Below are 561,233 nucleotides of genomic sequence, written 5' to 3'. Positions count from 1 at the left end.
AGCCCGGCTGCAGGTCCCAGGCCAGCGCAGGGCAGGCATCTATGGGGACTTCAGGCCACACAGCAGCTCATGGTGTCCTTGGGGGAAGCGCCTTACCTGGGACACGCAGCAGACAGTAGTGCCTGCAGTAGGATTGAAGGTCCACGCTCTCCCCAGCCGCGCATCGTGGGCCAGTCCAGGACCCACTGGGACAGTGGGATTCGTCACCCAGTGCTCCCATCCCACCAGGCTCACAGCCACCGTCCCCTGCAGACCCTTCACCTCTTGTCCGCGCCCTCAGGGTCAGCGCTGGCACCAGGAGCTGGCACTTGGCTCCTGCACACCAGCTGGGAATGCTCTCCAAGGCGTGTGCCCCCGGCACAGGCACAATCACCGGGGTGGCTCCGGGATGGGTGTCACATCCCTGCCAGGAATCCCAGAGGCAGACCAGGTGCCCCGGTGATGGTCACCCTCCATCGAGGGAGCCCAGGTCGCACATGTCAGACCGTGAACTTGCTTAAAACCATGCTGCGTTTACCCTACGCTCTATTTGCTGTTTCCTGCAGGGTATGGTTCTGCTCGGCACCGAACCATTTCAGAGACCTTGCTCAGCCTGTGCGGAGGGTTTAAAGTTCAGGAAAACAGTGCGTGGGCCTCGGGTGCCAGCACCGGGATGACTTTCACCTCCCTGGGGACTCTGTGCATTCCCGAGCTGCCAGGGGATGTGGTGGGCATGCAGTAGGGATGGGCAGCCCCAATTCCTTCCCCCAGGCTGCAGCAAGGAGAGGGGGATGGAAACGTAACCAGGCAGGGGGGGAATAATCCGGGATGCTTCGTCCTGGTGGGGTTTGGCAGGTTTGGGCCGAGGGTGGCAGTTCTGGGGGTCACCCTGTGGGAAAGGCAGCTCAGGGAGTCCCTGAGGATGCGTTTTTAGTGCCACTTCCATGCTCACCCCGCATCTCGTCTCCGAGCGCCCTTGCTCCTGCGCAGAGCAGGCTGTTCTCCAGGGATGCTGCTCCAGTGGGTCCCCAGCTGGGCAGCCCCAGGGGAGCCCTGCTTGGGGGGCCAGGGGAAGCGCCAGGCTGGGCAGCCCCACAGGGCCAGTGGGACGGGGTCTGTAGCTGGCTCTGCTCTCCCTCTGCCATGATCCCAGTGCCCGGGTGTCTCGGGAACCAGCTGGAAGCGAAGCTGGACAAGCCGGACGTGGTGAATTGGATGTGCTACCGCAAAACGGAGGACTATTTCACCATCTGGCTCAACCTCAACACCTTTCTGCCAGTGGGAGTTGACTGCTGGATCGATAACACCAGGTACCGCTGGCCCCCACCCTGGGAGCTCCCCGGGGAAATGACCTACCAGGGATCTCCCTCCCCTCTCCTCCCCCCCGGCCACGACCTAGCACACATGGAAAGCCACGGGAGCACCACGAGACTGTTTGGGAACACAGCTGGCTGGCTCCCGCTCCGAGCGCCCGTCCTGTTCCCATGTCCCTGCCACGTGCTCATGCCAGCCAGACTGTCTTCAGCACCCACTGGAGATGCTCCCACCCTGACTGGGGCGGCAGGGCGAGGGCGTTGCCGCAGCCTGCTCCATCAAAGCCTCCTGCCCCGAGATGCTGGGCGATGGGCATGGATGCTGGCTTGGCACCAGTCCACCTCCCCAGCTGCACAAGCCTTGGAAACAGCCTCCAAGGTCCAGGCTGCCACCCAGTGATGTCCACCCCATCCCCTGGGGACATGGCTCTTCTGCTACTTTCCATCCTGTCCCCACAGGGTGGTGTACAACCGAACCTCTCGGAAAATGTCCAATGCCCCGGGGGTGCACATCCGCGTGCCTGGCTTCGGCAAGACCTATTCCGTAGAATACCTGGATCAGAGCAAGCTGGCAGGTGAGATGAGTTGTGGGGTGTCCGGGGCTCCCACGTGCTCCCTGCAAGTGGAGAGGTGTCCCCATGTCTCCAGTGGGGAACGGTTCTGCAGAGAGCCCAGGTCACCTGGGAATGAGGGACGTTGGCCTCGGGGACACACTCCCTTTGAGTGCCGGCAGGGACCACCCCATCCCTGACCCCAATGCACATGGGATGCATGGAGTCACTACGTCCGGCTGAGCCACCAAGTTACAAGGCTTACCAGAGGACATCGTGGCCATGACCAGGACCAAGGTGGAAAAAGATTGACAGGAGAAGACCACAGACCTAATTCCCACCTTTTCTCTCTGCCCATAGGTTACCTGCACACCCTGGTGCAGAACCTGGTGAACAACGGCTACGTGAGGGACCAGACCGTTCGGGCAGCCCCCTATGACTGGAGGGTTGGGCCCCGTAAGTTTGGGGTTTGTGGCCAGGCCACCCATGGAGGGAGGGAAGCAGGATGGCTCTCACGGGTTGGGTAAGCCGGCTGGTGTGGAGGAACCCCTGGACAGGGACGGCTGCCCGTGGTGATGGGTGCTCGGGCGTTCACGGTGCTCTCCTGTGAATGCATGGTGGCACTTGTGGCCTCTGTGCCCACACCTCTCTCTGGTCGGGGCTCTTAGGGACAGCCCTGGAGCCCTGTGGCCATGAATGAGGTGGCCAAGAGCTGATGCACCTCTTGTCCGCAGAGGAGCAGCCCGAATATTTCCAGAACCTGAAGGCACTGATCGAGGAGATGCACGATGAGTACCAGCGACGCGTCTTCCTCATCGCACATAGCATGGGCAACCTGAACGTCCTCTACTTCTTGGTACAGCAGACGCAAGCCTGGAAAGATCAGTACATCGGGGGTTTCATCTCCCTGGGTGCCCCCTGGGGAGGGTCCGTCAAGCCGATGCGTGTCCTGGCATCCGGTGGGTGACTCCTTGTGTGCAGCCACCTCTTTGCTTTCTTTCCCTCCTGCAGAAATAGAAGGGTGGTGGTGGGCAGGGAAAGGACACGATGGTGGAAAAGGTGGGGGACAGTCAGCTGTGGGGTCTGTGGAGGCAGCACTCGTGCTTTGGTGCTGCTGCCGCTGCGTCCTGCGGTGCAGAAAGCACCACAGAGGTTCCTGCCACAGCCCCGGCAGCAGGAGAGTGGCCCAGGACATACCCTGGACCTTGCTCTGGTTTCCGTGATCGGGGTCGGTGGGTTTGTGTGTCCGGAAAACCGCTGTCAGAAGGGTCCCCCCGCAGCCTGGCCATCCCCCTTCCTCCACACCAGCTCTCACCAAACAGCCTGCAGCACACCCTGCACCATGCCCAGGGTTGACTCCTGGGCTAGGGGAGCTCCTTGAAAGCCGAAACACCCATCCTGGGCAAGAAAAGGGCTCAGTCAAAAATCTCGGAGCCAGGGAAGCAGTTTGGGGCATACTCACCCCCTCCCCAGACATCTGCACCACCTCCATCCGTGCAGGTTGCCGGACCTTCACTCCAGACCATACAGTCCTTCTGCCGCAGAGGACACGGAGGCCACCCAAGGGACACTCCCGCTCTCCCGCACCACTTGCTTGGATCTCCCCCCACCTCAGAGCCCATCCCCCATAAGCTTTGCTTTCTTCAGGGCTTTCATCTCCCTTCACCCAGTTCCTCTTTAGTCTCTTTGCGGCCCAGAAAGCCACAATCACTTGCCTAATGCTGACAGCCCAGAATATCTACAAGTCACAAGCTGAGCCTCCAAAAATGCATGGAATTAAAATCATGTGCTTGAAGATTTTAACATCTGGCCCCTTGCATCACCCTTAAGTCACGTCCTCATATTTTTCTCTGTTGCCACAAGGGACAGAAGCATTTTTTAAGGTAATCTGAGATCATTGCACGGTCTTAGGGCTCCAGACGCACCAAAAATGCCGAGGCTTGTGGGATGCACGCGGGTTGGCCACCCGTTATCAGCACTCTCATCGGGCTCAGCTCACTCCTGTCCCTGCAGACAGGCGTGGAGGTGCCGGGGTTGCAGGGAAAATCCAGGACTGGGTTGGTCAGGGCCATCACACCCCCAGGTTTGTCTACGCTCAGCCCCTTCTAGTAGCTAGAGACGTTATGCCGGAGAGAAGAGTTTGGCAGGTTGCTCTGGATTTCTGCAGCCAGAGGGGTGAGGAGAAGACGCATGGCCATGGGCAGGGCAGGGGTGAGCCGGGAAGATCTGAGGTGGAACCATACTCCAGCCAGGAGACAGCTGTGAGTCACTGCCGGATGGGCTGATCCCAGCAGAGCCGTCGAAGGGGCACCAGTTGCGAGGGTACGTTTCGGTGCTGTTTCTGATGAGCCCCTGTGTGTCCTGCAGGTGACAACCAGGGCATCCCGCTCATGTCCAACATCAAGCTGCGTGAAGAGCGGCGCATGACCACCACCAGCCCCTGGATGTTCCCAACGAGCCTGGCCTGGCCCGAGACCCACGTTTTTATCTCCACGCCCTCCTACAACTACACCTACCGGGACTACCAACGCTTCTTCACCGACGTCAACTTGGAGGATGGCTGGTACATGTGGGAGGACATGAAGGACTTGCTGAAGGACTTACCCCCTCCTGGGGTGGATATGTATTGCCTCTATGGCACAGGCCACCCAACTGCGGAGACTTACATATATGACGAGCGTTTCCCTTACGAGGACCCCGTGGACATGATTTATGGTGACGGGGACAACACCATCAACGCGCGCAGTTTGGAGTTGTGCAAGCGATGGCGCGACCAGCAAAAGCAGAAGGTGTACGTCCAGGAGCTGCCAGGCATTGACCACTTCAACATGGTCTTCAGCAACCTGACGCTCAGTTCCATCAACGAAATCTTGCTGGGGAGCCCCCAGGAGCAGGGGGAGCCGGGGCAGGTGAGATCCAGCCCAGAGGCAGGGAAGGGGCGGAAGATCCTACCAGGACGCAAGGGCCTTAAGGAGCCCAAAAAGAACTGAAAGGAATGAGGGCCAGCTTTCCTCCGTGCTGGTAGCCACCACAAGCTGCCACGCGGGACTTGGAGCTGAGTATGGAAAGAAAAGGAGCAAGACCAACAGCTCAGGTGGATGGGCCGGCACCCACTTCCACACTGATTGGTTTTTCTTTCGGGAACGGCGATTAATTATACTTCAGAGGCTTGTCACTTCCCACTAGCGGGTGGATAATTAACCACGCTGCCAGCTCATTAACATCACACTTGTGAATTACGGCATACGCGCAAGCCCTCGTCGCTAGCAAGCCACGTTTAGGACCGTAGAGGCTGTGGAGCCCGCGGTGCCGTAGCCTCTGCTCACTTGGGACAGAGCAACTCGCGTAACGAGCGCGGGCTCTGACTTACCGGGGTGGTCACAGGGGTGGCACGGGGGTGGGCACGGCAGGTATGGCTTGCAAGAGCACCTCTGCCAGCTGCCAGTGTGCAGGCAGCGAGCTAGGCTCCCCGGGCAAGACCGACTCGAAATCAGCAGATTTACAAAATAATAAACACACTTTGCTTCTGAGCGCTGGGCCAGCCTTGTCCTTGCACAGCGGGTTGGTAAAGTCAGCCGTAACCGAAAATGGAGGCGCTCACTGGTCCGCAGCACCCCAGGAGCTGGGGTTTGGGAAAAGCCATGTGCTTGGCGATGCAAGCAGGGTGGGCGACGCAGCTGGGCTTGGTGACATGACTGGGGCTGGCGATGCGACCGGGGTGACAACGCGACTGGGGCTGGCGACGTGAGCAGGGCTGGTGATGTGATCAGGGCTGGCGATGCAACCGGGGCTGGCAGCGTGACCGGGGCTGGTGACGCGACTGGGATGACAATGCAACAGGGGCTGGTGGCGCGACTGGGGCCGGTGACACAACCGGGGTTGGTAATGCAACCGGGGCCAGCAATGCAGCCGGCTTGGTGATGCCACCGCTTCGGCGATGCAACTGGGCTGGCAATGCAACCGGGCTTGGCGATGCGGCTGGGACTGGCGACGCAACCAGGGTCAGTGACGCAGCCGGGGATGGCGACGCAACCGGGACTGGCGATGCAACCGGGGCAGCAATGCAACCGGGATTGGCGATGGAGCTGGGGCTGGCCGTGCAACTGGGGCTGACGATGCTGCTGGGGCTGGGGGTGCAACCGGGGCTGGGGGTGCAACCGGGGAAAGGGGTGCAACTGTGTGTGGGGATGCAACCGGGGATGGGGTGCAACCGGGGATGGGGTGCAACCGGGGAATGGGGTGCAAGCGGGACTGGGGGTGCAACTGGGTGTGGGGATGCAACCGGGGCTGGGGGTGCAGCCGGGACTGGGGGTGCAGCCGGGGACACCCCGAGCCCCCCGTTCCGGAGCGGAGGGCTCCGGCGCTGCCCCGCCCGTCCCCGTCCCCACCTCCGCTCCGCACCGCGGCCGCGGGCAGGGCAGGCTCCGCGCGGGGCGGGGCACGGCGCGGAGGGGCGGGGCTCTCCCTAAGCGCTCCGCTCCCATTGGCTCTGACGCGGCGGGCGCGGCGCCGATTGGCGGGGCGCGGTGCGTGCTCCGGGCGGCAGCGCGGGGGTCGGCCCGGCGCAGCCCACGTGCCGCCGCCGCCGCCGCCGCCGCCGCGCTGGAGGCCATGGTGCTGGACCCGGGGGCGGCGGCGGGCGGAGGGCTGGGCGCCAGCGCCGCCCCGCGCCTTGCCGACCGCCATGGCCCGCCGCTCTGCTCCTGCCCGTCCCCCCCGCCACCGGCACCCGCGCCCCGTTGCCCGCGGGGCACCCGGCGCCTGTCGGAAACCGGCGCCGGGCTGCGGCGGAACGAAAGCGCGGGGGGGCGCGGGGGGATGCGGGCCGCCGCCTCCCTGCCCCACATCGCGCGGGGACGGGGGGAGGAGGGGGGCGGGCGGCGGAGCCCCTGCCTGCTCGTGGCGCTGCGACCCCGGAACGTGGAGGCGGAACGGGAACGGTTCTTCCGTTCCAGCTTCGCCTACGACCCCCAGTTCGAGTACGCCGAGCCGGTACCCGCCGCCGTGCTGGATAAATACGGAGCCGCCTCCGATCGCTTCGTGGCACAGGTGAGGCGGGGCCGGTGGGTCACGCGCTGCGCGCGCCTGGGTGTGTCCGCGGGGCGGGGCGGGGCGGGGCGGGGCGGGGCGGGGCGGGGCGGGGCGGGGCGGGGCAGGGTGGGCGAGCATCGCTGCGGGCAGCTCCCGCAGCCCCCGGTGCCTTGATTCCCCTGCCCGCACTGCTCCCTGCTGAGCTGGGGTGGGGGGGTGTCTCCCGGCAGGAGGAAGCGGGGGGACCCCGGTCACCCGCTCCCCGCCCCGGGAGGGCCGTAACGCGGCGGGCGCGAAGGTGCGGGTGGTCTCGTGTAGGGCGGTGTCACCGGGTTGTGTCACGGTGGGACGTCTCCGTGGTCGGGCCAGGCAGGAGCTGGTCCTCGGTCCCCGTGAAAGCCCACGGCCTGATTTTCTTCCCGGTTTCCGCTGCCGGGCTGCTGCCTGCTCTTCCTCTGCTCGACGTCTTCCGTATCCTGCCTCCAGCACCCTCCCCACGTTATTCCCTAAACCCTTCTCCAGTTACCCGGTCTACCCGCAGGAAACCACGACAATTTCTTTCCTGAGAGAGCGGTGAAGCACTGGAAGAGGCTGCCCAGGGAGGTGGTGGAGTCACCATCCCTGGAGGTGTTCAAGGAACGTGTGGACGTGGCACTGCGGGACATGGTTTAGTGGGCACGGTGGGGTTGGGGTGGTGGTTGGACTTGATGATCTTACAGGTCTTTTCCAACCTTAATGATTCTGTGATTCTATGAATAGCCCGTGCTCCGTGGTCAGCGTGGGTGATAGTCAGACCAGTGCTGGGTGACGCTACCGGCATCAAACTGGCTCTTGCTTACGGATGCGGGGCGGCAGTTAGGAGCTGGTGCTCCGTCGGGGACCCCTCGCTATTCCACCTTGCTCTTCCGGCTGGAAAAATAGCAGACGAGGAGCTGGAGCACGTGGGAAGCTGTCTGTAGCTCGGATGACGTGGTGGTTAAGTCTGGTTTATTTTCTCCAAGGCCTAAAGGTTGTCCGGGGTGGCAGCACCCCTCACGCATCAGCAAACGTGGTCGGTAATGAGAAGAGTTGGTGTAGGCGCCACTTAAGGAGTCGGGATTATTTTCCTTAACTGCTCACATTGCTCATACGCCGCTGAAATATTCCCGACCGCAGATAATAACGATGCCCGTACAGATGGCAGCGAGCGAACAGCGCCCGGCCACCGGAACGGGAGGAAACGGGCAGGAGGAGCGCGCTTTCTTGACGCTCTGCCCGCAAACGAGCCTTTCCCGGAGGCGGGATCCGTCCCTTTGCTCTGTGCCTGGAGGCGGGAGCCCGGCCGTGCCCCAAAAGCAGCTCGCTGCTCGGGCTGGGCATCCCGCCTCCGGCAAGAGCAGCTTTTCAGCCGCACAGAAGCAGATGGCCGAGGATGCAGATAATAAAACTCGTACAAGAAATTGCGATTTGCGCGCCAGAGGCGTATCTTCACACCCCCTAGTCGGGAGCTTACATCTGGTGTTTCGAGTAACAACCTCACCCGTTTATTTATTGGGTTTTTTTGGATGTTTACTTATTCTTGCGTTACTTCTTCCTATATCTCTGCCCGAATTATTATCCAGATGATTCAAGCTCGCGCTGTAAACAGCTTTCTATGCAGTTAGTCATTTCCAGTGCCCGCCGTACCTCTGCCCCGGCTAAACTGGTGCCAGCGACGCTGTTGCAGGGGAGACAGTCCAACTCCTGTAAAGACCTCGTTGGCTTTTTTCCAGGTTTTCTTCCTCCGTTTAAGCGCATTTCATTCTCCGAGCAATGCGGTAAAAGGAGTTGTTCAGAGCTATTCCCCCCCCCTTTTGCTTTCTCTTTTGGTACAGTTGACTGCCAATACGGTAAAAAATAATTGAGATTCTTTTTCTCTGCGCGTTACTTTGAATGAAACGACGCGTTCGTAACCGGTGTGAGTGGTCCCATCCTGGATGCTAAAACCCTTTCCAAGAGATATTAAGCGTTGCGTGTTTGTTTCTCCCAATGTTTTTCCAAGTTCTCCGGTGATGGTGCGATGGGACGGTGTTCGTGTCACTGTTCCTTTGCTCATGCCCTGCAGTAACCTCCTTCCAGTCACTTTTAGTTTGGGGGACTTCTGGTTTTTTCCCTTGGCTGTAAACTGCTTTTATTTTAAAAACCTGCGTTAATCACAGAGCTTAAATAAATGAGACGTTTTGCTAAGTCAGCATCCTTGGACAAGAGCGGAGAAACCAACCCCGGCTCCCTGCTTCCAGCTTGCGGCTCCACCAGCTGCTCGGCACACGCTTGGGGGGTTATTTTATTGGGTTTTTTTAATAGAATATTTAAATAAACCAGAAGGATTCCAAACCAAAGGTGACCCTTTGGTCATCCTACTCCTGGGCACCAGCTGTGCCGGGTTTCTCGGCTCGGTGCTCCCTGGGAGGAGGGAGCAAGTGGTTGAGTAGAGGTGGGAGGAAGAAATGGTCCTTTTTCCGCCACAGTCAGCGGGAGGTACGTTGCGGTGCCGCGAAAACCGTCCTGATCGTTCAACAAGCAAAACAAATTCCCCTCCAAAAAAAAAACCCAATAAAAAATAAAAACTCAACAACCCCAACAACGGAAAAAAGCCCCGCGCAACTTCTCCTGGAAAGACACGGTCGGTGTGTAGAGGAGACTCTTCAGGGGTGGAAAAATCAGGAATTTCCGCTGGTGCAGAGGAGGGTCCTCACCAGACCCAAACCACAAAGCCCCTCTTACGGGGTGTTGGGTGGTTTGGGTGCTGGTACTGGTGGTGAGCACCCATCTCCTGGTCCTGGGTGGAGCAGGGAGGGGATCGTGCCCCTGTACTCGGCGCTGGTGAGGACACACCTCGAATGCCGTGTTCAGTTTTGGGCCCCTCACTCCAAGAAGGACATGGAGGTGCTGGAGCGTGTCCAGAGAAGGGCGACGGAGCTGGTGAGGGGTCTGGAGCACAAGTCTGATGAGGAGCGGCTGAGGGAGCTGGGGTTGTTCCATCTGGAGAAGAGGAGGCTGAGGGGAGACCTCATTGCTCTCTCCAACTACCTGAGAGGGGGTTGTGGGGAGGTGGGTGTTGGTCTCTTCTCCCAAGTGACAAGCGATAGGACAAGAGGAAATGGCCTCAAGTTGCGCCAGGGGAGGTTCAGGCTGGATATTAGGAAAAATGTCTTTCCTGAGAGAGCAGTGAAGCACTGGAAGAGGCTGCCCAGGGAGGTGATGGAGTCACCATCACTGGAGGTGTTCAAGGAACGTGTGGACGTGGCACTGCGGGACATGGTTTAGTGGGCATGGTGGGGTTGGGTTGGTGGTTGGACTTGATGATCTTACAGGTCTTTTCCAACCTTAGTGATTCTGTGACCTCAGGGATGAAGAAGGGGATGGGACCTCCTCTTCAGGGCTCCGGCCGGAGCCCGTACGAGAGGAAAGGGGGATTGCTCAGCAGGAGGAGGTAAAACACGCAGGATTCAGGAGCAAGCGCCTGGTCCTGGGCTGGGAAGTTCAAGCAGCAGCTGAGTTGGGTTTACGGATGCAATAAAACTGCTGGAAAAACTCCAGAATTGGTGCAAAGTCGTCGGCATCTGGTTCGGGGTATATATTAATAGGCTGGAGAAAGTCATTGCTCAAAAACGTCTGCGATGAAAAGTCACTTTTTGGGAAGGAAATGTGCTAATAAACGCTCGTATTTTATAGCTACTCCATAAATGTTAATGCTAATAAAAAAGCAGGTGCTGCTTTTATTAGAAGGGTTTTGGCTGCTTGTGCTGAGACCCCAAGGAAGAGGAGGGAGCAGCATCAACTAGAGTTTGAGAGGCGAACCGAAAGCAGAAGAGATGAAAATAATCAGAGCTTTAACCCCCAGCGGCAGCGTGCCGCGACCGTGCCGTTTCACTTTGCCCGGTTCCCACGACGGGCGCTTGCAAGGGCGATAAAAAGCGGGGAGAATATACTGCGGGTCGTGGTGATGGCATTACGTGTCCGTCTGTCCCGGTGGCCACCTCCAGTTGGCTTCAGTCTCCCTGGTTTTCTTTTTTTCAGATCTTGCAAAAGCACGTCTCACTGTACGGACGTTTCTCAGGGATTATCTCCGCTGGGTTTCATTGCACGTGGGATTTGAAGATGGGCTGATAAGCGGGGAGGGCGTTTGCACTGACGTTTCCTTTCTGCGTGCGACAGGCGATCAGGATCATTCGTGCCGTCCTGGAGAAGTACGGGACCTACGAGAGCTTTGAAGTCGCCACGGGCGGGAGGCTGCTGAGCAAGTGCCAGATCTGGTCCGTGATCCGAAAGTACATGCAGAAGGAAGGCTGCGTGGGAGAGGTAATCCGCGTCCCTGCTTTATCGCTTGTAAAGTACGGCTGCAAAATATTTATTGTCTGATAAAAAGGGCTCGGATTAAGAAGTGGTTTGGGTACAAAGAAGAAACTTGTCTACTCTGAGCTGCGGTGTCTTTTCATCGCCGGCTTGGCTGTGTTCGCTGCACCCCGGTGTTAGGATGTGGGTGCTGGTTCCCCACCAATTTCCCTTGATTTTTTCAACGTCTCCCTTTTACGCTTGAGAGAGATAGAGAGAGAGAGAGGAGCTGCTGCTTGTCCGCGTGGCCGTACGGAGAGCGTTTTGCTGCGGGCACGAGGCATCAATTACCGCCGGGAAGAGTCATCTCTCGCTGTTGGCGGTGGTATGACAGACCTCTCCGACAGCTGCCTTCGCTCGCGTCTCCAAAAGCAAAGCCGGGGGGAGAGATTTCCCGCTGTCCTGTGGGATGTGCCGGCTTACGGCGCTTGGAAGCCCCGAGCTCGGGTTTTAAGGCTGGGAAATAGGTGGTTAAGAGATGACGGTCACCGTGTGGGATGGAGTGGGATGAAGTTCAGCATCTCTTAATCTCGTTTCTCTGCGCCCCCAGCAGCATCCAGCATGGGATGTCCCACCGCTTCCGTTAAAGGGCCCTTTTTTTTCCCCCCCTTCCCACCAGCAAGGTGGGGGCAAAACGCTTCCATCGTCCCGGGTCCAAGCGCTGAGAAGGATTTCTGGACCTGGCTTTGCTTTTTTTTGGCTCTCGGCTCCAGGGCGGAAGGCCACGCAGCGCCGGCTGGCGCGGGAGCTTCCCGCCCGCTGCCCCTTGGCCAGGCTGGTTTTCCTACCTCTGATTTTTCACCTCCATCTCCAAACCAGGGTTATTCGTGAGCCATTTCCCTGAAGCGTCAGCTTGCTCGGCAGTACCCAACCGGATTTCACGCCTGCAAAAGCGGGAGCGAGCGGTTCCCCGAGGTCCCACCTGGCCAGGGGACGTTCCTCCTTTTTTTTTTTTTTGTTTTTGTTTTTTTTTGTTGTTGTTTTAATGGTTGGACTTGATGATCTTACAGGTCTTTTCCAACCTTAGTGATTCTGTGATTCCTCCAGCCCCCTTGGTTTGCCCTGATCCCTCCCGGGGGTGTCCCTGGGATGCGGATTTGACACCTTGGCGCTCCTAAACCTTTGCTTAGGAGAGAAGGGATTTCTGCACATCTCTTCCTCTAATTCAGCTGCCTTTTAGTACCCAAAACCGTTCCAAATACCCAACCTGGCCAGTCTTACTGACAGGCATACACTTACGACGCGCTAGTTGTGGGCTATCTCTTGATTTTTATTAATTGATTAAATTCAGCTCTTTTGCTCTTCTCCGTTAATCTAAACCCGTACTGAGCTCCGGCTGGGCAGAAAGCCGTCTTTTTCCTTACCTATCGGTGTACAACTGTCTGACTTCCAGCCCTGTGTGATTTTCCCTTTGCTCGAGGGAAGGCAGCGTTCGGGAATGCTGTTCGCGCATCGGCGTGCGAGGCAGTTGGCTTTTTTATCTGCGACTTTGAATAAGTGCTTTTAAAACCTTTCAGGCGTTGGTTTGTTGCCACCCACTATAAATTTTGCTGAATTTCTCTGGGGTAGGGAAGAGGGAAGGGTTTCATCTGCTCTCGATGCAGCGATGTTGGCAAAGCTTGCTCCCCGTACAGGACAAAAACTTGCTGAAACGTCTGCGTCACTGATAATATAACACCCTGTCGCGGAACCGGGTGGTTTCAGACGTGTATCTCCCTCCCGGTGCCGTTAGCTGTGATTCCTGGCTTTCAGCTGCTGTGCCCCTCCTGGTCTGCCGTGCCGTTTGCTTCCCTGTTATGTATTAATCATTTTTCTTAAAAAAAAAAAAAAAAGAAGAAACTCGAGCGCGGGGGGTTATGTTCGTCAAGAGACGGACCCGCGGCCAGGGCTGGTGGCAGTTGCATCCGTCGGTGAAGGCAGGATCCCGCTTTCCGGCATGGCAGGCAGCGTGCTTGTGGGTAAGTATTTGCGCTATAATTAACTTCGCATCTTCAAAGCTTCTTTGTCGGGGCCTGAGCTGCAGATCCTGAAGCTCTTCTGCTTTTTTTCTGGCTCAGGACCAACGCTGCCGGAGCTCAGAGGTCTCCGTACGGATTTCGGCGAGCTCCCAGCTTGCAGCAGAGAAACCCCTTGGCCCTGTTGGTAAGTGCTGCATGGCAATCCCTGGGGTTGTGAAATGTTGTTAGCCTAAATAGCGTTAGCTGGCATCTCCTGGGATCCCACCGGTGCTGCCTCTCCGCCCTGGAGCTGTGCAGTGCCGACACTTTCTTGGCGTGCGGCGTCCTGAGCAGATGGGCAGCGCCGCGGAGCTGGGGAGAGGCAGGAGCCCATGCCACGGGAGCCGTCAGCAGTCTTCCCTCGGTTCCCGGCGACGAGCTCTTTCTCCATCATTGCATCCACAAAAAGCTGAGCAGAAGCTTCGCGGACCACGAGGATGCGCTGGGAATCCCGCTCAGCAGGAGAGAGGTCGCAAACCTGGAGAGCTCCAGGAATAGGGCTTTGGCTGAAGTCGCAGCCCCCGTTGTAACAGCATCCGCAAAGCTGGAGGGTCCCGAAATAAGGCAAGTGGTGCTGCTCAGCTGGCGAAGGGCTGCGGGCAGCGTAACGGGAACGTGCAAAGCTGCGGTCTCCGGTGATGCTGAGGGTCCCTTTCCCGTCACTGCCGGCTGGCTGGCTCGGCACGGGGTGGCTCTTGGCACCTCCGTTTTAATAAGAAAAAACAACGCTATATCACTGCATTGCCCGGTAAGGGGAAAAAACAAAATAACCCAAGCCAACGCCTCTAAAAAGTCATCGGACTGCTATCTGAAGAACGACGTTGTGGGGTTTTGCCGGTCATCTTCTCGCCGTGGTGGCCCCTGGGCGCGTCTGTATTGTCGGCTCTCACGGGGTGTCGGCGTCCTGCGGCTGCACCCGTGGCTGCCGGAGCTCTCAGCCTCTCCGAGCGGTGCCTAATCCCGTCTCCCAACCTCTGGATCAGTCTGTTTCCATCTCTCATTCCCCTGCCTAGCTCTGTCCCAGGATCTTTCCATCCTTAGGACAGGGATGGGGAACTTCTCTCCGGGATGCGGCAGCCCTGTGTCTTCCCAAGTCGGGGGGTGTTCCTGCCTGCGAAACGCCTGCTGTTAATTTGCCTACCCGGTCGCAAACCTCGTGCCGCAGGTTGCACCGTTTGCTGACGCTCCTTCATCCTGAATCCGCTTCCTAACCACTTCGCTTGATGCCGTCGAGCACTTGTACAGGGAAAAATAGTTTTCACTCCATATAATAGAGTTGAGTGTTGCTGTTCCTGTGTTGCCTTTACCTTTTCTTCATCGTGAGAGCAGAAAAAAAAATATCAAAAGGGGTCCCTCTGACTTGAATTCTTCCTCTAAAGGCTCTGGGATGTTTTTGCTTGGAGTTTTCCTTGATTCCCGAAAATACAGACCAGTTGCTTCAGCTACAGCCTTCGCTCTGTGCTCAGCCTCCAGCACTCTCCCAGCTTGTTGCAAACCATATTTTTCTGTGCCCTTGGGTCTTTCTCCAAACGCCGTATCCCAGGGAGTGCTTCGTTCTGCATTTCGGCTCTTGCTGCTTAAAAAGGGCTCGTGCGAGACCTGGTTTCGGTGCTGAGCATCGCATCCTCAGCGTTCTCGGCCACCTCTTATTTTCCAGCCGTTTGCTGCGTTTCTCTTTGCTCACCCTGCGCGTAGCGATATCAGATAAGAAAAGAAAAAGGAAAAAAAATACGGGTTTGGATTGCTCAGTCTGCCTCTTGTTCAGGCGCGATAGTGAAGGTTGAGGGACAGCATTTGCCTTTCCACGATTTGGCTGGGATCGTTCGGTGCTCACGTTAAATTCTGCGAGCGCATCGTTGACGCTGAGGCTTTAGCGCTGAAGCCCTGTGCCATCGCAAGACGGGAGTACCCAGCCTGGTGACCATTGATTTGTCCTCTAGAAACTCCCCCCCCCAAAAATACTATAAAAATCAGCTCTTTTAAAGCCAGAGCGCTCTGTTGCTCAGTGCTTTTTACACCGGGGTGTATCTCTGCTTTAGGCAAGCTCAGCCCTGGTAGGACGCTCAGGTGGGTCACAGCAGGGAAGACGCAGCACAGGACGCGGGACACGGCATTCCCGGTACAGCAGAGGAAAAAGCCCTGGACAGGGGATGGACAGATATTTGGGTTATAATAAAAGAGTTTTTTCTTCAGGGGTGAGAATTAAGGTGCCGGTGCAGATGGGAAGGGAGAGCTGGAGGTCACCGGAACGGCAGCGCTGAGCCGTGCGGAGCGTTTACCCCTGAAATGCTCCTGGGTTCATGCAATATTTCACTTGCGCCGGTGCTCCGGGCGTTGTTTTCAGGGATGGCTTTTGAAATTGCCCGCGGGAATCCTGAACTGTTGGGGGGATGCTGAGCGAGCATCAGCCTCCCAAACCCCACCGCTGGGCTGACCCCACTGCAGCGGGGGGGACCTGGAGCTGCTGAATCCTTCTCGCCTGGGGACGGTGTCTGGAGGAATCCAGCATGATGTGGCCGAGGATGAGCAACTGGAAAACGGAGAAAAGCAGAGAGGAGGAGCTCTGGGAGGGTGTTTTTTTGATAGGTTGGGGGAAAGCACGTTTAAGAATGAGAGCGATTTATCCTAGGGCAGAAGTTGGGTTTTCCACATCCAGTTTCCTAAATTCCAACCTCCTTGGGTTTTATTTTTTTTCATATAGGGGCAATTGAAGCATAGCAAGACAGCAAGACATGGACCTGGCCTTGCGGAGCGCTCCCAGCCAGCCCAGCATCCTGTATCCCGGTAGCGGAGCTCCGGCTGACACAGCACGTCGTGTCCGGTGCTCCCTGTAAGGACCACAGGTCGGGCAGTAAAGCTCCGGGGACCAAGGGCTGTCACGGGCACCAGTTCTGTGCCGCAGCGTCGTCGAGGGAGCGGGAAAAGTGCTGCGAGGATGAAATGTATTCCTCATCTCTCTTTTGGTTTCAGCTCTGTCCCCTGGTTCTCCCCTTCCCCTCCCGTGTCCCAGGATTTCAGTCTCCGCTCGCTGCATTTGGGATTGCCATGTCGGATGTCCGGGCTGTATTCCCATCACACGGAGCTGACCTAAGAGATGGGAATTGGTTAAAATCATACCAAAAACCTGGCTTATTTGTACCTCCTTATTTCTGCTTGCGGTGAAGCCGTAACCTCCCCTGCCTGTCGTAGCTCCCGGCGGGGCTGTTAGCAGAAGCTGGTGCTGCTGCCAAAAATCTTCTCCCCCCACCAAGATCCCCCCCATGGCAGCTCACGTGGCCGGGGGCAGCGAAACTACAACCCTTATTTATTTTCATTATCCATATTTATAATTATTATCCTGCTTACTGGAGCAGAAATAAAGCTTGAGGAGATACACGCAAGTCAGAAGTGAACTGGCAAGTCTTTTCGCAGGGATTTTCTGTCACGCTGGTACGTTCTAACCCAGGTAAGTAATTGCACTGTAAGTATTTTATGCTGTTTGTTTGCCCAGTGGTAGACTCTGCTCTGTTACGTTGCACTTTTGGCTTCCATGAGCAACTTTGCACAGGAATAAATCTAGGTTAAAGCAAACCCCTTCAGTCTCCTCTCCTTTTTTTTTAAATAAGAAAGAAGAATTGCCACGTAGTGCCTGTGTGTGCACACGTTTTCATCCTGAAAAGCGTCAGCTGTGAAAAAAACAGACGGGGTTTAGAGTTAATCTGGATGTGACGGAAGGATTTTGAGATCCTTTGAGGTCCTGAGCGGTGCCGCGGCCGAGCCTCGGATGCGAGAGCTCCCGGGGATGCGGCAGAGCCGCGTGTCTCCTCCGGCGATGCTGCGGCTTCGCGTCGCTGCAGGTCTGAAGTTGGATGGTCAGAAAATGCGACTTGGCCGGCACGTTAACTCCCATTAACGCAGAGCAGCTGTCTTGGCTCCAGCACTTCCGATAGCCAGGTTTCCCAAAATAGATGTTTTTAGCTGTACAAAGACATTCTCCAGTCCTGCGCATGCGTTGCCCGTCCCTGCTGTGAATCGGGACCGGCACGCGCGGGTCCGGCTGCGAGGGCGGGCTGGCCTGGATCCATCCTCGCTGCTCGTGTCTTGGAGCATCAAAAGGGAGAATCCGCAGGAGAATCCTTGAAAACGGAGCCAGAGCCTTGGTTCCCTCACGGGATGTTTATTGGGGGGGGTCTAGAGGTCAGACCCGTGACGAAGCGGGTGCTGTTGGTTGTTTAGAGTGGGGTTGTTTTGATGACTGAATTTACTTGCGCCGTCCCGTGCTAGTGGGGATGCAGGAGTGGGAGCGGGCAGGTCTCCGGAGGATGCCCGTCGCCTGTGCCTGCTAAATTGTGCGGAGCCGGTGGGAAGGAGCCGGGGGGCGATGCTGGAGCCGGAGGGATGCTGGAGGAGGCTGCCCCACTCTGCCCGCTCAGGTTTGCTGGCTGTAAAGAGATTAAAGGAGTTATTTCATCCCCACTCCGTGGGATCATCCGGTTCCTCTCGGCACGCCCTCAGCGCCGGCAGTGCCCTCCTTGCCTGCTCCTGCTATCTGTGGTTTCTTTGGGGAGCGGCAGCACAAGTCGGTGATGGTGCGGCAGCACCGGGCAGTGCCGCCCGCAGCGTGGGTGGCTTTTTCCGACCGTCCGCCACCATCTCAGCCTCAGCCAAGACCCCGCTGAGCATCTCCTCCCATGGCAGTGCTGATGGCGGTCGCCTCCTTCTTCTTCTTCTGCAGGTGGTGGTGCAGCTCACCGACGACCTCCTGTCGCAGGCGGTGATGATGGTGGAGGACAGCCGGCCGACGCTGGCCATCAACATGGCCGGAGCCCGGCAGCACTGGCTGGAGGGGATGCTACGCCACGAGATAGGTCAGCGGGGCGACGGCGGGGCAGAGCCGGGGGGATGCTGTGAGCATCCGCTGGTTGTCACTGGGTAATGGCCTGGGGGCTGTAGGGACCACGGGGCAAAGTGGTACCCACTGGGTCCCGCGAGGAGGCATCCTGGAGGGGTACTCCTGGGCAGGTTTCGGAAGGGGCTTGAGGTCACCCGGGTCCCTCTCCGCGTGCGGGGCAGGAGGTGTCGGGCACCCATCCATGCACTCGTGTGCCTGCCCCCCCGCCCTGGGCACGGGAGCAAGCAGATGTCCCATGGCAGCATCTCTAGCCAAGACTGGAGCTGGCACCCATGGGTGCTGGGTCTCAGCCGCAACCCCAGCGACTCAGGGAGCGGGGTGGGGCTCGAGCTTTTTGGAGGCTGCGACCAACGACGCTCACTCCCGTCCCACTTCCCCAGGCACCCACTACATCCGGGGGGTGAACAACACCCGCCAGCCCTGGCACAGCTCCGAGGGCCGCAAGCAGTACAGCCTGAAGCCCGCCAACCCCACGGAGGAAGGCTTGGCCAGCCTGCACAGCGTCCTCTTCCGCAAGCAGCCCTTCCTGTGGCGGGCAGCCCTGCTCTACTACACCATCGAGCGGGCCAGCCGCCTCTCCTTCTCCGCCCTCTTCCAGGACCTGGAGCAGTACGTCCAGGACGCCGGCGTCCGGTGGGAGTACTGCGTGCGGGCGAAGCGGGGCCAGACCGACACCTCGCAGCCAGGTACCGCTTGGAGGGGTGCAAAGCCTTCGGGTTTTGGAAGGGATTTTATTTTTTAAAAGAAAAACCAGAGGCGAGTGGGTTTTGCTGCTGGGTGGGTTGAGCATCACTGGTCCTGTGGCCACGGCAGCCTTCGAAATGGTGGCCCTGCCCCGCTCTGCCATCCCTCCCCATCCCTGGCACCGCTCTCCTGTGGGTTTATGTTTTTCTTTATGGCAGCGATCTTTTACGTGCAGTCCCGGCACATCAGCTCTTCAACTGCTCGGGGTCAGGAGGGGATGGATGGGGCCCCCCCAGGGAGCCCCATAAGGTAGTTGCAGTCTGATGGGAGCGACTTGCACAAGCTCCCGGGGAGGCAGCAGCCAAAGGAGAGGAAAAAATAAGCATTTCTGGGGATGCGTTTAGATTCTTGCAGTGGTTTAACATTAAAGAAAAAAAATCCATTGTGAGAAGAAGGGTGAAAGCATTCCAGTGAGAGGTTTGGGACTCTCGCTGCACCCAGCTGCCTCCACAGTCCCCGGCGCTGCTCCCCAGCGCTCATCCTTTGGGACCCAGCGGTCCTGGCCGTGGCACCAGCACCACCTGAGCCCTGGCGCACTCGTGTCACCCCAGTCCAGTGCCATCACTCCAGTTATTGCAGTCGGCAGTCATTCAGCTGAGCGCAGGGTGGCGGGGAGCCAGGCTCCCGCTTCCCAGCCTCTCCCGCTCTTCCAGGCTGTTTCAGTAAGGACCAGGTCTACCTGGACGGGATTCTCCGCATCCTGCGCCATCGGCAGACCATCGACTTCCCACTGCTGGCTGCGCTTGGAAAGGTAATGGCCGGCGGCTGATCGCAGAGCCCCATCCCATCCCAAAGCTCACGTGGGCTCCCGCGGTCCCACGGCTTCCCGAAAACAAGCCCTTGGCTGGCAACCCTTCAGCTCTTTGCATTTCCCTGCGCTGACAGGTCTCGGTGGAGCAGGGGAAGGCTGTGCGGGGTAGGATGCAAGGAAGGACGGGACAATCCGTCCTGCTCTGTGGGAGACCCTTGGGGAGAGGCTTAACCCAGCGGGTTAAGCTCTGCCGGCCGTGCTGCTGGCCCTCTGCCTCGGCCGCACCGGTCCTGCTGTCGCCTGTCCCTGCAGTGACAGAAAAAAAAATGACCAAAACCACAAATCCTTGCAAATCCCACACCCCCAGGCAGCGCTGCCAGTGCCTCCCCACAGGGCAGGAGGGATGTTTGGGCAGTGGGGGGTGACCCAGGGCAGGGGCAGGGGGGGCAGATGCCCTTCTTGGCACCTGCCAGGATTTGGGATGGTGGGGGGGGCTGACCCCGTCTCCCTGCTTCCCATCAGGTCTCCTATGAAGATGTGAATCGGCTGAAGAAATTTGGGGTTCTGGAGAAAGCCCGCATCCCTCATTTCATGCAGGACCTGGAGCGATACATGAAGCAGCTGGACCATATCGTCACCACCAATGGCCTGAACGAGGAGGAGCTGGAGCAGCTGCTGCCCGACTGAGGGGCAAACACCCCCCCGCCTCCAAAACTGGCACCCCAAGGGTGTAATTGGTGCCATTTATTGGATATTTATTGGGGCTGGAGCCTGGAGGAGAGGGCAGAGCTGAGCCGTGCCCGGGCGGCCGCTGTGCATGTACTGCTGTGTAGGGTAGCGCGGCCGAGAGGGCCGGTGTGGTTAGTGTTGATGTGTGTCCCCCCCAACACACCGTCCCCTGTGCCTTTTGGGGATGGTTGCACGGCTCCAAGGGGCTTTGGGGAGCCGGAGAAGAGGGTTCAGAGGGAGTGAGGGCAGAGCTGGGGCAATGCACGGGTCCCCCAGAGGTGCAGGAGGCTGTGCTGGGGTGCTTGCAATGGTGGGGCGATGCCCTTAGGGTACCGGGGGGGCTCCCAGCAGAGAGGGGACACCTACTCAGGGCCATGGCTGAGGGCTCTGGGCTGTGTCTGGCAGCCCTGACACAGAGTAAGGGCTGGCCCGCACCCACTGATTTCCCTGTGTATGTGTTTCCCGCTCCCCCCCGCTTCCCTCATGCCCCCCACCAGCAGCAGGAAGGACTTTAAACCCCCAAACACCACTCTCTGCTCTCCCTGCCCCCCCATAGATATTTGCCCACAATTAACCATCGCTCTGCACCCCAACTACAGCCACCTCTGCCTGGCTCTGAGACACAGGAAGACTCAGGGCAGGGATCGGGCTTGATGTAAGGAAAAAGTGTGTAATAAAAATGATGTAATGGAAACAACGTGTGGGCAAAAGGTTGTGGATAGCATCAAAAGCTAGGCTGGCACCACCGTGAACTCTGAGCCTGCGTCTCACTCGCACAGGCAAAGCTGCGTGGCTCCGAGCTGGTGAGTCAGAAGCAGGAAGGGGTCACGGGAGTGCGTAAAACAACACAGTGAGCAGGGACAACATTGATAAATCAAAGTAGGCAAAAGCAGAAGCTGCCCTGAGCTGTTCCTGGTCTCTAACACATGATCTCTGCAGCAGTCATGGCACCCTGCCTCTCCACCCTGGGAGAGCTGATTTAAAAGAAAGAAGAAAAAAACAACACAGACTTAGTTTTGGCTTCTTTTAGCTGTAGCCTTTCATCCCGCTGAGCTCCTACAAAGGCAGCACAGGCCAATTTGTGGCTCCCAGAGAGCCCAGGCTCAAACCCAAAAGCTCCAAGTTTGGCTGCGAGCCCTGTTCACAGCACCCCCAGCTGCCCCACACTCCCCCTCTCGCAGGGCAGCTGCAGCCCCTCCGCAGGGTGCGGAGCGGATGCTCCGGCAGGGAGGACAGCACAGAGCAAGCTTGGGAAGGGATGAGACCCCTTGTCTTGGGGGGATTTTGCTTCCCTCTGATCCAGGTCTCCAAGAATACGCTGGCATTTTTAACGGCTCCCCTCTGCGAGCACCCCCGTATGAACACACTGCCAGGACCGTCAATTAGACTCTGCTCTTTAATGTACTATTTCCTCCAACGTTGCAATCCCCAACCTCGAACGCGATACAGCGCTGCTTTAAAAAGGTATTTACACGCATCCCAGCATCACCCCCCTTGTCATCCCAAGGAGCAAGGCCTCGACTGGCGCTAAGAACCAACCAAGGGAAGTCTCTTGCGGCCTTTCTAGCGGAACGGCAGCAATGACAGAGGGCAACATAGCTACTGCAATGGTTTCGGATTGGTTTCAGTCGCATCCCTGATGAAATAACAGCATGGAAATGAGAGACGGCGTTAATCTATCTCCCCAGCCAGGGCTAGAAGCGCTTCATCTGGCGACGTTCTTGACGGCGTTGCTTCTTCTCATTTGGTTCCTGACCGGCGGGTGAGGAGTCGGCTGTAAACCAGGGCCCCAGGATGTTCACCCACAGGAGGTAGAGAGCGCGTCCCGGAGCCTGCAAAACACACGTGGCACAAACTCGGTTGCTTTGGGGACAGCTCTGGCAGGGGTGGTGCTACAGTCAGGAGGGCTGGTCCTACCCAGGAAGCCAAAGGAGCTGGAATATCTTTACAGGCTGGATCAGGGGCATCACAGGATGCACGGAAATCAAAGGCAGTGGCAGGCGTCCAGAATAAATGACCTGATTTCATACAGTTTAGGAACTCGCATGTGGATACAGCACTCAGGCTTCTTATATGGAAATCCCAGCATCAGGTCTGAATTAGACAGAAAGATCCAACTGCCCCAGGCATTCTGCCTCGCCCTCCTTCAGAAAACACACCCGCATTTCTCCGAACTTACAAAAAAAGTGATCCAGATGGTGTCCAGGGGATAGTCAGGGTCTAGGCTGCCCTCTGCCAGGCCAGCTAGAAAAGAACTTGTGCGTAAGGACTGAAATGAGGTAACTTTCTACGCTCCCAAGATTGCCTTATATACCTTTGTGGGCTATATTCAAAGCAACTGTGGGACTTTTTTTTTTTTTTAACTGACTGGAGATACTTTTTATCCTTCTGCAAAAGCAGTTTTAGCTGGAGGCACATGACAAATGATTCAGGAGTAGAAAGAGTCTGGTGTGTTAAGGGGAAATAAAAGGCCACAGCGTTTCATCTACCAAGCGGCACAGCATCCAGCAGTTCCCAGCCTCAGTCCGTGCTGGTCAATGACTAAGAAAACCAAACGAGAAGAAGCACAGTCTGTTTGCCACAGCGACGAAAAGGCTCTACGCACAAAGATGGCTTTCATCTGCCTCATGTTTCTTGTTGCCCTTTCACAGGACCAGAGAGAAAGCCAAGGCCAGCCTAGTTTTTGCATGGCTGACTCAAAGGGATCAGGACTTCTTTCCCTTGTACGGTCTCATTTTTAACAAGATTTGATAGATTAAAAAATGTATCAGAAAATAGTTTTGGCCTAAAACGGGACACTGAAATGAAACGGATAAATAATGTCCTCGGCTCCGAGGACAGGAACAACACAGAGCAAGAAGGAAAACCGCAGGGGCTTACCAAGAGCCAGAAATACCAGACGTAGAGCGAGAAGCAGCTCAGCACTTGGACTATAGCTGTCAGCAGGATCACATCCTTGAGGTGCCTGAGGGAAGAAAAGCAGAACGTTTACCTTCCATTCCAGCCCCCACCGAACACACCAGCTCCTCTGCCACCACAGCCCGTCTGCATCGCCTCCGGGGAGCGACCCTGCCCGGCCCGACCAAAGGACCGTCCCTGCAGCTATGCTTTGCCACACACGGTAATCTAGAAGAAAGAACTGGAGCAGTAACAAAAAAAAAATTATAATCTGGTGAGTTAAGAAGGGCTGATCCCCTCTGAGAAGGGACACTGAGAAAGCTGAGGAATGCGGAGCGGGTGGAAATCAGCAACAAAACCACCACCCCCACAGCCTGCAACAGCAGCCAGCACCCGCTGACTTGACACAGGTCATGGCATGAGTACAGCCCCTCATGGCTGGCTGCACTAGGGGAAGCGTGGATCTTCCCTGCGCCATTGCGCAGGCTGACAGACACACTCGGGGTCACCAAAGGGCTGGGGTGCCGCAAGGACAAGCACACCATCACCTGCAAGCCGAGCTACAGCAAGACAGCTCCCCCTCCCTTCCTGCTTATCCGACTGCGGGGTCTTCCATGCCAGCCTGAGGCAGAGCTGAGAGCAGCTATGGACAAGGACAAGCTGCCCACACTTCCACCACCACCCTCGGGGGGACCTTACACCCAGGAGAGGTAAGTAGGTATTGGTTTTTCAACACACGCCGTGATGGGTTAGAAAAACGTCAACTCCTTCACTCCCACTAAATCATCATCTGCTGGAGTAAGAAACACTCGAGTCACATCGAAGAACACAGTCGAGAAAACAAAGGCAGAGGTAATAGTAATGAAATAGCTTGTCTCATTCTGGGCAGCACAGCACAAAATAAAGTGACCAGAAACAACTGGTTTAAGCTGGGATGCCAGCACCGACTCAAGACACTGCAGAATCCATCAACAGCTCTGTGATGAGATGCTGAGGTTCAGAAATCTCATGCGTCACCGGAGGCCCCGGAGGGATGATAGCAGAGCTCGCACCAAACCCAGCTCTCCCGGGGACCAGCAAGATCGGCCTTCCTCAACCCCAAAGGAACACACAGCATCTGTTTCAGGTACTGCCAGCACGAGGGAAACACCGTCAAATCCGCAGCCTTCCAGAAGCAGCCCCAAAAGAGCACTCATTAATCAGCTGTGGCACACTCAGCTGAGAGGCAGGAAAACATCCGCTGCGTTCTGAAAGGAACTGCTAACCTAGAGGGGTTCCCCGATCCCCAAAGTGGTAATTTAGAGCGCTTCACCTGACAAACAGACACAGTTAGCAGGAGGAGCACTGAGTGTTCGTTAACACTTCGTGTTCGTGTACCACTGGGGTTAAAACAATGAGACTTCCACTCTCACGGCTGAGGGCTCTGCACAGGCTCACGTACAAAGGTACAGGGTAAGGACGGGAAATTCAGCTGTGCAGGTTTTGTTTTTACAGCTCCACTGCCAAGCTGCACCGTGTCTGGCAGAGCCCGTGCCTAGGACAAGCATCAATTAATTTTAATGTGTCATAAAACTCACCCCAAGGGTGTATTGCTCAGACAGAAAAACCACAGCGCCCCAGTACCAAGGGAAATATGATGTCTGCAACCAGGGCTGCAGCGGTGCTACAACTGCGCCTGACACCTTTTCGCAGCAGGTAATGGGATCCCTGTGCTAACTCCTGTCAGCCATGTCCCACAACAGCGCCATCACACACGTGCATGGGGCAGTTATCGGGGCACCCAGTCTGCTTCAGGGCCTCACACATCTCCCACAACTTAGGAGAATACACCAAACGACATCAAACTCCTGTATTTTCCTTACTCTACTGTCCCATGTTGTGTTTCACAAAAAAGGTATCTAAAATATTTTACGGTTCTACTCCAGAGAGCCAAAGCGGTGTAAAACAGGAGAAAAAAACTCGGCTGACCAGCAGAAAAAAGAAGTCACTATAGCATGAAGAGGGTGTAAAGCACCCAGCTCACAAATCACGCTAGAAAGAATTCTCTCTCTTCCTGGCCACCTCATCCCTGGGCTGAGTCTCTTACACCAGGTATCTCAGTCCTTCTGGCTGCACATAGAAAATTTACTCCTCCACTAACAAACACATAAGATGAGAGCTCATCCTGTGCAGAGACAGCAGGTTCTGGACCACACAAGTCGGCCTGCCTGCTGATAACATCCCCGGGCACCTGCTGGCTGCAGAAATAAAACTTCTGTGAAGAAAAATAAAAATATATAAATCAATTCACAGCCCTTTCAGCATCACTTGACGTGATGCAGAGGGCTCTGCTGGAAACAAGGCCTCACTGTGTTTCTTCCAAAGCCTGGCAAGCGAAAGATAGAGGTAAACCTTAAATTGTAGGACAAGGGCATGGGAGGGAAGGGGCCAAGTACCCCGGGTACCTCGCTGAGCATGCGCTGAAGATCCCCAGCAATAACTGGGGCAACAGACAGAGGCTGAGGGCAGGAAGGACAGAGAGCAAAGCCTGACATGTCCACGACTGCCTGGCAGTTTTCTGCAACTACTTTGGGGCTCGTGGTTGGAAAAGATGTAAATCTAGAAGATATTTCTGCTGTTACAGTAGTGTTCTCTCCTTATTTTATTTACCATCGTTTTGTAAGAATTACTTTTGTGTGTTCCTTGACCGAGGAAAAGAATTACGGCACCACCAGGAACACTGCACAGGCAAACACTTGGTGCTGTCTGCAGACCGATGCGGAGAATGCACAAGCAGAGGGGCAGAAAAGGCTGAGGAGGTGAGAGGAGCTGGCTAAGACAGTGGGGAGGTTTTTAAGTGTGGAGGTTTTTTAGTGTGGAGGCAACTGAATTAGGACGGTTCAAGACACAGCCAGTTTGCAGCCAGGGTGGGGTAACTGGCAGCGCGTGCCCTTCCGCTCTGTCAAGCGCTATCTGCAGCAGTGGTTTAAAAAAAAAAAGTATATTCCTCTGTGTGTTGCAGAAGTGCGCACAGTGTCAGCGCTGTCTCTTCACTGAAAGAAGGTTGGAACCTGCTCCAGCTGAACCGTTTGGGATCTCCTACCTGTGCGCCTCAGCCCTAAGGACAGTGACCAGGCTGACACAGCCACGCGGCGGCTCATGACTAGTGCATGCCGGGCCAAGCATTCAGATAACAAGGACAGTTTAGGTACATTCTTGGAAAAAAATGGCTACAGGCTTCTAGCTGCCCTCATGCCTGCACCGGTGGGCAAGCTGAGGTGGGAGCTGTGGCCCAGCCTTCTCCTTCGGGGGCTCTCCCGGCTCTGCGTGCACGCTCAGGCAGCAGGTCCTGCTCACCTGGACTCGTGCGGGTGTGGACACTCACTCTGCCATCCCCTGCTCCATATTCAGGTCAATTCCCCCGTCGGCAAGGCTGCCATCGTCTGCGAAAGACGGCTTTGCCATGGAGTTCATGGACCGGTAGCTGGTGCCGTAGACCGCCGAGCTGAAGATGAATGCTAGCTGCAACAAGGAAACAGCTGTCAGCCACAAAAGCCACGACTCCCGGGCAGAGCAGCAGCAGCCTGCCGTCCTCGCCCGTGGCGACAACAGGGAAAGGACGTGGTTCTCCGCCGGGCCAGGCCCAGGCGCCCCTCGCCAGGGCGGGAGACGGTGCCCTGCCCGCAGCGGGCCGGGCGCTCACCCACGTCCAGGCGGAGGCAGCGGGGTAGAAGATCACCAGGTTCACCACGGCGTAGACGGCCTGCGGAGAGAGCACGGCACGGCTGTCTGCCCGGCACGGCCCCGCCCGGGGCCCGGCCCTCCCCACCGCCCCGGCGCCGCGCCCCGCCGGAGCCCTCCCCGGCCGCACTCACGGAGGCCCCCAGGATGATGCGGAGGTAGAAACGCAGCGTCTCCCGGTTCTCCTCGAAGATCTGTTTCTTGCCCTTGGTGCCCGCCTTCCCCTTGGGCTGCGGAGCCAAGAGAGGCGGTCAGCGGCCTCGCCCGCCCCGGGCCCCCGGGCGCCCGCACCCCCGGCCCCGCCACTCACCGCCATGGCCGCGCCGGCTCCGCGCTCCGCTTCCGGCCCCCACCGGAAGTGGTACCGGAAGGGGCGGGGCCGCGCATGGCACCTGGCGGCCCGGGCCTACCTGAGGCCGGGGCGGGGAGGCCGCAGGCCTGGGGGTGCCCTCAGGTCCCCTCCCCGGATTTGGGGCCTCCTCTGTCTCCGGGGAAGTTCTGCGGTTCCCAGGGGACCCTGAGGCCTTTCCCCTGGCCCCACGGTGCAGCCCAGGGGGTTGGGGTGCCGGTGCCGGCCCTTCCCATCTCAGCCCCCCCGCCCCGTACAGCCCCTTGGCCCGCCCGTGCCCATCACCTCCCCTGGGCTCTCAGGAGAAGGTGCCCTACAGCACCGCGGCCGCGTCAGGGCCCTGCACGGCCATCAAGAGCCTGACCAGAAGCCGAGTGAGCCACGTTGGTCTCGCCTCAGGAGCTCCGCTGGCTCCTGGGAGGTGGTTCGGTGCGTGGGGCGAGAGCTGGGGCTGCAGAGCCCGGCCCTGCAGGGCAGCAGCCTCACCGAGACCGCCTTCACCAGCCTCATCTTTCCTTGTAACAGCCTCTATGGCTGGGACGCCGCTCGCCAAGCTTCAAGCTCAAGAGGCACTGGCCCGCTTGCAGGAGCTGAGCCTGCCCAACTTGTTACCAGGACCGCCTGCAGTGCTCCTAACCCTTTCTAGGCTGGAAACAGCTATAGCTGTCACCCCACAGCCACCTTCCTCGGAGGTGACTTGACTCCGTGCCTACTCTTCCACTCAGCAGTAGGAACAAAACCTTCCTGCCAGCCATCCTCCAGGCTTCTTCACGCTCAGTGCCGCAGTTTCCACGGTGCTGCAGCACAGTCTTGCCCGCTTTGCTCCCTTTTTGCCCGCAGTCAGCCTGACCCCTTCCCCAAACATTTGGAAAGGACACAGCCCCGAGTTCTCCACAAGTGTTTATTGTCCCTATATGCGGGAGGCAGAGGCACAGTCGGAGCCCCGGCGACCTGCGGCTGCAGTCACAGGCTACACCCGATGGAGAAGCCATAGGCACGAGGAGGTGCGGGGCGTTGGGGTGGGAGCCGTGGGGGCCGGGAAGGAGGTAGCTTGTTATGGTGCAGTAGTGCAGCAGCATAGCTTAAGTGTGCAAGTACCCACCCAGGGCGGGAAAAGGCACCAGGATTGGCACGAGCGCTGCAGTGCCAGGCAGCAAAGGCAGACCGAGGTCTCCTCCTGACACCAGGCATGGCAGCAGCGAGGCCCTGCCCAGCCGAAATGGCGCTGGGAGAGAGGTTTGTACCCTAAACACAGCACTTCCAGGAGTGGAAGCACACAGGGATCAGCAGAAAAACGTTTCAGTGCAGCACGGGCTCAGCTGGGCAGGCACACCGTGCTCTGGAGATGCTGTCTGCTCACCAAACTGAGCGGAAAGGGTGTTTTATCCTTTTTCTAACCCCTTTCTTGGCCAGAAAGGATCCCCTACGCTGATGCGGCGAGCCAGGCAGTGCAGATTCGTACCTTTGTAATGCTGCCGCCGCTCCAGCTGTCTCAGGGCTGCCTGTACCTTTAATTCCTGCCCGCATCCTTGCCCTCTCTGCCCAAAGCCTGGCTGCAGTGTGGGGGGCAGTGCCACCACAGAGAGGTTCAGCTGTCTGGAAGTATTTCATCTCGCCTGCCCGTGGCAGGGGGGCAAAGCAGCCAGGTCACCCCCTCTGAACAGGAGCCTGACGCTCGGTGGCTCAGCCCCGTCCTCTCGCAGCAGGGCAGGACACAGGCAGGGAAGGGTGGGCAGTTCCCTCTGGGATGGGCAAGGTGCAGGCAGCGCACGCCCAAGCCCCCAGCCAGTGCCTGAGCTTGTCCCTTTGGGCCGGAGATGAGGGACAGAGCCTGGAGGAAGGGGTTTGGTTTTGGAGGGTGTAGAGGGGGGACGGGGCACAGGGAGGAACTCACTGCTCTGCGTGGCTGAAGTCATAGCAGAAGTTTAAGTTGCTGGGGGGCTTTGGGACAGGAGGGGGTGTGTCAGGGATGCTGACGTTCTCCAGGTCCAAGAGCCGCAGCTTGAGCTCCATGGACAGCAGGACATCGAGGTCTGTCTGCGTTCGCTCGCTCGTCATCTCCTTGCCCAGGAGCACGTTCAGCCCATCCGTCCAGAGGCAGAACTGGGGAGGCAGAGCACGGGCATCTCTGGCACCAGCCCTGGGCAGGCGGAGAGCCCACCTCTCCCCGCCCTGTGGCTCACACCCTAGGCAAGCCCAGGAGGGTGGGCTGGGTCAGGCACACATGACTCCCTTCCCTGCCTGCTGTACCCTGGCGAGGACATCTAGCCACAGCGTGCCTCCCCAGCAGACCCTTGGAGCTCACCTCGTACCGGGTGGGGGCAATGAAGTTGAGGCAGTATTCCTCTACGTCGTACAAGATGGAGAAGGCCAGCTCCAGGACATCCTGTGGGGACAACATAGCAGGTAGCCGGCTTCTCAGCTGGACTCTTTCCAGCCTGGTGGGCTTCCGAGCAGGAGCTGCCTCCCAGCCTCCTCCTCTGCACCCCAGAAGACACAAGAGGTCTCCAGTCTCAAACTATGTGAAAAACCTGCCACTGTCCACGAAACCACCCAACCTGCCACCATCTACCCACCACCAAAAACCATCAGCAGCTGGGGAGGGGAGCGTGCTGGGCCCCCTCTGCCAGGCGGGGTGGGAGATGCTGACCTTGTTCTGCTTCCCTGAGCTCTTCTCCTTCATGTGTGGACATTCCTTCCCCACAAGCAGCATCTTCATGTCTGCCACAGGAACTGGGACAAGCGGAGGAGCTGTGAGCGCCTGCTCTCCTCTCCTCTCCCCCAGGTCCCTGGCACTCAGAGCCCAGCAGAGCCCGAGCGTGGGGGCTCACAGCCACCTGCAACTCGGGGCAGGGGGGGCTCAAGCCGCTCTGCAGCGCCCTTTGGAGGGCCAGCCCGCCCCAGCCTGAACTCCCACAGCTCCCAGTCCCACAGTACCAGCGGGCACTGGGCCAGGTGCACGGCAGCCAGGCAGAGGGGCAATTCCCACCTTAAGGCATCCCCAGCACGGCACAGCTGGGGTGGGCAGAGGGCTCCCCTCCCTCCTTCCCACCCTCTTCTTTCTCCCCATCACCTACTTTTCTCTGGCAGGCTCTCGATGGGGGGAGAGTGCACCCCCTCCTCCACGTCCCCATAGTGCAGCACCTTGTGGTTGGGTGACAGGCGGCAGTACCAGAGTTTGTCTGCAGCAGAAGGGCCGTTGGGAAATGCTCAGCCTCCCCTCGCTGAGGTCCCCTTCCCCATGTGGATGGAGCTGCCCCCTCATCAGCACACCCCACTTGGTCCCACCCTGGGGGTTAGCCCATCCTGGGAGCTGGGCACGCTACTCCCTGCAGATTAATTGCGACTTCCCCAGTGGCGGGGGACGTGGGGACAAGCCTCTGCCCCCCTCCCGGGACCCTCGTCCAGGAGCAGAGGGCTGGTACTCACCCTGCCTGCGGCGGCTGCTGATCTTGCGGAAGAGGGTGCCCTCGCAGAGGTGCAGCAGGCGCTGCTGTCGGATCAGCTCCAGGAGCTCCGGCTTCAGCCTCTCACGCAACTCCCTGGGGTTTCACCAGCAGAAGAGGAGCACGGCTGCTTCAACAGGTGCTCGCTGACCTCCCCAGCCCCACGGCGTCTCCCCCCGCCACGGCCCCCCATCGCAGCTCTGGCTCCCTGCCCGCAGCCCACTCACAGCACGGGCACAGCCAGCGTCTCCTCCTGGTGCAGCCGCTCCGTCTGCCGCAGCTTCAGGATCTCGCTGTAGTTCAGCGCGTTCACTCTGGTCTTGAATAGCTCCAGAGAGGTTGGCTTGAGGGACAGGGTCCTGGTGATCTGCTCCCGCACCACCTGCAGCACCTGCGGGGCCCCGGACGTCACCCCCAGTCTGGTGACGCTCCCCAGGGCCCCCGAATTTGTGCACAGCCCGTGGCCCCAGCTCCTGTCCAGGGCCCCAGCTCCCGTCCAGGGCCCCAGCATCCCCTTGCACCTTGTCAAAGTCCTCCTGGGTAGCGCGCATCTCCTTCCAGGTCTTGTTCACCAGCTGGATGCAGATGCAGAAAAGCTCTTCAAAGAAATGATCCTGCCCGAAGAACATAGGGTAAAAGGCCTGAGCCGTCTCCGAGCCTGTGGTGAGAAGGACAGATCATGCCATGCTCCCCAGTTTTTCCAGGGGATTTCAGTATCCAGGAGAACCTGGACATTTCCCAGCCCTACCTCCCCTTCCCCTGCTGTCAGCCACGCCAGAGCCTGGTGGCCCCACGTACGCAGCCCCCTGCCCTGGCAGCTTGTCCCCAACTCCTGCCAGCCAGCAGGCAGCAGCACTGGGAGAAGGACAAGCCGGGGCGCACACATACACGGCTCTCCAACGTGCAGGATCTCGCAGAGGATCAGGGTGAGCTGGATGCTGCTTCGAGCGAAGGGGCATTCGTGTTTGTCTTCCCGGCTGCTGTTCTCGAGGACAAACTGGAGGAGAGGGTCGTTGCCTTGCGTTACGCGGGCCACGGACTCGGAGGGTGAGCTGTCCCCCCGCGTTGAACCATCCCTAACAGAAGTAATTCACTCTCCCCAAAAACCAGCCCCAGCCTCTTCTTTCCCCTGAGGCGGTGCTGGAGCTGATCACAGGCACAGCAGGTCGGAGCGTGGCTAATGCTCTGCAGCCACGGGCTGGTTTTGGCCCAATCGCCCTGGTTTGCTCAGACGTGAACAAGGCCTGGAAACCAAGCTGTGGGCAAAACACTAAAAATTACGGGGACCCTTCACTGCCACCAGCCTCAAACACCTGCTCCTACCCACAGGGAGGACTCGGCTCCATCTGAAACAGGGCAACGGTAGGACACCTGCCCAAAAGGGACATCCTCGCCTGGGTCTGGCCAAGGACAGCTCACAGGGAAAGGAAAAGAAGGTGGAGATCCACCAGCACCTCTCTGCCAGGGAGTTCTCCGTGAGAAAACACGCACCCTGCTATAGGCGTTGGGAGTGTGCCTGGAGAAATACACCATGTTGTCGAGGGCGAGGAGTCCCGGCGGGGCACGGCGGAGGTCTTCCGCTGGGTTGCTGTTGTTCTAGGAGGACACAAAAGGATGCAATTTAGCAGCTGCTGCTGTCTTCTCTGCGCAGCAGAGTCCTCCTGACACAGCCATGGGGTTTGCCTTTTGAGTCCCGGCAGCTCCACAGCACCCGCTGTTTAATGGTGCTGAGGGAGCTGAAGGGAGGTGCTGCATGGTGGCCCATCAGCATCTGCAGGGACACCAGGCTTAGGGGAGCCATCAGAAGGTACCACCAAGGCCGGGTGGCAGAGCCAGCGTGGGGCTGGGGAGGGGATGCATGGGGGACGCACCATGAAGCCCAGCTTGCGGAACTCCTTGGCACACAGGGATCGCCGGCGCTCGGTGCTGAAGTTGCTGGCAGGCGTGTCGCTCTCCGACTCAAAGGCGGTTTGGCGCAGTGACTGGAGGAGCTCCCGCTGTTCCTGGAGGGAAAGCGGAGAGGAGAGGATGCCGGTGAGCCCTACACAAGCAGGTTCTCCCAGGACAAACCAACAATGAAATCAAATGTGCTGCGTTCAACTAAAGGTGAACCTCCACCTGTCTCTAGTTCCGCAGGTGGAAGACACCAGGACCAGACGCGCAAGGAGACTGCTCCCAGACCTGTGAGTAGGGATCCATGGAGGTCCTCATGCGGCGCTCGCACAGGTTGAGGCTGACGGACTGCAGCACGTACAGGTAATGGGCCATCTCGTCCCCCAGTGGCTCGGAGCTGTGGATGATGTTCTACAGGAGACCGCAAGTGAGAAGGTTCCCTTGGGCTGCTGCTCCTCGTTCCTCCAAGCCCAAGGCCCAACAGCCAAAGCCCGGCAGGTCTTGCTGCTTGAAGAGGCATTAGGAAGCGGGCAGCTCCCCTCCGGGCTGGGCGAGAGCTGGGTGCGCTGAACCACAGGCAGCCGGGGGTGCAACGCTGGGCACATGGGTGCCAGCACAGCAGCACCCATAGGAGGCATCAAGGAAGGGGCGCAGGGCACGCAGGCAACCCAGCCAGGGCTGGTCACCAAAGGCTGAGGAAGGACAGAGCAGATCCTTGACAAACCCAGCTCCTCACCTTGTGGATAAACTGCCTGATGTTCTTCTCCCTCAGGTAGTCCATCATATCCTAGGAAGGGAAGATGCTGTGAGGCATTCCCCAGCTCTGCACACCACCATTTCCCAAAAAAAGACGGTGTTCCCTCTGCAGGCCCCCTTCCCCGCTATGCCTGGCTTTGGGCCACAGGCAGGGTGGGGACAGAAAGGAACCAGCAGTCTCAGGAGTGACACCGGTGAGCTGGAGACCTGCCCCCAGCTTCCACCTCCCCGGGCAGCCAGGACTAGCCCACGCCAGTGGGACTCAAACAGATCCTGCCCCACCAGGCTGCCAGGACAGGTTGTGTCAGTCAAGAAGAGGCAGAGTGAGGACACAGACTTGAAACATCTCCGGGCACCTCTGACAGCCCTGCCATCCCAGAGAACACAAACACTGCAGTGGAAGACCCAGCTGCTCAAGACCCCATCACGAAGGGGCCCAGCCATGATGGCCCAGATGTGCCAGGCGCTGGATCTGGGCCGTCACAGTCACTGTGCCACCACCAGCCGTGATACTTCTCCTGTCATTTGAGAACTTCCATCCCCCCAGAACTACTCCAAGGGGTGTGAGACAACAGAGGCCTCTCAGCAGAGCAACCCCATGACAGGGGCACTGCGGTGCTTGGATCTGCAATGCCCACCACGCTGCCGTCACCTGGTCCTGCCTACTGCCTACAGAGAGCAGCCCCTTACCCGCCGCTCAGCGTCGGTCGCAGCCAGCAGCAGCGCAATGAGCAGGGCCATCGCCTTCAGCTGCAGCTGGGCATTTGTCCTGCAGAAGAAGGATGAGGAGGATGGGGAGAGTCACCAGCTCTGAGGATGGTCTCGCCCTTCCCAAGGCAGAGTCCTCTCCCCACTTCACTGGTGGACGCCCGTGCGTGGAGCCGGGGGACCCAGAGAGGCCAGAGCCACGAGTCAGCAGCTACTAACAGCGGGACCAAGGGTGAGATGGTCCCCACAGCTGTGACTACAGAGCACCCATGGATGGATCAGGTATCGCTCTGCACGCACCCACGGGTGCAGCATTTTAGAGCTGCAGGAAAACCCATGGCGAGCAGCAGACTCCCATCTGGCAGGAGCCCTGGGCACGAGCCTCTCCCTTTTCTAGAAAGGGAAACCTCCAAACTGAAGAGATGCAGAGGTATGACGAAGATGAGGGAACGAAGAACCCACCTTAGCTGAGGGATTTAACAAATTCTGTCTGTTCAGTACAGCACCCCCCCCACCACCCCCCCCCCCCCCCCCAAGTTGCAAGGAACGTACTACTGCTCCTAAATACACTGGGGAAAGGGAAGGAAGAGCCAATGCCAGAAAAAATGCAGTCAGCTAAAGAACCAAGGTATCTGAATGAAACAGGCCGTGAATGAACCCGTGAAGGAATCTGACCTGGAAACAGGATGGTTTCCAGGACAGACCATCCCTCCCCCAGCAGTGGGGACAGGACAGGCTGCCCACCCACAACTTGTTTAGGAAGGGACAGTACAACGTTGTGCCGGGGATAATCAGCAGCACCCGGAGAAATCCCCTCCATCGCCTCATCCCCACCGGCTTCGGGATGGGTGCAAACGGTGCTCTGGCCTCTCCACTTACACCTGCAGGTGGGTAAGAAGACGATCCAGCGTCACTTCTTTTTTGACTAGCTCAAAGAGGAGGCGACTGGTGGGTACCATATTCTCCAAGATAGACAAGGAGAGCTGCTGGACAGATGCATCCACCGCATTCATATTGACGTAACTCACTACCTACGAGACACAAAACCATCCGTCAACGGCAGGCTGAGCCTGGGTGACGAGGGCAACAAGGAATCCCAAGGGCACAGGCTGTGGAACCTGCAGAAGGTGCTTACCTTCTTGATGAAGGCTGCACTAAGAGTCTCCCAGGAAACAAAATCATGCTCCATCAGCTCCATGAAGGCCTTCAGGGTGTGAGCTAGCATCTCCCCTGTACTGGAGGGACAGATGAGCAAACACAGTGAGATGGGTCCAGATTACCCCACAGTCACCACAATAAGATGGGAGAACAGTTGCACGTTGGTGGGTACATTAGAAACAGCTAGAGAAGCAGAGAGCAGCGAGCGGGAGAAGAAAGGAAAGAGAAACTGTTGGGTAAGAAATCGGACTCTTGCTTAGTCATCCCAGGAAGTCAAGGCAGGGGAATTTCCACAGTTTCTGGAAAGCTGTGTTGCCAGGGTACAAAGATCACTGCAGGCAAGCCCTCGGGAAAGCCAAGCCACCCCAAATCCCTCCCCCAAGAAACACGTGCTGCGCTGCCTGGTTTTGGGCTCCACATCCTCTGTGAGATAGGAGCTCAGAGGAGATGCACCATCACGTCCTGGAAGAGTCAGGCAGGCACTAGTTTGGCAACCAGGGTTTCCTTGAGCTGCCTGCAGACCTCTTGCAGCTAAAACCTCAGGGCAGAGAGATTATTCGAGGTGGCAGGAATGAGCAGCAGCAGAGGCTACGATCATCGCAGGAGGTTTTCCAAACCCCATGGGGCTGCAGGTGGCCCAGCCAGTGAAGGGATGGGAGGTTCAAGTCTGGGCACATTCACGAGAAGTCAGGACCACAGACCCCTGGGGACCTTCCCCCAGCTGCCAGCGTGCGGGGACACAGCCACGTACCTGCAGGGAAGGAGCCTGCAGAGCCAAGTGCCCTGCTGCCAGTGCTGCCCTTCATGCCGCAGGGATCAACAAGCCAGGAACATGAACCGAGTCCACTCCAACACCCAGCTTAGAGCTCATGCAGCATTAGCAAGAGAGAAGAAAAGTCAAGAACTGCAAAGAAAATTCCTCTCCTGATACTCACTCATTCCCTTCTTCCACAATATAGAAGATTTGTTTCAAGCCATTCCTGTTGATAAACTCCTGAGCAAAGGTAACGTCTTGGGAGAGGCTTGCAAGCTTCTTCAGCGAGTCAGTCTTCACATCCGAGTTGTTGCTCTGGATTCCGCTGTACAACCTCTCTGCTTCTTGGTCCTACCAGGAAGGAAAGAATCAAGCGAAAGGGGCTCATGGAAAGACAGCGAGAAGCTTGGAGGTAGAGGCTGGAAGAGCTTAAGAACAAGTTTTGGAAGAAGGCTCAGGCTAGAGCAGCCCCGGTGAGGAGCTAGACCGAGAGACAGAGCCACCAGAGCAGAGACCAGGAGGAGCTGAGGAAGGTCAAGCTGGTGCGACGCTAAGAACGCTTGATGAGTTGGCCCACGCGTCCAAAGCATCTCAAGATGATTTAGTTTCTCTTCAAGCTCCCCCAAGCTCTGCTGAGGGAGAATGAAGGTTGAGACAGGTCTGCTAGGTCTGAGGCACCGAGAGGAGCCGTCATGAGCCAGAAGTCGCCGAGCGAGGCAGCGGCAGAGGGCTTGGAGCACCGCATCGCCCCATCGCAGGGGGACATCCCACCAGAGCACACGGCGGAGAAGGAGACGGGGGGACAGAGGGATGTACCGGGGAGGTGGTCAGCCGTAAAATGCTCCCATTCTTAATCTCCCCGCGGTTCTGTAAGGAGAAAGGAACCGGTGAGCTGGCGAGCACCGTGCCGGCGGGGCCGGGGGGAGGTCGGGGGGCTTCTCACCGACTCGGTGATGTAGGTCTGCCGCCCGTCCGCGTACTGCAGGGCGTAGTGCTCGGCGTTGGGCAGGCTCCACCTGCGGCAATGGGCGGCCGGTCACAGCACCGTACGGCTAGTGCCGGTCACCGCCGGGCCAGCGGCAGCCCGGTCGCGAGCTGTCACGACCCGATGGTTGGCGGTGGGTACAGTACTCACGCATCGCAGACGTCCTTGAGCACCGAGGCGAGGGGCTTGGTCTGCAAGCGAGACGGCGGCCATGAGTTGGGGTGGGGGGTCCGGGTGGGGGGGGCTTGGGGGGTGCCGGGCCGTACCTGCTGGAGCTCGATGAGCTGCGGGATGGCTCCCACCATCTGGATGGCGATCTTGACCACGTCCTTGGGCGGCGGCATGGCCTCCGCGGCGGCACCGTCACCGCTCGGCACGGCTCCCCGCCCCACCGCGCCGCAGTTCCGGGTCGCTGCTGCCTCCCCGCCTCCCGGAGGGCCCCTGCCGCCAGCCCCGAGGCCCTGCCGCCGCCACCGGTCTCGATGGCGGTGGCGGACCCAGCCCCGAGCAGGCCCAGCCCGGCCCCCTCACCTGAGCTGACGCGGGATCGGCAGGACCCACCTCCACGGCGAAGATGGGGCCTCCCGCCCAGAAAGGGCCCGGCCCCGCCAGTGGATGAGGGGGACGGCCGGCACCCCGCTTTTCGGGGGCACCCCATCCCTCCGGGCTCGGCGGAGAGGAGGCGCAGGCCAGGACGGGAAACTCTGGAAAGTTTTTTGTTTATTCACGTCAGAGAACACTGTACAAATATTACAGGCAATTTTCTTTCCTCGCAAAAAGAGTATAAAAATAATCTTTATATAGGAATCAAAAGTTCATTTGCGACTGTAAATTTTTCTCTAGGTATCCTTTTCCGACGGTTGTCTAACTGGTGGCAAACACGAACACTTGGAAGGAGGGCAAGGACCAGGCAGTACACGGAGAGCTCGAGCTACACCAAAGCCACGGAGCCTAGCTAACGCGCGCGCAGGACCGAGGGCGTTCGGTCAGCTTCCATGCGAAGGAGGGAAGGTTCGGGGACTGGCTGCATGCGGGCTGGAAGTTCACCCCCCCGATGGGGTCCCACGCCACGGCTGTCTCGCTGGCAGCAGCTGCCCGCTGCCAAACTAGAGAGTGTCCCGTTGTTCCTCCTGAATTCTTCACACTATTCCCAAAGAGGACGCCAGTGCTTCGGGGCTGCAGAGAGTAACGGCTCTTCCGCAGGAGTCCCACACAGAACAGGATGGCCTGAGGAGCCACCTCGGGGACGCAGGTCCCAAGCATATACTCTTCTCAGCTCTGCGGGCTCCAAGAATTAAAGACTTTACATCTCTTATTGCTGGTGCTCCAGCTGGTTGTGTGGTTCACAGGCGGCGAGCAGCTAAGCGGAGAAGTTAAACATCAGCTGGTTACGTGGATGGCTGCAAGCTACCTCTCTGCTATGGCCAGCCACGCTTCCTGGCATGGCTTCTCTTCGGTAGTTTGTGGAGCAGGAAAGGCAGGACAGCTGCCACGACCGCAACAACAGGAAGATGTGCAAAACTGAAGACGCTGAAATAAGGATCTGACCGAAAACCAAAGTTGGGGCTTGCAAAACACAACACAAATCGATCAGGGCATTTTGCTCCAGCTAAAACGCACCAGGATCCAAGACTGGTACCACCCAATCATCATAACAAACCCAACAGCAGACCTTCCATTACAAAGCAATGAAGAAAATCTTGCGAAAAAATGATGCAGAGAAAGCATCACACTAGCGACCTGCCACAGGATCAGGAATTGGGAGCGTGGGTATGGATGCTAGAGAAGAAAGCCTGATCCTGAGCAGATGCTAAGGGAGAAAAAGGGAGGGGGGGGGAAAGCACTATTTTGACAACACCTACGTAACTTGTCACAGGAAAGTACTACTGAATTGTTACTGCTTGGTCGCCTTTTAGACGGTTGAAGGCTCAAGTGCAATGGTTGGAGAAGACAGCTATTTGCAGATATGAGCGGGCTCTGATGTACCTGGAGTACCTTACAAGCACCAGCTGGAGCAGTCTTATCCTTTCAAACATCTCTTCACTCAAGCAAAACCAAATAAAAATTCAAAAAACCATACTGGCACCTCTTCCTTAGCCCTGTAGAAACAGCACAGCTGCTGTACAAGGAGCTGGAGCCCCTGGGCTCATGCATCAGCAGACTGGTGAACGCAGAACCAGTATTCCTGCTGACACACAAGCAGGGAAACACTCAGCTCCTGGGTCCTACTAGGAATGCTCAACTCCTGAGTCCCACTAGGAGGCACAGCCGGCTAAAAAAAGTGCTTTTTCTTGTAAAACATACTAGCTTGGTCTGGAGTCACTGGAAGAAATGGACACTTTGGTGCCATTTTTTTTTTTTCCTCGTTGTCATTCAGAAAAATAACCACCCCAACCTGAACCGCTCACATTGAAAAATCTAGCTAACTACCTCCGGGCTTGTGAACTGACCACGATATTAGGGCTCCTTGTAGCAGCTGGTACCTAGGAGGTGCAAAGTGCCTCTAGGAGTGCAGGAAAAACCAAGGCATGCGGATTTGAGGAAGCTCGGAGAGGCACATGGGCAAACTCTACGGGTGAACTGGGAACGCTCAAAACACAGACCCTTTGAAGTGAGGCCCAGGATCCAGTGGAGTGAGAAATACGTCGGGGCGAGCTGCACGTGCACCTTGTACGTGCAACAGAGGAAGAGGAAGAAGCTACGGGGAGGCTCCCGGCCTGCAAGTCCGCATCTCTTGGTTTTGAGTCCATATGAGAGCATCTCCGAATCGCTCACTCATCGAGCTCTAGCACAAAAGGGATCCAAAAATAGACACTTTCCAAAGAGTTACAAAACGGTCTGTGCTGGCGAGGCTCACAGCCGCACTGAGAAGTCAGAGGTTGAGGACAGGCACATCAAAGAGGTCACAGACGCCTTCGCTCTCATCCAGGTTATAGATGTAGTCATGATCTCCAGGTGGAGGGGAGAGGCGGAGCAAGGGAGCAAACACTGGGGAAAGAGAAGCCCACAGTTGGTTACAAAACTCAGCACTCCCACACCTAGCCAAGAGCTGCCAACGGACGCTGAGCTGCGGAGCCACGAGGAGGCCACCTCACGGTAACAGTCTTTGAGCTTGCTTCAAATCAGCCTTCCGATATGGAGGGCACAGGCTCTCCTGGTCCTCGCAGCTCTCTCAGGGACTGGCAGGACAGTGAGAACGGAGTCTGTGTCCAGCGCCCAGAAAAGATGAGGGAGAGTCTGCAGTTGCAAGACCGAGTCACACAAGACAATCTTCCTCCCCTGGAAAGGCCACACCGTGACGGGGGGACTCAAAAGACTCACCTTCAGATGACATCAGCTCTTCCAGCAGCTCAGAGTTCATACATTCTGGGGAAGAGACAAGCATGGTTAAGCAAAACACTCTGCTTTCCTGCTCTGCTCCTGTGCAGTATCCCACCCTTCCCAGCCTCTTCTGGCCCTCACCCTTGTTCTCCGGCTAAGGCAGCGTGGGCAGCAGGCAGTGGCGAAAGGAGGCTTGGGCCTCCTCCCACGGGCAAAGGGAAATCAGTGCCAGAGGATTCAAGCTATATCAAAAAATTCTGCAGGAGGTTTCTGCCTGCTTTAGCTCAACCATGCGCCAGTCTCCTTCATACGATGGGCTTTGCCTTACCCCAGCGCTGGCATGCTAGCTGGTGCCCCAAACGCCTCCAAAGGGAACTCATCAACAAGCACCAGAAATTGAGCTGGTAAAGCCTGACATATTCACAGTCCTCAATTACCCACCACCTTTGCTAAGGGGACAAAAATTAAAAGCCAAATGAGCTGTTCCAGGAGCAATAGAACTAATGAACCTCCAGTTTTCTCCAGACTTGTGTCCTTTGTCCCCTTAATTTGCTCCCCTTGCTTCACGGCTGTGTTGTGGCTAATCCAGCCATATGCTCTGGCAGATTCGCTGGCTGCCCGCTGCCAAACAGAATGAACATCTGAGCTCTGCATATCCTTCCTGAATGGGCCATTAATTCTGCTCTCCCCTTTACTGCCCACACACCCACACAAAACTGTAAAAAAAATTATCTCCGAAATGTCACTCCTTTCTCCAGCATTGTTACTCTTGGCTAGTAGGTTCACGAGGAACTTGAAGGGTAGACAGACAAGCACCCAGACAAAGCACGTGCAAGTCAATCTCTTTTCTTTAAGAAGCTGAGCGTTTAAAAACAACTTTCTGAATACCTCGCACTTTACCAAGTTAAGATAGTGAATATCTAACTCAGTTTAACTGGATTGATGAGACGCTACCAACACTTGAAATAGGCTTTCACAAAAGAAATTCAGGTGAGGCCCTTTTCAAGATGCTTATCCCCAGCAGGCTATTTCCTAGAGGACAGGAACCTACCTGTCTAATTCAGTGCCACGAGATGAAAGGATTTCAACACCAAGTGACTAGGCAGGACTAATACCAGCTTCAATAAATAGCAATTAAATGCAGAACCTGCATTCTTAGATCAGGCCTGGTAATATAGCAGGGCGTGTATATGTGTGTGTTGAAATTCAGTTTTTTTCCAGGATACAAATTTAAAAGAAGCAGTTATTAAGCACCCATTTAAAAGAGAGAGAAAACCATGCAGAAAAAGTAATTCCAATACAAAACACTGAGGAAGAACTCCAGGCTCTTGCAGTTTAAACTGCATAGCCTTAAAGCAGCAGCCAGTGCCAGGGCAACATTACTGGGATCGCACAGGGATGAAGAGGCTGCGTGGCGCACACTGCAAGGCCCATTTCTCCAAGCTCTGTAGCGTTGCTTTTTTCCAGTCCTGAGCTTTGCCTCTGTAGCTGTCGACTGTTTTGTCCTTCGCTCCTGGATCTCTACCTTCCCCCTCCAAATTGGGAAGAATACTCCATAAAACAACATACGTTACCACAGACAGCAAACATCTCCTTTTTAATAGTGTCCACATAGTTCCATAGTATAGTTTGGGTTAAGCTAGATCTTCTACACGGGCTGGGGCCTTGCAGCAGTTTATGTTTCACATTGCGAAGTCAAATTTATTCATCAGATGCATTCGGTCACTACCAAGACTTTATCCACTGCCTACAGCAGCGTGTCCTGAGCACGGAGGAAAGGTGTTCTCCAGGCCAACTGCGGAGCCCAGGGCTCCTTGCACGCAGATCAGACGGTTGCGTGTGTGCATTTGGGACTGTGGGATTTTTTTTTTTTTTTTACACAAAGACACCTGCTAGAGCACAGAACTAGGGACTGTTGTTGTACATATCCTGTCACCACCACAAAAGTGCTTGTGTGTACTCGGCTCTGCCTAGCTGTTGGGCTAGAAAGTATCATGGCAGCGTTGAAGGGAAATAAATGTGCAGATAAAAGGAGTTTCCTGGTTTAGGCTTATGTTAGACCAAATTCCTTCACATCTCCTGCCCTTAGCTCAGAGTCCGTCCCACCATTAGGCAGTGACACCCAGACATTCCTTGGGCAGAGGCAGAACTCCCAACACAAGCAGCAGCATCCCCTCCCCTACTGCTCCAAAATTACTAGCACCACCAAAACCACGGAGGGATATTTTGAAGAAAGAAGATTATCTCCCTAGATTATTTGCTTGGATTAGCCTCGGGCAGGCTGCAGCTGAAACAAGACTAACAGGGATTTTTCTTGTGTGCAGACAAGCTGGAGAAGGAGCACGGGAAGCCAGAGCACAGATTAGTGTTGGCATGAGGAAGGGAAAGCCCTCGTCTACACACTGTAGGGCAAACACTTAACAGAGGTTGCTGGCAACATGAAGACAGAAAAATACATACAGAAACCAGTAATTTTAAGAGTGCCTAACTACAAGTAGAGAGCCAGCAGCCACCAGTGACCACAAGCACCTTACAAAACCACATCCCCAAAACAATCCAAAAGGGAGTGAATAAAACAAACTGTCCCGCTTCTCTGGGTAGCCGGGCACAGAACAAAGCCGTGGTCAGGGAGTGAACATACCTCTCGTTGGATCAAACATCTCTGACAGCTCTTTGGGAAGTTCCAGTACTGCAAATACAACAAACCAAAACGGTTTGCATCGTTACAGGAAGAGTCTGAAATGCTTTACAGCATAATCACCTACTGTCCTACTTGCACACCCAAATCATCCTATGCCATCCAGAAAGTCAGCTCCCACCCCCCATGTCACATATTTCTGCTGAAATGATAAGCAATAAAATACTTAAGTTCAACTACTTTAAAATAGATCTGTAGGAGCCCCGGGACATGAACATGTTATCATCACAGTCAGAAGCTCTAGAATAATTGCCTGTATGTAAGCCTCACACGGCTTCAGCTTCCGTACACCACCTTGATTTCTCTTGCGTAGGATGAGGGCATAGGGCATGCCTTTAGAGAATCAGCACAGGCCCCCTGGGATATGGTCAGCTATATGCACACCAAAGGCCTAATTCCACAATCGAGACCGCTCCCAAGATGAAGACAGCCAGTTCATGCTTCTCTCAGACACGCTAGCAGCAGAAGCGTGGAAAAAAATATCACTGCGTGAGCTACATTTGAGCAAGATTTCCTCTTCTAACCGTAACTCTCTAACCTACAGTGTTTCTGCAGTGAAGGTAGGCTTCAAAACATTAAAACAGTGTGTCTTACCCAGAGGATGCTTTTCTCTCCTTGGGCCAGCCTGCCATTTCCTGGCATAAAGCTCAAGGTTCCTTTTTCAAAGCCCATTTCACCTCATGAAGCACATCAAGGAGCTCCCCAAATATACACTGAGAGATCGTTAAGACCATAAGATGACTAAAGATAGATGAAGTATTCCTGAGTAAAGGAGGAAAACAGAGACAAGAGCTCTCCTAATAAAGGAAAACTCCTCACGAGTTACAAAGGTGCTCTCAGTGACGGCTGGAAATTCTATAGCTCCACGCAGTCTCAAAAATTTGACCTAGCACTACAGAAGGGACTGAAAGGGAATAATCCTACCTATAACAGAAGAGATGTGTGTCATGCGAGCGTCCCTTGCAGATTTTCTAGTACTGTTGTCACAGAAAGCGTCAGGACACTAGACATGACACAGTCACCTTCTCACCAGGTTCCCCAGCACCCTCACAGGGAAGTGCCTACTCGTCCCTTGCAGAGCCTGGCTGACAGCAAAGGCAGAACGGAGTTCAGCTCCTTCCCCTGGGGCCAGCAGCCTTTCCCTCGCTCCAAGCAGCATGCTTTTGGAGCAACACATGAAACGAGGGTGCATACTCACTTCCTGTGGGATCGGGCTTGATCGGCTCGAAGGAGGTAGAGGGGCTGGGTAGGACGGAGCTGCTATCCAGCGAGGCAGAGGACTGTAGCGGCTGGGTGTCTAACCCGGCCGGCTGGCTGGCCGATGCGGACGCATTGCTGAGGGGGTCAAAATCACCGCTGCTCTTGGACTCTGCTGCTGAGAGGCCACATTCTGGAAAGAGCCACAGACACAGACAGGAATGTCATCTCCCACCAGCCCCAAAACAAGCAGCTGCAGCGCAGACTCAACCCTCGCTGGCAATGCTGGCCGAGCACAGACAGCTGCATAGGAAGAAGGCTTCTTGCTTTCCCCCAGTAAAAACTCCCAGGTCCTGCTGCAGCTCTGCTGGAGAGCAGTCTTGGTGGTGCCAAGCTGCACATAAGCCAAGAGCACGCTCTCACAGCAATTAACACAAGCCAGGTAGTAAGCTACACCAGGAGAAGCGTGGCCAGCACATTGAGGGAAGTTGCTATCCTCCTGCGTGGGGCTGAGGCTGCACTTGGAGTACTGTGTCCAGCTTTGGCCATCCGCCAGTTCAAGAAAGATGCGGAGAAGATCCAGCTGAGGGCTACCAAGCTGGCCAAGAGTCTAGGGCACATGGCCTACAAGGAGGGGCGGAGGGAGCTGGGCTTGTTCAGTCAGGCATAGAGAAGTCTAAGGGCAATCTAACAGCAGCTTGCAGCTACCTGAAAGGCAGTTACAAAAATTAAGAACTTCTCAGTGGTGCCAAACGATGTACCATGCACAACAGGCACGAGATGCAGCTCAAAGGATCATCCATCAAGACAAAGGAATTCACTGAGAGGGTGCTGCAGCCCTGGAAGAGCTCACCAAGGAAGCTGGGGATCTCCACCTCTGGTGGCTTTCAAAATTTGGCTGGACAAAGCCACAACCAACCTAATCTAGTATTTTTGAGGGTCTTTTTTCAAACTGAAAGTTGAACAGGACACTTGAGAAGACCCTTTTACAAACTTCTGCTAATCAATGAACCTGTGTGATTAGTCTCTCCCCCACTGCTGCTCCCACAGGCTGGCACTACTCCCTCAAGCTTCAGAAGCCAACTGTATTATTTCCGTTAGCACACCCAGCCCGTCCCACTAGCCAAGACAAAAGAAAATGCTGATGGCAGCAAAGACAGAGGTCCCCCCTCTGCCAGGAGCTGACAATGCTGCACGACCAGCAGTGCCAGCCCCAGCCAGGACAAGGAACGTACTCTCCTTTGTCTGCCATCATCATGTTTCTACCTCCTGTAACCTCCCCCTCACCTGTGCTTGCGGCTTTCTGCACGGGAGGGCTATGGTCCTGAGTGCTGGTAGGTGTCGGTGTAGAGGGCTGGGTGCTGCTGGGAACGGATGCCTCCTGGAAGTGGGCGAGCGGTGGTATCTGCGGTTTCGAGGGTGCAACTGCCTGGCACTGAATGAGGTCTTCAGGGGGAGGGACAGGTAGTACGACAGGAGGAGAGCTCCAAGCATCTTTGTTTACTAAGAGAACATCAATGGGACCACTTGTGCTCTTCAGATGGATCTGATATTTCTTCTGCCCATTTAGGCCCTGAAAAAAGTCAAAAGCAAAACACAACCATACATTAAATGCTCTTTTCAAAGAGAACAGGAATTTCCCAGAGGCAAGACATGCTGTCCAGACAGTTCAGCACAGTTCCACACACAATTCCCCTGACTCCAGGATTATCCTCTCCCCTGGTGCTCCTGCAATTACTCACGTACTTCCAAACAACAGAGTTTCCTGGCAGTTATTTAATATCTGGAGCCTTCCTTGGGTTGTTGGTTCCTCAGACTCCATCAAACGCCTGACTGCCAACTCCCAGCCTGGTCAATCCAGCAACAACCCCCACCCTGACACACACAGATGCAGACACACAGACACACACATACTCCTACTCTCTGCCCACGCATTTATCACTCACCTCAGGGATGGGAACCTCCAAACGTGTGCCTGATGGGGCTCGAATGGCAAGGAGGGTGTCTCCTGTGAAAACAGACTGGTCAGCACTCAGTGGGCACAAACTGTTCTGATAATTAAGCACTGACAAATGGGGCTTTGAGGAGGGGCTCCATCTCCTGCGCTCCCTTCTGGGAAGGATTACCATTTACACCCACCTGAGCTGCCAAGCATATCGTTCAGCTCCCAGGGCACAAACAACCTGTTTCTCCCAAAGTTTCTCCCAAAGCAACCCTAAAGTTTTTTAGCGGCATCCTTAACAGGACTAACCTTTCTTTCCCTCAGAAGGGCTGGCTTAAATTCACTCCTAAGAACACCTGAATCCTAAGGAAAGGATCCTTCATCCTGTTGTCACAAACTTTTAGATGTGAATTATAAACAAAAGAGCGCACAACTCAAAGGGCTGCACTGCCAGCGGAGAGATGGTGTCAAACTAGGCTCAGGAGCCTGGCTGCCAACAGCACGGCAGCCTCAAGCCGGGGTACCAGTACCCGAAACCAACACTCCCCAGTCTCTACTGGCAAGAGAGCTGCCTGGTGTTAGTTGTACTGGACCCCGCACAGAGCCCAGCACACGCAGGGCTAGGAGCCAGGCTGACAACGTCTTTCCTTTTCAAGTTTGGCAGCCCCTTAAGACCTGCGCCCCTAATAACACAACAGTCACAGGCGAGCAGTTTCCATTCCGTATCTGGGTTTAGAGAAACGTTCACAGCACTGGTATTTCTCTGTTCACATTAGCTGTATTCAGGCTGAGCAGTTAGCAGCTTTCACTTTGAACGTTTAAGCTTTGGTGTGGTTAGTATTCACACTTCACTGGTATTCTGCATGAAGCTTCACTTGATAATTAACACAGGAGATCCCCAGAGCGATGAGAAAGAATGGACAGCAGAAGAGGGCATCCTTTAATTTCAGGCAAGTAAATAAAGGCCAGATCAACAAAAGGTAAAGGGATTAAAAATACCACAGGATTTGTCAATAAGATGGGATTCCTTTAACAAATCTGCACTTAAGAAAAATACTGTTAAGAGACATTAAAAGCACATAACAAAGCTCAAAGACACAAGCTCAAGCTTTAAGACCTGTTAGCTTCAACAACACATGTGCTGTGTTTCTATCTCCCTTGATAGCTACGTCCCAAATACTTTTACAAAACAGCGTACAGTGTGTTTCCACTTCCTTTTTGATTCTGCAAGTGCAAAATGCATCCCAGCAACAGATGGGAAAATTATGTTTCCCAGTCACTAAAGCTAACATATTCTCACTTTTTATATTTTTTTAATTAATCCAAATAATGAATCTATGTTTGACAAGAGTCCAAGCATGGAAATCTTCAAGCCCTAACTCTCTTTGAGAAAGCGAATTCAATAGCAGTCAGTCAGAAAAACCAGGAGCTGAAATTCAGCCTGCACCACAGTTCAAGAACACAAGAGGTCCAACAAAGAACCTCTGCAAGGCTCAGATGCTCAGGAGAGGAAAAAAAAAAGAAAGTCATGTAAGGCATATTCATACAGGAAAACTGAACAGACAACAGAAAAACATGGATCAAGCCTCTGTTCTAGAAGGAATTCAGATCTGCCCTCAGTAAGATCTAATCTCTGCGTATTTTGGGGAGGTCTGACCTCAGACACAAACTGGTTTACAAAAAACAGGTGCAATAAAATGCAAAACACTCAATCAACCAAGCAATAAGCTGTCTGCTGGTCTCCAGTAAACTCTTCCAGACTATTATGAGTTATCTGGCCCCAAGCACTGTCAAACTGAAAACCCAATCCCTGCCCCCAAAAAGTCCTAACTTAAATCAGAAGAGTCAGTAAAGCAAAAGGGGTGGTGATGCATAAGTTAGCAGCAGGAACTCGAGCAGAATAAAATCTGCTGAACAAGGAAAGCACACAAAGGCAAAGATGAAAAATAGAAGAGCTGACGAAGTGTAGGGTGAGAAGAGTGCTTGGAGGAGACGAGGAGAGAGTCAGGCAAGGGTGAGATCAGGCACGGCTGGGGGAGATCAGGATAAGTAGCTTCAGCCTCCGCTGCAAGCAAGCAGATGCAGGTTGCACGAGGTCAGGAGAGGTCAGGTGTCCACCGAAGCAGAAAGGAGCTGCGACTCCACACCGCCACAGCTGAGCGGAACAGTTTTTGTACTGCAGGCTGCCGTACTGCACACTGGCCGCCGGGGATTTTTTTTTTTTTTTTTGGTCCTACAGTTATCATTATAATTGGCAATAGAGAAGAAACAGAGAGTCCTGTGGGTTTGCTTCACTTTTGCCCCACAGAGACAGAAGATACAGCTTTTTATACAGGCGCCTCACGGCTTTAGGAAGGCAGTACACAAGGGAGTGAGGTCACAGCAAGCAGCGTATTCCCGTCTGTCTTGCTCTTCACTACCTCCTTCTTGCATTCTTGTTGGTAGAGGGCATGATGCAGCCACGGGACCACTTTTTGTACTATTTTCCTGCTTACACACAGATTTCTACCATGCAATAAAATTTGCTTCCTATTATTAGAACACTGCCTACGCAAACCCTCAAAATTAAGGGCTTCTAACATAACAAACATACACCCACATAGTGACACCCAGCAAAAAGACTTCCTTAGGAACAGCAGCTACATTCTTTTAAACACAAGTAAAAGAAACCTCCTGCCCCTTCCGAAGGTGACAAAAAAGCTACAACTCAGTGGTACACAAACCCAGGATGGCGTCAGAGCTTGCACTACATTTAACTTGATGCTCTTGGGCAGCCCGTGGTCTGCTGCCTCCTCTCTCCTGGAGAAAGGAGAGCAGCTGGGACAGACTGATAGGACCACAGCGTTACATCTTTACGATGGAGCGCGATTTCCTCACCTGTGAAGCACTTGCAGATATCTTCATGTGTCACATACGCTAATGTTTCCAAGGTTAAGGAGAAAGGCTGCAGCTTCCTGCGCAGACAGAGAACTCAAAGGGCACCTGGCGTTTCCTTCCCGAGCACGAGAAACGCCATTCCCAGAAGGCTCTCCATGCCACACTCTGAAGCAGTCTGCAGGTGAGGTCTGCAAGCTACATACTCGTCAGAGCTGACATCCTAAGACAGGCAAGCCACAAGAGCAGCTCTGCACTCGAGAAAGCGGCACCTGTGGCTCAGAAAGAAGCACTTCTCTCATCATGGTAAACATTATGGTGTTTTTTTACTTCAAAACACCAGATGAGAAGCTGTGCAGCACAGAGAAAGCTGGTTCCCGGGCTGACAGTCACCCTAATTTCAAAAGCAGGCACTGCCTCTTGACCCTTTCAGCGCAAATCCTCCAGCAACACCAGGTCACCACCACCTCTCTGCCCCGAGCAGGGCAGTGCCAACTCAACCCTCAGGTCTCTGCTTTCCAGCCCAGGAAGCAAACACGGAGACAGAGTAATCAATTCACACAAAGGATATCGACTGTTCTGTACATCTTCTGTAACGTTTTTGATGCTCTGCTGAACCCACATCTTCTGCTGCTCCAGCTCCTGTTCCCGCTGCTCCAGGTCCTCTATGTCTGCCTTCAGCTCGATAAGTTTGTGAGCTATTTCCCGTGTGTTGCAGCCAGGACCCACCCCTCTGTGCCAAGTGAAAAAAAAAAAAGCGACATGCATCAGCCTCTGGAGACACCCAGACCAGCCCCAACCTCTCAGAGAGGCGGCCACCTCCCTTAGTGCCACCCCTGTCATACGTCAAGGCCAGATCGTCCGGAAAGCCTCATCTGTACCGGCTCCAGACCCCCACCTTCCAGCAGAGCAACGTTTGGTACATCTGCCTACACCCCACAGACTGGAAGGGCTCTCCCCCATCTCCAGTGCCATGACAGGCATCTTTTCTAGCCCAAGGCACTGCAAATACTTAGTTTGTACCAAAATTACAGCTCCGCTGTAAAAGAGACACGCCATACGTACTTCAGCTTTCCTCATTGCTACCATCAGCATAGCCCAGCTGGGGGACGTACAAGCATGCACAGACCACCGAGGAACCTTGCTCTGAGCAGGGCATTTTTAACACCAGTGTCAGTTAGACCTGGACTAGAAGGAACCTGTGAATGATTTAGACCTTCTTTGTCACTCACTTCCACTGGATACTGTTCTTGGATTTCTTCTCAATCAACCCGATGCCTTCCAGGACATTTGTGATATCGTAGATCCGTCGCTTCTGTCGCACGGCCAAGGTATCCGCAGCCTGCAAAAAGGTTAGACGCTTAACTCCAAACTCTCAGTCATGTTTCACTCCTTCCTGCCTGTCAGATTAAGTCCTGGCCAAGCACTCTGCTCGCCATCTCATACCTCTCTTGTTCCAGCGCCTCAAATTACGAAGCCGTGTTCTCAATGTCATTACGACCACGAGAAGAAGCTGCTGGCCCTTTGCTCATTTTCATACCCAGCAACTCCTCCACTAAGCACAAACCAAATTCCAGCCATCTCGCTCGCAGCGGATCCAAAAATCACCATTCCTCAGCAGCAAAGCAGTGCTAGAAGACATTAGTCTGGTAGCCTAAAAATTCAGTACTCCTTCAGGGTGAAAGAGATGGGAATGGGAAGAGGAAAGCAGAGAGCTGTCTGTGTGACTGACAACAGTTTAGTGAAGCTGACATTCAGAAGGTCTTTTCTAAATCTGATCTAATGACACTTGATAGACAATCAACACCCTTTCAAGAGGCAGATGTTTGAAAGGCACGATGCCTGGAGGAGAGTACGATGCCTGGAGGAGAGTACGATGCCTGGAGGAGAGTACGATGCCTGGAGGAGAGTACGCGTGGCCATAAGGCTCTCTGGGAGTAGCCCTGGGACTTCCCTACCTTGCTCACATGACTCTCCGCCCCTCGGGTTTCGGGACACACCGAACTGCACCGACGCGCCTGTTTCCACTACCGCATGGCAACCTAGCACCGGTAAGAGTTTAACAGGCACAGCATCGGCGTAGCCAGGACCAATAATGTCAGTAGCACCGCATCAGAGCCAGTCAGCACAGGAACGACGTTCCCTCTCACCTACCAGTAACGGCCTGGCACTTCGGAGACCCTACACCGCACAACCATTCAAATATGAACACACTTAACGGACATTTTGAGCAGGAAAACATTGCCCAAATCCAAAGAGATGACAATTTGGCAGAGGAGAGGACAGAAGCCTACAGCCAGGAGACTCCTCCAGCCCTTGCGTCTTCAGGGCTTTCTGGCACTTGTCTGCTGCCTGCCAAGGGTCAGAGCGCACTCGCATGTGTACCCACCTAAGAGGTATTTGTAGAAACCACAGCAAAGGAACTTCACCTATAGAGAAGGCTTAGGTTTAAGTACCGTACGCGCCACAAAGACAGAGTTACTTCCTCTAAGCGAAAATCTTTAAAATGCAGAAGCAAGGTGCGTTCACAGGGCACCTCTCCACAGCCTAAAGGCATCAGGAATAACCTTTGGCAGAGAAGAATCTGCCCACACTCCTCTTCCTGCTGTATGCCAGGGGGGCAAAGCGCAGTAGGGAGGAACAGTCTTTCCATTTCTATATGTCTCGGAGGCTTTATAGGGCTGGATCATTACAGCGCCGACGATCAGGTAGCACCTTGGTGTGGGGCAAGAGCGCAGAAGAGAACAAGACGGGCAAACCGGGCTCCAACTGAAGCCTGCAACGGCAGGCAAGGTCCGCTGCCTCCTCGCTCCTGGGGAAAGCGGAGCGGCTGGGACAGACTGATGGGGCAGGGAGAACCGCTCGGAGGGAAGCGGCGGGAGGGAACATGAGGGCGGCAGCTGCAGACCCCCCCCCTCTGCGCGCCCTGAGCGCGGCTGCCAGCGCTGCCGCCCCCCCGGGGACCCCGCTTTCCCTGCTGCACCGGGCGCTGGCATGTCCCGACTGCCCCCCCCTCAAAACCTGCTTCAGCCCCCGGAGGACCGGGCCTGCGGGAGCTCGGCTTCCCCGCGCAGAAGGGCCCCGGCCCACGGCGGGAGCTCCCGCAGAGCCCACCCCCGGGCCCTCACCCCCCGCCGGCACCCCCCGCACCAGCTTGAGGTCGAGCACACCGTCCTTGGCCTCCTGCAGCAGCGACACGAACTTGGTGGTCAGCAGCCCCAGGCTCTTCTCGTGCCGGCTCGGCGCCCCCGCAGCCCCGCTCCCACCCCCGGGGGGCTGCGGCCCACACTCCGCCATCTGCCCGCCGCCGCCGCCGCCGCCGGCTCCGGCCCCCGCCGCGCTTCCGCTTCCGGGCCGCGGGGCACGACGGGAGCTTCCGGGGCGGGCGCGAGGCGGTGGCGGAGCCCAACGGCCGCTGCGTGAGGGGACGCGCCGGGATCGGGGCCTCCCGGCAGCGGGGCCGGGCCTTCCCCCGGCGGCACCCGTCGCCTTCCGTGCGGGGACGGCGCCTCCCGCTGCGGGCACCCCCTCAGGCCGCGGCTGCCTGCCTCGGGCGGGGCCCGGGGGGCCCCGGGGTAAACCCGGGGTGTGTGTCCGGCCCCGAGCCGTGCTGTGGGAGTGAGACTAAACCTGCCCCCCGTGCCTAACCCTGCAGCGGTTGTGTACGTGAGCCCTGGTAGCGCCTGGGGGGACACAGCAGGTTGCTGCTGCCCGTGGCACACATGTCTGCTCTAAACCATCCCGCGCTGGGGGCGAATCCTCCCATCGGTGCCCGGGGGAGGCGGTGTGTGGCGGGGGGATGTCTCCAGGTCCATTCCCAGCCGGGAAGGGTCCATCCCGAGCCGGGAAGGGTCCATTCCCAGCCAGGAAGGGTCCATCCCGAGCCGGGAAGGGTCCATTCCCAGCCGGGAAGGGTCCATCCCGAGCCGGGAAGGGTCCATTCCCAGCCGGGAAGGGTCCATCCCGAGCCGGGAAGGGTCCATTCCCAGCCGGGAAGGGTCCATCCCGAGCCGGGAAGGGTCCACTCCCAGCCGGGAAGTGTCCATTCCCAGCCGGGAAGGGTCCATTCCCAGCCGGGAAGGGTCCATCCCCAGCCGGGAAGGGTCCATCCCCAGCCGGGAAGGGTCCATCCGAGCCGGGAAGGGTCCATCCGAGCCGGGAAGGGTCCATCCGAACCAGGAAGGGTCCATCCCGAGCCGGGAAGGGTCCATCCCCAGCCAGGATGGGTCCATTCCCGCTTCCCAGCGCTCTCGCCTTCGGGTTGGGTTGTCAGAGGCAGACCCTTTCCCAGCTGCTCCGTCCTCCCGCTATGGGTGCGGATGGTGCGGTGAGAGCCCTGGCCTGGGCCACCATCCCTCAAGGGCACCCCAGGCACCCCGCTGTCCTCCCCGAGCCACGGCGGCTTCGAGTGGGGCAGTGCTGGGGGGCACACAGAGGGGCTGTGTGCCATGGGGGCACCGGGGGATGCCGAGGAGGGCACGCAGGGCATGATTTCTGCTCCTGAGGCCTGCAGCAGCCACAGCGCCTTCCCCTGTGTCTCCCCTCCCCTCCGCCCCCCGTTCCTGACGTCCTGAGCGCGGCTGCGGGAACACAATGAGGCCCTGAGGAGCGCGGCTGCTCCGGCTGAGGAAACGGCTGCCGGTTTCCTCCGCGCAGCCCTGCCCTGGCTCACGCAGCCTGGAGACCATGGGCATGTCTGCGGAGGATGAGCACGTCGCGAGCCCCAGAGGTAACGGGGACGATGCAGCCGCCGCTGGGGAGCTGGCGGTGCTGGGTAGGGGAGGGATGCTACTGCTCGCAGCCTGTTTTGGGGGCTCCCCGCCCTCTGCTTTACCATCCCTGGACCTTTTCCCTGTGCCGGGGCTGGTGCCTTTGCTCTGAGGGGGGTGGAAGCCCGGTTCTGCTTCCTGACCTGTGCCGGTGGCAGCGCTGGTCACCGCACAGCTTGTCCTCAAAGCCGCTGGCTTCTTCCAAAGCCCCCCAGTCCCCGAGGGTGCCCATGCAGGCAGGCTCCCCAACGGAGCACAAGCCCGGCTTGGGATTGGGTGACGTCCCTGCGGAGCTGCGGTAAGCCCCAAGCTGGGAAGTTGCTGGGGATGGAGCAGGGGGAAACGATGCAACAGGCGCAGGGAATGGGGGCTGGTGTGTGATAAGTGCGCTGGTTCTCAGCCCTCCACTCTGGCCAGAAGGCTTTTGGCACGGCTTCGCACTCTGTGCCAAGGGGGACGCCGTGGCCCCCCACAGCTGCGTGGGTGCCTTTGGGAGACCGGGAGCCTCCTGGCCTCACCTCAGCCTGGCTCTCCTTCATGCGAGAGCTGCCATCTCCCCATCCCTCCTGCTGACTCACTGCCGAAGCCAAATCCTGCTATGGGCTTCCCAGGTGCAATCAGACCCCCCCCTCAGACAACCCAGTGTTGTGTTTGGGGGCAGCAATGGGGATATGCACTCAGCCTGGGGGACAGCCCGAGCTGGCAAGCGGGGTGACAGCTCCTCGGGGCAGCCTTCTCGCTGCCGCAGCCACCGTGACAACCCCGGTCCGCGACGGTGGCACCTCCGGGGGCCCTGGCGGAAGGACCCGCTTGCTGCCACAGTGTCCGGCTTCCCACATCTGAGTGTGCTTGGAAGTCACCAGCTTCCTGCCTCTGGCCTCAGGGGCCCTTCCTGCCCCACCAGGACAGGCTTCGTTGTGCTCATTAACCCCTGGCTTTGTCCCCAGACGAGGAGTGGCCAGAAGCAGAGAAGGCTGAGAAGTTGGCGAGAGGAGCCGCTCTGAAATGGGCTTCGGGGGTCTTTTACTGCCCCGAAAAACTGGAGGGGCTCGGGCACTACCGGAGCCGAGAGACGCAAAGGAACAGCTCCATCCAGTCCCGGCTGAAGGTGGGTGTTTGCCACAGCCCACCCCACGGACCCCCGCAGCCTCCCCAAGCAGGGATCTCAGCCAGGGTCCCCTCTTCTGCATTAAGTCATCTGGTTTTTTCCCACTTCTGGAAAAATCTTGTCCTTTGGCTGGCACTTGGCGGGAGAAATGCAATTGTTTGAGGGGAAAAGATCTGGTAAACGCCACCACCACCCCCTGCCCTCCCCCTGGGTAGTTTCTGAAGTGTTCACATGAGTCTCCCGTGTCTTTGACCATCCTTAAAACAAAACACCAAGGGAGTTCAGCACACCCCGTGTGCAGGAGTCAGCGTTCCCCATCACTGTCCCATCCCAGCACCAAAGCTGGGAGGAGGCAAAGAGCTCCAACCTGCCCCTGCCTGCAGATCCCACAGGAGAAACTCCATCTCTGCACACATCCATAAGGGCTGTCCCCGGTTCCCGTGCGCACCTCCCTGCTCAGGACGACCCTTTTTGCGTAACCCAAGGAACAATTAACCCCAGGACCCAATCAGTCTGAGAACCCAAACCTTCTCCTGATTATTTTGGAGATGGTTTCTCCCACCTGAATGTGGGTGAATTGTCCAGGAGGCAACTTGTTTTCAGTGATGTGGCCTCAGAGAAAACAACTTGCTTCTGCTGACACTGGGTAAAAGCGCTTCTCGGCACCAGGAGCCTGGAGTTAAATGGGCGGACAAGGCATGGAGATGTGCCAGCGCCGCTGCAGGGCTGGAAATGATGGAAATCCATTTTGGAGGAGGGTTCATACGGCCACTGAGGTGCTTCATGCCTTGGGGGGCACACGGGGGCCCTCTGGCCTGCAAATATTTTGCAGAAGCAAAGTAATCTTCTAAAACTGAGACATCTGGTTACTGCTCACCCTGCTGCCTTGGTCACCCCAAAGAGATGCCCTTCTCCCACCTCCTGCCCAGCAGCCCTTGCCCCCCACCCCATAAATAGTCACCGTGACTCAGTTTACCCAGAGGGGGGTGAAATGAGCCATTCCTGCTGCTGGAGCGGGTTTCTTGAAGCTGGGTGTGCTTGGGTCTGATGGGATGGGGTCAGCATGGAAGGTCTGGGAGATATGATGACAGATGTGACCTTGTGGAACCAGGAGAGTGCATGCAAGAGAGACCTGGTGAGGCTTGGGCAAATGGTGTGTGAGTCCTGCCGCCCTTGAGAGCTTCTCCACTGCCCCTCCATCCTCTTCTGCTCCCCAGTCAACTGTCCAGTCCTACCTGGAGGGGGTAAGTGTGGGGCTGGAGCAGCTGCGGTCGGCGGCCCAGGAGGTGCAGAGCGTGTGCCAGGACCTGGGGGCTGCGCGGTGGGCCCTGCTCGACAGCGCAGACCGCTTCCAGGGCCTCCAGCAGATGCGGGCGCTGATGGCGGAGCATGTGCAGCTGGCCTCGGTGGTCCAGGTGCTGCCCCAGCTCTTCTCGGGTAAGGCACTGGCCCAGTCCTCGTGGATTTGGGCTGGAAGGCACTGGGGAGAACTCCAGTCCAACCCCGGGCTCCATGCAGGGCTGGCGGCAAAGCCAGAGCAAGTCGCTCCGGCTCTGCCGGTTGGGTTTGGAAAGTCTCCGTGGATGGAGATGTCACTGCCTCCCCAGGGCCTGATCCAGCACGGTGTTCCCAGAGCCCCAGATCTCAGACCCTTCCCCTCACCATCTCCCTGCTAACCTGCGTCCGTGACCCCGATGCCGACCCCCTTCGCCCCCTGCACTCAGTCCTGGCATCTCTCCTCCCTCTCCCACAGTCCACGAGGTTTTTTCCCATACCCTGCAGCTGCTCCATGGGCAGCACCTGCTGGAGGCCCATGCGGAGCTCATGATGATGGAGCACCTCCGGGACGACATCCTCTCCCAGCTGCACCTCCGCGGGCTCTCCAGTGCCCAGACAACTGTGCTGTCCTACTTCGGTGGCCTGCAGGAGCTCAACGAGAGCCTGGCCAAGCAGCTGTGGGACATCGTGGGCAGCAGCCTGCGGCTGGTGCGCGAGGACCCCGTTCTCTTTGTCACCGCCATAAGGATCATCGAGCGGGAGGAGAAAATAGATGATACTCTGCTCCTGGAGGCCACCTTCCTGCCCCCCGGCCGCCCAAAGGGCTGGAGGCAGAAGTTTTACCACGTTCTCCGGGAGACCATCACAGGAGCCCACTTTCATGCCGCCCGCATGGACGCTGAGGGGCCAGGGCTGGCCAGGCACCTGGCAGCGCTGCAGAAGGACATTGTGTCTGAGCTGCGTGTGGTGAAGGACCTGATGGTCCAGTGCGTCCCAGCTCACTACAACATCCTCAGCGTCTGCACTGCCACCTACCACCAGGCCCTCGCCAACCACCTCCAGGACATCCTCCGAGAGGACCTGGACAAACAGGCGCTCTTCCTCCTCCTTGAGTGGACGCTTCATGTGTACCACAGGTCAGCACCAACCCCAGCACCCAACTGGGTTGTCCACCAGCACACAGGCGGGTTGGGTGAGTGGCTCCGGCTGCCTGGGGATGACCGCCGGGAGGGCAGAGGAAGAGGTGGGAACTGCTGGAAAACACAGGTCTTCCCAACCCTGTCCCACCTCTGCCCCCCAGCCCAGAGATGATGGGTCACCCTGACCTTCTCCCAGAAGTGGACGTTTCTGCTCTGGGCCCCTTGATGTCCCCTGAGCTCGTGGATCAGACAGAGAGGAAATACGTGGTGAAAGTCAAGGTGAGTGAGCGGGACAGCACATGTGCAATGGGTACGGGGACCCAACGACCACCACTGTGCTGGCCTGTGCTCTGACAGCAGCAGGAGACCATGAGCCTGTGGGACGAGGCCCAGGACTCGCTGCTGTGCTGTGTGTTAGGTCTCAAGGGATTTGGTACCTGACTTCTTGGGCTGACCATGGTGGGTGTCCATCCCGCAGGCTAGCGTGCTCGAGTGGATGCAGAGAACCCTGGAGGTGGAGTTCAAGGAATGGTTCAGGGAAGAGGAACCTGAGACGGACCATCAGGGCTTCTTCCAGTCAGCCCTGCCCATCATTGTCATGCAGGTGGGTCCCCAGCACCGTGGGGCATGGCCATGCTGTGGCCTGCAGCCTCCTGCTGACTGACCTCCACTCTCCTCTCCCTGTGCAGATGCTGAATGAGAATATCCAGGTAGCCTCCTTGATCACCGACTCTCTGCAGCAGAAGGTCTACAACATGGCCTTGGAGGAGCTCGAGGCATTTCTGGGCCGGTCAGTGGAGCCCCTTGCACCCCTGTCCACCCTCAAAGACCATGGGTCCCCATGTCTGAGCACCGTAGGCTGATGGTGGAGATCTGCCGTGGGGAACCCAGCACTCATCCAGGTCACAGAAGGCTCAACAGCCTGTCTATCCATGGGGCTACCGTCTTAGCCCTTGGGGCCATCAGTTCTCAGGGCTTGCTGCCCCAAGTGCTCCTCCGGTAGTGCCGAGCCCTGCTCTCCCGAGGGGTCCAGAATGGGTCCCACTGTCCCACCCCACCCAACAAACCATCACTCTCCAACCTGGTGGCAGGACCTGGAAAGAGCCAAGTGAGCTGGGAGGGTTGTGGGAGGTCCACATGCCCCCAGGAGCATCCCAGCTCCAGGTCCTTGTGGCGAGACGTCCGAGGCTCTGTCCGCCCATCATGGTTGACTCGCTGTGTTGCAGTCTGCGGGAAGCCCTAGTGCAATGCGGGAAGGAGCACCAGAAGGACCGTACCATACCCAAGTACTACGTCTCCTACCTGCTGGCCATGCTCAACAACAACCTGGCTCTCAGGTAACGTGCACCAGCACCTTGTAAGTCTTGTAACAACCCCACTACCCACTCCCCATCCCCACGCGGGACCAGTGTCCCCACTGTGCTTCCCAAGCTACCTGTCCCCTCCCTTCTTCTCTCTCTCCTAGCTCCTCTGTCTCCTCCCTGCACCCCGACACTGCCTGCAGAGAAGTCCCTGCGTCCCTCCGGGCTGCTCTAGACAGGACACAGAAGAAAGCCTGCCAGCTGCTGCTGGAGGAGCTGCTCCTGGACCTGCAGGTACATTTGTCCCCAGCCCAGGCTGGCAGGGCTGCAACAAACCAGGCCCCAGCAAGAACAGCCCTACTGCTACACCCCCAGGCACGGGTTTATTCCTGCCCAGCATCCCCACCACGTACCCCGTGGCCGGCTATCATCCTGCAGACATCTCTGCCAGCCTGGCTCCCAGACCTTGATAAACTGCCTGCAGCTCAGGCGATGTCTGTCGCCAGCCAGCACCACCCTGTATCGCTGGGACAGATGGCTTGTGGCCCCCAAACCACTAACGGACAGAGACCAGGAGCCACAGCCCCCCCGGGCTGCCTCACGCTCCTTTTTATGACTGTTCCATGGCAGAAAACCAACAGGAGAGAGGCAATGTCCGTGCGGAGGATACAAGCCCGTGTGCGCGACTGCCGGAGTAATTTCCTGCCAGCGCAGTCAAATTTAGCTTTCCTGGAGTCTGGACCAAAAAAATCTGGAATAATTAAAGGCATTGCTATTTAGGGCTTGAATGCCATGAAAACGAAGGAGCAGCTAAAGGGTGAAACGCTCGCAGGCAGTGTGAAGCAGAGACGTAGAGGGAATGTCTGCCTGCAGGCAGGAAGGCAGGCAAGGACAGCAGGGCAAGAGTAGGAGGTCAATGCCCTCGGCCAAAAACATGTTATGTCTACACAAGGGAAGTGGAGAGGAGTGGAAATTAAAAATAAAATCACAGCAGGACAGGCCAAAAGCGAGCGTGTGAGGAGCAGCTTGCTGCCCAGACCTCAGGTGCTGCCCACGATGGGGCATCATGACCCAGATAAAGCCCCAAAATGTGGATCTCTGGGTGTCAGGGAGGGGCAGCCCCAGTGTATTTCCATAATTTCCTGATTTAGACCACTCTTATATTTTTATATTGACTTTTGGCTGGCAGCGGGGACTTGGGGGTTTTGCAAGGCAAAGCGGCCGTGCTGCCAGGCAGCAGGCGGGCAGCGGCTGTGGGATGTCGTGCCGCCCTGCAGCTGGCAGCTGCTGCAAGAGCGATGCGATGCAGGGCACCGTACGCTGCTCCTCTGCTTCTTTCAGCCCCTCTGCCTGCAGCTGCCTTCCCGCAAGTGGCTCTCCGGGTCCCAGCTCGTCAGCAGCATGTGCGAAGTGATTGACAAGTATGCAAAGGACTTCTCCCACGTCAGGAAACCCGTCTTCACGGTACGGGCTGCTGCGGGGTGTCCTTTGAATGACTGCTTGTCTGTAGGGCAAGGAGGTTGGGCAGCTGGGTGCCACGGTGGGGTGCAGGATGCAGCCCAGAGGCGGCAGGGAGCTGGGAGGGGAGCGGGGACACAGTCGCTGCTGGGTTTGCTGGAGAGCCCATATCCTCCGGAGCAGCCCAGAGGGACTGGCACGCAGAAATGTTCGGGGTTTCCCCCAAATTCAGCTACTTTCTCTGTCCCTCCAGCCAAGGGCTTCCCAGCAGGCTGTCCCCACAGCTCAGTGTTGCATCCAGCTCCTTTCCCCTCTGCCTTCACCGGGGCAACTGGGGTCCGACACCCAGGCGATGCCCAGCACTAACAGCTCTCCCCTGCCCAGCTCCTGCTGACGGAGAGCGAGCTCCTGGTAGCGAGCCAGTACCTGCGGGCACTCATGCAGAAGAAGATGGTGTGCAAGAGCGAGGAGGAGCGGGCCCAGCTCTGCGATCGCCTGCTGCAGGACGCCACGCAGCTCCGGGAGCTCTTCTGCGGTCTGGTGAGAGGTGCTCGAGTGTGGCAGGGAGTCGGGGCTGGGCCATGGGAGGGGAGCATCGCACAGCGAGGTCAGTGCAAGGAGCTTGTAGCTCACCTCCGTCGCCTTCCTGCTCCCTTCCAGCCCAGAGCAGATGGGGTGGGTACCTCAGCCCGCGAACGAGACGTGGCTGTTACACTTGGGCAGTTGTGAGGCCAAGATAGGAGGAACCGGCTGGATTAGGGACTCGGGGGACCACCCACCCCACCCAGCGCGGGTCGGTGAGGCTGCACAACCTCGTCTCGCCTTGCGGAGAGCCAGCACGGATCGGTGGGACACGCTGAGTGGGGAGACACCAGCTGCAAGGGGCCAGGTCCCCACGTGGGCACTGAGGACCGGGCTGCGTCTCACCAGCCACTGCGGTGGCCCCTTCTCGGTCTCACACGTGGTCGCTCTCCCTCCCAGGGCCTGGACCAGAGCCAGCAGAGCCTGGAGGCCGTCTTTGCCCTGCGGGAGCTGATCTGCCTCAAAGACCCGGCACTGCTCAGCCTGGAGGTGCTGGGCTTCATCATCAAGTACCCCGACGTCAGGTAAGAAGCCCACCTTTGCTCTACCGCCAGACGGGGTAGGCGTGAGTCTGCCGAGGGGAGCCAGGCTTGGGCTGGACCCCATGAGGTTACGCTGCAGAGCAGGCAGAAACCTGGGCTTTTTCCCTCTCCTCCCTGAGGCTCCCTTTTCCCATGCTCCAGATTTGAGGGGTTCTCACAAAGTCCCAAGGGCAAAGCTGTAAAGGAGAAAGGAGTTCTGCTGTGGCATTCACCCGTCTGTGTTTGGTGGCTAAAAAAAGTGTGAGAAATCACAAAACACAAAATGACCCATGAAATGTCCAAACCAAATTCACAAGGTTTGTGGGGTTATTTTCAAGCAAATTTTAGAGTTTGGCTGGTGCAAAGTACCAGCTCTCCCCTGGCCTCAGCTCAGCTTGTCTGGGTGACGGGGGGTTTGCGGACGGTGCCGTGGGCCAGCTGTGCCCGGACTCACCTCTTGCTCTCTGCCCAGCGATGAGCACATCTCCACCTTGCTGGATCTGCGGGGTGATGTCTCCAAGGAGGTGCGGCACATGGTGCTGGAAATGATGGCGCAGCACCCCCAGGTCCTGCCCGAGAGCTACCGGCCCATCTTCAGCACCATCCTGGTCCCCGCGCCGGAGCTGCCCTTCTGCCTTCGCAAGGGCAAGTGTGCCTGACACAGCGCCCCACAGCCTGGTCCCCACTGCCCCCACGGACGTACAGACCACGCGGGACATCTCTGAGGCTGCGTGTAGGGAGAACGATGACGACACATGGCATCCCCCTACGCGCAGCACCTTGCCCTGTGCTGGGGACAGTCTGCATACATGCTGTCCTCCTCTGGTCCTGCCTCGCTGAGCCGACTCTCCCCACAAGCGCCAGCCCGAGGAGAACTGGGCGAGGAGAAAATCAACCCGTAGCTATTTTGCTGGCCCACTGAGGCAGTAATCGAGGGCTGCTCATGTCTGGCCTATTGCCTGCAGGAGAAAGAGGAGCCGCAGAGCAAAGGACAGGAGTCTGCAGCTGGGGTGAGTCCATCTCTCCGTGGGGCTGCAGAAATATTTGGGTTTCCCCGAGTATCCAGACAGCCTTCTGAGCCAGCGTGCCCTGGCCATGGAGTCTGTTATCACCCCAGCTCCAAGACAGACCGAAGCTTTGCTAGACCCAGGCTTGCAGGAGGGTTTTAGCCATGTGAGGTCTTCCTCTGTTTTGGCTCAGCCCAGAGGTCTGGTGTTGCTGGTGGGCCTGGGCCCTGCAAGGACAGTGGAGAGCAGCTCAGCCAGCTCATCATGGCTCAGGGCCGTGGAGGAGAAGGGCATGAGGGGGTCTCACCACCCTGGGTAGTGCCATCAACCCTATCCCTGCCGGCGTGAAGGGACAGCTCCGACTTCCTGCTGACCTGCCCAGCTCCTGGCCCCGGCTCTCTTACCAGCATCCAAGACAGGTCTGGAGTCCAAGACTCTCCAGCTTCTTGGAGAGCATGAACCAAGTTGTGTCTGGTGTGTCAAGCATCCTCCTGTCCCAAGGTTCCTCCATGATGGGCAGCACCACCCTGAGCGCTGGCTCTCCCTCTGTCTTCTGCTGCTGTCCAGCCCTTGGTCATCTCCTCCCCAGGTGCTGTGTGAAGATCAGGAGCAAAGCCTGTCTCTGTGCCTGCACCCTTGTGCCCAGTCCCTGCAGCACCTTGGGACACCTCCATGCTCTGCCACGCTTCCTGCCCTGTGGCGGGCCGGATCCTGCTGTCCTCATGCAGCACTGCTGCCAAAAATAAAGGCCTGAGCTCTGCAATCGTGCACCAGTGTCCAGGCTCTGCTCCTCAGTGGGTCAGGGCAGGGATCGGGGCATGTGGGTGGCACAGAGAATGGGGGATCCATCCTCACGCCCACCATCACCCCAGGGATGGCTCCCGGTGCCACCCCAGGAGCGTCAGCCAGGGACATGGGGGATAGTGGAGGCACTACATCCCCCCACTGCATGTCCACGATGGTGACAGGGGGATTGGGGGGGGGGTGACACTTTTCCCCAGCGTGCAGCCCTGGGGCGAGGGGTCAGGCAGCTCAGGCGGAGGGCTCAGCCTCGGCTCAGGGAGGTGCCCGCTGTCCTCCCTGCGGCCCGCGGTGTGCTCCTCTGGCTCTCTGCACCGGCCACGGCTCCCGCTTGCCTGGGAAGGCGTCTGCCCTCCCCACCTGCCCCAGCTGGCTCTGGGACACACTCACCTGCACCAGGGCTGCGGTTCAAGGGGTGGCCCTGGACCCTGGGAATGTCCAGCTGGGACCAGCGCTGTCCCAGGCCAGGGCTTCACGGCCACGTGGGAAAACAGCTCTGGTGCCAACAGATCTGAAACAGGCCTGGGGACAGGGTGACCTCCCACACCCCAGGCACTGGCGCCCATTCTGGCACTTCCAGCCCCACTGCTACCCTGGCTGTGTGCCCACAAGCAACCCCCCGTGCCCCCCATCACAGCCCTACAGTGCTCTCCCTCTCCAGCTCCACAGGCTGCAGTGAGAACTGACACAACTCATTACGGATGTAGCCCAAGCACCTCAGGGTGCCTTTCAGCAGCACGTTCCCGCATCCCTGCTTGCATGGGGCAAGGTAGGTGCCAGGTTTGACCTGTCACTGCTGCCTGCAGCTGGCAGAAGGCAGCAGGGGGACCTTGCCCTGCCTGGCTACGAGCCACGCGGCTCCTGGCTGCTATAAAGCTCGTGGCTGCGGGGACACGGTCCTGTCCCGCCAGGATGGCGTTTCTGTGGGCAGTTGCCTGCCTGGCCCTTGCCAGCACCGTCTCAGGTAAGCGCTGCCCACGGGTGCAGGGAGGTCCTCGGGGTGCAGCAGGAACGGGGCGCCCTGGAGATGGTGACACAGAGCCACCCGCACCGGCGCGGGCAGCCCCTGCCTGTGAGCCCTGAGCTTTCGGGGTCACCCTTGTGCCCCTCTGCCTCTCCCACAGGCTGCGGGGTGCCCGCCATCATCCCCTCGGTGCACTACAGCGAGAAGATCATCAACGGGCAGAACGCGGTGCCTGGCTCATGGCCCTGGCAGGTGTCCCTGCAGGTACGGCACCGTCCCGCTCCCCGGGCTGGGGCAGCATCGGTGCCCTAAGCACCGCGGTGGCACGGCATGGCAAGCCGGGCGCTGGGGTTGGGGGACAGGCAGGCACCAAGGGGACCCGCGACACCCTCTGCCTGTCCCCAGCTTTGGGGGGGGCTCAGCCTGCCCAGCCCCAGCTCTTCTTCCCTCTTTCCTCCCCAGACCCGCTCGGGATCCCACTTCTGCGGTGGCTCCTTGATCAACGAGAACTGGGTCGTCACGGCTGCCCACTGCGAATTCAAGTGAGGAGTGACGCCCAGCCGGCCCACGGCGGTGCCACCCAGTGCCGGGGGACACTGGCCAAGGGGCAGGGGCTCGGGGTGCACTAAGACTTGGGACAGCCCCAAAAACCAGCACCGGAGGAACTGAGCAGCCTGGGGCTCCCTCCCCGGCTGTCCCCAGGGCGCCCTGCCTTGGGCGGGCGGTGCGCCATGCCTGCTGCTCCCACCGCCGGTGCTGGCTGCTGCGTGTCCCCCTGACTCCCTTACCTCTCGCAGCCCATACTCCCACGTCGTCGTCCTCGGGGAATATGACCGCGGCTCCAACTCAGAGGCTGTTCAAGTGAAGACCGTGGCCAGGGTGAGCCGGGCTGACGCGGCCGCTGTCCTGGGATGGGGCTGGAGCTCTGCGCTGCGGCTGCTCCCGGAGGGCAGGGATGAAGCGCCTCGGTATTTCTCGGCAGGCCATCACGAACCCCAACTGGGACCCCTACACCCTCAACAACGACATCACCCTGCTGAAGCTCTCCTCGCCCGCCCGGCTGGGACCCCGCGTGTCCCCCGTCTGCCTGCCCCCCGCCAACCTGGCTCTGCCCACCAACCTCCAGTGCGTCACCACCGGCTGGGGACGCACCAACACCAACTGTACGTACGCCGCAGCTTCGGGGAGGACTGCGTGCGGCTGCCGTCCTTCCTGGGGGCTCTGAAGGGTCTGGGGGTGCCCTGGGGCACCTGGGGGGGGTAACACCTCGTGTGCACGTGGGGAGGGGGGAGTTGGGCAGTTGAGTAGCTCTGTCTAGGTGCGTACAAGTGTGCATACGCATGCGTTGGTGCAAGCACGGGTGTAGGCGCGTGCTCAGGAGGCAGATGCGTGCGAACCCCAGGGGTGACTGTGCTCGGGCACAAGCTTGCCATTGCTCGGGGCTGCTTGCACGAGACGAGCCCGCCCAGGGAAGAAGGGTTACGTTGGCACGGAGGGGGAAGGTGCTTTGCGTGGCAGCACCCATGTGTTTGGGAGCACCAGCGGGAGTTTGCCCAGGGTGCCTGTGCACTCTCAAAAGCCCCGGGGGGACCCACCAACCCGGGGGGGATTTAATAGCGCTTTTTTTTCCCCCAGCCCAAGCTTTGGCATTGCGCCTGCAGCAGGTAACCCTGCCCTTGATCTCCCGGAGGCAGTGCATGCAGTACTGGGGCAACCAGATCACCAGCTCCATGCTCTGTGCCGGCGGAGTCGGCGCCTCCTCCTGCCAGGTAAGGAGCCAAGCTCCTGCTGCACCGCAGGGAGGGTGGAGGAAGAGGACACGTGGGGTCTTGTATATGGAGCTGGAGATTGAAGCTATAGCACCTGGCCGTGGCCAGGGGAGCAGGCGGCTGGGGTGGCAGGGACCAGTTTGGAGCACATGCCGGGACCACTAAGCAGGAGGTGTCTTCTCCACAGGGTGACTCTGGTGGACCTCTGGTCTACCAGAACGGGAACATCTGGACCTTGATCGGCATTGTTTCCTGGGGAAACAGCAACTGCAACATCCGCACGCCCGCCATCTACACCCACGTAAGCCAGTTCCGAAACTGGATCGACTACGTTGTTGCTCAGGGATAGAGCCGGTGCCGGAGGGATCCCTTCACTGGGCGCTGCTCCAGGCATGGTGAGGTCGGCAGAGCGGGCAAGGGGCTGAGCTGGCAGCAAGACACCCCACCTCGTAATAAAGTGTCAGCATTTGCTTGTGCCAACCACTGCCTCTGGCTCCTTTCCTCTTGCGATGCAGACCAGGGTGGAAAGCGCACGGGGGAAGCCTGGGGCACCCCGTGTTTGGGTGCTCCTCTCCTGAACCCCAGCACCTCCCAGAGCTGGAGCTCGGTGCCCAGCTGGGACCCGCTGGGAGGTGCAGAAGGCAGGACGCGACGCGCAGGCGGAAGAGGAGCAGGGCTGCCTGCGGCTCCAGGGCTGCTCAGGGGGTCTTCGAGCACACGGATCTACCCCCTGGCACCAGCCCAGAGACCATCGTGGCGTTGAGGGTGGGTGATGTTACCTCTAACGGCCTTGCCACCAACCCAGGTGCGAGGTCTCCAGCACCAGCAGGTCCCACCAGCATCAGCTCCTCCAGGAAAGGGATTGTGGAGCTCACCATGCTCAGCATGAGCAAGTGCTTCTTGGCTTGCGATGGAGGGTGGGTGCAGGGGATCTTAGAAGATCCCCGCCTGCAATTTAAAGCTGTAACTTTGTGTAACAGCCTGGAAACATAGAGCTGAAAGGGAGAAATGCCAACGGCAGCTCCAGCTCTTCGGGAAGGTGGAAGGGGGCAACTGGAGAACAGCACGCTGCTTCACATGCGCAGATTTGCCAGGTAACAGAGCAGGAAACTCAAGGCCATCCCAAAGGAAAATCTGAAAACAAAACTCAAGGTGACAGGTTTTCAGAGGAAAGCAGTGTTTTTACCCAAACAGGTTCTTGAAACAATGGCAGGTGCAAAAAAAAAAAAACGTCTTGTGTTCACACATAATCAGTGAATTAAAACCTGGCTCCTGGCAGCTCCAAATAGAGCTGATCATGAGGACACGGTGGAGAGGAGCAGGATCAGACCATCCCAAAATGCAGCGTGGGGTTTTTTTCTTTACCACCAATGTGAATGCGATATAAAACCTTTGCTGTGTGAATCACAGCCCGCAACATGTTGTAATGGCTCTCGTATCAAGCAGCTGCAGAGAAAGCATGATGCTGCACAGACACATACCCACGGGCAGGGTTATAGATCATGAACGGAGGGTAAAGACAAATAGTCTGGCCCATCCGTTTGAGTTTTTTAAAAAAAAAAAAAAAAAGGCTACTCAAATACAGCCCATAAGTTTTAGTTTGGTGGGATAAAATTTAGCTTCATTTAATGGTCTGCTCTGCAGGGAGCAAGAGCAACTGGAGCAAAGTGACAGCAGGGAACTGGGGCTTGCAGAGAAACCTGTGAAGCTCCTGGCTCGGACTCCGTCGCCTTGGAAAGCCTCGCCTGGGATGTATATGGGAGAAGGGCGCAGAGGCTGAGATCCTTGCGAATGGCCGGCGGTAGCAGCTGCACTCGGTACACCCCGACCCCACCGGTCTGCTGCGACATTTAGAGTGTGCTTTCACTCCGTGGTACCTGAAATAAGACCCATGACGTGAAAGCAGCATACTTTTTTTTGGCTTTAGTTAGCTCCTAAATGACCTTAAAGACAGCTGCATGTCAGAGATACGGGGATGGGCTAGAAGGGCAGAAGAAACTGGTGGCCACATGGAGCTTCACGCAGGAATTGATCAACTGCAGCACTATGGGTCACTTGCTCTGTGCGTTTAGGTCACCGTCACCCCTACCACTGCTGGGACAGGGTCCCTTGCCCCTGAAAAATCACCTCCCTTCCAGGAGGACTTCGTTTAAAAGGGGTGCGCATTTTTCACTTGATTTTACCGCTTTTACTGTTCACCCATAAAAGCTGCTCAGAGTGAAACCGGAGAGGGGACAAGTCGCCGTGGGCAAACCAGGGTATTTCCCTGGCCCCGTTTGCCACCTTGCAGCCAAAGAAAAGTGAACAAAATGTCCCAAAGTGCCTGTTCAGCCTCCAAACCCTGCCTTCCAGCCAGAGGCTGGGTGCCCAACTCACCCGGAGCATCCCGCGGACATCCCAGCCCTGCACGAGGTCTCCCTCAGGCAGCTCCTGGCCTGGCAGCCGCGTTAAAGAAACCAGCAAACTCTTTTATGGGCACTTCGGTACCTTCTTGTTCTGCTCCAAGAACATATTAGGGGGGTGAGCAGCTCCCGGCTTTCGATGCGTTTACTGACCATCATTCCCAGCCCGGAAAGCAGCGCCTTTCAGCAGTCAGCCCGTGCGCAATCCATGAGCCAGAAGTAAGGACAGCGAAGCGATGGGGTACACAGAATACATTTACATATTTAGCAGACCGAGTACACAAAATAAATAATTCTGTACACTCTAATCGTAACGTTACAGACTAATTACAATGGTTCAGACCTCATCCTACAACAGTCCTTAGTGTAAAGGCAGGACTCAAAAGGCAAGTCACAGAACTGGATGCTTCTCAAAACAGTCCCGTTAGGAGACTAACGGGACGCGACCAGAGTTACTTCCAAACCGTTCCAACCCAGCACCGGAAATTTGGCGACCAAAAATAACAGCAAGTGCCAGAAGACCTCCGGTCCCAAGAGCTTCCCGGGAGGTGTCTTTCCGTAGTGAAAGGCAACAGGAAAACTCACGGCATCTGGGCGTGCTCGCAGGAGCTGCTTGTTTCTAATGCACCTTTTTGGGGCTGCGGATCTCTTCCACATTCAGCAAACAAACACAGTGCAACGTTATTTGCAACAGCAGCGAGTAGCTGGCCCGTCACACAGGAGGGATCTACAGTATTACCGCGCAGGGGAGGACAGCGGGAGAAGGAAAAAGTGGCATCAGGCAGGCAGAGCTCCCTCCACCACAGGAACACGGCGGTGGAAGGCACCAAGCTCCGTGACGCCGTTGCCGCCGCGAATCCCTGCTGCTTCACATTTGTTTTTTTGCAAATATACCGCACAGTAAGGCACAGCTGACATGCAGGCACCTGCTGCCGGAGCACCCAAGAGCTGCGTTCTTAATCCAGGCTAAAAGAGGAGACTGAGTGGTCAGAAAAAGCACCAAAAACCTCCCGAGAGTGGTGTAGGCAACTTGGGGCTGGGTATCCGGCACCGAGTGGTACAGGCACTTGGTGATATATTCCAGGATGAAGCCGAGCTGGTGAGAGACCGGGACACAACCTCCCTCCCTGCAAATCCCAGGGCTCACACTGCTGCCAGAGAACAGTTTGCGACTCCTCCGGAGGGTGCGATCCCCCCGCCCAAAGCCAATCTCTGTGTTGCTTTGCATCATCTAGAAAACTAAATTAAGTCAAACAATTGAGATTTTAATTTACCCCGCCTCAAACCCTCTGAATCTTTAGTATCATCACCTAAAATAGGAATACGGCCCCACACGGTCTAATAAGAGGCCTGTAACAGCCACGTACTAGTTGTCCTATGTTATACAAGATCATCTTGAGCTGAGCCTGCACTGCAGGGTCCTCAAAGGGAGCCTTGCCCACCTGCAAGGCACCGTACAAATGCTTTTACTTGGCTCCAGGACTCACCGCGGCTCCTGCAGAGCCAAATCCAGGGTTGCTGCCCAGTAGCTGAGTTAACCACAATTCCTGTACCAGTTTGTGCATTACGTAAAAGTTGACTATATTAATACTTCAAGCAAACACCCTGGTAGAAAACAGGATTGAGAAATGGAGCAGGGTATAAGAAAGAATGTAAATTACCAGAGCAGAAAATATCTGACCTAAAAGAAGAAAATATCCAAATTCCAAAGAAGTTAAGAGTTTGAGGGGTTATCATTTCCAAAACAAATACGTAACGCAGGCCCTACACTGCAGCTAGTTTCCACGTCACTACCGAAGCCAGCAGGTCAGAGCCCTTTTGTCTGGGCTTACTCTCATCACAAGGCTATAAAGCTGTTCTTGACGTATGGCTGTACGTTTCCAAGAACAACGCAGTCCAGGAACCGTCAGGAGCATCTGGATGCTATCACAATCTCACTGTTAAACAGCACAGACTTCTTCTGGATTGAAGGAAGAGGGGTTTCTACTGCCACTGGGTTGACATGTTGGTTTTTAGAAGCTTGAGAAGGGCGAGAAGTAAATCGAACATGGACAAGAAATTGCTGTTTTAGCAAAATGCAGAGAAAAATACATGACGTACTCAAAAATCTAGATGCAAGTCTGTAGACCACCTAATGTTGTTTCTGGAAGACCTTTTCACATTCACTTCCAATAACGCTCCAAAAAAAAAATTAAAAAAAAAATCAAGGAATCAACAGGCCACGTTATCTGAAGCCATAATTCTCTCCCCCAAGAGAGCAGCCAAACTCCCAGGACAAAACGATGAGATTGTTTTCCACAGTAGTGCTAAGTTCCAAAAGACAAACAACTCTAATTCCCTTTACTCCTTAAAACTGCATTTCCCCGAAACAGAATACGCTGGGAAGCAACACCCTGAGCTGCTCCATTGTGTCTCATGATGGGAGAAATTCCCAAACCTACTGCTTCCAGCCTCAGCATCTTTAGCCTTTGCTTTCTCCTCGTGTCCCCTAAGACACCTCCCCAAGCATCTCCTTTAGACACTGGGGGCTTGACCGCACACGTATTTTTTCCCCAGCACGGAGCATCCCTTCCCGTGGGTGCACGTGGACTCACGCTCATCCCTGGGGGGGCTAAAAATGCTGTTCTTTGGGATCAGTATAGGAGAAAACGGTGCCGCGCTGAGGAAGTCGGTGAATGTCTAGGACTGCAGGTGTGGTCCAGGACCACCACTCGGCACACCAAACCCAGATTCCTCTTTGTAAAGAGCATCTCGCCCTGAAACAGCGGGAACGTAACCAGAAGAGAGCTGTACTCGGACAAGGGCACACTACAATTTGCCACTAGGTGTCATTCCAGCTTCATTTTCATTGTTATGAACAGAAGTATGGAAAACAAAAGCACTCCTTTACAGAGATTTGCACCCCAGCTAATATAAAGACTGCAACTCAGCAATGGTCTGGAACATGCATTTGTTACCCGTGTTCTCCCGGCTAATTCAGTACCAGAGGAAGTCTTCCAAAAACCCTGCGAGCCAAATTAAGAACCACCATTAAGAGCTAAAGGAAGAGATTTAAAAACTAAACAAAAAAAAAGACATTTCGGAGAGATTTTAGCTTCTAAAATCCCCAAAGGCGGCGCTTCTGAAAAGTGTAAACTCCTGAGATTTGAGATAAACTGAGAGCTGAGATGCTCCTGTGGAATATATATGAAGACAGATGATCAAGATAATTCACAGTGAAGAGCTTCGTAGAGGACAGATTGAAGGCACCTGAACTACTGCTCAAAATCACAGCGTTTTGCCTGTCCTCCCCACCAGACCCAGCTGAAAATGTGCCACAATCGCAAGGATAAAAGCACCCGAGAAATTGTTCTTGAGCTGGCACTTGCAACGTAGAATTTGGACCATCACAGGTTTCTGGACAGAGTGAAAACAGAAAGATCACCGAGAGCTCCAAGGGACACTTGGACGGAGCTCTGCTAGACTCCCCTCTGCTGACACACGTTATTGTCTGGGTTCCTGCAAATACTGAATATAGAAAAAGAAGAGGGATTGAGCCAAGAGTGTTACAATCAAATGATGGAAGGACAGCCCAGAAAGATTTTCACCATGTTTACATTGATTTTTCCATGCAAACAAGCAAACGTTGCATTTGTAAAGAGAATTTTTTTTCTAGCAAAGCCAAAGCCCCTTATGGGATGGACTTGGTCCTCTTTGGTGCGATTCCCTAACAGTGGGATGCCTGAGGACCACGTCTCCACACCACAAAAGAGGCAGGCTGCAGCTATCCAGTACTGCTCACGTGTGTGAAGGATCCTCCCTCCTGCCAATTCACCTCCCGGTCATAGCGCATCACCGCAGAAAACTGACAGTACCGGGAACCTACATAGCAATGTCCCGCTTCCCGAAACTATTCCCACCCAAACTCCCCACGAATGACATCACTCTGAACTTTCCCTGGTGAAAAACCAATTGCTGAAAAGAGCAATAAAGCAAAAATTGTCACAGATGAGAAGATTCTCATTCTGCTTTGTGAAGGTAGAGAAACAAGCTTGGTCAGACCGGAGCTCAACGTCCTGACCTCGTCTCCATCTTCATTTATCCGCCGCAAGGGAAAGCATGAAGGAACAGTGTGGGTAGACATCTGCACAACATCTGTGCATTTTGATGGTCTAGTGGTTAAAGGAAAGGGTCTCGGGTTCCAGAGGCCTTGGCTCAGTTCATCAGTGTGACCTCCTCGCACAGGCAAAATATCTGTTTTAAGGATAAACAGTCAAGATAATCCGGGGAGAGCCACGAAAGCGCCCAGGAGAGAAAAGAGATCACAGTTCCTGGGTGTGATGCTCCAAACATGCAGAAGACTCTTACGAGTGACGGCTCAAAACCAGAAGCCCTCTGAGAGGAGCATCCTGCCAGCTCTTAACGTAGAGGGGAAGAATAATTTTCCAGTTGATAATTGTCTTAGAGTGGTTGCTGCTTCTGAAGAGCTGTTTGCAGTAATACGAGGGGCACTGAACTGTTTATGAAGCAAAACGTGGCAAGCTGCCCGTCTTGTCAGAAATCGCGTCTAGTTGAGAGTTCATGGTAACGAACCAGGGAAGACTATGTGAGAAGGTAAAAGAAGCAGAAGACACATCTAGGGTTTTTTTTGCAGTCCACAGAGCTGAAAAAAACAATTTTTGGTAATTCTGCGGTATCTGTTAATGCTGATGGAAGAAAAACTGCATGTGATATGGTAGAATGGCCACTCAGAGAAAGGGCAGCCTGCAAAGGATCCAGAGTTTTCAAAATAATATGCTAAACTACGCAAAGGATTTAGAATTCCCCCCCTGCTACACATACTCGCTGTCCTCAGGCTTCCTCTGGTGTATTCCTCACCGCACGCTTGGGCACACCGAGCTGTGCTCCCAGTGGTTATGGCCTAACCCAGCTTTTTTTTTTCCTTAGCACAGAAAACTCAGTCTTCTCCCACCGAAGCTGCACTGCTTTGCTGTTTGCTGACCGAGACGGGCTGCGGTGAATAGAGTTAAAGCTCCCTGGAGATGCAACCGACCACTTAAAACCTTGCTGACACTAAAACACAGCAGCACAGACATCAATCCTGGGCAGGAAGGCCATGCTCGCCACCCTCTTGAGCTTGCAAACCTGCATCTCCAGCCCAGAGCTAAGCAAACACTTCCCAAGTGCACAGCATGAAGCAAACCGTACGGCTTCGTATAAAAAGTTTCAAAAACCAGCATTCGCCTTCACTGCTGATCTTGTCTCTGCTATCACAAGAGGCCTAATCCACCCCAAGACTGTGCCATCAGCCCCACTTTGCTGCTCTGACTAGTTGGGAAGATATCGCAGCAGGCTTGCACAAAGCTCAGCTCTACAGCCCCCACCTCCCCTGAGAGGTCCTTCACAAGAGGCCCCCACATCACCCATCCAGCACAAGGAAACCTGAAAGGCAGCTTTTTCCTGTTGAATTTAAGTCACTTCTAACAGCTCTAAGGGGTTTGTGCAACATCTCCGGGGCATTATCACTGCTGACACCTCCACTACTCAAGTCCCTACCTTGATGGCTACGGAGCCGTTTGTGGCCATCCCAACAGCTCCCACCACCGCTTCACTGTCCCAGAGCAGGGACAGCAAGAGTGGGGCAGAACAGGCATGCAAAGCAGGGGAGCCCCGTAAAATCTGCAGACAGGGAGCAATACCTGCGACCACTGAAGTTTTAATGAAGTGATGCAGTTGGTAACGCTAGTCTGAAGGGCGCAAGATGTGTAACAGGTCACAGACGTGACAGGGCCACGTCATAGCAAGAATGACAAACCCTGCACGGTAGGCACTGGTCTTGCTGCAAATACAGAAGGATAATTCAAGGGGGACAGCAACGAACCCCCCAAAAACCTGTCTTGCCAAAGACGTCTCTCCGCATACCATGAAGTTCCTGCAGGACGATGATCCTCTTCCCCCCCGCCCCATCAGGAGCGCCCACTCACTCCGGATCAAAGGAAGCAGACTACAGCTCTGAGCTCGCAGCACTTCAGCCTGGTTGTCAATTTGCAGGGCAGCTCTCGCACAGCTTGAGTAAACCCTTGACGTCATCAGGTGGATGGCAGCCCTTGGGGAAAACCTTGCAGCTTCCCAGCCGTCACGGAAAACTGCTGTCTGGCATCTCCTCGGCGCTGTATTGGGACGAGGAGCTGGTGGGCAGCACGTCAGTGAGTCAGAGCTATCCTACTTCTAACTGCATGTGACTCATACCAGCTTCACTGCAAAGGCACCACAGAGTCTGACTAAACCAGCTCAAAATTTGTGTCTATATAGTTTTTAAATACATATACACACCCACAGGTGTATGTGCACACACATACGTGCATGTACATACACATAAAGTGATTTCTTTTTTTTTTGATATGCAAGTGAGAGAAACTTAACGCTCTGGAATTAATAAATAACTATGAACAGCCAAGCTCCTGGGCTACAGAAAGAGCTGTTCTCCCCACGTGGCTCCTTAATTTGCGTATTACTTGAGGCTCTGAGCTTGCTCTGAGCCCATAAGGGCTCCCCTGTTTCCTGCGTGAGACCCCACGGCACAGCTCGCAGGGTGCGATGGCCACCACGAGATTCCCTTTCCTCCGCACGGGGGGACACCTCCTCATGGATGGGGGGGAACACCTGGAGGGAGGGAGGGAGGGAGGAACCTGGATGTTCCTCGCTGAGTGAGTGCGCGGCAAAGGGTGCTGCACACCTACACCGCAGAGAAGACATCTGGAAAGACGCCTGGCAGGTCCCAGCCCAGTGCTCAGCCAGTGTACTGCTGCTGGTAGCGCAGGTTGAGCTCTCGCAGCTCCCGCTCCCGAACCCGCCGTGACTTGTTGGATTTGGTGGAGCGGCTGGAGCGGGTGGACTGTGCGGACTTGGTGCTCTGGCAGCGGGAAGACGCCCTCTTGAGAAGGTTTTGCGAGATGGAACGGTGAAGGTTCTTCATGGAGGAAGAGGCTGCCATGCTGACCACCCACGGGTGCTTCAGGGCCTGAAGGGCTGTCATCCTGTCACTGGGGTCCACCGTGAGTAGACGATCAATGAAATCCTTGGCCAGGTTGGACACACTGGGCCAGGGCTGAAACACAAAAGAGATTATTAGAATAAAACATCCCGGCACAGCTTTGCTGACTAATTAATTCCTCCCATGCCCAAAAGGCGCTTCGGGGCATTCTGCTTCTTCCGTTCTCTCTTTCATCCTCAAATCTTCCAAGCTGTAACCAACAGTATCTGGAGAATGAGACACAATTACTTCAAGAGACTGTTAGGGGGAGAGACTGAATTAGTGGGAAACGTCTACACGTACACCGGCGCAGCATGGATCCCCCCAGCAGCTGGGCTCAGGCACTCAGCCTGCCCAGTAGTTGACCCTGGATCCCAGTCTTCCCAGGTGCCTCAAGCCTACAGACACCTACACACACATGTACACACACACACATGTACACACACACGCATGTGTACACATACACACGCAAGTGGTCTCAGTGAACCCCCAGACTCAACCATCTCTCCAGCACCTGGCTGGGACGTCCCTGGTCCCTCTGGTCACCAGATCCTCCTGTGGTCTCGTCCCTGTCCTTAGAGGCACACAGACACACGGACATCCCCAGCTTCCAGGTCCCTTCACCCCCTCATCCGGTTCCATCCTCACCAGCAGTCACACACTCGGTCACACGCTGGCTCGCATGCCCGCGCCTGCTCCAGTTGCTGCACCACGGACACACGCGGGCTCCCAGACCTACGTCACGCTCCAGCTGCTGACCCTGAGGCCTCCCCACCTCATCTTCTCACATCATCTTCCAAAATCCTACAGCTACTACAAAAAGAACAGTAACTGTATCCCATTGAAGACCTCAATCCAAGTGCTTTGTATCCGATGAAGCCACTACTGCTTGAATGCGTGCCGTATTGCTCACGGAGGACGGATCCTCACACCAGACCCCTGGTAGTCTCCTGACTCTTCATCTCAAGTCACGCATCTAGTGAGCAAGCACTGACCCCTGTGTCAATCCTGGCACCAAGACTAGGGAGACTTTTCTGCCGCGGTGCTCAGTCTCACTCCCACGTGGAAATCTAGGAGATGTTGCTACTGGTCAACCCTGGAACAGCCAACTCAGCCCAGCTGGAAACAACCCCATAAAATGTTCTAAATATATATAAATGTTAGATATAAGGAATTTTCAGGAATGCTTACCAAGGAAAGAGAAAGGAATTTTTTTACAAAATACTAGTTTTAAAGAAATAAGCCCAAAATAATTAATCGGTCCTATAATAAATTCCTCCTGTATCCCCTCCGTACACCAAAGTACAGCCATAACAGCTTACGAGACAAACACTACAGCCATGCATGCTGGAATCGTTTCATTTCTGACAAAATACTGTATTCACACTAACATAAGAAGCGAGAACATTTCCTTTAGCACGAGGTGAAGGTCGGGCTGCGGACCAAGCTAGGAAGAAAACCGTGGCAAACCCCCCTGTAAGAGTGGAGTGGAAGAGGCAGTAGGGCTAGCGTAAAAACCCAAGTGTCGAACGGACCTGAGCAAGAGCAGATTTCTGCAATCACTGGGTGTTTTGTTGGTCTCACCCCTCCTGAAACCACTGAGACTGAATTTTTCAAGTACACGGAGAGCACATCCCAGGCGGCATTACAAAAAGCCTGAGCAGATTCATGCAATGAAGTGAAGATTTCGATGGAATAATTAAGGTCAGGTACAAACACATACGTGTAACTGAGTGGAAACAGCATGCGTGGTTAAAAAAGAAAAAAGCTGCTATGCTGTGTCTTTCATTCCTCTCTTCGTTTGGTGAGGAAGAAAAGAACCCAGCTATTTTAAAATTCAGGATCCACCAACTGTACCGTCAGATATAACGCCCTTTTCTTGTGCAAAAGGTCTAAAAAAGGTATGTCCTGATTTTTTTTGAGGTCCACAATTTATTGCTACTGAAAGCAATCTTCTCTTTCAAAAGACTCAAAGGCACCGGCAAGAGAGCTAATCCACGGGAGGATTTTATAACGAAAGGCAGGATGCTCTCAGAGTTACAGCACTGCTCCCGGCCCCGGATCAGGGACAGTCAGTGGCATGGCCAGGAAAGATGAACCAAGCTCTAGCTAAGGAACCGGCTACTAGGCTGATCAGCGTACAGAAAGTCTTATTTTATAAGCGATGACTAAAACAGGCTGGCTTACTCAGCTTAGCTAAACTGGGATATATGATCACTGTCGATAACGATGCAAGAGAAGAGAGTGAAAATGATATGAACTACTTGATATAAAGAAAATATCGGTACATGAATAAAAAACTGTAAGTGTTCTTGGATGTATTCAGGATAGAAATGGAAATACTTAGAGCCAGAGTGCTCAGGAAGGAAGCACAGCCTTCTCCCGTGGATCAGACACCAGTCCTGTGCTTTCAAACAATGTCCAAAATGAACTCCCCTCCATGTTTCAAGAACAAAATCAATTAACATAAAATGCCTTAAAATTCAAGCTTTTCTGTGTACTGTTTCCAAATATAATTCCTCTGTCATGACCTGCCATTACATAACTTTTTCTTAGCTGATGAAATGCATCTTGACAATGAAAGATAAGAAAAAACCTCAGGTGCTTGTTAGAATAGAACAGGGACAACCTTTGATCAGCGACTCATCAAAGTGTTCGTTTATAAAGAGGATAAATAAAATAGCAAAAAACCTTTTCAAATGTAGCAAAAACCACAATAAAGGTTACAACTGCAACCGAACACACCGGTCTGTTTTGCAGAACTATGGACCTTTCGAAGAGCTCTTTATGCTCTTTATAACAACAGAACCAAAAAGCCAAATCTGCCTCTGTCATGGGGAGATATAAATCGCACTTCAAGCCTACAGATTTCCTACCAGACTTTCGGATAAGACGCTTCCTTTGTTAAGTAACAGCAAAGGGAATCAACTTGCAGGGTTTAGTCTTTATTGGCATAATCTCAGATAATACCAGGATCGTACTGTATGTCAATTGGCAGGTGAACACATCACCTTCCTCTTAAACTCTGGATCTCCAGTTACAGATGACCTTTGGGTTCTCTCTTCCATAGACTGACAGACCCAAATGAAATCCAGCAACAAGAAGTTTTGCCTCCGCTTTTACCAGGCCTGCCTTCAAAAACTTTTAAAAACCTATCTTCTGTAGCTTTGTTTTTAGACTCATCTAAGTTATCAGCTATTCATTCAGTTAAAATCACAAATTCATCATTACCTGTCTACACCCCATTAACCTCTGGTCACTTCTTTCAGAGAAGCACAGAATCACTAAGGTTGGAAAAGACCTGTAAGATCTTCAAGTCCAACCACCAACCCAACCCCACCATGCCCACTAAACCATGTCCCGCAGTGCCACGTCCACACGTTCCTTGAACACCTCCAGTGATGGTGACTCCACCACACAGAATCACAGAATCACTATGGTTAGAAAAGACCTATAAGATCATCAAGTCCAACTGTCAACCAACCCCACCATGCCCATTAAACCATGTCCCACAATGCCACATCTACATGTTCCCTGAACACCTCCAGTGATGGTGACTCCACCACCTCCCTGGGCAGCCTCTTCCAATGCTTCACCACTCTCTCAGGAAAGAAATTTTTCCCAATATCCAGCCTAAACCTCCCCTGGGGGAAACTTAAGGCCATTTCCTCTTGTCCTGTCACTTGTCACTTGGGAGAAGAGACCAACACCCACCTCCCCACAACCCCCTTTCAGGTAGGTGGAGAGAGCGATGAGGTCTCCCCTCAGCCTCCTCTTCTCCAGACGGAACAACCCCAGCTCCCTCAGCCGCTCCTCATCAGACTTGTGCTCCAGACCCCTCACCAGCTTCGTCGCCCTTCTCTGGACACGCTCCAGCACCTCAATGTCCTTCTTGTCCTTCCTTCTCCTCCTCCTAGCAGAGAGCTCGCCCCGTTCTATTTCCTTCATAGAGGACTCATTTTCCACTCTCCAAATAATGCTAATAAGATGTCCAAGCTAACAATATGTCTATACAATTTACTGATTTTAACTCAAAGTCATGTTAAATGCTGGTGACAATTCTACTCTCCTTGCAATAACTTTTTAAGAACTCTTTATTACCATCTTTGTTTCTGTTGCCAGCAATTGAGATGACTTAGATGCCTTGAAACAGCTTTTGTCCACGGAGAAAACACCTTCACAGGACTCCAACCTTACTGTTTTTCCTGGAGTATTTCATCCCATCTATCTAAAATCTTTTACCTTTCTGAATATTGTCCCTCATAGAGATACCATCATGCCAACATCTCCATCCTCTCTTTCTTACCTAAATCCAAAGAGATGCAAGAGATGCACTCAAATGAAAAATACTTGAGGACTGACACAACTATACTTTTTTTGGAAATATATCTTCAGGACGTGGAGGAAAGCATTATCTCCCCTTGCAGATGTTAGCAACTGCACAGATTTGGAACTTGAGGCAACCTGAGAGCTATTTTGCTGTTCAGATGCATTCAAACTTCAGTCAACCGATGGCTGCCCACCACAGAGCAGGAGATTCTGGCAGATGAAATGAGCCTCTAAACACCAGGCACAGTATTACTTCAATCATTTCAAGTCATATTAAAAGACAGCAAATGTGACAATTTAGATTTTGAAGAAATCCACGAAGAACCTATCAGTCTGAAGACCTAGAAACTGTCAACACACAACCAGCCTAAGCCTTGAGAGGCTTGTGCATTGCAGCAATCCAGCTTAATGAAACCTAAAGAAGAATAAACTCCAAACAAAAGCAAATTGGATTTCTCATTATTCCAATTACTCTAGTTTCACCACAAACGTTGAATATGGAGTACTTGCAATTAGATTTTTCTTCTGGTCAGCAAACACAAATCAGTTTATTGATCTGTTTATGCAGCCGGAGGTCTCATTTGCTGCACCATACGCATCTTTGGTTGTATTTCACTGAAGCCTTTTCTTTAAAAATAGGTAAGGCTACATTCTACTGAAGCACTGAGTGGAATGAATTTAGCAATTTTCAGCCCCAGTCCCCGGAGAAATGTATTCACTCTCCAGAAACCTTGCATCAGTTGGCAAAACAGCAGCTTCAACTTAGCAAAACCCCAGGAACCCTCTCGATGAATACTGCAGGAGTCTGTATAAGAGCTGAGGAAGGTCGATGCTGGTGTGTTTGGGGAACACCAAGAAGGGTATGTGTGCAGGACACAAAGTGCACTCACACGACAGGACTGAAGCAACCTAGAGGAGATTTTGCCCCTCTGCTTCTCTGAGGAGAAACAGAGAATGGCTTGGGAGGAAAATGCTCCCATCCAGTGGCCATCAGCTAAACCCCAGCAGATAGCTTTGCCTTTAATCTCACTGCTGCAATGACACATTCCTCTCTTTTGTGGCATAAAAACGCCACAAAAATGAAGAGAAGTCACCCATACCAGTTCACCTTGCACAGTTGGTCTTTACAAAGAGACGAAGCACAAAGCATGTTATCACAGCTGCAAAAGATTGCTCTTAGGTCAAAAACAGAATCATAGAATCCTTTAGGTTGGAAAAGACCTTTAAGATCATCAAGTCCAACCACCAACCCAACACTGCAAAGTCCACCACTAAACCACATCCTCAGTGCCACGTCCACACGTCTCTTAAAAAACCTCCAGTGATGGTGACTCCACCACCTCCCTGGGCAGCCTCTTCCAGTGCTTCACCACTCTCCTAGTCAGAAATTCTTCTTAATATCCAGCCTAAACCACCCCTGGCGCAACTTGAGGCCATTTCCTCTTGTCCTATCACTTGTCACTTGGGAGAAGAGACCAACACCCACCTCCCCACAACCCCCTCTCAGGTAGTTGGAGAGAGCGATGAGGTCTCCCCTCAGCCTCCTCTTCTCCAGACTGAACAACCCCAGCTCCCTCAGCCGCTCCTCATCAGACTTGTGCTCCAGACCCCTCACCAGCTCCGTCGCCCTTCTCTGGACACGCTCCAGCACCTTAATGTCCTTTTGGAGTGAGGGGCCCAAAACTGAACACAGCATTTGAGGTGTGGCCTCACCAGCGCCGAGTACAGGGGCACGATCCCCTCCCTACTCCCGCTGGCCACACTGTTTCTGATCCAGGCCAGGATGCCTTTGGCCTTCTTGGCCACCTGGGCACACTGCTGGCTCATATTCAGCCGGCTGTTGATCAACACCCCCAGGTCCTTTTCCACCAGGCAGCTTTCCAGCCACTCGTCCCCAAGCCTGGAGTGTTGCATGGGGTTGTTGTGACCCAAGTGCAGGACCCGGCACTTGGCCGTGTTCAACCTCATACAATTGGCCTGGGCCCATGGATCCAGCCTGTCCAGATCCCTCTGCAGAGCCTTCCGACCCTCCAGCAGATCAACACTCCCGCCCAACTTGGTGTCATCTGCAAACTTACTGAGGGAGCACTCGATCCCCTCATCCAGATCATTGATAAAGATATTAAACAAGACCGGCCCCAGTACTGAGCCCTGGGGGACTCCGCTTGTGACTGGCATCCCAATCCCACTGATTCCTAGGATGAGTCTGATCAAGCGCTGGAGAAGCCTCAAAGCACCAGGGAGGCCAAGAAGCCCTATAGCAGCACATGGGTTCCTGCCAGGTTCACCTACAGAAAACCATCTGACAGCTACTTTAAAGTTTTACAAGACAAAAAAGATTTATTAGGAATGAGCCTGCCCCAACAGATAGAATGGGTTGAACATGTCCACTTGGTCAGAGGGACTGCCTTCGTATCGTGCCCTTATTGCTTTGAACAGCAACGCTCCATGCCACAGAAGAAGCGCACGCCATTTCTGTTGTTCATTCCCATTTTGCTGCCGCACTCTCCATCGTGCCAGCATAGATGGTTCGGTTTGTGCAACCAAAGTGAGCCAAATCAGGGAACTTCTGCTCATTTTTCTGCTGGGGTTTTCAGCCACCGTTCCTTGGCGCGATTCACCGGATGGCTGCAGAAGCACCTACATCAGCCCAAGAGAGCGACTGGCACCAAGTCCAGAATTAGCAGCACTTCAACCAAGTACGAAACCACGGCCACAGCCTGTCTTACAGCCTCAACGACAATGGGAGAAACCCCTGCGGTGGAGATTTGTAGCTCTGGCCCCTCAGGAATGACAGGCGACGCTTCCGAGGTGGGCCAGCGTTTCGTACAAAAGCATCTCCTGAACTTCTAAGCTGCATAAAACACGGGGTGCAGAGCCGATCTGCAACTTCAGCCCTGCTAGATAATAAACCCCGGGGAAAGCAGCCTCGTTTACTATGCCTTAAAGAGCTCTCTAGTGTGTTTTATTCAGATTCAGGCCCCGAGTCTGGAGGAGGAAGAGGAGGAGGAGAAGCAAGAGATCCTCCTCTGAGTGTCACTTAGGCTAGGTGATTGCGTGCAGCGCTAGGCCCCCTGTGATTAAATCCCATCACCACCCCTGCTTGTTATTCACATCAGCATAAAAGCTATCGAGGCGCCAGCGGGGAACAAACAGCGCGTTGTTCTCCGGTTTGAACAACCAACCCACCTCTTTCACTTACAGCTGAAGCGAGTACGAACCCGGTGTACGCTGGCAGAGAGCTCCCAACACGCGCGTCTGAAATAAAACGCTGACCTGCGTTACCAACGCGAGTCTTCTCGTCTCGCTAAGCCAAACCTGGGTGGGGGTGGGAGCCAGCACCCTGTAGACAGAGCAGCTTTCAGGGCTGATTTTAGATACTAGAGCAGAGTCCCTGAATCTTACTCTGCCTGTGACGGGAGCGCACGTTGCTGTCAAGCAGTCATCAAAACCTGCCCCGCAAACACGCTAATGAGACATCTGTTTCGTGCCGGCTTTTTACTCGTTTTTAGCTTAAAATACACGGCAAATATGTTTCCATTTTGCTGTGGTGCACTAGTTCTTTAAAATGCTTATTATATTCAGGTCCCTAAGTTACTTTTTCTCCCCCCTAAGCATTTTTTGTTTAATCAGATTTCAGAAGTCTCTGGGTTTCAGCAGCGCATCTTCGCCCAGGTCCACACGCGTACCCCTACGAGGACAGGCCACGCAGATACCATTCTTCAAGAAGTTGCAAAGAGCACCCCTGACCTGGGCAGGCAGAATTTTTAATATAAAGGAGTTTGTTCTGAATGTTAATTACATGCATCAGGACGAGCCTTTCTTGCTCTGCAGAACCTATGTGGGATGCAAGGCTTGCAACAGCCGCTTTCTACCCTATAGACCCACCTGGCCATACCACTGCTTGGAATTGTGTACGTGTCCCTGTATCCGTCTCCACTCCATGTTCACGGACTGCTGCTGTTTGCAATCGCATTGAAGACATCTGGACTATTAAAAACCATTAACAAGAAAGTCAGTCTGGACACAGATGGCACCCAGGTATCACAAATATGAACAGCAAAGGCATTTTTTCACAAAAAAAGATTCAATCTAACACGTATGTATGGTGCTGGAGGCAGGGCACATCTCTCCATCTTCTGTCATTTTCCGGAGTAGCTGTATTTTAAAATTTAGGCGTCTTCGGTGGTAGACAAGTGACATGCTGGTAGTTTTTAAAAATAAATTAATTGAAGGTCCCCAAGTATTCTTTGCATTGCATCTTTCACACATTCACGCTAAAGTAGCAGTTTTGTCTAATTTAGGAGATTCCCGCATGAATTTAGAAAACGGAAAGTGTCAACTCTGAAGGAGTTGGGGACAGCAACTATGAGACGTGATGTGGTGAACCAGCCTAGGACTGCGCTGGGGCTCCCGTAACGAGAGGCTTGCTCAGTCCCGGGCATCGTTCAGCCCACGAGCAGTTGCAAAGAGGTGTTCAAAACCAACCAGTTCAAAAGGGCTGGAACAAAAAGTTGCCGATGAAAAGATGTAATGTGCTAAAGTCTGCGCAGGACAGATTCCCAAGCATTCAGCGTTAATTTGTTGATGTGGGAAGAAGGAATAAAGGAAGGATAAAAGAGGAAAATACAACAGCCCTTTAATAATCCACAGCATTATAAGTATGCACAGCCATCTGGTGCTGTGAACTTCTATAACCCAGCTTTTCGAATGGAAACAGCCGGCCGATTTTCCCTGTACAAGCACTGAGTATTCAGCTAGAATCATGCAGTAAAATTACAGCAGCTACAAAAACAATAAACACAAAGCTCTTCTCTACAGCCAGGGACAGATCTTCTAACTGCAATGCCTAGGGAGACAACTGACATGTTAAATTGGGGTAATACCACATTTTAGCTTGGATTGTTTCACATCCATCTCTTAAAAATGCGTCAGCAAGTTACAGTTAGACATTGGGGACCCGAACCACTGCCTTGGCTGAGAAATTGTGTATTGAGAAAGCTCAGGGTCAAGAGACCTGGACTCGGAAGAATACAGGTAAAAAGACGAGATCACCGAGTACAGACCGCTGGAGACTGCCACCAAAAAGCCAAGCAGGGGAAAGTCAGAAATTTCCAAAGGTATTGCTATAGCACCAGTTCACAACAGTATTTGCAGTAACTAAACTGCGGAACACCTTTCCCAATCTGTTCATAGCATCTGGCTATCCTGACATCTTCAGTGCTTTTATTCTCAAAAGGAAAACTCAAAATTGAGCTGAATGATGTTCTCTCATTCTGAATTATTGTTCTCTCATTCTGAATTATTATCTTAAGAGATGCATTGGCTGAGAACTGGAACTGAAGCTAATACGCTTTTCTACGTACCCATCTGGAGTAACAGTTTAACTAAGAAATGGTGGTCCCCGACAGGGAGAGAAAATCTTCCGCAAGGAGGAAGAATATCTTTTATCACACCGATTAGTGCAGCGGGAGGATGAACAGATAAGCTTATAACCTTCTGCATACACGCACATCCCCTCCTGCAGGCTTCAAGCTGTCGATGCACAAGCCCTGGGCGCTTACAAGAGAACCAAGAAGGGGAAGCAAATCCTAAGACAGTGTTAGCTGCTAGTTCAACCATGCCCTGCTCCCCAGCTGGCACCAGCTCTCCTCTGCCGCTCGGGACAGCGCGGAAGCTCCTTTAACCTCCTCGAGCCCAAGCACCAAGTGCAGCAAGCAGATGAGGAGCTGCGCTGAAAACATCAGCAGTTCCCCGGCTCCAGCAGAAGAGCAGCACCTGCCCCGCTGCCCGGCTTGCCTTTCCTTTCTTCCTTATAGCCACCCTCTCAATTTTAATCAGGATCCAACCCAGGCATGGGTCGGAGGAGGTGAAATGCCCCTTCTTCCATCCGAGCGTTTCCTGAAAGCAGAGGTTTAGGTATCTAAGTGCTTCCCAAGTTAGGCCAGTATGTCCCAATCTCATGACATTCCTGTTTCTCTCCCAGAAAACACTGTTTTGGATAGGCAAGGTGGATATAAGCTAATGCCGCTTTGAATATTTTAAAGTGCACAAAGCATCAGGAGACATTAAAAGTAGGTTTGCTTTGTTTATCACAGTTCAGTCCTGGGTGGCTGGTTTACAGTTGTCTTTCCTGGCACTATTTGGGACGTTTTTGTTAGAATCCAGAGTAGGACAACTGTTCTGGATCCCACTCTGCCACATTTCTCCTTATGATCTTCCCAGTCTCTTTCAGCATCCAAACTATTCAGTGAAGGAGACAGAGATCCTGCTGAAGAACAAAGTATGTCATTGAAACTGCACCAAACTGCATATACACAAGCAGGAAAAATTAAAGTAGCAAGGACAACTCAAACATCCCTAGGTTACACGTACCTAATTCTGCAGCTATAATATATGTATTTTATATATATAACATATATATCTTATAGAGATACATATATTATAGCTGCAGAATATATATATAATATATACTATATATCTTATACCAATGTGATTTTTTTCCCCTGTTATATCCTACCCTGTTCTTTCCTACATTTTTTTTTTTTCCCATAAAGATCAAAAGTGTTCAGTTTGTTATGTGGAATCATACTAACTACTGTCGAACCCGGTCATCCCCCAGTTCCAGAAGGATGCGGAGAAGATCCAGGCAAGAGCTGCCAAGGCGGCCAGGGGTCTGTGGCACATGGCCTTCAAGAAGGGGTGGAAGGAGCTGGGCTTGTTCAGCCTGGCAAAGAGAAGCCTAAGGGCAATCTAATAGCAGATTACATTTATTTTAAAGTAGATACAAGGATTACAGAGCCACACAGCAGGTCTGAACGATACAAGGCGCAACAGGGAGAAGCTGCACCTTGGAAGGTTCGTATCAGGAAATAGCAGGGGAAGGGTGGTGCAGCCCTGGAAAAGGTCACCAGGGAGTGGGGGATCTCCATCCTTGAAGCCCTTCAAGACTCAGGAAGACAAAGTCACAGCCAACCCAATCTAGTATTAGCAACAGTCCCATCTCAAGCTGAATGGGATTCGAGACCTCCAAAGGTCTCTTGTAACCAAGGTTTCTATAATTCTAGTGCTTCTCTTCCCCGTCCCCGGCCGGTACCGTCATCTCCCCTCCACGGCAGCAGCACATCCCTCCTTCCTACACGCACCACCGCCCAGGCTCCATCCCACATGCTTAATAAGGTCAAGTGTGCCACGAGCGGTTGAGAAATAAACACGTGCTGATCAGCTCTCTGGATAAATTTGGACTGATATTTAATTACCTTTCCTGCAGCAAGGATGTGAATTTAGTTCTCTCTCCACCTGAGCCACTGACTTCTATAAAATTCATAGAAACTTCAGGCCTTTGAATTCTCCCCATCGCTCAGATTGGGCTTAAACTGACCTTAGAAGTTAAGCAGTTAATCGTGGGAGATTGAAAGACAGATAGCACAGTTCCAAAAACTTCGCTTCCTTGGGAAATCAGGGTAAAAACAGGGCTGCAAGAGATGTCCAGGGATCATCCAATCCATCCCACATAGACTTTCTTTTTTTTTTTAGGAGCGAGAGACACTAGTAAAGTGTTGTAAAAGGTCTAACGAGAATCCTTCTAAGTGCAATTTAAGGCTCTTGTTTGCCATAATCTGGAAAAGAGATTATTCCTTCTCCCTTCAAAGCAGCCTTGTGCATATTTGCAAACTGTTGACAACACCTTCTTCAGGCCAAACAGCCAAAAATGTTTCAATCTTCCGGAGACTGTGGTTTTTTGACTCACGATTGTTTTGGTTGATCTTCTGTCAAGTTTCTCCGCTTGGCCCGCGGCGTTTTTGAAGTCCGCTGCCCAGAAGTGTCGGAGCTTCAGGTTGGCACACTGCATCAGCCACTAAATGCAGCAGGATTACAGCACCCGCAGCCTCTCTTTCTGTTCATACACCTCAGTACGTTTGCCTTTTTCCACAAGCGTGATATTGCTGTCTCGCATAATAGTTTGTGATTCATAGACAGATCCTTTTCTGAGAAGCCAACACCTCCTAATCTTCTGTTCTTCACCTATTTTTGTGCACTAATTTACTCTCATTTTGAAAAAATTTGCAACTGATATTGAACTGCTCAAATTTGTTAGGGCCATCTGGAATTCAGTGCACTTTGCAGCCCTTCCAATTCAATGTCATCTGCAAATATAATGAACATACCCCCACTTTCCTTACCTGGGTTAGTCAATAAAGCCCCAAATACCATTGGGCCTTTGGCAATTTCTAGAGAACCACGCTCACTACATATTCTACTTTGGTGATGAGCCACCGGTAAGTAAATGCCAATTTTAACACAATAGGTTTGGGGAAATGCAAGATTCGGTCCCCACGCTCTCCCTGCTTCACTTGTGGCAGATTTTGAAAGCGCCGTACAGCAGAATCTGCCTGCTGGCTTCTGTCCCCAGAAAGACTGGAGAACATTATTTTCGTAGCTTCTAGGCAAAGAAGTTTTGCTCAGCATGAAGGGCAGATGAGGACAAAATGATTTGTAGAAGTGGAGAAACACAGTTCTTCCTACTGCCAAACCCCCTCTCCCACAGTACTTCTCGCCCACCGACACCGAAGACATCAGCTGATGCAGAGGACGTGTGAGGCAACCCTGCTTGCCCAAAGCCAGGGAGAAGAGAAGGCTCCCTGCTTCCAGAAGACAAGGAACACTTCAAATCCTGCTTCTCCTTTGCCTGCAGATGTGGATATTCACCATCTCTGTTAAGTACAGTTATGGCACTTACTCGTTGGATTTACCCATATTGGCTATCGGGGAGCTCCACGTGCCTGGCACGCATTCAGTGCACGCAGAAGGTTTCCAAAACAAGGCTGTCGAGTGCTACAGTGCATTTCCAAACAGGGATTTTTCAGAGATCACGGAACGCTTTTGTGAAATAGCTAAAGATACCTCCAACGCCAGATCCATCCTCGCCAAGCCCCTGTGCCAAACACTGGAGGTACGGGAACTCCTATGAATTTTGGAAGATGAGTATGCCATGAAATGATTTTACATTCTCATCCAAGAGCCAAGCTAGTTTTCCTTACTTTTTCAAAATCAGCCTCTTGAGCAAAAAGGTAGCTTAAGAATGTCACCAAAAATTCCTGAAGCTTACAAAGTTAAAAACAAATGAAAAAAAAAGATGGAGGACTAAGTGGAAAGATATTAAGAAACTGTAACTCGGGCATTCCTATCAGTATCTGATAAAACAGTATATAAAGTCTTTTCAGTCATCCCAGCTATAATGAGAAACCTTTCTTATGTCTGAGCTACATAACCATTCTCAAAATGATCAGACTGTGAAATAATCCCTTCGAAATTATTCTCCAGACACGGACAAAGGTAGGAAACAAGCAAACACTTTCCTTCTCAGACAGCTCAATTCTACCTTTTGTTAGGTGCGAAATCAAACTCGTCGGTTAATCGCTCAAAGCGCCTGAAACGCTGGGTGCATTTGATGCGTAGGGTGTATCGTGCTGATGGAAGTTCACGAGCTATAGACACACAGCCAGGCATACATCCACACCAGCGGTTAGGCGTACGCGGCAATAACAGCGGGTATCTCTTAATAGCCACTACCAGAACGTTCTGTATCTCCTCGACTTGTCTGCGTGGCTCCCGTTTCACCAATCAACACTAATTTGGTGTATTAGTAAAAGCTCAGTTTTCAGGAAAATCCATAAAAGCATCCACTTAAATCACAAATGTATTGGAAAACATGCCTGGGACTCACTGAGCGCTCACTCGCGGCAGCAGGAGGGCGAAGCAGTAGGGTGTGAGAACGGAGAGAGCAGAGGAGCCAGCCCTGAAGCTCATGCTCCGAAACAGGGAACTCGGATGCACCGCTGTTGGTTTGAGCCACCCCTTCCAGCTCAAAACAACTAACCCAGTTCCCTTGCCTCTATCAGCCTGAAAGCTTCAATTGCAATCTTGTCAGATTTAGGGATTAGGTAAAGAGACTACCAAGAAAAACTCCGGGCTTAGGAAGCATCTTTTTAGCCATCCGACTCAGTACCAACAGAAGCTTCCCAAAACAGTTTTTGCAGCTGAAGAAGATATTTTAAAATCAAAATCTCGACTTCCTACCTATGCCACGTATCCTCCTTTGCCTCGTCCCAGGGCAGGAGCACACTGCAACTGCTAGGGAAGTCCCAAATTCTGGTCAGAGGACATCTGAGACATCGTTCAACAGCAGATTGTTCCAAATATAGCAGGTCCAACCGCCTTTAAGGCAGGGTCAATTACAGGCCACAAAATGATTTGTGAGAAGGCGCGTGTTCACAGCCCTTCTTTGCAGAGCAGTTTTGATTAAATAAAACTAGCTTTTAACCTGCAGCAGGGACAGCAGCTGGAACTACGGCTCTTCAAAACCTCCAAGTCCGGTGCTCAGTCCTGGGGCTCAGGTGAGAGCTAGGAAGATGCTGTAGCTTTCTCCGGAGCGCAACACATTTACAGCACCCACCTGAAACCTCACTTTAAAAACGTTTTACAGGTGCCAGTCGGCGCTCGCTGTGCCTCTAGAGTCACACTGCTGTTCTAGTTTTGTATTTCCAAATGATCTTCCGAAGCCATACCAGCCTCAGGTCTTCGGCACACCAGGTCTAGCAAATCCAGCTGAAGCAGTTTAAGAGGTTACCCCCATCCACGCACGCCACGACTTGTTGTGATAAACTCCTGTGTGTGTCACAGCAACGACAGAACCAGACAAGTGCTTGCACCCTGCTCAAGGGCTGCACCCAGGTCGAGCCCTACTGCAGGAGCAGCTGAACTTCAAACCCAGCTTTGCCCAGAAGCACAGTCTCCTGCCCCGTGGTGATCATCTCCAACAAAGGGAGGAGAGCCGTTGTGTTTAGAACAAGCCAGGTTTGCAGAGATCACCTCTCAAAGCCCATAGAGCTGCAGTATACAGTTATTCTTCCTCCCTCCCACGGTCTTGTAGGAAACTCAACTCTTCCACCACATTCACTGGTGGAAGTAGAAGGTGGCAGCAAGGTGTTACCAATCCCCCTGCACCCTCACTGCAACGCAGCCCACTTACAAGCCTACGTGAAACACTGGGTTCAGATGAGCTGGCAAGGTCAAGCACAAACCATCCTCCCAGTGAGTGGTTTCTTACAGATCGCAGCTCTTTCCACCGCAGAATTAACATATATTCTCACTCGCTGAACCTTGGTCCTAAGCAAACGAGCACGCAGCAGCATGTCTTGCCACTCGAAATATACCTCCACTAAGGTATCGGGAAAACAACACATCTGAGCCACAGGTAGAAAGCAAAGGATTAAATTAGCCAAAGGTAAAAGAGAAAACTGTCCAGTCTAGTTTTAGGGAACTGTAAAGGAGTCAAAGACATCAATGGCAGCTGATAGCTCAAATCCTTTCTGTTAATAATGTATACTCTGCACAGAAGCAGCTTAATATTCTTTTTCTACCCTACTGATGTCCCTTTATCCCAACGTCCCTAATTCTGCAGAAATACTATTCCACCTTTAACAGGATTTTATAGGGCCCAGAGATGCAGGAATGAAAATACAATACATCAAATCACAGCATTATCAAAGTCCTTTTCCCTCGGATGTGGTTCCTGCCTTCCTGCATCCTTAGGATAATTACGTGCCATACGCTGTGCACCACTTCACCCAAAGATCTTAACCAAAACGCTTAGCTGCTGCCCTTCACCCTGCCTTGAAACCGCAGGTGCTACTGGTATGGAGAGCAGTGCTAGGGACAAGGGGCTGTGAATGAAATTACGGGGAAAAGACACATTCCTCTTGTCCATGGAGATCCACTCCCTCCTTTCTTTGTTTCTAGGGGCTTTGAGGTTTAGACAAGTTTCCTCCCTGGTCTCCTCTGCTCAACACACCAAAATAAATCAAAGTATTGCAACACAAACAAGCCACCACAGTGAAGCACGGGGTGTCTCCACCTCATTGTTTCAATAGATGCTTCCAGCCCCAGAAACTGCAAACCCAAAGTAAGGGGAAGCCCAGGAACTCACCTGCCACAAGGCACCGACTCAGAAAATTCACTGACCTGATGACATGCACAATTCTATGAAATATAAACTCTTAACGGGGTGTTGCAGACTACAGCTGTATGGAAACGAAAGATGTATGCAGAGAAAGACCACCCCTCTCCTTGCCTACCCTGCCCTAGGACTTGGAGTCATCTTCACAGTTGAGTTGCACCGTGAGCTGAAATACACAGTAAAAAGGCAAAAGGAATGATTTTGAGAAAGGTCCTTGTGACACACCAATTCCATCGGAGGAAACAACCTTCAAAAAAACCTCAAGAAGCAGCCAAAGCGAAGGGGAATTGATTTTTAAACGCATACATTGGTTTCAAAGCCCCTTTTACTGGAAAAGGTGTTTCTTTACCTGTAAATAAAGCGTTTTCCAATACAGCTAAAGTTTTGCAATACAATACACTAAAGTTTTGCAGGAGCGCCGTCACTGATACATGCAGGAGGTCGGAGGATTTTCCAGGTTTTAACTGAGCTTATCGTGTCTCAGAGAACCTAAGATGTCCGCTTCTGCAGCGGGAGAGATCTGGACAAACACTTCAGCTCTCAGATACGTATGGAGCGACACAAACCCACCTATACTCGCACCCACTAAGCAGGTGCATTAAAAGAAAAGAAAGAGCAGAAGCTAAGAGAAGTACATTTATACGGCTGGCCTCGGTGTTTTGTGCCAGGCCAGGAGAGGCACGCTTTCATCCTGTTCAAGTGCTTCAGCTCTTCAAAGCAGAGCATAGTGCCCTTTTCAAGAGAGAGCCATCTGACTGCATCTCGCCAACACTCGTCGCTCTACTTAAAAATCACCGCGTTCTTACAGCCGTATGAAATGCAAAAGCACATTCCTCTGTAAATTGATTTTTTTTTTAATTTTTCCAGGCAAAGGGCTCAGCAATTTATATAAAAAACAGTTCTTCCTTATATGGGAAAAAAACCTCTAATTTTTAGAAAAAAATCATGCATTTCTCTAACGACAGGACTATTGTAAAACACTTCTACTGTCTAATGGGATTCACATGAAAAAAACATACAGCCGCTGTAAGAAAAACAACTCTTTCGGCCCCCAAGAAGACTAAAACACAGGCCCAGAGACTTGTATGATCATGCAAATAAGTACTGCAAATATGGTTTAAAACCTTGCCTTCAACTGCCCTGTGCCTCTTTTCCTTGTTATTTCCTTTCAACAGCTTGGGACACTCAAACTTCAGGGAGAAGACTGAAAAACTGGCCACCCTTCTGCTTTGAAATCTATTCTCTCTTCTGGCAGGAAGATCAGAGGCCAAGGTGATGACCGCGTCTTGCAAAAGCCTCTCATGGGTCTAAAGATCGACTGGCATAGCCAAGGGAGGGCAACGCCATCGGTCAGTGCGACCGGCCGGGGTCCTGCTGCATCCGGACTCTCCCAGGCACGGAGCCAACGGAGAACTTCCAGAAGAAGGTGGCTTTGCAAGGAGCATCTCTTAGAGCAAAGGGCAGCGCAGGATACCATGCAAAGGTAAATCTTCAATAGATGGGAGACAGACACTAGCTCTCCTGGCCTCTTGTGGATACATGACTTTATCTCCTGTATTAAAAAAAGAATAAAGGACCAATGGGAACGTTATAGGGCAGTGGTGCTTCTGTGTTCCTGGCAATTTTTTTAATCTGCTCCGAACGTTTTCCAGAAGACATGCGCTAGTCCAAATTGCGGGAAGCCAGGCTGCCTTACTGCCCATCTTAAACAGCAGATGTACTAGGAGGAAATCCCCAGAGAGAGAATTTTCCCTCTTTCAAGGCGGTTGCTACCCTATAACCGATGTAATTAGCATATAACATATTACACAAAGCTTTATGATATATAACAAAGCCATAGTTATGAACTGCAGGAAAAAACTTGGGACAAATTTCTGGGGCAAACAAAGCACAAAATAGAAAATAAAGCTAATACATTATGAAACACTTGATTTTTTTCTAAATTGGTATTTTTTTCTAAAGTGGTTATACTTTTTGTCATCAAAACAACAAAAGATGGATTTTTATTTTTTTTTTAACTACATAGGCATATGTAATTAATTCTAAGTGACCAGAAGTGCAAACACACAGAGGCCATTCCAGGATTGGCAGCCAGACAGTCAAGAATCACACCTGCTGCAGCTTCAATGCAAAACTTACTGTTCTTTAAAAAGCCCCATCCAAAATTTGAGAATATTTATCCTGTACTGACTGAACTCTCCTGCAAAGCGATAGGGATTGTGGAGAGATGTTTTCCATGATATGTAAGTATAATTTTTTTCCTCTCCTACAGGAAATTAGTTTCTACACTAAAATACAAGTATGCAAAATAGAAAGTTGGGTTGGTTTTTTTTTTTCCTGTGGATCTCTGCCACTACACATTTCCATCTGCAACTTTTAGGGGAAGAAGGTTACCAAGAATAATTGCTGTTTCTTTTTATTGCTTGTGCCTTTTTTAGAACAGGTTTGTCATTTGATAGAAAATGTGACCACAGTCCTCATAACACAATCACTGATCAATCACTTTGGAGAGGGACAGGCAATTCAGTAACCAGTTCCCAACTGAGTCAGAAGCAGCCTGTGTTCAAGCTCTACCCCATTCTCTTTCAGAAAGTTGAATAAATGCAGGAAATTAATATTAAAAGTTCACACCGTCATCCGTCTCCTCCATTATGTGCCGCAAGGGATTTGAGGGGTTACAAGTCCTCCGCAGCCTTTTAACCAGCCTCCACAATGAGGACAATTACAAGAATACTTCGGAAACGCTCTGCAGATGTACCGACGTGCTTGGTGTAAGGACTCATCCTGTAAGCATGCATCAGCTGGTTTGAAATTGCTTTTCGTTTTATTTTTATCTTGCTCTCTGTCAGGTAGCACCTAACAGCACAGGCACTTAGTTTGTTTGCTAACGTACTGCCAGCACTCTTCATTCTTCCTGCTTCTGCTATCACCTGCAGACAGGGAAAACTGTTCGGGGAGAAAGCGTTCCGTTTCTTTACTTATGTGGACCGAGTTAGTTATCACGGGAACACCATTCACACCACTCCACTCATCTTCTACTAGGGTAGCTTGTTTTTTCATGTAATGAAGTGCATTCTTCCAGCCTGAACCTATCCATTGCAGTATTTGCAGAGTTTACTCAATAGCTACGTTTAACTCGGCGCTTTCAACTCCAAACTAAGGCAGATGATCATTAAGACGCTGAATGCTCGAGAAAAAAGAAATGCTATGCACATACAATCTGCACGTTAAGCCTCTCCTTTGGTTCTGCTCTGAAGCCATTTGAGCTGCAAATCTCTCTTTACCATTAAAATTTTTAGTATGCCCTTCTCGGTTGCTTTTGACCAAGATTTGGAGGAGTTGTTGACATGCCGGAGGGCAGGACTGCCATCCAGAAGGATCTCAGCTAGCTGGAGAAACGGGATCTAAGTACATCTGCCAGTACTGCCGGGGCAGTTACAGAGAGGATGACACCACACCAGATGTCTCGGAGATGCCCAGTGAAAAGGCAAGCGGTGACTGTCAAGCTGCGACCAGGTAAATTCTGCCTGGATGTAAAGAAAAAACACAGTTCCAATGCACCTGGGGCAGCCCCGGGACAAGGCACAGAGAGCTGGTGACATCTCCATCCTTGTGAACTTTCAAGGCTTGAGTGAACAAGGTGCTAAGCAACCTCATCTAGCTTTCAATTTAGCCCTGCTCTGAACAGGGCTTTGAAACAGAGACTTCCTGAGGTCACTTTGCCCCTAAATCTTCCTGTAATTTTAAGTTCGGTGGTACGCATTGCAACACTGTACTGCAGGAAGCCAGACCAACTGTTGGTGGATGCTGTCCGGACTGGCGCTTGCCAGTCTGTTGCAAAATAAAAAGCAGAACCAATTCGTGAATGCCATCAATTTCTTCATAAAGTTATCACAAATAATGGCACATAGATTTAGAAATAGGTGCTCTTTATTTGACTTGACGTAACTTCAAAAGGTGACATCGCTACAAAATATTATAAAATTGTTACTTACAGTATTCTTATGTTCATCTTAGTTGGTTTTCCGTATTATGACCACTTGGAGCCCATGTATATGAACAAGCCTCCAGTCTTGTTGGTTATCCTAGAAAGCTGCCATCCATGTCAGGGACAGTCTAACAGACCACAGCACTCCCTTTCAGCATTACGATCTTTGCTAACAAGCAGCCACAGACCAGGTGAACCGAGGTTGCAAAGAAGCCTAGGCAGAACACGGAGGTAACCCAAAGAGATGGAGAAGAAGAAATCTAGGTGGACGTGGCCAAGGGAACAAGCTATACAACAAATGTGCAGCAGAGATCTGCATGTGTGAGAACAGAGCAAGAACGTACTTGTCAAGTCAGGAGAAAGAGATGCTGCAAAGGTTCAAACCTAAAATGAGAGCCTCGCTGAAGGGTTTGCTGTTTAGATGGAGAGAAAAGGCCAGTTTTTAAATTAAGAATGAGCAAGCCTTAAAGATCAGACTTTGGTGAAGACCCACAAGAATCCTCGGTTTGAAGGGGACATGTTTCTAAACATGCCCCCACTCGTGTTTCTGAAACTACCGAAGGGTTTATATTCCACGTGAAGTCAGTGGGGAAAGGCACCACATGCTCACAGGATCAGAAAGAACCACCTAAACATGGGGCTTTAGCAGCCATCCCCAAAACTACTGTCACCCTTGCACATCTGACACTAGAAGCAACACAGAAGACAGCATCTTGGGATGTTGTTGGGAGTGCAAAGAAAGTAAGCGAGCAGAACTCTAAACAGCAACACTAACTGGCAAGGGAGCTGTCAAAGAATGAAGCCATCATATTAAGGGCACCAGGGAGCAAGCCAGCCAGGCAGGACAACTAGATAGGTTCTGTGTTCATGCTTCAAATCTGAATGAGTCACCGAACAGAGAAGGGCAGAGTCACAAGCAGAATGCAATTCACGCCGCGTTTTCCTTTATAGATGTATAATGTCAAGACAGACTCATTTCTCCCAAGGAAAAAAAAAACCACAACACACTTCTGCAGGAAAAGGGGAATTTAAAACTAATTTTATCATCTCCAAAATGCACTTTTTATTACTACTTAGTCTGTATACATTGCCTGCTTTTTCACCCGCCTACAGAGGACCTCCAGCACCAGGTCGTAATTAAAGAGTTCAAGAACATTTCCATTTAATTGGAAATGTTTACCCTCCTCGCTTTTTACATGTCTAGCCTTTCCAAAGGAGTATTATACAGCAAGTAAAATTAGCCCGTGGGAGTTGATAAGCCTTGGGATTGATTTCCAATTCTCAAACTCAGTTGAAATAATGCTGCCTCCAAACCACAAGCTAAAACCACACAAGACGTGTGGTACCTGCTCCGCCAACGTCCGATGGGACCGCTGAACACCCCCAGCACACAGGCAGGTGCCCCAGACGCTGCACACACAACCTCAGAGCACTATCTGCTCTGCAGGCTGCCTGTTACTCAGCTCAGTAACCCTTGGGAGTGGATGAAGCCCCCAGCTGAGGGATGAAATGAGAGAAGCACCTCTAACCGGACTGAAGGTTACTGGATCACAGATCTAGCCAGGCCACTACGGTGTCTCCAACATCAGCTGACAGCAGATACAGAGGGAGATCCCAAGAAAACAGTCCCGATGTTGCAATTAACACCCTCCCCCATACTCTCAAGCCTCAAAAACGTGTGGCTTAAGGACCTCTTTATCCATACTTAGGACTTTTTAATATCATACTCTCCATTGATTTATCTTCCACGAATCGTCCCGTTGCTCTTTTAACTCAGGCAAACTTTTAAGGTCCACAGCAGCCTGCATCCAGGAGGTCCACAGTCCTCGTTTTCACCGTCCGAAGAACTCTGTATCATCAGCAACTGCACAGCTTCATTAGTGAACTTTGTCCTGATCGCTTTTGGGCAGAAGGGAACAGATCCTTCAAACTTCACGGGTTTTTCCTTCCCCATGGAACTGACCACGTATTTCAGCTTTGTGCTTATCTTCAGCAAATTGCTGATCCATGCAAAGGCCACTATCGCGTCAGAGCTGCGAAGTTCCTTCAAGAGCCTTTGGCGAGGAACTTTATTAAACACCACTGGAAAATCTAAGCAAGCCACACAAAACCAGATTATCTCTCCGCATGGCTGCTAAGTCCCTTGCAGAGCTCCTACAGACTTGCAATGCCCAATTTCTTCCATGTGTCAAACACATCTCTCCTCACGTCACATTTATCAATGTATCCACTAGCACCATTATTTAGAATGAGCTTTTTTGTTTTAAACTGATTAAGAGATGTTCCCACACCGGCACCCACCAATCTCACCCATGGTGAACGTACCACAGAAAGCTGATTCGGTTTTATGCACAGAAAAACAGGCCACAAGGGAAAATGATTTGCCCAGATAAGATATCAAAACCAGAACAATCCCTAGCTCAGTTTCCCAATTTATCCACAACATATATTATCCTCCGCTTCTTCCAGCAAGTTTCCCAGGTGTGTAAAGCAACATAAAAGTATCACTATGTAAGAGAAGGACAAGCTTTGAAACAGAACCAGAGCAAGCCTGTCTTAGCAGGATAATGATGGTCTGATGTTCATTTCTGCCCTTTCAAATTCAAACAAAACTGTGAATGGCATTCCAGCTTTATTCCTCAGACAACTTTTTAAGCTACAAAGAGATCCCCAGAAATCCGTTTTATCCCCAAGATTTCAATTAAAATATTGCCAAATTTTCTTTTTAGTGAGTTCTGACAAAACAAGTGGAAGAGAATGACTTTGTAGCAGGCTACATCAAACGCAGTCTCAATAGCCCACGTAACCCTTCCTCGGAGATGCTCAGAAAAAAGCATGCCCAGTTACAAAGCCAGCTTTTCTTCATTCCTCACCCTACCCATTACTCCAAGCAGCTCAGAAAGTACAGAAGGAGATACAAGAGATAATCAGAGCAGTGATGTCAGCAGTACCTGAATAAGCTATTATGGGAGACCTCTCCTATTGATGTGCTAATAGCCTCTTCAAACAGACCTCACACTCCAGGAACAGGAGAGTGCTGGTAAGAGGGTCCCAGACAGAAAGTAATTACATTAGCTGGACATGAGCTCACTTGTTTTTCAAGAAGATGGAGCCACTTCTCAGGTCAGCATGCATCTTGGCTTTTATTCCTCTCTCAATATGGTTTTGTCCTCTCTGACCAGGTTTTGAGGCCAGACCTTTCAAAAAGTGGGACTCGGCACTGATTCTCAGCAAACTCACGGCACCGCTGCTGCGTGACATGGTACGGCAACACAGGTCGGAAGACGGCTCCCTCCTTCCCTGCTGAAACCTGTCTCAGCTGCGCAGCTCAAGCTGTCAGCTCTGGGCACTTTACTTCGCAGGCTTCTTTTACCATTTCCTCTTCCATTTCACATCTTCAAAGTTCACATTACGGAGAAGAAAAGCAGTCATTCCCATGAAATCTCTGCTTCTGCATCTATCAGAGACAGACATTTCCGCAACACAGGCAAGTATTCTGCTCATTCTTGTTCCAAATAAACCAGGACTTACGGCTCCTGTCATTTCCATTAGTCTGATGAACTTAATCAACAGCCCCATTTCTGACATCTTCCCACCTCTTCCAGTGTAACAATTTTCTGTGAACACCGGAAATTTGGAAGCATTTAGAAGTCCAGAAGATGGCTTTAAGAAAGCTGGCAAGGTTCTGGGAAACAAGCCAGGCACCTCTAAATCTCTGGCTCACTTTGTTTCCACCTAGAATTTATTCGCAAAGTAGGCATCCTGTTACTGCAGCTCCTGCCAATACCTGGCTACGCCTGCAATTTAGCAGCATAGGCTTAATTACACCGGTAAATTAAAGCATCCATTTTCCCTGGCTCTGGAAGAACAGAAAGCATCTGGGCTGGATATTGGCTGACACATATTTGCTTTCCAAGCAGTAAAACATCTACGGCTTTTCAAAGGAACCACTCATGTCACACATAGTGTCCACAACAGCCTCCTGAAGTATGTCATTTGTGGTGGGATAACAAGTAAAATGCTTCAGGCTTATGCACTGGCACTTTCAAAATACATACAGTTTAACGCTTTCTCTGTAGCACATGTGCTACCTTTGTTTATACAACCTACAAGAATCCAGTGGCTCTAGTCGCAATGAAGTCACAAAATTTCTCAGAATAACTCTGTTCTGGCACAAGAACCAGAAGACATCAAATTAAATTACCCCAGGGAACGCTCAAAGCAGTTGCTCTCGATTCACTCTCCCTATTCTGCCTATGGCTGCACTGAGTTTGGTCAGAGGCCCCGCTCAAACATTTATTTTTTTGGAAGAAGGGCCCTAGTCTGTTCATTCATTCTTCAAATGGAAGCCAGCCCATAGCTTTGATTAGTCACACTGCCCTTCTTCATATGCTTTTTAATTCTGTATTTTTTTTCAGGAGGCAACAGAACTGCACTCAACGTTCAAGTGCAGGTGGATGATGGGCATGGCACAGCAAGGACACCAACCATAGTAACACTAATTCCTAACATCAGTTGGCTTTTCATCACGAGTATCAAGATGATGTTTAGAAGTGTTTAACCTCAGATTGTTTCTTCTGATGGGCAAGCATCACCTCCAGGGCTCACCATCATTTATAGAAAATTCAAACTGCTCCTCCTCCCACTGGACCAGTTCAAGTTTGCCCACACCAAACATCAGCCAATTAATCATGCGGTCTCGCACTACTTCTTGCATCATGCCTCAGCTTTGCTTTTAACCTCAGCAGCTCGGTATCATCAACGTCATTTATCGGGTGTCAAACCTGCATCCCACCACTTGCTTCTAAGACTCCAGAATTACCACATTTCACAGGAATGGGCAGAACCTATCCTGATAGCACGCTAAGCTTGATCAAAAAATCTGCAAAAAGGTAAAAATAGCAAGTGACAAAGTCGGAGGACAGTCACAAAATTCAATGTCACTAAACACAAGCTCATGCACTGAAGGGTGGAGACATTAGAGGGAACGCACCAAATTATACATACACACCATGACATCCCCAAATCAGCTATTAACAATCAGGAAACCTCTTGGAGTCACAGTGGACCACTCTCCACATCATCAGCCAAATGCTCAGAGGTGTCAAAGAAACAAATACGGCATCAGAAATCCTATGGGAAGAAGCAGTGAACAACCAAAGAGACCTTTCTATGCCACGACACAAAGCCACGGTGCTGACGTATCATCCCATCTCAAAGATTACAAGTAGCCTAGAGAAGGGTAACAGCAAAAATCAGATCTATGGAATAGAGGAGGGACTAAACACAGATGGATCTTCAGCCTCAAAAAAAAAAAAAGAAGAGTCTAAAGAAGCATGAAGATAACTGACAGGTGGACATGGAAAAGTTACTCACTAGTCTCTCAAGTAAAGAGAGTTAAGGAGATGGACATAGAAAAATACCAGTTAAATGAGCAGAGGCAAATAAAAACTAAGAGAAGGAAATGGCTTTTCCATGTGTTTTTTAAATAAACTATGGAACTCATTATCACAGAATGTTAGAGAGGTTAACAATAAAAGCATTTTCCCAAAGGGAAAAAGCAAATTCAGAGTCAACAGCCTCACTGACCATCCGGCACCTCGAGGCACGGGGCCGACACAGAACTAGGGAAGCAAAATAAAAGGGAGAACCTTCACCAAAAAACCAAACCCCACCACGCTGCTTCTTCAAAATAAAAGAACTGGAAGGAGAGGAGAAAAATGAACAGCCAAGACGAACACCATGGAGCGGGCTAAAAAGGACCAAACCTGAGTTTGGCCAAGGAGTCTAGAAAGCTCTGAACTCTGCTGTCTAGAGGTCAACATCCAGGTTGAGCCAGACCGGTACCTGCTGATGGCTTGAATGGGAAACTACGAGGGGGTGCATGCCCTTGCAATGCCTTCTGCTATGCAACAAACATCAGTGAACTGGCCTTTTCACATGAGAAAAATCATTTTGAACATATCTCCTACCACTGGTTATAAGTAACTAGGACTTTGCCTTTCGGTGTGACCCCGCAGATGTTACATTCGGCTGGTAATTTATCTATTTCTGCATTAGGATAACCCGGCTGCACTCTTAAAACTCTGCAACTGGTTAATAAATCATATTAACGCGGCAAATTAACAAAAGAAGCAAAGGCTGCCAAAGTCAGCTGAAGCTTAGAGTTCAAGGAAGCAATTGATAGAATACTTTTGGCAAGAAACTAATCAAGTACTGCCATTTCTGAAGGAAGTAACACACTTGGTCCAGAAAGTGGCGAATTTGGGGGTTTATGACTCCTCACTTTTGTCTCCCCTCTGGATACCTGGGACTTTCTGAGGAGCGCTCACGGGAAGAATTAACAAGATTCACAAAGATGTCAAATCCGGGCTCTCCTCGGTAGCCACCTATGCAAACGCCGATATTCCGCAGTTTTGTTTAACTTGGATATTCCAACTATTAACACAAGCCGGCCTGACAGCTTTAAAGTATGAAAAACTTACACCTCTGAAAACCCTTCAGAGAGTGATTTTCTTTTTTAAACACAATCCCAAATCAGCTTAATATGCTTAAAAACTTAACATGTTACACTCTTTCAATCCATCGTGAAAATGTCAACATACCCATCACACCTAAAAATACAAGAACAATCATTATTCTAGTCTTTTTGACAGTTATTTTACTGTCATTTCAGAATCATAAACTTAGCCGCTCATTAACACTTTCCCAGTGGGCTTCATCTCATGAAGTCATGGCATTCAGGAATCTAAACACTCTCTTAGAAAAGAGAGGAAAAGGTTGTAAAAGCTTCATTTTCTTAATATTTCCAGTGAGGGATATAGGCAGAAATGCAACTTGTAAATTTGCACTTTCTGTAAGTGCGATCCTTGGTGAGGTTATGCCTACCCTTGGCAGCTGTGCTGGTAGAGGGGCCGGCTGGTAATTGAGATCTCCCACCGTGACTAAGTGTCAGCCTGGCACCCAGGCACTCTGTGGAGTGATGGGACTCTGGGAGGGTAGGGGTACCCACCTTCTGCCTAAAATCTATCCCCCAAGCTTCCTCTTTTCGTAGTTACTTAAGAAAACTATCCTTAAACCCTCAATTTTGTCACACACTAAGCTCAAGAGACAATGCAGATCCGTTTCAGAAATGCTCATGTCTCCAGATCTAAGCAGCAAGTGCCCTTTTGTCTGCCATGACCTTGTCTTTCAGCCCAGATATTTTTCAGACTACACTCGGATTTGTATCAGAAATCAGACTAAGTATATGCTACATTTCAAACACTGGCATGAGTTTCAACAGTGAAGCATCAAACAGCAGCTTACCACAGCTGAGGTCTCCCCGAGTAGAAACGCAAAAGCATCCCGGTTCTGTTCTACAGGAAGAGATCTCTTCTTTCTTTACATATGGATTTTTTAAAAGAACTCACTATGCTGCACTGGAAGCAGTTTTGAAAGCAGACAGAAAACAGGAAAGGACTTTAAAAGCCACAATCACGGATTTTTTTAACCCTGGTATTGTTACCACCCTGCACATGACAGTCAGCTTCTGGTCATCACAAAGACCCACCTACGGAGAGCTTCTTGCTTGACTTCCCCTCACCACAACTCCTGCCACACTCACCTCGCCTGAGTAACTGTATTTTCCTTTCAGGATCTGCCGATATAAGCGGGTGCGGTTGTCATCTTCAAAGGGCATAGTGCCGCTCAGGAGAATGTAGGAGATAACGCCCAGCGCCCACATGTCCACAGAGTTCGTGTACGGCTTCCTGACCAGGATCTCGGGAGCAATGTACTCTGGGGTCCCGCACGTGGTTTTCATCAGGCAGTCATCTCCCTTTTTCCGAGCGCTTGCCAGCCCAAAGTCCGTAATCATGATTTTGGAATCTGTTCCTGGATGGTAGTACAGCAGATTCTCTGGTTTTAAGTCCCGGTGCGTGATACCCAGCGTATGCAAGTACTTCACACCATCTAACACCATCTGCAGCACACGCGTAGCATCTCTCTCGGTGAAGGAACCTTTAGCAATGATTCGATCAAACAGTTCTCCTCCGGTCGCCAATTCCATCACCATGTACACGCGGTCCTGGGTCTCAAACACCTCAATAAGCTGGATGATATTGGTGTGCCGAACCCGCCGTAGCACACTAAGCTCTGACTCACACACTTCCCTCCCCTCCCGGTATTTGGTCTCTATCATCTTGATTGCATAGGGCTGCTTGGTAGCCTTGTGTTCCACCCGTACAACGCGGCTGAAACTCCCTCTCCCGATCAGAGCTTTAATGTCATACTTGGCTGTCACTCTGGGGTCAAATTTGGCGCGGTATTTAGCCACTTTGTTCTTGCGGGGTTCGGGCTGATCCATGTGGGCAGGCAGGTGGTTCCCAGGATATGGGTGAGCGTGACGTTGAGGTGAGGGAGAGCCAGCTTTGATGACAGTCCCACAGTCATCTTTGATGAAATGCTTGTATATGTCACTGTGGCCCGTGTAAGGTTCGACTTTTTTAACCAGGTCTAGCTGCACATCTTTGGGGGGCTCGGGAAGCACTTTGCTTGTCCCACAGCCCATCACTGACTGGTGCTAATTCCCTATCAAGGCATTTTCCCAGGGCAGCATCAGCAGCAACCACGTCCGGGGCAATTCCCACGTTTGAACCTTAGGAAAAGAATGAGAAGAAACAGATAAGTAGCGTAGCAAAGTTTCGAACAGGAAAAAAAATGCAAGTGGTTCACATCTCAGTGGAGCCATGCTGCCGCAAACTAAGAGTTCGGGATTTTCACTGTGCTTTACTACAGAGCATGCACAGTGCTTTGCTGCTTTCACAAGCTAGTGAAGATAGTGCCCCTAAAAACACAGTCACGGTCAGAACTGATGTCTGTGGAAATCACACGGCATCTGTTTATTAAACATAGTTTGTTTACTGCTCCCAGCTGAGCGCTGAATCGCAGAGTCACAGAATGGTTAGGGTTGGAAGAGACCTCTGGAGGTCTTCTTGTCCAGCCCCAATTGCTTAATAAAAATCAAATTAAGGAAAGAGTCGAGAGTTTTCCGTAAATTTGTTTAATCTGCTCAACTTCGTAAGACAGTAGCCACTCCGAATCTTATACTGTTGAAACTTCTCACTAGAAACTCCACTATGTCAGCAACTTGTTCATTTAACAGATCTTCCTAAGATTTTCTTTATGTTGAAGCTGTAGCGGTGTCTTAAACCTCTCACTACTTTGCTCCTGGGGATCGGTGAAACTGCACAGGAGGCAGGGAATACGGAGACAGAGGCACGCTGATTTTAAGATGCATTTTACCAATTAACTCACTGCATCCCCTGCAAAAAGGCAGCCCTTATTTAACCTGAGCAGCTTTTAGCTAGCAAATCCCTCAGCCTCCAAACGCTAAGAAATCAAGGTGGGCTTTGACATCCTTTAACATCCTAACTCAGCTTTGCTTTCTTTTGCACGTTCAGGTACCAAGCGGCACTTCTGGTTTTCCCTATGGAGCTGGGTGTAGGAAGTGGAATTTCTACCAGCTGTTCCAGACTAGAGCAAAGAGAGCTCTTGCTCACCACACTGTATTCCAGCAGAACCAAACGAGCTGCACTTCAGCAAGTCTTTAGGTGCTGATTAAAACCGTACAACTGACTAGGAGATGGAGAAACTGCCTGCATGCGCCCTGGCAGTTAGCCAAGCAGTTTTAAATTTCTACTCTTTGCCTCAGAGCCCATCAATATGGTGCCTGAGCCTTCAGAGAAGGGTACAGAAAAGCCGTTAGCCTTGAAAGGTAATCGTACGCCTTACCATCACCGTATCTTCGCTCATTCACCACCTCTCCAAGCAACTATTCAGCACAAAGAGCAGAAAGGGCACCCCGGTTGGTCTTCCATCAGGAGAATTACGTGGAGAAACAAGAAATGTTTTAGAGGGACACCCGGAAGAAGTTTAGACTCTACATCCAATCTGGAAAGAAAATAGGGCTTTAGTTAAGATTCAATTTTAAAATCAGACATCATCAAAGTAAATTCTCACGGAGGAGCTCATGGCAGTACCGCAAAGTTAAGCACACCAGCCATGCACAAACATGACTATACCAGGGTGCAAGCAGTAGAAATAAAAAACAACCTTACAGAAAGTTTAACTGACTTTCACCGAGGGCTATCCTGTAACTGGGTGTTCATTCAGATTAAAGTACTGTGACAAAAAACAAATAAAATACTATAGCTAGTCTTGAATAATGCCCCCCGCGGAGAGCTTTTCCCAGTGTTATTGTACCTTAAAACACATTAACAGAGAAACAGAATGAGAGCATCCGCAAACAGAGTAATTCCACACGTAGAGAACACTTGTGTAACATATCCCACCCGTAAACAATACCAAGGAGAAGGACCAAACACTGAACTTGAAAACGTTGTACGTAAATCCACTAACAACTTTATCTGAGATCAGGCATCAGCTACCAGTACGTCAGTGGCTCTTCCTCATACGCATAAGGGTCTCAGTGAAGCCTACAGAACCCGAGCTGCATCCCACAGCCAGCAACAAAATGCTTAACCCCATGTCAGTGTTGGTGGAAATGCTCCTGTGTAATAATCACCAAGAGTTTGGGAGAAGGAGCCAAGGCATTAGAGAAACGGGGCATTACAAGCCCCCTCCGTGCAGGATATCACATATTCGGCAGATGCCAAACCGTTTGAGAGAGGACAGCACGCCTGAGCTGCGGTTGTAAGCGGTGAAAAGGAATGTGGGGTTTATGTTTCGATGTCTACCCGCTTCTCTCCTTGGACAACCGGCACGTTGCATCCCACGGCTCTGCAGGGCGACACCTCAGCTCCTGCTGATTCAGAAGCGTCCTCCACCTCTCTGAAAAAATCAGGGCCTCGATGGTTTCATACCTGAGGGTGTCCCTGTGCAGAAGGTGTGTCAGCCACCTGACTAGCCCAGCAGGCCTTCCACCACCAATTAAATATCTCACGACTTGAAGCTATTTAATGTCACTTTTCTGTGAGATGCCAGTAAGGAAATTTGAAGATACCAGCTCTTAACTGCCGAAGAAACGCTCACACACAGCAACCTTCAAATCACACCTACGCCAACACGGCATAATGGGGAAAAAAGGCCTGAAAGCACCTTACCTTTAGTTTTACTAACAGATTTTAAAATGCGTCTTATTTTCTGACATAAGCCTGGTATTACAGTCCCTTGGCTGGCAGTGTAAGCCTCTGGCGCGTTTCTGAGGGGAAACCCGGGGCTGGGGCTGCTGCAGCACTGCAGGCAGCTGTGCCGGAGCCGGTGTCAGGCCAGAATCGGTCAACCCGACCGGGATTTCCAAAACTCTTGATTGTTTCTCGTAACTTAGCCCGAACTAGACCGTTCTCCCCCCATCCTTCCCAGGGAGGGGACCCAGGGCCGGGCCGGTAGCTCGTCCCGCGACAGGCTCGGCTCCAGGCCAGGGAAGCACCGCACCCGACCCGGCCCGGCGAGGGGACGCTCCGGGAGGCGGTCAGGGCTCCCTCCCCGGCCCGCCCGTGCCCGCGGCCCCGGGCAGCGGCTGGGCTGAGGCGCCGGGGCCCGCCGCGCCCGCGCCTCCCGGGCCGCACCGCTGCCGCGCTGCGGGGCCGAGCCGCCAGCGCCCCGGAGGGGAGGAGGAGGAGGAGGGAGGGGCGGCCGGAGCCGGGGCTGGTGCCCACCCAGCCCAGCCCAGCCCAGGCACAGCGGAGCGGAGCGGAGCGGGCGGCCCCGGGCGGCGCCCGATTCCGCACTCACCTCGGCCCGCTCCGGCCCGCGGCTCGGCGCCGCCTCCTGACGTCATCCCCGAGCGCCGGGGACACCCGAGGGGGCGGGGACACCGCGCCCGCCGATTGGCGGAGGCGGCGGCGGGCGGGGCTGCGGCGGGGTGGGAAGGGGGCGCTTGTTCCACCGTCCCGCGCTCTACCGCCCCCTGCCGGGGCCGCCGGGAACACCCGCCCCGGGGCCCGCCCCGCTTCCGGACCCCCCTCAGCACCCACAGGCCCTGGGATCCCCCCCAGCCCCACAGGCCCCGGCACCCCCCTCAGCTCTGTGGGTCCCGGGAGCCCCCACAGGCCCTGGGATCCCCCCCCAAGCCCACGGGCCCCGGCACCCCCCTCAGCTCTGTGGGTCCCGGGAGCCCCCTCAGCCCCATCGGCCCCAGGAGCCCCCACAGGCCCTGGGATCCCCCTCAGCCCCACAGGGCCCAAGAGCCCCCTCAGCTCTGTGGGTCCCGGGAGCCCCCACAGGCCCTGGGATCCCCCCCAGCCCCACGGGCCCCGGCACCCCCCTCAGCTCTGTGGGTCCCGGGAGCCCCCACAGGCCCTGGGATCCCCCCCAGCCCCACAGGCCCCGGCACCCCCCTCAGCTCTGTGGGTCCCGGGAGCCCCCACAGGCCCTGGGATCCCCCCCCAAGCCCACGGGCCCCGGCACCCCCCTCAGCTCTGTGGGTCCCGGGAGCCCCCTCAGCCCCATCGGCCCCAGGAGCCCCCACAGGCCCTGGGATCCCCCTCAGCCCCACGGGCCCCGGCACCCCCCTCAGCTCTGTGGGTCCCGGGAGCCCCCACAGGCCCTGGGATCCCCCCAGCCCCACAGGCCCCGGCACCCCCCTCAGTTCTATGGGTCCTGGGAGCCCCCACAGGCCCCTGGACCCCGCTCAGCCCCACAGGACCCTGGGACCCCCTCAGTCCCATGGACTCTGGGACCCCCCTCAGCCCACAGGCCCTGGGATCCCCCCCAGCCCCACGGACCCTGGCACCCCCCTCAGCTCCGTGGGTCCCGGGAGCCCCCTCAGCCCCATCGGCCCCAGGAGCCCCCACAGGCCCTGGGATCCCCCCAGCCCCACAGGCCCCGGCACCCCCCTCAGTTCTATGGGTCCTGGGAGCCCCCACAGGCCCCTGGACCCCGCTCAGCCCCACAGGACCCTGGGACCCCCTCAGTCCCATGGACTCTGGGACCCCCCTCAGCCCACAGGCCCTGGGATCCCCCCCAGCCCCACGGACCCTGGCACCCCCCTCAGCTCCGTGGGTCCCGGGAGCCCCCTCAGCCCCATCGGCCCCAGGAGCCCCCACAGGCCCTGGGATCCCCCTCAGCCCCACAGGGCCCAAGAGCCCCCTCAGCTCTGTGGGTCCCGGGAGCCCCCACAGGCCCTGGGATCCCCCCCAGCCCCACGGGCCCCGGCACCCCCCTCAGTTCTATGGGTCCTGGGAGCCCCCACAGGCCCCTGGACCCCGCTCAGCCCCACAGGACCCTGGGACCCCCTCAGTCCCATGGACTCTGGGACCCCCCTCAACCCACAGGCCCCGGGATCCCCCTCAGCCCCACAGGGCCCGAGACCCCCCCCTCAGCTCTGTGGGTCCCAGGACCCACTCAGCCCCACGGGCTGAGCGGGAGGCTCCCCGACAGGCATGGTGTTCCCGCTCCCCACACTCCCGCCTCAGAGGGTGGCCATGGTGACCCGCTGCCCGAGGAGGGACGACTCCTCGCCTCCTTTTTGGAGCCAAACCCGGCCCAAACCGATCCCCAGCAGCGCCTGGGAGTGCTGCTCCCACCGAGCCGCTCCGAGGGCTCCCCGCTGGGCTGCGGGGCTCTGGAAAAACACTCCCTTTGCAAGAAAATCGCCCGGAAGCATCAGCCCTTTTCTTTGGCAGGGAAAACCCAGTCCCTGTGGGCTAGCTCTTGTGCACAACAGAATAAGGAGGCACATTCCTTTCTCCTTTCTTTTCCCCAGCTACTAAGTGCCACAAAACCCGCAAAGCTCACTTGGTAACTGCTGGTGGACTTTCTTCCTCATACCCTTTCCCCGTCCTTAAACCAAACACTCCCAAGTTTCAGCCCTAGATGACCTGAAAGCAGTGGGACGAGGGATGACACCTTCTTGAAGAGATGCTGACGGCACTTCTTTCTCCGGGGAAGATACAAACGCGACACTGTTGGGCTTGTTTTCCAGCCTGGCTGTCACGTCATTCCCGAAGCAGTTCGGGTGGAGAGGGGCTATTTTCACACTCCTACCATGCTTTTAAAAATAGCTGGTTTTATTTTAACACTCCAGGGCTCTTCAGCTGTTTAAAATGCTTAGTAAGTCATGTCGTAATAAAAGTTATACCTGCTGATGCATGCTATTGTCATCAGCTTCTTTCCCATGTAATTCCAGATAAGGTACGGAAATGTGTGACAGGTCTGAGAGGGACCTGCTCGGACTGTATTCGACAGATGCGGTGAGTTCTGTGGTTTCCTTCAAAGGAAATTAGCCTGTTCTTGTTTTCCCACACGGCAGTGGTGCTGCTGGCACATTTTCAGCCCTCTAATCCCCCCATTTTCTTTCTGGAGGTGTTTCCACAGCCACATGTCCCCCACACTGTCCCTGGGAGGTGCCTTAGCCTGTGCCCGATGTGTAAAACCTCACATGTGTCCCTGTTAAAGTTGATCTCGTTATTTTAGGCTGTTTCTCAAGGCCGTCCCAGCTTGGTGCCACCAGCAAATTAAAAAGCGTGTGCATCTCCTCGTCAGCCTGGCTGCTACGGATGAGTGTACAGCAGTGGTCTGCTTCACCTTGGCCACAGCTGCTCGGACAGGGATAACTGCTCTGCAGTGATGGGTTTCCCTCAGGGTTTTGCATCTTCCGTTAGTCGCTTCCTCACAGCTTTGTTTCCTGGCCGGCTCATGAGAACATCAAATGAGGCAGTTGCAGGTCCATCACCACTGCTAATTGTCAGCACAATGATGTTGAAGAGCCGACACGTATCGAACTCTTGGGCCAGAACCACGGACTTCTGAGAACTTCAATCAGAGCGGCTCTTTCTTGTATTATTTATGCTGTAGTAGTGCTCCAAGACCTGCCAGAGCCAAGAGAACGTCACACCAGACATCCGTTCGAAGCCAACATATCCGCCAAGCAAACCACCCAGGGAGGAGGCCAGGAAGGACCCATAGCTTGCTGCAGAAGGTCTGGGGGAAGCGGGAAACTTGTGAGGGAGCTTGAGAGCGGGCAAGGACCTCGAGAACCCTCCTCACATCTACGTGATCCGCTGTCTGCCGATTTGGGCACCCGTTTTGAGTTTGAGGGCAGTGTCAGTCGACCCCCGAAACCTGTTGCTCAATCTGGAGTCATTTCTCCAACTACAGCAAGAAGTTTTATGACCAAGGTAAGCATCTTGCTGCTGGGGACGCTGGCTGCGGGCTGCGAAGCCCCAAGCACCAGGGAGGCTCTGCAGCCTCTCGCCCCACCGGGCTTTGGGTGCCTGGGCTCCCACCAGCACTGCTCCGGTCAAGCCCCACTGGTTTTTTCTTCCTCCTACAAGAGGGGACTGATAAGAGGTTTTTGACATGCTCATACAGCAGCGCTGTATTTGGGCATGGTCTAACAGCTTGTTTTGCTGTCGTCTGCCAAATGGGCTGTCATCTTCTTGTGTCTTGATTGACTTCCACCTGGTTCTGCCTCCTCCTTTCCAAGATGTTGCTCTCCTGACAGAGGACCCTCACCCTGCTCCTCCTTGCTTGCCCCTTCAGAAATCCCCTGCCGACTCTTACCCACCAAGACCCACAGCCTGCCTCCAGCGCCGTGGGAAGGATTCAGCCCATCAAAGCAGGGATCTCGACGAAGAAGCAGCAGCAGAGATGGCCCTGCAGCCTGGCTGCTCCGTCTTGGGAACCACCATCCCTCCGCAAGGATGGGTTCTCCTTCGGGTTTTGCATCTCCCATCAGCGGCTTCCTCATGGCTTCTCCTGCGGAAGCTGCTAGAGACAGGTTGGGAGCACCGAGCCGACGCCGGGTACCCAGAGAGATGGAGAATCCTCCTTCCTTGGAGATGCACAGCTCCACTGGAGACAGCCTTGAGCAGCCTGCTTCAGCACCGGCGTAAACCCTGCTTGGAGCAGGAGCTTGGACGAGAGACCTCCAGAGCTCCCTTTGCACCCAGCACCCGCCTGCAGCACTGCCATCCGCATCCGGAGTCTCACTGGGGTGCACTGAGCTGTAATTTCCTACAGACTGATGGAAACGGCCGGCACCACCTCCAGCATCCCCCACATGCCCAAGCTGCTTGGGACATTGCTGCACATCCAGGGCATCGGGTAATTTGGGGAGCACAGGGCTTCCTGCTGAGCTGGGCCATAGGAAGCCAAAAGAGGAGGAGAATGGGGTCCCTCATCTGCTGTCAAACGGACACGTGGCGAAGCGGGAAACCTGGATTTCCTCCGAGCCACGTCCCAGCCCCACGTGGTGCTGAGCCCATGCCTCAGCGGCCGTGTCGGGCCAAAGCTCAAGGTTCTCCCAGCAAGGCTGAGCAGAGGTCGGAGAGGAAGGATGTTGAATTAAAGCTGCTTAAAAAAGAAATCCAACTTTCCATATGCCTCTCTGGAGAAAAAAAAGCCCCAAAGCTGAGCGCAGATGGGGTGCCAGGCTGGGGGCTGACCGTGGCCCTGGCGGCAGAGGTGACTCCGGCTCAGCCGCTCCCGCTGCATCCGGGGGGATTGAGGTTGCCTTTTGGTCTTTCCTTATGGAAAGTTGGACATTTGGCTTCGCAGAAATCCCCTCACGAGCTCGGACAGTGGCCAGCCCTGAGACATAGTGTCCTCCAGGCTACGCAGGGCTCCCGACATTCCCTCTCCCCCAGCGCGCTGGGGTGCCGGCGATGCTGGAGGCAGGCTGGTGCCTGGGTGCGCTCCTCCGCAGGGACACCAGACTGGGACGGTGACACTGGGGACCATAGGAGGGCAAGGAGCCATCCCACCTCCGCTGGTGGCCCTGGCGTTGCTTCAGCCCATCCTGTTTGGGAAACCCAGGTGCGTCCCCACAGACAAGGAGTCGTTCCCCAGCCGGCACCTTCGCCAGGAGGAATTTCCCTGGGCAAAGGAACGGAGGATTCATCCATCGCGTGGCGGAGGCGGCGGGCGGCGTGGCTGGGAGGTTGGCCCTCGTGTTGCCGTGCCATGTGTGCCGTCCCGCTCACACAGCTGCCCAGAATAGTGTCACCATCTGGTTCCAGCTGCCCGCGGGCGCGGGGGCCTCCCCGGCCCCTTCTGTGATTACAAAAAGTGAATTCAAACATCAACTCAACCTAACTCAGCCTTCCTTTATCCCCTTTTCTTTTTTTTTTTTTTTAATAATTCAGGTTTGTCTCTTAGAAAAGAGAAAGGGAGATAATGTCTGCAGAGCATTTAATCTTCTGCCCAAAGAATAGCAGAGAGCAAATTAGGATCTACTCCAATTAATTTGCCTTGATGGGCAAAATCTGGAGAGCGGCCATATCTGGGAATTAAGAACAAAAGCGGGGAGTGTAAAGTAGGTCGCTGGAGTTTCATAACCGGAGCGATGGGTTTTCACAGCACGGCGGGTGCTCAGAGGCGCCCGGTGCCGGGGGCCACTGGTCCCTGTCCCCCCCCGTCCAGTGACTGCGGGTTTCAGCCCAAGCCGTTGCTTTAAGATGCTGGCCAGCGTGCGGGGAGCCAGCTGTTTGTTTTGGGGGCAGGAACGAGGACGTTGACACTTTCCGCAGCGGGACATGGCCACGGGACTGTCACAAACCTTTGCCACAAACCCTTGAACCCAACGGGAAGACAGACACCGGCTGCCTGTCCCGATTTCGGAGCACCCGGAGAGCTTTCCCAGGGGTCGGCATGCCCGTCCTTGCTGTCACACTGCCACTCCCGGCCTTGAAGGCACCTCCTTGAAGGAGGACTAGGGGTGACGTGGTGACGGTGGGTTTAGGGCAGTGCTCTGCTATGGACCCTTGCACCATGGGGTGTCACCAAACAGCGGTGACCCACAGGACCGTCCTAGCCCAGCATCCCCAAATCCCGTCCCCGGCTCCGCAGAGCCATCAGTGCCTGCAGGCTGTGCGGTGACATACTCTGGTGTCATGTATGGGGACACCTTCCAGCTGCAGGATACACGTGGTAGCATAGCCCAGGGTGCAGGCCATGTGTGGTGACATGCACTGGTGTGCAGGACATATGGTGACATAGCCAAGAGTGTGGGACACGTGTGGTGACATCTTCCAGGGCGTGGGACATGTGTGGCGCGTCTTTCTGCGTGCAGGATCAAACAATCAGCGCCTTTGGTGGGTGTTTGCGGCTCTTCCCAAACACCCGCAAGCTCCCAGCTGGATCAAAGCAGCGCGGTTTGGTGCACACCGGCGTCACCATTGTGGTGACGGCCTGGCAGAGCACCGGTTCGGTGGCCCTGCAGCTCCCCGGCCACCTCCCGCCACCCTTCCGCAGGACGATGGGGAGCAGCCTGCAGCAGTGAGCCCACTGCTCCCAGTCCCACGGAGGTGCCGGCGGGGCGATGGGTGCTGCGTGGCCGGCGCCCGTCTGGCGTTTATCCTCTTAGCCACCCTGCGGGGATCCGGCACTAATTCACCCTTAAACACCGGATTGTCAGGAACTGGAAAGGAAAGAATCGGCGGATTATCCCCCCGGCGCCAGCGTTAAACATGGGGAGCGGCAGCTGCCGGCCAAGGAGAGCCGGGGCGGTGTTTTGCCCCATGTCCCGTGGGGTCCTGGCCCCAGGCTCGTCGCTGTCCCCCAGCAAAGGCTGCCGGCAGCCCGTCCCCACTTCTCCCCAAGTGACGTTTTGTGTCCCCCCACAAGCCAGCTCCAGGCTGGTCAATGGAATAAATAACATGAAATAAATACGGGGTCACCCCATAAAGCTGAGGGATCGGCAGCGATCGCTCAGCCCCCCGGGATGCACCATGGCACAACAATCCAGGTGGTGTTTCCCAGCCCCGGATGCTGGCAGGTGACCAGAGCAGCTGCGGTGTCATCCCAGAGGTCAGAGATCACACGTTTAAGTGACCAGACCTCGCGGGAAGAGGTTTTGCAATGAAACGAGTGGTAATTTTCCCTGTCTTGATGAGGACAGCGATAATTAAGCTTCTCATTTGCACACCGAAGGCTTTCAGACAGGGGCCAGCGTGCAAACGCTTCCCCAGAGCAAAACCGCAACCGTGCCCCGTGCCCGGCCGCGGGGATGTTTCTGGGATAGCCTTGAAGTCACCCCGGGAATCAAAGACACTGCAGCAACTTGCTACTCACGGCACGTGGCTGCTTTTCTCAGCGCTCCTGCTCGCAGCTGAGCCTCATGCGGTCCACGGCGTGGCGACACTAGTGTCAGCCAGAGGATTTTGGCGGTCTGGGTGCTGTCGCCTTCACCGAGTGGGATGGTGTCCCATGGGGTGGCCAAATCTACCTGCCGCCACTGCCGGGAGCCTCGGGGCCGCGCCAGCGAGGAGCCCGTTGATCTGTGCACTAGATGGGGTGGCCCATTTGTAATTGTAATGTCCCTTTCGGTGGCGGGCGAGGGGAGATGGCTGTTCCCTGGAGAGCGGGGAGGTCGCCTCGCCAACCCGCGCCTAGGGGAACTGGTTTGCCACGATGGGTTTTAGTACGCTAGGAAAAAAAAGATCTGAAGTTTGCAGCGTAACAGCAACAGGGATGGGAATAACAGCATCTTCCACTGATCGACACAACCAAGTTAAACTCCAGCACTTTGTTTAACTTCAACGAGTCCCACTCGGGACCTGGATGAGAGCTTCAGTTCCCTGGTTTTTTCACCTATATCATCTCGCCTAAAAAAAACCCCTCTTCTCCCTGCAAACCCCAATTTCCTTGATGACCACTAATAAGACCAAACATAGCAGGACCAAAATAAAAGGGATGGAAAACGGGATTTCTTTCAGAAAATTATCTGATGCCACTGGAGTTGCCTATCGGAGAACAAGCTATCGGCTGCTGAAAAGGAAAAAAGAGAGAAATACACGCACTGTGTTTTCCTAAGATGCCCTTTAAAATAAAGAAACCATTTCACCTATCTCTAAAGGGAACATCCTTTATGTCCAGCCCTGAAAAGCAGCTGCCAGGTGAAAGCAGGGCAGTGGGAATCCCCAGTCCAGCCCTCCCTGGGGCCGTCGGGGTCCCGTGGGCTGCGCGGCACAGCTGCGGGCGATGCGCCGGCGGGGACAGAGCCGCGGAGCCCCCCCAGTGACCCTCCCTGGGGCTGATCCAGGGAGCATCTCCCCTCCAATCCCCGGCGCAAACCCACAGCTTGGGAAGAATGCGAGGGGCATCCCACGGCAGAGAGACAAGAGAAATGTAAAAGCGTCTTTTAATATAAATATAAATCCATCTGAAGGGCTCCAGGAGAGGACCATGCCCCGCGAGAGATGCCCGGGGGGGAAGTGGGCTCGGCAGGGACCACGGGCGCCAGTGCCCGGCCAGCACGGGGGGACCGACCCAGGGCATCGGCCGGGCACCCCGCGGCCGGGCAGGGCTAGAGCCAGGGCACCAGCAGCGGCAGGGCCAGCAGGGCCAGGAGGCAGGGACGCAGGGGGGTGGCCGAGCCCCGCAGCGTGGCCTGGTTGGTCTCGGCGGCCGGCGAGCCGCGGGCACTGGCCAGGCGTCCCCGGGCGCTGCACAGCTCCTGCAGGTTCCCCTGGAACTGGATCTTGCGGGACTCCTGGCGCAGCGATTCCCAGATGGCGGCCGCTTCCTCGGGGCAGCTCGACAGCACCTCGCTGGCGCAGGCGTGGAAGTCGTCCCAGGACCTGGGGAGACGGGCAGGATTGAGGGGGACCGCTGGCGGCCGCTCACCCGGCTGTCCCAGCAGCTCCCACGGGGACGGGGACACTCACTTGCAGATGGTGTCCAGCTCCTGTGCCTCCTCGCCACCCTCCTCCCGCTGCCGCCGGACGCTCTGGGCCATGCTGTCCCCCAGGCTGATGAGGCAGCCGGCGAAGCCCTTGTAGATGGTGTCGCACTTCCCCGCCATGCTGACGGGCTCCTGGCTCGCGGCTGCGGGGAACAGGAGAGATGGAGCTGAGCCCCCACGGACACCCCCCCACACCCCGACAGCCATTGCCCGCCCGGCTCAGGGGCGCGTGGGGTGCGGGTGTCACTGGGTGGGGGTGACACCGAGCTCCAAAGCGTGGCAAGAGGCTGGTACCCCCTTCCACATCCCGCCAGACCCCCGGCATCCTCCCCGCAGGAGCTCGGAGTGAACCTTTGCTCCTGGCCCCAGGAGCCCGACGCAGCACGATGCGATGACCCCACAAGCGACGCTGCCGATAGCCACAGGGGAAGAGCAGCGTGCCGGTCGCTTCGCCTCCGGCCTCCCCGGATCTCCCCGGCTCTCCCCAGAGCCATCTGTCCCGGCTTTTATCCCCTAACGGCAAAGATTAATTTGTGACTACAACAGAAAAAAAAAAAACAAAAGCAAAGGCTCAGCAAGCTGGAGTCCCTGCTCTAACTGCAGCGGGAGGGAAGGGGAAAGGGAAAGGGGGGAAGATGAAGAGGGATTGCGAAGGTGGAAGGAAAAGGGGCAGGGGAAGGAAAAGGAAAAGCGGAAGAAAAAGGGGAAGGAAAAAGGGAAGGAGAAGAAAAAGCACAAAAGGAAGAGCCACAATGCAACTCCGGCTGCTTCACCCTGGGAAGCCCTAATTCCCTGCTCTGCTCCGCAAAAGGGATGAACAACCGGGACTGGCCGAACCCTGGTGCCGGCCACGGGACGGTGGTTGTGTTGGTGACAACCGCGAGCGCCATCCACAGCTGGGGGGAAGCCCAAAAAGAGCCGGTGTGTGGCTGGGTCACAGGGAGACGCTGCGCGGTCAGCTCGGCTCTGCCCCAGGGGTCCCGCAGGGCCGGATGGACGTGGGTTCCCTGGGCCACGTCACGGGAGTTACGAGACTTTTGGAAGTGCCGTGGGTGTGCGCCCGGGAGCTCTCTAAGCCGAGGATGCTAAAAAGGCGTGAGGACAATCCCGGAGCATTCCCCTGCGGGCAGGTGACCCCAGAAGCAGCAGAAAGTTGCCCGGTGGCTGCCGAGGCAGCCAGGATGTCTCCAGGGAGCCGTGTGCCGTGCTGCTGGCACGCCGTGCCCCGTGCTGCTGGCATGCCGTGCCTGTGCCCCTGGAACAAGGCCCTGAGCAAAGTGGCTGTGGCCGAGACTAGTGCCGGGGCGAGCCTGAAACCTCAGCCTGCGAGGGAGCACGGCGGGTGTTTGCGACGAGAAACGCCCCCCGAGCACATCGGCGAGGAAAGTCTCAGATTGATGCCAGCCACGTGGGTCACAAATATCGCATGTATCGAAAGCGGGAGCCGTTGCTCCTCTTTTGACCCAGGTGGGCAACAAGAGCATCTCCCACCAGCCCAGGGACACACCAGCCCTGGGCTGGCGGCTGCACGGCAGGGTTGGGCCAGCAGATGCCATCCCTCGGCCGGCTGGTCTCTGCCGCAGGCTGAGTTTTGGCCTCCTGGGCTTCTATAATGCCCGGCCGGAGCCCTCCCCTCCGCCCAGCTCCCTCGGCACAAGGCTGGGCAGGGCAGGCACAGGAGAAACCAGGACGGCAAATCGTCTCTGCTACCCCGCCGCGAAACCATGGGGGAAAATCCTACCCCAAGCTCCGGCAGGGAGAGAGCCCCAAGGGAAACGCAGGGAGGGAACCCAGGGTGCTGCAGAGCATCGCCGGCTCCAAGCGAGCGCCAACGCAGCCGTCCTGCCTCTGGGGAAGGGCCTGGATCATCCGCCCTCTGAGCCCCAAAACCACCCCAGGCTTGGGGGGCTCTGTCCTCCACCCTCCGTGCAGCGCCGGCCCAGCGCCCTGGGCTCCTGCATCCCTTTTCAGGGCAGGGATGCTGCTGGGTACCGCTGTGCCCGGAGCCGGACGGTGTCCTCCCTCGGCTCTGGGAGAAGCGGGAGAACGTGGAGGCAGCGCGGTGGTGCCGGTGAGGTGCGGGATCTGCCGGCCAAGTGGGCAGGAGTCCCTCCGGGCCCCGGGTGGAGGAGGGCTGGCGGGGAAAGGCAGCAGGAGCATGGGCTCGGCAGACGGGGCTGGCCTGGGGCACTGCTCCGGGATGGACAGCCGGAGCCTGGGGACTGTCCCTGCCCGAGCAGAGGGACCCCCGGGGCAGAGCTGCGAAGCCGCTTTCCTCCTTGCCCGGTGCTGCAGGACGGTGGGAAACGGGGCGACAGCGGATCACCGAGCCTCGGGGCAACCGGGCACCCCGCTCCCCGCAGCTAGAGAGGGTACGGGCGGCCGGGGGTCCCGCTCCCACCCCCCAGCCCCGCCGGAGGCAGCCCGGGGATGCCCGAGCAGCGGCTCCCGGTCCCCCGCCCGTCCCGGCGGCACTCACCGAGGTGCAGGAGCAGCGGGCACACGACGCCCAGCAGCCGCCAGCAGCCGCAGCCCATGGTACGGACCCCGCCGCCGCCGCCGCCGTGTGCTCCGCGTTCCGCCGCCGCCAGCCCCGGCCCCGCCGCACCGCCCCCGGCCCCGCCCCGGTGCCCAACCCCGGGCTGAGCCCTCCCCGCCGGCCCCCGGAGCGGGGTGGGGGAGCTCCCCCGGGGCCGCAGCCCAGACCAGGGATTCCCAGGAGCGAGGGAAAAGGGGAGTCAGTGTCTCCTGCCCGCAGCCAGCGGAGCACCGCCATCCGTGACGAAGCCTCCCGCCTCTCCCGGGAGGGAAAGACGGCTGTGCCCGGTGGGACCGGCCCGGGAAAGCTCAAGCAGGGATGCGGATGAAGATCTGGGCAGAGAAAGGGGATCCCGGGCCGTCGCCTTCAGCTCCAGGCTGGAGCTTGACCCTCCAAGTTATTTCACACACTCCAGCAGCAGTTCCAAAGGCCGTGCAGCCTTCCCTCTGCAGCACAACCTTTTCTTTTTTTTCTCAAAAAGTTGTTTATTGAATTGTTCTTAATGTTATTTCAAAAAAAAAAAAATTCAAAATTTAGATAAAAAGAAAAACCCTATTGTAAAATCAAAACTAACATCTGAACCACGGACATGCTCCGATGCACAAGAGAAGCGATGGCCCCGGGGGCTCGTGCAGCTCGCTGCTGCCTGACCATCCCCACCCAGAGCACCTCCTCACGTCACCGCAGAGGCGTGCAGGCACAGCCCCCCTGCCCAAACCTGCCTGCACCGCGTAGGATGGGCTGGGCACCCCACGGCGGTGGCAGCGTGGATCGGGAGTTAACGAAACCCCCTTCCTGCCGGGCTGACATCCTCCCAGCTACTCACCCCACCAGGGAGGAGGAGTTTGAGTCCTCGACTAAGATACGGGTACTAGTTTCTGGTCAACAAGAAGCACGTGGCCCCGGCAGCCCCCTCGCTCGGGGCTCAGCGCGCACCTCTCTCCTCTGCTCGCGGCAGCAGACTCCAAACTAAAGGGGTAAGAAATCCACGGGCTTCCGCTGAATGTGACTTGGACTGCCAGGCAGGCCTCAGGGACGGATGGGCAGGTGAAGAAGAGACTTAACTCTCTCAAAAAAGAGGCTATTTAGGAAAAATAAGCCAAGTGAGCGTTCAGTGACTATTTGGGACTATACACAGATGGCATTTGCCTTACAGACATCACACACATGTCGATAGATTTCCTGGCGAGAGCTCTTAACACAAGCCATACGTGGTTAGTAACTATTGGATCTGCTGGGTGGGCTTCCCTGGAGCAGCCCACAAGATAGCCAGGTCCTCCTAGGTCATGCCAGGGGTGACCAGACCCTGGAGCATGATCATGAGGCGACGGGCAGGTTTGCTCAGCGTGTTGTGGGGTTCCACCTGGAGGAACTGGAAGAGCTTCTGCCGCACCTGGTTCATGACTGACCCCATGTGGTCTCGGGTGATGGGGTCACTGTGGTCCAGGTGCATCACCGCTTCCTCCAGGTAACTGAAGGAGAGAGACCAGGGTTAGAACCAGACCCAGCACGCGATCCCAATCCGATTCAGTTCATTTTAGCACTGAAGATGCACAATTCTGCTCCCCCACCCACCCAAGTGGGTGCAGTATGTTCAGCCGTCAGAAAATAAATGTTACTGACTCATAGCAGAGTCCACCTATCCTTTCTTCAACATGTAAGGGCAGCCTATATATTTCCCAGCCCGCGGTACGTGCAACAGAACGTGGCTGCCTGAACCAAGCAGGCACAACGGCAAGCTAGAACTCCCCGCAGAGCTGGAGGTGGCACTTGGCCACAGGCCACGCCTGGTCACAGCTCCGTAGGTATTTTCTTTGATGCCTTTTTAGCATAAGCAGAATTAGTCACTTATTAGACAGTAAAAATCCTCAGCAGTGAGACTTATTTCATGTAGGGATATATTTAAGGTCTTCTTCCAGTATGTCTATCCAGGAAGGGGTGGAAGAAGAGCAAGAATTTTACCAACAAGCTGTTCTGAAGTTCAGACGAGCCATAAACTTTCAAACCGCAGCCTGAGAGTACGGCAACATGGTCACTGCAAAAAGGTTTTCACTAACAGACCAACTTGAACTTAACAGCAGCAACTTTAGCTCCGATTACCAGCTCGTCTGTAACTTAAAGCTCTTTTTCAGTTTTTCTAGCTTGCTTTATCCCTATCGTTAAGTCAAGTTAAAAACTCGATTTAAGTCATATTTCCATACAAGCCATGGTTAAAACCTGCAGGTACCTTAACAAGTTAGTTTTTTAGGGCAGGTAACAGGGTTTTAACTCGCTCACTAAAAATGTTCATGGCAAGTATCAGCACAGTCACTATTTTGTCACACAAACTTTGCTTAGAACATCTAACAGACACTATTTCCAGGAGCTCCTGCTGCCACCTCCCACTGAGCCTGTCTGGCAGTCACGACGAGAAACTGCCGACACTAAGTCCAGCGACGGGTTAAGAATTGAGGACAGAGCAAAGTTGCTCTGGATATTAAAGCTATCCAGGAAATGTGGCTCTATCCCTCCTTTTACCTCCACAGGGGAGCTGTTCCTTGCTTCAAGGAGACCGCTGCACAGACCGCATATAATATTTGCGGACTACAATCCAGGAGGTAACAGCACCTACAGCTGGGTACCCCTTCTACTACCTCTGGGCAGCTAAGCTTTTCGTGGCAATGCCTGCATCTTTTTCCCAGTCACTACTGGTTGTTCACATGCCAGTAACAGGCTACAGAAGCTCCAACCTTCGTCGAAGCACCATATTCCACTTGCAGGCAGTGAATTTAAAGCCAGGGCCAGGAAGAGGTCTGCATAGGTTCAGACCCGGCGCTCTGATCATACTCACTTCAACTTCAGTTCTGTACGAGTACCCAAATCCGAGGAGAGCTGCTGAATGAGAGAGAGCAGCACAGGCTGGGACAGTGGGCACGGATGCTGTCCAAATACTTGCTGAGTATCCACAGTCTCACAGACATACAGGACCAGGTTGAGATCAGCTGCTGTTAGAGCCTGCAAGGAAGACACAGCTAGAAATGCAGAGGAAACAACAGGCAGGCGAGGGACACGGGACAGAGCATGAGGCAACCCTCTGCCTTGGGGCAGCTCAATGGCTCGCCAGCCTCCTCTGGGAGTAGAATTCTCCGCAATCCCTGCTGTGCGTGCAAGCAGGACCGTGTTTAGGCTCTCAGTCTATGCTCAGAGGACACCTGTGTTTGTTCTAAGCAGAACAGACCACAACCAGACAGAGGGGAGCAGGTTACAGTTCGCAGCACGGAGCAGGGCCACGTTTGCATCCCTTGCCAGCACACTGGCACGGCATTGCTATTATTCCCAGAGGAGTTTGTCTGCAGCAGCTCAAATGGATCTGCCTACATTTTCAAAGGCAAAGGCAAGGTCAGGCCCCAGCTGGTAGATCTGCCTGGAGAGGCTTACGAAGCTGTTGCTCTTCAGGGGCGCACCACGTGCCACCACTGATGGCGAAACGCTCTGGGGGTTACTGGGGCGCTGACACTGTCCTGACAGGGCATGGGCAGGGAAGCAGCAGCTTAACCACCACCAGACTATGGAACTTCCAGGGCTCTGGCTCGAGCTGCATGAGAATGCAACCACACCCCTTGAGCAGTCTGCTGCCACAGGTCTTTTCAGGCAACTCCTGTATGAGTTGTGGGATTATGTCTCCAGCTCAAGGAGCCCTTTTTCCCCCACTCCATCACCCAACAAGCAGCGATGCCCACTGCCAGGAAGCCTAGGTACCTGCTGGAAAGCTTGGTTGAGGTGTCCCTGCTGGAGCAGCTGAAGGATGTGAGTTTGCTGAGACTGGAAATCCAAGTGAGCAGAGGGGATCGGAGTCCCGGCTGCCGAGCGCATTGCCTGGACGATGCTCGAGGTGACAGCTGCTTGCTGCTCCTTCATAGCCAGGCTCACTTCTCCTTTAATGACTCTTTGCACCTGGGCCAAAATAGACTCCTGCATGCTAGAAAACAAACAAAACAAAACCCAAAGGCATCTCTGACAACGAAGAGCTGAGGGACAACATTACACAAAGCCTGTACCAGCGAGAAAGCATAGGCTCGCTTGCTTATTGTAGTGTGGCTCCCAAAGGGTTAACACAAACGGCTCTGAGGCACAGGCATCGGAAACATGCTGCGCAAGGTAGCTCTGCGGCCAACAACACAATGTCCCAGGGTGCGTGCGGAAGATGCTGGGATTCTGTGCGGGGAAAGCGATGTTTCAGGGAACTAAAGTCTCTCATTATACAGCGTTTTAAATCTTTAATGTCTCTGCTTTACAAGCAAGGCTACTAAGCTCTAGGTTCATCCCTGAACGGGCCCAGCTCTCTACATCACATCTGTTAGATGCAGTTTGATAGCCTGCAGATGACACCTTTAGAATGAGAACACACTTCCACTGAGCCTGTCACTTCTCCACACAAGACCAGTTCACAGCGCAGGCTGCTGTGTGTTACACCTTTCCCCCCAAGGGCAGGATCCTCCCCTCTTACAAAGGGCACAAAGCACCAAACCTGCTCTACTGCAAGGACTTCTCTGGGAGAATGCACAGCCCGTGCAACGAGGCCAGAATTTAGTCTGGTAGCCTTCCTGGCAAGTCTGGTCTGCACTGAAGACCCCAGTGCGCTCTGACATATGTTCTAGTGGTTTAAAATAGACAGGGGCATTCTGCCCCACAGGTGACCACCGGCCAATCTTAATGCTGGGCAGCCTGCCACCAGCTTCGTGGCATGAACGTGCTGAAGGCACCACCAGGATCACATCTTGAAACCAGGATGGCCAAGCACAAATTGCTGCAGAGCAGTTGGAAGGACAGAGTAGCCTGCAGAAACTGTTGGTATGCCCGAGGACACAGAGTTAAGAAGAAAAGCCTTCAAAAGACTTGTACTGAAATGATCTTCAGAAGTGTTCAGACTCGAGCATGCTTATGGGCTGCCTTAGGTCCTTCTGTCCTCCAACACGCACATGGGACCCTGTGAAAAGCAGGCCCCGAGCTCCCAGATGCAGCAGCAATACAGTTGGTTGTTAGAAACCTTCTGTGGTCTTAATCTTCTGCTCTACGGGGCAACAGTTACAGCAGCCCGCATGCTTTGTCGTACTGTGCACAGAGCCAACAAGCAGCCTTACAGTAGCAAATGGCTTGTTTCCATAACTAAGCAGGGAGAGGTTTTTGTTATGTACATGTATACTTCTCACTGACATCTCTTTCCACAAGCCCAGCTGCCAACTTACTTGCCCACGATAATATGCAGCTGATGCTGCACCTCAGCATGGACGCTGGCTGCGACAGTGGAAGCCAGCTGCTCGGTGGCGCTCTGGAAGGTGCCGATGAGCTGTCGAAGCTGATTCAGCAGCGGGTCCCGGGCCTCCTGTTCTCGTACCTTCTTGTTCTTCAAGTGAGTCTCAAGCTGCTGGATATCTGCAACAACCAGAGAGGAAGATGTTTGCGCCATCGGTACCTGTGGAGATCGTCAGGGCAGAAATCCAGCTGCCAGGCTCTACATGTCCTCCAGCAGAACCGATTACTGAGCTAGCGTACGAGCGCGGGAGAGAGAAGGCGGAATACACAAGCCTCGTTTTGGGCTGTGTTACACTAACCTAGAAACCCTGCTTCCCGTTTCCCCATCACGCAGGATTACATGATACAGCAACAAAGTCACAAGTTCTCTTGTGACAGACCTTTACAGGCACTGTTTGTTCAGGGCAAGATAAAGGTGGGAGCAAGGGTATTTTATTTCATACACAGTGTGAGTCGTGATCTGCATTAGTGATGGAGTTCAATGACAATGAAGAAAGAGGAGTAATATTTCTGACAAAAAAAATCATCTCTGCAGAGATCAAAGAGCTGTATTTTAAAATATTTTATGAACTGGCCTGAACAAAAGGGAGAAGAATATAAGCTCTGTTTACTTGTGGGAGACTTGTGAGGAAACAGAAGGGTGCAAAATAAACAGCAGCTAGAGACATTGCAGATCTACGGACAACAGAGGTTGCTGTGCCAGCACTAGCCAACTTCAAGCCCCCTCAGAAACCAGCTCTGCAGAGGAATACCTGCCTGGCCTCCCGGAAGGCCAAGGAACTGGATCCCAAGCCTGAGAAGAGACAAGATCTTCTCCAGTGCATCAGTGTACAATTTCCTTACTTAAGAGTATAGTTTTCTTTTTCCCAGCCTGACCATGTCTACACTGTTCAGCCACTATTTAACCTCTGATCATCCCTGTGCCCTCTCTAAACCTTCCCCAGTTCCATTACCCTTCTGAGATGAGGGCCTAGCTGCAGGACAGCTACTCTCTCCATACATCATCTTCCTGATGTCAGGATGGGGTAATCATACAGCTGGGCTTTTCTACTCAAGAGCTGAAGTCACAGATTGACAGAATGAGGCCAAGTGTTTTGCTGCATGGGCTACAAAGACCAGAGGTGAATATCTGTTCTTATAGCAACACCCACAAAAACCTCCTCACTCCTGCTTCCGTCTCCCAAGTGTGAAATGCAGCATGCAGATGGGCTAAGAGGTTAAACAGTCACCAATGAAACTCTGAAAGGCAAAAGACATAAGAAAAGGCCAACTTGTTGTCAGCCACTAATGCGAATATGCTGTGCAGAGAAAACTCAGAGGAGAAAACCTACTCACATTCCTGTGTGCCTTGCTTGAAGGTGTCATTGATTTGCTGGAACATGGACTGGCAGCTCTTCTCGAAGGTTGGCAACACGACGCTCTGAAACGCTTCCCTGTAAGCTGACTGGATTGGCCCCTGCAGGGTATCGGCCGTTGCCCTCACAACAGTATCTGTAAGGTTCTTACAAGCACACACAGAAGAGATTCCAGAAAATTAACAACAGCCTGCTGCAGACTAAAGATGTGAACAAACACTGTAGGTCCCTGCAACACACCCACACCAGATAAGGACAGCCCAGTGTCAGAAGCGTGTACTGCCTCAGCTCTTTCCGCTGGCCAGGCTGCACCGTGACTACAGCAGGCAGAGGACCTGCTTGCTGAGGGGCTGCCCGAGGACATCACGATTTCCCTGTAGTTCAGCTGTAGAGCAAGGGAAGGTGGCACAGTCAGGCCCGGCTCCTTTCCCCTTCCCCTCCCACAATCCACCATTCCCTGCCCAGGTAAGTAACAAGCTTCTGCTCCCTAAGTAATGTAGAAATGGAGAACAGAGTGAAGAGCAGAAGAGCCAGTCAAATTTTCACCGCTTGGCTGACTGAGTTGGCCCTAAGAACCACTGCTGTAGTGAGAATCTCTACTCTAGTAGAAAATTAACAACTTGGTAAATGAAAGAAAGGGCTAATGAGGCAAAGCGGGTAGGGGAGTATACAAGCTCGCTCTCCTGATGAGACCAGGAAAGAGCTTTGACCACTGGCAGCTAAACTGACCTCCGACTCACCTGGAGATATAGGTGAGGGGAAGAGGTGTGAGGAGTTGCTACCCAGACAGGTGACAGCTCAACGTCCCCAGGAAAAGCTACAGTCGGGTTCTCCTTACCTTTGATTTCACTAGCTTGGTGATACTCTCTTTCAGCGTTCCCTCAACAGCAGTGAGCTTGGCAGCAATAGTGTTACTTAGCTGGCCAGCAATAGGGTCCATGCTCTTGGAAATGCCTAAGCACAACACAAACATGTCAAAGTTGCAGCTTTAAGCCTAGAGTCACACCTCAAAACCCAAAAAAGAAGATGAAGTCAAACTCTTCTTGGATATGACACAGTGAGCGGCAACGGTCACGAGCTCTGGCTTGGGAAGCTAAGGTTGGGCATTAGGAGGAACTTTTTGCTAGGAATGTAGTACAGCTCTGGAAGTCACCAGGGAGGCTGTGGAATCTCCAGCCTTGAGGGTTTTCAAGACTTGCCCTGACAAAAGTCACAGCTGACCTGATCTAGAATAGTGGGCAGACCTGCTTCAAGCAGAATGGTGGAAACCAACAGCTGCAGAAGGCTTTCCCACCAGCATTTCTTTGAACATTTCCTTACCTGGATGGTGCCAGTGCATCAAGGAAGGGCGAAGACAAGTTTAAGTTTGCTCCAGTCAAGTTTCAACATTTCCAAACTCATTAGCCTCTTTTGCCTTCCTCCACTGAACAGACTCCAGAAGCTTTATGGATTATAATGGGAAGTCAGACCACACTCTCTGGAAAGGCAGCCCCTCTGGGAGCCTCGTAGTCCTTCCAAACCACAACTCCTCTCCTCAGATTACAGTGGGGCCCGCAACAGTTTAAAGTGCAACGACTAGCCTTCATGTAACCTAACTCCTACTTCCTACAGCGTCAACTCTTTTACGCAGCATGCTTTCCCTATGGGGCTAACTGTAGGGATCCACTTTCAAAACCTCGGCAGCAACACTCACACTGGGGTACGGTCTTCTTCATCTCCTCACGAATGGTCCTCTCCAGACGGTTACACACAGCAGTGGAAAGGGACTGAGAGAGCTGCTGAGACAGATGCTCCTGGAGCTGCCCATTACGCTGCTGTCCTTCCGTCAGCGCTCGGTCTAGTCTTCTCTCTAATGAGAATGCACGTTAAGGAGCACAAACAACAGATTTCCTCTCTACCCTCAACACTCCTGTCCACAAAGATCGACACTAGCCTCACCTCCGGAGGCTCAGTGAGAGCAAATTTGCAGCTCTGGTGAAAGAGGTGTCTAGTAACATTGCTGTTGTGTTCCTGTAAACAACAGGGTGCTCTTAAACAAACGATCAGAGTGAGAGAAGAGCTCTGGAAAGCATGGTAGAAAAGCCAAACAGCTAAAAGAAGCTCGACAGTAGTGTTCCCTACATATTGTGGGTTAAACTTAGCTGACCTGTAGGCAGCTCAGCCCCACACAGCAGCTTGCTCACTCCTCTGCAGCAGGATGGGGGAGAAAACAGGAAGGGTAAAAGTGAGAAAGCTCCCAGGTTGAGATAAAGACAGTTTAATAGGTAAAGCAAAAGCTGCACATGCAAGCCAAGCGAAATAAGGAATTCATTTACTACTTCCCATCGGCGGGCAGGTGCTCAGCTGTCCGCAGGAAAGCGGGGCTCCATCACGCGTTAACGGTTACTTGGGAAGACAAATGCCGTCACTCCGAATGTCCCCTCTTCCTCCTCCTTTCCCCCAGCTTTTACTGCTGAGCACAACGTCATACGGTATGGGACATCCCTTTGGTCAGTTGGGGTCAGCTGTCCCGGCTGTGTCCCCTCCCTATTTCTTGCCCACCCCCAGCCTGCTCGCTCGTGGAGCAGCGTGAGAAACAGAGAAGGCCTTGACAGGGTTTAGCAATAGCAAAAACATCAGTGTGTTATCAACCTTGTTTTGGTCACAAATCCAAAACATACCACCATATGAGCTGCTATGAAGAATATTAACTCCATCGCAGCCAAAAACACTACAAAACCCAAGAAGCCCAATATCCATAAAAAGCAAATTGGTAAAAACGTTTCTACAGGATGGAATTGGTGGACATAAGCGATACAGTGCACGGGAGCAAACCCAGGCTTTATAAAAGCTAGTCATACCTCATGAAGCAACCAAACTCTCTGAAGAAGCCAACACACAAACACTGAGACACACGTGCATCTTAAAAAAACAACCTCCCCCCAACAAAATAAACAGTGAAAAGACAATTCAGCCGCTGTGAAAATTCAGTGCAGATATGAAGTTGTGCGGATAGGGAAAAATTATTCTAATACTACAATATAGCTCTAGACTCCAAACTTCAGTAGAAAGCTATCTGAATTATCTATGACAATATCAGCCTGATGGTCAAACAGGAAAATCCAAGACTAATTAATAGAGAAAACAGAAATCACTGCCATGTCATAGAAGCTAAGAGTCGTTTCAGACATGAAACAGGCTAGAGCTGCCCAGTTTGAGGAACATGACCAAATTCAGTGCAGCAACAGATGTACAGGAACCGACTGCTCACAATACAATAAAAATAGTTGGATACCAGGTTTGAAAACACCAAAAGAAAGTACTTTTCAGACAATACATAAGGGACCTGTGGACCACCAGCTATATATGTGGGTACAGACAAGGTAATTCCATATTCAGCTACGCAGTATGGCAGTCAGATGCTATTTCTGGTGCAAGTACTGACTTGCCTTAAGGAGGAAAGGAAGGAAAGGATCATCCCGTAATTACTCTTGTGCAACTGGCCACTGCCTGATGTAGGATAATGCGTTAGGTGCACCTCTAGTCTACTCCAGCATTGCAGCACTTATGATCTTAATGGGTAACTAGAAGATTTAGTGGCGTGGACAAAGTATCAGTTCCTCTCCGTTCTGAGTTTCTTGCCCTTAGAAAGGGACTGAGAGGAACTGAAACAGTCATACTGCAGCCGGCCAATTTTATTGTACCTATGGCCCACGCTACCAATATCCTTGAACTTTCTTAGCCTTCTTCATGCCTCTAGTCTGCCCCGCAGCCTTCCACTCCTGAACTGCCACGCAACATTTGCGAACAAGGATACGCTCCTGTTCCTGCTGGGAGTCAATCACCCTCTCCACGTGGCCCATAAGGGAGCTCTGAATAGCATCAAGGTGATCCGTGAGTCTCTGCAGCAGCTCCATCTGGTTCTGACGCAGCTCGGAGAGCTCCCGCTGTTGGCTCCTCAATATGCACATCAGCTCATCCTGGAACTCTGGTGTCACCTATGCGTGGAGAGGACAAGCATTCATTGCTAACAGGACTGGAGGTCAGCCAAGCTTTCTGCTAGGTATTAAGTCAATCCCTGTGCCTAGGACCGAAGCGTAACACACAAAGCAGAAAACAGGGCCAGCTTAATGCCTATTTCTTGGGACAATAGTCCCAAGAAATAAACTGATAAAGCAAGGTGCATGAAGTTCCTGCATGGAGTTCATAATATGCTTAGAATATCAACTCTTTAGATCAAGATCCCCTTTCAAAGCTCTGGCATCTAAAAAAAACAGAAGAAAACAGATCCTATTCACTTTTGGCCAGGTACTGAAAGAGAGTGTTTAGGCCTCCGAATGTAAATAATGACCTCAAACACTTATGAAAGAGCTGTGCAATCAGTAGAGTAAGAAGGAGGTTTCCTAGAGCACTTTTTCAGCTTTTTCACTTATTTATGAACAACCAAACAACTGGAGAAGCATAGATCTCTAGTTCGCCGTCTCTCCACCTGCTCAAAATATCTAAAGGAGGCACACACATCAAGGGCAGTTTAAGAAGTGTACGCAACTCGACTGAGAGCATTTTCTGCCAGATACGAAGGTACTATCAACAGGGATAAGAAATTCTAACAGGTCAGTCCCACTGTGACCCTTACTTTGCTGGGAACAGCTTATCCTGCTGCTGACGCATGCGAGTCATCTCAGCAGGGAAGAGGAAATGAGTGGTAGCACCTTAGATGACATAGGGCTTGTGAGAACACAGAAATGCACATCGATATGCAAAGGTGAGAAGGAAGCCATCAGTCTGGATAGCGCTGAGCAGCTCCTCCTCTGCAGCGCAAGTCAGAATAGAGCAATGCCAAGCCCAAGCGCAGCCCCATCTCAGCCTGCTCCGGCACAGCAGGAGCCCGTGGTCCTTCAAGGAACTGGGACGAACTTTCTCTCAGGTCTTTAGTAAGACAGAGCTGAAGTATCACATCCTTGGGACGGAGTGCAGAGCAGCTCTGACTCACCTGGTTGTTAGCCGATCTTGGCGACTGGTTCACATCCCTAGAAATAAAAAGAGAAAAAGTAGTAATGCAATCACGTCAATTAACTGCTCTTATTATCCAAGTCTTCTGCCAAAACAAATCACACATTTTATGGTTGCTTTAGATTTTACACGCCAGCTCACACTTCTGTTCTGCCTAGTATAACATGAAGAGCAACAGGAAGGTGATGAAATCCCAGTCCTTACAGCACTGGGACTCCCATCATTTGCACTATCCACACAGGTCCTGAAGTTCCTTACAGACTGGTCCCTTCACAGGGAGGACATTTGTACCAAGTCTTAACGAGGACTGTTACAAAGAACAACACATACTGATTTTTCAGTTTTGTCCAAATTCAAAGCCAGGGAAGGCTTTGCCAAACAGCTTTTGAAGGTCTCCTGATATTTTACAAAGAAAAACCAAGTACCCATTTGTTAAATATAGAATTCACGAGCTTCAAATCATCTAGAATGATTCCAGCTCTCAAGGTGAAAAAACTAGTGATGCACTCCAGCATATACAGCAGAATAAAGAAAAACACTAAACTGATCCACTAATATCGCATGTCTCCATCAAAGTCACAGATCTATGAATATTCAAACACTACCAGAAGGAAAGTAAACATTTGTTGTTCCCAGACAGCATCCATTCAGCAACTTTAAAAAGACTGAGGCAGGAAAAATGAAAGTCATTTCAGAGGCTAAGAGTTTCTGGGTGTCACAGCACAGGACGAAAGCCAGAAACTTAATGCCATAGCCCATCTTTGTTGTAATCTGCACAGTTAGAGATGCAAATCATGGAGCTATGGGAACACAAGAAGAGGAGAGAGCCGCGTGCAGAAGCTGCGCTGCTCTCCTCGCATTAACGCAGAGAGGTTGGTCTAATTTGCCATGGGCAGACCTTTCTAGTCATCAATTTTCACTTACAAGACATTCATATGGGCACGTTTAGAAACACACAAAAGCAGCAAGCAGGTAACAAACGATAGATATTGTTGAACAAAGGCACTGAGCCAGAGTTCAAAAGCCAATTAGAAATGGAGGCCATGTTAAGCTATACTCACAGCGTCACAGTTCCAATGAAGCCTTCACTGAAACTGGCAAATGGATCCAGTGTTCCCCCACAATGTGCAATTTACCTCCCACACGTTCTTGTGAAGCCCAGGCTACATTTTGGATTTTGAGTGCCAGCTGGAAAGGTAGTGCAGAACCTACTCCCACACCCCTGAGTGGCAGTCAGTGTCTGAGTAACCAGCAACAGTTTTGGTGGGGTTACTGCCGCTTGCAAAATGGGGTGAGGGTTGGGAGCACTTGGCCGCTGCCCAGCCTCAGACCCTAGTCTCGCTGCTAATGGCTACATGAGGTTGTGGCCCTGCACAGCTGGTCCCACAGCCACCTGGATTCAGGCAAGCCCAGCGTACCCGTCATCTTTCTTGCCCTTCCGCTTTAGCTTTGGGGAAGCCCGAGGGGATGCCTTGGCTTTCCAGTCCTTCACAGGCAGCCTCTGCGTAGACGCTTTGGCACCAAATCCACCTGATGTAGAAGCCAAGCTTGCAACTTCATCATCATGGTCACTATGAAGGAACAGCAGGGGAGAGGACATCACTTGCAATACTGGACAGCGTTAGCCTTCGCTAAGGGGAGAGGATTCACACTCCGCTCTTCATCCACACACGGCCAGAGTCACGCAGCTAAGGACGCCTGCCACCTTGATCATTAACACAGAGACCTCTGCAGAGCTCAGCACATGCTGCTCCGTTTTGATCCACATCTGCTCAGGCTGAGCTTGAGCGCTGCACAGCAAGACTTGAAGGGTCTCTGCATTAGGGACAACTGTGGTTCAGGCAGTGTGGTGGGATGATGCTTGTTCTTGCTGCATACACATACTAGCACATAAGCCCTAGGATGTGACGCTGACCCATCAGGGAACCCAAGCAGAGCATATCCTTACAGCTTTACAGGCAGAAAACACTTAACACAGCAAGTATTACGGGAACAGAGGAGAATCAGGTTGAGCCTAGGAAGTGCGTGATCCTCGGTACCTTGGAGTCTTTCAGCTGCCGACCAGCCATCTGACACAGGCTGCGTGCTTCAGCCTGAAGTGAAGTGTGGATTATGAACGAACCCTCAGCTGTCAAACAGGGCTGAGCTTGCCAGGCACACAGAACGTGCCCATGGAGCTTTAGGGTGGCTCACGAGGGAGCAAAGACGTCAAAAACAAGAAACTAACTCCTGAGATACTCTCACTACCTTATCTAAGGCACAGCATTTGGAAACTGATCCCTTAATAAGTTTTCACTGGTAATTAAATCAAGAGCATGGACCAAGCTTAGGAGCAGCACAGTCAAACCTTTCCCTACAGAGAGTAAATTGGACAATGCCCAGAGGCCAATCTCGTGATCAGCTGAACATTACGGAAGCTGAACTGCATACACACATTAAGTCAGGAGACAAAGCAAAGACATTCACCCCACATGTGAAGGCTTGCTGGGGACAGAAGCACGAATGCAGCCTGAACTGAGTCCATGCAGGGCGAGAGAGGGGGCCCTTTGTTCTGGTACCTTTGTTCTGCACTAGCATCCTGGCTGTCATGCTGCAGCATGTGGTAGCTGTGTCGATGATAGGAAGAGCTCTTGTGCTTTTCTTCAACCTCATCCCTTGGGCTAGAGGAGGAAAAAAAAAGAAAATACCATCATGAAAGTCTCTTTCAGTCTGGGTATTTGCTCACTCTACGTCTTGTGGCAGATCCTGACAGAAGGTCTAAAACAAATAAACAAAAACCCCACACCTATCTGCACAGATCCAGAGAGCAGCAAGCATTGTTTAGAGGTACTAAACACTCAAACTTCTCCATGCATTTTTCTGGAGGTCTTAAGAAGGGAGGAGCAGCTCAGCTGTACTTCAGGCACTAACCAAGAACATAATCTCCCAACAGACAACCGTGTAAGACAGGTAAGCCACTACTCAAAATGGGCAATACAGCATACTTCAGCGAAAAGCATCATCTTGGGTTGGTTTTTCTATAAGTAATAGTGATTACTGGGGCAAAAAGATCAGTGCTTCTCAGTTCTTCCAAGTGTCTGAGGAGTACCCAGAGGGAATTGTGCCAATCTGATGGGTTAGCTTTGCCAGACAGAACAAAATTGCAACAGCGAATCCAATCTGAGTTTCATAAAGGTTCTGAAAGCAAATTACACATGCTCCTAAGCCATAAACTAAGTCTCTTTGAATTCAGTGTGCAGGAAGATCTTGAAACAGAAGCGAGCACTTGTTACTTTCATGTAGGCTGATGGCTTGACTGAGCTGGAATGTCAAAAACATCCCTATCTTGATGCACAAATGAAATATCTCAGATCCAGAGATATTTGATCCGACACGAGAAGTCCTAAATAATTCAAAGACAGAGTGGGATTAAGGGGAGTTGCAAACTCCTGTAAAAGTATTTTATCAACTTCAAATTATGACCAAAAGCAAAAACACTGCACAGACACAGCCTCAGTGCCCTCCCCACAGCCATCCCAATTGAGATGGTTTCCTGAAGTAGCATCCTCAGGTGTGGAGGCACAAGGTGAGGCCTTTCTCTTGCAATTCTGATGGGAGGGAATAGCCCTGAATAGTCTGAGGGACAACACTGACACTCCCAGCATGCTAGTCCTGTTGAAAAGGAAGGTGTTTGCAGACTCTCCTGCTGCATGCAGCCCTGGCCTAGACAGGCTCTGGAGATGCCAGATGCATCTTGCTCTTCCCATCTCACTAGAAGACAGGGACACTAAATTCTGTGATGAATCCTAGCACTGCTCCCCAGCGTAATGGTTTGCTCCTGGTAAGCAGGCGTATGTGATGTTGCCCCATTCTGCATGCCTGATCCACAGAGACATTTCCATTCATTTCCTGACTTTTAAAGTACTTTATTTATAATGCTAGCTGCACACAGCCAATCCTGGAAGGGAGATATACAATTAACTTATAATCAATTCTGTCAATTATGTGCTAATTGATTCCTTTCGATAAGAGAATGCAGGAATCGTTCAAGGTGTTCAAGGAACGTGTGGACGTGGCACTGCGGGACATGGTTTAGTGGGCACGGTGGGGTTGGGTTGATGGTTGGACTGGACGATCTTACAGGTCTTTTCCAACCTTAGTGATTCTGTGAATCCTTCACCTAGGGCAGAATTTAGCTTGTACTGGTTTTATTTCCAGAGTACAAAAAAAAAAAAAAAATCCCATCTCTGGTCTCCATTCCCAGGTGAACAGAAAGGCCAATAAAGTGTACTTTTCACCTTTTTAACAGAGATCCTTTACACTGCAAGGGTTATGACAGAGCACAAATTGTTAGAGCTGGCCTAGGAAGTTCAGGACACAGCATACACAGACCAGGCACACAGGAAGGTTAAATCATCGGATCCTTTAAGAAAAAGGAAGGATGGAGAACTGCTCGGGTTTAATCACAACATAAGAGCTTTTCACCAAGCTAGACATTTGGCAAGTGCAAAGAAATTGCCCTAAGCAAGACAAACCCAAGTGATTACCTGTCTGCCATGCTGTTCCTGGTTTCTCTGGTTATGTCAGGAGCTGCTGGCCACGGCTGACTCACAACACTGTCAGAAGATGCATTTTCCTGAGTTAAAGCAGTCTCCAGTAACGATGGAGCATTCAGTCTGTCCACCTCCACTGGAGGCATGTCCAAAGAGTGGTGGCTGTGCTCTGAATTGTGCCGGTTCCTCGGAGACAGTAAATGCAAGGCTGAGGCAGCGGATGCCATACTATCTGCGTGATGACTGGGCTCCAGCACCTCTGCAGGGAGCCCAGAGGGAGCTCCCGCAAAGCTGCGTTGCAAGGTCTCGGAAGCAATTTCTGGGATATCTTGGGACATGGCTGTGGAAGCAGAGGAAATGACGTCTGGCGAGCGCTCGCGGGTGGGAGAAGCCTGGGGCACCACCAAGGGCTCCACCTCCTGCAGTTCCAGCGCTAGAGAGGGGTTTCCTGGCGTGACCTGAATTTTAAAAAGAAAAAAACCCAAATCATCAAACAAGAGCCTTCAGGGTAATGTGGAGACACCCCAAGAACCCCTGGTACCTTACACCAACCAACTCTGGAAACAGCCAGCTGTATCCTTTCTTCACGTGATCCCTGTGCTCCCACTCTGTTCAGCAGACAGAGAAGGGCCCCAAGACTTATAATGGGCTCTCAGCTGGGCTAACAACACAATTAAGCCAATGCTAGTTTGAACACACTTTCAAAAGAAAATGTCTCAGCAGTTCTATCTCCCTGCTCTGCTCCAGGATCCCTTCTCTTTGAGGGAAAAAGTTAGTTTTAACACTGAACATCTCCAGGACTGAAAGCTGATTTCAGTTTCAAGCTTTGGTCACAATCTGTTTCACATCACATCTGGAAATAAAAATTTAGGAGTAGGAAATGATTGTTTCAGACCCATCAGACCAACAAAGAAGAAAGATTTCCAGATAGCACTGTCTCCTAACACAAAGGCTGTCCATGTTCAACCACTGTGATAGTGACAGCACAAGCTAGAGCTGTCTCTAGTTTTCAGAGACATGTTGTTTTATGCTGAGGTCAAGCTCCATTAACACTGGTAAACCTGGCTGCAGATCTGTGCCAGCAGCTGTGTTTTCCGAAGGGCGGATGCTGGCCCTGTTAATATCCAAGTAAGTCTAATTTCAGCTTGCATAGGCACATGGAGAGGTCCCTTGGCCCATAAAGAGAAGAAGGGAGCAGCAATTGCAGCCTTACTGGAACAGGTCCCTTTGGTGTTAGCTTGTCAGGCAGGCCTGGGATAAGAACTGAATGGCTCCTAGGACTTGTCTGGAGACTGCTGCTACTGCTACTCAGTGTGAGGCTGGTGTCCAGCTGCATCTTGGGGCTCACGGTCAAGTCCTCTGATGGCCTGCAGAAAACAGAGACACAAACAAATCAAGCAGGCCACCCTAATGATACATACCTGCATCAAACACTCGAGGTGAGGAGAAGGGATCCCCAGGTCAACGGAGGAGTCCAACCCAAACTTCACTAGCGTTCTCCAAGCCCTTGCTCTTTCCACCATGGTCAGCCACTCCCTGTCAACTAGCACCTGCATCTCCTAGTCCCCACACAGCCCAAAGACATACCAGGTCGAAACAAAAAAAACCAAGAGGGGCATCGCAATCTCTTAGAATTCAAGGTGTCAGTGAGAGAAGGGACCTGCTATATCTTCAGTGCACACCAAACAGAGTTTAGGGAGAAACAGGACACTATGGGATAGGTCTTCGTCCTTCTCCCAGCCCCCAGAAGCGAAGTTTTCCCCTGTTATGCAGCCCAACCCACCTCAATACTAGTAAGATTTTCCTAACAGTCCCAATTATCTCTCTGTCCTTGGTGGCTGCAGTGTTCTCTTACCTGTAAACAACGACAGCCCTTTGGGAGAAGCATGTAAAGCAACAAAACTGAGATGCAATAAAAGGATCCCTGCGAGGCACAAATGAAACACTATTGTTGGCCCCTTGGATGACAACAGGCATGGCCCAAGCTGCATTAGAGACGCAAACAGTTGCCCATATAGGGACACTGGGACTCAGGCCAGTTTCTAACTCTGGTTACAATCTCCTCTCCTACAAGATACACTACAGCTCTGTGCCACCCTGAAGGACCATATCAGTTCAGTTACAGATATATTATTTAATACACGCGCTATTTACCTGGGCATAGAGGCATCTGTGACAGAAGTGCTACTCATGGCTGTGACTGCAGTCAGGGAACTGACGCTGCTGCCTGGAGATACAGCGATCTGTAAAAAAAAAAATATATACAGCCGTCAGGACATGACAGAAGAGTCCAACAGCAGAGCTTGACCTGAGAACGCTGGCTCCAGAACTCCTAGTCTTTGGCAAAGAGGGAATAGAAAAAAAATAGGTCAAGCTGTACTGCTAGGGTGTTCAGCTGCTGGTCGAAGGCAAGCCCCAATACATTCTCATAACACGAACCATGACTGCTTTTATCAAGGAATTGCTCTCCCAAAAGAAAGTGGCATTCTGTAGGGCTCCGCACCAGATCCCCATTTTGCTCTTTGAGCTAGACTGCTCTTGTCAAGGTCTGTTGCCACTAGCGAGGCCAGAGCCCGTATGGGGTTTAGGTCCTGCACTGCCGATACATGGAAGTAGAAAGTTCCAATGCACAAGAAGAGGTATTGCTCATCTAGCTAGCTGGCTAGCAGTGAAGAGCACAGAGGATATGCTGGCCCCCACTGCTGCTTCTGGCTATCAAGAAACACCAACAGAGAACACCAACATAAGCACACAAGTACTCAGCTGTGAAAGCTGGTGTGGCCAAGCTTCTTACGCTTGACAGTGCTTATGGCAGAGAGCAGAGATTAAGCTAAACTCAAGGCTATGTCCACACTACAGTGCTCCTGGTGTCAGCGGGAAAAAGCCTCCTATGAAATAGGTAGCAGTGAAAAGCCAGGTTTAAACTGAACAGTTGCAGTGTTTAAACCGAAGAGTGAGGTGCTCCTTGCAGCAAACAGTATGTACAACCGTCACCCCATCAACAACTTCTCTCTACTCCCTTGGGACACCTTTGCATTGGGAAGGCTACCCATCCTCAGGCACAAAATTAACTTCTGCACTCAGCAACTTTGCCAGCAACATCAAAAGCTTTAGGAGGAGTTTAATTTATTCTTTGCTCCCCAAGTTGTCGCCGGCATGGCTCGCTCTCGTGAGTCAACTCAGCACGAACTCCATTTCTGCACATCTCCATACACTGCCCATCCTCACCCAGGCTCCTCCAGTACACGTTCAAGCTGTGGTGACAGCCATGCGTTCCTCTCTTGGAGGGGGAAGCCCTGCCTTAGGATGTGTATGTGGAGTGTGCTCACAAGCACTCTGCTCCTTGCCTGCAAGAACTGTATCAGCATGGCAAAAAACTGCTGACAGTTAATTTCTCACAGGAAGGCAGAGAAAACACAAACACCACAGCTTCTCACCAGTGGAATCCACACCTTGCAATTAAGTTGCAGATCGCTTTTCTTAAAGGAGGCATTTTTAAAAATACTTTCTAATCTATGCCTACTCCCATTCTAAAAGCACATGGAGAAAACTACACAGTCGCAAATTCAGTACATAGGCACAGAAGCAGGCTATAAAGCAAGAATATCTGAGTGGGTTTAAGACAAACTAACATGACATTTGGATGCAGAGTGGTCAAGAGATAGCAAGCACGACCTGGGCATTAACTAAGAGTAATTCTGTGTTTTCCAACTGCTCCATCAGAGCTCCACTGAGGAGTAAACGCTTGCTTATGGCTCTTCACCAAGACACTTTGCTATCCTTTGCGGAGATCACCAAATCCCAAAGAATGCTTCACAGGCTTCCCGATACCGAAAACCTTGGAGTAAACAGAGAAGTCTTGCCTTCTGTACAAGTTAAGGCCCACTGTGTTAAGATTCAAAAAAACCCACTGAGCTACTGGATCACCAATTTGCAGATCTCACGCAGAAGATGTTACAGTCCCATCTGCCTACCTGATGATTTCAGACACGCATTCCCACAGGATCCCATCAGCCAGGATGCGTAGAGATGGCATATTTTCTTCCATTATAGTTATATCACAACCCCAAATGACGTGTGTAAACCAGTAAGAGCAGTCTCCCAGCTTAGATACAGTTATTTAGCAAACCTGTATTTCTATACAACACAGCTACATCAGCAGCTTTGCAGCTAAACACAGCACTTGCAACACAAGCTTAGGCCAGCTTAGCATTTTAGATGCGCCAACATGTCTTTACTCAGTTTGGTTACACGCACAGAGTTTCCTCTGTGCTCTGCATTCAGCTAGCATAGCCTATCAGTCTCATTACTGCCTAGAAAAAGTTCCCAGAAGTATCAAAATCCAAACTCACCCCTTGTACCAACAATAACAGTGCTGCCCTCTGGTTACCTGTTGAAGAGATGTACTTGGTGTCATGAATGCATCTGGAGTCATCAGCTTAGGTTTGGCATCATTTGAGAGAGACAGAAAGTCTGCTGGTACAGGCAGATCAGCAATACGCCGCAGGTCTGGTTGAGAGCCATGCACCGATCCTTTTTCAGATCCCAGCCCTTCTGTGCTTAGATCAGCCATGTGGTCGGGAAAGGCTTCCAAGGGAGAAATACAAATCAATTTACAAGAACTGCCCCCAAAAGCTAAAGCTTTAATTCCATCAAGCATGAACTTACGCTCTTGCCAGCCATACTGGATTCCAAAAAGAACAAGCAAAAACCTTGCAACACCCTACTCAAAGCTTAGGGCAAAGCAAATCCTGTGTTATGCTTAGTCTTTGTATGCTAAAGAGTGGATTTTATCAGACTTTATCAGATAATAATAGATCTAAGCTTCCTTTCTTCCCAAAATGCAAGGCCAGTTTAACAGCCACATCCCAGAATGGTGAATGAACTGAAAGAGCACGCTGCACGCAGCCCAGTCCCCGCTACTCCCAAAGCTTTGGTGTCACTGTAATCTCTTCCACCTGACAAGAGACAAACGTCAAGTTTCTGGCACAAGTGCCAAATCACCTGGAAAGGCAAACTCAAGCATGCAGAAAGCATTAGTGCTCCTAGCCTAACATGTCCCCATGCTCCACACTCACACCGGGCTCTAATCAAGTGGCCTGCTTCACAGCCAGTCCACACTCAGAACCCTTTATGCAATGACACCACTCTATTACAAAGAAGCACCCAAAGCTGCTGTCCTGCTGCGCCCCCCACCAACCTTTCAAGGCTCAGCAACACTGAAGACCTACTGAACACAAATGCTCACCAAATTCTTCATGAGCGCCATGGGAAGGCATGGATGCACTCATGTCAGGGCTATGAAGAGGCTGGAATCTAATCTGCACATCCTGCAGAGCCCTGAAAAAAAACCCAGGCATCTCTGATCAGTTTACGAATCACCAAGAGAAGTCTAATGCTTAGAAGATTCCTCTTCACGAAACTGATTCCCTTGGAATATGCTTTAGTGTTTTCTGCCTGTAACAGAAGGAGAAGCTGATCCTCATTCAGCTGTGCCACCCAGTTCTGGCATCCAGGGTATTTGAGAGACGTTTCCCAGTGCTTACACATGAGCACAACTCTTAAGCCACCGCATACTCATGGCGACAAGAATACTAGCTCACCCCAGCACCATGCAGGGCTACTTCCTGGTAAGGCCATACCGAACACACCACGGCTAGAAGTTTTTGTGGGTCCAAGTAGCTTTTGTTATGAGCAAAAGGAACTGGTAAGTTAAATTTCTGTAGGTCAGTGCAGGATTAGGACAACCATAAACAGCTGCCCATGCTAGCTGCTACACATACTCACTTGGTGTGCACACAGAAGAGTTTTATCAGCACGCCTGCTGCTGATTCAAGAGCCCCAGCTCCCTGAGCACCTTCTGGAAGTGAGACAAAAGTAGAACATGAAGTTGGATGGAAACTGCAAAGTACTAGAAAAACATCACAGCAGATGACCCAGCAGCAGAGAACCGGCACGATACAGCTTCATCACTTCTCCACTTTGGAGGTGGGTTCACCCTGTTAAGGGAAAGTATATCCTACGCTCCCTTTACTTTTCAATTTGAAAGCAATCACATTTGCTCTAATCCAGCCAAATAAGCCTCAAGGAAGAGGAAAAAAAAAGATACCTCACTAGGTAAAGAGGAGGAAGCTGAGGTCTGGAACTGCCAGCGATTTGCTCTGGCTGTTGAAGTGACTGGTTAGATCTATTTTAAGAGACACACACTAGCTTATATTGTACAGATGTTCAGACTAGGGCTCAACCATTCTTCCTGACTGTAAACAACTGTAGTTATGAAGAGCTCTGCAATAACTTTCCATCACCCAGCATTCACTCAACACCTGTATCAGTCTCATTGCTGAGAAAGTTAAGGCAGCTGAGTAGAAAAGATAAACCTAACTCCCCATTAAAAAAATGCATTAGGCATTCCTGTGCAAATTGTCCTAATTATCTGAGCACCAATCAGGGACCTGAAGTTCCAGTCCCAGTCTGCTCCTGACTTGCTCACGTATCTGTCATTTTTGCTTCTGCATTTCAGAGCAATATGCCATGAATATTGACAAGAAGATGAATTAACTTTTATTATGCACAGTAATAGGCATAGGAAAGCACATGATACAGCTGTACTGATTGTCCGGGAATCTTTCTACCAGGAAATACGTTGATGTTATTCAAAGCATCTTTCCAAATTTTACTAACAGAAAGGTAGGAGATTAGGAGCAAGACAAGAGTTCGAGAGGCAGCGACTGAGGAATGCTTGCAGGGGACGGTTCTCCATAGGATTCACTGTCGTATTCATTGCTGTAACAGCCAGAACATGACATCTCATGTGTCTCTCCTCTAAAAAGAGAGCTGTTTGTTAATTTCTGTTGCAAGAAGCTTTGTGGCTTGAGAATACGCCTTCCAGACGTGATAGAGAAGAATCCCACCCTTTCCCTCAACTCAGACTGCGTACTGCCCTCACATCCTGGCACAACTCGGGCAGTATGATTCAGAAGCAACCAACTGGTTTCTCAGAACATGTGCTCACACCTCTGATGTTTAATTACACAGTTTATTCAGACAAGCAGTCACAAAAATATATCCTGCCAGTTCTTCCAGGAATCCTTTTGCTCCTGTGAGCCTGCATCAAACTGTGCTGGAGAGGGACTCAGCCCTACGCTGCCAGAGGAAGCTGTTCCCTGCGTTCTGCTGGGCGCAGGGAAGCTAAGCGATCGCAAAAGCACTGCAGCTCAGACACCGAGCAGCTAATCTTGTACCTTAACCAAAGCGTCACTTGCACTCACTTCAGCCTGCACAGCCCTGGAACGCTTTTTTAATAACAGAAACACCTCAGTGGAGTTTCTGCATGGTAAGGGGCAATGCTACAATCTGGGTTGGGAGGTTCAGGTTCAATATTAGGAATATTTTCTTTAGGAAGGGGTGCAGCCCTGGGACAGGGCACCAGAACAGAGACAGAAAGGTCGTGTTTGGGGGTCTTCAACATGCAACTAGATGAAGCCACAGATGACCTGATCTGCCACCAGCAATAGTCCTGCTTCAAGCAGCAGTTTCCCTGAAGTACTCTAGCTGCACAGGATGTGTTTTGTACAGACTAAGAGAAGAAAAGAGCCAGCCAGAACCAGTCAGGAAAGAAATACCGATCTCACAGCAGCCAAATTCTCTTCATCACCTACCTACACTCAAGTTGTCATTCTCCTCTTCTGCTGGGAGGACTTCGGTGTGCCTTAACCGGCAGCGGCTCACTGCCTGGATGCCAAAGCTTAGGACTGGGTGGGTAAGGAGGAACTCAGAGATGGAGCTGAAGTAAGCTTTGCCCTCCTCTTGGTTCTGCATCAGCTCCATCACATATAATACCTGGAAGAATCGGAAGCAGTAAGTCAGTGGGCTTTCAGAGCAGACCACGCCTATGTGTGTGTGAACTACACAGCCTAGCACCTGAATGAGATTTGGAACAATGGGAATTACGTGAGGAATAAAGCCTGAGCCATTTAAGTTTGAAACAGAACACCCCAGGGAACCACAATAAGCACACTCCTGTCTATGTTGATCAGGAACTCAATCCTACAGTGCAGACACAGGTTCCTCCAAAGGAGAGCTTTACTTTAGGGTGAGAAGTAATCCTTAAGGCTCCTCAAGATTCATCAGCTGAATTGTTACCATTTGTCATCTTGTGGTGAAATAGCTGAGGCCAACCTCTGCATTTTTAGCTATTAACGTGCAAATCCTAGACCTGGGCCATCTGTGTGACTGATTCTGCTGCCACTTCTCCTTCTGTCATCATTACCCACACAGTCAGCAATAAGATGAACCACCTACTTTTCTCTGCACATCGCTCAGTATCAGATATTCAGCGGAGAGGTCCAGGCAGACTTTCAGGCTGGGAAGAATACTCATGGAGCTGAAGATGTCAGGAGAAAAGCTAGTCCACAAACAAGAGGGGGGGAGTGCAGAAAGCAAGACAGATTAGCACAACCAGAACGATTGCTATGAAACTGCATCAGTTAAAAAAAAACCCAGACACATCTTAAGGAGTGTACAGCCATATTACAATGCAACCACCCAGTAGAACAAAAACATAATTGCAGGAATCAGTGCTGACTTCAGCTAAGAGACCAGCAGGAAGATCGCACAATAGGATCTAGTTATGGATTCTGAACATTTAAATGAAAGATGACAGTTTGTCGCTACTTAACATGTTCCACATTCGCAGGAGGACAAGAGCCAATGCTACAGATTTAAAAACAAAAATCCACCAAACCAAAAGAACCCTTCTACAGGTTTTGGACCTTCTGTAGTACGAGGTGGAAAAAGCAGCACTCAGCTGTATACCATATCCTTCTCACTTTAAGAGGGCAATTCAGAAGCAGCCTTAAGCGTGCATGTGATCAGACAGGCCATGATCCACCACCATAAAAGTAAAATCAGGGAACATAAGCTGAGTGAAAGGAGGGACTAAAGCAGAATTTCAACTTCTGGACCTACATGGCTCATCAAAAAAGCCTTACAGAATTGCTTAAGCTCTGTCAACAGCAGTTTCTCGTTCTTTAAATCAGAAAAAGCGATAATAGAAAAAGCTCCTAGATTGGTTATTGAATACCTAGTATTTTTACAGAGGGAAGCATTCAAGACGTGCAATTTTGGAATGCCTCTCCTCATGCTACAGGTATGTCTCTGCTTTACAGAACAAAATGAAGAAAACGGGTCTTGGTAACGCCAAGGAGACTGTACAAAAGGATCAACCTCCCCAGCCCTGCCAAAGCTTGACCTGACAGTCTGCCACAGCCTTGATAGCTTTCAACAGATAGGTCAGATTGGCAAAGGAGAAGGCTCTAACTGGGGCTAGAGTAGACTCCACTGGAGACCAAGGATCACCTTTGCAAAGTAAGTCTACGTGGAAATTGAGACCTTTGTCCTCTGGCTCAAAATAAATCCAACCCCTCAGGGGAGTCAATGTATCAATACCTACCGGACAGTTTGTAGACAGGTCCAAGACACAGTGCACCACATCTTCAGTTCTCTATTCTGATCTGCTCCTGTGATGAGGAATCTCCAGAAGGGAACCCTGCAGGCACAACAGAATTAAGTTCTCTTAAAGAAGATCTGGTCCTTCCCATAAGGACATTTCACAGAAAAGTTCCTCCCAAGCTGCCCATAGCTGATTTTGCCCAACTGTGTTTTAAAAGCAAGAGATTTTCCGGGAACTTTGAGGCAGATTAGAAACCACTATAGCTCTCAAGAACCTTAAGGCCACAACTGACCGAAGAAAGAATTTAAAAAAAAGAAAAAACAAACCAAAACAGTTACTTTTTAAATCAACAACTGCAGTAGAAATTTGAAGGACAACAGGCCAGTTAAAACTGACCATACCACAAACCTGAAAGGACTCATTAATTTAGAATCCTCATTGCTTTCATGGAATTGACACTAGGATTAAGGTCACTTGAGGCTGTGCTCCAGAGCCTTATTTATTTGTCCATCACTAGAAAACTGACTACAAAGAGAACAGGACTTGCTCCTGCCAGAAGTCTAAAATTTTACAAGTACAATGCAGTTACAAGGAACCCTCCAAAGGTAGAGTTAGAAGACACTACTAAACCTTGATACTCCAAGTACAGGATTGAGGACTTACTCTGGGTCTTGTTTTTTATGGTTGTCACAGAAGAGCAGGCAGGAAAGAGGCCTACCATCATGGGGTTTCCATTCATGAAGACACCTAGGAAAGAATCAGAAAAGATTGAGTGTGCAGGAAGTAGTAAATAAGGAATATATAAGGTGGGTGCTGAACACATTACCCCTTGTCCAAAGACAGCATGAAGTCAGCAGTCACCAAGTGTTGTTATCAGCTTGTAGCTGTTTACAGGCTTATATAAAATAAAGACACCACAGCCCATGCAGCCATAGATTGTGACCAAAATAAAAAAAATCATGTGTTGCTATTTGGTTTGGTGTCTTAACAAGGGCACAATACATAAAAGAAGTCAACATTGAGAAGAACAGCTTAGAAAAGCTTTCTGCATTTACAGGGACAGCGCAAAAGAGTTTGACTACAGCCTGTGCAAAGCACAGAACTCCTGCTTCCAGACACAGCTCTCTGCTTTTTTTCCCCTAAGTTCACCAAACCTTGAGCACGTGTGATATTCAGTGATATAACCCTTCAGCAACAAATTACTTCATGAAGATTTAGGGTGAACGTTTGTAATGTCCTGAGAATAACCATCGCAGGTAATTCTGTAACAAGGAAATTCTCACAGAGAAAATGCTGCTCTCTGTTCCAAGATCCTTAATTTTCTAATTCTCCAGTTACCTGGGCTCGTCTTGCCCCTCAATATAGATCTGCCAGAATTTGACAAAACCATCATGGCTTGCTGTGGCCAACACAGTTCCATCTGGAGAAAGTGCTCCTTCGCTCAGGCACTAAACAGAGAGGGAAAAAAAAGACACAGGAAAGTAATTTTATAGCTTTTCAGGGAGAAAGAGTACTCTCTTCAAACAGGAATTTGACTAACACTCTGATAGTACAGGAGGTCAGAGTGATTTCTAACAGACATGTCAGCAGGCAACTTAACCCTTCACAGAAGAATAGACAGGACTTTTGTTTGTAATAATAATTAACAATCACCTTTTCCAGAGAGCAAATTTAAGTACAATGGATTGTGCTGCTACTGCTCCCACTGTTACTCATGTTATCAACAGAGCTCATTTTGTTTTGGGATCTTCTGACTTTTCACAGTCATTATCGTTTCACAATCATAATTGTTTCATCTAAGCGATACAATTACTTTGTCATCATCCTGTTCAAGAAGTGAAATTGCGCTCTTTCCAGTTGTTTCTTTTATATTCAAAATATCACCTACTGGATTACTCAGCTGCAGTCCTGGTCCGCTGTACTCACAGATATAACTATACGCATTAGGGAAATCATAGAAGAATAAAGATGACGTCAGGCTTAATTTTCCCCTTCTCATCCAGAAGTAAACCACTGCAGCATTAAGTGTTCCATTTACCAGGAGATAATAACAAAATAGTTGAAATACAGCCCAGGTTGGCAAACAGGCCCTTGGAAATACAGATGAGTTTTTTCCAAGAGCCATTTTCAAAGCAAATGACTACACATTCACCTTGGCTCTATAAACAAAGGTTACTTACCAAGAGTGTGTGTACATAGCCAGGAGGTTGTGGGTGATAAGTGTGGATGGGTAAGAAACTGGGGTTTTTACAGAAAACTGGCCTAAGAACTGCAGCTCCTGAGACACTATAACCCAAAGAAAACCTGTAGCCATCACCTATGTGATGGCAGTAAAGAAAGCAAAATAGGTTTATACCGTGCTGTGGCCTTTCACTACGATGAAGCCTTCTTTGATGCTAGGCACTTCCACTGGCCAGGAGCTGTTGTTCGTTCGGATAATGTCCAGATCCCACACCTCTGCCTGGAAAACAAACATGTGGGCACACAGGTTTATTTCTACAACTACTGGTCTGATTCAGTGGAGAATTTCTCATATCCTTATCTTATATCCTGACATATCAGCCCAATGACAAGTATGTCACATAAACCTTTCCATTTCTACCCAGTTTGGCCATTAGATGCTTTCCTGACACTCAGCTATACATAAGTATAGGTAACTGCTCTCAGCAGTTGTAGTTGTTGCTCACCAATCCCCCTCCCCTGGGAACTGGCTCAGCCTGAGCAGATGAGTGATGCCTCTGTCCCTCCACATTGTTTCTAGGGGTCCTGCTATTTGATGGTGAGCAGAAATTCTCACTTTCCTTCCTCCTGAGCCCTGAAGAAAGATCAGCATGACCTCTCCTCAGAAAAGAGGAATCCGACATTTCATATTACGGGAGGATCCCTAGCACAGAGTGGACAGAAGCTTTAACACCTCTAACCACTTTCATTCTTTCCTTCATTAGATTCTCTCCCTCTAATAAGGGACAACGTTTCAAAAGCAAGGTTTCCTTACCCTGTCCTCGTGCAACAACGCTAGTGTCTGACTTCCCTCTTCACCACTCTCCTCATTATCGTCTGGGATGAAAGGGCACCAGATGATTCTTCGAAAGGTGTTCAGCGGGGTATTGTCAGGTCGCTTGATGTTAACCAAGATCTCCTCTCTGATCACCACGGTTAAGAAACATAACACTCTGGCAGTGCTTCTGACACTCAACAATAACCTATTCAGGCTTGGTCCTCCGGTAAATACTACTAAACCTCAAGATTTTTTGGATCATTGAGATGCAAAAAGAAATCAGATATAAAGATTCTGCTAAGAAAGGTGGCAAGCTAGCATTTCTTCACTGGCAGAAGAGGTTAAGCTTACAAAAGTTAATATAGTCTCATAATTTTCTCTTGCAGGCTGCAGACAGGGACAGGATAAGCACAACAGAAGCACACCCACACCCCTCTGAATGTGCAATCCACACGACTGCTAATGGACAGATTAAATGATTTCAGCTAGCATCACAACACTACCGCAGCAAGACAGAAAAGCTACCACATTGCCCCAGGCTGAATGTTCTGGTCCACTCATACAAATCAGATCTTAAACAACAACAAACCAGCTTTGCTTCGGTTGCTTTTGAAATGATGGTATACAATCAAAATTAAGAAGCCACAACCTAAGAGGACATATCCATAGACTGATGTGCTTCCCAAGCAGTCAATCCTAGCAATTAAAAGGAAAAAATTTAGGGCAGTGAATCAAACACTGAAAATAAATTTCATGACCACCAAAAGAAGAGGGATGACAGGTTTGGAAGGAAGATAGTGAGCAGGAGGGCAGTATTATATCCTCTTCCCCAGAAAAGTAGCTGAGGAAAAGAGCTAGAACCAGACAAACATGAGTCGCATGGTTGAGGTGACGCTGTCCATGTGTAAAGCCAGCTAGTGCAGACTGACACTTCTCACTGACTACTTTTGCCTGGACCAGAAGGAGTGCCGAGGTGTCACTCCTAGAATTTCAAGTTACGTGCAATTTCATGTAATGATTGTGCTGAATACAGGCAGAGGTTGATGGATTTGATACTCTGGAAGGGGCAGAACTGTTGACCTTCCCCCTGCAAGCTGCTATCCTGAAAAGGCTACAGAATAAGTTGCAATTTTGAGGCTGCATTCACATCTAACCATTACACAAAGACAGTTCTGAGGCGCATTTTGACAAGATACTGGATTTTTTCTTTATCCATGGCCAGGCGCCAGACAAAAAGGTTGCCGGCCTCATCCAGGCACGCCAGCTGGTTGGAGTTGAGATGAGCAAAAGCCAGATCTGCCACACCGCCTGTGAATCCTTTCAGCAAGGTCCGCTCAGCAGTGCTGACGCTCAACACCCGCACCATAGCGGAGCCATTACTGGCAGCTGCAGAAAAGAGAGGGAGAAGTCACCATTTATCTGTGCAGTTTCCCCACAGGACTGTCTTTGTTTCCAGCCGTCAGCTTGTTGTTTCCTGCACTCATCCTGCCACCAGCTTTCACTGACAACACACTGAAAACCCGTATCAACAGGTACCATGCTAACAAGCCCTTTCAAGGCCCAGGATACATGCACAAATATTTACTGCACTTTTCAGCTTTTGTGCAGAGGATTGGAACAGCAGCATCAAGAAGGAGCTTGCCTGGCTTGTAAGGGGCAGCTTAATTCTCCATATCTTCTACAATTTCTTGAGCACCGCAAATTCTAAGTTGCTCTACTTAAAAAAGTCAACAGAAGTTGACCTCGCATGATTCCCAGGATTATTCTCATGAAAGACGCCTTCATTAAATGCAAGGCCTAAATCTTTATTTCAGGCTGATGACAAAGCTACCAAACCTCCAAGACTCACCTCCAGTGACAGTGAATTGATTTTAATTGCAATTTCCTTTTCAGTAACAGGAGAAAAGGAGTCACTGAGAGGCAGGTACCTCAAATACATCTTCTGTAAGGGGAATGTAAAAAGCATAAACATTCACTCGGCAAAAAGCACTGCTTTTTGGCTTGCGTGACGGAAAAGAACAAGCTTTAGAGCATGCACATACCAAGCAAAGGTAAAAAACTTCCCCATTTCAAACAAACACCACTATAATGCAGCCAGTCTTATGGAGACCATATTGTTTCCGCTTCTTGATGCCCAACCCAATGCTAGCAGATCACTCAGCTTTCCATGCTGTTAACTGCACCCAAGCTTTAATACTTTAAAAAAGGGTGAGACACCCTAAAGCTGCTCTAAAATAACCTCAGCTAGGAAAAAACACAGAAGCGGAGTAGCAGATTTCATAAAAGGCCAGACAAACTGATGGGTGCTAGACTAAGAAGAAAGGGGAGAGTTGAGGAAGCCCCAAACACTGTGTGCTTATATGACAGCAGAAAGAGACGCTGCACCTGACTAAGTATTCATTTGTTTCATATATGTTGTGAAAGAATCTTTCCCTAAGTCGTTCTGCTTTTCTCTCCCTTCCTATTGCAAAACACACTGCATCTGCATTGCTCTTTGGCTCCTCTAAATTTAGCCTTAAACTCAACTCTAAATTTATGCAAGCAAACATTTATCTGCTCAAATTACCACGGGGCTGTTTCTGTGCTTAGCTACAGAGAAGCTTGTTTACTGGAGAAATATTTAATTAGAGGAGTAATCTGAACATCAGCTTAGCGTCCAGTGAAACCAACGTAGTCCTTCAACTTTTCCTCCATCCTCACTGAATCCTTCTCTTTCTTTTATTCCTAACTTCAGAAAAGCTTGCCTTCTCAGTGGAAACTCTCCTACACGACCAACTCTTCTCTCCTCCGTAGCTCCAGCTTCACTTATAATCCCACTACAACAGCACCCTGATCTGGGTATTGCAAGATGTGTTTCAATTCTTGCCAGTTACCTCCTTCTGATGCAAACTTTGCCTCTTTTAGAGATACACAGAGGAAAAGAATACAAATCACATCCAAGACAAGAAGGTATCTCACCTCTAATGGCATAAGCCAGGTAAGAGTTTGAAACAGCTATCAGATTGCCATAATAGTATTTCTGCTCCCAGTCATATCTAGCAACAGGCTGTATTTTCACCTGCTCAAGAAAAAGAAAACAAAACATGAGAAATGCCTGGAATTAACTTTTTCCTGGAACAAACCTGCCAAATACATGACTTCCCATAGGGAAGATCTGTAATGCTTAGTAGGAAACTGTTAGAAGTAGCAGTTGGTAAGAAGAATTGCACATTGAATGCCAGGTAGCAGAGCACTGAACATTCAGAGCTCTGGAGGCTGATGAATGCTTCCTTCCATTGCAAAAAGGAATGCAACTCACTGAATTTGTCACACTGCAAACCAACGTTCTACCCTGCAACTACAGCAAAGCAGCCTTTACCTCTTTATTAGCACTGCGTCTGGATTCCCAGTTCTTGGAAACTTTTTTGAAATATAGAAAGAGATTTGCTGCATGGGCATTTGCTTTTTAGTTTTAATACTGCTTTCCAAGAAACTGAGAGTCCTGGTCTTATCTGATAAGCATTGCCTCCGTGAGCAAAGAATTGAGAAATACTTTGGAAATTATGGCAGCAATCCTCCCTTTCATTTTTATCTTCAGTATTATCTATGAAAAACAATAACAAACACGGTACAGTATTCTTTTACGATCTCTGTGGTCCCTTAATTCACTGCACATTAAGGAGCAAAATGATATAATATGGAAAAGTGCCAACAGGATCAAGACCAGAGTTCTCTCTCCCAATTGCTAGCATTTGTTCTGAGCACATCTTCGTACTACGCTATAGCACTAGTTCTAATCTCAGCATATTGGTTCTTCTGCAGCTCTGATCTGCTGGGTGGAGCCCTCAGCAGGACTGAGGCTAGCAAACTATCAAGAGCAACCCTCCCTCCACAGTGAAGACCTTCCAGTGAAGAAACAATCAGCAGGAAAAGCTTGTTTGTGAAGGAAGGGCACCTTCCCAAGAACCTACAGCTTAGATTGTGGACTTATTCCTGAAAATTAGAGGATAACTTGGCCAGACTCTGCAATAACAGTAACAAGCAGCTACAAGACACCGCTCCAATTTTTGCCCCTTGTTAAGCTCTTTGACAAACTTCTACTTAATTCCAAGCTCCTGTAACACAGGAAAGGAGATAGTAATTTCTGTTTAATATATTCAAGCATGAGCTGATGTGGCTAAAAAAGAGACAGAACTACGCTTTCTCTTGCTCCTTACCTTGTTACTCCCTCTGGCCTTACTGGTGATGCTGGAATCACTGCTGGCCACTATCTCCACATCTTTTGCCGATATCACTACGCAAGTGGAGCTGTCATCACCGGAAAGGCAGCTTTTAAGAAAAACAAAGGGGAAAAAAAATATCAGACAGGACTCACAGGAAGAGAACAGAGGTCAGATATTTGCTATTCATTTTTTTAACAGCAATGTAGAATTCTGTGCATCTAGGAGGTTTGAGCTGAACAACTGAAAACAGAAACTACTTTGAGTTAAGAGTCTCCCTTCCCCATGTGTCACAGGTTTCAGAGAGCCAAACACCTGGGTTATTCAGCTTAAAAACCTCCAGTCTCTTCTCACAGTCCATTAGTCTATTTGACTTGAGCACAGACCTATATTTGGTTAAAGTAACCTTAACTGCTACCCAGCACTGGAAGGTGCAGAGACCAAAGCCAACCAGTTGAACCTCATCAATAACAGTGCACGGTGCTCATGGTTCTCACAGCATCCCCTCTCAAAACTCTGACCAGAGAACCCGAACAAAAGCTATTTACGTGAGCTCTGATGTTAAGAGTCAGCACACGAAGCCAAGCATTACACTAATTAGACTGATGTGGATTTGTAGTTGTGGATTTGTATTATTACTCCCATGACAAATCCAAAGTATTCTATATGCATATGTTCTCTTGCATATAAGCAGTAAAAGCACATGTACTGTCCAAAACACACCAATGTACATGCATAACTCAAAGAGTTAGGTAGAAATCTAGCTCAGGATCATTTGTCCTGTTTTAACTTATGTGGAGAGAAATACTTCGACAAGCGCAAGGTCTACCACACTGCAAATGGGTGTAAGTTACCTCTCGGGTAACTTGGGTCCCTGAAGGAGTCCAGCTGGAGGTCTACATGAGAACGCTAAGTTTCACCCAGAGCCCTGCGGATTTATCTCCATCCTGACTTGCAATGTCCGCCGTGCGGCCAGTCCTGCTCCCCTTCTCTCTAAACACCTTTGCTGACATTCTTCAGTTCCTGAGCAGCCAGGCTCCATGCATCAGCCTCACAAAAGCTACAAAAGCTCTGACCAACAGCATGGACTCACAACTGCCACCTGAACTCAACCTAGAACTCGCTGTCAGATTCCCAGCATGCTTGTCCAGGCACACCAGAACTAATTTTTAACCATTTTCTATTCTCTCTCAGCCTTTCTTTGACAAAACTTACATGACTTGCTTCTCCTGCAGGGCTCCCAGAGAAATGCTGCGATGCACTGGCTTAGCCAAAGAAGGTCCATCTCCAGCCACGATGGGATCAGGCACCAACAGTCCATTCAGGTCTCCGTTATACGAATTTGACGGCCTCTGGTTCTCATTCACTGAACCTAGGGGAAAGCACGATCAACTGCACACAATATCCTCTTAAAAGAAACAGCGTTGTGTGAAATACACTAATTCCGGATGGTTTTTGTCAGGTTGTATTGGTCTATCAGGTAGAATATGCTGAATTGGTTAGGAAGAGTATTCTTGTCCAAAAAGGATGTTTAAGAGACCTCCCGTGTAAGAAACTGAACTCCCCACAAAAGAGCGAAGATGTAGCTATTTTCTTACACAAGCAATCCCAGCAGACCATAAAAAGACCAATGAATGGGAACAAGGAACTTATCAGGTTCAACGAGCAAACAGTCCTGGATCAGAAAGATTAAGTTGGTAATTCAGATTTACCGAATCAATTGCCAAACCAAAGGATTCTTGAAGGGTCATTTCTAACCCTCACACCTGCAGAGAGATCTCTGAAGTCCAGCAATACAGTGGTTAGCTGCAAAATTTGGGGTTGGCCGGAAATAATACATTTGTTACTTTCCAAAACTGGCTTCCGACTGTGAGACCTGACCTCAAAGTCCAGGTGTTCGAGTGACTTAGCTGTGACACTGTGCAGCTGTGCCTACGGGATTCCCATGTTTTTCCCTTGGTCAACTAGTCACATTGAAGTTTACAGCACTCAAGTTTTGCGTAAAGCAACTGTTTGTTCAGAGTTTCAGCTGTGCTTTGAAGAGCGCGTGTGCCCTGACTTCATATATTTGACCTAGCACAAGTTGCCTGGTGGCCTCCATGCGTTCTGAAGGCTTTTAGAAGGGGACAGATGTTAACAGGGGGTGAAGGAGACTCTTCTCTCCGTTTCATTAGCAAGGTAAATAGTTGACGATCCCCACTGGAGAGCAAGCCCACTCCATCTGCACTTAGACATTAGCACACCAAAGTCAAAGCCTCCTGTCTCAGCAAAATCCTCGCTTGAAATTTTCACTGCTTTTGAAAAGTGAAATTTCGTATACCGTTGCCAGGTAACAACTGCTGCTGAGCTCTTTGCAAAATGGCTGCTCCCAGGACCAAAAGCTCCACTGTTACTGGCACACGTAACGAACCTAAACGTAACTGTGGGCAAGAGGCACCTCCTTCGAAAGTAAAACTAGCTTTCAGTTACCAAATAGGCTTTAACATAGCAGGATGAGTGCTGCTGCCTACAGAAATAACTGCAACTATTATTCATTTGCCGGAAGAATATTTAAAACTTGCCTGTTTATGAACAGAGTCATTAACTCAGCAACTACACCACGGGCAGAAAAAGCCTGTGCAGCGACAGGGTATCCCGACGCAGAGATCATTTCGGGGCTCACCTCAGTTTACCTGCACTGCATAAAGAAAAGAGCAGCGGCACTCACACAGCACAAGGAGACTTCAGCCCAGGGAATGGGATCCTGTAACCACCTCACACATTTGTGCTGTGCTTGCTGTTGCAAGATTAAGATGCGCCCCTTATTCCTATAGCATAGGCGTTTGCCCAGTTGCAGCAACTTCCATCAACTGCAATTGATCCTTCTCAACCAAAAGCAGGAAAACATTCACTACAGAAAAAGCATCCAGGCTGTCAGAGAAAGACGATACAGTCTTTCCTCTATTTGCAGCAACAGGAATGGCTCATGTAAGTATCTCTGCTCTTTATGGACAGCGACGTTCGCTCCATGGGAAAGGGAAGAAGGAAACTCCCTGGAGGCTGATGGGCACAACAACAGTACACCGAAGTTCGGGAATGGGCTTAGCCCCTCGCTCTGTCTTAGCAGGAGCCAGACAAGCACAAGTGCTGCTGCACACAGTCCTGAAGGCATGAAAGAAGGGAAGCGGCTCAGTGTTTGGTAGGTACATGAACAAAACCAAAATGTTAACCTAGACTGGTAGATCTAAGCCTTCAAAGGGAAAGAAATGTGGTTATATTCATCACCTTTTTAAAGAGCAGGAAAGCAGGAGCAATCAGAGCCGAGATACTGAACTCCTCCTGCTCCCACCCACCCACCACCCCCAGCACACCAGGGACGCTGCTTTGTACTAAACGGTGACTTCCCCTGATAAAACGCCACACGAGTAGGGTGAGCCCACGTAACACCTGGTTATCAGCAGAGATTTCAGCATGGATTGAAGGATCCTGCCCACAACCCCAGCAGGGACTCTCCTCCATGGCACAGTGGCATTGAAAGCCTGTCTATGCGTCCCAACTGGGAGGTCCGTGGTTTGATGACGCAGCTCCCCCGTGCTGAGGGCACGGCATCAAAAAAGGACAAAGGCTACTGAAGCAACGGATGACGTTTGCCAAAACTGGGAGAAAACTGTGTCAAGAGAGACTCTGGTGGTGAATCGCATTTTCACGAGCACCAAAACCAGCAGAACTAAAAAAGTGTTGTGACAGTTGCAAATTCTTTAGAGCAGGGGGTGTTTCTTGTCACCTGCCTGCACAGCACCCAGAGTAACATAATGCTGCTCAGAGCTACGTGCGCCTAGTACTGCAAAACTTTTAGTGGTAATAACCTTGGAAAACAGCTACACTAGTCTCTGCTGGGTTTTAAAACCTGTAAATGAAACCCAGGGTATAACAGAAACTAGAATTAGAGAGGACCTTGACCTTTACACCAGACAAGACTAGCCCTACAGATGCTATTCATGAGGTTGCTTCTATTCTCTTTCAAAAGCCTTGCAGGGTCCCCCAGTTTCCCTTTCTTCTGACATCCTAACAGGATTTTCAGAGGCTTTCAGTTAACAGACATGTACTCTTGCTCTTCACTTTATTATGTCCAGTTCTTTCAAGTCTATTTGCAGATAGATTTCTGCTGAGTGATTTCTGTGATTTCTGCTGAGAACAACCACAGGTTCCTTACTGCTTGACTTACTGTCCACGTGCTCCTTTTCCTCTCAACTGCCTCCTTGTGCACTAGAGTTGACAGAGAAGGTATAAAGCGAATGAATAGGAAAGAAGAAAAATTAAATAAGCCATACTCAGTAAATAACTCCTTTGCTTCAACCAGCAAGAGAAGCTGCTTCAGAGGAAAGTCAAGTCAACTTGAGAGAACAGAAACAACTCCAACCATTTCCCAACCATGAGGCATCCTTTCAGTTCAGAAACTGCTTGTGAAACAAGTGTTCCCCATCCCTGCATTGAGTTCTCCTTTCAGTCTTTCAAGTACAGAGCGCTGCACTGTGAAGGGAAAACGTATTTTCTTGTAAGAATTATAATCCGGGGGCACCCAAGTGCTCCAGAAACAAAAGAAACTACTTCAAGAAATGAGGAGTTTCTCTATGGGTAGTAAAACTAATGAAGCTGGCTTCTGGCAGGTTTGCTTCATCACACCATGTGCCTCTACACCCCTCCCACAACAATCCTGCATCCAACCTCTCATCCTTTTGGCCAAGCAAAAGGCAGCACAAGCGGCAGTTGCTTTGGAGATAGCACGTTCGTACTGACTCCAAGGACACTTAAAAGCAATGTTATTCCTGCTTTTTCCTCAACAGGAGCACAACACGGGCATAAATTCTGTCCTCTACCCAGAAGGTAAGGTTTTTTGCGAAACATTCACAGTCTCAGTCTCCTTCAGACCATTACCTCATCAGGTTTGAGGACGGCACTGATCTGAGAGAGGCCTGATAGCCCCTTCCACCGAGCCCAGCAAGACACCTGGGGAAAACACAACATATTCTTAACAAAGGAGGGAGACTTGAGCGGAGGTCGGTGCTGTTCAGCTCTCAGCGGCGATACCTCTCAGAGAACAAGGGCCCAGCAGCAGCAGCCCAGATTTGGGGCCCAACTGCTCCCGCTCTGCTCAGCCCCAAGAGTCCTCTCCCACACGCGAGGCTCCTCGGGCTGGCTCCTCTCCTTACCCCGCCGGTGCACACCTCCCCGTGCCTCCCGGGCTCTTCGGGGAGAGGGGCAGGGCCGAGCGGGACCCCCCTCGCCCCGGGCGGGACGGAGCGGGCGGAGGGCGATGCCACCGGGCGCCCCGAGGGGAGACGGGCCCGGCCCGGCCCGGCCCCGGCGCGCAGCCGCTTGACAGACGGCGGAGCCGCGGCGCACCGGCTGAGGAGGGCCCCGCAGCCCCGGTCCGGGACACAGCGCGGCCGCCGGCCCTGTGCGGCGGCCCCGCCCCGGCCAGGCCCACCACCGGCGGCCTCCCGCGCCCCCCCCCCCCGGCCCCGGCCCCTCACCTCCCGGCCGGTCCAGCTTGAGGATGTCCCGCAGGTGCTGGGTGGCGTCCTCGATGTCGATGCTGGAGGAGGAGGCCATGGGGCCCGGCTCGCTTCCCGCCGCCGCCCGCACAACCGCCACCGCGCTGCCCCGGCCCGGCCCGCCGCCCACGCTTCCGCCTCCGGTCCCGGGCCTGGTGCGCCGGGCGGAAACCGCCGTCGGGACGGAGGGTTCCGGGGGCGGCGGGGGCGGAGCCAGCCCGGCCCCGGGCGGGGCGGGCGGCAGCGCCGGGACCGGCGGCCCCGGTCCCCTCCCTCGGCGGGAGCTCCGCCGGGGGAGACGCCCGGAACTCCCCCACCGCCCCCTTCCTCCGCCCCGCGGGGCCGGGGCTCCGCTGGCCCCAGCCCGGGCGCCGAGGGGCAGCGGGTTGCCGCGGGCCTGGAGGGCCTACACCGGCCCCGGAGGGCCTACACCGGCCCCGGCCGCCTCGGGCGTCACGGCCACTGCCATTTCCCGCTACGTGCCATAGCGTGAGGCGGTACCCGAAGGCTCCCCCACCTCTCCGCACAGGCCTCCTGACCCGGGAGGTGACTGTCGGGCCTCAGTCTAACCTCGCAGTAAACACGGGTGCGAAAAGCAAGAGAGACTGCGAATCCGTTCACAGATAACCGGGGCTGAAAAGGGACCCGCAGATCTCAAAAATACTACCCACTACTGATTGAGAAACACTGCTGTTTGCCGCTTCCAGGTAAGGAGCCAGGCGTGAATGGCTGTGTGGAGAAAGGCAGGGAAAAGAGCCCCAGAAAGATCTACCTGACCAGTTTCAGGGGATAATAGCTTTGGACTTCTAACGGCCTAAAAGAATCTCATTTTAGGTAGTTTTTAAACTAACGCCTGCCACACGTATCGTTCCTTCAACCTGACTTTAAAGCAAGCGCTCTCTTGGCTTATCGAGCTCGTTATTGGAAGGACTACCCTGAACTCACGGGCTAGATCCTTCTGCAGGGCAAGGTTCGTAAGCCAGACCTATTCTTAGATCCTGCCTCCTCTGCCAGGCTTCAGTTAGGTCTGGAGCTACAATATTGGGATCCTCGCTTAGCAGTGACCACACAAAATGCCTCCTTCCACTGAAAGAAATAATCTCTTCAAGTGATTAATTTTGAGCGCAACTTTCATAGCATAGAAGCAGCGACAGGAGACCACTCCCGCATTTGAAACAGGCAATATAGGAAAGTGCTGCAGTGCTGAACAGGAGGGCACCAACATCAGCTTCCAAGAAAGCTCCGTTACAACTCAAAACGCCAAAGCAGCCAGATTTGAGAACTGACCAGCTCGAGCACACCCCATCCAAGTCTCAAAAAGGGCAATACCAAGTTCATATACTTCGAAAGTGAGCTCAGCGAGGAGTGCTAGTCCCTTGAAAACCAGGGCCTGATGGCTTAGTCATGTCTGAAGGTAAAGCAAATGTAATTCTGCTCCTGTGCCACCTCCTATGCTGGAACGGTTAATTTAATAAATCCCTTCGCTAGTGGAACACAGGCACCTGCAAGGCGGAGGACACATGACAGCCAACCCTGTTGTAGAAACCTGCGCAGCAAACACAGTACTATCACCCAGCCCAAATGATAACGAAGGGGTGCTGGAAAGACAACACAGAGCACGAACCTGGCCAGGGCTTTAGAGCTGGATACAAACCCCAGGAGGCCAGCGCTGGACTGACAGCCCCCGTGTCTGCCTATGAAGAAAATACAGCATCCTGTTTAGCTTTGAGGGTGAACACTATAGATGTCATGAAGATTAACTACGGGCTACCATGACTGTTGTCAGCCTTGTGCATTATTTCAGGCTTTTGCCTTGGTAAAATACAACAGCTGAGAACTGACTCGTCAGTGTTAAAAACTGAGCTAGAAGCTTGTTATAAAAGCTGCTGAGAGGGAGGGAGAAAGAAGTTGTACGGCCAAAGGCATACCTGAACGGCCTTCATCAGGAAAACGATCAAGTGCTCTTCAGTTTGAGAGTTTTAGGTTTGTAAACATTCCCCAACCAGGCAGACAGAGGGTAGCCAAAGCAAGCGGTACCATTAGTCCACATCCAACTCATTAAAACAATTTAAACTGTTAAGAAAATCTCATGGTTTTATTGTGTAATGTAGCATTGAAACATCTGAACAAATCAGTATCTGGGCTGTACAGGCTGCTGTTCTTTCATTTCTTTGGGTTATAGAGCATCTTGTCAGTACATAAACAACAACCTTTTGCATTATAAATTCTTTCCGAGGCATGCTGGTACAACACAAATTTCTCTTGTCAAATGCAGCTAAGTCTAACTTCCAAACATCATGCACAAGGAACTCATCTAGTGACAATGTAAACTCAGCAGAAGGGCAGGTCACAGGTCTCGCTTGCTCACGCTCTGCAGTGCTGCAGGTTTGTGTATGATATTTGGAATGTTCCGTGAGTGTGAATAATACCAGTAAGAGGAGAGGAGAAAAAACAACAGAAAAAAAAAAAAGCACGGGTGCCTCAGGGATGCCAGCTCAGCCAAAGTTGTGCAATGCTAGCCTGAACATGTCATTGGTGCAAACCCAGGCATCGTTGATGTTCTTTAATAGAAATATCTGGTGGAATCCCATGATAGGGTCTTCATCAGCCTGTAGAAAGAGAGGGAAAAAAAGTTCAAAAAGCTCTTTTTTGAGAAACATATTCCGAAACTCATGATAAGACGACTTAAAAGCTAACATTAACAGTGATGTCACATGCTGTAAGAAGCCTAGTACCTGAAGAGACACTAATGCAACCAGAAGTTCTGTTCCAAGGTGCTTTGCAGAAAAACTCTTAGGGCGCAGTGACACAGAAATCCTGCAAGGGCATCTGAAGTTGGGGCTTTCTGGAAGACTTGCAGACATCTCATTCCAGCAGCTTCACAACAAGGATAAGAGCATGCCTGCCTCAGTGCCGAATCACGAATTTTCTTTGGGCTTTGCCCAGGAACCAAGCGTAAAACAAGGTGTTTCAAAATTACTTTTTAGCTGCTGTACTTTGGATTGATGACAGAAGGGAGTTTCTGTAGAAGTCAGTATCAACAATATTGCCTGAATGATCTAGGTAATGATCTAGGCTTTCGAAAGCTTTCCCAGAGTAGGTACAGCCGGCCAGCGACGTAGTACTTCCCACTTCCACTGTCCAGGAACAGCTCAAAGGGAGGGAATTATCTGCTACAGCTGCGAGGAGATGTTCTAAGCACAGGGATCTTTGCAGCAGTGCCTCAACTCCTGCCTTCGACAATTCATCTAGGTGCGTTACAGTGCCTGCACTGTATTTATTATATTACTACAAAAGGAGAAAATGGTATTAGAGGGAGACTAGTTCTCCCACCTAATGTTTACCAGTCTCCTCAGAGACATCATGCAGGAATTAAAGCCTCAAAATAACATCAATGATTCCCAAATCAGCTGGAAATCACACAATAGGGTTTAATCTGAACAGCACGCAGGACCTAGCTACGAAACAATCTTCTGATACTGACCATAGTGTATTCAATTCAGCATTTTTGGAGGATTTTACACTCTATTCTTTCAGCACATGACTATTCAGCTTCAGAAAAGGGGGGAAATGCATAAAAAAAGCATTGGAAAGCAGCAGCCAGAGGAGCACATGAAACAGACTGTCAAAATGCTGAATGTTTATTCTCAATGCTCTGCTGCTGTCCATCAAGAAAAGCAAGTGAAAAGGTTGAAGAGCAAAGCCGATTACAAAATAAGAAAAAATCTTTACTTAAAAAGTAATATACATGTAAGTGATAAATTGGCTGTGAAAAGTCAGCTTTGAGGAGCAACTTGCTAAGGGCATCAGTTTTACCACAAACCAGCAAGTCTGCCAGAGCACTGGTAGGGTCAGCTGCATGTAAAAGCAGCATTCAAATCTAAAACCACTGCAAGGATTTCCCAGTGACAACTGCCGAGGAAATAAAATGGTGTAGATGAAGTGCAGTTGCAGTAAGTGTATGCTAATCCACAGAAGAAAACCAAAAAGGGCCCTGGATTAGCTATTGCCTCTCAGGAAAATGATACTTTGATGGACAATTTTTTATTTTTATTAAACCACCTCAGAGCTCAACAGCTATCAAGGCAAGCACAGTGTTAGTAGTCATTAGAAAAGCAATAGAGAACCAAAATCATAAGTAAGCAGCTGCATGAGTGCACAGAGAGCACCCACGTATCAAATCCTGCATGCATTTCTTATTGTTTAAAAAATTAAAGTGATACAACAAGGAAAGGCCAGAGAAGGACAAGAAAGATGATCCAGCTACAGGATAGTTTCCTACTGAAGAAAGTAAATTGAGTATGACTCTCTAACTCACAAAAATGATCAGGGTGAGGAGAACGGGCAAGATACTAAATTACTATAAAACCATGAAGGACAAAGTGAATGAGGAAACTACTACAGCCAGAAATTAAGAAGGCAACAAGTGAGGCCAGAAGTATGAGCAAATCCGAGTGTTCAGTAGACGAACGAAGGAAAAAATCCTCCAGCGTGACAAGTGCCAATAAAGTCACTGTTCAACAGGCTGATGAACCGGGCAGCTTTTTCTCACATCAATATACGCCTTCTTTTGCATTAGGCAGAGGCTCCACAGCAATCAGCACAATGTGAACACAAGCAATTACGCTGATTAGACCAGCCGCCCATCTAGTTCATTAGCACATATGACAGCAGTCGTGCCAATTATATCAGGGGAAGTATTACCGTTATTAGATCTGCCCAAAAAAGATGCTTACATATCCATGCTGAAGAGGTGGCCTGTGCACCGAAACCCATGGGTTTATGCCTTTTCTAGCTTTTCCTAGGTATCAAATGTATCTCTTGCATCCTAGTAGAGTCTCACTACTGCTTGATAGTTGGTAGGTTCCTGGATATGAAGGAAATCTTTCAGAAAACTGAGTAGCAGAGAGCTGTACGTTAAAATTCCACATACGACTTTGTAAAGCATCTTATTAATGCTATCCCTTTTGACTAAGTTGGGATGAATTCATATTGGCGTCAACTCCTTTCTAATGGTTTAGTTTAAACCAGTCAGGCAGAATCATTTCAGCTTGAATCGCTTCTAATCAACACTATTAATAAGCATTTAGTATACTCTCAGTTGCCCGATGGTCTCCTCTTCTTAGGTCACTGAGGCATCTATTACAAGTTGCATAAGTAGTTTTCACACCAAATTTGAGCATGTCATTACTGACATGAGTACACTTTAAAAGTATACCTCTGAAAAAAAAAAAGATATCACCACCAGACTAGTTTTACTGTAGGTTTCCTCAACTTCTGATAAGCCTAGCTGCACTGCAGCTCTTAGTGCTTTGGCTTGAGGAGAATTTCCTCCTTTCTTACCCAGTTCAGGACTGGACACATGAAGATTAAGAGAAAAGGGAATTTTTCCCCAAACACTTGCTGCTGTACATATAGCAAATTTCCACGTTGAAGTCACATATTATCGCTTTCTTTATTCCTTTCATGTTATATCTCCACAGCATAGAGGAGCAGTATACTTTAACACCAAGGAAAATCCTAGACTATATTTAAGGCAAATGAAATAATCTATAGTCCGTTCCCAAAATTCTGAATGTGTCCTATTAACATATAGCAAAGACTCACAGATGAGTGACTTGAGATGCTCTAGAAGGCATAGACTAATCCAATCCCATTTTATTTTGGATCTTCATCATGGCTCAGATAACCTCACTGAAACTCTTTACCCTTACTTTCCACTCCAAATTCAGCTATGTCCAACTCAAAATTCGCATTCCAGATGTGAGCCCAGGCTTGAAACACAGGGGCTTTATTTTTCCCCACAAAGCTTTCCTTTATGCAGTTCAAATTATTTCATGATATCTTTGTATTAAAATAAAAATAAAAAAAGTCACAGAATCAGATTGGAAGGATCCTCTGGTTTCCAGTCCAGTCTCATGATCAGCAAGAGCATGGACCACCAGCAGCATTGCATCAGCCACAGCTTTGTCTAGCAGACTCTTCCAAGCCTCCAAGAACAGGCACCATTTCACAGGGTTCCAGCCTTCCAGTGAAAAAAATCTTTCCCTCATGTCCAATCTGAACCTCCCAATTTATGGTTTGCAACCACTGTCCCTTGTTACACTGTCTGGCACCACCAAGAACAGTTTGCTTTCAGGTTGTTGTTAGTACTCAACTACTTTCCAGCTCCACAAGCTCTGGAACACTGGCAATCTTGGCAGCTTTTTGACCTCTTCCAGTTTTTCTACATCCCGTCTGACATGGAGGCTCAAAACTGTAGAAAGTCCTCAGCTCACAGAGCCGTGGGCCACATCAGAGTATTAGACGCAACACTGCTTTGCAATCCAAGTTTAGCTGCACAACTTTTCTCCTCTTGTCTGGTTAGAGACAGTTTTACCCTTTCACTAGCACCCCACAGCAACTGTTCATTGAACTGCAGGCTTGCAGCTCTCCTTATCTCAAAGGAAAGGCTAATTACTTAAGATAGCAGGTCCTTTCAGATGTTAAGCCTCATTTAACAGGCTTTAAGCAATGCTTTAAATGTTCAGCCCACATTACAAAAATATCCAGCGATTTTAATTGCAAATTTCCTTTCCCTTTTAAGACTAGGAAAGGCCGCATAACAGTTAGTTATTCAGATTAATTCTGCAACAATCACTTCAAAATTCACACTCTGGGGGAGAGCCACAGATCTGCCACATTGCTCCCAGAACGTGCAAGCCACAGCCATGCTTCTCAGCCGAGCTGAAGTGACAGAAGAGCGAGAAGAGAGCACTCCTTACTCAACCAGGACAGCGAGGACTGCATGGAAGAAAGGTAAGGCAGAGGGTTAAACGTTGTGGAGGGCTAGCCTGAAGACTTCGTTGGTGCACACCCAGGCACCTTGAAAACTTTTCAACAAAAAGGTTTGGTGGAAGCCTAGAACCTGGTCATCATCTGCCTGAGCATGACAGGAGAAATATGTTACTAGGTGAAGCACACTGAAAATAGTGGGTGACATTCTGGATGATCATTGGCAAAGTAGCATCACGTCAAATGAAACTCGCTGCTAAAGGCTTACACTGATGCTTACTCTTCCTAGTTGAAGCAAGCAAGCATGCACCCAGACAATGAACAGCAATAAAAAATGATAATAGAATTAGAATAAGTGGAGGTATATTTATTTACCTCTACAAAGGGATAAAAAAAATCCATTACTACCTATCCCAACATCCATTAAAGAGGATCTTCCATATGTTTACTTGAAAATATGCTTTTCAATGAAAGTGATTACTGTACTGCTTCTGCCAGCGAGTTAGAGCCTCGCTAGCAACATTCACCCTACTTAGATGCTCTATTATTCTCCAACATCTTCTCCAAGCAGCTGTCGTGTCCGGTCTGCTCAGTGCAGATGATTATTCTGCTGCAAAAGGTGTTGCTTTTTTTTAATTTACAGTTCATACTGGTATTAGCATGCTGGGCTGTAGACTGGAGCAGCACAGAGGCAGATACACATCCTGTCCTTGTCACCAGGCAGTAATGATTTCAGCTGACACCAGTTAAATCCCCCTCCAGCAGGGAGGCCAAAGGCTTAGAACAACCCAAACCTATAGGTTTACTTAAGGCATAATACTCTGATAAAGGAAATGCAGAGTTTGACAGTAATAGTCCTTGACCCCATTATTTCTTCAGAACTATTCTTGTACAGTTAAGAAGAGAGCTGAGGCTTTGTGCCAATTTGGTAGCAGTTCACCCCAGAGTATATGCAGGGAAAGTAGAAGGTTTTTCTGCTTTGTTTCCCCCCCCCCCCCCCCCCCCAAAATCAAACAAGATCAAAATATTATGGTTTAAGGAAGAAATAGAAGATGTGCCCAGCTCACTTAAGAATGAGTTTCCACTGAACTTTGGGGACTAGCAATTCAAGTAACTAAGGCCTCAGAAAATCCATATAAAAATTGTCCCAAGAATGACTTCTTAGAAATGGCATGTTACAGGTATTTCAGCGTTGTTATTATTTCCTTGGATTACTACTAGAAGCATTATGCATGCTCCTTCATCACATAAAACAACGCAAGTTTTGGAAAACTACAGAGGATTCAAAAGCATATGCACTAATTGTACTGGCCTTTGAAGAATTTGGCTCACAGTCCCGTGAAAAGGATAACTGGATAGTGAACAGGAAGCATGGCTTTTCCCTTCAAACCCTGCTACTGATGGTCTTGAAAGTGTCCTTCCTTGTGCAAATTTCTCTACAGTTTTCCTCGAGACCAACAGATGTGAGCCGTGCAGAACAGCCACACTGTTAAGAAGGCAACCTTTAAATAAAATTAAGTATGCCGCTCCATGTTTGCATGTTAAAATGTATCCCGGTCAACTGGAGCTATAGATGAGCCACTTGTTAAAATGCACTAACTGAACCCAGTCGTTCTCAGTTACTGTATTGTATTGAGAACAGCACTGAGATGCATTAAAATGTCTGTCAACACCTATATATTAGCACAAGAAAAAGTATTCTCTACACATGACAACCAGGTTCATGTACTGGCAGAAATGGTTACTATATATGTCACACTACAGACTGTTACTGATTATTTCTTTTGTCCACCTGTGTAAGTATCATACAAGACAGAAGCAAGAAGACAAAGTTCTAAGTTGACTTTGACTTTCTGGACACTTCCTCAGTGAGGAACAGCATTTCCCAGGCATTAAAATGTGCTTTTTAAAGCTAAGACTGGAGACACATACACGTGAAGAGTGGAAAAATGTTGCCTCTCCTACTAAAAATTCACTAACAAGTTGGATTTGATCATGACAATAGGCATACTTTAATCCAGTATGTTCTTTCCAAGTAGCTAGAGACACCATCAAGCGATCCCTGAATTACTCTGAATAACCTCAGCTTGCCAAAATTATTCGTAGGGTAAGAACAGCACAGTAAGAAATACTACTCCAAGCCATGGTATTTACGGAAAGCTCACGGACTGCATCTACAACCCTAATGACCATACTGAAGGATGAGAAAACCCAAAAGCTCCGAGAAAACCCAAAAATCTTTAAGAATTTGATATCTTGCCACAGGATTCAACACAATCGCTGCTGCAAGCTGTGATCTGCTTAATGATTATGCAATAACCTTAAAACCATGGCTGTGCAAAACCAGCTGCAGATGTGACTGACCCAAGACATTAAGTCAAAAAGTCTTGGTCACATCATTGAGCACACCCAAGAGTACAACAGATGAGATCAGCACATCTGACTTCATACCTGTCCTGCAATTCAGTGCTTTCCGTGGCCACGTGTGGCTGTCTTTCCTCAACAGAATGTGTGCAGGCGGGATTGAGCAACAAGAAAGCTGGAATCCAACTTGCAGCTGGGAAGCAGGAGCAACTTTAATGAGAGCCAAAGCTATCTATGTTAGGCTTAGAAGTGGATGCAATACACTGGGAACTGCTCTTCTCAACTGCCCAGCCCAAAACAATTAAGGAGAATAGCTAAGCAAGCAGATTCAAACTTTCAGTCCTATGTTTGCTTAGTTAACAGTACAGTCAGTGGAAGTCTGAATGTTTTGATACTGGAGGTGTCATTCAGAGTTAACAGGAAAAGGAAACCTAACCAGCTATTTTGAAAGAAACTGGGTTCAAGTAACTCTAAAGACTGGATGGCTTTAGAGTCCTGACTTGATTGACAGCATGGCTGGACCAAACCCTGACAAAACTAGCTCTGATAATTTTAACTACTGCTATGTAATTTCACACTTTTTACATAAACACTGCCCACTGTGAGTAAGTTCTGCCCACAGCTGACTTTACATACAGGATATTTTTTGCCGATTCCAGGACAACTTCTTTCCTTGATTAAGTAGTGTAATTAGCTTACAAGTCTGTGGCCCTGGTATATTTAGATCCAATATTTCCTCAAAAGAAAGGAGGCTGGGTAAGTTTACACAGCTCAGTAGTATAATGTAAACAACAATATAATCATACTACAGCCTGAAAAATAGTCTGATTTCTTCACAAGAAGCTGTTTCAACAATAAGCATTTGATCTCAGAGGCAACACTCCCATTGCTGAACCAGTTTTGACTACAGAGGTACTGGACTGCATTGACACCAGAACTGTATTCTTGTGTCCTGTGACAGCAAAGAGAAAACATGGTCTTATGAAGGGTTGTCAGCTAAGAAAAACTGTCTGCTAAATCACAGCTTGATGTGTAAATTACATCAAAGAGCACATTAAACTAGATGTGCTTATGTTGCCCAAGAACACTGTAATGCTTTTAAGTGCAACCGAGGAAGGGGAATACTGATGCTTCTAGAGCCTGTATGATATTTGTATGCACAGTAAAAACCACGGTAGTTTGCTTTGCAGGAACATATGACTGTCAAATTACAGGTGTTTTACCTAGTGCCACTTATCTGAAGGGATGAGCAGTTTCTTGACAGTCTTGAACAGTAGATGGATGACATCCCAATGCAAGCTTACCAGCATTTCTTCCCCACCCAAGAGAGCATTTTAACGTTTTCAGAAATCAGATGATTTAGAATCCTGCAAAAATCTAAGACATAAGCATTTGTTAACCTGTAATGAAAGAGTTTACCTTAAGCTGTCCCACTACCATACTGAGTATACAGCTGTCAGGTGTAGGTTGGTGGTCTTGTGCTGTGATGCTGTGTTGTATTTTTTGGAAAGGGAGGCTCTACAATGAAAAGAAAGTAAAGTAAGAAAGCGTACAGTCATTGCATTATTTAACTTACAAAACAAAGATCAAGTAAATCCAACATTATGAAGTGTTAGACTATTTTGGTAGTACTGCATGGAGAGTTGTTGCAACTCGACGCTACTCAGGCTGGGCTGATCATAACCATTGTGTTTTTCAAGCAGCAAGACATGAAATAATGTCACCATATACAGTAAACAATACCTTCTCCTAGTCTAGTTACACTGCCTGAAGAGCTTCAGATCATCTGTAAGCTGAAAGTTCCTATGATGAAGGCACAAAGCTTCTCTGCTCTGAACAGTGTTAAAAGATTGTACGATCTAATACTTGGGGTTTACCAGACAACTCCAAATTTGTTTTTGTTAAAGTGGCTATGAACAGAAAGGAAACATGGTTGACCCAGAACCAGCGTTCGAGACTTGAAATCCACATATCCACCTTTCCCCTTTCTTCTTCCCTTGATGCTGGTGTAGCCAATGCAAGAATGTCTGGAGTTAAGTGTGCAAGGAACACACCTTGAGAAACACCAGACACCAGGGAGTAAATTCCTCTCTTTCAACTTAGACCACATTCACACGCCAACCGCAGACAACTCCAAGCAGTGAACATCAAGTATCTGGGGGATCTCAGAGTCCTGTCACACAAACACAATTTTGGGACTGTTTTGTCAAAAGTTGCATTAGCACTGGTGGCTTTAGAAGTGGCAGTTCAGCATAGATGGAGCTCTGAGTAACCACATGGCTAATACCCAGAGTCCATGCACTGCACAGGACAGCAGCATGCAGTCATTCAAACCTCAGGTTGTACTTCGATGCCTTTGCTTCATTTCCCTGATGTTCCCAAAACATGTACTTTGACAAGTTCTGCATTTCCCTCTAGTAGGAAGAGCCTGAAAGACTTCCTAGAAGGCCTAGGTACAAGAACAGGAGACCCGAGACCTACTGTCAAAGATGGGAAGTACAGGCTTGGCCCTTCAAGCGTAAGGCTTCAGGAAGAATACCAGAAATCGAAATCTTTGGATAATAGAGAACACAAACTGTGGAAGGATCAGGACCTGGGGAAGCAAAGGAAGTGTACAGAGCAGCCGTCTAATCACAGGGGGACACTATTCAAGGATGCTGTAGTAAAGCCTGATGTGTTTCCTCTTGGCTGGGAAACCAATCCCAACCTACCGTGAACTGCAAAGTGAGCCAACTGGTTTGTACCATGGAATAGACATCCAGTAACAAACAAAAAAATTCAGAGCATCTTTTCTGAACTACTAGCAGAATATTTTCCAGAGTCACCATCCCAAACTTGAATGTGCACGCACAGCCTGCACAAGCACAGGCTGGGACATTGCACACCCTTCCTTTGAGAAAAAGAGTACTATGAAATCTGGTCCCAACTCAGCACAACAGCTTCTTGCTGAATGAGCCCTGCAAGAAAAGTCTCTTGAAAAGGCAGAGAGGTGAAGGGGAATGAATGTGGTTTTATCCAGAACCCAGCTTCCCGTGTGACAAGATGCCAGTGAGAGGTGAGACTGGGGAGAGAAGACAGGGAGGAAGGAAAGGCTTCAGAATCAAGAGCCCCACAAAAAGGTGACAAGGAACCAAAGACAAGGCGGGGTAAGATGGTGCCTGTTTCAAGTACCTGATTGTCCCCTTCAGAGAAAAGGACCCCCATGGCTGGCCAGCTGAGTGAGCTATTCCTCATGTGATACAGTGGGGGAAATTCCACTGGAAAAAGTAGGGTCAGCAGATAGGAAAGATCACTGATTTTTAGGACAGAGAGAAGCTACCTCAAAAGGATGGTTGCTTATGAGCATCCATCTGTACCAAAGAGAAGCATTTCCTGAGATGAACAGTATAATAAAAGCAACTAACAAGTGAGAAGTCACACAACAATGAAAGCTTTTAGTGTCCTCTGACTCTAAAACTTGTCTAGGCTTTCACTATCAAAACCGTGGAATCCTCCTTGAAGTCAGGTAGGAGAAATTCTGCAAGAATAAAGTCAAGCAGCTTAAACTCACTCCTGGCAACAACTGGCAACAAAGCTTCCTGTCCCAGCTTCCTCCTTGGTCCAGGAGGCTCACAGAACTACAGGATTATCTCAAATGCTCAATGTAAATCAGGCTGCCCCCTTATTAGGGCCGTCACTCTATTTGAAACAACTCCCAAGTCCAGCACCAATTAAGACAGAAGGAACAAGTGTCAACTCCCACTCTGTAACAAGGGACAGGCGCACCAGTGCTGGCAAAGCAATGTCTTTACAACCTTGCCCTACTGCATTAGCATCATTTGACAAAGCAGGTTGAAAAGGTGCCATAGTGTTGCTGTTACACAGCAGAGAACTTGCTGTAAAAGAAAATCCTGCCCCTTGGCACTTACACTGATTAGTCAGCCAGGCACTGAAGAACACAAGACTGCAGAAGTGCAAAAGAATTTCAGCGTCAAACTTCCAGTGATCTGCTCAACTGACTAAGAAGCTCCAGAAGCACAAACAGAGTAGGTGAGTACATTAAGTTGAAACAGCAAACAGAGCCCAAGTAGCTCAGTGCTGACAGAGGCATGCTGAAAGGCATTAGAGTCAGGGTAAGTTGCTACAGCCCCATAACGAGCCATGGCAGTGGAAGGGCATGGAATAATTGTAATGCATTTCTTCCTTACTGTAAGGAGATGGATATAAGTCAGAAAAACTTCCCCTGAGGCGAAGCAGCATGCCTTCACTCACCAAGCAAGACTGTGCAGCAGGCACATGAATCCAGAAAGTCCAGCTGGCACCACAGACAGGGAAGGTAAAGATGAGTAAGGCTCTGGTGGGAAAGGGGCCGATCTGCACTGGGCCAGATCCAAGGCAGCGCCTGAGATGCCGTGGCCAAGCAAATGCTTAGCTGGTTGGGTATCTAAATGGCTGCTAGCCCAGAAGTCTAAAGAACACTGAGTACACAAACAAGCAACTCTGGAGCTTGAGTATCTCCTCATCTAGAAGGGAGCAGTTGCAAGCTGTGCTATTCTGAGGTGCGTGGCCTTCCCAAAGACAACGCAGGCGCCTAAAACATAGATCCAAGGGCTAACCTCAGCCTTCACAGTTAAAGATGTCTTGGATGAAAGCAGTGATTCCAAAACACAGGAGCAGTAGCTGTACAACGAGACAAGCATCCAAGTTACAAAGATTTTTCTTATCTATGCATAATAAAAATGGCCTGAAACAGTGTATTATTCTGTCTGATACACCATGCTCCAAGTAGAATGTCCAAGGACCTAAACCATGCCCTCCACATATCTTGAAAGAGAAACAAACTTTCTAGTTTCCTGACAGCTTATAAGCACATCCAGTTTTATAACAGAAGCATGGATTTACCCAAAAGGTAAAACTTCTTGGAGTTTAACTAAATGAACATGGAGAGAGTTTCAGTCTCTATACAGTAAGAAATGCTTTCCTTGCACTTGATGAAGAGGAAACACTGGTTTCAAAGTCCTGAACAATAACTGGTTCAGTCCTGAACAAATGCTGCATTGAGGGTAAGTCAGGTTCTCCACCACAGAATTTATTTGCAGTTTATGTACCAGAAAACAAATTGTTCCTTGCAATAACATGTTTAACCTCTGTCGTAGGCAGATCCAAATAACAGGTTTGCTATTGCTACTTCCTTGACGTGCTTTAACAAAAAAAAAAATACCTTTCATTCCTCTAGGTCACGCAGTCAGCTTATAAACTATACTTTTTTAAAAATAAATCAATAATGACAAATGCAATTGCAGTCACAAAGTAACCTTGCAAACTAACAGAGTCAATTAACATTCCACCATTAGAGCCACCAACGGAACACCCCACTACATAGTATTAAATCACACGTAACATTTTTGAAGACCAAAAGTTGGAAGCACAAGTCCCACGTTCCAGAGTTTTCAACTGCTTAAGTAGAAATCAAATTTTCAGAAGCAATTAATTTAGTCTTCAGAACTGTCTCCCAAAACATCCGGTGTGGATTAGACTTACAGAGAGTTTTTCAACAATAGCTGCTTTGCCCTGGAACTGCTGTCCTTCCCACGTAAGGCATGATGCATCAATCTGAGGGGAAAAGAAAAAAAATTAATCAACCCGCTTAGGTAACCCTTAAGCAATCCTGGTAAGAGACTTTGTTTATTTAGCATATATCCTTAGAATCTAGCTATTTGGAAACTACCTCAAAGGGAGATGGAAAGAAGGCACAAAGAGTAACTGAAAAAGTTTGGAATAATCAGCTAGAAATTAAGTAGATAAAATTTCGTTATGATGATACTACTAGCAAAAACAGTTCCTGCCTCTGGATCAAAGTTAGCTTTCAGAAGAAAATCTAAAAGATGCCTCAAAAAAAAAAAATATCCTATGAACACAAAGTCAAGCATGTAGAGAAACAAAAATATACGAAGAAATCTGACAAGATGAGTTGCACCACCAGTTTTTTTTCCTCTCAGGTACTGATTTGCATATCCTCCCCACACCCAGAAAAGTAGAACGTTCCTCTAAAGGTTTTCTAACAGACTGCCCTGTGTGGCATGAAGTGATTGAGGTGCTGCAGCCTACCAGCACTTCCAGTATATGAGGGAGGGCATTCTGAGCATGCTATGTCAGGGGCAACAGCAACAGGCAAGAAGCTTTCTATTCAGCTTAGGACACTGTCTAAACCAGAATCACAATATCCTATTGTTGACATAGCTTTGCCTTCTCAAATCCAGTTTTAAACCTTGGCAAACAGACCATTTAAATTGGTTTCCACGGAGCTCAAAGCCTGCCTGCTGCTATCTCCAAAAAGCAGCCTCACCCTATAGCTGATAGCCCAAGTTCTCGTGCACCCTACCACAGATGGCCACTCCTTCCACCTTTTTGAGTTTAAATACCTCCAGGAACATGATTCCCAGCTCTTTTCCATCCAGTCTTCAACTCCCACTGAAGCTCTGAACGTCTCAGCAGAAAATGGCAGATTCCAAAGAACTCCACTTATATGCTCTCTGGTAGATTTTCCAGGCCCTGTTTTTGACCCACAGCAAATCAAAAAGCCACTTCTTTCAGCCACGCATACTGTGCTGAACCTGCACAACAGTCACAACCACTCTAAAAAAGCTTCTGGTCCTCCATGTATCATCAGAAGGAACTATACAGTGCAGCAAGAGCCACAAGAACAAAGAAAAGGACCAGGGGCAACAGCACAAAGCATTTCAGGGTCACAGATGCAACCAAAAGCAGTATGAAGAGCCCCTGATTACAGCCTCCTCTTGAGTTTGGACTCGTTCCTTTTAGGAGGAAGTAGACTTAGACTGCGGAATTTAAAGTCACACAGCAAGTCACCTGGCTGACATCACTTGCATCTTACACGACATCAACCCCTGACGTTGGTAACTCAAGAAACCAGGTGATGGTACCAGGGAATGAAGCTATGCTCTCAAGCATTCAAATTACAGCCTTCAAATATGGAAAGCCACAAAAGCAGAGGGGACCCAGAACCTGCCGTACTGAATCCACTTCAGCAATCAGCAGGTGAGCACGCAGTGGTGCAGGACCCTCCTGATGTTTCAAAGAGCAGCAGAGGACACAGATTAAGTCGGTGAGGAAACAGGATCTTCCTGAAACACATTACAACTTCACATTGTACCTAACTAGTGTCCACCTGCCCCTCTGCTATAGGTTACCTCCACAGCCTACTGCTGTATCAACAATCTGGGAGCAACTGCTTCAAGAAGGAAAAGCAAACCCTCCTCTATCCCAAAAGCCCTGCAGATGAGAAAACAGCATAAAAATAAGAAAACATTTCATTGTAAGTAGCCACACACCCAAAGCAGAGGGAAGAAGTAGCTACAGCATTTTCCTGCAAAACAACTGCGGGGGGGATAACTGTAAAACAAGTCTTTGACTTTGTGCTCCAACTCACGTAACTCAAGCAATTCATAGCAAAAGTGACTGGTCCAGATCCCTACCTGGAATAGGTGACAAAAGCTCAATTGACTTGGATTACACCACTAAAGGAGAAGAACTGAACCTTGCGGTGGAAGTAGCAGTACAGGAATGCAAAACAAATCCAAGAGCTCCCTGCTGCGTTCCTGCATGCTATAAAATTTGTTTGCTCCCACAGGGTCTCAGGAGGCAAAAAGCTCATCAGTAGAAGTGCATTTCGGCAGAACCTCTTCTAATTTGGCCGACTTTGGTGTATTTTAGCCACACAAAACAGGATCCCTTCCTCCATAGTTTAGGGACTCCACAAAACAATACACATCAGTGACCTGCATAACAGCTCTCCTGACTACATTTGCATAGGCATCTCCATTGAATGATGAAAGGCAGAAAGACCCTAAGGGTAGAAAAAGCCCAGGAGTCCATTGTGTGGAAGGCCATGCTTCCAGGAATTTAAATTACCAGTCTTCTGAGGACTGAATGTATTTTGGTAATAACATGACAGAAACTGCTAAGTGCCTGCATATTTAGAGCTGTGGATTGAACACAGGCGACTTGTTTTTCTTGCTTTATAGGCTCTCTGTACACAGCTTCTTGGCAAAAATAAGGCTACAATCTAGCAGGCAGCAAATAGACAACAATCCAAAGAGCAAACGCTATCAGTGCTGGTGGATGCTGCTCAGGTATAAGGAGGGGTGTCAGAATGGTGTTCGTGCAACAGTTTCAATCCTCAAGAGCTTGGTGAAGCTTCAAACAATTAATCCAGCAGATGAAAAACAGGTCAGAAAAACAGGATATGCTACTAGAAGACTTGTAAGACTTGAGTGTCTTGCTGAAACGCCTCAGCCACCCAGCAGCATTCCTCACCACCAGTAATCAACTCCACACACAGAGCACTTTGCCCGTTCTGGAGGAGTCTTCCCCCAAAAAACTAAAAGCTGATCTTCCTTGGGTTTGTTAGTTACAGTCTTTAATTTTGGAAGCCAAATCTACTTTGCCCCAAATAAGGAGCAAAGATAAAAACCTAATTTTTGAAGAAATTTAAACTTTAATAAAGTCTAAATATTTAAAGTGGATTCAAAATTTTAAATCTATTTTAACGTTCTGAGGATTAATACAGCATGAGATCCAAGAAACACCTGCAAGAACTGCTAAACACTGAGTAGGACTTAAACTACATCCCACTTAAGAGGCATCCAAGCAAATCCACGCCTGTAAATAATGGCAAACTAAGGCTATCATATTTGTTTTTACAGAGAATTTCATCACAGGATCATCACCAACCCCCTTCCACTACAAGCCACTGCCTACAGCCAACCAGGGGTTTTATGAGTCTGCCTGCCTATAGATAAGGCAGACAAAGCTCAAAATAGAAGTGAAATGTAAAAGAAATGCAATAAATAAAAGTTGAGTAAGTGTGATTGCACTGACTGACATCCTGGAGTCAGGATGAAACCCGCTATCCCACCCTTGTATTCCCACACATCAAAACAGAGAAACCTAGACAGATAATGGGACAAAGCCCCAGCCCCTTTTTGCAGATACTTACATATATTGCTCCTAACTGAGTCCTGTCTGCATCAAAAAGCTGGTAGTAATGTTGTACAAAGCTGGACCCAATCTGCTCCCAGATAGGCTTGTCTCCCATTCTGAATCCTCACCTAAAGCCAGTGACTGTAAAACAAACAAACAAAAAATCATCAGAAAGAACAATCACATAAATAAGCATAGCACTCGGCTTGAATATTAAGCATCAGTAAACACAGATCCTCTCAGCTGGCCAGAATTTTTCTTTAGAAGTAGGACAAATCTCACCTCTGTATCCTAGCCTTTTGTAAATAAAAATCTTGGATACCAAATGGTTTAATTTCTTATTATAGCATTTGGTGATTTCTAGAGCTATTTCAGTGTGAGGTCACAACTCGCATATGAAAGTGGAGAACAAGAACAAAACTGAGCAAGTGTTGCCACCTTATATTCACATACTTCAAAAATTACACCATCTGAAGAAGTTGGCAAGCGCTTGCTATTTCGACTTGATCTCATTTACTGTAAATAACTGACGTGTTAATATGGATTGTCTGCAAGTGGCTTACACCAACTGATTTATCTATTCAGCTCCTCAGGTATTTCACCATCGACAGGCCAGTCTAAGGAAGAGTGTCCTTTCAATGGTACACAACAGGAGTTAATTCACTAGTTCTTTGCTTAACACAAGCTTACTTTCCTCTTCTATCCTGTCACTAAGTTCTGAAGTACACTCAACGTTTATCTTTGAACCTGTAGCAATTTCAAGATACAAACCATGATTTTTCACAGTGGTGAGAATCTGCAGTTCCCAGTGAAGGTACTGGAAGCCCAGAGGCATCACACACTTCTGAACGTGAGTCCCCCTATTTTAGAGGGATCAAACATACAGCATGTGCAGCAGCTCACACAGACCCAGTCTAGAAACCATCATGCACTATCAGTACAGATGACTGCTTTACCATGCCATTAAATTTTTCAAAAAAGCAAATTCATTTTTTCTTTATCCTGATATCTCTCTGAAAGACTGAAGAATTGTGCTAAAAGTCAAAACACAACAATGCCGTGCTCAAAACCCACTACATTACATTTTAAGATCCAAGTTTACTTCAAGCAAGCTACATTACACTTGCTAAACGTCAAGATCTGTCAGCCACCAGTCCCTCTTTGCAATCCCTGACCAGGAACCCTTGAGCTACAGGTCTGTATTGCACTGCGAGTCTGGAAGGCATCTAAGGCGTGAAATTCTGTTTTAGAACACAGGACATAACAGTTATTTTGGCTTCCTTTAGAGGTCAATTACTCACACACCTGTTTAAGATTTGACAAATTCCTAAGAGAAGCAAAAACCATATTCATGAGATCTCCACAGCAAGTATTACCAGGCCTAGCTTCCTGTGCACAGTCAGATAAGAAAGCTCTTTTCATATTTTAGGCCTTTGATTGAGCTTTACTCATACAAATGGGAACTGAAATGGGCTCAAACCCTAGGCCAGAAGTTTTGAGGTTACACAAATTTGGCGAGACTTACAGAAGCGCAAATATCTTTTATTGGATCAATGGCGTAACAGGAGGTAGCACACAAGTTTTCAGGGTGGTAAATTCAACTACCCAAGTAAAATATCAACCAAGAACAATTGCTAGTGCTTAGAGACCGAGTCTACTTGAGGGAGAAAATGGTTGGCAACTGTGGAGCAGAGAATGTGACAGCACAGAGGGCTGGCAAGGTGGTGGTTCTCCCTGCTGAGAAAGGGATGTTTTGTAGCCTGTGAAAAGAAGAGGTTCAGCGGGAGGAACTTTGGTTGTGACAGTGAACCACAAAAGCATGCCACCTTTGCTCCACTAATACTTGCAACACATGACTCAGTCTGAAGGAGTTTTACCCAGTCTGGTCACTCCTCTAGGAAAACAGATCACAAATTAAAAATCCATCCAAGTACAACAACTTTAAAAAACAACACACACACCCTGAACAACTTAAACTTACTTCTTTACAAGAGAAAAAGTTGTATTGATTGCACATCCACAATTGCCACATACCAGCCTAACCTGGAGCAGATGTAGAAATCAAACAACTTCAGCCTGTATTAAAGGATTTTATGTTGAAAGAAAACCACCCTAAAACCATCACACCAACTCCCTGGAAACTTTACTGAGGGATGCCCATCCTGCTGTTAGGGAGGACTCTCATGCCTTGCTTGGAAAACCAGAAGTTCTAGTATTTAGTTTTGAAGTCTGCTGTTTCCATTTCATACCTGCAGGTACCTCGAGGTGTGTAGCTTGGGATGGCTGCGGTGGAGTCAACAATCAGTCCAAGGGAAAAATCACTTCTGTTCACTTTTTATGGATCATGATAGCTTCAGCTTCAAGCCATGAACTCACATCACTATCAGATATCCTTCCTAAACATTCAAGTGCAAATCTAGTTGACAGTATCTATTTTAAACAGACACGCATCTAACATTGAGGTGAAGTAGTGAACAGCAAAAAACCGCCAGCTTATTCTCCTGAAGCTATAGCTACTATTGCTAAATTACTTTTTTACACACACACACACAATGTGTATTCACCCTTAACAGCTCACTGTACCATCATACCAACCCAAGATCAAGCTGTATGCTAGCACCGCACCTTGTTTAGACCCAGAGGCTTTCAGCTCCTCAAGGTACAACAGCCTTGCTCAAGCACCAGATGCCTTCTGTTCAATCCTGAAACTGCAAGAAAGCCTTTGAGACTGCAAGAAATTAAGGAATTTGTTTTTTCAATACAGAAAGTAGTATTATGGTTTCTAAAATTAAAAATTAGTATGCTAGCTTGCTATCTCCTTCTAAAAAAAAGTATTTGTATTTTGGCAGGTAAAATACCATTAAACAACAAAAAAATCAGTATAAATTTGACCAGTTATAATGTTGATTTTGGCAGAAGTGAAAACCAAACTGAAAAAAATGCTGCTGAAATGAATGATCCTTGATTAATTTTGTTGTTGTTACAACCTTGCTCTTTTTCCTGTGCCATTCATATATGGTTTTGCTGAACACTCTCACTCTCCCTGGAAAGGTTTTTTATTTTCCTTTTCTGATTTGTCACCTTTTCCTCCCTGCTGTCTTATGTTTTCTGCCTGTCATCACAGACGTAAGAAGCTTAGAGATGTACCTAAAGAAAGAACAAGATAGGAATGATCTTCAGTATCATCAAGACTACTCCCTTTCAGTGAGATACCATCCATGTAAGATTGTATTGATACATTTATCAGGCTGTTTTAACGAGATAAATGTAATATAAAAAGCTTTTAAGATCTATTCCAAAGCTAGGAAGAACGCACACGTTCTGGTGTTGTCAAACACCAGGACAACACAGCTGTGCCTCAGAGCCGTCCAGCGAAATGTATCTATGGTTCACTCAAAGTTTGGATGGAGGCAAGAATATTCAGTTAATATTAAGCCAGATAAAAGAAGTTTCAATAAGCTAGAAAGCACCTAAGATGTGGCACACCTGTCCTTTTAAAGGCACCTGCTGAAAGTTACCACTGTGTAAGTGCGTTATTGGATATTCTGCCTTAATTCCCCACGGAAAAGGAGACAGTTTCCTTAAGCTAATTAATTTTCCGTCTTTTGTCACTTCCAACCAAACTTACCTTATCGCATCCACTTAAGAACATGACAACCCATTTGATTAACAGCTTTTTTGCAGAAGCACAGCAGCAAAGCAGAGCTACCAACACGGAGTGTAATACTTTAACTCACATTACTCAATTTTTTGGAATCTGCTCATATTAGAGAATTTATCCCCACCTCAAATACCACCCAGCAGGCAGTGCTTAAGCTGAAACCCAATACAGTGCACAAAAGCTGCAGCCGCCCGCAACTCTCTCTTCAACAGGTATACACTGACACTGCAGAACTGGGATCGCTGCTCCACAGGGGACTTTTCCTCACTGACGTCTAAATCAAATTTTCCAACACCTTTGCCAGGCCGCACACTGACACATCCTCCAGTGTAAACGCCGGCCCTCTGCACATCTCTCGCCACGCTTCCTACAGCTCTCATCCTACACGGCACCGTGGTATCCCCAGTACCCTCATCCCACTGCCACTGCTGCACAGCGCCTTGGGGTACAGAGCATCCCTGAATGCACAGCAAAGCTCTTGTGTTCAGCATCCCGCAGCACGGGAGAGGGAATTCATACCCTGAACCATGCAGAACTTCCTAGTTCCCCACGGCACCAGGGGAACCATGTCCTACATGCAGTCACAGACCCTCCACATCAACAGGACGTCCATAGGGCCCCACAATCCCGGCAGCCCAGCCCACACAGTCTATACTGCCCAGTGCTTTTCTTGCTGCTCGTCCTTCCCAAATCGTCCAAGGCTACACTACACCCTGAAGCCTCTCTCCGCGCTTTCCCCACAGGCTCCTCCAGTTTATGTCCTATGCCACCAGCCATGCTGGTCCACAAGGGAGACGACTGCCTGAATTAAGTTCCCCTCATCTGCTTTGGCACGTGGCAGATGGCACCAATATCCTGTGAAGATAACGCCAAGAAGGAAAGAAAGGTATGAGACAGAGGAGGACTCGAAGAGAAAGGAGCCTTCACATCAGCCATGAGTGACCTTGAATTAGACTATGTTACGCTAGCCGCAGGCAACAAATTTTCTGTCCACAAAATCCAGAAACACAGAATCTGTCCCATTGCCTGTCACAGCTTAGGTGTTCCTACCTACACGCATCCCTCTTCCTTCTCTGCCTCAACTCTGGGCGTGAGAGATCAGCACAAACACAACAATCTGACCATTACTCCTGGGGGGAGCACAGTCCTTAAAAGACCCATTTCTGCAAAAGGTCAGGATGAAACCTCTTCCCGTTGCTTCCTTCAACAAACAAGAAACCACCAAACAGCCTGGAGACGATTCTCTGTCAGCACACTGCAGCACAAAGTCTGTCTTTCTGCTCAAGCGGCATCACCAGAGCTACTCGGAGGTGCAACTTGAGGAAAAGCCACCTTTTTACTTTGCAAAAGTAGAGTCACCTGCCGACAGACAAATAAACAGATCATTTTTGCTGAAACATGTAAGCACCAGTGACTTTTGGAGCAGGTGGGCCACCGGCACATCTCTGCAGTATGAAGAAAGACCAAATAATTGTTTCAACCAGCAGCTGCGTTTGCTGCATTATCAGACCCGGACCTATGTAAGCTTACTGCTGTCAATTTAAAAAATTAAGACTTTTTGAATTCAAGCATGGCACTTCTGTAAGAATCCTACATTTTCTGAAAACGTCAACAAAAACTAGTACGAGAAATAGTGAAGTATAATGTAAATTGCTAAAGAAAACAAAGGTGGTCTCCCAGGGATTGCTACAGTTAAAAAGCAAGCTGTATTCAAAGAATCAATGAACATCCATCACAGGCAAATAAGCTCAATAAAGACTTTGTGATCTGCAGAACATCAAGAGAGAAAACACAGAGTTTAAAGAGGAAAAAACCTCCAACCAATACATTCTAACATGCTGGTGGAGAAAAAAATTGCCATCTATTACCCAGTTATGGCTACACTTATTCCGTAAGTAATCATAAATAAACCATGCTCCCTGGATATTAAAGCTGGCCCTACGCACAACTGCACTGAAGTTAAACTCTTAAGATTGAATTCAAGCTTGGTTTCTGGAAGAGTTGAAAAATCAGTGTAACAAGAGAACATCAATGTTCCCTTTAAATTGGTGCTATTGGTCTAGGGGTACACGCCAATCCATGGCAAACATGATTTAGACCATCAGTTGCTGCACCCTTCACTACTGATTAACAAGAGTAAGTAAGGACAACGAAAGAGCTCTCAGTTGTTTCAGTTCCTGTTACTCGTGCAATTTCTACCATGCATGTATTTTTGATCCCTCATTTAAAAGAGTGAGCGGTCTTTAGACTGCAGTAAAAAGAGAAAAAGAAAGGCAACAAACAGTTTTTAGGCTATTTTTCCTTCAATCTCTTTTCTGTTGCTGCTAAAGCTTACAAAGACAGGAGTGTCTCCTGCACACACTTTCTAGGAACACAATGGAACCAGCATCACAGGACCGGTTAATCCTCTCTCAAACAGATCATCTATTCAGCTACACCAAGAATCACTTGATAACAGATCATCTTCCTTTAGCAAAGGCACACACTCAACAGAAGAAACTATGCAGATTACCACAGAATAATTCAGGTTGTAAAGGACCTCCTCCAGCTCAAAGCAGGGTCAGCCAGGAGATCAGACCAGGTTGCCCGGGCCTTTATCCACTTTGATCCCCAGAAGCTCTGATGACGGAGACTACAGAACCTCTGTGGACAACCTGTTCCAACACTCGACCGTCCTCGTGCAGAGGGCAGCTCTCCCGTTCCAATTTACACCCCTTGTCTCCGGTACTCCCACCAAGCACCCCTGTGAAAAGCCTGGCTCCATTTTCCTGATAATGGCCTGACAGATACCGAAGGCTAGGATTAAGCCCCGCTCAAGCCGTCTCTTCTCTAGGCTAAACAAGCCCGGGCCAGGCAGAATGCACATTAACACAAGGGCGATGAAATACTGGAACTTACTCGGGGACGTCATACATCAGTCATTTACCTTAAACACACTGTACCTCTTTCTGAGAAATTCCAATTTAGTGGTCAATCTTCCTCCCTTTGAAAACCTACGAAATTTCCAATTGAAGAGCAAACTCAGGCATTCAGAGACTGAAAGAAAGAAGTGCTTCCCTTAGGTATCTTCATGATCACCTCCACAGTAGCTGACTGATCCGTAGAGGTTAACGATCTGAAAATTACTGCTCCAGGCCAATCAGAAATTATTGATTTCAACACAGACCTTCACTAGTAATTGCTATGGGCTGCGCTGTGCAAGAAATCACATTATTCTAAATACGCTTTCAGATCTAAAAATAATTAAAGTCTAGATATGTGAACAGTGGAAGGATGGAAAAGGAGAAAGGGAAAGAAAGAGTGACAAGACGCAGACTGCTTCCTTCCAAAAAATAGGGAAAATAAATTGACTTTCCCCTTGTCAGTCTTTTTATTCCTCTACTCCAACTTCATTAAAACAAATTAATGCAGGAATTATGCTAATCTGAAGTATATTTTTCTGGTTACAGACGTCAGCAAGTACAAGTCCACTAGTAAATAAGACACATGGGGAAGACTCTGGAAAAGCTTTCACTGTGCCTACAGCTTGATGCTCATCCTGTCTGCGACCTGACAACCCAAGAGAGTCACAAGGAGTCAGCCAAGATGATTCTCAAATATACAGACATATATTATATTACATATAATTGGATAGGAAGACATAATGTTTTGTTGTTAAACAATAGCCACAATGCTACACATCTGGCATTTTTTCCACGGTATTCTTGCTGCCATCCAAAAACTGAATTCAAGTTTACAAGGCTGAAGTCATGTCTCTTTTCCCCAGGATGAACCCAAGACTGCTCAGTTTTCAAGCGACAGAGAAGGTACTGTGGGGCAGGAGGGGGAGGAACTGCTGCACCACATTTTTCTTTATCTTATAGGCACGGGAACGTAACATTTAGTCTCCAAGAAACAGCAGAAGATACTTCTATCTATCCCTCTCTATCATGACAGCTATTTCAGGTTAAGAGAAAATTAAGAACTGATTTTTAAGTTACAGAAGCAAAGAGGTCATATTTTAGTTATAACCTATTTTCCTCTACCAACTCATTACTTAAAAATTAACCATGTTTGTCCATGAACTCAGCAGCAAAACAGTATTATTTATTCCAAATAGAACTTCTACCAACAACTGCAATTTGACCCTTGCAAGTTTTCTTGTGGTTCACAACTGAAGTTTGGCACATTTGAAAACAGTCGCTGGTTTATGTTTGTCAAAGTAGCCAGTTGTGTAAATGACGGTCCTGAATTAGATAGCACAAAGGGAGTCACCCCTAAAAACATAACTCTAGGCACCTTGGTGCAGAGCTAAATGCGAGAGGACCGAGATAACATTGCTATTTTGCATTATATTAGCCCATAATTTTAGGTTTAGCCACAGCATTCCTCTATTATCGATTGGCAGCATTCAAAATATGGAAAATTTTCTCCAGCGTGCTTTATGTTCCACAAGCTTTTCATGTGTGTAAGCAAGGCTTGTTATACCTCACCTCTGTATGATTGGTCTCAAATCTTTGGTTGAGCTCCAAGTTTCCAAAATATACCTGAAAAAAAGAGAGTCACTGAAAACTTTTCCTATGGTATCTACCTAACCATCTTACACTTCCAAACCCACACATTTTCCCCCCTGCTTTGCTTCCTTTTTCCCCCCCTGCAACACACAATAGCCCTGCTTCCAGAAACATGGCATATAAGCGCACAAACTGGTCATGTACAAACATGAACGTCAAAACTGTCTGTGATGCCACAAAATTCAGGAGTTTTAAAACAACCGAAAGAAATCATGCTTACAAATGTTACCAGCTATTAGTATACATCGCAGTCCTTACACAAAACATACTCCACACCACCGCTACCTAGACAATCCTATTATTAATGACAGAGACAAAAAAAACCTCAGCAGAGAGAACCACAGAAAGTTGTTACCATTCACATTTTTCTAAAGAACTGAACAGACACAGATGTTAAAGCAAATGGATTTCAAATCATTTACCGAATAACTTGCAACCTTTTAGGGAGGAACATGAAATAATAACTAGGGCCCCAGTGCGAAAATAGTTAAATAGTCCAAAAGCGAGCCAAGGTATCATTGTACTTTAAATTAGTTTATGTTTTTCACCAATAATGATACTATATACAGTAATTTCTCTAATTCTACGTGGAGATACATGAAATGCCTTTTTTGTTGCTGCCAAAAGAAAACTTTTGACACCACACACAAACACCGAAAGCATTGCTTGAACACAACTCCTCCCAGAGAAGGAGAAATCAAAAAGTACCAACTTGAGAAAGCAGCTGATTCAGCAATCAGATTTAATTTTCAAGCAACAGTTCTGCAAGTGATTCCTATTCCTCTTCCAGCATTTGCCTGGGCTTTGTTCCCGTTCGACTGCAATACAATGTATATGCCAGAAATCCAACTCTAAAATACACATTGACACTGGAAGTGATGGACTTCAAATGAGAACGAACAGCTGAAGTATTACTACAGGCTGCCTTAGACAGGGGGTTAAATTTCAATTGTAAGAACAGCATCTTGGGGACTTAATGTCTTCAGAAAGCTATCGCATATTAACAAAACACAACACACGCTCCTTGCTACTGTAAATTTTTGCAGGTTTTGATTGTTTTTAAAGCTAAAAAGTGACAACAGCTATAGAGGTGGAAGCGAAAAGTCATCTCTTGGAGAATCACACTGGAAATCGGCAACTCAAAGGAAGAAACTAGACGGCTACAGCAGATCACTGAGCACACACGCTTTGCTAGCTTTGCTCCAACGAAGCTCGAACCTTTCGTTTCCTACGTGACAAAGTAATTCAACCACGTCAGATTAACTTCAGTCCTCACGCAACCTTCTGGCAGGACGGTAATACAGTGAGAACATCGAAGATACTGGAGGCAGAAAGCATACTCGAGTACATCTCCTTTCACACCAGGCAAACCACCTCCTTGCAGTTTTGGCTGTGAGAGTTCATCCCCCCATCCCTCCTCCCTGCGGTACCGAGCCACCGCGGAGCAAGGCAGACGGCTCGGTGCCTCGGAGAAGTCCCGGTGCCTCGGTGCACCCCCAAGCAAAGCCTTGAGCACGCCCGAGCGGGGACAGCCCTCCCGGGAAGAGCCGGCTCCCGCCGCAGGCGGGGTTCGCCGGTGCTCCCGCCAGGCCGAGGAGCAGCTCCCACCTCCCGACTGCCCACCGGCCCCCGGGATCCGCTCCCGCAGCCTGCGGCCCGGCCTCACGCCGGCGGAGGCCCCTCACTCCCGGAGGAGCCGGGCCGGGGGCCTTCCACCCGCCCCAGCCCACCACACCCCCCCGCCCGCCCGCGGGGCCCCGCCGAGCCGCGCCCGGCTCCCCCAGCCCCGGGCAGAGCCGCCGCCGGCGGCTCGGCTCCCCCAGCCGGTAAGCGCGGGCGCCGGGCCCCGGCCGCCGCCCCTCGGGGACGGCGCTGCCGGCGCCTCAAAGACGGGGAAGGTCAGGGCGGCTCCGGCCGCCGGCTCCCGCCCAGCCCGGCCCGGCCCGGCCCGCGGCTGCCGGCAGCGCCCCGCGGCGGGGCTGGGGCCGGACCACGGGGCCGCGGCCGGCGAGCGCGGGGTGGGGCGGCGCCATGTGCCGGCCCGCGGGCGGCCGGGGCCGGGCCCCCTCCCGCCGCCCCGCCGGGGGCCCGCCGCCGCCCCGCCCCCCGCACTCACCCCGCGGCTCCCACTATGGCGGCGGCGGCGGCGGCACCGTGCGCGGCGCGAACCCCCTCAGCCTCTCTCGCCCGCGCTCCCCGCCCCGCCCCGCCTCGCCCCGCCCCGGCAGCCCCGCCCCGCGGCACGCCGGGACAGCGAGTCCCGCTGGCCGCCGGAGCGCGCGCTGGGAGGGGCGTGGAGGACTACAACTCCCGACGTGCCCCGCGCCGCCGCCCGCGGTGGCTCATTTGAATGAAGGGAAGGGGACCGCGCGTCGCTGGCCCCGCAGGCGGTGCCCCGGAGCACTGTGGGATAGTGGCGGAGCGCGGAGGGGCGGGGGAGGGGGAAGGCGCGCATCCGCCCCCGCCTCAGCGGGGCTCTCCCGCCCCGGGCCCGCCGCCCGCTGTCCCCCGTCGCGGCCGCTCCCGGACGAACCCAGCGCCCCCGCCTGCCCCGGGCCCCCCCATCCGTCCCCGGGCGGGAGGCCTCCTCTCGCGGGGAGGCTCCGCCGGGCCCTGTCAGCCCCGCGGGCCGGCGGCAGGGGAGCGGTGGTGGCCCCGGGGGCGGCCCCGGGGGCTGAGGGACCCTGGGCTCGCCCTGGGCCCACCTCGCCCGCGCCGGCGACGACTGTCCCTGGGCCGTAACGGTGACAGGATTTCACCCCGAAGAGGGAGGCGAGACGAGGGCTACGGGCCCCGAGCGAGGAATGAGGAGGCAGTGAGCCGCGGCCAGAACTGCGGATCCCGAAACTCATTTTTAACTCCCCTGGCAAGAGCTATACAGCGGAAAATCTTTTTTAAAAAAGAAAAGGAGTTGCTCAGCTTGCTTGCAGTGAAAGAAGTTAGCACAGAAGGTGTGGGGTGGTAGAAAACCTAAATAAATACCTCAGAACAGATAAGTGGTGTAAAAACCATGGTCTCGCTGGACCCGCAACGCATTCGCTCAAGCGGCAGCACAGAGGGCTTATAAAGGCGCAGAATCTTTGTTAGTGGGTGGTTTGGATCATAGGGCTGAGCCTGAAAGACAGCTCAGCGGTTGTCCCGTTCCAAGTACGGCATTTTAGCCCAGCTCTGAAGGTTCCCAGGTCTCCGCCAGCAAACCTGAGCGCTACCTGTCCGCTGTTCAGAGAGCAATGGCGCTGCACAGCCCTGGGAAGAGACGGGTCCACGATGCGTTTGTCCGGGCTTGGTGCTGAAGCCGGTACTAGGAAAGGAGGCAGAGGTGGCTGACAGCGGGCCTCTTTCCTAGACTCTAATGTACTAACAATGTCTTCCAACAGGTTTCTCCTGTTCGAAAAAGGCAAACCTGAGCACCAATACTGTGTCGGTCACAATCTGGTGGCTTCTTACCCCACATGGCCTGGAAATGGAGACTGCAGGCAGCTGGGGCTCCGCTGAGTAGAAGTGAACGGTAGCTGAACAATAAATAGGTGATTATTTTTTTTTTTCCCTCTCTCCCTTGTTTTCTGACTGAGGTGCTGGTTCATCCTGGGAGAAAATGATGAGCTTTTTCATTGCCTTTATCATGACGTTCTCAGATCTCCAGCTGCCAGCCTGAGACATGTTCATGTGCTCAGCACCTTGTTGCTACTGATGTCTCTCCCCTGGGGGAGAGATGTCAGTGGAATGACTGGCACCATCCTGATCAGACAAAACCCATTTTTTAAATCGTGGAGCTTGTGACACTCTTACATGGGTAAATAGTTTGTGCACAGCAAGCCTGACCCATCAGACTTAGCTAGGAATATCTAGGAACAGGGTTGATGATACACCAGTGCAAAGCTCTGAATATACAGAAAAAGCTACTTCTCATTTGTTCTTCATATGGAAAGACAAAGGAGAATGATTTCCGTGATGTGGATCACCTGGGGCCCCTTTTTCTAGCTGATGTGTTATGGAGTGAGTTCCAAACATAGGACCCAAGCATGGAACTTGCGGGCCTTGGGATAAAATGGTGTTGATTTTCCTTCTGCTGTTCCTGTAGTAGCCCCTATAGTGGGATAAGTATCTTTTAGGGTGTGACTACACAGCTATAGTAGCTCCTTTCTGCTCCATGCAGTGTAGTTTTTAATTTCTGAAGGGGGGACGCAGTAAGAATTTGAGGGAGAATTGCTATGTGATTTGGGAGGAGAAGTAGAAATGAGATGGTGAGGGCTGAATGGAGCATCCTGAGAAGGAGGTAACTGGTTTTTAGGGATGTTTTGCTTGTGTGAGATACGTTCCTAAACCATATTCCATCAGAAAGTACATCCCTAGAGAGAAGTGAAGCAGTGAAGGTCCGTCAGCAGATGGTAACCTCACCACCCACAGGAGCACACCATTTTTGTTCTTTTCCTGCGTAGTGATTCCCAGATGAGTTGTGGGACCAGCACAGGTGTGGCTGGTGCCTTGCAGTTGCCTGCCTGGTCTCCAGGGCTGCCCCAGCACTCCTATCTGAACCGTAATACTTCTGCGGGGAAACAATCAGCCCTTTGAAGTGAGAACTGACTGGGCAGCAGCTGAACGATGCTGATTCTTTAATTTTTAGCAGAGATTAAGCGGGGTATCACCTGGGAGCCTAGGCAGCATCAAAGCCCTCCTTTGCTGGGCACTATGTGCAAGTAGACAAGTGAGACAATTTTTACCCTAGAAAATGTGCAATCTAAAAAACGTAGAATAATCAAGGCAACGAAGACGGGACTGTGCTATGAAGTGCATGACACAAATGCACACTTGGCTCGGTAGCATCCATCCTGACCAGAGGTGAGGAAACTTTCCTTGGCCGCTTCTCACCCAGCCCTTAGGTGATGATGAATTTGTGATGCTGGGACCCTGGGAGTGCTCCTGTGTTCTGCTCAGGAGGAAAGTGAAAGCTTCGGATGCTTCCTCCTTACCGTTAGTCCTGGGAGGCTGCTGCTGCTTTCTGGATCTTGGAATGATACGAGGAGCCTGTCAGGCTGCCTGGGCTCTGATCAAGAATAGCAAGGGGAGCCAGCCTGAGAATGGGCCTCAGCTTCCCCTGAGAGTAAAAAGAGGGCATGTGGTGAGATGCAGAGAAGGAAAAGAAGGGCAAGGAGAAGGTTGGGTTAGTTGGTGCCATCTCTCTCAGTTTAGCCCTGATTTAGCCCAGAATTTCAGCACTTCTGCTGTCTGTATAGAGAGCAGGGAAGTCTGAGGCTGTATCAGAGGTATCTCCCATACAGCCTATCGGTCTGTGCTTTCTAGCACACCAGTTCCCAGAGGAGTCCGCAGCCTCTGCGTCATGACGCTCACTGGCACAGCAACGTCTGCCCTGTCACGTCAGGGCACGGAGCAGAGGTAGGAGCAGCAGGAAGGACTGTAAGAGGAGGCAGTTTCCAAAGTTGGTGGCAGGACACGAGACCGGGAAACAGAGGTGGAGTTGGCATGGGAACACACCGACTTCCAACACAGCAGATGAAGAGTTTGGGCAGAACACTGGAGATTATTGCTGGTGGAGGAACACACCCTGCGAAAGATGCTGTGTCAGAGGTCATGAAAATAGTCAACTGTCCAATAATTTAATGAGTGATACTGATCTCTAAATTACAGGTGAAGTGAGCAAGCCTTGCGCACGTGCAGAGAAGACAGTTAGGATTTCATCTACAGGAGAGGGGATTTTGCACTGGAGAGAAGCTTCTCTGTCTTTCTCCTGTTTGGTTCTGCTTGTTAACTTTTCTTGTCACATAAGATCCCCTCTGTCCCTTCCCATCCGTGTCTGATCATGAAGAACTCGACATAGAGTCGAGTCACCGCCTTGCTCTCAGAGGGGGTCCATGGCCAAAGCTCTTTTTATACTCCCTTCTCGCAAAGACTGATTTTACCTTATTAAAGGTCAAAAACCTTAGTCCATGGACATGCAAACGCTTAGGGTAGAGCCAAGTGATTAGGTGCACCACCTTCAGAAAAACAGCTCTTTAATCCAGAGGTGTGGATCGCATGGCTTGTACATATGGGGAGAGCCATTACGTAAAGACTACCTGTGTTAGAATGCTGTTTTCACTCCGTCTAGCCTGAGCTTCAACCAGTCGTGGTGCGATTTTGTCAGCTAGTTTAGAAGACGGGAGAAGGAACAACCAGAAACTTTGTACAAACGTCAAAAAACCCCATCAGCCCGCTGATAGCCTGACCTGTTGTAGGCAGGCTGCGTTATCCTCATCCACATTGCCAGGATTTTGGGATTGCATGGCTAAATGTGCCGTAGGTGGAGTTACCTTTCTAGATTTCTTGTGTAACAGGAAAGCTGTACTGGTAGGTGAACTTGTACCACAACGCTGGATATAGGCTACTTAAGGAATAGTTTGTGTTCTGTGCTTGAGCTCTGCAGCTGGAGGATGTTGAGCAAGAGTGATCTTAAATAAAATCATTAACCCACTGGGTTAACAGCTATCATATTACTACAGAAAAACATAAAAATAGGTACAGAACCCAGAAAAGGAGTTACTAGTAATCTCTTTGGGTGATTGTTATAAAGATGAAACCAAAGTTTTCCCTTAGAACAATAAAAGCCATTTTAAATACACATTCTTCAAGCCCTCTTCTAGGGCCAACGTTTGATAATATACACACACAGCAACGGGGCAACCAAAAATAGTCAATGCCGGGAGAAGAAAAATGCCACAAGGATATAGGCTAGGTGAGAATACAGGATGCAGGAAGGTGAGGAGTTGAAATGGAAGAAACAGCATTTGCGTGGAGCAGTAATAGAGTTTATTTGTTAAGATGTTACGCTACCTCCCTACAGAATTAGCCTCTTAATTCCCTGCCGGCGCCGTTGCTCACTTACCTTCATTTAGCAGCAAATTTAGTGCATGAGGAAAAGCGTTCGCTTTTGTCATGCAGCTTCATTTCACATTCCCAGTTCAACCCACAAACATGACGTTTGAGGCACAGCTGAAATTTTGTGCCACTTACAAGCGTTCCAGACTAATAGCTCTAAACCAATCTGAAATTAGGAACTTTGGGAAGTGGAATTACAAATTCAAAGACACTACACGCTAGCTCTCCCCTGCACTAGGCTGCTTCACAGGAGGCCGTGCCTTCTCCTTCCTCCAACATGCCTCACGTGGGATGGTGTCCCTCCAGCAGAAGCCCTGCGGGGGAAGCCTGGCTCTGGCTGCTCAAATCACCCCTGGCTATTTAGAGAGCACCCCTGTCCTAACAGCGGTTAGCTCACCAAAACACCTGCACCCTGTGCAGGCAGGCGTGTAATACACTGAACAGACCTCGAACTCCTCTTCCTCACCCTGTATGAACATAAAGATGTTCACGCCATTGCAGCTGCGGAGCTCAGGAGGAATAAAAAAACTTTGCAAAAGAGAAGACAAGCTACAGCCACCAAACTTCCAGAAATACATATATATATACAGCACGGGAACAGGAAATATAAGAAAACAAAATAGACTTTATTAAAATTAAGCATGTTAGCACCTCAGTGTAACCTGGAGAAGTCGAAGAGTCCAGCAGTTAACCAGTCCAGCAGGCCGAATGGCTGAACGTCCTGAAGTGCATTCCAATGGTAGAAAAAGTACCACGACTGTGACGACACGCACGTTCTCAAGAAGCTAGGACGCACAACCGGTCTCGCGTGTAAGGAGAGACGTTGTGCTGCCTATTGTCTTGACGGGAGCATAGATCTGCTGGACCAATTATATATGTTAAATCAGATGGTGTAGCAGGTATCTGCTTTCCCTACCAAAAAAACCAAAAAAAACCCCAAACCAACAAACCAAACAAACAAAAAAATTGCTGCTTACTTGATTTGCAGGAAAATCAGTATGCCGCCGAGCTGAAGTTAAGAGCTACATGTCAGATTGGAGAAAATAAATTAAAATGAAATAATGGGAAATACTTAGTACATGAATAGACCTGTAGTATCCTTACGGTCGACCACCCAACTCAGTACACACGTTAATAGAAAAATGACCCATGCATCACATAGCAGGCTGTGACAACCAATGCCTTTAGCTGACCGGGCTACATGATCAGGAGATAAATCTCCAGCGACCAAATCCCGCTGTGCCCTTTTGTTCGGTTATACAGAGTATCGAAACGGACAGTTGTAAAGCTACATTAGCCAGTGTTACAAAGGTTACAATATCTCCAAACTAAAGATACTTTTTACATTTAGAAAATACTTCTATAAAATTTAGTAAAACTGACATCCCGATCTGCCGAGCGTAACGCACTCTGATCACAGGAGAAAGATCTCACAGACCCAGAAGACACCTGGGCATTCCTCCCTCGAATGTAATTACGGGCACACTGTGGTGAACTGCCTTGTGTTTTCGACATCCATCGCTACCGAAGCCGTACCCCCTAAGTACGCATCGCCATAGAGCTACGCAGGTGCACCAGATACCCTCTTCTTCCTCCTCCAAAGCGCTGAGGTATCTGTTCCACCGGCTAAACTGGAGGTACCCATGCAGGCCTTGCTACCCTCACTCCACCCTCCCTCTAGCCAACGCTGATTTGGTTTCCTGTTGCTGAAAGTGAGGGGACTAACGCTGGCTAGAAACAGAAACTACACAATCATTCCACATAGATTTGTTACAATACTCTTAAATCTCGGTTTAGAACACGCAAGCACGGTTCAGTAAGGTCTTGCCTAATGTACAGGTTATTAGTCATGCCAACTAGTTTAGGATTAGACAGCAAGGGTTTGCAACCACTGCAGATAAACTCGCTTTGCTTCTGTTTCATCGTGGTTCTCTGAACGAAAGCCAAGGATTTAAATCCCGACGTGTTACAAAGCCTCCATTTCATTAGAGGCAGTTCTTAGGCCAATGAGATAAACTACAGCCGTCAAACGCCACCGGGTTCTTTGTACCAGATCGTAATCCTTAGTAGTGTTGAGAGCACCGGGACGTCTGTAACAAATACGTACGTACTGCGGAGAAAGCAAAAACTACATAGTACAAGAGCACTCTTTAATCTGGGGATCCTTTCACGCTAGAAACAGCAGTCTTTTATGGCATCAGTAATTTACTGAAGAAACACATCACCCTGAGAGGGTTTCTAAAGCTTTCCTCGTGCCTCTGCTACGCGAGGCCAAACGCGACATCGTCGTTCATTCCTATGAAGGGTACAGTGCCAACCACGCTTTCAGACACGCCTTCTCCAGGGGGTAGTGTTGCTGCTACCTTAGCGCTGAGCGAGTTTATGTGCTGAAAACTCATACCCTACATCCACTTAGTGGCGACACGGGTCCCATCTACACTAAAAGAAGCGCTTTCTGCCGCTGCCGGCACAGAGATGGGCCCGGCATAGACATGGCGCCGGCGGGCACCTGCAGTGCTAGCTCTGGGGTAATGTCGGATTGATAACGGGGCTCGGCATTGAGTTGACAGCAGCCGCCCCGTCTAGGCTGGGGAATCTGATGGCGCGGGCTTGCCCGGCTGGGGGCTGCTTCGGCGGGGGCAGGAGGGACCGGGCAGCGAGAGCCGGGGGCTGCAACCCATCCCGTCTCCGCTCCGTCCGGGCACCTCACCGAGGGCGGCAGAGGCTCCGGGGTGGAGAGCCCCGGGCCGTGCCGGGCAATCCCCCCCGTGCCAGGCCGGGCCCCGGCAGCCCTCAGAGGCCGTGGCGCTTGCGGGTCCCGGCGCTGGCGGCGTGGAGCAGCCGGTCCTTCTCGCGGATCTCCTCGCGGAGCTGGGCCTCGGCCAGGCGCAGGCGGCGGATGCTGCCCTTCATCTCCTTCATCTTCACCTCCAGCAGCGCGATGATGTCGCGCTGCTCGTTCAACTTCCTCAGCAGCTCCTCCGACGTGGTGCCCGACGACAGCGAGTACGAGTGGTCCGGGGGGCCGCCCTCCACCGGGCCCTCCTCCCCCGCCGCCGCCGCCGGTAGCCTCCCGGGACCGGGACCGGGCCCAGCACTCGCCCCGGCCCCGAGCTCCACCTGCACCGTCAGGTCGATGGGCTTCACGTCCTCGGCCGCGCCCCCTGCCGGGGCCTCGGCGGCGGCGGCGGCGCCACCGGAGCCCTGCGCGGCGGCGGCGGCGGCGGCAGCAGCGGCGGGGCGGGGGCGGCGGGCGGCCCGCTGCGCCTTGCGCTCGTTGACGCCGCGCAGCGGGAAGATGGTGGGGACCCGCACCAGGTAGGACTTGCGGCCGCCCTGGAAGTGCTCGCTGCAGACGCGGTGGCCCGTGGTGGGCTGGAAGGTGCTGAAGCAGCCGCTGACGCCCGCCCGGGAGACGTTCTTCAGCCAGAGGCGCCGCAGCTCCTCGTCCTTGGGGAAGGTGTAGAAGTGCAGCGCCTTGTCGCGGTGCGAGTTGTTGTAGCAGCCCGGCACGCAGCAGGTGAAGCCCGGCATGGCGGGGCGGCCTCCCGGGGGGGGGGACGACACCCCTGGGCGGCCCCGGCGGCGGGGAGAGCGGGCGCGGGGGGCCCCCGCCGAACTACAGATCCCACAAGGCCAACCGCGGCCTCTCGCCGCCCGCCAACGCCGCCCGCCGCGGCCGCACCGGAACTACGCGGACCACAATGCACCGCGGCGGCGGCGCCGCGCCGGAACTACCCGCCCCACACTGCGCTGCGCCCCCGCCCCCCGCCGACTACCGCTCCCAGGGGGCGCCGCGACGCCCCGCCCCCCCGGCGGGCCCCGCCCCCTCCCGTGGGGCGCCGCGCGGCGATCTCGCGAGACTCCGCCGGGCGGGAGGCGGTGGGGCCGTTACGCCGCCATGGCCGACAGTCGCCCGCGGGACCGCCGCGGGGCCAGGCGCAGCGGCCGCTACCCGGCGCGGGCCGCGGCGAAGGTGGCGGATGGGGTGCGGCGGCAGCGCCGCGGGGTGTGCGGGAGGGGAGGGGAGGGCCGCTGTCTGGACCGGCCGTCCCGCGGGGGTCGCCCGGCGCTGTCCGCCCGGGGAGCGGCCGGTTCCTGCTGAGGGTGAGGGAGAAGCGAGGCCCTGGGAGCCGGGACCGGGGGGCAGAGGACGCTGCCTTGCCCTTGTTCGCCTTTAAACGCGGAAAACGGGCCGGACCCCTGAATTTCGTGCTCCCCCGATAGCCGGGTCACCGGCGTAGGCAGGGCCGTTACAGCCTTGCACCGCCTGGGTTGTCTTTTTTCTCTTATTTCCCCTTTTTCCGTTGTTTTTAGGTCAGGGCTGAGAGGGATGAAGGGCCTGAGGCCCTCAGGCTTTTGTCCGCCGCGAGACTTGTGCGTTGACACCCACCTCGATGATACGCCGTTGTGAATTGCCTTCTGCCCAAAAATGAAGCGCCAGCGTTGTTAGAAAGCAAGCGCGTGCCATTTCCTTTTGGGAATTTGGAAAACGTTTCACGTTAGCTAGCTTAGATTTTTATTGGAATACGTTTGATGAATGCGTTTGATGCTAAGATTCATCCTTAATGATGAAAATACGGTTTTTGAATTGTGTGTCTCTGATTTCTCTCTTTAGGCTGTATCCGATTCAGGAAAGAAGAATTCTGGCAGAAGCACCTTGCTGAACCAGAGACCAACCGTGTTCCCTGATCTTGATAATGACACGCCACGGTTTATGCTCAAGAGAATTATCCAGACCCGTAAGTATATTTTTTCAGGAAAACAAAACAGAAGGGCAACATTTCGGTGTAGTCGAGGACAGGAAGTATTCTTTTGTAGCTCGTTACTCTTGCCCTGTTACGTGGAACAGAAATCCAGACCGTTGTACGGCCGATTTACGTAAAAGAGGAGGAATCGCTGCAGTGGCAGCTGGACGGGGTCATGCGATACAGCTCTTTCGCAAAGCTCGGGTCTTGCATTGATGCAAACATATTCTTGAAAATCCTTTTCACTCAATTTTCTTACCCTGGTGAGCAAGCATGAGATCCTAGCGCTGCCTTTAGCTGTGTAAGCTCTAGAGGCATGTGTCGTTGCTCTGCTGCAGTCCGTGGAACCCTCATGCTGCCGTTTGTCACTGTTGCCTTTGTCATTGTACATGCCAGCCTTCGTAGGAGTAGAACCCAACTAGTTTTCACCAGGTCTTTATTTTAACCCGTTAATAAATGTAATTTACAGAATGTATTGTAGATTTGACGCTCTGCTGTACTTTGGCATTCTTACTGGATTGAATTGTGGAAAGGAAATGTTCTGGTTTGTTGGCAGAACCACAAGTTTCACCTCTAGCGGCTCAGATATCTAAACATGAAGAAACAGAAGAAGCTCGATCAGAACTCCCATCTAAGAGGGTTTCCAGCATGTAAGTAATATTTGTGGTTTTTTTACACTACCAGGTACAGCTGCAGTTCCCACGATGGGATTGGGGAGCAGGATTTCTTTACTTCTGTTTCAATGACCAGAATTGCATTCTGTCGGGTGGGATTTTCAGAAATACCTCTCCAGCTTTAAAAATGGCATCGGAATCACTGGGACCGGGGGACTGAGTAGTAAATACTGCAGGTTTGTGCTTAGTTGCCCTTCTTAAATGCAGACTTTTAACATATTTTGCAGTGGAAGTGCTGGATACAGTAAGACTCCTGATGGAGGCTTACTTTTCCTGGTTGCCTGTGACATACTAACAGAAATTCTGGGATCTCTGCAAGGCTACAGGCCGTGTGCGGACAATGCTGAGGTGTAAGGAGTGACTGCTGTGTCTTGTACTCAGAACACAGGCTGCCATAGCTTTTTACGGTGTTACTGCTTCTTGGTTGTCCTTGTTTTGGGCTGCTGGGGGTTACTGCCTTCCTATAGAGCGGTTTGGAGGTGAGGCTTGCCTAAGGCTCAGCTGCTTTTACTCATGTTTAGCTTCCATTAATATTTTAAGTTAATAGGCCTGACTGAATTGGAGAGGCTGAAGTGTGGTTCGTTTCTTTCCACTTTGTTATGAAAGAGAAGAAAACCAGTAGTTGTGGTAGGTCTTAATTTGCTTTAGCCAGTTTTGTCACAACACTTAGGTGTGGTTTTGCTTGCTGCAAAATAGGATAGGCTGTTCTAAATAATGTGATTAATAATGGCTAATTTTTTTTGTATTGACTATAAGCAACCTTAAACAGGTCATCTAAAATACTAGGTAAACTTCTGTCTTTCTGGTTTTTTAATAGAGGAAGAAAAATTGGAGTTTTCTGTAAGTGTGGTAGCTTGGGTTTTTTGTTGTGTGTGGGGTTTTTTTCTGATCCTGATCCAGTGCCCGACTGGGATATTGCACGTCTATTCCATGTGCCAGCTTTGTGATACCTCATGTTGTTTCATGATGATGGCTTTTTCATTTACACTGTAATGATTGACAAACTAATTGCTGCTGTGTGCTGTTAGAAGAGAGCTGTGGAGCTTGTTGGAAGTCCAAGCTTTTATTCCAGTCTGACCTTTCTCAGCCCTGTTGTTTTGAATATACACTCAATTTTTGATTCTCTCACTTCGTGCAGTTTACTTTGATTTAGTAGGAGGGAATGACGCGTTCCTGCATTTGCTGAGCTAATCACCAATTAGTTCCTTACTTCGGCTGCAGCAAGGACAAATAATTTCTATTTATTTTCACTGACGTTACAAGACTTTTCTAAGCTAGCTAAGAAGCTAAAGTCCTTTCTTAAAGGCTTGGTTTGTATTGGTAGGGTGGAAATGCAACTGCCAGACCTTGTTCCTGAGGACATATCTATCACCACATTCCACATGACTAAGAAGAGAAAGAAACTCAGCATTTCTGAATTTGAGAGAGCAGCAGACAAACGGCTTCCTCAGAACCAAGGTAAGGTCACAGTCAAAAATTACCTTGTTCAGCACTGCATTTGCTGTCAATTGATTTTTGTCTGCTGCGGTTTAGTTCTTAGTAATTTCTCAGCTGGGCAGTTGTACGTTTGGAAGCGAGACTGCAGTATCTTGTGCAAAGAGGATAGTGGAGAAGGTAAAAGCCCCTCCTATCAAATTCAAAATAAGCCTTTTTGAGCCAAGTTACAGGCTCTGTCCTGACTGTATGTAACTTCTTGACTATTTTTCCAAGTTGGTGCTCTTTGAGTTTTGAAGTATCTCCAAAGGAAGCAATCTCTGTCTTCCCCTCAATTCCAGAAACTTGAAAATAGAACAAGCTGCATATATTTTGTTGCAATTTTATCAAACAAGTTACAAAGCTCTTGCCTGAGAAAAAAGGATCATGTAGTTTTATAAAAGAAATAAAGTTTTATACTGGAATAAGTCTTCCCTTTAAACATAAATGTGGTAAATATAACTTTCATTTTGGTTGCAGTGTAACAGAGGCAGATAAAACACCTCGCCTTGGTTTACGTGCCCTATTGGCAGTAGCAACTGGAGTAGAATTCAAGGGTGGGATTCAGCTCCAAATGAGACACCTGTACCTCAGCTCTGAATTATAGATGCTCTCTGCCTGTGTGTACACTCGGTAACTGAAGTCCTCTTAAAGTTTAGGGGAGATCTAGTCAGTGGAGTCCAGAGGGTGATTCAGCTCACCCTAAAGTAGACACCTACGTTTGATTAATTGTGTTTGATGATAATGGGAACATAGACACCTGTGTTTGGATATTTTAATCTGGAGCTGAATCCCACCCTGACTCGCCTGTAGTCAAAAAAAATCGACTTGTCTTTCTTTAGCCTGACACCTGATCTGAACATGTTCTGATAGGATGCGGGTGGCTCTGTAAAAGCAGAGGGGGCATGCTCTAGTATTATCTGGTACAAACATGATGATGTCACTGTTCTCCAGATCTGCTTTTGGATTTTTGGGATTTTGTGGGTAGAACAGGTTTGAGTTAGTTTCACCAACAGTCTGTGGAGTAACTATCTGTACTTCTAAAGCCTGCAGATGCTTTAGTGTTTGGGAGGTAAAGGGTTGCTGAAGGGTTGTTGTGACTGAGGCCCCAGCCCATCTTACTATTAACGTGGTAAGATTAACATTATTGAGTGTGAGGGCATGTGCCATATTTAAATTACCTGGTTTATTACCCTTTCAGAAATTGCTTATTAGAATTCTAGCAAGCAGTTCTGCAACACAGACAAGAAATTGTAACGTGAACCTGCCATCTAATTCTGTTCTCACCAAAATGTAACTTTTGAGGATTGTAGCATAACTGGCTCTAGAAGGAGGAAGATCCAGCGGGATGTTCCTGTAGCCTGTTGTATAGAGGGTAATTTCTCAGCTAGCGTAATTTCTCAACTAATGTGTCACGTATTTTCTTCTAGCTCAGTCAACGTTGGACAGCACTACTTTGGCTCGGTGAGTTTAAACTAAAATGTCTTAACTTCTGGCTGTCCTGACTATATTCATCACCTCTGTAGTTGCGAAGAACAGTATAGATACCTGGGTTCATGATTAAAACCTGTGTTAGTAATAACACAATCATCTCCCACTCCGGTGATGGAATTTGAGGGTGTTACACCACATAGCTTGTGATTTTTCAGAAATTGTGGCTGTCCACTGTGTGCCCCGGTTGGTCTGGTTGTATTGCTACTATGGCTCCTCTTTTTGCTTATTAGGATCATTCCTTTTTTCCTTTCATTCTCATGTTTCCAACAATAAATCAGTACACAATATACCTTAGAATATTGTCTCTGCCTGTTAATTGACTCATCACATCAGTTGCATCTATGCAGGCTTTAGTCTGACTTTCCTGGACTTTAAAGGCTTTTTTGCAAGTCAAAAAACTTCTCTTCCTGTGTTGCCCGTATGCTTTGCTAATGATCCTAGCCATGGTTGACAATTTATTTCGCCTTTCTTGCTGCAGCCCTTGCCCGTGGTCCCATGCAAGGTGATTCATAGGGCTGCATTCTGTACCTCCTATCTGTGAATCCTCTGAAGCCCCTTTTTGATTGGGCTGCCTGAAGAGAGGGACAGGAGGTAGCTGAGCATGGCCAGTCTCCTTAGGGTGCAAAACTGAGATACATCTTTTCCCATGCTTTGCATGTTGCCATCTTAGCTCCCATCTCAAAGAAGTTGACAAATGTCTTGGTAGCTGTACTTCGCTGCGCATACTGATACTATAAGCGGTTTCTTAGGCTTGTTCTGAAGTCCTCCTACCACCCCATTGTCATCTAGAGGATATCTTTACTCTCAAACATTTGTTTTCCCTTTTTTTTGTTATTTAAATTTTTTAAAATTCCTGAACCTTTTGTCAGATACATTGTTGCAGGCCCCTCGAGGTAGGAGGCTGTAAACCAGTCTGTTTCCTGATCTCTGTGATACGTATCCTGATATTAGGTGATACCATGAAATTAAACTATTTGTTTAAAGCAGACTGTCATGTAATCTTCAAGGTTTTTTGGGGGAAATTCCTCCTAGCTAAGGGATTTGTCTAATGTCCCACCGTTAGTGGCACCATGTGTGTAATCTGAGGGTAAAAGGGGAGTGTGTAAGTTTGGAAAATTATTTCTTCCCTCCTCTTTTTACAGATCTCTTCGCATGTCTCTTGGTTCCTTGATCCCACCGGACACTGTTGAAAAGAGAGGCTTACTCCGGAGGCCAAAAAATCGCAAAGCTGTTGACATGGAAGCTTTCGAAGGGGGAGTGGAACAGAACATGCTGAAGAGAAAAGGTTTCTTTTGTGTTGTTACTTCTGTTTTGGGAGGGAGGGCCCTATAAAAGGCGATTTTTAGAAGCAGTTGCTGAAGTGTGGTCTGTATTTTACAATTTAAAGGCTACTAGCACATTCACAGAAATCCAGTGTAATTTGGGAGGCAAGAATCGAATGAGGCTCTGCATCTGTAGTTGCTTTGATTCTATGTGCTTAAATATGTGCTCCACCCAGTTTGGTGATTTATACCAGAGGAGTTGTTTGGATTGTGTTCATAACTGTGGGTACTGGGGAGGTGGTTTGGTAGAGAAAGTTAGGGGCACTGAAGTGTGGTGATACAGTTTCAGTGTTTGACGTGTGGAGGATGAATAAAATTTGGTTGAATGACTTAAATTTTCAAGTACGCAAGTCCTGGTAATAAATGTGTGTTCCTATGACCTTGAACAGCTTTTCACATAAAACTTGTTTTAAAACTTTATCTAAACAGCACAGAACTATCTTGTGGACTCACAAACAGCACCTGGGATTCAAAGAGCCACGCTGACGAGTGATGCGGAAATCATGCTGAGTAACACGGAGCTCTTTGTTCAGCCTCAGTTTGATGAACAGAGCCAAAATAAGCTTTCTGCTCTTGAACCACAGCTATCAGATTCAAAAACTTCAGCACAGAGAAGTGAGATTTCTGATGCAGCTCAAGAGGAAGCAAGGCTGGTGGGCCTGGTATCTAGTGTGGGAGCAAATGAAGGAAGGACCCAAAGATACTCTGAGGACTTAATCCATGATCGTGAGCATGTTGACAGAATGACTCGTGTATCTCCAAAACCACCTGCAAACCAGCAAGAAGATAAACAAGATCATTCCCAGCAGAGTAACCCAATGGAGCAGCTTTCTGTTTCAGAAGAGGTGGTGGTTGGCAGTGAGTACTATGGGTTAGGACTTGGGGCTTAGCAGGTGTTATCTGAAATCACAGAATGGTTGAGGTAGGAGGGGACCTCTGGAGGGCATCTTCTCCAACCCCCCTGCTCAGGTGGGGCCACCTAGAGCAGGTTGCCCAGGACCGTGTCCAGGCGGCTTTTACATGTCTCCAAGGATGGGGTCTGCAAACTCTGGGCAACCTGTTCCAGGGCTCAGTAACCCTCACAGTGAAGAAGTGTTTCCTTATGTTCAGACAGAGCCTCCAGTATTCCAGCCTGTGTCTGCTGCCTCTTGTCCTGGCACTGGGCAGCACTTAAAAGAGCCTGTCCCACCTGCTTTGCACCCTCCTTTCAGATACTTGCATATATTGATGAGATCCTCCTGAGCCTTTGCTTCTCCAGGCTGAACAGTCCCAGCTTTTTCAGCCTTTCCTCCTAGGAGAGGTGCTCCAGTCCCTTAATTGTCCTGGTGGCCCTTTGCTGTCTAGTGTGTCCATCTCTCTCGTACTGGTGAGCCCAGAAGTGGACACCGTAAATTGGTCGCAAATATGGTGAGATAAGGAGATAATATGTAGGAATTATAGACAGAGCTCGAAGGACTTTCGGGAGGTTGCTAGTCTAGAGCTTTACCCTGGTAAAGTCATTTATATGTCACAGCTAACCACCTCGCTGTCTCCAGGGCCTTAAAAACCCCTTGGACAGAGGTAGTCACCTCCCTGGTCATTCTCTACCAATGCTTTGCAAGTCCTATCACTTGCCAGTTTTTCCCTGGTGTCTGGTATCCCTCTTCTGCGTTCATTTCCCTGGAAATACCTCGTCCTGGCTGTGTAAATGGGAGCATGATTTACTCATATTGCATAGACCAGGCGGTAGGGCATGGTTGTAACCCTAAAATTTTCTGCTTAGTCACCCTGGGGCAGCTAGCCAGGACAGGATCTGCTGTAGTAAATAGCTTCGTGCAGTTCTTCCATTAAAACTCCCTATGCTTTCCATATCCACCATTTAGGTTTTTTAATGATCCTTTGTTGAAAGGGCCGCAGAAATGGTATTTAAAGAATGGCTGGTGTATTCAGTACTGCTCAAGCCAGGAGAGGAGTTCTTGCCATGGAAAGCTTAGAAATTAATTAATGCCTGGCATCCTGGTGGACTCTTGCACCATACTCTGCTTCTGGAGGGCTGTCTGTGGCAAGCTTGGTGGGAAAAGTTGTTCTGAAAAGACAAGGGAAGAGATCAACAGAGAAGAAGGTTAGTCGCTCTGAAGAGTCCAGTGGTAGGCACTTCTAGGACAAATGGGTAGATAGCGTGGAGAAAAGTGTGGAGGACATGGAGTAGGGGACTGGATCAAATGAGAGGAAGAGGAGGGGGAGTGAGAACGTATCTTGAAGATGCTGGAGTTTGTAAGGCATTAATGTCAAAAGTTGATGCTTACTTAGTTCTGCTGTTTTACCAAAGGTGGCTGATGTCAATGTGGCTCCTCAGCATGAACTGAAAAATAGTTGCAGGGATTTTACCAATTGGTTCCTAAGATAGGATGCAAGCTCCCTAAACTGTTTCAAGTAAAGGAGGAGCATTTTCTTGTGTGTATTCCTCTCTCTGGTTGGTTGGTTTTTTACTTACCAGGAAAGCTAAAAGAAAGTTTAAAAAGGTACTGGGGGCACATTAATGCTTTTGATTTCTAGCTGTTAATAGATGGAGCTCTTCTTTGCCATCCAGAAGTTCAAGTAAAAGTTTGGGATCCCCAGTCACTCTAAAGCCTAAGAAATCTTTCAGAACGTCTTTGAGAGAAGTTGTGTCCCATATAATTGAAGACCTAGATGTAAGTGATACAGAAGAAGAGATGGCTCATAAAGTGAACGAAGTGGAACAGGAAGAGATTTTCAGAGAGGGTAAGAAGCGCTTTCAGTGTTGCAAGGGAATGGAGTGCTTTAATTTGATTAAAACCAAGAGTTTTTCAGGTGACTTGCAGGGTAAGATAAACTTCATTGTGCAGTAGATGCTGGAGAGAATTTAATTCAAGTCATATCAGAGACACTGGGAACACTTCCAGACACGCTTTCTTTTTCCAGTACTAACCAGCATCTTTTTCTCTTAAGACAAGGGCTTGAAGGTTGCCCTCCCTTAAGTAATAAAGATTGTCACTGATAGGTTGGGCCTTAACACCTCCTTGTTCCTGCAAGAGAGCAAGTCATGCGAGTTGCCTGCTTTCACGAGCACATTCTCGTTTTTTTCCGAAATCCTTTTGCCTTCGCATAAGACAGTAAAAACTCTGCACAGATGCTGAGGTTGGCAGGTGTTACCCAGTCGTTACATAAAGCTTTGGGTATGTGTAGACACCGATTCCTGTGTTTTGTTGAATTTTGTTTGCCAGACTCCAGTTTAGGATCCTTTTTAAGTCCTTCCCATCATTCCTTTGACAGTGTCTGGAGATGAGAAGACCACTGCCATGCAGGTTTAGCTTTCCCTAGGTTTAATTACACGTCCGATGTTTCATGCGAATTACCTTATGGCAGTATGGAAACTGAAGAATCTATAGCACCAAGAGTTTTGCTATTAGAATTTTAAACTGAATCCTTGCAGTGCCCATAAGTAATTGCTTGCACATATCAAAACATATCAGCAAAATTAGTTATATTGCCTTTTTATCAGGGCAATACAGCCTTTTGTTTTAAACAGTTCTTCTAGAGTATTTCATTGAGGTAGTAGATATTCTGCACCTCTAAATTTACAGTTGCGTAAGGTTGGCACCCTGTAATCTTTCTTGATTCTCTTGTCCTGTTGTATTTTTACTCGGGTGTGCCTGTGGAGCGTGAAGTTTAAATGGGATGTGACTCTTGAGATTGATGAAGGTCCCCTCTGAATTGTTACGGTTCAGTGAACACCAGCTCAAAGCTTGGGGGGTGGTCAGGAAAGCAAATAAGATGTAAAAATTATGAAGAAAGGAAGAGATGACAAAACGTCACTGTGCCACTACAGAAATGATTGTCATGCTCACCTTTTGAATACCGCGTGCAGTTCTAACCTCTCCATCTCTAAATAGATTTCACAGAACTAGAGAAGGTGCAGAGAAAAACAGTTTTACCACTAACGATAATCAAATACATGGAGCAGTTTCTGTACATTGAATGACTAAAGATAAAGACTGCTCAGCCTGGAAGAAAGACAATGGGAGTGAAATATAAGAAGTTTAGAAAGAAAAGCCTTGAGCAGCACGGAGGATTCAGCAAACAAATTGAAACAAACAGCTCCCTGCTCTGTCAGTGCAGAAACTAGAGAGGAGCAACTGGCACTAACAGCTGGCAGGTTATACCAAACGGCAGGAGGTATTGCTACTAGCAGCAGGTGAAGAAATCAGTAAAAATTAAGACTTGAATGTGTCAATAGCATCTGGTACTCCACTGTTAAAATACTGTATCCCAGCAGGGATTCAGTAGTGTACGAGACTGGTGCCTGTCTGCCTTAGGCAGTCTTAATGTAGAGTTGAACTTTTGTCTTCTTCCCCACAAAGCTAGTTAATATTTCACTTAACTTTAGGCAAGATTTTGCCCTGCGTTGGTGTAGGGAGCCCGATGTTGTGGTTAGCAAGATTGGTATTACTGATTTTTGCACCACCTTTTGCCAAATTTTCTTGTCCCCTTCACTGGGGCTTGGGCCTCCCCCAAGACCTTGACACTTGTACTTTTGAGTGTGAAAACTCCCGGTCACTGGAGAGGATGGTAAAAATCCACTTCTACAGCTTCTGGTTCTGGGCTCAGCCAAGATTCCCGAACCCTTCAGCAAGTGGCAGTACTGTGAGAGTTCCCAGTAAGATTTCTCCGAATAATGACCTGTGTGGGTTTCTGAGCTACATTGTAACAGACGTGTGGACTATAGATTTCGTATGTAGGGAAAAGGAGTACTTAAGTACTTTAAAAACTTCAGCTACTGAAGTACTGAAAAGACATGCAACTCATGTGCCCATTTATTTCTCCTCGTCCTGCCTGCTAGAGGATTGTCGGGGACAGTTAAAACCACTGCTCAGCGCTCTCCTCTTTGTAGCGCAATGTAGCTCTTCCAAAATCGTTTATTCAGAAAAACCGAGGAAGTGGGGAGGAGAATCTGAGCACAAACTCTGTCCTTTGTTAGACGTAAAGGAAAACAAATTGGTCTTCCACACAATCACAAAAGTGAGAATAGACGTAGAGGTGGCAGATCTCAAGGAGCTCTGCTTACTGAGAAGGAAAATTTCCTTCATTGGGATCTGACGTGGCACCCTAATTAGAGCAAACACAGGAAAAATTGTGCGTCTTTCAGCTGTAAACTTTTGGAAGGGGACTGCATCTGCTTCCCTTACTTATAGCTTACGGCTATTGCTGAGTTACTTATCACGAGTAAATTTTAGCGGTTGTTAAACTGTATGCTGGTGGTTGATTGGGGGTTTTTTTTGTAGGTAAGATTGATGACAGAATTTCCTATTTTAGCTGCAGACCATCATGCAAATGCTGGATATTCGGAACATTTGGAGAAGAAACTGACCAAAAATGCAGAATCGCAGAGAACTACGGCACAGGATGCCAGAGTCGAAACAGAATTGGCCCCTTCAGAAGCAGGTGGAATAGCAGAAGGCAGTGTTGACCACCAAGGCTTTCCCGAAGCTGGTGAGGACAACCTCTAATACCGAAGACTATCTCTAATGCCAGAGACCTCTCAAGCTGCACTATTGGCATCACTGCCGGGAGAGAGACTTGTTAACTCTCTTTGCATTCTGGAATCTGGGCTAAATACTGGGAAAATACCAAACTAATTTTGGCATTTTAAGCTGAAAGACTGCATTCTGCTCAAATGGAAACCAAAATTGCATTGGCAATAGTGTTTAGAAATATATAATTGCAGAAGGCATCTTTCATTAAAATGTACTAGTGGAAATTCCAGAATCAGGCAGAGATTGATAAAATTTGGAGACCTTCTGAGTGTGTTGGCAAATCAGGACCTCCCAAGTTACTTTTCCTGAATTGCAGGGTCTTCTGTGTTCAACATGCTGCACTAAGGCTTTGGTAAGACTTCTTTTGAGATAAAAGTTCTTACTAAAGGATATTAATTTAAAAGGAGCTCAGATAAAAATTTCACTCAAGTCTCATGGGCTTCTCTACATTACCAAGGGCTATTTTTTCATATGACCTCTGCACACCTAGATATAGCCGAGGGAAAAATTGAGGATTCATCAGTGCTTTAGCTTATCTAGCTTAGTGTATTGACACCCTAATCCTTGAAGATAGGAATCTAATATGTGGCAGCGTTGTCAGGAGTGGAAAGTTGGGTTTCATTCTTACGAGTGCTCTGAAATTTTGGCTATGATACTTGTTTCAGTGATGTATTTTTCCTGCTTTGGAAATCTAGAACGTGAGATTGCCAAAGGTGTTGGAGCTGGAAGCCTGGGCAGGCATTCTGATGCTTTTTCCTCCTCTGAAAAATCTGGGATGAAGCCATTGCAGGAAGCTGTTGAACAAGCAGGTGAACTAGAGGACCAGGCTATCACGGTAGAATTGGATGGTCTGGAAGAAGAGCCTGCTGAGGATGAAGCTGAAAACCCTGAGAGTGAAGGTAAGAAAACTGTTGTAGAAGAAGGCAGTTGGAGAGATTTTTTTTTTTTTCACTGTTACCTCCTGATAGATTGAGGAACAACATAGTTTAATAATGTGATTAACTGTTTAGTCCATCGGATAGTCCAAGGGAAGCTGTTGGCTGCTGTTCCTAGGGCCAGATTGTTACTGGCTCTCCAGGTGCTTCAGGGACCTAGATCATCTTGTACTTTTTGAGGTGAAGGTAATTGAAGTGCACAATAGACAAAACTGAGCGCAGAGTGGTTTTATACGGTGACATAGGGTTATCTTCCATTTTATTCTTTCTTCCCTCCTGACTCCTAACTTCATGCTGACTTTTTAATGTCTTAGCATTGAATTGCTGTTTCCACAGCCATTTACGGGACTCCAGACTTGAAACCTACTTTAGAACCCCATATTTTGTACGTGTAGTTACAGATTTCCTTTCCAGTTAACCAAAAGAGTAGGCTGGCTTTCCAGAAAGCTGAGAGGAAGTGTCTCTTTCTAAACAGTTCTTCAGACACTGCATCAGTCTGCTCTGTTGCCCCAAGAGTGCTTATGCCTTTTGGAAGAACCTATACATCAGACTGAGTTTTCTTCAATCAAGGCCACGTTTGAGAATACCCAGAGTGTGTTTTAGTGGTGTCTTTTGAGACTGGTCTTAAAGTCTTTTGAAGTACAATACACCCTGAAATGAAAAACTGAACTAAGGATATCGTAAAAGAATCCCGTTGCTAGGATTTGAGATGTTGTGGGGAAATACAGCTGTAATGAGAATATCAATGCCTGTATGTATTTGTGCAGTGTGGAAGGCACAAAGACAACAGTTGAACCGGTACACTTTTGCCACAAGGAAAGCTGTAAGTGTTCTTAGGGTGTCTACAATAGTGTGTCAATATGCTTATCTTTAACACAGCTGTATGAAGAGACGGAAAGTTCTTGATGAAAAGATCTCTGCTGACAGGGTGGAATAGTAAGAGTAGCATCTTACAGGTCTTGGACAAGGAGAGGAAGGAAAGTGGGAAGGTGAACGAACAATGCACTCTTGTCATAAAACTTACCTTGGAAACCTCAGCATAATTAGTCTCTTCCCCTGCATCCTGCTCCCTGTCCCTCCAGTGCACAGAAATATTTCTTCAGAAGAAGCTAATGCAAGGAACCACGGTAGTTCACCCAGCCCTGCTTTCTCTGAGAGACTCCTGACCTTGGAGGTTGTGGAGTTTAACTCTCAGTAGTACTTGAGGCCTCTAGTAGTTGGGCTTGTCTTCTCTAATGGGGCAGGTGTCCTAGCTCTTTAGTAGGGTTGCAAAGTTGACACCATTACCAGATATCCTAGATTCTTGGGCTGCACTCAGCTCGCAAGGGAAACGGGCAGGCAAGAAGCCCTCCATGACCATTCCCCTTCTAGACAGGAAGCTGCTCAGTATTTCAATTCTGTTAACATTATTTTCTTCCCCGCTCTCACTTGTTAAGAAGTGAAGAAGTTCAAGAGTGAAGTTAGAGGATGCAGATTAGGCTTGGGGGAAACTGATATGGGTAGTTCACAGTAAAGAAGAGGAGAGGTGCTGACTATAACCTGAGCCTTAGCTGGAGGGATCAGCAGTCGCGCTGGTTCAGGGTGCCGGGTAGCCACAGCCTGAGCGCAGGCAGTGTGGCACCAGACCAGATGTGTGGAAAGCTGGCTGGGCTTCTGCCTGCTGCTGCAGCACTGCTTGTTGCAGGAACTCCGAAAATAGAGTTTGGTTCCTCAAATACTTTTTTTTTTTCCCTAGAGGTTTCCATGAAGACACCCACGTTTGTCCGCGCTGCAGCCTACAAGCCACTGCTGTTAACTCCACGTCCTGTGAAACCTGCTGCTCCCAAGTAAGTATAAGCCACCTTCAGCGGTGGCCTGGTAGAGGTGTATCTGGGGGGTGCAAGTACCGGGGGAGAGAGCCGAGCCCAGCTCTGTCGGTTGTTTTGTGCTTTATCAGCTGTAGCAGGGAGTAAGGAGTCCTGAAGCCTTCGGTTCATTGACTGCTTTAGCAGTTGAATAAAGAGTTCTATCAAGTGAATGTCAGTACTCTCCCAGAGCGGGTCTGATGCCTCAAGTCTTTCCAATGAATGTTCTTGTAATATTTTCCTGTGCTGAAGGCCAAAACCTTTTCTTAGGAGTTTTTCAACTGGTAAGCTACCCTGCAGCCATAGATTCCAGTATGGGATGCAGAGGCCCTGGCAGAAGAGGGGGAATTACAGATTATGTTACACTGATCACATGAAATGACATATTTGTATTGACTTTAGAAGCCTAAAGCTGTATACAGTTGCCATGTGCTGAGTATAAAATGAAGCTCGCCTAGAGGTAGAAAGCAAACCTGTCCTCTGCATTACTCCAAATTAATTAATGTTTGTCACCCTCTTAACTAGGAATCTGGTGAAGCCATGTGCTTCATCAGAACCACTAACAGTGGGTCCCAGGGAACAGAAGGAATTTTCTAGCCCATGACTCTAGATTTTTTGTTTATTGAAGCAATAAACAATAAAAGCAAACTCTTGTGCTCTTTACTGCTGTGAACAGAGGTGAATGATGCTTACAGAAGGTGGTGGATGATTACTGTAATCATCAATAGTAAAATATATTTATAAAATAGAAAAAGGAGTTGTCGATACTCTGCTGAAGTGGAACTGAATGAAGGCAAATTTGCTTTGGGGTTTTGCACTGGGACGTGCTCTTTTTATATTTTTATATATATAATATATAGGGAATGTCTGAATACTAATTTCTCTGTAGAGAGTGCTAGTCTTCGTTGGCAAAAGTAGTCCATGTATTTGGATGCACGTTCTTCATAGGAATTTCTGGACATTAATAAACTAACAGATTTTCAGGTTTTCAAGCTGTGCTGAGATAACAGATGATCCTAATTACAGGTTCAGAGTCTAGACTACAGGAAGCTTTTGCACAAAAAAATGGACGGTTTGTTTGCACTTTATGTAATGCAGCCTGACCCTGAGTTGGCCTGCTTGCTTCCTGAGATAGCAATGCTGAGGTTAAAAGCCTGAGGAGTACTCTAGGTCATGTAGTGGAGCAATAACCATGTGAGAGCCACGGTTAAGACATTCTGCTATAAAATAATCTCTTTATACTGGTACAATTCTACTGTGATCAACTATACCAGATTAGGGCCACAGAATGTTTCATTTAGAAACACCAAAGTCTCATACAGTCACTAAACTTCAATTTTTGCCCTGATCCTGTGAACTGAACATTCATACACAATCATTCACAAATGGGTAAAGTGAGGCGCAGAAACAGTAACCAAGGTGACTTAAATAATGACTGGGTTTTTTTGTCTCGCTGCTATGTGTATTTCATCTCTGGGGCTGATCTCTTCTACCTGCCCCCGAGGTTCTGACAAAAAAACATGCAGGTGGGCTGGAGAGAGAATCAAATGATACATGCACTGCCTCTGGGGGGTTTGCATGCGTTAGCCTGAGATTCCACGTCTTTTCTGTGGTTTTCCACTTGTCTACTGAGTGAATCCAGGGATTTCACTTCCCTTTTTCATGTTACAATTTTTCCTTTTTAGAATGGAAAACAGTTGTAATTTTTGGGACATAACAGTCTTGTTTAAGAAAAGGAAAAACCAACCTGCCAAAGAAACTGACCAACTGAACAAAAAACCCCCAAACCCACAAAACACCTCACTAAACAAAATGTTGGTAATGGTGTAAAAGTATACCCTGCAGCCGAGACTCTCCTGTCTGCGGGTGACCTGCAGATGCCTCAAACTTTGTGTGCTCCTGGAGACTGAAAGCTAAAGGCATGCAGCGAAAACTGCGTTTCTGTGTTGGAGAGAACTGTAGTTTGCTGACTGTTTGTTATGCTGGCGTGCTGATCTCGGGGAAACTTGAGCCTGGATTGCTTCTCCCAAGGTCGTAACACCACGTGAACTGTTTGCAAACTGTGCTGCGTGGGCATGAGGGTTTTGAAGAATCGGGAGGGAGAAAGAATTAAGAGCTCGAGGTTTTTCTTACCCCTTTAAATTCAGCATGAGGTTTGCCCAAATTCAGCCTGGTGTTCTCTGCCTCTCCCCCGTGTCTGTTCATTTGATGTGTGAATTTTCCATTTCCCACAAAGGTCTCCCCTGCAGCCGCTGCAGGCTAAGCCAGTTCCAAAGCGCTCGGGAGCGCCACGGAGGAAAACGTGTGAGCCTGAAATAGCAAGTAGTTTGATAAAGAAGATATTTAGCCATTACGTGAAAATGCCAGTGGCCAGAGATGCATTCAAAATTATTGAAAAATGGTAAGCAACAGCAAACTGCTCTTCCTCCCACTCTTTGCAGTCTTTTTTTTTCTGTCTTTTCTCTCCTGAAATAACAAACCTATAAGGAGTGCTCCTGGCAAGCTGACAGCCCCCCCATTCATCTGGGGAGAGTCACGGGAGGTCTTATTAAAACAAGGACAGAAATGCGTCAGGTGCTTTTGGCTGCTGTGAGGGTATCCGTGACTACCGCTGCCTTGCAAGATCTTCTGGGTCTTGTCCCATCTAGCACAAATTGCACCATCCACAGCCTGCTCTAGCTACAGCACGCTGATATTGTTAGCACTCCCCATGAGCGGAGCAGCTCTGGAGCGTTTCTTCTCCCGCAGTTTTCCCTGGCAGGCTGTGAGCTACACAGCGAGCAGCTCTAGCGCAACTTGCCCTGCAGAAGTGGGCGAGTAGTTGGTGTTCACACACTCCACAGCCTGATTTTTATTTCTCTCCTCAATCCTCCTTCAGCTCCGAGAGGTACTTCAGGCAGCTAAGCAGCGATCTGGAAGCTTACAGCAACCATGCAGGGAGGAAGACAGTGGAGATGGCTGACCTGGAAGTCCTCATGAGAAGGTAAAGGGAGGGTTATTATTAACCTGTAGTAGTGTTCGGTGGTGCTTCGACAGCCTGGTAAGACTGTCCCTGCCAGGGCGTGCACTAGCAGTGAGTATTTCCACAGTAAGCGTGGTGTCTTGTGAATTACTCTGCATGACGGCACTTGGCCATCTGTCCCATGAGGGTGTTCGTGGACGTGGGGTTTTGTACTCCACAGTGAAGGTGGTGGAGGAGCAAGAGGAAGTAGTGAGGGGTTGGGAGTGCAGGAGTTGTCCGAGGAGCGCGTAGCAAGAGGAGGGGGACGTGTGCAAGGGTGAAGCAGTTATGGCTGGGAAACGAGTGGTGATGGTAGAAAAAGCAGAGTAACGGTAAGTGCGAGGCTGGGCTGCACCATTTGCATCCCTGAGCGATCTCTTTGCTAAAAGCGCTTGCATCTGAAATAGCATGAGCGTTTTTGCATGCCCTGCTATCTGTTTTGATGACTTACTCTTTCAAACAAAATCATAGAATTGGTTAGGTTGGAAAAGACCATAGATCATAGAATCACTTACGTTGGAAGGACCAGTCCTTCATAGAACTGTTTAGGTTGGAAAAGACCTTTAAGATCATCAAGTCCAACCATAAGTCTAACCCTGCCAAGTCCACCACTAAACCATGTCCCGCAGTGCCACATCCACACGTTCCTTGAACACCTCCAGGGATGGTGACTCCACCACCTCCCTGGGCTGCCTCTTCCAGTGTTTCACCACTCCCTCCGTAAAGACATTTTTCCTAATATCCAGCCTAAACCTCCCCTGGCACAACTTGAGGCCATTTCCTCTTGTCCTGTCACTCTTCACTTGGGAGAAGAGTCCAGCACCCACCTCCCCACAACCTTCAGGTAGTTCCTGCTTCTGCAAAAGCTAATACTTTGGGTTCAGACTGACAGTTCCTCTCCAGAGGAGGAAAAGGAGCCTCTGGCCTGGCAGGCCAGGGCTGGCCTCTCCTAACAACGGTGTCCCCCTTTGTGCTGCCACTTCGAGACCCCGGAGAGGGGCAGGCTGGCCGACAGCCTGGATGAACTGTTCTCAGAGCCTCGCCACTGCTGCTCTTTCTTGTGGGCTCCCTCAGCTGCCCCATCTCACGACTGAACTTACTTTGTCCTGTGACCAAAACACAAGGGATTTGTTCTTGGCTTGGGAGCCCTCTGTAAAACTCTGAAACAAATTCATTGCTCATTTAAAGTCAATACTCCAGGTTGTTATTCCTTGTCTCTACTGGAAGAGTTTCAGATGCGATGCTAAAGTCATCTGAGAGATTTTGCGGGCACATCTGATTAAAGGCGTTGGCTTTGCATGAGCCTGTGTAGATGGAGCTGGTGCTGCTGCTTAAAAAGAATAATCTCTTGCTCTCCTGGTCTGGAGATTGTCATTTTCCCACCTGACGGTGCGTGCTGAAAGGAGTATGAAGAGGCTGAGAGGTGCGATGGCTTAGTTGGCCAGGTTTGAGGATTCTGTGCTCTTGTTGTTTTACCTTTTTCTAGATGTCTTTATGCCTTTCCGCTGCCTCATAAAGGGATCAGGAATTGTTGCTGGTTCACGAATAAGAACAGTATTTCTGCTCCTTCCACAAGGAAAGCATGAATAAATGCTGGGGTTTTTTCTTTCTACAAGACTAGGAGATGCTGATTTTTTTTCAGGCTAATCAGCTAAATGGTGTACTAGAAAACTACATGGCCTACACAGTTGAAAATGCCAACCACCTCTGAATTGTGAATCTAAAAAAATCTGCTGGGTAACAAGCTATTTGCTTCTGTTACATCATTCTGTGCATATCTTTAAATGGTAAAATTTATCCCATGGCAGGCGGATTGTGAATTAAAAAGCAACGAGCTTCTACTTCAGCATAGATCAGTATGCTGACTGTCAGTGCGAAAAACACAGACCTCTGGGAAGGTGTCTGCAGGAACCCTCCTGATCTGCTTTCGCGTGTAGGCGAGCCTGGTGCCTGCGCCGTACGCAGGACCTAGTGCATCACCTGGGAAAGCTGCCTGCAGATAGAAGTCTGTAACTTCCCTATCACAAGCAGCCACAGTGTTTCAGATATTAAATGCAAAAACATCACTGCAAGAATTTACTGCAAGAATAAAAAATTTACTCTGATGTTGAGTGGAAGCGCTTTTCACTAACAACTTCGTTTCTTCTCTGTTCTCCTCTTCCTGAACAAAGACAAGGGCTGGTGACAGACAAGATGCCGTTGCACGTGCTGATAGAGCGTTACCTCCCTCTGGAGTACAGGAAGCTCCTGATTCCGGTTGCCGTGAGTGGAAATAAAGTGATCCCCTGCAAATGAGCGTGTCCGTGCGGCAGCGGGGGGTGGCCTGCTCGCGGAGGCTGGCTCCAGGTTGGTCGCGTAACTGTTCTCTGTGACCGTTTCACACCGGTAACCGGTGGGACAACAGACAGGCGACATTCTCGTGAACTGATGCGGATTGTGGCTGTCACGCCAGCCTGCCGGATCTCACCAACTGTTACTACAAGTAATTTGACTATCCCAAATTTTTTATGTTACCTTTGAATACTTGTACAGCGCTGATAAATAAAATACTGTATGTATTCTGCGTGATACAAATGCTGCGTATTCCAGTGAGCTGAAAGGCTACTGCACTGCGTTGTTCCAAATGTTCCTAGTAGACACTTAGCTGTATTGATGCTCTCCATACTAAATAGTTGTTTGCTCGAAGGAGAAAAGTTACGTACTGCCTTCCAAAAAGAAGCAGATCCGTGTTGAGCTGTGTATTTTTGTAGAGCAGGGGCTTTCAAACTTGGGGTCTTGTCCCACTTTGCAAGTCTAGCCTGCTGTGTCAAGAGTGGATCATATCCGTCTGTGACCACAGTTGTTCACTGATACAAATTGAAATGGGAAAATAGACTTTGTACTTACTTTATATGTAACTAAACCTCACGGGGAATTAGCAAGCAATAATTTAAGACCATTTGAGAGATGAAATTTTCTGGTGCACACGTGGTGGGTAGCCTGGGGAGATTGATTAAGATGGAGTTCATTGTGTGTGTTGGGTTTACGTGACAAGGTTTTGGTAGTGCAGGAGTGGCCTTTGGCCCCCGTGTCGGACAGAGCCAGCTCTAGCCGGCTCCAAAATAGACCCACCTCTGGCCAAAGCTGAGCCCATCAGCGACGCTGGTGACACCTCTGTGATAATGTGTTTAAGAAAGGGTAAAAACGCCGCGCAGCGGCTGTGGGAGGGAGGATTAAGGAGACAAATATGAGAGAAACAACCCTGCCGACACTGAGGGGAGTGAAGAAGGCGGCGCTGGAGCAGAGACTCCCCTGCAGCCCACGGAGAAGACCATGGGGAAGCAGATATTCCCCTCTGCAGCCCGTGGAGGACCCCACACCACGGCAGGTGGACGTGCCCTGCGGGAAGGTGCAGCCCGTGGAGAGGAGCCCGCGCAGGAGCAGGTTTGTTGGCAGGGGCCTGTGGGGGACCCACGCTGGAGCAGTTCTGGAAGGAGTGTATCCCGTGGGAAGGACCCCACACCAGAGCAGGGGAAGAGTGTGAGGAAGGAGCAGCAGAGACAAAATTGTGAACTGACTGGAACCATTCATTCCGCATCCCCTCTGCGCTGCTCGGTGGGGAGGAGATCATTGAGCCTGGGAAGGAGGAGGTGTGAGGGGAAGATCTTTTTAGTTTTGCCTTTGTTTCTCACTATCCTAATCTATTTTTAATTGGCAAGAAATTAATCTTCCCCAAGTCAAGTCTGTTTTGACGGTGCCGGTAATTGGTGAGCAATCTCCTTGTCTTTATCTTGACCCATGAGCTTTTTCAGCTTATTTCCTCCTCCGTCCTGTTGAGGCGGGCGAGTGAGAGAGCGGCTGGCAGCCAGCTATGGTCAAACCACCCCACTGCGGGTGGTGTAACCGAACATCTGAAGGCTGACCTGCCCCAGCTGTTTTCTGCCAGCCCTGGTGCTGTCCCCTAACTGTCTAGGTACAGAAATGCATCTGGAAGGTCACCGCTCCCGCCTGGCAGTGTCACCAAGGAGGCAGGCAGTGCCAGAAGCTGCTCTCTGAAGCAGGATTTAGCTCCGTGAGCCGCAGTTTGCTCTGAGTCACGGTAGCGGTGTGTGCTGGCGTCCCACGTCATGATCCAAAGCTGCACGATCCAAGCAGCGACTCTGTAAGTAACAAGTGTGAATAAATCCTCTGTGTATTTGATGCACCCACATGGTTTCTGCTGCTCCGCTCCCGGCGTGAACCGCGGTGCCGCTCAGCCTTCCGCCTGAGGTTTCACACGGGCGGGTGCTGCGCAGAGGCGCTGCTCCGCACCGTGTTCCCTCGTGTTCCTCAGGTAGGGAGGCAACGAAAGCACAATTCTTGTGTATGATTTTATTGCTTACAGTGAACCTAAACCCCGCCAGGAACGAGGTCAGCCACAGCAGAGGATTTCAGGGGCAAAGGACTGTGAATTTGTAAAACAGTTCACAAGCTGGGAAAGAATGATGCCTGTCACACACACCCATTTTGGAGGGATTGATATCAAACTTTCTTTCACGTGCTTTTCTTCAGTGTCTTTCCAGGGAGTCAGTCTGACACGCTAGTGTGGTTTCCTTTTATTTAGCTAGTCTAATTCCCAAAGTAAGACACTGTGCTTATTTAATTTTTAAGAAAAATTAATAGATTTCATTTTTTTCCCCCTAATTCTTAGCATCTCTGTCTTGAACTTGAAAACCTTGAGCCTTTAAATCGATTAATCTGACTTAGAGTCTTTAAACTGATTGATAAATTGATGTCTGTGAAGAAGGGATGGCTCAAGGCTGCTGCTTTTGCAGTGTCAAACAGGACAGTGCGGGGCTGAGCACGATCAGCACCTCCGGTCGGGGTAAGTCAACACTCAGCGCAAACATCATCTCACCGGTGGCTCCTGAGGTGGGACAGTCTGCGCAGGCTCTGATTGCACCGGGGCAGCCGGTCTGATGCTCCCAGAGGGTGCCTGCCACGCTCTGGTTGTTTCTCCCTTTCTTAAGCCTGTCCTAAATCCCACTGCGAGTACGGATCCTTGTCTCTGGATCAAGCTGTGCGCGCAGTGCAGTTTCCTAAAGCTACAGCCGAATGGCGCAGCTAATGAGGACTCCTGGAAATCCGACCCAGCTCTTGGCAGCACTGCTTGCAAGTTAAACAGGTTTTGCACAACACTAAAGGAAACGATGACCAATACAGTTAAAATCTCTTTGGCAGGCAATACCAATACAAAGGTCAGTCATTTTTCAAGTGTGTTTTTTTTTTTTTTTAAAAAACATAATTCCATTAATACAACAAAAGGGATTTTTTTGCAATATTCAAAAGGAAACAGCTTTGTTTTAACAAACATACTGCAAAACTTCTACTTTTTAAAATGGATATTCTGCCATTAGGACATTTGGTTTCTAGCTAGACGATGCATCTCCCTTTTCAATCCTTTTATTGTTCCTTCCCCAGTATTTTGCAGTTTGTACTGAAGGTGCTCAGCACTGAATTCAGTATTGAAGGCAGAAATCTCAGGGGCTTCGTACCTCTGGGTGGTGCTTACTGCGTCACGCAGGCTGTGCTGCCTCTCCGGTTTACAAATGGCACCAGTTTTGCAAGATCCTTTCCTTTGCTAGGAATGCACCTTCTGATTTCAGCTTTCCTCTTTCTACTTTTCCAACTATGTTAGGAGAAAAAAAACTGGTTTTGCTTCTCGGGTTTGCTCCGCTTACTCGGCAATTTAGGCATAACTACAGCAGAGCTGCTTTCCTACGGGGTTTTTGTTTCAAGAACCCTTATTCCCCTCCCTGGACAGGGCTATGTCCTGGAGAGAGAGGACACTAATGAGTAGGAAAGATTAACTGATGCCAGTGGTTGGAAAGGCACTAACCAGAATGCATGTGGTGTCTTCCATGAACCAAGGGACAGATTTCAGTGTTTCTGTGCTTGGATTACTTTTCCAGCTCAGAGTTTGGTTAAACCTACTCGTGGGGCAGCATTTGAATTTCTTTCAAAGTGACTTCATACTGGACAACAGCAGCTACACCGAAAGTCTCCTTGGGGACAGACGTGATAGGAAACCTGGCGTGCGCCGAACTTACCTTTCACCTGCGCCCTGACTCTGCCGATGGCACCTTATTTTGCAAATGTAGCTTTGAGACCCTCCCTCTTTGAGCCGCGGAACCGTAAGGCCAAAGGGCTAAAGCAGCCGCGTGCCAGCCTGGAGTTCGAGGTGGCTTCTCAGGTACAAGTACTGACTGTTGGAGCATCCACGTTTTGTCGCCGAGCAGAGAGCCCAACGCCCTGCGGTGCCCCAGTGCCGTGGGGGTGTGAAGCCTCTGTCTGGGGATCAGGCAACCTCCCGCTGCAAGTCTCGCTGAGCTGCAGTGACGCTGCAAAGGCTGCAAGTTGTATCGGAGCGCTTTGCTGCTTAAGCTGAAAGTGCTTCTGACGGTTCAAGCCAGCCTAGCCTCCCTACCGTTAGCTGCTACGTGTATCTCTGTGTGCATGGGAAGAAGTATTTAGTGCAGTAATTCTGACTCTCCACTTGGTATCCGAACCTGGAGATCAAACAGTCCATTTATTCTTAATACTGGAAGTCTCCTTACTCTCCTTCAAAGCCTGTCGTGCTTCCCTCCCTGGGTGAGGGCCCTACTCGTCTCACATCTCCAGCGAGTAGTCTCTCAAGTGCGGTTTCCACAGGGACAACTTCTTGGTCTGGCTGTTCTCTTCGGACCTGATAAGCCAGGCCGATGTAGGTATCTAGCGTCCGATCATCAATGTCAGGATCGATCGTGCAGAAGGCGGTCTTCAGATCATCTGCGTTCACCTCTCTGTTCAAAAACAACTCAGTCACCGCTCTGCTGTGGTGTGTGAAAGGAATATTTATGTATTTGTGCCACAGTGAGAATCTGTGCTGCTTGAATTGCAGAGCAGAGATGTCTTTTGATATTTTTATCTCTGCCTCTACTAGTATCCCTTTGTTTTTTAAATATGCATGTAATAAAGACTGCTAAGTACTAAATTTCAAACTGAACAGAAGGTAGGAGATGTTAGACTTGTACCAACCTGGGAAGACCTTAAATTCCCTTTGTTGTGCACTGTGATATCCTTTGTTACCGAACGACATTTTCCCGTGCTAATTCATTGTCCACGTTGGACAGCACTTAACATCATGGGCATCTGCCCACCTTCAGTGTTCTCCTCGATGCCTGGCACCAGACTTCTTTCCTATGCAGTAACTACCTCTTGTTTATCTTGTTTTGAGGTGGAATTATTTCTTTAAATCTGCATTTCTCAGTCCTGTTGACTCTTTCTGCTCCTCAGAACCCCTCTCTGAGGATGTGAAGGATTTTACTGCTCTTTTTGGAGAGCTGAGGAGTGTTGAGATACAAGACCTCAGGTACTGAAGGGGGATTATTGGTACAACCAATCTTCTCTACTCACTGCCTGCCATATCCAAGTCCTTTGGGTCAGGAACTGACCATGGGCAGTGTTTTGTAGAGCAGAACTCAGCCAGGTTTTGGTATTTACTGCAATATTCACAGCTGGGGCCCTCTGGTTAGTGCAGGGGACTCTGCGCTGGCCACGCACTCCCGTGTCCACAGCGGGGTTCCCTCTGCACGCGCTGTCCTCATCTGCTGTCCCCGTCAGCTCCTTCCCTCCATACTTACGATAAATCTCCCAGCTTGTTCTTCAGCTGTCTCAGGTACTCCTGCCTCTCCCTGACGTACTGGCTCCTGAGCTTTGCGACGAAAGGTTCGGCGTTCCCTTCCTCATCCTGAAAGAAATTACAGGTGCGTTAGCACTGAACACATGTTCCAGTCTGGATAGGAGCTGCCCCACAATATGTATTAAAATAACTCAGCTTTCCTAGAAATGGCATTTCCACGTGAAAAGTGGAAATGAAGAGAGAGAACATGGAAGGAGAACTATGACAGAAAAGGCACAAGCTTGCCTTGCCGTTGTCTGCAGATGGCCGTTGGGTGTTAGAGCTTGTGGTGGGCACTGCAACTTGGTTAGTCTGATAAACCTGGTTAGTCTGATAAGACTAATTTCAGCCCTCAATTAGGCTTAATCTGAATCAAAAGGAAAACTTAAGTAACATCAGCTTACTTCTTTGAATAAGGATATGTAGTCGATGAGGTCTTTGGTGCTGTCCAGCTTGTACCTGCTGGCATCCACTAGCTCTTGGATTGACTCTTTCCTTTTCAGGGGAAAAGCTTCCCTGACAGCCATGCTGTATGGAGACAGGCAATACGGACAAAAGTGTGCTTAATGACGCTAGCGTTTAACGACGCTTAACGACTGCTAGCGTGGTGTAACGACCGGCCAGAGTGCGGCTGGCTCTTTTTTAGGCTACCAGCGTGTGCATGTATTCCATGGGTCAGACCTTCAAAAATTCATTGCTTTCACAGGAAACACATTTCAAGAAGCGCCTTCAGCCACCAAAACAAGGGCAAAGCTTTCAGCAGTGCTTAGGACTCAGGTGAGCGTTGGATGCTGAGCCGTGTGGGAGACCCGAATGCAACCGGATCGGTTAGCTGGTAGCCCAGACGGAATTGGGTAGCGTGTCCGCACCAGAGCCGTGTTCCCAGCTAAGCGCTGGAAACGGCTGCTGCTTTTCTTCTGTGCCATGACCCAAAGACATGCTGTGTTTAGAGTTTCACTTAAGGCACAGCTGATTCATGAACTGGGAGAAGATTGACAAACCTTGCGCCTGTAGCAAAAGTCACAGAAATGCTTTGTGACCTATCACAGGAGCTCGTGGGAGCACTGCGCAGGGTCCCGTGTCCCCTCAGGGAGCGTGGCAGGGCGCAGGGGCTGCCAGCCTGTCCCACTGCATGTGTGAAGCATGTCTGCTCTCGAGCCTCTTCAGTTACGCTACTCAAAACTTGCAGTATTCACGTTATTCTAAGCCTAATGCAGAGGTTAACAAGGACAGACTTGCTAGAGCTGTCTGCACAGGAATTTAAAAGAGAGGAAAAAACCCTCCGCCCCTGGCTGGCATGGAAGATAAGCAAAGCAGACTCAGCGTATCACGACATCTGACGTCTGCCAGATGTGGGCAGAGCTCGGTGGGCAACAGTTGGCCTCTTGCCTGAACTGCTTCCTGGTCAGGGATCCGCTGTTCGAGCTGTCGCAGGCAGCCAGCTCCTTTTGCAGGTTGGAAATCAGCTGGTTCTGGCGGTGGTACTCTTCTTCACCCACCTGTGAAACAGGGAAGGTTCACAGGTCAGTAACCACCTCATCTGTTGTCCCTTGGGCTACCTTTGAAAGGGGAAGCAAAACTGCAAAAGGACTGTGCTCGCTTCTAAAGCAACTTTCACCTGAGCGGCTTTTAGGGATTTACAAATAATTAAGCAAGCAACACAGTGGCGTCTTGTCGAACAACTTGATTAAACTCTTAAAGCCGCAGGTGCACGCCCTGGATCCCCCAGCATGGCGGTGGCCTCCCCGCCTGGATGGTGGCACTTGGTCCCAGCCACTTTTCCATTTCCAAGCAAGACATAAGAGGACCTGGGGGGGCTGCATGTCTTTATGTTGCAGGAGATGGAAAGACGTGGCCGTGTAGCTAGAACTCTCCAGCTCTGACACGGCGCTGGGGAGCAGGGAGCAAGGCTGCCAGGGCCTGGACGACGCTGCAGGTCAGAAACTGTGTCCTGATCTTCACAAATGGCACAGGGGACAGGTCATGGGCCAGGAAAGACCTACTGGGAGGGAAAGGCATGTATGTAAGTGTTGCAAACAGGAGCCTCTCGTCGGAGAGGGCAGATACGATGTGACTAAAGCATTTGAAAGAAATGAGGTCTTCTAGAAGCTCTGTTGGGAGCAGTAATATCCTGCCATGTCTTGCACGTACAGGATTCCCTTCTGTAGCGTGTGTCGGTGTTTACTTTTATCCTCATGAGAAGGTGCAGCTTCCCAGGGGGAGGAATGGGAGGTGAAGCTGCTTTGCAGAGGAACGCTTCCCTTGCCTTCTGCCTGTCACACCAGATGCCTGGGCAGAGGTGCGGCGTTGGGTTGCGGGGTTGCCTACCTTCCCGGTGAGTATGTCATAGAATGAGCTCAGGACATGGTTTGATCGATAGAGTCGCATGTTCTCGTAGAGGCTGTAAGACCACTCCATGGCAGCGGCATCTCCGTACTTCTTCTGGAGGTAGCTGAGAAAGAACTCGGGAAGACTGGATCGCTTCCCCGTCTGCAGATAACAAGTGAGTAACTCCTATAAGCAACAGAACTAAATCAAATCTGCCCATTTGATTCCAGCTGTTTGTGTATAGATGTCTGTCCGTTGGGGATCTCACACAGCGCTAACACGGTGCTAGTGCTGGTTGGGGTCTTGCCTGTTATTAGATCATTCAAAATGCTTCTCCCAGGTTTGTTCTCTAAATGTGGGTAAGATTCCAATGAAACTCTTCCGTTACTGAGACCACTGATAAAGTCGCACTTCTCCTACCTATTTTTGTGAAATGTGTAAGAACTTGCTACCTGTGAGGTGCCACCCCTCTGTCAGATTTAGCTGAGCTTGGCTCATGGGCTGAGAAATGGAAGCAGTTACTGGAGACAAGTAGAGCCAGACAATGATTGCAGCAACCCTATTTCCTCAGGAAATCAAGCTGAAAGTAAAAGACAGCTGCCACAGAAAACATTAAGCCACTTAAGGCTGATCTCAGAGATGTTTCTAGGCTTCTAGCTCAAGAGAAGAAATCTGTAAAGTGACTTTGCCTCTCTCAAGGTTGCTCTTATATGACTGAGGCACAGTAACAGGGCTTGTCCACTATCTGGGGAGATGGTATCATACTTGTCCCTAACATGGGAAGAATTAAACAGCCACTTTTATTCTCTTTTAGAGTCTTGTATCGCCCCAGAGAGGCAACGCATAACGTCTGCCTTGGCAGAGAAGACACACCTCACCCCTTTGGCTTCCAGTTGTCACTCCCGCCCCACCCTGGAGAAAGAAGGGGAAATTCTTTTGGTTTTTGTGTAACAAAACCAAAACACTTTTATATTAATTCATTTATCAACATAAATTATTTGTTGTCCCTGCTCCTCGTTTTTCCTGCAGTGCCACCTGTTCCTCTGTCGCATGGGCACAAACACTAAGGAGTTTAATAACGGGTTGATACGGGTTAAAATCAACCCAGCAAAAAAACCCCCTCACTTTGCTTTGGCTGCACGGATGTTGCGGAGGTTTCCACCACCACAGAACAGACGCTGTGTAGTCATGACGGCACGCCGGTATACGGAGCACCATCACACCCCAGAATAGCAGCGGTCGATCCAGCTAAGGTCTCAGACTGACGAGCGTGGCTGATTTCGCTCAGGGTGGCTGCTGCAGTGGTGCCTCCCTTGGGCACCCTGCCTGGTGGAGGAATCTTCGGGGACAGCTTAGCTGCTCTTGCAAGAGCTGCTGGACCGCTGCAGTTCACAGCCCTGGACATCAAAGCAACCGGTGCTGACTCCTGGTTTCCTGCATGCCTCTGAATTCGCAGTGGTGGCTGAGCATCAGCTGCTTCAGCTATCCCGGGAGCAGGAGCTGCAGAAACCTCTTCGACCTGGGATGGAGCTACTCCAGTTATCCATGTGACACTGCCCTAATTCATGAGCGGGATCGCCAGGGAGCCCTGCCAGGCGCGGGGTTGTTGCCAGCTGAAGCGGTTTGTTCTTACGATGTTTTATGCAGCTCGATGCAGATGAAACACTAGGCAGGACACGGGTGAGACCCGGCTTCCCAAACGGGACTGACTGCCATAGCAAATGCTGTTTGTTGAGAAGCAAAATGGGACAAACCTGCTGTTCTAGTGCAATTTTCTCCTTCCAGACATCCTTTAGGATGTTCACCACATCCTTCTTAGTCAGGTTTTTGTTCTTGACTTCACCTTCATGCCTCAGGTACACAGGTACCTCGTCACCTTTGCCCTAAGTAGTGGAAAAGAAACACAGATACAGATAAAGCGTTCACCTCGCTGGCAGCGATGCAGCACCAAAGCCACGTTGTCAGCATCTAAAGCCGTTAAAATGAGTCATTTGTGTGGGTCTCATTCCCAGTGCTAGAAAACGCATCCGCCCGCACCTCTGCAGTGTGTCTCAAGCGCTCCAGGGTGGAGCAGGGGCCCACAATAGCCGCATTGCCCACTCCCCGCAGTGACGCTACTTAAAACTTAGTTCACGAGTACCTTTGCTCGATGCCCTGCCTGTTGTGCCCAGGCAGCTGTGAGTATACCTGATCGCTAGTGTAATATATTCTGTTCTATTCGCAGTCCATAAGTTTTTTATTACAGCAGAGTGACGCTAAAGCCCTCTGCGTTGTACAGGAAACTCTGTGGTGAGTGTGGGGCTTTTGGCTGGAACTGGAGCTGCAGAGGAGGAGGTTGTAGGACCTTCTCTCAGTGGCAGTGAGCTGATGGACCTTGTCCTTAGACAAAATGGGACTGTGTGAAAGGTTCTGCCTGGCAGAAATAGAAAAGGAAAGATCTTCCTTGGATCAAACAGTTCAAGCTTCTGGAAAGACTGAGAAAGAGATGTTGAAGGACCAAAGAAATGCTACTCTGTCCCTGAGAAAACCTTTGGATACAGTTATGCTTGGTACGACGTGAAGAATCCTTGTAATGTTTCCTTGTCCCTGGAGCATTTCCTGATTCTCCCACGTGCTGGGGTGCGGTGCAATGGGACAGCGTGAGTTGAATTAACTTCCTGATGTCAGGAGAAGTAGTCATTCCCTGCTATGAAGTCTTGCTACTTAGTCATTCTAGTGCTTGTCTGAGTTCATCTCATCAGCAGAGAACTAATCTGGGAGAAAATGAGTACCGATCTGCTGGCTACTTCCCCATCGTCCCAGCCAGTACCAGGGAGCGGGGATGGGAGAAGGATGAGGTTTTTCAGCAGCAGGAAGCTGTTAATTTGTCTCAGCTGCATTAATAAGGGGTCTAGCCCACTAGTAATACCAGCATGTCTGGTGATTCGTGTGGCATCATCGTAAGGCGTGGCTACTTCAGCTGTCTTCAGTATGCTTGCTCTCACTTTCAGCTTTTCTATGGCACCTGAGTTTCCCTAGCTTTAAAGTTTTGGGTGCTTACACTAATGGGAAGGTGAACATTGAAGATACCAGCCATGAAAGCAATTCTCCCACCTTCCTAATGGATATTTATTACCAATTAATCTCAGTGGAAACAAGCAAAGAAGAAAGCTTGCACGTACCCATCCAGGGAAGACGTTTATCTCCTTTAGCGCTCCTGTTCCTATTTCTTCCAGAAGCACATCCACCAGCTGATCGCTGGTCTTCCCCTCAGCCAGACAGCCCCAGCGGTCAGCTCCCCCGGGAATCACCTCTGCAACAGCAAAAGGACGCTGAGCTGCTAGGAGCGGAGAATGCACCCGCGCATCCTGGTTTTGTGTGAATCCCACTAGGAGCCTTACGATGGATACAGATCTCTAGACATCTAGGTTGTCTCCTAAGATGTCTAAGGCAAAACAAAATACCCCGCAAGCTCCTCTCGGGCTACCGTCTAGAAGCCTAGGAGAAAAAGGGGCGTTGCAGGTAAGAAATGCACCATAGCAAAGTGTTTAAAGATGAGCTGCCTTAAGCAAACCAGTACTGAATGCGTTTGGCACCTGAACACTTTGCCCAGTTCGGCCGGGGCGTGCAGTTGTGCTGAACTCGCTGGAGTTCAGCGCAGAAGTTGTCTCGCTCTTCTGCAGTCTGTCTGTGGATCTCCAGCAGTGTCTCATGTTCCTTATGGAGGCGATCAAAATCCTTCTGCAGAGTCTTCAGCTAGAGGATACAGAAAGGAGGATTGTAACAAACTAACCAGAGTAATGGAAATTTTCTGTCGTTGTCAGACAGCTCCAGTGAGCAGTCGGTGTAGTCCATAGACTTAGAGAGCTGTCCCTGGCTAATTGCTTCTAGATTGGAAGAAAAATAAATAATTAATTAAATTTTATTGTTACCATTTACAAAACCTTCTGACAAAACATGTCAATGACCCATTTATACCTGGTTTTGTGTTTAAAAATAGGTAATGATCCACTAGGAGACAGCAAGAGAAACCTCGGGTTTTGTTCTAGAAATGTTTACATGCATCCCCTTCAGATCCACTATACGTTATTTAGAAAGCACTTCTTTTTTCTATGATTTATCTTTGCTCTACCGCTACAAAGGTACGTTGTGATTCAGAGGTAACCACAGCTCTAGTCTGGGTTTTGAGGGCTGTGTCTGTATTTATTATGTCACGATGTAGGTACATGAACAGTGGATCAAGCTGTGCTGATGGTCGGGGCTGGAATGGAGCTGCCAATGGCCCAAATGTATCCGGGACAGCCCAGCGCCGCTTTTCTGTAGCACAGAAGTGGGTAGTACTTTTTTGCCTTAATGGAGATTTTCATCCATCCCTCTTCGCAGCTGCGCACTAACTACGTGTTCTCTTTTTCATCCTCCTTCTGGAGATCAGGTCACTGCCACTCCGCCACTGCGGGGTTGGAAGCAGAGCCCATCCCAGTCACTGGTGTGTGTTATCCCTTCGCTGTCCTGCACGTAATATGGCAAGCAAACGTTTAGTCTGAAAAGGCAGCAAACCGATACAACATGAGGAACCTAGTCCCGTTCTTTCACAGCTGGAAAATGCATTGATCGGCCCCATAGTTGAGTTGATGACCTTGGAGTTTCAGTAGGCTAAAGAAACCATTTAATACTACTGGAAAAGACAAAACCCCAGCTAGACAGCTAAGCATTAGTAGCCCAGCAGCAGTTTCAGTTAGCCGTGGTTTGGAGACAACTGCAATGTACGTGAGGTGAACCTAGTTCGTTTATTTATATATATGATGACTTCAGACAGTAGTTCTCAAGCTGTAATCTGTGGGCTCTTGGTGGTCGGTGGGCCGTTATTGCTTTTACTGTGTTAATTCAGTTAAAACTGATGTTAAGGGTTTGTGATGGTACACTGATTTTGAGCGCTCTGGCAGTATGAGATTCCAATAGATAGGGAGCTTTTGGGGATTAGAAGACAGTGGCTTTTCACGTATGTACAAAACCCAAAGAAATGCCCGTATGTGAGCTCTAGGTTTACCGAGTCCCTACCCCAACCTGAATACCGAAGCATCATGTTACATTTGTATTTACGTGCTATAGCTTGAAAATTAGGAGCCTATGCTCACCTCCTGAAGTAACTCGGAGTGTTTTTTCTCCAGTGATTCAAAATCTCTCCTGGGCACAACATCTCCGTAGTCTGCTATCATTGCGTTCATCTTCACCTGGGCTTTTGTGAGGTCCTGCCGAGCTATCTTTAATGCCAAAGTTAACTTCACCACATCTTCACCCTTGGCGTCTTTAAACAACAGCCATTGATGAAAGCCCGTGACAGTAACATCGCGGTCGTAGTTTTCTAAATTGCCTATGAAGCTTTTAGACCACATAACCTTACAAAGTGTCGGCAAGAGCTGAATGGGCGTAGACTGTATTATTATTGAAGAACTGCAAGTCCAGGAGTACGTTGCAGTGTTCACGTTCCCACCGTCTTGCCTTCTCTCTCACGCACACGTACATATTCAAAGGCTCAGGCTTGCTTTTGATTAACGGAAAGGATCACAGGCGGGGAGAGCCTTACCCAGATGCAATGGCTACAGCCAGCGCGTAAGAAGCAGTGGCACTATGGGTGCCTGTAACCAGACTGTGGATCAACAGAGTGACCTCTCTGCCAGGTATTTGAGACACCAGAATTTCAGGGGTTTTGTGGGTCCTTGTGGACAGGCACAAAGCCGGCAGCTGTGGCTGCGTGAGATGGGCTGACAGTCGGCACCGGAGCCAAAAAACATAAGGAACCTTTGCATTGGGCAGCTCCTGCTTTCAGTTTACCTGTTGTGCTAAGCAAGAGCGTACGGGAATACAAGCAATGACTTACTGAATCAGATCAGGCTATTAGGTACATCCCTGCCTATTCCCTTTCCTACCTGTTTATGGACTTTTTGGCCATGCATTTGTCTGAATTCTTTTAAGAATCAAAGCATATCTGAAGATATTTCAGAGGTACTCTGAATTTTTCCTGCAATGCTGTACCCACGGATTTGCATTTGGATGTCTGTGTAGGACAGGTTCTTACAGAGATCCTCTTTCTCTACCTTGGTTTTGGTGACGTGTCCTGTCCAGCCGTTCATTATGCATATCATTCAGTTTTGCTAGAAGCAGTTTGCGGGCACCGTACTCATTGAGATAGCGAGCATAGTCCTCAGCCACGCTTCTCCGCAGATGCTCCACCTGCAGGACACAGAGGCTTGAATTGATCAGGAGCATGGCATCAGCGGGAGCTCTTGGATTGGTTCGGTGGGTCTAGAGCAGAAACTAAGGAGCAGAGAGTGGGATAAGGGAAGCAAAATGGGACAAACGAGCAGGAGAGCGGGCAAGAGATAACACTGTGGAAAAGGATGGACGGGATGGAAATACGACAGGAGAGTTCAGACTCAGATGTAGTGTGCAAAAGGCTATTCCATCTGAGTGTTTAGCCTTCTAGAGAGAGAATTATATACATTTCATCATCTGAGTGACACCATTTCTCTGTTGTAAGCCCGTATTTAGAAAATCTTCCAGCAACTTACTCGGTCCCTGTTGCTGGTCACACAGGAGAAAAAAAGCCGCTACTCTTACCAGTTTCCTCCGCTGGAACTGGTGACAGAAATGTATCTTGGATGGCAACATGGGATTGTATTTGTGCTGTATCTTTAATTTTTTGTTGTAATTTTAAATTTTAATTACATTTTAAATTAGCAGCAAAGTAAAGCTATCAGAAATCTGGAAGTCTAAGACCTGGGATTATGTGTAAAACCATAGCTTGTTCCCACGATGTGCATTTCATTACGTGATCAGATCCTGTCGCTGTCATGGCCTGCCTAGTCTGCTGGACAGGGAATGAATCAAGACGGTGGTTTAGTTGTTGCTCGGAAGACAACTAGTGCCTCGGGAACTCTGACTATTCTGATTCTGATGAGAATTCTGAATTCTGTTTGTTGGACTCATAAAAATACAAGCCCCCTGTAGCAACGCTGTTTTGCCTGTGTCCTACACCATCGTAGCCACAACCGCGCTGCCACCAGCAGACAAGTCAGCAGCTTAGGTGGTTCTTTCCAAGGAATTTTTGAATACCTAACCATGCCACAGTTAGAACATTTGAATGCTGTCTCAAAAATGGATTTCTGGGTTTAGCAGAATTCTTTTTCCCAACCTCCTTCATCCAAGTTGTAAAACTTAAATAGCCCAAACTAGAATTTGGATGCTGGGTTCCATTCTTAGGCAAGGCAAGCATAACTTTGCATAAATTCTCGGTTTCTCCTTTCAGAGAAGGTTCTTTATGGCTCTATGAAGCACTGAGGCCTATGAGTACCAACAAGTGGAACTGGCTAGTTCTAGGACTGCCAATGGAAGAGATATTTATGAGCATTTTGATCTAGTTAGTGAAACCAAAGCCTCTGAGGTTCACCAAGTGCTAGCTAGATGAATAAGGAGCCCATATAGTCTGTCCTGAAGCTTGTTCTTCTTCACCTTTACCACTTAAACTTAGTACTTAAACTAGTGGATGAAAGCAAGTTCAGGTAGAGTTCCTCGTGCTGTTATCACACCTCTGACTACAGCAGAACAAGGACAATTTGTTTCTTCCTCCTGCTCGTTTTTCAGCAGGAGGATGGTACCACCCTGGAACAGGCTGCCCGGGCAGGTGGAGGATCACTGTCCTGGGAGGATGTCAAAACTCAAGCCAGACAAGTTCACGGCTGATCTGATTAACATAGGCAATAGTTCTGCTTCACATGGGAGGTTGGACGGGGACTCTGGGTGTTCCTTCCAACTACCACTTCTTTGATACTTCCTGAATTAGCTACAGTAGCTGTCAGGGCCCCAAGAACCTTAACTGTTCTGATCAGCCTCAACTGGACCCTCCATCCACACACCACCTGCCCGCAGCCAAGGAGCTCTGTTTAAGCTCAGGCTGAGGCTTTTGGTCTTCGTTGAGCTATATTGTAGGTGTATCTGCCTCCAGTCCTGCCTCTGTATCCTGACTGGACTTTGGACTGTTGTTGTAGGTAGCTCTTCTCCTGGATGGACCCCTTTAGATGTCTGTTGCAGTTTTGTCTCCAGTCCTGACTCTGGCCCTATCCTGCTGCTCCTGAGTGCTTGCTTCCTCCCCGCTGCCACGGATGGACCCTGGGCTTAAATCCCTCACCTGGAACTGCTGAGGACGATGGCTACCAGTGCTTGGTGCTGTGAGACCGTGCCCTGGTTGGTGGGGCTCCGACTGCGTTGCAGTCACCCTCAGCTCCTGGCTCGTCCGTTTTCCTGCAGCAGCCCTGCTCTTGTTGCTCTCCAACAGTAGTGTCGTTTCAGCCTGAGTAGCTGAAACTGTTCAAGAACTGTATAAAGTGGTAATTTAAGTTGGAAAGACTTAACTAGTCTTGCCTATAGGTATCAATGCAACTGTACCAGCAGTACGATGAATGATACAGATTTAAAGGTGCTAAGGGTACAATGTTGTAAAAGGGTGCACGTACTTTTAAGTAAGAACTTAAAACATGAGTACCAGGAAGATATTTATTTCTTCCCCCCTTCAAATGTGACACTGGAAGAGCCAGATGGGACAAGAGATACAAGTGAAGACTTCCGACAGCGGCAGCACAGCCTGTCCCAAGAGAACAAAAAATTAAAAATACAGCACAAATACAATCCCATGTTGCCATCCAAGATACATTTCTGTCACCGGTTCCAGCAGAGGAAACTGGTAAGAGTAGCGGCTTTTTTTCTCCTGTGTGACCAGCAACAGGGACAGAATAAGTTGCTGGAAGGTATTCTCTGGAACTGGCCAAGATCCAGCATCACTACCGTGCCAGATGTTCAGTGCCTGCTCCAGAACTTCTACTGGCATCGAAGGATGAGAGGCTGGGAGGTAAGAGAGCAGATGTATAAAATACATCCAACTGAAGCTGGGAAGCATTTGACTCATCATTGTCTAATTTACCTGAGTCTGAAGAGAATTATTTTCTTTCTTCATGTTGTCAATGAACTTTAACAAATGTCGTTTCTCTTGCTTTAACATATTTATTTCATCTCTCTCCTTTTCCTGCAGTGCCAGTATCTGCCGGGTGCATTCCTCGGACACAGTTGTGACCATCGCCTTCAGGGGCTCTAGGGCACGAATTGTCTTCTTCTGATGAGCTAAAGAAAGCAGAGGTGGGGTCCCACAATGAGCAACAAAGCCTGAATTTTTCTCAGCTGGGCTGTTGGATATATAACCTTAAAACAGTGCTGGTGGGAAGTGGGACTGAACACGGAGCTTTTATTGCTTGGCCTGGTGAGTGCCCAAGGACTGGGAGTAGCGTCTTTTGGGATTCTATCCTGTTGTTTACCCAGCTGTGCATATGAACTTCGTAAAGATTTCTGATTTCAACTCATGCTATTTATCCTGGTTTGGAAAACAAAGGATGAACAGTATTTTATTTTGTTTTCTTGAGTATTTAAGGTTTTGATAAGATATAATGCGCACTGATGGCTTCGTCATGTTTCACTAGGTGGGAAGGTGTCCCCCTTTTAAGCACAGGCAGCACATGGGGCTAAAGGCAGCTGGTAATTAGCAATTTACCCTCTTTTTTGAAGGCACGTTCTTCATGAACTTCGATCTGCTTTCTTGTCTCCAAATGCATGGTCTCATGAAACCTTTTGTGTACCAATTTGTTGCCTACCCACTCTCCCCTCTTTTTAGGTATGCGTTGACCTCTTTTTTTGCCTTTCTCTTCAGTACGTCTAGTAAAGAACTCACGTGCTCTTCTTGGCTTTCTCTGCTGTAACGTGTGCTTTTCACTCTCAGACATTTCCCCTTTGACTTGAAAATGCTTCTTAAAGATAGAACCTAGCGACAGTACTTGACTTGGGTCCCACATCCTAGTTACAGTTACATGGTAGAATTTCATCTGACGCCACCTCCTCGGTGCGGAGGCTTGTTTTTATGACAAGATGGAATTCCACCAGGAGAATAAAATGGTCAAAGACCAAGGATACGGTGTGATTCAAATGAGGCTGTGAGCAAGCCTTATTTTGTTTGTGAGTAACTGCGTTATTCAGCAATCAAAACTGTTCACTCCCTCTCCTGAACAGGATAGAAATACTGGTGGATGCCAAATAATCTGACTTGGAGGATTTTTCCTCCTCAGTAAAACCTGGTGTTAGTATTTATGTACAAAAACTATGCGACAGATTTTGCATTTTCAGAGTTAAAACGCATACACGAATCTAAGAACAGGAACTACTTTTCTTGTTATACTTGGGTGTGAGTTTCCTTCCCATGCTATAACTGTATGAAAGGTTTTGTAAAACTCTTTCACTATGATACTCATATCAGAATGAGAGATGGCAAAAATTAGAGCATTAGCACAGGGATTCTGCTGCTGTGCTGTTTGGTTGCCGACTGTGAGCCAAGAACGCCACGTTAAAACTTCAGCAAACTTGTTTCAAGGCGTAGTTTGAGTGTTTTACAACTGGTTCCTGACCACCACAAGCAAACCCCTTCAAATTAAGCGCAACAGTATTTTTAATTGCAGCTGCCTAGTATGTCAGAAGTTAGAGCACAACTCCTTGGCTGCCAAAGTGATTATTTTTGCAGTGTGGACACTGGCCAGTGCCATCTGAGAACATTAGCTCTCTGATGACCTCTTGTAACTCTCCCCATGCCAAGAAAGGACAGACACTCTCCCACTTGGAAAGAATTCAGGCGGTGGTGCAGTTCATTGCACATACAGAATTGCTGGATGGACCCAGAAGTCTTAGCACCACAAAAGAGTGACCGTGAAGGCCCTGTGGACATAGCAACCTGAGTATTATTTTAATCAAGAAATGGATTCAGCTGTGGATAGCATCACCATGAAGACCTACTCTGTCACTCAGCTCTGTCTTAAAGGAGCTCCCAGCAACTTAACCTTTATCTCGGATCAAGGTAACGGCCGTAGGGATTTGATGGCTCTCTCTCCTCCACAGTGCTATGTCCCAAATTCTGTGTAGTACCTTCACGTTCACGTGGATTTACTCCAGAAACAATGCCGTAAAGCCTCCGTGCTGCCTCAGTACAACCTTAACACCCAAAGGAGCTACAGCTGCAGTTTTATGTCCCGTTCTGGCAGAAGACACCCAGTTGCAAGCAGCCAGTACAGGCTGCACGACCCTGCTCCCGTCAGAGGCAGCCGCCTTCTCTGGTCTGCGTGCTCAGCTAGGCATGTGCTAGCAACCTCAAACACTGTGCTGCCAAAATGATGCAGCTAAATATACAGTGTATATAGTCCAGTTTTAGGACAACATTTCATAATACTTTTTTTTTTTTTTTTTTGAAACCAGATCACTCTGACTGAACTGGGAATACGTTGTAATGCTAGAAGGTTTAAGGGGAGAACCTGCCCCAGCAGTGGGTGCAGTGGTGAGCACCGTAAGTGTCATACCGGCTAAGCTGGTACAGGATCTATGACGAGGGCAGAAAAAACAGAGGAAGACAACGCTGCTAAATCACACTACAAAGATAATAGCCGGTTGGCTGAGAAATAGAATGCTGTGGTGTAAAGCAGGTTTAGTTTCAGTTTCAAAGGGAGTCGAAATGCTACAGAGTATGCATGTTAGGCGGAGTCATGAAACACCTCTCCAAGGAAACTCTCCCATTTATCAGCTCCAAAGCTGCATCTTAAGACTGCAAGCACTGTAGTGAGGGACTATAAACAGAATATAAAAGTTTAATGTTAGAAGCCCTCAGAATGGCCACCTCTCACAGATTTTAAAGAAGTTATTTCTCTTAAGCACAGTCAGAGCACATCATTCTCTTAAGCACATCATTTAAGAATAAAGAGAAGTATTTCGGAGTGCAGTTCCACAAATCTCTAAATTTCCTTCCTATTCTCTTTCTTTTGTACTCTTTCTGCTCTCAGACACTTGCTTTTGTCTCTTCCCTAGCTCAGACGCTTCCATGAACAAGTCAACTCACTAAACCAACAGGAAACTTTGCAGCTCTTGGTGTTAGTTTTTCCTGCTGGGTGAGTTGACTCAGCTCAGAGATGTCCAACGAGTGGCAGAGCTGGTGCGTTCTAAGCGGTGGGAGCGCACTGTCAGGACTGGGGATGTGGGACCTTCTTGTTTCCATGGCCATGAGTGCTTGGATTAGATCACTGTTTCCTCGGCCAGGTGGGTAAGCTGTTGTCTGTGCTAGGCAGGGAGAAAGAGGCCTGGGAATCACTTACTGATAACCCCATCCACTACCCTTAGCTAAAAGGAGATGGATGTCATGCAGGCTTCATTGGCAAGGTAAAATCTGTAATTAGGAAAATGAGTCCCAGAAAGGTGGGAGGACCCCAATCCCAACTTAAAAAAAAAAGTAATATTCCATTTGTTTTATTCTTAGAACTTCAAGTACACTTGCTACCACCACAAATCGGTTCACTGGCATTCAGCCGATTTCCAAAAATAAAGCTATCATAAAAGATACGTTTTGCTGGGTCTCCAATGACTTCAAAGGAAAAAAGGAAAATATCACATCCAAGCAATATGGAGGAGTCAGTAAATAAATGCTTAAAAAAAAAAAGCTTCAGAAAGCAGTACAATATGGGCTACAGCACGGACACCAGTAATCTCTCTGGGAGCTGAAACAAAGAAATGTCTACTAAAGAGCTCGGGAAGGAAACTGATTTAAAAAAAAATGTTTCTACATAGTGATTAAAATTTACTTACTCACCTGCTTGAAGGATACTGTGCAAAGAAAGATTTTTGTCTATAATGAGGGACAATGATAGGTAGTCTGGGTAACAGGTACTGGGATAAACAATATATATCCTTTAAGAGATCGTCCCAGTAGAAAACTGTTGACATTTGATAGCCGCTCAGTGCCCAGTGTGAAATGAGCTCCTGGTTACAGTCTATTTCTAGCCCTCAGTGATTGCTTACAAAGTACTGGTATCACTGCGGCATCTGGATGCCAAGCGAAGTTTAAAGCACACTAAGAATGGACGGGGAACAGCCAGTTCAGCTCTCTGCCCTGCCTTGCTTCAGGAGTAAATCAAGCCTCAAGTTAACAGAGCAAGTGCATCCAACTATATTAGTACGATACACTCCACAACAAATGTGCTTGTCCCAGAAAAACCTGGAGAAACTGCTGTTGCCTGAATGGTGTATGTGATGAAGGTTTAAAAAAATCTAAAAATCTTAAATCTCAATCTAAAAATCTGAAATATTAACGGAAAAAAACCCCTCCAACAACTTCATCTTACGTATGAAGGAAATAGACTGAACGGACCAGAAAGATGCTTTTACCAGTTGACATCTATTTAGGCTTTTCATCCCATATATGTATCCAACACAACTAAGCTCTGTAAGAACATGTCTCCATTAGTGTATTTTCCCCACAGGCCAAAGTCCAAGAGCTTACCCAAAGTAACTTCATATTCATTCTTTATAGCTGATAGCAAGGGCTTGTAGGTCTTGAAGTTGTCTATCAAGAATTCAAAGACCTCTCTGTAGGGCTGAGAGAAGAAAGAGAGCTTGAGAAAACATTCAGAGGCACTTTTTTCAGAATTCAGAGATAGCTGTTTTGTCCAACACAAATGGCATCTAATGACAGTGAGAATAAGTATAACAATTTATTGACGATCTGGATGAGGGGATCGAGTGCTCCCTCAGAAAGTTTGCAGAGGACACCAAGTTGGGCGGGAGTGTTGATCTGCTGGAGGGTCGGAAGGCTCTGCAGAGGGATCTGGACAGGCTGGATCCATGGGCCGAGGCCAGTTGTATGAGGTTGAACAAGGCCAAGTGCCGGGTCCTGCACTTGGGTCACAACAACCCCATGCAACGCTACAGGCTTGGGGACGAGTGGCTGGAAAGCTGCCCTGCAGAAAAGGACCTGGGGGTGTTGGTCGACAGCCGGCTGAATATGAGCCAGCAGTGTGCCCAGGTGGCCAAGAAGGCCACCGGCATCCTGGCCTGTATCAGAAATGGTGTGGCCAGCGGGAGTAGGGAGGGGATCGTGCCCCTGTACTCAGCGCTGGTGAGGCCGCACCTCGAATGCTGTGTTCAGTTTTGGGCCCCTCACTCCAAGAAGGACATGGAGGTGCTGGAGCGTGTCCAGAGAAGGGCGATGGAGCTGGTGAGGGGTCTGGAGCACAAGTCTGATGAGGAGCGGCTGAGGGAGCTGGGGTTGTTCAGTCTGGAGAAGAGGGGGCTGAGGGGAGACCTCATTGCTCTCTACAACTACCTGAAAGGGGGTTGTGGGGAGGTGGGTGCTGGTCTCTTCTCCCAAGTGACAAGTGACAGGACAAGAGGAAATGGCCTCAAGTTGTGCCAGGGGAGATTTAGATTGGATATTAGGAAAAATTTCTTCACTGAAAGGTTTGTCAGACACTGGAACAGGCTGCCCAGGGAGGTGGTGGAGTCACCATCCCTGGAGGTGTTCAAGGAACGTGTGGATGTGGCATTGTGGGACATGGTTTAGTGGGCATGGTGGGGTTGGGTTGGTGGTTGGACTAGATGATCTTACAGGTCTTTTCCAACCGTAATGATTCTGTGATTCTGTGATTAATACTGCTACCACATTTTATTTTGTGTCTCCATCTTTGGTCTGCCATCCCAAATATGTCATAGGAAGGTGGAGTTCTCTCCCCTGTTGATAGGTACCACAGCATGATGGAGAGCAAACAAACATTTTAATGGCCAAAGAGAAGCTTTGATCAAATCTGTCAGGGCAGAGCTCCAAAACGAAAATGATTCTGTTCTGACGGAGCTGACTAGAACTCAAGTTACAATATGGATGTTAAAGATATGTAACAAGATCATATTGCTGCTTTTGTTGCCTGTTTTGTTAAGTTAAATGGCAAGCTTTGCAGAGTAGAGAGACTCTCTGCAGATGTTGTCCTTCTCAGCAGAATAAAACTTGGATAGTCAAACTCACGTGTTTTATCTGGGCCTTGGGAAGACTTCATTAGGAATAAGCAATGTTCTCACTGAGTGCACCTCGCTATTAAATACCATTAAACATGTCATGTAAGATAGGAAAAAATATTTTCAAAGCATAAACACTGTTGCGAGATCTTTATTTTCTCTTGCTATTAGTTACTCTTTGTTTCCCTCCATTCTCTTCCATCTACTACTTCCTTTCCCCATCACTACAGGATTCCTTTGGGAATGAGAATTTTAATTAATTTGGGCACAGAAAATTGAATCCAAACTTCCCAGTCTGCATAAATGCTCTAATTGCAGGATATTACAAAAACAGGAGTACCCACTCCTACTCTATCTGTGTTTTGAATTAAAGTGGTGGTTCCCAATGTCTCCATGAGGTGTATCCTCAGCACTCACAACAAACCACCCAGGAACAGACCTATTAGAAGCTGCGAATTTTGGGGCTCCTGATTAGGCTCAGGCAAGGGCTAGATGAGGAAGCCCCTTCTTGTCACATACAGAAACCTAACTTCAGAAATTAAGAGGTTTTGCAGTGAAAATTTGGGAACCTACACACTTGCTGCTTTATGGGTTTACACAGGAATCTTCAGGAGTTTAGTGACTAAATTCTGTTTCACATCCATTTTAGATTACCATGTCTATTTGGAGATGGGCTTTGATTTGAAAACAGAAACAGTTGTAGAAGATGCAGAGTACGCAAGAAGATGTGAACAACTCTGTGCCTGGGAAGATCATGGAACAGATCCTCCCAGAAGGTATGCTAAGGCACATGGAGGACAGAGAGGTGATTCAAGACAGCCAGCATGGCTTCACCAAGGGCAAGTCTTGCCTGACCAACCTAGTGGCCTTCTGTGATGGAGTGAATACATCAGTGGACAAGGGAAGAACTACGGATGTCATCTATCTGGACTTCTGTAAGGCCTTTGACATGGTCCCCCACAACATTCTTCTCTCTAAACTGGAGAGATATGGATTTGATGGGTGAACTGTTTGGTGAATGAGGAATTGGCTGAATGGTCACATCCAGAGGGTAGTGGTCAACGGCTCAATGTCCAGATGGAGATCAGTGATGAGTGATGTCCCTCAGGTGTCCGTATTGGGACCAGTACTGTTTAATATCTTCATCAATGACATAGATGGTGGGATTGAGTGCACCCTCAGCAAGTTTGCAGATGACACCAAGCTGAGTGGTGCGGTTGACATGCCTGAGGGATGGGATGTCCCAGAGGGACCTGGACAATCTCGAGAAGTGGGCCCATGTGAACCTCATGAAGTTCAGCAAGGCCAAGTGCAAGGTCCTGCACCTGGGTCAGGGCAACCCCTGGTATCAGCACAGGCTGGGGGATGAAGGGATTGAGAGCAGCCCTGCGGAGAGGGACTTGGGGGTACTGATGGATGAAAAGCTGGACCTGAGCCAGCAATGTGCGCTTGCAGCCCAGAAAGCCAACCGTATCCTGGGCTGCATCCAAAGCAGCGTGGCCAGCAGGTTGAGGGAGGTGATTCTGCCCCTCCACTCTGCTCTGGTGAGACCCCACTGGGAGTACTGCGTCCAGCTCTGGGGCCCCCAGCACAGGAAAGACATGGACCTGTTGGAGCAGGTCCGAAGGAGGGCCACAAAGATGGTCAGAGGGATGGAACACTTCTCCTATGAGGAAAGGCTGAAAGGGTTGGGGTTGTTCAGCCTGGACAAGACAAGGCTCCCAGGAGACCTTATTGCAGCCTTTCAATACTTAAAGGGGGCTTATAGGAAAGATGGGGACAGACTTTTTAGTAGGGCCTGTAGCGATAGGACAAGGGGTGATGGTTTTAAACTGAAAGAAGGTAGATTCAGACTAGATATAAGGAAGAATTTTTTTACAATGAGGGTGGTAGAACAAGTTGCCCAGAGAGGTGGTAGATGCCCCATCCCTGGAAACATTCAAGGTCAGGTTGGACGGGGCTCTGAGCAACCTGATCTAGTTGAAGATGTCGTTGCTCATTGCAGGGGGGTTGGACTAGATGACCTTTAAAGGTCCCTTCCAACCCAAACCATTCTATGATTCTACATAAACCCAACATGCAAACAACAGCAACCCAACATATAAATGAACTGCTTTCTGTGCAAGTTCCCTAACGTGAACTGCAAACCCGCTTATCCAGTACTACCCGTAGGCGCCCACTCTTCTCATCTACTTTTTCCTTTGGATGGCCAATTTAAGTAATTCATTTCAGCACGTTGTTTCAAATCAAGAGAACCTTGTATCAGACCTGTAATTTCAGTTCCTGGGAGTTCTTTTTGGTCAGATCAAGAGACTGCAGCTCTTTCCTTAAGTAGGACTCCAGTTGCTCCAAGTATCGTGGCTTTGGAATGGTGAGAAGGGTCTGTTTATTGCTGCAGAGACACAGGAAAAGAATGGACGCATGGACTTACGTGTGTCATATGTATAAGAATGAACACATCATAAATCAGCTCAAGGATCTTGGTTTTCTTCCTACTGCCTGTTGCTTCACAGCAGGACTTTATTATTTTCCCTTACATGAGAGAATATATATGTACTACAGTTAAAAAAAAAAAAAAGCATACAATGGCCAATTTAAGATGCCTTGATGGAGCAGGAGGCTATCCAAGACATCCTGCTATTGCTAAGTTTAAGAACTTCATAATGCTTTTTCGTATAAAAAGCGAGGTGAGTGGGTTCTCTGTGGCAGAAAAGAATAAATGCTAATTACGTTATTTGAAATGTGTCAAGAAAAACAGCCATTTGAAAAGAAAACTGATAACATACTACATCTCCTGAGGTTCTACGTTCCTCAGAAGGTTCTAGGCTAAATGTCCCTTTGCTGGATGTTGTCACGCATATTTCATATTAAAACCAGCTAGAATTAACACTAAAAAGCACAACTCTCCTTATTATATCATCCACAACTGTGTCCTGCAGTCTGTCAGAGCCCTGAGTGCACCAACAGGCTCTGCAACCTCTTCCCCTGCTCCTGGGGGTTTAGGTGCCTCTGCTGAAGGGGAGCTGGGACCCCACAGGGTGACAGCAAGGCAACCAGGGAGGGTGACCTGCCTAGCAGGGCACAATGCCACAGGACTTGGAAAAAAATAGCAGAGCAGGTCCCTTGATGGTAGCCAGGGTCGTTCATCGTTCAGTGATGGTCAGGCAAATCCGCAGTGATGAGGAAGGTCCGATGCCCAGCTGGGATGTCAAGTCAGCAGGCCGGGTTCAGTGAGGTACAAGATAGACATGGCTCCACCATAGCTCCGCAAGAACCGAAGGTGAGTGAGCCTGAGGAAAGGCTTCTCGCATCTCTCGCATCTCTTTCTCACACAGCTCTTTTTACAGCGCTTGGCCCCAGGTCACCCAGCTGTGCCGTATCAGAACCGATCTGGAGCCCAGGCACCCAAACGCTTAGGACTGGAGAAGACCTTGCAGAGCCTGTTGGTGCGCTTGGCGCCCTGACAGCATCCTGTATAATGTCGGTCAATGAATCATGAAATGATAGCATTTTATGGTAACGTTTATCCTAAGTATGACTCGCTATTGCAGAAATACTTGACATCTCCTACGGAGCTACTAGTCAGAACCAGCAGTGTCTTCTCTGTTGTGCAGAACTCTTGTGGAGAACATCGTTGTTCTCACTAACACTGGAAGAGGTTCTGCTCCGTAAGGTCTTGGTTTTCAAACACAGCTTCCAGCAATCCCGGTGACTTAACCAGTAGTACAAGCTGAGCTTACCTAGACCGTCTCTCCTCTGGGGCGCAGCAGGGTTTGTGATTCCTTAGGACTGTCTGCCCAGATGCAAATGCAGGCCACGTGGACCAATGGCCTCTAGCAGAAAGCTGAAAAGATTGAAAGGAAAAAAAAAAAATCCCTTTGCTGTATCTGAGCCCTACAAACTCACAACAAAGAGCCAAAATCCAGAATCAATACAACTGCCTGTGAGTACAGTCAAATAGAAAGACAAGGGCCGTACCCTGAAACTCTTCTCAGGCAGGACCGACCACACCTAAAAACCAAGTAAACATTTTTTTTTGTTCTTTGACGAAATCACCTTCCCGGACTGGTACCATTTGTTAAACACCTCTGAACAATCTCCTGGTAGCTATTGTTCATGCTGTCTAGATTACATGATTGTGGGAAATAGTTCATATCTTTGGGTGAAAAATGGTTTCTTGGTCTACACTGGGACCACTGGGAAATAAAGCATCACACAAACAAATCAGAATCTTGCATTAATCCAGATAGAAACCAACATGACAGGTTTGACTTAGGTCTTGTTTCCACTAGGGAGCTTTGCACTGGGGTGTGCCTAGCGAGGGCACGCTGAGCTACGTTAACTCCTCTAGATTAAGAGTTTTAAATGTGGGTTGGTGACCCTACACAAAACTGCTGAATTTGCATCAGTGTCGAATGTAATGAAGCTAAGGTCTGAGGAAAAAAAGAACACGATGAATGAAATTCCCTTCAGAAACTGTAAGTTCTGCTGAAAGCAAAATCTTGATAATTTTAAGAGGCTGTTGAATTCTATCTTGGAACCTTCTCAGCATTTCTTTGGGGCGAGAAAAGGCCAGCTACGCTGGATTGCTCTACTGTATCTTATTACAACAAACTAATTAGTTTGCAATTGTCCAATACAATTCCATCCCTATTCTGCCTGTAAGATTTACAAAAAAATAATCCTGGGCAAACAGGAGGGTTTGACTTTCAAAACCCAAACTTCAGACTGATCAAGCCTCGAAACAGCTAAATGGAAAGCCTCAGAAGTTTAAATGCCCTAATTTCAGTGCAGGATGCAAGAAGATTACATTGGAGAAACGGTAAGATTCCGATTTATTGAGTTGAAAATCTTTTGTACAATGAAGGAAGTGCTTACAGAATGTCCCAGCTCTAGGGAGAAAATAATGCTTTAAGTTCTTGTGCTGATGTAGCACGTACAGCTTGTCATAGAAGTGGCACATTCCTGAAATACAATCAAAATGCTAATGAAAAAAACCCCCCAAAAATAAATAACAAATGACTTCTATAGACCTTAACGTCCCATTAGTTCGTCAGTATACATGCTCCTGGAATTTATGTTTTCGTAATTTGGATATAGACTTTTTCCATGCTTGTTTATTTTATTTACTAAGACTGATAAATACTAGGGAGCAGATGTTCCTGTAGGATGCTCTTATCCTATGATTAAACAGCATGTGGTTTCTTTCTTTTTTTATACTATATGGGTCAAATTCTGGCTTCACTATTTGGCATGTACGTCCACTCAAAAAGTTGCAGCCAAGAACAACATTTATATTCCTCTCCTCTTTCCTCCACCCTTAAAAATGCAGCAATTAATTCACAAAGACGACATCTGAATCTGAAATTCAAGAGTTAGCAGCAACATATAGATTTTCTGTCTATATATATATTAAAGAAAGATTAAAATTATTAGAACTTGCTTGACTTCCTAATAGATTGGGATGGTCCCTGGGCTTCCAGCAAGATTCAAAGTTGACCAAGTTAGCTAAAGTTTGGATGTTTCACTGGAATTCTTCAACTCACCGGAGTCTTCTGTTTCTTGGACAGGATGTATTTCAGACTGTTGATACGTGTTTGGCAATCCGGAGTCTCAGAAGAAGATCCAGGAGCGGTCCTGTGCAATGGCAAGAAAGAAACTTTTCAAAATACCCAGAATTAACTAAATATACAGTGGAGATTGAGAGTCTGGCTCATGTACACCTACGGTAAACAGTCAATTATGAAGTGCCTGATGGATGAAAATATCCAGTAGGATAATGGATAATGTACAGGGAGGGACCGATGGAAACATTTGAGGTGCGGCTGAACTCCAGGCTTTACTATTTGATAACTGACACAACATTTGGTACTTTCCTCGCTGTCCCAAGGAAAGCAGCCAGGCTGAACCCTGCAGCTGGGCGAGCCTGAACAAACTGGTCTTCCGAAGAGGAGAGGTTAGAAGCAAAGCTAGAAAACCTGCTACCCATGGGTCAAGAAGCGGGATTTGGGGGTCCCGAAAGTGCCTGCGAAGCCAGTTCTCTGGCGTGGCAGTAGTGCCATGGCACAGGTGGCCTGACAGCCAGTAGAACTGGAAAACCATGGAAGAAATACAGCCAGGAACTCTTTCCTAGACTAGGAACTGGCACGTATAGGTGAAAGGCCTTTGAAGAAGTAAACGTACATTTGCATGTGTATTTTAGGGAAAATTAGGGTTGTCGTGATATAGTGAAGCCATCCAGAGAGCACAGTGAATTTGCGCTGCGCTGGCACAACGTGACCACACGCTCAGCTCGCTATCTGAGCGTTGGCTTGGGCTGCCGGCATGGTTTCACGCTCGGCTGGCAGGTAGCTGTTACACCTAGAGCAGATCTAACTCCCCAACCATCCGCTTTCGGGGAGAGGTGTGCATAGGGTGAGCTGGAATAGCTTTCAGGAGTCCACCAAGGGCCAGCGCAGCGTCGGGGTGGGAGGTGGGATCGGGTGGGCTGTCGGATCTGCCACCCTACCGTGTAAAGCGGCAGCTTCAAGCTGCAGCTCCGTGAAATGCGGTAACAGCTCAGCACTGCTGAAAGGGGAGGTCCTGTTTCTCCCCCACCACAACAGGCTCCCGATGCCTAGGCAGTGTCAGCCGGACAACTCTCTGAGCTGTTTTAGTTTGCTAATCCAAGGGAAAACCTGCAGTTACCCAGTTTAGACTGACTAAAAACATTAACACGGGAGCGATTCCTCAGCTGGCAGTGAGGCTGGAGACGGGAACTGCAGCTGGGTCAGCATGCCCAAGGATCCACACCTTTGGGTAAGATTCCTTGGGACACCGGGAGCTGCTCTAGCAGCTTACAGCTCTTGAAAAGCCGTACCATCTCCTCCTCCTAGCCGTATTTTCCTGCTGTTTACTTTGTGCTGCTGTCACTGCTCATCAGACCTCTTTATAAACTGCTTCAAGTCACCACCTCAGCAGAAAACTAACCCGGCCTCGTCTTTTAATTTTGCTTAGTGATCAGCACAATGGCATAGACAAGAGAAGACTGTACCTGGCACAACATGCTTTCATGGCACGGTGCCACCGCGCAAGGAAGCCATGGAAGCGTGTGCTGTGTGCCTGGCTACAGGGAGGCATGGAAAAGCAGCGGCAACTGGGAGCCGTGCCTGAGAAGGTCGAGCTCCGCTGGGCAGGGACACTCCAGGAGCAAGGAGCAGGATGAGTATGAAACGGCCTATGGTTGGAACTGCAGTGTTTTGGCAGTCTCCAGCAGATAACAGACCCTTAAACATATAGTAACATATGGTTTAGAATTTGAAGGGCACTTTTCATGCATTTAAACAAAATAAGGTTCCCAGCTATCCAGAAATGCACCTTCTTTTATCTGCAGCTAAACTTGCAACTGGTTTGATACTGAGCAGCCTCTGCTTCCATTTGCTTTCATAAAAGCTGAGTGCACTTACCACCCAAGACCACATGTCTGGTTTTTTCTTGCAGGACGGGATTTTAAGATAACAGCAATCTTTATAGCACATCCGTCAGCACACTACCAGCTGGGACAGCTTTTCACTCACCTGACAAAAGCAGGGTCTCAGACTACATGATGGCTCATGTTTGGAAGCTGAAAGGTGCCTGTTCCCAGGCAACCACATTAAGTGAAGAAAAAGAAGTGCCTGTAACTTTCCCCATGAGTGCAAATGATTGTTACTTGGACTGTGGTGCAGCCAGCCTGGCTTTGGAACTGATGGCTTTTTCAGCATGGTGAAAGCTAGCACTAATTGAAGCATGAAAAACTTGCTTGCTTGATGAAAGCTACTTCCCAGGAGTGTAAAACATACAACTTCAATATAATCAAAGTTTCTTTTGCTATATGTAAACTTTCTTAAATGGATGTAGGCATGGCTGTCTGTATTGGAGCTCTCCAGCAGAAAAGGCAGTGATAGCATGCTTTTAGACTACCTGCATCATACAAGTCTGAGATCTGAAAAGAAAAACCTGTCTGTGGGTATAGATTAGGCCTTCACTGTGCTGGAGGGAGGCTCAAGACATACAGAGAAAAGCAGGCTTGGCCATGAACACTCCAGAATTTTCCTTATGAGGCAGCCCAGGCAGATGTCAGAGCCTCCAATGGGCCTTAATTATTCTGACCAGCCTCAGCCGAGACCCTCACCCATTCACCTTCTTGTCGGTTCGTTCAGGAGCTCCATGAATCACAGAATCACTAAGGTTGGAAAAGACTTGTAAGATCATCAAGTCCAACCATCAGCCCAACCCCACCATGCCCATTAAACCATGTCCCGCAGTGCCACGTCCACATGTTCCTTGAACACCTCCAGTGATGGTGACTCCACCACCTCCCTGGGCAGCCTCTTCCAATGCTTCACCACTCTCTCAGGAAAGACATTTTCCCTAATATCCAGCCTGAGCCTCCCCTGGCGCAACTTGAGGCCATTTCCTCTTGTCCTGTCACTTGTCACTTGGGAGAAGAGACCAACACCCACCTCCCCACAACCCCCTTTCAGGTAGTTGGAGAGAGCGATGAGGTCTCCCCTCAGCCTCCTCTTCTCCAGACGGAACAACCCCAGCTCCCTCAGCCGCTCCTCATCAGACTTGTGCTCCAGACCCCTCACCAGCTCCGTCGCCCTTCTCTGGACACGCTCCAGCACCTCCATGTCCTTGCCTGAGCTACTTTGCAGCTGTAACTATCTTCAACCCTGTCTCCTGTGCCTTGGGCTGTAGCCTTGTCTCCAGACCGGTCTCTGAGCCGCTCCCTCTGGACCCGATTCATCACTTGGCCTCACCCGGGACTGGAGGCACGTGCTGGTGGGGGCGGGGGGGGGGCTTGCCTGTGCTGCAGTCGCCTTCAGCAGCCATCGCACCCTCCCTTGGGGAGCAGCCCTGCGCTCTCAGAAGGCAGGTAAAGGGTGGCCGGCAGAACGAGGAGCCATGTGCTAGAAGACACCATCCCCTTCCAGGACAGGAAAAGAAAGGAGCTCTCTCTGCTTTTATAACTATTCCGAACTATTCGGACTAACCAGAACACAGTATCGATGGTAGAGGCAGACACTTTGATAAAGGAATGGTATGGAAAACAACTAGTAGGGAGAGGCACTACTTTCCAGACTATAAACTAACTATAGCTAACTATCAACCGTTAGTTACAGACACTAACAACGGCAAAGTGCCACAGGAGGCACTCAACAAGTTCCTTGCTCTGCTGTGAGTGAGCGAGGCCCTCGCTACAGGAGTGTTGTGTCCTGAAGCCCCAGGAGCAGCCCGTGAAGGCCTTCCCCACTCTCCCTTCACGCTTCCAGACGGGCTGTGGGGAACCGCGTCCTGCCGCGCCCGCTCTGCTCTGACGCCGACTCTCGGCGGGCGGGGCGGGATGACAGCGCCCGCGGCCTCCCAGCCCGTGCTGGGCAGGGCCGGGGAGGCACCACAGCCCCTGCTCGGCTCTCCCTGCAGGGCCCGGACCCCCGTATCTCCCTCCGGCCCGGCCCGGCCCTTACCCGCCCGGCGGAGCGCGGCGCGCCGCCATAGCCCGCACCGCCCGCGCTGTTTACACCCGTCGCCATGGAGACGCTTCTCTCCCCAGGACCCCCTCGCGTGCCGCCATAGCTGCCCCGGCAGCGCCTGACGCGCTGGTGCCCCTCGCCAGCCGCGGCAGCCCCGGCGCGGCCCAGCCCCGCCCCGGCGGGAGGCGTGCTCTGCGGAGCGGCCGGGCCCGGGGCGACGCCGCCGGAGCGGCGCTGCCCGACCCCCTGGCGGGGCGGCCGAAACCGGTCCCTGCGCGGAGGCGGCCGACGGACGCCGGCAGGCGCGAGGCGGCCTCTCGGCGCCGCGCTGCCGCGGAGCACGCTGGGAACCGGAGTCCCGCACCCGGAGGCGCTCACCGGAGCCGGGCGGAGAGGGGGACACGTTTCCCAGCGTGCAGCGCGCCGAGGGGCGGGGCTGGGCTTCGAGCGCGGGGCCTTTCGGGACCTGCAGTCCCAGTGAGCGCGAGGGGCGGCCGGGCGGGAGCGGCGCGGACTCCGCTTCCCGTCGGGCAGCGCGGCCCCATTGTGGCCACGCTCGCACCCCATTGGCTGGCGGCCGGAGCCGGGCCTCGCTCCCCGCCCGGTGACACAAAGCGAATCCAAGATGGCGGACGCGGGCGCGGGGAGCCTGCACGGGGGGGACGCGGCGCTGCCGTGCCCGCCCGAGGAGCAGGAGCTGAGCCAGCGCCTCCGCCGCCTCTACCCCGCCGTTAACCAGGAGGAGACGCCGCTGCCGCGGTCCTGGAGCCCCAAGGACAAGTACAACTACATCGGCCTCTCGCAGGGCAACCTGCGCGTCCACTACAAAGGTGCCGGGCTGGGGCGGCGGCACCGGGTTCGGCTTCGGCCTCGGCCTCGGCCTGGAGCGGGGCGGCCCGTGGCCCGGCGGCTCCGCGGGGCCGGCCAGGCGACGGGCTGGGCCGGCAGCCCGGGCCTCCGCTGGGGCGGCAGCGGGTCTGGCAGCCCCGGGGGAAGGGGCGCCTCGGCCGAGGAGCAGCGCGGGGCGGGGGGGCCGCCGAGCTCCGGCCGCGGGGAGGGCTGCTCGTTGTGGGGGCCGTGGCCGGACTCCAGCCCGGCGCGGGTTTTTCCTGGGCTCGGGAAGCGGAGGTGCTCTGGAGCCGAGGGCTCTTTCCCCGGCGGAGTGGCTGCCTTATATAACGCTTTGCAGTGTCACTAGCGCGGGCCCGAGCGCCTCTGTGTAGCCAGATCGTCTGTTTACTCTGTCATCCTGCTTAACGCCCGGCCAAGGGGTCGGATGGCATCCACACGCTGCGTAACTGGGGCTTTGGCTCCTTGAGTTTACACAAAATAGATGCTCGCAGACTTCTAGGACTTGGGGAATCGCACTGATGTTTTTCTTGCTCGCTATTGGAGGCTGTTCTCCCTACCCACCCAGCGGAGAACTGATCATTCCTTTTCCTGCCTGGTTAGTAAACACTGATGTCATTCCCCTCTTGTGTAATCATTTTTGTCTTTTGTTTTTGTACATTGGTCTTCGTATTACGTATGTGGGGAGGGGGAGAGGTAGTACTGTGAATCTTTCTCTGTAACTTCACAGTGAAAACAAAGGAAAAACTACAGTGCTCGTAGTGTAGGGATTGTTCATGGTGGCAGTGCAGGATTGCATATTCTAGATCTCTGAAAGGTGTGCTTTAAATTGTTGGATATGTGCAGAAACAGATCCCCGCTGTGTTCAGATAACGGTGGTTTAGATCAAAACATGGGAGAGTTCAAATCCCCTCAGTACTTACACTTCTGTTCTTTCCTAGGTCACGGTAAAAATCACAAAGATGCTGCCTCGGTCAGGGCTACGCACCCTATACCTGCAGCCTGTGGCATTTATTACTTTGAAGTGAAGATCGTCAGTAAAGGTAGAGATGGGTAAGTGTCTTATTCCGGTTCAGTGGCTGGTGATGTGTATTTAGCAGTTCTGCTGTACTCTGACCTCCTTTCTGGAAGGATTAGAGGTCCCGTGGCTGCTGCCTGTAACAGGCAGGTACATCATGGGGAGGTTGTATTCTCTTGGTTAATAGATGTAAATGTGGTAGAACGCACTGGAAGCAGAGGCACTTACACAGCTGCTTTCTATGCTGTTTGATGTAGGCAGTTTTAAAAATTTAGGAAACTTGGGGACTCCGGTGTAATTTGAATTAAAATAGTTTTTCCTCTTGCTAGCTAGGTCTGGTCACTCAGATTTCTGGAATTATGATGCCCCAGAAGTGGAGTGAAATAGGAGGGAGGAACCTTGAGCTTAATTTTGGACTGTTAGAGAGATGTTTGCATGGCGAAGAGTAGTCATAGCGGTACTTGAGCACTGGAAGGAGAACTTCTGAGACCGGTTTTTAGAAACCCCATATGCATGATCAAGGAAAAGATGTTCAAAGAGAGGGAAAAGAGATGATTGTGAATATAAGCTGGAATCTGCGCTACTTCTGTCATCTCTAGTCTAGGAGCTGAATTTGGACTCGGGTCATTGTCTCAGGGCAGATTGCGCCACAGAGTATCATGACAGACAACAGCTGTGGAAGCTTGGGACACTGTGCTGGAACACAGAACGCTAAATATGAGAAGGTTTTTCCCGACCAAATCATGTTTTTTGTGGTAACATTTAATATTGTAGGCTGTTGTTGAGACTGTGTTTGCCCTATCAGTCTATACTACTTTGAACAGTAGCAAGTGGAAGAACTGCAAAAGCAGCAAATCCTATCGGTAGCATTAAAAGCAGCCATCCCTTACTAGGCGGCACCTCGGTGAACTGAACTGGCAGTGGGTTTTGGATCTCATCCAGTCTTGCGGTCACTGTATTGGGCAGTATTTGGATCCAAAATGTAACTGAACCAGGATGTATGTGGAGTTCCTTTAAAGCTGTATTCAGGATGTTGGGAAATGTGGGAAAGCAATAAAGGGGCATTTCTAACAAGGTCTGGGTTTCTACTGCTAGCATAGATTAATTTTTAATTGTTATAAAGGTATCAGCCTGCTGTGTGTGCATGCGTTTGGCTTTTTTTCACTGCTGAAGGGTGAATATCGCAGATATAACCATCCAGAAGGGAAAGCAGCACAGGAGAAGGTATTGAGTGTAATTAATCCAGTCCTTCAAGAACAACATTTGAACTCTGGCCAGTTTAGGGGTCTTCGGGAAGGGCAGTGCACATTCCCACTAGCAACCAAATTACAGTTATAATTTCATACTGTTGAAATTTTTTGCTGTCATTGTTGAATTGAGAAATGGCCTATTTGTAAAGGGACTTGCAAAGGATCTCGAATTGCGTTGCGTTTAGGCCTGAAATCAATATTAGGTTATCTGTGCAGAGGTGGATGCTGGCCTGAATGCTTTACAAATGCAGGGAAAAGACCATCTTTATTCTTTCAGTTCACTGACCTGGCGATTAACTGCTTGTCTGTTTTGAAACCTTGCACTCGATTAGTTTATGTAATTGCTAAAATTAAAATAATTTACAGTGAACTTCAAGACAGTTTTCCAAAGAAATCACATTACGAAAGGTCACTGAACAGCACTTAACCCTTACTGCGTTCTAGATCAATCTTACAGGGAGATAATGGCGTTTGTTGCTTGTTTCCCAAGATCAGAGTTTTCTGTATTAATAGTCCATTTTTGGTTTTACTGTATTCTGTAATTACAATTACTTTCCAGGAATACTTTCAGAGATACGGAACCATGTGTATTAACATAATGGCAATACGAACGTGAGATGTTGATAGCTATGATCCGAAGTCAGGGCAGCCGTAAGCCTTTGAGAGCTTGTCTCATGTCTCAGCCATTCCTGTGCCTTGTTTTTCTTTTGCTGGGAGGGAGCGCTCCAGTTTTTAACTTGCACACTGTGGTTCTGGGGATTTGTAATTGTGAATTTATATTGTAGCTGCTGCCTGACTGTCACTTAAGAAGGTATTCCTGTGTGTCTCGTCTTTAATAGTTTGAAGTCTGCCCATTGGAGGCTCGGTATGTTGTAACAGTGAACTGCGGCAGAGACATCTGTCTTCTTAGGAAGCTCTCCAGTGTTTATGACACCATGGTGGCTTCAGTTTAAAGGAATAGAAGTCCAGAAATCTAAAGGAGGGATTGGAGGGAATGAAAGGAAATTTTCAAGTGGCAGAAGTGGTAAAGCATATCCCTAGGAACTCAACTGGAAGCCCTTTAACAAGGGGAGGGGAAGAGGAATCTTTCTGGGCTCATTTCCAGAATGGGTACGTTGGGTGTAAAGTCTCTGCTCTGTAGCTTGGTATTTTATTTATGCTGTACGGAGTAGTGAGGTAAGGATCGCGTGATGATATTCACTGCGTCTCTGGTGCTGGAGTTTGTGATAGCTTTTCACATTTAGGTTTAAAATGTGAGCGGTCAGGTTTCAAAACAAGAGTTGCTCAACAAATACGTTGGTGGAATGAATTTCAGGAAGTGTGCTTTGAGGAGTTCTGATTGATTTTTGCTCAATAACTCAAAGCTATCGTCTTTCTGTGCTAATAAATTGTTAGTCTAGCGCTCTACGCTCTGGTGAGATGCTGACAGTTGCTAATAAACAACAGAAACTGAGGTCGCGGGTAGGAAGTGGGATAGAAGCTCCCAGTGGCTTTTACTGAAGATTTAAAATCCTGAAGCTCACATGATGACTTTTTGCAGCCTGACAAGAGATGTTGCCAGTATATGATATGCTGTGATAAAAGGGTTCTTGAATTGGCCTCAGACAGTGCCGGTTCTGGATTGGTGGTGTCACCATGGTGGAGAAACCTGAGCTATAGAGACAACTGAGGTATCAGTACCACGTTTTTAACTTCTCCCTTCTGTTACTTTCACGGGGCTAAGGTGATTTAAATCCAGTGTGCTGTGGTTCCCTCCTTTGTTTCCTCCCACCGCATTGTATCCTAGCAGTAAAAACAAACACCCTCACCTCCCCCAGTTTTTCAGGCAGATTACTTTTCTGCTCAGTGTTGCAAACCCCAGTGCCAGCGCAAGGGAAGAGGGAGGGACTGCAGCAGCACAGATAGAAGTTGCTTTAGTCAGCCACAGCACTGCACCTGTAGCTGGCAGAAGAGCTTCCTCTTCTGCCTTGGCTTTCTTCCCCTGCCCTTTAATGCACCTGCTCCATAAAGGTGCTTTTGTTAAAGAAGCAAATGAAATTATTTATGAAAACTCTCCCTTTACCATCGCTAGACTTTTCTGCCTTGGCGTCGGTAAAATCTAGCTTAGTTTACTGGCGGATATTTCAAAGGAAGTACGGCATGCAAGGAGTCCACATGGTGCACTTAAACTTTTAAGATTTATCAGCTTTTCTTAGCTTTGGATCTTCCATTGCTCATGCACTGAGATATCACCGCAAGCCTTTGAGTTAAAGAAAGGTGATTGAGACTTACGTTTAGCTGAATGGTGGTCATTTCTCATCCTGGTGGTTTTAGTCTTCATTGATAAGAGGTCATGTTTATTTACTGGGGTATTTTTTTTCTTATTTTTTTTTTTTTTTTCTGGGGGAGGGGAGACCGCTAGGCTACCATTGAAAAGTTGTCTTGACAAGGAGGCTAGGTAACATAATAAATCAGATCTGTCAGTGGATTGATCTGTTGTTTGTGCTACTCTTTGTTTGGGGAGATGGTTCTTATCTTCAGAGTGTAGAGGAAAATTTAGTTTACAGTCTCTAGTTCCAGCCCTCTTCTCACCTCCTTGTCTGTGCTGAACACACAGGGAGTGGTTTCACAACACTTTAAGATGCCACAAGTCAAGACTGTGGGATTCTGCGCCTTCCCTCATGCTGACAGTCTGTTCCCCTGTCCCATGGCGAACTGGTTCAAGGACATAACTGGTTGAAAACTGGCCACGTTAAAATAATTACGATGATTTAATCTATTGACGTCACTGTCAGAAATTGCTGCTTTTTTTTTTTTTCTTTTTAATTGAGGACTACTTTTCCAGGGTTCTGCTCCCTGACGTGGCTTGAAGGAGGGTCAATAAAGGGATGGGCTGAGCTGGAAGAGGGGAGGGTAGGATTGCAGCAACCCTCATTTGGTTCCGTTCAAAGTGGTGTTGAACAGTTTTGTCTTAAGACTTGCTGGATTCTTAATTCCTGAGCCATTGTATGCGTGTCTCCTGAGTGTTGTCAGTTGGAACAAAAGGACAAGAGGCAACAGGTCCCAAGTTGTGGCAAGGGAAATGCCAGCTGGACATGAGAAAGAATTTTCCTCGTGAAAATGGTTAAGTATCAGAACAGGATGCCCAGAGGGGCTGTGGCATTTCCATCTTCAAATTTGCCTGGGCAAGGCCCCAGACTGCCTGATACACCTTTCAGAGTTATTTATGCTTTAGGCAGGAGGATGAAGAAGGAAGGTCCCAAGGTCTCTTCCAGTCCAGACCTCTCCACGGTTCTGTGGATGGCTTGCTTCCAGCATTCCTCAGATGAGCAGACTGGCAGAAATGTACGTGACTCTGATGTTCCTGAGCTGCCACAAATAACCCATGCTTTTATCACAGTGGTGTTTGTAACAGTTCAACCTTAACTATATTTGAAGCACTGGACTCTTATCCTCTCTCCAATACATGTTTCTGTTTGCTGTTGATTTGTCGGCACATCTCACAGCTTCTGTTTCCCCATTAGATGATCTCTGCTTGGTAAACAGGAACAGTGTGAGACTCATCAGGGTAGGGCAGTCAACCCACAACTTACAACCTGTTGTGACTCAGAAGGACAGTTCATCTTTGTTGTCCTCTTTATGCTGGGGCAAGGTGAATTGTCTCCTGGGTGGCAGTGCTTGCTCCTGACAGCCATTTCAGTTTCTTGACCTGTTTTACCTCCCCCAGCCGTGTGGTGGGTTGTGATGGAGTGTGACTGGGGAGGACATCCCAGAGGCCGACCCTGATTGTGCACAGATTCCTGATTCTAGCAGAAGTCAGTGGTCCGCAGCATATTCTCCATCTCTGAGCTGCTCCTGGAAAAGACAGTCCAGCAGCCTGTGGAAGGTCTTTGCGACGGCATTTTGCTGTCGACAGCTGTCTTTTCTGGTAATTGTTTGGTTTTGGACACCGGCTTACTCACGAATACTTTGGCATGCTGGCGTTCTGCGGCAAGTCTGACCTCGCCGGCGGTGGCAGAACCGCTGTCTGTCCACGGTGGCTCTGCATGTTCTGTGCAAACAGAGCCAGTGTGGTCTGCGGGCAGAGGAGGTGCCAAGTGGTACAGCCCTCCGTGCCAGCGGAGCCAGGCGGTTTCACGAGGACTTTGAGCCGCCTCAGGAAGGATGCCGAAAGAGCCAGTCTAGCTTTTCTTCTTGCTATGATTTTTTTTTCTTTAAACCCTTTCCTTTGTGCCAGCACAAGTGACTGTGTAATAAGCTGGATCATGTTAACTGTCTTTTTGCCGGATCAGTCCTTGATACAGTGCTTTCTGTGCATGAAGTGGGGAAGAGGAGACCCATGAAGAGGGCAGAAGAGGGAGGGTGGGAAGACACGGGCAACAGGATGTGTGGTATCCTTCTTCCAGCACCGGCTGGAACTGTGTCACAGTTGCTGTGAGATGTGCAGCCTGTTGTCCAGAGCTGTCGGTCAGCGCTAGCTTAGGTTGTGGGCATTTTTCTGAGAGAGGGAGGAAAGAGTACTTTGAGGAGAGTGGCCAAGGAGCTAATCTAGCTCAGTCCATACGATAGTTTATTTAAAAATCTTCCTTTAGCTTTCTTACCCAAGTGCACCATGTCCCAGACTTAAAAATAGCTTAGTTTCACTCTGACTGAAAAAGAAAAATAAAGGTCAGATGTATTGGTTGTTTAGCAGTCTTTACATTAGCAACAAGTAATCTGCCCCTCTCTTCCTTGCTTACGTTTCTCCTTGCCAACTTTCCACTTCTCTTCAGCATATGGTGAGTGTGATTGCTCTTTGAAAAGCCTTTCACTCGTGTGCTCTAATGGTTTCCAGATGCTGATAGAAGGCCTGTCCACGGAGCGCTCTGACGTCAGTGGCTTTAATGGCACGGTTGTCTTTGTGCCTCCATCGGCTGGTTATACCGAGGACACCTTATAACGTCATGTGTGTCTGGATGGGTCTGTAGAGAAGGCTAAGGAATATCCTGGGGCAGATGAGGGTTTCTAGTGTCTGCACGTGCCCTGTGAGCCCCTATTTGTATCTGATAAGCCTGTAAATAATTGATTTCCTCCCCCTTTTTATTTTTTCCAACCTGGTTTCCAAGAATCCAAAACCAGCACAGAGAGGGGGTTGTTCTTCTGTTTGCAGGTATGTCTGCTTACTTGAATTGATGCTGTTCCGCAGGCATTCATTTAAACAAACCAACGCATAAATAAATCCCCCCAAGTAGATTCAGTAAACAGTTCTCCCCCTGTTCCCATTTGCAGACAGTCTTGCCCAAGCAAGTCTTGCTTGCTCAGCTACTGACTGGCTGAGCTTTGGTGCTCTGAAGTATAGAGACACTCTCATTTTCTGTGGAGGTTTTACATGAATTGTTGACATCTCATATGAGCTGTTATTTTTTGTCATTCTGCTAAACTGCAAAAGGGAGTAATATTGAGAGCAGCTTTTTCAATGTAAAGCAAGTTGTGAGATTGGAATATCTGATTTGCAGTTGATAACTGGGTTTTTTTAATGGCTTTTTTGTTTTAAATCAATGAAGTGGAAAGTGAAACGCAGTGCTTTATAGCAATATCATGGGCCCATCCATTGTGATGGTAGAATATCAATTTCTCATTAAAATAATTTGTGAAATTAGGAAATTAAATGGAAGGAGAGATGGTGATGTGTGACTTTTTCACTTGTGATGTGTGCATTTAGGTATGTCTCAAGTCTGAGATCTAGATTTCAGGCTGTGGTAACTTCTTTCTTTCTCTTAATTTTTCTTTTTTCTTTTTTTTTTTGTGACCATGTAGAGATGTGAGATTTTGCACAGTAAAGAAGGAAAAACTTTAGGAAAAGTTTGTTTGGGTGTGGTTTTTTTTTTGTTTCTCCTCACCCCTCCCCCTGCTATTTCTGAATATCTGTTTTAGAAAAGGCAGGAATATGGCAAAAGTAAACTCTAGCAAAATCAACTGAACATCTTTAGAATATGTGTAAAACATTATTATGCTTCAGGTCTTCAGAATATGTTCACAGTTAATAAATCACAGAATAATAGGAACTAATTGTTTAAAAGTTCTAGACTTCTACATCTAAGCAATTCTCTGCTTAATTATTAAATTGTACAAATTGCATAACTTTTATAGAGGGGAAACTTTTTTCCTTCACTTACAAAGCTGGGATGATGAACTGCTAAAGAATTGATCATCTACTGTGAAGCTTGATCCTTTCTGCAGCTCTGCCGCTGGCCCTGTAAAGCGGAGTTGTGTTAACTACGTCACGTTGACTGCGCTGCCAGATTCATTTTCTTAACTGCTTTTCTAGGAATGGGATTTACATTGTACCTGTGGTGTAAGACTGGATCTCTGTTTCCACACAAGAGTTTCAATCTCTGATAACGATCTTCCTTCTCGTTTACAAGTTCTTTGTATTGATGCTCTCCGCATCGCCTTTGTTCCTTCTTGTGGAGATGTCAGCGTGTAAAGATCTGTGCGTTCAGTGCGTGTTGCTCTCCCAGTGCTCTCCCTAACTCTCTGGCTATTTGTTATTGTTTTAAGGAGAAAGTATTCTTATTTCATAAATACATCTGTCAAAACTTTTCTGTGTGTTACTTTTTCTGTAATGTGTTTTCCACATGAAAAAAAATAATAGTTCTTATGCAAATATTGCAGTTATTTTTTTCTGTAACTTCATGAAAACTCGGGTTAGCAGGTAAATCCTCCTTGCGTGAGAGTGGTTACTCCCCGTTTCCTGATCGAAGCCTATAAGGACGGGAGAATACCTCTTAAGAGAAGTAGCTACCTGGCAGCAGAGTGTTTTCTTCTGATTTGGGTGTTGCGTTTACCTTATCCCCCCTGTGTTTTAGTGGAGAAAACAGGAACTCGAGCTGCTGTTTGAAGCTGACTGTTACCATGGACTGAAACGCAAGATTAGTCTTCGGTGTGAAACTTGTAGTCTTTATATGACTTGCCCTCTTTTGGATGCCTTTCTGTTAGATATTTGCGGTATCTCTAGTGTCTTTACGGGTTTCTAGGCTTCGCTCATGCCAGGAGAAATGGACTGTTGCTTAGACTGGTGCTCAAACAGTCTTAAGTCCATTCAGTCGGGGAAACATGTTTAACTTCTCTAACATATTGGATAAACATTTTCAGCAACTCTGAACGGTGCGTTTGGAAGTGAGGTTTGTTAATCAGCAGGACAAACTGAACAGAATTTCTACTTATTCAATTGGGTGTAACCAGAATAAATAATCGGAGAATTAATATCCGTAATGCTTGACGCTGTTCCCGGACTGAAGGCACCGTTTGCCACTGACGTGGTTTACGTGAACTTTGTTGAATACCGGCTGCCTTAGAGAGTAAGTCAGCTGTCAAGAATGAAAAATCTAAAGTGGAAAACTACGTTGGTGGGACACCTTAGCTTCAGATACAATTGCTTTCGACCAGTGTGTATTGCAGGATCTGGGATCCTGTTGGATGGGATGGTGCTTGTGGTGGCAGGTGGAGAAGTTGGTTACTCTGGCCGGATGCTAGCGGTGATTTTATACCCGGTGAGGCTTGCGTTACGCCTTTTCTGTCTTAAATGGTGCTCAAGTCAAGTCTTCATCTCTGATCTGTATTTTCTGTCTTTCAGTATTCCTACATATATTGGTAATAGACATCATCAATCTTTTCCCTTCGTGAAGGTAGCACAGAAAAGGAACAGACTTCACCTTTCTTGTGGCTGACAGATACCAGTTGAACGTGGTTCTAAAACTGGGAGATGGGAAGCTGACACCTTGGTCTAGCGACAATAGTTTTTATTCTTCCTCGGTAGTTTTGTCAGTATTTACTCATAAACCGACTGAGATGATGTGTTATGTTACCACGCTACTGCCTCGTTTTTAATTTTGGTCTGTTCACTCGCCTTCTCTTCCACGCTCTTTGGCTTTTAGAGCTTCTCTGTCTTTCTAAGGGCTGATGTGCAGTGGACTCCTCCATGCCTCAGGATACTTATAGCTGTTTTTGATGAGCTCTTAAGAATTTTATTTTCTTGCCTTTATCTACTTCTTTTCAGCCTTGCATTATTTGTCTTTACTGACCTCTGCTTGGGGAATTGGGATTCTTTCTGGAGCCCGTCAGTGCTATTTCTGAAGCATTGTTACAGAATAGCACAATATCCATGAATAAAACCAGAGCCGCTTCCACTTTAGAGATTCATTATATTCCATTATGAAGTAGTTCCAAAATATTTATTGTTAGACTGAGGAGTCAGAGACAGTTGGAATCCAGTATTTTAAGTACCATAGGTAATTTTTTTAAACAGATGTAACTTGTTTTTTCACTGCCTTAAAATAACATGCCCCTTCCCCCATCATAAGTGTGACAATGTGGTTTCAGGTGGTAAATTGATATGAGTTATCATTTTTCGCCACTCTCTAAACCTGGCATGAAGTCAGGGCCCACCTCAGACAACAAGAACGATAGTTCAGAGCTTTACGCAAGAGACTGTGAAAGTCTCTGAAATGCCACCAGTGTGATGGGGTATACTTTTAATCTGGAATTTAGTAGTTTAGCTTGATTATTTTAGACTTAAGTGTGTGTGTGTTGGAAGAGTGGGGTGCATGATAGCTGGGAGGACAGGATTCCTACCAGATAGGAGTGGTTATTAGAAAAAATTGCAGGATGCAGTAAGACTTTGAATCACAAACTCATCTCTGGAAGAGAGGAACATCCCGTGTTTAACTCATGGCTAAGCTGAGTTGCTTGGTCTTGGCTGAGCCACGTAATAAAATGCCAATCCCAGGAATTTCTACCGTGTGTTAGTGATACTAGTTCACTAACTGAGCAGGGAACAACTGCTTTGCTGGAAGTCATGGTCTACAAAACAAATTGTTTGATGTCTCTGTTTTTAACTCTTTAAGTTCAGGCCTCGGTGTACCTTGGCACGCGTGGTAAAGCACGCTTTAAGGAGAGACTGCTGTGTCATGGTGTTACCGGCACAGCGAAGAAGAGTCCTAGGCTTGTGACCATTAGGTAGCCAACCAATGCTAAACTGATGTGTTTTTCCACCTTCGTTTCCCTAGCTTTCAGATGGGATTAATTTTGTCTGCCTTCTAAGTAAACTTCACAGGCGCTTGGAAGAGGAGCGGCGTGGATTGTTCCACCGTCCTGACTTGGTACCTTTAAGAAATAAATAAAGGGGAACCATAATACCTTTCTTTTCGCGGCAGAGCCTTAATAAATCTGCTCTGCTAACTGTCAGAACTAGCATTTGAGATGAGTACTCTTTTTAAGTTTCTTGCAGAAAGTCTTGTAGCTTTTTGAGTAAAGAAATGCCTCCTTCTTTGTTTAAAATATACTGCCCTGATCCAGTTAGGACCGTGGACTAATTGCTTTCTCCCTCCTTCTGCCCCACCTTTATTTATTTTGCGTATAGGAATGCCTCCCTAGTGCTGGGTGCTTTCCAGGCATTCAAAGGCAGATGTTCTTTGCTCCTGGGATTCTTAAAACTGAAGAATATAAAGCACGGGTATACGTGAGTTCTGTTGCTGTGTTCTCCTCTGTTTTACCCGATGAGTTCTTCATTCCTGCACTTGAAAAGCCAAATAGATGCAAGTGCTGGAATTTCACCATTAGCTACTTGCTGTCAAAGGGCAGGTCTGTTCTTAAGTTTTTCTGCTGGGTTCGTGAGGATTTTTGTGGGTTGCTCGCACAAAGTAGCTTTAGACTAGCCAACAAACTCTTCTTGCATTGACTTTTTGGCAGGCTCGCTGGGTATCGTGTTTGTTCTGAAGCAACATCTTTTGACTCAAAGAATTGCTTGTCATATGGGTGGATTCCCCTTCTGGGGACAAACTGAATGCAGCCATCAGTGTAATCCTCTACTTGTATGACTGAGTAATGCTTAAAACAGCCTCTTTAAGAGATCCCTTTGTTTGAATTAGTTAGCCAAATGCTGTCACTCCTGTGAAATAACTTTTCTTGTAGCTTTTTGGATAATTTCTGCCCAGTGACAATATATAATGCTTCCTGGCTGAGTCAGTGCATCTGAGATCTTTTGTATCTTTAAGAGTTAAATTTTTATTTAGAAGTACAGTCATCATTTTGGCTCTTTCCATCTCTTTTCCAGGGAAAGTCTTTTATTGGCAGAAGCAAAAAAAACCCAACTTTTTTTTTAAAAATATACAAATTTAAATTGCAACATGGAAAATCCCTGCACTGCACAATCCACCACACAAGTTCTCTTAGGAGCCAGAAGTGAACGCTGTCCTTTTTAAACGTCACCGTGCTGGAGTAGCATACAAGCTGATGTTTACTGCTGAAGTACTTGGGAACTGGGGGAGGGAAACAAAACCTTTGCCTCTTTGAACTTAATCTTACCGCAGTCATGCTGCTGTAAGATCTAGAGGGAAAACTATTGGCAATCCTGCTGATTGTGTGCTGCGCAGAGGCGTGTGTGGAGCCGGCATCTTTTGGCATGAGGGCTCGCTACCAAGGTCCTTCCCTCATCTGCTATAGCCCAGGAGAGCCGGTGCATGGATAAAAGAAGCAGAGTTGATGTTGTGACTGGTGGTAAGTGTGGCTGATTCAGTCTATTCAAATTTTAAAACGCAACCAGTATTGCCTGGGCAGGGCTGAGGTGCAGTAGAAGTCTGGAAAAATTTGGTGCTATGGTAACTGCTGAGGCTGCTGGTAAGTGGAAACAAGACTTCTGACTGAATCACTAGCATGAGTCTGTGTTTATTTTTGTCTGTCTGCTCTATTTGGAATTGATCTACAGATGCAGCATTTTTAAAGCTTTTGATCGGGTGTGGGGGGCAGTTCCAAGCATTCAGTGTTCACTGCTAAGAAGATGATTTTAGGAGGTCATTTTTGCCTGGCTTTAGTTAAGGTATTTATCTTACATATGATGGAGAGTGGATTTAAATGTGTCATTACCCAACCCCCTAAAAAATCCTTTTCTAAGAGGCTCTTTGAATCCCTCAAAAAGGGACTACAGTTCATGGATAATCCCATATGGAGTCCATCCACACCTGAAGCCTCCAAAACCAGTGATGATGCAGGCGGGCAGACTCTGTAGAGATTTATGTTGAATGATATGGAATGCTATAATTTATTCATTTTTAAAAAGAAGCAGTAGGTTGTGCTTGATGACGCCCACAAATACAGTTTAACTAGTTTTGAATTTGTTGTATAGACAAAACTGGTTTGGAGCATTTGGAATCGAGGCAGTGAGGAGCTGTTGCATCAAGAAGTTCAGAAAGCAGCTGATGCTTTTGGTGGTGGAGGAATTGAACATGATTTTTTTTTTCCCTCTCAATTTTCCAGAGAATAGAGCAATTTTTAATCTGAGGCCTTGTAAGTCTCAAAGCTGATATGTTAATCGATAGTAGATGGGAAAAGCAAAGTAGCTGACATCTTCCAAAACAACAACCAGCGATTGTATACGTGATAATTTGAAGTTCTGGATATAAGCTGTAGGCTGTGGAGTTGAAACCCAGCATGGTGAGAGAGTCTTACTTGATTTTAGGTTGTCTGCAAATTCTTTGTACAGTTCTACAATCATTATGGTCTTATTTTTAAAGTTTGTCGTAAGCTTTACTTGGGAGCATAAGTTGAAGAGCAAAATTTTGTGAACCAGGAAGGCTTTTGGTCATCTTCATTTTTTTTTTTTTCCAGTGACATATTTCCATGGTGTTGTGTATCTAAATTAAAGTGTAATCTTGAATTTAGAATTTCTGGATTTCTAGTACTTGGTTTTTATAAAAATACAAGCTTCTAGCCCTAATTTAAAGCTGTGTTGTCTGAAAATGGAAAGATACTATTGTACACGTTTTTGCCCTTGGTTATGTGCATGGGATTTGCTGCAGTACACAAAAGAGGGAGTATGAAGCTGCACAGAAAATAATAAAGTTAAGCAGGATAAGCTGAAGTGGAAGATGACCTATTTTATCAGAGTTCAACAATTATATTATTTCTTGTAATTTCCAACAGTTTGCTCAGTGTTGCCACCCTTATGGTGGCAACGCACTGCAATGACCCAGCGAGGTATGGGGACAGAATTGAAGCCATCAAAATGCTGCAGCCATGATTCTGATGAAGCTGTGTGCCAAGGTTGTGTGCAGACGTGGTGTCCGCTCTCTTTGTTAAATTCCAGGTGTGCTGATGTCCACAGCAGCAGAAGTAGAGGCAGAGGAACAGGCGAGCACCTCGGGCAGTAGGGAGGGATGGAGTTGGCCCGTGGCCCTGCGCCAGCGGAGCTGTGCTGTGCGATGCTGAAACTAAGGAAGCTGACACCACCACAGGATGAAGCTGCGCTAGAAGAGACAAAGTGACCACAGTTTTACTGTCTTTCACCTTCAGCTCAGCCAAATAGATCAGGGCGTAAGAAACATTCCCTATGCCGAGAGGCATCTCCTGCTCATTGAACAAAATTTGGCGGCTGCCAGCAGATCCAGGAGGTCTTGGGCTTGCTAATGTGAGCAGGTGAAGGTGGTGGGGATCATTCTACCGGAGTAATTGAGCGGTTTGCTCCTCGACAGATTTCTGCTAAGTGTTTTTGGGCCTGCCAGAGTCAGGACCAAGCACTCTGGTATTAGTGCACCAAGCTTAGATGGTGCCTTTATTGTGTGGTCAAACAAGTTGGGACCGTGAATCACAGCTCCCGTGAGGCTTGAACAATTGCCAGAGGTGGCATTTCCAACTGCTCTCTGAAGCAATATAGACCTGGAATGTAGTTCTAGCTGTGGACTGTGATCCCCATTGCTCGCACATGTAGTTGAAAAAAAAACCAAAACAGCAAAACCCACCACCTAGCAAGGAAAACTCTGTAGCAGCAGAGGGTTCCAGACTCAGTAGGAATAAAAAAATTGAAACGCTAACAAGCACGCTGTCTTATCTGCCGATGCGCTGAGTAGGTGGCGAGGAAGCGCTAGAGCACTCCTTGCAAATACAGGGAGAAATCTTCCATGTTGTGCCTGGAAGGCTCTAAACATATCCTTAGAACTCAGTTTATTCTTTATAGATGTGTGTATGTCACATGACTGCGTGAGACTAAATTTTTAGATGCCATAAATGACTGCTTCAGAGAGGCTAATCAGGGAACTCATGAGAAAGGATGTAACTTCTGACTCATGCTCTGAGCAGTGCAGAAAACGTTTACAAAAAATGTGTGTTTAGAAGTTGCTCTACAGCACTGAGCATAAGTACTCCTGTTTAACGTCTTTTGAGAAGCACTATACAAAGGCTACCACTTTGGTGTTCATAAAAAAAAAAACCCAAAACAAACCAAAAAACCCAGAAAACAAACCTATATAAATTGAAGAAGCTTGTTTAAGAAGAGTTAATTAAAAAGATGCAATCATAAGGGTAAAATCCTATCAGACAGTATGGAGCCTGTTTAAGGAGAGACACACCATATTCGAGGATCAATATAAATGTGTGTGAACTACTGGAGAGACTCAAAATGACTTGACAGTTGATAGAATGAGGCACGAAGGTGAGAGGGGATGGGGATACACCCTCCAAAAGTTGAAATTTTATTAGATGAGAAAAATGGAAAGAACAAACTTTAACAAAACAATAAGGTTGACCGAAATGACTTGAGGGACATCTGGCTCAAGGTCTGAAATGTTAAAGGAGTATTTTTCCCTCCCAAAATATCAGGGATGGGAAGCAAGCTAGAAAGTCTGTAAAACCAAGAGATGATTCAGGAGAAATTTTTCTGAAGAGCTCTGGAAAAAGTAGGAATGTTTAGAGGCTCCCAAATGCCAGTGTTTGCTGTTAAAGGATTATCTGGCTCAAGTCGAAGAGTTAATACAACAACAATGTCATTTGTCAATAAAACACATGCAAGTCTTTGTTTTTAAATGATAACCCTTCAACAGGAGCCGGGTAAATACAATAACAGTGTTATTTATCCATAAAACACCGGAACAAATCACTAGGGGTTATTTGGTTTTCATTCAAGAGGTCTAAAGAATGAAATAGCTGAGCCATTAACTGTGGAGTGTGATGTTTAAAAAGGCTTGATTACAGAGGAGAAAAGAGGTATGTGTGCGTGTGTGTGTTTTGTTTTGTGCTTTTTTTTTTTTTTTTTAAGAGATCCGAAGGAATAAAATCACATAGTGCATTCTCTTAAAGTCTCTTCTATCCCCGAGATCTCAACATCAGAGCAGAACCTTCCTTGTTGCTTTTCTGCAAGTGGCTGCTAGGATCAGGACCCTTCAGCCACAGAGCTAAAGGGCTCATGGCCATGTGCCAGGCAGCAGTCATCATGGCATGTTTTGTTTGTGAGTTCAGGGTTGTTCTGTAGATCAGGAACCAGTCTTTCCTGGATGAGCCGTTCTCCTTGACGACTAGGAAGAAAGCTGGGTTCAGCTGGTATGATCAGATCAGGACTTAGCTTGCAGCGTATATGTGTGCCTCAGGAGGGTTCTGTCTTTTCTCAACTCGGTAGCGATCCTGCTTTGTGCTCAGCTAGCCAAGAGTTTGCTGCCTGTCAGCAAAACTGTCCTGAGTCAAGATATTGTTGAATAATTTAGGTTGGAAAGGGTCTCCGTAGGTCATCCAGTTCAGCTCCCCGCTCAAAGCAGGGCCAACTTCAGAAGTTAGATCAGGTTCCTCAGGACCATGTGCAGTCAAGTTTTTGACTGTCTCTGAGGGTGGAGATTCAGTAACTTTTCTGGGCCCTTCTTCCAGCGTTTGATCACTCTTATGGTTAAAATCTTTTTAGTAATATCTAATTGGATTTTTCTTTCTTACAACTTTGATCCTCCCTTCGTCTTCCGTTCTTAAGGCTGAACGAGCATATTTTCCTCAGCCTCTCCTCATCCATCATGTGTCTTGAGCCCCCGTCTTGGTGGCCTCTGCTGCACTCACTCCAGTTTGTAACTCTTCCTTGCCTTGGAGAGCCCCAAACTGAATACGATACTCACAGGTGCAGAACGGAGGGGAGCAAGTCCCTTCCCTTGACCCACTGGCTGCATTCATACTAGTACAGCCCAGGACGTGGTTGGTGGGAGTAGTTCTCTTTATCGTACTGCTTAATCATGTTGGTCTTTCCACCCTCCCCCTTTTTTTCCGCCCTCCTTTTTCTTGGCTTTCCTCTCGGTCTCCTTTGCAGGTCACAGGTATTTGTTCTGAGCCTGTAATACGACGTCTTTACCTCATCTCTCTGTTCCTGGAAGCATTTTTCTTATCCTTGATCTCTTATCATTTAAACCAGTTCCTAGGCTATGACTTTCTTTTTGTACCGAGATAATTTCTTTAAGATCCTCTGGTGAAGGACCTTACCACTGCTGAACACAGATATTTCGATCATTTGCCTATGGTGCCGTGTCCTTTTCATGGCAGTTGTTGGTGCAGGAGGGTTCTTGGGTGGGGGTGTTTTGCAGGCCATGTTTTGTGTCATAATAGGGAAGTGGAGACCAGCGGTTGATCTCTCTTCTTAAAGAGCTGAACCCTTTCACTGATACACAAGATCAGAATAGCGACTAGCTGCCGTTGTCTTAGCTGATAGCTGCCACAGTGCTGTCCTTCGCATCTCCGCTCAAGTGTGTTTCAGAGGAGTTCCTAGGCCAAAGAGGAACGACATCTTCCCCTCTGGACTCTGTGGAACAAAGGTGCCAGCAGTTATGGCATCCCTTCTCAGATGAAACTTTCTTTTTTCTGTTTATTAGTTACTGAGGAGTAGATAGTCTAGAGAATAGGTTCTTTCATCTTTACAGTCCTTTACAAACTTAGGTTTTGGGATGAATGCCCAAAAGTCTTGCCTTGTCTCCGCTCAGTTCATGTATCTTTTGAAGCAATGCTGGTCTTTACAATTGAGCTTTCTACTTCAGGACATCCTGCAGACTATGCAGGGCTTCATTTTGTATGAATCCTCCCCACTCCACTCTTTCGTTACATCTTGCCTGGCTGCTCTGCGGCATGTGGCAGCAGAAACCTTTGGGATGTCTTTTGTTAGGCTGTATCTTGGCAGCCTCTGATCCCTCCTTGGAGGGAGCACGTGCCCGGGCAGATGCCAGCTGACCTTGGGCTGCCAGTTCCCTTAGTGCCCTGTTTTGTACTGGAGGAGCTGGTTAGCCTGTGGTAGGGATGGGGCTGCCCTAGAGCTCCTTCCATCGTGACCAAGCAAGATGAGGAGGATTATCTCCAGGGTGGGGCCAGTCAGATTTAAAAGCTTAGGGCTACTATCTGCAGGAAGTAGTCATTTCAGCTGTGTCCTGGGACTTGGAGCAGTGCAGAATACACTCAGGGCATTTATTTGCCTTTCTGCATGCACTGTGTGCAGGCTGTATTGCACTGGAGTGTCCACTGTCCTGTCTCAACAAGTAGAGTGCCTTGAGCTCTTCTTTTTGTAGGCAGGCTGCAGGCTTTTAGCATTTCTGCAGGGAATATCAGAATTCACAGAATCACAGAATCACAACGGTTGGAAAAGACTTGTAAGATCATCAAGTCCAACCACCAACCCAACCCCACCATGCCCACTAAACCATGTCCCGCAGTGCCACGTCCACACGTTCCTTGAACGCCTCCAGGGATGGTGACTCCACCACCTCCCTGGGCAGCCTCTTCCAGTGCTTCACCACTCTCTCTGGAAAGACATTTTTCCTAATATCCAGCCTAAACCTCTCCTGGCGCAACTTGAGGCCATTTCCTCTCGTCCTGTTGCTAGTCACTTGGGAGAAGAGACCAACACCCACCTCTCTGCAACCCCCTTTCAGGTAGTTGTAGAGAGCAAATTGCTACATAATAATGTATATCCTAGATATTTTGGAAACCCTCATAGATCTCTTTTTATCTTTCTAAATGAGAAACAGGAAATCCAGCCAAATGTCCTGGAATCTGTGACTGGAGAGTTTCAGAGATAAACTTGTTTGGCCTAAATGCCATCCAGAGGTTCAGATCTTCTGCTCCTGAACTGGCTGTCGCCAAAGCCTCTTTTGAGTATTTTTCTAAGTTCAGTGGTCTTCTTACTATTTCCTTTATCAAACACTAACGCTTTCTTGGTGCTTATGTAATTACATAATCTATAGACGGCGAGAGCTGAAGGACCTGGGCTGACCTTTGGTTGTAGCTGGCCGTTACATTGGCATAGCCCTATTTGTCAGCGTTCGCCCCATGAAACTTTGAACTTGAAGAGCCCTAGTCTTGCGGTAGGAAAACACTGAGCTGGGTGAAGGGAAGTTATGAGTCCAGCAATAGGTTCTCCGTATCATAATCATGTATCATTTTCCTGTGAAGATAACCTTAAGAGGCCAGGGGCCAGCTAAAAGGAAAAGGCGGACCATATAATGGTTAGTAATTCCGTGACTGGGAGTATAGATAACGGGGTTTGTGACTCCAGGGAGAACGGCATCATGACTTGGCTGGTAGACACAAAGCGCGCGGCTCTCCCAAGGTCTCTGAGTATTGTACCAGTTGCTGAGCGTGAAGTGATAGTTGTGGTCCCTGTGGTGCTGAAGGCATTGGGAAGAGCAGGAAAGGTTCTGTATGTAAAACTTCTAACTCTTACATAGGAAGTTGAAAACCAGGACCTCTGCTGTAGCAGTCTCCAGAATGCTTTGCCCCATCGTTGGACAGTCCTGTGCTCTGCCCGGTACCAGACACAGAGGTGAGGAGGAACAGTTCTGGTATGTTGCTGAGGAACTGGTCTGAAGAGGAGGGGTTCGGATCCTCTGGAGGCTAGGATACTTCTGAAATAGAGCGTGGTTTTTTTTAAAGAAGGGACTGACTTCATTTAAAGCACTGTAAAACTAGGTTTCAAGTGTTTGAAATCTGGAAAGTCGTGATACCAAGGTGTGAAGTGTACGAGAAAGGCGAAGTTGGCCGTGGTTGTGAAGATGTGATGCTATCATATTAAAGAGATTATAGACTCAAGTTTGATAAACATATATCATGGATCTCTAAGGATTAAAATTCCTGTGTAAACAAGACAAAAAATCAGTTATTGCCATTCCCATCCTGTTTCACTGGGGTGGCAATGAGGACTGAGCCACAGAGAAGTCAAAGAGAGGAAAGAGTTGCTGCAGGAGACTTGTAGCTTGAAGAAGTGTAACTTTGGGGTCCCATTCAGAAATAATATTTTTAGACGTGATTACTGTTTTATAGAGCAGGTAGTCACGGAAGCCACAGGAGGAAAGCTGATGCTGTGCGGGAATAGCAGGACATTGGCTGCAGCCCATTTGGATTTACACCTTTACATCAACAAGAGCCCAACAGTAACTTAATTTCAAAGCACAAGTAACCTAAAAATATGGAAGCTTGTTAAAAAAAACCTGAGCAGTGCAGCTGTTTCTGTGGTTCCGGGGGATATTAAAAAAACTACAGACCATGCAAATTAACAGAAATAGAACAAACAAAATGGGTATGTGCATAAATACAGCAGTGAGGAAGAAGAGCCTTTGCGAAGGCTGCCCATGCCTTACGGTCCTCTTGAACGCAGATGTAGATAAGGATCGGTCTGCCTGGATTTGCAAAAGCCATTTGGCAAAGTCCAGTCTCAAAAATTCTTGAGGAAGGTAAAGGAAATGTGGGATAAAGTGAAGGAGCTTGTGTGGTTGAATGATGGGTTAGAAGATTCACTAATAGGTAGGAAACGGGGCAGAGAAATGAACGGCCCGTGTGTGCCTGTCCTGCCCCCTCTCCTCCCTGCAGCGGAGGATGTTCACCGGTGGATTTCTGCCGTACTAAGCCTCTGATACTCACTACGTTAATAAATGACCTGGAAGTGAAATTAATAGTAAGACGATATTTTTTGCTGACGATCTGAAGCTAACTACAGTTGTAAAATCAAGGGCTGACTATGTAGAAGGGTCTGGCAGTACTGACTGACGGGACGATAAAATGAAAGAAGCAGTTCAGGCTGGATAGATGTAAAATGATTCTCATGGGGGGAGAATAAACAATCGAAACTTGACACAAAAAATGGTCTCTGAGCTGCCTCTTACAATGCAGGGACAAGTTCTTTGTGTCCCAGTTCCATGGAAAAATCAGCTCAGTTCTCATCTGCAGTCAAAAAATAAATGGAATAATAAAGACCAGGAGGGGGAGGAATAGAAACCAAAACAGAGAACATCATTATACTGTTGTCTGTAATAATCACCGTGTGTTGGTGTTGTGAATGTTGCTTGCCGTTCTGGTTTCCCCCAGCTTCTCAAAGAAGACACAGAACTGGAGGTGTAGCAAGAGTATTAAGAGGTATAGATTAGCTTCCGTATGAGGAACAGCTGAGTAGACTGTGAGTAGTCAACCTTGAGAAGAGACCGTTGGGGAGTGGGGTGTGAATGAGGACTTTAAAATCCTTGAAACGCTATTCCTCTCTCCAGTTCTGAAAATGGAAGTACCAAGCAAAACTAGCTCGGACAGTGATGGAATGGCGGGGCTGCAGCATGTTGCCTTTTCAGAGAGCTTGCAAAGGTTCAGAAAGCGGTCAGATTAATGGAGGAAAATCTGTTGGGGTGTGAAATACTGGAAGACCACCTTTGGCTTAGGAAAGTCTGTAAAATGTATGTTGGACAATGAAAGAATGTTCTTGGAAAGTAGGACTGTTTGCTCTGTCTGTGCATCTGCTACCAGCTATTCCTGGAGACAATACATTAGGCTGGATGGATGTTTGTTCTCGTGTTCTTTATCTGCCCTTACCTATTTTTTTACTCTCTTGTTAATCACCTATATAAATAGTTTTTTCTGATTATATGAAAAAACTCCACCACACCTAATTGCTGATTATTTTCCAGTCCTTTTCCTACTGATGAGGAGCTAAAGAGTAGCTGTAGTTGTATATCAGAAAGCTCTCAGTCACTAAAGCAGACCTACATTTTGTCTTTGAGTCAAGAAAAGACTAAAAAAGTAATGGAAAATCTTTAGTGATTTCAACATTCATACCTTAAATGATTTGTGGATTGGTTGTTTCTTCTTTTTTCTGTTTTTCTGCTGCAGGAAATCTTGTGGCTTGGCCATTCTGTGCTTGACTGATATTTTGTTTGGTTTTTTTGAAGGTACATGGGAATAGGACTTTCTGCTCAAGGGGTCAACATGAACAGGCTTCCTGGTAAGTCACTGCTAAGATTTGGTTTGGCTTACAGACTGTGTTAAATGTTCATTTGGAATAAAGATTTTAATTTCTATATATCAATTAGTCAATGTTAATTATTATTAATAAAATGTCATGGCTATTAATAAAATGTTATGACTATAAGTGTCTTACATCTGGATGTTTCAAACTATTGAGTGTTATCCTAAACTGAGTTACTAGTATTGTTAATGTAGCCATGATGATTAATATTAAACTAATGAGTAACGGGTAAGATGATGAGCTTTCTCATGCAAGCTCTTCTTTGCGTCTGAAAAATAAGCAGCAAAATAATTTGACATTCAATCTGTATATCCCATGTGACAAATTTACATGAAAGAATCTGAAAATGACAGGAAAATTGGCCTGTCATATTGTCTCTCCTATCTTCTTTCCCTCTTCTCAGTGGAAAAAATAGAAAAATGTGCTAGAGAGCTATTTCCAGTTAATATTGTGGCTTCCTTGGTTTGAAATGCTTGGGTTTAGCTTAGCCTCTAAGTTGGTTAAGTAGCTTCTTTTTAAAAATAAATAATCAGCAATCTTCTTTTTGTAATTTTTAGTTAACGCATTGGATATTATTAACTTCTAGATTTGCATCAACAAAGTGACTTCTGTAGCAGGCATTCTTTCAGCTGGGTTTCAAACTTGAAGTTGTCTGTGTTTGGTAGAAAGTAAATGGTCTTCAAGTGCCAGAATGACAGCTGGTTCCCAGTGGCGGGGGCTTTTCTTGGTCTTGGGTGTGATTTACTTCTGGTGGAGTTGTTTTAAAGCTGAAATGTGTGTTCAACGCTTATTACGCATCTTGGTATCTCCATTCAGAAAACATTCTCCTTTGTCCTAACAAAAGGAAGAGCTTCCACGGAGGTTGCGCTAAAGCCCTTGTGAATTCACTTCTCAGTCAGGATTTTGCTTTCATCTTCACTGGTGACTCGCATACTCAGAGAGCGGAACATGCTCATTTTTTCCGTATAACCTCCAATTGAAAATGTTGCAGCATTGGAGCAAAATCCCTGACTATTCTGTTAGCAAAATACATGATTCTGTAGCTCTGTTAAAAATTTCTGAAATGTATATTTCTATAGCGATGTTTCTGAAATTCTGCTGAGACTGCAGATGGAGTCTCAGCAAGGAGACGAAAAGGGGACTAAGACAGCCAGGGTCTTTGGATGATTTCAGAAAATAGCCAGCTTTCTGCTGCCCATTCTTTTAGTTGTAAATCTGCTGCTGAATTTTGCAATGGAACAGCTGCCTTGTCTTGTTACTGAAGAGAAGCATGGAGGTCTTGGAATGTATGAGGGAGCGTTTGGAACCTTTTGCATTGATAAAGAAGATATTTGGAATTGTAGGCTAATTGCATTAGTTAATTAGTTGAATTAAAATTTCATCAGTGAAACAATAAGCAATATTGTTTTAGTGACAAATGTCAGTGCAGCGCGTGGGCCATTCCTAAATCACAACCGTGGTTGGCAGTTGCAGGCAGACTTCCCTTTCCAGGTACCACTTTGGTCGTGTTCGATCGACCTTGAAAGTCATCTTTTGGCCACTGTCAGGGGCAAGTCCTAAGACTTGTTGATCTGACTTGGGCACCACCTTCCTTGCATCTGTTTTTCTCTGGTAATTTCAGACCTGCCCAGAGAGTTTGTGGAACCTCTGACTTTGGAGGTATTTAGGACTCAGCTGGACATGGCCTTGACCAACCTGATCTCATTAGACCTCCTTTGAACAGGGGTTGGACTAGGTGGCTTCTGGAGGTCCCTTCCCTCCTTAGTTATTCTACACTTCTATGATAACTCTGTGTTTTGGGAGAATGGTTTCAGTGACACCCATGTTTTAAAGAATTTGCATCGTACTGTGAACTATATTTGTTAATAATGGTTATGACAACTACAGCAGATACACATTGGAGGGAGAATTAAGGTCACAGGTCTTTATCCACTTGGAACTAGACCAGCGAAGGAGGAAGGCAGGACACTGCCAGTTTTCTCAAGTGATACTTGGTTGCAGAAAGGTAGGGGATGTCTAGATCAACATGATCTGGTGCCAACAGGTATAGAAGTCTCAGTTTTCAGACTCCTCCTCTCTCTGCACTCCCTCTCCCCCCAGACCTCCCGACCCAAATGGGTTGCGGTCATGTTCTAGATGAAGCATGAGTCTAGTCCTGTTGTTTCTTCCCAGGGTTGAAGTGCTTGGCTGCTCGGAAGAGGAGTTGTTTGACTGTTAAGGGAGCATGTTCTGTTCAAGAAATGGCTCTCTGGCTTGTGCAGTGCAAGGATGGGTGGGATTATCTTGTAGACTTGGCCTGTAGACTGCTGGTTGGATTATGCTTAACCTAGAATTCTCCTGGGATTGTAATACAGTTATTTATAGATATATAAAACACGGTTGAATACTAACCTGAGGTGATATGTACTGAATGTCATAGGTGCGCTGTCCTGAAATTGAACAGCCGACATAATTTCTCTTTTTTTTCTTTTTTAATTTTCCCCTTTAGAGACTAAAAATTAGCCAAACCACTTATAAATGGCTTTAAAGCCCAAGAGCTACATGGGCAGTATTTTGTGGCCAGTTTGAATCAAAGTGCCTGTATACTACTATTTTTTCTAGAGTGTATGTGGTGAATGTGGAATTCTTTTCTCTGAGTGAAATAAAACATAAAGTGAACTTGAGACTTCAAATAGTGCTTGTTTAGCAATGAATTGTACAAATTTGATCCTGTGAACCTGTTGTTTGTTTGTTCACATGCAGATTACACTGCCAAGAGTGATTCTGTGGGCATAGTTAGGTTGATCTCCCATCATCTGGGTAAAATGAACTGCATGGCTCTGTATTACAGCTCAATAGTTATCTTCCTGGCTTTTGGAGAATGAGTCTGATTTATTTTTTGTAGCATTTCGCTCAAGTAACTGAAGTGAGAAACATGTATCAGGCTTAACTGTTATCAGGTCTTTCACAGCACAGAGTAGGCGAGAGCTCACAAAGGAGTGACAGGCTTTGGAGTCTTGACTTGGCTTCACGTCAAAGTGCAATTTTAACTTTTTGTGACCTGAAACCCTGCCAGGTTTGTCTCCTTAGACCCTTTCTAAGTCACTTCTGCTTTAACAGATCAATTTTCGCTCGGCGTGCTGGCAGGGCAGTGTGTGACCCACTATAAGTAGCAGGTTGGGAGCCCAAAGCCTGGTGTGGGAGCCAAAGTTGGTCCCTTTCTTGTTCCTATTTTCAGTGGGGATCCTTGGCACCCTGTCAGCCCTAATTTGAAGAACAGTCTTGCTGCTGGGTTCTGTCTTCAGACTCCTTTTCCCCCACCGAGAACACTTTGGCCATATCCAGTTCCAAGTCAGGGCATTCGTGCTTTATGCCAAATTTATTTTGGCTTCAGCCCAGCTCGGTGCTGGTGGGGGTAGCGCTGAGCTTTCTCTGAAGGTTGGAAGTGTGGTTGGAGCAGCCTGAGCGTTTCGTTAACCTACCCCTCTCTGCATTGCGAACAGAGAGTGCTTTTAAAAGGAGAGTGCCCTGTCCCTGTTCGACTCAAGGTTCCTGTGGGCTGTGCTTTGAAATTCAATCAGCAGGTCTGAAATTATTGTGGGATTTTTTCTGAAGTGCCGGCTTTCGTGACCCTGACATATCTTGATTTTTTTTTTTATTATTATTATTATTTAAAATTTTAAAAGACACTTGGAACACTTACTAAGAAACATTCTGCTTTAAACTAGTGGCTTGTATTGAAACGTCTGCTCGCTTCTTTCCCCAGCTACAACTTTTTTTCATGTGTGCTCAGCATTTTGGTATCTGAGGATGAAATTACATGTTACAGCTGAACTGATCTAACTCTCTGTCATCAAAGGAGAGAAACCTGACCCTTCCTCTCCCCCACCTACAGCTGCACAGTCCCTCCTCTTCCCTCCTGCAAGCCCCCGGCTCTGGCACTCATCCATCACCTCCTTGGCCAGGCCAGCTCTCAGCCCTGGCAGGAACCTGCCTGCTTTTCTGCTGTGTTGGGGTTGTGGCAGGCTGGTTCCTTCAGAACTCAGGGAGCAATGCTCTTACCTTTCCATCCTGAATGTAACATCTGAAACGTCTTTTTTTTTTAATATTATTTAGCTCTCAAGCCAGTAAGTTTTTCTGAGCCCAGCTAAAAATGCGTTGCTGGTTTGTTACGGGTTTCACCTAACCTTCATAAAATGGAGCAGGTAGGTGTTCCCATCTTTAACATGGATGAGACGTGCACGCTGGAGCTGATTCTCCGCTGCAGGTGGTGTTCTGCTTTGGTTCGAGTCCTTCATGCTATTGAGAGATAACGTTTCATTTATTCTAGCTCTTTGAGGGTAACCCAGCAGGAACGTACAGACAGGGAAGGAGAGGTGATTCTCCATGGTAGCAGCAAGGTCTTAATTCAGCCTAAGATGTTGTGAAAGCATACCCTTAGGCATACCCTGCTTCAGTTTCTGAAACAGCATAGATAGGATCTGACCCAATCACTTTTAGAGACTTTAAACACCCTCTGGTTAATAACTGACTTGCCCTGCTATGCAGCATTACACGTGTTAAAGGGAGTGCCAGCTTTCGCTCACCATTGTTTGGTTTTATGGAACTTTGATTATTTATTTTTTTTCACCTTTTCAAATGAAAAGATACTGCTCAGCTTATTCAGTATCTGCCTGCTTCAAACTCCCTATTAAAAGAACAAGCTTTCAAATTTAAGAATAGACTTGAATTAGAGTGCAGCCAGATAAACCAGCGGAATTTGGTGTACAGAAACCTGCTCCGTGTTGGGGTTTGGCTTCTGGGACTGTAATGCCTTAACCAGAAACAGTTTGTCCAACTGTCCTGCGTCTTTGTTCAGCAAAGGGTCCTTGTGAGTGATCTGTGTCTGTAGACATTTAGATAAAATAAAAATAAGCACTGGGAATTAAGACTTCCCCATGCTCCCCTCCTCTGTGAAAGCCATCCGTCCTCCTCCATAAGCCACCAACATGATGAACGGGCGTTCCATTTTAGTTTTGTTTGGAGATCCCTTCCTTTCATTTGCATTCTCTTCTTGCTGATAGGTTTCTGTTGACGTTTATAGGTAGGACTTTATTTATTCTCAGCTTATCTTGTATGTTATCAGAGGAGATGCAAGCAGGAGAGCCAGGCTGTTGAGGAATGTCTTCCTGTTCCTTCCTTTGAGAGGAAAAAGATACTGGTTTCTCCCTGAGGGATGCTCACAAGGGTTTTTCAGGCAGGTGTGCTCCCTTTGGAGGGGGACCAGAGAGGGGAGGCTGGATAGATATTGTATTGTAGGAACCCGTGAGAAACTAAAGGAACTGGGTTTGTTCAGCCTGGAGAAGAGGTGGAGAAAGCATCTGGTAGCAGCCTTTCACTATCTAAAGGAGCTTACAGAGAACATGGACCCAGACTCTTCTCAGGGGTGCACAGTACAAAGAAGAGAGGCAACGGGCACCAGTTGCGAGAAATAAAATTCCTATGGGAAATAAAATACTGTTCCTCATCAGAGTTGGGGATGGGTTACTAGAGAGGCTCTGTCCTCAGAGCTTTTCAGACCTCGATTGGACAAGGCTCTAGGCAACCTGATCTAACTCTTGAGTTAACCCTGCTGTGAGCGGAAAGTTTGGCTAGAGACCTCCAGATGTTCCTTCTAGCCAGTTTTGGTTTGGGTTGGGGTTTTTTGTTTTGTTTTGTTTTTTTCTTTTTTTCTGTAATTGCTAGGGGTTCTTTCTACTTCAAACGTATTTAAAGAACTTCATTTCTGTGTATCAGCTTATGCTTTGGGTTGTCACTTTCTGTGACTCCAATGACAAATGAAGGACCTGTGCTAAAGGACTTAGTCCCAGTGGTAAATATAATAATTATAGAAGATGAGACCTCACCACATCATCTGATCTGAAGCTAATTCAATTATGCATCAGACAGGTGTGTGTCTAAACCAGTCTTTCATTATCTTTCTGGCAACTTCTTCCAACACTGTCCTTGTGTTGGAAACTTTTCCTGATGACTAAGCTGAATATCCCGTGTAGTTTAAGTCCATTACTCTTGGATCATGTGGAGGTGGAGAATAATTAATTACTTTCCTCTTTGTAGCTGTGTACATGAAGACCTCTATCCCTGCTTTGTGGTCTTCTCTCTAGACCAAACATCCTTGGCTCTTCACCCTGTCCCTATTTGGCATGTTTTCTTGATTTGTGACAACTCTTGTTGACCTTTTCTGAACTCTAACCACTGGATGCATCACAAGCACCAGTGTCTTCCTCCCTATAGTAAAAGAAAACATTAAAATTCAGAGCAAGTCCAGGAAGTGGCTCTTATCCCACGCTGCAAACAAGGGCGAAGGAATATCTTTGCCAAGCTTTCACAATTTCTAAGGCTTAAGCAGAAAGGGGAGGGGAAGGGAGGAAGCTAGATGGTTAACTGGGAAAAGAAGAGTCTTCCCCCTTGGCTTCTAGAGCAACCAGCAAAAGCCTTGAAGTATGGGATTAAATATATGAACAGTATGTGGCAAACAAATAGTGATTCAGTCTGATTTCAAATCCTCCTGGCTAAATCAGCGTTTTGGACACCCAAATTGATTTTTCTATCTTTAGAAGTAATTTCTATTAAGTTTGTTTAACTATTTATGCAGTGGCTCAAGCTCTGTCTTAAAATACCTTATGGTATTTATCCTGCTGCAAAGCTCTTCCAGAACGATCCTTAAGAACAGCTGACCAAAATCACAGGATCACAGAATCGCTAAGGTTGGAAAAGACCTGTAAGATCATCAAGTCCAACCATCAACCCAACCCCACCGTGCCCACTAAACCATGTCCTGCAGTGCCACGTCCACACGTTCCTTGAACGCCTCCAGGGATGGTGACACCACCACCTCCCTGGGCAGCCTCTTCCAGTGCTTCACCACTCTCTCAGGAAAAACATTTTTCCTAATATCCAGCCTAAACCTCCCCTGGGGCAACTTGAGGCCATTTCCTCTTGTCCTGTCACTTGTCACTTGGGAGAAGAGACCAACACCCACCTCCCCACAACCCCCTCTCAGGTAGTTGTAGAGAGCGATGAGGTCTCCCCTCAGCCTCCTCTTCTCCAGACTGAACAACCCCAGCTCCCTCAGCCCCTCCTCATCAGACTTGTGCTCCAGACCCCTCACCAGCTTCATTGTCCTTCTCTGGACACACTGGCATGTGGGATTTCCATATGGTGTCTTAGTAAAGTCTTACACAATGGTACTCGCACTTCCTTGTCTCTTTAGTAAATACACCTCAGATGTAACTTTTCTTCTGCTCTATTTGCTGTGTTGAGGAAATAGAGCAAATCAAAGTTTTGCTTTTAATTTAGATGTAATTTTAATTATGTAGTCTATCCTTATTGCAACTTGTTAACGCGTGAGGAAGGGAGATGGGTGGAAAAAAGGACAAGAAAGCAGTGGCAGTCCAAGCTGCTGGTAGTGTAGACTCCATGTGTCAAGGCTGAGCGAGCAGACATCAGGCTATGGGCAGGCTACCTGTTGTACTCAGTGCACGTCAGGTTGAAGTAAGGCTGCTCCTAGTCGCTGCCTGTGGAATGTGTAGGGAACCTTGGAGCACCATGGAGAGACCAGAATTCTGTTCCTCACCTCCGTTATTACCCATAAGGAAGGCTTAATGCTGTTAAAGAAGCATGGAGACATTCAATTTACCTCCTCCTCGACCCCTGTTTTGTTCTTAGCGGTGTTGTTGGAGAACTTGAGACCATTGAGGTTTCTGGTTATACCACTCAAATCATTCAAGAATGGCTGAAGGAAGTCTTGTGATTTCTTAGAAGGGGTCTGAGTACTTGCTTGATCATTGCTTACAGTCTGCTTTTTCTTGCCTGTTTTCCTTGTATTTTCTACTTGTACTTTGTTGGGTCCTCTTCAGGACTAGGTACCACAGAAACCTTTGAGTACTGTTTGATAGAGTTTTGGGGTAAAAGTAATTTAATCAAAGTGGTACCAAAATGTATACTTGGTTCAACATTTAATACTTTTGGGAGCAATTTGGATCTGTTAATGTTACTTCCGCTAGATTGGTAATGGGAATAGTGTCTATACCGTGTCCTGCTAGAGTTACTCAATGAAGAGTTAGTATATAACCCAGCTCTGCTTGCCACTCCATGTTTAAACCTTTCCCCTTGCTAGCCGGGAGGAGATTTGACTTGGCAGGAATTCTATTTTATTTGTGCAGTGAGTATAACCCAGATTGAATAGTACCCAAATCTTCATTTTGGTGTGTGATTTGCGTATAGATAACTGCAGTAACCATAAGGCATTTCATAAAGACATCGCTTATTTAGTACTTGCATAAATTATAGAGGATGGCGGTTAATGTTTTTATGTCAGGTTAAGGAAAATATAGGGTTCATATTGATTTTTTTGAATAGATAATAGATGTGCATTCCCCCAAAACTGCTTATGGAAACACCTCCAGCACTTAGTTACACATGCAGTCATTCAGCTGGCTATGCCAGTTCCTATCCACAAACTTGCTTACGCTGCTGGTACCCTCTCATTTATCCTAGCAAACCAGTTTGTGGGGCCGTGTATGAACTGGGTCATGTAATTGGGTTAATAATAATGGGCAGGGGGTACTGCTTGATTTTGGGGTTGTTACTAATCTCTTCTATGGCCCACTTGATCACACGGGTAGTGCAGGTTGAAACAACTCCTCTGTGAAACTTTATTCTACAGAAACGCCTGGGTGACAGTGGTCTGAGATTATTTTTGGTAGAAATAAATATTACTATCACCTAAGATGTATGCTGAAAATCTTAATTAAAGACTGAGTGTGCCCTCCAATTAAGTTATCCACTGATCATGGAGACTGTTTTTCTGAAGGAGCATCTTGCTGGGACATACTGGGTTGAAGCTAGATTGGCGGGCTGCATCTCTTGAATTTTTGATCTGCCTCTGTCACTTTTCAATTTTTTTTGAAGGTGATGGTTGGATATCTTTTTTCTGGTGATAAGTAAGATGATATTTGAACTTGATTGGATTTTTTTTGCACTGAGCTCTGTTTTATTCAGTCACGTGAAAACCAATGTCTGTGAAAGCATATGCTTGCTTTGCTGTTACCTGCCTGATGCCTTATAGTCTAAATGATCAAGGGACCGAAGGTTTGTGAAGCTACTGAGCTCAGACGGGCTATTAGCTATTATTAGAAGGGCTGTGTGCTAGTAGTGGTGATGCAGCCTTCGTTAGCTTCTGCAGAGCACAGGTAGAGTGCCTTCTGTCTCGGTGTGGTAGATGATGCTCCGGCTATGGAAGGGCGTCATGTGGAAAAATCAAACGTGGCTGATGGAGGAGAATCCTATCTTGGGGAAACTTCTGGGCCAAATGCCTTCTGGCTGTGTCTGATCTGTTGCTGGTGGTAAGATAAGGCCGCGATGTACGTGTGCTTGCCGTGGCTATTGACGCCCTAGAGTATGATGGGATGAGAGCATCTACAGAAATTGTCCTGGTGGTAGTGGAGGAGGTGATCCGAAGTTAAAGGACAGTGACTTCTTGCAAAGAACGTGTATTGGGGAGGAGTCCAGTGGTCTGAAGCAGAGGCCACCAGATGTTCATTCGCAATAAATCAAGGGGGATGCTGTTAATCGCCCCAAAATGCAAGAGACGTGAAAGAGTGAAGCCGAGAGAGCCTCTGACCTGCGGTGGCTGCAGGAGGGCTGCGATCCCAGCACGGCTGGCTCTGCCTCCCCAGGCTGAGCAAACTCCTCCAATGTATTTCGAGCAAGACGCACTGGAGCAGCTAGGAAAGCGTCCTGTTGCTTAAATGCAGGTTACTTGGGAGCAGTTAGCAATGCCAAAAAATCTGAGGTTCAGTAGGAGCTGAGGGGACAAAGCAGCCTGAGAACTGCTCCAAAAACTTCGCTTGGGTAACCTCGTTGCTGCCAACTTAACTAGGTTTTGACCTGAAAATGTAATTTGTATCTGTCTTCAATATCCTAAAAGATTATCAGTATGTTGAGATATTGCAGGTTTTGCTGCTGCAAAATTTAAGAAATGAGAGCGAGGTGGGTCAGCGTGTTGGTTCAGCTCCGGAGTTAGTGATCCGTTTGTGCAGAATGGATTTTTAGAGGAATTCCTCACTGCTCGAGAGCTCATTTGGGTGGGTGAGGATTATTGTGGAGCTTAGAACAGTGGTGGGTAATAAACATAAGCCGCCAGGAAAAAGATAACACGTTACAATAGATGTAAGATTTCTAGCCTTTGTAAGACAGAGCCTTTCGGATTTGTCTACATCAGTCTTTTATTTTTGGAAGTGGGGTGTACTTTTTAAAGTGAATCTCCTGGTCGTCACCACTTGCTGTACTTTTATTTACATCTTCAGTTGTGCTGCCTTTGTTTCTTCTAAACTAAACTGAAAGATATGCTCCAGGATCACACTTAGTGCACTCCAGCTGCTAGCAACTATTCAGTCCACAGCACAAGGCTAAGTAATACGAGGTACCCATCCCCATTACAAAACCCCTCATACTGGGAACATAGTGTCCTGACAGTGGTTGAAACTGGTTGTTTCGTTCTCCAAATATGCTCTTACTGTGCTGTACCATGTACTATTTTCAAAATAGCTTTTAATTTTATTTTGTTTTTTATTCAAGTCCAAATGAAGGTCACACTAAAAAAAAATTATTAGAAATTTGGGCTGTTTATAATAAAACAAAAGGATTTCCTTTGAACTTACGCCTTCACATCATATTCTATTTTAAGCATAAGACTATTTTCCATATGGAATGAATTTCATGTGCTCAGTGTCTGTAAAATTTAATCATAGGAAAGTAATCTGAGAAATACTGATTTTCTGTTTATTTTGGGTATCTCCAGTTTATTTATATTGCTTCTTTTTTAGTCTTCACTTCCCAGTCTATGTGTATGCGGTGCCTGACCAAATTTTAAATGCACCATGGGTGCCCCGCTGCATCCACGTTGAAGAATCGTGATCTCTGAGTTCCTCTGTCATTGCTTAACTCATCCTCATCTTATTTTCTCTTCCTTCTTCTACTCTTTGCAGATCAGTAAACACCCTTTAAAAAGGTTGTTCTTTCCCAAAATTGTATGATCTTCATATTTTAAAAAAAAAGGTTCTACATATCTTCGTGAATCTTGTGTTTTATGACCTATCCACTGCCAGTCGAGGTCTGCCAAGCTCCATTTAATTGCTCAATTGCCTTCTCTTCATCCAATGTAAACTTTCTCACTTTCTGGTCGGTTTTCTCAGATCCTAGTCTGTGTGCTGAAATCGCCTGAACTTGTATGAAAACTCCAGCTGGAATATTGAAACAAATTTGATCCATTTGCTATGAAATCGTTCATATCCCATCTTCAGCTCCCAGAAGAACTGGAAGTTCATTCTTCCACATTCTTCAATTTTTCACGTATCAATAGTGGGCTTTCTGACAACGTTTGGATTTGCAAGATCTAAATTTTGGAGACATCCAAAGTTAAAACTTACCAGTATAAAGAATCACAGAATCATTAAGGTTGGAAAAGACCTGTAAGACTGTCAAGTCCAACCATCAACCCAACACACCATGCCCACTAAACCATGTCCCGCAGTGCCACGTCCACATGTTCCTTGAACACCTCCAGTGCTGGTGACTCCACAATTAAAAGAATGAACTGGATGCACTGTGTGTGGGTGCATTGTGATATGGGAGGGGAAGGTTGTGGACTGAATTTGTGTCCAAGGGTGGCTGCGATGGTTTTGTTATAAAATACAAGTTGAGTTATATGAATTGTTATTTTACGTTAGATTGTGTTATTAGGGTGTTTGAATAACCTGAATTCAGATCAGCCATTCTTTTAAAATATGTATATTCTCTTGAAATCAGCAGTTTGCAAGATTTTTGGTTTTGAGGAGCGTAGTACCATTTATCTTTCCCGCCGCTTCTTTGTCTGGGCATGGTGTCTTGCGTGTGGCTGGGGTGGCGTGGGGAAACAGCTTTCATGGAGCCTGGCAAAGGTGGTCAGCTAATGTCTTGTTTACCCGTAATCAGCACTGGAAAAAGAGCTTGATGTCTACAACACCTGCGGAAGGGAGGTTGTAGCGGCATGGAGGAGTCCAGCTTAGGAAGCTTGAGGTGTCCTGTTGGGTAGATCCATAACCAACTTCCACTACTGCAGGAATTGCAAGAAATGCACAAATTTGTATGTTAGTTTATGTACCATTCCCTTCTTCCCAACAGGTCTTGGTTTTTGGAGTCGTGGTGCTGAAGTGTGGTGTGTAGGATCCGTAGTTTATAGTGGATGGACTCGCCCGGTTTTTATAAGCTGTCGAGAATAAGCAAAACAAGAAATGCTGAACTGGCAGTTATATTTGTACCTGGAGGCATGTGCAATTTCTTTCTTTAGCCTCACGGTCCTCCGTCCCCATGCACTCCTGTGCTCTGCTCGTTAGCTGTGCCTCCCCTAATTAGGTTATCTTGCACATACCCGGATACAACTTGTTTAGGTGGGACATGTTTTAAAACATGAGCCTTCTGCTAAGAGCTGATACTAGGTGAGTTGGCATGGCATGGAGGAGTTGGACAGATATCTTAAGTACGCTGAGTGACACTCGCTGAAGAGTGACAACAGAGCGGTGATGATCAAGTCCTGAAATGAGGTCAGACGTGACACTCCTCAAATATGGCCAGACCTGACACTCGCTATCAGATGTGTTCAGAGCTGGAGAGTAACAAAACCAGCTCCTGAACCACAGAATTGCAGTGAATAACCATCTGAATTTAGGTTAAATTTAATCTCATGTTTTATTTATGGCTATTTATGTGAAAATTAGGATTGTATAAAGTAAAAGTTACCGCCTTTTTCCCATTGAGACCCACTTCAGTTCACACATTTGCTTGTATTGATTGCCCTGTCTGCAGCCAGCAAAACTGCTGCCAGCCATTTGGCCAGGTTTTTAGGGAGGCGTTTTTATTTTCTTTCTGATTTTCTTTTGGTCTTTTTAATTAGACTAGCTTTTGGGCACACAGACTTCAGGTTTGAATGGAGGAGGCAGACCGAAAGCTGAGCTTTCAGTAACCATGCTTCACCCTGGAATATTTGGGAAAGTGCAACATCATTCAAGTTGCACAAAACTGCACAAAACTGTGAATCTGTATTTCAAGGCAGTAACCCTGGCCTTGGAAGATTAATCAAAGAAGGTGTTTCCACTGGCTATTAAGTGCTCAGGCATCAGCGTGCGTGAGTGAGAAGTGATTCTGACTTGGGGGTATGGCTGTCCTGCGCTTTTCCATGCCCCGATTTCTGTGCCGTAACTCTTTTGGAGATGGGCCGGCTCCTTGTAGGGGTTCTGCACTCTTCTCATGCAACGCGTTCCCAGAAACGCGTGATACGGATACGTTGGAGCCTGCCTTTGCGTGGAGCTTTCTGTCATTCAGCAGGTCGTGTTGGTTTTGTGCTATGTGAAAAAAGAGTTTCCAAAGCGGAGCGGAGATGGCATTGCCTAGTGGAGCTCGTGATTTGGCCGTTATCAATATCCCAGATTGCATCTCCAGCTGTAGCACGGATGATGGACAATCCAGGTAATCTTAGTGACAGTTAAGAGGTGACTAGCAATGTAGAGACAGCAATTTAGCTGTCAGCAAGAGCTGTAATCAGCACGGCTTGTTTTTCAGATTAGAAAAAATATTTTCTTTATAGTGGCTGTACCTCTTATTTGAGTCTTTCAGATAAAAGATAACATCAACACAAACCTAAATTTCACTACAACTCAAACTGATGGATAGCAGCTGTTTTTACTGATGGATAAATAAAAACTCTTCAGAAAACCCCGTTGCTTTACCTTAACTGATGTGGAAAGTATTTAAGGAACCTCCGTTTAGAATCTAGAAGGCCTTGTTGCAACCCCTTAGCGTCATGAGATGCTCTTCTTCTGCAAGAGTTCTCTCTCCATAAGGTCTTGTATTTATATAAACGTGTTTTGTTCATAATTTTCTTACCTCATTAAATACTGGTTTAGGGATTGTTTTTAATAGTAGCTGGACGCTAGCCCCCTGCATTCGGCAGTGAGCTCTAGCATCGCTTTTGGCTGAATCACTTACCTGCTCTGCCTCAGCGTCTCTGTAGAATGACTCTTGCCCATTACCTTGCAAGATTTTTCTGAAGGTGTCTTAATATTTTATAATGGCGTTTTTGCCCATCAGCTAAAAGTTGGAAAGTTGGCCTATAAATGTAAAATGTGAATTATTTAGTATGATGAGATTTGAAACCTGTGTATGTGACAAGCTTTTGTATCCAATTTGTTCTTTGCCCCTGCCACTTAATAGATAAATGGCAAAACTCCTCATCTGACTTTTTTTTTTATCCCTGTCCTACATTGTTTTGCACCCCTGTTCTTTCCCCCACCCCCTCCAGTGTGGTGTGTCAGGGAATATAATAGATACAGTGATACAGTGGTGACCTGATCATGCTAGAGAGCTTTTTGAGCCTTGCCTTTGTAGATAGAACCAACCTGTTTTGTAGTTGTGCTTTAATGATGTTGTGCTCTTTACAGGGCTATAAATGGCTTGCAGCTTGTCGTGACCTCTCCGGTGTAGGGAAGACCAGATCATGTTCTGACTCTGGCAGGAGATGACCCATTGAGCTTGTAAGTTAGGAGGGCTTGCCATCTTTCTTCATTCAAGGAAGTAGGATCTTTGTCTTGATTACTGTGTTCTGTGGTGAGGGGCATGCTAAATAGTAGGGAAATGGATTAATTAACAAATGTCTGGGGCAGGTGGAACAGACCATTCCTGTTGACAAGGTATTGCCCGTGTTGCAGCCATCCAGAGCCTTCTGGTTTTGTTTTTTCTCTTTATGAGTCAATGGGTAGTGTCATTTTATATAATTAAGTGTAGACTGTGGTTTGATGTTGTTTTGAAGCCTAGTTAACATGCAGTAGCTGTCAAATGGTAGGAGTTGCTGATGTAGTCCAAAAATCACCATGCCAGATCAATATGGTTAATGAGATTTTACAGTGTTCCTTTCTGCTTGTAGTCTTGGTGGTGGATCAGGCAATGCTTTTTAGCACCCACGTTCTGCTGGATCTCCCAAACTCTTGCAGGCCTTTTTAGCTGTCGTTCTTGGAGTCTTTTTGATCTTTGGGTCACTGTGTCCTTTTGGTCCTGCTCTCTGTTAATATGAGAGAGATGCCGTGATGTCTTTTTTTTTTTTTTCCTTTGGATACTTGCCACATTTAAGTCCTTCTGCCACGAGGATTTGGTCTGAGCTTTGTCTCTTTGACAGTTGCAAGTGCAAGTACTTTATTCAAAAACATGGAATGGCCTCTGAGCCAAACCTACAGCCAGGCTGACCAAGAGTCCTGCGCTCTTTTATTAGCATCATCTGGGGTTGCTCTGTAGGGGCCAGACTGGCCTTGGATGAATCTGCTTGATCTGCTGGGAACTTGGGTGGGAGGTACAGCAGCCCCTCGTTGGGATGTGTCCAGCGGCGTGGTGCACTGCACCGTTACCTTCTGCGTGATTCAGTGTGATACTGCAAAGACTATGAGAGCTCAGCGTGTCCAATCCCTACTTTAAGAAGTTTGTCCTCCGTGAGGTGGAGTGGTTTTGTTTTCTATATAGGCATTGGTCCTCCAGTGCAGCGTTTGGGCTGCTGCTGCATTCAAAGTTATTTTGTCTCTTTGCAGAAGAAGTAGAAGCTGTTACGAGGAAGAAGGTGCGCGGATAGGCAGGTGCTGGGGTGTTAATAGCTAGGGTTTCTTCGTTTCCTGGTGCCCCTAGGTAAGTGGGTTTTGGTGACTTTTTATTTTTTTCCTTGACACTTTCTGGGCAGATGTCCAGGCCTTTAAACTTCTGCCAGGAAGATGCTGTAATATGCTAAGCACGCTGCTCCCTGGTCCTGTTCCTGTCCTGCAGCTGGTGTTGTGACTGTACCTCCTCTTACATGAACCAGCTAGACAGCTATTCCATGCCAGGACCATGCCTCCCCTGTTTCCACCACCCCAAATCTATAGCACAGGTTGCTGTGGCCACTGAGCAGCTATTTTTGTAGGCTGGATGTGAAAACACAAAGATGTGTTGCAAGAGTAATAGTTGATTTGATTCTGAAGCGTGGTTGAATGAAGAAAAAGAAAGCTACCTCTTTGCTCTCACCCAGGCATCTGATATTTGTGCAACTTCATATGGTTTGGCATGAAGGCTATAAAACTGAACTGCAGCTGAGATGCTGCAGCACCCCAGATGCTTCTTGGGGCAACAGGGTTTTCTTGACCAGGCATTTAGCTTCTAAGGCTGTAGGAGCACAGGGGCTTGCTCAGCCTTCCCTTTGCTAGGCTCAAAGGCATGCTTTCACTGCTCTGGGCTGACCTACACCAAAGGTACATCCACTGGCAGAGCCAAATCCACTGTAAGATGGTAGAGCAGTCATTAGAGGATGGTTCTGCTTCTGCTGTGAGAACCACTGCTTCCCCATATTTATTTTTGTCCCGTCCCCTCAGACACCAGTCCCTGCCTGGGACTGCTCTGCCCAGGACATTGCAGAAGCAACTCTGAACAGCAACATCCTACTTCTCCCTGCACCATATTCATCTGTTCAGCCTCTGTTTAATGTACTTTCCCCTCCAACTGACGTCATGCTCTGCTGCTGCCAAAGACCCCGAACTGGCCGAGCAAGAGCAGCCTGCACAGTGCAGAGCATGTTCGGAATGGCCCTGCCTCCAGCCAGAGCGTGGTCCAGCGGCGACTCTGGGCTCCGTAGCTGGTTCCACCCTCAATATCCCATTCCCCAAGCACCGTACAAGCAAAGTTTGTACATCTGTTTCTGCTGGACTTTGGATTCAATAAATATTATTAAAATTATTTTGTTCGGTTTGTTTCAGTGTGTTTACCCAAGTTCTTGTCCCTCTGAGGCTAGTGCTTGCACGCTGCTTGCCCTGGCACGGGCAGCTGTGGGAAGCTGGGCTGGCTGGCCAGAGGAGCGGGAAGAGCAATGCCCCAGGCAAAATACTGGACAAGAACAGGGAGGGGAGAAAAATGAAAAGTGTTTCAAAATACGAAAGAGAGAGAAAGTAGGTACAGGTAAAATTTGGAAAGATGCAGACACTGCAAAGGGTTGTGTGTAGAGCAGTCACTGTCCTGAAGAATAAACCTCTAAGCTCCCACGTTACTCAGGATGCAACAGCCACGAAGCCGCTATTTACAGATCTTAGTTCAGATTCTTTCTGAGGAACTTCCATCTCCTCTTCATATGGCCAAATACATACTTCACCAACATCACTCACTTCTTCAGATATTCCAGGTTTTCCTGATCACAGGTCAGGTTGGCAGGGAATTTATTTTGTGAGCAAAGCCCTGCCCTTTGCAACAGCTTCTGCGCCAGGTACAGATGACATTGAGCATATGGGCTGAGCTGCAGTGGAACATGTTTCTCCCCTGGAATGTGCATGGGCAGGGAGTGGTCCACATGTCAATGATAAAGTCCATCCGTCTGCCATCTTTTTAAGCCTGGCAAGTGGCAGAGCAGGAAGAATCTGAGGCGTCAGGCTGTATCTTACTGGAACAACCATCTTTTCCAAGGTCAGTGGGCCTTGCAAGTCTGTCCTTTGGCATGCCATGCACAGATCCCTGCGAATGTTGCCTTCCCCGTTCTCCTGTGCCCACGGGCAAGTCTGGTATGTTTGAACCTTGGTGCACGGGGGGATGTCATCGGTTTGCATTCTTCTCCACACTTGCGGAAGAAGCAGCAGGCCAGCAAAGGTATAATGAAAATACTGCTCTTGGTAATTGCCATCAGGGCATCCCGCGTTGCGTTGCCTCTGGGTTGTGTATGGGCTGATGCTACATGCTTCCAAGGTTGAGCAGCATATTCAGGTCCTGGTGTTGCTAGATGTGATGTAGCCATGATGCCAGTTTTACCCAGTGCCTACCAGAGGTTCTGTGTGCATTGCTGGCACTCTTGAAATGGAAAGCTAAAATGCCGTGTTATTTCCACAGTGCTAAGAGGTAAATGGTGTCCCAGCCCAATGGTACCACTTCCCAGTCGCTGCTTTGTGAGGCAGGGCCTGATCTCAGATACAGAATCACAGGATCATTAAGGTTGGAAAAGACCTGTAAGATCATCAAGTCCAACCACCAACCCAACCCCACCGTGCCCACTAAACCATGTCCTGCAGTGCCACGTCCACACGTTCCTTGAACACCTCCAGTGATGGTGACTCCACCACCTCCCTGGGCAGCCTCTTCCAGTGCTTCACCGCTCTCTCAGGAAAGAAATTTTTCCTAATATCCAGCCTGAACCTCCCCTGGGGCAACTTGAGGCCATTTCCTCTTGTCCTGTCACTTGTCACTTGGGAGAAGAGACCAACACCCACCTCCCCACAACCCCCTTCCAGGTAGTTGGAGAGAGCGATGAGGTCTCCCCTCAGCCTCCTCTTCTCCAGACTGAACAACCCCAGCTCCGTCAGCCGCTCCTCATCAGACTTGTGCTCCAGACCCCTCACCAGCTCCGTCGCCCTTCTCTGGACACGCTCCAGCACCTCCATGTCCTTCTTGGAGTGAGGGGCCCAAAACTGAACACAGCATTCGAGTTAGGCTCTGCCCAAAAAGTCAGAGTAAAGCAGGGCTGACATTGAATGGGCAAAGTGGGATTGAGCAGGGATGGATGTAGGATAGTTAGGGGTACTAGCAGCACACTTCATCTAACTCCAGAGCTCGCTTAAGAGCAAGCATTTATGAGTTGATCCTGTAATTGTGTCCTGAAGTAACTCAAGTCTTTTCTGCCACGTGGTCTGGCCTTGCATAATTCTGGCCTGTTTATCAAGCAGCAGCAATGGAACTTGCTGTTCATTTCTTTTTGCTGTGCGTTGGGATCAAGATAGTCTGCCAAGAAGATCAACGTATCTGCTTTTTCTTGTTAGCAGGCCAAACAGAACTTCAGCTTGGTGCTGAACGTATAAAAATGTCCTCCCGAGCCCTGCTCACGTTTTCTGTTTTTCTTTCTTCCCATTCTCTTCCCTACTCACGGTTTCTGTTTTTCTTTCTTTCCATTCTCTCATTGATTGCACAGTCTGAGCTGTTCTGCATCTGTCTGGTAAATACTATACGTATATTTTGGGTTTGGGGGTCGAAGTGTTCAATTCAAAGGGATGTCATTTTAACCTCTTTTTGTTCACTAGCTGCTGAGGTCCTACCTGCAGAGTGGCTCTGCCTGTGGATTTGCATGTTCAAAGTGCAGTTGTCTTCAAAATGAGCTGTAGTGAGGACAGGAGCCTTAGGAGGCTGGATCTTTAGGTTCTGCTTTGACCACTGCCATGGGCCAGGTGGCCAAATCTTTTCTGTTCTCTGCCTGTCTCCTCTCTTTAAAATGATTTTGTGCTTTTGAAGAGAGGATGAGGAAGGAAAAGGAAAGAATGAGAAAACTGTGCTAACTGGACCCTCCTCTAGCTCGCTACATTTCATTCTACAGAGTATGGTCCTTCGGGGGTCCATGATCTACTTTTTAGAAGAAAAGCACATTCTCCAATCTTCTTGTCCAACTTTCTGAAATTTTGTAAGGAGTCTCCACTTGCATTTGAGAATTTTTAGACTTGGTCAGCTGCATGTAAGTGTGAAGTGTCCATTGCTCTAGACGTCAGCCATCACCAAGAGACTGCAACGGGATGTTATTTAAACCCCGCAACCTTGTTGGAATGAGTTACCGGTCAGAAACTGTTCGTGCATGGGTCCTCCCAGGGTTTTATTAGAAGCAGCTGCCTTCATCTCACTAGCCCAGGACGGACCGCTCTGGCTGTTGAGGATTGCGAGCCACCGAGGGTGCACGGTGCTGGAGAGGAGCTGTGGGAGTGAGCTGATGAGGTGAGGTGGCAGATGAGAATCTGCTCGGAGAGCATTGTCAGAAGAGTGATGATGCGTTTTGGAGTGGTTACAATAGCTTCGTTCAGTGGTAAAAAGGATAATAAAGGGGAAAATGCTAGGATTAACTCGCAGAGGGCTAGGGAACAGTACAGAGAACAACTACGGCTTGCTTCCCTTCTCCATGGTGCACCTTCATCTCCATTCTCAAAAGCAACACTACAAATCCAGAAAAGGTTCAGATGATGATGGTCAGAAATGCAGGGAATAGCTAAATAAGCCAGGAGTCATCAGTCTGGAAAAGGGATTATTATGGGGGATTTTGTAGTGATCTATATAATGATGTATGTTCTGGAGAGACTGAATACATCATACCAGATGACCCACCAAGTGGATGAGGGAAAGGCTGTCGATGTCTACCTGGACTTTAGTAAAGCCTTCAACACTGTCTCCCACTCTCCTCCTGGAGAAAGTGGCAGCTCGTGGCTTAGACAGGCGCACTCTTTGCTGGGTAAAAAACTGGCTGGACGGCTGAGCCCAGAGAGTCGTGGTGAATGGAGTGAAATCCAGTTGGCAGCCGGTCACAAGCGGAGTCCCCCAGGGCTCAGTTTTGGGACCAGTCTTGTTTAATATATTTATCGATGATCTGGATGAGTGGGCTGAGTGCCCCCTCAGTAAGTTTGCAGAGGACACCAAGTTGGGTGGGAGTGTTGATCTGCTGGAGGGTCGGAAGGCTCTGCAGAGGGATCTGGACAGGCTGGATCCATGGGCTGAGGCCAACTGTATGAGGTTTAACAAGGCCAAGTGCCGGGTCCTGCACTTGGGTTACAACAACCCAATGCAATGTTCCAGGCTTGGGGACGCGTGGCTGGAAAGCTGCCCCACAGAAAAGGACCTGGGGGTGTTGGTCGACAGCCGGCTGAATATGAGCCAGCAGTGTGCCCAGGTGGCCAAGAAGGCCAACGGCATCCTGGTCTGTATCAGAAACAGTGTGGGCAGCGGGAGTAGGGAGGGGATCGTGCCCCTGTACTCGGCGCTGGTGAGGACACACCTCGAATGCTGTGTTCAGTTTTGGGCCCCTCACTCCAAGAAGGACCTTGAGGTGCTGGAGCGTGTCCAGAGAAGGGCGACGGAGCTGGTGAGGGGTCTGGAGCACAAGTCTGATGCGGAGCGGCTGAGGGAGCTGGGGTTGTTCAGTCTGGAGAAGAGGGGGCTGAGGGGAGACCTCATCGCTCTCTCCAACTACCTGAGAGGGGGTTGTGGGGAGGTGGGTGTTGGTCTCTTCTCCCAAGTGACAAGCGACAGGATAAGAGGAGATGGCCTCAAGTTGCCCCAGGGGAGGTTCAGGCTGGATATTAGGAGAAATTTCTTTCCCGAGAGAGCGGTGAAGCACTGGAAGAGGCTGCCCAGGGAGGTGGTGGAGTCACCATCCCTGGAGGTGTTCAAGGAACGTGTGGACGTGGCACTGCGGGACATGGTTTAGTGGGCATGGTGGGGTTGGGTTGGTGGTTGGACTTGATGATCTTACAGGTCTTTTCCAACCGTAATGATTCTGTGATTCTGTGATCTTCTCCAGTGCAAGAACTACAGGCTATCAAATACAAGTAGTAGGAGGCACGTTTTCATGCAGCTTGCTGTTACGCTGTGAAACTCCTTGTTGCAGGATACAGTGGATGGTAGGAACGTTTACATGTGGTTAAAGGAGGATTGGACAATTTAATGGAAAGGAAATAAATCCTTTGAGGAGTACTGAGTGAACAGAATCTCCCTCTGGCTCAGTATGTCTCTGCGCTGCGGGTGGTTGGAAAGTGGTTAAGCCATTCAGTAGGAGCAGGATACATGCGCGTCCTATGCTTATGCTGTCTCACTTCTTGAAGAGAATCCTTATCTGGGTTGACCCCATATCCCCTGTGGCCAACCTTTTTAAGAACATGCCGATAACATCTCCTCTCTGCTTTCTGAGTCACAACAGGGGCTTCTGGCAGTACTTGAGTACGCGTCGTACAGAGGTTAAAATGTCTGGAGAATTTGCAGATGGAAGCGTCGGGAAGGCATATAGGAAGTCTGATTCAGCCCTTATTAAAAGTGTTAAGAGTTTGTAAAGGAAGAAGCTGTTGAGTAACTGGAGGCACAAATAGTGTCTTAAGTCAAAGAAAAGGTTGTAATATCATAGACCTATTACTAGGTGGCGATAGTCAATTGTTAATGATGCAGAAAAGTCCCAAGTTTTCAGCAAGTGTTTTTTTTATTTGGAGAGAAGTTGGAGGATCTGTTTGCAAAATAGATGTTACGAGTTACTCCCCACTCTGCTGGTAATCCAAGATAATGCCAAACACTTTCGACAGGGATACACTATTGAAATCAATAGGCCCAGGTAACTTTGACTTAGAAGTATTAGAACTGCTGGTTGTTATTTTTAATTCAGATTATTAGGAGATTTCAGAAGACTGGCTGAAGTTGGCCAGTGCTGGAATGACCTGTATGCCATTGCCCTCATGTTTATTCTGGGCAGAATTTTAGAAATACTGATACATTATTTGATTAATAAATAACTAAAGGTTAGGCATATAATTAACACCACTCAGCTTGTGTTTATGGTGAGTACAGTTAGTTCTCTCAAACAAATCTGGCTTGTTTTTTTAAGATGACCGTGGTGATTTGATAAGGCTGACAGTCTAGATTTAAAACACTTGCTGTTGTGTCAGGTCCAGATTCAGCACTACACAACATCTGAGTTGAAAAAGTTAACTCTGTATAACATTAACAAAGTGCTGGGTGGGTGAGATTTCTTTAACTGGTGATATTAGTGGTTGTCTGTGGAGAGTGAGATTCAAATCAAGCTTTTTCCAGGCGCTGTTGCAATACATACCAAATCTGACACTGTCCTCAAAGCCTTTATTCAGTCACTTCTTACTGGAGTTCGTCGCATCAACGTGTTCATCACCACCTTTGGAGGTACAGCAAGTATTGACACTGTGAAGCACCAGTCTTACAGCAGCGGGAGGAGGTTTTTTTCAGTAAAATCAGTCGTGATCTGTAGATAATGGAACCTTTTTTTTTTTCTTCTACTACAGAACCTGTAGTGTCTGCATTGGCACAAGTATTTTGTGAAATTGTCCTCACGGTTGGGCACGCTGTTGCATTTCTCACGGTAGCCCTGCCTGGTGCGTTATGTGTAAGCATCTGACTACTGAGATGTAATGGATGCCAAGTTCTTATTAAATGCATTGTAATGCCAGGAATGTTTTTTATGCAGAAGAGTTAGACGTTTGTATTTGGGTTGTGTTATTAAGTAGCTTAGGAGATAAATTGATTAGAGTTATCATCTGAAGTTGTGAAGCAGCTTCATTAGAGTCGTTCTGAACTGACACACATGTAACAGGGCCGTGTTTGGGGAGACTAAAATAATAAATCAGCGATGGCAGTCTTTCACAGGCCCGCAGCAGAGAAGATAGACGGGATAGTGGAAAGGAGCCATAGTGTTAAAAACTCAATATTTCAATGATATTTTTACTGGATGGAGTCTTAGAAGTGGAAGCTTGACAACAGACTCCAGAGCCTCTATCACTCCCTCCTTTGTTTTTGGCAACCCGATTTGGCAGTGGTTTTGAGCTTGCTGAGGGTGCTGTCTGTGCTGCTGTCCCTGTCTTTCATGAAGATATTAAACAGAACTGGTGCTCCTGTCAACAGCTTTTTTGGAGCTGGTCCTAGGGAAGACGGAGTTGACTCTTGGGACATCTCAGTGGGTGTGTGGGGTTTAACAGAGGAAATTATTGACCATTTCTTGTCTAGGATTTGCTAGGAGTCCTTCACACCTTTCACTCCCAAACTTTGCCCTGAGGTCCAAAATCTTGGACCGTGGCATGTTTCATTCTTGCTCCATTCCCTGACTTTCCCCTTGGCATTCATGCGGTGTGGTGCAATAAGCAAAGGGCCTCAGGCGTGCACCGAATGTTTCATGCTTTTCTGAGAAACCCCGAGCATGTGGGTCCCGCTGATGATAAGATACCTGAGTACATGTAGCTAGGCACCATTTGATGGGATTACATTTCTAGCGCCCTCATGTTGTTGTTTTTGTAGGAAAATGATGGCTCACAGAAGTGCTCCAGCCCACCTTCGCAGGGCTCCTCTCTCTCGTTTGCAGTGCGCTCGGTCTTTTTTTGCCTTATTGCAGAATGTGCGCTTTCTATTTTTTAACCCCTCTCCTCTCACGGCCATTGCATTTCTTCTGTAGTCCTTTTGCCAAAACCATTGCTCCACATTTAATAGATTCTGCACTACCCTTAGGTTGTATAAGGTCAGTAGGTGGTTGAAGCACCTTCTTTTGATTCCATCTCAGTTGGCACAGTCTGCCGAAGGAGCCAACCATATCTATTTAAAACACAGGTGATTGTTACTATGTTGTGTCTATCTCAGGCTTCTTGATAGAAATACATCTCTCTGTGAGATGTGGTTTTGATCGTGTAATTCATAGAAATGCTCCAAAGAGCTGGAGAAGACCTTGATTTTTCTTGAAGTCTTATTATAAGCCAGAGCACGTCATGCTTTCTTTATACTCAATGGTAAGAGGACTGTTCTTCATGACTGGTCTCCTAAGAGAGGCAAGGGTAAGCCATCTTGAGCAGTAGTGGCAACTGAAGTTGGCAGGCACGGGCTAGTAGATTCAGGTGACATTCGCTCAATCGCTCTGTGGCCACAAACATGGGAGCACTGTCCTCTCTTCTGCAAAAGGGAGATGAGAGTCCTGAAAAGAGAAGACCATTGTGTTGCCTGAAGAACACTTCAGCTTTTAAAGGATGGATTAATCGCTCTTCTTTGCGGTAGTTGCCAGTTATATCTGGCATTTCTACATGTAAGAAATTCGCAAAAGAATTTCCAATGGAATTGGAGTAGAAAAGAACAAAATCAGGAAGTCGGAATGATGGAGTTACTGCAAGATGTAGAAAAGAGCAAGTAGGCAGGGTGCAATCCCGGAGCCCAGCTTTAACCCTAGGCACAGTGTTACTGGCAGAAGAAGTAAAAGATGCTAATGTTAGAATTGACCGCTTTGAAAATTGCCCATTGCCATTTAAGGGTTGTGTTTTAAGCTGTCCACGGAATGGGAGATGTTGGTGCCCAAGGGGAACGCAGAAATCCTTGTAAACTGTTAGAAGGGAAATGTAAATGTGAGAGTGCAAAAATTGCCTCAAGCTGTTCGGTTACGCCTGTGTGCAGCGCTTGTGGACAAAGCTGCAATTGGACAAGAATTATTTTATTAAATGGTTTTGCTGGAAGATTGTGTTATTGGGAAACACAAACGTTTTACAAAGAGGAGCTTGTTTCACTGCAGGCGAGATGAAACAGAAACAAGGTTTTAATGTTTTTTTTAAAACAAAAAAAATCTTTGTCAAAATGACTTTTGGCAATCTGTTCTTTTTACTATTTCTCATATGGGACAAATGGGGTTGAAACCCAAATGATGTGTTACGATTGATGATCATTCATTTCTTTTCAGTTACTGGTATGTGAAAATTAATATTGGGATGAATGAGGACCGGGAGTCAAAATTTCAAATTTCCTACCAGGAAATTGTGTCCTGAGAGCTGTAGTTGCCATGTCGTTCTGCTAAACTGGCTTCATTGCTGACCTGTTCTTTTGTCTCGTCTTTTGCAGGATGGGATAAACATTCGTATGGGTACCACGGTGACGATGGGCACTCCTTCTGTTCTTCGGGGACAGGACAGCCCTACGGTCCTACATTCACCACTGGAGATGTGATCGGCTGCTGTGTTAACCTTATCAACAATACCTGCTTTTACACGAAAAACGGCCACAGTTTAGGTAAGTAAAGAAAGGTGTTCTCAGGAGAGGGATGCTCCTGCCCTGCTCTCACTGCTGCTTTTTAATACTTTGCATGTGTTCTAACTCTTGTCCCACATTTGTGGGTAAGATTTAAGAAACGGGAGAGAAAAAGAGCACTAAGCAGCAGTCAGGAGATGTAAATTGGCTCCAAGACTTCAATACTTCCAGCACGTAAAATGGTTTCTCTGCTGCTCCATTTGTTTAAGTAGGTTAGGATTGCCCCCCCAGCTTCTGCTCCTTTCCTCTGCTACTGCACAGCCTGGGGGAGGTTGGATAAGATGGCTAACGGCTGGGCAACAGGGAAATAAAGAAGTGGGAAGTTTAGTTAGCATATTAATCAACTAACTGCAAAGACACTGTATCAGTGTCTTTTTGCTTTTTAAAGTGACTTCTCCATCGGTAAGCCTGTACACATTGGTCCAGGTATTCCGAAAGCTAGACATTAATTCAGCGTAAAAAGTCTTATTTAAGCACTGACCTATAATTTGGTTCATTCCACAGTAGTTCCTCTAAAGTTAAGGACTTCAAAATTTTGCCTAAAGGAATATCTCGCAGACATTTTCCAGGCATCCATCATATATGATCGGTCTAAAACAGAAAGTTTTGGCCATTTGCACCTAAAATGTCTTTCCTTTGGATGACATATTCTCCACCTTGGATAAATTTTTGTCCTTTTTTTTTTTTTTTTTTGGTCACATAAGACATGCAGTAAATTTGGTAAGTTCATCTCACTTTTTGCACTGGAATTCATTTGGTTTGGTAGGGACAGGCACTCCTTTCCTTTGCTTCTCCTTGCTGTGTCAGTTCTACTTTGTTGAATTCAAGATGAAGAAGCTGGTAGAAAAATACCCCGCTCAAAACTTAACAGAACAAAAGCTCTTTAGAGTTACTGGCTGGGCTGAAGGAAGGAGTGGGATTGGAGTGCGGGGTGTGTTTGGAGAGCGCATAATTTCTGGTCAGCTCTCGGGAAGAGTACTGGGCTCCCATGTACAAGAGAGAGATGGACATACTGGAGAGAGTCCAGTATGGTAAGGGGCTGGTAAGATGGTTAGGGGACTGGAGCATCCCTCCTAGGAGGGAAGGCTGAGAGAGCTGGTACTGCTTAGCCTTGAGAAGAGAAGACTCAGGGGAGATCTCATCAGTGTATATAAATAGCTGAAGGGAGGGTGCAGAGATGACGGAGCTAGATGCTTCTCAGTGGTGCCCAGTGCCAGGACCAGAAGCAATGGGCACAAACTGAAACACAGAGAGGTGGCACAAACTGAAACCCAGGAGGTTCCCTCTGAACATCAGGAGACACTTTTTCACTGTGAGGGTGACCGAGCACTGGCACAGCTTGCCCAGAGAGGTTGTGGAGTCTCTGTCCGTCAAGGTATTCAGAAGTCACCGGAACACGGTCCTGGGCGACCAGCTCTGGGTGGCCCTGCTTGAGCAGAGGAGTTGGACCAGATGACCTCCTGAAGTGCCTCCAACCTCAGCCAGTCTGTGATTCTGTGAAAGTAGCACGCTATGCTACAGGTATAGCAGAGATATGGATCTGAGATGTGGGCTTTTCCCTCCAAATCTCCGGAAGGATCTGAGGCAGATGCAGAAGGGCCTGATGCTCATGCAGACAGAACTTCTTTTGGAAATTTGTTTTCAGTTTTCCTCTGATTTCATACCCACTGTTTGTTGATTTGTGAGGGGACAGTTGCCTAGAAATGAGGCACGTGCCTTCTGAGAAGCATCCTAGATTGAGTCTGTGACCATGCATCAGCAACTAGTCCTGATGCTTTGCAACATGTCAAGAGGTCTTCAGCCCTGAATGGAAAAAAAAATTCTTTGAGCATCCTTTAAGACTTGTTTTTAACATTCTAATTTTATAAATGGAGCCTCGGTCAGAAGCCCAGTGGGGAGCAGCTCACAGTTGAGTGTCTGATCTGGCTTCTTTTTTGAAGTTACAACTATTTATCAGCCAGACCATGTGTGATGTTGGGGGACTCATGGTGAAGACTTGCGGCTTACTACCTAGCGAGATCAGTCACTAGTGGAGACACTAGGAGTCATTTGTAGTCCATAAGTATTAGCTAATTGCCCAGATTTCTATCTAATAGCGGGATTATTCTAAATTTAACTCATAATCTGTGGACATTGCCCTTGTCAATCCTGTACTGGGAAGACAGAGGTATGAAAGCAACAGCTGGTGGTGTAGAGCAGGAGCTGTTGCTTAGGAATGAGACAAGTTCACCATACATAGCAGCTAAGGTGCTGAAATAGTTCAAAAGATTTCACAAAATCTCTCATTTTAGTTGCTGTCCTTGATTTTTAGTGTGTATTTACACAGAAGTAGTATAGTGGTTTGTGCTGTGCCCCTCTGGCTGTTTTCCTTTGTTTGAGTGGGTGGTTTTCCAGCTTCACCGTTTTTTAGCCTGACAGTGCTGTTACTCTTCGTTACAACGAAACTGCAACGGTCAGGAAGAGGCCAGGTCTTCTATTTAATGAATACAAATTTGTTCATTGGAAATTTAATTTCTTTTTAGTGACCAGGAGTCTACGGAGTAGAAGGGTTGTGGGTTGAAAAGTTGTCCCTTGCTCCGTCCTCCGTTCTGTTTCCTGGGCCGTGTTGTGCCTGGGTCTCCGGGCAGGTGAAGCCAAACAAAGAGCACGGTTCAGTAGCTTCTGTATTGTATTTCATCGTTACCATCCTCTGATTCTTTGCCTCGTGTCCTGCTCAGAGATTTGGTTTGTTTGGGACATTTAGAGGTCTTTACAGCAAGGAAGTTGCCTGGTCTTCCTTTCTTGATTTTTAGTGCTCCTTTTCCTTCGAAGATGGGGTTTTTGGGTGGAAGGCTTGTGTTTTCTAATCTGACATTGAATGATCCCTTGGGGAGCGGTGGACAATGCCAGTGGGAAGAAACAGGAAAGGAAGGGAATTAAATTACACCGTGCTTAGAGAACAATAGTAGATTATAAGCATTGCTGCCTCCTGGATATCCTCCTCCTGGGCTCTTCAGATGTGTTGGCAGAAGACATGAGACTTTATGAGAAAATTATAGGTAGGAGACTGTCCTGAGCATTCACAACAGGCTCATTTGTGTACCAGCTTCTCTTTGAGCTGTAGTGGCATAATGGTTGTATTCAGAGCAGAGAGATGATGTGGTTAGAAGAGACAGTGATGGAAGAACTAGGGAGTCGCAGACCATCAGTCGTTGCTGGGCTGACCCCCCCAAAAGCTGCTGGAACTGTCTTTTTACAAAAGCAGAATGAAGATCTCAGCTGGGAAGACTCTTGTTAAGGGCCAGTGGTGTCTATTTGTGCCATTGATAAAGAAACACAACATTCGAGAGAAGGGCTTCCCATTGAATGTTGAGGAGAGCGTGTTTGAGCCCCATCAGACCACAGATCCCAGTCATCTGGCTGTTACACAACTTCTCGTGAGCACTGAACAGGTAGATGTGAGAGAGGGGGTGAGGCAGGTCTCCGCAGAGGAACCAAGACCAGATGGAGGCAGGGGCAATGATTTATCTGAAAGTCAGAACACTTTCTGCCCTAGTGGAAGCATCTCTGTGAAGATCTTGAACATTTCATGACACTTAGGCTAACCTGAGAATCTCATTTCTGTGTTGTGTAAACCTGAGATTTACAAGGCAGGGGATGAATGTGCTTTTTCTTGATGTTCCCCGACAGAAAGCAGCTGAAGCTGTATATCTCTCCTCTTAGGAAATTAGGTCATTATGTAATCCCGCTGCAGATGTAAAAAAAAATTCCTGAGCCTAATCAGCCCCTTTGTGATGCCAGTTAGGTTGACAGCAGGGTTTCAGGGCCCTGCCTCTGGGCATTTGAATTTGTCTCACTTTTAATGGGGTTACTGTAGCTTTGTCTTTCCCTAAAGATGATGTTCTCTCTTCACCATTTCTCTCTTCACCATTTCATCTCCTTTTCATCTGTTAATTAGACACCCCCCTTTGTTTTCCTTGCAGTTTCTCCTGTTGCTTAACTATGATCTTCCGTTGTCTCCATACTTTTCCATGTAATCAGATCCATCAGGAGCACTGTATAAGAACTGTTTTCTTGGCCATCACAAATTCTGGATGTTCTGGTTGGAGCTAAGTCTTGAACGTTGTTTGGAGACATCACGTGAAAACTATTGGACATTGTATGTAGTCTTAATTCTCTGTTCTGGAAAACGTCTTGAATGTCTTCTGGCTGCTGATGAAATGCGTCTGACAAGTTCTGAGCAGAGTCCTGGCAGTAGAAAATCATGTTGAGATGTGGCTAGAAGTATGGTGAGGGTGAATTAGGAGAAAAAGAGGGAGAAATGTGAGAAATGTTGGGGCTCCAGCCATTAAGCAGAGAGTCTCGGACGCAGAAAATGATATGGGAATGTGACTGGTACAGGTGTCTGGGATTAAGTGGATGAGTTCACTCAGGGACTAATGTACAAGTGTTTCACATCTCAGACTTGGACAGCAGACCAAGGTAAATGGAGCAGCAGGGCTATAAAAAGAGCATGCAAGCCTCTGAAGTCTTGGCATAGAAAACTTCCTGTAGTCTCTCTGAGTTCTAGTGAAGGCCCTCGGAAAGACCAAGTTAACCTGTCAAGTAAAATACCCGTTCTGCAACCTGTTTAGAGATTAAGAGGAACATTAGGGATAATGAAGAAATCTGCTTGTCATAGAGATCCACAGATGTCCATCCCCGGTTTAATAGGTTTGTCCTCAAACCTTCAAACAATTTTTTCAGAGAGCAAGAGCATTGGGAGGTTTAAAACAAGACTTTAGATAAGCCAAATTTAAAATGAATGGAAAATATCAAACTTGGCTACAGCCTTGTTTCTCTGTAAGAACAATTTTACCCAAGTGGCTTGACTGGAGGATAACTGTTTCCAAGAGCCTGTAGAGCTGTGTGGGTTTAATAGTGCTTCTCCTCAGCAGCAAGTCATAGTAGTCAAGTATTTGATGGGCTGACATTTCCTAGTCTACTCTTTAAGATGCTCATCTTGCTGAATGTGTTATTGCTTATTGCAGTCCATCAGCACTGCTTTTGCATTCTCTGAATTACGATTACCTAAACAGATGCTGGAGGAGTACCCTGCCATATAGGAAATGGAGTGGTGTGGCTGATCACCCAAATGTATGTTGTCTTGTGCAAATTGAATTCTGAAATGTACTGTGAAGAAGGTGGCCAACTGTGAGGCAGACAGGATGGTTGTTGCTGGGTGGAGGGTAAAGTTGGGCTAGAAGGTCCACAAGTGTGTTGTATGCATGGGGACACGTGTAAGTGTGTGTTAGTCATGGCAAGGTGAAAGTCCGTTGATTAGATGGCAGGTGAAGGTGTCGATCACACTGTCCCCCAGCTCTGAACCTTCATTTAATGTCTTTATATCACTGCCTTGATGATCAGATTAACATTGTGGACTTACAGGAGAGGCTCTTCACACGCTTGCTCATGCTTCCTGACCTCCTGAGCGGTCTAGTTCTTGTCTTTAAATTTATGAAGTTTGTTATTTTAAGTTGGATCCAGGTTTTGGAGGTGCTGCGGAGAAAGAGTGCAGTTTCAAATTCAGCTGCCTAGCTAGAGTTGTGATTCTTTCGCTTTCTGCTGTTGATTTGTTGGGTGCAGGTGTGTTGCAGTACAGATTCAGGATGAAGTCTCTAAACAGACATGTTTGCGCAACAGATCTGGTTCTGTAGGCATAAAGCATTTTATTGGTCTTAGTTAGATAACAGAGAGTGCAGAATATACAAATGCCTTAATTTAAGGCAATGTAATGAGTTTATTTATAGAATCATAGAGTAATTTTCTTTGGGAGGAATGTCTGGAGGTCATGCATCCAACGCCCTGCTGAAAGCAGGACCAACTAGATCATGTTCCTCAGAAACTCATCAAGTTTTTACTGTCTCCAAGAACAGAGATCTCCCAGGGGGCTTTTCTGGTCCCCTGATTCAGTGTTTGACACATTCATACCGAATTTTTCCCCCCTAATATCTCATCAGAATTTCCCATGTTGCAACTTGTCTTTGTTGTCTCCTGTGTCCTGTCACCATGCATCTCTGGGAAGAGTCTGTCTCTGTCTTTTCTGTACCCTCCCGTTAGGTAGCTGTAGGAGCAGTAAGTGTCTGAACAACCCCTGAATAAGACTGAACAACCCAATTTCCCTTAGCCTCCCTTTATCTTGTTGGCTTCTGCTGGACTCACTCCAGTTTTGCTGTCTGTCTTGTACTGGAGAGCCCAAAAGTGAACATCATACTCTAAGTTTAAACTCACAAGTGTTGAAGAGAAGGGAGCAATCCCTTCCTTTAATCTACTCTTACTAATACAGCCCAGCTTACTAATACAGCTCCAGCTACACCCTTACTAATACTGCCGAGGATGTGGTTGACCTGCTTCACTGCAAGGACCTGCTGCTGCCTCCTTCCTGCTCAACTTGTTGCCCACCAGGACCCCCTGCATCCTTCTCTGCAGATCTGCTTTCTCTCCGTTCAGCCCCAGCCTGTCCTCTTTTCTGGGAATATTACAACCTGATGGAAGGGCTCTTCAGTTGCTTTTGTTGAGCTTCACGAGGTTTGTGCTGGATCATTTCTCCAGCCTGTTGAGGTCCTTCTGGATAGCAGCATGCCCTCCAGCGTATTATCCACTCTCCTGTTTGGCAACATCTGTGAACCTGCTGAGAGTACACGCCGTCCCATCGTTTGGGTTGTTAGAAGAGACATTAGACTGTATTGGCCCTACCGCCAATCCCCGAGGGACAACACTTGGACTTTGAGCTGCTGATCACAACCCTTCGATTCTGACAGTCCAGCCAATTTTCCACCCACCTTGTAGTCCACTGAAAAATCATGTGCTTGCCCACGTGCTGGATGCAGCTCCCAGCCGTACAGCTACACGAGTTGTGATGGGAAAGCCAGGCTACCTTTGGCTCGGAGTGATCCTGGGTGGCGGAGGAAGACTCCAGTGGGCTGCAGACTCAAGGAGGTTGAGCTCCTTCTGGTGTAAGGGTAGAAATGAGCTTTCATCCAGCTGAGCAAAACAAGTGCGAAGTGAAAAACAGGTTTGAGTGAGGAACGATATTTGGGCAAACTGCTGGGGCGAGAGAAATGCTTACTGAATAGTTTTCTCAAGCCAGTTATTCAACGTCTCTTGTAGACACAATTTTTGGTTGGGTTGTAGAGAGGGTGCTCAACAGACAAGGTCTGCCATGACGTTAATTAAACCATATTGGCTATCTGCCAGGATGTTAATTAAACCTTATTGGCTATTTATTTAGTAAAATACTCAGGATTTTTTTCGGAGCATTTGATTTTGGATCTGTGCTGTTTTGAATAGTAATGATTTGTTTCCTATGTTTACTCCTAAAATTGGTTTAAATTACCATTTCAGGCCGACCTGGTAACATTACATTGCAGCTCTTGGTTAAAATAGTCCTAACATTAAAAACAGAGAATGATGTGCTCTTGCTTCTGTGCAGCTGTTTCACTGCCACCCAGAAGGGACTGCTGCGTGGCTGAGAGGTGGGACGTGTGCGACAACTGGGCATACTGGTGTGGGTACCAGCCTTCCTCTGGCTGGGGACAGAAAGCATTCCTGGGGCAAGACCGCAGCTTCCAGATTGACTCCTGAACTGTTAGCTTGAAACATGAATTAAGCTCAGCTTGATGGAATTAAGCTCAGTCTGATAAGGGGAACAGACCGTGGCAGCAGTTTCCCCTGTACTGTTGGTGAGGGTGACCCAAAACCGGTGGGTTAGAGCCGCTGTCGCTGGCCAATCCATCTCACCGTGCTGCTGCCCGGCTGCTGGATCTCACCCGTGGCGGATGGAGGGACACATGGGAGAGGGAGGAGAGGCACCCTCCTTCTGAGCGGTAGCTCACGTCTAAATCAGATCAGAGCATTGCAGAGCTGTGCCCAGGGGTAGCTGAGCGTTGTCTCTGGCCACAACTCTGTTAGCGATCCTAGGCAATGGCTGCCACTGCTTAAGTAGCTATCTCTTTTCTGGCATGCCAAATGTAAATGAAAAGGGAAACCATACACTTCTTTCCGTCTCTTATAATTGGAACTGTAGCAGCGTAGTTGAGGATGAAGCTATTCTCTGCACAGTATTTCTCAGGTGCTCCAAGCTGCAGCTTGGTCCTGTCACAAGGCTGTTCCCCAGCTGTAACACAAAGCATTGAATGTTCATTCCTGTCTCTCTGGCTGGTGAGGAGAAGTAGTTATAGCCTAAACTGAAGCAACGTTATCGGAAAACTCTGTTTCTGAAGCCAAAGTGAGTCTTGAAAACCAACTCCTTCATAGTAACAAAGGGAGAAGCAAAGAAAAGAGGAGCTGCTTTTTAGAAAATCCAATTTCTGGGAGAGATGTCTGAAACATTTAGGTTTTTCCCTGAACCTTTCTGCAGATGCAAAACCTTGCAGAGGAGGGGACTGGGGAGGGAAGTTACGTCTAAATATGCCAGGTGGTGAAATGCAGGGTCAGAACTGGGATTTATTGAAATGCAGTAACGTTTTGTAGAATGTTAAGGATGTAGCCAAGCAGGGGAAAAAATCCTTTGTCTTTTTAATTCTAATATTTTTCCCCCCACAGGTATAGCCTTTACAGACCTCCCTGTAAGTACACCTATTTTCAGTATTTTAACTAAGGATGCAAACAGAAGGGAGGGGGAAGAGTGTGGGGATGTGATTTTTTTTTTTTTTTTCTGTTTGATGCCCTGTTAAAAAATGGTAACGCACATTACTGAATGATGTGGATGCTCCTTTTTCTGAAACTTTCTAATCTGTGGCTGGGTTTGTGGGCTACTCACATGCCTCCTCTCATCCCTCACCACCTCCAAGAATATGTTGCTCCTTCTCCTGGAATTAAAGCGAGGATTCAAACTTCATTACAGGTCACTGTCTTCCAAATGCAGCAGTGGGGAGTGTATGTGCAAAGTCATTGAGTAGCCTCTCATGTCCCATCACCAGAGAGCCCAAAAATGCCTAATGATATTATTCTCAGCTTCTTCCTGTCTCATCCAGGTCTTGCAGCCGTGGTGGAGTTGTTCCCTTTCCACGGTGTGGTTAGGGAAGGGTATTTCTGAGAATGAAGGTCAGGCTCAGCTGGCTCATTGCACAGCTTTTTGACAAGCCTCCGCCCATGATGAGTAAGCAGCTCGTGGAATTGCTGGAGGAATATATTTGGCACCCGTGTGGGGCTGATAGTTACTCCTCTGATTCACCAGCCCCAACAGTTAGATACTCTTGAGTGCAGCGACACCAGCTGAGTTACACCAGGCAATAACATCTAGTCAGGTCTTACAAAAGCATGACTTTCACAGTGGGTCATGAACAAAAAAATGGTTGCTCTTTTTCCGACCCAAGTGCTCCTGGACAAGGAGCAGGTGTTTAGGAAAAGAAGGTAAAACCTGGTCAGGCATACACCAATACACCCACTACATCCATTTCTCTCATACTTCTTGTCCCTGAGGCTGCACTCCTGTCTTTATACTTAAAAACCCCAAATGACTTTCTCCTGAGGAATTTCTTAGTTTGCATAACTTGTTTAGGAAGCGATCCGATTTTCTTAGCTGACTTCCATGTTGGGTGGAAGAAAGCTTGCTTTTCTTTGTTTTGCACCTCTTGCCAAAAAATCTATTTTGTTCCTCTAATTTTGGTGTTGTGGGAAATGACTAGCACTCCCTTTTCACCTTCCCAGTGGGATTTATGGCTTTATAGATCTCTCCCATACCCCAGTCAGTGTCTGCGCTGAAGGACGTTCCAGTTATTTAATTTGCCTTTTCATTTGGTTCCTTGGCTCTTTGAACTTGGTAACGTTGCAGTGTTACTTTAAACCAGAAACCCTCTTTATGTGGGTTGCTTCACAGTGGTTTATTTGCTTGGTCCATGTACAGTTTATTAAAGGAAAAGAATATTTTACCTGTCCGTGAATATTAATCTTTTGGTGTGAGGTCTTGTGACAACCTTGCATCCATGGCAAGAAGACTTTTCTATGATATACCCGTTAGTTTTAGGTGCTCTTTGTTTTCCCTGTGGATATAGATTACATTAGGAGTCACAGTTTTACTATATTCCTTCTAATTTTTTCACTGCTTTGTCTTCTCTTTGGCTAGACTGCTTCTCTTTCTGAGATGAGAGCAGTCTTCATGGGGATAGATCAGACAGACAGACAGACAGGTAATTACTATTTAGGTTCTTATCAATCAAAAATTGCTATCAAACACACATACCGTTGTTTTGTTGTTTACAGCTAAAGCGTTGCTGTAGGGCTTCGCAGCACAGATTCGGCAGGCTGCAATGATCTGTCCTGCTTACCTTAGCTTGCATCCTTTTGATCCAGAAGTGCCAGTGAACTGATGTATACATTTAATGCGCATTTGTAGGCTGTTCACCCCGGCGTTGAGTCTCTTTTCCAAACAGGGGATGAACAGCTGGGGAAGCAGACCAGACAGAAGGGCTCTTGCAGCAGTGAGGTCTTGCAGTGCCGCTGAGATTGAATTCAAAACCCTCCTGAGCCCAGGGCATCCCCCCATCCTGCTCTTTCTTGATCTCACCAGATCATCCTTACGGGATCTCGTGCTGGTTTGTCTGTGTGTCCTGTGCAGAGGAGATGTTCTTTTAGTGTTAAACTGGAGGAAGATTTGGTCAGGTGTTTTTTGGGATCAGCTATTCGCATGCCTTGTGGCAAAGTTTCCAATGGTTAAATGGTATCTCTGCGCCTTTTACCAGCCAGAGTTTGCGGAGATGTTTTCCATGGAAATCTCCTTCTGGCCTTTACAGCAGCAGCTAATCCATAACACTGTTTTTCTGGGCCAGGAAGGAGAACAGTGGATTCCCTATAGGCCTCCTACTGCTGAGAATTATCCTCCATAAGATAATTTCCCTTTAAAAAGAGGGCAAGAGAAGCTTGACTGGGTCATTTCACCCCTTAACTGTGGATGTGAGCAAGGACGGGAGACTTCTGCCTCCGTGTGGATTTTGGATGTTCCTCTCCATGTGCTAAATGGCTCAGCTGCTTTGTTGGCAGCTTCACCCTAAGGATGCCTGCACACGACTGCCATCATTCCCATCCTGCTTTTCCAATATCCTTCCCTTGAATTACTGCCTTCTTCCCTCACCCTTGCAGACGCCTATGTATTCCGTGTCCTTTTCTGGCCCTTTTTGCTCCCTCGGTCCGTGGCTTCTTGGTTGTTCTTCCAAACAGTTGAGGTTACTGCCCTGTCCTGAAGAAGGGGATGCCAAACTCAAGAAGACTTTTGGTTTAAATATAATGACTATTGTCAGAGATTGTAGAAGTCTTGAGGTAGTGGGGAATTTGAAGCTGATATAACATGCAAGTGGTATTTTTCATTTATTATAGCATTGTGATCCAGGCTCGAACACAATATCCGTTCATTATAAGGTAAAGAAGAGAAAACATCCATCATATGAAGGATACAGATTGTCATCTGTGTTCTTCACCTGCTAAAGCTGCAAACGGGAATGGAAACAGCAGTCTTACCTGACTGACCCTTGAGGTTCTCTGTTTTGAGCAGCTCGACACACATGTTTGGGCTCTGGCGCTGTTCAATACCTAATTACTGAAATCCCCCGGGGAGGGGCTGTAGGTTGAAAGCTTTTTGTTGCATTACAGCCTACGTGATGTTGAAGCTGACCGGTAGCACACATCAGTGAGAAGCTTGGCCAGTAAGCCCCAATACTTATACACCTTTCAAGCTTAAATAACTTCTAGGGTTGGCGTGTCAGTGAGACTACACAAGGAATTAATTTGACCCTTCAAAATATTACCAGTCTAGAAATTGTTTCCTTGAAGTGCTTATTGCAAAATTCCCCTTTCAGAGGCAAATGATAAAGATGATATTTTGCAATATTTGCAGTATTAAGAAGCTGAAATGGGTGCTTTCAGTTGAAAACCACATTTAGTTGTGATAATTCTCACACGCGGTGAAGCGTGTTTGCTTCAGCTTGTTTCACTTCCCTCTAAAGAGTGTTTACATCTGTACTAATATACAGTGAGGGAAAAAAAAAATTGCATTTTGGCTTAGCGCAGGTTGAAGATAATACAAAAATAACTGCTTGCAAATAGAAGTGAATATCCCACAGAGGGAGTTTTCCCCTTTTTCACCAATTTAGGTCAATGCTTAGGCCCAACTCCCTTATTTACACAAGCCCGTATCAGGTTTATCCTGCCTGGCGGTTTGCTGAAACGATAGGAAATGTAAAAAAGCAGAATGTGGAAGAGCCCAGGGTGGAATTGCAGGAGCGCAAAGGGACAAGGAGGTTAAAAAACAAATCAGGATGAACCAGGGGGTTGTGAGCAACTGGCCACCAACGTCAGAGGCAAGAGGTGGTCCAGAAGTCATGGGGAAAGTGTGCCTGAAGGACTTGGCAGGAGAAACATCTGGTCCGCGGCTCTGGGGTGATGTCTCCCTGTGGCTGGTAGGGTGGTGGAGATACGTGTACTTCCCAACAGCTCTTACATGTGAAAAATGGAATTTTAACTTGGAGATGATTTGAGATAAGTTGGGGTTAGCCAGCTTCCCCTCAAAGATGAACATACACAAAAGACGCTGAAAAACGCGGGGTTTTTTCTTCTAACTTCCAAGTATTTTGGGGGTCTGATTCGTGGCTTTGGAAGTCCGTGCGTTCATAATCCTAAAAAGTTAATAAAAAAGTCTAAAGTATGGACTGTGGAAAGGATCTGATCCCTCATTAGAGACATTTCCTTGTCAGCTAGGTTTGAAAGCAATGAGAGACTAACTTTAAATACGACCTTCTCCTCTGGTAGCTCCTCCTTCATCATGGTGTATTTTCTTGGCACACCTCTCTAACCCAGCGACTTCCTTGGTGTGAGAAGAGGAAAGGAGGAGGTGTGCTGACTCAGCAGTCATGCAATCATCCTGATTTCTGATTTCCATTTCCAGCCTCTATTTATAGATTCATTTTTTTCCTTTGTTTCTTGAGATTTGATAATTTCCAAGGTAGAGCAGGTTGGTCAGGACCTTACCCAGTTGAGTTTTGAAAATCTCTGAGGACAGAGATGCTGCATCGCTCTGAGAGCCTGTTCCAGTCTTTAATCATCCTTACAAGGAAGAATTTCTTCCTTATGCCCCATCAGAATTTCCCTGGCTGCAACTTGTGCTCATTGCCCTTTCACTGAGCACCTCTGAGGGGAATCTGTCTCCGTCTTTTTAACCACCTCCTTTTTGGGAGTGGAAGACCTGCAGTTAGATTTGCCCTTTTGCCTTCTCTTTTCCAAGCTGATTCCCTCTGCCTTTCCTTGTACGCCACGCGCTCCAGCCCTCTGGCCGTCTTAGCAGAATTCTGCTGGACCCCGTTTGTGAATATCTTTCTTGTCCTGGGGATGTGGATGTGAAGGGGGTGAACCGAGTAAGTACTGCAGATGTAGCCACGCCAGTGAAAGCAGAGAGAAGTAACCACTTCCCATGCCATGCTGGCTCCATTTTTGCTGACGTGATTGGGATTCTGCTGATTTCCACCTTGTAACAGTCTTAATACCTTTCGTAAAAAATAAAATCCACAACTACAGTAGGTCTCAAGGGGAGATCAATGACATTGCCAATGCTTCAGGTCTCTTCAATAGTGAAGAATTAGTTGAATAAATTTTCCAGCTAGTTGTAGGAAAGCCCATGCCCTTGCTATAGGGGAGGCGGGAATCATCCTCGCTTTCTTTAGGATGACCATCTAACCACCAGTAGTACTTCTCGCTGATTTGACCGGGAGAGGGAGGTCTGCTCTTCCGCTGATCTAATGTCTGACATGAGCAAGACACCGCAACCAGGCACCTTCCAGAATTTCGCTATGTGCATCCATGTGCCTTTCCCAATGTCTGGTTTCTGGCTGTGGCAGTCTCCAGTGTGTTAAAGCAAAGGGAAAAAACCCAACACCAAGCCGTTCATGAGTGGCATGAGAGAGATTTCTCCTTGCACCCCGCAGGCTATCAGCAGATGCGCCGAAGCAGAGAATTAGTGAAGTTTGTGTTGCAAACAGAAAAGTAGTTTGTGCTGCAGAAGAGTAACATGACAGTGAATGGAACATGCTCTTAAAAAATGTGATCCAGAGCGAGAACCAGGCATCCCTGTACCTTTCCTGGTGCCCTTTCTTTTTCCCATATTTAAGTGGGCTCAGGGATTCAATTCATATCCATAAGCTTATTCTTAAAATAGCCTGAATTCAGAGAACTTCTAGATAGACTTTTACCCCCTGTTTTCAGTTAGATCATCTTCTTTGGAAGCTGAATTGCTGGCTGAATTTTAGAGGTATTTTCACAGTGGTAGCCTTTTTCTTTTCCCCATGTTTCAGGGTGTGTGTGGCTGTCAGAACTCTCATTTGGATCCATATGCTTGTTCTTAAAATGAAATTCATCTATCAGTAGTAGAATTTCTTGTGTGGATGGCTTGCTGTCTTGGGATCGTCAAAGACCTAACCTCAGAGCTCCACTACCATCCGTTCCCTTTTCATCAAAGATGTAAAATAGACAACAGCTTCCAAGGAATAAGAGAGTTCAGTTGAAACAGTGGAGAACGCTTAGATCTGCTGACCGAGATGATGCCCCTTTCATTTTTTTATTATTATTTTTATTATTATTATTTGCTGGCTGTTCAACTTTGGTAGAAATTGCAGAATACTCAGCCGGAGAGTGGACACGCCATAGGCAGCGGTCGCAGCATCGATCGCAGACTGCTGGGGGATTGAACCCATTGTTCCGGGTTTGTGCAATAACTGTACAATAAGTCATGGGGTTCCTTGAGATGTACCTAAAGCGCTGTTGCCCCTTCCTCTTCCTTTACATGTTCCCATTCAAAGAGCAGCTCTTTTGTCTTACTGAACCATGTAACTGGAACCAGAAAGAGAAAGCTGGGTTTAATATAGGTTTCTTTTTCTTCCTTCCCAGTCAAATCTCTACCCTACAGTGGGTCTCCAGACTCCAGGAGAGATAGTCGATGCCAACTTTGGGCAGCAGCCATTTGTGTTCGACATTGAGGACTACATGAGGGAGTGGCGAGCGAAGATTCAGAGCACCATTAAGCGGTTTCCCATAGGAGACAGACTAGGCGAGTGGCAAGCCATGCTGCAGAAGTAAGTCACTGTTCTGGTGTTCAGCTTCTTTTGTTTTCTTAGGCTTTAAATACCTTTTTTATGCTACTTTATGCTTTCTTATGGCAAAAATTGCCAGTCAGTGCATTTTGCTCAAATTGTTTTACCCTCTGTTTTGTTGTTTAATAGTCTTTCCTGTGTAGATTGCTGCTGTTTCAAATGTAAAAGATATGGGAGAAGTTTTCAGCCAAAGACTGCATGAAAGCTTGTAGGAATGGAAGAACATACACTTTGAGGTGATGCACTGGGGGAAGGGGTGTGGAGAGGACACCATAAAAACTCACAGAATCATTAAGGTTGGAAAAGACCTGTAAGATCTTCAAGTCCAACCCCACCAACCCCACCCCACCATGCCCCAACCATGTCCCGCAGTGCCACGTCCACACGTTCCTTGAACACCTCCAGGGTTGGTGACTCCACCACCTCCCTGGGCAGCCTCTTCCAGTGCTTCACCGCTCTCTCAGGAAAGAAATTTTTCCTAATATCCAGCCTAAACCTCCCCTGGTGCAACTTGAGGCCATTTCCTCTTGTCCTGTCACTTGTCACTTGGGAGAAGAGACCAACACCCACCTCCCCACAACCCCCTCTCAGGTAGTTGTAGAGAGCGATGAGGTCTCCCCTCAGCCTCCTCTTCTCCAGACGGAACAACCCCAGCTCCCTCAGCCGCTTTTCATCAGATTTGGGGAAAAGCCAGGACGTCAGTCAGCTGAATTCAGAAATGAAAGAGCAAGAAGTAGCCTAAACCAAAGACTTCCAAACCCAACCTAACTGAAAGCCCAACTATAGCACTTTACAAATTTATGAATATTGAATGCATTACCCATTGCAAAAAGGTTTGAGTGGATCTTGATGAGAACAATTGACAAGAGTTGTCAGAGGTCAGGACTATCTTCTGCCTGAAGACAGACATTGCTGACTAAGGCTCTGCAGCTTGGAAAGAGGTAATTGAGGGAGGTGGACTGTAGTTGTCTGTCAGTCACTTATGTATACCATGAAGAGTATGGCTAGGAAGTGATTATTCACTGTTTCTCAAAACACAAGAATTAGAGAAAAAGCACCTTCTGGCTTAAAAAAAAATTAATTTTTTTTTCACTAAGTATATGGTGAAACTGTGGGACTCGCTGCTGCAGAAAGTTGTGGTGGTTTCAATATAATTTAAAAAGATGCACGTTTCAATATTCCCAGTAATTCATGGAAGCCAATTCCATAGTTACAGTTTAAAACCCCAAATTTATGGCTGTTGCTTCTGTTTCTGATTACAGATAGCTCTGTGTTTCACCCTTTTATTATATTCTTTCCCTAAACACCCGATACTGGTCACTGTCGTCCAAGAGGCTTAGATGCAGCAATGATCGCATCCATGTGATCGTTCTTGTTTTCTGCTAGTCTTGTCTTTAGTTATTTGCAGGTAATTCAGGCCAACCAGCAAAGCCTTTGAAAAGCAAGTAGCAGAAGCTATTGAAAATAGTAATAATAGCTTTCTTCGAGAAAATCAGGAGCAGGAGGCCTGCCAGAGGGTTTGTAGGGCCTGTAGAGGATTGCAGTATAAAAAGAGGCCTTGGGGAAGATAAGACCGTGTCCAGTTGAATTCTTTGCCTGTGTGTCCAGAAATCAGGTAGGTTGTCATGCCGGGACGTTTCTTTGTGAGGGACTTGGCAGCGGCTGTGTCTGGGATTGAAGCGTCTGTCAAAGAAGCACTGGAAGCCATAGGTGAGGGAAAGTGGAGAAAGTCTCTGGGATCAGGTCGTGACGGGACTCAAGGAGAAAACAGTTGAGCTTGTGGCTGTGGAACAGAGTTTCTCTTCAAACTGCTTTGGTTCAAGAGAAGGGGAGGATGGTGCGCGTGGTGCCACGTTTCATGAAGGGTTTCAGAAAAGAGTCAGGCAGCGATGGGCTGAGCGAACTTCGACGTTGGCTTGGACAAATCCGTAGAAGCACTACTGAAGGGTAGATGCATTGGGCACGTGGAGAAATAGGACGTGGGTTTTGCAAAGAGGAGCCAACAAGCACTTGGATATGGTTCTTGGGCTGCCGTCTTTGTCTTGGAAGTCCTTGAGAAGTCCCCTTGCCGCAAAATAAGCGGGGACTATTTAGCCAGAGGCCCAACGCGGATTATGAATTGTTTAAAAGAGAGACAAGAGAGGGAATGAGTGGGTGAGGCATTGTCACTGTTGGAGGAGGCGGCTGTGGAGTTGTACCTGGAGGTGTGCTGGTAGTGTCTGTGCTGCTGAGGGTGTTCAGAAATGACGGGGAAGAAGGGGCCCTCCAGAAAAGAATGACATCTTTGGGTTATGATGAATCATTGCACGGAAATGTCAGCTCAGTTTTTTTGGTAGCAAGCAGGAAAAAAAGATAATGCTAGGATTTGTTAGGGGAAAAATAGAGGACAAAAATAATTCTGTCACTGTGTGAGTATGTGGTGCACCTTTAATGTGAATACCGTGTGATGTTTCGATTCTTTCTCTCTCCAAAAGTACGTAGTAGCGGTGAGAAAAGCATGGGGAAAAAACCCAGGCAGGATGTGCAAGGGTATGGGGTGGGTGTAAGGCAAGGAACAAATATACAGACCCACAGCGCTGAAGGATGTGATTGTGAAGGGTAAGGCAGAAGTGTGAAAAAAAGAAATCTCCAATAGCCTGCAAAAGGTGCTGAAGGAACAATTGTTCATTGTTTTCTCTGCTACAGGAATTAAAGGGCATGAAGTGAAGTTAACCAGATGGCACACTGAGAAAAAATGTAGGGGTTTTTTTTTTCATGCTGTCTGCCGTAAGACACCGTGAAAACTGCATGGATTCAAAAAGTGACTGGAGACATTATTGGAAAGAAAAATCCATTGGAGCTACCATGTAGAGTGATACCACCTCTAGGCCAGGAAGTATCTAGCAAATTATTGGAAGCTGGAAGGGTTATGGGGAAAAGTATCATTTCATATGTACCTTGTTCCTTTATTTTTTTCTAGGCATTTGCTTTTCCCAGTTGGGAGGTACAAGTACTGGGCTAACTGGATGTTTGGTCTGACCCAGCATGGATGTGCTCAGAGACTTAAAATTTTGTGAAGTTGTTGACTTTTACGTTAGTTTTCATTCTGATGTACTGGATTGTTGGCTTTAGGGGGTCGTTTCAGTCTCTGCACCGCATCTTGTCAGGCTGTGGAAAGACAGGATCTGCTTTTGGAAAGCTGGCTTAGCAGCCAAAAAGAATGAAGAGGTTCATTGATATTTAAACGGAAATACTTAGTTCTTAGTGCTCAAAAGGCAACTTATTCAGAAAAAAGTGTGTATCCTGCATCTTTGAAGACAAAAGCACCTGCATTGGCTGAGAGCACTGGTCTGTCAAGCTTGGTTTTATGAGTATGTTAATAGCACAGGTTCCTGCAGCACTAGAGTGTTTTTTCCTTTCCCTGGTAAAACTGACCGGTTTTTGCCACCCCATTATTTCACTGAATATTTAGCCATGTGTTTTATCACATGGTAACCCAGTGGCTTTGAGAGGCTTTGCTGAAAGACTGTGAAATACCTTTGGACAACCAAGTGGACTGCAAAATGATCTCTTTTTCTGCCTGCTTCCAGAATCCCTCCAAAAATGTCACCAAATTAGAGCGCCATGACTTCCCTTTACAAAATCTGTTGATTCTTCTGCAATAGGACCTGTGTATCCCTGTGTTTGTTCCTTGTGTTCTCCGGAATTGTTTCTTCCGATGTGCGTGGTGGAGGTGTCAGGGTCACTGATCTGGAGTTCTTCATACCTCCTTTGGACTTCTTTTTAAGTATCGGCGTTACGTTTCCCATCTTGCTCCTCTCCGTAGGCACGCTTAAGTCAGAGCTCGTCCTCACGTTAGTGGTACAGCTGTTTCAGCTTGAAGCTTCTTTGGAGCTCCTGGCACAATGTTATCTTGTCCTCTGGCTTTGGTAGGTTTCATAGTATCTTATTTAATCTCTAACCATGCAGTTAAGCATCACGAGATGCATCACATCATGAATTCCTCTGTGTTGCAATCCTGGATCTGCTGTCACCGGAGAGGCTGATTTGATAAGGTTTTCAAGTGCTTGAAACCTTGAAAGGGACTCATCTGGATAACTCATCTTCTTTGTGTGTTGTTACAGTCTTACAGGATCTCTAATCTTTTTAGCTCTTGCCATGAAGAATCTGAGTAGGAGTCATCTGAGACTTGAGATCAGCTGGTGTGGTTGATTATAGGAGGAGGAACGGTGTAGGTCCCTATTTCTGATAAAGTGGGAAGACTTTGTATTGTTCGTTTGAGAATCTAAGTGGTACAGTGCAGAACGAGGAGAACTTTACGTAATTTGTACAGAGAAGCGTGCAGTCGAGTTCTGTTTTGAAGAAGAAAAGCCACAGACAGTACAAGCCTCTCTACCACCACCATGACCGCTCTGGGAGAGAGAAGCACCCCTCCGTACAGCACAGAGATAGCTGCTCCTGTGATTTGAGCTCTTCTGCCCTCAACAAGTTTCAGCCGTGGCTCCCAAGCGGTAAAAACTATTCCTTTGGAGAACCTGGGATTCTGAAAGGTTTTTGTTGTCTGCATGAGCATGTCACATAGGTCACAGTGGAGTGCGAGAATGTTCCCCCAGAACTTCAGGAGAGGTACCCCTGGATGTGGACATGCTGCTCAATGTTTGAAGTGTGCAGTACTGCTGTAGTAAGTACCTGAGACACAGAGCTGATAAATCATTGCTGAAAATCAGCCTGGCATAGTGACCAGCATGTAATACTGCTGTGTACCCACGCAGGGACTCTTCCTGTGGTGCCACCAGCAGAAGTGGCATGGGGAGGAGCTCAGGTTTTGTGCAGTTTTCTAGAGCATTTAGATCTTTGCAGCGTTGAACCTCTGACTCTGGCTACTGAATTACACTGGAGCAAGAGTTGGCTTTTCCCCTCCGTTCCTGCCAGCCCGGATGGCTGTGTTCAGTGTTTCAGCCCGGCAGAGCCAGGGCGACCTGGCTGCTGTGCTTGACACAGAGAGGGATGCACTTTATTACACCTTTCTGTACCATGCCAAGGGCACAGGGCATGTCTTGTACCAACGGTGGTCAGAGCACTTGTTTTTAAAACAGGTTTTAAAAATTACACACCTGCTCGCAGTGTTACACCTGAAAATTATTGCTGGCTCATAAAATACTTCTTTCTAGTACTGAAAGTAGCTAAGTTGGATGGGCGTTTTGAGCTGTGATTTGATCGGATCAATACCAGCTTCATCATGAGAAGCGTATTTTGGGATTCATCACCAGAAGCCTTGAAATCCTGTGCTGGCATTTCAGGTTTTGTTAAAAGTCCAGTGAGCATTATCCCTTACCTAACATATCCTGGAAGGCACAAGTGCTTTAGAAATGGTCTGTTCAGAAAGACATTCTTGTTGTGTTTGTTTTCTGACAGTGATACTACTTCCTCGCCCACCCCCCAACATTTTTTGAAAATACAACTTAATGTTTTTAAAATCAATGCTGACAGTCTACTCTTTGTAAATCAGCAGATAAAAGTATCTGTGAACATGTAGAATTCATAAGGAGATGCAACTACCGAAGGTACAATTGCTGGCAAAATAAGTAATGGAAGAAATTCAGGACCAGAATCTTCTTTTTTTGAGATCTACTTGAAAGCCATGAGCCTCTCTGAGGTTCAGATTTTATGTCCGTAGGGATCTGTATCTGTGTGGCGAGCAATGTTGCTGGCAGTAACACAGTACTGAGCTCTTACAAGTGACCATTGGACAGCAATAATTAAATAAATACTGTGTATAGATTGGGAGTCTTAATTTTTTTTTCTTTTTTTTTTGCCTTAAGGTGAATTTAGAGCCTCCCTCCTGTTTGCTGAGGACCAGGTGCCTCTCTTGTAAATTTATGCTGTCTGGACCCAAAAGTAGGACCCTGGTTATGCTCTAAGCAAGCTGAGTTTGGTCACTGAAATTGCAACTTCTGTTGTGTCGCTTTTTTTTCTCCAGTGTGATTACCCTGTTTTACCAATGCCTCTTCATCTATTTGTATTTTCTTATTTTCTAGTATGGTTTCGTCGTATTTGGTTCATCATGGGTACTGTTCAACAGCGACTGCCTTTGCCAGAGTCACGGACACCACAATCCAGGAAGAACAGACCTCAATAAAGAATAGACAAAGTAAGTCTCTTGGGTTAGTCGTTCCCAAAGCGTGGCACGCTGGCCACGTGTTATCTTCAGGACTGTGCAGAGAAAATGAAGTGCTGTGGAAGTAGAAGAGTTACTCCACGACAGTTGAAAGCTGTCACAGCACACAGCTGACTCAGTGTTGCTGCCTGGGGGTCAGCAGAGCTTGGGGACCACGGCTGGGAGCACTTTTCCCATCGTCACTGTGTCCCCTCCACCCTCTGCCATCCTTGCCTGAAGAACTGCTCTATTCTTTCCTTTGCCTGTCTGCTCTGAGAAATGACCTGCATGCCTGGCAGTGTTGAATGTGCTAAGTTGTCTGATCAGCTTGGTTGATTTTCCTCAATCTTGTTGCAAATGAAAGGCTGAATCCTGGGAGAGATGCGGTGACACTCAGCTTTGAGTCCAGCAGTTTCACACATCGGGCTAAATGTAATACCCAGGGCAGAAGGTGCTTCCTTGCATGTAGTGCCAAACTGGTGGAGAAGGGAACTGGTTACCTTGAGACTTTACCTGAACTGAGGTCACTGTGCGCCAGAGATCCCTTTGGATTTGGGTTCTTCCACGCAGTCTGTTGCGGCAGGGGCAGTTTCGTTAGCATGGTCATAGGGACCCGGACACATCAATCTATTTTGACTACAGCTCCCAGAGTTAATGAGTCTTCCGGTCCCTTTGCACTTTTTGTCTTCAGGTACATTTTTTGCATGTTAAGGGTTTGCAAATTCACAGCCAACGTGTTTAGCTCACACTAGGTGAAGAATTTGTATTCTGTGTCTGTTTTGATTACTGCCGTTTCCTCCAAAATGGTTTATCCCTCAGCTGGTAAGGCTGTAAGTGCTTTTGGTTCCTGCAGAATAAGGTTTGCGGCTTTCTCCTGCTGTACTTTTTTTTTTTAGCTTTTCTATTCACAGGCTCAGAGTGCAGAGTCACCGAACACCGGTGTGTTTTCTGCATTCTCCTGGCTGTCGAATACAGGCTGCGTCCCGCGCTCTGCATTTCCCTTCCCTTTGTGAACCCTTTCTCATGTGACTGTTATGTATCAGGAGCATCATGCCTCTTTGTAGCTCGCTCTCTATACATTACATACGCTTAGCCAGCATTCAGGTTCATCTGGGGACTCTGCTTAGTACCCAAAATAACTTGTAGTTGCTGCCCGTTAGTGCTGATGGGCTTTGTGCTTTCCAGGTCACGCATTACGCAACCCTGACCCCAGCCAATGTTCTTGCTGGTGTGGTTTTAATTGGTAAAGCCTTACGGGAGGCACGCGAGACAGTGCAGTCTTGCTTGTCTGAGGGAGGGAAGGAATATAGAGCTCTGAAGTTGGGGCTTAGATGAGAGGTGTGAGGAAAACACAGATGGGAAAACAAAAAGAGGGGGAAACCTAAAAGGCAGCGACATCTGTGAGAGTTGCCAAGCAAGGCAAAGAAAAGAGCTGTCAAAAGCAGCGAGACATGAAAACGGACGTGCCAGTAAGTAGAAGAAACAGAGAGCAAAATGAAGGAGACTGTGCAACACACGTTGGTGTGAAAGCCACGTCTTTGGTTTTAGCTTTCAGCTACGCTGACAAGCAAATAGACACTGGAAAGTGGGAGCCAAGACAAGTCATTGCAGATTGTTACTGGGGATTGCTAATGAGGGTCACCGGGCTGGGCTTTCAACTGCTGATGACTTGCGACAGTCACAGCCTGTTGTTATTAGAGCCTCTGCTTGCAAAGCACCTCACAGGCGATTCAAAACCTCCTCCCTGTTGTTTGTAAGGAGTCCTGGAAAAACAGAGAGGGAAGTGCAATGCATTTTTAGTTTTAAGTACATTTAGTTTTTAGTTCTAAGTACGCTTAGAAAAAAAATAAAATGTGAACCTCTGTAGATCAGCAGCTTCTCTGAGTGTTCAGGGATGGGATCTCAAGTTAGGTCTTGCACTTGTGTCTTCTGACCCACTGAAAGAACATACGTGGGACATGACCACCCAGGATGATAGATGGCTTCTGCCTTGTATCTTTGCACCTCCTAGAAGTGTACAACTTGTTGAGCTGTTTCTAGTTTAGTCAATAGCTGATTCTTGGAGCTAGCTTACAGGTGCCACATCCTCATTGCAGGTCAGGTTACTTCTCTGGGAATACATTGAGGTATGTTCTTGACTTGCAGGAACCCACTTTTGTCGGTATAATTACTTCTACTTAGAGGTAAGGATATTGGGGAAACAGTTCTGTGCTGTGGTTTACACCTACAGACCCTCTAAGAATACTCAGCTTATCTGATGCTCAGCCATACGTACGCTTCCAAGCGTGAACCAGCCGAAGGATGTAACGTCGGGGTGACCTAGGGGCTTCCCCTCTGAAATTGTCATTTCCCCAGCAACCTCCTTGTTCCCATCCAGCTGTCGTGTCCTCCTTTCTTTTCCATTGCTGCGTAGCTCTGTGACTAAAGGACTAAAGTCGCAGAGCACCCCACCCCAGAGCACCCACTTAATCTTTCAGATCCTTCTACTCTGGGTGTTTCTGAGCTACTAATAGATTCTCCCTCATTTTCACAGGCTTTTCCTCATCCTAATCCGTAATAAACAGAATGTGGTCCCCAGTTCTCCCTAGCCTTTGTGCAGGGTGGTAGTGGGGAGCTGTGTGGCATGTGTGAGACAACTCTTGGGGCCATTCTTGTTGGCCGGTCCTGTGTGTCAATAGATCTCCTTTTGCTTTCAGGAATACAGAAGCTAGTATTAGCAGGCAGAGTGGGAGAGGCTATAGAAGCCACCCAGCAGCTCTATCCTGGCCTCCTAGAACATAACCCCAACCTGCTCTTCATGTTAAAGTAAGTATGAATAGCTTTATACTCCCTAAAGCTGAAATGTGTAGATGAAGGAGAGAAGAAAGAGGCTGTCCAGCCATCCAGTCCGGCTGTACACCTTGGTCTGAATTCAAACTGTTTGAGACCCCTTTGGAAGCAGGTGGGATGGGACATAGGTTCGGTCCTTTGCGCAGTTCTTGTAGCAATGTAGACATAGCCCTTTGCTGGGGCAGACCCAGCATGGCTTTGGTCATGAAGTCAGGCAGAGGTGGGTCTTCCCAGCCTCCTGAGTTCTCTAAGGACACTTCCCAGTAAAGCTAAACAGGGAGCTGTCCTCACTGTCACTGTGGATGTTGCATTTTTTACCCTTCCCTGTCTATTTTCCATTGCCCACCAGTATTTTGAGGCTGTTGGAGTAGTGGGAGAGCTATGATGTTTGGCAGATTTAGTATCTTCTCCCTGGAAAAAAACCACCACAATTCAATTCTGGAGCACCTGCAGAGGTGGTGGAGATGAAAGCATGCTGTAAAGAAACAGTTTCTTCTTAGCGCAATGGAAATAAACTTGCTTTTTGGGAATGTCACAACATTCATTAGCATCAAAGTTGCAGTTTCTGAACTCCTTCCTCCCATGGCATTATCAGAGCACTCACAATACAAAGGTAGCAGGAGTCTGAAATGTCTTTTTTCAAAGCCAAGAAATTTAACTCCTATGCAGTTTCTAGGACTTCTTCACTCAGTAATGAAGGAAACCTCAATGCAGAGCATCCTGGCTGTCACGCACCCTTTTCTCCTCCTTCCCTCCTATGAAATCAGGTGTCGGCAGTTTGTGGAGATGGTGAATGGGACAGACAGTGAAGTACGTTGTTTCAGTGCCCGCAGCCCCAGATCCCAGGACAGTTACCCCGGGTCCCCCAGCTTAAGTCCTAGACATGGATCAAGCAACTCACACATTCATAGTACCGGTAAGTGTGTTTTCTGTGTCTCCCGGTGAGTGGAGCAAATGTTAAAGGTCGACTGCTGTCCATTACCTGCTACTTTCTGTACATTATTCTATGAAATGTTCCCTTCCTTTCTGATACCCAGCTGAGAAGCCATACTGTTGTCGTGGATCTCTCTATACTGTTACAAAATCGGTTTTGCATTAGTTATTTTCCACAAACAATTGTCTGCAGAGCAGATTTTTTTCAGAATAGAGAAGCTTTTGAAGGTGGCCTTCTAGTGCAGCCGCTAGTGACTCAGTGTTTCACTGACCGAGCTGTAAGAGGAGGTCTGGAAAACAAAGCTGGTTTCCTGTACCTTGGAGTTTGCAAAAGAATTGCTTTCCAGTAAGGACCAAGCAGAAGATGCACTGTTCTGGCCAACTGAGCGACAGGTTAGGGGGATGCCTTTAATGGGAGCTTCTCCTTCTCTCATGGACTCTACCTTACAAGCTCTAAACATGCGAGAAAGGAACAGTTCTGTACCTGCAAAAGCCATCTCTGAAGCATCAACTCTTTCCATTTTGGGAGATGAAACTTTAGGATTTGAAGTGGAAAGAACAAGATAAACCAGGACACCCAAGCTATCTTCCCTAGGTAATTATTGACTACAGCTTTGAAGATGGAGCGGGCCGGGGAGTATGACCTGCAGAGCCCCTGAAAACAGTCTGAGCTGCTTCACTAAACCTTGAGCTGCTCGCAACCATCTGAGTGTATTTTGTTTCGGTATTCCCGCTGCTGCGTGTGACAAACTGTGGACAGGCAAACATTTAAGGGAAAGGAAGACGATTACTTGAATGCCTCCAAGCTGTCACTCACCTTCCCAAGCCAGTATGTTTGTTTTCCTATATTGTGTTGCAAGAAACCCTGGGTATGTTTCGCTGACTAGATAGTCAGAATGATCCCATCAGTCCATAAAAGCTTTTGGTAATACCTGTTTTCAACTGGGAGATGCCTACATAAAAAAACCCTGCAACGCAAGGTAGCATTCATATATATTTGTCTCCATACGTGGGACATCACCCTCCACAGGTATCTCTGTCATGTTTCAAAGATTAAGCAGAACTGTTGTGCACAGTCTACTGTGTCTTGTGTCATTAAAATGCACAAAACGGCCTTTTGTTTGAATCTTTGTATTGTCGTGATAAAAATATGAATAAATTCCTTCGCTATAAATATAATTGTGGGATCAGCTGATGAATTTGGATATATCACCATCGCTTCTGGAGGAGCAGCCATGCCAGGTCACATCACCTAGTCAAGATCCTGTGGTCAATATTGGTTGCCTAGGAAGAAGACAAGCCCATAGTGAGGTTTTTCTGAAATATTATTTGAGCCCCTAATGATTTGCAGTTGTCTTGGTATTAAGTAGCCCCTGTAAGTTTAGCCAGTAATTTTTGAATCTATATAAAACTTGTGGTAATGGTCAAAGGTTTGTGTCCTGTGTCAGCAAGTTCCACAGTTTGATAGGCACCTTTTGTGGGGAAGGGGATGAGATTTCAAGCCTGACTCTCCTGTCAGTGATGCCTGTTCTGAACGAGGAAGGTTAGCTTGTGATTTTTAAGAGGATTGTTGTTATTTGCTGAGTGTTGTGTGAATCGAGTATATCCCTGATGTAGGATAGGTTGTGGAAAGCCTGAGAAGTTCTATTTGCAAAGAGTTCTCTTTGTAGCCCAGTTTTCGTCTGTGCTTTCCTAGTTTTCCTGGATAGAGGGTTTATGAGAGATACTTGGGTTTGTAAGAAGAGAGTTTGTAAACTTCTTTACAAACCATCCGCGCTTCATATTTCAATAATAATTTCTGTGCTTGTGTGAGCTGGTTCTGCCAATCTCTTATTTACAGCCCGTTTTTGAAACTTCCTTAAGCCCAGATGTTGCTGGCGAGCACTAGGGTTCCTTCCATATTCATTTGTGTTTTCTCTAAACCCCATTGAGTTTAAGAATGTTGAATAATAATTTAAGATCTGCAGTATTATTTTGCTTTCTTCCTTCGGGGCCTGCTTCTGTTCCTAAATTGTTGACTTCACAATAGAGTCGTATTGTCAGTCTGGTCTCATTTTTCCCTTTCTTCTTGACTTTCAGGAGCAGATAGTCCAACCTGTAGCAATGGAGTCATGTCCACAAAAAGCAAACAGAGTCACAGTAAATACCCAACACTGAGTTCATCATCTTCATCTTCCTCCTCCTCCTCCCCCTCATCTGTGAACTACTCTGAGTCCAATTCTACAGATTCTACCAAATCTCAGCAGCACAGTAGTACGAGTAACCAAGAAACCAGGTATTTCTTTTCCTTTGTAGATGCCTGAGGAGGGTGACATGGTGGGAGAGGGCTCAGTCTGCTTTCTGAGGAGCCAGAAGGGCATCTGTCCTGCTCTTTCGAACAACAGAGTAACTCTTCATATCTACAAGGTCACTACTATTTCCAGCAGAACACAAGCCTGTTCCAGTTCTCCTGCTCTGGCTCAGGCTTGGAGGCTCATCTCATAAGGAATATTGTGATGTTCTTGTTTCAGGCACCAAGCTGTCCCATTAAACTGATGCCATCAGAGCCCAACACGATAGTTTGCATGGCGGCTCTCCCACTGAGCTGTTACGGCTGTCTCAGCCCATCGATTACCACTGCTAAGCAGCTTGCCTGGGTGAGGCAGCAGCTCAAGTGATTACTGGGTTGGTGCATTGCCCTGTTGAGTAATTTTCTTGGGCTACCTCTACCTGTTGCCCAGTTCCTTCCAGGCAAGTCTCTGAATCAGCAATAATTTGTTTCATGCTTGTGAAAGCAAGTCCGACCTTTAGAAAACCTCCCTTCTCCAGGAAGCCACAGGCAGTCCAGGAGAGGGGGATAGTTACTGCTGCCTTTCCTGGAGCGTGGAGCATATTGAGCCGTGGTGAGAACTGAGCTTCCTTTGGGCTCACTTTCCAGGTTGGTGTTGCAGGGCTGTCTGAGGGCCTGCTGGAGCAGAGGACATCCTCGTGATTAGTAGAATCTCTTGCTAATTGTAGCTGGCACTCATCCTCGGCGTACTGCGCTGAGCACAGTTTGCAGGACAGTTTGTAGCCTCTGTTGTGACCTCTTGGGAGCCATACAGCACATAACTGAGTGAGAAACACTTAATTCAGACTCAATTCACCAGAAAAATTTGATAATGCTGGATTTAGGATTCTTTCTCTTTTAAATGTAAAGCCCAAGTCCCAGCAAGATTTTCTCATCATTTCAGTTAATCAGCAATCTCATTCAGACTGCTGTCTTGAACATTTAAGCCTAGAGCCCTCGTGTGTTCTGCATTGCACTTCTTGCAAGGGTTGATAGCTTACCACAGCCAAGATTTCCCTCCTGTTTAGTATGTTAGTATGTTATCTGTGGTCTGACTGCTGTTCGCTGTCCCAGAGATGACTGCGTCCTGAAGGGAAGATGATAAGCACTCTGCACCTGTAATTTTGACAGCACTTTTGGAACAGAAATCGGTTTCATAACTTGTCTTCAGAAGCCTGCAACAATTTTGGCTACACTGATTAGACCATCTGGCTCCATGTAGTCTAACTGGCACCTTTCCTGGTTTACTGGCCGTTGCTGGGCATCATTTGGCATCTGAGCTCTTAATTTCTTCCCTTTCTAATTTAGACATCTGACCCTTCTTTCCTCTTTTCACCTCAGTGACAGTGAGATGGAAATGGAGGCTGAGCATTACCCTAATGGAGTCCTGGAAAATTCATCCACCAGGATAATGAATGGCACCTACAAACACGAAGAGATCCTGCAGACGGATGAATCCAGCATGGGTAGGGCCTCAGAGGCAAGAGGGGTAAAGGGAAGTAGGAAGAGTTGGTATTGAGAGTTAAAATTGTGGTTGGATTGTGGGGAAAAAACCTGTACTTTGGGTTTCTTTCCCCACCCCGGTGAATGAAGTTCTCAAGATGCCTGTTTCACAGGGAACATGAATCTATCCTGGAACTAAAACTAGGTCTGGCTTTTCATAGTCTCGCAGCAGTGCTGCTGATGTTGTGGAGCAGGGAAAGCAATAGGAGTTTAGTTTTAGTTTATTCAGCGCTGGTTATGAATTCCAGGTCAGAGCAGTCGTGGCACTTCTTCCCGCTGAGGAACAGAACTGAGCTGGGAAAGGATGGCTGATGCCCAGCCGCAAAATGTCCTCAGCAAAGCGTGGTCAGCCACAACTGTCTTGTTTGTGGGTGCTTTAGCCAGGAGGGAGAGGAAGAATTAGCTATACTACCTCTGAAACTGGGGATTCTTCCAGTTGTAATGGGTCTTGCGTCCGCATAACACTGGAAAGCTGGTGGTGTTGGTGTCTCTGACCGAAAGTTTTCCGAGTCCAGGATTTGTTAGACCAGGGTTTTTCGTGCTGTGTACTCTGTATCACACACATGAAAGCGTAACACAGCTGGAGCTGCAAGCTCCCGTGATTTTATCAGAATACTTGATTTGTAGGTAGTCCTCAGGCATTAAACAAGCTGAGCTCAAGTTTTCCCTGTACCTAAGAGGTGCTATGAAAAAACCACTACTGGCTGTTGTAGTGCAGCGATCAGAAAAAGCTTCCACTGGTATAAACTTAGAGCAGGGAGCAGTTACCTGTTCCAGAAGGGGAAAGAGTTTATGGGCAGCATGAAACAGAGTGAGCAGTGGTGGGGAATGAGAGACGATTGTTACTTCTCCGCTGCCTTTCCTCTAGAAGACAGCTGCCCCCAGAGGCAGCTCTGTGGAGGGAACCATGCTGCCACGGAGCGAATGATCCAGTTTGGACGGGAGCTGCAGATGCTGAGCGAGCAGCTTTGCAGAGAATATGGGAAGAACACAATGCACAAAAAGATGCTTCAGGTAAGCCTGGGCCTTGTGCTGCATCGCAGCAGTTCTCTGGGCCGGGTCTGGGGATGTGGCTTCTCTTGCAGAGCTCTGGGTGGCCCCCGCTTCTGCACCTGGTGAGGAAGAGGGGGTCTGCATGGGGATCAGAGGTCAAAACTCAGTGAACGTAGAGCACCTAGACCCAGTTCTCGACACAGGAGAGACACATACAGCTCCTGCCTGCCTCCGCTCTTCTTCTCTCCAGGTGACACTCTACCTGCCTTGCCGTGCTGGCTCCCCTGCCAGCTGGAGGGGGCACCCTCTTTAATCCACTATCTTGATGGCCCAGTGTGGTCCCTTGCTGCCAGGAAGAAAAGGGCCATTTCTTTTCAGGAGGTAGGCACCTGTCACCTTGGCGATGGCAGGAGGTGCCCCGGCTGACGGACTTGGTGGTTTTCCTGTGTGTTTGCAGCCATGCATGACCTTACCGTGCCTTTCTGTTCTCTCACACAGGACGCATTTAGCTTGTTAGCTTACTCAGACCCTTGGAACTGCCCCGTTGGTCAACAGCTGGACCCGATCCAGAGGGAACCTGTGTGTGCTGCTCTTAATAGTGCTATATTGGGTAAGGCCCCGTTCCTATGTGAGCGCTACCCACCGGACGTACCTGCTCTCGAGGGCTGTCCTGTGGCGGGCCAGCCTGTGAGTGTTAGGAAAAGTTCAGAAATACTTGTGTTTAGCTTTTGCCTCTCTTTCTGTTGCTGGGGACTGACAGGGCAGTGTTGTGGGAAGGGAGGCAGGAGGAAAGCCTGCAGAGAACAGATCCTCCTGATCTGATCTTCTTTTGGCTCCATTCCTTGAGTCTTCCTCAGTGCTGCTTCCAAGGATGCTCCTCGGGATTTTCTTCCCCTGCTTACTGAGGAAGCCAAGATGTCTTCGACACATTTTCTGCCCCTCTTCCTTCTTGCTCCAAACCCACCTGAATCAGTTCACTGGCATTAGCAGGGCTCTTTTCCATGCTGTTTGGGTTGGCAGAGTTTTGTCCTGGCACCATCCTGCTTTGTGCTGGGGAATGCAGTTGCTCTGTTTCAGCAGCTCGTAAATGAAGCCAGTTTCCATAGTGTTGGCTCAAAAGCAGTGGGGGGCCATAAATCCAGTTACCTTTGAGCTCATGTTGGGCATACAGCGTTAAATGGGTCTGTCTTCCCTTCGAGCATTGCCTCTGCATGTTCCCATCGTGTGCTATGCCTGCTAGAGCCCAGAGAGCCTGGCTGCCTGCAGTCCAGTGTTGAAATCAGGGCTGTGGTTAATGGTCGAGCCCTGTTGCTCTTCCCTTCTGGTCGTAACTGTGCTGCGAGGACCCTGCCCTGTGCAGACATCTGGTTATAGGTTGGTTTTCTTCAGCTAGAAAGACAGCTCCCCTTTTTCTGATGAGCTTTGCTCTTTGTGTCAGCAGGATGGCTCATGGTTGGATCCAGGTATGAGGAGTCTCTTGCCCTCCTCTGTGCCCTCGGAGGTGAATGTTTATGCCTACTCTTCCATTTTCCTTAAACAAGCACGTTGCTTGCCCAACAACTTGTTGTCATTTACTCTCCTGTCTTGAACCCGGTGTAGTAAGTGTTGTAGCTTTCCCTGATGGAAGTCTTGTGCTTGCAATCAATGAGTTGCCATGTCATTGCTGACCCTCCTGGCACCTTCAGCTACAGAAAATCCCATGATGGAGAAATGTGTATAGTGATGATGAGGTTATGGCCTGCCACCGGCCTGCAAGGAAGGGATTGTTTCATTCTAGGCAGGGCCCTTGATCCTGTCACCAGACCCTGCACGTGCTGTGCAGTTGCTCAGGTAACTTCACAGGACACTGCCCAATCTGGCTTAGCTCAGTCCATCCACAGCCGGCCAAACGTTGTCCACTGGACAGCTTCTCTGTCTCGGAAACCCATGCTTGACTCCCGTGCACAGTCTAGCTCACTGTGCCCAGATGTATTTCCTAGTGGATCTGTGCACCTCACGTTGAGCGTGCCAGAAGGAGATTTAGAGATTGTCTTCTGGGGGAAGGAACAGCTTGATGGACAAAGCCGTGAGGGCTCCTGATCTGTCTGAGTAAAGGAACGGAAATGATACGGATTGGGAAGGAGAGTCCCTTCCCCTGGACAGGTGTCCAACAGGGTGGCTCAGTTCAGCAGTTGTTTATCCAGTGCTTGAGGAGCACGGACAAGTTGCTGAGGGGTGTCTCCAGGGAGATGTGAAGGATGGTGTCTGGGCATGCTTTGTCACACAGGTCGCAAGACACCTTGTCTAGCTCAGCTGAGGATTCCCTCTTGCGTACGTAGCAAACGTGAAGTTGAAAAAAAGCAGTGACCAGTGAGTGACTTTGTCTAGAGCTTGGATTGCTGTGTAGACTTTCAGGAGTGGGAGAGATGGAGAGGTTGCCTCTCACTTGGTGCCAATTTCTCCTACCTTTCCTTGTTCTTCCATGCTTTCATCTCTCATGCTTTGAGGGTTTTCTGGCAGACACTGAGGCAGCGGGAGCTCCACTGCCTTTTTCTTGCTCTGGCCGCCACAGCAGCACTTTCGCAAAGGCCCTCTTGAGCTGTGGCCCCACATGGGACATGTCATGGGTGGTGGGATGTGCAGAGGAGCAGTGGTGCAGAGCCAGCGTTACTCAGTAGTAGCTTCCTTCCAGAGCCAGCACCTTCTGCCAGGGATTGTGGGCTTGGTGCCCAGGTGGGACTGAGAGGGACCCAAGTGCAGGTGAGCCGGCGTGCAGCCAGGATGCCTTCTAAACAGATGTCTTTTTTTGCCCCCACAGAATCTCAGAACCTGCCAAAGCAGCCCCCGCTGATGCTTGCCCTGGGCCAGGCCTCGGAGTGTTTGCGCCTCATGGCTCGTGTGGGTTTGGGCTCCTGCTCCTTTGCCAGAGTAGACGACTATTTGCACTAGCCACCAGAGCAAGATGGAGTTGACATCGTTGAGTGCTGCCCTTCACCCTCCGTTGCTGCCACTCTACACCACCACCTCGTTCGATAGCCTGACCTCCCTGCCACCAACACCCCCTCTAGCGCACACACACACACTGCCTGTGAAAGGATTGAGTGAGTCCCTCACTGTGTGGCTATTCCTGACCCCAGGAATGACTGGCAGATCTTACCTGTCTCCCTGCCATTGCTGCGGCTCCAGCGGCACTCAGTATTTCGTTGGTTATTCTAATGTAGCGCCTTCCGATGTAGGGATTTCTCTTTATTTTGATTTGAGTTGTTTATCATGGATCCACCAGTGTTTTATCTGGAGAGTTTTGCTGAGCTGGTTTCTGCTGATTTACTGAGGAAGCTCATCAAGTTGGTAACAGCTTGTTCTTTTCTTACCTTCTCCCTCCATCGTGCACATACAGCATCATCTTCTGTGCTAGTTATCTGAACTCTTCTCGCAGTGGCAGTTCAGAGGGATATTTTTTATTTTATTTGAATCCTGTTTATTAAAAAGGTCTCTTCCACCTCCACAAAGTCATTGATGTATTTATTGCCCACAGACTCGGTCCCAGCCATACACATCATACAACCCTGCAGGAGACCTGGTGAGGTAGGTGCTGTCATGCACCGATGATGGGAATTGGAGGAGCTTGGTCCTTCATGGTGCGTGCCTCTCGAAGAGCACAAGGCTCTCAAACGCTTGTCTTTGTGAACGGGAAGAGTAGAAGACTTGACATTGCCTGTGTTAGTGGCTGCACTGTAGAAGCATCTCACAGCTCTGAGAAATAGGTAAATCCAGCTCTCACGACAGCTAGAGGGACAGGACTGACAAATCTGAAGTCATCTGCCACTGTATGGGTAGAAGCAAGTCATGTTAACCTGCAAGAAACATCCATGGGTGCTGCCCCGTTGGGCTGTCGGTTTTTGTGTTAAATCACAAATCCCCCTTTTTCTCCATGTAGGAGGGCTCTGTCACTAAGACTCAATAATAATAGTATTTACTGACCCCTCCACGTAACACTGATCTAAATGAGCACTTCTAAATTTTGGAAGTGTCTTGAGAACACTGGTGTGAACTGTGCTCACCCTTGCAGGTTGCAGACACCAAGACCAGGTTGCGGGTTAGGGTCGGTACTAGCTGTGTAGGGTCTGAGCCGGTCAGAACGGAGCAGCAATGTTTCTTTAAAGATTACTAAGAAAATTATTTTAGTTTCAGGTCCAAAAGCGACCAGCAAGGATCTGTGAGTGAGTAACCTCCAAGTAAGATGGACTAACATGTCACTGCTGCAGTATGCATCAGGTCCAGGGACTCGAGTGCTGCTAAGCTTTTGATGTTCAAACCATCTGCCTGTAAGTGTTTCTGAGCATGCGCTTTGAACCGGTGAGGCTGTGTAGCAGGACCGCACACTTTGCATCCTCTGGTGTACCGTTAGGAGACTTCAGGTTCAGTCTAACTGCACGGGAGGAGTTGTAATTCTGCATCAAATGAATTTTAGGTCAGTAGCTCTGAGGAGGACCCAGGGGAGCTCAGACCCAACATGTGTTTTACTTCTGTTCTTGAATTATTTGGGTTTTTTGGAAGGCTCAGTGAAAGATGAACAGATTGTGTTGAAGTTTGCCCTTAAAACGGAGGTTAGCCTGTGCCAGGGCTTCAAGCAGCAAGAAAGCTTGTGTGCTGCTGAAGAAAGGAAGGTGGTGTGTGACCTCTAGCCCAGAGCTTTAAGGATTTGCTGCATTTATAGACCTGATTTGCAGCTGGAACATGAGGTCTGAAATCAAGGCAGAGCAGGGAGGCAGGTGTCCCCCGCACTGCAGAAGACTGTGGCAGTGAATGTGCAGATGGTGTTGGAGGTGGTTGAGGATGCCTATCACTACCTTTTGGTGAAGGTTTTGAAGCAGAGCTAGAGCCGTGGTGGTCTAAGAAAACGGGCAACATGAGGTTTAGAGATGGAGAAGATATTTTTATTAGATCAATTCGTACAGTTGAAAAAAGGAGAGGGAGATCTGCGTACCAAAGCCTTTCTTCTGGGCAGACAGACGCAGAGGTCTGCACTAAGCAGAAGAATTTAACTTGCAAATCTGGGGCTTCTGTTTCAGTTCTGGGGAACAGCTCATGGGCCTGAAAGCTCATCTAGTGATTTTCCACTCTGCTTGCTGTCCTAGCGATGGGTATTACCCCAGCCTGCAGTCCTTACCTCACTGCAATTGCAGAGATGCTTTAACTCAGTGGGCGAGCTTTCCTCCTGGAGCCTCTGATGCTGGACCTGCCAGGCTGCCCAGCCTGACCCCTCGAGCCCCGGGGCTGTGGCTGAACCCGAGGCAGCATATGAACTTGCCCTGGTGAGAGATTCTTCTACAGGCTCTCCATTTCTTAGACCCGGGCTTAGGGCACACTGATGGGCTGATTGTGGGTACTTGGGTTGGAAATACTCCAGTACCTGGCTTTGCCTTTCGCATTTGGCGACTTCCTCTGCTGTTGGTCACCATTTAGCTTGCTGCTGTCTGGCTGCGGTCAGACCTGTCTTTCAGCTTTGTAGCAACACCATCTTTATCTCTGTCTGAGTTTTCTTTGTTCCTTCTCTTTCTGGTTCCTTTAAGCCAAATCTCTTTGTCATGTGTCATATTAATGCCCCACTTGGTCTCTCAGCAAAGCTGTGCTGACTATCCTAGAGCATTTTTTTTGTTTTGGTTTCCCTTTTGCCACAAAAAACCCCAAGAGATGCTCGTAGATACCTGGTTATTCTGGTGCCAAGAAATGCGTGATGGGAAGGTCATTTTGGCTTCACATGGAGACCATCCTTGTGGTAGAAACCATCTTGCTGTTGTGTCAAGGTTAGTGCTGGGAGGCCACACTCTTAATGATGATTAACTGCGTGTCGCAGGGCTGAGCCGCTCTTCTGCCCCTGACAACGTGCATCGCATGGTGGCAGTAGATCCCTGTAGACTAGACAGCAGTGATGCTTTCCACTTCTTGCACTCGCCAGCTCTTGTACCTGGTGTCCTGATTCTGGTTTTTGGGGAGTGCAAAGGCTTTTCTGCTGTGACACCTGTGTCCCATACCTATTGCTTGATTTTTTTTTTTTTGTTTCAAGTGTTCTTGCGGTTTCACTAGTGGTTTCTGCTTGTTGTGCTCAGATTCTGACTAACGGGGTCGTGACTCAGTGTGGGGAAGAGAAATGTGTTTGCGGTGTGTGGTGAAGATGTAGGCTTCAACCTACCACTGATTCCTAGATGACGTTTCTGACTCGGTTTTCACAGGTTGTTTTTCAAAGCCTCTTGGTCTTTGAGTGTCCCTGGCTGCTCCTTGATGGTTCATGTCAGCTGAGACTTGGTTTGAATTGTTGCGGTCATTTTAAAAACCAAACAGAACTAAATTGAATTGAGGGCTTTAACTTTGAATGTGGTTATACACCTAACCAGAGGCTTCATGCAGTTTAAAAATGACTTTTATAAAAGTGATTTGGGATTTGTTACTCCAAGCGCCTCATGCTTTGCTCAGAAGCAGATGAGCTAAGAACACCCCAGCTGAGGCTCTGCTTCATCTGGGCAGTCCCTCACAGCGTCACTTCTCCCAAGAGTGCTTCAGTAAAGCCATGTAAATGATTGTGTAGCCCGTAGTAGAAACTGCTGGCTTCCCATTTCTTGGTGAGGGTGACAAGGTCTCAGCTATGGCCCTGCATTATAACGCTGATGGCATTGGATATAGGACTTCCATCACATGAGGTTGACACGTAGGTTGCTCTCTGCTGGGCTGACTTCAGATCCTAGAAGGTTTTCTAAATCACAGCCGGACGCTGCTCACAGGCAACATTTCTCATCATCCAGCCCCAAGAGAGGCTTTCTAGCTGTGGCATCCGTCCCAGGACCTGTGAAATGCTGCAATTAAACCTCTTCCAGCTCTGCCGCGTCTACACAATCATAGGGTCTCAGCTCTCAACTGATCGGTCCAGTGTCACCACAAAGAGCTGTTATCAACACAGTGGGAGGCACCCTCCAGCTCTACTCTGGACACCAACCACTCCACCTGCCTTCCTCAAACTCAGCATTGCAGCAAGGGCCTCTCAGAAGGATAACATCTCACAGGGACCTGGTGGAAACCTGCTTTCCAGGGTGGTGAACTGCCGCCCTGCACATCATGGGCTTTGGTTTTGAGCCCAGTGCCCTGCCTGTTAACATTTTGGGAACTCCAGACCTAACCTTGGTTAAAGTGTCCTTCAGTGGTTCTGCAGAGAGAGCTTCATGGAGCTGAATTCCATCACCAGGCTTTTCTCACCATGGGCAAGGGTTCATGCTGTCCCCACAAGCAGTGAGTGAGAGCAGTCACACCGACAGTAACATGGGAGAACTTTGGAGTGAGATGAGGGATCAATTTGGGAGTTGGAGGCATTGGAGTAGCTGGGATAAGTGTTTCTGGGAGGTGTATCCACCACGTACACCTTGCACTCCAGCCTCTGACCATCTTAGTGGCCTCTGCTGGATGCATTCCAGTTTGTGGACCTCTCTCCTGTACCAGGGGAGCCAAATCTTGTTCCTCTTGGTTCCTCTTGTTCCTTTTGGAACCATCTTGTTCCAGAAGATTCCTCGTGCTGCTCCGTGATCCTATCTTAGCAGGTGTTTAACAAAAGCTGATTCAAGACTTACAGGGTTGAGAGAGCTCTCGGTCAAGCTCTCCTGTGAGCGTGGAGGGCAGCAGTCTATTTCTCATGCATCCTTTGATGTGCTTTCAGAGCCAGCTTGTCTTGGGAAAACTTCTCACTGCTACCAGGTCTCCCTTCTTGCTCCTTTGCCTCCCACAATCCCAGTATTCTCCCACCTGTGTGACCACCAGAAGTGGTGTCTGCAGCGTTTGGCACTGCAGGAGCTGCTTTGGGACCAGGGTCAGTGCTGTGGCCCATGCCAGCATCTCGTTTGTCGAGCATGGACATGGCAACTCCCAACTGCTCTTCCTCGGCTTGCTACTGCTGCGCTGGCCTCAAGGGGCAGATCTGTGTGGGACAGTCCCTTTTTGTCACCATCCAGGATCCTGTCAGCCTGCAGCACTTCTGCCGTTCTTTTGGAGTCTGGTTAGAAATTAAGCCTTTGCGTGCGGCCAGAAGAATGGAGAGGGGCCTCCAGAGGGAAGCACTGGGTACGCGGCATCCAGCTGTTGGGGGAGGTTGTCCAGTGGCTGCTCTCCCTCCCCTCCAGCCCCCCATGTGTACCAGAACTGTAGCTCATTGCTTTGGGATACATGGAAGATGGGTGGTTGTTGGTGCTATAGCCTGGTTCTATTTCCGACATCCTGGCGGTGCTCGCCGCGCTGCTGCCAACCTGATTCGGACGCCAGGAGATCCAGCTGTGACTGGTGTGGAGAACGGGTCCCTTCGGGAGTATCGTTCCTCGTGGTTGCGTACACCTAGGATTTTCCCATCTGCTTCCTTATTCCTTCTGGTTTTTTATAGTGACATCTCTACCTGTCCTCGAGCTGTGTCCTTATTTTTCACGTAGTCTTATTAAGGCATCTTTACCATTCTTTAAATAGCTTTGTTCTTGAGGCTCCCTTGAACAACTGGAACAAGCAGAGCTGGTGTAACTAGCTCTGGGGATTGATTTTATCATTTTCCTCCTTAGGCATCGGGCATGATGGTTGGACTTGATGATCTTAAAGGTCTTTTCCAGCCTAAACGATTCTACGATTCTATGATGAACGGTCTCCTTCTCCAGCAAAGCAAACCTTGTTGGATTGCTGTGATGCTGCGGTGCTTTGGTACCTTAATACTCACGTAGCGCGCATTGCTTAGGTGCAAGTTTCAGAATTCCTTCTGCTATCGTGGGGTTGATTGAGAAGCTGAACCGTGATAGCCAGGCTACGTAGCAGTGTGTGTATGCCATGAAAGCTACATGGTGCACAACATGGTATTGGGAAGTTCTTTTCCATGAAGAAGCAGTGTGCAGTCTTCAACTGCCCCACAGGGCAGTAAGCGGAGAGGTCTGTCACGCTTCAGACCTGGGCACAGTGCAGCACCCGTGAGAGAAGGAACATGTTCCTTCTAAAGGTGGTCCTGGTCCACCCCCGGGAGTCCCCTTTGCAGATGGAGCAACGTCCTTCAGACCCTGCCCGTGTTAGAGCAGCCTGAGTGGTGGATCCGGAGGGGAGTAGGTCTCCTGTAGAGAGCTGGTGTTGGGACTCCAGCTGTACATCTCTGTCCCTGGATGGTTCTGCAAAAGGTCTGGAGGGGAACATGACAGGGGATATGTGCTGTGTGCTGTTGGGACCCTTCTGCCCCCGAAGAATGGGTGATGGAGGGAACTGCAGTGCAGCAGCTCTAACTCAGAGCCAAAAGCTGGCTGTGAGCCGTGTCCCCTCTGCTGTGTAGGTCAGAGAGCTGGAGGAAGCGTTGGTGGGGTGTGTTTTGGGGGAGCTACAGCAGATCGGGGGAGGAGAGGGGAGCGGTTGAGAGCCTGGAGGCCTCTTCCAGAGGAAGCACTAGCTGTTCTCCACCATCCTTCCCTGCCCTGCAACAAGAGGTGGCAGGTGATGGATGAGTGACCGTGACGTGTCTGTCCCTCTCCCTGCATCCCACACCAGCGCTCAGAGCCTGCAGCCTTGAGCCGTAGCAGTGCCCGGCAAGCCGAGGGGTCGTCCAGGCTTGAGGAGCACATGTCCTGTCAGCTGTTTTATTTCCAAGAGGGAGGCTTAACTCTCTCCTGCTCACAAAAAGCCGAGTCCCGTGTGGGATTTACACTCACATCGCCACAGAAACATTCCTGGAGGCCATGCAGACCTCTGCTCTTTGTTGAACTTTCCCTGGCCAGGCAGACACCTTTTCTCTGGTCACTCCACTTGGGTCCAGCCACGTGCTCTGACCCCTTTGCTCGGGAGGGCTTTAGCTGCATCCTTCCCCCGGGAGGGAGCACAGGGGATTTTTTTTAGGCTGGGCTTCTCACAAGCTCAAACTTGGAGAAAGGAGAAGCATCAGCAGCTCTGGGGATAATCAGGATTTTAAAGAAAACTTTAAAAATACAAAAGTGTGGTGACTCTTCCAGACCAAGGACTCTGCACAGGCGTTTGATGGGGATTGTCTCTCTCGGTCCTACTTGTGCACGCTCTTCGTGGCTCTCCAGCCAGGGCAGGCAGGAGGAGGCTGCCGGCACCTGAAGCTCTTGCACGCAACCCGTTCGGCGGTGCAAGCCCCAGGACCTGCCCACCACGCAGTTAACTCTCTTCTGCTGGTTGCTCAAAACTCAGGTATGAAATGCTCAGCCGGAGCATGGGGTCTTTGCAGGTTTCCAACCAGCCCTGGAGGAACGGCCGCCATGGGGCTGCGACAGAGCGGATCTCCTTCTGCCGCTCCGGACTTCTCATCGCCTTTGGAGGGGGGTTCCTCCTCTTCGGTACAGCATCGGCTAAATGGACATTACACAAATTGTGCACATTGGTTCAGTCTAAGCTTAGTATTTGTGAATTAAGTTATCTGACGCTTCGCATGAAAACTTCAAAAAGGGGAGGGGGGGGATTTTAACTGAGAAAAAGCCTATGAAAATATACTGGAAATATGGTAAAGAAATCGACGTTCTGCTGTATATTGACAGAATTATTTTTATTAAAATACACATCCATGTGCAAGAGCTAGCGTGGAGCCGTGTGCTTTCTCAGTCTGCTCGCTGGCGTTGCGCTGGGGAAGGTGAGCGGCGGAGCCGGCTCAGGCGGCAGCTTGTGTCCTCTCCGACAGAGGATGGGGTCCGGCCCTGCCGGAGCGGGGCTGGGGCTGCCTGCCCGCCGGCAGCCGTGGGGCAGGACGGTGGGCTGGTTAGCGCAGCGATGCCCCACGGCTCGGGAGGCATCAGCCCTGGGACCGACGGCTCGGTGGAAGGAGCTGGGCTCTGCCCAGAGGGATGAGCTGGCTCTGGGATGAGTTTTCCCCATCCATGGGTGAGCAGACGCCAGCAGAAGTGTGTCCCTGTCATTACGCAGGCCACTTGATGGTCAGGGCATTTTGGCTCGGACATTGCTGCCTCACGTACAATTGTTAGAGGGGAACAAGCAATTATCACTAAGACTTTCAGGTAAGTCCTAACCCAGCTTTGATAACAGGGTATTTAAGGGGCAGTCCATGATGCAGCAGCAGCCGACACCTATATATATTTCTGCTGATGTCTGTATGTATTTCCACTCTACCCTTTTCTCAGCGTAGCAGAGAGCACGTGATGGCCGTTCTACAAAACCGCTTACAAAAGAGCTTCTCCCACGGTTGCTAAGCCCTGCCAGAAACAGTGGAAAAGTGACGCTTCCAGCACACTCTTGTGATCGAACCCCTCGGGCAGACCCTGGAAGTTTTCGATCGGTGCCCCTTTCGTCATGGGCCACCTCCTGCATCTTGGGTCCTGATGCCACGAGTTCAGTAACGGTCCCACCTGGCAGCAGCTCACTCGTCAGCTCCCGTGTGGTCCCCAAGCGGGAGGTCCCTGGGGTCTGGATGAGTCCGGAACGTCACCGCAACTCCATTCCCCGTCACCCAAACCAGGCCATCGGGGTGGTAAAAGCCTCAGGAATAATGTCGGCGTGCTCAGTGGAGTGTCGTTTTATTTTGTTAATGAAGGGATAGAGCCTAGTAAAATCATGATAATGATTTTTTTTTTTTCAGCAGGAGCTGCTCTGTAATATGGGCAGATGGCATTTATCCCACATTTCCATCACCCCCTTTCTCATAGAGGGCGCAATGTGTCATCCCCATAGTATTCCTAAATGATCTGCTGGTCTTCCTCAACATTTTCACCTCTTGTTGGCAATAGCATCTTGTAACACCTTTCACATCTTGTCCACACAGCTCTTTTTGCAGGTCAGAAACGTCCAGATTAGCTGTCTGCCATGGCAAGAACTGCTTTTTCTCCTTAGGCATCGTGTTGTCCACTTGTAGGATTCTGGTTGTGGGCCTACATGGTTTTGATTTTCAGTGGTGGTTAAAAAAAATGGGGGAAATAATCTTTGCAACCCTCAAATTCGAATGATTGGGGAGGGCTGCTTAGTAAGTAAAATGTTTAAAGAGTCTGAAATGCAGACTGGGGGTGTCTATCCATGAGCTTACCGCCTTGCACGGCTACTTGCAGATCCATTTTTCCTTTCAGAAGACAACATGGCCATCGTAGCCCTCGGTGTTACGTGCTGTGAAGGTGTAACCCTGAAACTTTGTGTCTATAAACAGCCAAGCACAATCCACGAGATGTTCATCCCCCAAAATCTGATTCTGCTTCAGCTTTCCTTTCCACCACTGCTTCATCCCATGGTGCTTATGATTCGTGGGCAAAAACGTCATGTGGGATGTTTTGCCAAATTTCTTGCCTTCGCCTTTCAGAGGTTTTCCCACGTACGCTTGGTACCTCTCACGTGCAATGAGGGACCATCAGCCTGGTGTTAACAGCCGGGGTCCCGCGCTGCTCCCACCCCTCCCCGGCCCTGCAGAGGGTCAGCAGCCGGGACACCTCTTCTCCCGCCCGGCTGAAAGGGTTGTGTCCTCACCCTCCTGGCACTGCGGACATTGTTTTTCATCTCCCTCACTTGTTTAGCGCTGGCCACCAGCATGTTTGGAGGCTGGCGAGGTACTAAGAGTCTGGCAGATCAGTATCTTCTCCCTGAACCCTCCACTCCTGACCACCTAATTTTGGAGCGCCTGCAAAGCCCGTGGGGCTGACAGCATGCTGTAAGGACGTATAGCCTTACCTGTGGGTAAGGGTAACCTCATCTACGGGTCCTTGACCCATGGGTCAAGACCTGGCCCCACTATCACGTTCCTAAAGCAGCACGCTGTGACCCGGCACGGTTTGCTCCAAGCCTGGAGCTCGTGGCAAAGGGGGTTTTCCGGTTACACCATGACGTGGGCTTGAAGGATCTGCTCCTTGGGCTGAAGAATCAGGAAAAATTCAAAGAGCAGCTTGTGGTAATTAAGTCTTTATTATAAATATTTGCTCCACTGGGCACATCCCAGCAGGGCAGTGACAGCGGGAGGGACTTGGTGGCTGGCTGGTCCATGCCGCTGTGACACCCGGTCCCGCCGGGGTACAGGCTGGCTCCACCTGCAGTGACAGCGCACAGCACCACGGGACCCTTCGGAGAAGTGCCGCGAGCGCTGTCTGCTCCCTCCAGGCACGGGAGGACTGGATGGACGAGTTGGACGGTGGACGGCAGAAGGAGGATTTCATTTTTTCCTTTGAAGCTTTTTCATGGCTCTCTTCACCCAGGGCTTTTTGGGGTCGGCGCAGACCTCAGCACCTGTGGCAGCCACAATCCTGCAGCAAGAAAGTGAGGAAAGAGAGTGAAAACATGAACCGTGAGCTGTTCCCTTCACATGCACTGCTTCTCCCCTCCATGTCTGCAGCCCCATCCTGGATGGAGGCTTGGAGCCATCTCCAGCAGCCCCATCCTGGATGGAGGCTTGGAGCCATCTCCAGCAGCCCCATCCTGGATGGAGGCTTGGAGCCATCTCCAGCAGCCCGTGCCCTCCTGGGGCTGACAGTGCATGTCTGCGTCTTCCCAGGCCATTGGCATTAGCAGAAAGCACCAAAACCCGATTTTTTTCCCCCTCTGCCCACCCCACAGAGCTACTTTCCTACCGCAGCCTCCCCCAGGCATGTGCTCCCAGTGGGGACCGGGCTGTCGGGATGGGGGGAGCTGCTTTAGCTCCCAAGCGTGACGCCGTGCCGGGGGTAGGAGGGGAGCTCCGGGGGTACTCACACAACTGCAGGCATGGAGCAGTCACTGGGCGTCTTGTAGAAACTCTGTATGTGTCGGACGGGTTTTTGCGCGTACTTGAAGCAGCATTCGGTGGGCGTGAAGTGGGCTGGGAAGGGAAGGGAGAGACGTTGTGAGCGCCCTTGGCGGCATTTTGCAACTAATTGCATCGCCGGACAACGACACCGCAGGATAGCGGACACAGGACGGAGGCCGTGGAGCTTCTCAGCAGCTCCCGCAGCATCCCACGGCAGGGATTCGTTTCCCCTCACGGTAGCAAACACAGGACTGGGAAACATGGACAGCGGTGGGGAGGGGAACGGCCGTGGGACCCAGCACCCCACAGCGCGTTGCTGCAGCTGCCAAAGCGCACGGTGTGAGGTCGGGGTGCTCGGTCTGGGGTTTTGGGGGTTTCTAAGGCAGGGGCACAACTGGCAAGGTGTTTTGGGAGGTTCCAAAGAGCTGCACGTCCTCCCCCCACTCCAACCACTTGCTCATCCAGCTGAGACCCAGGGAACGGCTGCCAGAGTCTCCTCCAAGCTCCTGCACCATCTCCCCGGGGCCGGCTTTGCTGAGGCCACCCAGCACCCTCTCCATCCTTCCCTGCACCCTGGGACGTGCTGCCCTGCCCCGAGCGGGGGATTGCTCCTCTTGCCAGCAGCACCGTCCCCGCTCCCCGCCGGGGTTTCTTGCCTGACTTCCCCAACAGAACGTCCCCAGCGGGGACCCCACGCCCCGACCCGCCGCGGTGGCCCACGAGGTGCCTTACCTACGGTGCAGTGCAGGGAGAAGGTGAGGAGCAGCACGAGCAGCAGGACCGTCCTTGCAGCGAGCATGGTGACTGCGTGAGGGCTCTTCCTCTGTCCTGCTTCGTGCCGCCCTGCCCGATGGCTGTGGCTTTGGGTATCGCCACACCGTAATTTATCCTCTGCATGCCACCCACTTCAACCGCTTTTCCAAAAATTTCGGACGTGTTCTAAGAAGCCTCTTCCCTGGGACAAGGGGATTTCTGTCGTCGTTTATTTAGAGCACATCCAGAGGCGGGTGGAAGAGGCTGAGGAGTGAGGCAGACACTTCTGCTTTCTGCGGAAGAACCACGAGGCTGCCTGGAGCTTCCAGGAGGCTTTGGGGGAACCGAAATTTACCCAGGAAAACAGATTAAAAACAACTTTCTGTGAAGGCAAGACATCAAGTCTAATGCTTGCCTGTTTATTTCTAACAGGAGAGACAACCCAAAATCTCTGAGCAGGAACAGGTCACTGACAGGTTTAGCTGGTTTGCCTGAGTCGTCAAAGGCGAGTGACTAACGAGTCCCCCCCCAAACCAGCCTCCCCAACCACCCCGGCCACACCAAGGGCACTGGGTTAGGCAATGAAGCACTCGGGATGGGATGGGATGGCATGGGATGGATGGGATGGGATGGGGTGGGATGGGATGGGATGGGATGGGATGTTGTCAGGCGGAAGCCACACTGGACCGAACTAGGAGGGACCCTGGAGCAAGGGGTGGCAGAGATGCTTTTGGTGGGTTCAGGAGACCTTATAGAAGGGGAAGAAATGGAGCAATGGCAGTGGGGTGTCTGAGGAGAGTCTGGGTCTGAGCCCAAGTCCGAGCCCAAGCATTGCCTCTGCCTCCCACACCGCGATGGGATTGAAATGAGCGGGTCAGAGGGCTGGACACTTGTGGTCACCAGTGCACAGATGGGTCATTTCTGCAGGGAGATGGGGCAAACCCTACCACAACCCCAAGAGAGTCATCCCAGACCCCAGAGAGGACCCCGAGGGCAGGAGGGGTGGGTGGCACAGACCCCGACAGCAGCACCACGGAGCACGGGTGGACATCAGCCCAGCTTCCATGCAGAGATCTGCTTCCTGGCAAGGCGAGATGCAGCTGCGGTCTGCATGCGAGGACGGGGCGAGGAGCCTGTGGGAATCCACGTGGGATGATGGTGAGTGGGAGCACGGGAGGGGACCTAGCTGTGGCTTGGCAATGAGGCAAGCCAGGGCTTCTCAGACAAGAAGAAAGGTGGAAATGGAGTTCCTTGAAGATTATCTCATGTTTGCACGACTTCTCTGGAAGAAGAAAGGAGAAGGAAACAAAAGAAATGTGCTGACAACTCTGGTTTGGAAGATGTGGTCTGCAGGACATTGGGTCCGGTGGCCCGGCCCGGTGGCAGGGTGGCCGTGCAGAGAGCTGGGCCCAGGAAAGGGCTCTGCAGGAAGAAAACACCCGATACACAGCCCTGAACCCCCTTCTCCAGTCTCTGCATCGCCCCCCCCGGCTCTCCTACCCTCCCTTTTGCAGCCCCTACCACGTCCCCGATGTACAGACCCTCGAGTCCAACAAGCCACCGGGGTCACACCACCTCCTAGACATCGGTTAAAGGCGAAGGGCTGTAATTAAGGGAGAACTGAACTAATGGCTTTTTCCAGCCAACATCTCCTCACACAGAAAACCTCATGTGCCAAGCTCTGAGCTCCCTTTTCAGGCTTGTCTGAGGCACACAGCCACTCCTCCTTTCCCCTAGCTAATTAATCCTGTCCCCAGTCCCATCAGAACCCTTAGTAGATGCCTCCACTATCTGCTCTTCATAAAGCAAACCAGTGCACGTGGGGTATTTGGAGGCCTGGAGAGGCCCCGTGAGGCTCTCTGGAGGACTGGGCTTTCCTCTGGGTCCCTGCCCCAGCAGCGGACCTTTGGGCTTGGCTTTAGTTTTCTCCAGCCCTTTCAAAACTGCCGTGCCCGGGGTGCTGCCGGCAACCTCCCGGGCCATGCCCGCCGGTGGCACAGCCTCTTCTCCAGCTGTGGAGCTCCAGGGCCTCCCCCGTCTTTGCCTGGTTAGGCACATGCAAAGACAGGCAGCCGTCTGTGTAGTGCGAAGAGGAGGAACGGGCTGTGCACATGATTTTATTGGTGTCCAAACCAACTGCAACCTCACTAGACTTTATAACTGATTTTTTGACTGAAGAAAAACCCTACTTTAGAAATTAAAATGGGTAGGCACGGACAAAAAAAACCCCAATGTAAAGATGGGAAATATTCTCTGATTCATACAATGTTCGGTTTTTGAGTGGGTAATCATAAAAATTATTAGTTTAACAGGGTATGTGAAGGCTCTACATATGATAAACGCCAAAGAAAATGGAAGAGCACAAGACACTTGCGCAGTGGGGATGCTGGTCCCTGACACTGATGTCACCAAAACCCTCTCTGGAGGAAGCCTTCATCGCCATCCACCATGGCCAAATAGGCAAAGGCAAAACTATAACAATAACCGACTTTCATAAATTCGGCAAAGCCTTCTTGCCATGGCTAAGGATAACAGAATCGGAAAAGGCGATAACAAATGTGTCAAGGCAAATAGTATTACAAATGCTACAGTAGATAGCAAAAAGATCTTACAAACAGAGGTCAAATCTAGCTCTCAAATGGTGATTCAACACCCATTAGCATTAGACGATCTGTTAGAGGCCAAAGGATGGGTTTGTGCGCTCATTAAGACCAGTTGTTGTTTCTGTGTAGACCAAGGCAAAGAATAGAAACAATCCAAAGCCACTGAAAAGTTTTTCATAAAATAATAATAATTAAAAAAAACCAAAACCACACCAAAAAACCCTCTTGACAGATGGGGTTGGACACCAGACATTGGTGGATGGGTTGGAAATTTACTTAAAACGTTGGTCAAGTTTATATATATAGGGCTAATGGCTGTAATAGTAACCTACGTGTCTGTTCAATTAATTATTGGTTATGCTGAGACTATGTGTCTAAGCAGCGGGCAATTAATCAGCAAGAGATAAAGCTGATGGCAATGCAAATGCACGGGAGAGAAAAAGAAATTAAAGCCGAAGAAAACCCAACTCTTTAATATATTAGTATAAAGGCTGCCCTGGGGTCCCAAGTGCCTCCTGGTCAAACACTGGAAGAGGCTGCCCAGGGAGGTGGTGGAGTCACCATCACTGGAGGTGTTCAAGGAATGTGTGGACGTGGCACTGCAGGACATGGTTTAGTGGGCATGGTGGGGTTGGGTTGGTGGTTGGACTTGATGATCTTACAGGTCTTTTCCAACCTTAATGATTCTGTGATTCTGTCCCTGCTGTGTCCGTTCTCCAGTTCCATGGGCCCTGCTTGGATCGGATCAGAGATGGGGTGTCTGTGGGGTCGGTCCATTCCCTGTGGGTCTGGGAACCAGAGGTCTCACGGGCACCAAGAGGCAGGTGGAGATCTCTGGGGTGCACCAGGAGATGCTTCAGCTTGAGGAAGCATTTTAAACTGTTGCCTTTACTCTTCAGGAGCCTTCAGACCATGGAGAAACCCTGGTTGTTTGGTCTTGGTGCCCTCTCCTGACAGCTGTCCAGGGCTCTCCCAGGACAGCAGGTCCTGGGTTACCCAGACCTCCCCATAGGACCCACAACCACTGTCTCAGCCAGGTGCCCGTCTCCGGTCCTGGGTTTGGACTCTCTGTTGGGGGTTTCTGATGCACAGTGCTGGCAGTGGCCTCACAGCCCTGGTCCTGTCCCCATCCGCAGGCGACAGCAGCCGCAGAGGACCTCGCTGGTTGGAGAAGGCAGCTCCAAAGGATGGCCCAAGCCCTTGGCCCTGGCCCCACCATGCTGGATGCCATGGGGCTGGTACCCCATGGCTGGCTCCCCCTGCTCAGGGGTACCAGCTGCCTCTTCTTCCTCAGCCCCAGCTTTGTCCTGCTCCTGGTGGCCTGGGCTGCTGTGCACTGCTGGCACAGCACCTCCAGCACATGCCAACGGGGAGGAGGGATGCTCTGGGCCAGCCCTTCCCAGGCAGCCTGGCAGGGCAAGGTCCTGTGGGGACCTGCTCCTGCTCAGCAGGATGGCCCCCGGCTGGGGAGCTGCCAGGGACCCACATGCAGCATGGGGCAGAGGTTGGTGGGACCCACATGCACCGTGGGATGGGGTAAGAGGCCTCTTGATGGGCTCAGCCGGGGCCGAGGTCCTGTGCCGGCAGGTCTCTGCTGGGAGCCGTTGCTGGGCAGGGCGGATGAAGGCCCAGAGTGGAGGTGAGGCCCAGCTCAGTCCCAGCACTGGCTCCTCCAGGTGATGGGATGCTCCTCCTTTCTCCACTCTGGGCTCCCAGGCACACTGCGCTCACCCCCTGCACGGTGTCGGGCTGCTCCTCCCCAACCAGCCAGAGCCCTGGGGTCTGTGCTGCATCCATGCCACAGCTGTCGGGACAGAGCACCAAGACCAAGCAAACAGGGTGTCTCCATGGTCTGAAGGCTCCTGAAGAGTAAAGACAACAGTTTAAAATGCTTCCTCAAGTTGAAGCATCTCCTGGTACACCCCAGAGATCTCCACCTGCCTCTTGGTGCCCGTGACACCTCTGGTTCCCAGACCCACAGTGCATCAGGGTCATCCCTCAGCACTGGATGGGTTTTGCCTCTCCCATGAGAGTATCCCTGGAGGTGCTGCAGCCGAAATCCCGTTCCCCAGGAGCTGGGAGCACCAGCAGCAGGGCTACCAGGGTGGCTGTTGCTCGGGAACTGGCTGGGCATCATGCGGCTGATGGTGAGCGATGGCTTTTGCACCACTCAGTGGGGATTTTTTTTGTGGTTTTCTTTTTTTGGTTGGTTGGTTTTCTTTTTTTCCCCTTTATTAAACTGTCTCAGGGACAGAAGGAGGAAGTGGGGGGACATTCAGTGTTTTATAGCATTTGTCTCCCCAAGTCACCGTTACGCGCGGTGGAGCCCTGCTCTGCTGACAATGGATGAACACCGGCCCGCCGGTGGGAAGGAGTGAAAGAATCCCTTATTTTTCTTTGCTTGTGTGCAGAGCTTTTGCTTTACCTATTAAACTGTCTTTATCTCCACCCACGAGTTTTCTCACTTTTGCCCATCCAATTCTCCTCCCCATCCCAAACCCCTGGCAGGGATCACTGGTGAGCTCCCCGTGGCCCCTGGCAAGGAGGGGATTTCCACAGCGGTACATGGGTGAATGAATCCCTTGTCTGCTTCTGCATCTCCTGTCTGTCCTACCTGCCCAGGGAGCTCTGCAGGGAAATCCTTCCTCTGCAGCACAGCTCAGACATGCTAAAGTCCTGGGGAAGACGTGGCAGCCGGGCTGTGCTCCGGCATGGCATGCACGGAGCAATGCAAGGGACAAGCTGAAAGCTCTAAGCCCAAAACCGGTGGCAGTTTTGCACCTAAAAGCCCTCAGAGGAGTCTTCAGCCCCTTTTGGGTCCCTTTGAAGCGAGTACCCAAACGCCCAGAGCATCCCTGCAGCACCCTCCCAGCCTGCCCCAGTGAGACCCATGAGGTTTCGGGAGGCAGTGGGAAGAGCCCCCAACCCACCCCAGCCCCTTGGCCGGATCCATGCCTCGACCAGCTGGCAGTAGCACAGTTGCTGGGTCTGGGAGAAGAAAGGACACTATTCTCTAATACCACATGAAGTAAACCTTTATTTTGTGGCTGTGCCCGGTGGGCAGGTGCTGGCAGGGCCGGCAGCACCCCGGGAGCTGGTGCCCAGCTGGTCGATGTGGTGCAGGGCTCTGGGCAGTCAGTGCCATCCCTCCGTATGAGGGACCTCCACAGGTCTTTCCAGGAGGATGATTGCAAACCTTCCTTCCCACCAGGATGTTGAGTAGCCTGAACCAGGGCACCCGCTCTACATCACGGGGCATGATGTCCTTTCCTTTTTTGAAGACTCTCAACTGCTTTCCCCACCCAAGCCATCTCTGGGTTTGCGCAGACCTTGGTCCCGTTCCTCGTCTCAAACCTGCCGAGATAAAAGGTGAAGCTTGGTGAGAAATGTCAGCTATAATCCCACTCGTGTCCATGCCGTCCTGCCTTCCCTGCACTCCTTCTCCTTTCCCTTTGGCCCTGCACCCTGCCCCTGGGTACTTGGTGTCCTACAAGCAGCTCATTCTGCAGCCCAGTGCCTCTAGAGCCTGCGCAGAGCCTTCAGGAGCTGCGATGGACTTGTGTCCTTAACTCTGCCCTGTAGAAGTGGCCAGACAGTCGTGTCCTCCCCTCTGTCATGCTGGAAGACAACCACTTGTGGAGGCCACACAGACCTGGCCCGGTCCTGACCCCAGATGGGCTGGATGAACTGAACCCGTGGTGGCCCAGGAGACAACACAGCGGCAGGGAAATTACCAGGACTTACACAATTGCTGGGGAAAAACAGTCCTTGGGAGTTGTGTAGAAACTCTTCAGGTTACTCCGCCGGAGAGGCAACTTTACGTAATTGAAGCAGCACTCGGACGGTGCATAAGGGGCTGGAGAAGGAAAACAGAGATGGTGAACACTGGCTTTGGAAAGCAGTCTTTAAGACCTTCCCCCATGACGAGGCTGATGCACAAAACATCCCTCAAGTTCTGCAGATGCTGCCATGAGGAGCCGCAGGTGCCCTCCTTCCTTCCCAGGGCAGAAGGATGCTCCAGGTTATGGTCCAGCACCAACAGCCCCGCAGCCGGCTTTGCCGAAGCCACCCAACCCCGGGAGCAGTCTCCATCCTTCCCTGCACCCCGGGACCTGCCGCCCTGCCCCGACCAGGGGGTGCTCCTCCTGCCAGCAGCACCGTCCCCACTCCACGCCGGGTTTTCTTGCCCAATCTCCCCAGCGGGATGACCCTGAGCCCCAACCCGCAGCGGTGGCCCGCGAGGTGCCTTACCTGCATCACAGCATGGGGAGAGGGTGAGTAGCATGGCGAGCACCAGGACCTTCCCTGCACTGAGCATGGTGGCTGTGCGAGGGCTCTTCTTCGCGGAGTGCTACTCAGCCTCTTCGGCGGAGCTCAACTGTGAGCTCAGGCAAGGAGATGCTGCAATTTATCCTCTCCACCCCCTCCCCACTTTAGCCCTTTTCCAAAGAATTGTGACCAAATTCAAGCGAAAGTCATGTATGTTTTCTTTGGCCGAGGGGATTTCCATGTCACGTGGGATCTTCAGGGTTACCGACCGAGATGTTACCTAGAAAGATTGAACAGAATTCAGCAACTTCTGCATTCATCAGACGGGTCTGTGGGAAAGCCACAGGGTCCACGAGGGAAGTGAAATCCTCCTCCGTGGCGGCATAAACTGGAGGGCTCCCAAACGCTCAGAGAGAGGATTCATGGCAATAAGGAAGGCAAAGCCCGGCTTTCCATGCAAAGTCACTTTTCAGCCCCAGAGCAAACAAATGTGCTGGAGACGGTTGGATGGCTTGTGAACTCCCTGGGGAGCATTAGGCAAGAAACACAGTGACCGCTGCTGTCACCAGCCCTCTGCAGCTCGAAAGCTGCAAGATGTCAAGTACTGCCAGAAATTGCATCACATTCCACGCTGTTCCTATGGAAAGGAACATAAGTTTTCCACCAAAAATCCCTGTTTATTGCTGGGAAGCGTGGGGTGAAAGGAGAAGCGGGTGCAGCTGAGCCCTCCCTTGCAGACGAGGCTGGCTTAGCCCCTTGGCTTCAGGACAGGGCAGGAGGCCGGATCGGGCTGAGGGAAGTGGAAGGAAAAGCTGGTGGTCAAAGTTCTTGGGTGGTTTTCCGACATCTTACTCCCTTTGCAGCCTTGAAGCCTCCTGGATCCTGCAGGGACCTGCAGAAAGGGGGTCAGCCTCTCTGTGTGAACCTGGGGACAGCTTGTCCCCACTGTGCTCGACTCCCCCTTCCTCACCCGGCCACTCAGCCCACCAGACCCTTCTACAGGTCCTTGCCAGTCACGCACAGCCCCTGCTCGGAAGCTTATTTCCCCATTCCCTCTTTTTTTCCAGGCTGTAAGTGGATGTATGGAGCAGCAGGGTCCCATGCAGATCCCCGAAGCACCGCGGTCCCCCCACTACACAAGGGGCCACCTCAAGTCCTTCTTCACACTGGCAACCCCCAGCCACCCTCTGCCCCTTTGGAGCAGGACATTGTGCCTGGGACCGTGTCATCCCTGGGTGCCTTTTAAAAAACGTGGGGGAAAACCACCCAATGCTGAGAACTGCTCCGGTCATGTCCAGGTCTCCTCAACCCCAGCCGCAGTAGGAGACACATCTCCTGCTGATGAAGACTCAAGGAGCCCAGGTGGGCTATGCCGAGGCTGTTCCCCACCTAGCAGAAATTATGAAAATACATAGTCTGTCTGCTGTAGCTGCTCTGCTTTGGTTCAGCTCCCGTGGGGAGATGGAGTCCCTACATCTCAAAAGCATGACTTGGCCCAGGAGGAGCTTGCACGAGGCCACCCATGCTGTGTAGCCGCCGGAGGACTAAAAATAAAGCATTACTAAACAGGTCCCACAACCCCTAAGGACAAGTGCCGTTCCTTCCTGCATTTGTTCAACCCAGCGACTCAGTGTCTCCCTGGTTTGCAATAAACTCCTCGTGCCCTCCTGCTGATCCCCAAAAGCATTTTGCCTTTCTCCCACAGCTTTGCGGGTGCTCCCTTTCCTTCTCGGCCACCTCCCCACCTCTGCTCTGCCCCAGGCTCCCTTCTTGCAGACTCACGTGCCTCTGCAGGAACCTCTCCCCAAAGCTGGGCCACGGCATCTGGGACCAGAGTAGCCTCCCATCCCATGGAGACCATCCCAGCAGGCAGCCTTTTGGGGACCATGACACTCTGCGAGCTGCAGCCGAACCGGCAACGCCGAGCTGGGGACATGGGCCGTATTGCTGCTCCCGATGCATTTTTGTCTGGCACTGTGGTGCGCACGGGAGCAGGGCCACCAAGCGCAGGTGGCATGATGCTGTCATAGTCATGGCAGATGTCCTCAGGCGGGGGGAACGCAGGCTCCCCTGCAGCCACGGACCAAGGGAGCCCTAACGACACCTAGGGCAAAGCCACCATCCAAGGGCTGGACCTTGATCAGCACAGAAGGATTTCGGGGATGGATAGGCATGGTCTTGCCGCAAGCCCATGGCATGTCTTCCCTGGCCCGGGGCTTCACCCGGCCGCTCCTCAGCTATGGGGGACGCTTTGGATGGGCAGCCAGGGCAGCGCATAGTGCTGGTGCTGAACAAGCACAGGGGCACCCAGCAGCCAGGGTGAGGGAAGAGACTGCTCTGGATGGAGAGGACCTTGAGAAGCAAAAATACTAGTGGGGACCTGCTTCTGCAGAGTTGTGCTTGCTTATTTGGCAGAAGATCTGGCCTGGGATGCTCTGCTTCCCCTTTCTCAGGTTTTCAAGCCAATCGCTATTGCAGCCAGATGATTCACTACTCCCTGGAGACACTTTGATGTTTAGTCTTTTACTTTTTGGGAAGGAAAAGGCTGATGGGCAGTCATTAACTGAGGAGTGCTGGAAAGCCCCGCTGCTGGCCTAAGTTCCCTTTTCATTTGAATGGGCTCTGGAGAATTTGCTTGTTTACATAAAAAACCAAACATCATCCTCTTGATTCCGCAAGAGGAGGAAGGGGGAAACTTGGGGCACACCGCAAATGCAGCCTTTGCCAGCAATGGTGCCAGCGTGGAGAGGAAGGAGCTGGGCAGAAGAAGCCCCATGCATGGAAATGGGGTCTCAGCAGACAACTAAGCACACCCAGCTGTGCTGGAAAACACAGCCACACGGTCATCTTGCGGCTCAGGAAAGCACAGGCTCCACACTGCAAAAGCAGCTGGGCTGCCAAGGCAGAAGAGACACGGCTGAGCATCACCCGGGCATCACCGAGTGCCTGGAACCTGTCCCCAAGGAGGCGGTGGGAGGGTTAGGAATTAGCTTTTCCCTATTATCTTCTCTTCTACACAGTCACTTTGAGTCTTCTCCATTTAAAATAGGAAACATTCTAGTTTTTCTTCTGTTAAAACCTCAGCTTTCTGAGCGTAAAGCCCCTCCACATTTCTCTGGGGCGCTCACTCAGTGGTCTCCCCAGCTCCATTTTGAAGCTCTGGTTGACTCAGAATACAATCACAAACCAAACGCAATGCTCTCCTTCCTTCCCGGTGTCAGCGCTCACCCTGCAACTCCAGGTACAACCGTGCCCGGTCATACATCCTGGAAAGACACTTTAAAAATAGAGGAAAACTGAGTCTCTTCCAAAGCCTACTTCCTACAACTGGACGCTGGGGACCACCAAGTGCTGGAAGCTGGTGATCCAAGCCGCATCCTGTGCAGCAAGTCCTGCCAGTGTCACGAGACACGGAGGCTGTAGGAAGGATGTGTCCAGGAGCCTTTCCCCAGGGGGTTATCAGCACTGAGTCGCTGGGCAAGCTCGCCCACCGGCACAGGAGCTGGAGCAGAGACTCACCACGGCTGGGCAGGGAACCCTCACCACGATGGCCAAGCAGAGAGGCAGGGGTGGATGCGCCCAGACCAGAAACTGGAAGTGGCCACTTTGCTAAGGAATTAAAAAAATATAAAATATGTGATGCCAGTTTTCTCAAATGCGCTGAAAAGGAGACATTTTTCCATTTTTCTCCAGTGAGGTTGATCAACTGCCTCGAGGTTAAGTGAAGGATGGATCTGGGCTGCGAGGAGGAGCTGCTGCTCCCAAGGGAGACTCTGCGCTGGAGAGGCTCCTGTGCCAGGTAGCAATCAGGGGAATGATGCCTGGGGAGGACTTCAGCCTCCTTTTTTCAATCCTGACCTTTTTTGAGCTCCTGGAGTTAAAGACAGCAGTGGAGAGCTGCTTCAGCTCAACTTTTAAAGCAAAGCTGTGATAACAGGAAAAGAATAGGACATGGAAGCAATTTCAGCCTAATTTTTAGTGATTTAATTCCGAACAGAATCAGTCCTGATAACTCCAAGGAGGCAGTAGAACAAGCTATGAATTTACTTGTTCCTTAATTCTTTATTAGGATAAAACCCAGCAATCAGAAAAATAAATTCAGTTGAAAGAGTGTGATGAGAAAGATACATTAAGGTCCCTAGATATTATAATAAAAAAAGTATTTGTGCCTATTATAATAAAAAAGTATTTGTGCCGACTATGGTCTGAGTTGGCAAGCTGACATCACATCCCTCCTTGGAGGGCTCCTCTCACTTCTTTCTATTATTTTTTTAAATTATTTGCTTTGTGGCCTTGTAGCTCACCCCGCAGAACTCAAGGGCACTTCCGAAACAAAGCTTCCTCCGTCACCCGAGACGGTCACTGAAGAGGTGTGACCCCGGAGAGTCCTGACGACCTCTGTGTTTACCCAAGGGAGACTTCAGCTACAAGAGCAGCCCTTGCAGTGGCGTGAACAGGGACACAATCCTCATAAAAGTGGAGATTACGCAAATGCGAAGTATGGAAGAACCACAGCCACACAGCAGAACCGTGGCTGTGCGGCCGGAGAGCCGAAGCAGCTAAGGGGACATCCTGCATTCCACTAAGACAGCATTACGAAAGCAGTGGTACATTAGCTTGACCAGAGGCTGCCCCAAGCACGCGTGTGCTTACGCAACATTTTATAGAAAACCCACCACGCCGAGCAGGGACAGACATTTCGTAAGTCACAACCCAAGTCTCAAACCAGAGAGGATGGAGACTGCAGGGTCTCTGCTTCGCAGGAGTAACCGTGCCCCTCACACATCACCCTGGAGAGAGGTCCGGGCTTGGAGAAGACAGCTGGTGAGGTGTCTCGCTGCCAGGTCCAGACTGCACAGAGCAGCAAGAGGGGACAAGCCAGGAGCCAAGGGTGACCCCAGCACAGGCAGTGTCCTCACCAGGGAGGTGAGGTCCCACAGGGTCTGAGCACAGGGGGCAGAGCCGGGTGCTGGTAACAGGGTCCGTCCACAGTCCCAGACACACCAAAGTGAGGAACCAGACACAGGATCCATTTGGGTGGGTCAGGGGACATCCATTCAGCAGCAGCAGGAGGAGATGGGGACAGAGATAGGACTACAACACCAAAGGGTCCATCCAGCCAGGAGACAAGATACCTACAGCATAGGTCCAAGGTCTATCCAAGAGACAGGGCCAGAGCTGGGACATCAGACCAGTACTCTTACAACACCTCCAAAGCAAGGACCAGAGGCTCAAGCCTGAGCTTAAATGGGGCTCCTGGACTTTGGGCAGTGGAGGGGGGGGCAGTGTGTGGAGTCCATCCACAGGTGAGGCTGCTCAGGTTGATTAAGGCCAATTAGTGCCCTCAAGGCCTGCCACCGTGGCATTTGATGGATCCTGTGGGGATGTGAAGGCATGGAGGTGAGCCTGTGTAGGAAAAATTTCTTTCCGGAGAGAGTGGTGAAGCACTGGAAGAGGCTGCCCAGGGAGGTGGTGGAGTCATCATCACTGGAGGTGTTCAAGGAACGTGTGGACGTGGCACTGCGGGACATAGTTTAGTGGGCATGGTGGGGTTGGGTTGGTGGTTGGACTTGACGATCTTACAGGTCTTTTCCAACCTTAGTGATTCTGTGGGATTCTGAGTCCCAGTGACTCCTTGTTCTCATAAGGTCAATCAAAACAGGTGCCTAACGAAGTAGTGGAGAGGGTTTGCACTGATCTGGAGTTGGAAACCAAAGATGTGGGTCAGCAAGGGACCAGAAGGGGCACACTGTGACCATGGGCACCCTGTCTCCTGGGGGTTGGGGGGGCAACCTCGCGGCAGAAGCACGTCTTGCACACTAGGTGCAGAAGGCAAGCCTTGTCCCCCCTGAGCATGACAGACTTGGCATTAGTTATTTCCTGGGCCAAATTCTACACCTGAGGCAGCCCACAGACCTCCAGGAGGAGCACGGGAAGGTGCACGGTTAGACATCCTTCGCACAAGGTCTTTCCCTGCGCTGTCAGACATAGAGAAGCCAGGGAGCAGCAGCAAAGCCAGCGAGCGTGTGCCACCAGCCGGCTGAGGGACCAGGCATCTAAAAGCTCCCTTGGTGCTCCGGAGCCACAGCCCCCGAACAGCCCCACGCCGGCGCCTGCCCTCGCCCTGCATGTCGGAAATGATTCATCACTGTCGGTGCTGACTTGTTTACACAGCCTCCCCCTCCCTCACCTCCCCCCCCCTCCCCGTAACAGAGAGGAGGAAATAAAAGAAAAAAGTGCTTTTCTTCCCACAGAGCTTTTTATCCCCAAAATGACCTTTCTGGCCTGGTGATTCATCCGGGGGAAATTTTCACAGACCTCACCATGCTCCCAGCACACCGGCGGTGCCGGAGCGCAGGGCAGGGTGGCTGCGTGGCATGTGGCTGGGGCACGGCTGGGCCGAGGGCTCCTGGCATGCAGGGGAGATGCTCATCCTTGACCCTCTTGCTCCTTCCAGCTCCCTGCTCCAGGCGAGTCCCTGGGCACCGACTCTCGTACTGCACTGCCTCTCCCACCTCTCCTCCCCAGCACTAGAGGAGCACGCAAGAGCAGCCCAAAGCCTGGTTGGGGTGGGAGAGGTCCTAGCTCAGCCCTTGGCCTCTTGCCCCCTTACAGAACCAACTTCGAGCATAGCGGGTTTTTTTTTTCTGTGGGTTCCTGTTTGGTTGTGGCTTTGCTTAACCAAAGCAAAAACCCAACTGTTTTTTTAGTATTGCCTTAGCAGGATGGGAAATGCGCCTCCCTGTGAGAAAATATACTCCCTGCAAATTTTTGGCAAAACCAAAGCCCGTAAACAGCAAAGAGGGGGAGCAATAGCCCGGCCGCATCAGCTGTGCCGGCTTCGCGGCGATGCTGGGATTCTCCCCACAGTCCTTAATCAATCACATGCAATCATCTCCACACCTCTGCAGGGACCAGGCTTGGTCACCCAGCCCTGAGCTGAATCCCCTGAGGACAAGGGTTTTTAACATAAGGACTTTATTATTTTTACTTCTAAAAAAAGTTACAGAACATATATCTCGTGCACACACTCATATGTACTAGATACACAAATGAATCAGAGCTTGTAGCTGTCACTGCACTCTACAGCAAATGACATTTTTAAGCCCCAGGTGACACCCCCAGGCTTCCTCCTCCTGAGCCGGCATTCACCTTCTGCCCTCCCAAAACCGCCCGTCGCACAGCGTAAGGCAAGGAGGAAGAGCAGTCCCCTCCTGTCCTGCGTTTTAACTGCCCCCCATGAGGGGTGCCAGCTCCCTGCCTGCTAACAGCCCTGGGGACAGGAGAGAAGAGCAAGGCGAGCACAAGGACGGATCCAGGCTGGAGGAGCAGCTCCTCCCGACGAGTGCCAGTGTGACCACAGCAGCTGGAAGACGGTGGGAGCCGGCTGTGGAGCCAAAACTAGTGTCCTTACAAAGACCATGGTGGGACTCGAAGGGGTCAGATCTGCCTGGTACGCATCCATCTCCCCAGCGTCGCTGCAGGCCAAGGACTTTACCCGTAGCCAGACAAGACAAGCGCCTGCTCCATTTGCTGCAGTGCCTGGAGAGCCGCCCAGCTCCCACGGACATGCATAAGCCATCCCAGACCAACAAGAAAATAGCCAAGGCACGGTGTTTTCCAATGTTCCCAGAAAGGCGTTGACTCCGCGATGCTCCAGTAGCAAGGACAGGACATTATATACATTCAAATGGCTACAAAACTTTACTACAAAAATAACATTTCTAGTGTTTTGTATAAAAATAATGCCATAGTACACCGCCCCACAAACTAGGAGGCCACGAATCCCAGCTGTGCACGAGCGGGGCGGATGGGGAGGCAGCACTGACAGACCCTGATTTACCCTCCAGGTAAATCAAGCCCAGCCAGCGTTACACAGCCGGGCTGCACGCGAGTGCTGCTGCACAAGGAGGGATTTCACACTGAATTCCTAATTACAATTAATCTGATCGCATTCTGTACTTGCAAAGCCCAAGATGAATCCCTGGCTCCCCTCTCTCAAGTCAACAAAACGCAGAAATAAGGGATTGGATAATGGCAGAAATCAGACACTGTTGCAGCCTGTCTTCTCCACCTCCAGGGCTGGATGGATGCCCTGAAGGTGTGATCTGATGGATCTAATAGGCCGCCTTCCTCTAGCTCTGCTTTATGGCTGGCCCATCGTTTTTGCTTTTATTCTCTTGCTTATTATGTGTTTTTGCTTTCTTTTTTTCTACATGCACATTTATACTTTGGGATGTGATCCACTGAGGTTGGTCAGAGGCGGATCTGACCCTCGATATGTATCTTTACCTACAAAGCATCATATTGTGAAGACCTTTGCACGTTCCAGCAAAATTCATATTGGAGTCAATGTTTAATAAGGGCTTTCAGGAACTGACCACAGGTAGAAGATACGGCTTACAAAGAGCAATGTCTAGATGTGTAAAAATCAAAACCAATTTGGGTTAAAAAAAAGCACCTGGTACTGTTATGGTGCTTTAATAGCCTGGTGATCAGTGCTATCCAAAAAAGAAAAACTAAAATGCGGCTGAAGGATAGTACCAGGAACAGGCATTTTGTGCTTTTTTGTGGATTGGCAAATGTGCTTATTTCTAGAGAGAATATGGGACCAGAAAGACGGCATGTCTGCTGTGGTGGAGTAATTCCTATATGACTAAATCCAGAATTGCCTTTAGCTCCTCCAAAAGAATATATTTCCTGGGTTTTGTGCTTGCAGAGAACAGCAAAAAACCTCCAATGTTATCACCGGGATAGCAAAATTATGGGGTGACTTCTTGTTTTCTCCCATTTGCAATGGCCCGTCCACATTATCCCGTCCTGGTGTTGGATGCAGCTGGCCACAGGGCGCATCAGCTGGCAGAAGGGTTTTATTGCAGTTGATTTGCCAAGAACCAGGTCTCAGACTAAATCTGCAAGAAGAAATGCCCACGGCTGTTGGAGAGAAAAGTGACCTGATTTCAAGGAGGAGATGATAGATTGTGGGTTGCCAGCTCCTCTGAATGCAAAATCTGTAGCACTGACCTTCAGTCCCCTAATCAGATGCAGTTTGCGTCACCTCCGTCCGAAAAGCTAGGCCACCCCTCCCATCTGCAGCAAGAGGAAATGGGGTATTTGATCAGCCCAAGGAGAGCCAGCACCCAGCTGACCACCAGCATTGGTCTTGGTCCGACGGAGCAGCAACCTGAAGTGCAAAGAAAGCGGCAGCAGAGAGTTTGTTAAGTGCAAATTGCGTGGTTTTGGTGTTGAGATCGCTCAAGGTGACGGAGCCCGAGTCCAGCAGTGTGGGTGAGTGGGAGGCTTCTCAGCTGGGCCATGATGAAATGCAGAAAAATCCCCAACAGCAATTAAGAAATTCACTTCTGCCCACCACCTGGCAAAGAGCCACCAAGCAGCTCTAGAACAGCAACGGCCTTGGTACGTAACAGTGCCAGAAGACAAAAAGCGTCTCATTTATTTCCAAAATACCATCACTGGTCAATGATGAATTAGATATATTTTTGGACATTCTACTCTGCAAAAAATCAGGTTTCTCTGGTATTTTTATTCCCTGCCTTGCTTCCTACTGGTCACAATTCAGCATAAACTTAGCTCTCCTGCAGCAACACACATATAGCTTAGGCCAAAAACGTCCACGCCATAAAGCATTCAGATTATTTCCATTGGATAGACATTGTTTTGATGTCCCTCCTTGTGGTAGAGCAAGCCCTGTACCATTTCTTTTGACATTTCTTCTGTTTTGACTCCAAATCTTAGGTAAAGCCATACAGCAACAACACTGCAAGCCATGAGACCACCTACCACAAGAGCTGGGATGACAAAATGCATCTGAGATCTTGACAAGAAGCTGGGAAGAGGAAGATCATTTGGTCTTTCTGTAGTCATCTGCACTCTGGCTTGGCCTGAGAATGCCTGACTGGTAAAAACCAACGTATCTGAAGGTTCTTGCTTTCCTACAGGCAACAAATAATAAAATTTTCTAGTAGCAAAAGCATCTGCAGAGGAACTGCCAACCTTGTTGGTATGGACAGAAGGACGTTTGTCTATGGCAGTTGTGGAGTTTAGAGTAGAAACTGAAATAGTCTCTGGTGGAACTGGGGCGGCTGGGACTGTGGCAATGTCCATGCTGTCCAGGATGGAGGGGAGATCTGAACTAAAACTGCTAGAAGCAGTGTCTGGTGCATTGGCTCTTGCACTTGTAGGGTCCAGGGATTTATTTGTAGAAAGTACAGAATGGTCTGATCCTTCAGTAATGGCCATGGGGTCTGAATTTGAGCTAGAAGAATTCACGTCTCGAACATCAGCCGTAGCATTTGCACTATGTCCTACAGGTTCTTCTGTAGGTCCTACCGCGTTGTCAAAGCCATGCACAAGAGCCGTGGGATATGGGGTGGGCTGGCTGGAGACCACGCCTGCTGCAAAAGTTGTTGAAGGTGTGGGAGTTTTTAAGGAATCTCTGTTTGCTTCTGCAGTGACTTCAGAGTGGGCAGCAACTTCCCATATCACGGTGGACAATCCTGCAGGGAGCTGGGTGGTGCCCTGCATGGCTGGTGGGGACTTGCTGGACACCTCTGTCCTGGCAGCAGGAACATGTATTTTCTCCAAAACTGTTGTGCCAGTCACTTGGAAGAAACTAGCTGGAGCAGTGGCTTGAGATGGAGCTGTTACTGTAAGACCAACATGTTTCTGAAAAACACCCGGCTCTTCTGGTGCCGCTGCTGAGGTGGCATCACGTGGAAGTGGGGAGGCTGCAGCCTTCTTCTGGTCCAGTTTCTCTACAATCTTCTTCACCCAGTCTTCCCCTGGATCTGCACAAATCTCCACAGACTTCAGAGTAATAAATCTGAAAATAAAAAGGGATCACTTACTGGATAAAGAAAACACTGGTTTAGATGACCAGCGTGATAGGGAAGGCATGCAGACAGCAACACTGACTCTCTCAAGCCTGTAGTAAACACCACCGGGTTGGATAGATTATTTATTTCAGGAAGGGCAGGTGCCTCTGAGATCTGATTAAATGAGGAGCAGCTGAACATGACTCATGGGTGAAGGGTTTCCCCCTAAGAAGTTTTTCTCTTTCGAAAGCATTGTCCTGATGTTTGGACGCAGCGTTTGCCTCCAGCGCTCGGAGCCGGAAGCTCTGCAGGCACCAGCTGCCCAGGGGCAAGCCTACGTGAAGACAAAACCCTCTGATTTACTGAGTGAGATGAGCCTTTCCAAGGTCAGCCCAGCAGGCTCACTTTGGAGCGACCTCCTGGGCTGCAATAAAGTGGTCTCAATGGTGCCTCATCTTCAGGATAAGTTGAAAACAACAATTATCCTGGGGAAAATGTAGCTTTTCTCACCTCCAGACAAGCTCACAAGTCTGAATCTGTCTCCAGAGAAAATACCTGCTTTCACAGAAAGACGTGAGCTCTCACCCTGCATGCTTCCACTGCCCTGTTCCGCCAACCAGTAAGTCCATCAGTCCCTTTCCCCACCCGTTTATCCCTGTCTCACTCCATGTGTGAGCCCCTGGTCTCACCTGGAGGCTATTGGTCTTTAAATAGGGGAAAAAACCCCACCCGCCCTTCAAATAAATACCAGCGTTTGCTCTGTTTCCAGATTGCTCCTTGCTCCAAAGCAAGGGCGTTTGCTGACAGGTTAATGCTTAATCGGTGTTGGAAAGTGAACGGCAAGGGAGGCGGTGGCGGGGCAGTGCTTACATGATGGCTTGCTTGGTGCAGCGGGGTTCGGTCCTGCGGTAGCTCCTTATCCGCTTCGCTGGTATCCCAGATGAAAGATGGTTGCACTCTGTTGAACACTTCAGAGGTGCTTTGGGTTGCCCTGAAATAAAGTTTTCAATGTATTAAACGTTGGCTTTTTATTAGGTACGATAAAACCCAGCGCTTTCTTTCCCCCCTTCTCTGGGGAGAAGGAATCTGAAGCTTGCCATGGAAGTTTCCAATCCCAGCTAAAATGAAATGCCTCTATGAAGACAAATCCCACCGGGGCCATGATTGTTTGTATCACCCAAACAGGTGATATGATACCCAGAAAACCACAGAAAAGCACCGTGAAAAGTGTGGGGCTCTTGGGAGACCGTTGCAGCTTGCCTTATAGGATGTGCAAGCCCTGGCTGGAGGTCCTTTGTGCAAGCACCTGGACCTGCAGGTCCTCTCCCCTTTGGGTCACAGGACTGCTCTCAGCACGGTGCCCAGAAGACGCATTTCTTCATCCCCAAAAGACCTGCTGTCACCATCACCAACGGGCTCTTGGTGCGGGCAGTGCAGATCAGAGGGCAGGATGCTTGTCCTGGATCAGCCATATCTCTTCCTCCCGTGGGAGTTCCCCTCCAGGCGAGCATCCTGCCTCTCTGTTTGCTGGTACGTGGTCTCTGAACTCCGCTTGGACTCAGAGAAACGGTGCAGAGAAAGAACCTTTTGGTGAACGATACGTTGTTCCCGTAGATATCTCAGCAGCCCAGCTTCGCAGCACAGTTTCTCACCAAACATCTCTCTTCCATCTCCACCGGAAAATATGGTTTTCATTTTGCAAAGTGTAAAAATAAAACCCCACTTGAGCCATTCGAGGGCCAAAGCCAGTCACACCACTGGGGACCCTTCATTCCTGCACCTACCCCCAGCCTCCAACAACAGGCGTTTGCCAAGTGAGGGGAGGTTGCACAACACAGCCTGGCAATTTGTTTCTGTCGACCCAGGGGGCAAGACTTGGAAAAACAAGCCCTGATTTATCCAAGGCCCCCTGTGAAGAAAGGAGCAGGAGTCTGCTTTAGATCATGTGGTTTCTACAAAATGTTCTCTCGGACTCCCAAATGAATTTGGTGAATTTGATGCAGTTCAGTTGGGAATGATCCAGCCACGGGGTGCAAGAATGAGCATCGCTACAAAAGCACCCTCAGCTCTTCTGATCCATTTACCGGGGAAACCCACGGCTGCAAAGAAATCCCAAGCAAACGCTCCTGTGGCCCCTCTACAGAAGCACATTTCAATCTCCAGGTCTCTGTAATGTTAAAGCAAAACTCTTTGTTCACACAATAATATCTTCTGTGGCGCTTTAGGGTCAAGAATACCCGCTCACGGGCCACCGACTTCTCATTAACTCTCATTAGGAGGAGGACATACTGCTGGTGTCCTCCACTTTCAGGAGCACTGTTCAACAAAACAGGCACAGCAACAGGAGGGCCAGATCCGTCCCTGTGGACAGTCGGGGACATGCATGGCAGGGAGTGGGCAGGGACTGCTCCCAAAGGCTATCTGATAACCGTTAACTGATTTTCCAATTATTAGCATCACAAATAAATGGTTTGCAATTAGCTGAACTCCTGGTGTGCTCTTCCCAGAGTGGAGGAGCTTGGAAAGCACTTTCCAAGGAGAAAGCAGTGTCACAGGGAGGACGGAGCCAGCCCTGCTGGTCCCGCTCCTCTCGGGGCACGCAACTCCGCTTCTCCGAGCTGCATCTTTGCCAAAGGGGCCTCAGGGACACCCGGGATCTGGATGTTTATCCACCCGGGACCACCACTCCTCAGAGACACTGCTCCTGAGGGCCACTGGTACTTGCTTTTCAGCGCGGTTCCTCAAGAGACCCTGGCCAGGGAGCACCAGCAGCCTCTCTTTCTGCAGAACCAGCCTGATTTCGGCACTTTAGAGGAGATGGGTGCTTGGCCATGGGTGAGCTGAGCCAGGCAGTGCCGAAGCAGGCAGCGGGTTCCCAGGGCAGGGTAAGATGCCCGGTGTCCCCGTTGCCTGCTCTGCTCAGGCCAGCTCTGGAGAACCTGCCCGGAGGTGTGAGGAGAGGAAGAAGCTCCATCCCCAGCTGTCCTTGCTGTCCTCACTCCTCCCGTCTGGTGGCAGCAGGGCACGGATCTTAAGGGCTCTTTGCCCCTCTCCCTTCCCATGGTGGGAATAGATCATCCCTTTGTCCTGGGCAAAGTCCAGCTTTCCCTGGCAGCTGAGAAGCTGGCTGCCAGCCTGGCAACCCACCCTCCTTAATTGCTGCCCTGGGCAGCAATCGCTGATCTGTGCCATAGATGATATAAACCGAGGCCAGCCCAGGGAGAGGTGCACCCACCTCCTCCCGGTCCTGTGGCCCCGCTCAGCACCACCTCGCAACACACAAAGATCTTTGTCCCGCGAACAGGAGAGCGTTTCCCACCTACGCGTGCACAAACACACACACCCCCCCCCCCCCGCACGGGCACTGGAGCTGCAGGCGACAGCACCCCACCGCCTCGCAGCATCCTCGGGACAGGGAGCCTTTGCGGACAGACATCCGGACAGGCTGCGGTCTGCCCCCATGGCATGTCCCTAGGGGACATGGAAAAAGGGGAAAAGAAACATTATGCTTTTTTTCTAATACAGATCATCAGAAAGTCTCTCCAACACTCTCCCCACCTCCCCTCAGGAGTGACAAAGTCACGGGGGCTGGTCAGACTTCCCCGCTGCCAGGATTGCCGCCATAGGTTCCCCCCACCCCTTCCCAAACCCAGCCTGCTCCTGCTACGGGATCTCCCACAACCCACGAAGGTCCCTTGGTGCCCATAGCCCGATCCAGCACCACCTTCCCCTCCGCTCCACTTCACCAGCCCCTCGTGAAGCTGGCTGCTCCCCGGAGAGCCCGGGGGATGGCACGCGGAGCTGTGGCTCACCTCCAGCCAGGGTCACCAGGCACAAGACCCTCAGCACAAACAGGACCTGGAGACAAACAGCCTTCATGTTCCCGTGGTCAGCAGTATGAAGGGCACGCAGGGAAGGATTACGGGCAGTATTTCCCACTCCCGACTGCTTATTGCATCCTCCGGAGGAACACAGCTGCTGCAGCTCATTCCAGGATTACAGAGCCCGGAGACGGGGTTTCAGCTGTTATTCAGTCCCCCCCCCACGCATTTCAGGGTGACGACAGGAGGCGGAGGGAAGAGCGGGACAGGGGAGGGATACCGCCTGCTCCAGAGCTAGACGGCTCCTGGAATTCCCCAGCTGCACTTACATCAGCTTTTCTTAGCGCACACAGAGCAGCTCCAGCCTCCTTGGCAAATTATTCAGGCAGGGACTTTCAGGAGTCAGCCGCTCCATCCTCCCCTCCCACCGACGCATCTCTGGGCCAGCCAGCCTGTGCTAAGGCACCACTGTCCTTAGATTGGGAAGCTCGCCCAACCTCCAGCCTGCAGCTCCCCGATGCACATTAGGCTCGTTATTTACCCCGAACGCAAAAGCAGCTATTCCCTTCCTTTTTGGCAGCGCTGGTCATTAGGCCAAAAGAGGCGGGATTTGCTAATCCGGATCACAAGTTCATCAGCTAGACTGGTGAGCTCAGGCCAGGCTGCCTCTTAGGAGCATCACCAAAGCAAGGGGTGAGCAGGGGCCCGGTGGGCTCCCCAAGCACCTCCTTCTTCCCTGGGCACGTTGTCTGCAGCGTGTGCTTGTTACTACGGCCCTGGCTTTCGGTGTACGGCAGGGGCTCAGCCGTGGGGGTCCTGCTGATGCTGAGCGCAGGAGTACGAGGCCCCCAGATCTGCAAGCAGCCAGGCTGGCTGGGGGGCTTCCCGGCACCAGCACAAAGCCAGGTCTGAAGCGGACATACCAACACGGCGGTCACATCCTGCACCTTTACTTTCCCTTTCATCTCAGAGCCCAGCAGAATACATAACAATTTTCCCCTGCCAACTCTCTCAACTGAAAGATGAAGATAAGATCAAGACTGAGACAGTGTGGCTGCCCCATAACTCTTTTTTCCCCTAGAGTTTTCTTAGGGCTGGTGAAAACCTGGCTTCTCTGTGCTGTGGGAAATTCCAACAGTTCCAATTAGGATTTTATTCCCAAAGAGTGAAAACCCCAAGGTTTCCATATGATGCAGTTTTAAAACATTTGCTGAAACTCCCAGCCTGTAACTTCATCCTTTGTTAAAACCTTTGGTGAAAATCCCAGCCTGTAACTTCATCCTTTGCTTATATTATAATAGAAGACAAAACCCATTTCAAGGAAATAAAATAAAAATTAAGACCTTGAAATAGTCCATTTGATCCAGCCCGAACAGAAAATCCTGCATCTGTTGGGAAGTTTTCTGGCCCCTTCCCCAAAGGGTGTTTTCTCAGGCTGGTCAGAGCCTTACAGGAAAGTTTTATTCCGGGAACTGGCATTGCCTGAGGCCGTCGGGTGCCTTGGCTGCTGGAAGTGGTGGCACAGCCCACACATGCTCACATCTCCCCTGAAGAAACAGGTTCTGCTTCTTCTGCAAAGGGTTTACTGCCAGCGATGGATAAAATTGAGGAAGGGCTCCAGCATGCATAAAGCGGGAGGGCGAGTGCTTTCTTTGCTAAAGGCATGACTTGCCACAGGCGTTGTTGTTTTAAGGCACAAACAGCTCTTTGGCAGGGTAACACAGCTGCTTTTCCTGCGCAGACTGGGCTGTTGGTGTTTTACCTGGTAAAGGACTCCTCCGGGACACTCTCGGAGACATCCCTTTGCTCCCAGTGAGCTCAGCAGCTGGATTTGGAGGTGGCATCTGCACAAGGAAATCCCGCAGCAGGAGGGTGAAGGGAAACTGCAGCCTCAGCACGGCTCCGTGGGACACGGCAAGCCTTCAAGTGCCGGCAGCCACCAGCAAGCCTTGCAGTTCCCACCAAAAGCGGGACACAGGGGCACAGCAATCGGCTCCGACGGGACCGGGCAGCTCCAACGAGCGGTGACAAACCTGGGCTGCAGCTGGCAGAAAACTGCCATCGTCGCTCCCAACCCCTTTCCTATACCACCCTCCCTGTCCCATTGCACATCCGCCCCTCTGGCACGCCGGTGCCAGCCGCTTACTGCACTTCTTTTAGGTCTTGCAGCGTTGAAAAACCCAAAGTCACAGGATCTGCTGTAGCCCAGGACGTACTTCCACTGTAACCAGCGATAAACCATAGGCATTGTATTGATCTGACAGTGAAGGATCTCAGGACTTCTCTGGGCTCATCTTGGCTTCAGCTGATTTTAGCTTCTTTAGTTATGATAGAAATTGTCTAGGCAATTGCTGTTGTCTTAATTTGATTTAGTTTTGCTTTGGTTTATAGGAATAGCAGGTAGTTATTCAGCGTGGGTCTGGGACTGTAGGTGTTCAAGGAACGTGTGGACGAGGCATTGCGGGACATGGTTTAGTGGGCATGGTGGTGTTAGTTGATGGTTGGACTTGATGATCTTACAGGTCTTTTCCAACCTTAATGATTCTGTGATTCTGTGATTAAATTGTGCTGTGGATGAGGGCAGGCAGAGGAGGACACCAGCAATCCCAGTCCATAAACACGAATCACAGCATCCAAGCGACGGAGTGTGCAACCGTGCGAGTCAGGGACAACCAGCTTTCAAGGAAACAAAGAGCAGAAAAACCAGGTAATTGGGAACCAGGGAACACAGACTGTGCTAAGAAAATGAAACCAAGCGGACCAAGACTGAGGAGGAAGAAAGCCCACCATGACCGTCATACCCTTCCAGTGAAGACTGCGGGCTGGGGCAGCTCATCACAGCCTTTCCCCATTCTTCCTTAGGAGGACTGGAAGGAGGTTTCTTGAGGTTACCCTTAGCACCCAAAGGCTCTCTGAAAGGTGGTACAGCACCAAAGAAAAGCAGTAGATGCTAGGAAGAGGGTTGGGTTTTCCCCCATGTAACTTTAACTGTAGTATGAATGAGGAAGGCCCTTATGCTGATCTGAAACGTGGACAAGGAAAAAACACGAGCAAACGTAGGTCTGTGCACCCGCTATCGAGTGTGGGCAGAGGGACTGTGCACAGGGCACTGTGCACCGTTGGGGCTGGGGGAAGGTAACCTCTGGGCCATCTAACACAGCTCCAGGTTTGATCCTCAGCGCTCACAAAAAGACTCTGTGGCTCACGCCGGGCAGTTTGGTGCCGAGGTTGGCGTCTGGGCTGGCTGGCTCCAGTGCCTGCTCTGCTCTATCCTATCAGGATGGATGTCCTGCTACTTAAACACCGTCTGTGCTGCGGAGAAAGGGAGAACAAGGTCTGGTGTGGACTGGATGTTGGTGACAGCACCAGGCATGCTCAGAAGCCTAGTCTGATGCCATACCCTAACCTTTGGTTGCTCACTGGCAACCATTAGCCAGGAGCTTGGCTTATTGCTCCAAGCCACGGCTACCACTGGCCAAAGGGCCAGATCCCATCTTCCCCATGGGAGACACGAATGCAGCTCCAGCATTTCCCACCCACTGCAGCTATGCCGGGGCTGTTCACAGGCAGGTGCTCGAGCTGTGCACAGGGTCAAGGTCCTCACAAGTGCAAGGAACGTATGACTAATGCCGGGAGAATTGCTCTTTTAAAGATTAAAAGCAACCTGACCCTGCAAAGGCAATATGCAAAACAACATGCAAAGAGAACAAGGGCTGCGTCCTAAACAAACAGGAAACGGCGCCAGAAAGCAGCCAGTCTCCTACAGGGTGTTTCCATGCTGGAAACTTATTCTCCTCGGCTATTCTTGGTTCCTCGTGCAAGGACTATGGGCTGTTTGTTACAGTAGGTTTGTCTTCCTGGAAATCAAGTGGGGACTGGAGAAAAAGGAAAAGTCAGTGAGACCTAGGAGGCTCTATGTGACCTGGAAGAAAGAGATGCCAGAGCTGATCAGATGTGAATGCCGATGATTTCCACTGCATGGTCTATTCAGGAGCTCCCAAGACCTCAGGAGTTGGTCTTCCTGGAGCAGGGAAGCTCAGCACCCCTGGTAGCAGGTATCAACAGCATCCTTTGCTGTCCATGATGTTGTCCATGATCGCTGCCCCAGAGGCTCGCTGGAAAGGGGTGTCGCGTTAAAGGGCAAAGCAGTTTGGCAGAAAATAAATACCCTTGCAACCAGCTTGTCCTCGGGTATCAGAGAGGCTGGGGGTGGCTGGGCTTAGATTCCGAGTGATGCCCAATTCTCTGTGTTACAAGTCCGGTTGCGTTCAATATATACTGAACTCTCACGATTACAGATGCACTCGTAACTCCATACACTTTCAGTCTAGTTGCATTCCATGAATTATCACGGCCACCCTTAAGGGATTTGGTGGTGTTCAATGAGAACTCTCACGGCTAGATTAACGAATAGTGCAGTTTATTGAAGCAACAGATGCACAAGTTCTTTTGGATGGCCGGTGATAGAACTACTGCCCACAAAGCATGTGCACTTACCAAGAATATGAGCAATATAGCCTGGCTACAAGCGCGCTAAATCGCAAACCAACTCTATAGAGGTTTCTAAATCTCCCAGGGAAACACTTGGAATAGCCAAGTGCTCGAATCTTACCCAAAGGCGTCCCTGTTGGGGGGGAAGAGAGGCTCAGCCCATTGACTGATCCCAGGTGTCAGAGCAGGTCTGTGATGGTATCTTCCCTGACACCCCTCCTCTCTTAAGCCTTTTTATACTATTTTTTACTTTACAGGTGGAGCTTGAGTGACTCCAGTCATACATGTCTTTGTTGTAATTGGTGTAAAAATTTCTCGCTTTGCTTTTAAAGGTATAGACCAAGAAAAATTCAGAGCGCAGGCTCAGTGAGGGGTGGTCGCACCTTGGAGGTGGGTAGCTTTGGGATGGAGGTGTGGTTTTGGTATTATAATGAGATTATAATTAGCAAAGTTCACCCAAGGATAGTATTTTGTCAAAAAGGTGACAGACTGTGGGCCCATTCCCAGGTATTCCACTACACACCCTTACACACACTAAAGAGGTTATTGTATCTTTGTAGAGCGGCTTTGTCTTTGACCAGGCACGTATCCTCATTATCAGGGTGAGTCTCCATCTCATTGTTCCATAGTACCTTCCAGTTCCCCTCTTACCACGGAGCCTGGCCACGGTGTGTCCACTCCGCTCCACCCTCCGTACAGTTTCTCTGTACGGAGAGCTCTCCTGACATTGCCAACATCTAAGATTGCCTAGGGAACTTCTGCGGGATGGATTCCTTGCATATCCGCCACACTCCACCCTGAAAGTTTCTTCAGTGCTGTCCCTTTCCTTAAAATGCGAATATAAATTTAATTTCTAAGTCACCTCCAGCAATAATTCCACAAGGGGCAGGAGGAACACTTAGCTTTTGGGAAGACCCATCCGGTCTTGATGCTGCGAAGGAGACAGGCTGAGCCAGGACTCCAACTCCGGACATATGATGAGATTCTTTTTCCCCTGCTAATGCTCCCAGCTCCGAGCTGCCTTGTGGCATCCCTGCACTACACCCACCTCTCCTCAGTGGGGTTGGCAGCTCAGCCACCGCTCTGATACAATCCCCCTTTACTGCAGCCCACGAGCGTTAGACTCAAGGCAGCTCAAGCACCAGCATTGTGGCAGAGCTTCCACACTCACCAGAACTGGGCTCCTCCGGTTTCTCTTGAGGAGAGCCCATGCAGCAAGGTCTGTGAGCCAGGACATGGGAGACTGGGGGGGCACATACTGCAGATGAGGCCAGCGTGTGCAGCTGGTCATCGACGTGTGTGGGACCAGATTCCCAGACTTCAATCTGGAGAAACCTCGATGGCTTTTCAGTGACGTGGCACTGGGTGGTGTGCCCCAGAGCAGTCCAGAACCGACCCAACATTCTCCTCTCTCCCGGCCAAGGCAACCAGCGCCAGACTCAGGAGATGGTTCCTCAGAGTCAAAGGTGGCCTCTCATTTTGGAGATGCCCTCAGCTTATGCTTAATGTAGAGCTCTTGAGCCGTTAGTGGAATAAGGGAGAGAATTAAATGACAGGGGATCCAGAAAATCTATTTGGCACTGCACGACTTTGAATTTTCTCACATTAAAGAAAAAGGCAGGAAATGAGGAGCAGATGTCTGGGGCTGTCTGCAGCCAGCGTCTCCACAGCGGACGGAACAACTCCTATTTGGGAAGTATCGACCGGCGTGGGGCTTGTGTTGTTAAGAAACTGCTTTACATAGAAAATGTTTTCAAAAATAGCAGAGAACATCACACAGGCTTTCACTTCTCTGAACACAATGGCTTCCTCCTTCCTTGTGAATAAGAACAAACTTTAGCTCCAGCACACAGTGCAAAATGCTGATGCTCCGTATTTTTCCCACAGTGAGGCAGCCCACAACTACCGGTCCGCAACCCAAGCCAGCCAGGCTGCGGGATGCGGCTCTTTCCCTGGCAGCATCACACCCGAGCTGCAAGCTGGTGGTTGATCCCAGTGGGACATTACACGGAACGGTGCACACCTGCAGTGGGAACTGGTGGCTCTCCTCGGCAGCCGGAGCAGCCAGAATTGAGGAGGACTCATTCTGTGACTGTCCCATGGAGAATGCCAAGGACTGCAGCGGCTGCTACAATAAACAAGATTTAAGTTGGTTGAAAATATTGCGTGCAAAGAAACAAACACACAGCTGTTTAGTCTGCAACACAGTCAAGCTCTTCCTAAACAGAGAAGAGTCAGTTGTCCCCCGCAGAGCGACGCAGCCACCGGGCGCAAGCTCTTCCCTAGGACAGGGGACAGGGAAGGCTCTTCTGGGGAGACGTGCCTGGATGGCACAGGTGAAATCGGGGCAGCTTTTCAGATGCGGGGAAGGAGCGTGCTGGGACTCTGCCAGAATGGGCTTGCCTGAGCACATCGGGCCCCTGGATCCTGCTAAGTCCCTACGGAGCTGGAGAGGTGTCCTGATGTTGCAATCCTTCTGTGTAGCTGCAGGCCCCGAAGGTGACATTTCCACGGAGCTGGCATGATGAAGGAGTGCCAGATGATCCCTGAAAGGGCGGTCTCTCACCACTGCACTGCCGGGAAGAGAGGGGCGAGTGGCAGCAGGGCTGGTCAGGATGGGCATGACAGAAACCTCCGTGCGCCACAGGAGACCGTAGCTGCCGCAGGAGCTGCTGCCAGGCTTTCCCTTGGCGCAGGAGCGGCTGTGCTGCGCCTCACCCCAGGGTGGTACAGGGGGGTGTCCCCACCTTCGCACCCTGGAAAAGGGCCACTGCGGGAACAGGCAGAAGGTGGGGAGCAGGAAAAGTGCCACGGCTCTGCTATTCCACCTCTGCCAGAGCCCAGGGCCAGGCTAGTGCCTGCTGCCCTGGCTGAGGAAGAGGATGAGGCATGTGCCTGTCTGCAGCAGCCCCAGTTACTCCCTCCATCCCTCCCTCCTGCAGCAGCAGAGGCAGGAAGCACATGTGCCAGCAACCCCCCTGTCCTGGGGGGGGTCCTTCTCCTGGCAGGAATGACCCCAGCCCTTCGCTCAGGGTGCAGGGAGATCCCGCCTGCCGCAGACCCAGCCCTTCGGCCCCATCCAACAGCATGCGTGGGCCAGCACAATCATCACCTCTCCACATCCCCACTTCCCCCTTCTCCGTCCAACATGTTCGCGCATGAATGCTGCCAGTGTCCCAGAAAGGAGCTTACCAGAAGCAGCTCTGTTTATTCCTTTCTCGGAAAGGCTCACCTCTTCCCATCTCCTTAGGGCAGGAGAAGGCCGTGTGCCTTCCGACAGCGTCTGCGGGATCAGTTTGACACGAGCTTATCATTAAGCCATGATGGTGGGTGAAGAAGAGCTCCAGAACACCTCTTTCCAGCGGTGCCGCTGGGGCTGACCCCCAAGGGTGTCTCCAGGAGAGCCGGTGCCACCTGCGGGCCAGCCCCAAAGGGCAGGAGGAGCTGCCACGTGCAGTGCTATGACCTGCTAGACATGGCTACGCTGGGGCCATTGGCACCCCCGGTCTGAGCTGAGCCCTCCCGCCCCACAAACTTTCAGATCCCTGACAGTCTCCCATAGAAATGGGACATCACAGCTCTCCAGGTCAGAGCTGTCACCCCACTCATTCAAGCAGCTCTTTCTGCCAAGCCTCGGCCATGGGCACATGCTGAGGTCCCCACCGGTGCCCAGGGACACAGGTGAGCAGCAGCAAACAGCCCCAGATTCCCGCAGGGCTTCCACCACCCAACAAGCCTTTACGTGAACTGGCACAATAAACACACAGGCTGGGCAAGGAAACAAACCCAGACACAGGTTTCTGCCCAGGCTCTTAACCCTTTTCAAGCCTTGCTGGCTCAACTGAGAGACCAGGGAATCACCAGACCCCTTCCCTCTCCCACCGCAGCTTTTCTGCGCCCCACCTTGTAAGAACAGGGTGTCCCCTTCTCCTCTGCTTTTGCCCAAAGCTTCCACGCTCCCGCTGGGTTTCAGCTATAACCCCACTGCTCCCTCACCAGCTTGATCCCAGGGAAACACATTTTTGCCTTACCCAAACTTTCTTTCTGGGAACATCACGCCTGTCCCACCACCAGCAAGAGATCCCAATCAGCTGTGGTGGCTGTGGGGTGTATTTTTAGGGTCATTGTAGCTGTCTCACCTCCTAACACAGCAACAGGCTACAGATGCTGGCCATTAGCATGTCAGTGTTGGCTGGGGATAGTTAAAAAAAGGGGTTGCTGGGGATAAGGATAAGGGAGATTCCTGCCCTGGGCTATGATTCCTCATATCAACCCAAGGAGGAAGCAGGGGAGAATTGAAGAAAGCAGAGATGAGGCATGTCTGGGATTCAAAATGCTATTTGGGGAACAAATCCCCCCAGGACAGAGCCGATCTCAAACCAGGGCTTGTGACCGAAGGCCGTCTTGCTCACACCTATATGCCAAAAAAACCTGAACCGTCTGCTGCGAGAGCTGACATGTCTGTGTCCCTTCTCACTGAGCTGGACCGCAGCCCAGAGAACTCCCTGCGGGCATCCTCCATGTCCAGCCCCGGCCCACACCTCCAGAGCACCGCAGGTTCACCTGCTCCAGGCCAGCGGTGTGAAAATTAGGAAAGAGCCTAATTGCAGGCAGCAAGTCCCCCTGAGGACCCCCAGAGCTGTGACAGAGGGGACGGGAGAGCACCAGCAAGCGCTAGAGCAAAGGCTCCCTCCAGGAGGGGTGCAGGGCAGTGGTGCAACCGGCCCCCCGTGAGCCCCCGGCCATCACCGACAGGCATCCGCCGAGAGGAAAGACCCCCGTCAGCAAAGGATGCGCCGCTTCCCCTGGGCGCTCACCGGATGGCTGATAAAGAACAAACCCACCCAAAGTGCCCCCAGCTCCCGGCCTGCAGCCAGGGCCCCTCACTGACCCCACCAGCCCGCAGGTGACAGGGGCCACCAGGAAGGGACATGCGCCCTTTCCTGCTCTTTGAAAGGGTCCCGCTCGCCCCAAGGAGCTCACACCGCGCTCCACCCGGGAAGGCTCCTGCGGAGTTTCTCCGAGCTGGAAGGGCCTCTGCCTCTTCCTGCAGTAGACAATGCCATCGTGCGGCAGTTATTACTGCCTCGGCTGAAACATCTATGCTAAAAATTGCTGCTTCTGCCCCAGAGTTAATCAGCAAACCCCTCTGCCCTGCCTACGTGTCCCCACAAGAAGATCCCCTAGCTGGCTGCTGCTATCTCGGCGCTGGTATGGGTGGACCGGGGCTCCCAAACGCCGACCTCCCTGCGGGTCCTGGACACCTCCAGAGGCTGGGCTTCTCCCCCGGGGCAGGAGAGGGACCTCCCGGGACAAGCCCAGCCCGTGGAGGTACCACGCTCCTGGGGATCCCACGCAGGAGCTGGACCCACACCTCGAGGGGCCACGTGGAGGAGATGATTTCAGCGCTGCTGTATCATTTTCCGCTCATTGAGATGCAGCACGTGGACGTAGATAACCATCTCCGCTCTGAGGCCACCGGGACTTTCACCGCAGGACAATGGGCTGACGAAAAAGTTCAAAAAATAGCTTTCTCTGCTGGCTGTTTATGTCACTCTGGATGTGGCTTTTTCCCTTTCCACACTCCCATTCACTTCTCCCTTATCTGGCTGCTCTCCCAGCTTGCTTTGAGCAACAACTCATGAAGCAGTGGCCAAGAACAACTCCTCCGAGCCGTAACCATGGGCAGGCAGGGTAGGAAGCTGCAGGCAGGCTCAGTACAGATCTTTCTCCAAATTCTCAGCTAAAGTATTTCAAGCAAAAGCCATTTCTGGGGAGGGATTAAATCAAGCCCTGGGGAGCGCATGCCGGCGGCCAGAGCCGGGCCCTGAGTCACCCTCTGGGGCTCAGCAGCGGCTGAGGGGGTTTCAGCTGCGGCAGCTCTAGGTGGGATGTGCAACCAAGACCAGGCACCACCTCCCATCCCGGCATGGTCCGATCCCGCGTGCCAGATGTCCTGGCACCTCCTTCAGCGCTCTAACAGTCCTCATTTCTCCAGAATACATAATGCCACATTTCGTATAAACCCAATATTAAATATACTTCGGAGAAGCAGCTGGAGCTGCCGAGAGGTGCTGAGAGGACTTGTGTTTTTCTGTAGAGAAATCCAAGCGCTGACTTCTCTGCAACCGGCCTGCGTAGCAAAGGGTCATCCTCCGTCACATCCTCAGAGGGACGCCGTCAGCTATTTCTGGTCCCTTTTTTAATATGTAAATGAGCCGGTGTACAACACAGAATCACAGAATCACGAAGGTTGGAAAAGACCTGTAAGATCATCAAGTCCAACCACCAACCCAACCCCACCATGCCCACTAAACCATGTCCCGCAGTGCCACGTCCACACGTTCCTTGAACCCCTCCAGTGATGGTGACTCCACCACCTCCCTGGGCAGCCTCTGCCAGTGCTTCACTGCTCTCTCAGGGAAGAAATTATTCCTGATATCCAGCCTAAACCTCCCCTGGCGCAACTTGAGGCCATTTCCTTTCGTCCTGTCACTTGTCACTTGGGAGAAGAGACCAACACCCCCCTCACCACAACCCCCTCTCAGGTCCTGAAGGGTCGCGGTGTTCCTCCTCCTCCTCACACCACCCAAAGCTCCGCCATGGCGGCCCAGTGTGGGACACCGGCTCCCCACCGTTGTGCGGCCCAGGCCGCGGCCCTCCCCGGTTCCCCCGCGGGCCCCCTGCTCCTGTCAGCGGCGGGAGTTCCCCGGGTGTTTCCCCGGGGAGGTGGACACGGTGGCGGCCATGCGCTCGCCCTCCCGATTTCACCCGCTGCCCTTCTTCCCGGGGCACGGCCACGGCGGCCTCTCACGGCACAAAGAGAGGCCGAGAGCTGCCACCGCCGCCGCACCCCGGCCCCCGGGCCTGGCGGGAGGCAGCTACAGCCCCCGCGGCGGCCACAGACCCTCCGCCAGAGAGCCGCGGGGAGCCCAAGCGGCGGCACCCGCCGCCCGCGGCCCTGGCCCGGGGCCCCGGGGCGGGAGCGGCGGCTCGGCGGGGCGGGAGCGGCGGAGGGTGTAGCGCGGCGCGGGAAGGGCCGCGCAGCGCTGTCAGGATGGCCGAGCGGTCTAAGGCGCTGCGTTCAGGTCGCAGTCTCCCCTGGAGGCGTGGGTTCGAATCCCACTTCTGACAATCCGCTAACCTTTTGCGGTACGGTGGCATTTTACCGTTAATTACAGCTAATGCGTTAATTGGTTTTAATGGCGGCGGGTGTTTTAATCGGTTCCCGCCCCCCCAAAAAAAAAAGCTGTCGCCGGTGGGCGCAAAAGCGAGCTGTCAGAAGTGGGATTCGAACCCACGCCTCCAGGGGAGACTGCGACCTGAACGCAGCGCCTTAGACCGCTCGGCCATCCTGACCCGCCGCGGCAATCGCCCCCCCGCCGCCGCCTTCCTTCGTCTCCCACCGCCACCGCCGGGTCCTGCGCGATCGCCCCGGAGCGCTCACGGTGCCCGGAGAGAGGTGCCCGAGGGAAAGCGGGTGTCGCCCCCGACTGCCAAAGGGCAGCCGAGGAGCTACGGGCCGGTCAGCCTCGCCCCCACCCCTGGGACGGTGGTGGAACCCCGCGGGAACCATCCCCAGGTGGGTGAAGGTCAGCAGGAGCAGCCAGCGTGGCTTCTCCCGCGGGAGGAGACCAACCTGATGAACTTCCACGGTGAAGTTACGGGCCTGGCAGGTGGGGGAGAGCAGCAGATACTGCCTACGGGGCCTTGGACACCACCTCCCGTAAGAGCCTCCTGGACACGCTGCTGATGTCTAGCTGGAGGCCAGTCACCAGCGGTGTGTGTCCCGGGTCAGTGCTGGGTCCAGTCCTGTTGGGAAGCAGCTTTTCTGAAGAGGACCTGGGGGTCCTGGTGGATGCCAAGCTGAGCACGAGCCAGCAGCGTGCCCTCGCTGCGAAGAACCGCGTCCTGGGCTCTGCGTTAGGTGAAGCATTGCCAGTCCTATCACCTTCATTGATGGTCTGGAGCGTGGGGCAGGGCGCACCCGCAGCGGGTTTGCAGATGACGCCGAAGTGGGAGGAGCGGCTGACACTCCAGAGGGTCCTGCTGCCGTCCCGAGGGACCTGGACGGGCTGGAGAAATGGGCTGACAGGAACCTCCTGAAGCTGAGGGTGGTGAGACACTGGCACAGGTTGCCCAGAGAGGTGGTAGGTGCCCCATCCCTGGACACATTCAAGGTCAGGTTGGACGGGGCTCTGAGCAACCTGGTCTAGGGGAAGATCATAGAATCACTAAGGTTGGAAAAGACCTGTGAGATCATCAAGTCCAACCACCAACCCAACCCCACCATGCCCACTAAACCATGTCCACAGTGCCACGTCCACATGTTCCTTGAACACCTCCAGTGATGGTGACTCCACCACCTCCCTGGGCAGCCTCTTCCAGTGCTTCACCACTCTCTCTGGAAAGACATTTTTCCTAATATCCAGCCTAAACCTCCCCTGGTGCAACTTGAGGCCATTTCCTCTTGTCCTGTCACTTGTCAATTGGGAGAAGAGACCAACACCCACCTCCCCACAACCCCCTTTCAGGTAGTTGTAGAGAGCGATGAGGTCTCCCCTCAGCCTCCTCTTCTCCAGACTGAACACCCCCAGCTCCCTCAGCCGCTCCTCATCAGACTTGTGCTCCAGACCCCTCACCAGCTCCGTCGCCCTTCTCTGGACACGCTCCAGCACCTCCATGTCCTTCTTGTAGCGAGGGTCATTCTGTGATTCTGAGGGTTTCATGGGGCTGGATAGGAGATGGCTTCTTTGGATCTCACCGTAGGGGGGTTGGACTCGATGGCCTCTAAAGGTCCCTTCCAACCCACCCCATTCCGGGGTTCAAGGAGGAGACGAGCGAAGTCCTGCCCCTGCGGAGGAACAACCCCAGGCACCGGGACCCGCCGGGGGCCACAGAAAGGCCGTGGGGTGCTGGTGGGCCCCAGGCTGCCGGAGAGCCGCAAGGCCGACTCGCGGAGCATCGCCGGGAGGCGGAGGGGGGGTCCCGCCACTGGGCTGGGCCCGGGCCCGGGCTCCCCGGTACGAGGGAGGCGGGGAGGAACCGGGGGGCGATGCGGGAGGCGCCCCCCCCCCCCCCCCAACCCACCGCGGGGGCTCAGCCCGGCGCCCGGTGCGTGGGGACGGGGCGGACCCACTCGCGACGCCCGGGGGAGGCGGCGGGGCCGGTCCTGCGCTCCGCCCGGGGAGGGGCCCGGGGAGGCGGCCCGGGGCCGGGCCGGTGCCGGTGCCCGCGGCATGGCGGGGCTGCCCGGTGCGGCGCGGAGCCGGAGCGGCTCCCCGGGCTCCTCCGCCGCCCTGGACGGCGCTTTCCTCCGCTCGCCGCTCGGGGGGCTGATGGGTGCCCAGGCCGTGAGTACCGGGGAGGGGGCAGCGCGGGGGGGGTTCGGCTGCGGGAGCGGCCGTCCGAGCGCATCCCCTGCTTTGAGTGCTTTTCTTCATCGCCCGGGCTGGAAACAGGCAGGTTTCCCTTTGGCTGCCCTCCCCACCCCACCCGCGCTCTCTCACCCGAATTCATCGCTAACCCTGGGGGCCCACAGCCCCCCGCTCTCCCCCTTCCCTCTCTAAAGCCAGCGGAAAATTTGGCCGCTTGTCCTCCCGCCCTTTGCCGGTTGTAACTCGGCTCGACGCCTGGCAGCTCCCAGCGCCGGGCATGGGCCCATCGGCACGGGCATCCCCCGCGGGGCACGAGCCAGTGGGTCTGGGGGGCTGTATGAAGCACGGTGACCCCAACCGAGGTGCGTTGGGGCTGCTCCCGGGGTGCCTGCGGGGCTCTCGGGCTCCCAGCCCTCCAGGTTGTCCTCCCCGGCGGTCAGGCTTGGGCAGCCGCTCTCAGACAAGCCCAAGGGTCTTTGCACCATCGAAACGAGCAGCAGCATCACCTCTCCATTGCTTCAGCGTCGGAGGCAACCACAGAATAAACTCCTGCTGCTGCTCTCTCCTGGTGCCTGGACCTTGGGTGCAACGCTGTGTGTGTAGGGGTGGGCCTTCAGCTGCATACGGGGCCAGGCGTGACCTGCCCCGGTGTTTGCCCATGGTCCTGCCCCACTGCAGCGGGGAGCCTGTTTACTCGTGCCCTCTCTCCGGGGCAGCGTTGTGGCAGCAGGACGTGGCTTGAGCAGCCGCTGCGAAACACCCGGCGCAGACCTGGCTCCCTGCTCCAGATTTTGACTCCTGGGCATGGCTGAGTCGGTCGCGACAGAAGAACAACCGCTCGGGGAAGGGTCGGGGAAGGATGCTGCCGGGGGACGCCTTGCAGGAGCATCAGGAAGGAAAGATGGAGCTGAGAGCAGGAGAAGGGACCCTTCAACCCCATGCGTGGTCCCACCTTTCCAGCCCATCGATGCCCCTGCTTGGGCTGTACTGTTCCATTTGGCAGCAGTGTTAAGCGCTGGCACGGCTCCCATCCATCGAGACCCGCCGCTCCCCACAACCTCTCTCCCAAGGGCTCCTGCTTTTCTCCCCCCAGCAGCTGGAGCAGGGCAGCTCGCACATGCCACCTCCCACTCCCGGAGCACACCAGGCTTTCTCCTTTACATGTTTCTCCCCAATGCGTATTTTGCGATCACGAGTGTTAGAAATGGATGTGACAGACAAGGAGGCATTGTCGGGGCAGCCGAGCAGCAGGGCGTTGTGCTCGGGCAGGACAAAGGCTGTTGTGTTTCTTCCGTGACAATAAGCAGCGAGGACTTACACAGGGGCAGAGCAGCTTTCCAAAGAGCCCTTCTCCTTCCCACCGGTGGGAGATGACTCCGCGGTTCCCCTGCCAAACCGGAGGTGAGAGCCGGAGCCGGGCGGTGCTGGCAGCTTCACCGGCTCTGCCAAAAGAGATCCCAACTCCAGCTGGGAAACAAAAGATGCCATGGTTGCATCTGGGGCACGTTCTCACCGCAGCCTTGCTGGGGGGGGGGCTGTGCCGTGGGGATCTCCCCAGGATGTTCCGCCTTGCTGGGAAATGCAGAGGGTGCAGAGCTGGAGCCTTCTTGCTCCCCAGGAAGCGGGTTCAAGACTCCCTGTTTTTCTCTGGTCCAGCCGGGAGGCGAAGAAGGACGGTGAAGCAGAACCCACCAGCACCCAGTGGGCTCTGTGTCCCGGTGCACGGGCTGCAGTTGAGGCTGCAGAACAAACAGGGTAGATCATGGAAAGCAGCATTTGCTTTGCAACAGCCTTTCTTTTCCAGGCCCCCTCGCTATCTGCTGGTGTCCCATCCTCTGCTTGCTCCATCATGGGTTAGGGGCCTTCAAAATAAAAAAAATACCTGCAAACTTGCTGCCGCGGCTGCTCCAGGGAGTTCCCCAGGGAGGGGATGCTGGAGAAGGCGGCTGCTCCCTGGTGCATCGCTGCGGGTGAAGCGGGGCAGCATCTCCTCCAGAGTCCAAAGATTAGGGGTAGACGCAGCGCAGGGAAGGGAAAGAAAAACAGTAAGAATAAATGAAACATCACCCTGGGCTGGGCTCTTCCATCCCTGCCTGCCAGGGAGCCAAGGGCAGCGACCCGCTCCCTGCCACCGCCTCTGCCCTGCGGGCTCTGCCGGGCGGGGAGAAAACGGCTCTGCCCTGGCTCTGCTTATTTCTCCTTGAGGAGACCCAGAAACAGCCTCACCTTCCTGGTTTCTTTGCGGATCGCTCTGCAGGCACATGATGCTGCCATTGCTATGCAGTTAAACCTGCTTAACAGTGAAAGGTGAGCCCTAGAAGCTCTGCATACAGGAGGTATAAACCAGGCCAGACCAGACCAGACCTAACCAAGCAGTGGAGAGAAGCTGAGAAACTTGCTTTTTCCTTTTTTTTTAAAAATGATGCTGCACCTGGGGGATGTCACGACTGAGCTGGGGCCCCAGGAGCCTCCACATCCAGCTCTCATCCAGCTCATGAGATGTCCCTAACACTGAGCCAGCACCAGCAGAGACTGGCCCTGGCTTCTTGGTTGAGAAGGGACCTTTGGTGGCAGGGATGCCCAGGTTTCGCCCGTCCTGCCTTGCAGGACATCCCCGTACCGGCCCCCGGGGCAGCAGTACCAGGGATGAGCCCATCCCTGAGCAACGAGGCTCTGGCGAGCCCAGGTTCGTGGGCGATGCTCTGCTTCCCGCCTGCAGGAACCACCGCCTGAACACGTTCCCCATTTCACCCCGCAGGTGCTGGGCTTACTGGTGTGGGCTCTCATCGCCGACACAACGTACCACCTCCACGCAGCGTATGGCTGGGTGATGTTCGTGTCCATCTTCTTCTGGATAGTAACAGTCCTTTTCTTCATCACGTACCTCCTGCAGCTTCAGCTGAAGTTCTACATGATCCCCTGGCCCCTCGTGGTATGTACCCGAGAGAGAGCGAGGGGGGGTCCCAAGTGGGAAACATCCTGGGGAGATGCTCCGAGAGGACCAGTCTGGAGAAGAGGAGGCTGAGGGGAGACCTCATCGCTCTCTACAACTACCTGAAAGGGGGTTGTGGGGAGGTGGGTGTTGGTCTCTTCTCCCAAGTGACAAGTGACAGGACAAGAGGAAAGGGCCTCAAGTTGCGCCAGGGGAGGTTTAGGCTGGATATTAGGAACAATTTATTCACTGAGAGAGCGGTGAAGCATTGGAAGAGGCTGCCCAGGGAGGTGGTGGAGTCACCATCACTGGAGGTGTTCAAGGAACGTGTGGACGTGGCACTGCGGGACATGGTTTAGTGGGCATGGTGGGGTTGGGTTGGTGGTTGGACTTGATGGTCTTACAGGTCTTTTCCAACCTTCATGATTCTGTGATTCTGTGACCAGGGCTTCAGGCTTTTCTGGGCTGGTGCGGCAAAGTCCCCTGCACTTTGCACAGTGATGTTGTTTCATTCTGCCCCTCAATTGCTTAGAAAATTTTCAAAACAGGGAGCCCTGTATCAACCCAGAAAGTTACAGCCACTGTCACTGCTGCAGTCGTGGTGTCAACCAGAAAGCTTTCAGCGCAACCGGCGGTGCATTTAATGAGACGTTAACCTGAGGTTTGTTCTCAGCATGAGGGACTGGACCCTCTTCCTCTGCTTCTCCTGGGGAAGAGGAAGGAACGTGACACTGAGCCTTTTTCTCGTCCCAGTGCGCCTGAGTCCGAGCCCAGACCTCACAACCTGTTCTTTGCTTTCCCCAGCTGATGATCTTCAACGCTGCAGCAACTGTCCTGTACGTCACCGCCTTCATAACGTGTGCGGCTGCCGTCCAGCCTACGTCCTGGCGGCAGTGGGATTACAACCGGAGAGCCGCGGCATCTGTAAGTAGCAGTGAGCAGGTGAGGGCTGTCGGGCTGAGGCAGCCACCGCGCTCACGCACGGGGTGTGCTCCTCTTCCAGTTCTTCGCCTGCCTTGTGATGATCACCTACGGGGTGAGCACCTTCTTCAGCTTCCGTGCCTGGAAAGGGCTCGGCAGCAATGCAGCCACCAGCCAAGTGACTGACCACGCGTAAGGAGCGGACAGCCAAGCCGAGCCCTGGGCCACCCTGGGTCAGCTCATGCCGGGCTCGGTGGCTCGGAGCTTCGCATGCCACCAGGTCTTGTTCTCGGACCAGCCTGTGCTGGCAGTGATGGTTGGTACCAGGTCGCGTGGATGCTGCTCTGTGGTTTCTGATGATGCTTCCAGCTGATGTGCCCACAGCACAAACCCACCGGTGCTGTCACCCACAGCCTCACTGGGAGGACAAGGACTTGCTGGAGGCTGAAGCTCCTGCTTGTCCTTGAGGTTCATCCAGACCCTTGCTGAGGCAGCTCTGCTGAGCCAGTTCGGCACACTCCAATACTAAAATTCACTAAACCAAGCCCAGGCTCCTGTCTCTGGTCATTCGCAGCTACAGTGTAAGTAATTGCAATTAACGTGATACCTAAATGGTGGCAGAGCTGGAGGATGTAGGCTAAGCAAAGGAAAAAATCTAAACTCTTCTTGTATTGATTTCTAAAGATGTGAAGCACAAATTTTATGCTTTAAATAAAAATCATCCTAAATCCAGCACTGGAGTCTGTCAATAAAAAATGTGTGTTCCGAGAAGGTGGTACATAGAGCACAGCGTGGAGTGGCCAGCAGAGATGTCACTGGCAGAGGTGACTGTCCCTTCCCACTGCGCATGGGCAGTACAGCCTGGCCCCAAGGGAGGAGGCGTTAAATTCACAGGGCTCACCTTGCTTTGCTTTACCTGCGTGCACACACACGTATATACATGCACAAACACAGAGTCTGCATCCAAGACTGCAAGAACACGGAAGAGGTGCCAAGGCTTCGATGCGCTCCCTCCTGCAGACTCAGCACCATACAGGCCACGGAGTTAAGAGGACCACCTATTAACCAGCAAGTCGATTTTGTCCATTAGCTACAGGTGGTCTTCAAAAATTAAAACTAAGTCTGCAAATGCTCTGGGAACATGCACAGGGTCAGTGCCTCAGGAGAATGCAGAACCACACGGCTCCCTGACGCTGCAGACGACAAATTCCACTTTTATTTCTTGAGGACACGGGTTGGCGTTTGCCAAAACAAGAAGTGATGCCCTGCCCGACACAGCAACCTTTCCCTTCACACCCTCCTTGTACAAGCTAATAAAAACAGACAAAATGGGTTCAAATTTATTTCTGGCTATTTCTACACAGGAAAGCTGGTGCACAGTGAGCTACCCTGCAAAATTTACCGCACGCTCTGCATGGGAAAAGTTTTAACAACTTGTCTACAGAGACTGAGGAAATTTAACTGCATTAATGGAAGGTGTGAATTGAAAAGGACTGGACAAATTGCGTTAGCCCCTGGCAGATCTGCCTTTATTTGGTTTTCAGTGAGTTAAATGAAAGGTCAAGTTTCCACAACTATGAATATATATCTAATAATCAGTAAGAAAATGAGCCTCTTCATGCATTGTTATGACAAAGTTAAAACGCTTAAAATGTGAGTCAGACTTGCACACGGATAATTCATTACATAGAGAAATTTAATCTCTTTAAAAAGCCCCTCTGCTTGGTGGAAAGTGCATCGAACGAGGGACGAGTGACAGGAGTGTTGCAGAGGGACGAGCTATTCTGGGAACAGCACAGAAAACAGGCAGACAGAAGAGCACGGCACAGGGACAGAAAGGTTGTGCAGGGAACACTGAGATACAATTCCCCATCAGAGTAAGAATTCATCCTGAACCGTGCCTTGTCAGCTCTGAAATTACAAGAGACTTTGCTTAAAATACAACAGAACTCCCTTCAGAAAATAACTGCCTGAGGTATTCACTTATACTGCCATTGGTTTAAGTAATTAATTGGAGCAATTGTAACAGGAAAAGAACCAAAACTGTTTTCAGTAAAAAAAAATTGACAGGGATATTTTTAGCTTTAATTGCAAATAGTTATTTTAGCTCAACCATTAAAAATTAAAATAGGTCAACAGGATTCTTTTAAAATTTGATAAAATCTGTCCCCGACATTAAAAAGTCAACATTATACAAAGATGGAAGGAGTTAACTGAAGAACTCCAGTCCATACACTGAGAGCAGAAAACAAAACTAGATTTAAGCCTTCTATGTCTCTGCTGTTAACCTCAGGGTTCACATGGCAGGGGAACTGCATCTAGTTTGTATTAAAAACACGACCCAATCTTTTAATAATTTTTTTCTGGAAATAAACATCTCGGAGCATCGTCTCTGCTCACTAACTGCCCGTGCATGCCTCAGCAGCGACTTCTGTGCTCACGGTAAGCTTTTTACAGCAGGGGTGGTAGGCAGACCTGTAAAAACCTGCGAATCCTGGCTGGGCGACCCCAGCTGACGGAGCTTCACCGACTGTGCTGCTGTCAGAAGGACGAGGAACACACATTTCGAACCACGGTATTGCAACTTAGCGTTTTTAGGGATGTACTCATGTTGCCTTAGCAGGTTATTGTCGCTGAAAAGAGAATCAAAATGAGCTTGTGCGGTGTTCACCGGAACAGAAAGCCTACAAAACTGCTTTTGATCAAAACACCCAGGATTTCTAACCCCCTTTTTTTAAAAAAACAAACAAACAAAAAACAACCATAAAACAAACAAAAAACCAAAGACATTTCTTGCAATTTTTAATTTTGTTTCAGCTTCTGGCTTTTATCATTCAAATCTGACAAGCATAAACTTATTGAAGGAGATGAAAAAAAAAATTCTTAAGGAATCATTTCTTTTTTTTTTGTTAAAGGAAGTGTGCATGTATCTGGGTGCGTGCACTTATGAGGGAGATTTCAATACACTAGAATAATTCCAGACAAAAAACTGCAGAGCCATGAGCACAACATACTAGAAACTTAATGAGATCAATTACTGCGGCACTCATCAATTTGGTATAAGCAGAGTCAAAATACTAGGACGCTACACTTAGCATTACTAGCCAGCCTTCAAAAAGCCATTATGATCTGGCCACAAACCTGTTTAATGTTATTGTATTTTGTAGTGTAAGTATGACCTATTTCTGCCTGCATGGCTAGGAGTCTTGACCAGTACTCAAAAGCTGTTTCAGCTGAAGAACAAGATCCTAGTACCGCTGAAATCACTGTCAGACATCAACAGGAACAGGATTTCATCTTCACAGAATCACTGAGGTTGGAAAAGACCTGTAAGATCATCAAGTCCAACCACCAACCCAACCCCACCATTCCCATTAAACCATGTCCCGCAGTGCCACGTCCACACGTTCCTTGAACGCCTCCAGTGATGGTGACTCCACCACCTCCCTGGGCAGCCTCTTCCAGTGCTTCACCTTGTTTGTTCTTGTAAGACTTTTCTTGTCCACAAACAGAAATTTGTCACGGCCTGGCCATAATTTTGTTCTGTCTAGGCCAGGTTCTCATCGGGTGACAGCCACCGATCAACACCTTCACCGCTGCTGCATCAACCTGCTGTGGGACAGAGGGTTCTGCTCCCCATCCTGTGTTTCTGTCTACTCTGAGGCTTTTAAAGACACACTTGCATTACCTGAGCACGTCATTAAGCAGCAGATTAACGTGTCTTAGCAGCGTAAGAACAGAGGCTGCCTGTAGCTCCAAACGCATTTTTATTCCAACCGCCAAGAGAGATGCACCTGGGGTTTTGTGACAGCCTTATGGCTACAGCTCCATCAGCAAGCCACTCGTCTATTTTTCAACAGATGCTGAAAAATGCATTGCTGCACTAATGTTGCTAACAGCTTAATAGCAAAACCACGCCTTTTAATCAGCATGCTATTTAGAGCAGTAAATGACATGGTGGTAAACATGTCTGCACCCCACCTACCGTCAAGCTGATATTACTAGAGCTAATGCAGCTGTGCCACTGCCAAAAAGAAAGTAAGAAATTGCATACATAGGCCAGACTTTGGTTTATCGTGGTTGTTTTTCCCAATGTAGAATAGCTGGGGCCTGAACAAAAGTGAATCGGAGAACTTTGCACATCAAGGATGAGACTTATAAAAGCCAGAGAGCAGACATGTACACAGTAACACATCAATTGTCAGAGCTGAGAGGCAGTCTTATGCTAGAACATCTACATATTAAAACATACTCTTCCGTTAGAAAGCTGTAGCTCTTAAGATCATATTAAAGTATTTTAAAAAAAGAACCAACCCAAACCAACAAAACATTGACGGGGAGGAACTCAGAGGTTATGTATTCACACCTGTTCTTAAAAGAGCTGGAGGGACATACTCTTCTCACATTGTCGTCTTGATTCTGAAAAGTTCTACGTTTTGGGAAGATGGTTAAGAAGCCAACCCAAATAACACTTGCACAGGCCTATTTCTTGTCCTCTCAGCATGCTGGGCTTCTCAGCACGCACAACAGTTAGGCTGCTGTAAAAATACTGTGTATTTATTAAAACAAAATTACTCTGGTAGAGCTGAAAATTTCTTCTTCTGTGGTCACTGAATACCAACCAGAATTCACAGACGTTTCTAGGATCAGGCCTCTGAAGGTATAGTCCGGAGGGTGAATGAGTGTTCATCATGTAAAAGCACCTTGATTCTCGTGACCTTTAGTGTTTTAATGTCCAAATGGAAGCAGCAGAACTCATCTGGAGAAGGAAAGCAGTGCATAAACTGTTCTAGGAGGAGGATATTGATGATTTGTTTAATGAAGTCACCACCAACCCACTGCTTAAATCCAGACTTCGACCTTCTTTTTCCTAGAAAAATGGAAGAAAATTAAATCCTTGACTCAATGCTGTTTCAGAATAAGCAGTTCAAAAAAATGAAACAGGCAATTCATGTTCTGTTTGTTACATCAAATCAATATAAAACTACACGTTACCGGAGCATCTACGATTGCAGGCAGCTTGCTGTGAGACTTGAAAATGTCTAGCAGAGCACTTATTTTCTCCCATTTGTACCTGTAGGTGAACCCAAACTTCAAGAAGAGATTGTGCAGGAATCCCTGGAGTAAGGTGGCTGTCGCTCTGCCAGCCATCCGTCCAGGTCAGAGCAGAGTCGTTCTTGCATTTGGTCAAAAACAGGCAGCCAGCAGGCTCACCCAGTGCTCAAGGAACTAGCGGAATCTAGCTTCTGTGGCTTGCCTCTCAGCTGAAACTATTCCTGCTGCTGAGACACGGACTGTCTCTTTCTCCTCAACCTGCCCCTATATTCATCAAACTTAAAGGTGGGGGGGAGGTAACAGACGACATAATTCTGGCAACAATTTTGACTCATTTCCTCCTTTTTAAAATGTGACTGGATAGACACTGGAGAGTGTTTACATGTATTTCATTTCCCTAGGAAAAAGCTCATCCAAAAACCTTAATACTTTTGTTTGTTTGTTTCTCGAGTCTGGACAGAGAGGAGGAAGAATACAAATGGAATAAGCTTAAAAAGCTAATTTCAGATTGGCTGGGGGAAAAAAAAACCCAAACCCAAAAAAACCCCGTATCATAGAATCACAGAATGGTCAAGGTGGGAAGGGATCTCTGGAAGCCATCTGGTTCAAGCCCCGGCTCAAGCAGGGCCACTCAGGACCATGTCCAGATGGCTTCTGAAAATCTCCAAGGATGGAGACTCCACAACCTCTCTGAGCAACCCATGCTAGTGCTCGGTCACCCTCACAGTGAAAAAGTTGGAAATCAACGTTTGAAGATGCAGAAAGCGTGTGTTTCTGAAGGACTGCTCCACGTGCCAGCTTCATTCATGTTTTCCAGAAATCATTAAATGTGCATTTTGAGTTTAAATAACCACTCAGTGAAGTTATTTTCCTTTTGACCCTGTACAGCCTTTGAATAAATGCTGCTACCTGCCGTAGTAACACTGCCTTTGGTACTCTCAGGCAGAGCTACCCAAAACCAATAATCATTATGCCAGTGAAAATAAACAATTTGACATACTTACAGCTCTGTAATCCAAGAACATCTCTTTGAAAGCCAGAAAGTCAGTAAATGTGAGAAGCATATCAAATATATCCCCTGCCATTTCATCTTTGTGCTGTCTGTAGAGAGAAAAAGTTGGGGAATTAGAAAACTGTGTGGGAAATACATCCTTTATTGTAAAATGGTATGAGGCTGGAAAAGATACCGGGACAAGTAGAACAATATCAAAATTTGAACAAGAATGTTATTACAGGTCTATCATAAAGCAAAACTTTAGCCAAACATTACCTTGCAGTATTTCCAACCCAAGTACATTAATAAATTATATTTATCTAAATCCAAGCCGTAAGACTATCACATCAGTCCTTGAAAACCAGACAAAGAAACTGACCTGTAAGTCAACAGGAGTAACACTCAACTAGCATTTATCTATTTATTTATCTTGAGCACTGAAACAGCTAGGCACTCCCTTGGAAGGTGAGAAAGGTTGCGGAGAGGCACAGGATGCTCATCCCTAAAGAATGAGGGACTGCACTGACGATACTTGGTAGAGGGCTTTTGATGAAAACATTTTGGAAGAAAGACTCTGTGCTCTCATATCAGCATATTTCAACATGGCTTTCTTAACAGTCAAGGGTTGGGTTTGGGTTTTTTTTTTAATTATTTAATTCTTATCAAAAGGAACTTTACATTAACAGTCTATCTTCTAAGTGTACTACGTGCACTCATAGTTACTTCCCAATGTCTTATTTAAAAAAAATTAAAAATGAAATTGATTCAAATATTTTAAGATATTCAGTTCCAAATTACACTTGATTTTCTTATTCAAGGGGAAAACCAGTGATCTTTCAAAAGTGATCTCTTCATGAAGTTGGTTAAGCTAAAGCGACCAAATGCAAAAGCTTAAGACAAACCAAACTCTTCTCTGAATGCTTTGTACAAGAATTGCAATAAAGGCATTTCATCACGTGACTCCTTAAAGACTACGAGGCTATGTAAGTGTCCAACACAGAGCCTGGAAGACATAAATGAGACCTGACCTTTTAAGGGTCTGGCTTCAAAGTGACAATGATTATGAAAACCCTCCAGTGTTCTCATTCTGATTTCTCCTCCTACCCCTTAAAACCCAGTATATTTCAGCATGACAGTTCAGAAATTTAGAGTAGCACAACACGCTGAAGGCAAGAAAAGCGGTCAGTCATTGCCTGTATGAGCGCTTTTTTTTTTAATTAAAGAGAAACCTCTTTCTAAAGGGAGAACCGTCAAACCTAAGCTTTAATCTACATAAAAAGAATTAATTGAGAGGTACAGAAGCCACCCCCAACCAAAAGCATAGCAGAGACTTACTGCAATGACGTTGTGAAAGCGGTCATATTAAAACCAGGAATTCGATCAAGCAATTTTTCTTCGATGTATTTCTCTACTAAAGAGATCTGAAAAAAACCCAAACAAACCACCCCTATAACATCATAACAAATTTCAGGAGCAGATTTCAAAAGAGCACATCTTCCTTACACCAACACTTTATTGACACTTTGTATTATCCTTACTGGGCAAACAACTGCAGATTCCTTAGCAGGGCGTTGCTAGTTCAATTATTCACATCACCGCTGAGGCACTGAGCGGAACATTTTTGCTGGAAATATTGGTGAGAGCAAACACTGACTATTTGTATCTAGTAACAAATTATTTTAAACTCATTTAACGGTATTGACTAGTAGGCTCGTGTAGTATCATAATTATGCTTTGCATGAAGAATGTAATTAAAGTGTCAATACACTAAATAATACAACTGGAAGAGAACAAACTTTGTTATGCACACATGTTAAACACACTATTTACCACAGCAATAGGCTAAACTTCTATTCAAGAGAATTACACAACTTCCAGAATATCTATAGAAATTTTCAGGTGAAACAAAGAGAAAGGAACCTAGAGCTCCGGAAAACGTCATTCTTGCTCGCAGATCATGACTGTGCTTCAGAAAGAGACAGCAGGCAGTACAGCAGGCAGTACGTTGGCTCTGCTCCATGTAAACCCAGTATTTTATAAAGGGGCGAATACAGGACCCGACACCGGCCTTAATAAAAATAAAAAAGCAACACATACGAAAAATAGGAAAAGGTATCTTACATATTCATTAAAAATCGAAGTATAGATGAGCTTGTTTTCTTCTGAGTCATCAAACTCCTGGTAGTGCTTCTCCATAAAAGTCCTCTGTATTAATTGGAAATCATCATCTGGATCACAACCAAAACACATCATACAGTTACGAGTTTAGTCATTCTTTTTGTCACACAGATCCCACATTCACTAGTCCTCTGTTCTCCCTGTTGTAACCATGGAGCGCTGCACACGTGCGGAGTCAGTCACACCAGCACCGCAGCTGCCGCTGAGCCACCGCTTCTGACCCATCTGCGAGAGCACAGAGGCTGCTGGCGGAGGAAGCCGCATCCGCAGAGCAGCAGCACGTCAGTCCGCACTTTGAGAGCGGCTGTGTATTCAGAACAGAATGGGACGAACATGTCTATCTAGCAAGGTCTACAATTACTTCTTACAAGTTTCATTTACAGTTAGTATTAGCAAAAAACTCCTGCTTTACGCTTTACTAATAAGGTTATTTATTCTGAAATCCTTTTTGTTCAAGCTCTCAAGTTGGCAAAACATCTGTATTTTTTTATTAAGTGAATACCTCTTCCCAACAGGAATTAAAATTTTTTTTTTTCCTTGAATTAAAAAATATAGTGAAATTCCCAGATTCATCTTCAATTGCTGAAGAATTTTTTTCCAGTTGTGGAAAGAAACAAGAATAAAAATGAACATGGTAGGTCACCACCAAATTCAACAGAACAAGTATAAATATAAATTTACTCATACAGAGTGTTAAAATACACCAGTCTCAGCTTTTAAACCCTAACACATTCAAAATTAGTTTTGTTAGCATTTCTCCAGATTCAGCTACATCACCAGGCAACTGAGGCTGCAGAATCTACATCTCTCTGGGAAGGATGAGGTCAAAAAGATTATATGCTGTTCTTACAAAGCAGCTGATGGCTGATTAGCATGAACTCTGTCTTGGCATCTTGTAAACTACTTCCTTGCACATGCCGACTTCTCAGTTAAAATCACGGTCCTGAGAATTTAGCACCTTTTATTGCCTAAGCTCGCACGAGGAGATTAGCGCCATTCAACATTCCTGCTATGAAGGGTCCTGCTGCGTTACAGCTGTATACATACGTGCAAGTTACATGCACCAAATCAGCTCAGAAGGATAGTCTCAAAAAGCGGAAAGTGGCAAGACGTGATGACACCCATCTCCAGCTATGCAATGCTGCTGCAGAAACAGAGGATATAAACTGTTCTCCGTGTTCAGCAGAGAAAGGACAAGGAACAACGTGCTTAAACTGCAGCACAGGCACTTTATATTACAGATTATGAAAGGCTGCCTACAGTAACAACAGCTAGGCACTACAGCAAATTGCCTGGACAAACCATGGCAGCTTCCAAGAATATCCTGACAAACACGTTAGGAGAGGTTTAGGCAGAGCTGGGGAAGGGAAGGCTACCTCTCCCAGTCTCTTCCATCCCCTTTGTAAGAGGGTATAAAAATCCCAGAAAACTTTGATTTCTAGGTGAGATTTACAAGTGTCCGTACTTGCAGCGTATTGCAGTGGTGCACAGAATAGTTTTCAAGACTCATAAGCACGCTGTTGTGCAAACAGCACACAAAAGACTTTTGTCTTTTGTAGGGCAAAGCAGCGTCCTAGCATCTAACAGTGTAAAATTTGGTCGAGGTCACCTGCAAAAAGATTTTTACTGTGCTACCTGATTAGGGGTCGTGAGAACAAAGGAAGGAAAGTTTCCATGAAGCAGGCAGGGGCTATTTTAGCTCTGTGTGTCTGCTAACAGAAGAGCAGCTTGCCATAAGTTTAGCACCCATCTTGTTGTCTCTAACTACTTGCAGAGCTTACCCATTATAATATCCTCCAGATACCCAACAACTGCATCAAACTCTGCATCAGAAGGGGAAGAGCTGAAAGCAAAGAAAAGACAGTACTGCATAAATATACATTTCAACCACAGTACAAATAAAAGTTAATATTAAAAAGCGTTAACAAAAGCCTAAGCACAAATAAGCCCAGTAGTTACAAGATAACTGAAAAATTTCCTAGTTTCAACGTACAAAATAATCCACGACACTAATAAGACTGCTTCATGGGGATTCTCATCAGGCCTCTACTGCATTTTCCCCAGAGAGGTTCCTGTAAGTGTTGGTTTACTGGCATTACTGTTAAGATAATTTCAGTCCTGGTGCAGAAGGATGTAAAGGGTGCAATTACGACAGCAAATTAAGCATTTTTCAACCCACAAATCCTAGCTGCTACCACAAGCTTTCCTTCTGCTCTCTTCCCTGCGAAAGTCTACATGGTGATCACAGAACTCTAGACATTCCAGAGAATATTTTGAAACACATGGTCTTGTGGAACCACTTAAACTCAATGTGTACACAAGTATTATATAACTGAAGAAACAACCCTACACGCTACAAATAAGTATCATAATCTCCTAAGGTCATTCTCTCATGAGCAAATATTGAACATCATTATGGATTTGAAGTCATCCAGGGAAGAAACCTTTGGTACCAGCATTTCAAGACTCTGGATCCCTCTGCTAAAGTTGTTATTGCGCAGCTTGTTCAGAGACAACAAATAATCAAAAGGATCTCCTTGACCTTGGCATTCACAGCTCATCTTTAGTGGGGGATGAACTCTTCCTATATTCTCCAGCAGATGAAAGACAGGCTTTTCTCACACATGAGGGAAACAAGCCTCGCAGGACATTTGTCTTTAAGGAAAAAATCAGCTCTGATCAGTGAAAGCACCATTTAAATTAAATTAAATTAAATGTCTCTCTATTTCTCCTTCAAATTTCTCTTTAGTATACAGAGCAGGACACTCTTCCAGACTAAGTTTTAAAAAACTCATTAAAATTATTTTGCTACTGAATAATAGTCCAGCAAAATTAATCCAACAACAGTTTAACGGACAGCTTAACTATAAGGAGCCATAGGGCTCATTCTGACCAGGAAAAATGAAAAGATATTTGATCTAAAAAGGCATCTGATCACCAAGTGATGTTCTAGCAACACTTCTGAGCTGTTAAGCCTTGGGAGATGAGGAAAGCCAAGGCAAGGGACTGGAAAAGCGCACTTTTCCACCAGAGGGCACGACACCACCAGGAGAGGAGCTGGCACAGCACAGCCGAAGCCTTACATACCCTGAGCATCACACTTAGGACTTCAGGCAATAGGGCTCATTGCTTTCCATTTACATGCAAAGACAGGAGACTTTGCTATGGATAATTTCCACTCTTTTTTTCCCCCTCCAAAACAGTGCTACTGTTGGTTTTGTAGCTTGTTCTAACAGCAACACAAAATTTAAAGTATTAATTTAAACCCCAGTTTAAGCTTGCGAGACAAATCATGGAATTTTAACTGTTCCAAAACAGCAGTGACTCCATCTCTCTATACCACACACCTGCATCCGCACACCTGAAGAAACATGCGCTCACAAATCTTGTGGTTTAAGCCTTTTGTCGCCTCATCATGCCTAGTCTAGGCCAGGCACACGGCCATTTGTGACAGCCTGTAGACTGAAAGAACTAAAGCTATGAACTAGAGCGACAGAGGCACAGGCACGCGTCCCCTTCTGCCACAAGCTTTAGGAGAAGAGTTCGCCAGACAAATGTAGGGCGAAGCAGCGTCCTAGCATCTAACAGTGTAAAATTTGGTCGAGGTCACCTGTAAAAGGCCTCACGTGTCTAGAAGGAGCACGTTCAAACACAGAGGAACAGTGTCTCTCCTTAGAATCTGCGATATAAGACAACATATGCTCTTGAAAAGGAGAGAGAAATTTTAAATTTAAAATGAACACAAACCCTCCAATTTTCAGCCTTACAACGTTTATTTTGATCACTCAGCCAGGACTATCTAATGCTAGACTCACTGCAGTTATATTTAGTTTGACTTCACTTAAACTCTGAACTGATGTTATCCCCTCCTGCAGCTTTGCATTTTTCTACACCCTTGTTCTCCTAAGAGGCAGAATCTGCTAATCGGTATAAATTCATTTGTGTAATTATATTCCTATTAAGATATTTTAACTAGTAACCAGCTTATTGAAAATCTGACACAGAGTGTAGCATACTCACATGGCTACACCAAAGTTTTCTTCATCAGAAGTCTCCATCGCTACTGCATAACCAGACTGGAGGAGAGGCAATCTGCTATATTGCTGCTGTTTGTAGTTATTTCTTCTTTTCAGACAAAGTACTAAGGAATAACACGTAACATGGCATTAATACAAATTCAGTTGTTAAATTACCATGCCCTTCTCAAATCAGGGGAGAATCTTTAATTTTTAGATATAGGAATTTCAAAATCACGTTCTTCCAAAGTTACTGCTACTGCTTTTCCCTAACAACTCAAATTCTCTAGGAACTTTCTCTGCCTACTCAGAGAACAGGCTCAAAACTACACGCACCTGCAGTTAGTCTCTGTAAAGGGATTCTCCTGAAGCATCTATAACTATCATAAAGGCACAAGAAAATGAAGCCAGAGAAGATGAAGATGCCTCCCCAGTCCAGTGCATCCCAGAGAGCTCACAGGCCAGGCGGTGGACAGCGATCCCATGGGCCAGGCCAGGGACTCCGGCCAGCGCTGCTCCCTGTCCCGGCCGAACCCTCGGCCGGTGGCTGTGAGCAGTTACCGACCCATCACACAGGACAGGGCACACAGCACCCCGGGGCCACGGCGATGGGCCAGTGCAGCAGCCGGCTGCCTTCTGGGTGGGCGCTGGGGACGCCCTGCTCCCGCCACCCTTGCTGGGTTGTACCCAATACCCGCCTTCGGAGCAGCCTGCTGAGGGTGGGCGCCAGCTCTCTGCCATCTCCTCACGGTACAGGGGGCGGCGATGAACCTCCACCTCCCCCTTCTCAGTCCCGGCTCCCGGGGAGAGCGAAGCCGCCAGCCCTGGCCCTCCCCAGGGGCCCCCGGCCCCCTCACCTCCCCCTCCCCAAAGGGACCCAGGCGACCGGCGGCCGTCACCGTCCCTCTCCAAAAGGTGACCCGCCCTTGTCAGACCCCCCTTCCCGAGGAACACGGGCGTCGGGCCCGTGTCACCTCGCCCCCGCCCCGGAGGGGGGCCCCGGGTCCCGGCCCGGCCCCGCACCTACCGCCGTCCCGGCGGCGCCTCCCCGTGGCACGCGCTCCTTCCCCTCCGGCCCGGCCGTCTCCCGGGAAACGCTTCCTTCCGCCCCGCCCGCAGCCAATCGGAGAGCGGAGGCGGCGGCGGAGGGCCCGCCCGCACCCAGAGGGTCCAATGGGAGAGCGCGGGCGGGGCCGGGCGGGAAGGCGGCACCCGCCGCCATGGTGGGCCGTGAGGGCTGACGGCACCGGCGGCCTGGGCCGAGTTTAGTCTCCAGGCATCAAAGGCTGTCCTAGGAAGAAAATAAAAAGGAAACCGATAATGTGCTTCATTATGATGCACGTAGCCGTTTTATCAGCAGGTTTTCCCCTCACAGAGCAGGGCCCTGACGGCCGGAGGACCGTGAACTAAGCCACCTACCCCGGGCGTCATTAGGGTCACCCCGGCAGAAAGCTGTGCTCGAAGGGTTGGTACAGACACCCGCCCGGCCCTGGACTTGCCTTTCTGCCTTAGAGCCAACTTCTTGTTGAAAGGACGGCTCCCGCTTCCACAGGCGGCCTGCATCACCCTGTGGCGCCGAAGCATTTGTAACCCCAGCTCTCAACAGAAGCAAAATAATTAAAGAACAAGAAATAGCCTTCAAGACATTTTTATTGTTGAATGGACAACTTCGCTACAATTCGTTTCCCGTTCTGAGGGCCAGCGGAGCCACTGCCTCCCCTCCCCAGAGCCTTGGGGGTATGCAGGGAGCGAGGGTGGCACTGCACCAGTCATGGTGGGTCAAGCTTTACAAAGACGACCCCGTTGTGGATTTCAGCAGAAAGCCAGTCGAATTGTACAGTCTTCCCCTTTGTGAAATGAACAGGACAGTTCTCTGCAACACAGCTCCCTCCTCTGGCGCTGTTGGCTTCCTCTGCCCAGCACCAGCTGCACGGAAGACGGGCTGGGGCAAAATTTTCCAAAGCATTCACATCTTTTCAACAAAGAACGCAGGCACTTAGCCCCATGTCCTCAAAGGCAGCAGGGCTCTTGGGTCACCTCCGTTTCAAGGAGACACCAGACACCTAGAAGCCGTTGTGGACCTGGGCCCTAAGAGCGTAATCTCATACAGCAGTTGACACAAATCAGGAGTCCTAGGCACTTCTGAAAATTTTACCTCAGTTAATCCTGGCCAGAGAAACCAAAGCCCTGAAGTTACTAGAATCTATTAAGGCAGAGTTCAAAATGGTTCTGTCCCACCTCCTCCCCAAAGTACGGTTTGTATCTTTGTACCTTAGGGATAATAACCTATCATTGCATGTGGAAGCATTTAAAACTTAATTTCAAGTGATTCTGAAATTTTAAGATCCTTGTGGCAGTGATGGCGTTCACACGTTTGCTCATTCAGCACTGAGCAGGAAGGGACGCAGCCCTGACTGGCAACGTTGATTACGACAAAACATCGTAAAGTACAGTCAGTGAAGAAATGAGGTCCCCGTGGCACAGATTTGCCAGTCTGACTTTAATCAAAACAGGCATCCAAGGCGGAAAAGAATTCACATTTTAGCAAAAAGACTCACCAGCACTCTGTTTTTGGATTCAGTCTATATTTGGAAAAAGTCAACAAGAAAATGATGGACAGAACTTTCCTAATTCACACATTGTACTCCAGAGGTTGAATGGAGACACTTTTTTCCTTCTTTTTTTTTAATCTCTGGATGAAATTCAGCACCCTTGAGTTAGCAAAGGCAGAAGGTGAAAGGAGTTGTTAGAGCGCTTGATTCTGGGACCTGTGTGCAGAGCTCTCAGCTCCTATTTAGGTCAGTAGGAAGCAAGAGTGCTCAGCAGGAAGAAGCAGCCTCAGCTCTGCTTTGTTAATACTTGACAGTACAATAAAGATAATAAATGATTTTAAAAATAAGGTACATTGCAGCATGAGCATTCACTACAACAGCCTCTGCTGTTGAATCACTGCCAAGAAGTGGGATGGTTTCGGTGTAAGTAGTGCGTGAATTAGTAAAGTTCTCCTATATAGCCAGGTAATTTAAAAAAGCAACTTGTACAAGTCTTGGAAGAGACCGAGTTATAAACTCAGTTGGTGCAAAATAAGCGTAACTCCACCGATTTTTGTGCTACTTCACTGACACCACCTGTGAACCCTGATTCCTTGTAGAAACCTAGTAAAACAGTCAAAAGCTGCCTGCTGAAATGCATCCTTAACAAACAAATGTCACAAATGTGTAATTAAAGTGGAGCAGAGATTCCCACTGTATGATCCCTACCAAAAATATGAAGTGTGGCCCCAAACCTGCTCAGAGCAGGACTGACACGTGGCAAGCAAGGTGCATTTTTAGAGAGTTACAGAATAAGACTGAACTTGCTATCCAAATAACTTTTTTTTTTTTAAATAAACTGGCCCAAAATTCTCCTCCAATCTTTTAAGACAGCTCAATATTTCCAAAGTGAATGTAACTTTCAAAAACAACACTGATTAAAAAACATGTTCGATGATACCTTAAAAAATACCCAAAATATCAAATTAATTCCAGTCCAGCATTATAATTAGTTAAGAATACCTCCTGAAAATTATATCCTCACAAAAAAATGTGGGTACTGAAGTTAAAAGCATCAGAAACATTATGTACTGGAAAATACCACCCATCTTTTAACGTTTAAAAACAAATCAGAACATTCTTTGGAATCACCAAGTTATTAAAACATGTGAGTTTCTCTACAGTCTCCACGCTGTCTTTTCAAATCAGTCTGTGTACAGTCTTTGAGCAGTTTAATATCCACTGTCGGAAAACACAGAGTCTCTGACCAGCAGGAGGCTACATTGAACAGGAAAACATTGGCATTCTCTTTTTAGTACTGACTTCTGCCAAAAATAGAGACTTTCGAGCACGAGACAGAACGGCCCTGTTTTAGGAGATACTTCTTTTCTCTTCTTTTCTAAAATGCATTGTACGTGTACTTCCAGTGCAAATTTTTTCAGCACTTGCGACAGGCAAGAAGGGGGAAGAAGAGATACGCTCTCCTATGGTCTTGCTTGGAGGAACCAATAGCCATAGCACACTGACCTACCAGCTCTCCTTACTGTTGAAACTAGTTCCCATTGCTGGCAACTTGAAATAGCTTATTAAAGATTTCATTTTTAAGATAAACAGATTACAGTTTAGCATGAAATCTGGCCGTGGCTATGGTTCTATGTGCGCAAGGATTGGTTAGAGATGCTTTCCCCTTTCAGTATTGGTTGGAGTTCATGAAAAACAAGTCTGTGGTATTTCTCCACGTGTGTCATGAAATGTGAGAGATCTGTCTGACTCGTGTTTGTATTTCCTGTCGACACAAAGGGCAGGTCTCCAGTTGCAAGGCACACTCCATGCACAGGTCACTGAAGGAGAAGAAGAAAATCAGTTAAAGCCTGTGTTTACAGTGTGAAAAACTTAACGAAAAAAGTTTCTGCTCGAAACAGTCAAGATAAGTCTTTCAGTGTGGAGATTAGGAATTGCAAGTCAGGTGTTGTGGATGCACAGGCTTTGAGAGGAGCTCCAGCTGCTCAGCATCTGACAGACCTGGAATTGCTAGTGCCATTGGCCAGGATTACACCTGCACGCTTTTGTTAATCTTAATGCTTTTCTGATCTGGAGAATAGCAGTCCCAGTGCCCCGCGTCAAGCTGCCTCCACTTCGTGTTGAGGCACACTGGGCACGTCTCTTCTCTTTCTGTCTTTGCAGCATCCAGACAGAAGACCCATGGCAAGACTGCTTCCACGAGTCCTCTGAAAACACTAAGGAACTGGACTTAACTGGATTAAACTCTTAGTAGGCTGCTTAAATGCAGGAAAGTGCTATTATGGTATTTCTCATACTGCTGTCCCATTTTTAGCTTTTAGATGAATTTGTGACTTGAGACAATCCATTTGTGGAACATTTAATGAGTATTTGAGTATATAGTGAATTTTCTGCTCTCCTCGTGATCTGGATTTCACAGCAAGAGTACTAAACAAGTACTCATCAGCAAAACATTTGATAGCAGGGAATTAAGACTTGGTAGCCGCAGCACTTTCCCAACCCCAAACACACACACACAATTAGGGATTAAATCTGCTCGGGTCTAGGGTGAGGGGAATGGTGGGAATACTATGCTTAACCTATCTGTCACATCCTTAAAAGGAGGGGTTATCTCCTTTATGCTGGGGAGTTGATCAAGATAAGCAAGGACTGCAGCTGGTCTCACCTAAGCTGAATGTCAACGACACACATTTTCCTGTTTGGTTTTGGGTTTGTTTTGGGTCGTTTTTAAAGGTTTTACCTGTGTCCACACGGCCTGAGTTCTGTGTCAGCTACCTCATCGCAGCAAAGCGTGCAGCAGTTCTCTCGGATACTCACTTGCTTCAACAAAGCCAGGCGCCTGTGTCTGAAGAAAGAGACACACCCCCCACCCACATTAGTTTGACTCAAAACAATAGATTCATAACTGTTTCAGCATTGCATCAAGACCGATGCAACACTTGCCTGTGCTACTCAACACTACTGCTGATAACCATCGATCATAACTTCCCACAAAAAAGGCTTAACACACCCAGAGATGTTCAAAACAGTCTTCGACTCCCTATTCCGGTCTGTCAGAAAGGGACAAAGAGGGCCTTAGATTACAATTCTTCTAGCTCCCACAGCTGAACACTTCCAAAAAAGTTTTTCCTTTGTAGCTGTATACTTTTAAGAGTTAAGACAAAAACCCAAATAAACCACACAAACCCGTGTATCAACAAAATTCAGAAACCCTATAATGCTGTAACACAGTTTAAAAGAATAGAAATTGAAAATAAAATCAACAGCTCAGTATGGCAACTGCCACAAGGGAGAGTAAATGGATAAAAATCCCCTATTTGATGAAGTAAGACATTTTAGATTTGGAAAACACACACACACACACTACGTGTCAAAACTGTTCAATGGCAGGGTGACGTGTCTAGCCCAGACCAGACGCATTAAATTCAGCACAACTCTACATGAGTTTATGTTAAGTCCTGTGATGGATAATGAGGGTCCACTCAGGCCCTTGCCTTTTTTTCCCCTATCACTTTTAAGATCAAAGCTATCTTTTAATCTAGGATTGGCTTATCGTTTCCAAACAGTTCAGGCTGTAGGGCAGAGATGATCTTCATTTACAGAAAGAGCAGCAGTGTCCAACCTTGAATGGAGCCTTTCAGTGCTATCACATATTAAATGGGCTCTAACACAGGAGGCCAAGTTTCTCCAGTCAGGCATCAACAAAAAACCAGTTTCTCCCAGTTTCTCTCTACACCTTTTGGCACAATCAAATAACAGCTCTCACAGCTAATGCTTAAAGATTGCAAGAGTAGTGCCAGAATGACATCAACAACAATCACATCGGATCATCAGCTAAAAACCGCTAAACCCCTCATCTAGTGCATGACACTAGTAAGACATCGAGGAACACTTAATTTGAAAAGGGGGCTGACCAAGAACGACAGCTAACAGATCACCTTAAGGGATTAAATCGGACTCTCAGCTTAAAGCACCTGCAGTCACAAGCATGTGTAAATTACTCTGGCTATATGTAAGTACAGAATGGTCTTGCAAGTTGCATTCTATTTTCTCTGCATCAATACAATATCACAAGCCTCAAACTTTGCCAATGTGCGACTCAGATCCAAGAGTAAGGCATTTTGTTGTTTTATTTTTAAACACTAAGATACTTAAGCACCTCACATACACTTGATCGAACAGCTAGATAATTCAAAGCCAGTCTCTGAATTTTATTATGGCCAGGGGTACCCACCTCCAACAACCCCCGCCCCCCCCCCCCCCCCTTAATTACACAGAACAAAAGATTGTTTCAACCACACACATCAGCACCACTCCAGAGGGCCATCTTTAGACAAAGTTGCAAATCTGGGCTACGCTACATCCCAGATTACACTGTCAACTGTTCCTGTTTGTGTTCCAGTAAGCTATTTTATTACTAATGACCTAAACCAGAAAAGCTATTAGTTCTCATTCCTGCCAGAAGTTTGGTAAGTTAAGGAAAAATGTATCCAAACCTGTTTCTATCTGGCTTGATTTATATTTAGATAGGAAAGCACTTCTAAATTTGAATAACCTTTGCCAGTACCATCATTCACAAACGGGGAAATTTTCATCTGGATCAGCAAAGAAGGACAACTTCAAATCTTACAATCACGCAGTACCTCCATGCTGCCAACATCGCAAATTATGTCAACTTTAAATAAGACATCTTTTTTTTAATTAAGACTGTACCTCCTCAACCAACCTAATCATTCTTAGACAGCAGGAGGCACTTCTACAAAAACAGTTCACTGTACAGTACTAGTTAATTTTAATTTACCTTAATATTACAAAAATTATGTTAATTTAATGGATTATGGTTGTATATCTCCTGCCCTACTCATTAAGTTGCACTGGAGCCCGTGGTCTAACCCTCTTCTGAAAGAGACCTACGGAGGCGTGACCCCATAAAACGTAACTGTGCCAAGTACAACGTAAGACTATGCAACTCAGAAGTGAAGCATTTTCTTTCTCCGTATGCAAACACACGCAAACTAGACAGGAGGATTACCTGGGCAAAATGATCTTCTCTTCTGCTGTCAGAAAGGCATAATCATTAAAGGTACTAAACTTCATCGATGGTGGGTACTTGAAAGGTTTTGCCCCAAAGTTGAACTCACATTGTTGATAGGACATGAAACTAGCTGCAGCAAAAAAGCCAGATCTGCAATATGATAAAACCCAGACATTTTAGAACAACTTAAACAATAACAGAGCTTTCCAAACATGTTACTGCTACTACCAGACAAAAATTACCTGCAACAAAGAGACAAGTTCCTTTAAGAGAAGTGTTCTACAGCTAATTGGGAGAAAAACCTCTAACATCCAGTTTTAGCTGCACAAACTTTCTGGTTTAGTTCTCAACTTCTGAATTTACTATCAGGATTTATCTCTACAACTAGGATTAGTCACACTTACACTAAGAGCAGATACATACATCTGAACAGCCTACAACCTGATCCTCTTTACCCTGATCAGCTCAGGTACCCGTCCTTCAGCACCAGAAAAGTATTTTTCTTCCGAACAACTGCTGTTCAGTAGAGTTGCGAGGAGCAGTACCAACGGCAAGGGACACCTCCATGTCCACTGCTCCTGCTGCATTATTTGAGCAGGCACAAACCTGGGGAACTTGCAACTCCCGTAACACTTGTTGTGTGGGACCTGTGCAGGATGAATCCAGGTCTGAGCTCTCTTAACACAACACCCATCTGTTCCTCCTTGCCCTTGCAGGCTTACCTCAGGACAGCTGTCTTTTCTTCACAGCCACACAGACACCTCGTAAAAACACCACAACTATCACCTCTTTCAGTTTTAATTACTGAAAGGGCCCAAGTTGAGTAATACCCTAAGTTCTAACCAAATAACAAAGTCTGTTGAGTACATAAATGACATACTCCACATGAAGAACAGTGTACTGCAAGTTGAATAGACAAGATACTCTGCAACTCTTTAAACTGAACTACTCTTTGCTTGCATCTTGAACTTCAATTTGAGCAGAAAACATGAATGAAATTATTAGCACAGTAGTATTAATTTACAAAGTACTGTAATGTTTAATTAAGCTACACAGGAAGCTTCTTTCTCAATTATCACACCAGCTTATCTTTTCAGAACTAAAAGGCTGAACTTCTCCGTGAGAGTCAGAGGAGTTAGCCACGTGTTATTTTAACAGAGTTGGCAAAATAAGCCTAACACCTTTCTGAAATGCTACCAAGAGACATCCTCCCATGACTATTCAATATGCTACTACAGGAACTGGCCCCAGTGAACGGTGGTAAGTTATTAACGCGCTCTTCAGCGGTTACAGGACTGGGGCTTTATTTTTTAAAATTTAAAAAATTCCTCAAGCACTACTAAAAACCTGTTCATCTTTGCTACAGCCTCATTCTATTTCAATGCTGTGCTAGTTTGACAGTAGAAAACAGAGCTGAACCTACCTTGGGAAGGTCCAAAGTATTTATTTTGGACCCTGAAATCCACCTGTAAAATTACATCCTTCTCACTGATTTCCAAGCAACTTTCAGTTGGGAAACCAGCTTAATGATGGCTTCAGGTAAGCAAATATGAATTTACATCTCAAATGGAAAACATTTCATATAATTAAAACAATTATCCATCCAGGTCACTGTCCTTCCAAAATGAGCACATACTTACACAGCAGATGAAAATACTTGCTTCTCGGCAGGAAGGTGGTTTCCATTTAAATAGAAGATCATTTGCTTTTCTTGCAAGTCTAGTAGAAATCCTATTGTGTCTCCTTATAGGCAAAACAAAGATAATTTAAAATTTCACTTCTGTTAAATGCCAACAGCTGAAACAATTATTGTTTCAAGTATCACATATCTCACTATGAGTTGTCGCACTTAAAAGGAACTGTTTGGAAAAATATAAAGGAAGAAACACTGATACAGACAGTAACTAAAGAAAAAAAAAGCAGGAAAAAGTAGTAAAAAAATAAAATATTTTAATCTGCCAGAGCATTAATACTATATAGTTGTAGAAGTATTGCAGAGTATTTGCCAAAACAAAAAAAAAGCTGCACTCTTGTCTCTCCTTGACTATTTTATACCCGTTGAAGATATCCTCAGAACACATACTTGCTAAAGTTTAAGTTTCTAATGTGCTTGTGCTATTTATTTTTAAGAGGTGTTTTAATTTAGCCATCCTTGGGAGAAATTTTTAATAGAAGAGAAGGTGGCACAGTTCACACAAGCATGGCATGCACAGACTCCTACCAAGATTTCAAAGCTGAGATCAAGAACAGAACTTTGCTGTCCAAGTAGTTAGCCAAGAATTTAAAGTAAGCAAGACAGTGCAACTCCTCCTTAAAAAAAAGTAATTCAGAGACCAAGGTTTTCACCCTTCTCTAAAATAACTCTTTCAAACCAGAAAGGAAGATTTCAACCCTGTTTTGTAGGGCTACAAACATCTGGAAAAAAGTCTTATGATTAAGTGTCCACGAACACTAGTTGGTGCTATGATTTGTACTCTGCCTATGAAAAGGCATTTAACCAACAAGATTCTCTTTACACAGATTGTGGAAGAGTTTGGTGCCCACTTTGTACATTTAAACCACTGCAAATACTAGTAAAGGCACAATAATTATTAAACCTTTAGTGTCACCAGGATTAGGCAGTTACTGCTCTGTTCGCACCTACTAACAAACTGTTGTCTAGACACCCGCAAGAGGAAGAAATCCTGTGCAGAAATCCAGCTAGGATAAACAGCAGAAGATGGACTGAATACCTTCTTTCCAACAGGGATGGGAATGTGGTTTACTTCTGGCATTATACCAAATCAGCTGCCGGCAGCCATCATATGCACAGGAGTATTCATCGTCCCCAATGCCATAACCTTCCTTTAGAAAAAGAGTAAAGCATTTCAGTCTGCAGCCATTCCCAACACATCAGGGCTAAAGGTTATTTTTATTCAACTGAACCATTCATCCAAGAGCAGGAAGGGCTTCTCCCACCCCCACGAAGATAATTTTTTTCAAACTCGTCTTACTTCCATTTTCACATCAAAAGGAATTGTTGGGGTGAGGAGGAGGGGAGAAGGCGATATTGTCTCCAAAGTGTTTTTTGTTCTGAGCTCAAATCACTCCTGTCTATTAACCTATTTAAAAATCAGAAGGCTCTGGTACCTAAATAGGTAACTTTTTGCATCTTAAAAAGTCTACACAGAAGTGTAACCACACTCTCTTTTCTTCAAATCCCAGTACCAGACTTGTAATACCTTCCCCACAAGATATCCAAGCGCCACCAGAACATACAGTACACAGAAAGAGAACAAACCCACAGTCCCTTCACTGAATTTGTTGCATATTGTGTCCCTTTCAGTGCCAGCCTCCCTCAAGTTGTGAAAAGGTTATTAAGGGATAGTCCCAAGTTCCAAGACAAATACAAAACTAAAAGTTTCAGAGTGGGAGAAGAATCTATCATGTAGGAGAGTGCAAACATGAAAGCCAAAAACATTATGGAAGATAAACCACGCTGAGCACGAGGAAGTTGTCTGGAGTGCAAATAGGGGACGGTGTCTGATTACACAAGCCTCAGATGCCCCAAATTAAAGCTAAGCCCAGCTAATGGGTATTTATTGTCGCATTTCGGACTAGTCTTTTTGTTACACATGCTGTAAATAAAGAGCATATGGCTACTCTGATGACTGTGTTTCTGTGACATACCCAGAAGACAATATCCTTGTATTTCAGGTAGACTTCCTGATGAACTTAAATAACTGCAGCATTAGGCCACCAGCAAAACAGTTGTAGCAACAGAAAATCATCCTGCTCAGAGATGTGACATCTCCTACTTTCATACCTTGTACAGGAAGCACAGACAGAAAAATGCATATACAGCAAGCTCCTTAACAGTAAGTGGGAGAAATCTTTAAAGCCTCTTAGCAGTCTAAAGGCAGACACACGGCCTTTTATTTCAAACAGTTTCCATTACACTCAATATCTGCAATGCCTGTGCTCAGGACAGGTCTGTATGGTGGTTTTGTTTGGTTAAGGTTTTTTGGTTTGTTGCCTTTTTTTTTTTTTATTTAAATCACACTTGCAATTCCATTCTAGAAATGCAGGACTGGACCTTGGCTGTGATGTAGAGATATACGCATGTTATACACCAGCAGAGGACAATGCTATTTACATGAATAATTAGAAGAAATGGAGCAAGGCCACTGGACTCAGAGGACTTAAATAGTGAGAAAAGCTACTCTCCCATTCCTATTGGGTTTCTTGCCAACAGTGTTTGTCTCATCTCCTTGATGTATTTCGCTCATACCCCCCACCATCAATATTTACTCACATGTATGTATTTGGCCTATCTTCATATTAGCTTCTGCATTTGACTCAGCTGTAGAATGACTTTTTCTATAATAATCAGAAATAAGCAGTTTTAACTGCTTATCTCTACATTTTATTTATATTTTTATATAGATGTATATATAAAAATATAAAATTCTCCTAAATTAAATGCTAAGTGGGAACAGAAAGCCATGCAATTACAACAACAAAGTAGGGCTAAGGGTGTAGGCTGGGCCATACATGCCTTTTGTACTAAAATTCTAGCTTGCACTTTAATGAACTTTAACGGAAGTTTGGAAGGCTGAAAATATGGAAAGCCCTCTCTAAGCTGAAGCAGAGAAGATTTTTGGGTAGTAATCATTACACTTTCTTAGTATTATGGAAATACTGAAGCAAATATGCTACAGCATACGGAGTTTACAACAGCCGTACAGAGTTACCATGAAGATTTAAGAAGAAAGAAGTCCCAGTTACATCTCTACTAACATTTGAGGTTATTCTTTGACTATAGGTTTGGACTCAATGTGCACATGGCACATTTTGCTTTAATGCTAGTGAGTACATAATTTAAAAAGTAAAATAGTAGGAAGAAAATACTTAGAATTAAGCATAAGATACTAAGTTATCTGGATGAGAGGGAGAGCAAAGCAAACTATAAAATAAGACAGTGTACTTATTCTATATTATCAGAATAAAGGCAAGAAGGTAAAGGGTTAAATCTTTTTGTAATCCTTATTTTTAATTAAGAAGAAGCTGTCACATACCCAAACTGTACCATATTACTGCTGCCAGCAGATCCAATGATACCATGCTATCCCAGAGTCAATTTAAATAATTATTTCCCTTGTGAAAGTTAATTTACTATGAGAGTATGTTAAAGAGGGTAATCAAATGGCTACTTTGTGACCTGTGTAAAAGTGAGTGCATGATAATCTGCTAGTTCCTAGTGAGCAATTGTTTACTTCAAAAACAACAGACAGTAACCACTGCTGTTGTTATCTAATGAATTTCCAAGAAGAGACTAAGCCATCAGAAATAAGCCACTTCCCTGCAGCTTCCAGACAACAGCGAGCAGATTACAAGCTGTCACTGCTAACAGCTATGCATTACTTGTGTGAACAGCGCCGGTCTGTAGCAATGCCAATGCAGCCTTTTCTTGTGGCACTAACTTCAGCAAAAATCGCTTCATGGAAGTACAGAAAAATCGAAAGAAACGTGCAAGTACTCAGTTACCACAGAATAACCAGAGCTATTTTCACAGGTGTTGTAAGTAGAAAAATACTGAAGTTACATCATCAGCTAGATGACATTACACATACTCACATGATTGAGAAATTTGCTGTCTTTGGTAGCCCATCCTATCTGCATCACTCCTGAAGTAATGACTGTAACTTCATAGTACCAAACTCCAGAGTCTACACAGAACGTACATCTCACGCTTTCAAAGGATGAGGCATCACATCGAGCCTACCAAAACCAAACCAGAAGTTAAGTTTCTATAAAATTAGCATTCAAACGAGCCCCTTTCTTCCCTGGATCATGTTTCTTGCATATAAGAATACACCAGCATAATTTTAGAGGCACTTCAGACAGAAAGTCACCTCTCTTTATAGCACTAATTGTCACACAAACTAGCAACTAGGCAAGACTGAAAATTATTCAGTGGTAAGCCACATAAAAAAAGAAGAAAACAGCCAAAACACAGAGTTGACAACATCAATTTAAAGATGTAAAGACTAAGACAACCTACACAGGAAGACCCAAGTCATCCATTGTTAGCTGACTCCTGATATGAAGGACGGAGAGCTATTCCACTTACATGAATTAGAAAAAGTAACAGAGGAAGAAAAAAAAATATGGCTGAGACAAAAATCCTACTGCTATGGGCTTTTCTAAGACTAGACAGGACAAACAATAGGAATTATACTTTGTGAACAATTCTAGTCAAAATGAGTGAAAACCCAGCTGACTCTTAAGCATCCTCCTCACTTTCTGAAGTTTTGGGGCACAGATACAGGTGTTACTTTAGTGTGAACATTTCTACAATTGAGGTCAGTGTAGCGATGTTACAACCCTCTGATAAAGCAAAGCTGGCAGAGAACTTTGATTCATTCTAGGAAATTACAGGAGCAAGTAGCAAACAAAAACAGTTAAAACCTGCCTTTTTCTTCAAGACTGCTTTTTAGGTTGAAATCATGAAGTGACATCCTACCTCTAATCCATGTGGCGAGATCTTCAGGTATTCACTGACATCGTTACTGTTCAACATAGCCCTAATGTTGGTCAAGTCAACCTTCTCATATGTAAACTGCCTGCCTTCTTTTAAAACTGCAAAATAAAACTAATTTTAATCACTGCTGCAGCAAAACCTCCTTTTAAACATTTCACACAATGACAATCTATCTCTCTAGGATGCAGTTAATTTTTGGCATAACTGAATGAAATATCAATATTTTGCCTGCGTGAACACAGCATCACTTCCAATACACTGTGTGTTAAATATCTTCTAAACACGAGAACACGACCTATACCTCCAACTAGAGCTCCTACAATCTAACTACTACTTTCAGGAAACCCACAGGCAAACATAAGACATCCAAGTTCATACCAAGATGCCACTGCTTCAGGATTTACCACTGTATTTGTATACTCAGTTGGCAGATTTTTTTTCTGATTCACCACAGTGGAAAAGATTTTGGAAATGGGGAAGAAGGGTAAGAGGAAAACAAGAATTCATTTTCAGGTAGGTGATGAACTTGACCCGAGCCAAAGCAGCGTTTTCTCCCTGCATCCCCTTTTCACACGGAAGGATCAGAAGCGTTTCTCTTGCCAGGTGTCAAATTGCTGACACATGCATGTTAATTTATGAATCAGAGATCTTATCTTAGGACCCTTCATATATCCCAAACACTTATATAGATGTTTGCTAAACACAACTGACATTGGCCTTCCCTAAGCTGGCTGAAGCCCCATAAAGCCCAACAAGACTTTTTACCTAAATTTATCTAAAAGGCATTAGAAACTACAAGGTCCTTAGAGTTGCTTCACCCTTGAAATCACAACTAAAGAAGCAAATTTGACAATTGTCAGTCATCCAAGAGGACAGATCCAGTAAAGTGCTTTGTCAAACACTTTTCACTTTTGAACACAAGACCGTATCTTTACTTTACAAAGTCTTTAATTCTTTGACACTGCGCTCTGCTGGGGTTTGAGCACAGTAATGACTGTCACCAGGATATGTCAGTAATCCAGCTGTTCCACAGAGAGACAGAGCTGCACTATTTAGCTACTCAGCACATCTGCTGAAGCGTGGGTTACAGGAAATGCGGTGCAACGAAGAATTTTCATTGCAGCTCCAACCTGCAGATTACAAACCACTTCCTTTCACAGACATTCTCCTTGCTAAAATTTCCTTTCCATGCAATTACACTGGGTTTATTTGTGTTTTTTTTTTTTTAAAGAAGAAGAGGGATTACAAATGCAGTCAGGTGTATTTACAATAAGTGCTTCTACAAAACAAACACAAAGTAGTTCTCCATCTCTTTGGAGAAGTGATTAATATTAAGTGAATCCATCCCCTCGTTATACCTACACAGATTGTCTAAACTCCACTGAGCACAGAATCCAACCTGGCGTTTTAAATAGTCTGGATTATCTGTCCATTTCTCTAGCAAGATCAGTTGGTCGCTAATGCACGATTCAGAAACTGTCATTTTATTTTCACCTGCAAATTAAGAGCAAAAGAGAACAACTGCTATAAACTAGGGATAAGTTTAGTTAAAAATAGTAACATTCTACAAATACAGTAGAACACCCCCCACACCTTTAAACCTCAGTATTATAAACAGCATGAAATTTTTTCCCCAAGCAGACATGAAATTAACTTAGCACTCAGCTATACCACTTCTCAGCACAGAGCTGCATCATCAAGAGACTATTAGATCACAGCTCTTCTCCATCTTTCTCATGTGCATTTATTTCTTTTCAAGTAACAAAGGTCTCATGTCATAATTCTTTATGTAGCAATTTCTAAGCTGAGAAGGACTGAGTTTCAGCAAATCTCGTAAGGGTTTGTGGGTGGGGGTGTCATTAAAGCAATAACTGTTTTCTCCTGCCTGCAAACACCCAATCATATCTGTTCTCTATCTCTAATACAGATTTATTTCAGTGACAAAGGCCTCATGTTGTAAGTCCTTCTACAGCAATTTCTAACTGAGAAGGACTGCACTGAGTTTCAGCAAATATCTCAAGGGTTTTGAGGGGTAGAGGGATGTCACTAAAGCAATAAATATTTCTTCTTGCCTGTAAGTGGACAAACATTTCTTTTTATATTTGTATTTCCACCAATCCAGTCTCTCATGCTCACAAGTGTTATCAGATGAAGCAAGTGACAATCACGCAGTAGAAGCCATAGTACGACTGTTAAGAGCAGTATCGGGTAATACTTACTTGTTTGTGCAAACTTCTCCAGTGCTATTAGTGCAAAAAGCATCACTGTCGGATGGGACTGGAAGTTCTAAACATGGGCAGTAAGAAGAGTTATTTAATAAATACCCAGCACAGATGGACAGGAAAAGCTGTTACTCTGTCCTAGAATGCCAATGTTGAAAGGGACCTCCAAAGCTCCTCTAGTCCACCCTCCTGCGGAGAGCTGGTTCGAGTAGATCAGGCTGCTCAATGCCTTGTCCTATTGACTTCTAATTATCTCCAAGGATGGAGATCCCACAGACTCTCTGGAATCTCAGCTTCTATAACATACGTTACCAGTACCTACCAAACATGACTAACTTTTCACAATAATAATAAAAAAAATTGCATTATAATTGCTATGTATGGATACATACAAAAAGATGGAAGCCACTCACCAAGCTGTGAAGTAAATATTCCAATATGCCTGGGCTGAGTAAGCCTATACTCGCAGGACCTACAAGAACATTAAAAATTAAATCCATCCATGGGAACTACCATATACTCACCATCGCACAGATCTTCTAAACACAAGGCAACAAATTAAAGAACTTCACAGCAAAGCAGAACTATAATATAGAACAATTATCATTGTTCCCAGTCAAATATTTGCTACACATTTAATAATTACAGTTACTAGCAAATGACAAACATATTCAGTTTACCTGCTGTAAATGGGTACAGCGTTCTAGCTACACTTCTGAGATTTTGAAGTAAGACTCCACCAGCCTCTGCTTCGCATTTTCATGCTCATTACTTTCAAAAAGAGCCTGGCTCCCCTTTACTTCCAGAGTCAAATTATAAAGACCAGCTCCATTTATCAGTAGCCCAAACTAAGCAAAACTGAGCATCTAATATAGCCTACTTGATAGTTAATTACACAATTTGCAGCAGCACCATGGCAAACAGCCAATTTAAAAAAAAATGCCCTGAAATACTGTCTGCTTGATCAAGAGAGATATACAAGGGAATCAAACTTTGGCACCTACAAACTAACAAATTGCAAAGGGTTCCAACACAGCATTAACTGATTTGCTGCCTGAGCTGATACAATGAGATCTGTTCCATGTCCACTAAGGCGAAAGTAGATACAGGACCTCATTTTGACTTACTATAACAGGGTATAAGTATTATAGTACAAAAATGCTTCCTGCCCTTGTTCTTTACTTTTTTTGACAGAAATATTGAAACTACTTTTTAATAACCATTAGGTGATACCGGACAATCACTTTTTTCCTCCTTTTCCTGTCTGCTTTCAGAAAAGGAGCAAAAAACTAGATGCAAACCCAACCATCAGCAGGAAGGAAACTTAATCACCAGTTTCCAGCAGGGTACTAGAAATGACAGGGAATAAAAAGTTCTATACGAAAAGTCACCTTAAAATAGAATTGCAGCAATTTTCTTTTAAGTAACACAGAAGAGAATCTTTTCAGCTAACTACAATAGAACAATACATGTTTAGCAGAAAGAGCACCTTTCTTTTTTGTTTCTATACAGCCTCCAAGACTATTAATTTGATACTCCTGCCCGCTGGCTAAAGAACTATGTGTTCTCAGGAATTCACACACCGCCAGAGTAGGTGTACAGAAAAGACTGATTACCAGTGCTAAGGCCATATACCATAAACAAACATTGAACCACCATCACTAACCACACATCAGGATTTGGACTTTTTAAGTGTCTGGGGTTGTGAATGGCTCATTCAGACCCAAGCTAGTGACTGTTCCACATTTTAATCAAGCAGTAGACTCAGTCACACCTGTCACAAGGTCTTCCCTTGATGCAGAACATCATCCAGTTCTAAGAAAACATTTCTGAATTAGTCTGCATCGTGGATGCTAAAGCTAAAGGTGCTTCAGCGCGCCAAATGCAAGCTTTTCAGAAGAATCCCACGGCTTTACCTGCTAACTTCTCTGCTAAGCAGCCCAGTACCGCAGTTGTATTCCGGTGTTTGGCAGGGTGACACGCATCCTGGCAAGCAGCAGCTCCACTTAAGTTTAATATTTCAGTTAACTTTTGTAATGCATCCTGAAAAAGAAAAATCGGAAATCTCTTCAGCGTTACTGGCAGATACAGTTTTCCCCCTAACTCAATATAGTACGACAAATTATTTTTACACTCTATTACTAAAGTCAATATCATATTACAGCCAGCATGGAATGGTTATCTTCTAAGAAAAGAAGATAATAAAGAACAGATGGGAAGATAAGTTCAACATACCCAAGCGTCATAACTTTAAAATTACCACCAGATTGTTTGTTGGTCATTATTGTGATCATCAACTCAGGACACTTCTGGACATACACAAGTGAGCTACCTCTAGCCATAGGAACATAGAATAGCAGACAATACCAATCAGCACATATGGCACTACTGCCATCTAATCTGTTTCCAGTCTCCTAAAACTCACACCCTTTCCAAAAGAAAAGGGCTGTTCTAGACGTTAGAATTCAGGAGTAAAAAGACGTGCCCCAAAAAAGAGCCCACATCCCCATCATAAATTTAGGTGGTTGTCAGCCTTACAGGAGGTCATCAATGGTATTCCTGAAAGCATAAATGGCTTTCTGTAGTCACACTAATTTAGGAAGTAACAATGTGTGTAATAAACAGAAAATGCCATTCTTTGACTTGCTTCATTTAAGCAGTACGGTACAGTTAAAATTCAAGATAGATCTAGAGCTTACCCTCAATTTTCAGAGTAGTTAGGGGTTAATATAGAGCCAGAACAAGTTATCCCACAGGGAGAACTCCACCCCGCAATGTTCCAAATCCCCCTCAACTTTCCAGACTTCATGAAACTTTCAGCTGATTCAGATTGAAACTGCATAATCTCAGGCTAGGATCTAATTAAAATAGAAGACCTCCTCATATTGAAGTCATCAGCAGGCCATTTGGAGAAAAAATGAGTACTGCTCAAGTTGAATATATATATATATGGTTTTTTGAATTGTGTTCTGAGCCACACTCAAATCAGTTTACTGCACTAGAGTCTGAGGTTTGTACAGACGTAACACTGGAAAGTACTTATGTTCCCAAAAGAAAAGGCACAAAACCAGAACTGATGGACAAGACTGACACTAAGTGGAAAAAATAGAGAAAGAAGAAAGGATGACCGAGCCACAGACTTGGGATGGAAAAGCCTCACTAAAATTAGACTCTTGACATACTCTGATACTGCTTTTAGCCATTATTAGAACCGTCACAGAGATCAACTATTCTGAGTTAAATAAAGACTTTATAGAACAAACAGTTTACTGCACTGCCATTTTAACTTTATGGACTTTATAGTCTACAATAACAGAAAATGAAATACAGCCTGCTGCTGTTCTCCAGCTGTCACAGAAGTGGGGCAATGACTTAAAACCCTTAAGACCAAAAACTTACCCTGAATAGAAAGAAAATGAACAGCAGCAAACACTCTACTAGGCTGCATGTGACCAGCAGATCCCACAACTGCAGCTCCTTGTGCCGTAAAGAGATTGCATAGGAAAAAACCTCCATGCACCCCAGAAACAGGCATCTTATTCCTTTTGTCTTGTTAAGATCAACTAACTCCTTAAAATTAAAGTACCTAAATAAAAATCATGTGGCTTTCGAAAAACAAATCATTTGATTACCAAGTACATTGTATAGCTGAATAAAACCCACAAAATTACTCTTCATATGGCACACTCACAGTGGCCTCCACTTCCCGATTTCTTTTTCAAAGCAGGCAAAATTTCTAGTCATAGCTTTGCTTTCAAAATAATTTTTGCAGTCTATGTGACAGCCATCATACAACATTTAACTCGTTCAAAAGTCTCAGATGACTTTAATCAATACCCCTGAGAAAAAACCCACTTCGGGCAGTTAGATGGCTTGACTAGCTCTCCAGCCACTCATGCGTTTACATAAGACAAAAAGCTACCAGCTTTTTATATCCCTAACAATACAAATTGAAAACTAAAATTAGCAGCATAAGAAGTAAATTAATAAATGAAAGCTGCAATGGTGTCATCATCAACTTCTGATGAAATGGGATAGTGACAAGCATTTGAAGACAGACAAGTTCTCTGTACAATCATCACGTTTAAAGGATTCAACAATGGTTAGCATCTTGAAGCACTTGAGGCTCTCACCAAAACACCTGTACCAACAGTATGAACACCTTGGGTCATCTTTCCATCCAAACCACAGATTAGGGGTCAGTGAAAAAAAAAGTATTCAAGTTTGCCAAAACTGTATTTAGATATTTCACAGTTTAAAAATGTCATTTGTTTAACACACTTGCGTTGCATTCCTTATGCGCAGGGCAGGAACAAATTCAATAGCGACTTGTAAATGCGCAGCTTTCGGAACTCGAGAACAAAACGGCCGAACTTGTACTGCTTTTGCAGCATCTGTACACCATCGCTGCACAGCATGCATGTGCCACACGGCAGGAGAGGACAGCAAGAAAAGCAGCTAAAGACCAAAGGCCTCTTGTTCTTCCCCATGGACCAGTTTATCTTTTGTTTTCTCCCCCCCCCCGCCAGCACTTCTAGCATTAAGTAGCAATCAGATACCAAGTCACCACAAGTTACACCCATTTTCTGAAGAGCTAACAGTCTTGCGTCACTGGTGAAACCCACCCAGAAGCTATCATGGGTGTGGCAATCATGAATAACTGAAATTCAGCCACAGATAAATACATACGCTTTAGACTCACTTTTGTTGGCAGTGGACATTCATCAAGTAGTAGCGTTATAACAGCTGGTCCCAGGGGATCTTCTAATGGAATAACTCTAATTAAAGATTGGACAACTTCCAACCAGCCTTCATCTGTCAACCACAAAACAGAAGAAGTAACGCTCAGAATTAACACTGTAATTCTGAAGTGTTCAAAACACATCCATAAATATAAATTGAAAAATCATCAAAATTACCCAGTGAGTTTACAGACGCTAGGAAAAAGAAAAAAGTTTACTTTTTACATCAATGTCTTAGTTTGCAGTAGTTTAGAAGTTTAAATTCAAGGAGAAGAAAAAAGTTTCCAGCAGCTTGGGTAATAGTGAACACCTCTGAGGTTTGGAGAACAGTCTTGCCCAGGCCAGAGCATCCTTTAGTTCCCACTAGTATTAGGAAGGAACACTCACGACCACTACGGACAAGCACTTTGTTCCAGTAGAGATATTCAAAAGTTCAGTGTCCAATGTCAACTCTTAAGTGTTAAATGCTGCATCCACAATGACACTGAGGAAATAGTTCTTCTAGCCAGAACCAGAGCACTCTCCTGGAGTTCCCTCAAGTAACATGGGCCTCAGAGGAACTGCATTAGCTTGTCCCATGCCTGGTGGTCTAAAGAAAATTTGCTTTCATAAGGAATGGCTCTCACTGTTTAATGAGTAGACAAGGGCTTCTACTTGCAAGTAAACAACAATCCACATTAAGATGTTAAACTACTAATAAAGTAAACAGATTTGGATTTACAAGAAAGTAATTCCCTTAGAAGTGAAAATAAAGAGAGCCTGTATCTGCATACAAGCAAGTGAGGTTGAAGAGACTTAGTGCTCCCTTCAACAACGACAAGTAAATGTAAGCAACACATTGGGGTTTGAGTTTTGTTAGCACACTCCCCTGAAAAACATTTTACTGAATTGCTGTAATATCTAATCAGGGTGATTTATTTTGATATAGAAATACACTTCCTAAGACCAGTACCAACTCTACTAAGAGACACAAAAATTCACCTAAACCAGAAATTTGGTGGAGGTCTTGAGCTGGGAGAATTTCTCCTACTGTAACAAAGATAAAACAGCCCTTGCACAAACACTGCTCATCTCACAGGAGTACTGAGAGACAGGGTTGGAACAACTACATCAATAAAGCAGAGGTCTAAGGACAGCAAAACCCAAACCAAAAAGTATGTACTATTTGCCAATGCTGGAGCACGTGGGTTTAAACCATGTCTACATACATATATGGGTTGTTTCTGCCTTACTGCAAACAGACATTCTTTGTGGCTTACAGTTTAATGCCATTACAACGTGTTTGTGGCCATCCGTTGGCTGCTTCTTTAGAGTTCATGTGGGAAGTTTAACAGTTCAAAAAAACTCAGGCAAATGCAATGAGCTCAGTGAAGCTTCTGAAGGGCAGAACCGTGTTTTGGATCCCACATCCCTAGAGCTAAGCAAGTCATAACACATACTGCTAGCATGTATTTTTCGTCGCAAAGAAAAGAGGGTGTTGGTGGGGTTTTTTTTTTTTGCTTTGGAGTCACAACTGAAATGCCCAACGCAGTGCCTCGATACCTGTTTCTGCCATTTCATGCAACGTGATCATTGAATAAGGAGGCTCCTGGTCACTGAAAGAGATATTACATAGGTCAAAATTTATGCACAATCATCAACATAATACACTGAATAACATGATAGTACACAGACAGAAAATGAATCCAGTGAGTATTTAACAAAAGGAAGTTACATAGGCTGCAGACTGCTAATGCCATTTTCAGATCTGAAACATAGATGGGATTTGAGCCTTTCACTGGCTCGAAGTCAACATCTGCGTATCTACAATAGCTGATAAATGAAATGGTGATCCATATCTGCATGTCTAAAAGCTGAACATAATGCTTAGTGCTATTCACTAGCAGGTTCCTTGCAGCATCTAACAAGAGACTATGTCAGGTCATGAAATGAACCAAGAGCAGTACACAAGGGACATAGTTTAAATGTGATTTTTCCCCAGAAATTCTCTGCTAAAGATATAAATACTAAAAAAAAAAATCCAGAAAAATGAAAGGCAAGCCAACTAACAACATCATAGACTTTAAACTCATTAACAAGAGCTGTAACAAATAGTTAAGGCAGTTTAACAGAAGATATTTAACCCAATCCCCTTCCCACCATGAAAAACAAAAAATTCAATCAGTTCCTCAGTCTGGTTTGCTGGAGCAAGGACAAGAAGCTAAGGTCAGTTTATCTGAGCAGGCACTGTGTTGAAAGTACCTAAAGCAAGATCTCAAAATCCTATTCAGTTAGCACTTCCAGATCCAGAAAAAGCTTACGCAGCAGCATGTCCTAAATGCTTTATTCAGTGCTACTTAGACACTGCGAAGTAACCCCGGGCTTAGAATGATATGTTCCACACTCAATTTCTATCACACAGCTCTGAAATGAAATCAGAAATGCAAAATACAGATGAATTTTAGAAAATTTCAACACAGATTAATCATGCAGATAATAAAACTACCTACTTTGGAGGCATTAACTATAAAAGAAGAAAAAAAAAAATCTCAGCTTTGACTAAAAATATATGATGTAAACACATGCTTTTCTTACCAAAAAATTAACACATTCTTAGATATTTCCGCAAGAAAATGCTAATGTGAAGTTTAACCCATTTTTATATTGCCATAACATTTGAAACAGATAGTATTATTTCTTTTCTCCAAGCATCTCTGCCTTTCTTCTGGAAACTAATCTCCGCAGCAGGAAAAAGAAGTGTGACACTGCAAGCAGAATTACCTCAAGAGAAAGGATGTAAAGACTCAAAGAAAGAAGAAAAAAATAATACTGTAAGTACAAGTAAAGGCTATGATAAAAAAGGATGAATTTTTATCAGCAAGACTTCTGATTCTGTCATGGGTAGCAGGGGTTAGCAGTACTGGCACTGAGCAAAGGAGAGTCCTGTCCCACTGATTTGCCGTTTTAACCACTTAATTTCTAAACATCCCCTCCAGCACACAACTTCCTCAGCTGGAAACAAAACAGTCATGTTGCTAATGTCTTAATTTGCAAAGCAGCACTTCATATAAACTCCAAAAATTAGTACTTCTCCTTCTGAGGCTAGGAAATGAAACTTCACTCCTTTCCTTCTAGAAAGGAGATATCTCTAGATACCAGAGGAAAAAAAGCAGTTGTCAGATATGTTTTAGGTCCAAACTTTGAGATTTGATAAAACAAAAAACCCTCAAGAAAACCTAAACAAATAACAAACAGGGAAAGCAACTGTTCATTGCAGATCACAGTATAACAACCTAATTTACAAGTCATCTCAGAGTGGTCCCATGTATTAACTTTCAGTATAGAGTTTGGAAAACTGTCAGAAAAAGGGTTTTGCTTTTGATTCTTTAGACTGCTGTCTTTCACTCTTTAAGGCTGTACTATCACACTGAAGTCTGTATTTCCAACCTGCTGTTATTTACATGGTTTCATTTTAGTTTGATTTTATTCTTGCACATTTTTGACATGAATAGAGCATTTGTCAGCTTCCCTACCATTTCCTTCAGTTACGGTGTTTTCAAAACTAAAAATCAGGCTCTAGGAAGAATAGGTGATAATGGAACATACTTTCCTACAGTCTCTCAGTTACACTGAAAACCAAGATTTCCAGACATGAATTTTTTTTTCCTCCAAGTAAGCATTCCTATTAATCTAAAAAGGACTATCATTAGCTTCAAGTCTAGCAGAAAGGCTCCTTAAACTTTTTTCAGCCACATTTAGAGAGTTTGCCTCATTGAACAGACCCTCCATTATTCATAGCCATAGGTCTTTGTCTTATCTGCAAGAACTTGTAATATTTAGCTGTGTTATAAAACCAGCTGTGTCTTACCAACTGCCTTAATATGAAACAAGGGAAACCAGTATACCAGTACAGCCCACTTTTGGGCTCCCCAGGACAAGACAAACATTGCTATAAGGGAACATGTCTAGCAGAGGGCTTCCAAGATGGTTGAGGGCTGAAGAACATGACGTACGAGGAGAAGCTAAGAGAAATAGGTTTGTTCATCCTTAAGGGGGGGTAGTGGAAAGGAGAAGAAATCATATTGCTGTCTGCAACTACGTAATGGGAAAGAGCAGAGGACAGAGTCAGGCTCTTCTCAGAGGGGCACACCAACAGCACAAGAGGCAACAGAGCTGTGTTGGAACATGGGAAATATTTACCTATTTAAACCATGGGGGTGGTCAAACACTGGAAGAGCGACCAAAGAGGTAGAGAATCTCCATATTCTCAAGATGTTCAACACCTGACTGGGTAAGACCCTGAGCCACCTGCTCCAGCTAGACCAGGGTTTTAAGCAGGAGGCTGGAATAGACAAACTTCAAGAAGTCCCTTTCAATCTATGTGATTATGTGAGTCTAAGAGTGTATTTCTCTGGAGACTGTATAAAAAAACCCCAACGGTAGCTTCAGGAATTTGTCAGAAACAGGACTCCAGGATCAGTGAAATAACTACGCTTATCGTCCCTCAGTAGCATAGGAAAGTGCTTACAAGATTACAAAACTGATTGCAAGACCCACAGGAACGGGATCAACTATGCAACAAAAGCATTGTGAAACAGCTTAAGGAGCTGAACTTAGGGGAAAGGGGAAGGCGTGCGAGATTAGGGAGAGACTTTCAAAAAAGACTGCCATGATTTTAACTTAATGATTTGAAGAGAGACCACAAAATAAAACCTGTTAAAAGAACCCCTTAGATTTAAATGTTCAGGAAAAAAATATGTCCTGGTATTTCCATTTAAAGCATTTTACAGCAGAAGGCAAACTACTCCTCTGCAAGCACATTTCAGAGTAACAATGCAGGTACACAAATCAAGGGTCACTTATCCTGAGCCTCATCCACCTTAAACTCAAACTGCACCTGTGAAGCTAGAACAGTGTTTTTCCTCCTGTTTTGGCCTTTCCAATTCCTAGCCTGCACCTAACCCAAAAGGTGATGAGCTAACTTAACCCATCATTTTTAAGGTCCTTTTAAAGCTTTGTAGAAAGCAACGCAAAACCAAAAAAATAAAGATGAACCCATAAATATCCCCCACACCCTTAATGGACTCTTTGAGCATGCAAGGAATGCAATACTGGGATCATGAGTTGAACAGTCACAACATGCGGTCTTTAAAAAGTAGTCAGACTTATAATTGGAAAGAAAACCTCAGTCTGTTTATACAAGCTAACAAAGATCAAAGCTCTCAGTTTTGCTTAACCATTTCCAAAGAAGTAAATACAGCCTGAAAACAGAAAACTTGCACAACCACCAATTTTTAGGACAGAAGTTCCCAAACTCTGGAGTGTTCATTGCTTCCTAAACTGTGTATCTATGCCAGGTAAGAAATACCGAGCACACTCCTCATCCCACCTGGGTGTAGGCCCATACAGGAACTGTGAGAAAGCTCCTCAGCTCCTGGAAGAGTCTGTACCTGGGTACTCAGGAGCTACTTCTATTACCTAGGAAAGGTGCTCCTCTCCTAAGCCTCCAGATGGAAACGCGTGGCTGCTTCAGGGAGGGTCAGGTGTAGATCGGTGAGAGGATGGAGCCACAGTTTGAGAGGAGACAAGAACATTTTCATTCATGTTGAATTATTCCTTGAGGAGGTACTTACTTATCTACTAACGTCCGAATTACAGCCAGTGTGTCAAGTACTAGCCCATCCACATTCTGTTTTTTCCTTCTTGGTTCATGAGGCCCTCGACCCCTCCTGGGTGGACGGACAGGGTCCCTTGAGTGGCTTCTTGCTTCAGGTATGTGTGCTCTACTGTTCTCCGTTTGCCGACTCCGAGATTCCACGTTGTCTTCTGCTCCACTGTCATCGCGGCAAACACAGGAGTTTCCCATATTGCTAGCCCCCAAGGCTCCCAGTAAATGGGGAATGTGGTGCTCTAGAGTCAACAGCAAACCTTGAAAAAGGCTTCTGCTAGCATAGAACACAACCAAAGCAACTACAATCATCTAGAAAGTTTTAAGTGTAATGTTTGTGTGATCCTGAATTGTGATTTTTTTTGCATTATAAGCGTTGCTACCAGCTGGAATGAATGGGAAGTTGGAGACTTAGTTTCCGATATAATCGGTTAAAATACACATCGGTCATCCAGAAGGAGGTCTGAAAAAGCAAACCCAAAACAAGAGTCAGTGTTACTACTTCTAATGAATAACAGAAGAATTCCTATTTTAGTAAACAGCATCAGTCTTGCTGGATAAAGCACCTAGGAAACACAAGGTTTGTACCTGAAGTCTATTGCGGGGAGGGGGAAAGGAAGGAAGGAAGAGGAGGAGGAGGAAGTTCACTGGCTAAGCAGCTCTCGCCCACACACCATTCCTTTCTACGCTACCTGTTATTTCCCCATTTCTTCCATGGTTTTTGGATGCAGAGGAACAACTTTGTCCTTAAATCTAGTACACTGCTACCTTTTAAGTGCTACGTATTAACAAACCCGTTTCATTTGTTCTTTACCCTTTATAGAGACATACTGCTTAGGCCACCCAAATAAAGGCTGTACATTTAAGGTTCTCATTTAACATCAGGAATATTCAGTGTCATTTCCAGACAGACTCTACAAAATAACCAAGACTGTAAAAGAATTAATCGTACAGTTATGGCCTATCTCAACAAACAATAGATTTAATAGTGATCTGTTTAGTCCATCTGTGTGTAAACATGTCTTCTTGGAACGTGCCTACATCCACTGGATTCTCAGCCAAAGAAGCACCAAGTACCAACCCTGAAATAAACAGGAATCGCAGGGACCATTTTAATGCCTACAAATCTAACTGGGATTTTGAAAGGGGTGTTTTCTGTGCGGGTTGTATGCTTGTTTGGATCTAGCATCAAACCAATCTTCCCTTTTTGGGAACGAAGCCTAATTAAATCATTCTTGTTTTTGATTCAAATGGTTTGGATCAAATACAGGCCCACTAGCAACTAAAATTGTAGGGCAGTCCCTCCGAATCCTTAAATTGAGAATGCTAGCAAGGGCAAAAGGATTCCAAACCCCATTTCATTAAAAGTTATTTTTCAAGCTAGAGAGTATATTTCTGTAGAACATTACATAAAGTCTCAGCTAAAATAAAGCCCCGCGAAAGACATCATTTTGCTACTTACGCACTTCAAGCATGCCAGAATAAATAAGTAACTTTTAAGACTAAACACATGTCATTCTGTTAAGAATTAAGTTTAACATTTAAGCTAGAAGTTACAGTGAATATCCTGTAACAGGTTATTGCTATTCTACAATTATTAAATAATCTATTTAACAGCAGACATGTAGCACTATAAAATTAAAAAGAAAGTCAAGGGCAGTTGCCACCTTTCAAATATGAAAGGCCACCTACCATCGGAGCCAACTGGCAACTGTGCAACTGCTGCCTGCCATTTGGGACAAGATTGTAACAACATTATTTGGGAAGCCAGACACTGGTCATATGAGCAAGTCTCTGGATGTACAGTTGTCACTGGAAAAGCACTGCAAAAGCACTGCAAACAAGCTCTCGCAGACTCTTCTGTAGTTTGAAGTACATTATCTTCTTTTAGCACGGTGAAAAGTTCAGTATTAGAAATTAACTGATGGCTAACTAGGAAAAAAAAACCCTCAAGGGATATTAACTGCAAAAAAATACAAGGTCTTGACTTCTGGTTCAAGAAGATCCTAAAGCACAGATCATGAAAAGGGTTTCAGCATCATAACGCTCTTGCCTTACTCTAAGCAGTTTGACTGGTGGGACACCAGGCTCAGGAGTCCGTCCATCTGAGCCAATTCAGCTGTTAGCTTCTCAGTCAGCAAGTACAAAGTAGATGTGAGGGTGCCAATACAGATTGTATAGATCTTAAACAGAATTGTGTAAGATCACGACTGGTTCAAATTACTTTAAAAGGTTGTGGGGGTGTTTCATTTTTTGTGGGGGTGTTTTTTTTTTTAAGAGGAGCTAGTTATGTTAAACGCAAAACATGTCTTCCTTCAGAAAAAATACACATGTATTTATGAATCTAGATCATTTAAAGGCATTTTAGTAACATAACACAACACTAAAATGTAAACCTGTTACAGATTTAGAGTCTGAATTAGGTTGTTCTGCAACTTACGAAAACATTAACACACAATCTACCTTGTCATCAAAACGAGTGTGGAAAAGCTGTATTTTAGGGATTAGCAATAAGTAAGAACCTACCTAAGGAAACAAAAATAGACATAAGTCAAGATTAAAACCGATTATTGAAACTTAGGTTTTTCTGGTTGACAACTTAAAGCATGATTAGAAACAAGCGATTATGATCAACTCACCCTTAAGTATGTTTGGTTCAGGAACAGTTGGGCTCACTCACAAAGCGCTGTAACAGAAGCGGACTGTACTTCTTCAGGGCACAGACGCAGTTGTAGCAGCGCTCTATAAGCCTTTGTCGTGGACAGTGAGTCATTACGGTTGACTCAGCTTTCACTTTTAGGAACTACACTGAAGAGTCCCTGAAGACAGAGGGAAAAGAAAGAACAATTCACTTGGAAACTGCTTCTAAAGTAGACGTATGGCACCTCCTCCCTACACCCTCCATGACATCAAGCCATGCTGTTATTTTCAGTTACGTTCAACCTTTACACGGGGAGTTCTCTCAAGGCTTCCAAAATCAGCTCACCACCTACTAGCTTTAGGACTAGACACAGCTACAGAAAACCCAATCTGTTTTTACAGCCTTGGTATTCCAGACACCATAGCACCAAGTGCAGAGCAGCGACCGACTCCTCCCCTCAAATTACTGCTTACAGAAGAAGAAGGGAAGCAATAATATCTGCTCCAGATCACCCCCAAGTAGAGTAGGGACAGCAGAAAGTAAAAGCAAGTACACTAATAAAAGCTGATTAGATAAAGGGAAAAGAGAAATGACGGGATAAACTCCCCTTATTCATAAAGGGCCAAGTTTGACAGCATTCACTTGGCTGTTGCTTACCATCACATACAAGGAGTTCATTGTCAAGCCTCAAACAAATTGAAAGGCTAAATAATTAGCAACATAAGGTAGAAGAGACTGCTACAGATCCACCTTGCAAACCAGCTTGTCTGGACGGAGTACAAATGCACGAAGAGAGAGGTTCTGAAGCGCAAAGGAAAAGCTTTTTAAGAAAAATCTTTTAGAACAGTGATGTATTAGATTGCATTTGAGCTGGCATATTTTTTAAGGACAGCTTTACAACATTACAATGAACTGCGACTTTAGCATTAGGCTGCTGGTGGCCATCGCAACTCCCTCACTCTCGCTGCTGAAGTAAAGAGGACAGAGACATCAGACTTCAGTTCAGGTCAGCTGCAGAATGAAAAAGGGAAATACAGCAGAGAAGGGAGATGTAAGTGATGAGAGTGATCAATTCTGATTCTGTCCAAACTCAGAGACCTCAGTGACACAAGCAACATGCAAAACCAAAAGCATTTTGCACATCATGGAAGATGAAATATATTATTGCTTCAATAAGAGGTAACAATCTCTGCATACAGAGATGGAAAGAAATTTTAAAATCTGACTTCAAGCCTAGTTTTTGCAAATCCCTGCTCTCAACAAAGCCTGGATGCAAAAATAAGTGTTTTGGAATTAATAAAATAATATAACAGTCTACTTGCAAATATTGTGGGAGTAAAAGAGAAAGGGGCTTTTTAAAGACTTTGTCTAGAAGGAAAGAAAAAAAAAAAAAACATCGAGGAGCAAACCAAGAATATCATAACAGCAGTATCGAGACAGGCCAAGATAAGCCTCCTGTCCTACCTGGCAGCAGATACTTAAAGCCGGGCATAACAGCCAGCATGTGATATAGGCTCTTTCCTAGTGCGCTCGCCCGAGAGTCAATAGCTCCGTCTCCTGAGACAAAGGCCACATGTCTGTTTTGCTGTTAAAACACAGCTAAGGAAGATAACTAATCTTTCGTAATCCATTTAAATGCTTTTTCAGTAGTTACACAGCTAAGATTCTCTGCAACTCCTTTTAAAATTTAGCAGTCTTCCATTACAATGCCATGACACCAATTGTTAACAAAAGCATACTAGTTTTCTTAAAAATTATGCCATTGGAGAATTTAGTGTGCTTTGACTTTTACCCTTCATGTTTTATTATTACACCAAAACACTCTTAACCCAAATCTGCTAGGAGCTAATGGCTAAGATATTCCTGTGCTGGTGCTTAGCTGTAAGAACAAGTTTCTCTGGAAGGCCACTGGAACAGAAACCTATCGCCTCCTGTCAGGGCTACGACGACATCGTGCAAACACCATTTTCTTAAACAATTAGTGCAAGTCAAAGTAGAACTGAAAGTCTTCAGATGAAGCAACCGAGCGTGAGAACACCAGCAAAAGCTGAGCTACAAGATGGAAAGAAAACAGGTCCTCCATATTAAAAGCTGCAAAGCTTTTAATAATGCCTGCAAAGATGCGGAGGCTCCATCAAGTAATGTTACTGCTTTTCCCCACCATTAATTCGATTGTGTGTCATTCAAATACACTGCAATGCTAGAAAGCCCCATCCCATCAGTTTTGCATTTGTCCAAGGAATATTCTTTGGCAAATTCAGAAAGTGATAACGAGACTATGAAAGCGGTTCACAAAAGCAGCTGGATTTATAAAAGCGGTAACACTTTTAATTTACTTTAAAATTGTATTTTAATAAAAGCTTGACACCACGTTTGTAAGTACAAGAAATGGTAAAGGCAGCAGGTAGTACCTGCTTTTCAACAGGCAGGATCGTCCATTCACTCTGAGTTCTGACCATCAGATGTTACTTTGGGATGCAGGACTACGAAGTTGCCAAACACATAGAATAAAAACTTACATTTTGACCATCAGAAGTACCTGGTACTGATACCTCTCTCTTGGAAACAGATACTGCGGAAACAGCAGAGAAGGCCAGTGCCCGACACCTCCTCCTTTACACCAGAGAGCACCTCCGGGACACCCACCGAACGGCCCCTAAACAAAGCACCAGGCTCAGGCGCCTTTTAGAATGGACATCTCCCCTGCAGAGGGGAAAAGCAGCCGCTGAGGCACGGCCGGAGCCCTGCCAGCAGCAGCCTCCCGTGCCCCCGCACACCTCCATCGGGACCATCCCCACCACAGCAAAGCAGCTGCTCTCCTGGCAGGCTCGAGCACGTGCATGGATGCACGAAGGAGTTGCAAGGTGCACAGACTGACCAACCTGCCACGGCTGGAAGTCCAAGTGGGAAAGGCGAAATCATCATCCATTGAAATGGATGCTATTTGAGTGGCTTTGCACCTGCCTGGCAGCGCGGATGCCCAGCCTACCCTAGAGAGGCCTCCGCTCGATCATCCGACGGAGCACGCCAATGGAGAAGTCAGCTCCAAGTGGCATTAGGCTCATTTTCCCTGCAATAAGCAGCCCAAGAGTCGGTGATTCATCCCCTCAAATATTCGGTTACAGCCAACCATAATACTGCCTCATGATGGAAAATGCCTCTCCTTCCCATGAAATGGAGCGCATTGCCAAGCAAACAAAAAAAACCTCATGCACATAAATGAGTAGAGCGCGTTACAGCTATTCTTCCAGCTTCTGCCACTGTTACAAGAGTAAGACCAGCGATTTCTCCTCTCAAGAGCAGAGGAACACAGGAGCTCAGTCAGCACACCACACAGTAAAGGTGACAGCTTTTCAAATGCAAAAATGAGAGTTTTGGGCAGCAGTTTCCTATTAAGGAGACAAAATAATTAGAAATATTTCCTCAGCATTTCTCTCCCAAAGAAATGATGCTCCTAAGAAGGAAGAGATGGAAATATCTGTGATACCAGTTGGATGAAAAGTTCAAACTACCACGAGAAGGAAACGCAGCTGTGAATCACTGCAAGATAATCAACTTCAATACAGGAATCAGAGGGGGAAGAGGCCTGTTTGCAACTACAAGCTTTTATAACATGGAGATGATAACAGCTTTGAAATGATTGGGGTAGGCGATGAAAACTAAGAATTTCCAGTAAACTAAATACAATTATAACGTGAAATTGAGACCTTCTCAGGACATTGCATCGACATCTGAGGTCAACCTCTCAACTGGAAGACTTGTGCAACTAAAGAGAAAGAGCTACTTGGCGTCCAGTGTGGCTACCATGCAACGTATGCAGTAAGTGGACTGCGGGCTTCAGGAGGAGCGAGTAAATGCCGTGCTGGGTCTTTTGCATGCAGCAACCAAACATCGTACTGCGTAATCTGAAGCAAACCCCTAATCCAATTCTGTTTTCTTTAAAAATATCCCGGAGGGTTAAGACTAGTGTCAAAACTCAAGGGGAAACAGCGTTTACTGGCACGCAGTGTGTCACCATCCACAGGACAAAGCCATTGCCACAGTCATTTGCTTTCTTGTTGTAGTAAGAACAACATAAACCAAAAGCAGGCTGACCTTGAGCGTACCTGTTTCACAGGAAGGGAAAGAGACTGATCACCTCTCAAAAACTTTCTAGCTTCTGCCCAAGTGCTTGTCAGTGGAAAGCCCCGGGGTTGTGCAGGGCTTGCATAAAAAAATAGGGCTTTAACCCTGCACTCTTCTCTAGGTAATTCTAGCTTTATCAGAAACACGGAGTAGTTGAAGGATCTGATCTCTTGTTCAACTTGATGTGATAATAGTCAAAGGAGAAAGAAGCAGTTACTAACTACCACCACAGTAGTTTCCTTTTCTGTAGGCTCAGTATAAAAGTCAGATTTTATAGCCACTTGTACGTTGGATTACTTTGCCTTTTTACTTCCCTTAAATCTGTTTTTAAGCTGGTACAGGAACGCTAAAATTGCAACATGGATTTAAAGTGAACTTCACTTTCTCACTTAAACTAGTGTTTAGTTTAAGAGAGATTCCTGCCCTGCCCAGGTTTTCGTTTACCTCTGGATAAGGAGACCACTGCCCAGGGCTCCTCAAGCATCAGAGACTGTTCTTCTACAGCTGTTTCTGAAAGAGAGACTGAAGCATTTACCACCTCCTAGCTTCCTCCATCTCAGAGGTCATAATTACTTATCTCACCATCATTTAGATGGAACTGTCCTTTGTACCACGGCCTTCAGAAAAATCTGAGCTTCGCTTTAATGCTTTGAATGTCTAAACCACCCATTCAACGCCAGCATCAGTCATGCAGAACATGACTTCCTGGTTCCCTTCTCCCCAGACTGCAGACGGGTCATTACACTTCTTTTCAGAGACAAAGCTATGCTTTGAGGCAGATGAATGCACATCTGAGATAATGATCTTTTTTAAAAGATAGTGGTACCTGACAGCTCCGGGGAAGTTGAACAAGACTTGCCTCCAGCAAGCTGACGTGGCAGAGCTGTACAAGCCCAAGAAGCAGAGTATAATGCAGTGCTTCAGAAGTGGCAGGAAGATAAGGCTAACGCCCTGCAGATGGCAGGGAACACTAATCCTGCAGACTGAAGGGATACAAACACACAAAATAAAATTGATTAGCTATACCATATTAAGTTTTGGCACAGACATTCATTTGGAGGCTTATAAATCAATCCTTCAATTAATTCAAGTTAATCTTCCTTGCTGCCCTGAAAGTTACAGACATTATCAACAATAAGCAAATTTGCTAAATTTTGACAAAAACGTTCATGATATCAGGATTCAAAATTTAAAAGAGACCAAGAAATTCCAGAACAGACAGTGTTGGAAGGAAAGCATGGATTCTTTGGGTACCAAGCAGAGGTGCAGAATTGCAAAGAAACAACACAAAAAACCCAATGCTTTTTTTTTTTTAAAGCTTTTTCTAGTAAATTTAATAATAGTCCATTTCAGAAAGGGTAAGGCTTTACCTATATTACTATCCAGAAACCAATGAAAGAGTTCTCTTAAATTACGAGGAGATCAACTCATTGTAGTAAACTGCAAGAAGACATAGTTTAGAGCACCTCCTACATTAACAAAAGATAAACTACAAAAGCATTTTGAGGGACAAATCAAGAGACCGAGCAGCTCAGTCACATAGCGCAGTCCTGCCATGGGAACTACATCTAGGGAGGCACCTGAGTAATCACACCATGGGCTATGGAGAGGGGCAGATTCTTGTCAGCAAACCACTGCCTTTGTGTAACAGAGCTGAAATGGTGAAATCCCAGAGTTGTGCTGTTTCTTGTCTGTAAACTAATCCTAGTGCTTTTGTATCTCCTAAGTCAGAGCTGGGGCTCGTTTTCAAAGGAAGGTTAGGTACAGAATGACTCTGTAGAACGCAGAACAGTCTCCTGCTGTAGACCACAGAAATGAGCCCAGCTAGACGGCATGACTAAGCTATTATGAATGCATAAAATACACTGAAAACAGTTTTGGATGTGTGAAAGATTTTGATAACATTGCTGAAAAATGCAGTGATGCTTCAGTTGTCAGACAGCCGACAACGCAAGCTTCTAACTGCCTCAGAGAGCAGAACACAGAGCAGACAATGTCTAGACCCTCCTATTCGCAGCCTCACCAAATTTGTCACTTTATGACACTGGTTATCATCTCAAACACGAAAAACCTAACAGCGCAGCAGGAAACAGGCTGAAGAAAGTTCCACGTCTTGTTAATTCAAGCGGCATCGGAGGATGGTCTGATCTTTCGGTGCCTGTAGCTGAGAGCCAGTTTTGTGACCCTCCTTGCCAACCATGGAAAGCCAGCAGCTCTTCCTTTGCTAGCCTAAGTTTGGGACTGCGCCGTCAGAGCAGGAGACGTCCTTTTCTTTCCTCCCGTAAGTGGATACAGCGACAGCTGCTCAAAAGACTCTCAGAGTCAAATATAACATGTAGGTCACTAGGTTAGCAAACCTGCCTTAGAGGAACTCACGGGAAGCATGATCCCTGATCTGGCACTTCCAGAACCGAAGTCTGGAGAATTTGATGCGCAGCACTGGGCAGGTCACTGGAACCCCTTATCTCACCTATTAAAAAGAAAAAACCCACACAAGAACCCAGCTTTGTTTCTCCCCATTTGCCTCTTCAGGTTCTGCCTTGAGGACCTCTTCTCTCTGCCCTGCTACAGGTCTATCAGGAAAACACGCTGCAGGAGAGATCCTGATGTTGAGTAGGTGACCAGGTTTAACACAAGTGCTTCTGTCAGCAGCAGAGCCAGTGAATCCAGGTCTCACAGGTATCCTGCTCCTACCACTGAGCTGTGGGTTTGGTTGTTTTTTTTAGTGTTTTAAGGCCTCCACCTGTATGAAGAAACTCAGAGGAAGTTGGTCAATAGGCTTTGGAGCTCCCGTGGCCGAGAAGAGGAAGGGGGCTGACTGCACGAGAGGCAACTTGGACAAGCACATGTGGGTTAGGAAGGGGGACGAAGATGAGCACGTATATGTTTCACAAGGCAGTTTAAAAAGTCTTTAAAACGAGAGTGTGTACCCATTTTAGTTTGTTATGGCTGCGTAGCAAAAAAGGCAGAAAGCTCAAAAACAATTTAAGAAATTTTCAAAAGCAGTAACGATATCAGAACAAAGTCACAGTCATCTGGGGCTTCTCCTAAATAACTTTGTGAGGAATTTCAGAAGAAGCAAGATTAAACTGTTTTGATAGTTATATTTAGATACTACTTCACTAAATGTTCCAGAGGGGCAAAGCTCTAAAGACAGAACAACTCACCCACTGTTCAATTTTTTATTTTTATTTTTTAATCTTTCACTCCAGGACTGATACATTGACCAGAGTTTGAGTGCAAACACACACATGATTCTTCATGTGCTATTAGGTGAACGTTTTTAAAAGCAGAGAAGAATTCGAAGCTTTCTCCATGCCACCAGACAGCCTTGCTTTTAGGAAAAAAAAAAAAAAAAAAAGAGCAGCATCAGCATATCTGCTGGATTTCCAGCGTTTTTGCGAGATCACTTTCTAGCACGTCCCACTGTCTACAGGAAGGTATAAGATACACATGAACGGCACAGCCTTCTGACATGTAGTTCACTGACTGTCCTCCACCCTATGATTCAAGCTATATTAATATCAGTTTGTGCACATGCACCAAAGCGAGCAATCCAAAAAGCCACACCAATATTTCAAATCAAGATGTCCTCAACTCTGGTCCTTCTCCTCATGTCCAGCAAAACACTCAGATATTCAGAAACTTAAAGAAAAGTGAAGCGCTTCCTGTAGCAAAAAAAGCCTTAGAAAGGGAGAAAAATAACTACAGTTTCAAGTGTTTTGCATGCTTAGAAACCACCACTTCTCCAAGTGGAGAGATGTATCAGGAAAAGGATGGATTTCTTGTCACTGATCATGGCAACTCGCTGAACCCTCATTAATAAATATACATTAATAAATGACGATCAGTACCTTGGCCCAGACTTTGAGCCAGCACGTATCCCTACTGAATGGGCAAAACCTACCAAATACAGAAAGTTCCCAAGGCAGAGTAGAGTAAACGTCTAAAGCACAAGCTTGGCCACAACAGTGGTAGATCAAGGTACCAGATCATTACAAGCACAGCTGAAGACAGATCATGATGCATTGGTCAGTCACACAACCTCATGAGTCATGCATGAACATTTGATTTATATTAGACCTCGGCGACATAATGAAGAACAGAAAAGGAAATAAAGATCATGCTGGCAGAGCCACTGCCATACCATGCCAACTTTACAGTCACCACATACAAACCAGGAAGGGAAAACAAAATATATTGTCAGGACACAAGGAAACACAAAGGACAAAATGACACGACACAACTCTAATGAGATTCTTGAAAGACAATGAATCCCCACACAGTGCCTCTGACTGCACTACTTTAAAGCAAGGAATAAATTCAAAGTCTACTGAACAATCATAAGCTCAGGAGAGGGAAAAAAAAACCCAAACCAAACAGTTTAGAATGCTGAACACAACGAACTGACAATGGAGCAGAACAGGACAAACTCCATCACGTTAGTTTGCCTTCAATTTACTACAAGGTGATCGCATTTTAACTTGCTGCCTCTGTGTTGAGAGGGAAACCTAACAGTGCACATGACGAGCTCTGCTCCATTTTGTGAGGATACCACCACATTATCTAAGTGACTTAGAGACCAATAGGAGACATTGCAAAAAACAATACATTGTCAGCTAGGAGAGATATAGATATGAAAGGAAATTTGAACAAAAAAGCCTAAAGAGTAACAGGCCAGTAAGCGTTCCATGACAAATTGCCACCTTTATCACTAACTTACAGCTTAGGCTATGAAATATCTCCCTTTTATTCCTGAACTTTAACAAACAAGCAAAAAAAACTGGAGGGGAAATGGACTTTGAAATCACCTGATAGACAGAGCATGAGAGATGTCCTGCTTTATAGGAGGGAACCAAAATATTGTAAGTAATCTACTTCAGCCCACCCATGAGGCTCACAGCAAATGAATCATGCTGAGAGCCAAGACCTCCAATGCGAAAATACTGAAAACGTACCAAGGAAGAGCGCTGAGAAGTTGTGCAGAAAACCTTCACGTCCCTTCTAAGAGAAAAAAATGAGCATTAAAAAAAAGCACAGAACAAGGTAACAGTGAGATTAAGAGAGACACTGAGTGATCACTGAATTACAAGGCCAGAGAGTAGGATAGCAGAGTGGCTAATGTGAGGTGTTGCAGTTGAACTCCATGTATAGGAAGCTGAAGGTAAACAAAAAGGAAGATTAAAGACTTCAAGGAAACCAATAACCCCCCTACCCCGGAAGCACACACCAATATCACAGCTGCAGATAAGGGAGGCACGTGGACTAGCTGAATTAGATGTATCAGCAATCTAACAACAGGTAAATAGCCGAGACTAAGCTAACAAACAATCAGCAAAAGCAAGAGCAACGATGAGAGTTGTGTACTACGTAAAACACTGTATTAAAATATCCTGGAGGAGCTTCCTACACAAGCGATGGACAGCGGATGCTGAAAACTTTTAGCGTTAGCAGGAACCTCAGGGAGTGTTACAATTGTGCTTCACGCATCTGAAAAAGAGCGCACCAGGAGAAATACAGAGTCTATTCAACCAGGCTTATAAATGAGAACAAATAGCAGAGATTGGGGCACAAAGCAGTAACAGTAACGTCCTAAAGGAAGGGTGCCAGCAAGAGAAAGGACCTCTTTTGCTGAGTGGGCTTCGCAGAGGAGAGCAAAGACATACGCTAAAGCACTTGCAGAAGTACGGACCAGATTTAGATCAGAGTAAAGAACAGATCAATTCTTTGCATTTGGATAAATGCAAAAGAAAAACAATCCACCACATTTAACAGCATCCTAGACTCTTACAATGATATGCCAAGTTTTGAGAATGCACCGTCCTCCAGAAATCCACAGCCAAAACAGGAGTCCAAGAAGAGACGAGATGTGAGGGAATATTTCAGATGGCTCGTAGGTGATGAGAACTCTTAAGAGATTTGTCTAGTTTTGCAAGGACATCGCAAAGGTTTAAATACCGAGAAGTAAACAGGGGAAGAGTCACAGTACACAAACGTATGTAGGTCTCTACATGACAATAACCTCATAGAACTGATGGATGTACGGAAAATGATGAGTAAAGCAGAAGAACTGAACTGAGGACCAGCATGAGGGAAAAAAAAAACAACCACCAAACCAAATAAATGCATTCAGTGCAAGACAAAGGACAGAAAAATTAAAAACCTGAGGCAAAACTAGTGCTAAGTGGAAAAAAAATCTCTTGCTTATGTTGAAGAAAACAAATACTGACACAGACATAAAAGGAAAAAAACCCACCAAACACATCAGCATTCAGAAAACAATGCAGTATCTAGAAGGCTGAATAAATTTAGAAGAGAAAAGGCAGCTCTTATGTCCGTACTTCCCCACGGACCAAAGTTCCACTGCGTGAGAAACACTGATAAACGCAGGGTGAGCACCAAAATGAACTCTGGGCTCAGGGTGGATACCAAGAGATTCAGGCAAAGATTTTGTAATAACAAAACCGAAAATGAAAACCAAGATGACTACGGTTATTTTCAGGACCTACGTTAAGACTCTACCCAGAAGGGACACTGTATGCTGTACAACAGAAGATAAGAAAAATAAAAAAAGGGGAAAAATGAAGACACAGAAGATAGAAACAGCAATCAGCAGGACAGAATGACAGGATTTAAAAGAGAAATGCATGCTTGATACCAGCATAATACAAGCAGTGAAAAGACCTGCTTTATAAGCACGGAACTAGGAGAGCAAAGCGGTACCGCGGTGTTACCACGCTACTAGGAAAGGTGCCGCTGCCTGATCTGGTGCACGAGTAGGCAAAACAAAAGATCTAGAGAAATAATTGCGTTTGGTAGCCCACGCCACATCTTCACGTCTTCCTCTGTAAAAGAGAGAAAACTTGCTCTGCAGAAATATTTTTTACACTGAGAGCGGTAAATAGTTTTCAGGATTTTGATTTTTTACATTAATATAAAAATACTCAAGCGTTCAACAAAATTCTCCCGAGTGTCTCTGAGCTGCCGGGAGGTCCCAGGGCAGCATGTCACCTTGTCCCCTGCACGCTAAAGCCCCACCCGCGCCAAACCGCTGGAGCAAAGCCCTTGTTTTGCAAGTCATACAAGCCCCAGGAGACCCCCCAGCCCCCGAGAGACACCTCACCGCCCCGGGCAGCGCCCGACTTGGGCTGCCCCGTTCCAGCAACCCCCTCCCTCCCCGTTTCATTCACGTTTTGCCGCTTTCCTTTGCGAGCTCCTAACTTTACACCCGAGCCCAGCTCATCAGCCCCGGGGGCCTCCGTCTGCGGCACCGGGAGCACCCAGCGCGCCAGCAGCCCGGCCGGGCACAAGGCAAGCGGGGCTGGACCGCGGCCACCCGCCTCTTCTCGCTGGTTGCCCTCCCCGGGGGCCACGGGTGACCCCGACGAGGCAGCGCGCTCCCCCAAAAGCCAGGGCAGCACCTGCCTAAGCAAGCGGCGGCGGCGGGAGCGCGGGCCGCTGCCTCAGGCCGGCGGGGCTGCGCTGGCCCGGCCCCCGGCCCCGCACCCGGGCGGCCTCCGGCCCTCGCCCCAAGCGGGACCCTGCCCCGGCGGCACGCGTGGCTCCCGGGGAAGCGGAAGGCGGGCTGAGGGTGAGCACCGCGCCCCCCCCTCGCTAACCCAAGGCCGGCCTCGGCAGGCCCCCGGCGCACCGGGCCCACCGCCACCACCGGAGCCCAGCCCGGCGCTGCCCCTTCCCCTCAGCGCCAGCCCAGTGCCCGCCCCGCTCCACCTCAGCCCCGCGGCGCCCGCCCTGCCGCCGCCGCTGACCCGAGCGCGGTAGCCGCCCCACCTTCTCTCACCTCAGCCCCGCCGGGAACGCCGCGGGGCCCGCGCCCCTCCGCCCCGGCCCTGCCCGGCGGCGCCGCTCCTTTGTGCCGCGGCGGCGCGCGGCGGAAAGATGGAGGCCACACACCGACCGGCCCCGCCCCGCCCCGCCTGGCCACACCCCCCGCCGTCTCCCGGGCGACCCGCCCCGCCCCCGGCCTCGGCCCCGGCCCGAGCGCTTCGCCCAATCGCGGCGCGGGGCCGCCCTGACGTCGCCTGGCAGCCAACCCTCCCGCGCGTCTGCCCTGCGCGCGGCCGTTCCGCGCGCTCATCTGCCTTCCGTAAGAGCAGCAGGGATTGGCTGCGGGGGGGGGGAGGGGCCGCCTAAGGAAGAACTCACTCGGTTGGCTCTTGCGGGCGGAAGGGGCGGGGCGGCCGGCGGCGGCGAGCGAACGGGGGCGGGCCTGCGAGAGGGGATCAATGGCGGCGCTCTGGGTCGGTCTGCGCCTCTCGCTCTAACGGGTCGGCGGCCGCGGTACGTGCTGGCGGCGGCGGCCCGAGCCCCGAGGGGCGCCGGGGTCTGGGGCAGGAGTGGGGCCTCTGTGAGCGCGGTGGGGAGAGCGGCCGTGGCCGGGCTGCGGGGCCCTTCGGGTGCTGGGGCGGAGAGGGCCGGGCCCGGGCCCTGTGAGCGCGGCGGGCCGGGCCGGAGGCCGTACCGCGGGGGGAGGCCGCTCCCGGAGCGAGTAGGTGGAGGGAAGGTAGAGGGGAGGCCGCGGTGAGGGCTCGGTGGCGCGGGCTGAGAGCAGGCCCCGGCCCAGCACGCCCAGGCCTGCGCCGGGGAGCCTCACCCGCTCCGCGCGTACTCGGGCAGCGTTAGTAGCGGGTGCCGGATCCCGGTGGCGGGTTTCAGGCTGACTACGCCGTGGTGGGGAGTGACTCTTCCCCTCCGGCTGCAGGGTGGCTCCGGGCTCGGTGCGCAGCACTTTATATGATGCTCCGCAGAGGCGCGGGGAGCGCTGCCCGGTTTCCTTGCGGTGATGGGTGGAGGGGCCCGTTGTTTATCGGAGCTCCGAATGTATCGGAAACTGCACTCGGGTACCCAAGACGTCGTCTCTGCTTTAGATCTGTTCCAGCCTAGGTGATGGCAAGGGCAGCGAAGTTTTCTTTTTTTGATCCTGGGGATGTCACCGGTTGGTGGCATCAAAAGGTGCCGTTTACAGCTGTGACATACTCTTCCATCACTTACAATGACAGCGTATCCCTCGCTAGAATACAGTCACCAGACAAAAACATAGGTGAACAGGAGATAGTTTCAAAACACATGTGTTTTGTCTGATCTGGAAGGTTTTGTGTGTGTTTGAGATGGGGGAGGGCAAAGAATGCAACAAGATTAGCAAACTTCATAAGTGCAAGTGCACTTAAATGTGATGCTGCTGGATTTTTCATTTTTTTTCCCCATCCTTGTGCCCCAGGATGTGGTTGTCAGTAAAGTTGTTATTTGCTGAAATGTGTTTCATCAGATACTACTTTCCAGGATTGTTGTGAAAATACCTTAGCTGTATGTTGAGTCGTAATTAAACCTTTATCCACTTCAGGTATCTTAAAATATATTGTCTAAGTGAACTGGGTGAACCAGAAAGCAGGTGGTTTGCTGTTGAAGGCTTCAGTCCCCAGGTGACACTGTGCCCTTGCTGAATCCCTCTCTTTCAGTTTGTTTTTATGACTTTTTATCACCATTGTATTGGAACCTTTCGTTTCCTCTCTAAATGGATGGGTTGAGATGACACAAGTGGAGAACCAGGTTATCTTGTTTATACAGCACTTAGGTAGGAATGCTGCCCTTGTCATGCGGACCCCTGTTCAGGAGGAAGACTCAATTTTCATCTCTATAGGTTTCCGGCTTGAACCACCTTCAGAAATGACACTCAAAGAGCAGGTGTTCCATGCTTTCTGGAAAGTGGATTTGTCTTAGAGGGGATTTTTGTTAAATATTAAAAAAGAAACAAAAGAAAGCAAGAAAAGTAAAAAAAAAAAAAAAGAGAGAGAGAAAATCACCAGCCCTTGGTCTGTTCTTCCTTTCCCCAGTTCTTAGCGAACCCTTTTTTCTTGTCTTCTTTTGATAATTCCCACCTTAAGAACGCATCCTGCTGTTACAAATATTTGTCCAGTGCCCTAACTTGGTTTTCTCCCGAGACCTCAATTTGTCATTTGTATTGCAAACAATACCCCACAAAAGTATCAGTTTTTGTAAGAATTTCAGGAGTCTGCTTCCTGCAGGAGTGGTTCCTTCTGGTAGGAAGGAAGGATGATAAGCTGGTTCCTTCCATTATTTGGATTACTGCATCCTTCCCTCCCTGGAAGAGTAAGTGTTCTGGGTTCTCTTCCAGTGCTGAAGTGCAGGCAGGGTGAGATCCTGAATGAATAATATTTGATAGTGCAAGGGGAAATCATCTGTAGTCCTTGGGGTACGTGATAAAGTTATACCAAGGAAATAAGAAACTAGAAAAATGAGTGAGGTTAGCGTGACTTTAAATGAACAGCTGTGCTTACGTTGTCTTTACGTTGTACTTGCCTATATAGGCTTCATGTAAGAAACAAAACCAGGCATTAATGCTTCATTCTGTAGCGTGGAGCTGGCAGAATAAGTCTTGAAAGGAGCCACTTAAGACTAGCACAAGCAGTTTGTTTCATCCGGGGCTTACAGGTGCCAAGACCACCGTGAGTTTCCTTCTTAGGATGACTCGTTGGAGCATCTCCACCCTACCCCTAGTATTGACATGGGGACCTGTCCGGTACTCAGGGTTAGGATCTCTTAAAGCAGAGGGGTGGGTGTACTGTGTGAGAAGGGGCTCCCTTGGTCAGAAGAGCTGCTCCTGTTTTCTAATCCAACCCCTTTATCCCGAGGGAATTCCGTCTTTCACTTGCCTCTTGAACTCCATGTAACCCTGACAGACAGCCCTCCCTGCATCTTCTGTCCAAGCCTAGCTCTCTCCAGAGCTTCAAAGAGGTGCAGAATGCTTTTGAAGGTTAGAGAGATTCGTTAGAAATTTCTGAAATCTCACTGTTAAGCACTTATAAATAGATGTATTCAAATCATTGAAAACAAGCAAGCTTTCTTGAGTTTTCACAGAGTGGGCGAGAAGAAATTAGGTAAAGTGAGGGCAAAGTGTCAGATCCTTTCTCCAGAGCAGAGAAGTGCAAGAACGGAAATAAAAGGACGTGAGTGTAGGTGTGGGGTTTTAAAATTTATTTTAATTTACTTTTTATATTTATTTAAGCAAGGTAAATCCAAGGTGGGCTGGGCAAAATTCCATTAAAATGTAACTTTTAGAAAAGCAGCCTGAGGCAGACAACTCACAACAACATAATTATGAAAAAGAGTAAAGAATGAGTAATGGGTGGTGCAGTTAGTCTTAGCAGTTATGCAGTGAGTAGGCACCTCAATCAGTACTTACTATGTAGTGGTCTTTAGAGAACTGAAGTTACTCTAAGTGCAGCGGGTCTGTTTGTCAGGTTGTGTAGTAACGTCTCATGCACTGACAAGGGAAGTCAGGCCCCTGGTGTCTTTTCGTATTGTGTTTTTAGAACGGCCTGTTCCACAATGGATGGGGGAGATGGTACTGCTGACCTTGTGATTAACAAGAGGTTTGTGTCTGAATCGGAGCTAGAGGAGCGACGAAAGAGAAGGCAGGAGGAATGGGAAAAGGTCCGAAAGCCTGAGGATCCAGAAGGTATGGGTTAGATTTTAATAATTATAGGAAAGAGATCCGAGAATATTTCACTTCTGTGGAAAACAGAAATAAAAGGTAATAGCTTGTATTCTACAAGTTCAAAAGGTTTTTACATGAAGAAACTAAGAACTGGTGGTGATTTAGTATTTCTAACATGTGGTCTCATTTTCTGATTTATTTCTTCCCTTCAGAATGCCCAGAGGAGGCGTATGACCCACGTTCCTTGTATGAAAGACTTCAGGAGCAGAGGGAAAAGAAGCAGCAGGAGTTTGAGGAGCAATTTAAATTCAGTAAGCACCAGCAGTTACTATTTTGAACCGAAACCCAGCAAACTGCACATATTGTGTGCAACAGCTGTATGCAACATCTGACTAAGGGGCATATCTCTGTGTCTTGTCAGCCTCTCTGAGAGGTAAACAGAGGCTTCAGAAAAGTATACTTGGAAATCTTGTATTTTTCAAGGATGGTAGATGTTCCTGTAGATAACATATTGTTCTGCGCACCGAAGCAGCACTGCACACATGTGAAACTCAAAAGTTGCTTGCGGTTATGAAGGTGCATTCCTGTAAAGTGTGGAATACTAGGCTTATTTTGCACATTAAGTCAAAAAAAGCCCTGATACCAATCCATGGAAAAGTGGAAACGTGATGCGGTTTTGTGACTTTTGAACTCCTGCTTTAACATAAGACCATCCTATTTGAATCAATGAAAAGAAATCCTGTTCCAGCAGCTGTTACATTTCCAAGCCCTAATAAGTGATTTGAGGCTCAAGATTACTATTGGGAAGAAGGAAACAAACAGGAGTTGATTCAAAAAGTAGATATTTAACTCTTCTAATGAAATGGAAACGTAATTTCTACTGATGTTTGAATTTCTGGTTTTATAGAAAAATCCTTTGCATTGTATCACCTGTATATGTGCTGCTGAGTGCAAAGATGGTAATGAGAACTAGAAAATTATTAGTCAACCGTTTTGGGAAAAAGGGAGCTATTGGCTCTATCTAAAGAGAAGTGAGGATGATACTGTGGGACTCCATTTTAAGGTGGGTTCTGATCGATTTTGGTTCTTTAGCTGGAAGCCTTACCCTCAAACTGTTGTGTTCTTTAAGCTCCAGTTTGCCTAACTGGATTCTGTCTAGAATATAGTTTTATTGCATCGCAAATACAAGCGATCTTTGAGTTCTGTTAGATGATGCTCCCCGCCCTTGCAGATGCTGTCAAGTGCATTACTGATTACCGTGATTGCCTTTCCTGTTTTGTAGTACGTGCTTTTAGAATCATTCCTGTAGCCAGATTTCTTTGGGAGAAGGTAAGTGGGAGGAACTAACTAAAGATCAGTGTTGGGTAAACTGTGGATCACTAGTTTACCTCATCAGCGTTCAGCCCAATTTGGCCACTTGTGACAAGATTTGTCCCCCAATATGCTTGAATTCGCCTTAAAATGTTCATAAGTATTTTTTCTATCCATGGGAATTTTGGAGGAGTAGAAAATTAGTTTAGTGCATTGTCATTCTGATCAATCAGAATTGATGATGGGACTTGGGAGGAGAAATACCATAATGCTGAAGAATTGTGTTTGCATAAACACACAAACTCAGTTACTGTAAACCTTTTGTGTAGATAAAAACCAGTGTACAGACTAGCAGTTCTTCTTTCTGCTAGGTTTTTCAGCATTGCAAGAATGTCTTCCTTTTCAAAGTAAAATAATTTTAGTAGAACGTTGCAGCATTTTAAATGAAAAAATAATACTAGTATTCTCTAAAATGCAACTTCTAATTTTTTCTTCCTGAACGATTATGGTAACCAAAACAAGGATAAGTGGGAGTTATGTCCTGTCTTTTAAGTTTCGCTTGTATTTTTGGTGGTGAAAAGTGGAAAGTACAGATAGCAGCATTAATGCATTAAAGTCTCCAACTGTACCTACAGCATTCTTTCCAGCTGGAGAATTTCCAGTTTACTTCAGTAAACTTTTGATCCAGGTCATCTCTGGTGATGTGACTAAGCAATTCTTGTTCGAGTAACCACCAGAAAACTGACTGCTACCAACCTGGATGGGAAAGGCTTCTAATAACTGTCTAAATTAACTGTTTCCCTTGCCAAGTTATGTTAGGTCTATATTTTTGTTCAGGAAACCTGTAAGCCAAGTACTGGAATGAGAAGCTGAGAGGGGGTATCTGAGAAGTAAACTGACTGCTGCTTTTAAGGCAGCCCTTGCGGAACAACAGATACCTATTCACCTGGAGAACAAAACCTGCTGCAGGCTATTAGTAGGGAATCCCAATAATGTCAGCCATGAGGATCTCTGTGGCTGCTTCTCTTAGTTTGCAGATCAGGCAGGCAGAGAATGAAGTTAATTCATGTCACTTGCTTCAGAAAACGTCCAGAGTTTCACTACTTTTGCTGTCTGTTTGAAGTGGTGGTGAATGCTACAAGTTACTGTTTAAAGAATTTATGAATGAGCTCTGAATGCTTAGAGTTGGAAGGAGTAGGGATCAGCCTTTAAAAAGTAACCTCAAACAATAATTGATTTCTAGAGCTTTTCTGTCAAAGACAGAAGCTTGCCAATTATCAGTGTAAACGGATTTCTTATCTTGTCATTAAAGTGAGTAGGACTTGACTATGTGGGTGAAGATTAAAAAAAATATGGTGACCTTATGTAAAAGCCTAAAAATCCTCTTATAGAATTAAACTCTAATGAAGACTGAAGGTGATGTTTGGGTTAAGTTTTCTCAGGCTGACTACAAACAGCAAGACTTGGTCTTTCTAAAAAATATTTTTTTATTACCTTTCTAACTAAATCATTTGATTGAGAGATGTTGAACATCTGCAGAACAGAAAATAAAGGACCTTCCTACCGCACTAGCGTCCACTTTCCTTAAAGTAGGGTAGCATGTTTAGAAAGAATTTATTTGGAAGTTAGGAATTGTCTTGCTTGTACTTTTTTTTTTAAAACAGATGTTAATCTCAGTTAAGTTACAAATCGTTTGCTGTAAGAAAATGTACTTCCTATTTTGAGACAAGATTCATGGGGAGAAGTAATGTGTTTATTTCCAGTTATTGGTTGGTTTAAGAAAGATTCTGAGGAGACAAGCTTAAACTCAGTGTCTGAAACCAAAAGAACAAATATATCATTGGTTAATGTGGTTATTCCTTGTTTTGTGTAACGTGTTCCAGGTGGTGTTTCAGAACTGCAGAAAGGCTGCTTGTGTGCAAACTTGGTTGATTTTCCTGAAGTCCAATGGCATTTCATGGCTTCCTATGAATTGTGTCTTACTTTTCTTTGTAGTAATGGTGTTGTGTTCAAACTGTGTTAGTTTGTTGTAGTTTGTGTGCTTGAGTGTGTAAGAGTTTCAGCTTGTTAGCATCCAGTATCGTTAACTGGGGAGTATTTTTACTCCTTAATTACAGAATCCAGCAGGTAGCTTGTGGGGTTTGCTTTGTACCCTTTACTTGGCATGACAGTGCGACTGCTGGAGTACCCAATTCACTCAGTCACCCAGGACTCTACTCCCCACGTTCCCGGTGACTTTGTGCAAATCGTTCTGCCTCAGCAGTATTAGACATGTCATATGTGAGATGTGGATGCTTACCTACGTTTACGGGGCAGTTTGGAATCATTGAAAAATGTTCTAAGAGAATGGCGAAGTAACGGAAAATAAACAGCTACTGCCTAAGTGGTTTTAGCTTATCAATATGCGTTCTTTTCCTTTATTCAGAAAATATGGTAAGAGGCTTAGATGAAGATGAAACACATTTCCTTGATGAAGTTTCTCGGCAGCAAGAGCTACTAGAAAAGCAACGAAGAGAAGAAGAGCTGAAAGAACTAAATGAATACAGAATATCCTTTTCATTAAAATGGCTGGCGGTTATATAGAGGAGGAGAAGAGACTGGGCTGTTGTTTTATTCTGTCATTGGCATTCTTTCTATAAAACTGCTTTACAGAACACGTACAATGATAGACTTTTAAAGTTTAATGTTTTCATTGTACCTTGGATCTCCCACTGTAATGTTTGGTATTTTCCTCCCTCAATCCCCAGGTGTCTTTGGTACTTTTCTTTCCTTCTCCCCCTCCCCATTGTTTGGGGGTTTTTTTCCCCCCTTATTGAGAGTATGAAATACCATAGCTAAAAAGAGACAGAGAACATAAAGGAAAAACAACCTATTACTTCTAATCTTCTGCTTTTGTCCTCTTGCTGAAAAGTAAATGTTCTTGTTTGTTTTTTTTTAACTGCATATTGGCTGTTTGTAACATACCTGTTTGAAATAATGTTTTAATTGCCCTCTCCATTGTTCTTCTTAAAGTATTAGCTGCTTTCTCCCTTGATGATAACTGCAGGATGAGAAATTAAATACATGTGAACTAGCTGTGCAGATGCGCTGGCTTTCTTCTGGGAAGTCAGTGCCCATGGAGACTTGGCTCCTTTGGGTAATACAGACTTTTAGGCAGTACTAAGAGCAGGACAGTTTGGCTTTGCTGTTAAATGCCAACTCTTCATGAAGATGCGCTAGAAGAGTCTGGAGAAGAGGCAGCTGAGGGGAGATCTTCTCGCTCTCTACAACTACCTGAAAGGGGGTTACAGAGAGGTGGGTGTTGGTCTCTTCTCCCAAGTGACAAGTGATAGGACAAGAGGAAATGGCCTCAAGTTGTGCCAGGGGAGGTTTAGGCTGGATATTAGGAACAATTTATTCACTGAGAGAGTGGTGAAGCACTGGAAGAGGCTGCCCAGGGAGGTGGTGGAGTCACCATCACTGGAGGTGTTCAAGGAACGTGTGGACGTGGCACTGCGGGACATGGTTTAGTGGGCATGGTGGGGTTGGGTTGGTGGTTGGACTTGATGATCTTACAGGTCTTTTCCAACCTTAATGATTCTGTGCTTCTGTGAAAACAATACAGGATGCTTTTTCTCTCTAATCAATGCCAGTTCTGGGAGGTTGGAATGATTTGAGGATTTCTGTGCTAAGCTAAATGTTGGGTTTTTGAGGTTTACTGAATCTGTGCAGAACCTGGTGGTTTCTTTGCCTCCTAATGAAAACCATCGGTTTTAAGTTACCGGTGAACAAAGCACAAGTTCTCAAGAATGCTTTGGAATAAATGAAAGAGTTTGTGGACACAAGCAGGTGACCAAAACCAGTCGGCATATAAAGCTGAATAGTGCCAGTCCTACAAAGATCTGCATTACCTTGTATTAGTTAATGATTTACAACTCATTTACAAGAGCGTCTGTTCTGTGAAGAACATCTAAGTTATCTCAGTAATGCGTTTCTGAAAAAGCAATACTGATGCAATTTTTTACTTCAGAAATGGGCTGTAGTTGGTTGATGGATTTGGAATATTTTCTTGATTTGTTTGATCTAATAATGGGATGTTCATGGGATATATTTAGTTTCGGTGATTGTTGCTTGGGGGTCTGGCTGATGCAGGGATGTGCAGTATAAGATTGTGCTGTGGAAGCAGCTGACAGCTCTAGTTAGATCACATACATCTGGGGTGAACCATACCAGCCCAGAGGGAATCTTACGTTGTCTTGAATTAGCCACATAACACACTGACCCCTGAATTTACTGAGCAGGGCCTGTTCAAGACGTACAGGCCATCTAACCTCAGTCTTTGCAGTCTTAGTAATATCATCTGGCTCTATATCTGAAGCCTTGCTGTAAATTAAACTGTAGAACTTCTTGCTGATGGGGTGGGAGGGAGGGAGGATCTTTTATAGTCACCTCATTTCGTGAGAAGCGAGAAGTTTTGCCCATACTGTTTCCTTTTTTTTATTTTCTATGGCTTTTTATTTAACCATAATATTTCAAGCAACCTCAGAGCAACTTGCAAAATGACTCATCTGCATTTGAAATTTTTGGTGGTATTTTTTTAAAATGCCAAAGGTGTTTTTGCATCTGCAGGTTGTTACTAATGCTTTATCACTAGAGTGACAAAAAACAGCGGGTACTAGGTAAACATGCTGGATCTATAGGTACTGTTCAAGTACTCTTCCAAACTAATTAGATGCATGTCAACCCAGTGGGTTTGATTATTTGGTCTTTTTCCTGGTATAACATCCGATTTAAGCTACCCAGAGGCATTAATTTAATGGTAAAACCTACGTCAATATGCAAGTACAGAGCTTTTTTTCTTTCTTTTTTTCTTCATTTTTTAGGTTGAACAATCATGGAATCATATGTCTTAAGGATAAACATGCCTTGGAATATTTTAATGCGTTCTTGAGCATAAGAAATTCCTATGCATGGATGCATAGGAATTTTACTTCCTCTTACATGAACAACTAAGTTTTTTTGCTCGTTACCCTATGCAGACCCCACTGGTCTGCCAGTGTTTAAAGATTTACAGATACGTTTTTAAGCCAGTTCCAAGAAGTGTTCAAGAACAACATCCTCTTGTCTTAAATCCTATGTAAATGTAGGAAAAGTCCCCCTCCAAGAAGCAGGCTTTACTGTAAGGACAGCTTTTTTAATGCAGTTGATGTTTAAGATTGAGAGGTTTATTTCTAATGTAGCCTTCCTGAGAGGGAACGCTTCTTGGCTAGGTATAGTGTTATATTTGCTAATGACAGCAGTATATATAAAATCTCTGTTAAAAATGTGCTGGGTCTCTGGTAGTTGAGGACTGTTAGGAGAATGGCATCCTGGATGGAAGTGAAAAGCCTGTAATTCGGTATCTTTTAAAAGAAAAGACTTTGGGTCCTTCATCCAGGCTTTTGTAGTGCAGTATTAGAATATAACAAGGTAATGAACCTAAATGCGGAAGTTGAACACAGCGGAGGAATCTTGTGTTGCAACATCAAACCGCGTTGGACACAACGAGCTTTCAGATTGCTTCTGATAGCCACAGGATGGCACTCCTGTGCCATCTTAAAAAAAGAAAGACAATTGAACAGCCTGGTTTTGACTGAGAAGACTTTCAGTTGAGGTAGGGAGCGGTCTGGGTTACTGTGGTATCCTTGGGAAAATCATATAAGGAACGGCATCTGAACACTCCCAATTGTAACGTGATTGGCAATTTCGAGTATGTCACTTCAAAGGAAGGTGTAAGAGTTTTTGATTTGCAGATGTTCAGTGGGGGGAAAAAAAACCCTATGATTTCAAATATATGGTCCATCAATATGAAATTCACTATCTGATATTTATCTGCGGTAACTGGGGCACCTGTGAAGCTCCAGCTTGTGGTTACGTCACCTGATCAGTGGAATCATAGTCAGAGAAGAAACCGGTAGAAAGCTAGATTTAGGGTTATAAACAAATACCCTTTTAAATTAGGTTGATTTGCCTTTGCAGTTTAAAAGTTTTGCAGAGACTCCAAACAGGATCTTTCACGGACCTTGCTTCATCAGATACAGCTGGACACTAACTCTGTTGTCAGGGTCAGGACTAGATCCTACCACAGAAGGAGACCTGTTCAGTGTGTGTGCAGAGTGAGTGTGCCTTAATAACAGACCAAGCACCTTCTTATCCCGTCTGAGAACCTGCTTAAGCTTCTCCACCTCATTAAAGGTTTCAGCTGCATCCCACCTTGCTAACGCTGTTTTAAGCTGCTTAGTTTTTCTGTGCAGTCGCAGTCTTTTTCGGTGAATGATGGACCACATGGACCCTTAATCAGATCTGTCTCCTTCCTCTTGGGGTTGGTGTTAAAATCGGCAGTAATAGCCTTGTGGCCCTTACAAAGAGATGAGCTGAAAAGTTGGGAGTCATAAATTCCAAAACAGCCTACCAAAGCAAAACAGTTCAATTTTCTGAAGTCTGCTGGGCTCAGCAAAAGGAGGGTTTACGAAGTGGAAGTGAGCCCATGCATTGCTGCTTAGGTTTTTTTGGTAAGGATTTGGGATTGAAGCAGCAAATTTGGATTACAAATGTGTTGATCCCTGTAGAAGGGGGAAGTACTAGATTGCCTTTTTTTTTTTTCTTTTTTCTTTTCTTTTGGTCCAGTCTGACCTTTTTGCTTTTCTAAGACCTTCAGGAAAAGGCAGGACGATGGGTATGTTTATGGGGGCTGGATGTGTCATGCGTTGCGCCTTTCTGACTTCAGAAAAGCAGCTCCTAGTCTGCTGACTGGATGTCTTTACAGGGAGAGCTGGTTGATACCCGAGAGAGCTCCAAGCCCAGAGGGTGAAGTCTCTTCTGTCTTGGCCGAAGGTGCCAGCTAAATGTCATTACAAATAAGATTATTTTGATAGAATATGTGAATTAACTTTGGTCGTTGCTGTCAGCAGAGCTGGCTAATTATATCAGAGAGGAAGTGTCTGTTCTCTCCATTCCTTCCCGGATGATCCTTAACCCTTAATTCACAGCACTCTCACCAAAGTGGGAGTCAGTATGGACCCAAAGAAGGAAACTGAGAAGAAATTGCCCATGAAGTCAGTGGAAAACAAGAACAAATTCTCTCAGGCAAAGCTGTTGGCAGGAGCTGTGAAACACAGAAGGTTAGTTTCACACCTCTATAAATTCATGAGGAATGGAACCCAGTTAGCAGTGTAAAGGGAGGCAGGCCAAAACTGCCTCCAGAGAGCGAGGTGTGAACCTTAGCCCTAAAGAAAAATGGGGGGAGGTATAAGAAAAGACCGGCCTTGTTTCTATAGGCTCTCACAAACTGTGGGAAAAACATGAAGGAATTCAAATAGATAAGCGTGTGTAAAGCAAGTGGGTAGACTCTTCATTCTAGACTGCCAGGCTTGGGCAATCCTGCTTGGGGATCTGGAGGGAATCTCTTTCACATCTCTATTTGTAGATATCGGTGTCACCTCACTCATGTAATTTCATTCAGGTTTGCATAATTTATCAGCCAATTTTATCTGTGTCTAAAATGGGTTATTTTAATTGCTACGGGGGACAGCAAGGGGGACACATAGGTTATGGAGAAGAGCTTTGCATACCAATTTGATCCTGAGGGCATCATGCAAACTTCCCTTGTTCCTCGCTGATTTGCACTGATACATCAACACCCCTTCCATCCCAGGGAGATGGCAGCTGGGTTTGTGATCTGTTAGCTGTTTTGATCTTGGCCTGCAAACGCAGCTGCTGGTGTGCCTCAGGTGATGGAGAAACGAGGCGTGTGGGACCAGACTTATTTCCCACAGATGAGTCGTCTAATATTTACGATGATTACTGACATCTAGAAATTCCGTCAATGTTTTTGAATCTGTCCCGGAGAACGGGAGATTATTTTAGAAGCTTATCTCGTAGGGTGATGTTTAGCTCCCAGTACAGCAGTAATTGCATGCCTGGAAACTGAAGCAAGCATTTCCACCACCTAATGCTTGGGGGGGTTGGGTAGTTGTTTGGGTTTTTGGAGGGCAGAGAAGAGAAACCCTGAACTGCTAACAAGCAGCCAACAACATATGTCCACATCCCTGCACTGAAGACGCCTTATTTATTTCAGGGCTCTCATTTAAAAAAAAGCCTCCAGTGCCATGCCAGGTGCCTGGAGTGCCAAATGCAACTCCAGTCAGCAGGCAAACACAGCACAGGACCTCCAGGAGAGCCATGTCCTGTTGGAGCTGGTGTGGAGCAGACATCCCAGGGCATCCCAAAAGGGTCCGGTGCCTGTGTGCCATCACCTGAATACCAACGCCATGCACGGACGCATTGTCCATCTCTTGGTGGTGCTGTAGGACTGGGAGGCAGGTCACACTGGGGTGCCCAACCCTGTACTTGTGTTTTCCACCCTTGGCTATTCTCCTCTGTCTGAACCTCTACTTGGAACATGCAAGAGGGGGAAAAAGAAACAGAGCAGTTGCAAGGAAGAGCTATAGAAGTTCTGGAATCGGAAGCCCAAGTAACGCTCCTTTCCCCCAACATCACTTTGGACCCAAAAAGGACCCCTTTCTTTTTTAGGTCAGACGCTGCAGCCGTGTGTGAAGTGCTGCAAAACCTACTGGGCTTCTTAGTGGGTGCACATTTTCTAGATGTTTTAGAACAGGCTCTCTAGGTCCTTGAAGGAGGGGAAGGAAACCCTGGAAGGGGAAAGATACAGTGTTGCACCATCAAGTGTGGTAATCACCCACATGTGCAAGCCCGTGGTTATGTGGGGTGGCTGAAGCTCAGGTAGGCATTCCTGATCTCCTGCGGGTACTTCCAGCTGAACAGGCAGCTCTGGGTTACTGTGCAAGAGGTCTGACTTGGACTCCTGGAGGTGTGTTTCTGTTTCCTGGGTGATACTTGCAGTGTAGGTGTTGACTCTTTCTAGGATCCTGCATGTTCCCCGAGGAGCCCCAGTTACCAGCAGTTAGAAGTGCTGATGGCCATCAGGGGACCCTGCTGGCATTCGCTGTGGCATTCGAGGCAAAGATGTGACTTTAACTTCACAGTAGTTAAGTAGTTGCTGACGAGGAACAAGACACTTTCTTATTTTTTCCACAGTTCAGATGGTGGTAACAGTGTGAAGAGATTGAAACTAGATACCGATCATGATGAAAAGAATCAAGGTATGTCCTGATTTCTGCATGTGGGAAACTGTCTGTCTCTCACCTGAACAGCAAGTGACTTGGTGTTAAATCTGATAGAGGATTTGCTTTTCTGCTCCTTCATTATGCAAGACAGCACAGACTGCAGTTGGCATGTTCTCTCTTAAAGCAGTAGAAATGGTAACTATAGGTGCTGACAGCCTGCATAGAAAATAGGGCTGGAGGGAACCTCTACAGGTTATTGGTCTTTCCCCTGCCTAAACCATTCCTGACAGCTGTTTGTCTAAGCTGCTCTTAAATCTCCACAGACAGAGATTGTGCACCCTCCTTAGGCAGTTTATTCTAATGCTTAACTGATTTTATCCTTAAAGTGTTTTACCTGATAACTAATAGGAGTCTCCTTAGCTGCATTTCAAGCCTAGTGCTTGTCCTGTCAGCAGGAGACATGGAGAACAGATCATCCCCCTCCTCTTCACAGCAGCATTTGATGTATTTATATACCTCCACTATTAGCTTTTCATGCTATGAAGTGATCTGGTCCATCCTGAAACCAATTTGTTTCAGAAAATTATGGGAAACTAGAAGAAAAATTAAGTTGCATTTCAGTCGTAGCTGTCAAGGCTGCAACTGACTTGCTGTCAAGATACTCTGACACAAGCAGGGTGAGCTGCAATTGTGTAATGACAACCCAAGCCGCTTCCTGAATCTCCTTCTGTTCAGTAAACTTTCAGAACGCTGGAAATAATTAATTAGCTGTGGAAGATGGGAGACGTTAACTAGCAGAGCAATGGAATAAAACTTTTCTCCAACTATGCTGTTATATCACAAAAAAATATTCAATTACACAAAGCAGAGCTATTTATTCTTATTTAGTGGGTTTGGCATTTGACAAGCATCAAACTGACAACTTTAGAACAAAAATCTGTAATGCCAGCATACAGCTGGGCTTAAACTAGTGATGAGAAGAAAAAATCCCCTGAGGTAGCAAGTCCTTCCTGTCAGAATAGCTTTATTGCAGCATAAAGCTGCCTTATGCTTTAATTAAATCCTGCAATCATCCACCGCTGATGTGGCAATAGCAGGTGAATGACACGTGGCAGTTCCTGGGCTGATTAAAAGCCCTTTTCCTGCGCTCTCGTTTTTGACTGAAGTACCTCTCTTTCAGAAAAACCATCCTCTGTTCCCTTGGGGAGCAGCTCAGTGGGAGGCTCCACGGTCCACTGCCCCTCAGCAGCCGTGTGCATTGGGATCCTGCCTGGCCTGGGAGCCTACTCGGGAAGCAGTGATTCGGAGTCCAGCTCGGATAGCGAAGGCACTATTAATTCCACTGGAAAGATTGTCTCTTCTGTCTTTCGTAGCAACAGTTTCTTTGATGGTCCATAACGAAATCCCTCTGTGTGTAATGTAGTGCAGAGTATCTTCCAAAGCCCTGTTGGATGCTGGATGCATCCTTCTGCCCCAAATATAATCTTTCTAGCTAACCTCTCAACTTTAATACACTCAGATACTCCCAAAACAACTCATTATATCTCCCCCCCCCAACTTTCCATTTCTGGGGTGCATACTGAGCCTGGCAGAAAGGCTGTCATCCTAAACCAGAAGGCACACCTAGTAATGTAATGAAGGTGTGAGGGTAGGGAAGAGAAAGCTTTATCTTTTAAAATTCTTATGGAAAGAAAGAATTCTGGTGATCTAAGAAGTTTATACAAGGCTAACAGGCAAAAAATACTCACTTGAAGCAGTGAAGTCTTGTAGAAACAGCCATGTGTTCTGTTTTAAAATGTCATTTTTATTCTGTATTTGAGAAATGGGGGCAGAACAAAAATCAAGCAGATGGTGAAATGTAGATTGCCATGACACTGTAAAGAAGTTTTAGTGTTACATGATTAAAGACATTCTGAATGCATTTTTTTTATCTCGGCTTGTGCCATTCATAATTGTTCCCATTCCATTAAGCAATTTCTGCTCTACCCAACCAGCCCCTTCCTCAAACCGCCATCCAGGAGAAGTGCAAGCCAGCCTCCTATAAATGCAGAGATGGTGATGGAAAACTCTTGTTCTGAGTGAGTTCAGAGGAGCTGCAGTTGGCTCTTCTGCTTAAAGGCCGTTGCTCCCGCACCGGCGCCTGACAGATCATTCAGCTTTTCTGCAGCAGTGTCCTGAAGAGCATGAATCCGGAGTGGGTGGGATACCCCGGTTCAGCCAAACCTCTTTGTGCGGAAGCTGGAGAACTCCACCATCCTTTGCAGTGTTTTTTGAAGTTGGGTTGGATTTAAGAAACCTTACGTGGGCATGTTTATGGGTGGTGCGGACCAGGGAGCCAGGCATGAGCAAGAAGTAGGCTGTGAAAGCTTTTCATCTGCGTGCGAACAGTGCTAATGGGAGGTCAGCGGGTCGGAACAGCTCAGCTCGACCGCTCAGAGCTGGAAATACCTTTGTGCCAGTCTCACAGCGGTCCTGCTCTGCGTACCACACTCTGAAGTGTATGCGCTTCTGAGAAAACAGCTGATGCGTGCGTATCGAAGGGCAGTTACCGGAACGTGACACTAAGCAACTTGTAAGAGAGCAGCTGGGACAAAAGCAGTGAAACCTGAAGGCCTTTAGTGGGATGAATGCCTTGGCTTGAGTGTTGAACTTTCCCAAAGGGAACAAGGAGAGTTACGCTCACGCTGAAGCTATCCTTAGCCAAATACCCCTTCTGTTTGCACAACCCTGTTCCACAATCGGATCCTCACAAACACACTGTAATTCCTCCCCTGTTCTTCTGGGCTGCCTGGGCACCTCTTGTGTTTGCTCCGGAGTTGCTCCTGCCTCTTCTCCAGCTACTCTATGGTGCTTTCAGGTGGAAAATAGATCTCTTGCTGCCTCCCTAATGCTTTGCTTTTGATGACTTTCATCGTACTTAGCTATGGAGTGAAATGAAAGTGGTGCACAAAAAAATGCCTGTTTTTCTTGAAAGTTGCATTTGTAAGAGCTGTGAGCAGTTGGAGTGAGAGATGTAGGTGTCCTTCCCTGGCATTAACCTAGATCAATAATCTCTTGATAGAGTCAGAACAGCCTGGCCTGGCTGTGAGCACGCTGGGACCATTTTCCTGAGTAATATTTTGCACAGCTGCACCCAAAATGGCTGATTTAGAAAGTTATAGTGGGATTTGGCAGCCAGTTGTGGGCAGATGTGGTGGTGGTGGTGGTGGTCCACGGGGGCTGCGGGTGAGGCCGGGAGGGTGTGCTGGTGGTTACGTTGGACCATGCAAGGCCAGGAAGAGATGTGATTGAGTAAAAGCAGGCGTGAGAGCCTCCTGCTTTCCTCTTATTCCCAGAAGAGCAGGAACAGGGCACTCAGGGAACGCCTTTAGCTCACACGAGCCTTTGAGTCTGAGTCACCTCTGCTGTTCTCATGGCCTGGCCCCTGTAAACAAACTGCAGAGCTGTCCCAGCTCGTCACTCCGTCCGTTGGTCCCATTTACCTTCTTACAGTCAAAAGCCATCTGACGTTAAAATACTTCAAGTGCACCGGGAGACACGCTGGGACATGAAGAGTGTGAGGGATGGAGGATAAATCAGACCTTCTGGAAACGGCAGCTGTGGCAGTAACCTTGCCCCGGGGCCGACGTGCTGGAGGAGAATGTCTGGCTCCAGCAACTCTGTCATTCAGTGGTGGATTTAGATATTTTTGTTTGTTCTTTTTTTTTTTTTTTTTTTAAGACTGTTCTCTCCTTGCCATGGCTGCATAGTGTGTGCTTCATCCCCTCCCCAGGGACAGCTTCATAAACTGCTTCTTGTCTGTGCTAGTTGTTAAAGCTTCAGAGAGGTGTTAAAAAAAACGACAAACCCCCACAAACACTCTACTAGCAGAAGAGCTTACTAGCTAGTGCAGCTGCATGTGAGGTACTCTTATGGAACGGAAAAAACCATAATTTTTCCAGAGCCACAGACTTTGATCTGGAAGCTGAGCTGTGTACGGCATTATTTTTAAACGAGCCACCCTTCAAAGGCTGCTTCTCCATTTGGAAAATGGTTGGTTGTTGGTTGTTTTTTTTCCTTTCCATGGGGCTTTGCAAGGCAAATGTTTCACGGAGCAGTGCCACCTCTCCCAAGGGATGGGGCCTCACCCAGTGCCATGCTGGGAGCTGACTCGAGGCCTCACCATCAGCTTTGGCTCCGTGCTTCGGCCGAGCCGTGGGACCGCACAGGGCAGCCTGCATGCTGGTGACTCGGTGGCAGCAGCGACGACCACGCGTTGGCTGGCGGTGGTCGGTGGCAATGAGCACAGCCAGTAGCACGCGCGTGTGCAAATTGGCTCCAGGCTTTACATAGAGACGCCGACCTCCCACCGCAAGCGCTTTCGCTAATGGGGAGAAGAGAGGTCGAGTCTGCTTGAGTTCGGAGTAAGGCTGGTGATCCCTGCAGTAGAGTCAACTTTCTACCGGCTTCCAAAGGTCTTAATCTAGTTAACAACAGAAGAAAGCAGCAATTAGCGCTGAAGATAGCACGTTGCTGATGAGCAGCTCAAAGGAGCTGCTGGAGAGCAGGATTTCATTACCCAGCCCATCTCCTCCCAGGCAGCTGGGAGCTTTTGTTACTCAGACTTGGAAAAATTTCTAGAGATGAAGCAGCAGTGAACCGTGAAACTCCCTTCGCCAGTTTGTTGTGGGTTCACTGGTGTCTTCCCGAGCATGCAGGTGTGTGTACGCTCCCCAGCCCCCTGCCCTCCTCTCCGGCAGGCGCAGAGAGCTGATGGGGGGTGAGGGGATGCTGCCCTCCCCAGACATCCGTATTCATCTCCGTCTTCCGTAAATCGCCCTCGGTAAATCACCCTCCGGCACGCTGCTGTTCATGGCCTGGGGCTGATCCCGCGGCACAGCCAGCAGAAAGGCTGAGCGCAGGGTGAGCGGCTGGGGGACCAGGACAGCGCGTGTCGGGGTGACTCAAACACCCAGCACCACTGACCACGCTCCCAGACCTTCCCAGCCAGGAGACCCTTGTTTTAAATGTCCGAGTTTCTTTATTAACCTGAGTATAACAAATATAACATGTACACAGTATAAAAATGAACATAGAGCATGACAGAGGTACAGGTACAACACAGATACATGAACTATACAATGACCAGTTCATTGAATGATAATAATATATTAAGCATTTTGTTGCTTGGAAAAAGCAAGTTTTGATTGTAAAAATTGTATCCTGTTCCACTGAAATTATACAAAGTACATTCAATACTGAAAAGTGACTCAACAGAGCAGCACCAGGGCATGGCCCGGCCGCTTAGTGTTACCTCGGGCTGGGACTGTACAAAATGAATCCAGACGCTTCTCTGGGATGAGTTTTAAGAACTTAGCAATTAAATTAAGAAGTACAAAGTGTTTCGGGGAGGGTATTCTTCTCTTAAAAGCATGTGGAACATGCGCTTCCGGTAGGACCAACGGGCTTCGGCAACATGCAGAGGGTGCAGCCTGGCACAGCTCTACGCGGGCTCCGAGTTGATGGGCGGCAGGTTTTGGTGCTTGAAGTACTGCACGACTTGCTGGGGCAGCTCTGCCAGAACAGCTTTGGCCAGGGTCTCCTTGGGGGCCTGCAGGCGAAAAGAAACAAACCCCGGCGTAAGAACGGCCGTAGGGGACCGACCGAGGCAACGTGGCTGGGCTGTCCCCAACTCCAGACCGTGGCGTTTCATTTAATAACCCCTTAGAGTCTACTGGCAGCCAGCATTTTATACAGCTGGGATTATATTCTATACTACACCTTCCCTCCCGGAGATAATTCATGGTTAGGGAGGAATAAAACATCCTCGGTAGGTTAGAAAAAACAGGTATTGAGTAACAGCAGGTGAAATGGAAATACACTGATCGGTTGCAAAAAAGAGGGAAGATAAGCACAGGCTGATTTTCTGCATCCTCTGGCAATCCTGCGCCAGCAGCAGCGTCCGACCCAGCGCTGACTCCTGGCCGATGGAGATGGGCAGAGAACTGCATCTCATTTTGTCTTTTTCTTTTTTTTCCTTCCTTCATCAACCTTTTCCAAGACACAACGGTGCGTTGGGCAGTGGGCAGCGGGAAGCCGTCCCGCAGAGGGGACACGTGCAGGGTCAGTGCTGGCATTACCCCTTTCTACAGGCGCTGGGAGGGGGCCGGTGGGACTCAGGGCTCACCCCCGGGGCTGGGGCAATTCAGCATTAAGCCCTCGGCACGTGGCACAGGATGGGTGCTGGATGAGGCCTGAGTGGGAGACACTGGCATGGCACCGGGGCGAGGGACGCGAGCCCAGTACCGCCCCAGCTCGCTGCTAGGACCCTGCTATAATTAACCGGGTTTTTTTGACGAGGGGTGGTGGAGACAGGGGGATGCTCAGATGGCGCACGCTATGGAGGTGCAGAGCACTGTTGCCGCTGCCTGCCCCTGCCTGCAACGCAGATTTACGTGGTCCAGGCTAGCATCGCCGAGGGATGTGGCGTTTAGGGCCAGGGTAAGGCAGGTGGCTGCCAGCCCTCTACCTTTCGCCTGTAGCAGGGCTGCTTCACATCCAGGGTCACTGCCAGGCTTGAGACCCCATTTCTGCTGCGATCCCCTCCCCGCCACCCACACTCACGTTGCGGAAATCCCGGAAGGGCACGAACTGGACGATGTCGCGCACGGCCTCCTCGCCGGTGTAGGAGCGCAACACCCGGCTGTCCCCGTCCAAGAACTCCATGGCGGCGAAGTCGGCGTTGCCCACCCCGACAATGATGATGGACATGGGCAGCTTGGACGCCTGCACCACGGCGTGTCTCGTCTCGTCCATGTCGCTGATCACCCCGTCCGTGATGATGAGGAGGATGAAGTATTGCTGCGCAGGGGAGGGCGGAGGGTCAGACCCAGTGGGATGCTGGGGCACCCTCACGGGCCAGAGCCTGCGGGGCACGAGCAGCCGGGATGCTCCGCACGTTGGGGCGAGGCAGGTCCCCTGGGAATTTGGGAGTGCGAGGTTCACCGTTTCCCAGGACCGCTGGCATCACCCCCCTTCAGCAGCACCCAGAAATTTCAGGTGCTCCCATTCCCCCTGGTTTTTGAAAGATAATAACCAAACAACAAACCAGCTCCCAGCCCAAATATTTTGCTGATTTACTGTACTTAATGATCGGAAAATAAAACCCCAGCCTGTGCAGAGCTTCTGTGTCACGGCCAGGAGGAGTTTGGGGCCAGGACACGAGCCCAGCAGGGAGATGAAATCTCCCCCTACCCGCACACAGCAGGGTGCGTTTTGGGGTGGTCCCCATTGACACGTCCCTGTGCCGATGGGGAGCATCTCCTGCATCCCAGTGCTGGGCTACGGTGTAGCAGGGGGCCTGCCCCATGCTCGGGGCTTGTCCGTCTCCTGTACAAAGCCGTGGGTCTCGGAGGCACCAAGGGGAGGGATGCAGAGGGTACCGGAAAGCTGGGGGGATGCCAGAGCAGAAGTGTTAGCACCCGCTCCCCTTCCTGCGGGGAAAGGAGGGTGACGGCACCGGTCCATGGAGCTGGGGGAGGAGGGACGGGCGGACAGAGAGTCCTGCTGGACCCAGCTCAGCAAATCTGGGGCATGCAGACCCCCGAAAAGCCCATCTCCTCCGCCTCAGGGGAAAGTAATGGGTCAATTTTGGCACATTACACAACTTGCGTGTGCTGGAGAAATGACGAAAACAAGCACTTAAGCGCATTAAAGCCCTTTGTTCCTCTCCTCATTCTTTCCATTTCCTCTGAAAACCGCTAGCGCAGCCGTCCTGGAAAAGCAAGAGAGGGAACGCAGCCCCAAGCCCATTTTCCTGGTCTTCCTCCAGCCCACATCTCCTGAAACCTCCCCTAAGCGTCGTCTTCCCTCAACATTCCCTGGTGCCAAACTCCAAGTACGAATGGGGCTGGGTCGAGCTTAAACACAACCCGAGGACGCGGGTGAGGAGGTTTTTTCCCAGAGCCAGGGCAGGCAGCCAGCCCCTTCCCGCCCCTGACCCCTTTCGATGCGTTAGCCCTGCCTGCAGAGCACTGCCCAGGGTTTCGTTTTTCCCTAAATCCGAACTTTTCAGAGCAAATCATGGGGAGGTGTAGGTCTGAAGAGCAGGAGCCCAGCATCCAAGTCGGAAGGGTAAGACTAAACTCCAGGAGAAGACCTGCGTGCTCCTACGTGGTGGCCAGCACTGGTCAACGCTGGAAGCAGAACAAGCGACTGGGGCCTGATCCTGTCTGGGCACCAGTACGGGAGGAAGAGTAAAACCTTGAGGAGAGCAACTGATAATGGGAACGACTTTGAGCTGATTTCCCCCCTTTCCTCCCCTGTGTGGGGTCGAAAAGGGGAAACCCAGAAAGGACTATTTCCCTTTATTCCCTTTTTTTTTTTGTGAAATCCATACCGGGATCACAGAAAAATGCTGGAAAGTATGCAGGAAAAGAGGAGGCAGCAGAGCTCATCATACGCTTATCACGACATATTTCAGAGGCCAAGTGGAGTAAGAGCAGGTTCTGGGGGTCAGCCTCAAAGCCCGGGGGGCTGCAGTGGGGTGAGCTTGGGGGAGCATCGTTACTAGAAGGGAGCGGCGGGCACCGCGGGAGGGCATCGGCGGGAGAGTCCGCAAGGAGCCATGACAAGTTCGGTGGTGTCAGTAAATGGCAGCGGGGCAGGGGTGCTGGCGGCAGCTCCGGGCTCCAGCCGCGGTACCCAGCCAGGTGCCACCTCTGCCGAGCCGCGACCGGAGCTGCTGGGGCAGGGACCAGGCTGGCCCCACGGCCGGCTCCCCCCAGGCTGGGATCTCCATCAGCACACCAACCCAGCAGCCCCTTGCCTCTTTCTCCTCTTTTTGTTGTTAAAATGGCCAATCTCTGAATCCACCGGGGGCTTCAGGGATGATTCCTGATCGTTTGCTAACGATATCAGCAATTTGGCTCATGCGCGTGAGCAGGACTTGAAGGGATTAGGCAGCATTAAACAGCATTCGGTAAGAAAAGGGGAGGTTTGGGTACAGGGACCCTGCTGGAGAGGGGTGTTTTAATTCCCCAAAGCTTATTAATCCTTCCCCGAGAGTCAAATCGTGTGTAATCCCTCTGTCTCTCCCCGCCACCCCGACACGTTTTAGTCCTCCCATCCCTTAAGAGCCGACAGCTCCTGTGTTTGTGATCCGTGTTGCCATGGAAAAACTACGAGGGTTTTTTTGGTTTTATTTGAAATGTTGGGAGAAAGCGAGAGCGGGAGGAAGAGGAGGGCAGGTCCAGGCAGCCACCGAAGCCGGCAGCATCAGGGGTGGCTTTGCTGCACGCATTGAAGATGGGACGGAAGGGGAGAAGACCCCGGGGGAGCCAGATCCCTCATCAATAACGCCTTGTGCTTCCAAAAAAAAAAAGACCGAGCCAACCCAGACTTGCCTTTGACGGCACTATTAGTGCCCATTATTTAAAATCTCCCTTGATTAAACTATTAGTGCCAACGGAGGGGTGCAATTTGCATACGATTAGCGCCTCTGCTCAGTGCGGAGCCTGTGGGCTTCTCCCTCCCCCACTGACGCTGAGAGAGAAAATGAAAAAATGAGGAGCGACCTGGATTTGTGCTGAATTAAACCAAATTCAGTATTTCCTTGTGCCCAGAGCTGGGAAGAGCAACAGCGCCGAAGGCAAGGCTGGAAAAGATCTCCTTGGGGAGGAGGTTTCGGGTGTGATCCAGCTCTGCTCCAGACAGGAATCGGGGAAGCTTTTACCCCGAGGTAGCTCCTGCCACGCACGTGCCGATGCCTAAGCTGAGCTGCTTTTGGCCAGCAAAACCCAGGGGCCAGACCTGCCGTCCTCTGCGGGCAGCCTGCTGCCACAGGGACCCAAGTGAGCTCCATCTTTCAGTCTTCAGATGCTCTTCGCACCCCTAAATGGACAACCCGGTCACCACCGACAAAGCCGGACCCACGGCTGCAGCTCCCGGCACACACGGGCATCCCGGCATCCCTCTAACCACCAGTCTTGCTCTCCAAAATGATGCTGGCTCCGGCTTCCCCGTGGCCCGGCGCAACTGAGCATGGTCGTACAGGGCCCCTGCACTAACGAGCAGCTTTTTGACATATGGATGTGAACGGTCTGATGGACTAATTAACGGGGACTTCCAGGACTGCCGAGTGGCTGGAGTGGCTGCACGGGAACCTGAAGCCTGGCTCTGAGCTCACTGCTTGTCCAAGTGGCGTGAAAAACAATGATCAAACCGAGTCATCCCGTGGTTTTCTGCAATTCCCCCTCAAATATAAAAAGCTATTCAAAGGGGAATAGCAGAAAGGTCTTCTCCTGGCAAAAGGTTCAGATTTGGCCATCAGCCACATCAGAACCAACATGCTTTATGCCACGGCACGGGCTTGCTCTCTCCTGCTGCTGTGTGCAAGGCTGGATGTGCACCCCCAGATCTCCCCAGGAGATCTTCACGGAGGAGAGAGAGATGCGTCCTCCAACTGTTTGTTGTGTGTAGAAGGGAAATAAGCCAAAGGTTTGAAGTCATGCTCAACATCTTCCCTGTTGCTCGTGTTTCCCACCCGTGCTACGGCAGCAGCATCACCATCCTAGTGCCCCCCGGGGACCCCAGGACCGTCCGCTCTGTCCTGCCCCAGGACGGTCCTGCAGCACGCAGGAGCAGGAGGCTGTTTTGAAAGCAAGAACCACGCTCCTCAGGACTATCATTCCCCCCTTATCCATAAGGACAGAGGTTGCCTCCTTAGAGCAAATCCCCTTGGAGCTCAGCAGAGGATGTTTTAGGAAAAAAACTAGGAGAGAACAAAGTTGTCCTTTCCTATCTCCTGCCAGCTGCTGCCCGGCACGTGTCAGAGATTCCCGAGCCCATGCTGGTGCGGTGGTGAACAGCCCCGACGGTTGGGTCTGCCATGAGCACACCCCTTCCCTCTCCGGACCCTCACAGTCCTCAGCCCCAGGCAACGTCCCGGGGTGGTCTCAGCCCCCTGACTCCACTGCACGCTGGCCTGTTGGATACCCGTCACCCAGCCATTCCTGGGGGGCCTTGCTGGCCTCCCCTGTAAGAATTAGGGAGAAATCAATCACTTCTTCACCAGTCATGATTTTATGCATCTCTGATGTTCCCAGTTGACTTGCCAGGCTGGAAGGTCTCAGCCTTATTGCTTCTCGTACGGGAGCTGCTCCCTGCTGCTGAGTGTCTTGGCCAACTCTCTTGCCACCATTCCCAGGGCTGTTTGATCCTCTTTGAGATAAGGGGACCAACATTTAAGATGGTGCTCAAGACATTTGTATAAATCCAAGGGACGCCCACTTCATGGCATCTCCCACCCTCGTCTCAGTTCTCTCCCCAATAATTTCTGATTTTCTACAGCTGCAGTTTTGTTGACTGTCGTCAAGTTTTTGAGTTATTTTTTTTCTTCCTAAGAAGCATCTGCAATGATTCTACGTTCTCCGTCTGAAGTGACGACAGCCAACTGAGAGCCCACAGCTGCAGGGACCCCAGGGATGGTCCTGGTGGGAGGACCCTGCCTCCCTGCCCGCAGCGAAGGGAAAGACACAAAACAAGCTCAGGCTTTGCCTTCCCCTGCCCAAAGTCATCAGGATTGTCATCGCATCATGGGATCTTACGGACTTACGGATGCAGCTTCCTGTTGGGTGGCCTGAGCTGCAAAGCGGGCCACGTGGTTGATGATGGGGGAGAAGTTGGTGGGTCCGTAGAAGCGGATGTGGGGCAGGCAGGCCGAGTATGCTTGGACAATGCCCTCCACACCTTCAGGGAAAGGAGAGAAGCCAGGCATTACAATGTGCCACAGCCCAGGCCAACCACAAGTCCAATTAAGCATCATTAGCTAACGCTGCCATGGGAGCTGAAGTTAGAACTATTTCCCCCCTCCCAAACTCATCCAGCTCCACAAGTTTCATCCACCTCAACTCAAATTGTCTAAAACCAGGGCTTTGCTCTTTCGTCACTTTGCAGTGGGTCCTCAAACCTTCTCAGGTAAGACAGCCTTCATAGTGCCCACAGTCAAAGAAGGCTTTCTTTGCGTTTCTGCAGAAATCTCAGCATCAGCCAAAGAAGAGGAGCAAAAAGAAAAGCAGCTCCTGGTCTCTGAGCATAACTAAAAACCAGGCAGACGTGGAGCAGAGGTAGCAGAGAGAAGCAAAACAATCCCAGAAGAACCCTCTGAGCTCCCAAACTGTGTTTGGGACCCGCAGGTCATCGGAGACCCTGTGATCAGCTGTGATCAGCTTCTGCTGCACCAGAACAGGGTAAATGGCTGCTCTCCTGAAAGGATGAATGGGTGCGTAATTCAAAAATGAATTAATCAGCTGATACGCCGTTCTTTGGGAAGGAATTGTCACTGATAAGAGTTGCAGGACTGTGGCTTCTGCACCCTGTAATGCCTGCAATAAATCAGGTCCAATGAATTCTTTACAGCTACCGGAGAGGGACTGAATGAAGCAAAGGCAGCAGAAAAGCAGATGCTCACAGCAAGCTTTCATGAACCAGCGAGTGAGGTTTGGAGGCTGCCCGAGCCCCTGTTTCGTTGGGGTAAAGCAGAGGTCAAAGCAGACAACTTTTGCAGCCCATGGTAGCCCTTACCACTGAGGATTGGAGCAGTTCTTCAGCCATGGCTGTGATCAGCTCTCAGTTGCTAAATGAAGCATTGAGTCTGAATTCCCCATCTGCTAAACAGGCCTAGTGTTTCTTGCAGGCTTGCTGGAGCCGCAGACATCTGGTAGGACACACCAGACTTTGGCGCAAAGGCGGATTTTATGCTGTCTGAATCCAGTTGCATTTTACCCTGGGCCTTCCTACACACTCCCAAATTTTCTGTGCTTTCCTCTGAGCACACCCTTAGCACGTGTTCTGCTCCACTGTTAATGTCTCTGAACAGACCTTGAAAAATCCCTGAGATGCTATTGGAGAAATGCAGAGGGAAGGACAGAAGACACTGAAGGCATCTAAGGACTCTTAAAGACCTGGTAGATGCTTACCTGAACAGAACGGGTTTGTGGGATTGAAGTTAATGGCAAACTCGTGGGATACCTGTGGAGAAGAAAAGACCCAAATTAACACGAAGGGTCAGCGCAGGGCTGGATGTTCGCTACCGGTTTAGCTGATGCTGCAAGGCTGGTTTGGGTCTGATGCTCCCCTGGGCAGGACCCGGCGGCCGCAGGTCCATCCTGCTGGGCCAGCAACACTTCCCAGCACTCTGCTACCCAAACAGCAAGGAGCAGCAGAACCAAACACGGTCAGGACGGAGCGGCATCGGAGGACGGACTGATTCCTCAATGCCCCCATCATGGAGCCACCTGAAATTATCACATCACGCATTCTTCTACAGCTGTCACAGCAGGTTTGTCCACATGGCTGCCCGCTGGCTGCCCAGAGGGAAAGCACCCAGAAGGGATGCTCTCAGCCAGCTGGGCCACCTCACCAGTCACTAGGAGAAATTACTTCATCCTACTGCAGGTCATAAAGGGAGAAAACTCAATTAACGTCATAGGGAGCCCCAGTTCTGCCAGCATCCCGGTTCTCCGACTCTCTGCAAGTGGCATGGCACAGCAGGAGGGAGGCAGCCACAGAGTGAGCTGGGCTGAAGACCTGATGTGGCATGTCAGCTACCATGACAGAGCCAGCAGATGATTAGGTTCATCATCTGGGTCATCATGAGGGTGAAAGGCAGCACAGGAGAGGTGACATGAATGCTTGGGTGTGGTGGACAGCAAGTCCCAGCACAGTCTGGGCTGGATTTCATTGACCATGAAAACATCCCTCCTCCAAGGTAGGTGCAAGATCCTTCGGGTTTTCCACCACCTCCTCCCAAGCTGAGCAAGATGCTTTCACGAGGAGGTCCTGTGGGACACTGGCAACAGCAGATAGCCCTGCACACCTCTGTCCCTGGCCCGTGGCACTTGCCCGGACAGAGAAACCAAACAGCAGTGCTGGCTGCAAATCACAAAACCTTCCTCATCTACTTCCACGGGAAGACCCTGCAGACAGAAACCACAAAACATTGGGCAATCACAGAATCATTAAGGTTGGAAAAGACCTGTAAGATCATCAAGTCCAACCACCAACCCAACACCACCATGCCCACTAAACCATGTCCCGCAGTGCCACGTCCACACGTTCCTTGAACACCTCCAGTGATGGTGACTCCACCACCTCCCTGGGCAGCCTCTTCCAGTGCTTCACCACTCTCTCAGGAAAGACATTGTTCCTAATATCCAGCCTGAACCTCCCCTGGGGCAACTTGAGGCCATTTCCTCTTGTCCTATCACTTGTCACTTGGGAGAAGAGACCAACACCCACCTCCCCACAACCCCCTCTCAGGTAGTTGCAGAGAGCAATGAGGTCTCCCCTCAGCCTCCTCTTCTCCAGACTGAACACCCCCAGCTCCCTCAGCCGCTCCTCATCAGACTTGTGCTCCAGACCCCTCACCAGCTCCGTCGCCCTTCTCTGGACACGCTCCAGCCCCTCAATGTCCTTCTTGGAGTGAGGGGCCCAAAACTGAACACAGCATTCGAGGTGCGGCCTCACCAGTGCCGAGTGCAGGGGCACGATCCCCTCCCTACTCCCGCTGGCCACACTGTTTCTGATACAGGCCAGGATGCTGTTGGCCTTCTTGGCCACCAATGGTTGCTTTGAACTTATCTCTGCCAGCAAAGGCAGGGCAGCTCAACGGCCCGGGTGCAAGAGAGGGTCAGGACTCCTGGCCTCCAGTACAAATGCTGCCAGTTGGCGTGGGTCAACAGCTTGCTTAGGAAACAACAATCAGTTGTGGGGGCTTAGGAATTCCTCGCTCTGCTGCCTGCAATTTAGGCACCTTAAGAAGCAAACAGACGCTCTGGAGCACCAAGGACACGCGACTGCCGCTTTCAGCAGCTCTGAAGGTTGAAGGGGGTGATTTGGGCTTTCAGGCCACCAGCTCAAGGGCTCTGAAACAAAAAAGCTCCCACTCTGGTTGTGCCAGAGTTACAAAACGAGGATATTTTCTCCCTCTCAGAAGGGTGGTGGTTTGCTGAGCTTCTCAGCCAGGGGATGGCTTTGGGACATGTGTATTCATAACGCTGGCAAAATGACTGTCCTCTAAAGCGCCGTGTGAAGCAGAAGTCCTCCTGAGACTGCAAAAGCAACACACATCTGATTCAGACTTTCCAATTATACTGGGCATTGTGTCGAAAACAGCAGAAACTATTTTTGCAAGAGGCTGTGGGGTGGGAAATAGCAACCAAACAAAAGTAGGTCAACCAAAAGTCCTCCCCGTGCTGCAAAGCTGACGAGCTGTCGGACCGATGAACGTCAACAGCCCGCTTGGGTCTCTCCATGCCTGTTGAGCGCAACCAGTCACGCTCCCAGCCACCAGTAACCCCAGGGTTAGCGACAGAGGCTAGAAACGCATGACTGTGTTTTGCATACACCCTTTCTTGTAGAAGCCTCAATTTTGGGCAATATATGCAAATTCAAATTTCTTGATTTTCAGTTGTAAAGGGCTCACTTTTTTTTTTTTTTTGGAAGATGTTCAAAATTCTGCCATACGAGTATTTATAGACAAGGCAAGCAAAAATACTTCCATGTTTCGCAGTGCAAAAGAGGGGTTTCTCTTTCTTTTAAGCACCAACGAAATGGTTTGGAGCTGTGTTCCTCACCATCTACAGAGCAGACCCCCTGCGTGGCATAAGTGTTGCAAAACCTCCTCTGGAGTTTTTACAGTTTATATATATATCTATATGCTAGAAAATTCAACAGGAGGACTTCAAAATAACAACAAAAAAAGGATCTCATTCCCTATTTAGCTTGTACTTTGAAAAACAGTTTCTGTGGCATCCAATTAAATGTATATGGAGCACCTACACGTATCATATTCACCGGTAACCTACAGGGAGAAACTCCTTCAAACCACCCCAAAGGGTGAGACGTCCATCTGCAGCCAGGCTGTGTCCTCTTCCAGTCCTGGATGGGGATGGCCGTAGCTCCATCTTTTCCCATCAGGAATTCCGGACGTGCCTCGCAGATGCCTGTGCCGGAGAACCGACCCCGCAGAGAGTTCTCTGCCACCTCCCCAGTGATCCCACCCCTACCATGACTCAGTTTCCCTATATATGAAAAAAAAAAGGGAAATGGAGGGAAAGCCTTGGGGGGTGGCGTGTCAGCAAAGCTGCCAGCTTTGGCTGGAGAGGCTGAGCTCTGCGGGCACAAAGACCTTTCCTTTGGCCGACCCCATCAGACTAGGTATAAGAAAGAGGGTTTTTTATGGTGAGGGTGGTGAGACACTGGCACAGGTTGCCCAGAGAGGTGGTAGATGCCCCATCCCTGGAAACATTCAAGGTCAGGTTGGACTCTGAGCAACCTGATCTAGCTGAAGATGTCCCTGCCCATGGCAGGGGGGTAGGACTAGATGAGCTTTAAAGGTCCCTTCCAACCCAAACCATTCTATGATTCTATCTCCCAAACCCAGGGCAACTGGTGGGGCTCCGATGTCAAGCATCACCCTCTCTGCTGCCGCCTTGCCTTTGCTCATCCCCCAGAAACCACAACCCATCTGCTTCTCTCTCCTGTTCCCTACCGGGAAACCGCTCGAGGCTCTGTACAGAGCTGTTATACGGCAAGATGTTCTTTGACATTTCCAACGAGACTTTTGTGTGCAAAACATCTCGCTCCAACGGGCGCCTGGGAAGCGTTGGGGGAGCCATGGCAACGGGAGCATGAAGTGCCAGTTACGTGACTTTTATCTCTTAACGTTCTTCCCCATTTTCACTCTGGTCTGCGAGTACAACAGCCGCCCTTCGTGTGTCCCCCGGGGCCTATCATTGGCCACGCTGCTCCCCGCCGCTGTAACGCAGGGCACGGGTTTCAATGAAGAACTGCTGCTTTGGCTTTGAAATTGCCCAACAAGCCTTGATGGCTAAAACCCCTTTAACGAGTGAGCCAAGCCATCACTTTAATGAGTGATGAAGCCCCAGGCTGGAGCGGTGCGGGGCGGTACATGGGGGATGCCCCCACTGCTAACATGAGACAACCGATGGGTCACCCCAGGCGTTAGGGTGGGTGACCTTTAGGCACGGGCCAAGCTCCTGGAGAGGGAGAGCTGCTCTCCGCTGGGGTTTACGTGGAATTAGACATCCTTCTGGGGGAAAACGAGGTGTTTTTTCTGGCAGAGCATCCCCAGGCCTGTGGGAGCGGTGGGAAATATTTCTGCGGCAGGCTGCAGGAGGCAGCCGTGGGGGAGAAGAGGAGTAGCATCCCTCTGCCCCCCCTGCCAGCATCCTCGACCCAGTATCTGCTTCCAACCTTTCAGGAACGGCCTTTTCCAGCCCAGCGATGCCTTTCCCACGGCACACGTTGGCAGCAGAGCAGGATGCTCGCCGTGACGATTCACCCATTCCCCCAGCAGCCCGAGCCGCCATACCCTTTCCATCCCCACTGCGTTTTCCATTCCCATTCCTCTATCCAAGTAATAAATCCCTGACGGCAGCTGGCTGTTAGTCCTTGGAAGCTGCCTACCAAGATTTCCCCACCGAAAGTGGTGAAGTGACAGACCAGAGACATTTGCCGGCCAAGGAGGATGAATCAGCTCCAAAGTGCACATGGAGGGATCTCCTCCTGTGGCTGGCAAACAGCGAGAGCTCCCACTTGAGTCACATGAATTTTGGCTGCCAGGAAAGCAGAGAAAAGCACAAAGCCGGAGCGGGCAGGACATCCCCAGCCTCGAGGGTTGGCAGCGATGAGCTTCCCAGCCCAATTCACGGCCGCTCGTGACTTACGTGCCCTGATGCGCTCAGCCCAGAGCAAAGCTCCCCTCCCAAAGAACACAAAAGGCTCGCCGAGGTTCAGCCCCAGCCCGAAGCTGGGCACTTCTCAAAACCAGTGAGCAGAAAGAAAACGCACATTTAGGGTGTGAGCGAAGAGCAGCTAAAAGACCCAGCCAGTAACGAAAGGCAGCGGTGTCCCAGTGCATCTTCTCAGCCATGAGAAGATGCTCCCCACCAGCCCGCACAGGCTGCAGGAGCAGCCCCAACCCCTGTCCACAGCATCCCGCCTGAAGAGCCGGATGCTCCAGTTCACACCCTTGCAGGACCGGGGTGCCTTTAACCCCTTCGGCGCCTAATCCCAACAAAAGATCAAGGTGGCTTTTGGGAAAGCCCCTCTGCTCCAGTCCTTCCAAGCTCTGCCCGTGCAACATCACGTCGAGGCTACTCAGCTCCCAGCTCCCTTCCAGACTTTGCCGCCGTCTGACACATTCATCCAGGGGCCCTTTCCCTTGCCCAGAATTGTTCCTGCCTCCTGCCAGGAAAATGAATCAACGCCTGGCTCTGCCCGTTAATGCCAGGGAGCTGCTGCTTTCATGCCAGCTTAGAAGGGAGGAACAGGCTGCCCGTCCTCCATCCCCACCTCGCTGCCCACCCACACTGCCACATCTCAGTCTCCACCAGCTGAAATCCCGTGTCCACCCACTCCCCCTGTGCCCGACAGCTTTTCCCTGACCGAGCCAGCTGGGAAGCCCTGGCAGCTCCGGTCCTGCCCAGGCAATATCAGGACAAACCCATCTCAAACACGCAGATGGCCACAACACTTCACCTTCCAGTCCGGCGGGAGCTGGGCGCCAAATCCCAGGGCAGGAAACATCTTGTCTCTAAAAGAGAAGAAGAAAAACATATGTATGGCTGTATTTACACACACGGAGCCGGCTTGCACGGCTCTTGCTACGGCCTCCCCTTGCCTCCAGCCGCCCGACACCCAGCTACAGCGAAAGCGCCAGCTAAGAAAGGTGCCAGCCTTCCCTTCTCCCAAAACAACACAGTGCCTTTAAAAATCATGAGAGCTGAACAGAGAGAGAATAGATGTTCCCCTTTGGCTTTGATATTTAGAGAAAAAAGAGTCCAGCTTTGCTTTGTCACCCACAGGGATCAGGAGTATCCTCTTGCCCAGACACCCCAGTCTCTTGCAGACGTGTAACCCTGGAGATTTTTAAAAAATTAACTATCCATTTTGGTCACAAAAGCCAGCATGGAGAGACCAACAGATTTGTGTTTTGTTTTCTCTCCCGATGTCTAAGATGGTATTTTCCTGTGTCGCACACCTCAGCCTGGCGGTGCCGCTGCCAATGGCAAATACCAGCAAGCTGAGGGCATCCGCCTCTGCGCCGGGAAAGCACCAAGCGGCTGCTCTCCAGCTGCCCCCAGTAAAGGATCCTCCACCTCTGCTAACGCACCCTTCCTCTCAACGGCGGCGATGCGGGGAGAGGAGAAACCCTGTCCTTACCCTCTCCTCCTCCTGCATCCCAAGGTATATGGCAATTTTCTCACAAGGAGCTTTTCAAAAGCAAGGTATTATTTAGCCCTGGCTTTGCAGATGGGAAATCAAGGCACACGCATCCCAGCAGCCCCTCGGGAAGCCCGGGAGATGTCTGCAAAACAGGGGTGGAGGTGGAAGGGCACAGTGCTTACGAGTCATAGTCCTGGATGATCTGGCCGACAGCCCAGATAGCCGACAAGTACTCGTTTGTCCCCATGGGGTTGATATAGTGCAAAGAGGAGGGGTCTCGCGGGTTCCCATTGGAGGCTGTGAAGTCAATCCCGACCTGGGGGGCAAGAGAGAAGCACAGAGCCGTCCTCCGTTAGCAGACACCACTACAGACCCAGCCACCGAGCCCCCGTTGCCTTTGAGGTCCACACACAGTCCCATCAAGACCCAAACCTCAAACTTTTGAAGAAGTTTAACAAAAGTCCAGCTCTTCACCTTCCCTAAAAAAAGCTGATTAAATACTAGGTTAGGCAAAGCCATTCAGTATTACACCTGCATTTTTCACCAGCAAGCATCACATACAGTGTCCCAAAGCAGCCTCTGCTGCTGGAGCAAGCCGCCACCATCTCCAGCTCAGGACTCTCGCTGCCCATCTCCCAGGCGTTAAGGTCAGGAACTGAGTAGTCCCATGGACACCAAAGCAGCCAGGGCCACCTGGGCATTTGGATCTCAAGGTCTTTGACCAAAGAGTCACAACCCTATGCGGAGCTTTCCCTGCAGCCGCTCTTCACTAGGCTTCCCTGGGGACCAATATATGCTGAGTTCTCAGGGGACTTTGTCAGCAAGGCACTCATTTTTCTCCCTCCTCAATTAGGCTTTCTATTTAAAGACATTTGTAGAAATGCCTATCTCAGACCCAGTTAAATCTGGTCAGAAGCAGCGAGACGCTGAGCCACCCGATTTGAAATGACTGGGAAGGAAGAGTTGGGAAGAGGCGAGCAGGCAGCATGACTGCACTCGCTTTGTTTGCTTAGCAAATAGGCAAAACCCAAAATAACTCTGCCAGCTAAATTGAGCTCAGGGGATTCGCAAGGGATTTTGCTCTGTATCTGTAACGGGAGAGGATGAATGGCGATTTGGCTGAGAAGGGACCTTGGCCTGGCTGGGGCAAGAAGACGTCACAGCCCAGGACGTGCCACCACCCTGTGCCAGCGTGGCTGGTAAAACAGGCTTGACAGGACCAGGGGACATGGTTTTAAACTGGAAGAGGGTAGGTTTAGATTGGAGATAAGGGAGAAATGTTGTACAATGAGGGTGGTGAGGCAATGGAAGAGGTTACTCAGAGTTGTGGGTGCTCCATCATTAGAAGTGTTCAAGGTCAGGTTGGACGGGGCTTTGAGCAACCTGGTCTAGTGGAAGATGTCCCTGCCCAGGGCAGGTGAGTTGGATTGATGATCTTCAGAGGTCCCTTCCAACCCAAACCATCCTATGGTTCTATGAAAACCCAACTTCTTCGTCAAGCAACCTTTCAGCCTTACCAACCCACGGTTCACTGCTGTAACACCTATGTCCCTGCGCCCAGCTCCTGCTGAGCCACCATGGGCACAGTCAGAGAGCAAGAGGGAAACTGAGGCTCGGGGAGGGGGCTCAATGGAGTCAGACAGTCGCGTGCCCTGCTCGTGCAAGCAATGCCACCAAGAGCAGCACTCGGGCAACAGTTTTCAGAGGGACGCAGGTGATCTGCCTCCAGCACGAGGCAGGTGGCCGGGCACAACGCCCCTCTCCTCTGTGGCTTCAGCCCTTCTCTCCCCACCGTCTCCCTCGGCAGGGAGGGCACCAGTGGTCTTTCCAAATTGCAGAGGTGCGTGTGGCAGTGTCCTCCTCCCAGCTCAGGCATTTCTGCCGTGTTGCACCCATCACAAACCCACCCAGGTTTTTGGACCAAAGATGCCTTGGGAGGGGGAGAAACCCTCCAATAACCAGCAGCTCTTTAGATGGGGGGGGAGATTTCTGCATTCGAGCCTAATTCACAGAAGAGCTCCGTGCTACCAATAAACTTAATGATTTTCTCTTCTGCTCACTCTCCAGCACCAAGACCGTAGCACACAGCAGCAGAACGGCACACAAAAAGCTCTCCCAATCGCTCCTGTTCCTATGGCAACTCTACCTCCTCCTCCTACTCTCCCCCCCGTCATGTTTTTAGAGGAAACAACAAAATACAAACTGAAATACTGCGAATGCCCACAGCTCTCCGGATACCGCACCAGAAAAGTTTGCAGAAATTGAGAACCCCACTTCCGCATTGTGGCGGTTTCACTCGGGGTTGTAACGTCCTCGGTTAGCTACTCCTGACAAGCTGTGGTCCAGCTTGAAAGAAGGTGGAAATGGCAGTAAAAATGCAGAAAACCGTCTCATTAACAGCCCAAAGCCTCTCAGCTGGCTTCAAAAGAAGGAGAGCTTCCATAAAAAACTGGAGGGTGGTTAAACCCTGCGATGGGGAGAGAAGTTGGCAACATTTTGTGAAGGGTCAGAAGGTCTTTGTGTGAGTCTGACCTTCAGCCAAAGCCTAGCCAGCTCCCTTCATGCTATTGGACGCACCTGAGCATCACAGTAACGACCCCCAAAAACCCCAAAACCACACGGATTAACAGCAAAAAGGGGCAGCTCCTCATTGCCACGAAAAGCCACCCAAGCTGGTGCCAAGTCTCACGCGGAACCTCCCTCCCCAGTTTTGACCATTACATACACGTTACTATTACTGGGCAAAGAGGAGCAAAAGTCCTTACGGTAAACATGAGCTGGCAGCCTCCCAGGATGTAGTCCAGGAAGGAGAAATCTCTGGTTATCTGAAAGAAAAACAAAAAAAAAGTATTTCAGCAATCTTCACCATTGCCAAACAAAAAAAATAAATACCCGGGAAGTGCCCAAGCCTGCGGTCACTGCGAGTTTGGGCCTTCAGGGACCTTCAGCCACGTGGCAAAGCAATGGGAAGAACCACTTGGGTTTCCCACAGCAGTGTTTTGGCACTTCACAAGTCACGTGGGGCCAAGCAGGGCCATGTGTTGGTCCAAAGCTGGGGTGGGAGGCCTGGACAGGAATCCCTGAGAGCTGGAAGTGTCCATCATGGTGAACTGAATGGAAGATCCTCTCCCCATGGCCAAAACGGTCTCACACCACCTGCAGATGTGATGTGGCAAGAGCTGCGTTGGCGCTTTCCCCGCTGTGCTGCTGCCATACAAAGGGAGGGCTTCACCAACACCTCAGCTCAGAAGAAGGACCTCTCCCACCTGCACCCAACCCTTGACCCCAAGGAGACACCAAGCAGTGGGTAAGCACCCACAGCTTGGGCTTTGTGCAGACGCTGCCCTTGTTGAACACCTCCTCCTGGGTCTGTGACTACCCGGGCGTGAGGTGGCACCAGCAACTCAGAACATCAGATGCCCCAAGTGGAGAGAAACGCAAGCAGAAAGGAAATCACACTTTTTTTATTCATGCTCTGTGCGTCCCGCACTTGGAAACACAAGGGTGCTGGAGGCAGAGGGGTTGGGGGGAGCTTGGGAAGACCCGAGCTCGGTGAGGAGCAGAAGGAAACATCCCGGCATCGTACTCACTTTGCAGGACTTGACAATGATGATCCCAGAGTTCTTGTAATTCTTTTTCTTCTTTTGCTTTTTGGGGTTAATGCATTCTAGCTCGAGCTGTAACACACGAGAGACAGACACCGGTGTGAGAGCTGGGCATTGCCGGCTGGCTGCAGATGCCACCAGCGGCCACATCCTGCGGGCACCCTCCCTCCACGTGTTTCAAAGTGCTGAAGAGGCATAAATGAATCACGGCGAGCTACTGCTATTTAATGATGGAAATGGAGGCACAGGACCTCTTGGGAAGGGGCTTCTTTTCCTTCCCAGGGGCTTGCACAGTGCCCACAACCTGGCGCGTGGCAGCTGGGACACGCTAACGGGGGTCTACGAGATGGGACGGGTCAAACACGTGAATAATTAGGGCAGGCCACCACCTTTTCTGAAAAGCTCTGGGAAAACAAAATGCCTCTTGAATATTCAGAAAATTTCTGCAATATTTCAATTTTTTTTTAAAATCTAAAACTGAAAAAACCCTCTTGGCAAAGAAGAAAGTTTACATGCAGGTTGGTCTGGGGGAGAGGGCAGGACTGGGCAGGGGGAGCACAGAGAGAAAGTCATGTCCATTCTTCCAGCTGCAGAAAAATGGGAAAATTTTAAATACTAAAATCCTTAAGTTTCCTGAATGCGAACGTTGCGTTTCACTGACTGAACAAAATCAAAATACAGATCTATTGACAAAATCCCCTAACTCTGAATAAGCCTATGCAGATGGTCCAGCCCAGACCCGCCAGCAGGTAGCTCCCATATGGGTCCACATGTCTCCCACGTGGGACAGTGGTGGCCTGTCTGTGCCCCCTCCCCCAGCATCCTGACCAGACCAGCCTGGTGATGGCCGTGGACCTGCTCAGACCATCCAGTGATGGCCCTGGACCTGCTCAGATCGTTTGGTGATGGCCTTGGACCTGCTCAGACCATCCAGTGATGGCCCTGGACCTGCTTAAATAATGTGGTGATGGCTCTGGACCTCCTCAGATAATTTGGTGATGGCCCTGGACCTTCTCAGACCAGCCCGGTGATGGCCCTGGAAATGGCAATGAGCCTTTCCCCCCATCTCAGACAGTGCTGCAAGCACGCCAGCATGTTGTGCCTGGTCTACAGCAAGAGCATAGAATCATAGAATCACAGAATGGTTTGGGTTGGGAGGGACCTTTGAAGATCATCTAGTTCCAACACTCCTGCCATGGGCAGGGACATCTTCAACTAGACCAGGTTGCTCAAAACCCTGTCCAACCTGGCCTGGAATGTTTCCAGGGATGGGGCATCCACTTCTCTGGGCAACCTGTGCCAGTGTCTCACCACCCTCATCATAAAACATTTCTCCCTTAGGTCCAATCTAAACCTACCCTCTTTTAGTTTAAAACCATCACCCCTTGTCCTGTCACAACAGGCCCTGCTAAAAAGTCTGTCCCCATCTTTCTTATAGGACCCCTTTAAGTACTGGAAGGCTGCTATAAGGTCTCCCCGGAGCCTTCTCTTCTCCAGGCTGAACAACCCCAGCTCTCCCAGCCTGTCCTCATGGGAGAGGTGCTCCAGACCTCTGATCATCTTCGTGGCCCTTCTCTGGACTCGCTCCAACAGGTCCATGTCCTTCTTATGTTGGGGGCCCCAGAGCTGGACGCAGTACTCCCAGTGGGGTCTCACCAGAACGGAGTGGAGGGGCAGAATCACCTCTCTCGACCTGCTGGCCACACTGCTTTGGATGCAGCCCAGGATACAGTTGGCTTTCTGGGCTGCCAGCACACACTGCTGCCTCATGTGGAGCTTCTCATCAACCAACACCCCCAAGTCCTTCTCCACAGGGCTGCTCTCAATCCCTTCATCCCCCAGCCTGTACTGATACCAGGGGTTGCCCTGTGTTGATACCGGGGACAGCATCTCCGTCCTCGCTCCTGTATTTACCCTCATCAGCATGGCCACCTGAAAGGGTGACACAGGTCATGAGGAGCTACCCCAGGAGAAGGGATGCTGAAGGGTGATACACAGCGGTGGCGAGCAGCAGCTGCTTGCTTTCGGAGCCACCTTCCTCCGCCCGGAGCCCACGGCAGCTCCGCTCGGAGCGTGGCATCAGCTGGGGAACAGCTTTACTGGGGAATGGAGGGTGCCCAACCTTTCACGACAAGCTGGGCAAGGGAAAGAGGCAGAGAGAGCCCATCCCCAGCTCGACCCTTGTTATGCACGGGGGCACGGCAGCACAAATGAAAATTTGATTGCTAGGCTGGCAGGTTGCAAATCCAGTGGGAAAACAGGCTCAGCACCTGCCTCTGGCACCATCAGCTTGCGCAGTCCTGGACAGGACACTTCATGCCTTTGTGCCTTGGTTTCTCCAGCCCGGAAATTTTTCTCATTGTACTCTGTTTTACACACCCCTACATCTCGGCCAAGACCTCCTCTTGATTTAGTAATCCTAGTGATGACGGCAATGAAAAGCTCTGCTTATCCAGGAGTCTTCACGACATGCCTTCAATCAGGTGGCATCTGCCAAGGCTTTTGTCCAGCATTTCAGGGAGAAGATAGGGACACCTTTGGGCACAGATGCACAGGAGCTGTCATTCCCAGGGACCAGGCTGCCCCTGCAGCAGATGCAGCCCCAGTACCATGTCACACCTCCCCTCTGACCCCCCAAACCACAGGACACCCCCCAAATCACGGGTGCTGCTTCAGTCATCTCAGCAGAGCCCGATTTTCAGCCCTCTCTCTAGCTCAGATGCTTTAGCTACAACAGTGGCCTGGGTCACTCATGGTGCGGGTGGGAGGAGAAAGGAGGTTGGACTTGGCTTCTTCTCAGCACAGGTTGAGGGTCTCAGTGCAAGTACCAAAGTCCACCACCAGCCCTGAGGACCCCCTTCCTTGTTCTCCCCCTAAAACATGTCGGCACTCACCGGAAAGGCATCTTGGGCTTCACACATCCTGGCCACCGAGGTCTGAAACTCCCCAATGAAGTCGTGTCCCCCATCACTGTCGTAGTCGTAACACATCACCTAGGGTGGAAGGAGCACAAACCAGCCTCAGACACAGTAACTATCTCCTGCGAGGAGACCTGCTGAAGTTCCCAACCACTCCTGTTGGAGACCCCGAACAAGTTTTTGGGGGGGTTTGGGGCTGGTTCTGATTTGGTTTGTTTGTTTTTTTTTTTAATAAACCAGCCACGGAGTTTTAGATGTTTAACGATCGATCCCAGAGGCCAACCACCACAATACAAGCCAAAGGGCCCCCCTTTACCTTTATCAGCTTCTCCACATCTCCGTCACACAGTGACACCAAAGGCACAGTGAACGGCTTCCAGACGGGGTCCAGCGTGTACTTGATCACCTGTGGGGTGGGAACGGAGGGATGCCGTTACAATGGGCACGTGTGAAAGGGGACATTGGCACAAAGCGGGGGACACGTCTCCAAGAGCGACCCTGGACCAGGTTCTCGGTGGGGCAGGCCAGGCAAGCTGCAGAAAGCCCCATCTCAGCCCTCTTCTGCTTCCTTAGCTTAGACACAGCAGCTCCTCGGGCTGTAGCATGCCTGAGTTACAACAGATTCGTTTGCATCATGTTGGGTGATTTAACCACCTCTGGGGGCAATTAAACAAACCTGCTTGAGAAAACAGCCCCAGCAGACTGGGCAGCGTGGGCACAACCATGCCCAGAGCATGGGCACAACCACTTACCCCACCAGTCCGAGGCCACCAGCTACTATTTATGCCCTCTGCATCCCATTGCTTGCACCCTACTCATCGCTTACTCCCCCCCAGCATCCCAGTGCAGCCTACATCCATCTGGATGGATCACCGATGGATCATCCATCTGGACCACCGAGAAATGGAGCAGTGGGATGCCGCAACCAGCCGCGAGAGCCAAACAGCCCTGGGCACATCCAGCTCTCTTGCCTCATCTGCCTAACATCTGCTGCCCGAGCTGGAGAAAAATTAATTGATGCTTTTTGACATTTCCTGAGACGATGCAATCGCTTGGTGGAAACCTAAGCAAATGCTAGCAGGCTCCAAGCACATGCTGTGTACATCAAAGGTGCCTGCAGGGCAGGTGGAGACCTTCCTTCACAAAAGCGTTGTGCTCAAAAAGAGAGATTCACGTGAATATTAAGAAAGTCAGACACGGGCAGTAGATTAAACCTTGTCTGTGCAGGGTAAACGCGGGGATATCTGGCATGGAGGGAGCTTGGACCTTTGCAGCAGAAGCAGCAGCAGCGCAGCCCAGGGAGGAAGAGGTCCGCGGCTGCTGCTGCGGGCAAACAGCCGCGCGGGACCTGGAACGGGCGTCTTGTTTTACAGACGGGCTCTTGCGTGAGACCAGGGGGAAACCCTGACACTGCGAGCACAGTTCAGTCGAGAATTTGTAAACACCGCCTCCGGGAGGCTGGGAAGAGCAGGGGGAACCCACGCACCCTGAGATGGTGCCCGCACGCTGCCAGCTGCCGGGTCCGCAGGGTGGGTGGGGAAGGATGCGGCATTTCCATCGCACGTCGCCCAGCTGGGCGCTCACATTTGCGCTTAAGCAACAGGCTGTAATGTGCACACTAATCCTTCCCTGCCAGACACCTCCGTGGTGGCTTGAGAAACGCCAGCCTCAGACTGAGAGCTAGTTATAGTTCTGCACCAAAAGCTGCGAGAATGGGGAACCTTATTTCTTCGTATCCGGCCTCAAAACACAAAGACGGTCGCCTGGTGTGGGATTCCTCCGAGGGCAGCGGGATACATTCAGGGCTGGTAAGGAGGAGGCTGCTGGAGCACCCATTACTTGAAAGAAAACCTGGCTGGACCCTTATCCAGCAAGACAGGATAGCGGAGAAACCGGGCAGCAACCCAGCGGAAAAATCAGTATATACATCTGCTCCCCACAAACCTGACCTGCTTATAGAGATCCCAGCGATGGCTGGTGCACAGTTGCGTTCCCAATTCCCATGCCTCTTCCAGGAGGAAGGGCTGAAGGTCACTCAAAATCCCCACACCTGAGAAATACGTCCCGGTGAGTCAAAGCCCAGCTACCCACACTAAACCAGGAGGAAACAACCAAACAAGGTCCCAGCCTGCTCCCGCAGAAATAGAAGAGAAATGTTAAGGTTGGTATGAATTAAATATGCACAGAAACATGTGTGGGAAAGCACCAAAAAAATAAACAGCAGCGCTAGGGATAAAAGGACGGCCCATGTCGGTGCCACAGGACACACGGTGTTACACACGTCCTGGTGCTCACGTGCACGTGGGTGTGCGAGTGAAGGAATTCCTCGTGGACTTTGCACAGCAGTGGTAAAAACCAATGTATGGAGAGACTGTAAATAAATACCACCCTCTCCTTCCGTGTGAGTTCACACTGTGTTTTGTTACAGCAATTTGTTGCGGAGGGACAATGGGTTCCTTAACCAAGCTTTGAGGGGATGAGCAAAGGAGAGGTGTGAGATGGAAAAAAAGAGGGGTGTGAGATGGGGTGGGATGGAACCCTCCTCCTCCGACACGGAGGCTGCTGTGAGAGCCCCCTGCAGCGATCGCCCCCTCCTCTTTCTGCCAGCTGCCAGGAACTACATGCAAAAAAAAAAGCCTTGAAACAAGTTTTGAGGAGGGGGAAAAAAGCCGTTGAAAAGTACTTATTAGCCTGGTGCTAAAGCAGAAGCCAGCCTGCTTCTCCCCGCCCATGCTGTGCCTCTTATCCATAATATCACTGGCTTTAGCAGCTTGAGAACATAACCAGAAGGGACCTCAGACCAAAATATCGCAGTGGGTATAACTGAGGGACAGGGAGGGGTCGGCTGCCCTGACCATACCCACTGGAACCCCGTACAGGTCTCTGCCTCCTCGGCCGGGGCTCCGGCTCTGTTAGACACGAGGCCGAGTGCTCATGCACCGAAGCCGGAGATGCCCGAGCATCCTCCCAGGTTAGCTGAGGATCTGGCAAAAGCTCATTTTAACCTTTCCCCACTACCGTTCCCTGGGCCACCTCCCACCACCTCCCTCCACCATCTCCCTGGGTCGCAGCTCATCCCACTCCTCCTGCAAGTGGAGGGAGAGTGGTCCAGGGCTCAGCCCACGCCCAGGCTGAGCCTAGAGGTCAACATGGGTTAGACGACCATCTCCCTCTCTGCTTGGTCGATACAGTAGTGAGTAGTACAGAAAAGATCTCAAGACCTTGCTGGCCTCATTAAATCTCCATCCGCTGGTGGCCAGCAAGCCTTGGTTGGACACTGGGAAGGCAGCCGTAAAGTTTTGAAATCCCTGGATCCCACCCTGCTTTTTGGGTGATTGATGAGATAATGCCATGAAGGGCAAGAGGAGCTGATGTAAGGATGGCGGTGTCTCAGCAGTTTGGGTTAGAGTTGCGCTTACCTCTGTTCTGTGGACCAGCATCCATTTCCCATCGTCACCTGGTTTATAAAACTCCAAGAAGGGGTCTGACTTTCCAAACAGGTCCTGGGGGAGAAGAACAGGGTGGGTTACACGCTGCTCTGCAAGCAGCGACAGCCGCTCCAGGAGAGACCTCCTTGCCCCGGCAGCGCCAACCCTGCAGACACCCTCATGTCCTCACAAGACTGGCTGAAGCACGCCGGCAAACGGGCAGCACCCTGCCACCCCCCCCGTGTCCTGGTCACGCAAATCCCGTTGAGGTTCGCGCCGCGTTTCGGCACTGATGCAGCAGGCGAGTCGGCACCCCGGCGCGCTCCCGTGGGATTTGCCGGCGGGCGCCCACCACCCAGCGAGCTCTCTGGAGGCAGATGCCACGGAAAACAACCCCAGCTGGGAGGCAGCTGCTTTTGGGCTTGGAAAAACATCCAAAGCTTCAAAGGAAAAACAGAATTATGAAGTGCACGAGTGTCTTGGGGGAAAAAGGGAAAAAAAACACCCTCCTACACACAGCGGTAAAGCATGAGCAGAGGAAATCTTTAAGGAGCACGCTGCCCTGGTGTTGACAGAGATCATGTAACACCCTCCGAGATACGCAGCCCTGAGTCAGTGTGTGCTGCCTTTCCTGCCAGCGTCGCCTTAGATAGTCCCCTGATAAAGGGCTGCTGGTTTATGAGAAACATGTACACATACACACACGTCCCTGCCGGGTATCGGCACAGGGGCTGTTTCAGGGCATGCCCAGCCCGGAGAGGAGGGCAGCGCTGGTGGCACTGACACAGGGAAACTCCGGCATTTCTAAGCAGAACTTCATTCCCATTCAGAAAAACTAAGACGTAGCTAACAAGAAACCAAGCCCCAAATATTCCAAATTATTTACCGAGAACTCAAGCCATTTCAGCTGGGTTTTCCTCCCAGAGGGAGGTGGCTGCCTGAGTCCTGCAAAGAGCTGGAGGGACTTCTTACGGGTTTGAACAGGAGCTTTTTGGGCTTCCAAGTAATGTGGTGGGTATGCAAGAGGCTGTTTGTGGAGGCTGAGGAGGAAGCATGGATGCCCCAGGAGCCCCTGTCTGCAGCCAGCCCGGGAGGTGGTGGCTGGGACGGACACAGGCTCGAGTGATGTCCCAGCAGAAAACCCATTGACGTTTCTATCCAAATCCTGTTTCCAAAGCCAGCCAGAAAAGTAAATCACTGCAAAGTGTTTTCGCTTGGAGAAAGTATAACCTGCTTCAGCCAAAATTCTTCTGCCAGAAGAGCGGAACATAAAGGCTCGCAGGGACGTTCTCTGGTGAGATGAGTCTATTTTTCTCCTACCCTTTTTCACATGTTTGTGGGAGAGAAAACCAAGCCATTCTTTCTGCAGTGTTATGGTTATGGCACAGCTCTGTTCCTGCTCACCGCAGGACTCGGCGCTTTCAAGCTTCACTGATGGATTAAAGAACCAGCTGTGGGTACCTGACCCTGCCTACGCTGGCTTAACCTGCAGCCCGGAGCGGTTTCATCAGTGTTGACCCAGCGAGGGTTGGTGGAGGCACCGGCTCAGATGACAGCAGGGAGCTTTGAAGAATGTCTGCTGCCATCCCACATGGAGCAGCCCGGTTTGCAAGTTCGGTCAGCCTTGCTCCATTCAAAGCAGGGTGGGAGAGGCCTCCAAGCCACAGGATCATGGGCTGCTATTTTAAAACGGCAAAACCACAAACATCTCACCCCTGCAAGCCTGGCGGGAGATGGAAACTGAGCAACCAAAGGAGCTCAGCAGACCAGATCGATCTGCAAAGTGGTCCAAGCATCTAAATCATCCAAACTGGTCCTTGCACACCATGGACAAGGAGGGCAGAGGTGGCACTGCCACCAGACACAGGTCCCCAGACCGTGGCTTCCAGCACCAACCCTGGCTCGCAGCGCTTGCTCTTCAGCCGTGCCGAAGCATCACTGCCCTTCTGCTGTCCCCACAGCTGCGGTGGCACACATGGCTCTGGGACTGAGTTCACCAGGGCTGGTCCCAGGTGAAAATACCTCCCCTTCTGCAAGTTTTTTTTTCTTAAAACAACCAGAGCCGATCTGACATAAAGTACAAGAGCCTCGGGCTGATTCTGCTCTCTACAACTACCTGAAAGCGGGTTGAGGGGAGGTGGGTGTTGGTCTCTTCTCCCAAGTGACAAGTGATAGGACAAGAGGAAATGGCCTCAAGTTGTGCCAGGGGAGGTTTAGGCTGGATATTAGGAATAATTTCTTTCCTGAGAGAGTGGTGAAGCACTGGCAGAGGCTGCCCAGGGAGGTGGTGGAGTCACCATCACTGGAGGTGTTCAAGGAACGTGTGGACGTGGCACTGCAGGACATGGTTTAGTGGGCATGGTGGGGTTGGGTTGATGGTTGGACTTGACAATCTTACAGGTCTTTTCCAACCTTAGTGATTCTGTGATTTAAAGCAAGGTAGTGACCTGTGGGTGGAGAAACCCTGGACGTGTAATGGGGAGGAGGACCTGCCCACAGCCTGAGGGTGTTACCCCCCCAGGCTGCAGCCTTACCCCTGTGGTTTTTTCCTTAGCCACTTCTCCGCTGTCTTTCCTAAGCTTAAAAGAGTTTTACCCAGCTCCCACAGTTGCATTTCATCCATGACCTATAATGACCCAAAAATACCGAGTTTTGACCAATTTCCTTGTTCAAAGACCATTTTAATTTGCATTCTGCTCTGAAGTGGCACCAATATCCTTTGCCCATGAGCTGGACTTTGAGCACTGCAACGCTGAGCTGTGTTATGGGAATCGGCAAGAAAACCTCATTAGCTCTTGGTGACGGCAGGCGGTCACCGAGGAAGGAGCTTTCTGCTGACGTCTATTGAGAAACCGGAGGGAGACCCAGAAAGAACAGGATTATTCACAGTCCTTATCCCAGCGTAAGCAGGTAGACGCTGAATTTCCGTACCTTGACTGTGGGTCTGAATGGCAGCAGACCCACATGTAGCATGTCCTAGTTGAAGAATATCAAAAGATCCCACCTTTGCATAACGTGGTAGACGAACTTGGTTGCAAACCAGGTTAGAAAAGCAACTCCTGCCCATGGAGCAAGTGGTGCCACCAAGGAAGTTGCCGATACAAAAAGTGGACGTATGCCTGAGGGCCCAGGTCCTTGGCCCTGCTCTTCACAACGGCCGCAGCTGCAAAGGGACCCTGAAGCACGAAGGAAGGGCACCAAGCCTGCTGTGAAATCCCATCCCTTGCTTTGCAAGGGAGCCGAGGCTTTTCTTGGGGCGCTGGAAGAAAACTGTTGCATTAGAGATGTCTTCATTGACATGCGTGAGGTTGACCCTCGGCCACGTCTCAGAGGAAGCCACCAGCTCAAGGACATCTTCTAGCTCATTTATGAAATTGAGTTATTTGGGGATTTCTTAACAGGGGCATTTGGCTCCTTGCACTAGGCAGGGTAAGCAGGAGGGTGAGAAAACAGCCATTCCCAACAGGTGGGAAAAACACTTGGATAAACCAGGCATCCATCCAGTTTGGACAACGGGACTGGACAAACCACATCTTCTGCCCCAGCAAATACCCTTTGGCCTGGATGCTTGCTTTACCCTGGTTTGAAAACTGGGGGCCATCCTGCCAGTAATGCAAGCTCCGGAGAGACTAGGAAGAAGGAAAAAATAATATTCCCATCGATCGCTTAGCAACAGCACTGGTTTAAGAGGAGTATCTCTGGTTGCCTGGTAAATAAGGTCAGATGACTTTGTTCAGAAAGGCTCACGGTTTTCTACGTATCATATCCAAAGCAAAACTCATGCATTACCTGCCTCCGTGAGGTCAACGCTTCTTCCTCGGAACAGATGGGTCCTACTGTTTGATACACAAGCAGATGTTCACTCCATTTCCAGCGGGGCGGAAGGCGACAAGCCAGGAGCTCTCAGCACTTCTGAGATATGGGTTCAAGGGGCATCAAAACTGCCAGCTCCATCAGGAGACACTTCCAAACGACAGCCACTGAAGTACTAAACCTGCTGTCTTTAAGGCATGCTAGTACACAGATCCTGGGCCATCTTTCCATCTCAACACGTGTGATGAAGAAAGCAATACTGTGACAACAGGGAAACTGAGGCACGGGCGTACCCAGCAGCCAGTGGCACCACCAGGACTTGAACCCCTCCAGTCTCACCCTAATGCTTTCTCCAGTAGGACTATCTTCTGTCACTGCTATACCCCAAAGCAGAGATTTCTTTAGATCCCTTAGCCTATGAAGGACAGAAGTTCAACATAGCGTCCCCCAGACACAACCCCACTCACCTTTTTATCCAGTTTTCTGCCGGCCATGCTCAGAGTAATCACCCTGTTATCCGAGAGCTCTTGGGCAGCTATCTGAAAGACAAGGGAGGGCTGCATTCATTTTCAGCACGAAAAGAAAGTGAACACCAAGCCAGAAGAGAATCTAGACCCTGAGGACATGGACTCTGAAGATAGCTGCACAACTCCTGCAAAACCTATTTCCCAGCTAAGAGACTGGATGATCTAATGCAGACAGTATTTCACTATTGAGCACTTAAACTGATTTTACCTTTGCAGATCAATTTGGGACCAAAGCCTACTTCTCAGCTTCTCCCTGGAATGGAGAAGGATGGAGAAAAAGCCCAAACTTCCCCTGGATGGGCATTGCCATTTACCCTGTGCTGAGGCAGTGACCCACCAGCTTTAAAACAAAACAGGGTATGTTTTTTAAGCAGGCTACCAGCTACAATGCTGGTGCTGCAGCTGGAGCCCCCGTCACATCCACCGGCCTCCACAGCCTCATCGTTGGGGCTGAGTCCACGTGAAACACGTTCCTTTGGAGCCAACAGGTACAATTAAGCCTCTTGAATGGACAACCTGAAGGGAGAATGAGGTGCCAGGATGCTCTGAGCAGCCTCCTTCCCCTGTGCCATCAGATCTAAAATGAAGCTTCTGGGAACAAACTCGTCCCCTTTCTTGGGTGTCACATCTGAGCTGGTCTCAGGTGGCTTTTCAAGCACCGGGATCTCATGAAGCCTCTGAGGACCAAGCCAAGAGGAAGCAGGAGCCAGGAAAACCCTTGCCAGCAAGACGTGCCACCTTGTCCTCCGTGTCCCAGGCTGGGCATGGCAAAAAGCAGCTGCCCCATCCCCTGGGGGAGATGCCGGCGGCACCAAGGACTCGAGCCACGTCTCTGCATGATGACCAAATGAGACGGCCCCAAGGATGAAAATACTGCCCTTGCTCCTGAGGAGCTACAGCGGGCAGGAGTGCAACCCAGAGCACTTCAGTTTAGGAGACTTTATCCATGTAGTCTCCAGAAGGGCTTTGGCTGCCAACCACCAGCGGGCCGGTTTTGTCTGGAACGTGGTCTAATGAGTCTCTTGGTATTTTAAGAAAGGGAATGTTTATAACAAAAGAACACATTTATTCACTTCTGTTACCACCCGTTTTCTGAATCACTTGTATTTTTTTCCTCAAGGCTGTGTCCTGCCCAAGCATCTGCTCCCCACCTCTCCCTCCTCCGCTCCCTGGGGCGGGCTGAGCCATCCCCCGGCATCCGCAGCCACAGCATCCTCCCCGGGCAGGAGCCGGCGCCAGCACGGCCAGGAGCACGGCATGGACGTTTTCCTCACGCACGGTGCTCCCAAGCACGGCCGTCCGCTGGCTCTCACAAGGAGGCCGTCCTTCACTGGAGATAGGCAGTGTAATTACAGCAAGGCTTTTAGAAAAACTTGCAGAAATCAAGGGAACCATTTTCTGCAGAACAAGCAATCAGAGGGTTATTGGCACTTAGGAGAGCGGGGAGTTTGCAGAGACGAGGAGGCAGAGATGCAGCTTTTGAATCCTCCATGGCAGATGGGCGAGGGGACGAGCCGCAGCTCCCCAACAACCTCCCAGCCTTTCCATGGAGGACACCGCTCTTTGATCCACAGAGGACGTGTTCACCGCCGGCAAAACCAAATTTGCCCTGTTTAGTGGTGAAGTCAGAAGTTCCCCATTGCAAAGCCACGGCATCGGTTTTCTCTCCCACCTAGAGTCCTTGGTGGGCACGCACGGTCACCAAAACCAGCGTGAGGAAGAGCCGTAGGGAAGTGGATGAAATTTGCCCTTTGCTGATCCCCACAAAAGCACGCCCGGTTGGTGTCCAGCATTTTAGGGTTCACTGGAGGCTACAGAAAAGCCAGACCACGCAGACAAGCCAGGTACGTCCTTGTGCCACGCTGCCGCAGGCTGCCGGTGGCATCTTCTCCTGGCCAGCATGGACATTATCAACGTCCCCACCGCTGCGCCTGTCAGAGGCGTGCGGCAAGATCTCGGGATTGATTTTTACAAACACAGCGGCTCGCTTTGGGATTTTCCCCATCTCTTCAAACCTAGGGACTCCCACGGAATCCTGTCCATCCAGACAAGGTTCTTCTGTTGCATTCACCCCTCTGGAATCTCAGTTAAGAAAAAGGATATTTAGGCAAAATTGAAGTGGGTGGGCGTGAGGAAGGTAGGGTTTGGCTCCAAACTCCACGTTTTATATGAGTGAGTCCAAAGCAGAAGCCTGCTCCTTGGTTGGTGTCCACAGTCCATGCTCCAGCACCATGCCAAGCAGCGAGGGAAGGTGCCCACCACGCAGGTTGTCATCAACAAGCCAGGGCAAAAAAAAAACCAACCCAGATCAGAAAATTGCATCAATCGTACAAAATGAAGCAGACGTCTCAGACCCTGTGATTTTTAATGACACATTAGTGACAGATTGGGACTTTCCTTTTTTTAAAAGTGTGTAACCTTTGAACTGGACTGGAAACTTCATCTGGTTCAGCTCTTCCCGCTCAAGTGTCGGACGGGGTGTCGAGAGCCTGCTCCTCGGGGACGGCACACGGCATCCGGCACCGCTTGTGAACTTCACTGCGGCTTTTCCTCTTGCATTTAAAGACTAAGTGGAGCGATTAAGAGAGAAAAGCTGGCAGCATCTTCCCAGCCTCTAGAGCAAACAGCGATGGAGATGCTCTTGCAGCAGACAGGTCCTGGGCTTTTAAACTGCTTTTAAACCCTTCCAGTACTTTGAAACCTGATAGAGGTTTAACTCTTTGCTGATCTTCTCTTCCGCACCTTTGCTGCCCAGCTGTGCGTCTCACAAAATGCATAACGCAGAAGAGATCCAAAAAGGCTAGGAGATGTGGCAGGAGGGAAACGCACCTAAATTTAGTCTTTTCTTTTTAAAAAAACTCATCACTAAAGAGATCCGCAGCGGGAAGGCCACTGCCCGAAGGGGTCTGCATTGGGAGCAGCGGCTGTTGCTATGAGAGTTGTTGCTACGGCACAGCTCCCATCCTCTTCCTACAAACAAAACCACCCATCACCAGCAAAGGAATCAGTCCTCTTACCTCCCGCTGCTCCAGGGAGGGCTGAGCAGGCGTGTTGTACCAGATAACACACAGCAGCAGCATAGATTTACTTTGTACTTCTCCAGATTGAGGTTTTTCTTATTTCAGAGACCGAAGCAGAGGTTGAAGATTCCCAGCACTGGGCACCAGGCAGGCACGGGGCAAGATGGTCCCTGCCCCAAAATAAATTGTCCTCCAGACAGACCAAAGTGGGCAGGAAAATGGGAGGTAAAGGGAAAAATGTTCATGAGTTAAAGCCCAGCCTCCTGGACCCCAGGTGAGTGTCCTGCATCGCCCCCAGGTTATTATCCACCTTTACCCACTCAGTAGGTAACGTAAAGGGGTAACCATACCGTTATCATCCCTTTCCCAGCTGGCTTGCCATTCCCCAAAAGGAGAGTCCTTGTTATTTTCTTGCTGGAGACGATCTAGAGAAGCCAAAGAAAATAAAGTCGTGATAGTGCAGGTGATCAAAAGCAGACTTACAAGCAACTGAGCATTGCTCGTGTTAGTTAATTCAGATTAAGCATTCACAACGGTAGAAGAAAGACATCATATTCAGGGGTGACTGTGATATTGTGAATATCACCACCATCACCCGAGCCCGTGGGGTGCAGGGCAGCAGCTGAACAGTGCAGAGCAGCGACGGCACAAGAGGCTGAAGCATCACCTCCCGTTGAACCCGGGGACCAGCTCTTTGCGAGGAGGAGGTCAGTGGGACTCACACAGCCGGAGCTACCGTGATTTGTTCCCAGCAAAATCACAACTCAACCCCATTTTAAATACTTCTAACAGGACCCCTTGCCAGCAACTTGCTTTCAGGCCACGTTTCCACAGGTGAATCCTGATTACCCGGTGGATGCTCTCCCCCAGCATCATTCTGGACAGCAAGGAACAGGGGTCAGCACCCCCCAAAGGCATGTTCTCCCCTTCACTTCTGACTTGTAAGAGGCCAGACAGGATGATCTAGGAGCTGAATTAATCCCCTAGAGATTTTTCCCAGCTCACTGAGTTTCGGTTGCCTTCAGATCTGGGGATCCCATTAGTTTTCCCCATAAGGCTCAGACCCCCACATGGGGTCCAGCAACCTGTGCTCTGCTCCCATACCTAGCGGGGACCATTTGAGATCTAGGGGTTGCAGTTTAAAAAGTGTAGTCCCATCCATCCTTCTGCCTCCACCTTTGGTCCTATGTCACAGAGTCAGAAAATAATAATAAATTAAAAAAAAACGTAATGAAATGGCTTAACTTGTTGCTTCTGCCATCCCGGTGACCCAGCCATGCTTGGATTCCTCCCATTGCTCCCCAGAAATGTTCTCCTCCCTCCAGGGAGACCTTATTGTGGCCTTTCAATACTTAAAGGGGGCTCATAAGAAAGATGGGGACAGACTTTTCAGTAGGGCCTGTTGCGACAGGACAAGGGGTGATGGTTTTAAACCAAAAGAGGGGAAATTCAGACAAGATATAAGGTAGAACGTTTTTACGATGAGGGTGGTGAAACTGGCACAGGTTGCCCAGAGAGGTGGTAGATGCCCCATCCCTGGACACATTCAAGGTCAGGTTGGACTCTGAGCAACCTGATCTAGTTGAAGATGTCCCTGCTCGCTGCAGCGGGGTTGGACTAGATGACCTTTAAAGGTCCCTTCCAACCCAAACTATTCTGTGATCCTATGATTCTTGCAATTTCAAGGCAAAACCCCTTTCCCATTGTGGCTAGCCAGCCGTGTCCTGGTGCTTTTGAGCCATAAATGCATAGGAATCACTAGCCAGGTAACTAGATGTTTGTGCCAGACTGTGTACAAGGAGGCAAAATCTCCTTGCAGCTCTGGCTAGCAGAAACCATGGACGCCCTCCAGCCTGCAACTGGATCTCTGTTACATTTCATTTGGCCGCAGAGGTCATTACAGGCCCACAAATGATCCAACCGTCCTTTTAAATCTTACCACAGGCCTAATTAACTGCAATAAACCAAACTGACTAATCTGACACAGCTCCGATGCAAACTCAAAATTGAAAAATCAGATGCTTGCTGTGCGGTTGTTGCTGCCCACGGCTGCTCTCCTTCCCTTCTAAGAGCTGCTCGTGCCTCAGAACCAGGCGGGCTTATGAAAACATCTCAGCAGACAAAATCCAACCATCAGAAAACCCACAGCAGGGTGGCTGAACCCACAACCACCTGTCCACCCTGTTTCACCCCTCTCCTCACCAGGCACCCTTGCGCACGTGCTACCCCTCCGGTCCACCTCTGCCCCGTGACCGGGCTGGGCTGCAAGCCCGTGCTGGCCACAGGGAGAAGAGGCTAACAGAAAATTTCAGGAAAAAAGGGAAAATGAGAAGATCCCTCCATTCCAAGCTGGTGTCTTGTTGTGGACTAAAGGTCACCAAGAAGCTCACATGGGAACCGCTGCAAAAACTCATCAAAAACTGGGCACACACATAAGCCAGGTTCTCTTTTGTGGAGTGTAAATACTTGCATGACATTATGGGAGTTCAGAGCTCTTTTTTCTGATGGACTAAGACCACCAGCTGTGCCTAAAGACACAGTAGACAGTTATGCCATGCCCATCAGCCACCATGGCTAAACCATCAACTGTTCTGAGCAAGCACCTTGGATGTGAGACCTGCCAACAGCTGCCCGTCCCCACCATTACCACAACCACAGGATAGCCTGTCCAGTCTCATGCTCTGAGCTAATGACCTTTCAAAGCACCAGAAAGGGTTGGGCTCACCTGGGAGACCCAACAAGCAGGAGGAGATAGGTTAGACTCTTCCACCTTCTCCCCCAGCACATACAGATAACCTTCCTCTCCAGCATGAGCCTGTAGAGCCCCGGACTTCTGCAGAGCTACATTTAGGAACAGTAAGGTTTCAGCTCTGTTTCCTTATGCCCATAAATTCTCTGCTTGCAGCTTCCACCAAGACCGTGACCTTCACAACGAGCACTTCTGAACTGCCCCACACCAGAGGTGGTTGCGTTTCAGCAACAGGAGAACTAACGGTAAAGGATGGGTTTGGTCTAAATCGCTGAACACCGGCCTGGGCTGTTGCCTGCACTCTCTTAACTTCTGCAGGAGCAGAATTAGGTCACACAAAGCACTTCCAAAAACCCAGACGTTAAACCTCAAACTCTGTAAATGTCAGTGCTCTTCTAACACGTCAAGCTCCTGAGTTGGCAACGGTGAGGTCACTCAGCCCCCCGGCCATGGGCAGTGCCATATTGCAGTCTGTGCAATAAAGCGATTGCGTTCACGAGCCTCCCTGAACACCCTGGGCTGGCTGTCCATGCCGACCCACCTACTACGGTGTCTGCTTCCCCCTGGTTCCCAGCACTGAGCGCAACAGAGACAGTTTCTCCCAGCCCCTGCGCTTGTGCCAGGTACCACAGCAGCCCCGAGCAGCCGGATGCTGCACAAGAATGGAAAAAATCCCACTCATTCCCTGCCTCTGAGTCAGAGCAAGCTCAGAGGACAAAGACGTTTGGAGAATGTAGCTGCCAACTTCTAACAGGCTCTGGGCTCATGAACACAAAGACCTTCCAAAGACTTATAAATTGCATTGTGTCCTGAAAGCTTTTCCACAGGAAGAGCAGAAGACACATTCCTGCACCAACACACTAAAGTAGGAGAGATGATTTGCTACACAATGGCAATGGACAAAGCTTTCAAAAAAGCCCCAAAAACCCAAAACTGAGATAGAAAGGTAGACCACAACGCATTCTAACATTAAACACCTGGAAGTTTCCCAAGTCCAAAGCCAAGCTGGTCATCAGTGCTCTTATTATAACCCATGGTGAGATACAGGTACCTCCAAAACCTTCCAGCTGATGTCTCTCTGCAGGCACCAGCAGGAGCCCACACTATGGCCAGCTTAGACTTGGGCGAGTAGCCAACAGCCCTAACGTGGAACAGTTCAACCTCAACAGTTGAAGTGTGACAAGCAAATTAAATTAGTTTTGCCAGGAAGGACCCAGCAAACTTTACAGTAGATAAGAGTAGCAGCTCTAGTCCCCCCATATCCCCCCATATCCCCCCATATCCCCCCATATCCCTGTGGCTGACATGATTTGGGCTCTCTTTGCTGGAGGACAGCAAGCTGCAGGGACCTCAGAGACTCACCATGCCCAGCGTGCAGGAGAATTCACCCAGGAAGTCATGCTCATACAGCTGCGTGCTTGACTTGTCCTGGTCAAACAGGGCAAACTTGAGCTTCTGCACTTCTTCAAAGTGGTAGTCGACAATGAACTTCTTGGCGAAAGCTGGGTTGAGGTTGTTCACGGCTGTCTCTGTCCTGTCGAGCTGCAAAGAAAAAAAAAAAAGGCATTTAGGCATGTGCATCTTGCATCTTTGTCTCTGCCTTGTCTCTTCTCTGACTTCAGCCAGAGCCACCCAGAAACCCTGCAGTGACCATCAGAGAATGAGCGCACCAGGCATTCAGCAGAGCCATCCCTAAATGGAGGCCGTAATACCCGGTGTACGCAAGGTGGGATCCATCTAAACGAGTAACGGCACTCCATGCAGAGAGCTGCATCCCCGAGGACGGGGTGCACGGGGCTGTACCAGCCCACCCCAGCCAACAGCCACCCACCCAGCCAAGGCTTGGTGTGGACTCAAGGCTCATTGAAGCCAGAGTCTTTGCTGGCTTCTAACCCCTGTTCTTGTGGGAGTTGATGCTCTCACACACCTCCGATCCTCAACCATACGCTCATAGCTGTAATGCCAAACCTGTTTCTTTCAGGCTGTGCAGCTAACAGCAAGGACAAGCAAAAAAAAAAAGTGTCACAAGCCAGAACAGCAACCCTCTAGCATTTCCCTCTAGACCTCAAACCAAAACATTCATGTGGCTTCTTCTTTCTTGGCCTTCCATGGAAAAAAAGAGAAAAAAAAAAAAATCACCACAGTCCATTTTTCATAGATTTCGTCAAGCATTAGGAGAAACAAGAGGCTGGAAGGACCCAGAAGACAAGACTTCAATAGACTTTGTCATCCTGAGCTATTGCGAGCAGGCTGGAAGAAATGATGTCTCCAACAGCTTGGAAGGGCAAGCACACAGAGGATGATGGAAACTGGAAGGCACGTGGGGAACCTGCTGTCAGAAGGGAGGCACTACGGCGGTCTGCAGAATCCCGCAGCCCAGAGCAGCGATAAGAGCAGAGGAAACTTGGCAGGCAGCCGGTGGAAGTGTGGGTTTACGACGCAGCATGGCACAGGCAGACAGAAAGCCTTGCGTGAGCCAAAAAAATAAAAATCCCAGGGACAGCCACGCCGGAGATCCTGGGATGCTGCCCTCTGGTAATGGAGCTTCAGTCCCACACCCCATAAGTCAGACCGCAGGAGGGCTGGGAGGATGGTAGCACCAGCCGGGCTCCCACTGTGGGCTCGCACAGACACAGCAACCCACAATTTCAGCCAAAGTAACTGAAACTGGGAAAACAAGGCCAAAAAAAGCTGGTGTATTTGCTTCTGGAAGTCAATGGCCAAGGAGGGTCTGAACTCTAATGTCAGGACCCATCATCCCACCAAACCATCCTCCATCCTGAGAGGCACCAGGAAAGGGCAAGTTTGGAGCCCAATGACAGAACTGCAGAATTATTAAGGTTGGAAAAGACCTGTAAGATCATCAAGTTCAACCATCAACCTGACACCACCATGCCCACTAAACCATGTCCCGTAGTGCCACGTCCACACGTTCCTTGAACACCTCCAGGGATGGTGACTCCACCACCTCCCTGGGCAGCCTCTTCCAGTGCTTCACCGCTCTCTCAGGGAAGAAATTATTCCTGATATCCAGCCTGAACCTCCCCTGGGGCAACTTGAGGCCATTTCCTCTTGTCCTGTCACTTGTCACTTGGGAGAAGAGACCAACACCCCCCTCCCCACAACCCCCTCTCAGGTAGTTGGAGAGAGCGATGAGGTCTCCCCTCAGCCTCCTCTTCTCCAGACTGAACAACCCCAGCTCCTTCAGCCGCTCCTCATCAGACTAGTGCTCCAGACCCCTCACCAGCTCCGTCGCCCTTCTCTGGACATGCTCCAGCACCTCCATGTCCTTCTTGGAGTGAGGGGCCCAAAACTGAACACAGCATTCGAGGTGTGTCCTCACCAGCGCCGAGTACAGGGGCACGATCACCTCCCTACTCCCGCTGGCCACACTGTTTCTGATCCAGGCCAGGATGCCGTTGGCCTTCTTGGCCACCTGGGCACACTGCTGGCTCATATTCAGCCGGCTGTCAACCAACACCCCCAGGTCCAACATGCAACATACCCTTATGAAGCTAAAATGGGCAGAAAGAACGCTGGTGGCCCAGCCTGAGTGCTGAACGAGAAACAAACACCCGCAGCCTGGGGGAAAACCCTCCAGCAAGGAAACCAAGAAGGAGCTTTGTCAGGAGAGCAGCTGCTGATAGCGGATTGATATCGTAAGAGGTGGCAGCCGGTTTGGCAAAGGGCGTCCTGCTCAGGCAACCCCATGGGAAGCGCCAACAGCTCCGAGTATCCGAGCTGGAACAGCCATGCGCCCACCAGAGCTGGCAGAGGAGCTGGCAGCATCAGCCTCTTGCCACATCGCCCTGTTATCCCAGGATATGGTAATAGGGGCTATTAAAAGAGAAAGAAAGGCAGGTGCTTGCCAGCATGATTTATCAAAAGCTGCTGCCCTCAGTGCCTGGAAAAAACATCCCATCCACCTGCAGGACAGCACGGAGCCCCCGGCCATGCCACGGCCCCGGCCAGCACCCTGCCTCGTGTCACAGCTGGGATACCCGGTGCTGGGCAAGGCTGAGCCACCTGTGCATCCCAGGTCCCAGGGCAAGACCTCTGCAGAAAGCAGCCCCCGTGCCGGCATCCCTGGGTAGCACCGGGCTGTGGGACGGCGGGATGTCTGCCAGAGCTGCGGAGCCAAGAATAAGTATGGCAGAGCAGAAAAAAGACAAGAAAAAAAAAGGAAAAAAAGCGGAAAAAAAAAAAGCAAACACATACCTTAGTCCCAAAGAAATTCATTCAGCACAGGAGGCAGGTTTTGGAGGAACTGAGTGGAAATGTGATGAGTTTGCTATATATACCAACTAATCGCAGTGTTTCTTGAAGTTGGTCTCTCTTAATTGCCAAGAAACGACTAAAGTAAATGCTGTGTTCCCAGAATAGCCACCTGCTGCACTCCGGGGAGTCAAATACATCAACACCAGTGGGCTGTAAGCTGGCCAGGGCCATGCAGCTTCACGCAGAGCCTTCCTCCTCTGCTGCCATCCCGTACAGAAGGACCCCAAATGTCTGCTCAGAGATGCGGTGGACCAGGAGCAGTGGGCATCCACGGGCTCTACCTTATTTCACAGAATCACAGAATCATTAAGGTTGGAAAAGACCTGTAAGATCATCAAGTCCAACCATCAACCCAACACCACCATGCCCACTAAACCATGTTCCCTTTCAAGCCTAGGAGACGAGACCGTGCGGGCAACAGAGGTGGATTTTAGCTCCTTCCGTGTTCTCTGTACTACTGGGAAGCCGGGGACCAAGTGAAACCAGTCGTCCCGCACCCAGGCACTAGTTCAAAGGAGGTAACTTGAGGTCCCATCTCCAGCTTTGCCCTGGAAGGGGCAGCCCAGGGAAGGGGAAGAGAAAACCCAGCCAACATGTGTTGAGCTAACCCTCCGGAGCGATGGGGCTTTCTTCAACACCCAGATTAACCCAAGCGTTTTATCTCCTGCTTATTGTCAGTGTGAAGCACAACAAAATCACAAGCCCCAGCTTCTTGCTGCACATGGTTTGGCCTTTGATTTGACACCGCACCGGTCACCTTGCCCGTGACCATCATGTACGAGACCTCTTCACACCACCTCCACCAGCAGACAAGCACGCCATCACCTTCTGCCTTCCCCTTCGCCCCCAGGGCTTCACACCTGTGAAGAGCAGAGGTGGCTTGGCCACCCAAGAGTAGAAAAGCACGAGGGTTTTTAAGAGGCAAGCAGCCTAATTAAAGATTTCTGTTTGGATAAGAGTCTTGATTCTATAAATCAAGCACGAAACTGGGAAATCATCTCCAGCGACAGCCCTTGTGTTCAACGAGAGTCCTCCAACATCCGAACGGAGGTTGGCTAGAGACCTTCAAGCATCCCCAGCACAAGGCGATGCTTGATGCTCCAACATGGGGAGATGCTCTCCCAAGCGCCAAGGAAAGCTCGTGCAGAAGGCGCAGGGCCGGCAGGATGACTCAGAGTGGCACAAAGGCAGCGGCGCGGCTGAGTCATGTGTCCCTGCTCCCGGCACCACAGGCCAGGTCTTACACGGCTCCTGTGAGATGACATCACTGGGCAGAACATTTAAACATCACCCATCTTCATGTCACTTCTCGGCCTGTGGTTTATTGTCCCTCCCTCCTCCACCCCCTCCAAGGCTGATTCACAAAGATTTTTTGTTTCCTATTAAGCTCAGTGAGACAAAATAATTGTATTTGGGAACAAATGTGACAGCTAGAAAGAACAGCGAGCAGAAACCTTTCTTTTGGCATCAGCTGGCACCTCAGCCCCACCACCCAGCTCAGACGCTGGCACCACCGCGGCTGGGGCTGGTCCTGGAGGAGGAAAGCCACCTCCTAAACCAGGTCTGATGGTTGGGACGTGTCGCTAACCCGGTGCGGAGGATGCAGGGGCAGTGTGGCGGGATGTTGCTGAGCCGCTGCTGTCCCCATCCGTCCCCTATGTTTTAGCTATGTTATTAAGGCCACCGCTTTCAGACGGGAAAGACGTTCGTCTTAGGGCAAGAGGCACATCTGCGTGGCCAAAATCCATGCAGGACAATGCAGGCACCCCCAGGGAAGCTCTGAACCATGGTGGCATGAGCTGCCAAAGGTCCACCAAGTACCCCATAGAGTGAGGCTCCCGCAGGCAAGCCCACCTCTCCTGGTCCTCCCCGGCACCCAGCCGCAGCCCAAACCCATGCGCCACTACTGCCAGGCGTGGGTGCGGCGGGACCTCAGTCCCGGCTGTGCCCCCGGCGTGCCGGTGGACCGGGGCCAGCTCCGTGGCGTGCGACCACACCACACCACGTGCCAGCTCGCGCAACATGCTGACCTCCGCTGAAACGACAGCAGCGGAGCGCCAAGCAATCTGCTGTTCAAGGCGGACGTCCAGTGCCTATCTTATATCTTGCCAATTAAAAAGAAGCTAAAAATAGCAGAGGAAAGGAAAAAAGAAAAGACCCCACAGACCACAAACTTGTATCGTAAAAGAAGGTTTGGAATCAAAACTGCTGGACTGAGACGTTACTGACAGCAAGAAAACATTCCTGAAAACTACAATCAGGTCAAAGAGCTGACATCTATCAAGGCTAGAAAGCTCATTAGTCTCATCCAAGCTGCTGAGCAAAGTTAATCATCGCAGACCATGGTAAGGTGAGGTTTGCCCCTACACCCTCCCTGCTGACAGGGAGGAGATCAGCTGCAGGACACCTTAGGTGATGCCCATTGATTCTCCAGCTCCTTGGCCAAGCGCTCAAGGCTGCCCAACTAGTCCAAGTATCTGAAAAATGAGATCACCTAATTTCCCAGGAACTGGGAAGATTTTTATTTGGCTTACGTGATTTGATGCCCTTCGGCTGCTCATTTTGTACTGCATCCAACACCGGTGCCTGTATCCATTGATCACACCCCCCCCACCATGCTCTGCTTACCTGCTCCCTCCCAGACCAACGGAAAAGAGGACTTACGCTACCTACAACTGCAGTTATAAAATGAAATCCCCATTTTTTTTTTCTCCAGGCATTGTGGCCCAGAATCTTTCTTCCTGTAGCCAAAAGGTTTTTCTTAGACACAGAGCTAAATGCTCTTGCACAGACTCTGGAGTTTGGTTTCACGACACCAATTTTATCACAGACGGCACCTTGCCCAACTTGGACTGCCGCAGAAGGAGACGACGGCTGTAGCTTCTCCACATGAGATACTGAACAGTCAATAAAGCACCATGAAAACCATCCTTAGGAGTTCCTGGTCCACTTTGTGCACACCCCGACTGCAAAACCAGCCTGAGACATGCATCTGCCTGGGAGACCCACCCAAGGGAGACCTCTTGCCATTGCAGCAGCACTGCTGGTGATGCCCAAAGTCATGCAGCTCAAAGCCAATTTGGGCATCTCTGGACGAACCACGGTGCCAGCAGCACGCACACACCTGGTGCCTGACGTGGCCTGCAGCGGGGAGATGTACCCCTGCGCCCCTTCCCTGCAGGAGGGGGATTTTCAAAGGAATACACATCCTGTTGGTGGGTATGCTGGGAAGCAAGCTTCTGGGATCAAGCCAACATTTTACTTATGCTACGAAATAATTCAGACAGCTGCTGAGGGTAAATTCCCTCACGCTCCATTAGACTGGTTAGCGGCAGCCTCGTCCCACCGAAGCGGAGGGCTGGGAACAACACACAAGGGCTCCTTGTGCGCTGTTTGCATCTCGGAGAGGACGGATTTATCCCGTGTTCACCCACTGCCAGGGACAGCGCAGCCACAGACGGTCCTCCTGTCCTTAAAGAGCCTTTATCAGCAGGATCTTGCCCTGGATTAAGTTTGTGTTGGAGTGGGTAGGGAGGCAGAGGAAATGAATGCAGCTCTCAGACCCTTAGGACATACAGGAAAATAAATCCCGCCCAGCCACGGGAGCATGCCAGGGTGCTCCACTGCGCAGAGCCTCAGTGCCCACAGCCCACGGGCTGCGAGCAGCTGCGCACATCTGCTGGGATGTCCTGGTGCAGCAGGGATGCCCAAAGCTGGCGAGAAGGATAATCATAGGATCACAGAATGGTTTGGGTTGGGAGGGACCATTGAAGATCATCTAGTCCAACCCCCATACCACAGGCAGGGACATCTTTCACTAGATGAGGTTGTTCAAAGCCCCATCCAACCTGGCCTTGAACACTTCCAGGGATGGGGCATCCACAACGTCTCTGGGCAACCTGTGCCAGTGCCTCACCACCCTCATCATAAAACATTTCCTCCTTCTATCTAGTCTGAATCTACCCTCTTTTAGTTTAAAACCATCACCCCTTGTCCTGTCACAACAGGCCCTGCTAAAAAGTCTGTCCCCATCTTTCTTATAGGACCCCTTTAAGTACTGGAAGGCTGCTATAAGGTCTCCCCGGAGCCTTCTCTTCTCCAGGCTGAACAACACCAACTCTCCCAGCCTGTCCTCATGGGAGAGGTGCTCCAGACCTCTGATCATCTTCGTGGCCCTTCTCTGGACTCACTCCAACAGGTCCATGTCCTTCTTATGTTGGGGGCCCCAGAGCTGGACGCAGTACTCCCGGTGGGGTCTCACCAGCGTAGAGTGGAGGGGCAGAATCACCTCTCTCGACCTGCTGGCCACACTGCTTTGGATGCAGCCCAGGATACGGTTGGCTTTCTGGGCTGCCAGTGCACACTGCTGCCTCATGTGGAGCTTCTCATCAACCAACACCCTCAAGTCCTTCTCCTCAGGGCTGCTCTCCGACCATTCATCCCCCTAGTCCGTATAGATACTAGGGATTGCCCCTGCCCAGGTGCAGAACCTTGCACTTGGCCTTGTGGAACTTCATGATGTTCACATGGGCCCACTCCTCCAGCCTGTCAAGGTCCCTCTGGATGGCATCCCTTCCCTCAAGTGAGTCAACTGCACCACTCAGCTCGGTGTCACCTGCAAACCTGCTGAAGGTGCACTCGATTCGACTGCCTACGTCATGCTCCCTCCCCTCCTCTCTTCCTGTAGGAATTACCTTTCCCATTTATAAGGAGCCGGCTTCTGAAACCAGGCAAATAACAAGATTCTCTGCAGTTTCTTCTCAGGGCCTCCCGGTATCAAACACGGCAGTTGAAGCATGTATTTATGAGATTTTTGGTAAGGGGGAATGTCTGCAAAGAGTTCACTTGGGATTTGCCAGCCAGTTGCTGTCTGTCTGCAGCTGAACCGATCCAATCCCCCGCGCACCCAGCTCCCGCAGTCTCCTTCCCCATCCCATGGTCCTGCCCTCTCCCCAACCAGCTGCCCACAAGCCCATGAAATGCCCAGCGTAAGGACTGTTGACCTTGCTATAATTCTTGGAGGAGGCTACGGGTGTTCAGGGCACGAGCTGCCCTGGGTAGCATTTTTCCACTGGACTGACCTGCCAGACCCTCGTCCAGCACGCTCCTGGTCCCTAGAAAGAGCCACTCTTCAAGCAAAACACAAAGACCAGCTTCCTACGTGACCCAAGACTCACCTAGAAACACGCCCCATTGCGAGTGGGACCTCACAACAACTGTCACACAGGATCAGCATTTCAGGCACCCAAATCTGAAGCATCCTCAGCTTACAGTAGACTGAGATGGGGCTAGGACCCCTTTGAAGGTGGCAAGATCCTTTCACGCCTGCCACGTGCCTTACCAGAGGTTGGCATTTTGGGACCTGCAGTTAAATCTAACCCCCAGCACAAAGCAGAAAGCACCGGTGGGGAAAGGACCGGTGGCAGAACACAGAATAATTAAGACATTGGCAGTCCCAGAAGAGCTTCCACCTCTGCTCAGGAAGGAATGAGGACCAGCCTTGTAGCAGAGCACAGAGGGACCAGCACGGGCAAACCACGGGAGGCGGAAATCCACACAACTTCAGGACTTACCTCCACCCACTTCCCGTTGACTTCCATGAAGAGGACGCAGAAGGGGTCGGATTTGGAAGTGACGTCCCTGTCCAGAAGGTTTTGGCCGCAGACAGATAACTCGACTTTGCAGACGCAGTACTGGGAGCCAATGGGCCCCGCCGGCGTGGGAGTCATGGTGTACGCCATGGACTCCAGTGGCAGCAGCTCCAGGCAGTCTGTGGGACACGAGAACGGAGAGACACCTCAGTGCAAGCAGAAAGGCAGAAAACACTGTCGGTACCGGTGGGTTGGGCCCAGACGCAGAGGCCACATCCAGAGCTTCATGCTCTAAGGTGGACTCAATAAGTTATGAGGCTTTCCCGGCTCCAAAGCACCTGCCCAGCCCGGTCACCATCCCCACGTGGCCACCACACCAGGCAGATGTCCTGAGTGGGAGCCCAGCAGAGCATCTACAACCTGCCTTGGTTTTGCTCTATAAATAGATTTTCAAGGAAAGATAATGTTTTCTGCTTAACCCCCAAGGGAGGGGCGGTCTCCAACCTCTTCTTCCAGCACGTTGGAGTTTTTTTGTGGGGAGGAACTACACTTCCACACCATCTTTCAGCACAAATAATGGTGGTCGTCTGGCTGGTCCCAAGCCACGGACCATGGACCTAAACTACAAGGGTCTAACATGATCTCTGCCCCCCAAATCATCATAGGGAAAGGGGTGAGCTTGTGAGGATGAGTGGGGTGGAGGGCAGCTCCAGCCCTGCTTTAGCCCTATCTCCACCCAACTCACCAGGCCAGCAGACAGCACTGGCTCCAGCAGCAATTAAAAAGCGGCATCGGTTGGTTCACAGAAGAGCAAGGCAAATGTGACAACCACTGCATGACCTGGTGTACAGGATGATTTACGGGGCCCTGATAAAAACCCCTTTGTTATAAGAACGGCTTACCAAAAGTCCACTACCAAAGCTATTTTTGCAGTCATAAATGTATTTTATACCATTATTAGTGCAAAACCCCATCCCACGCAACAGTTTTGCCTTCTGATGGGCAATTTACTCAGCAGAAATGGTCAAAGGTCTTCAACAGAGAAGAGGAAAGAGGGAAAAAAAGAGAAGAAAAAGCATTTTCAGATTAAGTTATACCAATAAACCTTTGCAGCTGGGGTGGCTATTGGAGAGAACGCTCTTTTCAGCAGCTGCTTCGATACCTTTCGCTATAGCCCTCTTTTTCAAGAGCGTCTCCTGGCTCATCCACTTTATCAGAAAACACCAAACGTCGCCTTCCCCCACCTTGATAAGCCATCTGCTGCTGTTTGGCGCTGAAACCCCAAATAATATTATTTGTTTGTTTTGCCCAGGCACGAGTATTTATTTACAAGTGCTCGCGGTGCTGGGAGCTGTGCTGCTGCTCCCTTCCCTTGCAGCTCAACCTCCAAGCTGGGATGGGGATGGGGTCAGGGATGGGGTGATCCCAGCCCCTACACGGCTATGGGAGAGGGAGCTCCGGGCTCGCCACCGGCCACTCTGAGCACTCGGCCCCAGCTGCAATGAATACTGAGCAGAAAACAGCTCCCTCTTCCAAGGCTCTGAGCCCTTTTCTCCTACTTGCCAAGATCTCTGCTTGGCACTAAGTCACCCGAAACAAGCCTGACTTTAACTCCCAACAGCAAATGCAAGCTCTTCATCATAGCACGCTGCTCAGAGCAAGAGCAGTGCAATCATTTCAGCTCCACAGGGACCCAGAAACACCTCCAGAAGAAGAAAATTCCCATCCTTGGCTGCGCGCGCATGCCTACATCACCGAATCAGCACCCCCGTCCCTTCCCTGACCGTGGTTTCCCCACTTCCAGACCAAGCCCATCTCCTGCCGTCGCTCCCCGTTCACAGCAGCGCAACACCAAATCAGCAGCACGTGTGGGCCATGGCCCATCTACCGCGACTTCGAGAAGAAACACGTGCAGAAGCACAAGTCCTGCCGGCTCATCCACCGCGAAGCCCCTGCGGCTGCTGGGGCGATGGCTCCGGAACGCCCGTCCCCGCCGGAGCTGCCTCTGCTCCTCTCAAGCCCATGTTGCCAGTTGCAGCTAACACAAAGATTTTATTTATTTATTTTTGTCTTTAATGCACAGATCATGCAATCCATGTCTTAAAATAGCCAGGCCTGTTCTATTTATGCTGCTGTCTGTCTGCCGCTCCCTCCGAAAAGCAAACACGGGGCAGCTGTGCTGGCATGGACCTGGTCCTGCCGGAGCAGGGAGATCTGGGCTGGGTTTTTCCATCTCCCCTTCCCCCAAAATCTCGGTGCTGTCTCACAAAAAGCAGAGGCAGCAAATGACTCAGTGGAAAAAGCTTTTTCCCAGGACTGGCAGGCACCAAAACATCCTCTCGGCACGCTGCGCATTGCCTGTGCTCCAGCCCGTGCGCTCAGCCTGCCGTGCTCCCGGGGGAATGCACGGTCAAAACGGGCACTGGGAAGAGACGAGGCGGCCAGCACCAGCAGGGACCAGCCGCGGGCAGAGACCTGGTGGGACTTGCGTCCCCTGCATGGATACACTCCCCACCCAGGCACCTAAAATCAGGGACTGGGACGGCGGCCTCTCCCCCAGGTGCCAACCTGGAGAACTTGATGCCGTCTCACAGATGCCAAGCACAAAATCCTGCGGTTGCCCCTTCCCCAAGAAGGCAAAAGGCAGCAAGAAGATGCCACCACCCTTTTCCCCACCATCCCAGGAAAAGATTTTTCCACCGAGGAGCTGCTGGTCCAGCCAGCACCTGGAAACCACCGTGGATGGAGGCACCGATGGTATGGGTGGCTCTCCCAAATCACCCATCATCTCAGGCCACTCCTTCTCCCCAGCTCCGGTCCTTGTGTAAACCCCGGAGGAGCGTAACCATGCTGACTCAGCTAAAAAGCAATTTGTTTCAATGAAAACAGCCCAGGTTGGCTCCCCAAACAACCCCATGCACCCGCAGAAACAGTAACACTCAGAGGGGTGGCAGATGCAGAAGGTGGTGATGCCACCAGGGCACGGCCACCTCCGTCGGTGCCAGCATTGCTCATCCACGCGCACCATCCCGCCCCAGGAAACGGCCACGGGAGCCGCCTCCTCGCTGCCGGAGAGCCGCAGCCGCCTCTCCTCCCGCTGTACCGGCACGGATCCAGCACCTTTCCCGGGGCCAGGCACGGGTTTGACCCCTGCAGCCACGGCAGCAGCCACGGATCCCCCTGCCTCAGAGCTTCCCATCTGAGACACCACCAGGCTTCAGCAAGCCGGTGGCATTTTAACCCCTCAGCAAATGCTTTAAATTCAGGGGGGGATTTGAGCTGGCACCAAAAGAGCCAGCTCACCGTCATCTGTATTCCAGTCTCTCCTCCTTTTTTTTGTTCTCCTCTCCCCGCATTCGTTGCCCTGAACAAAGTCCTGTGACTCGCTTGGCATCTGCGGCCAAATATTCTCCCGATGTACAATCCCAGCTGCCGGCTTCGTGCCGATCACACGGACACGTGGTCTCCTGCCGAAACACAGCCAGGCTACCAATAAGAGGTCTCAGGGATGAGCAAGAAGGACTGATTGCCCCACAGTTCCGTCTGGCATCGGCCACAGCAGATGCCTGAAGAGGTGTCACAAGAGCAGGACCAGGGGAGAGGGACGTGGTCCCCAAATCCTTTCTGGGCTCCAGCTTCCAGGACCTCCTGAGCCAGATGCATCTTTGCACTTTGTAACCTTGAAGTGCTTTTTTCCTCCATGACTTGGTCACCTCCAAGCTGCTCCACGTCCACGATGTCCCGCAGCAAGGGGTTTCACTGGCTGGGGGCACGCGCAAGCCCTGGGGCCACCCAGAATATCTGAGATGAACATCTGGGAGCCCCAGAGCAACGTAGACAGTTGTTCTCCTCCTCCGCCTCCTCCTCCTCCTCCTCCTCCTCCTTCTCTTCCTCCTTCTCCTTCTCCTCCTCACCCCATAGTCCCCCCAGTCTCTACAGCAGATCCCCAAAGCACATGCAGAAGAGCTGGCTGGAAGCCCTGGCATCTTATCTGGAAGAGGAGGAGGAGGAGAAGGCATTATCTGTTTTGCAAACAAACTGCTATCCTGGGAGGTTCCCCTTCCCTCCACAGAAGAGGAGCCCCACGAGAAGCAGTCGCTGAGGCCACGCTAAGGCCCCGTTTTAAGCATTAACAGGGAAAAAAGGGAGGGAAAAAAAAAAAAAGCCGTGTCACCGCGCTTTAAGCGAAACATTTCGGGGGCTTTTTTTAATATTAATCGTGTCATCAAACTTCAGTCATCTCCTCTCCTTAAAGAAATCAGATCTATTTTCACAGGGAACACCAGGCACGTTTGAAACAGCCCCAGAAGTACCAATATCCACCAGTGACTGGTGCAAAGTCCCTCTGGGTCCCTCCCGGGGATGTCCCTTCCCTTCTTTGGGACGATCCGTGATTTCTGTAATACCCCACAGAAGTCACCCGTGACTCAGTTTACCCGCTCAGGCTGCCCCACTACAGCCTGTTGCAATTGTAGAAGCAAGTTTCCTTTCTGGAAGGGGAAAATGGGAGAGATGCGTATCAAACAGGTAAATCTGGGTTCCTGTAAAGCACATATCTGAGCTTACAGGGAGCGGAGATGCAGTGGAAGAGCACTGGTACCCGAGGGAGGATGAAGAACAGGTGAAAATGGGTTGTCAGAAGACTGAAGCAAAGGAGAGGAGCGGGAGGACACAGAAACAGGTTGCCCAGAACAGCAGAAAAGCTGAAACACAGCACACACGGAGCCGGAGACGCCAGGAAAAGCTGGGATGCGGCGTGACGGATGCTGGACGCAGCTCCCCACGCCATCAAAACCCACACCGGCCGCTTTCCTCCCTCCTGTCAACAAATACAGTCATCGCCAGAATTATTTTGCAAAGCAAAAATGTTTGCCTTTCAGTCTCGCCTAGGCAACACGGTGGATTCACCAGCCTGCACCTGGTCTTAATAACAGCGTCGTTACCTTCTGAATGCACGTGCAATTAGTCATGTACACAGCACCGTGCTGCCGGTGTCACCAGCAAATGACTCTGCCGCCGGCGAGCGGGCTGGGGGAGGCAGAAAGGGGATGCTTGCACATGAAAACTCCCTGCAAGGATGCACCTTGGTACCCGCTACCATCAGAGGACCTTCACCTCTCCTGCGAGGCAGGGAAAGGCTGAAAACTGCCTCTGAACATCTCAGCGCGGGCAGCAGGGCTGGGACCAAGCTCAATTCTCCCACTTCCCGGAGATTCAGGGTAGACCCGGCAGAAGGGGATGCCCAGGCTGGGCTCCGGTTTCCAGGCTGGCAGGCTGTGAGCGAGTCCCACAGCCCTGCCTGACAGAATCACAGAATCACAGAATCACTAAGGTTGGAAAAGACCTGCAAGATCAAGTCCAACCACCAACCCAACCCCACCATGCCCACTAAACCATGTCCCGCAGTGCCACGTCCACATGTTCCTTGAACACCTCCAGTGATGGTGACTCCACGACCTCCCTGGGCAGCCTGTTCCGATGCTTCACCACTCTCTCAGGAAAGAAATTTTTCCTAATATCCAGCCTGAACCTCCCCTGGTGCAACTTGAGGCCATTTCCTCTTGTCCTGTCGCTTGTCACTTGGGAGAAGAGTGCAAAATGCCCCTCTGAAAGAGAAACTGGGAAGCTCCAGGGACTGTAACACCACCGCACTTCTAGCGACACGTGAAACCTTTTGTTTAAGCCCAGGCATTCACCAAGACCCCACACCAATTTCCAAGGACTGCTTTGAATCAGCCCAAAGCTACCTTCCCATTAATCTCCCACCTCAAACCACTGCTCTTCCCTGGGAGGGATGGAGACGAGCAGGCCAGGCACCACCTGGAGCACCCAGGATGGACAGGGCCAGGGTGGTGAAGGAGAAGAGAGGGAGAGCACCAGGATTTGCAGCAGGACTGGGCAGGGAGCGGGATGGGCAATGCAGATCCCAGCTGAAAAACGAGGCAGAAGAAGCCCCGGCTCCCTCGGCAGTCCTCGGAGAGAGACTGGTGTCTTCAGGGGGTACCCGTACCCCGCACTGGGTCTCAGACAGGCTGCAGCATCCTCTCCCCCAGCTCCCAGGGAACCCATCGCAATTAGCCTTGCAGCAATGAGGTGGTTGGAGTTAGGTCAGATTGATCCCAGCACCCCAGGCCCACCACAGGGTGGGCAGGGACGCCGGGATCCCACCCTGACCGTGCAGGGAGAGTTCCACCCAGCGGGAGATCCGTATCCAGAGAGAAACCAGAGGGATAATGGGGACACGATCCACTAAGTCACATCCAAGCATCGATAGATCTGGGGTCATAACTGAAGAAAGAAGCACTTGCCATGCAGAAGGACCTGCCCATGGGGATGCTCATCGCTCCCTCTGCAGCCCTGTGTCACGCACCTCTGACTCGCAGATTTGGGAGCCCCATCCAGCTTCTTCAGCTGGATGCAGAGGGAAAGATCGCCGCTTCCCTGCCCGGGATGAGTGACAGGTGAAAGGGAACCTGCAGAAGCCATAAAACCTCCCGGGGACCTCCCAGTGGTCCCTGTCCCGGGGACCCCCCGGGTGAAGCCACCTTTGCTCCCTGCTCGGGGGTGGAGGGGACGTTGCAGTCCTGCCTCCGGACACCCCACCAGGCAGCCGGCTGGCTCGCAAGGAGCTACGTGGTGCGAGGAGAGGAGCTGTGACGCAGCCTGTCCCACCCATGGGTGCCGCTGCCGGAGGGCCCAGGGACGCCCTTTAGAAGCCGAGCCCGTGGGTGCTCAGCCGTGAGAGCCTGCTCAGCCCCGCAGCCAGCAGCAGGGGCCACCGGGCAGGCAGGACCCGCCGAGGGGGCACGGGCACGTGCCAGGCCACGGGACGGGAGCATCCCTGCCCGACTGCCATTTCCGAGGGGATCCCGAGGGGATCCATCTGTACAAAGGTGCTGGATCATCAGCTCCCCCGGAGTCCCATGGAGTCGGGACACTGACAGGTACTGTAACAGCATAATGTATCACACCGTAACACCAGTGTAATCACATTAACAGGTCCGGCACATAAGACCCTCAAGGGAAGGGGGATTAGGAGACATCATTATTTATGGTCCATCTCGCTGGCAGAGCTCCTCTGCTGCTCGTGCATCACCAACAATGGCACTCAGCACTTGTAAAGACCTCGCAGGCTCCGGGTGCTCTGCAGGCAACGCGGCCCCAACCTCGGCTGCGGCACGCAGCCATCCCGCCGCAGCCGGAGAGGATGGGGACATCCTGTTTTCTCCTTTCTACAGACCTCCTCCTTGGGCAAAGCCCCTCACTGCTCCATGCCATTTCCCCTCTCCCCCACCCGAGGGTCCAACCCGAGGCTGACCACTGCCTGTTGGGGTTTAGGACTGCGAAGAGGGCTGTCAGCAGCCGGAGGTGGGGAAGATGCTCTGACGAAGCCGAGCGGATGGGAATAACGATCCCTCTGCCCGGACCCGTGAGCGCGGGGGCCTCCCTGTGCTGCCTGTTAAAGCACAGGGCTCATCAGCACCATCCCCTGCCTGAAAAAGCCTGAAAAGCCACTCCAAAGCACTTCCCCTGCCCAGGCCAGAGCTGAGACAGCCACCGCAGGTGTCGAACACAAATCCACCGCCTCCAGCTGCCTCTGCCAACCCCACGTGTGGCAAAGCGGCTGCTGGACTCCGGGAGAGAGTGGCACCCGCAACGAAATTGGCCCATGATGAAGGACCCACAGGGTGGGAGCAAAACTCCTCCACACAGTCCCGTCCTGCCATGCGTCCTCCCCTCCTACTGCAGCCCTGATGACATCTCCGAGGGTCCCACCGTATCCTCCCGTGGTACCACCCAAACCTGCCACCCCAGATGCTTCCTCCATCCAAGCAGAAACTGGAGGACCCTGGGGCTGCTCTGCCCGAAGCAGCCGCCCTGTAGCTCAGGGGAGTTGCCGTCCCCCGGGACGAGGGCATCGGGAAAGGCGAGAGCTCCTGCAGTGGTCCCATACCTGCACCAGGACCCCTCCGGGGTGGAGGCTGGTCCCCCCGCAACTGTGGGGACACGGCTGCTGCCCGGTCACTGCTCCAGGACCAGAGGATGGGACCCACGTCCTTGCAGAGGGGCTCACACCCACAGGGACGCTGAAACTGGAGATCTCAGTAAGCCAGGGGTGCGCGAGTAAAAGCAAACACCTTTACGTGCTCCCGGCGTGCAGGCAGCCTCGGACACCAGTTGGCCGGCACCGACCCGCCGTCCTCGGGTAGAGCCTGCCCTGGCACCGGGGGAGCAAAGGGAACAGCATTCGTTCTCCAATCCTCTTCAGATGAAGTCTTAACATGTCATTACACTGTCCCTAAAGTATCTAAAACCACTTACCAGCAAGAAATCACGAGCCCTGAAGAGCAGGAGAGCCGAGCGCTCCGGAGAGAGCAGGGCCCCCGGGATCCCGGCAGCAAAGGTGTTTCCGTAATTCTCCCCCGGCGGAAAGCCAAGGGCTCCAGCCCGGCAAACGAAAGCAAAACTCGCTCCTCCACACCCAGCGGTGACGTGCGAGGGGAGGCAGCACCATTGCTGACAGGGTCTGGAGGAGCTGCGGAGACTGAGGGCGTTTCGGGGGAGTGCTCAGGAAATCCGAAAGTGGCAAAAAACCGCCAAAAAAAAGTATCTCCTCTAAACCTGAGAGAAAATAGACGGGCTCTGCTGGCTGCTACCGGACAACTGCACCACAGGTGGCTCTGCAGGAGGCAGAGCCCAGCCTTGCTGCATGCCCTGTGCCTGCTGCATGCCCTGTGCCTGCTGCATGCCCTGCACTCGCTGCATACTCTGTGCTCACTGCATGCCCTGCACTCGCTGCATGTCCTGTGCTCACTGCATGCCCTGTGCTCGCTGTGTGCCCTCTCCTCACTGCATGCCCTGTGCTTGCTGCATGCCCTGCAATTGCTGCATGCCCTGTGCTCACTGCATGCCCTGTGCCTGCTGCATGTCCTGCACTCGCTGCATGCTCTGTGCTCACTGCATGCCCTGCACTCGCTGCATGCTCTGTGCTCACTGCATGCCCTGCACTCACTGCATGCCCTGCGCTCGCTGCATGCCCTGCGCTCGCTGCATGCCCTCTGCTCACTGCATGCCCTACACCCGCTGCATGCCCTCTGCTCACTGCATGCCCTACGCTCGCTGCATGCCCTGCAATTGCTGCATGCCCTACGCTCGCTGCATGCCCTGCGCCCACTGCATGCCCTGCTTGTAAATCCGCATGTGGTTTCCGGAGCAGCAGCAGCTCTGTGCTTGCTGCTCAGAAATGGAGAAAGAGCAAGCGAGGGGCAGGGCACGACGAGAGCATAGCAGCGTCCTCCGTTAAGGACGTGCAGCGATGGCCGAGCCGCGCAGACCGACCTCATTCCAGCCTCTGCTGGCAAGCGCGTCTGTGGCTTAGATGCGCCGGGAAGGTTGCACATTTTCGCTTGACTACAGGCTTCCTTGGGGCTCAATTTAGGGAAATCTGTGATTTAGGGCAGAAAACATCGTGATGTCACTGTGAATCCTGGCGATGGCATCAAACCCTTTACACAACCGCCCTACGCCACAAACCCAAGGAAAAGGTTTACGCGCCAGCTCTGCGCCCGCTGCCTTCACACGCTGCCGACTCCTGGGGCAGCCGCTTCCCTTCGCCGTGCCGGAGCAGAAAACGACGTTGCCCGTTGGCCGTGGGCAAGCGGGAGGCTGGGTCCTGCGGGCAGCCCGGCGCGGGCAGCACCCGCGGGATGCTCCGTCCGAGAGAGGCAAATGTCAAACACGAATCTCTTACAACCCCGTGGCAGCGATGCTCAGCAGCTCACACGCTCCGGGTGAGACGAACAAGCAAACCAGGAGACGCAGGGAGGGAGGACAAGGCACTCGCCGGATTTGGGGCAGATTTTAACTGCCAGCCACTTTCAAGCTTTCCCACCCCAGTACTAGAGGAGCCGTACAAGAGCTGGGCATGCTCTCACGGTGAGGGAGAACATACCTGTTTCAACAACCAGATTTGGAGGAAGAAGTTGACTTAATCGCAGCCAGACCCTATGAAATGCCACGGAGTAGGGCAGCCCCGGCAGGAAGGCGGCTGGGATGCGAGGGGCGTCCCGTCAGCGCGGCTGCCTGGCAGGCGCAGAGGGAACCGCCTGCGTTTTAAGTACACTGCACGCGTGCTGGCTGTTTAACTTATCAAAGGCTTTTCTAAGTTATCGAAAAGAAAAATGCTGGCTTTCTGAATTTTAATTGAATTCCTCTTTCCAGCCAACACCATGGACCACGCGTGAGAGGGGGAGAAAAAAATCATCACTTAAGTGATGAGAAACACCTTTAACTGCTTTCTAACGTAACCGCATGCCAAAATTACAAGCACGCTGGCCAGCAAGGCTCCCCAACAGCGGACAGGCACGCAGGTCCCTCCATCCCATGCACCATCTCGCCCCCACAGCAGCCAGAGCTTCAGCCCTTCCCCTGATAACATAAACGAGTATTAATTCTTGGGTGCAGTTAAGTGCAATGCTCGTTTGCACGGGCACGCCGACGCCAAGCCACAAAGAGCACCGCCGATGTCCCCACGGGCTGGAGCCCACCCTCATCCTGCACGGAGGTGGCTCGCATCGCTACAATCCAAGCTTTTCCTAAAGAATTCTATTTTATCGGCCTGCTTTGCAGCAGAGAGATGCTGCCACTTGATCTGCGAAGCTTCACCTGAGATGGATTTGTGCGCCAGCAATACAAAAAATGCGGCGATTTACGATGAGAATCACATCCGATACATTCTCGACCCCTTCCCAACAGCTTTAGGTGCCACTCGAGGGAATATAAAACTCGGTTTAAATGGTTGCCCAGCCCTGGACTTGCTGTTTAACAGCAAAACTTGCGTTTCCAGCTCGTCTCATTTTTAAAATCAGCCTCACGATGGCTGAGGTTTCTTCCTGAATCCTCAGCTTCTGGAATCCTGTGATGACGGAAAATCCGGGGCTGGGACGCGAGCTTTTTCCTGCTGGCTACGGGCAGAAAATCCGACAACTCCCAAACCCAAAGCCTCAGCAGAAGCGGCAGGCAAATAAACAGTGGAGCCCTTCTTGCCGAATACTACATTCCTTTGGCTTTCTGGTGTTTTAACAACATCGTTATGATCTCCAAACGCACCTGAGTTCCCACTAATTACTTTTTCCCCGGCTCCTGTGATCCAAACAAGTAACCTCGCAAAGCACCACCAGAAAACCGAGCCAAAGCAGCAAAAAGTGATGACTCAGGTCCCTCAACAGACGTTTCAGAGGTTTAAAAGCAAACTGTAAGGTTTTTGGGGGGAAAAAGCGTTCCTTTTTTTTTTTCATGCCATTTTGCGGTTTTGCATCCTGCCAGGAGCACCGTTTCTAACGCCCGGCTACTCCACTGTGCCAGAAAATTTACCTTTTCCTCTCCTTTCCCCTCACCCAGCCTCGGAACGCAAGCCAAGGTTCTCGCATAAAGAGCTCCTTATGAGCACTGGCAAACCCCGGCCCAGGACAGGAGACCGCAAGCGTTGCTTTTTCATCAATTAACCGGGTATTACGTTCCCGGCACGCCGACGGCTCCCGGAGAACAAGCCCCGATTTACGGTGGCGCAAGTGATGCCGGCCAGCTTTCCCCGGGGCGGAGGTTTCCACTGAAGTCAGTGGGAAACTCTTTCCACCGGCTGTAACGGGAGCAAGAGAAGTTATTCGTCCCAAACTCTTCACACGCCGCACTGAGACTGCTATAAGGCGAACCAAGCCCAATTCCAGTATACAACTGGGCAGACTGGTAAATCCCGGGGTAGCTAGCAACCGCTCCAGCATCGCGTGACCCCACTGTTTCGGGGTGAGGGAGCCGGATCGTTGGAAGACGAGCGGAGACGAGGACTGCTGGGGGACGCACGGCAGAGACGCACCCCGCCCAGGGCAAAGAGCATCTTCACCCGCAGCTCAGCTCCAGCAGCTGAACCCTAAGAGGATTTTTCCGCACTGGAAAACCAGGCGCATGGGGCCCGTGGGCCTCATTTCCAGCACAGACTGGTCCCCTGAGCCCCCGCAAGCAGTGGATTTGTAAGCTGAACTGGCTTGCGAGGAACCAGCACAGGGTCCCTTGCTGTCCACCAGCGTAGACCCCCCCGGACGAAGGACGTCCCCGGGGCGAGATGCGCTGATGCGGCTCTAGACGATGTCATTTCTCTTTAGACAGGGCTGAGAAAGGCAGCGGGGAGGGACACTGATGGTCGTACGAGCCTGCCCACCCTCACACGGCTACAGCGCGACGTCTGCAACCCGTTCAAGAGATACAAACTGTGACCCCGACCAAGCAGGTCCTGGGAATGGCGTGGCACATGCCGACGGTGCCGGCGGAGGCAGGCTGCCGGCAAACCCTGTCCCCGGGGTGGTGAGGGATGCTGGGCTGTCGGAGAGCAGCTCCCGGACTGCTCGTCTGCCCCGGGCAAATTGCTAGGGGCACTTCGGGGGGGCAGCTGGAAGCATCACCGGCTGCCTTCCCTCCACGTTATCCCAGCCGGAATGCTCCAGAGGCAACAGCAGAGAAATAAAAATGCCCGTCAAGAAAATGCACGTCCCAGGTTATCGCACAGCTGTAACCAAAGCCAATGCAGCGTTTCCCCGAGGCTACTCCAGGAAAACATCCTCCACCAACTCAGTTCTAAACAGATCCTTTCCATATGCCCCAAGCTTTTGCTCCCAGCCTTCCTCCTCCCGTTGTTCTGCTCCCTGTCCTCTGACGGCCTTCAATGGGATGGGATTTCTGGCCCATAATAAAACATTTTCCGACCCCAGAAAAGCACGGTGGTCTCACACACCGGCGTGAAAGCCCCCGATACCTGGGCCGGTGGGAGGCGGCTGATGCCAGAGAGGAGGGGAGCGTTAGCAGAACCGAGCACCCCTGGGCTGCCCTCGCACCGGCCGGATTCTGACTCCAGCTTCTCCAGCAAGGTTCAAGTGCATCTCCAGGAGGCTTCAAATCCGGAGCTCGAGGTTCACGGGGATCCTCCCAATTCCTTCCTGCGAAGCAGCTCGGGCTCTCGGGGAGTGAGCAGCAAGGACCCAGCCCTTCGGAGATGTTTTTGCCACCGAAGCTCTGCTCTCAACTCACGTCTATCTCCTGTTCCACCCTCCTTGCGGTGACAGCTCCCAAGGGTGTGTTTGCCCACCACGTCCTCCAGCCCCACCGGCTTTAATCCAGCCGCTCACCTAAATTACGGTTACTCACCCGGAGACTTATTGCATCAGGTCCTCAGGCTGGCGGAGCGGATGGGAAAACACCTCCCTGCCTGCCATCCTCCGAGCACCCTCCCGCTGCCGAGCAAAACGCTCCGCTCGCCGCTATCTCGGAGGACGAGGCGTCTCGCTGGGTGCAGAGAAGGAGAGAGGGGCAGCCCATCCGTGAGCGTAAACCCTCTCGGTTCCCCCCCTGCCCCAAAACACGCTGCACGACGGATAACACCAGCAGCCGGAGCAGCGTCGGGCTGCAAACAGCTCCCGAAGAAACGCTTCTGCACTTCCCCAGCCTCCAGCTCGCCAGATCCCCGCCTCGACTCGATGCCGGAGGAGAAGGAGAGGCGCTTGCGGCAGCTGCCGGGAAAAAACCCTACCAAACCTCCCCAGCCTGGGGGAGCGAAGCCACCAGGCCCCGGTGTTTGCCTGGGGGGGGGTCACGCGTCCGGTTGGCGTCTTTAGGAGCGGATGCGGATGCACGGAGAGCGGGGACGGGCGGGACAACTTTTACACCGTGCATGAACGGAGGAGCCTGGGCTGGGGAAGGGGAGCGTAAAGCGATGGTGGGGGCTGTCCCAGGGGATGGAGGGTCTGTCCGAGGGGACAGAGGGGTCTGTCCCAGGGGATGGAGGGTCTGATCCAGGGGGTGGAAGGTCTGTCCCAAGGGATGGAGGGTCTGTCCGAGGGGATTGAGGGTCTGTCTGAGGGGGTGGAGGGTCTGTCCGAAGGGATGGACGGTCTGTCCAAGGGGACGGAGCGTCTGTCCCAAGGGATGGAGGGTCTGATCCAGGGGACGGAGGGTCTGTCCCAGGGGACGGAGGGTCTGTCCGAGGGGGTGGAGGGTCTGTCCCAAGGAATGGAGGGTCTGATCCAGGGGTTGGAAGGTCTGTCCCAAGGGATGGAAGGTCTGTCCCAGGGGACGGAGGGTCTGTCCCAGGGGGTGGAAGGTCTGTCCCAAGGGATAGAAGGTCTGTCCGAGGGGATTGAGGGTCTGTCCAAAGGGATGGAGGGTCTGATCCAGAGGTTGGAAGGTCTGTCCCAGGGGACGGAGGGTCTGTCCCAGGGGACGGAGGGTCTGATCCAGGGGGTGGAAGGTCTGTCCCAAGGGATGGAGGGTCTGTCCAAAGGGATGGAGGGTCTGTCCAAAGGGATGGAGGGTCTGCCCCAGGGGATGGAGAGTCTGTCCCAGGGGACGGAGGGTCTGTCCCAGGGGATGGAGAGTCTGTCCCAGGGATTGGAGGGTCTGTCCCAGAGGATGGAGGGCAGAAGGGACACCACACACCCCCAGGACAAGCCAACAGCACACTGCCCTGCAGCTCCCCACCCGGGGGCTGCCACCGGGGTTACGCTGCCCGGTCACCTAAACACCCCTCACCCCCCCCCCAACCGGGATATCCGAAGTCACCACCGATCCAACCCCCACTGCTCTCACCATCCACCCGACCCACGGGCGACGATCCCACCGTGGGACTGGCTCAGCCACCCGTGCCAAGCACACCCCCCCCCCCCAGCGCCTTCCCCACTCCGTTATCCCCCGTGGCATCCTCGGGGACCGCCCGTACTCACCGCCGCGGGCCGGGCCGGGCCGAGCAGCTCCCGCGGGGCCGCGGGCTCAGCACCTCCCCACGGCCGCGCCCGCCGCCCGCCCCCCGCCATCACCGACCGCCCCCCCCCCTCCGGGGGGGGGGCGGTCGGTGATGGCGGGGGGCGGGCGGCGGGCGCGGCCATTGCGGGGCTCCCCCCCCCCCCCCCCGCCCCGACGAGCATCATGCGTTTCGGATTTAAGAAAAAAAAAAAGGATCCACCCCAAAACTTCCCAGCTGGCTTCTTTCTCTTCACTCTTGGGGAAAAAAAAAAAAAAAAAAAAAAAAAAATTAAAAATAATAAAAAATAAAAAATAATAAAAAATTAAAAAATAATTTAAAAAATTAAAAATAATAAAAAATTAAAAAATAATAAATTTAAAAATAATAATAAAAATTAAAAATAATAAAAAAATTTAAAAATAATTTAAAAAATAAAAATAATAAAAAATTAAAAAATAATTAAAATAATTAAAAATAATAAAAAATTAAAAAATAATAAATTTAAAAATAATAATAAAAAATTAAAAATAATAAAAAATAAAAATAATAAAAAATAAAAGATAATAAAAAATTAAAAAATAATAAAAATTAAAAAATAATAAAAATTTAAAAATAATAAAAATTAAAAAATAAAAAATTAAAAATAATTTAAAAAATTAAAAATAATAAAAATTAAAAAATAATTAAAAAATTTAAAAATAATAATAAAAAATTAAAAAATAATAAAAAATTAAAAAATAATAAAAAAAATTAAAAAAATACAACGCGTGGAAAGGCTGGAAAATTCTGTTCCGCGTTATCCGGCCGGCTACAATGAAAACGTAACTTTAAGCAACACCCCTTGCTTTTAACCAAAAAAACCCAGTGGGTTTTATGCCGCCTGGATGCCAGCGGGATTTACCCTACCCGGATGGTGTGGGTGCTCCCGGTGCTGGCATCACCCTGCTGAAACAGCTACAGGGGCCGGGTCAGGACCCTGTGGCCCGCAGTCGCTTGCTGATGCTGCTTCCCATGGGGAAAAAGCTGGTTAAACAAGGAAAACAGGCGAGCTCCCAATGCGTGTCCCAGAAGTGGCGGGGAGCCCAAGCCACTGGGCTGGCCAGCATGGCACCTACCCGGCACCCTGCTCCACCCGAGCTTCCCCTTCCAGCCTGGTACCACCCGGGTTTGCACCCGAGGTACCGCTAGCAACCTCACCTGACGCTTGGCGGACACATCATCGGGCGTCATGGATATTTATAGAGATTTTTTTGATGTGGAGATAGGGTAATAAGGCTGGAAGCCTCCTTCTGAGGCTTCAGATTAAATAAACCATCTTTATTTGCGCAGGGCCCTTTACTCCGGGCTCTGGTCATGCTTTTAAAGATGACGGGCAAAATAAGCAAGTCCCGTATTTCCCCCCAGCCAGCTTTCCCCTCTCCTGTGGCTTGAGCTGTTAAAGGCGGAAGCGTTTCAAGGCACCAAGTCAGTTTTCAGCGTGGATGAGGTCCCTCCCTGCGCCAGCCCCACTCCCTTCCCAGCCCCCCGGGAGCGGGGCAGGGGGCCACAGGCACCCCAGGAGCGGGGCAGCGGGATGCAGGCACCCCAGGAGCGAGGCAGAGGGATGCAGGACGTGCTCACAGCTCACGAACGCTCCTGCTCAGCGCAGGCAACAAACACACCAGGCAACACACCAGGTGACATCCAACTAAAAGCTGAGTCCAGTTTTTAGGAGCAAACCCCTTCTTTCTGTATAAACCCAGCGAGAAACCATCACAGGAGGGGACGAGGTTGTGCCTGGAAGAGGAATTCGGTGGGAGAAGTGGGGTCTGAGCCAGATCCGCCCTCCCACCTCCACGCCAGTGGCTTAAAATGTCGCTTTGGGAAAAAAAGGGAGAGGCAGCCAGTATTTCGTGAATGCCAATGTGCCTATTTTCTCCAAAATCAGCTTTTTCCGTGTTTTCTCTCCCGCCCAGCGTGACGCCTTCAAGCCACAGCAGGTTCAGTGCTACCGGGAACTGGTTTTAGCAGAGGGGAAATGGTGGCTGCATTTCCAGCTCTAGGAAACAGCGGCCATCGCATGCAAAAGCCCGGCCCAGCCTGGCTCCGGCTGTTCAAAATCCGGGCTCCTCACCGCCCTCCAGCAGTGTGTTTATTTACAGCAGTGTATTTCTTTCTAAAGATTTGGTCTCGGGGGACAAAATCCCTTCTGTGTACGAAACCAGTACTGACCAGCTCAGACATTGTCTTCCGGAGACTGCCGGCAGCCTGAAACAATAGGGGTGTGCGGAGCGTCCTGATACATTTCCATTTTTGGACCATGATAAATCTGAAACCTAATAGTAACAGCTCTAAAAATGGTCCATGTTAATTATCTGTTTGGGAATCATTTTGGTATTCAGCCATCGCGCACACAATCCCCAACGGCCTCACATCTTCTTCCATACCAGAAGATTAATTTAACCCCTCAAAATTGGACAAAGCCTCCAGGTTCCCCTCGGAAACTTTCAGACACGAGCACAAGCTGGAATATGGACATGAGCAGCACAGTGAAAACGGGAAGCACGCTGGGGAAGGGCAACCTAAAAGACCTTGACATTGGATGTAAGAAACAAACTCGAGACCGATTGCGTTGTTGTGTTTCACGTAGAACTCAATCCCAATCTCAATTTTTTTAAAATGTAACCCACGCTCTCCAAATACAGCACAAAGCCTGGTTTTAGCCAAAATTGCTGGACTACAGACAACAGCCTCCCATTTTCGGGGGTTTGCTGACACCTGGTGTTCTGGAAAAGATGCTGTGACGTCCTGCAAGTCCTTTCCCTGGTTTGCGTTGGGATGGCTCCTCTCTCAGGTCAGATGGATGCGTGTTCTGGAGCTAATCCTGAATTTAGGGAAGAACCTGAGAAATGCCGGTGTGCATTTAGATTTCAGAGGCACTCTTTAACATCTCAAGTCAAGAGAAGTGCTGCAGCAGCCGTAGTTGTAGCACGTCTTGTTATGTTACTGCAAAGCTCATGGTATAGATGTACGCCTCCTAACTTTAGGAGTCAGGGGAACTGCAGGGGGGAATCTCAGGTCTCGTTTATTTTTAAATAGCGCATTTCATACGATGTGATCCAAACCCAAGAGATCTCTCTCTACAGTGGCTGCTCTACCCAAGGCAGCCATTTAGGGTTAGCACCCAAGACTCAGAAAACAAAACTGACTTCAACAGTCAAGCACTCATCAAAGTGGCATTCTTATTTATTCAGTTAAAGCGCATTTTTCCCCAACAAAAAAGGAGGAAACACAATAAGCAAGAAGGCGTGTTTCACACCAGTAAAGGAGGAAAATAAATTATGGCAACACCTGAACAAATTCAAATGCAGGGGTGGGTGGCATCAAGGAGACGATACAATGGAGCTGAACAAAGATCTGTTTGACAGCGATATTGTCTGGTTTACCCCTGTACAGGGGCTGTGGTAACAGCAAAAGGCTCTGGCTATGGTTGCTATCGAAGATGACAAAATGGCCATCACAAAGTGTAGCCAAAAGTTCAATCCCAGTACCCTCCTTCCTCACAGAGTAAAACTCAGCCTCTATTATTTATCACATGTACTCAGTCCTACTAAAACGATGTTTCAAATGCAGAAAAAAAAGAATTTTCAGCTCACAGCCTGGACCAGAACAGACTGTTACTACAAACGCTCTCCAACCTCTTGCATTTCCAAAAGACGCCCGGGGAGACCGGGGCCCGAGAAGAGCCCAGCTAACAAAGACGCTCACCTTGAAAGCCGTGAAGAGCTAACGGCACGAGACACCTTTCGGTACGTGATCACACTGCCTTTTGTGCCACACTCTTCCCCTGATGGGCGCTAGGAAGATTTGCATCTGCAAACTAGATCTGAAAATACAAGATGAAAATAAAAGGCACGTTTGGTGAAGCTTTTCCTAAATTCCAGTGTTTGAATCTCAGGTACTTGATTACTTCATTGAATTATGGCCTGATAAGGAACTTCACTACCTTTTTTCCTTTGTTGATGCTTTTAAACCCTTTTGAGAGTACAGTCTCTGCAAAACGTGTCCCACCTCTATGCAACGATGCCAGTAACTCACAGAGCCTAATGCTGATCTTTAAATAAGGACAGTGGCTCTCCCGGCAATAACAGGCACCAGTTGTCCACGTCCTACGCCCAAAGGTTTGCTGGACCAGCATTTCCATCTCATTCCAAACACCTGCCCTGTCCAAATCAGACCAGTTACCTCTCCCCAGGCAAACACTGCTGTAAACAAAACTCCATAAATAAATCCACCACAAGGATTAAATATTTACAGCACAAACACATAAGGAAAACATTACAACACAAGTTAATAAATAATGAGAACAACGTGGCTGCACTCCTGCAACGCAAGCTGGCGTGCCACACACACAAGGAGCAGCTGTAGTCCGTCTCCTCCGCTGAGCCGCAAACTTGGTGTTTGGGATCTTCTCCCTCCAGTTCCCACAGTCCGACATCCGTTGCCCAGCGACACGTAGGCGTTGGGATTCAGGGGATAGTAGAGGCTTGAAGGGTCTACCATGTGGTCAGTGTTTCGAGTAACTGATCCCTCGCTTCACCTCAAAGAGATTAGTGCAATCAAATTTTCCAAAAACTCCACAAAGGTCTAGAAAACCCCACGTGAAAATAGTCAGTAGTGCACATCCTCTCACACAAAACAGTCAGTTTTGTTACAAAATGTTTTACAGCCTCAGTACTTTAAAGCTTCTTGCTGAAATTTATGGTGATATCAGCCTTTCCATGCTATCACAGTATAAATATTGATCATTTTTGGGCAATGATATGAAATTTCAAAAGTCCTGAAGTTTCTACTAGGAAACTGAGGCAATTCTGTATGAAAAGGAGCTTTCTATGAAGCAAACAAAAACACATATTACCATTTTTTGCCTAAAAATCATAAGAGGTATTTCACACGCAGCTATACACAATTTCCAAACAATGCATTTGAATGCATTTGTAGCAGGGTCAACAGTTTACAATTTTGTAAATAATTTTACATCCTCTCCTGGAGGATCTGCATTCTTCTATTGGAACACCTTGTGCTCGTTGTAATCTTGATTAAGATAACGAAATACTCCGCTGGCCTTCTGAATGCCTGTGCGCATGCATCTGATCCTCTTGAAGAGAGTTTCAGTGTTTTTACACCAACAACGCTGCTTTCTCAGCAGCTATTCTTTATAGTCTTTCACTTTTCTGTACAATAAAAGCTCCTAAGAAAGAAAAGACTACTAAGTGTTCACACTTGGTTCAGTGCAACGAAGGGAGACCTAATAGTTACAGTTTTTAATTGCAGGAACTTTGATTTCCTGGGTTCATCAGTGCAATTTTTGAGGGCAGTGGGAGACAGAGAGCAGTTCCTAGTCAGGCAAGAGCTCTTCTATGCTAGTAGAAGGAGAAACATAGTCTTGGATCTTGGCTTGTCAAATTCTCCGCGAGGCCCTTGGGCACCGGATTGTCCCACAGCCTACAACGACAGCAAACGTGTTACTGTAGGACTAGGTGTGGTAAGCAAGGAGGTGGCATGCCGAAGACAGTGGCAAAGGCAGCTTTGGGTTTTCATCAAAGCAGGTCCGACAGTTAGACAGAAGCGAGATATGGCCATATCTCAGCGACACAGCAGCAACCCAGCAGCTGCCTACCCGCTGAGACGGACTCACCTAGCTTGGGAGAGAGATTAAGGCTTTGAGAATTCCTCAGGCCACTGGGATCTCAGAAAGGGGAGGAAGAACTGAGTTACACACGAGCAACCCGATTTACGTGAGCCGCCCTTCTTCACCCACCTCATCTGGTGGAGTCTACCCAAAAGCCTGCGTACTGGGCCTCTACCTTGTGAAGCAGAGTGCCCCGAGGAGTCAGAGGGGCTGCGTGCTGTGCTGCGCCCACCAATCTGAGCAAGCACACAGGGGCCCCAAGCTCCAGCCGGGACCAGAAACATTCCTCAGTGGTTGCTCTCGGGCTGCTCTCACTATTGGGGAAGGCAGAGCCTGTTTTGGGCCAAAGAGACAGCTCAGGTAGGAGCAGACACTTGGCTCTGGGACCTGTGTTACCAGAAAGTTATCAGAGGCGCTCTCCGAAGAGTGACTTATCATATGAGTGAAGGATGAGTGGGTCTCTCCTACAAGAGGTTTCTAGTGGAGTTTGATACACAGGGTTTGGAGACGCAGTGACGAAGAGTGGGGAAAAATCAAGTGTCCAAGTATCTGCAAGATATGGATCCCAGGACAGAGCGGGATAGGGCAGGAACGTATCTCAGAAGTGAAATCAGATGTAACGGGAGAAAGAAAACTTATAGGAAAAAATGCAACAAACTTCCTGATGGGGACATTACACAACTGGGTCTTCATTTTTACCTCATTTAAAGCCAGTAAGCTTTTCAGTCCCTTTCTCCCAGGACTTTCTGAGGGGGTGGAGCTGGCCTAGAAAACCCTCAGCTTACTTGGCTTGCGTCTGCATCCCCTGCAATATCCTACTCCGTGCCAGCTAACCCAGGGCAGCAAGCCGGCATGGGTCATGTCTGTCCCAAGACTGGTAACCCCAACTTCCCCTTGCTGAGACGATACCCAGCCACAGTTCTCCGTGATACCTGCTCACCTTATGAATTGAATTTCCGGGCACTTGGCAAGTTCCTCTGCCAGCTTTGTGACCCCACAGGTGCCAATGCGATTTTTCTCCAGACTGTTTCAGAAACAAAAAGAGAGTTTTAAAATCCGAAACCAAATCAAGAGTGGAAAACAGCTGAATAATCACTGGCTCCTTCTCCTGTCCCAGAAGAGCTACACTTTTGCACAAGCACAGCAATGCCATAAAACTTACATCAGCCTCATCTTTACAACCATGGCCCTATTTATGCAAGAAGTGCGTGTGCACTGCTGCCTGTGACCTCCTTCTAGCAGCAGGATGTGTAAGCACATCTCTCGCCCTTAGAGCACTCCAACAGATCCCACTGTGAGCTCAGTGCCAAAAAAATGCTCATAACAACTCCTCCTGCCTCAGCCACAACCTTCCTGCTTGTACCTGTAAAACAGCCAGGCTCTATTATGTAGTTTCCCTGCCCAAGACAAACAAAACTCAGATCCCGACCCTATGACCCACAGACTAGTATTTTCATACAGCTGAGAGATGGAAGACACATACCACGTATTCCAAAGGGCTAAGGGGAACAAAGGTCCATGAGCAGTTCTTGAGCAGAACAGGACAGTCTCTCCTATGGATTAGGGCTGTGCTCTGATGCCACCGTGCCAGCGCTTGAGCTGGTGACATCAACCCCAGCTGCTGGTCGCACTGCAGTTCCAGCCCAGGAGCTGCATCTCAGCTTCCTGTGAGCTCCTATGGCCCAACACCCACAATTTGGCCACTCCATCCTGGAGATGTCTTGCCTTGCTGCAGGCTTTCACAAAGGAAGGCTCTCTGAGCACAGTACCCATCTAGACCATCGCAGACACTGAAGAGAAGCAAAAGCTCGCAGGAAGCAGCTTACCTGAGGTCAGTAGGTGATATGAGCCATGTTCTAGAAATACCAGTTTGTCTTCCCTGACTCAAACAGGAGGCCTTCACAGACTAGCTTCTGCTTAGATAACTACGCTGCAAACACCTTAAAACACCTTAAATAAAACAAGTGCTACTTCAATGTCTGTGTATCACCCAAGCAAGGCTGGCCCTCGGTGCATGCAGCAGGCTAAGCAAGAAGTTAAACTGCAGAAACCTTTCTGTCTGTTGCTCCTAATGTTCGTCCCCTTGTCGGGAGTGCTGTGATTGAAGGCTCAGCGACAGAAAAACAAGTCTTCCTAGGGTTTCTCTCAGGGCTCTACTCACTCTAACATCTTCAGCTTTTCCATCCCTGGGAGAGCACTGGCCAACTCTTGGGCTCCTCTGTCACCAAGGGCGTTCCAAGACAGTCTAAGACAGACAAGAAATCCCAACTGTGACTCAGTCGATAAACACAAGGGGAACAACAGCAGTGCTGTGACACAACCCCCTCACAGATTAGCCTGTTTACAAGAGCTTGTCACCCTCTTATGGCAGGTAAACGTTCCCCTGATTTACAAGCTTAATTTTGAGGAGTTTCCTCAGTTTCACCACATATTTTCATGTATGGTAGGACACCAGGGAGTCTCACCACAGAGCCTGGGAGATGTTATCTCCAGAGCCCTGCAGGCCCAGGGAATGAGATGTGAATGATGGAAATGATTGCTGAGCACACAGCTTTACCCCAGGACAACTCCTCCTTGTGCTGATGGTGTTAAACTATTGCAGCAGCTAAGGTACCTCCCCAACCTGCTCTTAAAGCCGCCTTTTGACTCAGAGCTCTTTCAAAGGATAGCTCGCAGGGCTCTTGAAAGGCTAGGTTTTTCACTTTCAGGTGCATTAGTAAGTGAGAAAATTCTTCAGATCCTTTCTTTGCCACTGGCTGAACAGCCTGGCCATCTCTCTCTCACCTGGAAAAAAGAAACCTATCATGGCATCATCAGTGCTTCACTATAATACTCAGTTGAATGATCCTGGGGCCACCCCACAGAGCCATTCCTCTACCCAAGCCTAAGGAACTCCAGAATTTCTGTACCATGTGTAGCAGCCAGAAAAAGAAAGGCAGGAGAGGATCCAGCTCAAGAATTGGGGCCTTCCACCAAATCCCTGTTCTGGGATTTCATGGGTATCAGCATATTGCTTGCCGTCTCACTCAGATTTCCCAATGACAGAACTCACATGTGCCTCCACAACAAGACAAGACCCCTCCTAACGCTACTATTAAAGGAGAATCTGCCTATCAGTTAGTAATCCAGGAATAGTAACTCCCCACATGGTTACCTAGTCTTAGTGCCATGCTGCAAGTGACACACCTATGCACTGAGTATTGCTTTATTCATCCCATTATTCCACTGGATTATTGCCAGACCTCTCATGGGTCTGGCAATAAAATCCTGGCTTTGACCTAATGCCCCGAGTCCTAAGAGATCTGTGATCTCCACACAAATACCTTCTGGGGGAGGGAGAGGAAAGTCTGGTGGGCTTATCACAGAATGATAGGGGTGGGAAGGGACCTCTGGAGATCGTCTAGTCCAACCCCCCTGCCAGAGCAGGTTCACCCAGAGCAGGTTGCACAGGGATGCGTCCAGGCGAGTTTTGAATATCTCCACAACCTCTCCGGACAGCCTGTTCCAGTGTTCTGCCACCCTCGAAGTAAAGAAGTTCCTCCTCATGTTTAGATGGAGCTTCCTATGACCAAGTTTGTGCCCGTTACCTCTTGTCCTGTCACTGGGCACCACTGAAAAAAGACTGGCCCCATCCTCCTGGCACCCACCCCTCAAGTATTTATAAGCATTGATAAGATCCCCCCTCAGCCTTCTTTTCTCCAGACTGAAAAGACCCAAGTCCCTCAGCCTTTCCTCATAAGAAAGATGTCCCAGTCCCTAATCATTATGACCCATGCATCATTTTACTCAAACCATCCACGAGTACTTTGCAGAACTGAGGCACATAAGAGTAGCATGACAATCAAGTGTCACCTGGCTGGCCACAGCAGAGGTGACTAGAGAGCCTAGGTCTCGCAGATCTATAACCTGATTGAGGAGTGATCTCAGCCTAGGAGGTCTGTACCTTGCCAGCACCTCAGGCAGCGTTAGTCTTCATTAAATCTACAGGTAGCTCAGGATTGATGAGACTGCTGCTTATTCCATGGGATCTTGTACTACAATTAAAGTTAAGGTCCCTCTAGTGCAATGGGGCAAACTTCTTTTAAAAAGACATAAGTTGGAGCAGGTTTCTGGCAGGCTTCTCGCTGAGGTTCTCTTGGGCAGGTGAACACAAGTCAGAATGTAGTTAGCCCATCTATGCTGTTTATTGAAAACACGTTAAACATCCACGCCTCAGAGCAACCCCTTTTATTCCAGTGTGGAGAGCTAGCCTGCAGCTGGTGGTACACCCTGGTCCTCTACAGGCTGAATTCACTTTGCTTTGAGCTCTCAAATCAGCCTCTACAATGGCACAGAGAAGCTCCTGCTCTGAGAGCCAGCTGTGGCCATCTCGTAAAAAAATGGAGGCAAGACTTGGACCATGGAGAACAAGATGGGGAATTTGTCCTACCTCGCAAAGTAGACGCTAAAAGACCAAGGATAATGGGCAGAGGTTAAAGATGAGTGTTTTCCTTCATATTCTGTTCAGCTCTTCACATTCGGCTTCCAGTAAGTTGCTAGTTATACCAGGAAATTTTTAGCAGTGAATTTCATCAATTAGTAAATTACTAGTAAATTTATCACTAAAAAGTACTTAGTGGTAAGGATCAGTAAGTATTTAGCAGGATCAGAAGTGTACTGCAGTTGAAAATAGGAGCAGACATTAAAACAAGAGTGACCTGTGTGTTGAAGGGTCTCCCCATCCATTCCCACACTCACATTATCTCCTCCATGGAAGGGCATTGTCGGAAGCCGTGAGAAAGGAGTTTTGAAGCATCATCAGTGATTCCACAAAGTCTCAAGCTGAAGCAGTGGGAAGAGAAAAAACAGAGGGCACAAAGTGCTGGTGTCAGAACCAGTGGGGAATATGGCACCAGCACCGATGCTGTGCTCCTGCCCTGGCAATGCTACAAACAACGGCAGCCACGCTCTGCCCCGGCAGCCTTCAGTGCCCTGGTACTCACTCGATCTTCCGGAGGTGTTCAAAGCATGGCAACCCCTCAGACAGGGCATGGATACTTCCTTCCCCAAGGTCATTTTCTGATAAACTGTAAGAGTAATGGCAAAGCTTTGAGTGGCCACAGAAAAAGCAGGTACAGTCATCACCAAAACATAACTATGTGAATTAGCAAGTCGATAATTAGTACCCAGACTAAGTGAGGACTCTAGACAGCAGGGACAAGCCAGATCGGCACATGGCAACTCAGGGTCAATTCCTGCTTGATAAAACAGGAACAACAGTCCTGCTCTAACTCGCAACGTAAATCCATTCGGCAGTGAATCGCTTGCAGGCAGTAACGTGGGGTTATACCAATGGCTAAGATGGGACAGACCTGCAGCACATAATGTGTTGCACGTGAAACTGGAAATACAAAGTTATACTGGAGTTAATGATTGGTGTGATTTAAGAGGAAATGACGGTAAGGGAGAGTGGGAAGAAGACACCGCTCTCAAAGACTCAGGGGGCAGCAGTAACTGCCTTTCAGCCTTTAGCAGGGTGTGCTGCTCTGTTCGCATCTACCAGCAAACACAAGCCATGGCAACACCTCCCCTGCTCCAACAGATCTCACACCTAAATTACCAATACCCTAATTCAACTTATTATTTATCAATAAACACACAACAAAGAACAGTGGCATCAAGGATGCAGGAGGAAAAGTTAATTCACATCACCTCCATTCTTTCAGTTTCATATTTAGGAATTCTATCACTCCCCAGGTTACTGCATGCAGTAGTTCAAAGGCATGTGGCTACATAAAGCCTGGCAAACAGCACTGGCAGACAAGGTCTAACATCTAAAGTGATCTAAGCTGCCCCACAGGCAGTGCACTACAGCGACCTTCAGAAAGCGTCTCCTCTCATCCTGCAAAAAGCCTCTAGGATGGGTGGAGGGATCGCCCTCTGCGGAGTCACCCTGAGCACGGGAAGAGCCTACACGACAGCCTCAGGCCTCTGAGCTGTAATGATTCCCACCTGCAGAGTGATACCAGTCCATACATTTGGCACCATCCCAAGGGCACCTGCCATGGCCTACCTTATCTCTTCTAGCAGCCCGCACGCCACCAAGGCTCTGGCCAGCTCCATCCCTCCTGCTGGCCCAATGTTATTGTTCTGCAAGCTAACATAAGAAACACAAGCATTGGAGGATTATTTTAGAATAAGCTGTAACAAAAGCTCGTATTTAACTTGCCAAGAAGATAACTGCTACATCTTTTCAATCAGTGCAGGGTGCTGGTAATAACCTGGGATCCTTGTGGATTAGCCTTAACAAAGGGGCCTGGAAAACAGGGAGGCAACAGTAGGGGCCAGCAATGTGGCTAGCAGGTCACATAGCTGCTGTTGCTGTCAACAACACTTAGCCCTAAGGACATGCAGGTTCAGTGGATTTGCCCATGCTCACAACAAAGGAGCACAGTCAGGCCGTCATTGCAAAAGCAAAGGCTCCAGCTCTGTGCACACAGGATATGGCCTCAAGAACAGGATGGGACCTTGTGTTTGCAGATTTCCCAACACCTTTCCAGTGAAGACAGGAACCCAGACTGAAGTCTCCCACCAGTGGGATTCCTTTTCTGAGATATCTTTTGACAATACCTTAGACACAGGCTGGAAAACACACCACTAGACCAAGTGAGCCGTGAGCTCTTCTAGCTCACCAATTTCTTGCTTTGCTACTGTAAAACAGTATGAGAAAGTCCTATGTGTTAGAGCCCTGAAAAGACTCCCATAAAAGGTTTAAAAAATATAATACCACTCCATTCAGGGGGAAAAATTACTCAGAGGTGTCTGCACAGAACAGTGAGGGACCACAAAAGGTGCTCATATTTATGCTTGTGTTACACCAGAATGAGAGGGCAGCCAGAGGCATTAGAAGCTAACATAATCAAAACCAATTTTAAGGGTTATTTTGCTGTATATACAATGCCTGGTTCATCTCTAAAGTTAACATCGCCAGAGATTATGCAAGAATAGTTGACGTGACTTGATGCAGCAGAGTAACTGTGGAGGGTCTCTCAATCCTGAGACACTTAAAATCATGTCTAAACAAGAGACCAGTGCACCACTGCAGTCTATGCCTCTTTCCATGCTTTCTTTCAACCATCCCACATATTCCCAGGATACCCAGCTTTCCTGGGGCAAAGGCTGACACTTACCACAGGATCTTGAGATTGGTCATGTGAGGCAGAGAGAGGGCAAGTTTCACTGCCGCCTTGTCTCCAAAAACATTCCTTGATAGTCTGGAAGGAGCAGAAATGAAATGTTACTGGCAGTGAACTACAGAGTCTCATTCCTCACCTGTGTGTCACCCACACATATCTGCGACCCCCATTCCTCACCCACATGTGCATGGGACTATGCTGAAAGAAGCTAATGTCCACGATTCAAAGGTCACCGGGGGTGGGACGAAAGAACAACGAGGTCTCGTAATCCTGCAGCAGAAGTTAATCAGGGAAGTAAAACTGACTTGCATTTCTCAGGAGCACACTGATCTCCCTTCCTGACTGGGCTGTCCTGAGCTGGAATTACACCGAAATTGCACTTTTTTACTATGTGCCCTTAGTCCAGTATGCTGTAGCCTGAAGGTTATATGAATAGCTCCAGCATTTTAACTGTAACAGCAATAGCTTTTTCCGATTTGTTTTTTATTATTTTCTTTCTTTAGTATGGCAGGGCACTTTTGTTCTATAAACTGGTCTGCAGTGGAATGATTGATAATAAATCTGGCTGAGTAAAGCCTCTATCTGTCATCTTCTCTCCATTTTTGCAGCCATATAGATTAATGCTGATTTCTTAGGCAACACAGGCACTGCACAGCCCATATGCCTCTGACACTCGCTATTAAACTGCAGATTCAGCTCTCCCCCACTGAGGCAGTCCGTACTCTTCTTGGGAATCTCCGAGAGATTGCAGTGAACAAGCAATCCCCAAACCTCCCAGACCTAGCACCACACATTCCTATCCCATGTAGAGTTTTTACCCTGCTCTTATAAGAATCTGTGGTAAAAAATATTTTGGCTTTACTGGAGCCAGATGAGATTTGGTTCCTATGCCTTGGTTTTTGCCCAGCTTCCTGAAGGGACATTGGAAATGCCACACTTACAGTAGCTCCTCCATGGGCTTGCAATAGGCAAGAGCTTCCATCAGCTTTTCCCCTCCAGCAGGACTAGGACTGTTCCCTGAAAGGCTAAAATAAGCACGAAAGACTCTCAGTGACTGAGCAAGAAACAGAATTTACCAGCTTAAGATATTCCAGTGTTTGCCTGGAGTGATGGGAGACTGGGGCCGCTGTAACAATGGGCTACACGGGGCTGCAGTGGTGTGTCCAGAGACACAGGCATTTTCATGGCCTGGGGATTTGCAGTGTTTTGTCAAGTACTGAGTCACTTCTGCCCCTGCAGGTACTAGGGGGAAGGAGCAGTTTTCCCTCTCCCAGACAGAACTGGGAATTTCCTTTTCTTGTTCAAGTCATTTCCAGATTTGTAATTTCAAAAAATTAGAAGGCATACCCCAGAGCTGAGCCTAACAAACAGCCTGGATGCTCTAATTTCTGTCTCTTGGAGGAGGGACAGTTTGAATCCACGTCTCTGAGAGAGAACCTTGTCTAGAGACTGCATCCTTGCTTTGACAAATTCTCAATTTCACCTCTACTTCCACTAGTAAAAGAAAGCAGTGTAGCAACATTGGGGGCCACCACACTGGGAACCCTACATAGCTCAAGGAAAGGTGCTGCGTGGATCTGAGACTTGTACGATTCCCCACAAGCTTGCAGATTTACTTTCCAGGATACAATCGAGCCAGAGATCTCTCTGTTCAAACAGCTAGCGAAGGTTGGCAAATGCTCGCCGCTGTCTCTGGGGGTGACCGCAGGAGGACATGGCCACAACCTTCTCTCTCAGAGAGTCTCTACACTGGCAGAAAAAGTCGCTGCCAGTCCCAGCTGTACATGGGGAGGGCAGGAAAGGGAACACCTTCCCTTGGTTTGGTAGGTTTTGTATCAGGTCTTCAATGACACTGAAAATGCTGGAAGGTAGAACATTGTATAAATGAAGGTGGCACAGGGCTTCCCACACAGGCTTCCCCACAACTGTGGCCATAACCAAAATCACTGCAAACAAAACAAAGGGACTCACTCGATTCTCTTCAGGTTTTGCATTTCCAGCAGGACAGAAGCTAGATTTATCAGGCCTGGATCTCCAATCTCATTGTGGCTTAAACTTTAAAGAAAAGAAGAAAGGCTGTGTTGTAAAGGAAAATGCTAAGTGTCAGACAAAGTATGAGATCTTATTTTATGTCTCCCGTCTGCTGGATGACACCTCTGACCTTAGCAGCAGAATCAAAGAGCTGCTTGTCTCAACTATCTCATGAAAGATTAATAGCTGTTAATGAGGCATTACAAAAAATTGCAAAGAGCAATCAAAATCACTGGATCTTGTTAATGGGTGGGAGATGACTTCAGCCAGAATACCAAGACAGGCAACAGCTCGTTAATATTTTCCAAACTACTACAGTGGAGAATGGACAGAATCTGGCTAGAGAGAGAGGCAGAAAAGCAGAGCAAGCCTGGGGTTGGCTCTAGATTCAGGTCTTTTCAGAGCAGGGAAGTGCTGGGTCCAAGGCTCTCCCAGAAGAGAAGGGGTCCTCTGGCCCTCTTCTGCATCCCAGGGATTCCGGAGAAGATTTACGTTCAGAGGCCGTTTAATCCATTTTCTACGTGACTGCAGCAGAGTGGAGTTAGACCAAATTCTCCTCTTCGGAACATCAAGCTCTGATTTTCTCTAGCCCAAGGTACCTCATACACGAGCATTTTGTAACCTCCCTGCTTTTGTTACAACATCACGTATAAGCAGATCTGGGTCTCTCCAAATGTTGGCACTAGTGGTCACCTCTCTGCTGTGAGAGACTGAAAGAAAGGAGAAACTTACTTGACTTCCTCCATGTAGTGCATATTCCTCAAGGTTTCTACGAGTCTGGAGCAGCCATCATTACCAATGCTGTTATGGTTCAAGCTGGAAAGAACAGCCCCAGGAAAATGGACGTTAAGCTAGTGTTATTCAATATCACAAGCTGGGCTAGAGGCAGGCTGCAGGCACATACTTACATAAGCCTTTTCAGAGATGGCATTTCACGAAGTCCCAGCTCAAGCTTAGGAATGGCAGCACTGCTGAGTTTCATGTGGCCCAGGCTAAAAGATGAAATAACATAGGAACAACTAACTACCCATGGGCAGTCATGCCAGCGCTCAGAGCAGAGGAGAGCAGAACAAGGGTGGAAGAGAAGTGGGAGTGTATTCTAGTCCCTGTGAATAGTTTTCAATTTTGTTCTCTAATGCAATTCTACTGGGGGTGTTTGGATCCTAATAAAATACCAAGAGAATTCCAAATCTCTGGAGCAAGAATCACAGAATCATTAAGGTTGGAAAAGACCTGTAAGATCATCAAGTCCAACCATCAACCAACACCACCATGCCCATTAAACCGTGTCCCACAGTGCCATGTCCACACATTCCTCGAACACCTCCAGGGATGGTGACTCCACCACTTCCCTGGGCAGTTTATTCCAGTGTCTCACCATTCTCCCAGTGAAGAAGTTTTTCCTAATATCCAGTCTAAACCTCCCCTGGTGCAACTTGAGGCCATTTCCTCTTGTCCTGTCACTCGTCACTTGGGAGAACCCAGCCCCTCATGGAGCAAGGTGCCACTGTGACCACAAGATGGAAAAGCTCTCGCGACAGCGACACACATGGTCCAGTGGCACTTCATAACAGAACGATGCCTTACATGTAGGTGCCTGGAAAAGCCATCTCTGTGTGCAGGCCACCAGATCATCCTCCAGGAGTGAAATGCTGGCTCTGGGATTGCTGCACGGGAAACACTGCCTCCCAGCTGGGACATGATCCATGCAAAAACCAGCTACCAAAACACTTTATTTCTCCACTGGACATTCCCTGTGACAGACTACTGATCTCTGTCTCTCTCACTCATTGTTCATTGCAAATAAAAAGGAATTGTTGCTTCTTCCCTATCTGATGTCCTCCAGCCTCCAGGAAAACTACATCTGTCCATGGTACAGGCAGAAGCGAAGCTGCAGTTTAACTAAAGCTTCTAGAAAGACCTGGCAGACTCTGGACAGCCCGGTAACAACACACTTACTTGAGCTCTTCAATGGCCTGGCAATTCTGCAAGCCCGTGATCAAGTAATCAATTCCAGTTGGTATAATACTGCTAGAGGTCAGCCTGCAAAACAGCAAGGATCAAATAAGAAGGTCAGGTCTCAGCACACTGAACTAGAGGAGTTTACTTCACTGACAGGCAAGCTGCCCTATCCCAAACGCCATCCAGCACAGACATCAGGGACCAGTAAGTTTGGAGAGATCTCCACACCTCCCGTGTACAGGACTACGAGGACCAGGTAGTTCAGAGATGTTCACATGATGTACACGTACCAAACAGCACAGTCTCTGCCTGGGCCAACCACTCCCCAGCATTTCACCGGGCAGAGATGCCCTTTATAAGCCTGCCACTCACTTGAAGTGGCAGTTGAAGAGGGCCGTGAAAAGGACTGAATGCTATTCATACCGGAAAAAGCTCTTTTACACAGTAGGGTGGTATAAACTTACCTACAATGTAAACAAGAGCCAAGGTCTCAGGCTCAAATTGCTTTCCCTTCAGAAAAGGGAAAGAGGAAAAAACCTTAAGACATGCACGTGGTGCCCCTATAAACACCTTTAGCATGAACTGCAGAGAGCTATTGAGTTTGCAGCCTCGACACGGCTCAGGAGAGATCAAGAGAGCTCATGGCCATATTCCAGACAAAGACTGCTTCAGAGAGGATCAGGGTGAGGCACAGGGTTGAGCAAACGATAAAGATGTTGAAAAGACCACAGCTGGGGACATACTCAAACTTCTTCAGCTCTGGAAGAGGCAGCAAAATCTTGACTAGCATTTCCGCTTCATCACTGTGGAGCTCAACATGAGACCATCTGCAAGAACAGAGCAACAGATCTGGACTATGTCCACTGATGGTGAAAGGTCTGTACCAAGCCCACAGCTAAAGCACACCAGTGCTGGGACACTGAAGAAGTGTCATGACATTGAACAAGGTCCCATGGGAGCTCCCAGCCACGATAAGAGAGTACAGATTATCTGGGCACAGGAGAGAGATTTAGATACTTTCAAAGGGTACCCCAGGAAGCCACTAGGTCTATGGTCTTTTCTATTTTCCATCCAAACACTCTAAGTAGGGGACCCAGAGGGCAGGGACTGGACTCTCTCCTGCCCTGCTGTGTGCTTTCCTGCACACACAAGGAGAAGCTACTCCATTCCCAAAAAAATCCTCTACAATGCCTGGCAACTCACCTCAATTCCTGAAGCTGAGCACATTTTTCACGAACCCTTTGGTAGAAGCGAGCATGCTTGATTTCTGGCTTGTACAGATTCAATCTGCAGGATGCAAACACACAACACAACTGTCAGTGATGATCAGCAGATGCCCACTGCAGTGTCTGGTGCCCCTTAGGGCCAGGCTTAGGAACAGATCAGAGCTTTGCAAGTGCCCTCCCTGGGCTCTCCTGCTACATCCCGTCTACACCACAGTCCAGTGTAGAGAAACACAGCCCTTCCCCAACTGCACAAGAAGACAGATGCCACCTTTGCCACCAACACAAAGGAAAAAAGACACTAATGCTGTTCTCTCTCTACACATTCATGCAGAAGCCAGCATGTCTTAAGAGTCTTCAAAGTGCTCATGTCTCCTGAGTGCTCCTGGTCCTGCAGGGAAGGTAGGTAGATTTGTTCTACCTCGTGCAGGTCCAGTATGGACCTGAAGGAGGGTTGTCCAAAAGACACATGCACATGAATAAGGTTTCTTCCACATGTGTGGCACAGAGGCACTCTGAGACTCAACCCATGGAGGCCAGAGCCTCAGACACTGAAGATATTTTTCATGCCACGGTGAGTTTCAGAACAAGCAGAAAATAATGACAAATAGTCAGGTTCTCACCTGCTAACGACTGATTCCACCTTCTCCAAGCAGTGTGGGAACCTTACGCCTAGTTGGAAGAGGGTTCTATCTTTACGTATCCTGGAAAGGTAGAGAGTAGAGAACATCATAAGCCTCTGAACTCTTGAGGGAGAGCAAATGCTATTTTCCATAAGAAAAATCAGGAGGACTGGATAGGACAGGACTATGCTGGTACATGGATACTAACCACCCATCTCTGAAGAGGTTTGCAATGTTTAAACTAATTCCAAAGCCAGCCTAATCTGGGCACCCTTTCTCCCAAGGGAGACCAGGAACATAGTCTCCTTTCCACTAAACCTTCTCAGGTGTGCAACCACAAGTCTTCTAAGCACTTCCACCTGCCAGACATTTGGGTCAAACTTACTTCAAGTTGGCTAATGGCTTACAAATGGACTGGAGACAGTGAATAAAGAGCAGAAGATCAAGTTAGAGTGCTGGCTTCAATCCCATTTCCTTAAAAGTATCAGGCTAAAAGAAAATATCTGAAAGATACCAGAACTTGAGGTGCTACTTACGTGATCTCAGTAATGTTTCCACAGGCCTGGACAGCCAGCTCAAGAAGGTTCGTGACACTTTCTTTACATGCCCATGGCTCTTCTATGCTGCAAAGCAGAATATAGGCAGCTCTGCTTTATTCACATGCATGTATCCATCTCTGCCTCTGTCAGCTGAGTGCTCAGCACTCTAATATACAGGGAAAGGCTGCTTTGCTCATCAGAGTGATGTCTGCATAAGAAACAGGATGCAAACTGGAAACAAACGGAGAAGCAGCCCAGCTTCCCTGCAGAGGAGGACACAAACACCAACTTCCCTCCTGCCTGCCTACCACTAACAGCAATGAGAAGGAGCCTGGCCCTTGTGCTCTAATACAACACATTTTGGCAGAAGTGAAGAATTCGTTACCCAGGGGAACTGCAGGATGCTCTGGCAAGACTTCTGGTGAGGACACAGTAGGAATGTGTTCACCAGAATTAGCAGCCTTCTTTATAAGGCAGGCAGAGGTCTACGGAGACAGCGCAGTTTATGGCCATAGTTTTACATGATGCTTAGCAGGGATCCAGGAGATAAAGCCAAAATACTAATAACTTAGAGTCACCCATGGGAATTTCTCAGGCCAACGCTACCTATCTTTGGAAGAAGCAGAGTTCACTTTTGGTTTTGATGAAAGGAGATCTTAGATGATGAGACCAGCCTCAAATCAGTATCTAGAACAGCAGAGTGACACAGTACCTGATTTTCAGAGGACCCAGATTTTTCCTCAGTGAACGCAAAAGTCTTTCTGCAGCTTGGACTGTCACATTGTTATTTGAGGATCTAGAACCAAAGGTCATTGTAATGAACGGCTTACAAACGAGCCCACCCAAAGGGGTCCAAGCAGCCATTAACTCACATGTACTCCGTCAGACCAGTGCACTTTTCCAGGAGCAAGCACAACTTTTCCAAGTGCTCTGGCTGAAAGTTGCACTCTGCGAGGCTGAAAGGATGCGAAAGAGAATAGTCTTAGTTCCTTGCAAACAGTTCAGGCTTTCTGACCCAGAAATCTCAGGCATCACAACCTTTCCCCACAAAGAAAGAAGGATGGCACCAAAACCTTAAATGCCTTGCAGGGCTTCCAAAAAAGATTGTGGCAACACTTCAGAAGCATCTGTTGAGATGTTCTGATACAGCATACGCGTATGCTAATGGTGCAGCTTTTTGTAGCACCCTGTCCTGTGACAGGGACTGTAGGCACACCTACAGGTTCCTACGTGAGGAACAGTAACATGAGAAAGCTCTTCTCAGAAGGTGAATCAAAGAAAATGTATCATCTATTAGTGTGAAATATCACCATTACAGGAGCTAGGGGCTACAAGAGGTTTTGTCTGCCTTGTCTCTAGAAATAGGACACCATCTTTGTCAAAGGAATCACAAAAAAAAAATCTGTACTGTTACCTCAAAATCTTTCTCGGGTCATGTCTGCTTGTCAGCTTGATGATTAAAGTTGCTTTGGAGCACAAACTGCACAGAGAGGACACATGAGTGTAAGATTTGGAGGGAAAATGACTATTTTTCCCAGGGGTCAGAATTTAACAATACATCGAACTGCACAAAGCAACACAGTGCAACAGTGACAAAGTTACCTGGCCGAGCTCACCTCTCCCTGCAATAAACCAGCCCAGGGAAATGCTTCAATAAGGTTTTGCTAATGCTAAATTGGCATAAGGCAGCACTGGCAGTTGGAGAAGCAATCCTGATCTGCTCTGCTTTTGTCTGCCTCCTCCTGTCCCTGCACTCTTTGCCAAGCTCTGGGGAGAGTTAAAACAGGAGACTGCTTTAAAATAGCCCAGCCAAAAGATTCAGCACCCAGATTTTACTGCAGGAATGAATGAAAGTAACCCTGGTTAAATTTGGTTCATGACACACCAACCGGTCTACATGAACATAAACATTGATAAGGGGAGATCTGCAGCACAGCCCAGCCCTGTGACTTGAATCCGTGAGAAAATGCAGTTCATGCCAGTGCAACAAGCTCAGAACCCATGGGCTATTTTTGCCAGAGAGGAAAGGAGATAAAGATGCAAATCCAAGTAAAGAACATTGGAAATTGCTTTCAACAGACTCTCTTTGAAATCTCAACATACTGAAGTGAATTAGGGACCACATTTTTAGAGAGCAAATGCTGACTCCTGCCCCGAAGAGGTTCATTTACAGATATATACATGACAACAATTAGTACAGCTGAATACCTGCGTCTTTATACATAAAAATGACTTGGCCGTGTGGAATAACAGTTCTGCTAGCTTCCTCCTCGGCAGCTACGTTTGGCCAGCAGAAAGGAACATGAAAAAAAGCTTTGCATGCACTTATACATAAAGGTAGTTGAAAACGTGGCCCTCACCATTATTACCCGAAGATCACAAACTCTCGATAATTAAGAGGAAAACATGCAGGGAAGAATTGGAAATTAGTGAGGAGAAACACACACCTGACTTGAACTTCAGTGGCATTTCCAGATGTGGCAAAGGCATTTATGAGATGCAGAACTCCATCCTGAGAAATCCTATTATGACTGAGACTGCATGGAAGAGAAGGAAGGTTTTTCAAGTGTTAAGAGTCAGGGTTGTCCCCCGGCTCCTCAGCCACAGAGGCGAAATTCAAGTTGGCACCGAAGGCAGACCAGTTTGTGGGGCGCTGGGCCCCTTCGGCTGTGCTAAATGCACCAAACCCTTCCAAAACACAGCACTGATGTGACTTGGGTGACACAGCAAGTGTGCGACTTGGGTGACACAGCAAGTGCAACTTGCCTCTTGCACTACAGAGGCAGCTGACTGCTGGAGCAGTTGCTTCCCCACCAGAAAGGGAAGGGGAGAGGCTGGTGTAAGGCACAGCTAAGCTGACAGCATCTATGTGCCTTGAGTTATTCAAAGAGGACAATGTACACAGAAAAGTGATGAACTGAAAACTCAGGGGACTGGGTCAACTTCTGTCACACTGCTCCACTCTGGGCCTTGTTGTCTCGTGCTGACGCTAACAGAAAGACTTTTACTTACTTCACAGGTTTTGGATCAGACTCTGAATCACCCTGCCCTGGAGGTCTTGAGTTGTGCTCATGGCTCACTCAGACCTTACCTCCTAAGGCAGGAGTGGGCAAGAAGCATGACAACCAGCTTCAGGAGGGATCGTGTGAACACCTTTCTGCTGGGGCACCTCATATTCACAGCATGTTTTCTTACTTGAGGGAACAGGTAACGGGCACTTGATGCAAGTGGTCCAAGAGGCACCTCAGGCCTTCATCTCCCAACTGATTCCTGGAGAGACTGAAAGGCAGAAGAATAAGGTGGCCAACCAAAACACAGCATTTTAAGCAGCAATGCCCCTCTGAGAAGCTTTGAAGGAAAAAGCCAAACTTCCTGGACTTAAATCCCAGCTCGGCCATTAAAGGTCCATCTAAAACAAACTGCTGCCCTACAAAACTACTTCATGCACAAGCTCCAGAGCAAGCTCAGATGAAGAGCTCTGAACACAAGCTCAGAGCAGAGCTCAGATGAAGCAACAAATGCCCCAAAACAGCCACAGAGTTAAAATCCCAAGGAAGCTGCCCCACCAGCTCAAGCCCTCTTAAAATATGTATATAAAGGACCGGTATGATTACTAATCAATTTTGTTTCTAAATAGTCTGAACGAGCACACATACACGCACAGATAGGCTGGGAAACCCCAGGCAATGCTGAACCATGTCAACCCAGCTCTCCCTCAGCGACTCCTGTTCAAGGTCACGGTAACAACCCAAGGCCCACTTACTCTACTTCCGCCAGCCACCCGTGCTGCTCCAGGACTCTGCAGAGCTCATCTATCTGCCCTTGACCGATGGCACAGTCCGTCAGCCTGCATATGAGACAGCAAGAGAGTTAAAGCACGGACGGCAACCAGGATCAGCCTGAGCAGTGAGAGCTGCCCATCAGCAGTTGCATTTTTACACCAGTCTTCATGCAACGTTCACTTGAGATGAATGCCCTTAGCTGCACCAGTGTTTGACACCTCTCACAACACCTCCCTGAGGTTAGCAACAACAAACCCCACGTTATAAGTGGGAAACAGAACTTTTCACATTTTTTGCCATCTCCTTGGTGCCTAACTGGAGACATGTTACAGTCTTTTTTACAGGGGCACCCAGCAACCATCACTCCCAAAGAGCTGCAGATACATATCACAAACATGTCACACTGATGCTTATATGGAGATTATCACCTAGAATTTGAGGCACACATGTGGAAAATGCAGTGGCTAGGGCTCAATTCAGTTGCTTGTCCAGCAGAATTTGGTGCCAGTCAAGATGATCATGAGTAGTCCAGTGGCCACTCAAGAAAGGCACAGGCCTCTGCCATCCCAATGCATCTCAAATGGTACTGAGTTGCACTTAGGCAGCTCAACTGAGCCCCAAAGCCTCAGCTACTAGCCCAAGCTCCTTGACTACCAGCCCATGAGTCCTTATAAGAGATTTGGCTACTTGCACTAGTGTTTCAAACCAAATCAAAACAAGTGAATTATAATGAAGTGTCGTATGCCAGTACCTGCAGGATGTCTTTTGGCTTTGCATGCTTGCTCCTAAATGCAAAAAAGCATTTTCACTTGACCTGAAGCAAACACAAAAGACAGTCCTTCAGTAATGCTCTTCAAAGATGACAAGCTTTGTAGTCCCTTTAAAGCTGAGCTGCTGGGCTCCAAACAGTCTGAGTGTCTTACCGGACTTCTACCATTCTGATCCGCTCACAGAGCTTGATAGAGTTGATCAGTAAGACAGTGCAACGTGGGGAAAATGTGTTGTTCCTAATACTGAAAAGGAGGGGAAAGAAAGAACAATGAAATCAGCTCCCAAGAAGGTTCCGATACATACAGCCCAGTTTTCCCATTGTTTACTCTGTGATGCAAAAGGCTGGATCTGCCCCATTTAACTCAAGATCCGTGAGCAAGGATCTAAAGTTTTGAGCATTGGCACCCAGCGTTCCTTTAACTAAAGGAAAGCCTCCTTTAGTCTCCTCTGACTAAAAAGGGGATACAGACCAAGGGCTTACACTGAACAACTCCTCTTCAGGGCTACTGGACTAGAGATACCACAGACTGGAAGCAACCTCCTGAGTGAGCAAATTCAGTCTCTTGAGACACTGCAGCTCCTCCGTGCTACAACATCTTACAAAAGATGGCCAAGCTCCTTCTGGGCTTTTTGTCCACATGGTGGGAGTGCCCTAGCCCCCGACAGCACCTCTCTAGCCTAAATTCCCAGCCTAAATGGCTGATATGCTGCCAAGAAACACTTTTGGTGGCGAGTGTGGCAGGATGCCAGATCCCTGCAGGGGCAGACCTGTGAGATGCTGACCACGCACATGGGTGGTGTGCTGCCAGCATGTCTCAACCAACAAGTCCTACATCTGTTATGGATGCTGGAAGTCGTGTTTCACAGGACCTGCTAAGTGAGGATTATCTGGGATGCTGTGTCTAGGGTGGCTATTTCTCCTCCTGTCCTTTTTTTTCTCTATGTATCATTAAAGAAAAAAGGTTCAGTGCTGCTTTGGTTCTAGATACAAGACAGGAATGGGTGTGAAAGAGTTTCTGCATTTTCTTTGCCTAGCTTGTTAATCTACAATTACTGATTAATGCTCCTGAGATATGTTGTGGTATTAACACTTTCCAAACCAATGTTTCACAGCAGCAATCAAAGCAGGGACTCCAAACATTACCTCAGTAGTGTCAGACAACAGAGGTATGGCAGGAAGCTCAGTAATCTTTCAATGCTCTGGTCATTCAACGAATTTCCAGACAGACTGTAAAACACGGAAGAAAACAAATTCCAAGAGAAACTGGGACAATCTGTAAGTATTTCTATAAAATCTACATGGACATGCACACACACGTGTGCATGGGGGTGTTAAGGGCAAGTTCTGAAAAAGGACATGTCCAGAAATGCCCTGAAAGCTAGGGGAGATCTAGTCCTTACAGGCTGATCCTTAAATGTGTTTCTCTACATCCTATAGCCAATTAACATTCCAGTTTTAAGAGTCTTACTTTTCCATTACTCTAAGTTACAAAATGATGCTACTGACGTATTTCCTGCATGCGATACAGCTATTGTGTAATTTTTATTTATCATTACTGGATTTCTGTTCTGAGCAGTATTCTTCTAATTTTCTTAGCGCCCAGCTCCTGTCTGGAGTGAGCAGCTCTTCATGAGTTTGGTTTATGGCTTAGTGGGCCAGGTGCTCTTGCTCTAGCTATACTGCAAGCCAGGGTCTTGAGGAGTAGATGAAAATACTTGAGGAAGACTATGAGAACACACATGTGTTCTGGGGTGTTTACACATAGGCATGGTAGACTTAGGAGAGGCCAAACTCGGAAGCAGAGAGGGCAGTGGAAGGTGTGGGTTTACCTACGCATCTGGATGAAGTTTAGCAGGGGTTTCTAGGAGGCTGTGGTGAGAGGAAAGCCGATTTACACTAGCTGCTAACCTGAACACCGACTCTCTATCTGCAGGCTGGGGAGACAGACAAACAGACAGGGTTGCTGAGTGCACAACACTTACTGAATTTCTGTCAGCTGGGGACATTGAGCCAGTATCTGGCACAGCCTGGTCACGTCCTCAGGACCCACTCTGCAGTCCCTGAGACTGAAGCAAACAAAGCACTCAGGAGCTAAACATTTCCCATGACCACGGTATGGCAACACTCCCTTCATATCCCAGAGCCGCACATCTTAGGACAAGACCCATAGCAACCCTCTCGCTTCCACTACGTGTATTTTGCTACCCACAATCTAGGACGGAGATGTCAAAACCTGTGACAACCAAAGGATTTCACCAGCTCTGAGTTGATTCAAGAGAGCCAGTCCACCAAAATACGATGTTACTTTGGGTGTTGCCTCCCTAGAGCCACATCATTGGTACTTAAATTGTCTCAGCAAACTGGACAGCACCTTTCCCTGCTCAGCACTGTCTCAGCTCTCCTAGAGCAAGGCTGGGAACAGTGCCTCCTATCTCCTTCTCCAAGAAGGAAATTGCAGTAACCTTCCTGGGTGACAAACTGGCAGGTGTCCATGGGATTAATGTAGTAGCCAGCCAGATCTGTATCTCATTATTTACAGGTAGAAGCTTCCCCTGCAGGAAAGCAAGAGAATCCCTATAAGCCTAGCCAAGCAAAAGGCACACTATTTACTTTCATACATATGCCTGTAACAGTGGACATCCCAAGTCTATCCCAAGAGGGTGTATTATTCACCCAGTCCCCTCTGGCATATCACTGTGTCCCTCCAGTGACCAAAAAGCACAAATACCTGTTGGCCTGGGTTGATGCCAGCTGGCCCAATCTCTTTAAGGCTTTGCCAAATTACACCAGCCAAGACCTTCTCCCTTGTAACCAAGCGTTATTTTGGGGACTAGCCCCCCTGACCAGTTTCAGCACAGGAGAGGATAGAAGAGAGATATATTAGAGATGGACCTTTTCCAGAGGTGTCTCATGTGGCATCAGTCATGACGGGATACAAGCAGAGGAAAGAAACACCTACTTTCCAAGAGAGCTGAGTCTGCCTCCGAAGGCAGGCAGGGCACAGGACAGTGCTCTGACATGACACAGCTGAAGGGGACGGGTCTGTTCCACACATTACACTACAGATACAGACCCCCACAGCCATCCCTCCCTACAGTCCCAGGTGACAAAAGGAAGCTGGAGCTGCCATACCGAAAGCACCGTCCTTTTGCTACGTGCTTGGGATGCGCCAGGAAACTACTTCTCCATCTGCTGGTACTTCTGACCCTGGGGAAAGAATGGTTTACTCCATGAGTTGTGCTGATGTTATTGCCCCTGTGTAGCTGACTCCCCATACTGCGGCTGGGGAAAAGGGTGAGGTGCTAGCAGTGGCCTCATGTTCCAGTCTGCCTTTTCTCACCATCTGCCAGAACTAGGTTTACGTAATTCCCAGAAGAAAAAGGGCCTTATCATCCCTCTTCCAGCCTCCAGAGAGTTCTGCATCCACTCAGCACTTTGGTCATTCACTCTGCCCTGGCCCGGGAGGGAGATGACTGCAGCCCTGATCAGCAGTGGGATACTGCCGTCTGCTCCATACCCTCAAGCCGCTGTCAATCAGCCATGAAACAGCTCACCCTGCTTCCACCACCCTGACTGAAGTTTGGAGCCAAATGGCTCTTTAATTGGCACACCTCAGGGGCTCACACATCACCACCTATATAAGATCTCATAAGGAGGAGTCTGAAAGGCTTAGACAAACGAGTGGGTATGATTTTACCTGATTCTTTCCCAAAAGGTTAGATGAACCACCTGTGTGTGTCCTAAGCTGTAACCAGAAAAGAACATCATTAGGGTGGAGTTTGAAGACATGTGCTCTTGTATCACTCCTCAAAAACCAGAGCTTGAGCTCTTAAATAGCAAAAAATAGGAAACATACTCCTGGCCATACCTGAGGTTCATTGTTTTAATGTGTTCCAATGTAGATAAGGACTGAGCTAAGAAAAACACAGAGTTCAGGGAGATCTGGTTGTCATTAAGCCTACAGGAACAAGAGATGAAATCAGCTGCTGCAAGCAAAACAACTAGCAATTTACACTGCATCACCCGATAATAGCGATCCTTGTCCAACACTCTCAGAGACTGCTTCTTTGCCACCTTCTGCCTGTGTTTCCAACTACAGTTCTTCAAGCACAAGTCGCTCCAGTATTTTTCAAATTCGTCCCTCACTTCTAGAGTTCAGAGAATCACAGAATAATTGAGGCTGGAATGGACCTCTGGAGATGATCTAGTCCAACTCTCCTGCTCAGAGCAGGGTCAAATAGAGCAGAGGGCTCAGGACATCGTCCAGCTGGGTTTTGAATATCTCCAAAGATGGAGAAGCCACAATCTCTCTGGGCAACCTGTTCTAGTGATTGACTGTCCTCACCACAGAAGTTTTTTCTTATGGTTAAATGGAATTCCTTGTATTTCAAGACACCCATACAAGGCAAAAGCAACTCTTTGGCTGAAAGTGCAGTTGTGGCAGTACAAAACCCACACTAACTAAGATCATGCTCAGGTCTATTAGTCTATCACAGAATCTAGTGTGACTGTGGGCAGTGTGTTTGATGCTGGGAAAAAAACCCAGATAAGTAACAGCAGTGTGTTTCATTGCAGTGAAATGAAGAGAAGCTGCAGACTGTCAGTAACTGGAACAGTCTTGGCTTGAGAACAGTTTAATTAATCAAACAGGAACAATAAATATCTCTTTCCATAAAGCAGAATGGTGCTATGCTTCTTAAGCCACAGTCCTGTACAGTGCACTTGCAATGCGAGTGCCAGGTAAAATACCCAGACAAACATAAGCCAACCATTGCGGCCGAATTCAGACTCCACTGCTGAAGCTGGAGCTCCCCGGCATTTATTTTCCAAAGGTGCCCACCTCAGGAGAGGAAGGACTGCTCTCCCTCTCGATGAGGAACCGAGAGAGGGAAAATTCAGTGGCCTGCTAAATATCTCAGCGTGTTTTATAAACCAGGCACCACAACGGCACACAAGATCACCTGTCTCCTTCATGGAGGACTGAGTACAGGGGCTCTCGAGCACTGATCTCAATCAAGCTTGAAGTGGAGTCAATCTGTTCTGGACTAAAGGTAGGGACAGACCAGACAGCACAGTGGATCTACCCTCGATAGACACAGAATATAACTGCACTTGATCCTCAAGAGCCCTTCCCAATTGTGGCTTGTGCTTCCACAACCAATATTCCCACAAAAAGCCATCCATGAGTAAGGGCAACAGGAGCTACTCACTTGAGAGAACTTAACATTTTCAAATTCGGGAGGAACTGAAACAGCTGCAGAAGTCCCTCGTCTCCCAGGTAATTATTCGATAGGCTAGGATTTAAAGAACAGCATTTAATTTTCATAGAAGAAAAACAACAGGCACAATCAGTTCTTAGTAACAAGAGCTCTGAAAGCAGAACACAGGCACCCTAATCCAAAAAACACATGCACTGCCCCTCTCCACTGACAACTAAAGCCTACATGAAACCAGAGACTGGAATTAACCAACGTAAGACACCCAGAAACCTAGCTCAGGGCTCACCCCTTCCTCACGTCCACCAAGTGACCCCTCTGGACTGACAGCGCTTTTTAATGCAGTTAGCAGGGACCAGAAGTCCACAGCTCTGAGAAATTATCCACCTGGACAGGCCCAACAGAGGAGCCATGGGTTAGTCCTGGAGAAGGATACTAGGCTCTGATATTAGAGCCTAAGGATTACAATGGGCTATGGGCCCAGGTGAGATCAAGGGATATGATTGCTTAAGAAGCGCAAAGGCTAAAAATCTCTTCCACAGGCTGCCAGGCCTAAGGGAATAGCCAGCCCTCAGGTGGTGGTACATAGACCACATGCTTGTGCTGGTCCTTGTTCTGTCCTCAAAACGTAGTTGTGGGGGGGTGCGTTGGCTAGCCTTTCCATCAAGGCTGGGTCTGCTCACCTCTTGGGGTTAGCAAACAGGATGACTCCACACACACAGTGCTAACAGACGAAAGTGCTTTGGTGCCGAAGGTCCTTGCACACCGTATGTGGGATCACCAGCAAAAAGACAGGCTGCCACCCTTGTTTTAGGTGGGATTCTTCATGCTCTGCAGCTTTGCTCCCAAATAGCCCAAAGGCAAAAATGACAGGGCAAGGTTTTACAGCTTTTGCAATACCTGAAGTCAGGCTAAGTGATCAAACAGGCCCTTTCTAGATTTATGTCCTGCAACCTTTGCCCTAAGAGAGCACTAGAACTGTATGTTTCCTTGGCAAAGGATGTATGTCTCCTTGGCAAAAGATATTAGCCCATATAAAGCCATACCTTTCAAAAGGCTACATCTCTACCACATTCTCCATACAACACTGCAGAAAAAACAAGTGGCATTTTCTCAATATCCCAAAGAACTGCAAATAAAGACCATAAGAGTTAAGAAGGACTCACTCCAGCTTGGAGATGCTTCTACATTCCTTCAGGACTGCACACAGCTTCTCCAGGTCACTGGCTTGAAAACGACTGTCTGTCAGCCTAGGGGGAAAGAGAAATCAATAGTCCAGGTCTGCAGGATTGCAAACAAGATTGTAAGCTTCACTCCTTCAGAAAACCAGAAAATAAACGAGAAGATGATATTGAAATAAAAAATCCCCTTGAAATATCTTGCTCTTTTTTTTTTTTTTTTTTTTTGTCTGCAACACCTGTCAATCTGTACTTTCAGCTCTTGTCTGCAAACAGAGAATAAAGAGACAAGGTAAAGAAAACTTGTGGCACAACAAGGTCCTGGTTAGAAGGCTTTAGGCACAATTTCTTCCTTCCTCACTGCAGCCTACAAAACAGACAGGCGCACTCTGTGCTGGAGTAAGAGCATGATCGGATGTGCATCTGAACACAGGTCCAGCTTAGGATGCATTTCTGCAAATATCAGTAGAGAACGCCCCCAAGATCACAAGCTCTGACACCACCAGCTCCCCCAACTCCCACACGGGAGCTGATGCAGTAACTGCACAATCACCACAGCAATCTGTGAATAAGATACACAACCCACAATCCCTTCTGACTCCTATAGAAGACCACAGATGCTGGCCACAGACGCTAACCACAGAGTTTCTACTGCTGCAAGCTGGGACTGTGAACACAGTGATAAATGACTGACTGAAGGGCCCTTTACCAGCTCTCCTGCGATTCACCATGGAGAGGCAGGTTACATCAGCTATAGGATCCAGAGACAGAACATGCATGAAATACAATGAAAATTTGCCATGGTACCTTATTTTTTTAGAAGCAGTAGGTGTCTGGTTTTCCTCTCCGTATTGTTGGTCACCAGTAAAGAACACAGGGTCTTCCCTAGTAAGCAACCACAAACCAGACAAGGGTAAAACATTTATGCTTTAGCAATTTGGCAGCTCCCTGGGGCTACCCTGGCTCTAGCCCACACCCGTATCTTGCCAAAGGCAAGCTCTTCTTCCTTTCAGTAATTAACCAAACACTTGAGCATGCTGGCAACTGGGGAGAAGGGGAGAAGAGAGATTTCTCATCTAAGCTACAGTCTGATAGAGAATTCAGCTTTTGCCTCAGCATGTTTTGTGAAAAGACTCCACGTCTGTGCAAAACCCTATTTATAAATAAATGGAACAGCCAAATCCTAAAATATCTGAGTTTGAAATGTCACCTGGTGCCTTAAAGGAGTCACAGATCATGTGTCTGAGGATGTCTTTCTTTCTAGCATAGCCACGACAACTGCGTTGCATCCCGTGATAGCCCTGCTGTTCCTCCCCAGCTAAATGCAGGTGTACTGTGGGAAACGCTATTTTACACTGGGCTCAGTCCATGGAGAACAAGGGCATAAATAAATGAACCTACAGCTCCAGGAGCAACAGGAAACCATTTCTCAAACAAAACATTTGGGTTGAGCTGGTTTGACCCATAACTTTCTGAGGGGAAAAATATAACTCCAAATTTATTTTGATTTAGGAGTACCATGATCCAGAATGCATATTGTAGTGAACTACATGGTTTAAGCATGCAGAGATCTGTGAATCTTTTTCAAATTTGGTTTGGAGGTGTGGGGTTCCGCTTGGTTTTTTACTGTTCACTGTTATCAGATAGTACAGCTGTCATGAAAGAGCCTGCTTTGCTTAGGATGCTGTGGGTTGAAATGTCCCCTAGAGACATAAAACATAATCAAACACTATAGAAGGCAGTGAACAACTTCCAAAGTGGCTAAGAGAACCAGGAGAAAGTACTACATTTAGCTTCAGAGGGGAGGGGGGGCAAGAGCTGCTGTGAGATGAATTGTCACCCTTGGTACCTAAACAGATTGTAAGAACTAAATGAGATGCTGAGAAACCATTCGTGCACACACACACACTCTACCTAGCAGGAAGAGAAGCAAACTCTCCGCCTTCTGCAAACCTCAGGACTGCAGTCTCATGACAAAGGCTGTGAAGAAGAAAAGGAATCAATCAATGTCACATTTGGGTTATTTACAGGACTTCTTGTTTTAAGAATGCTTGATTTTGCTCTGCAAAACTCTTTGGTGACACCAATCACTTAAAACACACCCAAAGCAAGCGAAAAACAATCTCCATTAGTTTTAAATCCTGGTTGGATCAAGGCTATGCAATATCAGATGACCCAGTTTCTCTGAACCATTAGAGAAAGTGTGGACAAAATTGTTACACTTCAACTCCAGGGGGTTTCCAAGGAAGAGTAATAGGAGCAAACTTCCATCTCCACTCCAGGAGATGTCACCAGTTCTCATACTCCAAAGAGACCTTCTCTCCAAAACTTCCCTGGGCAGAGAGACAGAAAGGGTCCAAAACCGCCCCCACGCATGAAAGGACACACAGTTCTGTACCTTCTCAAATTCTGGTTGATGGCTCAGATAAAACCAGCTTACAGCAATGTATTACCAAGTGTCAGTGTTAGTAATCATCTTTGGACATGCTCTTCACCCACCCCACTTCTGAGGTGACTCAACAAAAACCTCAGAACTTAACTCTCAAACTTGTACATTGGGATTAACCTCAAGAATGATTCAAGATCTACATACCTGACTTGTACCTCCATCATCTTCTGGCAGGTATTTACTGACTTCAACAGACTGCAAATGCCATTAACAGAGAGGCGGTTTTGACTGAGACTAAGAAAGATAAAAAAGGCAATTAGCTCGTCACTGAAATCACATAGGTCTGTCCTAGTGGGAGCGGTCATCGGTGTGCTGCATGCTTGAACCCATTTCCCTTCAGAAGTGGCATGGTGGAAAACACACAGAACCACTACTCCTGAGGAAGGGGTTTTAATGAAAGGGCACTTCAGATGCATTCAGACCAGTTTTCATGCATGATGCTCTGAGCAGGTGACCAACTTCAGCCTGAACAGTCTCATGGGCTGAGTCTCATCCTTCCTTAAGAGTGCTCAGAGCTGCTTCTGTAGCACTGATCCGGGTGAGGCCCTTGCCTCCTGGATCCCTGCTCAGCAGCTCTGTACGGTCCTTGCCAGGCTCAAGAGGGCAATTTGGTTTTGTACAAGGCACACTTACTCCAGCTTCTTTGAAATTGATATCCAAGGGAGGCTTTCCAGCAGGCAACTGCAGCCTTCATCTCCAAGCTTGTTACCTGATAAACTGAGGCATTTTCCAGTCAGTGGGGATGTTTTGAACGGTATGAACAACAAAGCCCTCAAAATCTGCTTGCTTTCCCTTTCCTACAATTGCTTTTTTGCCTGGACTGTTCTTCTGTCCCAGATCAATCTTCCCTGCTTATCTCTGCATGAAGCAACTTGAGACAAAGAGTTTTATCCCTAGGACAACATGATTCATGCTTTAGCCCCCAAACCATCTTACTTTAGAAAACCTAAGTGGGAGTACAAAACAAGAAACCAAATGAGTGAGTGTTTACTGTCCTCCTGGAAGGAAGAAAGGAAGGCAGAAAACACTGGATGACAAAGATCTCCAGATCCCAATTCAAGTCAGTGAGCTAGAAAACTGGGGTTTGAGGTGCAGTTAAATTCAAGATACAGTCTGGCCTGAACTGTCTTGCAACAGATATTCCTGCATTTTGCAGGGCAGACAGGCTAGACGGAGAGCTTTAGAGCCAAATCCAGGTGGCCTCATATACAGGCAAATAAGGAAGGGTAGGGATGATACTCATTGCAATGTGCAGGTTATGAAGTGGATCTCTTGCCTTCCTCCACTCACTTCTCCCAACAGAGCTGGATGGCTTTAGAAGGCAAAAGGGACAACACAGAAGCAATCCATGTCCCTTCACTGGCTCAGAGGATTTGCTGGAGGAGCCATGCCTCTGGGACGGCTCCATACTGCCTCCAACGTGCAGCAGTGCTTCGTTAGCAGGGTCTGCTCTGTAACTGGCATCTCTGGTTACAGTCCCAGGGAGCCAGAAGCTGCAGTTGCCACAGGAATCGAAGGCTGGTCAGCATTCATCTCCTGCTGAACTTCACCAAAAATCCCTAACCAGGATCCCACCAGACACAACACAGAGTGCTGGGACCCCTCCTTGGGGTCAGGCCCCATGTCTCACTGCCCTCTACATGTAACATCCCCTGCTCCCCGCCACCCGCCTGCAGCCACTCAACAGGAAGGAAAGGAGGCACTTACTCGACTTCAGAGAGACAGGGACAGCTCTGGAGAATGGAAACAATCTCCTTCGCATGTTGGGAAGACAGACTGCGATCCTGCAAGCTGTGAACAGGAAGGGTTAATGAGCAGTGAGGGGACAGTGGGGCCCAGGCATTTCTGGTGTCTCTTTCCAAATGAGGGTACACACAAGCAGCACCAAGAGAGGGAGGTTTTACTCTCTGCTCTGCCACACAATCCTGGGCATATTGTTCTGTCTCTCTGTAGCCGGTGCTGCAAAAGGAGTGCAGAGGAACGCACTTGCCGAGTGCTGTGCAAGTGCAACACCTTGTGTGAGAGCCGCCTGGTACCACCACCCACAAGAAGGGGATGGATGTAATTGTTCCTGTTGTGCAGAGTAGTGAGGGAAATAGAAGGAGATAAGGGAGGGCCATTTCCCGGTTTTAACATGCTCAGATAACGTGCCTGAGTTCTATTTTGAGAAAGACACTACTCTCTTCTGGAGCCCAGGCAAGAAAGAAAACTATATGGCTCATGCCTTTGGTAGTTATAAGAACATATGGCAAGATGGGCATTATCAAGGGAACTCTGCCTCTCTAGGGCTGTAGAGCACAACACACAAGAAATAAAGCCACTGGCTGGGCCAGATAGGGCTTTCTATTGTTATTTTTATTTACTGATTCAGGTTTATTTCAAACTTTTTCGTATGTGGAAATATCCTCTGTCCTTAAGTACCAACACAGCTGCTATGCTTGTCCTTCTGTAGTACCTGTCATCTGCAAATCACATTCACCAGCAGGAATTTCAATGCCTTCTCTTACCATAACTTCACATGTCTAGTTGGAATTACATGTTCCTTATGCTCTTCCCAGCTCAAATCCAAAGATCTGCAAACAAGCAAAATATTTGGTCTTTAATATGCCTTCACAAAACACCTGACGACTTGGGCGCTGGTTAGTATTTTCTGGAGGTTTTCTGGAAGAAACCACAAGGTCTGTGTTCTGACCAAGCATTCCATGCAAGGGTAAGTGATTTTCAAGAGCCAGACGACCTCCATCAGCAGATGGGAGCACAGGGGGTGTCCACACGGGATTTCACTGTGTATTTGAATCAACTTGATAACTGAGCCCCAATTCAAAGGCACTACACTAAGATGCAGGATGTTTTGCCTCCATGTGGGATTGTGCCACCACAGGAAGGGATAAGACACCCACCTGCGCCAGGGTGCCTATAACAGCACAAGATGGATGTTCAGGCATCTGAATTGGAGCAGTTTCTAGCTGAGTCAGGGCCAGGCTGTTACTGAACATCTCGCCAGTTCTCTGGCTGAGCCAGTTCACACATGCATGCCAAATATTGTGAGGTCCCTCGAGGACTGCACGACACAGGGCAAAGTGAGTTCCTTATCAGGGAACAGGAGATTCTTTCATAGTTTCTTAATTAACGTCAAATCCACCCTTCCCTCAAAAGTATGCACAAGCAGGGAGAACACAGGAGCCAGCCAGAGAAGGAGCAAAGGCTTTTCCTTCATTTATCCTCACGTTCAACTGTTTTTCAGCAGTTTTGCAACAGAAACATAGCACTTCAAGCTTACGCAGGCACTAAGGCGCTGCCTTTGTGGAACTGGCTGGTAGGTCTATGCAAAGACCAGCTATTTTGCTGACCTTTCTCCTTGCTCAGGTGGATGCAGCTCTGCCAGATGCACGGGCAGAGATAACCTGTTCTGTTGCTGGAGTGGTTTATAGTGACACCAAGCTGATGGTTTGAATCAGCATTAACTGAATACAGCATAATCCCAAGTGCAGTTTCTCACCTTGGAACTTTCCCAGGTGGGCCAGAAAAATATATAATCACGGTGTCCTTCCTGAAAAAGAGATCCAAGCCAATGTTAGGGCCCAGGTGGAAGGATGTCATTCCTTTAGTAGGGGCACTCAGTAAGGACCGAAGCTGTTGCCTGGATGCTAAAGAGACCCTTGACATCTGCCATGCTAGCACGCTGCCACAGGCGAGCAATCGAGCAACCATGTGGCTAGAGGGCAGCAGGACACTCCGCATGTTGAACTGAGGTGTAGTACAGACAAGGGAGTAAGACAGTTAAGAAGATTGGGCTGGGATTTTTTTTTTTTTTTTTTTTTTTTGCAAGACCAGCAGTTTGTTGGAAAGAGGTTCAGTAGAAACTCCATTCCAGCACAGTAAATAAGAAAAAGCTGTATGCAATTTGTCTTCCCTTGAGTTACACCAAGGATTAATTTGGCCTGTTAAACTTACAACATAAGACAACCATAAGAGCTAGGATTTAAAAATTCTACCCTTTCTCTGTCATCCTGGACCTATGAAAACACCAAAACCTGTAATTTAAAGGAATATAGAGCTAGAGCTACTCAAATCCACACGTTTTCCGTAAACTTAGCTGATTTATAGCAAATTTATGCTAGCTAGTAAAGAATTTCCCGGTTGATTCATTGCAAAGCTTAAAAGCGAGTTTAAATTCTGTTATATATGAAGAAATATTACACCCTGCAAATCAATTTACAGACCAAGGATAAAATGACCTATTAAAAAATACAAAGTCCATCATAAGATGAATTCAAATTTTGTTTCAGACAGAAAACAAAAAGGATTAAAATTAATTTTTGTTGACTTTGATTAGCCAACAATTAAGCTGTAAAACAGTGTCCATTTAAAAAGTCAGCATCTAAAGAGACAACATATTTGCTTTTGTAACAGCTTTCGTACACTGATACCTGACACGCAGTTCAGTAGCATTTTGACACGCGATGACTTCCTTTGCCAAAATGAGAACAGCATTCAAGGAAAGATCGTTGTTGCTCAGACTGTGAACATGAGGAAGAACACAACCTCAGCTGCTGGACCCAACAGCACCCTCTTTTGTTACATAAATGCCCTCTGCTCTGCACCCAAACACCCTGAAGCACACATTCTTTTAGTTAGGGGATTTCTCCAAAACTTCAGAATTTTGCATTTAGGACCCAGCAAAAGCATTCTCGGATCGTAGTTCTCCTCTGCAAGCTACAGCTCCCATGAATTTAGAATCACAGATACTTCCTCTATGTACAACAGAAGAATCATTAACCGTTTTTGGGTTATGTACGGAATGTACTCTATACCTGTATGATTACACAACCAGCCCGCAGTGCAGTTAAACTCTTGCTGTAACAAATCCAATTTAAGTACGGCATATTAAGTAGCGTGGTCTAAACCCTCATATTTAAAACATCCCCGAAGACACAATACTAGCACCCTCTATGGATTTATTCTTTAATTGCATGTTTATTCTGCTTCATGACTTGTTGAACCTCATTAAATATGAAACATAAGGTCTTGCTTCTACAAATCCTCTGCTTGTGCTCAGGGCCACAGAGCACCATTCCTGCAAGCCTCAAAGGAATCACCCATGACAACACCGCTGTATGTGTGTAATAGAAATGTGTGGAGGAATGAGGCTTACAAATGGCACTGGCTTCTTACCTTTTCCGTGTGATAAGCTGCTTCACTGGGGACACACTGGCATTTCCCACAACCTTTGTGGGCATTTTCCAATGCGCCCAGGAAAGCAGAGGAGCAGGTACATTCCCGCTTTCCTCCCTCTTTCCAAAATGCTTTTAAACACTTCCAATCATACTGCAAAGCCAGTAATTAGTTCTGGGATGGGGTCCAGCAATAACTGCAGGTATTTTGGGTTCACCTGCTTGCGCCCAGGGGTATGTGGAAGACCTTTAAAGGCAGAGTCACTCTCTTTTAACTGGGGTGGGCAGGCAGTGCTGTGGCTTTGCCTTCCCGCAGGGGCAGCACAGCTTTGTGGCTGCCCCCCTCCTATAATGCGAACTACACTGAGACTCCAACAATTGCAGCAGCTCTGCCCTGCTCTGCTTTGCCTGCTGCTGCTTAAACTGCCCCTGTTAGCGTTCCAAAGGCTTTAAATCCATTCACAAATCAGGCTGGTTCTCTCCACCTAAAAAGATGCAGATCCACGTTGGGAGTTTTCCTAGCGGGTCAGTCCGTCTCATTCAGCACTGTGCTGTTACAGGAGTGTTAGAAGAAGCAGTACAGGAGAAGAGGGCTAACAAAAAGGCTGGAAAGACAGGGATGGAGCCATTCTCTCTTCTGCAGAGGTGAGGCATCTCAATCTGAGCCTGATCAAGGGGAAGAGAGGTGAGGAAAGGGGAAGAGAGAAGAGGGAAAAGTCATGCAAGGCACCAAGCTGAGCACATGCGTTGTAATTCCTGGAGAGGTGTCAGTGATGCCAGGACTCCCTTGAGATTATTTTAAAACACCTGTGAGGCTGAGTCTATCTCAAACTAAGCCAGGCCTCCAGCACAGCCCTGCTTGCACTTAAATGTCTGTGCCTCAGCTTAGTGCCCCACATCCCCCACTGACATCTCTAAGAGCGAGTGTCACCCCTTACAGAGACATCCAGCAACTCTGCTCTGATGAGGATTTAAACTCTCTCTGATGCTATGCTTGGCTTCATAGCGGCTACCATTTTTAACAGTTTTAAGCCATTTTTACTCACTCTATTTTCTTCAGCTGTTCCATTCTGGAAAACAGGTCCATCACCCTCTTCACCTCCGGATCCCGTATCCGATTGTCCTGCAAACTGCAGACAGATCATTCTCATTAGTAGCCCAGGCCCCCAAAAAATGAGTGGTTGATTGGAGGGGCATTGCCACAACACACTCACTTTATTTCCTCAAGCTGGAGGCACTGTGATGAAGCCTGGACCAAGTTAGTCATCCCCTCAGCTGTGATGCTCCCACCTGTCAACCTGGAAAAAGAAAGAATCATTCAAACCAAGCAGAGGAAGAACTAGCACCCCGCGGAGTGCATGGTAAGCCTGTCGCAGATGTGAGCCTGCGCCGCGCTCCCAGCACACCAACACGGAGAGGAGGTGGCCTGACTCTGCCACCTGCAACCAACTTTATATTCCTTTTCAACCAGGGCAATGCAATACTCTTGATACCAGCATAAAACAAGCTCCACACATATCCGTGCTGCTCTGCATAGCACTGAGTTACTCTATATACAGTGCTGCACAGAGCAGATCAGCCTTGAGTGAGCAGATGTAATTAAACTGCAAGATGGAAACAGAGGGCAGATGGAAGGAGAGAAGGCTCTGACCTTACAAGCAAAGACTTACTCTAGTTTCTTCAGGCTCCCCATTTCGCGTAAGCTCTTTGAAAGAGCAGCAGCAAAGTCATCGCCACATCTCCTACTACGAAAGCTAAAACATGAAGAAAAGGGAAAAAAGGTAAACACAACAAAAACCAAAATAAGCTAGCCCACAGAGCAGGTTAAAACACAATTTAAGAAAAAGTGTTGAATTTCTTTCTTAAGAGCTATGGTATCATGCTCCTTTTTGCAACATCTTTCTTTTTTCACCCATCTGTGTAAAAAAAACCAACATTAAACTTGCACATCAACTGTAAATACCTCAAAAGACGGTTTCTGCCTTTTGGTACAGTGACACCATGTGTAAGTGCTGCCACAAATGAAGAGTCAGCCCCATTGCATGTCCCACCAGAGTCAGGATGCTGGCGACAAGGGAGATCACACAGGGGCAAACTCTACTTATACAAACAGTGAGTGCCTAACAGCTCCCGTGTGATGAGCTGCTGAGTTACAAGAGGGTTGATTTCAGGCCAGATACTTTAAATTTGGGTGGCAGAGTAGCCAGAGTTGTCCAAAATATAAAAGACACAAGGTTTTTAGGGGAAGTACCTCTTCTACAGAAGGAACGGGTGGTGTTGGAAAAAACAAACAAACAGGTAAGCTTTCAGGCACACAAGCTCTCCTTTGAATCAGTTGCAGGATGTACTGATTACGGGATGTATTGGTACAGAGCCCTCTGGGTTGCGTGTCTCCCACAGCATGTTTGGGGGCCATGAGGGCAGAAACCCACCTATGACCCTGTGGCCTTAAGTGCCTCTGCCACCTTCCCCTAAACCAGAGGGAGTCAGGAACAAGCTGCAGAGGTGCGGTGGCATGATGGACATGGCCCACAGTCATTAGGAACACGCCTGAGGCGATGCTTCTTCTTTAGACAGGTTCTGTACAAGCAACATGCAGCTGAAATGCTTGGGGTCCCACTGCCTTTTGCCCACCCTTCCAAGAGACAGTACTCAGAGTGCTCATATCGTGCGGACCATAACCAAAAGCAGGCATGGACTTGAGTGCGTATGAGCCGAGGAAGAACCCCCAAAAATCCCCTGTTCCTTTCTCCTAGTGCAAGGGAACAGCCCGACCATCCTCGGGCATCTGCCTAACCTGCTCTTTGAAAGCAGAGGACTCCGTGCACTGCCCTGTGCCTGCATTAGCAATTTAGAGTTAGGACGTATCATCAGAAAGCTTTTCTAACAGTAAATTAAATGGTATTCCTATTCTTCTTAATGGAGGCAGAGAACAATTGATTACTGTCCTTTTTAAAATGGTATCAATATCCAGGAATAGCAGTTTTCACATCTCTGTTCCCGCTCCTCTGCTTCACAGCAGACAACATCATTCCCTCAAGGTCAAGGTAATTCTCACCCTGGCTGCTCCCCATCTTCTCCACAAGAGCAAACTCTACACATATTCCTCTAAGTCATTCACACAAATACAGAATGAGACCCATTCCACAACAGGATCCCAAAAGATCCTCCTTGAAAAGTCCTTCCAGCGTTACAGCAAAGCACTGATAGAGAGCACCTGGGAGTGCAGTTGTCACCTCCTGTTCATCTGGTTTATGGTGATTTCACTTAGATCACAACTTTCTCATTTGCTTGCAGGACTCACCCTGCCTTTGTATTGTCAAGAAATGCCCATCATTTTCTCTCTTAGCTACTACACTAACTACCCTGTTGTTTGACTGTTTTATTCAAAACAAACAAACACAGGAAAAATACAGCCAGAATTAATTTATCACCTTAATATCCTTTCAATCACTCCTAAATTCATTATTTCATAAATTTCTTCAGTATCAAAGTTATGCTGTTCAGATCAGAATTTCTCACATCTTCTTTCTCCGCCTTCTAATACAAAAACTAGGCTTCCCCTTCCAACCCCTCAGCCCATTCTCTCCACCCACCAGCTCATAGCACTCAGTGTGTTTACCTCAAGTGTTCTACATTTTTACAGCCAGCCAGAACCTCCAAACTGTCAACGTCCATGAGACACCCCGCAAAATCCAAATAAGTCAAATCCTGGCCCGAGTTTATGACAAAAACCAAAGCTGACATGTCCAGAGGTGTCAGTCTAAAATTTTTAAACTCATACTTGAAATTCAGCAGGCTCCCGATGTGCTGGGCTACTTTGAGGTCTTGCGTTTCAAATGTGCAATGGCAGAGCTCAATGACCTTAGGCCCCGTCAGATGAGTGGCTGCCAGTTTCTTGAGAGACTGCAGGATCGTGTCCTGCTTATCCTGCACCCAAGCTTCACCTTGTTCAGCTAGCAGCATAAGAAATGTCCTACACTCTTTTGACGACAAGCCTGAGAGAAAGATGTGAAAACTCTCCATGAACTCAGTCTTTGCCTCATTCTTTAAAGTCCACTTTGACTTCAAAGAGAACTTCTTCTTCAGGTAGTTCTTGTCCACATTCTTACTTACCATGAGACACAGTGCTGCAAAAAACTCCTGCAAGCTCAAGTGCACAAAGGCATAGCCAGCCTCTGGGTCAGTGCCACTTGTCTTCACCTCAAAGACAGTCAGCAGTCCATGCAAGGAAGCAAATTCCTTCACATGCTCTGGAATATCACCGACATAAAACACAAGCTTCTTCTCTTCCAGGCCTTTCAGTGCAAGATCACACAGACCCAAAATGGCCTTCTTGTTATAGTTCAGCTGAGTCTCCTCGCCACCTGCACGCTCTCCTTGCTGTTTGTTTATGAAGATGAGAAGCATTTTGATATAAAACTGTGTCATAGTTTGAGGAAGCTCCACACTCATCTGATGTTTAAGGAGCAAATACTCCAAACAGATGCACACAACATAACACAGAGCAGGGATCAAGCACATGCTGAGGAGCTTGGTGTTGTTCTTCAGGTGAGCAATGGCTTGTTCTTTGAATGAATGCTGATGAAAATAGTGGCTGACGTATTCCTCAACCTTCTCATGGTCAAATCCCCAAATTTCTGCTAGCAGATCTACCGTGTTTAATAAGGAGTCAGGTAGTCTCTTAGGTCGGCTGGTGACCAACACTGTACAACCAGGCAGGAGCTTCCCATGACAGAGGTCTGCAAAGAGCTCAGATATGGACATACGGGAGGTAAGAGTTGGGCCTCCCTTAGAAGAGGATGACACGTCTATGTTAGCTGCAAACTCATCCAGCCCATCAAAGATGATCAGTGTCTGCCAGGTATTTTCCAGGAGGTACTGGAACACTGCATCAGAGCTGTCTTCTGGCTGAAGGAACAGGTCAAACAAAAGCTCCTTCAGAGTCAATTTTCTTTTTAATAAATTCAGCTGCCGAAACTCAAACAGAAAAGTGAAGAGAAACTGAGGTAGGACACCTTCTGCCCATTTCTGACAAATCCTGTGCATTAGCATGGTCTTGCCTGTACCTGGTTTACCAAACAAAAAGATCACCTTCGTCGTGCCCGATGGGACCACACTACAAAACAGATCTGACACTTTCACAGCTGTATCCACACATTCTTCTGGTTCAGAAGCACCTGCCACATCCTCTCGGGGTTTATCTGTTCTCTCTTTTAAGCGGGAGGCTTTGCTCTGCCGAATGACAAGGTTGACAAAGGCTTGGTTAAAAGCCAGTGGCTGTGTTTGTTCCTGTGCTGCTGCTCCTGCTGCCCTCCTGCTTCCATATCTCTGCCGGACAGAATCGATGAGGAGACGCCGGTACTTTTCAGCTGAATCTGAGAGAGAAGACAACAGAGTGAGTATGAGGGTGAAAAAGTTAGTTCTGAGCCATGACAGATCCAAAATACTACCACTCATAGACAGAGAAACAATAGCCCTGATCAGAGGCTGCTCCACTAGATAGAGATGACAAATTTTGAACACATGAAAATAATCCATAATTTTTCCTATTTTTGCACAGGGGCCAAAGAAGAAGAAAATTCAGGGAAAAGGTAAAACAGCTTTATATAAAAACTAAACCTTATTATCTCTTTAAGATGAGAATTAGGTATTGGTGTATTATGCATATAATTCCCTGTTCACTAGCTTCCTGTTCACCCATGCTGGCCTCGTGCCACCCTTGCTCAGCTATCTGCACCTCAGAACAAACATATCTTTTGCTTTGAGAATTTCAGATCCCTGATGGTATCAGCATCTCTTTGTTGAAGAGAGAACAGTGGTGATAATTAAGGGCACCTTGCACCTTCTGAAAAACCCTATCCTCAATGCTGTTAAGTTTGCGGAGTTTTGTCAACAGGTAGGATCTCGCCTCCCATGAGCACCTCCTCAAGAACTTTCCTGCATGCAAACTTTCAGTCAAAAACTGGCTCCAGACCAGCTACAGCTGCCAGCTTTGCCATGCCCGCTGTGTTCTCCCACCAGACACTGGGCAGTGCTGGACCGGGGGTTGCAAGACTAAAAGCAGAGGTAGAAAAGGGTAAAGGAGGGCAGATGATGAAGGAAAGGATGTGGACACTGGTGTTCTATGGCCTGCAGGTCTGCTCAGGCTACCCAGTCTTTCCTGGAATTACTCTGCCTCGACTTTGTCATCACTCTTCTCTACTTTAGGGGGAGCTGAAATCATATGAGTTTTTAATGTGCTAGAGAAACTGTGGAGCCTTTAGTGGGTTTTAAATTGTCGGTATGTCTCCTGATTTGGTTAAAAAAAAGCAAACAAATGCAGGGATGACCTACAACTGAATGCTTTACCGGCATACCACACTTTAAGGGAGTTTTTAGCCTATGCCATCTGCATCCCTTCTCAGGCAGATTTAATACATCTCTGAAATGGAAATGGATGTTTCTTGTTTCTTGCCGGCTCCTGTTGTCTGTATGTTTTATAACCTGTTGCATTAAGAGTTTATGCGGCTACTAAACAAAAGTTTCCCTCAATGCAGGAGGTTGATTTCTTGGGTGTTTCTGCAAAGAAGTTAAATAGGTCCTTCCCCAGAGGAAACCATACCGCTGCTCTGCTTCTAGAACATTTACATACCCAGTCGTTGCTGTTTAACAACCTTATCACTCACAGAGCTGCTGCGACGACGGCGGCGGCGAGCAAACCCTGAAAATTGAAAAGTCAGAAACATGTCAAAAGGGCATTTTGAATGGCAGCTTATTAGAGCTGGGCAAGACTCTCCAGCAAAGCATTTGCGGAGCTGAAAAGGCAAAATTGCAGAGACAAAACTATTTGCAAATTCAGGCCGAGTTTACAGAACTGCTTTTGCAAATGTTAAAGTAAAAGCAGAGGTGCACCTAGCTATAAAAGGACAGCCTGGGCTGGTTTGTCATGAGGCTAATCCATCCTCTTGTCCCACTCAGAATATGCTACAGCTCTCAGGAGAGACCTAGGGGTCTGGGCTGGTTTAAAGACCTTCAGTAATGGAGCTCCCTGAACTTCTCCAGGCAATTAATTCCAACACTTCAGTTTGTTTATATAGATTTTCCTAGTGGATAACATTAATCTTGCCTGCCACCGTGTGATCTGCTACTTCCATGTTCTATCCACTTGAGTGTTTTTGCAGAGAAGTCAAGCAGGTCTTTCCTCCTCCATGGGACACAAGATCAGCTACAAGGATTCAAAATTTATCTAATATTGGAAGATGACTTTGCGCTTCACAGAGCTATTAATATCCAAACCTTACCAGGTTCTCAGCCAACAGCAGCTGGGACATCAGAAATAGGGAGGGACAAGCTTCTGGTAGAAGCCTGGCTTTGAAAATCTTTGCAGGAAACAACGTGAATTTAAAAGGCATGTTTTGCAAGAAATGTGTTAGGTTTAGCAAATGATGCTGAGATCCTTTTGCTCAATCCCCTCATTTGCTTAGAAGCACAGTGCTAAGCAGTCCCAGAACCTTAGCAAAAAACTATCATAACAGCCCATCAAAATGCATCCTAGGAAATGACCCTACCGGCAGCACAGCTGCTGGAAGGCAAAAAAAGAAAGAGGTATGTGCAATTCCGGGTTTGGAGGAGCATACAGAAGTAAAGAGAGCATTAAAGCCTACAGAGAGCCTCATCAAAGACTTACACCATAAGCACTGCAAAGTTACGCAGTGCATGGAAGAAGTGGTTCTGAGCATATGAAAGAAGCCTGGCAGATCTGAGGCAGAGATAAACCAAATAGCAGTACCACATACCACAGCTACATGCTGTAGCAAAGCCCACAGCCCAATTTCTTTCAACTGTTCGCCACTCCTCCTTAGGATTTAAGTCCACTCAAAGCAGGGTAAGCCTGTGTGATGGACCTGAAAGAACGCAGGAGCAGGAAATTTCAATGACTAGACACATCTCAGCTCCACAGAAAGTTTCCTTGTGAGCAAAGCCAGCTGCCAGGTCAGCCTCCATGAGCTCAGCTGGCCAGAGAGCACCAGGTGAAAGAGCTAGATATACTGCTGTGAAAAGCTGCTCTGCATTTTCCAAGACTGACCACAACCACCTCAGGGATCGGTATTGGGACCAGCGTTGTTTAACATCTTTGTCGGCGACATGGACAGTGGGATTGAGTGCACCCTCAGCAAGTTTGCCGACGACACCAAGTTGTGTGGTGCGGCCAACTTGCTGGAGGGAAGGGATGCCATCCAGGGGGACTGTGACAGGCTTGAAAGGTGGGCCCATGCAAACCTCATGAAGTTCAACAAGGTCAAGTGCAAGGTCCTGCACGTGGGTCGGGGCAATCCCAAGCACAAACACAGGCTGGGCGGAGAACAGGTTGAGAGCAGCCCTGAGGAGAGGGACTTGGGGGTGTTGGTTGATGAGAAACTCAACATGAGGCAGCAGTGTGTGCTGGCAGCCCAGAAAGACAACCGTATCCTGGGCTGCATCCAAAGCAGTGTGGCCAGCAGGTCGAGAGAGGTGATTCTGCCCCTCCACTCCGTTCTGGTGAGACCCCACCGGGAGTACTGCGTCCAGCTCTGGGGCCCCCGACATAAGAAGGACATGGACCTGTTGGAGTGAGTCCAGAGAAGGGCCACGAAGATGATCAGAGGTCTGGAGCACCTCTCCCATGAGGACAGGCTGGGAGAGCTGGGGTTGTTCAGCCTGGAGAAGAGAAGGCTCCGGGGAGACCTTATAGCAGCCTTCCAGTACCTGAAGGAGCCTACAAGAAAGCTGGAGAGGGACTTTTACAAGGGTGTGTAGTGATAGGACAAGGGGTAATGGCTTTAAGCTGAAAGAGGGTAGATTTAGATTAGATATTAGGAAGAAATTCTTCACCACAACGGTGGTGAGGCACTGGCAGGTTGCCCAGAGAAGTTGTGGATGCCCCAACCCTGGAAGTGTTCAATGCCGGGTTGGATGGGGCAACCTGGTCTAGCGGAAGGTGTCCCTGCCCGTGGCAGGGGGGTTCGAACTGGATGATTTTTAAGGTCCCTTCCAACGCAAACCATTCTGTGATTCTATGATTCTGTGATAATTGGGATTTATTTTGCTGCTACCTCCACCGTTTATCCTCTCACAAAGCTGGATGCCAGAATCACATCCTTTCTCTCTCTTTCTGCTGTGCCTCTTCACATGGGGAGGACCAGGGCTGGTGTTTCATTTTCTGGAAACTGAATACCTGGTGACTGAGAAGGCAACTCAGAATTTAGCAGCTTCCACTATTCCAGCAGCTGTTATATAAGGGCCCAGGGACATTGCTCAGTGGTGACGCATACCCTCAGTATTTTCACATTGCACCAAAGGCTTCTGACTGACATTGATGGATGCCGCTGCAAAGTGCCAGGGGAAGAGGAGGAACCTTGAAAATAAATCCCTCATTTCATGATCTGCACCGAGTAGGAAGGCCTCAGTCCCAAATTCATCTCTGAAGACAGCCCTAGAACTACTACTATCCGTTCTTTTAAGCTCTGATTCTGACAACTCTGCAACAGTTTCTGATGGATCAACTCCTGAATAGTCTTTCTGCTCTTCCATTAAAAGCCAGACCAACTTCCTCCACCTACCAATGAACCAACCACAGTAAAAGCGCAAAACGCAAGGATTTTGCAGAGTGGGTGAGAGATTCCCTTTGGTAGAGAAACTAAAATGAGTGAGTTTCTTAGCAGAGTCAGGAACAATAAGGCTTTTCTGAAATTCAGGGAGAGAAAATGAAACAGGGGAGGTTCATCTGGAAAGCACCAAGAACAGAAAAATCAAACCTGAAGTTGCGGTGGCTTCCCCGCACCTTGCCAGCACCGTGGCCAATACGTGGGACATTTGTAGCCCTGCCCAGCCCATGGACAAAGAAGATAAACTCCAAGAGCATAGCACCCCAGGGTCTGTTCCAGCCTTACCTTTTGGCACAGGCGACCGGGCACTCACATCTGTGCATGCTTCTTGTTTCTGGCTTAAGTTACCTAAAGGAGTGGGATTGGAAATGAAATACAGTTACTGCGAGAGTCCTGCTCCTGAAATCTGGGGTGCTGCTGGCCAAAGTCAAAGGGCAAGCAGCTTGCAACCACAAACCAAGACTCAGTGTAAGGGCTGATGCTACACAGCCAAGTTTCAGGCTCCCCATCTAATCTTTTCCTTTCAGATTGCTCTAAAATACAGTTAACCTCTGCATTCAAGGGAGGAGTGAAGCAACTTTTCTCTGTGACGCATATAAACTCAGAGCATGGGCAGCTTTGGCGGATATAAAAAACACACCGCAGCCAAAAAGGGAAGCCCTACTTTTGACCGTTCCTGGAAAGGAGATGTTTCTGTGATGAAACTGTTGGCAGAGTCAGTTAGCAGCCCAGTCAAGTGCCTTTTCTGACTCGCCGCACATCTCAAGCTGCCACAAAACCCCACTCAGCACAGCCAGCCCCACAGACAATGTTTACAGAGCTTCAGAGGGGGATCCTGCTCAGGCCAAACAGGAGTCCGCAGACTCTTCTGTTCAGGTAAACTCATGCCTGAAAGCATCGCTCTCCAAAATCAGATGTGAAGCCTTCATACATTAATTCCTCTCACTGTCATTTCCAGCGTTTCCCAGATGGGAGTGCAGGCCAGTACTCTGGTATTTCCAGCTCCAGCATCAGCACGAAGCGACAAAGAACAAGGCTCCAAATGGGCAAACGTGCTGCGCCACGGCCTCACTCAAAATCCTTTCAACAGCTCAAATATCCTGACTCTTGCCCTGTGTGCCATGTAAAGCAAAGCAAGCCAGTTCTGCTGCTGGAAGACTTGATCCCACAATTTCTCCACTACTCATCCCAAGCAATGCTTGGGCTGCCCCTCAGGTTGGTTTTAGCTCGCATCGGTTCTCCAGTCTCGCTCACCATGCAGACAGAAACTCCTTTCCCTAGGAGTCACTTCAGCTAAGGCAATCTAATGGTTAATCTTGCCTAAGCTAAGATTGCTTCACTACTCTAAAGTGTGGTCCTGTGTTGTCCTCCTCCAAACCACCAACTCCTGCCCACACCCTTGGGACAGCCTCTGCCACCGCACAGCTATGCAGAGGGTCAGGATTAACTGAAAGCCACCCCTAGAGCAAAACCAGAAGCAATTCACCTTCAGAAAGATCAGTGATGCTAAACTGTTAATACTACAGTTAAACCAGCATAAGCCAAGTCCAAAACCTTAAGAGATGTCTTCTTTTATGATATGCCACAGCATTAAAAGGCTGAAATCTCTTTCGGCTTCAGCCCCCCATCAGTCCTTGTTCCCTGTTGTTTGTCTTGTCTTTCCCCCGTTTCATCTCTGCAAAAGTAATTGCTGCTGCAGTTGCTTACCAAAGGCTGCATCTGTTTGACTGATGCAAGTAACAACAAGTTACTGCAAGCAAGATGTGAAAGACAGTACCGCTGAGGACTCAGCATGTAAGACTTCCTGAGAAGTATGAAGTTAACAGGAAAGAATTAATAACGAGATAAAGTAATCCAGTAAGGCAGAGCTTAGCTAGTGCCACAGGCTTTCATAAAAGGGAGCACGTGCACGCTGTGTTACAGTCCACAACATAACACGCAGCGTATTGACCGCACTCTTTATGGACCACATGATTTTCTCTAAAGCCGCTGCCTCCAACTGCTAATGAAAGATATGGGGAAGTTGTTTTCTTGTGGTGTGAGTATTTTAAGACTTCCGTATTTCTTGCCTTTCTGGATCAGGAAAATAAAAAATATCAATTAGAAATCCATGGAACAAAAAAGTTGTATTTTTTTCTTCTTCAAATAAACCTATCAAAAATTTTCAGCTCAGCTTTACTGAAGAGGGGGTACACAATTTTTATTGGATTTGGCTTTTTATGTCTTTTTTTTTTTTACCTCAACTTCCATTTCTAAGTCAAAAGTTGTGCTTCCAAAAAAAAATACCACAACAAATTTCAACTGTTTCAAAACCTTCCTTCAAGAAATCTGGAAGAGAAAACTTGGCAAAATAAACTTTCTCACCAAGAAATATGGACTGAAGCTAAATTTGCTGATTAAGACAATCATTGCCATCGAGAAACTCCTGAGCTACTATGGCATCAATGTTTTCTCTCTCACAGCTATCGTGATGCTCTCCGCTCTCACAAAAAGCAACCGGGAAGCCCTACAGCACAGCGCACCTTTTTCAAATAGACTCAATTAGTGTCTCAAGAACACTATTTTTACTCTGGGCAAAGTGTCCCCCTTGGGGGGACCTTGTCCCTTGGGGACACTTCCAATTCAGGAATCCAGATGATATGACCATGCATGTTCCCACAAGGTCCACAGAACCCTCCACCCTCAAATCAGGCCAAGTCTTATTGAAAGACCCAAGACAGTGCCCACCAACATCAGCAAGGCGTAGCACAACTGGTGAAAAAGAACATCTGAAAATGTGAACTATTGCTGTTTGCTTGCAATAACTATTTTTGGAGGAACTGATCTTATTCCAGAGATTACAGTGAAAGACAGACAAGGTGAACCAGAAGGAAAGTCAGATCATTTTTTAAACCAAGTGGCTTGCTTAAAAAGGCTTGTAGCTGCCGGGACACCACAGAGAGAACTGCCCCCTCTCACTGAGGCATCCTGGCCTGTATCAGAAATAGTGTGGCCAACAGGAGCAGGGAGGTGATCATGCCTCTGTACTCGGCGCTGGTGAGGCCGCACCTCAAATCCTGTGTCCAGTTTTGGGCCCCTCACTCCAAGAAGGACATGGAGGTGCTGGAGCGCATCCAGAGAAGGGCGACGAAGCTGGTGAGGGGTCTGGAGCACAAGTCTGATGAGGAGCGGCTGAGGGAGCTGGGGTTGTTCAGTCTGGAGAAGAGGAGGCTGAGGGGAGACCTCATCGCTCCCTACAACTACCTGAAAGGGGGTTGTGGGGAGGTGGGTGTTGGCCTCTTCTCCCAAGTGACGAGTGACAGGACAAGAGGAAATGGCCTCAAGTTGCACCAGGGGAGATACAGACTGGATGTTAGGAAAAATTTCTTTACTGAGAGGGTGGTGACACAGTGGAATAGACTGCCCAGGGAGGTGGTGGAGTCACCCTCCCTGGAGGTGTTCAAGGAACGTGTGGACGTGGCATTGTGGGGCGTGGTTTGATGGGCATGGTGTTGTGTGGTGTGGGTGGTGGCTTTTTGTTTTGTTTTGGTTTTGTTTGGTTTTTTGGGGGGTTGGGTTGGGGTTTTTTTTGGTAATGGTTGGACTTGATGATCTTACAGGTCTTTTCCAACCTTAGTGATTCTGTGTGACGAGGCACTGCCTGTGCAAGTGAGGGCACTGGTGGTCTCATTGTCTAGACTGGCCTGTTGGCTATGGGGGGCCCATGGCGCTGACTGTGTTTGGAGGCAGTCAGAGGAAGCTGGCCCAATCTCCGTTACCTTCTCCCACAGAACTGATGAGCAGTATCTCCAGGTCCAAGGGGAGGTCGCACTCCATGCAGAGGTACTGTGCAAACCATTTCCAGGTGGCCTGGCCAGCCTTCTCCAGCAGGTCAAGAAGCACTGAGACTTTTTCTCTGTGGTCGGTGATCCCATCCAGGCCATTCAGGGCCACCCCTGGGAGGAAGCGCCGGGAGGTCGTGAGCAGCCAGTCGGGACGGTGACTGAGGAACTCCACTAGCTGGGGGCGGGCGCTTGCTATGGCTGCCTCCAGGTCTAGATCATCGTTCTGAAATGGAGGCTAGAGGGATGAAACCAGAAAGGGTAGCAATGGGCACAGGAGTGAGAGATGTTCACCCACACAGCCCTGCTGTCGAGCAGCCAGCACAGCCCTTGATGACTAGATCTGCTTTTCTACCCCTTGGTCCAACCCAGCGTTTCTTATCTGCCTTACTCTCACCACGTCATGTGGCAAAACCCAGCCCAGCCATTACATGGTGCAAGGACCACGGTGCTTGTCTGCACAGTGCCTAATGCAGTGGTACTGCAAGGGACAGGAGCAAACAACACGAGTCAGTCGCTCCGGCATCATCCAGGGAGA

At 49.0% G+C, this 561,233-nt stretch overlaps 24 protein-coding genes and 2 non-coding genes across 29 annotated transcripts in view; 9 read left to right on the top strand and 17 right to left on the bottom strand.

Moving 5' to 3' along the window:
- LCAT (lecithin-cholesterol acyltransferase) overlaps positions 1-5,229 on the top strand; it is a 7,201-nt gene extending 1,972 nt beyond the window's left edge. Inside the window, exons 2-6 of the mRNA XM_059824926.1 lie at positions 1,133-1,289; positions 1,752-1,867; positions 2,204-2,299; positions 2,578-2,802; positions 4,211-5,229. Coding sequence (XP_059680909.1) covers positions 1,133-1,289; positions 1,752-1,867; positions 2,204-2,299; positions 2,578-2,802; positions 4,211-4,833 — 1,217 coding nt within the window. The 3' untranslated portion in view covers positions 4,834-5,229. The remainder of the gene's footprint in view (positions 1-1,132; positions 1,290-1,751; positions 1,868-2,203; positions 2,300-2,577; positions 2,803-4,210) is intronic.
- Positions 5,230-6,454: 1,225 nt separating this feature from the next.
- On the top strand, positions 6,455-20,328 carry MATCAP1 (microtubule associated tyrosine carboxypeptidase 1). The gene is made up of 6 exons (XM_059825003.1): positions 6,455-6,892; positions 11,051-11,194; positions 17,939-18,071; positions 18,496-18,801; positions 19,513-19,610; positions 20,133-20,328. The coding sequence occupies exons 1-6, from the start codon at positions 6,455-6,457 to the stop codon at positions 20,295-20,297; spliced, it is 1,284 nt and encodes a 427-aa protein (XP_059680986.1). The 3' UTR covers positions 20,298-20,328.
- Positions 20,329-21,727: 1,399 nt separating this feature from the next.
- On the bottom strand, positions 21,728-27,273 carry TMEM208 (transmembrane protein 208). The gene is made up of 6 exons (XM_059825078.1): positions 27,268-27,273; positions 27,092-27,187; positions 26,920-26,979; positions 26,602-26,738; positions 23,220-23,304; positions 21,728-22,171 (listed from the first exon to the last, which is right to left on the bottom strand). The coding sequence occupies exons 1-6, from the start codon at positions 27,271-27,273 to the stop codon at positions 22,034-22,036; spliced, it is 522 nt and encodes a 173-aa protein (XP_059681061.1). The 3' UTR covers positions 21,728-22,033.
- Positions 27,274-28,337: 1,064 nt separating this feature from the next.
- ELMO3 (engulfment and cell motility 3) lies at positions 28,338-37,350 on the bottom strand. The gene is made up of 20 exons (XM_059824682.1): positions 37,273-37,350; positions 37,157-37,197; positions 36,965-37,037; positions 36,838-36,888; positions 36,203-36,372; positions 35,245-35,344; positions 34,989-35,140; positions 34,092-34,170; positions 33,382-33,432; positions 32,934-33,056; positions 32,624-32,755; positions 32,244-32,348; positions 31,641-31,749; positions 31,274-31,410; positions 30,980-31,143; positions 30,736-30,848; positions 30,384-30,488; positions 29,957-30,039; positions 29,612-29,692; positions 28,338-29,409 (listed from the first exon to the last, which is right to left on the bottom strand). Exons 1-20 carry the CDS (start codon positions 37,348-37,350, stop codon positions 29,197-29,199), a joined length of 2,160 nt encoding a protein of 719 aa, XP_059680665.1. The 3' UTR covers positions 28,338-29,196.
- A 1,934-nt stretch (positions 37,351-39,284) lies between these two features.
- Positions 39,285-53,270, bottom strand: E2F4 (E2F transcription factor 4). The gene is made up of 11 exons (XM_059825077.1): positions 53,215-53,270; positions 52,189-52,411; positions 50,271-50,380; positions 49,610-49,771; positions 49,042-49,085; positions 46,169-46,230; positions 45,510-45,795; positions 44,224-44,415; positions 42,969-43,016; positions 40,328-40,372; positions 39,285-39,994 (listed from the first exon to the last, which is right to left on the bottom strand). Exons 1-11 carry the CDS (start codon positions 53,268-53,270, stop codon positions 39,879-39,881), a joined length of 1,344 nt encoding a protein of 447 aa, XP_059681060.1. The 3' UTR covers positions 39,285-39,878.
- A 449-nt stretch (positions 53,271-53,719) lies between these two features.
- On the top strand, positions 53,720-61,873 carry EXOC3L1 (exocyst complex component 3 like 1). The gene is made up of 13 exons (XM_059824778.1): positions 53,720-53,767; positions 54,755-54,915; positions 56,133-56,352; positions 56,669-57,329; positions 57,494-57,611; positions 57,811-57,936; positions 58,022-58,122; positions 58,559-58,669; positions 58,798-58,927; positions 59,975-60,097; positions 60,476-60,631; positions 61,073-61,197; positions 61,667-61,873. The coding sequence occupies exons 1-13, from the start codon at positions 53,725-53,727 to the stop codon at positions 61,851-61,853; spliced, it is 2,262 nt and encodes a 753-aa protein (XP_059680761.1). The 5' UTR covers positions 53,720-53,724; the 3' UTR covers positions 61,854-61,873.
- Positions 61,874-63,914: 2,041 nt separating this feature from the next.
- CTRL (chymotrypsin like) lies at positions 63,915-66,084 on the top strand. Its single transcript, XM_059824779.1, has 7 exons — positions 63,915-63,966; positions 64,127-64,230; positions 64,429-64,508; positions 64,764-64,845; positions 64,949-65,129; positions 65,602-65,735; positions 65,923-66,084. The coding sequence occupies exons 1-7, from the start codon at positions 63,915-63,917 to the stop codon at positions 66,082-66,084; spliced, it is 795 nt and encodes a 264-aa protein (XP_059680762.1).
- Positions 66,085-74,899: 8,815 nt separating this feature from the next.
- On the bottom strand, positions 74,900-105,304 carry PSKH1 (protein serine kinase H1). The gene is made up of 3 exons (XM_059824764.1): positions 105,260-105,304; positions 103,092-104,123; positions 74,900-75,224 (listed from the first exon to the last, which is right to left on the bottom strand). Exons 2-3 carry the CDS (start codon positions 104,034-104,036, stop codon positions 74,907-74,909), a joined length of 1,263 nt encoding a protein of 420 aa, XP_059680747.1. The 5' UTR covers positions 104,037-104,123; positions 105,260-105,304; the 3' UTR covers positions 74,900-74,906.
- Positions 105,305-115,736: 10,432 nt separating this feature from the next.
- Positions 115,737-118,651, bottom strand: NRN1L (neuritin 1 like). Its single transcript, XM_059825112.1, has 3 exons — positions 118,594-118,651; positions 116,098-116,257; positions 115,737-116,010 (listed from the first exon to the last, which is right to left on the bottom strand). The coding sequence occupies exons 1-3, from the start codon at positions 118,649-118,651 to the stop codon at positions 115,737-115,739; spliced, it is 492 nt and encodes a 163-aa protein (XP_059681095.1).
- Positions 118,652-119,284: 633 nt separating this feature from the next.
- EDC4 (enhancer of mRNA decapping 4) lies at positions 119,285-157,064 on the bottom strand. Its single transcript, XM_059824687.1, has 29 exons — positions 156,986-157,064; positions 152,688-152,844; positions 151,470-151,581; positions 150,232-150,331; positions 148,470-148,659; positions 147,271-147,418; positions 146,632-146,736; positions 145,614-145,723; positions 144,939-145,022; positions 144,276-144,371; positions 143,126-143,228; positions 142,483-142,663; positions 140,612-140,684; positions 140,073-140,164; positions 139,215-139,411; positions 136,979-137,067; positions 136,038-136,191; positions 134,819-135,282; positions 132,851-132,952; positions 131,711-131,863; positions 130,273-130,309; positions 129,097-129,277; positions 126,994-127,149; positions 126,139-126,254; positions 125,281-125,446; positions 123,879-124,065; positions 122,392-122,611; positions 121,484-121,647; positions 119,285-120,125 (listed from the first exon to the last, which is right to left on the bottom strand). The coding sequence occupies exons 1-29, from the start codon at positions 157,062-157,064 to the stop codon at positions 119,933-119,935; spliced, it is 4,209 nt and encodes a 1,402-aa protein (XP_059680670.1). The 3' UTR covers positions 119,285-119,932.
- Positions 157,065-159,079: 2,015 nt separating this feature from the next.
- Positions 159,080-185,498, bottom strand: NUTF2 (nuclear transport factor 2). 4 transcript variants are annotated; one of them, XM_059824814.1, is made up of 7 exons: positions 185,457-185,498; positions 183,260-183,313; positions 177,752-177,834; positions 175,143-175,267; positions 171,665-171,736; positions 167,564-167,662; positions 159,080-159,615 (listed from the first exon to the last, which is right to left on the bottom strand). In XM_059824814.1, the coding sequence occupies exons 4-7, from the start codon at positions 175,239-175,241 to the stop codon at positions 159,502-159,504; spliced, it is 384 nt and encodes a 127-aa protein (XP_059680797.1). In that variant the 5' UTR covers positions 175,242-175,267; positions 177,752-177,834; positions 183,260-183,313; positions 185,457-185,498; the 3' UTR covers positions 159,080-159,501. The 4 variants fall into 4 exon arrangements, with proteins under 4 accessions (XP_059680797.1, XP_059680798.1, XP_059680799.1 ...); XM_059824815.1 differs by lacking the exon at positions 185,457-185,498 and adding an exon at positions 184,663-184,723; XM_059824816.1 differs by lacking the exon at positions 177,752-177,834.
- A 7,508-nt stretch (positions 185,499-193,006) lies between these two features.
- On the bottom strand, positions 193,007-193,747 carry THAP11 (THAP domain containing 11). The gene has a single exon (XM_059825043.1). The coding sequence runs from the start codon at positions 193,745-193,747 to the stop codon at positions 193,007-193,009; it is 741 nt and encodes a 246-aa protein (XP_059681026.1).
- Positions 193,748-194,114: 367 nt separating this feature from the next.
- CENPT (centromere protein T) lies at positions 194,115-213,796 on the top strand. Its single transcript, XM_059825076.1, has 13 exons — positions 194,115-194,189; positions 194,832-194,955; positions 195,518-195,611; positions 196,960-197,093; positions 198,539-198,572; positions 199,745-199,887; positions 200,354-200,782; positions 205,238-205,414; positions 206,154-206,357; positions 208,129-208,219; positions 210,474-210,638; positions 211,116-211,220; positions 213,410-213,796. Exons 1-13 carry the CDS (start codon positions 194,115-194,117, stop codon positions 213,531-213,533), a joined length of 1,899 nt encoding a protein of 632 aa, XP_059681059.1. The 3' UTR covers positions 213,534-213,796.
- A 4,013-nt stretch (positions 213,797-217,809) lies between these two features.
- Positions 217,810-245,653, bottom strand: TSNAXIP1 (translin associated factor X interacting protein 1). Its single transcript, XM_059825075.1, has 16 exons — positions 245,625-245,653; positions 241,680-241,770; positions 239,874-239,977; positions 238,402-238,525; positions 234,629-234,722; positions 230,198-230,394; positions 227,319-227,454; positions 226,359-226,528; positions 224,820-224,979; positions 224,406-224,536; positions 222,999-223,127; positions 221,245-221,406; positions 220,306-220,415; positions 219,321-219,444; positions 218,879-218,985; positions 217,810-218,038 (listed from the first exon to the last, which is right to left on the bottom strand). The coding sequence occupies exons 1-16, from the start codon at positions 245,651-245,653 to the stop codon at positions 217,810-217,812; spliced, it is 2,097 nt and encodes a 698-aa protein (XP_059681058.1).
- A 602-nt stretch (positions 245,654-246,255) lies between these two features.
- Positions 246,256-327,805, top strand: RANBP10 (RAN binding protein 10). The gene is made up of 14 exons (XM_059824688.1): positions 246,256-246,460; positions 247,421-247,532; positions 268,694-268,746; positions 294,214-294,381; positions 302,962-302,984; positions 309,286-309,470; positions 315,506-315,618; positions 318,321-318,429; positions 319,221-319,369; positions 321,466-321,661; positions 323,036-323,160; positions 324,066-324,211; positions 324,689-324,800; positions 326,988-327,805. The coding sequence occupies exons 1-14, from the start codon at positions 246,256-246,258 to the stop codon at positions 327,116-327,118; spliced, it is 1,827 nt and encodes a 608-aa protein (XP_059680671.1). The 3' UTR covers positions 327,119-327,805.
- A 9,511-nt stretch (positions 327,806-337,316) lies between these two features.
- LOC132318284 (C-C motif chemokine 5-like) lies at positions 337,317-338,685 on the bottom strand. Its single transcript, XM_059825063.1, has 3 exons — positions 338,619-338,685; positions 337,853-337,958; positions 337,317-337,407 (listed from the first exon to the last, which is right to left on the bottom strand). The coding sequence occupies exons 1-3, from the start codon at positions 338,683-338,685 to the stop codon at positions 337,317-337,319; spliced, it is 264 nt and encodes an 87-aa protein (XP_059681046.1).
- Positions 338,686-344,490: 5,805 nt separating this feature from the next.
- LOC104261014 (C-C motif chemokine 5) lies at positions 344,491-345,560 on the bottom strand. The gene is made up of 3 exons (XM_009816922.2): positions 345,494-345,560; positions 344,987-345,098; positions 344,491-344,596 (listed from the first exon to the last, which is right to left on the bottom strand). Exons 1-3 carry the CDS (start codon positions 345,558-345,560, stop codon positions 344,491-344,493), a joined length of 285 nt encoding a protein of 94 aa, XP_009815224.1.
- Positions 345,561-352,507: 6,947 nt separating this feature from the next.
- CX3CL1 (C-X3-C motif chemokine ligand 1) lies at positions 352,508-360,315 on the bottom strand. The gene is made up of 3 exons (XM_059825074.1): positions 360,159-360,315; positions 357,217-357,337; positions 352,508-356,354 (listed from the first exon to the last, which is right to left on the bottom strand). The coding sequence occupies exons 1-3, from the start codon at positions 360,223-360,225 to the stop codon at positions 355,160-355,162; spliced, it is 1,383 nt and encodes a 460-aa protein (XP_059681057.1). The 5' UTR covers positions 360,226-360,315; the 3' UTR covers positions 352,508-355,159.
- An 11,394-nt stretch (positions 360,316-371,709) lies between these two features.
- Positions 371,710-371,792, top strand: TRNAL-CAG (transfer RNA leucine (anticodon CAG)). The gene has a single exon. It is a non-coding gene; the product is annotated as a tRNA-Leu (tRNA).
- A 142-nt stretch (positions 371,793-371,934) lies between these two features.
- Positions 371,935-372,017, bottom strand: TRNAL-CAG (transfer RNA leucine (anticodon CAG)). The gene has a single exon. It is a non-coding gene; the product is annotated as a tRNA-Leu (tRNA).
- A 1,880-nt stretch (positions 372,018-373,897) lies between these two features.
- Positions 373,898-378,084, top strand: PLLP (plasmolipin). The gene is made up of 4 exons (XM_059825059.1): positions 373,898-374,011; positions 376,794-376,967; positions 377,772-377,891; positions 377,971-378,084. The coding sequence occupies exons 1-4, from the start codon at positions 373,898-373,900 to the stop codon at positions 378,082-378,084; spliced, it is 522 nt and encodes a 173-aa protein (XP_059681042.1).
- Positions 378,085-381,303: 3,219 nt separating this feature from the next.
- On the bottom strand, positions 381,304-391,174 carry ARL2BP (ADP ribosylation factor like GTPase 2 binding protein). The gene is made up of 7 exons (XM_059824932.1): positions 391,159-391,174; positions 390,136-390,256; positions 387,897-387,958; positions 386,059-386,165; positions 385,273-385,358; positions 383,948-384,044; positions 381,304-382,758 (listed from the first exon to the last, which is right to left on the bottom strand). Exons 2-7 carry the CDS (start codon positions 390,171-390,173, stop codon positions 382,678-382,680), a joined length of 471 nt encoding a protein of 156 aa, XP_059680915.1. The 5' UTR covers positions 390,174-390,256; positions 391,159-391,174; the 3' UTR covers positions 381,304-382,677.
- Positions 391,175-394,235: 3,061 nt separating this feature from the next.
- RSPRY1 (ring finger and SPRY domain containing 1) lies at positions 394,236-417,164 on the bottom strand. The gene is made up of 14 exons (XM_059824921.1): positions 416,818-417,164; positions 412,748-412,800; positions 411,166-411,278; positions 408,380-408,506; positions 406,877-406,935; positions 406,461-406,527; positions 405,604-405,735; positions 404,224-404,339; positions 403,335-403,478; positions 400,451-400,562; positions 399,359-399,461; positions 397,716-397,868; positions 395,424-395,528; positions 394,236-394,503 (listed from the first exon to the last, which is right to left on the bottom strand). Exons 1-14 carry the CDS (start codon positions 417,162-417,164, stop codon positions 394,407-394,409), a joined length of 1,728 nt encoding a protein of 575 aa, XP_059680904.1. The 3' UTR covers positions 394,236-394,406.
- Positions 417,165-431,874: 14,710 nt separating this feature from the next.
- Positions 431,875-447,430, top strand: PSME3IP1 (proteasome activator subunit 3 interacting protein 1). Its single transcript, XM_059825023.1, has 7 exons — positions 431,875-431,919; positions 434,970-435,115; positions 435,307-435,405; positions 438,831-438,952; positions 443,411-443,544; positions 445,481-445,545; positions 446,690-447,430. The coding sequence occupies exons 2-7, from the start codon at positions 434,986-434,988 to the stop codon at positions 446,905-446,907; spliced, it is 768 nt and encodes a 255-aa protein (XP_059681006.1). The 5' UTR covers positions 431,875-431,919; positions 434,970-434,985; the 3' UTR covers positions 446,908-447,430.
- Positions 447,431-450,712: 3,282 nt separating this feature from the next.
- Positions 450,713-494,818, bottom strand: CPNE2 (copine 2). Its single transcript, XM_059825022.1, has 15 exons — positions 494,651-494,818; positions 486,162-486,341; positions 482,401-482,475; positions 478,971-479,042; positions 474,682-474,765; positions 471,579-471,668; positions 471,239-471,337; positions 468,330-468,416; positions 467,505-467,564; positions 464,922-465,055; positions 464,053-464,107; positions 458,466-458,517; positions 457,103-457,236; positions 452,113-452,349; positions 450,713-451,099 (listed from the first exon to the last, which is right to left on the bottom strand). The coding sequence occupies exons 1-15, from the start codon at positions 494,816-494,818 to the stop codon at positions 450,992-450,994; spliced, it is 1,635 nt and encodes a 544-aa protein (XP_059681005.1). The 3' UTR covers positions 450,713-450,991.
- Positions 494,819-514,852: 20,034 nt separating this feature from the next.
- Positions 514,853-561,233, bottom strand: part of NLRC5 (NLR family CARD domain containing 5) — a 65,944-nt gene continuing 19,563 nt past the window's right edge. Inside the window, exons 6-51 of the mRNA XM_059825073.1 lie at positions 560,633-560,933; positions 557,160-557,222; positions 553,883-553,951; positions 550,871-552,626; positions 548,919-549,002; positions 548,463-548,546; positions 548,295-548,378; positions 546,505-546,594; positions 545,574-545,624; positions 544,582-544,647; positions 543,782-543,865; positions 542,708-542,791; positions 542,219-542,308; positions 541,540-541,605; positions 540,433-540,510; positions 539,614-539,697; positions 538,442-538,525; positions 537,100-537,189; positions 536,929-536,976; positions 536,364-536,438; positions 535,214-535,297; positions 534,375-534,458; positions 533,383-533,472; positions 533,211-533,273; positions 532,441-532,524; positions 531,873-531,956; positions 531,125-531,214; positions 530,092-530,157; positions 529,550-529,633; positions 529,390-529,473; positions 528,675-528,761; positions 528,139-528,219; positions 527,496-527,579; positions 527,036-527,119; positions 526,290-526,373; positions 525,239-525,322; positions 525,063-525,146; positions 524,271-524,354; positions 523,241-523,324; positions 522,294-522,377; positions 521,177-521,260; positions 520,107-520,190; positions 519,862-519,945; positions 517,286-517,369; positions 516,065-516,148; positions 514,853-514,937 (exon numbers count right to left, since the gene is read on the bottom strand). Of these exons, the coding sequence (XP_059681056.1) occupies positions 514,856-514,937; positions 516,065-516,148; positions 517,286-517,369; positions 519,862-519,945; positions 520,107-520,190; positions 521,177-521,260; positions 522,294-522,377; positions 523,241-523,324; positions 524,271-524,354; positions 525,063-525,146; positions 525,239-525,322; positions 526,290-526,373; positions 527,036-527,119; positions 527,496-527,579; positions 528,139-528,219; positions 528,675-528,761; positions 529,390-529,473; positions 529,550-529,633; positions 530,092-530,157; positions 531,125-531,214; positions 531,873-531,956; positions 532,441-532,524; positions 533,211-533,273; positions 533,383-533,472; positions 534,375-534,458; positions 535,214-535,297; positions 536,364-536,438; positions 536,929-536,976; positions 537,100-537,189; positions 538,442-538,525; positions 539,614-539,697; positions 540,433-540,510; positions 541,540-541,605; positions 542,219-542,308; positions 542,708-542,791; positions 543,782-543,865; positions 544,582-544,647; positions 545,574-545,624; positions 546,505-546,594; positions 548,295-548,378; positions 548,463-548,546; positions 548,919-549,002; positions 550,871-552,626; positions 553,883-553,951; positions 557,160-557,222; positions 560,633-560,933 (5,586 nt within the window). The 3' untranslated portion in view covers positions 514,853-514,855. The remainder of the gene's footprint in view (positions 514,938-516,064; positions 516,149-517,285; positions 517,370-519,861; positions 519,946-520,106; positions 520,191-521,176; positions 521,261-522,293; positions 522,378-523,240; positions 523,325-524,270; positions 524,355-525,062; positions 525,147-525,238; positions 525,323-526,289; positions 526,374-527,035; positions 527,120-527,495; positions 527,580-528,138; positions 528,220-528,674; positions 528,762-529,389; positions 529,474-529,549; positions 529,634-530,091; positions 530,158-531,124; positions 531,215-531,872; positions 531,957-532,440; positions 532,525-533,210; positions 533,274-533,382; positions 533,473-534,374; positions 534,459-535,213; positions 535,298-536,363; positions 536,439-536,928; positions 536,977-537,099; positions 537,190-538,441; positions 538,526-539,613; positions 539,698-540,432; positions 540,511-541,539; positions 541,606-542,218; positions 542,309-542,707; positions 542,792-543,781; positions 543,866-544,581; positions 544,648-545,573; positions 545,625-546,504; positions 546,595-548,294; positions 548,379-548,462; positions 548,547-548,918; positions 549,003-550,870; positions 552,627-553,882; positions 553,952-557,159; positions 557,223-560,632; positions 560,934-561,233) is intronic.

This window comes from Gavia stellata, chromosome 15 (assembly GCF_030936135.1).
Source record: "Gavia stellata isolate bGavSte3 chromosome 15, bGavSte3.hap2, whole genome shotgun sequence".
Lineage (NCBI taxonomy): Eukaryota > Metazoa > Chordata > Aves > Gaviiformes > Gaviidae > Gavia > Gavia stellata.
This window is presented reverse-complemented; position numbering and strand designations above follow the sequence as displayed.

Excerpts from the sequence above, each read along its gene's own strand:
- MATCAP1 (XM_059825003.1), top strand. The coding sequence starts at position 6,455 with ATGGTGCTGGACCCGGGGGCGGCGGCGGGCGGAGGGCTGGGCGCCAGC. Across the intron at positions 11,195-17,938 it reads AGGAAGGCTGCGTGGGAGAG|GTGGTGGTGCAGCTCACCGA; the intron begins GTAATCCGCGTC and ends CTTCTTCTGCAG. Across the intron at positions 18,802-19,512 it reads GACCGACACCTCGCAGCCAG|GCTGTTTCAGTAAGGACCAG; the intron begins GTACCGCTTGGA and ends CCGCTCTTCCAG.
- TMEM208 (XM_059825078.1), bottom strand. Across the intron at positions 26,980-27,091 it reads GCATCATCCTGGGGGCCTCC|GCCGTCTACGCCGTGGTGAA; the intron begins GTGAGTGCGGCC and ends CTCTCTCCGCAG. Across the intron at positions 26,739-26,919 it reads CTGCCTCCGCCTGGACGTGG|CTAGCATTCATCTTCAGCTC; the intron begins GTGAGCGCCCGG and ends TCCTTGTTGCAG.
- ELMO3 (XM_059824682.1), bottom strand. The coding sequence starts at position 37,350 with ATGCCGCCGCCCAAGGACGTGGTCAAGATCGCCATCCAGATGGTGGGA. Across the intron at positions 32,756-32,933 it reads CCATGGATCCCTACTCACAG|GAACAGCGGGAGCTCCTCCA; the intron begins GTCTGGGAGCAG and ends CTTTCCCTCCAG. Across the intron at positions 31,144-31,273 it reads CCCAGGAGGACTTTGACAAG|GTGCTGCAGGTGGTGCGGGA; the intron begins GTGCAAGGGGAT and ends GGGGCCCCGCAG.
- E2F4 (XM_059825077.1), bottom strand. The coding sequence starts at position 53,270 with ATGGACCCATCCTGGCTGGGGATGGACCCTTCCCGGCTCGGGATGGAC. Across the intron at positions 50,381-52,188 it reads GTGTGCTCGACCTCAAGCTG|GCTGCGGATACCTTGGCCGT; the intron begins GTGCGGGGGGTG and ends ACCTTTTTGCAG. Across the intron at positions 49,772-50,270 it reads AAGAACAGTATCCAGTGGAA|AGGGGTGGGTCCTGGCTGCA; the intron begins GTGAGTGACAAA and ends CACTTGGCACAG.
- EXOC3L1 (XM_059824778.1), top strand. The coding sequence starts at position 53,725 with ATGGGCATGTCTGCGGAGGATGAGCACGTCGCGAGCCCCAGAG. Across the intron at positions 60,098-60,475 it reads TCAGGAAACCCGTCTTCACG|CTCCTGCTGACGGAGAGCGA; the intron begins GTACGGGCTGCT and ends TCCCCTGCCCAG. Across the intron at positions 60,632-61,072 it reads GGGAGCTCTTCTGCGGTCTG|GGCCTGGACCAGAGCCAGCA; the intron begins GTGAGAGGTGCT and ends TCTCCCTCCCAG.
- CTRL (XM_059824779.1), top strand. The coding sequence starts at position 63,915 with ATGGCGTTTCTGTGGGCAGTTGCCTGCCTGGCCCTTGCCAGCACCGTC. Across the intron at positions 63,967-64,126 it reads CCTTGCCAGCACCGTCTCAG|GCTGCGGGGTGCCCGCCATC; the intron begins GTAAGCGCTGCC and ends CCTCTCCCACAG. Across the intron at positions 65,130-65,601 it reads GGGACGCACCAACACCAACT|CCCAAGCTTTGGCATTGCGC; the intron begins GTACGTACGCCG and ends TTTTTCCCCCAG.
- PSKH1 (XM_059824764.1), bottom strand. The coding sequence starts at position 104,036 with ATGGGCTGTGGGACAAGCAAAGTGCTTCCCGAGCCCCCCAAAGATGTG. Across the intron at positions 75,225-103,091 it reads AATACAGTTACTCAGGCGAG|CCCTGGCCCAGTGTGTCCAA; the intron begins GTGAGTGTGGCA and ends TTTGTGTTTCAG.
- NRN1L (XM_059825112.1), bottom strand. The coding sequence starts at position 118,651 with ATGGGCTGCGGCTGCTGGCGGCTGCTGGGCGTCGTGTGCCCGCTGCTC. Across the intron at positions 116,258-118,593 it reads CCCGCTGCTCCTGCACCTCG|CCGCGAGCCAGGAGCCCGTC; the intron begins GTGAGTGCCGCC and ends TGTTCCCCGCAG. Across the intron at positions 116,011-116,097 it reads GAGCTGGACACCATCTGCAA|GTCCTGGGACGACTTCCACG; the intron begins GTGAGTGTCCCC and ends CCGTCTCCCCAG.
- EDC4 (XM_059824687.1), bottom strand. The coding sequence starts at position 157,064 with ATGGCCTCCTCCTCCAGCATCGACATCGAGGACGCCACCCAGCACCTG. Across the intron at positions 146,737-147,270 it reads CGTTGTTGCACGAGGACAGG|GCAGAGGTGTGGGATCTGGA; the intron begins GTAAGGAAACCT and ends TTTGTTTTCCAG. Across the intron at positions 124,066-125,280 it reads CAAGCAAGGCACACAGGAAT|ATATCCAGCAGCTTGAGACT; the intron begins GTGAGTAGGTTT and ends TGGTTGTTGCAG.
- NUTF2 (XM_059824814.1), bottom strand. The coding sequence starts at position 175,241 with ATGGGAGACAAGCCTATCTGGGAGCAGATTGGGTCCAGCTTTGTACAA. Across the intron at positions 167,663-171,664 it reads CTATTGTTGAAAAACTCTCT|AGCCTCCCTTTCCAAAAAAT; the intron begins GTAAGTCTAATC and ends TTTTCATTGTAG. Across the intron at positions 159,616-167,563 it reads TGGTAGTGGGACAGCTTAAG|GCTGATGAAGACCCTATCAT; the intron begins GTAAACTCTTTC and ends CTCTTTCTACAG.
- THAP11 (XM_059825043.1), bottom strand. The coding sequence starts at position 193,747 with ATGCCGGGCTTCACCTGCTGCGTGCCGGGCTGCTACAACAACTCGCAC.
- CENPT (XM_059825076.1), top strand. The coding sequence starts at position 194,115 with ATGGCCGACAGTCGCCCGCGGGACCGCCGCGGGGCCAGGCGCAGCGGC. Across the intron at positions 195,612-196,959 it reads TCTAAGAGGGTTTCCAGCAT|GGTGGAAATGCAACTGCCAG; the intron begins GTAAGTAATATT and ends TTGTATTGGTAG. Across the intron at positions 197,094-198,538 it reads ACGGCTTCCTCAGAACCAAG|CTCAGTCAACGTTGGACAGC; the intron begins GTAAGGTCACAG and ends ATTTTCTTCTAG.
- TSNAXIP1 (XM_059825075.1), bottom strand. The coding sequence starts at position 245,653 with ATGGCGGCGCGCCGCGCTCCGCCGGGCGG. Across the intron at positions 241,771-245,624 it reads CGCCGCGCTCCGCCGGGCGG|GACCGCTCCTGGATCTTCTT; the intron begins GTAAGGGCCGGG and ends GCCATTGCACAG. Across the intron at positions 234,723-238,401 it reads CCCAGGAACTGAAATTACAG|CCCTACAGAGAGGTCTTTGA; the intron begins GTCTGATACAAG and ends TTCTTCTCTCAG.
- RANBP10 (XM_059824688.1), top strand. The coding sequence starts at position 246,256 with ATGGCGGACGCGGGCGCGGGGAGCCTGCACGGGGGGGACGCGGCGCTG. Across the intron at positions 246,461-247,420 it reads CCTGCGCGTCCACTACAAAG|GTCACGGTAAAAATCACAAA; the intron begins GTGCCGGGCTGG and ends GTTCTTTCCTAG. Across the intron at positions 321,662-323,035 it reads ACGAGTAACCAAGAAACCAG|TGACAGTGAGATGGAAATGG; the intron begins GTATTTCTTTTC and ends TTTTCACCTCAG.
- LOC132318284 (XM_059825063.1), bottom strand. The coding sequence starts at position 338,685 with ATGCTCGCTGCAAGGACGGTCCTGCTGCTCGTGCTGCTCCTCACCTTC. Across the intron at positions 337,959-338,618 it reads CTCCCTGCACTGCACCGTAG|CCCACTTCACGCCCACCGAA; the intron begins GTAAGGCACCTC and ends TTCCCTTCCCAG. Across the intron at positions 337,408-337,852 it reads TGCTCCATGCCTGCAGTTGT|GATTGTGGCTGCCACAGGTG; the intron begins GTGAGTACCCCC and ends TTCTTGCTGCAG.
- LOC104261014 (XM_009816922.2), bottom strand. The coding sequence starts at position 345,560 with ATGCTCAGTGCAGGGAAGGTCCTGGTGCTCGCCATGCTACTCACCCTC. Across the intron at positions 345,099-345,493 it reads CTCCCCATGCTGTGATGCAG|CCCCTTATGCACCGTCCGAG; the intron begins GTAAGGCACCTC and ends TTCCTTCTCCAG. Across the intron at positions 344,597-344,986 it reads TGTTTTTCCCCAGCAATTGT|GTTTGAGACGAGGAACGGGA; the intron begins GTAAGTCCTGGT and ends TTATCTCGGCAG.
- CX3CL1 (XM_059825074.1), bottom strand. The coding sequence starts at position 360,225 with ATGAAGGCTGTTTGTCTCCAGGTCCTGTTTGTGCTGAGGGTCTTGTGC. Across the intron at positions 357,338-360,158 it reads CCTGGTGACCCTGGCTGGAG|GGCAACCCAAAGCACCTCTG; the intron begins GTGAGCCACAGC and ends ACTTTATTTCAG. Across the intron at positions 356,355-357,216 it reads TGCACCAAGCAAGCCATCAT|ATTTATTACTCTGAAGTCTG; the intron begins GTAAGCACTGCC and ends TTTTATTTTCAG.
- PLLP (XM_059825059.1), top strand. The coding sequence starts at position 373,898 with ATGGCGGGGCTGCCCGGTGCGGCGCGGAGCCGGAGCGGCTCCCCGGGC. Across the intron at positions 374,012-376,793 it reads GGCTGATGGGTGCCCAGGCC|GTGCTGGGCTTACTGGTGTG; the intron begins GTGAGTACCGGG and ends TTCACCCCGCAG. Across the intron at positions 377,892-377,970 it reads ACCGGAGAGCCGCGGCATCT|TTCTTCGCCTGCCTTGTGAT; the intron begins GTAAGTAGCAGT and ends CTCCTCTTCCAG.
- ARL2BP (XM_059824932.1), bottom strand. The coding sequence starts at position 390,173 with ATGGAGACTTCTGATGAAGAAAACTTTGGTGTAGCCAT. Across the intron at positions 386,166-387,896 it reads TCTGGAGGATATTATAATGG|ATGATGATTTCCAATTAATA; the intron begins GTAAGCTCTGCA and ends GTTGTGATCCAG. Across the intron at positions 384,045-385,272 it reads GCTTTCACAACGTCATTGCA|ACAGCACAAAGATGAAATGG; the intron begins GTAAGTCTCTGC and ends TTCTCTCTACAG.
- RSPRY1 (XM_059824921.1), bottom strand. The coding sequence starts at position 417,164 with ATGATTGTAGTTGCTTTGGTTGTGTTCTATGCTAGCAGAAGCCTTTTT. Across the intron at positions 395,529-397,715 it reads GAGAAGATCATTTTGCCCAG|ACACAGGCGCCTGGCTTTGT; the intron begins GTAATCCTCCTG and ends CTCTTTCTTCAG. Across the intron at positions 394,504-395,423 it reads CTCAGGCCGTGTGGACACAG|TGACCTGTGCATGGAGTGTG; the intron begins GTAAAACCTTTA and ends CTTCTCCTTCAG.
- PSME3IP1 (XM_059825023.1), top strand. The coding sequence starts at position 434,986 with ATGGATGGGGGAGATGGTACTGCTGACCTTGTGATTAACAAGAGGTTT. Across the intron at positions 435,116-435,306 it reads AAAGCCTGAGGATCCAGAAG|AATGCCCAGAGGAGGCGTAT; the intron begins GTATGGGTTAGA and ends TCTTCCCTTCAG. Across the intron at positions 445,546-446,689 it reads TCATGATGAAAAGAATCAAG|AAAAACCATCCTCTGTTCCC; the intron begins GTATGTCCTGAT and ends CCTCTCTTTCAG.
- CPNE2 (XM_059825022.1), bottom strand. The coding sequence starts at position 494,818 with ATGGCGTACACCATGACTCCCACGCCGGCGGGGCCCATTGGCTCCCAG. Across the intron at positions 474,766-478,970 it reads GCAGAAAACTGGATAAAAAG|GACCTGTTTGGAAAGTCAGA; the intron begins GTGAGTGGGGTT and ends CTTCTCCCCCAG. Across the intron at positions 464,108-464,921 it reads ATCATCCAGGACTATGACTC|AGACAAGATGTTTCCTGCCC; the intron begins GTAAGCACTGTG and ends CTTCTCTTTTAG.